Source organism: Heloderma suspectum, chromosome 1 (genome assembly GCF_057233095.1).
Source record: "Heloderma suspectum isolate Gila_16-S chromosome 1, 16-S_ref, whole genome shotgun sequence".
Lineage (NCBI taxonomy): Eukaryota > Metazoa > Chordata > Lepidosauria > Squamata > Helodermatidae > Heloderma > Heloderma suspectum.
Genome location: NC_139458.1, coordinates 339,255,204 through 339,831,919, shown reverse-complemented (window position 1 = coordinate 339,831,919; position 576,716 = coordinate 339,255,204). Strand labels below are relative to the sequence as shown.

The 576,716-nt window shown below is 43.6% G+C and overlaps 5 protein-coding genes and 1 pseudogene across 15 annotated transcripts; 4 read left to right on the top strand and 2 right to left on the bottom strand.

Annotated features, from left to right (window-relative positions):
• The first annotated feature begins 77,107 nt into the window (after positions 1–77,107).
• Positions 77,108–126,641, top strand: IFNGR1 (interferon gamma receptor 1). Of its 3 annotated transcripts, none has more exons than XM_084827658.1 (8): positions 77,108–77,207; positions 94,629–94,663; positions 109,791–109,905; positions 110,074–110,246; positions 113,097–113,266; positions 115,643–115,823; positions 120,385–120,497; positions 124,294–126,641. In XM_084827658.1, coding segments are annotated over exons 2-8 (1,173 nt in total). In that variant the 5' UTR covers positions 77,108–77,207; positions 94,629–94,662; the 3' UTR covers positions 124,714–126,641. The 3 variants fall into 3 exon arrangements, with proteins under 3 accessions (XP_084683784.1, XP_084683785.1, XP_084683783.1); XM_084827659.1 differs by lacking the exons at positions 77,108–77,207; positions 94,629–94,663 and adding exons at positions 95,408–95,608; positions 96,165–96,247; XM_084827657.1 differs by lacking the exons at positions 77,108–77,207; positions 94,629–94,663 and adding an exon at positions 95,408–95,608.
• Positions 126,642–169,515: 42,874 nt separating this feature from the next.
• On the top strand, positions 169,516–210,628 carry LOC146359577 (interleukin-20 receptor subunit alpha-like). The gene is made up of 7 exons (XM_084816967.1): positions 169,516–169,615; positions 185,799–185,928; positions 197,288–197,466; positions 199,150–199,325; positions 200,623–200,764; positions 203,550–203,689; positions 209,226–210,628. The coding sequence occupies exons 1-7, from the start codon at positions 169,516–169,518 to the stop codon at positions 210,246–210,248; spliced, it is 1,890 nt and encodes a 629-aa protein (XP_084673093.1). The 3' UTR covers positions 210,249–210,628.
• On the top strand, positions 192,826–194,309 carry LOC146359578 (uncharacterized; annotated as a pseudogene).
• A 72,449-nt stretch (positions 210,629–283,077) lies between the features above and the next one.
• SLC35D3 (solute carrier family 35 member D3) lies at positions 283,078–296,221 on the bottom strand. The gene is made up of 2 exons (XM_084827656.1): positions 295,671–296,221; positions 283,078–290,627 (listed from the first exon to the last, which is right to left on the bottom strand). The coding sequence occupies exons 1-2, from the start codon at positions 296,104–296,106 to the stop codon at positions 289,801–289,803; spliced, it is 1,263 nt and encodes a 420-aa protein (XP_084683782.1). The 5' UTR covers positions 296,107–296,221; the 3' UTR covers positions 283,078–289,800.
• A 150-nt stretch (positions 296,222–296,371) lies between these two features.
• Positions 296,372–395,004, bottom strand: PEX7 (peroxisomal biogenesis factor 7). Of its 5 annotated transcripts, XR_014786707.1 has the most exons (13): positions 394,728–395,004; positions 391,501–391,558; positions 388,931–389,081; positions 382,862–382,939; positions 380,561–380,669; positions 360,529–360,635; positions 358,511–358,624; positions 355,381–355,586; positions 354,253–354,309; positions 353,702–353,745; positions 352,825–352,880; positions 325,449–325,548; positions 305,827–308,400 (listed from the first exon to the last, which is right to left on the bottom strand). XR_014786707.1 is itself a non-coding variant. In XM_084827653.1 (10 exons), exons 1-10 carry the CDS (start codon positions 394,870–394,872, stop codon positions 296,499–296,501), a joined length of 1,017 nt encoding a protein of 338 aa, XP_084683779.1. In that variant the 5' UTR covers positions 394,873–395,004; the 3' UTR covers positions 296,372–296,498. The 5 variants fall into 5 exon arrangements, 3 of the variants coding, with proteins under 3 accessions (XP_084683779.1, XP_084683780.1, XP_084683781.1); XR_014786708.1 differs by lacking the exons at positions 305,827–308,400; positions 354,253–354,309 and having other exon boundaries at positions 325,514–325,548; XM_084827653.1 differs by lacking the exons at positions 305,827–308,400; positions 353,702–353,745; positions 354,253–354,309; positions 355,381–355,586 and adding an exon at positions 296,372–296,597.
• Positions 395,005–407,980: 12,976 nt separating this feature from the next.
• MAP3K5 (mitogen-activated protein kinase kinase kinase 5) lies at positions 407,981–562,055 on the top strand. 5 transcript variants are annotated; one of them, XR_014786700.1, is made up of 31 exons: positions 407,981–408,900; positions 448,671–448,810; positions 453,625–453,648; positions 469,990–470,183; positions 471,640–471,808; positions 482,728–482,834; positions 487,461–487,631; positions 496,516–496,628; positions 498,317–498,476; positions 505,510–505,663; positions 506,794–506,901; positions 511,845–511,894; positions 519,357–519,425; positions 523,898–523,993; positions 525,773–525,854; positions 526,917–527,050; positions 530,189–530,316; positions 531,956–532,092; positions 533,939–534,044; positions 536,125–536,282; positions 536,635–536,812; positions 538,943–538,963; positions 539,875–540,052; positions 540,161–540,329; positions 542,373–542,558; positions 544,100–544,205; positions 546,714–546,966; positions 554,032–554,144; positions 555,456–555,589; positions 559,385–559,461; positions 560,980–562,025. XR_014786700.1 is itself a non-coding variant. In XM_084827627.1 (31 exons), the coding sequence occupies exons 1-31, from the start codon at positions 408,459–408,461 to the stop codon at positions 561,038–561,040; spliced, it is 4,197 nt and encodes a 1,398-aa protein (XP_084683753.1). In that variant the 5' UTR covers positions 407,981–408,458; the 3' UTR covers positions 561,041–562,055. The 5 variants fall into 5 exon arrangements, 3 of the variants coding, with proteins under 3 accessions (XP_084683753.1, XP_084683754.1, XP_084683755.1); XM_084827627.1 differs by having other exon boundaries at positions 555,456–555,568; positions 560,980–562,055; XM_084827628.1 differs by lacking the exon at positions 538,943–538,963 and having other exon boundaries at positions 555,456–555,568; positions 560,980–562,055.
• The last annotated feature ends 14,661 nt before the right edge of the window (positions 562,056–576,716 follow it).

Here is a 576,716-nt window from a genome sequence, read left to right as displayed (position 1 = left end):
AGACCACGGCAACCCCCCCTCCCCAACCCTCAAGTCAGTGTTGGTGCTGCACCGAGTACCCAGGAGGGCACAGCTGGGAGAGAGTGACCCCTCCCAGTTCCCCCACCCAGGTCTCAGTAATACATGCCACGTCAGCCCCCTCATCCACAATCAAATCATGGATGAGGGAGATTTTATTTTGGGCCGACCTGGCATTCAGCAGCAGCAGCACCAGACCCAAGGGCAGACTGGCAAGGCTGCCAGGAACCATCAGGTTGGGGGAAGAACCAGAAGAGGGGACAGCTGTAAGGTGTCTAGCCCCTCTTCTCCTCAGCTGGCCTGTTAATCCCTCAACACCATACCTCCCCCTGCCCGTGACCACAGTTATGGTGGCACCTCCCCGACCCCCTGAGTTGCCCAATAATCCTCCCAGGCACATATTAAAATGTTAGGATATAAAATGCACAACAGTTTAAAAGAATATAAAAGATAAAAGAGATAAAAGGGAACAGCAGCTAAGAAGGAGCAGATAAAGACCACGTTTGCCCCTTTCCCCTTGTCTTTAAAGCTGCTGCCCTCTGCTGCTGCTATTTGCTGCTGTTTCCCAGCACAAACCAATTAGTGTCTGCTCCGAAGTAACTCCCATTGTGCTCAATGAGGTTTGTCCCCTGAATGTGCACACCAGAGATCCCTCCCAATTGAAATAACACATTTTAAAGCACTAATTCCCTAAAGGGTGTAAAGCGATTTCCCCAAGCTGCAGTTCTCCCTTGTTTGGTTTATTGCCTTTGGATGTAACTAATTCAGACCTTCGTTCCTGCGCAGTATCGGGTTAGAAAGGGGGCTGGTTTCCCCCTCCCTTTGTTTCCCCTTCCTGTCTTTCCCAGCAAAAGCATATGCATGTCTACTCAGAAGGAATTCCCATTGTGGTCAGTGAAGCTTGTTCCTGAAATGCGCACTGAGATTCCCATGAATCGAAATAATGCATTAGGGAGCCTTAATGTCAAAGCTTCGAAGCTTCGATTGGTAGGAGCACAGCAGGCAAGACACTGTGTTCCAGAAAGGATTGTTTATTTAAGAAAGTAAAGGGTGGGGGGAGAGACAGAGAGAAAGAAAGAGAAAGAGAGAGAGAGAGAGATTTTTCCTGTCCCACCTGTATATCCCAACACAAACCAATTAGTGTCTACTCAGAAGTAAACTCCCATTGTGGCCAATGAGGCTTGTCCCCTGAATGCAGAGGAGCCTCTCTTATTCTCAAAGGAGAAAGGGGGGGGAGAGCTTGGAGGGGGAGAGCCTCTCCTATTGGTTGAGCAGCCCCTGCCAGTCGCATGACGTTCACTCCAATCCCCCAACTACCACCTGGAAGTATCTTCTGTGAAGAGACTTATACTGGTGTGGTGCACTCGCTCGTGGAGGCCTGCACGGACACAAGCGCACCAAAGCCGACCCCTTGAAATAATCCAGGTAATCCTCCATTCGCTTCTCCTTCTGTTGTTGTGGAGAAACCCCCTGCAAATCTGTCACTTGTTGGCTTAGCCCTCCACTTCCTGATGAATTTGCACAACCTATGTACCCATTCTTGTCTTTCAGCAGAAGCTAGACCTGACTTCTTCACAATCTTGTGACGTTCACTCCGACGCCCCACCCAGAAGTATCTTTAGTGAAGTGACCTTTACTGGTGCAGCAGTACATTTGCTCATGGAGCCCTGCGTCAAGCAAAGCCAGCTCCTTGAAAAATCCAGGTAAGCCACGATTGGTTTCTCCTTCCATCATTGTGGAGATACCCCTTATTTCTCCACCCCGTGCGTGCCAGTGCTGCACCACACCATTACCATAATTACCCTCGCCAGTCATGGTTTGTCATGTCGTCTGAACCTGGCAAGGGTATCCAGCGGGTGGGTTTACAGATCACCCCACAACCCATGGCTTGTTCTAGGGTTGTGGGGTCATTTGTAACCCACCCCTGCTGTGCACTCTTCCCAGGTTTGGACCACAGGACATACTGTGCCCAGCAAGGGTAATTATGATAGAGATGCAACGTGTGACCATAAAAATAAGCTACGATGGTTTATTTTCCTTCCCCAATCATGAGAACCCAGCCAGTGTGCCCAGGGCACTACCTGGTCCAGTTTTGTGGGATAACTTTCAGTTGTTGAGGCCTAAATATTTGTCTATTGATTTTAATTGGGTTGTTGTATATTTTATTATTGTGGTTTTGTTTTAACTGCATTGCAAACTGCCCTGGGACAGTCATTATGAAGTGAGGTAGATAAATACCTTAAATAAATAGAACCAATAAAAGGTAGGCTTAATGCTGCCACTTTTATTTTGAAGGAAAGGCAGCTGCAGGGTATTGACTGGGGGCCATGCTCTCCATTCAGAGAAGGGCCCTGCAGCACCAGTTTCCTGCTAAAAATGGCCCCCTAGCTGCTATATGCCTCCAAATGTGGTATTTTCAATCAAAAGGACTTTCAGGGCCAAATAGCAGATGGGGGCCTAACAGGATCTGATCAGAAGTGTGGTAGTACATCAGGGCCCCATGGGCTGCTTGTCCTTCAAAATAGAAGGAGCAGCACTATGCACATTTTTAAAGAGACATGATTAGTGTAAAATGTCATTTGGCCCCAAGCGGCTTCTTCGTTTTTTAAGCATTTCCTTGAAAACAGCTGGACTTCATCCCTTCTCTATGGTAGGAAGTGGAAACCTTTCCAGCTTAGTGCACAGATTACACAAGTAAACTATCACAGTCAGTGGAGGGGATGGCAACCAAGTTCAGTACGAGACACACAAAATGGACTCTTGCAAAATGAATTAGTATGCATTTTTTACCATGTGGGTTCTTACGCAGAATAACACATTTGTATGAGTTTGTCAATGTAGCCATCACTCTGGAACCTCACTTGGGAAGGGCCGTAGCTGAGTGATGAAGCACCTGCTTTCCCTGCAGAAAGTCCCAGATTCGATCCCTGGCATCTCCAAGTAGGGCTGGGGAAAACTCCTGCTTGAAATCCAGTGTTCCTGTGTTCCAATTCTAAATTAGCCTCAACATTCACTGGGTTGAATGCATACTTAGTCATACGTAGCGTAGACCCCGTGAAATCAATGGGACTTATGTTACATATGTGTAACTTAAATTCCATCTGTTTCAATGGGTCTACTCTAAGTTTGGATCCAACTCAAGTCAGGATTGTAAGGCCATTGAGGAGGGACAATGTCACCAGTGGTGTAGTGGAGCCAGGGCTCACAGGGCGGCAGCGCTGGCACTTTTTTATTAGCAGGGATGCTGACATCATCTGCCACCCCCCGCAGACTTCCTTGTTCCTTCTGAGGTCAACTGCAGTCCTCACAGACAGTAGCTGCTGGGGGTGGCGGGGGTGGTAATGAATTTTCCCAGTGACAATATATAGTTGCCTGTTGTAATGCATAGCATTTTGGGGTGAGCAACTAAGATTCATTAATTCTACAAAAGACCTGCTCTCAGTGGAGATGAAAACTGCTAGAACTAGTTTGTTGATAGGGATCAACACAGCTTCCTGAATGTTTGGACTCTCCTTGGGGGCATGGCTACAGGGACTGTCATGATTAGTGCCTCCACTTCAGCTTTACCACTACAGCACTGGATATCACTGGTGATGATCGTCCTTAAGCCTTTAAGGACATCACCAAGGGCCTCACCACTGCCATTGTCACCTTTGGGCAGGTCATCCCCTTAGTAAGAAAGATACGGTAAGAGAGGACTGTAACCTCCAGCAGGGGAGGCCTTGGCTTCTACCAGGAGGGCTGGCCCTGGTCAAGTGGCTGAAGCATCAAACTGAGGTGTGGCTGTGACCATTTACCAGAAGAAGGCTACCAGATGCAACACAATGCTGAAGAGGAGCATGGCACTTAAAGCCAATACACTCATCCGTTGGGAGGATGAGCTAACGGAGAATGTCTGCACAGCACAGAAGACTAGGGGCACATGGGAGGCAGAGTTATGGGAGCAGTGCCTTGGCCACTCCCAGAAGCAGTAGTGCCACCGTTACCATCAGGCCCTACATTGTTTTCTGAAATATCCTTATTTACATGTACTTCTAAAAAGCTGCAGACCTATGCACACTTATCTGGGAGTAAGTCCCACTGAACTCACCAGGGCTTACTTCTGAGTAGGCATACACCAATTGGGCTGAAAATGCATTTCAGAAGCACTGCCATAAATATTGATCATGGTGAATGAGTTTCACTATTGGCTTAATAAAGGAAGGAAGCCATCAAAAAGTCCATGGTTTGGATTCTATGATAAAATGAAATTAAAGTTCACAGAAGAAAAGGTTTGAGTCCCTTTCTTGCCCCTGCCTCTATGACTCCCATAATCCTATCTGGAGGTTGCGAGGTCCTCCTGAACAATATGGGATGAGGTGTGGAGGCTGCAGGGGGAGGAAGGGACAAGAAACTTTCCTTCCATGGACATCCTTATGTTAAATTATCTTACGATCCAAACTCAATTCAGGGAAATCCCCCCCCCCCCGCCTGCAGAAGCCATCCATGTAGGGTGGCCAGGTGTCCTACTTTACCAAGCCCAATCTGTCCTCTATTTGAAAAGCTGTCAGAGGACATAAGAACATAAGAAGAGCCATGCTGGATTAGACCAAGGGTCTACCTAGTCCAGCATTCTGTTCACACAGTGGTCAACCAGCTGCCCTCAGGAAATCCACAAGCAAGATACGAGTGCAACAGCACCCTCCTGCCCATGTTTCCCAGCAACTGGTGTACATTGGCATACTGCCTCTGATACTGGAGGTAGCATATTACCATCAGGACTAGTAGCCATTGATGGGTAGTCTTCTGTTTGAAGGTGTCTTCTATTTGATAGCCTGTCCTGTCCAACGCTTGTTTAAAGTCAAAGAACCATATGGAGGGAGAGCAGGGAGAGAATGGCCCAGCCCACATTGTTCAGGAGGGCCCCACAATCCTCCAGGGAGGCTGTTCAGGGCACTGCAGGGGAAAGGAAGGCATAAGAGAACTTCCATCTGTGAACTTCCTTAAGTTAACTTATTTTAGGATCTAAGCTGCATCATGGAGAAAGCAAGAGAATTCCAGAAAAATGTCTATTTCTGCTTCATTGACTACGCTAAAGCCTTTGATTGTGTGGATCACAACAAACTGTGGCAATTCTTAAAGTGATGGGAGTACCAGACCACCTTACCTGTCTCCTGAGAAACCTGTACAAGGGTCAAGAAGCAACAGTAAGAACCAGACATGGAACAACCGAGTGGTTCAAAATTGGGAAAGGAGTACGACAAGGCTGCATATTGTCACCCTGCTTATTTAACTTATATGCAGAGTACATCATGAGAAATGCCGGGCTGGATGAATCACAGGTCGGAATTAAGATTGCTGGGAGAATTATCAACAACCTCCGATATGCAGACGATATCACCCTAATGGCAGAAAGCGAACAGGATCTCAAGAGCCTCTTGTTGAGGGTGAAAGAGGAGAGTGCAAAAGCTGGTTTGAAACTCAACATTAAAAAAACTAAGATCATGGCATCTGGCCCCATCACTTCTTGGCATATAGAAGGGGAGGAAATGGAAGCAGTGACAGATTTTACTTTCTTGGGCTCCAAGATCACCGCAGACGGTGACTGTAGCCATGAAATTAAAAGACGCTTGCTCCTTGGGAGGAAAGCTATGGCCAACCTAGACAGCATAGTAAGAAGCAGAGACATCACCTTGCTGACAAAGGTCCGTCTAATCAAAGCTATGGTTTTCCCAGTAGTAATGTATGGCTGTGAGAGCTGGACTATAAGGAAGGCTGAGCGCCCAAGAATTGATGCTTTCGAACTGTGGTGCTGGAGAAGACTCTTATGAGTCCCCTGGACTGCAAGGAGGTCAAATCAGTCCATCCTAAAGGAAATCAACCCTGAGTGCTCATTGGAAGGACAGATACTGAAGCTGAAGCTCAAATATTTTGGCCACCTAATGCGAAGAGAAAACTCTCTGGAAAAGACCCTGATTCTGGGAAAGACTGAAGGCAAAAGGAGAAGGGGACGGCAGAGGATGAGATGGCTAGATAGCATCACCGATGCAATGAATATGAACTTGAGCACGCTCCGGGAGAGAGCGGAGGACAGGAAGGCCTGGCGTGCTATGGTCCATGGGGTCACGAAGAGTCGGACATGACTGAACAACTGAACACCAACAACAACAACAAGCTATATCCTTGGCACATAACAAAGAGAAAGAAATGTGAAGAGGATGTGCTGATATGCTCATGCTGAGCCTGAGACTTCTTCCAGCATTCTGGCACTGAAGGGAAAAGACAAATAAAAAACCTGAGACTGCAGTTCAATGCAAACTTACTCTTAAGTCTCATTGAAATTAGTGGGATAATAATAAGTATTTTTAATACTTATTTAATAATAAGAAAAATAAGTATTTTTCCATGAAAACATGGCTAGGATTGGGCTGTAAGACTGTAATCCCTCTGCCCACTTACTTGGAACAAGTAAACCCTGCTGAACATTGGGCTGTAAGGATTTGATCCTGCCCCCTGTTGGAGTCATCAGCAGGAACAAATGGTCTAGGATTGCATTCTAAGCCTACCTGGACAATTCCTATATTTATTAAGCTTGCAGCATGTCTTCTGACATCTCCACATTAGGTTTGACTAATATTTTTCAGGACTGGATTTACAGAATGTTATGATCATCTGCAGTCAACAACACCATAATGTTGTGTCTATCACAGCAAATACAGTGTATTAATGGAGCCATTAATCACCATCAAAACTGTATTAAGGGTGAAGATAGCCAAAAAGAGCTTAACTGACAGCAAGTGGCCATAAAACTGTCCAAAAACTAATTTGATTACCATCATACCAGCATCTGTGCCTCTTATGAGGGTTCATTTTTTTGATGAAATTAAGTAGACAAGCCATTCATGCGTATAATAGACATCTAAATCATGGTAAACATGTTGCTGGCAACAGAAGTAGTTAAAGAAAGTGTGAGATTGTTTTGCAGGATGCATTTTGTACACATCAAACTGAAGGAATGTGTTGGTTTGTTTACACAACAGTTGGTTTAAAATAATAAAAAGCTTCCATCAGCTCCATCCTGTGTTATGCTGAATGCTCCAAGCGAGAATCATTTTGATCTACAGTCAATACTGAAAATCAGAAGGCTGCTCGAGAATTGCAAGACAAACCACTCTGTAAATCTGAATGCTCGCTCTTCATCCACCATAAACAATCCCTTCAAACTATCTGTTTTATTAGTAGGCAGTTGGATCCATTACATTTTTGTTTTTGAGTTGTTTGTTTTATTGTAAAGCAGGGATGGGCAACTTATGGCCCGCTGGATGGTTTGCTCTACAGCTCCCATCAGCCCTAGTCAGCATAGCCAATGGTGAGGAATGATGGGAGTTATAGGCCAAAACATCTGGAGGACCACCAGTTGCACACTGCTGGAAAGGATGCTTTGGAACAGGGAGAGGCAACATGGTACCCATGGGCACTAATGCTCCCCCGGACACCTTTTTGGCACCTGCCAAAGAGCTCTGCCCCTCAGACCTTTTGTTAAAATTAACACATTTTCTTACGGAATCTGGGATTGCTGTGAAATACATTGGTGCCATCATCTAGGGGTGATGGCAATTGTAGTCCAAAAATATCTGGAGACTCCAGGTTGGAAAAAGCTTCCCTAAACCATTCCTTCACCGGCTTAAGAACCAATCCAGCCCTGATGAGCAAGCCACAATACTTGAGACCTCATTTCTGTCCTTATTTAGCCACAATTGTTGGGGCTACCTTCCTTATGACCTGTGTGGTATTGGCTAGAATGTTGGACTGGGAGTTGGAAGATCCAGGTTCTAATTCCCACTTGGCCATGGAAGCTCACTGGGTGACTTTGGGCCAGTCACAGACTCTCAGCCCAACCTACCTCACAGGGTTGTTGTTGTGAGGATAAAATGGAGAGGAGGAGGAGAATTATGTACACCACCTTGGGTTCCTTAAGGAAGAAAAAAGGCAGGATATAAACGAAATAAATAAATGAACAAACAAGTGGCCCTGTTGCTGCGAGTTGCAGTCCAACACATCTAGAGAGCACCAGACTGAAGAAGGCTGATAAACAGTTTATATGAGGAACTTATTCCATTAGACCCTGTGACCATTGAAGAAGAGGCTCTAGCTTGGAGCTAGAGCATGTGCTCTACATGCAGAAGGTTCCAGGTTCAATAAGGTTCAGGTAGCAGGCAATGGCAAAGACCTCTACCTGAGCCCTAGAGGGCTGCTACCAGTCAGAGTAGGACAAGGCTAGATGGACAGGTAGTTTGACCCAGTATAAGGCAACTTCCTAAAGAAGTGTCTTGGCACATGTTACAAAGTGAGGGATACATCAAGGCAAATTCTGTATCTGTGAGCTTATGTGGACCTGTGAGTATGATCAACCAAGCACTGCTGCTGAATATCTCCTTTTAATTTCATTCAGGGTGCAATCCTATCCATGTTTAGAGAGAAAAAACCATGCATAGGATTGTACCCTAAGAGTTGTGTGGGAGTAGTAGTTGGTGAATGGCACCTTGCCACCTAAAGGGAGTTCATTATTTCTGAACAAGAGGTTTCACATTGAAATTCTAGTGATGTTTTCCTCTGTTCATCTAACCTTAGTTTGAACTCCTTGGTGGCCCAACGGGGAAAATGCTGACCTACCTCACTGGATTATTGTGAGGATGAAAGAGTTAAGCCCTACAGCTTTTGTGCTCCAAATCTGCTAGAAAAGTAATGTTTTTAAAAGAATACTATCCACTATTTTGTTCCAGAAATAGTTTTACATACTCCCTATTAATATACATGATTGAACAATGCTATGAGAAAAGCATAAGACCTGCATGGACAAACGTTCAAGACAGACTGAGTGGCATTTATCTCCAGTTAGTCGGTTACTTTTCATGAATCACAGCAATGCTAGCAGTGAACATCTTGCATTTGCTGTGAGCCATGCCTAAAGCCATGGGAAGCTGCCTGCCATTTGCAAGCTGACGTCTTGTAGTCAGCTCCGCTCTTACCTGAGTTTGCAGATGGGCCATTCCCCAGGTGGGTCTGGCCAAACACTTCTCATTAATCATTGCTTAAATCCCTCTCAGGGGGAAGACCTCAGGTTAGACATCATTTGGAAACAAATTGGGTGAAAAATAGCTCTGACAATAAGGAGCCTTCCCGAAAGTCCCCTGTGAAAATGTCAGCAGTGTGAAAACAGACTCTTCCAGGACACTAAATGATCTGTCAGTTAGCAAATGATATTATAATCCACTTTTATACCACGGAAGCTCTAAGCCTTTGCTAAACTTCCTCTTTCTCCCCATATTGATCCTAAGGCTTAGATAGCAATCACAGATCTGGGAATCCAGGAGCAAAAGTGCTCAGCAGTTAAAGTTAAAGCATGTGGTGAACAGTTCCATCGAATTCAAGTCATATGGGGTTAGATCCAGATGGTCATACTTAGAGTAGACCTGTTGTAATCAAGAACATAAGAGCCATGCTGGATAAGACCAAGGGTCCATCTAATCCAGCATTCTGTTCACACAGTGGCCAACCAGCTGTTGACGGTAAACCCACAAGCAGAACATGAGCACAACAGCACTCTCCCACCCATGTTCCCCAGCAACTGGTGTACTTAGGCATTCTGCCTGTGCTAGCAGAGGTAGCATATAGCCACCAGGACTAGTAGCTATTAATAGCACTGTTGGGTAATTGATGGATTTAAGTTAGTCATGGCTAAGTTAAGTCCCATTTATTTCAGTGGGTCTACTCTAAGTAAATCCAGATCCAACCCATGCAGTGTACTGAGTTTAGCTGCCTTTATTACATTTTAGAAAGGCAAGATAAACTGTATAAACAAATAACTTCACAGGACTTCCTTCCTTGCTGGTGCATTTAGTATTGCAAAGCACTTGACTTTGGCTGGATTTTGCCTATACTTAATTTTAAATATATATGTCTGGAATTATCTTTCTGCTTCAGTGGGACTTAGTCCCTGGTCAAGTTGCATAGGATTGCAGCTAGCATATGCAGGAAAGTTGAGTGCATCTTTAACTGGAGCCTGATCACTGGAATATTCCAACGTTCTGATCTCAGGAGCTGCCAGAGAAGCAGCAGACATTGCATATACTGATTCTATCATTTCATAGTCAGCAGAGTAGCCAAAATATCTTAATTGAGAGATGAGAGTTGGCTAGTGGACCAGGCTGCTCCTGAGAACACCTGAGACTGTTTTGCTGCCTTTCTCTACCAGCCAACGCTGATCCTATTTAAAAAGATGGCTCTGTGGTTCAGAAGGAGGGACTGTGTCTGTGAGCTACTGAATTATCCTGCTCTTGAAAATATCTGCAACTTGTTGTTTTTTTATTTAGATTTCTATGACATCCTATCCTGACTTCACATCAATAAAACACTTGGGGAAAATCCATGGTGATTTTTGGGTCAAAGGAAGAAAAATATGGAGAAGAAGGTTAACTTTTGCTTAGGCTGGGCCTGCATATTCATATTTTGTGTGCCCCAAAGATGAATTCTGTCCAATGCTAAACATTTTTCCTTGCAGAATTTAAGGGCCTTGCTGTCATCTCCACACAAATTTACTTGATAAACAGAATGAAGACCTTATAACTATGGAGTTTCTCTGTGGTTGCAAAAATCCAATTCATTGTCCAAGCTTGTTCAGAAAAGCATAGGCCCATCATTGCTTCTGCTCCAGTGGTCCTGGGCTGGAAGAGCTGGAGCTGGGTGGAGGATCCTGTTGGGAGGTCACTGAGTCCCTTGATATGGCACCTTCAGACAGGGCCTCGTCTAGGTGGGCATCTCCGTGCTGTCTCTCAAGTGACACTGAGTCCCCCTGGTCCCAGTTGGTGCTTGGGGCTGCAGCAGGATCCTGCTGCTCTTCAGAGGAGGTCTTTTTCAGTTTGTGGTCCAACCACAGCTGGGTCCTGACAATCCCATCCAGTGGATCACAGAGTTCAGTGTAATGACCAGGGCCCTTCTGTGGAAAAGCTGAAGCTGAACACTTCAGTCAAGAAGTACAGATGATTTGGGAAGGGCTTAGGAAGAGAAAACTTTCAGCCCAATCCTATCCAGGGTTAGGTGTTGCCTCATAGTCTGCTGGCCACCCAGCGGACTGCCCTCTGTAAAAGAGGGCACATGGCCACCCTGTTTTAAATTTTCCAGTGCAGCAGGTGAGGATGCAGCTGCTTCACCTCCAACCCTGTTCCTCCACTGGCCTTTTCGTCCACCTTCCTTCTCACCTGCTGTAGCCAATCAGGACTCTAATATGCATGAGAACTGGTGTATAAAGTGAGCAGCACTTGGGAAGGCCAATGTGGTCCAAATAAATTTGAGGCACAATCCTATGCATGTTTAGACAGACAAAAGTCCGACTCCCAGCATTCGCCAGCCAACATAGCTGGCTGGGGAATGCTGGGAGTCATAGGACTTTTCTCTCTCTAAATATGCATAGGATTGCACCCTTAGTGTTGGATTTGGACATGCTTGGCTGTGCATCAGTAACTGACCTTGAGCAAGGACACAGGGCTTCTCTACACCAGCAATTTATTGCAAGCTCATGATTGGCCACTTATGGAAGTTTGCGGGTCCATTACACGATGTCGTCTACATCCAGGGCCCCTCCCACTCTTTTTCAGAGTTTTCCCGCTGTAAAAAAAAACACTGGACTAAATCAGGTATTTAAAAAAATGTGCAGAAGTGGTAGTCTGTGATGCTGCCATATCACTATATTTCAGCTCTAGATGGTGCTGTCCAAAGGAAAACATAGGAAAAGTGCCAAAATGGAAGGTTTCAATTCAAACCACATGGTTGTTTGTGTTCTCCCATGTAATGGAGCCAATCGTAATCCTGCAGAGAATCTGGGAGCAGAAAGCCTCAGTAAGGCAGAGGAAGTTTCTATTATTGTAGAGAAGCCCACAGACTCAGTTCCTCATCAGAAAAACTGGATTGGGATTGCCATTTGTTGTAGAGTTGTTGTAAGGACAAGTATACAAGTGCTATATTTAGTCATAATAAACCTAAAATTTATCTAGAACTACCTTATATACTTCTATGTTGTTGGCACAAGCTACCATGTAAGTAATGCTACTTCAGTATATTCATGTATGTCTCCTTGGGGCTGTATCCAGTGTTAATCCTACTTAGAGTAGACCCATTGGAATGAATGGAACTTAAGTGAGACTAACACTGTATACAACCTTCGGTGTTTGCATATCTCTGGTTGCTCCTGGAGATGCCATGGATGCAGAAAGACTCGCTCGTCATGCAGAATTAGTGGGGATGTGAAGAAGCTGCACAGAAGTCATCAGGCAAGAAGATTTATTGCTTTATTTGACAATCTGTTATTAACTAAACTGGGCATGACACTTCTGGGACTAGGAACCATCAGTTTGACATCAGCTAGTAGAACACAAGCCCTTTTTGTGACAACATGCATCACCCATCTCACTTTAAAAATACCCCCCCCCAAAAAAAAGATGGAATAGTCAGTCCAGGACGCAAAAACAACCTTGATGACACAATACAAGGCCCTCACAGCAAAGGTAGTGGGATTAGGGATTTTGTTTTGCAGGTGAGGATATGGAACATGGAAAAATGACCTTGCTGGATTGCCCAGCAAGGGAAGGCGTTGTCTGTTCAGCTCCATCTCTCTTGTCATTAGGCACACTAATGATGAGAAACAGTTTACTTAATCTTAATAGACTAGCAGGGAGAGACAGCTCCATATTATCTAAATAAGGATGGCAAATGTGTTTCAAGTACTGGTCAATGCTAAATTAACCCCTTCACAGCATTGCTGAGAGTGCCCAAAATATGTCCATCGTTCCTGATTCTGAAACCATTTTTTGTTTTGCTTTGTGCCGTATACTGCGCCAGATTTATGAATCTACAAAACCAGTGTCAGAAGTTCAGGGTTCAAAGAAATGTAACAACAATTGCCCTTCCCAAATATGAGTTTAGAACAGGAGTTTTTAAATGTCTTTGACCTTCAAGTCACCCATTCCATGTGAACTTGTCTACTGAGGAACCAGTCAATGGGCCTCATTGGAACACATCCTACACTTCTCTGCATCCATGCATGGTAGACGAAGAACAGTAGTGGTGGCAAGCTGTCATCCAGGGACGGTTCTCTACCTTTACAGTATTTCTCAATGAAGAACTCCACTTAAATGTCTGGAGCTTCCCAGAACATACCTTGAAAACCACTCATTTGTTTCCTTGTTTGTTTCATGGCACTCAACGCAGTGTACATGGGATTGTCAGGTAGTGTCCAATCCAGGCAATGACCAGACTCAAACCTGTTTAGTTTCAGCAAGGCTGCTGCGCCTTCAAAACATGCCCTAGGACCAGATGAAATTGTGGGGTGTTGAACCTCAGGCCCATGGGCTAAATCCAGACCACAATCCAGATCCCAGTCTGGCTCTCTAGGGTTCCCTAGATGGCCACACTCCTTTCCTAAGCCCCACTCCTTGCCCCCAACTATCATTTGGTGATTTCCTGGCCTTTGTGCAGGTTTTTTCCCATTCTAAAAGGTTGAAATGCCTCTCCTAAGGCTTAGGGCTTCTCTACATGAGGTTAAAATCCTACACCCTTACCAAGGCTTCAGCTTCCAAATTCCTTGCAGGATTAAGATTGTCTCCTTTACATGTGTTTTTCCCCCAGGGTTTTCTTTCTGGGCAAGCTCTATATGTTTCATTATGCAGCCACTAGATGGCGCTGTGATATAGTTGCAATATAGTGAGATTCTTCTGGAAATTCATCAGCTGTTGGAGCGCTTCAAAGCATGACAAAATCTCTTATTGCATTTTTCTCCATTGAGAACAAAGCTGCTATAATGGCCAGAAAGCACGGGACGGGCCCTGGAAGTGGACAATGTCGTGTAAAGGACCCACAAAATATCATGAGTGACCAATCACAAACGCACAATAAAAGCCTCATGTAGAGAAGCCCTTAGTTACTGGCAGTATGAGCTTTAAGCTCAAATATGCTGGTATGTTTGCCCTGGCCCTTTTGCCTTTGTCCTACTCCCTTTTGCTCACTGGAATGGGCCCCTCCAAGAACTTCTCCAAAATTGAATTTGGCCCTCAAGCTGAAAGAGGTTCGACACCCCGGCTCTAGGGACTGTTCCTCATGACCCTTTGTTGCCATTAGCAACACTCCGGGGGTTTTCTTGCAGAGGGTGTATAGTCTCGAACTTCAGTGTCTTGATAACAGCTTTCAGCTTGTGCAGCCCAGAATCAAGTTCTTCCCAGACAGTTTTTAAAAAGTGAGTTTTCCTTATTGTAATACTTAGCCCAATAATAATAGCCATTGTATTGAGGGCAGGTGCTCTAATTCTATAAAGACACTTTTGAACAGACTGCACTGCCAAGTGGTGGTTGCTTTTAGGGAGCACCCCACAGAGAGAGTTTTCATGTTATCTGACATCACCTCAGACACAACACTTTTTCAGTGTAACAGTGTACATATTCTGGTGTGAATTATCGAATGCTGAAAGAACGTGAGGAGGAGGAGTTATCAAGGGTTGCACCCACTGGTGTGAACTGGGTCTAATGACTTAAGCCAGATCCAGAAATTTGATGGGTTAGATAGACTAAGTTAGTCAGGCTTGAGCCCCGTTGAAATGAATGGCATAAGAGTCATGACAAACCTAAGCCCCATTGATTTCAATGGGGCTCAAGCATGACTAACTTAGTCTAGATCCAATCCCAAGTGGAGTAAAGCAAAGATGTCTGCAGTCACATAAAGCCACCCTACCCTGACCAGTGCCCCATCTCCAATATTACTGAGTTACAGTGATGAGGGGCTGTGAACACACCACCTTAGACCTTCCATTGCCTCTTAAATGCCTTTCCATGACTGCCAACAGGAAAGTAATAGAATATATGTTATGAGCGGAGGAGGCTGGTGGCGCAGATGTCAGTGGGGCAGTAAATCCGCTGCAGGGTTCAGTCAGTTCTGACTAAAACCCGGAGTGGATTCAGCACCCCACTGACATCGGACCCGGAGCCACCACTCCACTGGCTAGAAGTCTGCTTCAGACAGATACAGTTCAGTGAGTCAAGGGCTGCTTCAAATGCATGTAGTATTTTCAGGAAAGGAAAATGTTTTATAACCATGAATGCTGCTAAATCCCATTGCTTGTTCCCTTTTTTAGGGCCCCCTTTTTAGTTAGCAGTCCTTTCCAAATTGTCATCAGGTCTTGCTTTACGTTTTTTCTGTATCCATGTACCCGAAAGTTAATTTGGGCTGTTTTAAATGTATGCCTTTTAAAGCTTTATAAGCTATTTTTGTATATGGTATTGTACCTTATAAGTAATTTATGTTGTTTATTTAACTGGAACATATTAATGTAACATTCTAATAATCATGTCAATTGTTTTTAAAAATACACTATTTTAAATTGCAAGCATTTGGTACTTTGGTGGCTATTGCAATTTTGAGACTGTTTTTTAGTAGAACAAGATTTGACATTAGGCTTACTCCTAATCACATTTACAGTGCAATCTTAAGCATATTTACTCAGAAGCAAATCCTACTGAGTTCAATGGGACTTAATCCCAGGTAACTGTGTATACAAGTTTGCCATTTGTCAGAGAGAAATACCACAGAGTTCAATGGGACTACTTTCAAGTAAATACGCTCAAAAGACAAGGCTGAGGTTTATAAGTGTTGGACTGTAATCCTGCTCACAGCAAAACTGCTTAACACTACAGTCCTATACATCCCCACTCAAAAGTAAACCCTGCTGTGTTCTACCACACTTACTCCTAGGCAAGATTGCTGACTTTAATGGGATTTACACAGCCCGACTATATACAGAACTGAAGCCACTTGGCTGGAGACAAGCTGTATTTAAGAGAGCTGATACTAAAATCCTATGCACTGTTACCTGAAAGTAAGGCCATTGAACACAGTGAAAATTACTTCCAAGTAAACATGCATAGGATAGGACTGCACCCATAGTTTGCTTCCTAAGGTGCACCTTAGCCTTAATATTTTTCAACACAGAATAAGCTATGACTTTATTTATAAGAAACCAAGCATTTATTTTGCAAGGACATAATGTAAGATAACTTTGGCTAATGCCTAAAACTGCTTTTGTAAGACCAGAAGACTCTCTTTAATAAGAGATAGATCTGTCAGAGAGATCTATTAATTTTGGTGTCAGCTGTACCGTGCCAGTAATATCCACTATCCATAGATCCAAAATAGTTCCTGGAAATAGAGATGCATTGTATAAAAGACCTGTTCTCCCACTCTTTACAGCAAGAGCAAACGAAATCAAGTTAGCTTGCAGTGTCAGGAGGCAGGCAAGAGGTGAAAGAACAAAACAGCATTTGGACCCTCTATATGTTCAGATACTTCCAAGGGGAAAGCACTGTTCACATTCATTACAGCTTAGCAAGGAAGAGGAGGAAAGAAACAAGGAAAGGCAGCAAAAAAGAAAAGAAAAAAGGGGGAGTCCTTTTGTATCTGTGTCCAATATGGTTTCTTTTGATTGTTCATTCTCCATAGTCAAGGGCTCCCCATGAGTTCTCATCTGTTACCCAGGCACAGCCATACCTGCCTGGCTGTGTGAAAGTGGCTCAGCTGTCGACTCTGGATGAGGCTAACAGATCACATCTATCTCCCAGGCATCTACTGAGCTCACAGGGCTCCAAGGATCAAGCCCCGGACAAGAATACAAAAGCAGGTCTGTATAGAAAAACAGCCAAACTTCTGTATTGTCCATCACACATTGTATGGACGCTAGAGGTCAAAACTATCCAGCATTCTTGCTTTCACCAGATATGTTAGTCGGGGGTGGGGGGGGGGAGTGAGCCAAGAAAGACAATATTGCTATAGTTTGTTATTTTAGGAAATTACTCAGATGAATAGCAGTTCAGAACTACTATGCAAGACAAATAATACATATGCATCCATGGTCCATGTAAGATTCAGCTGATATTAAATGGAAAACAGCTCTAAAAGACTATATATACACTTAAACTGATGTAAGAACAATTAAGTTTTGGACTGCATATGGGGAACACATGTTCTATAATAAAAGTTACTAGAGAAATAGAGTATTTGCTGAGCATGAATGCGAAGAACTACTAAAATTAAGCTTTATTAAAATTGTGAAAATTAAACTTTAACCACAAAGGAAACTGCACTTATCTTTTTAAAGCAGTTGAAGAAAAAAGATGTATGGAGTGACACCTAGTGTGGTTTAGGAAGAACATAGAAGAAACCATTCAACAGCACACACAAACGGCGGTATCTCATATGTGTCAGCTAAAACAAGAATTCAGGATTCTTTTTTAAAAGCGTATTTTCTGTTTTAGTTCTTCAGTTAACACAATGAGCTTCTAATAATCCAGTTCCCTGTTAACTAAACAGCCACTTTGCTGTTATTTCCAGGATCACACAGCATTTTATGAAACCAACTAATTAACTAATGATTAAGTGATCTGTCAATTTACTGATGAAACAGGCTTGTTCAAAGCAGGGGGGAAAAGTTTGAAAGCCTGATCCTACACACAATTACTAAGAGGCAAGTTTCAGTGAGTTTAATAGGATTTACTTGAAAGTGTGCATAGAATTCAAGCCTTATGTTTTTCAAGGTTCCTACTGAAAAGAAGATGTGAATAATTGTTTTCTTTTTTCAGTTTGGTGAATTCAATTTTTAAATAATTGTAGAGATTCTTGTATGTTTTGAGCCTCTTCTTGGTATTGAAGCACCTCTTATCAAGAAATGGAAGATATTCATTATCCAGTAATATTCTTAACACTCCCTTCTTGCTTGCTTGCTTCACATTTTTCCTTTATTTTAAAAATTCTTTTCCCTCAGGTTTTGTTTCCTCTTAGTCTCTATGTACCTCCTGCCTCTTTCCTTCTCTTCCCACTCTCTTCCATACAGCTTTTCACTTTCTGAAAATGGCCCACTGAAAAAAGATTTGCTGTCCCATTCGTTCCGCACTGCCCCCATAAAAAGCAAATATTTTCAGGTTGACTGAAAGTTTAACTTTGTTATTTTTTTTATTTTTAAAGAAAATCCAGCGTGACCTGGCACGTGTTGGTGCCCTTGCCACTTAACAAATTACTTGTTTTTTTGACCTAAGTTAAACACTGTGCAAATTTCCCTTGTCCATGTTTTCATTGTGTGCCAACTTCACTGATAAATAATAAAGAGCTAACTTGTTGGGCTTTTCAAAGCAGGCCTTCATTAATTTAGTCCAGATAATCCCCCACCCCATAATTCTACAGATAATATGCCAGAATCTGAAATAGACTAAATTGATCTGCCTCCATTAATATCAGGAGAAAAATAGTCGTTTACATCAGTTGATGATCTAGCTCTATAGGCTTAGTGAGGGACAGACAGGGAATCATAAGGCTGAGAGAGAATAACAGTACAATCTTATAACACCATATGAATGATACATTTTCTTTATATATATTAGATATTAAAAGTAAATCTGAAATTAGAGCATCAATCAAAATGTAGAAATTGTGCACACCTTCCCTTGAAAACTTCCCGTTTTTTTCCTGTATTGTTTTGCAGATTTACTTTATAAATCAAGACTCGGCTTTCAAGAGTTGTTTACTTTGCAAAGGACTAGAAGCTAATGAGGCCCTTCCTTTGACAGTTTGATGGACATATCATGGGTCTCTTTCCCTCCATCCTTTCATTATGTGGATGCAGCTTCTCTTAAAGGCCTGTTAAAATACCAACCACACTCCTTTGCAAGGGAGGCTTAAAGAGTTTCTTTTTATGGATACATGCTCTATTGAAGATCCATGGAAGACCAGAAGGCCCTTCATCTCTATAGCCATCACCATACAAAACAATAACTTCTTTTTAATTTATATACTGATGCCATTTCTCCAGCAAGGTCTTGAATATTGAACTGGTCATGCATGGGATTGCCCCTTTCTGTGAACCCCCTTTTTAGTGTCTCTATCATGCGGTTTAATTTCCAAAAGCGAGAAATATTGTAGAGTTGTAAATCTCTTGGCTTTCTTTAACCAGACCATAATCCATCCCAGTTTATATGAAGTTCTACCTCTCAAAAGTGATTTAAAAATGGGGTCAGCCAGCCCACCACACATTTACTGGCAGGTGGTCAAGCACAGAATGAGAAAGCTTAGCCAATTCAAGGTGAGTTAAAGTCTCTTGTCTATGATATAACTGCTGTGCTGCTTTGTTGTCATTTTTGAAGTTTCTATGACAAACTTCCCTGATGACAGAGTGGCAGCCTCACAAGGAACCCTTTGTTTTGCTACAGCAATCCTGGAATATCTGTACACTTAACTTACTTGTGGAGAAAGGAGGGGGGATATTATGCCTTGTGTATTGGATGATAATGATGATGGTTTGGATTTTTTAGTCACCTTTCTCTTAAAGAAAAGAAAAGACTCCAGGTGACTGACAACATGATTAAAACATACAAAATTTAAAACAGCAAAAAAAATAATAATAATCCACTGAAATACAACACACCCATAAAAAACTAAAACACCAATGGCAACCAAACAGTACAACTAATACATTAAAAAGCTCATCATATGCCATCAAATGCTTGAGAATAAGGTAAGTCTTAACCTGGCACAAGGAGATGATAATGCTGGCATCAGGCAGACCTCGCTGGGATAAACATTTGTTAAGCAGATTTTTTATTAAATTATTTTCATGAATATTTATGGATTTTTAGTTAGGCACACTGGTCCCAAACATGTATATTAACCATGTACATGAACAACCACCTTTAGGGTGAAGACAGGCAAGATATTTTAAGTGCAGTCAGAATGGGTTCTTTGTATGAGCCTTCCTTTGAATCTGGCACTATCTTATTTATTTATTTAAAATATTTGTATGCCGCCTTTCATTATCAAATCACAGGGCAGTATAGAAAATCTATTAAAGTAACAATTATAATAAAATTCAAAGTTTTTTTTTTAAAGCCAACTATTAAGCTAGGTATGAAAATCAGTAAATACCTGGGTAAGCAGATATGTTCTGAACAGGCGCCGAAACTCCATCAAGGATGCCTATCACAGTTTAGCGGAGGAGAATTCCAAAGATGAAGACAGAAAAGTTGCCATCCTTCTCGTTGCCATCAGATATACCTATGGAGCCAATGGGACAACCAGGAGGCCCTGATCTGTAGATCTCTTTGGGCCGCTTCACATGTAAGAACAGGACATCAGCTGAAAGCCACTTCTGCTTCTAATCAACAAGCTACGATCAGCCTGTTCATAGCTTGTTAAGCATGACATGTGAACCCTGAATGCTGAGTGGTTTAGGGGCTAAACAACCCATCAGTTAATCCATGGGAGGCAGTGCATTTGCTCTCGCCTGCTTATCCCCGACAGCCCATGGGTTGCTTAACCCATGGGCTGTCATTACATACGAACCAGGACAGTGAATAGGCAGGTTGATATGGAAGAAAGCACTCCCTCAGGTATAGATTACATATAGGTCAATATGGGAGAATATGCTCCCTTATATATGTACATTCCAGTCAGTCATGACCTCCTGCTCATGCATTGGCCAAGCTGTTGCCCTTTAAAATTTTGTACAGAAATACATGTATGTTCATTCTTTTATACATTCATCCTTCAACTTTTCCCTCTAAAAGCCTCAGTTTAGGTGGAACAACCACAATTTAAGCACATCTTTATCTTCTGATAGTCTCAATTTAGGAGTGGCAGCAGCAGTTTAAGTTCATCTTCACTCTTTCCTCCAATCATCCCATTTTAGCTGAAATGCCTACAATTTAAGTCCATACTTCACCTTTGTCCTCCTCTGGTAGTTGCGGGTGCATAGGGGGGAGAAATGATGAGACAACACAAATAGAGTTGGGATAAAACTGGGCCACATTTTATTGTCATATTACAATCTGCGAAGGAAGCACCGGCGGGCACATAGAAAACAAGTAATCATGACAAGTATAGAGTGAGGCATTCGTCGTCTGAGGCATGGCATCTACTGTAGCCACCCTGCAGATCGATCCACCCAATTCTGAGCTGGGAGACCTTCCCCTGTCACCGCCCCTCGAGCCACGGAACCCAAGTGGGTGAGGAGGGTCAGCCTCAGAGGTAAGCCTTATCTCCCAACTCGGGGCCACAAAACCCGGAGCCGAGAGCCTCGGGCCTTACCAGTCACCTGAAACGGTGCCCACGAATGCTCACCTGTCCTCTCCCCCAGTGGAGTGCCCACCCGGAACCACCAGTACAGTTATGTGACCGGATAAATAGCAATCGGATGATACCAATTAGCCTACATTACTCCCTATCCCACCAGCAGTATGAAGTAGGCAAAAAACCCATAGCCCGACCAATCTGGCTAAGAGCAAAAATTCCTACTCGGCCCCCAATAGGGCAACCAGTACAACCCACACTGCATGTTGGGTGGGAGGGAGGGAGCCCGAAAAGCCAGAATGAATGAGGAAAGAGGGCGGGGAGGCCTAAGTATCAGCCGGCTCAGCCCCCACCCCACCTGGACGTCGGGAGCGAAGGCCAATGGCCTTCGATCTTGTCCCGCCCTTCCCCCCCCACCCGCAACATCTCCCCCCACGGCCAGGCAAGCCGGACGCGGGGTGAGGGGACTTCCAATTTAGTTCCAAGCCACAGATTTAAGCCCATCCTAAAGAACATAAGAAAAGCCCTGCTGGATCAGAACAAAGGCCTAGTCCAGTTCTGCTTCCCTCAGTGGCCAACCAATTGCCTGTGGGAAGCCCACAAGCAGTACATGAGGGCAATAGCACCTTCCTGCTGTTGTTCCCCAGAAATTGCTTCTCAGAGGCATTTTGCTTCTGACCCTGAGGTAGTGTATAGCCATCAGGACTAGTAGACCCTGATAGCCTTATCCTCCATGAATCCTTCACCTTTTCTTCCAATTATAACCCCCATTTAGGTGGAATAGCCACATTTTCAGTTTATCCTCCACCCTTACCCCTCAGTATTGACGTGTAATACCTCGGCATTCTATAATCAGGATGAGGAGGGGCAGGTTGGCAATCCCTCAGGAGTCAAATAGATATATTTTAAAATATTTGTTTAGCTTTAATGTTTTGAACGAGTAACAACGTTAACTAAATAATGAATATAACTATGCAGACCACATACAAATAACTCTAACTCTAAACCACAGTTGACAACAAGTACAGTGTTACTGTTATTACGACTTTCACAGTTCCTCTGCTGCTGAGTTTTGCCATTCCTCACTGGCTAAGGGCTGCTCCTTCTGTTCCCTTGCCTGTCTCTCTGCTGCCTTCTGTTGTCTTTCTCCTCAGCTGCTCTCCCCTCCTTGACCAATTCCAGAGAGCAATGCTGGGGGAATATTGCTTGAATCTATAACAGTTATGTTTGGGATCCTGCAAGGTTCTTTTCCGGATGTCTCCGTCTCCAGCATCACACCCGGGGGCACCACTGCACTGCAAGGCCAGGCTGAAGGCCAAACTACTCATTCTACTAATCCCATAGATGTATTTGAACCTACTATTTTTCTTTACTCCCATGTAAGCGTGTGTAGTCCTGATATGGATCAGGCCCATGGTGCTCCAGGAGGGAAGAATTAAACCTTTCCTGCCCACACATTTTTTCCCCAATTTCCACCCCACCACGGTTGTTAAAAAGGGGGGTAAGTCTCAGTTGGAATCACTGGAGGCTTTTAAATATTTTTTCTTAATAAAAAACCTATGGGGAGTGAAATCTGGGGGGAAAATGGGGCCTGGGGACACACATGTGTACGCACATGCACAGCACACACACACACTATTTCCCACACATAGTCCCCCCGCCCCCCAGGTTTCCCTTTCCAGGCTGGCTTTTCCTTGCCAACACTACTGCTAACAGAGGAAACCCTGCCATTATCTAGGATCTCTGGGTGCAGTCCCCACAGCTCTCTGGGCCTCAAGGGGACCGGCCAAGGGCCTTATGTGGTCCGTGGGCCATGGGTTGTGCACCCCATGACTTGGTAGTGCCTATGCTCCCTTTTCAAGCCTTCACCAGAGCAAAGGCTAGTAAAGGGATTTGGGAGGGCTCTGCTTGCCCTCAGGCCCCCACCACAGAAGAAATGTCCAGGTGCCAAGGAGAATCTCATTAGCCATAGTATCCACTGGGAGATGAACTTCTTCTCTACTGCTCTAGGAGAGGTAATATCTGCATTCCTCTTTCTCCGCTCTACCTCCATTCTCTCTCCTCTGCCAACAGTATTGTCTATGTTCTGACTTTTCCCTCTAACTTTTCTTGCACCCTAGAGTCGGACACGACTGGCTGGGGACACCTTTACCTTTAGGGACCACGGTGGCTTAGTGGTTAAGACGCTGAACTGCAGACTGGAAGGTCGGCAGGTCAGCAGTTCGAGACCCGAGTGCCACGTGACGGAGTGAGCTCCCGTCTTCAGTCCCAGCTCCTGCCAACCTAGCAGTTCGAAAGCAAGAAATTGCAAGTAGATAAATAGGTACCGCTTCGGCGGGAAAGGTAACAGCGTTCCGTGCACCTCGGTGTTCAGGCATGCCGGCCACATGACCACGGAAGCGTCTTCGGACAGCACTGGCTCTTTGGCTTAGAAACGGGGATGAGCACCGCACCCTAGAGTCGGACACGACTGGTTGGGGACACCTTTACCTTTTTAACCCAAGTAGGATTTGCACATCTGTCTGGTGCCTCTTGCCCTCCACTCTCTATATTGGCCATTAGGCTCCTCCTTTCCCTATCTCCCCTTTGGGTTATCCAAAGAAATGCTGGTCCAAGCTGACAGCTCTGTGTATTCTTGATTCTAAGCTCTAGTCTGTTGTCTGATTGCTAATTCTACCTAATATATCCGTGCAACCTCCCCATGGCATGGCATGCCTCTTAAAGACTCGAAAAACACACGTTCCTCCTCTACATGCGAACGATATGTTATCAAGGGTATCTGTCACACTAAGAATCAGCGGCTTCTCATATACTCAGTGGACATAATCAATGTGACTCAATAAAATGTATTGAGTGGGAATCCTTGTTGACTCCATCAATTATCAGTGTTCTATCCCGATCCTTTCCATCAAAATCACTTCAAAGACTCCAAACAGATTGTTTCACACATGACCATTATCAAAACTGCTGTCTGAGGGAGGGGAAAAACGCAGAGGATTCTTCTCTTATGTTTCTTTGAACCCACTGTTGTCTATCGACGTGTATTTGCTTTGCATGGCCTATGACTGAACCATGGAAATTAAAAAACAAACTGCTATTCAGCAAGTCATGTCAAAGGTGACCGCTATGCCAGAGAGTTGACTGTGGGACAAACATTCACTCTGATTAGAAGGCCTCTTCTGCAGCGTTGCTGTCTCCACAGTTACATACCTGTCTGCAGAAGCCTTTAGTTTATCTTGTCTATGTGGGAAGTCCTAGACGATGCCATCAATCTGAGAGATGAGAGGGATGCTCCTTGACACTTAAACAAAGGCAAGAACTCTGTTAAAGCTCCATGCTGAACAGAGTTCTTTTGAACTGCACGATGTTCACACACCAAGTGTCAAAACGGTTGCCATGTTCACATACAGGTTTTGTGCTGTAAGAAATTAAAGATGTCTCATGAATGGACCAAGGAGGTTCATCAAATGCACACTGTACAGCATGTGTTTGTGTGTAGATTATATATCTATCTGTATCTATAATCACACATGTACCAAACTGATAAGGTTCATCTTGGCCAAAGAATCATAGAATAGTAGGGTTGGAAGGGGCCTATAAGACCATCGAGTCCAACCCCCTGCTCAGTGCAGGAATCTAAGTCAAAGCATCCCTGACAGATGGCTCTTCAGCTTCATCTTGAATGCCTCCAGTGTGGGAGAGCCCACTATCTCCCTAGGTAATTGGTTCCATTGTCGTATTGCTCTAACAGTCAGGAAGTTTTTCCTGATGTTCAGCCGGAATCTGGCTTCCTGTATCTTGAACCCATTATTCCGTGTCCTGCACTCTGGGCCATGTTTGTTTCAGCTATATTTGGGGGGTGAAGTGAAATTCTTTTGGGAGTAGAGAATTGGAACTGCTGCCATTTTATTTTTCTCAGAAACCCCTTTTAGAAATTCAAAATGGCTGCCACCATAAAAATAGTTGCCTCCTTTCCCTAGTGCTAGGGGCCACCATTATAGTGCACAGCAGTTGAATATCTACAGAAAAACACACACTTTTATGGAGTGGGCAGATTGTTCCTCCAGCATAAGTGCACACGCATGCACACACACACACACGTGCACATGCACACACACACACACGGAGAGAAAGAGCAGGCACCTTGACATGATTGTCCCCAGATACCCTGAATGACCAGCTTTTGGGAGCAAATAATATTGCTTCCTTTCTTCTTTACATGCTTTGACTTCTAGAGAAGTTTGTCCAAAGTCCAAACAATATATAGAAGAACTGCCTGCCAAAAAGCCTCCAAAATGTATGTAGTGTCTAAGCTCCTTTGGAAACATTTCACTTACCTTCCATCAATAAGAAATATGGTGCAGCAATAACAACTCTGGTATAGTGTGGTGACAAAGTCCTCCATCAACTAGGAAATAAAGGAATCTCCTTCACAGGATTTGGTGTACCACGTGCTGCTCACATGCACTGCTGGGACCACCTTGCACAGTCCCAGGAGGCAGCAACAGGGCTTATGTGAGAGATTTGCATAACCTCTTTGTATGCTTTGTGGAAACCTGCACAGGGGAACTTGTGAATCTTTCCCCTGTGAAGATATCTGAACTCACATGTATGCCCCTGTTTGGATGATACTCGGAAACACAGAAGGACAATGCACAATTCACTCATACATCCTCTATCTGTGATTCCTTGTAACATTTAAAGAAGTTCTCAGGGGGCTCTCATGTGTGTCTTTTAGCAACTGCTGTCATTAATTATGCTGAAGATTCTCAAAGTTTCCTGAATTTACTCTCTAGATATGCATACATCTCATTCCAAACAGGTAAAGATAGAACTCTGTATATAAGCACCCTCCTCCCACCAACACAACTGCCAATATGTGGTATCTCATGTGCTATGAGTGAGACTACCACCACCACCACCAGTCTTCTCCATTATAACCCATGGGATTGTACACCATCCTTTCCTTTCATTCTTCCCCTATATTCAGGTACTTCCCTCCATGGGCTTTTCTACATGGCACATTTATCATGCACTAGTCATCTGTATACTCATGGTTGTAAAGAGGTTCTTTAGATGATATCATGACCCTCGTTTTGCTTCTGTGTCTAACCAGCACTTTCTGCGAGTTTTTTTAGAGCAGGGAAAATGTGGCATTTAATTGTGAAAGTGAAAGAAAGTGCAATTTCCTCTTGTGTATTTGCACTACTCTGCTATACCACACTGCCACCTAGAGGTTATGTAGCAGAAAAGCAGGAAAGGAAACACTCCTTATGTAGTGCTTGGATCTCAATTCTGCAACAAAACCAAAAGTAGATACAGCGGATTAACAGCCTTGCGTAGAAAACCTCCACATCTTACCTCTTGCAGGTGGAGCCTAGTCTGTTCTTGGTATCTTCCTTGCTATGTGGATGATTGATGTACAGAGATGTGCCATTTTTACCAAATATTATTTTTTTAAGATGGTGGACACTTAACCTAAACCATATCCTCCCACCCTAGTTAAAGGTGCTCCCAAATAGAAGATTTTGTGAGGTCAGTCATACTGGACCCATACACCTGTAATCCATGTGCCACACAAGGACTGTGTCAAGCTCTGGGCTGATCACTGCTATTCCAAATGGACAAGCAGGATAAGGGTGGATTTTAAATCAGCAATTGTAGCACTTAAATCCCCATGCCAGCTCATCATATTCCTACATGTACCCTGTTCTCACATCCTATTTAGCACTATATTTGTTGGGGGAAATCTGCCATCTGGATATACAGCCTTAGTTGTGCCAGTACATGACACATGATGCCATTGGAGTGCACTGGATAGAGTGTTGAGATCAGATGGGAAAAGCCCAAATCCCCATGCAGCTGTGAAGCTCAGTGGGTGACCCTGGGTAAGTTACCATCTCCAAGCTGAACTTACAAGGTTGTTATGAAGTTCAACTGCTATTCTGAGTTTCTCAGAGGAAGTGCAGGATACAACTATAAGAAATAAATAATATGGAGGAAGCAGATGGCCACATAACAATCTGCTCAAAGGAATGAATAAACTGCATCAGACAGAACAAATAAGCTAGAGTGAAGACAGGCCCTGTGCTTTCTACTAGTCAAGCAGTAGATAATAAAAAAGTGAAAATGTCTTTAGTCATCTTGTGGATGTGGTCCTCTTAGCTAAAATTGTCTCTCCACCCCATGAGAAAAGTGCAAGCCCCATGCTGCAGTTTATCTATATGTTATAAAGCCCTATGTTTTCTCTCCTTCATATGTCCTCTGAAAAGACTGCAGAATGTTCTGGTAACTGTGGTTTTGGTTGCTAAGAGTTCTGTACTTCTCATAATGCAAAGTGTTTTAGCGTTTTAGGCATGCTGGATTTCATCACTTGCTTGTCTTAGCTTTGGGAACACAAATAAGTTCCAGGAGATCTATCACATGATTAGAGCTATCCAATCAGAATATGTAGAAAGGGAAGTAGTTGCCAAGAGAGCAGATGTGTCCGAAGTCTGTACCCGTTAATTTCGTGACCTACTAAAATCACTCGGAGATTTATACTGCTAATTACTGACTTTGTTTCTGATTTAATCACCCTTTGCTTCACCTTTCAAAAAAATGTGAGCAGAGAGAAGTTCCTACAAAAATATCACATTATGAAAATCCTTAATCTTAAAGAAAAAAGAAATATATGCTGCATTATTATCTTTTTTAAAAGCATGTTTAAATGAATATTTGGAAATCAACAGTGAACACTCACATGGATTATTTATAACGACTCATAGAATTCAAAATGTAGTTTTTAAAAAATTGTGTTTGATCATTAGAAATGTGAGCTTTTGAAGACCAAAATAGAATTTCATAAAATGAGTCATTTATAATAGGTGCTCACCATGCAGCATTTGTCTCCAAGCTCTCTTGAGTAACCCAGGGAACACATACAAGGCAGCGCTGGTGATTAAGCAATTAAACACTATTGTGTGAATATTTTCATAATTTAAAAATATAAATGTGACCATGTGATTGAGCACTTTTTTTTTTTAAAGGCTGCTGCAGTGGCACCCGAAGGTTACCAGGGGAGAAATGTTCAGTGTACTCAAGCACAGAAGTGAAGAAGCATCCTCTTGGAAACACCACTGTACATGTTAGAAAATATATGTCTTCACAAAGATTGAATAGTACTGTAGAGCCACACGGTCAGGATTACTCTACTCTTCTGGATTGCGTGTGTGCATGCGTGTGTGTGCGTGTGTGTGTGGAATAAATGAGCTCTCAAAAGGAATGGAAGAACAGTGGGGGAAATGCAGGAAAAGAAGTTGATTATTTCATGTGCACCATCAGAGAAAAGTGACTCTGCAAAGACTGACAATCCCAGAGTAAACAGCTAGTGTGGAAAAAGAAGTACCCTACAGGAGAAGACAGAAAGTGGAAGTTGTTCAGAGGTTGGACTCAAGTATCATCAAATATGTGGATGACACTTAGTTCTATCTCCCATTTCCATCTAATGATCCTAGGAAAGCTGTTGAATGCCTGAACTGATGCCTGGAGGCAGTTCTGGGACAGTTGAAAGCATACAAACTGAGACTTAATCCAGACAAGATGGCAGTGCTGTGGCTAGGAAAACTGGCTAATCTGGATAGAGGAATACACCTAGTCTTACGGCATCTCTACACCAGCCTAAAATCCTGCATTTAAAAGAGGGCTTTCTGCTTCCATTTTAAATGCAGGATCGCAACAACTCCCTTTTCACCCACTTCCTTTCCCCCCTCCCCTTTCCCCCTCCTTCTCCCCATATCTGAGTCTTCCATTTTCTTTCATTGATCTCTGTCCTCTTCTTGCTGCTTTTCCTCTTTTCACAGAGGGAACTCAAGCAGAACACAATGAGATAATTTGATAGCTCATTATCTGCCATCTATTTAAACATTGATTTTTTTAGTGCAGGAGACACCTTGGAGGTTCACGGCATTATGTAAAGAGCCTGCAAACTTCCATGAAGGAGCAACCTCAATCGCAGGATAAAAGCTCCATGTAAAGAAAGCCTTAGATGGGGTTGCACCCCCTGAAGGACCAAATGTGAAGTTTTGGAGTGCTCCTGGACTCAGCTAACTGGGGAAGCTCAGCTGGTGGTGTAGCCCAGGAATATTTTTTACCAGCTTAGGTTGGTACACCAACTGTGACCCTATCTAGTGAAGGAGGATCTTGCCTTAGTTATTCATGCTCTGGTGACATCCAGCCTTGGCTACTATAATGTGCTCTACATAAGGCTGCCATTAAAGACGGTTTGGAAACTTCAGAATGCAGCTACCCAGATATTGGCAGGCGCTGGGCAGTCTGCTCATATGACACCAATACTGCACCAGCTGCACTGGGTGCCAGTGAGTTTCCAAGCTCAATTTAAAGTGCTGGTTTTTAGGGGTGTACGAAACCCCACTTACCTGGGTCCACCGGGTTCTGCAGGTGGGGGGAGGTGATCTGTTCCTCCCCCTCGGAATCCTGCCTGGCTGGCTCTGCTCCGCGGCCAGGCCGCAGAGCCACCAGCCGGGCCAACCCACAGCGGGGCCTCCAGCCACTGCCGGGCTGGTGCGGATGCAAATGGTGTCCTGTGTAGGGGATGCCATTTGCGTCCCTACGCCGGCCCATGATAGGCTACGTAAATATTTACGTAGGCTATCACACACACACACAAAAACAACGACCGCAAATGGCGGCGGCTACGGCAGTCGCCATTTGTGTTCCCTTTTTTCCCCGCCGTGATAGGCTACGTAAATATTTACGTAGCCTCTCACGGCAAAACAGAGGGGTGCCAATGGCAGCCACTATGCCATTGGCGCCCCTCTGTTTTGCTGTGATAGGCTACGTAAATATTTACGTAGCCTATCACAGCAGAAAAAAAAGGGAACGCAAAGGTGGCTGCCGTAGCCACCGCCATTTGCGTTCCTTTAGTTTTGCCATGATGGGCTATGTAAATACTTACGTAGCCTATCACAGCTTCCTCAGGGACGCAAATGGCGTCCCTGCATTAGCCGTGATAGGCTACGTTAAGTATTTACATAGCCTATCATAGCTATATGGACAAAGCGAATGGCAGCCGCACACGTGGCCGCCATTCGCTATGCAGCACGGACGGCAGCAGGTAGGTGCTCCGTTCCAGGCCCATTTCGCGGGGTGGGGGGCAGGGGGGCTTTGTTCCGCCACGGATTTTGGGGGGCCGAATGCACTGGCATTCAGCCTCACCAAGATCCGTGGCGGAATTCTCCGCCATGCCTACTGGTTTTAACCTTTAAAGCCTTAATGGTTTGGGTTCAAGTTACTTGAAGGACCGCCTTCTCCTGTATCAACCTGCCCACACTCTGAGGTCGTCAGCAGAGATCCTTCTCATCTGCCCACCATCAAGGGCAGTTAGGCTGGTGAGTACAAGGGAAAGGGCCTTTTCAGTGGTGGGCCTGTATCTCTGGAATCAACTTCCATCAGGCATGTTTTGGGTGCTGGGGTGCACTTCTTGGCCAAATATTTTTGGCAACATCCATATAGTATTGTCTCTAATTAAACACCTCAAGGAAGTGTTTGCAATCAGTAAGTGCTTGAACACCATGGGCAGTATCCATTATGCTGCTATGCTCCTTATCATTCCATTGTATCACCAGGACCAACTGGTAGTGCAATAGGGAGTTAGTGCTTCCTTAAGTAACTCTGGAAACTAGCGGAAATGCTAGTTTCCGGATTGGGACAGGTCAGTGGAACTCCCTCCTGTGACCTCTGCTGACCTGCTCCATTCCAGAAATGCGCATTTCCACTCATTTCTGTTTGTTTTAAGAACCACTAGCTCCCCGCTGTTCTTGCAGTAGGTCCTGCTGCCGTGTAGGCACAGTAAGATACTGCTCCATGTCCATACATGAACTGACAAGTCAAAATTAAAAGTCCTATTTATTTGTTTGTTTGTGTATTTATTCATTGGTTTCATTTTATTTCTATACCGCCCAATAGCCGAAGCTCTCTGTCCTACTCTCTCAGTCCATCACCATTTAACACGTACAGACATTGTGCTGAAACTGAATGCATTTTATTCTCAGTTGTATGATTTACATCTACCTTACGGGCATATTTAAGAGAAAAGCTGGTTTAAGCTTACACGTAAGAACGCTCTAAGTATTTGTACCTAAATATTCCACATCTATCTGAAAAAAGTAGGCTGCTTATATGGATTATATGCGTTTTTGCACTGATTTGCTAGCAATGGTATGAAGGCAAGATACAATACATATTTCAACACTAACATATTTCAGAATCTGTTATTTACACACTTAAAGGTAGCCTAAAAATAACCTTATATAAATTAAATAGAAATAGTTCCCCAATGCTTTGTTGTCAAGGCCTTATTTCTGTATGAAAGGAATGTTGTTTCATTTTAGATCTAAGATTTCCGACAAGGCGGACACTGAGCTTTCTGAAAGGCAAGAGCTTTGGCTTGTTTCTTTTTTTCTTTTTTTATAAACTCACAAACATGGTCAGACATAGCTTTCCTTTCAGCCAATTAAGCTGTTTTAAAGCAAACAGTGTCACTGGTCAAACAGTGACATCATAGTGGGGGGCCAAGGAATCAATTGGATGATATAGAAGGCAGAACACTTAAATGGTGACTTCTGCCATTGTTTCCCCTGTCTGAAGCTTTTCTCCTTGGCCAATGCTGCCCGAGTGACCCTATACAATTGGGAGAATTCAAAGCCACTGACCTCAAGAGATGCCATTAAGAAGGCAACTGCAGAATAAAATTTCATGGTTGGGAGCCAAACGTACTGTCTCCTTCCACATCTTGATGTTGACAATATTTAATCTGTATGCTTTCTTCCCATCATTATCATAGCCTTAAAACAGACAAATGTAGTAGACAAACGTAGAGATCATATGTTTCTGTTAACAACCATACCTGTATGTGCTTTAGAATAACATTGACCTTAACAAATGCTGCAAATAGTACAATTTCACAACACAATGGTGTTGCCTTTTATAGAACGACAGTGAATAATTACAAGTGGTGATTTTTCAGTATACCGGTGCAGATTATGGACTCTTTCCCTGGCATATATTTCATATGACATCCATTGTCTTCTCCAGCTGCTGGATATAAAATTGGTGAGTTTCAACATCTGTCTAATGACCATACAGTTTCCCATGTGCAAAGAATAGGCAAATTCAAAACATTCTGTTAATAATTGGGGACACAGGGGAAAATGTTCTCTTTGCCATTTCTTAATGAGGACATCAAAACCTGTATTCAACCAGCAAGCAGGTACAAAATGGAACCTTGGGAAACCTAAGAATGGGCAATTGTTGTTCCATCATCACAGAAAAATATAGCATATGTAATATAATTTGGGAAGGGAAGGGAGTTCATGTTAGTCAAGAGACATTTTAGATTTTAAAAAATACTTTGGCTTAGCTCAGCCAAATTAACATAGCGGAGGTACCTGAATTTTATTCCGCTTTACCAAATAATGCCATAGTACTCCAGCCATAAGTGCAAGCAGCTTCAGAGCCCATGTTCTGGATTACTACATAGTTCCAATGTGGCTTAGGCAAATTAGAGCATGTTCTTTTTCAGAACCATCTGAGAGCCACAGGGAAGATCAGCACAAGGTGTTAGCTGGAATATTCTGTCCAAATAGCCTTATTGATATATTTCTCAATACATCAGGTATGACTGACATGTAGAGAGATATTCTTAGGGGACCATCTTTGAAAGACCTTCCCCCAAAGGGGAATTCAGAGAAGCATACAAGGGTTATCCAATTTTATCCTCACAACAGTCCTGAGAGGTGGCTTGGCTGAGAGACAGTGCCTCAGCTAAGGCCAACCCCTATGCTTCATTGCTAGGCAGGAATTTTAACTAAGACATCCACAGTTCATGTCCAATTTTGTAATTGCTACAACTGGGATAGGCAACCTGGTGACTTACAGATGTTTGGGACTATAACTTCCATCAACCCTAGCTGGCATGGCCAACGGTCAGGAATTATGGAGGTTGTCATCCAAAACAGCTAAAGGGCATCTGGTTGCCAACTCCTGCACTACATTTTGCTGGATTTTGCATTAGGGCATTGGAAATCTGGACTAGGATCCAAAGAACCATGCAGCTGGTTTCATGAGTCCAAAGTGGCTTCACACTGCAATCCTATAAACCAATGGTGGGCAACTTACGGCCTTCCAGATATTTTGGCCTACAACTCCTATCAGCCCTATCCAGCATAGCCAATTGTGAGGGATGATGAGAGTTGCAGGCTAAAACATCTGGAAGTTCACAAGTTTTCCACCCCTGTTATGGACACTTATTCTGGGAGTAAGTCCTATTGAACTCAATGGGGCTTGCATCTGAGTAGAAATGCATGGCGTAAAAACAAACAAACCCTTATCCTTATGCTACATAGCAAGTTCTTTTTGAAATGGAAGGAGTTTCAAAAGCAGTTTGTGATACAGCAGAGGGGAATCCACTGTTCAAAGTGTGGGTGGGGGAATAAATTATTCTACTAAGATAGCTGAAGTGCCATGCTTGTGCCTAGGCAGCTCTTTAGATCCCATCCCTGGTTGGCAGACTTTGATCTGACTCAGGTGTATCAATGACCTCTGGTCCAAGCCAGTGTACAATTAGCCAAGTAAAAGTAGTTCCAGATCTCAAATTACCATAGCTGGCGCATTCACAAACAATCTTTGTAATGCCGTCCCTCCTCCCGAAGGCAACAGTCTAGAATGGTGACACAACCTGGAGTTTCTGTTTCAACTGAAAATAGTCTATAAGGGAACTGAAAATGGTATGATGAAGGCATCATTGCCCTAGAAGAGTGCACATTTCTTTGGTTCGGCTGTTATCTCTGATCAAGCAGGTTTTTCAGCTTTTCAAAGCACTACAAAAACCTGTTTAGCAGCAGAGACAGTGGGAAAACTGTACACACCACAGACAGTGATGACTCTCTTATGCCGCCTTCAACACCCTGGGAAAAACAACCCCGATAATATGTATCCAGCCTGATATGAAGAGACTGGATGCAGCAGCTCTTCATCACTTTGTTAGGCTTTGTTTTCCTGTATCTGTTACTATTTTCTGGCTACTTGCTACCGTTCCTGTGTAGACGCATGTTAAACATGATGACTTGCTGTATAGAAGCCATGTGTTGTCATAATGTAACATCATTAAACAAAGTGTTTAGAGCAGTTTTTAGCTGAGCCAGAACATGAACAACAAAACCCGCCAATTACACTGTCATTTTCGGTAGTTGTTAAGGTTTCAAATGTCTCCAACTTTCTCTGGTAGCCCATATTGAGCATGTCAGAGTGAACATCTGAGATAACCATTTGCTAGGGCAATGTGCTATTCTGCCCCCTCCCCTTTTTTTAATATCAGAGAAGAAAGAGTTCTTTATAATAATTTGGCTCAAATGTCTACACACATTGCTCCAGCGTCTGTAGCAGCATGTGTTTCTAGGATTGTTCTGGAAGAGAAAATGCAGAAACAGCAGGGAGCAGAAGATAAACAGGCAATTCGTGACTCATTAAAACCGGCATTGGTAGCCAACATTGTGGAGTGTGTGAAGGCCCCAGATCCAGCTCGCCTATAAACTTTTCTTTACCAGCTGGACTTAGCATCTGTCAGAGTTTGGAAGGAGAGATAATCTGGTACAAATGATTTCAGTGTGTCGCATTTATTAACCTGCCACCTTACATAACAATGCTGCTGATTGGGAACTCAGGGAACAGTTTGAACAATGACACAGCTTATTGTTCAAATGTTACAACTTCGTTGCTGTTAAAGATGCCTTTTTAAAAAATAAGGGGAAAAATGCAACAAAGACAACTGGGGGGAAAAAATTATAATGCAACTGACTGGAATCACCAGCACTGCTGGGAAATGTACGTGCCAGAGGGTTATTCCAAGCTCATTTGTTAAAATCGCCTGTCTGTTTTCTACTTCACATCAACAAACAGACAAACTTTGAAAGCTAGTTATCACATTAACTGTTAGACATAACTGTGAACAGGACAAATACCACGCTGAGGGTGGTATCCAGCTATGTTCTCTCGCGGATGGAATGGCTCCATCAGCAGAATGGGGAGGGGGGCAATTCCCCCTCCCCCCTGCAGCCCACCATCAAAATCTGCTCCGGAGGTTGGGGGACCCTCAGAAACAGATTTTCAGGAGGTGTGCGGGTTGGAGGGGGGAGGGGATCATCTCGTTGCATGAGTGGAATGTTGGGTTTTACCCTGAGAACTCTGCTACCTAATTCCACCCCCACCTAAGCCTTATTCAGGCATTATTTACGCTTGCAGCGGGGAGGCCTTCGCGTGTACAGCTGTACGTGCAGACGCCTCCATGTGATTTGGAATCCTGATCACTCAGGGTTCCAAATGGTGTGGAAGCTTATGCACATACAGCTGTACACGCAAAGGCCTCACTGCAAGCATTCATGCTGCATGCACCGATGCCTTTGGCGCAGCTACGTGGTAGCATGACTTCAGTAGGGGTGCTGCTCAGCGCGGCCCCATTCCTGGTCATGTGGTGAGTAAGACTAGTTTCAATAACACCTGAACAGGGCTCTGTTCTTGCTTATATTTGATGCAATTCCACAGGCAAATGCTCTGATTCTAACAGCAGAGGTGACAATCCCATATACACTTACTTGGAAGTAAATCCTATTGAACTCAATAGGATGTACATCTGAGTAAACATGCATAGGACTGACCTATAAAGGTAATTATCAAAAATCTTCTGCAATGTATCACAGAGTTGGACGCTGGTTGTTTCTAAAAGTGCTCCTGAAGAAAGATCTACACTGGAAACCTGTTGGGCTAAATAAACAGACTTCCTTCCCACCCCCACCCACCTGCTCCCCACCCCCTTGCAGTCGGTGCCTTGCCTGCACAATTTCTTTCCTTTACCTTGTATTACACACAACATTTTCATGCTGGCTGGGAGTTATGAGAGTTGCAGCCCAACACACCTGGAGGGCGCCAGGTTGGGGAAGGCTATTTAAAGTGCATGAAATATGTTAATGCAGCATTATATCCTTTAAAGCAACTTCCATCTTTTAAACGGTCATATCCTGTGCTAAATTAAACCCAGCAGCTCAAATTGCCCTTAGTTTCAAAAGTGGAACTCTTGTGGCCTACAGCTATTAAGTTCTTGAACTGTTATGGTAAATGCAGTTCTGTGTCAGTCCTTAGTATCTGAATATGCTGAATAGGCTCTGGTAGTCTTCCCCAACCTAGTGCCTCCCAGATGTGTTGGACTACAGCTCCCATCATCCCATTCAGCATGGTGCTGACTGTGGATGGTGGGGGTGTAGTCCAACACATCTGGCAGGTGCCAGGTTGGGGAAGATGTAGTAAAGGGTAAAATCCAACATAAACCCTACTTAGAATAGACCCATTGAAATGAATGGGACTTAAGTTAGTCATGAATAAGCTAAGTCCCATTCATGTAAATGGGTCTCCACTAAGTAGGGCTTATGTTGGATTTTACCCAATGTAAGCAATCTAAAGGTTTAACTGACCCTTTAGGGTCAGGTTGATAACCTTGGCTACACCTTCTAAAAGAGGAAAGCCTGAAAAACAACAACAACAATAATATAAACTTAAATATAGACTTTGCCACCTAAATGCACACTTTCTAGAGGTTGTTTGACAGAGCAAATTTGCAAAGCAGTGTCTATTTGTTCTTGTTCCAGATCAGTTGCCAGAATTTCAAATTAATGGGGATGTTTATTCTTTATTACAAAATGTGCACATATTAACTTATAAAATATGGATAAGCTGCTTTCCTGCAGCACAATGCAGGCTTGCCATTTAAAAATAAAGAAAAACTGCAGAGACTTTGGGAAGCAGGGGGAGGGAAGAGCAGGGGTGGGAGGGAAAGCAGGCAAAGGAATACCTCACATTTCATAATGGTTAGCCTATTATTTGTAGTTTTGAAACTTTATTGGTCCCCAATCTAATCTTTTCTGAGTATAAAAACATTAACATATGGTTTAACGCAGCACAGGGCTGGAAAGTCCATATCCCAAATGCGCATTGTATGCAGGGTGACATTCACACTAAATATCATCCCACAGGGTCTGTACTCCATTTTACCTGGGATTGGAGAGCCATGAAATCTCTGGAAAAGTTGTTCATGAGTCTGAACCAAATGGTGCACAGTGTACAGAGATAGTAACAGTGTCTGCTTCTGCCAAAGGTTGTGGCTCAAATGTCTCTCTAAGTAACATTAAAAATCTGCTGCTTCATGCCTATGAATTTCAATATTTATAGCATTCAATAAAATGGACCACTGTCAGAGAGAGATGTGCCACTGTGCACTCTCTGAGCAGATGGGCTGCAATATGGCACATTTACATGGACCAGCTGTGGAGTGCAGAAATGAATGCTGGTCATAGGCAAGGTACAGGCACCACATCTGGAATGCTAACAGACTGGCCTCTGCATCCATTGTAAAGTCTCCTGCAGCAGGATGCGTTCTGATTTAAAGCTGCTCACCAGTGTACCTTAAACTGCATCAAGAGTCCTCATTAACACAAGAGACTACAGTGAGGTTTAGGGCCTGGAACTTCTCTGTTGGGCATCTGTTAAAACACAAGAATGGTACTCTGTGGTCTATTGTACAAGCACCCCAGGGAGAAATTATTTCATGGATAGTGCTGTATTCTAAATTTAACTTCTCTTTTGCTTTCTCCCATATAATGATGGAGGGTTTAACATAGTATAACAGGCAATGCTTCCCCTCCCCCCACCCCAGTTTGCAAACATTTTTAAAGGCTTGATTGAACTGTTTGTTTTTTAAACCAATGAAACATTTAATATGCCTGACACATAAAAATAATACATGTTTTTCACTAAATTTTTATGGTTAGTACCTTAAAAAAACCTAACATCCTTAAGGCTGTTCCATATATTATGTGGATGCACAATTCAAGTTTGTCACCGATTGTATGCAGTCAACAGAAAACTGTGGCCAACTGAAGCTGCCTTATGATGGTGCTTACATTATACATGTGTTTGTCGCATTCATACTTATATTTTTAGGTATGCACTTAAAGCATCCAACCCAGTATATTGAAACAAGCAAGGTATTCACAGTGCAGTCCTAAGACTCAGAATTAAGTCCCAGTGGTGCAGCTAGGTGATGTCCCTATCTGCCCAAAACTGCCCAAGCCCAGAGGGCCCCCAAATGGCCCCAGCAAATGAGGGAATCAGCGCAGCACAAGAGAACTATGCTATGATTTATGTGAGTCTAAAATGCAAAACTGCACACATTCAGGGTTGTTGTTTTTAAATCAGAGTTGGCAAAATGGGATATTGTGTGTGTTCTCTCCCCCCCTCCGCTTTTCCAGCACAAGCATATGTGTGTCTACTCAGAAGTAACTCCCATTGTGCTCAATGAGGCTTGTTCCTGAAATGCAGGTACATCTGGACTTTCAGGGGAAAGGAGAAAACAGGGAGAGGGGGGAAGCCGCTCTTATTGATTGAGCAGCCCCTGCCAGTCAGATGACATTCACTCCAACCCCCACCCCCACCAGGAAGTATGTTCTGTGAAGCAATTTTTACTGGTCCAGAGAATCTCCTCGCGGAGCCGTGCTTGCAGCAAAGCTGATTCCTTTTAAAAAATCCAGTACTCCTCCATTAGCTTCTCCTTGTGTGGAAACATGGCCCATGACCCTTGCCTGGGGCCTGAGAGAAGAAATTAAATACAGGAATCTTCAGATTTTGAAGCCTAGCAGTTTTGAAATAGAAAGAAGCAAAATGAAGAAGGCAGCCTATCTCAGATAGAAGCAGTCACACTACTGCTATTAAGAGATGAGGCCTGTGTGGGGAACAGGCCTAATCTACCTCAGACACATGAATTACATCATTTTCAAGATATTTCTCCTTCCCTTGGGGCAGGGTAGGCGGTGGAAGATTTCACCAGTCCTCGTAGCAGGCCTTCTCAGCTATTTTCAGGGCAAAAGATAAAAAGGGCTGGAGCTCTGACCAGCCATTGTTCATTCCCCCTCCCTTCTCTGTGCAGGTGCTCCGTTTTATTTAAAGAGAGAGAAGAATAAAATAAAAATATACATAAGAATATTGGAGGATGATAAACATTTTCTATATTATTTATGCTAACATAGAAATGCTCCTGCCACACAGACAACTTCTCACCAAACAACTCTTCTCATCTTGCATCATCTACCCATGCTTTCTGTTGCCTCTTTTCCATAGGAACACACACAAATATTTTGTCTAGAGTGCTTTTTGTTGTGCTCTTGCACAATGGCACCGTACACCATTTGTACCTTCTGTATTTTGCAAAATCACAGTTGTTTTTTTGGTAATATTATTACAGGAAACTTCCCTGCCTATGCACAACAACTAGGCCTCAAAGAAAGATAGGCATGTGAGACGTCATAGCACAGCCCCTCTGACTCCTGCCTGTTTTGGGGAGCATGGCCAAATTGGAACTTTCAGCCATGATTTCTGCTATCCAGAGCAGCTGGAGAGTGTTGAAGTGTTGAAAAGGTGGAGGACACTGAGAACTGTCAGTCCAACATTTAAAAACCAGGGAATCACATCGCCAAGGTGGAGATATTATGTGTCCCCACCTACCTCCCTGCTGTTTGTGCACTTACTTGCTTTGGCTTCCCCCTCCCCATTTTCAGTGGTTCTGAATTGCATTACTGGGTCCCTCCTTCCCCTTAGTATTATTTATCCCCTGGTCCTTTGCAACTGTGTGCAAATTAGCCAACAGGCAACCTCATCTTGTCAATTTCCTTGTATGTTACCTACTGGCCTTCTCTGTTCCCTTTTACAGCTGAAACTGACAAGGAAATTGCTCAGGCAAGACTCCACATACCAGACAGCTTTAAGAGTGTACTTGCACACTTGCGAAGACCAACAACAATGATAATGATAATTTACAACCCCAATGATGCATTTTTGAGGTACCTTAAAAAAAAAAAAATTCCACGAAATGAGTGATGGTCCTTCCAAAGTGCTATTTTGGAACTTTGGAAGGACAGTCACTAGCGAGATCATGAAATACGAGTGGCAGGGGCTTTTTTGCTGCTTTTGCTGAGCAGCTCTGTAGCCAATTACTGCAACTCACAACAGAATCACTCTCCCAGGTTTGGATGACATGACAACCCACTGTGGGTGAAAATAACCCTACCACAAGCCATGTGTTCTCACCATGGCTTGTTTCCCCAAAATAAGCCACCCCATGGAAAGCGCTCTGGGTTTGGGTGACACAACAACCAACCATGCCCGGCTGCCCATGATGGTAGTCACGTCATGCGAACCCAGTCAGAGACTTCACAAGTGACAGAAAAAGGTATTCACCTAAGAGAACTAGATAGTGTTGCTGACTCCCTAAAATGGGGCATATCCCTTTTTAAAATGTAAGCAAGTCATGTCAAGCTGGACAATATAAGCCCAGTTCATCACACTGGGATCTTATATGTGTATAGAGGTACTGAAACTGCAATGGTTGCTCACCTGATTCTAGAAGACTACACACAGTTGTCATAAGAACTTTGTTCTGCCCCATCTGGGCAGTGTGTTATATTTTCTATTCCTCCCTAGGTTTGTATCTAGAACTACTTTAATTTTCCCTGTATGGATCTGTCAGCAACTGCTCAGGCCTTACTATCTGCTGTCATGCATTGATTGGTTATTCCTAGGGAGAACTTTATTCCAGTTCGAACCAGTTTATTTTTTAGCAGGAATACACCTTTCTCTAGCTTGGTTCTCTGCTGCAGCTGTCCTGTGTTGCAGCCTGGAAGGCCTGGCCTTGCATTGACCTGGTTCGCACAACATGACAAACCACAGTGGGTTGTCACCCTTGTTTGTTTCAGGGTGGCTTGTTGTGATGTCCCAACCTAGCATGGTTTCCTAAGTGTGGTTTGTTAACCACTCACAAGCCACCCTGAGAACCTACGGCTTGTTGTTTGTTCAGGGTGGCTTGTTTTCAGAGTGCTTTGTCGTGACATGCGAACCCAGCAGAGTGGCTTAAGCGTGGCTTGTTGGAAATGGCTACAGAGCTGCCTGGAAGAGCAGTGAAAAACCCGGTCGCTCCTTACAATCTTGCCAGTGTCACCTCCATCGCCATCCACCCCTCCTCTGATGTATTGATAAGAAATAACACTTGTCAGTTTACTCTTCCACTTCATCACCACTCTAAGCAGTGACATCATTTTATTTTCACCTTCAGGGAGATCTGTGCAAATCTAATGGGGTTTGTGTGTTTTTTCATCTTCAGGGAGATTTGCACAAATTTAACATTTAAAAAAAAACCTAAGGGAATATTTGTGCAAACCTGCAGTAACTAGTGCACTTAGTTGCAGTATACTGCATTTTGGTGAATTTGCATAAATCTCTCTGAAAGTTAAAAATACAGAAAGAAAATTTCGATATGGGCAAATCTCCCCAAAGGTAGAAAATAATAACGCTAAATTTGTGCAAATTTCCCCAGTGAAAATTTTTTTTACAAAAAATCCTCTACTCCACTAATGGGCACCTTTGCACTCATTAGCAGGGTAGGCTGCTGAGGTTGTGCTGTAAAGACCCATGGTATACATGCTGGGGGTGGGCGGGAGGACTAAGGGGGAAACAAGCCACAGCAAGCCACAGAGTGCCTGATAATCTGTCGGGAGTAACGTGGGCTAGTGATAGAACAACCCACCCACAGTGACTTATTTTCAGCATGGCTTATCGTAATGTGCAAACCGGCCCAATGTCTTTTCACCTCATCCAGGGTTGTTCTACACAAGGCTGTTAATGCACTGTACTTACTTTTGGTTTTGTCATGAATTGAGATCCGGGCACTACACAAAGAGCATTTCCTTTCCTGCTTTTCTGCTACAAAACCTCTAGGTGGCTTTGTGGTATAGTGGAATAGTGCAAATTCACAAGAGGAAATTGTGCTTTCTTTTGCTTTCACAAATAATGCCGCATTTCCCCTGCTCTAAAAAACCTCTCCTAAAGTGCTCTTTAGACACAAAAACAAAACTGGAGGGTCACAATGTTGTCTAAAGAACCCATAAACAACTGTGAGTAGGGAGTGATGAGCACACAATAAATGCCTCGTAGAAAGCTCCCATTCACCTCATCCATACCATTTCTTTTATTTCAGCTGTTTCCGTTCATCCTCCTCCTCCAGCTAAGTACTTATCTTCTGCATTTATTAGAGCCTCGTGTGGCACAGAGTGGTAGGCGGCAGTATTGCAACCGAAACTCTCCCCACAACCTGAGTTCGATCCCAGCAGAAGCCGGGCCTTGGGTAGCCGGCTCAGGTCAACTCAGCTCTCCATCCTTCCAAGGTCTGTAAAATGAAAGGTAGTCACGAGTGGGGAAGGCAATGGCAAACCACCCCGCTACAGTCTGCCATGAAAACACCAGTGCAAGCAGCATCCCTCTAGGGGTCAGTAATGACCCGGTGCTTGCACAGGAGGAACCTTTCCTTTTTCTGCATTTATTAGTTGCTTGTGGTTCAAACTGTGTTTGTAGTAAAGCTGAAGATGGTATTTACATGCAAGTGTGGATGCGAGTTTAGTTGCTTGGATAGATACACAGCCCAACATGTGTTGAAGCCAGAACACCAGTGTTCTTCTCAAACTCTGACCATATCTACACTACATGTAAGGGTTGATTTACTGTGTAAACCAACCATGTAAACCAACACTTTTTGCTGTTATATCTCTTTAACTTTCATTGCTTTTCCCCAAAGAATCCTGTGAATAATAGTCCTACCATTAACCAGAGTGCCACTTAAAATGGACCATGATTGTTGAACAGTCTTTAACTGTGGTGTGGACCTTTTTAAATAGCAGTTCCCCATGTCTCATCAGAAACAGTTTCTGAAAAGCCTCCCAAGTGCCCTTTGCTTCTGCTGTGGTGTTTTGTACATCCTTAGGTGTGGCTCAGTAAAGTTGCTTTTCAAAAGGTTAAGAGCCCCCAATCTATATATGCATATATGAGAGCCATCATTTCCACAGTTAACCTTTTAACGTCTCAGAAATATTGAGGCCATTGCTGACAAACTTAACTCTAAGCTTCTATATCCCATAATGCTTTCAGAAGATATAGATCTAAATATATAATATTTAGTTCTGCCTCTAGCTCAGATAACACAAGTGAAAAGAGTGTATTTAAAGTTACTTTCAACAAGCATGGAATAGAATTATCACAGGAGTTTCTCAACCTTTCTCTCCTTATTGCTCCTCAGATATGACAAAGGCAGCCTTTAGCATCACAAATAACTCTAATGGCTTGTCTATCAGACAAGTAATGTTCCATTTCAGAGTTGCCTGGTCTGACATGTGCTTGACATGGACGGCTGAACGCCCATCTTAGAGGGCAAATTTGAGCACATTGCTTCTGATAAGAGACATGTCTATTTACAATCTGTTAAGAGAATGGATACATTTACATTGGGCATAGTGTCCAATTATTTATGCAAAATCTTTTGAGGAGAATTCATCACAGCTGCTCTGTAGATAAATCAATGCATCAACTTGAAATAAAAACTTCAAAGCCTTCCTATGACTAATCCTAATAATTTTTGAGTTGGTATTTGTGAACTTGTGTATTTGCTAACATTTGTGGATGTAAAACTGCAGAACACCCATCTAAGCGTTTAAACTTAATTTTGCATTCACACAGTTATGCTATTGGCCATTTGGTTACAGGCAAGTTCTGCAGCAAAATAAGGCTCTAGTTTACCTGTGTGGATAAACTGTCATTCAAGACTGGTACACACCATCAGCAATGATCGGGCAATAATGATAAATTTGCCTTCATTGTGGAATTATTGTGTTTACATGCATGGGTAACACTATCAAGTGTTACCCATGGTAGGTAATCTGTAAATATTCATTTCACATGTCCAGATTCTGATATTAAACTTGTCACTGTTGCATTTTTATTATTAGTTTAAGCACACTAGCCTCAAAGGAAATTAATGTCATACATTTTACACATCAAAACATTGAATTCAATGCTCCTGTGTTGGATTTGCACAGTATAAGGAGAGAGCATTGCCTGGAAATAGTATTACTGGGAATCTTTTCTGGCATAATATAATAGCATTCTTAAATCAAATAGTTTCTGTTCTCTACCATTCAAGCCTAAAAGAAGACAAGAACCAAAAGACAAAACCTAAGAAAGAAAAACTGAAAAGAGTATCCATAAATATATGATGAAATGTATTTCTATTTTGCCAGCTTTACTTAGTAAGCCCACTGTGATCTTTGCTGGAAAAACAATATAATATATTGTTAAGAATATCCACATTAGATTACAGTAATGTGCTTTACATCAAACTGCCTATAAAAAGTGTTTGAAAATGGTAACTGATTCAAAACATGTTATTTATTCATTTATTTGCTGTATTTATGAAGCAGACACATCACAGGTTCTTTTGTTCAAGCTAACTTACTATCTTGGCTTGTTTGGGTGCAATAAACCATAATCCCAGGTTTGGACATCATGCTAAACTATCCCTGTCTGGTTTGTTTTTCCACTCATCATGTGAAGGGCGGAGCAAAGCAGGAGCAAACTGACTGTGAACATGAGCACGCTGCTCATTCATATTGTGATTTAACATCCTGGTTTATTGTTATGTGCAAAACATGGCCAATGTGTGAAATAGTCTCTTAATCAGCTGAAGCCAAGGATGTCAGTTCACGGCCCCCCATCAACTCTGGCTGACACTCTAAAAAGGGTTGCTGTTGCACTAGTTGCCCTGATAGAAGTTAGTTGGCATCATCTTCCTAGCTGGCATGCTGTGATCTGTAATAATGGCCTGGAATTTGCTGTGTGGGCCATTTGTTCAGCTTACTTTGCACTCTTCTTTCCTTGTCCTCTTCCCTTTGTGTTCCATGGACTGACGCAGAGCCAGTGAGCTGAGATATATAGCAGCACTTGGTGTTGCCACTTCGTTTGTAGAAGTACAGGGTTCTTACACTTGTGCATCCACAGTCCTCTGTAGGGACTGTTGGCTCCCTACCAGTTGGGGTCTTTGGTAATGATGGCATGAATGGGATTACACTGGGGATCCTAGTCATCCCCGAGGTTCCTGATTCTATTGACATGGGCAGGATTGCATTTAGGGCCTCTTCTCACACATATCATAGAATAGTCATTGAGTCCATAGTTAAACCATGGTATTCGCTACCATAAGATGTAGTGATGGCCGCCAGATTGGACAGCTTTAAAATGGGATTCACAGATTCATGGATAAGGCCATCAATGGCTACTAATTATGATGGCTATATATTACCGCCAGTGTCAGAGACAGTATGCCTTTGAATACCTGTTGCTGGAGAACAAGAGCAGGACAGTGCTGTTGTGCACATGTCCTACTTGCAGTGTTCCCATAAGCATCTGGCTGGCCACTGTGGGGACAGAATGCTGAACTAGACAAGCCTTTGGGCTGATCCAGCATAGCTCTTCATACATTTCTTACATGTTTCTTGGATATGTTTCACCAGGTGATGTCTTAGATGTATGAATCACCCATCATACTTGAATCCCCACAGGCAGAACATTCATATCATCTGAGGTCAACTCAACCTCATATGTCATCACATATTGAGTAACCAAGGGAAGAGAGATAAATGCATAGGAATGTATTAACCAGCCCTCAGTTTCACCATTTCGTATCCCGCATAACTGAAATTAGATTTTTGTAACTGTTGAACATTGAGTCTCTTCAGGCCTCCCATATCAAAAGTTATTCCTATATTCAACTCATCCTGATTTGATTTGGACCTCCATGCTGAAGTCTCCCAAAGGCAAGCAGCACAGTTTCATATGCATATAAATTCACTCCAGTCTGTAGATTTATCTTGGAAATATAAATGAATAACAGATACACTATGATAAACACTCACTGGGGGAATCTAAATAGGCTATCAGTCGTGCTGCTAAATTCTCCCTAATATCTATCAAGCTACCTTCATACTGACCTGGGACATTTTGTAAAGCAGTAAAACTGTCACCAACCAGTAAAATGAGAAATGGGGGTGGGGGGAGCGTGGGAGATGGGGACATTTGCATCAGACTTTGTCCGATGAAGACCAAACATTAAAATGCGATTTGGTAACTTAGTAATAGAGAAGAATGGCAAGGCTGCATTCTTTTTTTAAAAGTCCAGCTCTTTTAAGTGTCTCCTTAAGAGCGCTCGGTAGGGTGTGTCAATATTGCTCCCCATGGTAATCATATGGTTTGCCTATGCAGACGCTGAATTGTTTGTGGATGTGAAATATTGTGTGTTACCCTGTGAGCAGTGGAGCCAGTGGATCTGGAGGCCGTTGTTGAGACTGACAGTTACATTGTGCCCATGAATAGTGCAAAGGCAGAATCAAAAACTCAAGTGGACCCAGACAGAATGTCCTGACCTTTAAGAAAAAAGCTGATTGGTTATGGTATATAAGCTCTCTTCATCTTTCAACATAATCCATTACACCTTTCTTAGCAAATGCTAGTAATTTATGAGGACGCATAGATATGTTTCCCATAGATTCCTTACACATTCATCAGAGAAACAACTCCATATATCATATAATATCTTATGTATAATTATTTTAAATATTTTATATTCACATTCTTTTATTTTTTTACAGTTATACATACTGATACATTCTTATGATAGCATTTTCAGTGATGTGAGATATGAATCAGTGAGTTCTAATGTAAATGCACTCAAGAAGAAATGGTCCAACAAAACATTTCCACAATGGGAAAGAAAGAAAGAAAGAAAGAAAGAAAGAAAGAAAGAAAGAAGATATATCCAAATAGATCTTATTATAACCACAATGGAAAAATAACCAAGCTGAGCCAGATAAAAGCCATGAGCATTCTTGTTGTTGTTGCTGTTGCTGTTGCTATTGCTGTTATCTTCATTTGACATTGTCTGATCCAGATTTATGAAATATTTGTTCCAGATGATATATATGATGCATATTTAATGTGCTTTCTAAAACTTGAAGAATAGCATTATGATTATTTGCTAAATCTGAAGGAAATGTATGTCATATAAATAAAACAGAAAAATATTGTTATTTTCAATAAAAGCATCATTATTATCCTTTGCTGAATGGATCAGGAGTCAGGTATTAATGGTATTAATGAATAAAAAGCAAATTAATTCAGCAATAATTTTTGCCATTATTATAATCATCCTTACATTATAAAAGACAAATGTATTTGAAATTAATTGCTTAATAAATATGTCATTTTTTGGAAGGAGAGATTATTTAACATGGAAGAAGAATTTTAGAAATAGTCTGTAAAAACTACATATTCACCATTTGGGGCCTGTGCTTAGGCACAGTGGGGCAGAAGGCGTTGCAAAGAGAGGGGAAGGAGACTGTACATCTCTTGTTTAGTCCTCCACTTCTCCTACTGATTTGCTGCCCCTGCATTCACCACTTCTATGAGGCTATTTATTCCCAGGAAAACTTTGTGGTAGTGGAAGCCATACACGTCATCAGCATGAACACCACTAATAAACATCATTTATTAAGTGCCTCTAGTTATGCCAGGTGCTATATAAATATTAAGAGACATGGCACTGCCCACAGGCTTACAATGAAGTAAAACACAAACAAGGACTGGAAATTAGGCAAAATAATGTACTACATGTCACTCCAGAAAAAAACAAGTGGGTTCACGAAAGAAAAGCTAGAGTAAAAGATTATTTTGCAATTCCTTCTTAAATCAAGGAAGATAAAAAGCATTGAATCGATGGTGGAAGACCATTCCAGGCTGCACACGGAATAGTGAGATAAAAAGAATGACACTGAGAAATTATAGAATCATAGAATAGTAGGGTTGGAAGGGGCCTATAAGACCATCGGGTCCAACCCCCTGTTCAATGCAGGAATCTAAGTCAAAGCATCCCTGACAGATGGCCGTCCAGCTTCATCTTGAATGCCTCCAGTGTGGGAGAGCCAACCACCTCCCTAGGTAATTGGTTCCATTGTCATATTGCTCTAACCATCAGGAAGTTTTTTCTGATGTTCAGCCAGAATCTGGCTTCCTGTAACTTGAGCCCATTATTCTGTGTCCTGCACTCTGGGATGATCGAGATTGATCTTGGCCTTCCTCTCTGTGACAACCTTTCAAGAATTTGAACAGTACTATCGTATCTCCCCTCAGTCTTCTCTTCTCAAGGCTAAACATGCCCAGTTCTTTCCGTCTCTCTTCATAGGGCTTTGTTTCCAGTCCCCTGATCATCTTTGTTGCCCTTCTCTGAACCCTCTCCTGCTTGTCTGCATCTTTCTTAAAGTGTGGTGCCCAGAACTGGACACAGTACTCCAGATGAGGCCTAACCAGTGCTGGGTAGAGGGGAACTCGTACTTCACAAATAGCACATGAGAGACAAGGTTTTGAAAGATTAGTATCTGAAGGGTGAAGAGACCATGGAGGAGTATATACAGAAAGCAGAGATGAGATATAGTAAAGAGTAAGACCATGAATTACATTTAAAAACAAATTTTAAAAATATTTATTTTATCTGGGAAGGAAAAGAAGGCAAATGCAAAGAAATACATAAAGGGGAAAGATTATCAAAAAGAGAGGAAGGGAAAAACTGAGTGAGCAGAAGATTTTGACAGCTATTACAAGCTTCTGTGTTGTATCCAATTGGTTGTATCAAGTGTTAGTCTAACTTAAGTTCCATTCATTTCAATGGGTCTGCTCTAAGTAAGACTAATGTTGGAGGCACCCCTAAGAATATAATATAAGAGCACCCAAAAGCCTATCTAGTCCAGCATTCTGTTCCCATGCCTATGGGAAGCCCACAAGCTGGACATGAGTGTAAGAGGAAGACCACATAAGAGCATTGCAATATCAGTTCTAGAAACAGTAAGAGGCAGAACGAGTGAAACTGACAGTTTCAAAAGGTCAGCTTTTGGAAATATTGTGAAGAAAAGCCTAGTACACTTTAGCCAGAGCTGAGGAAGCAAAAAGAAGAGAAAAAAACCCTGCCAACACTGGGTTGGATCCACACTTTTCAATGTATTGATTTTTAAAAGTGCTCGTTGCCTTGCTCCTTCCATGGAAAAGGCAAAAACAGTGACCAATGGAACATGATGGTGGGAACTGGCTGGCAGACTGGCTTTCTCTCTTCCGCCTAAGGAATGCTCATTGCAAGCACTAGCACTTATGTACCAGACTTGGGTCACGAGTTTCCATGGAGGGCTTGCAAGGACTGGGAGAATCATTTGCCCCAGGGCCGGCTCTACCATTAGGCAGAGTGAGGCAGACACCACAGGCAGCAGATGCTGGGGATGAGGAGTGGCGATGAGTTGTTGGAGGACAGAGCTGGGTATGCCACAAGGCGTCCCCCGTGCCCTGTAAATTAGCTTGCTGCCCTCAACTGTGGTGAAGGATGCTGTCCTATTGCTAATGCTGAAGAACAATTCAAGTCCCAGTCTGGTTGGCTTCTACATGGGATTGGGGAAGGCATCATCTTGCCTTCATCTTAGGCAGCAAAATGTCTTGGGTCAGCTCTGGTTTGCCCCCCGCCCAAGTAAAGCAAGTCCAGGGGGTCTCTACCATTGGTACCCTAGGCTTATTTGTGTAAACACCCCACATACAAATTCAGCACTGTCTGAGGAGGGAAAGATTGAAATAGGATTAAGAAGGTATGACATCCATTTACATGGCTCATAGATTTAGCCCATTAACAATCCAGATGGAGGATAAGGCTCTTGATGGCTATGAGTCATGATCACCGTATATTATCCCACATGTATGAGGCAGTATGCCTCTCAGTACCAGTAGCTGGGGAACACTAGTGGGAGGGTGGTATTGTATGTGTGCTCTACCTGGGGCTTTCTATGGGCCATTGTGAGAACTAGGGATGTACGAAAGTCACTTACCTTTTCACAGGGCTGATTCGCGGGGGGGGGAGGCGCTTCGCTTCTCCCCCCAAAGTTCAGGCGAGGGGGGGAGGCGCCCCACCTCGCCCGGCCGAAATTCAGGCCGGGGAGAAGCGCCCCGTCTCCCCAGCCGCGAAAGAAAAAGTGAAGGGGAAAAAAAAAACCGTGATAGGCTACGTAACGATTAACGTAGCCTATCACAGCTAGATTTCCAAAGTCAGCCGTGATAGGCTACGTTAATCATCACGTAGCCTATCACAGGTGACTTTGGGAGGAAGAAAAAAAGCGTGTACGCAAATGGTGGCGGCCCATGGGCGCCGCCATTTGCGTTCCTTATTTTGGCACGTCTAGTCTACGTAAAGATTTACGTAGACTAAGACGGCGAAAATAAGGGGAACGCAAATAGCGTAGATGCTATGTTATTTGCGTTGCCCTTATTTTCGCTGTAGTCTACGTAAATCTTTATGTAGACTAGACATGCCAAAATAAGGAACGCAAATGGCGGCGCCCATGGGCCGCCGGCATTTGCGTACGCGCTTTTTTTTTTTTTCCCCAAAGTCACCCGTGATAGGCTACGTGATGATTTACGTAGCCTATCACGGCTGACTTCGGAAATCTAGCCGTGATAGGCTACGTAAATCGTCACTTAGCCTATCACGGGTGTGTGTGTGTGCGTTTTTACTTTTTCATTTTGTAATGGCAGCGGTGGCAGCCGGTCAGGAGACCGGCCGCTGCCCCTGCCGAACCGCCGCTGGGACCCGCCACAGAGAGGGACATTCGGCCACGGTAAGTCCAATCCCGGGGGGGGCGGGGGGCGGCGGAGAATTTCCCCAACACTTTAGGGGGGCCAAATGCCTCGGCGCTCGGCCTCCCGAAGATTCATGGAGAAATTCTCCGCCATCCCTAGAGAGAACAGACTGCTGGACTAGATAAGCCTTTGGACTGATCCAGCACTGCGCTTCTTATGTCCTTATGAAAAAGACAATGCCATTTGAGAATTCAGTTACAGATTATTATATTAGTTGTTAGTTGTCACTAACAACTCTGCACGTAATCCTCTGGGAGTTTCTCCTGCACAAGCCCTGCTGAAATGCTTTGGAGCTGCACAAGGGCTTATGCAGAATAACGTCTGGGAGGATTGTGCCATCAGCCAATCTTTGTTTGTTTGTTTGTTTGTTTGTTTATTTCTATACCGCCCAATAGCCGAAGAAAGAATATAATTGTTCTTTCTTAAAAACTCCTGTTACAGAGTACTGGAATTTTTAAAGATGGAACAATTCCATTGGCTGATGAACACTACTCTGTGTTCATCAAATAGGCTGATGAATTCTACTGCTATGAATACAGGAATAACATCTTGTAGTTTTGTCCCATGGCGAGGGAGGATGCCTTTCAATTTTCATCTACAGACTACAGCAGAGCTTTCCAAACTTTTCATGTTGCTGACACACTTTTTAGACATGCATCATTTCGTGACACAGTAATTCAGTTTTACTAGCAAATCGGAGGTTAAACTAACCCGTTATAAGAGATACGGACACATACATAAATTGTCATAACGAAATGTATGGGGATAGAACATATCTCATGAAAACCTTTCATTTATATTTTTTTAAAATATATGATTTGTAAGATAATAACATACATTGTTGTCATTTATGAGTAACAGTATGTAAATATGTGCAAGAAAATGTGAAAAATAAACAAAATTAACTAAAGTATTTACAATACATATTAGGACACATAGGCCCAGGTAGGAGCCTAGCTGCAAAAACACATGAAGTAGAGAAGCAAAAGTCCAACAAAAATGGTGCAAATATATATGTCTCACTACAAGGCTATATTGCTGTAAATATTTGCAATGCCTATGTCCAGAGTCCAGTTCCAGCATCTCCGGTGGTACGCTGCCGGTGGGTGGTTAATCCACAATTACAGCAGAGTGAAAATAAAAATAAATGGCAGAAATCAAATTATAAGTGCCACGTTGTGGGTGGCTTGCTGTTTGCCACATTGGGTTTGGGAGGGTGGCCTTCCTTCAGCCAGGAGCAGGTGGGTTGACTGGGTGACAGCCTGCAGCTGCGCTCGCCCGGGTGCTTGGGAGCACGCTGATTCCGAGGCTTCTGGCCTCCACTGAGCTCCGTTCCAACTGGCCAAGATGGCGGACGGCCCACTTGGTGCAGTCCCAGGCGGCGTTTCCACCCACGCGCAGCAGCGCGGTGCAGAAGTCCGCGAAGGGCGCGCTCAAAATCTCGCAGGGCTGGTGGCCGCTGCCACTTCTCCGCACCGGTGTCGGCCAAGCTCTGCTCTCAAGGCAGCGCCTCCCCTCCCCTCTCTTCGCCCCACGCCTCTACCTCGCCGTACTGCTCCAACACCGCCAATCATGTGCGTCCTACGTCAAGACGCCACATGATCCTAAAGCAGCTAATGTTAAAGCAGCTAAGCCTTAGGTGCTTTAACATTAGCTGCTTTAGGAAGTTCCGGGGGAGGAGCCAAGGGAAGCAAACGTGAGTAAGGGAGCTCCGCGGTGCCCTTCCGCACAATTTTCAGCATTTCATGCGACACACCTACACACTGCAGCTAACACACTAATGTGTCGCAACACACAGTTTGGAAAGCTCTGGACTACAGAGTATATATGGTACCTTCAAAACCAGAAGCGCAAATAGTCTCTTTCAAAGCTAGAAACTTCCAACATAATACCAACAAATAAACAATGCTACTTGCTCTGGGGCATCTATGTGTAGGGAGAGTAAACAAAGAATTATTTTATCACCCCTACCATTTTATTTTTCACAGATGTCTATGTAAAATGTATACTGTTTTTTGTAACATATCTACTGTATTTCAAAAGCATTTTTCCTCTTAAGAAGACTTTGATGTCTGAGTAAATGGTGGCCTCAACGGTGCCTTTAGAAATATATATTTTAAAGTATTGTTTTTCTGCCCCTTGTGTACAACAGAATCCTCTGCCTAAGTTAATGACCTTGATTTCTGTAGTGTTTGAACATGAAAGCTTTAAGGCAAGCCATCTGGTGAATTTGTACAACAATATTTTCCCACCTAGTGCTAAGTTTACCTTATCCTGTACGCAGCATTCATCACCCACAATCACCACAAGTTTACACTTGATTATGGCAAGTGCAATTTTGCTTCCTTGTTCTCCAAAAGACATAAAAAAACCTTCTAACTCAATTAGCATTCTAAAGAACGGCTTCAGTTTTGTGCTCCATTAAAGTCAGCTAAATTGATGCCCTGCATGTCTTTATTTCAGAAATAAAGCTGAACAATTAAAGCCCATGTCTCTTTGCTCAGCTTTTGATTCCCCACAAAGCATTCCCACTTGCCGCCTTTGGACATAATGTTAACAAAGTCAGTTAACATCAAGAGCTGCGGTAACAGGCATGGCGGAATTCCTTGTTTTTGCTCAATCAGTCTGTGTTCAAACTATCCAATTGATTTATTTCTCCAGGCTGACCCTTATTCACTACTTAATTATCCTCGTATAATGTTTCAAGAGTCTTCTGACATAAGGAGAAAGACAATTGCTGATGTTCTGGGAAAGAACTGTTGACCTGATGGCCAAAACGATGGCTGCAGGTCGAAGGTTGGTCTCTTTTTGAAGAGCATACTCCATTCTTCCCAGGTGTGGCTGGTGGAGACACCTATCCTGGTTGCTACTTGCAACCTGGCCAGCCTGTGCCAGTCAAGTCCTAGAAATATTCCTCAGGCACAACAAATGAAGAGTGAGGGCATGAAGGGATGAGCCAGCTGGTCTGTTTAGACCATTACCTTTATTAATTTAGGCTGCCTTTACACTAAAGAAAACCCTGCAGTCTTCCAGTTCTGGAGCCTTTTTGCATTTACCACAAGCTCCCAGACAGCGACCATGTGATTGATAAGAGGGGAAGCTTTTAATTTTCAAGGTTGCATAAATCTCAATGAAACACAGCCATCTAGTGGCTATTTTAATTGCGTAACATTCCAAGTTAAAAAGATAGTTCATTAGTTCTAGATCTTTTTGAGATGAAATAACCAGGAAATACCTCTGGATGTGCCCTCGAGGTTACGAGGTTTCATGATGTTCTCGAGGTTTCATGATGTCCATCATGAAAAGGACCTCCAAACTTCCATTAGTGAGCAATCACAAAAGTAGGATAAAAGCTCTGTGAAGGAGCCCTTAGTGTTTGTCTTTGCCTATTTTTAAACACCGGGCCCGATTCTGATCTCATGCTTATTTTGCATCCAGAATGCTCCAGCAAATTAACATGAGATAGTCTGATCTAATCCCAGTTTGTTACAGCAGAATTGTTGTTGTTTTGTTCAGTCATTATGTCATGTCCGACTCTTCGTGACCCCATGGACCATAGCATGCCAGGCCTTCCTGTTCTCTGCTCTCTACCAGAGTGTGCTCAAGTTCATTACAGCAGAATACAGCCCAATAATAATAGCTACATGGCTGACACAATCTAGACCAGGAGTGCAAAATCTCTTTCAGCCTGAGGGCCGAATTCCATTTCTGAGAAGCTCTTGGGGGCTGCATTCCAGAAGTGGGTGGGGCTGAAGGCAAAAAGCGTGGGGCCAAAAATACCAGCATATTTTAGCCTAAAGCTCTTGCCATCAGTAACTGAGCCTTAGGAGAGGTATTTCAACCTTCCAGAATGGGGGAAAACTGCACAAAAACCAGGAAACCACCAAACAATGAGAAGTTGGGGGAAGGGGGTGCTAGGGGAAGGGATGTGACCCTCTGGGGAAAACCAGGGGGGCACATTAGAACCCCAAGAGTGTTTACGATGATGAAAACCCTATCTTTGCAATTTTTAGGACTAGTTCAAAGGCTGGACTTAATTCAAAATTCCATTACTGATAATGCGGAGAGCCGTGGATTTAATTAATGCATCACAGAAAAAAATGGAGTCCAAAATTAATGAGCTTGAAGACCAAGTGGTAAGAAATGAAACTATGACACAAGTTATTTGTAAAAATATATCTGACAGAATCTCTCAATTGGAGGCCTATATGAAGAGAGCCAACGTACGTATAGTGGGGATTAAAAACTTGTCTAATGATGTGAAATTGTCTACTTCTGTGGATAAACTTTTGCATGAGATACTTTCTATATCCTCTGATTTTTCTCTTAATATTGAGCAGGCACTTCGTGTGCCAAATCCTAAAGGGAATGATTATACAATTGTAGTTCAATTTGCAAAAGTCTCCACAAAGTGTTATATCCTGAATTTGGCAAAACAAGCTGGAGCCTTTCCTGGAAACAGGATAAAATTATGCTGTTCCCAGATTACATCAAAGAAGTGGCGAATAAAAGAAGGCAATTTACCAAAGCAAAGAATCTGGCAAAACAAATGAATTTACAATATTACTTAAAATATCATGCTACACTTTGTATTATGTTTGAAGACCAGATGAAGAAGTTTATGATTCATGAAATGGCGGAGGCTTGGTTGAATGTTAAAATGCATGAGAACGTTGTCACAATTCCATGAAATGGAATTTCTAAACAAGTACTGTTAACTGCTTGTCTGTAGTTTTCATGATCTAGGCTAACTCAGAAGAAATGACTTTATAGATATTTGTTTACCTTTATGTATTCTTTTTAATTATTTTTTTCTCTCTTTCTCTTTATGTATCTTCTTCTATTTTATATTTTAAAATAGACAAAATATCTAGTATAAAAATATTATTGACTGTTGAAGATTTATCTTAAGTTTTATTATTATACAATACTATACTCTCTCTTTTTGATTATTATTATTATTAATAATATTCAAGCTTTTAGGAATGAAGTGTAGAACTGTTGCGTTGATATAAAAGATTGTTTTACTAAATTGTAAGATTGTATAATAGATATAGTTTTTTAAAAAATAGAATACCATTGGAGGTTGGGAGATGTTGAAGCAGAGACATCACCTTGCTGGCAAAGGTCCATCTAATCAAAGCTATGGTTTTCCCAGTAGTAACGTATGGCTGTGAGAACTGGACTATAAGGAAGGCTGAGCGCCGAAAAATTGATGCTTTCAAACTGTGGTGCTGGAGAAGACTCTTACGAGTCCCCTGGACTGCAAGGACGTCAAATCAGTCAATCCTAAAGGAAATCAACCCTGGTTGCTCATTGGAAGGACAGATACTGAAGCTGAAGCTCAAATATTTTGGCCACCTAATGCGAAGAGAAAAGTTACTGGAAAAGACCCTGATGCTGGGAAGGACTGAAGGCAAAAGGAGAAGGGAACGGCAGAGAATGAGATGGCTAGATAGCATCACCGATGCAATGAATATGAACTTGAGCACACTCCGGGAGAGAGTGCAGGACAGGAAGGCCTGGTGTGCTATGGTCCATGGGGTCACGAAGAGTCGGACACGATTGAACAACAACAACAACTAAAATATTGTATGGATGAGAACTGAAGTACTGAGTAGGTTGTTGGTAATTCTGGTAGTGTTTATAATGATAAAATAAATAAAAATATATTGAAAAAGAAGAAGAAAACAACCCCAAGAGTGCTGGATTTGGCCTCTGGGCGTCAGGTTCTGCATTCCACATCTAGATAAAATTTTATATGCTTAAAAGTAATGTATGTGCACAGCTTATTATTTCAGTGGATTTTCAATGGGTTGCAGCCTAAGTAACTAGAATAAAATCCAAATTATCTTCCAAGGCCTTCTGCAAACCCCAGTAGTGTAGAGCTGGTGTAGCGCACTGGCTAAATCCTTGAGCCATGATTCAAGGGGTTGAATCCAACTGTGTCCTTCCACTAGTGGAATGGATTCCCCCTCCCCCTTGCAAACCCATGGGCAAACCCTCTGAAGCAGGTTTTGAGGGTGGAGGATAGGAAGAAGACCTTCCGCTCATGGGATTTTGAATGGAACCCAGGAAGTCCTTAACCCCCTAGGTGGCCTTGGGCAAGCCATCTCCTCTCAACTCACCCTCCTCTGCAATATGAGGGTAATGATGCTAACCTACCTTACAGGAACATTGTCAGGATTATAGCAAGGTATTGTGTGCTAAATTCTTTGAACACTGCAGGCAGTACTGAATCTTACTATTTCATTGCAAGGTTTTGGTGTTGTTCTTAATTTAACTTGCCAAAGACTAGAACTAGGGTAGAAGGACTGATGATCTAGAATCTGAAATTATTAAATCCGAAACTAATTTGGTTTGATGTTCCATTGACAAATTAGCATGTGTAGGACCATATTTTTGGATTCACATTTTAGAATAACCTTGAACATGGAAGATTATTTGGGGGCTGTCATTATACTAGCTCTCTGCCACAGTTTGTCATCAAATATTTGAAAGTTGTCAGTGACATGACTGGAATAAAGACTGTAGAGCAGTCTGCTTATAAAAAAAATGCTACGCAATGCACCCCATAAATTTGCCTTCCCTAACCTGGTGCCCTCCAGATGTTTTGGTCTACAACTTCCAGAACTCCTGACCAGACTATTTACAGTAGAGCCATTGAAATCAACAGGACTTTAGTTAGTCTTGACTAGCTTAAGGCCCGTCGATTAAAATGGCTCAACTCCAAGTATGAATATGTCTGGATTCAACCCAAATATGAAGGCTTCTCTGCAATTCATGTGTGCCACACTTCAGTGCAGAGGTGAATTTAATTTAGCATGAAGCTGATCTATCACATCTAAACTTATGGATGTCGGTGTTGTGTTAACATAGGGCGTTAAACCATCTTAGAGTTAAGCATAATTTCTGCTTTGTCCAGTACAAAAATGAGTGAGTCAGCACCATGCCTGCGTATGGTAACAAAGTGGAAGGCAACCCCCAGTGTAGGCTCTGGCTGATTAGCAGATACTGCTAACCAGTCAGTTAGCACCACCTTCCCCCACCACTGCCTCCCAGTGGTTACCAGTCAGGGTGTGATTCCCCTTGATCAGTCTGCATCAGCAGCAGGTAATTCCTACCAGAAAACCACATTACTGGTTAGGGCCTATGATGTTCTGGCATACATCTGTGACGTTTCGCTGCGCATCTTAAAATGTAAAGTGTGAATGCCACAAACACCTTTTCAGACATATGCATCATGCAGGCAACTAACCAGGAATTCTGATTGGCTGCAGCTCCTTTGTAAGTGCATATTGGGTGGCAGACCCAGGTTTGTAATGTGTGCCATGACAAGCCACATGCTCTACCGCTGAACTATGGCTCCTTCCAAACAGCCAACTGAAACCGTTTCACTCCTAATTTGTTGTTTTGTTTATTCCATACAAATTTGCAAGATGGCTTTTACACAACTGATAATTTCTTTGTGATATATTTTCTAAGGGTATTTTCAGGTGGAGGGCTCCAAGTGCTATGGATCAAAAAGCATTGTGCATAGCCATCATGTCCTCTTGAACAGACGTTTTTTCCTATGAGAAAAAAAACAGGAGAAGCCACGGGAACTCATGGGAGGGTTACAAATGGAAGATGATGAAGTCTGGACCCTCTGTAAAATTCTATGACTGAAGCAGGGCAATTGCATAATAAAAGCCTCATCTTGAAGCACCCCAAGTTAATTGTTAAAGAACCATCTAGGACAAAAGATAAGCATAACTCACACTAAGGACATGATAGGAGACAACAGTATGGGAAATGCCTGTTTAATACACATTACTTTGTCAACACAGGGTTGCCTTCTAATTCAGCGTATGTATAAACATATGTGACTATGGTTAAAGTCTTGTGACATCTCATCATGCAGGGTTGAGCAGAAAGCAGCTGCAATGTTGAGAGGAGCCAGAAATGTCCCAAGTTTCCTACCAAGAGATACTAAGCACTTTGTAATAAAACCATACTATTTGTTTATTGATACATTTATATCCTACTTTTCTTCCATCATGGAACTCAAGGCAAACTGAAATCTCTTTACCAGATGGATGCTCTTGTGAAGTGTATGACAGATTAAAATAAAACTTTACCAGCAGAAACCGCTCTTCAATAGATAAGACCATCCCCCTAATGTAGGTGATTCTCAAGAGACAGAGAGGCAGCATAGGTGTGTCTACACAGCAGCCCAAAGGGGCTACTTTTGTGCCAGTGGGTGGGTGCATCCAGTTAGCTCCTCCCACTGATAGAACGGCTTCCATCAGTGGAGTGGGAAGGGGAGCGATTGCTTCTCCTCCTGCAGCTCAGAAAATATACTCCAGCGGATCGGGAGACCGTCTGGCTTGGATTTGAGGGGTGTCAGGGGCTGTAGGGGGAAGGAGAGGAAGGGAACGTCCTGCTGCACAAGCAAATGTCCACTCACATTACATTGGATTTTGCCTATAGTGCTAAGAGACTGTGCTATGAATTCGGGACTCCTAAGTCCAAATTTCGTCTCAGCCATGAACGTGCTAGATAGCCTTAGGCAGGTCACTACTGCATCTGTGATACAGGGATACTAATAAAGACCTACCTTATGGGGTTGTTATAACATACATCTGGAAGCACGCATAAAGAATAAGACAATTTTTCACATTTACCACCAGGGCATTGCTTGCTTAGAGATTGATGGCAATGAAAAGGACCACTGAATGTTGCTAACTAATCCTAAGTTTCAGGTAGTCAAAATGTGTGAACTTGCTGGGGTCACATTGTGGTTGTTTCACGGGGCCTAAAGAAGAGCAAAGGGTTTCAGCATATGGCTTTTTTGGTGGTGGTGGTGGTGGTGGTGGTGGTGGTGTTTTTTTATTTTAGAAAGTGCATCACTTCTTTTAATGGCTAGATGAACAAAGTATCGAAAGAAAAAACAACAACCCTTGTCTGAGAGATGGAAAATTTATGACCACAAAGGGCAGTGTTCCATCAAAGTGTTTGGCTAAGGCCAATTCACCTACTGGGTGATGTGAGGACACAGCAAGATGAAAGTGAAGTTAGTGCATTTCTTCCCATCACAACAAAAAGGTCGATGAAGAATATACTTGATATCCTGCTGTCCCCAGTTACCTGGGAGTTCGGAGCCTGCCGTTTGAATAATGTCTCCTGTACAATAGGGGTGACAGCAGAAGTGTGGAGAGACTGATGGGGCTTCCTGCAGGCTCAGCTTTTATAGTCCAAACTCATTCTTTACCCTCAGAATAGAACAGATAATAAATGTGTAAATAAATAGTTAGCAATCTTTGGTCATAGGAGAGTAACTAGTCGCTTTGTCATTAAAAAAAATCACACTTAGAAACTTGCAATGGACCGTGGTGCCCCTAAAGCTTCATACTGCACTTTTTGAGCTTGCATATAATCATGCAATAATTTGCCCTTTGTGGCAGATGATGAATAATGCAACATTAAACCGCTCAATGAATTCTTAATCGGGACTTTCGCTGAAGTGACAAGGCTTATCCATGTATGATAAAATTGTCAGTGTAATGATGCATCCACCAATCGTATGGTCCTTTACCATATATGCATACAGCATGATCAAGAGGCTCCATATCCTTTTATAAATTCATATATGCACTGGACCTGCAGCATAATGGCTTCTCTCAGGGCTATTTCTTTGGGGCAGAGGGAAGAGGGCAACTGCCTTGGGTGCCAAATTCTGGGGGCAGCAAATTCTGGGGGCAGCTGGTGGAGGCACTCTAGGCCCTCCCAGCTGGTGCCAGAAGCTGCAGCCACCCATCCCTTTGCTGCCAGGAGCACTGTGCCCAGCACTGCTCTCCAGAGTGCCGCCCACCCAATGCCTGACTCTGAAAACCCCTCAGAGCTAGGCATGGGGTGGGGTAGGCTCTCTGGGAAGCCTTGCCTGCTGTTTCCCTGCTACAACAAATTCCATAGCAGAAAAGCAGCTGGCAAGGCTCTCCAGACAGCCTACCTGGCAGTGGCCCAAATACCTTACTATGAGGGGTTCTTCATAGTCCAAGAGCCCGTCATCCTAAGGTTTGCACATAAGAGTGGCAGTTTTGGAGATGCCACAACTTTTGTAAGCTGTCCAGATAGTCAAACCTTTTGTACCTTATGATGCAGGGTTTTTTTGACACAGGCTCTTGGGCCACCAGAGCGAGACATTCTGGGTGAGGGGGTTTTGGGGATCACCTATGCTGCTGTGGCACAGGCAATCTCCAGGACTGTATCACCCAGAATGCCTCACTAGGAAGGACCCTTCATGCTGAGTGATGCAGTCAGGCAGTGGTGGCCAGAGGCAGGGGGAGGACAGAAGTGGAGGACGGTGGTAACCAGTGGTAATGGGTGAAGAGGAAAAGAGGAGGAGGAAGAGGCAGCCAGGGAGGTGGGATGCATGAAGAGGAGGTGAGAAGGCAATGGTGGCATCACTGCCCAGGGGTTATGGCAAAGGGGAAGAGGAGGAGGAGAGGCAGCCAGGAGGGAGGGGTGGAGGGGTGGAGGTAGTGATGGCTGTGGGGGAGAGTGAGGAGAAGGAGGGTGGGTGGTGGCAGCAATGGATAGAGTCAGCTGCCACCAAGACAAACAAGAGAGAAGAATGGGCAGCAGCAAGTCTGCCTGTGGGGAGCCAAGTATCAGTTTGCCTAAGACACCAAAATATGTTGAGATGGTCCTGGCTTCCCTCTTGATTTCCACACTGGGAACAGCTCTGCTGATGTATTGCCATTATTTATCAGGAGCCGCCTGTAACATTAAAGCCAAAACCAGCTCATATATGTTTAATATGCACTTCGATCAAAATAACAATAATGTTGTACAATAAGAGTTGTATTTTAAAATGCTGAAGTCTAGCAAAGATGACCACAGCTTCTCTTGTTTCTTGTAAGGGTTTAAGCTAAGCAACCTTAAAGGGTTTAAGCGAGACAAAACATAAAAGCTCTACAGATCAAATAGCAGAGTGACCCTTATGTTTGGCAATTCGATCTAGCAACTTCACTTTTTGTGTTCCTGGTGAATTCAAACACTGGAAACCTATGACATACAGGCAGCCTCTCTTTTAAAAAGTATACGGACCAATTTGTCAACCCATCCCAGTATATTTACTTCCACAGAGGAAACTGCTTCTGTTGGGCTTTGTTTCAGTTGGGCGGATGCCTAGGTAGCAGATTTGCAAATCAAATGTTTCACCACTGGCATGGGGAAAAGGAAGCTGTAACTGCAGCACTCTGAAATGTCTGTTTTTCCAGTCACCTGGCAGTACATACAGCCATCAACTCAAAACTGCATCTGTTTTCAAGGAAGGTATGAACAGGGCAGTCGAGCTCTGTTTGTACTGGTTCTGTCATTTTCAGTCATGAATTTAGGAAATAGTGGGCCTAGTAAAGCACAGCTATGTGCCTTTCTAAAGCTTATAAATATTATTGATACTCCTGCATTAATTCATGTAGTTTGGGAGAAAATTTATCCTGTTCACTTCACAGGTCAAAACAGATATTTGCTTGATCTTATAAGCACAAAGTCCTATCAACAGGGAAAGGTTGGAACCTCTCCTATATAACCATTATTGTTGTTGTTGTTGTTGTTGTTATTATTAACTGCTTCCCATATTTAAAAATACCTCTAAGTCGTTTACAGGGAGATTAAAATACAGTAAATACATTAAAAGACATCATGATATACATTAAAATAAATAATAACTGGTAAAACATTTATAAAAAACATTAAAACCAATACTCATAAAACTCATTGTGGTTACATATAGACTAATTTGGTGGTGGTGGTGGTGAACTACGTTGTTCAGTGTCTGACTCTTCGTGACCCCATGGACCATAGCACTCCAGACCTTCCTGTCCTCCGCTCTCTCCCGGAGTGTGCTCAAGTTCATATTCATTGCATCGGTGATGCTATCTAGCCATCTCATTCTCTGCCGTTCCCTTCTCCTTTTGCCTTCAGTCCTTCCCAGCATCAGGGTCTTTTCCAGTAACTTTTCTCTTTGCATTAGGTGGCCAAAATATTTGAGCTTCAGCTTCAGTATCTGTCCTTCCAATGAGCAACCAGGGTTGATTTCCTTTAGGATTGACTGATTTGACCTCCTTGCAGTCCAGGGGACTCATAAGAGTCTTCTTCAGCACCACAGTTTGAAAGCATCAATTCTTGGGCACTCAGCCTTCCTTATAGTCCAGCTCCCACAGCCATGTGTTACTACTGGGAAAACCATAGCTTTGATTATACGGACCTTTGTCAGCAAGGTGATGTCTCTGCTTCTTACTATGCTGTCTAGGTTTGCCATAGCTTTCCTCCCAAGGAGCAAATGACTTTTAATTTCATGGCTGCAGTCACTGTCTGTGGTGATCTTGGAGCCCAAGAAAATAAAATGTGTCACTATGCAAATACAACATTTGATCAAGTTAGTGGTAAGATAAAGTTACTAAGGACTCAATCCTATGCATTGTTTAGACAGAAAAAGTCCTACAATTTCCAGCATTCCCCAGTCTAAACATGCATAGGATTGCACCCTAAAAGTAGCAGGTTCCCTATTGTACTTCAACCTTTGTTCATGGTGGTTAACCTTTTCATAGAATAGGTTTTGAGCAAGTGTGCCAGAATTTAAGTGCAAAGTGTTTGATCAGGAGCAGTGAAGCTCTAGACTACGGTCCTAACATGGACCTCAAAGCAATTTTGTCAGGACCTTGGCACACACCCCGCCCCAAGCCTCACCTCCTCTCCTCAGATCATGCCCCCTCCAGCCATCTCAGCAGTCACTTTGTTCTGCTCAGCTCTGGAACTGGGGCCGATTTTACATGGAGACAGTTTCTGAGGTGATTCCGTTTAAATATGGATTTTCATGAAATCAGGGCCGTATTTCCACAACAACAGAAGTGGAATCGAATGGAGGAGTACTGGATTTTTTTTTAAAAGGAATCAGCTATGGTGTGCTTTGGTCCATGCAGGGCTCCATGAGCTGGTTCTCCACACCAGTAAAAATCTCTACACAGAACATACTTCCTGGTGGGGGTGGGGGGTGGAGTGAATGTCATCTGACTGGCAGGGGCTGCTCAACCAATAAGAGAGGCTTCCCCCCTCTCCCCCCCCTTTCTCCTTTTCTCTGAAAGTCCAGATGCACCTATATTTCAGGAACAAGCCTCATTGACCACAATGGAACTAATTTCTGAGTAGACACACATATGCTTGTGCTGGGAAAGAGCAGGGGGAAGAACACAAAGATGGGAAACCAGCCTCCATTTTCAACCCACAGGATCTCTATAATGAAGGGTCAAAGTTGTAACTTCCTAAGGCAATAAACCAAACAATGGCGAATCGGAGCCTTGATATCACGCTTTATCACACGTAGGGAATTTGGGCTTTAAAATGTGGCATTTCAATTGAGGGGGATCTCTGTAAGTTCTGATCTAGGGCATTCAGGGGAGAAGCCTCATTGAGCACAATGGGAGTTACTTCTGAGTAGACACTAATTGGTCTGTACTGGGAAACACAGGGACAGGAAACACCCCTTGACCAGGGTCACAGTGAAAGGCACACCCCTGGTCAGAGCTCGCATACCTGAGTTCAATGCGGGCACACAGGAGGCACACAGCAACTCTAGGGATGTCAGAGAATTTCTCCACGAATCTCCGGGGGGCCGAATGCCAACGCATTCGGCCCCCCGAAATTGGAGGAGAAACGGTAAATATTTACGTAGACTAGACGTGCCAAAATAAGGAATGCAAATGGCAGCGCACATGTGCGCCGCCATTTGCATACGCGCTTTTTTTTTTTCAAAGTCAGCCGTGATAGGCTACATAAACTTTTACGTAGCCTATCACAGTGTTTTTTAAAAATCTAGCCATGATAGGCTACGTAAATCTTTACGTAGCCTATCACGTTTGTTGGGTTTTGTTTTGTTTTTCACTTCTTCTCAGCAGAATAACTTTCGCGGCTGGAGAGGCAGGGCTCTCCCCCCTGGCCAGAATTTCGGCGGGGAGGGACAGGGCACCTCCCCCCCTGGCCAGGATTTCGGGGGGAGGAACAGAGTGCCTCCCCCCCACCGCAAAGCAAGCATCGGGATCAGGTAAGTGACTTTCGTCCATCCCTAATGAGGAGAACCCGGCTTAAGGAAAAGAATCGGACTTTAAGCAGTCTCAGGAAATCTGGTTTTTCTCTGATAAGCTCCAGGGTGGCTGCTGGATGGCCACAACGTCATGTATCCCTAACAACCTCAACACGCAGCCAGCTCAGAGTAAATCGCTGGTGGAGACACGCCTGGGTTAGCTCCTCCTGAGGCAAGCAGTAGTCAACTGTGTGATGTATTCACTAGAAAAACAACAACACCTGCTTGCATGGGGCAAATGGCACCTGAAACCACATTAGTTCAGGGGTTGGGTGGGTGGAGTGAATGTGCGGAGGCTTGCTCCCCCCACACACGCACTCAGTGAAGCTTTTAGAATCAGCACGGTTCTGTGTACCTTTGCACTTCCTCTGCTCCACAACTGCAGTTTCAAAGCATCAGGCCTGGCTCCCCTCCATTCTCCTGACCCCTCTATTGCACAACTGTGCAGTTTCAAAGCATCAGGGATGACTCCCCTCCCCACTCTAGCACACAAAAAACAGGCAAAGGAATTCTCCTGACCCCTCCGCTCCTGTACTTGGCAAAGTGCAGTGGATGGCAATGAGTTACTTCCAGGTAGGCATGTTTAGCCCTCTGCTCTCCCCCCGCCTTGGACCCATGCAACTTCCCCTTCCACCAATCAGTGCCATTTCCATCAGCCCACACCGAAGCCAGCTAAGGTCACACGGACTCCCAAACTGCACTGAAGCCTCTGTGACGGGAAAATCCAGCACACAATAAGTCTGGGTAAAAAATGGATTTAGGGGAAGAAACCGCACTAGCTATGGAAAGGGGCATACGTCATCTGACATGATCACCTTGGGGCAGAGTAGAACTGGACTAAAAGCCCCATGTAGATTGGCCCTTGGAGGCCAGGAGGAGGCAACGTGGCAGCAAACACTCCACGCACCTCTGGGGGCAATCCGGAGCTGACAAGGCTCATTCCCAGGGGAAAGGCCTTTACTGTGAGAAAAACTGCAGAAGAGAGAATTTTGCAGAGTTACACTCGCCTTTTCCTCTGCTCTTACAACCATTTTCTTTCCCTGGATTGTTACTAAAAACAGCTTTAAATTCTTGTGGGGCTGTGGGGAGTGCAGTAACAGGGGAAAAATAGTAAAGTAGAACTGCGGAAAAAAACTCTTCCTTTGTGTGTCTATATGTGTGTATGTGTGTATATGTATACGTGTTTGTGTGTATGTATATATTTGTATATTTGCGATGGATGGATGAATCTGTCAGTTTATCACCCACCTGCACCAACCAAATTCAAGAGATGCAGCTATTCACAGCATGGAGAGAACCACCTATTAAAGATGAATGGCCTGTCAGAAAAAAAGAAGTGGCCACCCTAATTCCGCATCACAAACATGACTGAATTCACAGGGATTCAAAGCCAGACTTTTAACAGATAAGCACTCAAAGCTCTCTGGCTGACTGGATAAATCTGTCAGTTTGGGTTTCTCTCACATTTGAATTATTTAAATATTTCCTTCCCATTTATGGAGAATTTGTGAATTTTGGTATATTCTTATAAAAAAAGACACGAACTAAATTCTCACCCATCCCTACTCATGTCTTACGTCTACACATGCATACTTCTGACTCAGACTGCTTTATACATTTTCTGAAGCAAATTGTTATTGGTTTATTAGGGAATAAGCTTTTCTGAGGATCATCTCTTATACAATGGTATTTTCTGTGCCTTTACAATGGCAGAGGGTAGCAAATCCTCTCGGCTTTTTCCACAAGGAAACTTATTCAATTAGACCCTGATGCTGTGAAGGCAGAAAATCCTTTTCTTTCTGTGACTGGCATAGAGGTTTTGTTACATGATGCTTTAGTTCAATACATGGGCTTACACCAAGAAGCAATGCTATACCTCATCTACTGTGCATATCTGGTTCAAAAGACAAAATGTTCAGAGTTGCAGTAGGACCACAAGACTGGGGTATGATCCATCCTCCTGCAGGCTACATCCAGGACTTCATTATCTATAGCAGCTTTTCCCAACCTGGCACCCTCCAGATGTGTTGGACTACAATTCCCAGCATCCCTAGCCAGCCACGCTAGCTGGGGATGCTTGGAGTTGTAGTCCAACACATCTGGAGGGCACCAGGTTGGGGAAAGCTGCTCTATAGATTCTTGTAGATTAAAAACACTAAACCACTTCTCCGTTTATCTCCTCCTAGGTACATTTCAACTCATTTTTTCAGCACCTTATCAAATGTCATCCCTTTTATGTTCCACAGGTTTTCTCTTTAAATGGCAACGGCCTTCTTCGGTCTCCTTGGCTCCCCTCAGCAGTAAGTAAGTAAGGCCTGGAAATTGGCCTGTGGAATCAGTCACTCCCAGTGCCTAGAAAAAGAATAGATCAAGCCTTGAATGTTCATGTTGGATATTGTCTGAAAGGTTGCCCATCATGTTACTGCTTGGAAGCTCTGGCGGTCAGGGATGACATGCTCCGGCTTCCCTATTAGACCCCCGACATAGCCTGGACAAAGGAAACGGCAGGCTCCCGGCCACGCACATACATTTGCAAACTGCCGCCACTCCGTTCCCAAGGCCAGAGGCTGGATGCCACGAACAAAGGAGATATGAATTGTGGGCTCGGCCCGTTCCATTCTCCCTGCGGAGAGAGTGGCGCTTCTCATGAACATCTATAGGGGTCGGTCTCCCCCCTTGATCAGGAAAGAGCCGGCAAGGCGCTAGTGCTGCTGCCGCCGCTTCATATTTAATCAAAGGCTGTCCAGGCCACTCTTACACTCACTCAACACAGGAGCAGCTAACACAGGAGATCTGCATCCCAAGCTGTTGGCCAAATCACAGGCTTCCTTTTAAAAAGAACCTGCCACATTATTTCACCTTCCTTCCTTCAGTCTAGTATTTTAGAGGTGCTCTAAGGCGATGAGACCCCGAATCAGAGCTTAGCTGGTGTGCCTTGAGCGCACTGGAAGCGTGCGATCTATTCTTGTTTTGAAGTGAACACTAGAGGCACGTGAGGCTCAAATACTTGAGGTTTGTTTCATTATTTGCCTTTCTTTACCCATTCAGTTCAGCGGAGGACAGGAAGGCCTGGTGTGCTATGGTCCATGGGGTCACGAAGAGTCGGACATGACTTAACAACGGAACAACAACAAAACCCATTCAGTTCAGACATTCCTCCAAATCAGGGGTAGGCAATCTGGTTCCTTCCAGGCGTTTTGGGCTACAACTCCCACAATCCCTGGCCATTGTCCACGCTGGCTGAGGTTTATGGGAGTTGTAGTCCAAAACATCTGGAGGGCACTAGGTTGCCTACCCTTGCTCTAATCATGTTTCAAAGGATTGGACATGAGTGGTGGGCTCATACACTCCCTCCTTCCCATTCTTCCCTTCCCTTGTGCACCTCCCTTTTTTAATTTCCTGTTTAGCACAAACCATCGTTTGCTATGATGTCAGAGTCAACGAATGATGGTGAGCACTGTTCCACTAATCCAGAATAAGAAGACATGACCTGAGTTGGGCGTCTGCTCTTGATTTGGAAGGTAAGTACTAACCACATTTCACCAGTTTGGATGTCATCATAGCAAACTACAGTTAGTGATAAACAGGAAACTGAGAAGGAAGCTGTAAAAGCCAGGGAAGGAGGTCAGAGGACCCAACATGGGAGCCTGAAGATCATCTGTGATCTTCCAAACCATGGTTTGGGCCATTTATCCAAAGGGCTTCACATTTCTCCCACTTGTTATAGGCAGCTACTCTTTTTGTTCTTATTTTAATTAATAATATATTTCGAAAAATATTTATAACTTGCAAGTGCACCCCTTCCTCCAACTACAAAATATCTACTATACCAAAGAGGGATGCAAGTTCAACATACAGTTTTTGTTTCTCAAAAGCACCAATACACACCCTATGTCCACATGTCAAACCTTTGATTTTCATTTTGGTCTTGCCCAGCATCCTAACCTGCAGCCTGAATTCTAATCATCACGATAGATCTTCCCCTCTTTCTACCACTATCACATCTCCAGTTTCCTTATTTTCTTCTTGGGGGCCTAATATGTGGGTTCCTAAAGCACTTTTGGAAAGTAGAGTGGCACTATGCCACTCTATGCAAGAGGAGGTTGCAAGGGGAGGTTTTCTATGCTGCTTTCTGAATTGTTTCCTATATCACTCTGCCCCTATTACAGAAACATTCCTTTGCTAGAACTAGTGTTCCACCTGCCCTCCAGTCCAGGCGTGCAATATTGGCACTGGATGTTCCATAGGACTAGGGTGGAGCACCATGGAAAACAATGCATATAATGCTGGCAACAGCATGGAATGATTCCCACACTAAAAAAATATTTTCATCAGCAACCACATCACTGCAGTTTTGTGTGAAGTAGGCCTAAATCAGGGAGCAGACAAGAGCAGGGAAAGCTACACTGATCCTTAGATAGCTCACCCATGTTATGAAAATATAGTCACCAAAACTCACTAGGTTATAGGAAATGACCCCTTATTTTGAAGAGGCATGAAAAAACACCAATAGCAGAATAAGCTGCTTGTCCTGCCTGACCCTTGAAATTTCATTTCATGCTCTGATGCACAAAGTTCTGTTGTCCTAAGAATTCTCATACAAATGTCACTATTCAGCCAAATACTGTCTTCCTTCCAGGAAAAGAGCCTTCAGATAGAAAGAAAAATAGCAGATAACTCTACAGTTAAGCAATTAAAATTTATCCTTAGAAGGGAGAACTTGAGGTTGTGGAGAGGAGTGATCTTGAGTACTGCTAACAAACGGTTTTCAGAAAGTGACATACAGTACATCCCATGGACAGCCATTTTGCCATTGCTTTCCAAATTATCTCACAAATATCACTTCTTAGTTAGGTTGAGCAATTTTTGTAATATACATAAAAAAGCTTTTTGAAACCATTCATGTTATACGTATTTTGTATCCATAGATTCTTGGATGCTCAGTTTCGCTGGTTCCTGCTTGATTATACCCAGGGTGCTCCTGTAATTGGGACAATTGCAAATGATTCGAGTCTAGATTTCACTAAGAAATCTCACATCTAGAAAACTTTTTTGAACACTTTTCTCATATTTTGCATAATATTAAAGGTGTTCTAATTTGAAACAGATTTTAGGATAAAAAAAAACCTTTCGTTTAAGGAAAGAATGTAGGTGTTTACAAATTTACTCATGCACCAAAAAGCATGGACATTACAACTTAGAGCAGCTGAACTCTTCTCTCAACAGAAGGGTTTTTAATCCTAGAATTTCCTCATTCTTTTTTTTTTTTTTTTTACGGAAAGTCAGTGACTTACATGAAGCATCTGGGAGCGGGCAGCAAAATTTAACTTCTTTGCAAGTCTATAATCCTTTTTTTTAACAGGATTCTTTCTTACACCCCATTTTTATGAGGCTCTTTCTCTAACCTCCCTGGTTTTTACAAGGTCCTTTCTCTCCCCCTATTATTTACCAAGTCCTTTCTCTCCTGCCAGCCCTCACTCCATTTTACAGGGTGCTCTCTCCTCTCCTCTTCCCTTCCCCTTCCACAATCTACTTGTAGCTATAGCACCAGCTACAACCCTCCTTGCTCACTCTGGAAGGAGCCATCTTTGTTGTAAAAAGAGACTAATCAGGAACTGAGCAGGGGTTACAAGATTTGCCCTAATTATTTATAGCAATGGGGGCTTAAAAAGCTAATAGCTTCATGAAGACATAACAGATATTCACAAAAATAGAAGGTCAAGACCTCTGTAATTTCCTTGATTTTTTGGATGCATGAAATTAAGTGATCTAAATAATACACATATATTGGGAATAAGGATCCTCTTAAAACTCAATGAGGCCTGAAAGTCTCCCATTTCTCATGAGCTCCCATCTCACCAGTTGGGGAACACAAGGTGGTCTGAAGACCTCCCCAGTACCATTATCTGAACTCCCCCACCCCACCCCACCCCTTTCCCCCAAATCTGACTGAAAACTGAAGAAACAAGAAGAGCCATGGCAGCCTTTATTAAGCCCTTGAACTGCAGGAACAGCACTCAAGGCACCCAGGAATCATGTCAGGCAAGCATGGCCAGCCAGCGGCATCATGGGGGCTAGAGGTATAGATGAAGGCAGGAACTGGGGTCTGAATAGTGTAGCAAGACTATTTAAAGCAGGAGTAGGCAACCTGGTGCCCTCCAGATGCTTTGGACTACAATTCCCATCTGCTCCAGTTGACACGGCTGGTGGACAGGGATTATGGGAGCTGTAGTCCAAAACACCTGGCAGGCGCTGGGTTGCCTGACCCTGATTTAAAGTATTGGCCCTAGCAGGCACGGGGTGGTGGCGGCGGGTGGGGGAGATGATTCAAACATTGCAACAAAAGTCTCGTTTATTTATTTATTTTATTACATTTCTATCCTGCTCAATAGCTGAAGCTCCCTGGGCAGTTCACAACCATCTTGAGCCTGCGCTGCAGGGAAACTACACTTCCAAGAGGCCTTGGCCCCATAATGCTGCTGCTGTCCCGCAAAGGCTGCTGCACCAGTCATTTTCATCACTGCCACTGTCCCCAGATTAGTTTCCGTGGGGAAGGGAAGTGGGGCGCCTCTACTGGCAGGAAGAGGTGGTGCTGGTGCTGAAGTAATAGCCTGGCCTTCAAAAGGCCCAGAGTTCTGAACAGGGAGGGCCGGACAGGATTTCTACTGCCTGATCTCTGCTTCCCTTCAGTCCCATTGCCATGGATCACCCAAGGGAGGTACTGTAGCTCAGCAAGCATTACAGGGCAATAGGGCTCCATTAATCCTAAAAAGCTGCTTCTTCTGACAGAGCTTCTCAAACGGAGCAACTTGTTTCTCAGGTAAAGGCTGAGCTCTCTAGCTAGCTGGCCAGCCAGTAGCCAGCTGGCTGACCAGTGGACCATCCAGCCACTCACCATCAGCTGTGACAGCACCATTTTGGACTGCCTTGATAGGAACCGTAAGAACCTGCCTCATAGTGAGTTATATCATTGCTCCATTTATCTCAGTATTGTCTACACCAGCCTTTGGCCATGTTGGCTGGGGGTGCTGGGAGTTGTAGTCCAACACTTCTGCGGGGCACCAGCTTGGGGAAGGCTAACGACACTGATCAGCAGTAGCTTTCAGAGATTTCAGAGATACGGAAGGGCTGTGACTCAGCAGCAGAGTTCCTGCTTTCTATGCAGAAGGTCCGAAGTTCAGTCCCCAGCATGTCCAGGTAGGGCTGGAAAAATTCCTGCCTGAAACCCTGGAGAGCCGCTGCCAGTCAGCGTCGACACTACTGGGCTAGGCGCATCAACGGTCTGACTCAGTATAAGGCAGCTTCATGTGTTCTATGTTCTTTCCCAGCCTTTCCTGGATTCCATTTGGAACCTTCCGAATCCAAAACACGTGCTGTATCACTGAACTATGACTCCAGTGGTGTGTGTGTGTGTGTGGGGGGGGTGTATATCTATATCACAACGAAAGTGCATTGCTATGGAATGTGTGCACCACCCAAACAAGTGGAATATATGCATAAACAATAAATAAACAATAGGGATTTCATACATCGTCCAATTGATACGCAAAGTCTCCATGTAGTTAATGCGCGTAATTGCACATTGTTCCGCTGAATGCACACAATGGCTCATTATAATGCAGCCTGCACTTCAAATATTTAGTAAGGCATACATAAGTCACATAGGGATGCACAAGCAGCAGGCCGCTTGACTCGAACAGTTGGGCCCCTTTGAGCAGCCACCTTGAGCACTGAAACCCATCAAAGGTTTCTTGAAGGGGCCATTTCTGTTTATCCTTCCTAGCCAGGAAGGCTGTTCTTTGGAGTGGGGAAGCAGAGGGAGGGTTTCAAAGTCACCCCACTGCAGATGATCCAAGGGAGAGTCTTTTCGCCACCACCTTTCAATTCTGCCCCTGCAGGGGAATTTCCCCACCCCATAGCAACCAATGACTTTATTAATTCCTATGCAGGGAGGAAAAAATGCTTTGGCAGTAAAATTGGAGGATGGGGGATGAACCCCTCCCCCAAGGTTCATCTGTGGTGGGGTGGCTTCCAGTTTAGCCCCCAGTGTTTCCTTTTTCCCACCCCCATAGGGAATAATAGAGCCATTAATTCCTCTGGGGTGGGGAAAATAATTTCCACATTACAACGTAGGAAGGAACAACAAGGCTCGCTGGTCAGCATGAATAAAGTATATTGATGGAGAAGTGACTGTGCTACCAAACCCCTTCTCTGTCACAGCTGGAATGTTGTGAGCAGAACCGGGCAGCAGCCTGCTCAAGGTAGGCTGTTTCTCACCCTGATTCTTCTCGCAGAACTCCAACAGAGCTATTCGCTGCTCGATTTCTCATGACATCTCCAAACTCACACCAATATTCAAAATTCTTCCCTGCTAATTTAAGGCCTGTGTTGATCCCATGCCAAGGGACAACAATACATCAAGGAGAAGGCTGAAAACAAAAGATTGGTCATTCTACTATGTGGTATTACAATCCAGAACTTTTAAATGATATTATTGCATCCATTGAGCCAGGACAAACTACCAGTAGAGGCACAGATGCAAATGCATATTTTTATGAGCAGGAACATTTACTAAGGAGGAACATTTATAGTTTCCCATAATTTACAGCTTTTAAATAGAAAGATATAATGCGAATAAGTTTTCCCTCCTCTCTTCTCCCACTGATCAGCTCATGAATAAGGCTGAAAGGAGCCTGGACAGAGCAAGGAAGGAAGGAAGAGACAGAGAATGAATTAGCTTGCTTTTGCTTTTCCCCCACCCCCAGCCCTTACTTAAAATGTCACCAACTGACCATGGGATCACTTCACAGCTCAGCATGAAAACTGAGTGCTTAGTTCTGTCTCATGATCACACACCCCTCCCATCTTAGGCAAGGAAACAGGAAAGTTATTAGCCTATCTTGAAACAAAAATGTATGAAATTACATTCATGGTAAAACAAGATTTCTCAGGCTTGGACGCAGGAAGGCAGGATGTTTGCCCAGCAGAGGAAGTTTTATGTCTAACAATTGCTCCCCTGGCAATAACATCCTAAATATTCATGCCAGCCTGTCTGCCTTTGTTATCGGAGTAACGTCCCTAACATGTTGGCTTACACTACAGTACAATCCTATACATGTCTACTCAGAAGTTAATCCCACTGAGTTCAGTGGGGCTTTCTCACATGTAAATGGGGACAGGATTGCAACTTTGTCATGTTTTGTGACATGGTTGAGGCAGTGGAGGCTGGTGGCTCCGATATCAGTGGGGGCGGTGAATCCACTCTGGGTTTCAGTCAGAACCAATCAAAATGCTAAAGGAGCTATCCAAGGTGCTTCACTATAGGCCTCCAGTGGGTCGACAGTCATGGTCTCTGAGGTCCTGCAATATTCAATAAAAGGGCTACCCTCCTCTTATCTGCTTTCTCCTCTGCTCCACTGGCTTCCATGAACAAATCAAGCTGCTGTTCTCCATTGTTGTCATGTGCACCAATAGTTATCATTACAGTATGATAACGGAAAAACTGCTATGTGTAGATTCAGTCCCAGTTGTCTGCAGACTGGTTAGAGAGGTCTAACATGTCTGGGACCCTAAGAGGTTCCAACTTTCTTCTTACTCTTTCAGGCTTCACAATCACCCTGTAGATATGGACTCCAGTCTTGGAGTGCTGGGCAGAAAACAACAGAATGACATTTAATAGGGATAAATGCCAAGTTCTCCACCTAGGAAAAACAAACCAAAGGCACAGTTACAAGATGGGGGATATGTAGCTCAACAACACTACAAGCGAGAAGGATCTTAGAATTGTTGTCGATCACAAGCTGAATATGAGCCAACAATGTGATGCAAAAAAAGGCAAATGCTATTTTGGGCTGCATTAATAGAAGCATAACTTCCAAATCCCGGGAAGTACTAGTTCCCCTCTACTCAGCACTGGTTAAGCCTCATCTGGAGTACTGTGTCCAGTTCTGGACACAACACTTTAAGAAGGATGCAGACAAACTGGAGAGGGTTCAGAGGAGGGCAACGAAGATGATCAGGGGACTGGAAACAAAGCCCTATGAGGAGAGACTGAAAGAACTGGGCATGTTTAGCCTTGAGAAGAGAAGACTGAGGGGAGATATGATAGCGCTCTTCAAGTACTTGAAAGGTTGTCACACAGAGGAAGGCCAGGATCTCTTCTTGATCATCCCAGAGTGCAGGACATGGAATAATGGGCTCAAGTTACAGGAAGCCAGATTCCAGCTGAACATCAGGAAAAGCTTCCTGACTGTTAGAGCACTACGACAATGGAACCAATTACCGAGGGAGGTGGTGGGCTCTCCCACACTGGAGGCCTTCAAGACAAGGATGGACAGCCATCTGTCAGGGATGCTCTGGCCTGGATTCCTGCACTGAGCAGGGGTTGGACTCGATGGCCTTGTAGGCCCCTTCCAGCCCTACTTTTCTATGATTCTACCACATGTTGTTCTGTGGTGCTCCCAGATGGAGGGCTCCTAGTGCTGCCAAACATTGCCAGTGGTGTAATGGTACATTCTGAAGCGCAGGCACTCATCATGTCAGTCCCCGTAGCCACATCCCAAAGGAAAACCCCAAAATGCAGGCAGTGGTGTTGAGCCATATCACCAAGCCAATTCAAGCAGTTTTCATCCCCACCAAGAGCAGGTCTTTTGTAAATGGATCTTTATTGCCAATTCAAGACCAAGTCACCCCAAAATACTTTGCATTGCAACAGGGATAGCTCACAACAATATATTGCTACTGGGAAAAACCACACACACACCCAGCTACTTTGAGGAAGATAGCAGCTACACTCAGAGGAAACAGGGAAGCCTGATTGGGGTGGCAGATGATGTAATTGTCCCTGCCAATCAAAACATCCCTGAACTTCAATCCTGCAAGCCCTGGCCTGCTGTTAACTACAAGTGGAATTGCAATTGACCAGCCACACTTCAGAGGTCCAGCACTTGGGGGGGGGGGCTTCTCACTGTTCCATGCACACAATGGGCATGCCATAGCCATGTGGGCAGTGTCACCCCTCCTCTTTTCCCACCCTTCACTGTTTGCCACATGCACCTTTCTGCCTATAATTTCAAATGTGTGCTTCTCAGCGCCATTTCATCACTCTGTTGTTTGTGCGTACACGTGTGTGCATGTGTATGTGTGTGTGTTTTACAGTTTGATACAGTGAAATTGCAAAAAAAAAAAAAAAAAAAAAGGAGTTTTTGTAAAGAGTGCCTTCAGCACAGGGCAAGAGGGTTGCAGCTAAGCTTACTTCTGAGTAAACATTTTTAGAAATTGGTCTGCAATTCCCATCAATTTTACCCGAGAATGCCCAATCTCTAGTCTAGAGATTGGCTATTCACAACAAGATCTAACTGGACCACCTGATCTAGTCAGTTTCATAACCAAGCAAGAAAACTTACTGGCCCGATTTTCTCCACTTGTTAGTTGCACTATTCTAACATAGCACACTAGGGGAGGGGGAGTTAAAACAGTGCCTCCAGCATAGGACTTGAGAACTGCAGCTAAGCTTACTTCTGAGTAAACATGGCTACAAATTGGGCTGTATGTTCCATCGATTGAACCTGACAATGCCTTATCTCTAGTCTAGTCAATCTCACAACCAGATCTAGTCTGTTTTACAACCTAGCTTTTAAAAAAGTACCAGCTTGATTTCCCGTTCTTGTTAGTTGACTCTGAAGCCAGACACCCACAGTAAGCTCTAGAGAAAGGAGTGGAATCCCCAATATGTCACCCTCCTTCTCCAGAGACAACTCCTCCCACTGTGTCTCAGTCACACATTTTCCTGTTCCAAAAGATTCCCTGTTTTCTTCCTTAATGGATTTTTTACACTTAAAAAAAAAAGACTGAAGAATCAGTTGGAAAATACAAGAGGATTATAACCTAAGGACAGCAATGCCTTGATCCTCTGTAAAATTGCATAAACAAGGCATGGTGTTTGCACATTAAAAGCTTTGTCTGGAAGTTCCCCTGTTCCAGTCCCTCTCTACAGCTGGCTCCACTTCACTCTTAATCTATTTCTAGCTGTTCTTTCTCTCTTATGGGAGTCTTACCCTCACAGGGGGAGACCAACCAGGCCAAAGAAGAAGCATCTGCAGGAAGCTCACTTCCCTCTGCCCTGCCAGAAAGAATGCTCAGCTCTGTCAGTCGCCCTGGGACTGCAGAGATGAACGGAAGCACACCCTGGCTCCATCCGTCGGCCAGAGGACTAAGGGCTGCTGGACTGTGTGGGTTTGTGTGTGGGGTATGTACTATTACAATGTCTTGTAATCTGCCTTTAGGATAACTTGATGGAAAGGCACAATATAAATCTTCCGAATAAACAATAAATAAACAATCTCACAAAGTATAACAGCTATATAAAAGCGGTGTTATTTGTTTGTTTGTTTATTTATTTGGTGTATACCCTGCCTTTCGACCAAGAAATGGCACTCAGCAGCTTACAAAAACAATTTAAAATAATTTAAAACAATAAAATACATTAACATACAATAAAAACATAACAATGTTTATCATTGTGTTATATATGTGAACACCCCCTAGAAGTACAGTACAGTCCTAAATATATTTTACTCTGCGATCCAGTCAAACTAATGGGACTTATTCATAGGTAAGATTTAATAGGATTGTAGCCTTACATCCATTTCATCCATTATACAGCAACAAACAAGAATGATACTGAGTATACACTCAGTAGGGAATCACAGCCAATCATGCTCTCTATATGACAGACATGTTTTCAAACATCTATTTGTCCTGGGCACACTGTCCACTTTAAGTGTTCACTTAAAGTCTTAGGTGCACACCTAAAAATGTAGTGTGAAGAAGCCTTCAGTCCTTCTGACTGATGTTCCTTTCCTTTATAAATGGAATTAATAGTCAATTTGAAAGTCCTACAAAACCCCATAGACATCTGCATTATTATATCACCTCATAATACATTCTGCCATATTTAAAATTCCATAGAATTCAAGTATTAAAAGTAAAGCCAACAGTTAATAATAAATATCCAATGCGCTGTTTTATTATTTTTTTGTCAGTACAGTGTCACAGCTAGTACCTCGAGTTTCAAATTATGTCCATTTAATTTAAAACCTTTACCTTCTCTAAAGAAAAGTTTTAAATTTCCAGCAAGAAACATTGATCCTTTAATTCTCACACAAGTGTCAAATTTAGTATACATTGTTTTGGCATCAGAAACATGTCTAAAGTTAAAGCAGTGTAGCAATGTGTGTGTGATTGTGGCCTTGTAGGAATGTGGCCTTGTAGGCCCCTTCCAACCCTACTATTCTATGATTCTATGATTTATTTTTTAGGTATCCATGCACCAAAAACATACTATCTCGCTCTGGGACAAATTCACATTATCACCAAAAAAAAGTGCTAACAAGACCATATTCATGAATTTAGACTGTTATTATTCTAGGTCCAATGTTTATTTTTCAATAGCTATTAAATGCTCATTTGAATGATATTTCTGGAATAATTTTTCAGCTTAAATTTGAACACCTATCTAGTTAATATCAGCATCAGAACATTCAATCTTCTCAATAGTTTTTTCCCAACTAAATATTTTTTAAGAATTGTTCTTCTCACTATTCCACTAGTTTAAGAATAACTTCATAAGCATCACAGTAACTTAAAATTTGATTTAGGATACATATTAATAGTAATCCCACAGGATGCATATAAAAATAGATTTTAAGGGCATTTCACAACACAGAAAGAACATGTTTAACATTATATTAATTAGTTTAGAATTATTTAGTATTATTCCAGTAAGTGATAAAATACATGCACATCCCATCTCAAAAAATCCTCTGAACATAATTTATCTTCAGAATTTAAGGTTCTTTTTAAAACCAATGAAACATTCATGTACCTGGGACTCACATGTTTTATGCGACCAAGCTAAAGCTGCTTCTTCCATTTAATTGTGTCTCATATTTACATATTCTATTGAGACACAATGTACAACACATAAAATGTTATGAGAGGAAAAACTGGTTTTCATCATATACTGCAGATGAAGTATCTAAGTTTTTATTTTTAAAAGTGTTGAAAATAAGAATATTGGAAAATATTTTAAGTATCTGTTACCTTCTTGACTGCATCAACCAAATGATACACCCCTACAGCAAGGTCAGAAACAACATCTGATCAGAACACAATTAAGATGTTCATGCATCTGATGAAGAATGCCATCATTGGCTAGGAAAGATTGTGCCACAATAAGACTGCAATCCTACAGGGTTTGCTCCCTGGTATGTGGATATAGGGTTATAGCCTCATCTATATAGACCCACTTACCTCGAAGTAAGCCCCGTTGAACTCAGTGGGTCTTATTTCTGAACAGTTGTATATAGGATTGTGCTGTAAACCACTTGGAGCCTATGATGCCACCCCTTTATTTGTTTATTTAAATTTATCTTGCTTTTTAACACACACAAAAGCACAGGTTCTAAAACACAATCCACCAATAAAACCAAATCAAAAGATCACAGTATCAAAAATATACAATAATTCTATATTTCACTGTATACCAATGTATCAGTGTAGCAAGAAAATACAAGAAAAACTTGCCAGAATATTTTTTTTAAAATACCCTTACAGTTTTGCCTTTTTGGAGCTACATGGCTTGGTTTCATTACTACTAGTAAAACATGAGTGTTCCTCTTTTCAATGTAATTTCCAGTTGAACATTTCACAATCTGAAATGAGTGAGTACAGATGTGTGGATTTTGGAATTAACATTATCAGCACTGAGACCATACTTTGGGTTTCCCCCCCTTCCTTTCTGAAAGGTCTTCATGTCACAGGATATATTACAGCAGCTGAATTGTCAGGACGGGGCTAGTTGCTGTGTTACAGTGACCCCAAGTGGATTTACAAAGTAACAACGGTGTCTTAGAAAGTCAATTGACAATGATAAAGTAACCCTAACCTAACAGATAGTATTCTTAAGCTAATATTCAGACATCCCCCATAAAACTTTAAACAACCCTGCCTTGATCCAGCAGGGAAAATCTGTATGTGGAAACAGGGTCATGTGCTTGCCTTGTTCCCCATATCAGGCCTTTCATGTGCAAAAGAGTACTGTTTGGGGACAAATCCCCACCATAATCATAAATATCCCAGTCTCAATCTCAATTATCTGAGTGCTGTTGTTTCTGTTGCCAAAACTGCACCATCCACACACAAGAGAGAAGTATTAGCAGGCTTGGGGGAACCTCAAGATTTGCAGAATTATAAACAAACTTGTGAGGGGGGGGGGCCTAAAAGGGAAGAGGATCCAAAACACCCCAAGTGAGGACTGAGTATGCTCAGTGATCACAGAATGCGAAGTGTCTCTGGCGGTGGAAAGCAAATGGAAAACCAAGCAGAGAGGGGGGGAAATGGAGTATCCTGAAAAGGGGCATGGCTGGAACCCTGAATAGGAGCACACTTCATTGTATCATTGGTGATTTGCATCAGTGCAGACATGCGCTAAAATTGAGTGTGAATGTTCCTGACTGTGGAACTCAGTACACTGGGGGATTGTTAGGCTGATACGTATAACAGAGACTCTTTGTTCTCATATAACAATGCCATGTGATGAGTTTGGCCCAAGACAAGAACCAGAAAATTCTTTAATATTTTGGTTCAAGTACTTGTTTTGGTACAGTGCCTCCTGGATTGGTGAGGAATGGGCTCCCACATCCTGTCCTGAGTGGTTAGACACCTTGCCCACTAGGTTGGTGAGAAGAAGAGGGGTTCACTACCTCTCGGCTAGGACAGAATTGATGTAGCCTCCTCATATTATATATTATTATTTATTGCATTTATATCCTGCCTTTTTTCCTCCTGAAGGAACCCAAGGTGGCGTACATAATCCTCCTCTTCTCCATTTTATCCTCACAACAACCCTGTGAGGTAGGTTGGGCTGAAAGTCTGTGACTGACCCAGAGTCACCCAGTGAACTTCCATGGCTGAGTGGGGACTAGAACCCAGATCTCCCAACTCCCAGTCCAACAAGCTTACTTGTTTACCCTGGCTTTTCCCAACCATTAACATATCTAACATATCTTTATCGCTTCCAAATCCCGGGAAGTACTAGTTCCCCTCTACTCAGCACTGGTTAGGCCTCATCTGGAGTACTGTGTCCAGTTCTGGGCACCACACTTTAAGAAGGATGCAGACAAGCTGGAGAGGGTTCAAAGGAGGGCAACAAAGATGATCAGGGGACTGGAAACAAAGCCCTATGAAGAGAGACTGAAAGAACTGGGCATGTTTAGCCTTGAGAAGAGAAGACTGAGGGGAGATATGATAGCACTCTTCAAGTACTTGAAAGGTTGTCACAGAGAAGAAGGCCAGGATCTCTTCTTGATCATCCCAGAGTGCAGGACACGGAATAATGGGCTCAAGTTACAGGAAGCCAGATTCCGGCTGAACATCAGGAAAAACTTCCTGAGTGTCAGAGCAATACGGCAATGGAACCAATTACCTGGGGAGGTGGTGGGCTCTCCCACACTGGAGGCCTTTAAGACGAGGCTGGACAGCCATTTGTCAGGGATGCTCTGACTTGGATTCCTGCATTGAGCAGGGGGTTGGACTCGATGGCCTTGTAGGCCCCTTCCAACCCTACTATTCTATGATTCTATGATTAAATGCTGTTGTGCTTTTAGGGCGCAATCCTGTGGCCGCAAGACAGCATCTAGACAGCCTTGGGATTTTTCAGTTTCTGGGAACCGAGCTCAGAGCAAGGTCTCTGAGCTTGGTTCCCAGAAACCTGACTCCCTGCTCCTTCCCCTGCCATCTCATAGGCAGCGTGGTTCATCCCCAGCTCCGTGCTCATATGAGCAGCGCAGAGCAGGTGAAAAGGGGCACTCCTGGGGGTAAGGAGAGGAGGAGATCACAGAAGTGCCATTACAACCCTTCCTATGCACCATCCAGCCTCCCCCTGCCCTCGCTCTGACACACCATGGCGAGACAGTCGAAATTGGCCATCCAGCCACAAATGCAGGGCAGCTGGAGTGTGGAGGAGAGGATCCCCTTTGTCCTCCGCCCACTCCGCATTGGATAGTCATCCACCTCTGAGTTTGGAGGCAGCCGACTATCCCCATAGGATTGCGCCCTCCATCATGTATAATGTATTGTTTTGTAGTATGTTGTGAATTGCTTCAGGATTCTTAAAATGGGGAGCAGTATATACATATTCTAATAAATAATAAACAAACAAATGTGGCTCCAGAAAAGGCCAGTGCGATTTTAGGTTGGATCAATGAATGTATAATTTAAAAATCACAGGAAGTAATAGTTCCACTCTACTCTGTGCTGGTCAGGCATCATTTCCTATGCTGGTCAGGCATCAACTGTGTCCAGTTCTAGACACCACCCTTTACAAAGGATTCAGATGAATTGGAACAAGTTCAGAGAAGAGCAACAAAGATAATCAGGGGACTAGGAACTAAGCCCTACAAGGAAAGACTGAAGGAACCAGGTATGTTTAGCCTTGAGAAGAGAAGGCTGAGGGGGGATACCACTTTTGAAGTACCTAGAGGTACTTTTGAAGTAACACACAGAAGAGGGCCGCAACTTCTCTCCAGTTTGATCCCATGGATAAGCACTCTTTCAGTCCGACTCTGTAACCAACTGTAGATCCACCTGATAGATGTTTCATCTAACCCACTTTGAGCTAGTTTGCTCATCAAGATATCATGGGGCACTTTGTCGAAAGCTTTGCTGAAGTCAAGGTATATTATGTCCACAGCATTCCCACAGTCCACAAGGGAGGTTACCTGATCAAAATATGAGATCAGATTCGTCTGGCAGGATTTGTTCTTGTTGGCTTCAAGTAATAGCTGCATTATTTTCAAGGTGCTTCCAGATGGATTGCTTTATCATCTGCTCCAGAACTTTCCCAGGGATTGATGTCAGACTGACTGGTCTGTAGATCCCAGGTACTCCTTTCTGCCCTTTTTGAAGATAGGGACAACATTAGCCCTCCTCCAGTCATCTGGCACTTCCCCCGTCCTCCATGATTTCTCAAAGAGAATAGACAGTGGTTCTGAGAGTTCTTCTGCCAGTTCCTTTATTACTCTAGGATGCAGTTCATCTGGCCCTGGAGATTTGCACTCATTTAAAGTCAGTAGGTGTTCCTTGACCATATGCCTATCGATCTCAAGCTGCAATCCTGCCCCTTCAGCCTGTACTTCACCTTTGCCAGGGGGGTCATAGACCCTCTTTTGGGAGAAGACTGAGCCAAAGTAGGAATTGAGGACTTCTGCCTTTTCTTTGTCATCTGTTACCATTTTGCCATCCTTATTTAATAGTTGAACCACCATTTCTTTCCTCTTTTACTATGCACGTATCTGAAGAAAGCCTTTTTGTTGCTTTTAGCATTCCCCACTGACCTCAACTCGTTCTCAGCTTTAGCTTTCCTGATGCCATCCCTGCAATTCTGTGCTACCTGCCTGTACTCTTCCTTTGTAGCTTGGCCTTCCTTCCATTTCCTATATGTGTCCTTTTTTGTTTTCAGGTCATCTCGAAGCTTTTTGTGAAGCCACACTGGCTTCTTCTGTTGTCTTCCACCTTTTTTTCTTGTTGGAATTGTTTGTACTTGTGCCTTGAGAATTTCCTTTTTTAAAAACTCCCACCCATCTTGGACTCCTTTTCTCGTTGAGTCACTTGCCATGAGACATTACTTATCATTGTTCAGAGCTTATTAAAACTGGCTTTCCTAAAATCCAGGGTACGTGTTTGGCTACACTGGGCTTTTACTTCCTCTAGAACCAAGAACTCAAGTATGACATGGTCGCTTTCCCCCAGAGTTCCTGTAGCTGCTACTTTATCCACTAAGTCATCTCTGTTGGTTAGGATCAAGTCAAGGATAGTAGATCCTCTACTTCCTTCCTCTACGTTCTGTAGGAGGAAGTTATCCGCCAGCCACACAAGTCAGGAATTTCCTGGAGGGGCCATGTTTTGCAGAATTTGTCTCCCAACAAATACTGGGGAAATTGAAGTCCCCCATTACTACTACAACATGCTTCCTTGAAACATTGGCTATTTGCTTTTCAAAAGTTTCATCCTCGTCTTCTCCTTGATTGGGTGGCTGGTAGTAGACTCCGACCACCAGGTTCCTTTTATTCTTTGCTCCATTTATTTTTACCCAGATGCTCTGGATGGGGCTACCAAGCTCATCCTCCTGTATTTCTGTGCAGAGATATGTATTTTTCACATACAGTGCAACCCCACCTCCCTTTCCGTTCTTCCTGTTCTTTTTAAACAAGTCATATCCTTCAATTGCTGTATTCCATTCATGAGTGTCATCCCACCAAGTCTCAGTTACACCTATCAAGTCATAATTTCCCTCCCGTATTAAGAGTTCAAGTTCGTTCTGTTTGTTTCCCATACTCTGGGCATTAGTATACAGACATCGAAGACCATGTGCTTCATACTCTGGCTTTCTTCCTACATGTTTGTGAAGACTATTATTGGGCACTATTAGAGCTGTTCTCTCTGCTGCAGTGCATGAGCCTTCGTCCATTGTTACTCTGAACTTTACATCTCCCTTCCCCATAGGATTCAGTTTAAAGCCCTCCTGATAAAGTTCTTCATGCTGTGGCCAAACACATTCTTCCCAGCCTTTGTGAGGTGCAACCCATCCCTTGCCAGCAGTCCATCTTCCAGGAAGTATAGCCCATGGTCCCAGAATCCAAATCTCTCGTGCCAGCACCACCTTCGTAGCCAGTCATTCACCTGGCGTATTTTTCGTTCCCTTTCTGTCCCTCTTCTAACTACTGGAAGGATGGATGAGAAAACTATCTGGGCCCCAAAGTTCTTGAGTTTCCTTCCCAAAGCTTCAAAGTCTGATGTGATTTCTTCGCAGCTCTGCTTGGTGGTATCACTTTTTCCCATATGGATGAGAAGGAAGGGATACCTGTCAGTGGGCTTTATGAGTGCAGGCAACCCTTCAGTCGTGTCTCTAATCCATCCTCCCGGGAGACAGCATGCCTGGAGAGTCCATGGGTCTTCGCAACATATTTGGGTTTCAATCCCACGCAGCAAGGAGTCTCCCACTACTACTACTCTTCTCTTCTTGTTGTTGTAGGCCTGGGTTTCATCGCCTCTGCTTGACTGACCTTCAGCCTCTTGCTCGCTCTCAAGCAGGTTCCCCTGTAATTCTTCCTCTGCAGGCTGTCCTCCAGTCTCATCCTCAAGTACCTGAAAATGGTTCCATAGTTCCACTGCTTCCAGTGTTGCAGAGTGGCTTCTAGTTCTTCTGCTCCTGTCCCCCTTTTCCAAGAGTATCCTCTACTGCATTTTCCCTCACCTCAGCATTTCCCTCTTCTGCCTCAGCTTGCTGTTGCTCTTCAAGCTTCTGTTCTTCACTTTGCTGCTGTAGCTCCACCGTTCTGTCCAAGAACTCTTCGTGTTCTCTTATTCCCTGGTCGACAGTCGCCACTCCAGTCCTCTTACTTTTTCTTCCAACAGCATGATCAACTTGCACTTGTTGCACATGTAGGCCATGTTGTTCTCAGGCAAGAAAATAAAAAATTGCCCCCTCACAGCCACAGCCCCTTCTAAGATTATACAACCTTGTATGATATACAGCCTTCAACAACAGTGCAGCTGAGAGTAAGGCAGTGGTATTTCAATTGGATGTCTGAGAAAAAATGCAGGGGTGTTAAAATCTTTTCCACCCACTCACTCCTTTTAGGTTTTCAAAATACGATACTTTACGGAAGCTTCATCCTCTCAACTCAGCCCTCATGGACAGATCTTCTCATTTAAACAACCCCCTTTCACACTCCCTTTCACACTGTTAGTGCCCCAACATTACCCATTAGCTTTCCCTAAGCTCCTTCATTATATCTCCCCCCTCCCCCTCCAACAGAAATTTCCACACACCCAGCTGGATTGAACTACACACACACAGAGACACAGTGGTGTAGTGGTAAATTTGGAAATGCAGGAGCTCATTGTGACAGCCTCCAAGGGAAAATTTCAGGCAGCTGTGTCAATCCATATCAACAAACCAGTTCTAGGAGTTTTCACCTCTACTAGGAGCACGTCTTTGGTAAAGCGAATAGGTCTTAACTGCCCATTCCAGACCAAGTCATCCCAAACACTTTGCATTCCAACATGGAACAATATATTGTTGCTTAGAAAATTCATTCCACGCACAGCTACACTGAGGATCGCAGCTAAGCTCAAAGGAACAGGGAATTCTGAGGGAGGTGGAAAATGACATCAGAGTCCCTGCTAATGAAAAAGTGCCAGGGCTGCGTCCCTGCAAGCCCTACCTCCACTACACCATTGTTGGTGTAGCTAGGACTGGACGCTGGGGTCCAGGGCCCCACAGCCCAGGGGTCCCTCAAACAACCACCAGACAGTGGCAGGGGATGAGGGCATCAGAAGCAAACTCCACTTTATTCCTGTAGTCATGATGGTGCTATAACTTAAGTGTGTTTGAGATGCAAAACTGCACATGCTCAGGTTATTATTATTGTATCAGAGCTGGCAAATAGTTTTGTTATTCGAACATATCAGGAATGTAGATGCAGTTGTAAAGTATGGAGTGGCAGTTGGGTGGCAAAGAGAAATATAAGCTGTGTGTTTCCCAACTGAAGGAATGCACAGAAAGGGTGCATAAGACTATTAACTCCAGGATCTAAAATTACCTGGCTGCACCACTGTACAGAAGTGTTTCAGGTACCTGTTAGAAGTAGTACCTGGGACATCGCTTGGTGAGTGATCCAATTCCCTCTTTCCTTTTTGACATGTCCTTTTCTTTTCTGAAATTATTTTGGACTCCCAGCTGTCCATGGAGGCTCAGGTGTCAGCTGTGAGCCGGACAGCACTGTATCAACTCCATCTGATATGGCGGCTGTGCCCCTTCCTTCCCGACCATCTGCTCCCATCGGTAGTACATGCCCTGGTCTCCTCTCGTTTAGACTACTGTAATGCGCTCTACATGGGGTTACCCTTGAAGACGGTTCGGAAGCTGCAGCTGGTACAGAACGCGGCGGCTCGCCTGATTAAAGGCAGCCACCAGCGAGATCACATCACTCCAGTGCTGAAGGAGTTGCACTGGTTACCAGTTGTTTTCCGGGCCAAATTCAAGGTGTTGGTTTTGACCTTTAAAACCCTATATGGTTACGGCCCAGCCTAGCTTAAGGAGCGCCTCCAGCAGCACCAGACAGGCTGCTTAACAAGATCAGACTCGGACGGCCTTCTCTCTGTCCCATCAGCCAGGACAGCTAGACTGGTGGGGACGAGGGAGAGGGCCTTTTCTGTGGTGGCCCCCACTCTGTGGAACTCCCTCCCTAGGGAACTCCGTCATGCCCCCTCCTTAATGAGCTTCCGTCGTGCATTAAAAACGTGGTTGTTCAGGCAGGCATTTGGGGTGGGTTAGGGTATTTTAGAAAATGCTTTATTGTAGAATTTTATTGTTTTAAACTCTTTTATTGTATGCTGTACATCACCCAGAGTGGCTGGGTGACCAGCCAGATGGGCGATTAATAAATTTAATAATAAATAAAAATAGAGACTGAATGTTCCTGTTTAGTATACCACTCTGCTGGAACATCCTTGTAGCCCCTTTAAAAGAAACAATAAGTTACAAACTAAAGCAAGGCTACCCTCCCCATGCCATGCTTCAGTTGTGCTTTTTCTGTATTATTGCACTGAGGGTGACTTCTGACCCTATCACACACAGACCTGGGTTGCACGTCACAGCAGCAATTCCTGGGTTGTTTAACCTAAGAATTGTTGGGAATGAGCAGAGTGCACAAGCCGCACGCGAGCCATTTCCATTTTCTGGGTTGTTTTGTGACATTTGAACCCAGAAACTTTGGGTGGTTCATGGGTTAAAGAACCCAGAGTTAACCCAACCACAAACCATGGGCAACACAGGAGAATGTGTTAATTGTAACATGGCTTTGGTGGCACTCTATCAAAAGATTACCATGGCATTTTGGTGGCATGTTTTTGGAACTATTTCACTATTAATAACATTTGGACAGGTGACTCCATATGCAGTTCGGCCCAGAAGCTGCCCAAGAGTTTTTACTGAAGGGTGGTATAGAAATTATCTAAACAAGCAGGAAAATATATATCAGCTTCACATACTGCAGTTTCAATGAAACTGCAGCTGGAAACATGGTGAAGTGAATGTACAAATCGCCCTAAGTCCCATTGAGTTCAATGGGATTTACATTGTGGAAAAGAGGGAGGTGGTTGCCCTCCAGATGTTGTTGGGCAGCAAGTCCCATCATGCCTCACCGTTGGGTACGCCAGCTAAGGCTGATGGGAGTTGCAATCCAACAACATCTGGAGGGCGCACATTCCCCATCCTGGCATAAGACAGTTCATGGGTCCATACGGTGGCATGGATATTTTATTCCAGAGCTGAAATGTTTAAGTTCTTTCTAATATTTCCATAACCATATTTCCAGATGATCTAAAAGTTAACCACTCAAAGATGTCAATGAAAAAAATGAAACAAAAGCAAGAAAGCTGTTTTAAAGTTTAAATGTAATCCACAAAACGCATGTCATTGGTTGCATAAGTGCAAGACCTTGAAAACTGTATGTACCACTGAAGAATTTAATTTGACATTAGGTTAGGCAGCTATTTTAACTGTTAAAACCACTAAAAAAAAGTGAAAGAAATTAGGTTAACACTTTGTTGTTACACTTTCACTATGAGGTAAGTATTTCCTGTGCTGTGGTAAGTTTTTGTTTTTTTTAATGAAGGTATTTGTTTCAAATGAACGAAGAATCATAGACTCCTTCATATGTTCAGCTGTATATTAAATGTGTGCATTAGCATTATTATTCTGATAATTCCCTGATAAAAAAAAATTATATATAAAAGTTACTGTTGTTTCTGCATATTGCACCTGTGATACAGAATTAATTTCATACAGGAAAGCATCTTTTTTAGCATCTCCAAAAGAGACATGTGTCTCCTTTCCTTGAACCATCCACTTTCTGCAATGCAGCTGCTCTGTATCTGTGACACCCTGTGGCCTTAGTTGATCTATAGGGGGGGGGGGGCGCGTCTAGTAGGAATGAATGGATTTTGTTAAATCCGTTCCATCTGTTTTTCACAGATTGTCAGGAGTCTTTTGTTCCGTCATCCGCTCATTGACAGAATCAGTTTTTTTTAAAGCAGAATTTCCTTCTACTTTCACTAATTTGCATTAGTACTACTGGGAATTAGTGAGCATCTCCCTGAAAAGTGAAACAAGTCCACAAGTCCACAGAACCCATGTGACTCAGAAAAAGCCATTCCCCTGCGGAATCTGCAGCTCAGATTCATAGAAATCCAAACTCCTTTGAATCCATTGTGAATTGGTCCAACATCCCTAGAGTAGATTGCCTTGCCTTGAGGGAAAGCATAACATAAAGAATATACGGATTCAGGAGGGCCTGTTCCCCACATTTAGGTTTGGGGTGAATCAGTGATACTCATTTATAAAATTTAGCAGGCTAGATATAATATGAATTTAAGACTTAAGTCCTATGCACTCTTACTTGAGAGGAAGTCTGATTAAACTCAGTGAGTCTTACTTCCAAGTAAATATACATAGGGTCCAGGACATTTCTAAGACTTTGTGAGGCCCAGGCACTAAATGTTTAGTTGAGGCCCTCCTTCTTTCTCTTCTCAATGACCAGAGTACTGTTTGTGTCAACGCTGATGTGACCCCCATCATATGTGAGGCCCAGGGCACTTGCTCTACCCCTTTAAAAAGGATCCGATAGGATCAATTTGCACAAGGTAGACTTGGAGATCAATCAGCACAAGTTAGATTTAATTATGAGATCCATGAGTATCCAGGCTTAAGAAGCTGTCAGTAGAGATAGATGTGAGCTATCAGTTTGTGGGATTTTCATGTACAATTCTGGAGATCTGTGATGTCCAGGTCTGCCTGGACATGGGATTTTACACCATTGCAATACCATGTAGTACTGGATTGTTTCTCATGAGGCTACCAGCCATGTGAGCTATGATTAGAAGCCAGGCTTTGGGAATTTGCACGTAAAAATTCCAAGGATCCATGACCTAGATATGCACTTTTGTGGCATAGTAGTGCTATATGTTGGATCCCTATTCCATATTCCTATAGACATCTCTGACTGAAGATCCTTATTCCATTTACTGATGTACCTTGTCCCTGGTTGATCTTCCTTTACATTCAGTAAGGTATATCTGATAATAACTTCTTTGGTCTATCAATTAATTCTTGTTCTAAGTCAGTGATCTGATATTGTTTCCCCTTTGCCTGATCCAGTCTTGTAGAAAGCGCCTAATTTGAAAATATTCAAAAAGAGGCATTTGAGTAACCCATTTCTTCCTGTGCTTACGCGAATGCTTTAATATAGCCATTCTGGATCCAGTATCTATATGGACAAAATCCCTGTTTAGTCCAGCTTAAGAAAGAGCAAATTTTTCCAACTTTACTAAAGTGGGAGTCAAAAGCAAAGAAGGAAATTGGTGACTTTTCAGGAAATAACTCCCTGCTATACTTACAACTCTATTAGTATACCATATTCCCAGAATAAGTGATAACACTGTACTTACTCTCATTACATTTGACCTATTTTTAGGAGTAACCACAACAATGAGTCTACTGGTATTTTACTAAAACGTTCCCATCTAATTTTACCCTTCTCAGGTGCTTCAAACCATTACTTTAGCCAATTTAGAGACCAATCCAATGGCCCGCTAGACACTGTCTACTGGGCCATAGGAGGTGGTATATTCTGGGAACTGACCTCCCCCCTTGTACGCACTGCTTTGGAGGCAGTGCAGAGAAGCCCCATCCTCTGCACGCGGAAGACAAGCGCGGAGCAACTGAAAAGGGGAAGGGCGGGGGTGCATTCTGGGGTGGGGAGAGCGGAGCTGCGCGTACAATGCATCCTATGTGTCGTACGGCAGCTTCCTCTCCCGGCTGCCACCCCCCGCTAGACAGCTGAAAACGACTGTCTAGTGAAAAAGAGCAAGGCAGGAGAGGCGCAGAGGGAACAATCCCCCCATGCCTCTCCTGCGTGGCTTTGGATAGGCGGTCGCCCCCGAGGTCAGAGGTGGCCGCCTATCTACTTAGGATTGCGCCCTTAGACAATTAGTTTGGAAATACATTATTACATCTGGTACTGCCAATCTACCTTCTCTTTTAATACTTTGCATTATTGAAAATTAACTCTAGCCTTTTTCTTACCCCAAATAAACACAGTAATCATACACTGCCAATCTTTCATATTAAGCTCTGAAGTAGCATTAGGAATATTTTATAAGAAGAAATTTATTTCTGGAAATTTAATCATCTTAAAGGCTGCAATCCGTACAAACCAAGAACGGTTTAGTTTTAGTCTCCTATTCAATTCCACTTGTATTTTTTCTTTCAGTTTTCCATAATGTAAGTTTATTTAATTCCTTGAGGTCCTATGAGGATCTAACCACCATGTACTGGATAGATTATTTTTAGTTGCCAAGCCGGTGATATGTTAAACATGTCTAGTTTCTTCTTCAGTAACATAAAAGGTAACAGTTTTGTTTTAACTGAGTTGACCTTATACACAGATGCCTTGCTGAACTCCCCTGTGATTTTAATGAATTCTGTCAGTGACTTTGGGGGATCTAAAACCATCAAGAGCGATGTCACCCACAAACAAGCTTATTTTGGTCTTTAACGTTAACTGCTTTAATCCTACTTTTCCTGATTGCTATTGCCAATTGTTCTAGATAAATATTAAATAAGTAAGGAGACAAAGAACACCATTGTAAAGTTCCTCTAAGTTCGATAGCATATTATCTCCAATCTTTTAAAAATGGAATAAAGGTCATTTAGCGTGGGAGACACCCTGGAGGTTAATGATGTCATCTAAAGGACTCGAAAACTTCTTTGAGTAACCAATCTCAATAGCAGGATAAAAGCTCGAAAAGCAAGGGAAAAAGGGGAAGATATACCCAACTGAATGCAGATTTCCAGAGAATAGCAAGGAGAGACAAGAAGGCCTTCTTAAATGAACAATGAAAAAGAAATTGAGGAAAACAACGGAATGGGAAAAACTAGAGATCTTTTCAAGAAAATCGGAGATATCAAGGGAACGTTTTGTGCAACGACGGGCATGATAAAGGACAAAGAAGGCAGGGACCTAACAGAAGCCGATGAGATTAAGAAGAGGTGGAAAGAATACACAGAAGAACTATACAGGAAAGATCTGAATGTCCCTGATAGCCATGATAGTGCGGTCACTGAACTTGAGCTGGACATCCTAGACAGTGAAGTCAAGTGGGCCTTAGGAAGCATTACTAACAACAAAGCTAGTGGAGATGACAGTATTCCACCTGAGCTATTTAAGATCCTAAAAGATGATGCTGCTAAAGTGCTGCACTCAATATGCCAACAAATTTGGAACACTCAACAGGGGCCACAAGACTGGAAAAGGTCAGTTCACATTCCAATTCCAAAGAAGGGCAATTCCAAAGAGTGTTCAAACTACCGTACAATTGCGCTCATTTCACATGCCAGCAAGGTTATGCTCATAATCCTACAAGCTAGGCTTCAGCAGTATGTGAACCAAGAACTACCAGAAGTACAAGCTGGATTTCGAAGAGGCAGAAGAACTAGAGATCAAATCGCCAACATTCACTGGATCATGGAGAAAGCAAGAGAATTCCAGAAAAACGTCTATTTCTGCTTCATTGACTAGGCTAAAGCCTTTGAGTGTGGCTCACAACAAACTGTGGCAAATTCTTAAAGAGATGGGAGTACCAGACCACCTTACCTGTCTCCTGAGAAACCTGTACAAGGGTCAAGAAGCAACAGTAAGAACCGGACATGGAACAACTGATTGGTTCAAAATTGGGAAAGGAGTACAACAAGGCTGCATATTGTCACCCTGCTTATTTAACTTATATGCAGAGTACATCATGAGAAACACTGGGTTGGATGAATCACAGCTCAGAATTAAGATTGCCGGGAGAATTATCAACAACCTCAGATATGCAGACGATACTACCCTAATGGCAGAAAGCAAAGAGGATCTAAAGAGCCTCTTGTTGAGGGTGAAAGAGGAGAGTGCAAAAGCTGGTTTGAAACTCAACATTAAAAAAACTCAGATCATGGCATCTGGCCCCATCACTTCCTGGCATATAGAAGGGGAAGAAATGGAAGCAGTGACAGATTTCACTTTTTTGGGCTCCAAGATCACCACAGACGGTGACTGTAGCCATGAAATTAAAAGACGCTTGCTCCTTGGGAGGAAAGCTATGGCAAACCTAGACAGAGACATCACCTTGCCGACAAAGGTCCACATAATCAAAGCTATGGTTTTCCCAGTAGTAATGTATGGCTGTGAGAGCTGGACTATAAGGAAGGCTGAGCGCCGAAGAATTGATGCTTTTGAATTGTGGTGCTGGAGAAGACTCTTACAAGTCCCCTGGACTGCAAGGAGGTCAAATCAGTCCATCCTAAAGGATATCAACCCTGACTGCTCGTTGGAAGGACAGATACTGAAGCTGAAATACTTTGGCCACCTAATGTGAAGAGAAAACTCTCTGGAAAAGATCCTGATGCTGGGAAAGACTGAAGGCAAAAGGCGAAGGGGACGGCAGAGGATGAGATGGCTAGATAGCATCACCGATGCAATGAATATGAATTTGAGCACAGTCCAGGAGAGAGCGGAGGACAGGAAGGCCTGGCGTGCTATGGTCCATGGGGTCACGAAGAGTCGGACATGACTTAACGACTGAACAACAACATGAAGAAGCCCGAACTGTACACAGTATTCCAAATGTGGTTGCACCATACATTTGTGTCAGCATTATGATTTTGGCAGTTTTTTGTTCAATTCCTTTCCTAATGATCCCCTATATGTAATTTGCCTTTCCACAGCACCTGCACAAATAGATGAACATTTTCATTTCATATGGAGCAATGCACCATAACCCAAGATCCCTGTCTTGGTCAGTCACCAGCAGTTCAGACTCCATCAAAGTATATGTGAACTTGGGATACGCTTTACACTTGCTTACATTGAACCAGTTTTGCCATTTTAATGGCTTATCTCTGTCTCTCTGCCTATTTGGGTCATGGCCGTCCTACCAGGAATACCAAAAAAAGCAGCCACTTGAACAAAACATGGTATTTTGCACATGAGATGGGACAACCATGACAGTTTGTTCATGTCGGCGCTCTAATGCTTTAGGCCAGAGATGGGTAAGCTGTGGCTCTCCAGATGTTGTTGGACTGTAATTTCCATCATCCCCAACCACTCACCATGCTGGCTGGGGCTGATGGGAATCAGAGTCCAACAAAATCTGGAGGACAGCAAGTTTCCTACCCTTGCTTTAGGTACTTTTCTTGCAGCCTAGCTCATTTCTGGCATTGCAACTGAGCTGAGAGAAAACTGGCAGGGATAACAGAGAACTGTAAGGTGGGAAAGAGGGAGGGTCCCTTCACTCAAGCAGTCATTTTAATGTAAAAATTAGACCCCCACCTCCACTTTCTATGTGACTGTGGGAGGCATATTAACAAACATGTTGTTAGCTACACCTTCATGTCTAGCTTGGCCTTTAGATAGTCACATGGATGATATTAAATCAGTTCTAGGGTTGCCAGCTGATTAGAAAAACAAAGAACAAAACAGACTGAGTAATTTTTCTTTTGTTTTAGGGCCAGTTGCCGGAAAGACCAGGAAGACGCCCATAGTAAGTTTTTTTTCCCATTTAGCTGTAATTTAGGGCACAGTCCTATGCATGTTTATGCAGAAAAAGTCCTACAACTCCCAGCATTCCCAAGCCAGGACAGCATTCCCCAGCCAGGACACTTGCAAATTCCTGTACTGGGTTGGCATGCCTTTTTTGGAAGTGTTTCGTTTTCTGTAAAGCAATGTTATCAGGAGCAGCCTTTCTGGATGGCAACCACTTACCATCTCTAACATAAAAGTTTGAACTAAACGCTGGGAGTTGTTGGGCTTTTTTCCTGTCTAAACATGCATAGGATTGCGTCTTTAGAGACCACTTTTGCACTGGGCTCTACCTGCCCTCCCCAAAACGTGCTAGGCTCAGTGCCCCTGCCTCCGTCACGAGATTTGTTCTGGGTTCTGCCCCAAACATCAGAACGCTTGCTTTCCCTCAGTTCTTTATGGAGCGGTATTCTGCGGTGGAAACTGCAGGCCCGGATTGCGCGGGCCCAAAGCGGAGCAGGCGGTGGCCAAGGGGGGTCACGGAAACGGTTAACACCCCGCTACGCGACACCCCCACGCGCGTACTTTTGACGTAGCCTCCGACTTTCGAGTAGCGTCTGCAGCAACCCGCTCATTGCGCGCACCCCGCGCTCTTTTTGTCAAGCTGCAACGAGCAGGGACTCTCCGGCTGAAAGTCCGCAGCTCTCTCGCCAGCCCGCCCACCTCTGCCGGGGTGGGGCTCTGGCCGAGGGAGCTGTTCCCTATTGCGGCGGAAGGGAGGGAGGGAGGGAGGCCGGCGCTGGCTTCTCCCCGCCTCGCGCGGCCCCTCGCCCCTTGTTGTTGTTCTGGCTGCGCTCAGGGCTCCGGCTCGGCTCGGAGACGATGGGGCGCGCGGGGGCCTCGGCCGGAGTCGTCGTCCTGCTCGCTCTCCTCAGCGGCCCTGGCGCGTTGGGAGCGCCACCGGAAGGTAGGGGCATGGGGAAGGAGGCAGCGAAGCCAGACCGCGCGAGGGGCCGGCGGCGCTGGGCCGGCGCGTTGTAGTCAGGAGCTCGTTGGGCGGCGCCGGCGGGCGCGCAGCTGCCGGGAATTGCTTGCACGAGGAGGCCTCGATCGCTTGGATCTGGCCTCTGAGTGGGCGCGCATGCGGCCGCTTGAGCTGATCCTCCGTTTGTTCCCCGTTCCGCCCCCCTACCCCTTCCCCCCCTCCCCTTATTGCAGGAGAGGGTGAAGCAGACAACGTGAACACCGTTACTTGGGAGAAGCGGGTGGGCTTGTCTCCTGGAGCAGGTTAAATCTGATTTAGGGCGCAGTCCTGTGCTTGTTTAGACAGAAAAAAAGACTACAACTCGCAGCATTCCCCAGCCAGCTAGGCGGAGAGTTGTAGAGCACATCTACAACACATGTGGAGGGCGCCAGATTGGGGAAGGCTGGATTAAATGGTTATTAACAACAACAAGAACACGCGCTTCCCCTCACCCTGCTTCCTTTCTTTGTTTTTCATGGCATTGTTTCCTCGTGCTTAGAAGAGCTAATTTACCCAATGGCTTGATTGGTTCAGTGCTTATCGGCTTCTTTGCTCGCTTCTCTAGGCAGTGATGTACAGAAGGTGATTATTACCTCCATTCCTCTCTCCATGCTGCCCTTTCTTGAGTTTTCATCCAAGATGCACATGATGAACACATTCTGTGCATTAGTGAATTCGGATGAGTTGTCCCCCCCGCGTTCAGTGGTGACAATGAACTCCGCTCTGATTTTGATGGGATGGAGAAACAACTCTGGGGCATAATTTATCTGTGTCTGATTAATTTGGGTGTATGTGCCCCAGTGTCACCCATCCAGTGTCTTCTTGTCACCTCCCAACTCCATTCTGGGGTTTGACATGAGTCAGAGTTCAGCAGAATCTGATCTGGATGATTGTCAAAGGTCAACTCTGAACATATCAAAGAAACAATAGGGAGTACTTCTGAACACGGGCTGAGTTGATTTCCCTGTCCAATGAGGGGAGTAAGTTCCTATGTATCAGAAAGTATGTGCTTCTGGGTCAGTGGGCTTGGAGTCACTTTATTACAAGTTAATAAGTATCTAATTGGGTTTCAGTATTTGTAAAGCTACATGATTTAGGGAAAATTTGGTTTTTTCTTTCTTCCTTTATCATATCATAGGGAAATTTTCTTAGTGCTTATTCACACAAGGAAGTTGATAAGAATTAACACTGCCTGGCTACGTGCAGGATTACTGCAGTTGTTTATTATGTCATAATAAATATGCTTTATTGCACTGTTGTTTGCCCAACAGCACTTCTTGGATTCTTGTTGCTATAGATCAGATGTTCTTCAAACTGTGTCAATTTTTAGTAACTTCAATAACTTAAAGCGCAATCCTGTGCGTGTTTGGACAGAAAAAAACCTTACAACTCCTAGCATTACCCAGCCAGCATGGCTTTCTGGAGAATGCTGCGATTTGTAGGACTTTTTTTCTGTCTAAACATGCATAGAATTGCACCCTTAATTACAAGATCTGAATGGGAAATGTAGAGCTGCAGAGAAATATTCTGTGGTATACCCCCAGTTCCTGGAGATTAATGATGGTGAGGGCCAAAAGATCTGGCCTGTGAACTGTATGCATTCTAGAGCACTTCTCAGAATCATCTGCAATGAGCAGGGGTTCTGGGATTGATATTGCAGGGGTTCTTTGGAACCGTTGCATATCAGGAGAGGCCATGCACATTCTGAACCAGTGCCTGGATGCAATTACAGCTTCCATGAGGGCTAATAAACTGAAGCTGATGCCTGATAAGACAGAGACACTATGGTTGGGTGGTTCCCAGGTATGGGAATTGAGCTGTTTGCCTGTTCCAGATGGGGTTGAAATCCCGTTGAAGAAGCAGGTACATAGTTTGGGGGTGCTCCTGGATCCATCTTTGTCACTGGAGGCCCAGGTGAGTTCAGTGGCTTGGACCACCAATTATCAAATTCTGTTGGTGCACCAACTACGTTCGCTCCTGAATAAGGACAGCCTAGCCACCATGGTCCATGCACTGGTATCCTCATGATTAGACTACTGTAGGGCTACCCCTGTACCTGGTTCAGAAGCTACAGCTAGTGCAGAATGCAGCAGCTAGGGTGTTCAGTGGGACACCCAACTGTGTTCACATAACACTTGTGTTAAAAGAACTGCACTGGTTGCCTATTAGCTACGGATCCATGTTCAGGGTTATGTTGCTGACATATAAAAACGTAAACAACCTGGTACGAGGATACTTAGCAGACCGCTTTCCTCTGTATATATCCAGATCTTCTGAAGAGGCCTTGCTGGTCATTTCACAACCAACGGAATGTCACCATGTAATAGGTGGGCCTTGTTAGTGGTGGCACCCACCCTCTGGAAGACCCTCCCCCATGCAATTTGGGAGGCAGAAAATGTGGTATGTTTCAAACATCTCCTGAAAATGCACTTGTTCACTCAAGCCTTTTCTAGCTTTTAAGAAATTGCAATTAATGATAAGGACATAAGAAGAGTGATGCCGGATCAGACCAAGGGTCCACCTAGTCCAGCATTCTGTTCACACAGTGGCCAACCACCAACAAGCAGGACATGAGTGCAACAGCATCCTCCCACCTATGTTCCCCAGCAACTGGTGTATGTAGGCTCACTGCCTCTGGTTCTGGAGGTAGCACATAGCCATCAAGACTAGTAGCCATTGATAGCCTTTTCCTCCAGGAATTTGTCTAACCCCCTTTTAAAGTCATCCAAATTGGTGGCCATGACTATATCCTGTGGTAGCAAATTCCATCATTTAACTATGTGCTGCGTGAGAAGTACTTTTATCTGTCCTGAATCTCCCCCCAATCCGCTTCATGGGATAACCCTGGGTTCTACTATTATGAGAAAGGGAGAGAAATTTCTCCCTATCCATATTCTCCACACCATGCATAATTTTGTACACTTCTATCATGTCTCCCCTTACCTTCCTTTTTTCCAAGCTAAACAATCCCAGCTGTTGTAACTTTCTCTCATAGGTGAGATGCTCCAGCCCCTTGATCATTCTAGTTGCCCTTTTCTCCACTTTTTCCAGCCCTACAATATCTTTTTTTTTGGTGTGACCACAACTGTACACAGTATTCCAAGTGTGGTTGCACCCTTATAGATTTGTATAAAGGCAATATGATATTGGCAGTTTTATTCTCAATTCCTTTTCTAATTATACCTAACATGAAGTTTGCCTTTTTTACAGCAGCCGCACACTGGGTTGACATCTTGATTGAGCTGTCCACTGCAGCCCCAAGATCTCTCTCTTGATTGGTCACCGCTAGCTCAGATCCCATCAGGTTATATTTGAAGTTGGGATTTTTTGTCCCAACATGCATCACTTTATACTTGCTTACACTGATACGCATTTGCCATTTAGATGCCCATTCTCCCAATTTGGAGAAATCCTTTTGGACCTCTTCACAATCCCTTTTTTTTAACCATCCTAAATAATTTGGTGTCATGGGCAAACTTGCCCACTTCATGACTCACTCCTAATTCCAGATCATTTATGAACAGGTTGAAAAGCATTGATCCTAATACAGATCCCTGTGGGACCCGCTATTTACTTCCCTCCATTTATTCCTACTCTCTGCTTTCTGTTCTTTAACCAGTTACTGATCCATAAGAGGACCTGTCCTCTTATTTCATGACTGCTAAGTTTGCTCAGGAGTCTTTGGTGAGGGACTCTGTCAAAAGTCTTTTGGAAGTCCAAGTAAATAATGTCTACTGGATCAGGTATATATGGTATATAAAGTATCTTTTTTGGTGTCATGTGTTTTAGATGGTAAGTCTGCTGGCAGGAGCTGTCTTGTTTGTTACTGATGTTATGTAAGTTGCTCTGGGAGACTTTTCAGCTGAAGAGTGGGGTAAAAATGCTTTAAACAAATATGCCCTTTAGGGCATAACTACTCTTGTGAGGAAAACATTTGGCGGGAAGGCATGTTAGAAATATTTTAAATATAATTTCAGTAAAACTTCCATGTGCTAAAAAGAGTGTTGAAAGTGTTTCTTGAAATCAGAAATTTGGAGAGCAATCTGAAGCTCTTGGGGAGAGCAGCTAAAGGGGCCACTGGATACTGTGAGCCTCCCTCAGTCAAAGAGGCGGGTTTGTGGTTGGAGCCCTCCCTGGTGCAGTGGTGTAAAGATGGTGTTGTTGACCTGCCATCAGTTCACTGCACGTGGAGGGGCCAGGAACATGGTATTCTAGGGGCATGTCAGGAGAGGCCCTGGATCCAAACACAGGATCCAAAGTCACATTGTTTCCTGCAATATGCCCTCAAATGGACTGACAAAGTATGCCAGCCCTGGAGCTGGTGTACTTAATTCCCTCCAATTGTGGTCAATGGCAGGGAAAATGTTGAAAGGGGAAGAAGCTGTGGCAGCTGTCCCACAACGTCCAGCAGGGCTCGGGGGATATGGCGGTGGCTACATCACATATCGCCACCACCCAGGAATGTAGGATTGCTCTACCTAAGTATTAGTTAAGAATCTCTGATATTAATAACAGTAGTGCTACCTGTATATGGTGCCTTTTCTAATTGTTCAGAGCAGTTTGTGTGTGTGTGTGCACACTAACATGTGCACACATGTTCAGATAGCAGCATCCAACCCTTGCCCATGGAACAGGAAAGGCCAGCAGGGAGCAGGGTTAATGGTTTGGCCCTACATAGTCAAGGCTGTTCAGGTGCCTTTGCCCCACTGCTGCCAAACAATCCCCACCCCACCCCCATCTCAAAATAGGTGCTGGGGAGGTAGTGAGAATGACTGCACATCTGCTGGAATGTTCCCCACCCGCTAATGCAGCTTCAAAGTTGGGAGGAAGGCTGTCCACTTGCCATGGCAAGCCTGCCTGTAAAGTAAGCTGGTTTAATCATTATTTTATAGGAAGAGTGCTGGCATCTATCTATATAAAATGTCTTACTTTGATTTGACCAATAAGTTTCCAGCCTTGGAGAAGAGGCCTTAAGTCAGGGGTCCCCACCCTTTGTAGGCCTTTTGGAATTTTGAAAAAGTGCCCTGGCACCACCATAAATTGGCTGATGGGGGGAGGCAAAAAAAATGCCAGAACCCCCCTTTTCTCTGTGTGTGTGTGTGTGCGCGCGCGTGTGTGCATGCACGCACGCACATGAATATGCACCCTCTGTGAGTGCTTCTCATGGCCCCTCTTTGTCTTTCTCCCCATTCCCCCCCCCCATTCCCAGGCAAGTGAATGGAGCCATTTCTCCATTCATTTACATGGGGCGAGGGCAAGCCCCAAAGGTCCTTGGTGGGGGTTGAACTTCAGCCCCCTCCAGCCATTTTTTGATAGGACATCTCCCCCTCCCACCACCACCATCACATATAAGTGAATGGAGAAATAGTTTTGCTTGCAGGTGCAGTGGTGGTTTTTGGCTGCTGTATTGGAGATCCCAGCCTTAAGTGACGTGTGCAGTTAGCCAAGACAATGAAAATTAATACATATTGCTCAGTGTGAATTAAGCACACTATGAGATCAGCTGGCCCTGAAGTACTCTCAAGTACATGAAGTGAGCATACACTACTTTTTGCCACAGTACTTCCCAGTTCTAAAGATGTATTATCAGCATCAACACCAGTTGATTATTTCTAGTAAGATTTCCACACAGCCTCTTTATATGAAGACACAGGAAATATACCTGGAAGAGGCACTTGAGATTCAACTTGGAATTCTAATTACATATTTTCTATAACATAAGCATGTTAGAAAGCACCAGTTTATTTTTAGTAGTGATATGTTATCCTGGGAAGGTTGTGTTCAATTGACAGGGCATGTCTGCTGGAAACAGTATGGACAGTCATTCTCCCACTCACCCTTTAGAGGATAATGTCCTATGATTCAGATATTCTTATGTTGGAAATTTCATAGAGAAAATACAAAAACAATTGAATCCTAAAACGATTACTTGCATTTGACCAAGATCATTCTGTATACCCATAGAGAACTGCTTGTGGTGCTTTTGTATCTGTGAAAATTTGCATAGCTAAAGTTTGAACGGCCTCTAATACACTTCCAAGAAACTGGTTTACTAAATGCTAGGAACTTCTAGCTATGCAAAAGTTAATATTCCATTTGGGAAGGATATGGTCTGCATGGTAAACAGCATTGGTTTGATCCCTGTTTCATGATATATGTTGTAAAAGGTGTTTGTAATTGAGCATATATGTAAACAAAGATTTATATTGTTATATACAAAACTCAATTTAAAAAGCATTAAAAAAGAAGTGGTATTTTCTTATCTGACCATACTGGTAAGTGTAATATTTTTCTGTGCCTTGTGCCTGGCCTTGTTCGTTAGTTTGTTCTCATTTTCTTTTGTTAAGTTTTATTTTCTCATTTTTCTTTCTGTCTTGTTTGCCTACATATATATACAAAAATAAAATATATGGGTTGGATCCAGACATGGCCTTCCATGAACAGAAGGAACTCTGATCCAGTGGAGGCTCCCACTGCATAAAGGTTGGTGGAGCTGATTCTCACAGCCTCCCACTGTGCCCCCCAAAAAGCTGTTCTGGAAGGTCAGGACTCTCTGGAGCAGTGTGAGAGATTTCACTGTGGGCTGTAGGAGGAAACAGGAATTGGTGAAAATTTCCTGTCCTTCCTCCAGCGAAGTATCCCATGAATAGAACTCCACCCATGGGAAATCTGGATTGCGGCTTTTTAAAACTTTTAGCTTTGCTGTTTTAAATCTGTATTTTAAACTCCTGCACTGCCACTAGGTTTTATTGTGGTTGCATTATTGTGGTTTTAATGTTCTATATATTTTATAGTTTTATTGTGTGCTGTTTGGTTTTAATTTTTGTGAACCGCCCAGAGAGCTTCGGCTATTGGGCGGTATAGAAATGAAATAAATAAATAAATAAATAAATTAAAAATTAAAAAAAAGAACCATAAGGGCAGTGTCTTTGAAACATGCAAATAAATAGCTGTAAATAAATCTTGCTCAGATTAACCAATAACATTTTGCTTAGAAGTGATCCTGTGCAGCCTTTCTGCCTAAGGTAATGCTCTCTAATTGCAAGGCAAGGAGTGTTGTGCAAACAGAGATGGGCAGCAAGTTGTTCAAGTCATTTCAGTCGTTTAATGAAATCTGACATTCTGTACAGCTATGCAGAAAGTGACTAAAATAAAACAAAGAAAGATGCAAGGTATGCATTTGGAACTTAAATTGTCACAATGTTATTGCATAATATGAGTAAAAGCGTAACTTGTAGATGCCAGCCTAAGAGGAAGTCCTGAGTTTCTTTTACAATCATAGACAGTTACTCTGGGTCGCCTAGCCAGTTTGCACAGATAACAGCAACCTCCCCCACCTCACCCCATGCCAAATGTCCCATCCATTCTCTCTTGGGTATATCAAATCATCCTGCTACGATCTCCTATTCATGAGCAACCCCATACCTGAGATGGTGCTACTCCATTCAGGTTGCCTGGGTTGTAGTCCCAAAGGGATATTCTACTCTAGAGTCCTTTCCTAATAATTCAGCTTTCATTAAAACAATAAACATAGCTAAGTCTGTAGTCTGTTTACTTGTGGTGATATGAGGTGAGACATGGAGACGGTATTCTCCTTATTGCTCACTAAGAACAAATATTACTCCTGCCTTTCAGTGTTCTGGCCAATGAGTGGAAAGGCACTGATAAGCACTAGACCAGGGGTACACAACACACAGGTCGCATACACCTACCTCTACCCATCCTCTGTTGCACCACCCAAAATAATCTGTTTGTCTCCAAATTTCAGTAGGAAACCACTACAGAAGCTTAAAAATTTAGTTGAAAACAAGTTAAATTTGTCCTTTTTAAGCTTCTGTAGTGGGGGAGGGCGGAGTGTTGCCACCTCTGCGCCATCAAATTTTGGTGGCACAGCGGTGGCAGGAGTGCAGCCTACAGTGGGGTCCATGGGGTGAAAATTGCCCCCCAGACCTGCCGAAGTTGCCCACCCCTGCACCCTTATTCTTACATTATTCCTTCTGTTTCCAAAGTTCAGAAGTGAGTGTGCATCCTTATGCAGGCAAAACAGAACACACACAAGAGAAAGGTAACAGCAAAAGTAGAAATATACATACGTATATATATTTTAAAAATCCTAAAGAGTGGGGAATCGAAAACAGCCCAATGAGGGCTGAGCATGCTCAGTGGCCATGGAACGCTAGCTGACTGTCACAGGGAGGGAGGAATGTTAAACTGGGTGAGAGGGAGAATGGAATGGCAAATCCTAGAGAAGGGCATGGCTGGACATTTTGTTGAAGGTCCCGTGGGTTTTTATTAATATTTAATATGATTGAATAGCTTTAAACATATTAGGATGCCCATATTTACGTTATGTCTGTTTTGCAATGATTTCATGTCCCCACGCCACAAAGGCTTTGGCTGTGGCCTGCAGTACATGCTGTTCCCTGTTTCTTTATTAGTGGGATCCATCTGAGTATTGCCTTCTTTAAGTGTAATTTGAAAATTAAAAAATTATCAAACTCCGCCACTACAGTCAAATTCTAAATAACTAATCAGACCCTCAGTTTGCAGCTTGCCTGGGGTGAATAGCAATTGCCCCAGGTCAGGCATCCCAATGACAATTTGTACCTGCCCCTTGTTCTGCTGCCGCCTTAGGAGATTACGACCTTCATATTACTGCTATTACTGCTATTACAGTTAATGTGGCATATGCTTCATGGACTTGAGAAAGGGAGAGAGTGTGTGCCAGCTCCAGTAATACTGCTGCATCTCTCTAGCTGAGAGAACGTAGTTTGACAGTACAGTGGGCCCACTCAGGTTTTCTGCGTTCTATTGCCAGAAGGTGGAGAGAGTTAAAAGGAAAGCAATCGTAGTGCTACCTGTTGCTTTTCTAGCTGGTGGAATGTAGTGCTGTGACAGTGACCATGTATCCCTTAGTGATAAAACCATGAGACAAGGAGAATGGCTTGTAACCATTGAACCTGTACGTATGTGCAAATCTGAGTTATTTTATTTAACTATCTTTATACTGTCCATATCATGGCGAGCACCCATTGACTGTTGCTGTCAGTTAACTGGTTTGACAATCAGAGGGTTTACTGAAAGAAAAGCTAGAATGCTAAAATCCTAAGCAACCAATAAGGTGATTAAAAGAGGAAGTTCCTTCCTAGTTCCAGCCAAGGATAGCCTATAAATGCCTGTAGTAGTCCAGAACCTAGCTGCTTCTTGAGCACCTCTCCTGTACTTAAGCAACCTTTTCTGTCTTCCTCCCCCTTCTCCAAGCAGGAAATTCAATAAATCTACTACAACTGCACCACCTTACTGTGGCAAGAAATCATTTGTGAACCCCGTAGGACTGTCACATATTTCCAACCTAAAATTTTATTAGATCTTAACCTAACCCCATAATCCTAGATAAAGAACAATAGATAACCTGATTAAACAAATGACAATCGAACATGATGCTTTTTCAACATTTATTTATTCACAACTGATTCATCATTCAATATCCATGTGTGAAAAAGTATGTGAACCGTTAGATTCGGAACCTGGCGGCACCCCCTTGAGCAGCAATGACTTCAAGTAAGCATTTCCTGTAACTGTTGGTCAGTCTCTCACATTGGTTTTGTGGAATTTTGGCCCATCCCTCCTTACAGAGCTGCTTCAACTTCATGACGTTTGAGGACTTCCTTGCACGAACAGCTTGCTTCAAGTCCTGCCACAGCATTTTGATGGGGTTTAGGTCTGGACTTTGACTAGGTCATTCTAAAACATAGAATTTCTTCTTCCACAGCCATTTTTTGGAGATCTGCTTGTATGTTTACGATCATTGTCTTCTTGCATGACCCACTTTCGGTTCAGCTTCAGCTCATGGACTGTCAGGATTCCTTTTGCCCCCCCTTTACTACTAATGCCCACACACACACACACAGACAAGAGGCTTCAGCCTACAGCTTTTAATCCATTACTTCACAGGGTCATACAGATGCAAATTCTCAGTGACTCTCAGTCTGCAAGGAAATGCCTTCGGGGGTTCAAAAGGTAGCTACAAAAGTTGCCTGCCCGTTTGAAGAGGGAGGCGGTCTCACTAGCCTAACTTACTTTTCACGCAAGGCCAGTTGGGTAGACCGTCTTAAGTCCTGCCCCAGCCATCTCTCTGTTTGGCCTGCGCCTGGCATGTATTAATTCAGATTCCCCAAACCCCGCCTCCCCTTGTTCACTGTCTCTCACAGGTGGGGGTTAAGAGGGACCCTCCTCCCTCACCAGCTGAACCTTTGAAACCAGAGGAGCCTGCCTAGTCATGTCTAGAACAGTCTAGGAAATACCTCCCCCATGTCTAGCAGTTCTCCTTCAGAATCTGAATTCACATCCCACTCCCTGCGCTCATAAACACCCCTGACATGGACAGATGGCCTGACATTCTCCTGTAGAATCTTCTGATACACTGCAGAATTCATGGTTGTGTCAATGACAGCAAGCTGTCCAGGTCCTGAAGCAGCAAAGCAGGCCCACCACCTTGCTTGACATTTGGGATGACGTTCTTCTGTTTCACCAAACATAACATTTCTTTTTGATGTCCCAAAGTTCTACCTTTGACTCGTCTGTCCAGAGAACATTGTTCCAGAAGTCTTGGGGATCGTCTATGAGATCTTTAGTGAACTTCAGGTGGGCGGCAATGTTCTTTTTAGAGAGCAGTGGTTTCCTCCTGGCTATCTTCCTATGAACACCATTCTTGTTAGTCTTTTTCTGATCGTTGAGTCTTGAACATTCACATTAGCCAAGACAAGAGTGGCCTGCAGATCCTTGGATGTTACCCTAGACTTTTGACTTTCTAGATGATGCTCCAGTTCGTTCTTGGAGAGATTTTGGTAGGACAACTGCTGGGTAGAGTGACTGTGGTCTTGAGTCTTCTCCATTTGTAGAGTGTCTGTCTGTCAGTGGATTGGTGGAGCCCCATATCCTTATAAATGGTTTGTAGACTTTCTAGACTGATGAGCAGCAATAACTGATTTTCAGAGGTCCTCCGAGATGTCTTTTGATCATGGAATGGCATGCTTCCATACAACCGTATGATGAAGACCAAACTCACAAAGTTTCTGATCCTTTTATATCACAAACTCACCCCTGAAGATCTATCTAATTAAACAGCTGATTCTAATTATTCCCTTTAATTGAGCTTTTGTAACCAGGGGTTAACTTACTTTTGCACATACCCTGACTGTACTCATTCTCTGCCTAATTTATACATTGTTTTATTTCACAAGACACTGAGTTGGTTAATATAAACCCTATTGGATATTTAGAAAAGGACTGCTTTTGATTCACAAAGCTATCAGGTACAACTATGGAATTTCCATAATTATCATTAGGGTTCACAAATTATTTCTCACCACTGTAAGTCTAGCTATGCTAGAATAGAGGTCCTGAAATGAACTAGAAGTCCATTTCCGGGCCCGATTCAAAGTGCTGGTGTTAACATTTAAAGCCCTTAACAGCTTGGGGCCAGGTTACCTGAAGGATCGCCTCCTCCCATATGTGCCTGCCCGGACCTTAAGATCATCATCAGTGGCCCTTCTCCGTGAGCCCCTGCCAAAGGAAGTGAGGCGGGTGGCTACTAGGAGGAGGGCTTTTTCTGTTGTGGCACCCCGGCTCTGGAATGAGCTCCCTAGTGAGGTTCGCCTGGCGCCTACATTGTACTCTATTCGGCGCCAGGTGAAGACCTTTTTATTTTCCCAGGCATTTTAGCATTTTAGCTTTCTAAATTTTTATCTTTGCTGTTTTAAATCTGTATTTTAAACTCCTATACTGCTGCTAGGTTTTATTGTGGTTGTATTGTTATATAGTGGTTTTAATGTTCTATATATTTTAAATTGTTTTATTGTGTGTTGTTTGGTTTTAATTTTTGTGAACCGCCCAGAGAGCTTCGGCTATTGGGCGGTATAGAAATGAGATAGATAGATAGATAGATAGATAGATAGATAGATAGATAGATAGATAATTCCTCCAGTTAGTGTGTGGTGCCAAGACATGGGTGTATTCCAACATGTTGACTTGCAGAACACTTGTCTGAGACCTGTTATTTGTTCCCCAAGGTAAATGTGGTGCTCTTCTGAGGAAGAATACTAAATGTACCCTTTTTGAAACTCGTGTTCACACTGTACTAGCTTCTTATTGGTTGAAGCTTTATCATCTGATTGGCTCTCACCTACCTAAAATATTTTGAAGAAGAGTTGCAAATTCTGACAAGAGACTTCAGCAAATTCCACTAGAACTATTCTCTTAGCTTTTTAATGTTGAGAGCCTATTCTCCCTTCTTAATAGAGCAAAACAGCTGTTCAAAGAAAAATGCATCTTTGTTCCAAGTGTTGGGACTTGTATCTTGTCATAAATATGACTTATTTGCAGTGGATCCCAATATAAAAGCATCCATTTGGATTGGGGAAATATTACAGCCCTTACGGCCTCCTTTTTAAGGAAATCGTGTACAACTTTGTCTGCTGCCTGTTTGGATCTAGATGTGTACTCTGTCAGGTAACAACCTGCTTATTACACTGAGGGTGGCAAAATTTGCTTTTGCAGCAAAGAAAATTCAAGCCAGGAAAGATAATGGAGTATCACGTGCTTCTGATCACCTTGTTTGATATTCTTTTATCTCACTTTTTGGCTTGAAGGAACAACCAAAGCAGCTAAATTTTATCAAGTAGGTTTTCTCCACTTGCAAATCAACTTTTTTTTAAAAAAAATGTGAACATTAAACATGTTAGTGAATGGAAATCAATGCAAGTTGTGTTTCTAAGTCCTTTATATATTTACAAGGTCATAGTTTTGATGCCTGATTCTTGTAAACATTAGCAGGGGTAGTAACAATATTGTGGAAGTGAGTTGGATTAGAAAAACACAGTGGCCTGAATTAGCAAAATGAAGAAGACTGAGGAAATTATTATTTATTGCTTATAAAGTACCTAAAATTTTCTAAATGCTGTGCAGACATTAAAAGATAACAAAGCCCTGCATGCAATCCTTACCATAGCCCAGTGTGTAGTAGAAAAACTAGAAGATTGAAACTGCTTCTACGCTTCTTGTAACTTCTTGTTTTGGTATGTGCAATTCTCCTTTTTCAAAAACTACACAAACAAGATGGGCTACAGTTACTTATGGAGAAGTGGGAGTGTGTTGTCATAGCTGTCCTTTTGTAAAGTTTGCTTGGGTTAAGAGGGAAAGGTTTGCAGTGAGGTACAGAAAGTATTGTGGAGAGGAACTGGAAAGCAAATGTGGATATATAGAAGATTATATAGAGAATGTAAATGTAGGGAAATGGGAGAGAGGAGAAGAACAAGGAGAATATAATTGAAATTGTAAAAAGATTAATGAGACTGTATAGAAGAAAATGATAGGAAAATGAAAGACTTTACCTTAGAAAATCCTCACAATTTAATTTCAATAGGTAAGTCACTTGTTCAGGACAGTGAACTATTTTGAGGCAAGTAGCTTGCCAACCTGGTGCTGTCTATGCCACCTAGGTTCAGGTAGGGTGGTAAGATTTGGGGGGGCTGTTGTTATCTGCAAACTGCAGTAAATATATTTGTTATCATTCTCAGATAAAATATTGTCTTCTGCCTCATTAGACATGTATCCTAAAATGTTTAAAATTCTAGATGCAGGATAGTGCGTCAGGCCACCTTTGCTTCCATCTTTTTGATATAAGGTCTAAATAAACCTTACATCCTTATGTGCAACTCTCCTCCCTCTAATTTTGAAGTGTAAATATGGCACATTTTTGGGTGTACATGCACAGTATTATATTATATTGTGGTTTTAAGCTTTCATATTTTAAATTGTTTTATGCAGTACTCTGTGGTTTTAATTTTTGTGAACCACCCAGAGAGCTTTGGCTATTGGGTGGTATAGAAATGAAACAAACAAACAAACAAATACATTGCATTTAGATGTGACATATAACGTGGAGGCTTCAGGAGCAGGCAGAATACAATTCTACAGTGTAACATTCATACATATGCCTGTACCCCTCTACCCCACCCAACTTACTTGTGCGCACATGTATAGAAACAGACAGACATCTTGTTCGCTGTTTAAAACTTCATTTAATTCTGTTGCATCAAAAGCATTAATGATTTTGTCTTCGTAGTGCCTCAACCAATGAAAGTTACCATAGAATCATATAATTTCAACACCTCTGTATGCTGGGATTATCCAAACATACCCTCAAAGCCTCTGTTTATTGTGGAAGTCTTGTGCTATGGGTAAGGAAGTCTTGATTTTGAACTCTGTGTCTTGTTTTAAATTTTTGCTCACTGAGTGTTAATTGTTACCTTATAATGAATCAGCAGGATAACAAACAAAAACTTTCTTTCAATTTTGTCCTCATCTGTTTTCAGTATTAACTTTGAATATTTTCTTTATAATTTTAGCAAAACTAATTACACAGAAGTTGATAGCTGTGTGAACATATCACAACGCTATTGTGACCTCACCTATAAGATTGAGCAATGTAGCTTTTTTTGGGTGAGAGTTAAAGCTCGTTCTGGACTACATGAATCTAAATATGGAGAGTCTAGTGAAAGTTTTTCTCTAAACAGAAATGGTAAGTTGCTACTGAAATGTAAGCTTTTAAATGTTGAATATTTGCCACTTCTTAGGAGTATTATAATACTTCTACTTTAGAGTTTATGATGTGTGGTTTAATGTGGTGATAATTGGTTAATAACATCAAATATAGCAGTTATTTTTGTGTAATCAGAGATAAGTTATAACATGACCTTGTTAATGTTCCTTTAATAGCTTATGGGGATCACTTTAAAGTTTCCATAGTGAATGAATTTATTTACTTGTTTAAAAGATTTATAAGCTGCCTTTTACGATAAACCCTCCCAAGGCGATGTAAAACAAAATTCAAAACCACAAAACAATAATAAGAATAAAAGATCAGAATTAACAGTTAAAACAGATACCATCATATACACAACAGTACCAAATAAAGACCTAATGATGGGGCCTGGCAGATGTAATGAGGTCCACAAGCAGGAGTCACTGCTGAGAAGGCCCTATCCACCATGCCCACCAGCCTAATTGTTTTTATGGGCAAACACACCACTAGGGCCTTCAATTTTGATCTGCACTGTCAATGCTGAATGTCCTCATGTATTGTCTCGTTTCTATGTTACCATTTAATCAATTCTGTAGCATTTTACAACATAAAAGAACCTACCCTGTACAGTTATTATTCTTGCAATACAACAGTCCTGTAAGCTAGATTAGGTGGGTGAGAGACGGGGGTTGGTGGCATGTTCAAGGCAACCCAGTGAGCTTCATGGAAGAGCAGGTATTTTTAGCCTCGGTCCTTCCATGTCAAAACTTACAGCTCTGCCTGTTGCATCACAGGCTGATCTGTACATACAGAAGAATGAGGTAATAAAATCTTGAGATGTTAAGAGTCAATTATACCACTTCAGACTGCAGGTAAGGGATAATGTGTTTGGATGTCCTGTTTTTGAAAAATCTTCCTGTAGGTGGGGGAAAACAATAACAAACCCTAGCAAGTCCGGGAGAAAGGGAATGCCCTGGGTTGTGCATGTCTTCTACTTGTAAGGTGTGTTAAAGGTTGAGGGGCACTGATCAGTATGATTCCACGCCTGCTGCTTGAAGTGGCACAGTCTGTTATACTACTCATTCCACAGCATGTGTAGACAATGCCATCCTGGCAATAGTCTAATCTCCTTGTCTGAAAACAATTTGGCTAATGGTAGCCACTTCCTTAGGCAGCCTGACAAGACCTTTGCTCCTTTTAAAATACCTTCTATGTTCTGTCTGCTTCAGAGACTGCTCATATCCCATTGGAAGAGGTGCCTGCCAGGTAAGAAGCGGTGCCTTGTGGGTGACCTTTGGTCTGACCAGTGTTATTCCCTGAAATCACTTGGGAAATGGTGCTGGCCAGGCCAAAACCAGTATGTGAGAAAGTTGGCTGCTGCATCTTACCTGCCAGGCTCCCCTAGAGTTATCTGTAAACACTTCTTCTGTTCCAGTGTGAGAGGCATTTTGGAGGCAAGAGGCGGCACCTCACATGGTCCTTTAGGCCTGGCTAATTCTCTTTTCCTGTGAGGGAGAGTTGCATGTGGCTGCTTCCTTGCTGTGTGCCTGAAGCGCAGGTACAGGATGCTTGGGCAGCATACCAGGGACTTCCTAGTTAGGCTAGGCAGCCTTAGCAGGGCTGCAGTGTTGGTGGCAGCTCTCTTCATCCCCAGTCTTACACAGAAGATGTATTCAGTTGATATCTCCAGGGAAACTACCATTTAAGAAGGAGTGGTCAAAGCAGATTTTAACACTTTGAATAGGGACACTTAAGTTGAGATGTGAGAAGTCTGATATCGCTAAAGCCATGGGTAGGGCAGGTATATATCTGAAAATAAATTTGATGGAAATGTAATGTGGAAATACTACTACAGTCTTTTTTTTAATTTTTAAAATAAATGTATGGGTTGCCTTTTGGCTCAAATAGGGCCTCCAAGGTGACTTACAATTACAACTTAAAACAATTTACGAACAGTTTTAAAACTTTAACAACATCACCAAACAGCAGAATTAAGAGCCGGAGAGAATCTTAAAAAACAGAGTGTGGAGCTAATAAATTTACAGCACAATCCCATACCTATTTACCAGGGGGTAAGCCTTCTACAACTAGTGGGATTTACATGCATAGGAGTGCACTGTTAAAATACTAAAAAGGAGTTTGGAACAAGTTTTACCAGCCTGCCCTAAGACTGAACAAAGAAGAACCCAGCCTAACTTCCTTTAGCAGAGAGTTCCACAGGAGGGCTGCTGCCCCAGAGAAGGCTCGATCCTGTGTTCCCACCAACTTAACTTCTCTTGGTGGTGGGACATGCAGAAGAGCATCCAAAGAAGGTCTTAAACTATGGGCAGGTTCGAGAGGATTCTGTCTTTCAGATATCCTGGCCCCAAGCTGTTCAGAGCTTTATAGGTAAGCACCATCATCTTACATTGTGCCTGGAAACAGATTGGCTGCCAGTGCACTTGATATAAAACTGATGTAATATGGTCAACAAAGCACATGCCAGAAAACGATCTGGCCATTGCCTTTTGCATTTAACAGTCTTGGTAAGCTTTGTGTAGGGCTGCTGTGACTGGATTCCGTTAGAGTTGGGTATTCTATCGTTGTGCTGTCCAGGCTTCATAGCATGCCTTTTCTAGACTGGATTCTTGAGTTCTGGACCTATTAACTCATAGAAGCCTCCTGGCTACACTTTCTACCCACAAACTGGTCACAGAAAAGACCACAGTTGACCCATACTGTTTTAGTCATATTGATAATTTTTCAATGTTTTTCAGTTTGAAACTTCACTAGAGCTAGCTTTCTTATTATGTTGCAGTATTGTACTATGAACTTTTAATATTAATAGGAGGTATTTAACTGTTTCAGGCCGAATAGGACCACCAAAGCTTAACCTCTCCATTAGCGATGATGAAATCCATGTTGATATTGAACATCCTCTCACTCCATATCGCAAGAAGTCCCAACTGAGTGTAAAAGCAAACTTCACAGACTTCACCTACACAGTGTTCCTTTGGGAACGCGGAAGCCGAGAAAAGGTATATTTAAGACTAACTTCTATCCCCAGTGTAAAGGCTGTTTTTAATGCAATACTCAGAAAATGACTTCCACATAGTCTAGTGAACCTCATTTCTTCACTGGGCCTATGAAGTGTTCCCCACACATTCTGTAGGAAATTAGAAGTTGCCTGATGACTGGACTTTGGGGCATGCTGTGGAGGATTACTGATATTACCATTGTGAGCTTACCTACCATACACTTCAAATAAAATAACATTGATGTGCTTTGCAATTGACCATTGGATATTTTTACCCAAGGCAGCCATGTTTTTCCTATTGTGTTCTGAATCCCCATTTACTGTTGTATCGTGAGTACCAAATAGAGCTTTTAATTGGAAATCTAAAGTGCTCTCAGAAAAAACTAGAGCTGAAGATCACAGCAAGGCACATGCTAAAAACAACATGCATTAAAAAGAGAGGATTCTAAGCCTTTTGTGTATTCTAATACAGCTGAAGCTTCAGTTTCTTCTTTAAAAAAAAAAAAAGAACTTGCCATCCTTTTTAGTATTAAAAATGTTGTTTTGCTACAGCAGTAACAATAATAGTGGTGTATAGTGCTTCCTAAAAAAAAAAACAACCCACCAACATCTATGCTTTACATAGATTTTCTTTTTAAATGACAAGCCCTGCTTGCCAGATTACATTTTTTTTAAAATGTAAGAAATTAGGGAAGGGTAGTCCGATACAAGAATAAGGCAATAGATGAAAAGACATTCGGGGGGAAAAGTCTGAGAAAAGAAGAGGGTCCAGCCACAATTTTAACATGAGGACCCGATGGTAATCTCTATGTCAGGAGGCAGGGTTTGCCACAGGAGCATAATAGTGCATGCAGAAGAAAGGAGATGAGAGACAGAAGAAACCTTAGGCTTGGTGAGTACAAGAGTGCTAGCAAGAACATGGAAGGTCATGTCATGAGAGAAAAGACAGAATAAAGAGTAACAGTAAGTAAGCCAGGGGTGGGCAACATGTGCTCCATGTCCTGTATGTGGTCCCTGTCGCCCCCGGTGCAGCCCCCTGCCACGCCAAATTCAGTGGTAGAGAAGGGGGGATTTTTCCCGGAAAGAAATGGTGCTTTTAGCACTATAGAGCACTAAAAGGGTCAAATTTAACTTGTTTCCAAGCTAACTTTAAGCCTTTTTGTGTTAGCCATTTTTTTCTGGGGCACCCCGTAGACTGCATGGCACCCCATGGAGGGGGTTACAGTGGGAAAAACTGGCCCCCAGATCTCCCACAGTTACCCAGCCATGATGTAAGCACTTAAAAACAAGGAGCAAAACTTTAAAATGAATGTGAGATCAAAAGGGAAGCCAGTCAACGGCAGAGCAAAGGTGGGAATCGTTAAACCAGAAGGTAGAAAAGACAAGATGGGTAGCAGATTTGAGTACTCATGATAAGAGGTTAAAAATGCAATCCTATGCAAGTCTGTGCAGAAATAAGTCCCACTGAGTTCATTAAGTCTTACTTCCAAATAACTGTGTATGCAATTGCAGCCTTAGAAAAGAAAATTAGGTAAGCCTGGAAAAAGGTGCATTACAGTCATTGAGGTAGGACAAGATAAGCTGTAGTCAGTGTTTTAGTTGTAGTAGGAAAAAGAACTGAAGGAAGTTTGGCAATATTCACCAAACGCATATGGCAGGGTATTGTAATGGCATGAATAAAAGGAAGAAAAGATAAAGAGGAATCTTCTCTTCTTGAAGAGAATAGACAAGAACAGAGGAACTTAGGCTTGAATAAGAGGAGGAAGTGGGCTCTGGGCCAAGTTTTTGCCACAATAAATGTGTTAAATGTTTAAGATGCCAGAAGACTATGTTGTTTGTAGTACTGAGAGGGATTATCAGTATTTTTGGTAAGAGGCAAAGCTGATGGCAAACAAGATCAGGAACATGATTTTGTTAACCAAAGAACAGCACAAGCAGAAAAGGGCATATTGTATGAAATGGGAAAGTGGTTAGGATGAAAAGAAGAATGTGGACCAGGACTTTGATTTGGAGAAACATCACTGGCACAAAGCAGTAATGGGGAGCCGGGGGAGATGAAAAGAGTAAACATGAGAAAATAGATCAATTGCATCATATTAGAAGTAGGGAAGCAAAACATAGATAATTAAGTAATCAAACACAGTATAAACTGTGCAGTGATAAGAGCTGAGTACCTGAATAATTTAGAGAGAACAAAATGCAGAGAAAAACAAGTCTGGTCCTTTTCTTCAGTTGATAATCTTGTCAGGAATAAAGTTGTTATGGAGGGTATTAATCAGCTAGGAACCCTGCCTGTTTACATCTGTTTATTTTATGTAAATACAAATGGGTTTTTTTTTTAAGAAAGCCCTAAATATAAAACTGTCCTTTCTTATAGCGTCAAGAATTTGAACCAGACCTATGCAAACGCAGATGTACCATAAATCTTCGCATTCCTTCTTGGGATACCTCATATTGTGTTTCAGCTGCAGGCAATTCAAGAAGCTATGTAGTGACTGGTGAAGAATCAAAAGAATACTGTATTGATATTCCTGTTAAACATTCATTGGGTAAAGGAGGTAAAGTATATTTAATGCTTTAACAGAAGGCAGGGGATCATACTAGGGCGTCTCACCCTGTGATCCAGCCTGATTCTATTGGCGGACTGCCTCACTCTCTCAAATGCCCACAAGAAAGAGTTTTCTGGCAAATGATACTGCAAACTATTATTCATTCACAAAGATGATGGGGTGAAGGAGAGGGGAAAAGAGCAAATAAGCAGAGGCTGGATGTTCCTTGCCTTTTCTTTGATGGGGTTCCTACTTCAGTCTAGCAGTGCTAGAAGAAAATAGCAGTTATTTTACAATGTAAAACGTCTTTGCATTTAATTAGAAATGCAAAGTTTTAGCTTGCTTGCTTTACAAAGGCTCAGTTTGTTTTGATAGGTCGCTCCTATGTATGTTTACTTGGAAGGAAGCCCCACTACGTTCAGTGGAGCTTATTTCTAGATAAGTATACATACAATTATGCTCAAATTCCTACAAGCTAAGCTTCAGCAGTATATGAACCGAGAACTACCAGAAGTACAAGCTGGGTTTCGAAGAGGCAGAATCAAAGAGTTGGATCAAATCGCCAACATTTGCTGGATCATGGAGAAAGCAAGAGAATTCCAGAAAAACGTCTATTTCTGCTTCATTGACTACGCTAAGCCTTTGATTGTGTGGATCATAACAAACTGTGGCAAATTCTGAAAGAGATGGGAGTACCAGACCACCTTACCTGTCTCCTGAGAAACCTGTATGAGCGTCAAGAAGCAACAGTAAGAACCAGACATGGAACAACCGATTGGTTCAAAATTGGGAAAGGAGTACGACAAAGCTGCATATTGTCGCCCTGCTTATTTAACTTATATGCAGAGTACATCATGAGAAACGCCGGGTTGGATGAATCACAGGTCGGAATTAAGACTGCCGAGAGAATTATCAACAACCTCAGATACGCAGATGATACCACCCTAATGGCAGCAAGCAAAGAGGATCTAAAGAGCCTCTTGTTGAGGGTGAAAGTGGAGAGTGCAAAAGCTGGCTTGAAACTCAACATTAAAAAAACAAAGATCATGGCATCTGGCCCCATCACTTCCTGGCATCTAGAAGGGGAAGAAATGGAAGCAGTGACAGATTTTATTTTCTTGGGCTCCAAGATCACCGCAGATGGTGACTGTAGCCATGAAATTAAAAGACGCTTGCTCCTTGGGAGGAAAGCTATGGCAAACCTATATAGCATAGTAAGAAGCAGAGACATCACTTTGCCGACAAAGGTCCATCTAATCAAAGCTATGGTTTTCCCAGTAGTAATGCATGGCTGTGAGAGCTGGAGTATAAGGAAGGCGGAGCGCCGAAGAACTGATGCTTTCGAATGTGGTGCTGGAGAAAACTCTTAGGAGTCCCCTGGACTGTAAGGAGGTCAAATCAGTCAGTCCTAAAGGAAATGAACCCTGACTGCTCATTGGAAGGACAGATAGTGAAACTGAAGCTCAAATATTTTGGCCACCTAATGTGAAGAGAAAACTCTCTGGAAAAGACCCTGATGCTGGGAAAGATTGAAGGCAAAAGGTAAAGGGGACGGCAGAGGATGAGATGGCTAGATAGCATCACCGATGCAAGGAATATGAACTTGAGCACACTCCGGGAGAGAGCAGAGGACAGGAAGGCCTGGTGTGCTATGGTCCATGGGGTCACAAAGAGTCGGACACGACTTAACGACTGAACAACAACAAAATACATACAATTATAGTCTTAGAAGAATGTGCTGAAAGTTAGATTGTGTTTTATGATTGGAATACAGCAGATTTCCCTCCTCCTTGAACAGGGACCTTTACTCCATTAAAAAAAATAACAGCAGGTCTTATGCAAGTGCTAACAAACTCTGACAGGCAAGCCATGTAAATATGTTTTGTGTCTTGCTAAATTTTGTATTCTCTCACTTGGTATTAAGAGCAAAGTGGTGTTTGCTTATGATAGCAATATAGTATCATATTATTTGTCATGCAGACTGTTGAAGGGGAAAACAAATTGATCTTCAACATTCTAATGGCCCTAAATGAATGAACTTGCATGCCAAATATCTGGTTTCATCATGAATTCTGATTTAAAAAAATGAAACCCAGTGTAGAGTTTCAGTGATTTACATGGGAAAACTACATCTGAGAAGTTGATTCTAGCACCACTAGTGCTAGAAGTTCTTAGTGCCTCAGGACTCCTTGAAAGACTAGTGATTTCTTGGATGGAAAACAAGCATTTTACTTGCCAAAATCCACACTTTCCCCACGTTTTAGGTTTTGTACCAGAAAACAACAATGTAAAGAGCTTTACAATACATGTGGGTGTGTTTTTATATTTATTTGCAGAGGGGAATAATTTAAAAAAATCAAAGGGATTTCTCAAAGAGAAAGCTATGGAATGAAGTGCGATTGAAAGTAAATATCCCAGATAAAACCTGTGTTTCCATAATTTTATCAGTTTCATCTGCCAGTATATGTGTATTGCATACAATATTGTTGCATTATCGTGATGAGACTGAACTTCCCAGCTGACTAGTAGGAGCTAATGGTGGCTACTGAGCCCCAGCCATAATTTGTAGACACTTGGGACTGGTTTCCTACTGAGCTTCAGTTGGCAGGTTCTTTTCAGTGTGTTACAAGTAAGGATTTATTAAAATGTCAGTGGAACAGTAATGGTTTAGCAGTAGTCAATGCAGGGCTTATTGCTGAAATACAGCTGCTGTTGATGTCCCTGTTATTTATGAAGTTCCTAATGTTGCACTGAGCACTGTACAGATTAAATAACAACAAATTCCTGTCAGTGATTTACAATTTTTAAACACGATAAGGGCTATGGGAAATAGACAATTCCTACTGAGGCATAGCCTATATTTTCATAAAATCATAGAATAGCAGGGTTGGAAGGGACCTATAAGACCGTCGAGTCCAACCCCCTGCTCAATGCAGGAATCTAAATCAAAGCATCCCTGATAGACCCGGACAGCTTCATCTTGAATGCCTCCAGTGTGGGAGAGCCCACTACCAAAACCAAAACTTTTGGTTTTCTTCAACTCAGCTGCCTTATTTGCTTTGTGAGTCTTCTTTTTCTGGTACTTGTTCAAGCTGTTTCTCCCTGCTTACTTATACAGCCTCGTCAAGAACAAAGCCTCCAGGATTATGGGGCAAAAGGCCAGTTGGGATAAGGGCAGGTTAGGACCCGCTGAGGACTGTCTGAAAGAAAAGCTGTGGCATTTGAGGGCCAGTGGGAGTAGCAGACCGTTTCTATGTGGTCCCATTCTTTGTTCAACCCAGGTGATAACCTTCTGTGGGGTCAAAAGCACCTTCAGTTTAAATTAGGTCAGCCATCAGTAAATGAATAGTATGTGACTATTTCTTGGATGAGGCTGTCAAGTTTGGACTAGCAAAGTTACAAGATCTGTGGCCCTGTTATTTTCAGCCTGATAGATTGCAGTATCATACTGTAATGAAGCCTGTGGGAAGTGAAGGCAAATGGCATAACAGCAATTATCTGGAATTGATTGTGAATAAATATTTAGTGCCAACCATTTCAAAGATGGAATGTGTACCTTGGGTTGGAATCCAGAAACTAGCTGTGATACTACCACCATTCAGCAGACTGGTTGAGGTTATAGTAGCAGAATCTTTTCAGTGTTGATGCCAAGGCTGCCTCTGGGATTTTGGCTTATCTTCATGGCTACTGTGGTGGCTGTGAAATCCAATCCAAATAATGGTGGTGGGTAGATCTCATGACTTCGTGTGGAGCTTCCTGGTGGCATCTGTCACCGTGGTCACTCAGGTGGATAATCTAGGGTAGTTGCATAATCACCTTTGTGCCTAGGTTCTTAAGTGCTGGCAGTGGACACTTTAGCTTTTTCTGTCTACTATAGAGCTAGTTAGCAACTGACTTCTCCCCAGATTTTTCCACTTTCCTGAATTTGCGCAAATTCACATTTGCATAAATTTTGACTTGCAAAAATGTGCAAATCCTCGCAAATGCACATTTTCATGATTTAGCCTATGGGGTAAATGCACATTTTTGAGCAGTGTTTTTTTATTTTACATATTTTTCTATGACTAAATTTGCATAAAATTCTGGAAACTTAAAAAAAAAAAAGCAGTCCACAAATCCATAGAATCCATGTGAATTGGGAAAAGGTGGTCCGCTGCAGCATCCATGGGTTGGATTCATAGAAATGTGAGCTCATTTGATTCCTTTGCAAATTTCTCTGTTGCCCCTAACCCCAAACCTATGATGCCTGATTAGCTTCCTTAGTGCCCCACCCACCTCTGTACAATTATTGCCTGGTAGAAGCCTGCCCATTTCAAACTAGAGGTGTTCTATAGATCACATGTATCACATCATGCTTTCATTCATAACATAAGCATGCACCTTTGTATCCAGACTGAGCTCTAGGGTACTATACAAATTAACTATGTACTGCCAAAGTTAGGCCTGTTAACTTGTTGAAAAATATTCTTGCTACTTTGAAATGTGGAGCAAATCTAGACAGATCAAATAAGGGTAGCAGACATACAATGTCCTGTTGATGTATAAAACAGTGTCATTTTTAACTTTGTAGATTCAACAGTGGCTATAATTGGTGGTGTTTTTGGCTTGGTTGTTCTGGCAGTAATTCTGGCAATAGTCTACAAAATTTTACCGAAGACAGAAAATAAACTTCCCCACGTTCTGGTAAGTTCTTTGTAGGCACCTAAAAATATTTCATTCTGTAATGTCTTAATATCTAACAGGTTTCATCTTTTTATACTTTATCAAATGTAGTATCAGGAACTAGGCAGTATTCCATATAACACACTAAGTATAGAAAGCTACTCCCCAGACAGCTATTCAGGCTTAGTGCCAGCATATGACCTTCTCAAGCAAATACTAGAGTGCTGGGAAGGCCTCTCTCCCATTTATTTTTTTAAGAATAATTTGCCTAGCACTAACAGGAGTGCTGAGCCAGGGCAACTGGATTGCTGGCACCGCTGCCATTTTAATTTTCCCGCACTGCAGTGCCCGTGACATTGCTGCTGGGCTTCCTGCTGAGTCGGCAGTGGTGGGCACCATCTGGCATTTTATTTATTTATTTATTATTAAATTTATTAATCGCCCATCTGGCTGGTCACCCAGCCACTCTGGGCGATGTACAACATAAAATAAAACAGTTTAAAACAATAAAATTCTACAATAAAAATATTTTCTAAAATACCCTAACCCACCCCAAATGCCTGCCTGAATAACCACATTTTTAATGCACGACGGAAGCTCATTAAAGAGGGGGCATGACGGAGTTCCCTAGGGAGGGAGTTCCACAGAGTGGGGGCCACCACAGAAAAGGCCCTCTCCCTCGTCCCCACCAGTCTAGCTGTCCTGGCTGATGGGACAGAGAGAAGGCCATCCGAGGCTGATCTTGTTAAGCGGCCTGTCTGGTGCTGCTGGAAGCGCTCCTTAAGATAGGCTGGGCCGGAACCATATAGGGTTTTAAAGGTCAAAACCAACACCTTGAATTTGGCCCGGAAAACAACTGGTAACCAGTGCAACTCCTTCAGCACTGGAGTGATGTGATCTCGCCGGCGGCTGCCTTTAATCAGGCGAGCCGCCGCGTTCTGTACCAGCTGCAGTTTCCGAACCGTCTTCAAGGGTAACCCCATGTAGAGCGCATTACAGTAGTCTAAACGAGAGGAGACCAGGGCATGTACTACCGATGGCAGCAGATGGTCGGGAAGGAAGGGGCGCAGCCGCCGTATCAGATGGAGTTGATACAGCGCTGTCCGGCTCACAGCTGACACCTGAGCCTCCATGGACAGCTGGGAGTCCAAAATGACCCCCAGGCTGCGGACCTGGTCTTTCAAGGGTAGCCGTACCCCATTCAACACTAGGTCAACATCCCCTAGCCTCCTCTTGTCTCCCACCAAAAGTACCTCGGACTTGTCAGGGTTCAGCTTCAGCTTATTCCTCCCCATCCAGCCACTCACCATCTCCAGACATTTGGACAGGGATTCTACGGCCAACCTTGGTGAAGATTTGAATGAGAGGTAGAGCTGCACCCCAAACCTCCTGATGATAGCCCCCAGCAGCTTCACATAGATGTTAAATAGCATCGGGGAGAGGATGGAACCCTGTGGCACCCCACAAGTAAGTGGCCACGGGTCCAAAACCTCCTCTCCTAGTGCTACCCTCTGGTACCTGCCAGAGAGGAAGGACCGGAACCACCGCAATACGGTGTCTCCAATGCCCAACCCCTCCAGGCGGTCCAGGAGGATACCGTGGTCAACGGTATCAAAAGCCGCTGAGAGGTCGAGGAGAACAAGGAAGGAGCATTCACCCCTATCCAGACCCCTCCTCATATCATCTACCAAGGCGACCAAGGCCGTTTCTGTCCCATGCCCAAGCCTGAAGCCCAACTGAAATGGGTCTAGATAATCAGTTTCTTCCAGGTGTGCCTTCATCTGCACCGCCACCACCCAATCACCTTGCCCAAAAATGGCAGATTTGAGACTGGGTGAAAGTTGTTCAGAACTTGAGGATCCAAGGAGGGCTTCTTTAAGAGCGGTCTTATCACTGCCTCCTTGAGGGCTGATGGCATCACTCCCTCCTCAAGGGAGGCGTTCACCACTGCCCTGACCCCCTCACCCAGTCTCTCTCTGCAGCCCATAATGAGCCAAGATGGGCAAGGATCAAGTAAGCAGGTGGTCGGCCATACAGATGAAAGCACCTTGTCCACTTCATCAGGAGGAAGAAGCTGGAACCGATCCCACAAAACCAGTTTGCCACAGGCCGCCTCTTGCTCACTAACTGTATCCACAGCGTGCAGAGTAACACACCAAATCTGATCAATTTTATCTGCAAAGTGCCTTGCCAAGGCCTCACAGGAGGCCTTAGAATGCTCCAGTGGTTCTGGAGCCACAGGACCGACCAAGCATCAGTGCTTACAGGCCCATCAGGCTCATGTGGCTAGACCTGCTGGTGCGACTGCCGTTTTAATTTTCCCACAATGCTATGCCTGCAATATATGTGTTGTGGGCATTGTATTGTGAGAAATTAAAATGGCAACTGTGCTGGTAAGCCCAGGCATACGCTCCTGTCAGTGCAATTACCATTGCCATCTGGTGAGCTTCGCAGACCTGGTAGGAGGTACCTGCTCTTGTGCGGTGGGGTGTGGGGAGAGACACCAAGGACACTTTGCCCATGGCTGCCTGAAACCTGGCACCAGCCTTGGTGATACTGATGCAACCATCACATACAGCCATCAATAGATAACACTGCTATGACTGGACACAGCTGGTGTTCTGTGGCTATAAATATAAACTGATAGTAGTTATTAGAATAAGATGATCACTGACGTTACTGCTAAAAACACTATTGATTATATAATTTTTTTCCCCTTTTGGTACTGTTTTATCATTTAGAGAGGGATATATATATATATATATACACACACACACACACACACACACACATTTTATACCACCCAATAGCTGAAGCTCTCTAATAACACTTTCACATACTGTTGCCTCTGAATGTTCATGTGTACAGTTTACTCCATCAGTTAGTTCAGACTTGTGTTAACTGGTTGCTCTAATTCCACTACTGTAAACTGCATTAGAATTTTATGGGTGATGTCACTTGTGGTAATTTGGGTTTAACTTAGTTGTCAGGGAAGTCACCTTAAGCAGAATATTTTTAACCACTTCTATTGAGGTACTCTTTCTGCTGCTAGCTTCCTAGAGGCTGCTTAGGCATTCCTTATTATAGAATCTATTTCAAATATGTTGACACAGACAGAAATGCATTAGATCAAGACAGAAATGAACAATAGGCAAGGGAAATTTATCTTGCAATACTGGATCTAGTGTTTTGAGATATCTAGGTTTATCTTTTCACTCCAATCCAGCAAGAGGTATGATTAACATATGGAAGCAGATATTCTCTTGGATGTTCACTCACACTGCAACATTCATCTATAAGCAAAGCATCTAATGCTATCCCAAATACCGCTACAGAATGTGGATAGGATAGGGTTATGGGCCTGCACAGAGCATTGTTCAGAACTTTGTCGAGCTTCTTGGCAGGAGGCCATCCTCCCCACCGCTACTTTTGCTATGCACTGATGTTTTCCTTCAATTCCATACATAATTTCAGATGTTTTGAGATGAACACATAGCAGCTGAGTCTTAAAAGCAAGTCCTTCCCTTATCTAAACTTTGACTTACAGGGACCAAAACCAAACCTGATTTTTTATTTATTTAGTACTTAAGTGCTGTACAAAAAGTACAGTAGACAGGTCCTTTCCATAATGGATTAAGATCTAGTAGTGAGGATGCCAAAGAAAAAAGGGACAAGGAGGAAACAGGAAAATTGGGAAATCAATGTACTTCCACATGGTCATATTTTGAAACTGATGAGGAATAATTTGAAGGTTATCTATTTTCCAGAGGATGTAACCAGCAGCTAATTTGTTCCTTTTTTGCTTTACATTTTTAAGGGTTCTGTGGTAAGAAGCAAACTGAGTTTTGACAGAAAGCAAGAAGGCAAATGTGATCACATAGCAGAGGTTAAGGCCACTGACTTCAATGGCTGTGTCAAAGAAGTAGATGCTGATGATTCCCAAAGAACTTTAAGTAAAGCAGGAGAGTTGAGTAACCAGGAAGATATGATTGTGGAAATCCCTGAAGGTGAACAAAACCCTGAAGACAATGTCAATTATTTTAAATCTGTTAGTGGCCAAGAAGAAATGTGTAGCAGTCTTCTAAATCTAGATCTTCCAAGAGCTGATATGCAACAGCCCACAGTCCTAGGAAGCTGCATGAAGGTATCTGGGTATGACAAGCCCCACTGGAAAAGCTCAGACTCCAGCGAAGAATTACTGATTACACAGAGTCCCAGTGATCAGCCGGAAACCTAAGGGTTACATTTCTTTTATAAAAGAACATTATCAAAAATGGTAAGCACTTATTTGCTTATCACAAGCATCTAATGCTGGGGTTTGTTAGCACCTTAAGCCTAATAAGGTAACCAGTGAGACGTCAGACACGCTTATGAAAACTGAGACTAGCATATCCTGATGCCAAAGAAGCAACTGTGGCTGCAGTCCTATGCATGGCTAGCTAGGATTAAGTTTGATTGAAATCAGACTGTCTTCTTAGTAGAAATGTATGTAACCGGAGACATTGCATCATCCCATTAGCTTTCTGTGTTATTTCCTTCTGCTAAATGGATGGCAGCTGGGAAGTGTGGGGGATGTGCTGTACAGAACTTTCTCTCAGTATCTTGGGCAGTGGTGGGGACTCTATGAGTGCTGTGGCATTTGCACAATCTTCTGCTGTATTTATGGATTTCTAGGTTGGGGCTCTCACTGTATATTCTATTGCAGGGGTCCTCAATCCTTTTGGACCTGCAGGCACATTTGGGAATTTGAGAAATTCCTGTGCGCACCACCACAAAACGGCTCCCACAGAGGAAGTGGCTAGTCACATCATGGCTGCTATGAGGGGCTGGCTAGTCAGAAGACAAATAATTCACCCAAGAAACTGAGTATAAGCAGAGTAAGGGTCTGAACTCCAAAGCCAATCCACATATTGGACTCCACAGAAGCACAACAAAATTCCCATTTAAGGTTGCAATTCTACGCACGCTTACATGGAACTCAATGGGAAGTACTTCTGAGTAGGCCTACATAGGATTCCTCTGCTCATCCTATCCACACACACCTTTCTCCAGCCTCAAAGGAAAGGAAAATGCCCCCAACCTGCAAAGCAAAGATTTTCCCTGCCTCGAACCCAGGCTAAGCCATTCCATTCCCCACCTGGCACTCTTAGCTTCTCCTTTGCCATCAGAACCCCTGGGCAGGAAGGTGCTGTGTGTGTGTGTGTGTGTGTGTGAGAGAGAGAGAGAGAGAGAGAGAGGAAAGAGCTGGAAAGGGAAAGAAAAAGAGCAAGGCTAAGGGCTGGGAGGTGGAAGGAATAGTGAGATAAAGGGGTGAGAGGGAGAGAAAGCATGGCTAAGGAATTTTGGGGAGGCTAGTAGCTGGGGGTAGAAAAAGCAAAGGGGAAAGTTCTGTGTGGATGGAAGAAGATTAGGCAGGGCCAGGAAGCAACTCTTTCCTTCCCTTCCTGCCTGCCAAACGGTTGATCAGCGGCAGGTTCAGGAACAGGAAAGAGAACCTGGTGCCCCAACATTTTTCAAGGCTTTTAAGAATTAAAAATACAGTTTTGAAGGGGGCAGGGAGTGTTTTGTGGATACCATTGGAGGTGCCCACGTGTGCTGCTGCATTTGGGGGCCCTATTATGTATGTGTGGTGTGTAGTTCACCTTTCGTTGGATGGAGAATAATGTATTCATTAAAATGGCAACTCCTAAAAACAGACAGTGGTAACCCATATCCTTTTCATCCCTGGAATCTTCAGATAGGACTTGGAAGACTCCCGCCCAAAACCTTGGAGAGCTGCAGCCTGTCAGCATAGACAGTACTAAGCTGGATGGGACTTAGCATAAGCCAGTGTCCTACTTTCTCCTGTATTAGGCATATATGGTAAAATATGTGGCCCTTTCAGGGTTCACTGGGAAAAAAACCATCCTCAAGAAAAGGTCTGTTTTTCCAACAGAGAAAAGATTACATTTGTAGATAATTAAGTAGTATCAATACTTCTACCATTTGTAAAGTGTCTCAGTTTATACATTTTGCTATGTGGCAAATTAGCGGATTCTCTGCTTGAAAAGATTGTACACGTTGTGGGCAGTCATGACATTCGAAATGACCTGTCAGATTTGAGGATCCCATTTGACACTAAGACCTGAAATTCAAATGGACTAAAATAAATCCTTCAGATTTTTCACTCTCAGTAACCAAAAATAGACACCCTGTCTAAAATGTGCCTGTACAGCGAAGGAGACATTGGGGCCTGCTCCAGCAGGACTCCCCCCCCCTCCCCCTAGGCCATGTATCATCAACTGTCCTGTGGGAAGGATTCCAGGGCAGGTGAAGAAAACCTCAGGGCCTACTCTGGCTGGATTTACACACACACACACTCACAGAACAGGACCATCTACCAGCAACTGACCCATGAGGAGGATTCTAGGAGAGAAGGAGGTAGGTGAGGATGACGCTCGCTCCTGTTCCAGCTGGATCCTCAGAGCCATCTTCCACCAACTGCCGCCCTGTGGCATATATATAATATATATATATAGTTTATAAATATATAAACTATATTTATACAATAAATATAGTTTATTGTGATCTTATTATGTTTATGTTACTTGTACGCCACCTTGGTAAGATCTTGAAAGACCACATATAAATAATTGTAATCAATAAATAATGTATATACTTTTCTTGAATGTTAGAGGGTTGTATTCCTTCCACATATTCAGGCAGGAATTGTATCCAGGTGAATGAATAGGCTGATGGGGGAGGGAAGGAGTGCTCCATCCCCTCCTCCATCAGCTTCCCTTATGAGTAAAAAAGCAGGCTAGTAAAAAAATGCAGGCTAGTAACTGTTGTAGCCTTCTTTCAAGGGCTGGGTTCCTTGTTTTCGTTCAGTCATGTAATGTATCTTCTCTGCATCTCTTCTTACGTTACGGTAGGCTGATTTAATGTGTCTCTCTGGGTACCTCCCCCTACTATGTAATGAGGATATTTTCTGGTCCAATGTGGTTCAGCCTTCCTTGTCTTTGGATTGTTTGTTGGGACTGATGAAACTTGCCTTGACACATGGCTGGGTGCTGGAGATAACCAGCTTCCTTTGTAATTGCAAAGACTAGGAGCTACAACCATCATCTATAAAATGAGGAGTATTTAAATTAGGAAGCAAATTACACAAGGCCTTTGTGTTTCTTCTTAGATTGTGCATCCACTGCTGAAAAGTATGAGCAATAGGTTAGCAATAATGCATCTACCAAATTACATTTTTATTTCATTGACAGGAAGGGCAGCCTTTTAAAATCTGATAAAAGATACAGCTCACTTGGAAAAAAAAAAATTGATAGAATGACAGCAACACACCAGATGCTCCAGCCGCATAAATTAGGAAAAGATTATGCATAGCCAGCTGTACCATATAAATGCCCAGTTTTTTATACTCTGCCATGACTCTTGGTGTTTATCATATGCTCTAGCATCTGGTCAGCCCAGTCCATCTCCTATATATCTGCTCTAATCAGACATGATTTTCTTTATTATTTATGTTCAGGGCTTTTTCCCCGCTTGGGTTGTTTTTAATCTAGTCTAGCTATAGTATGACATGATGTGTCCTGATGCTGAGAAAAGGAAATAAGTGCAACACCCAAAAAGGCAAGAAAGCAAAAAGGGAAGCAACCCATAAACTGGTGCCAAATGGAGAAAGTATTTAACTGAATTGACAAGGGCAGTGAACCTATACCTTATTTCAACACACTCCTATTTCAACATGACATGCTCTCAAGAGTGTTGGTTCTCAAACTGAATAATTCCCATCTAGTTTGAGGCTTACCTTGCTGTTTACATTGATTACATGCGGCCATACAATGTATGCTTACCGCTGTAGTAAGAACAGCTGAACATCCCAAGCTTATGAGCTGTTTACCAAAACATTCCTATGTAGCTGAGACTAGCCACATTTTTGGCACCTAAATAGGAAGCTGTGTTATACTGTGTCAGACCATTGGTTCATTTAGCCCCGTATTGTCAACACTGACTGCCAGCAGCTCTCCAAGGTTCCAGGCAGGATTCTTTCCTAGCTATACCTGGAGATACCAGAGGTTGAATCTGGGGCTTGCGGCATACAAAGCGTGTGCACTACCTCGAAGTTACAGCCCTTCCCATAGCTGGGTGGAAAACATGTTTCTTTGTCTTAGTCCTGCCATGGTCTGACCCAGCATAGACTGAACCACAACCCTATTTTAAAAGCTACAAAAAGGAGACCAAACTTTTTTTTTATTTTTGGAGCAGGCTGCAAACAGGTGAAGTTTCCATCCTACCAGTAGCAGGGCATAGGAGATGGAGCCACAGATGGGGAGTGCCTGCATTTGGGGTGGGGCAGGCAGCTACACAGGCCACAACAGCTGGTGCACCCCTTTTCCTCTCCGGACACACATTCATCTCCATTCTTCACCCCCCACCCCATGCCAACCATCCAGTGTGTGTGTGTGAGGGAGAGAGAAAGGGAGGAGGGAATCAAGTGACTTACTCTGAACTGGATTCATTGGTCCTCAGGGACATCACAATTCCAAATCAGACTGATGATTTCATGTTGGGATGCCATCATGCACATTCACATGTTCTCTGATTGGGTTGGACACAATGTAAAGAAGAAAAAACACCCAGTTGCTAAAAGAAAATAAAGCATCAAAGCAACTGCCTCTAGGGAAGCAAATAGGGTAAACTGGTCCAAAAAAGGTAAGTTCTGAAAGAGCTTTCAGGGAACATTGGGTGGGGGGAACCCCTTTCAGCACCAAAAATATTCTTCCGCGAACATTTGACACAGCCCTCATTTTTTCACAGGTGGGTGTTCAACTTGGTGCTCCCACTGAATCCGCATGCTCAGAATTCCCCTTTTTCATTGGTGGTGTTGCTTTATTAATATCTGAGATTCATATATGGTTAACCAACTATGATTTTGCACTAATCCATAATGGGTTATAAAATCTTCCAGCTTCACCCCTCCCATGGATCTTTATATAGTTTTTCTGCCTGATATCTGGAACGCTTGTGTTAGCCACAAAGTTCTAAAAGCTGGGTTTGGATGAAGGTGTGGAACTCATTCTCTGTTTCTGAAACATTCTACTTTCACAACATTCTACTTTCACAGTCCTTAGTATAACATGGGTAAGCTTGTAAGACAATTAAGCAGCCTAAGTTCACTAACTTTGAAGGAGTTTGGATGTGCAAGTTATGGAGCCAAATCTTAGTCAAAATAAATATTGTCAGTAGATGGTGCTCTTGCTCTGTATTCAGCAGCATTTGTGAAAAGCAGCATCTGGACAGTGGTAGATTCCAGCTAAGGCTGAAAATCTGATTAATTTTTGTTCTTAACTTGTACCTACCTTATAAAAATACAACATTTATCTAATAACGTACATCCACTAAAATTTGTCTCCAGTAAATTGCAGAATTGAGAAATGCACTTGGTGTTTGTTTTACATAGTATGTGGAAGTAAATGCAGCCCTATGTGTTTCTCTATTTTTATCAATTTATTTTCCATGTAAGCTTTCTTAGCTGTCACAAAAATGAAATGGCAAAGGTTTCCTCATCAGCTCCCCGAGAGCATCTGTTAAATAAAAACACCCTTTTGCATACAGAGACGCCTAGAAAGAGACTGCATGCAGTGAGACTCCTAAACTTCTGTGTTCCATTTCTGCAGTATTTTCTAATCTAGGGGTCTTTGAATGTAGCTGTTCTGATCATCATTGCTGCTTATCAAAATACAGTGATAGGCAATTCATGGCTATTTGGCAAAAGGAAATATCAGAGGCTGTACCCCTTCCATATTTGAGAATAGTTAAGACAACTGTTTCACTTGTAGACACACAAATAGGCATACATTTCCCCCACCCCTTCCCAAGGCTCCATGCCCCATACATGCATGGGCACTGAGCCAAAACTGGCAGTCGTTACCACTGCAGTATAAAGATAAATGTGGAGGCAAATAATAATGCCACACAAGTCCCAATTAGGGCAGCAGCAAGAGAAATCAGGGTAAATATCAGCACTTACTTGCTGAAGAGGGGGCAGCTTCCCCACAGTGTTCAGGCTGGGTTGCAGGAAATTCTTTAATGTCTTATTCATGTTGATCATCATAGCTGTCAGGGCCTCTTCTGAGAGTATACCACCTATACCCCAACAATTAAATGTGAGAATACACTGCCATCTGTTGGGTATGTTCCCACTTACTTACTTACACACACATACACCCTGCCTCAGACTGTGAAGTTAGCCCCACAAACATTCAAGAACAAGTTTATGTGAACTAAGGATGCTGTAGGTTCACACAGTGAGGATCTTGGTGTACTTTCTCCTTGTAAAAATGGATTTCCTCTCTCTCCTGATAAAGAACTTCTGTACACCAGAGCATATATCAGATGTGCTGCCTCAGTGGTTGACAATATTTGACTGGCTGATGTTTACAGAGGCAAGCACAATCTCTGACTGCATGGAGAAAGAGCACATGAGGAAGATGAACCAATTCACCTGTTCACTAAGGAGAAGTGGAACTGCTCCAATCTGCCTAATATACTTTTTGTCCACTGAAAGGAAAACCCCCACCCCCCACCCCCCAACCTGGTGTGAATGGGCCATTGGAAACATAAAATGGCTCTAAAGCCACAGTAGGTAATACATTGCTTTAATTAGGACCAACTAAAATGTCACAGAACAGTAAGTTTTGAGCTGTCTAGAAGTCCTCTCAAGGCTGGATATTAAGCAAAACAAGAAAGGGGGAGGGGAAAAGAAAATGCTGGGTATGATGATGAAGCCAAACCTCTGTGGTTTGTAACCGTCTTCAAATGGGAGTATAATAGTTAAGTAGACTTTAGCTGCTACACTATTATCCTACACACGCTTATCTGGGAGTGAGTCTCATTGAACTCAATGGGGCTTACTTCAAAGTCGACATGGAGAGGATTGCACTGTTAGACTGAAAGGAGCGAACCATTTGAGGCTACAGAGGGCTGCTGGGGAAAGAAACAAAAATAGTTGTTCATTTTTTTAAATTATAAAATCTCAAATGATTTCCATCTCCAGTACTAAGCAAAGTACATGGGTGTGTTGCAAAGCAGACAGAAGAAGCACAGAGTAATGTGGTAGTTCTTTTTTTAAAAAACTGGAAACTAATTTTAGGTGGTACACTGGATTAAGAGTCAATAGAAGCCAAATTAGGTTGTATAACAAAAATTAACTCCTATCGTCACATGGCAAAAACTTACCTTCTTCCCTCTCCTGGACAGCTAAATTTGGTATTCTCCAAAACACAAAATTCATAGGTAGATAGCCATATTGATACATATAAAAAAAAACCACAGCCAAAGTCATGCACTGCTTTTTCTTATCCCCACCCCACCCCTCCCACCTTTGTATAGACCAACATGACTACTTTTTTGAAAAAAATGTAAAATAGTTTACAGTGAATGTGGTGACTATCTGTTTAGTGCACAATTCCAAGGCACTAAAGATGCATAGACATCTATGCATTCAACATGGTTTAGGTTCCAAGTGCTCATGAGGAGAGAGTAGCAAACACATTTACTGTCAGATGAGATGATCATTACATTCAAGTACTTATATCTGTGTGGTCACAGAACCTGTTTGAGGACAGAAGTGGGGAGAATTCCAGGCCACCAGCCTTTCCAGAGGGCTCCTTGAGGGGGAAAAAAAGGGGGGAAATGGAGTGAGTTTGGGCTTTTGGTGTGGTCAAGGTGCAAATGAGGTGGTTGAACACTGTTTTCTCGACAGCCAATTTTTTTTTTCAATGATCTGATAAAGCATATTTTTAGGACTGATCACTGCAAGTTATCTTCTGTTGTTAAATGTCAGTTTGTTCTGGAAAAAACAAAGGGTGGGCTGCTGTAAAGGCATATCCCTCTAGGGATTTGAGATGTGGAGCTTTAATGCACTTACTCATCTCTCTGATCCTCACAAGCACCCAAGCAGCCTGTTAACAGAGAAATCTGCATGTTTACACAGACAGAATACAACTGCATTTGTTTTTGTTTTGTTTGTTTTCTGTTAAGAACAGAAATGCATATTTATTTATTTATTTATTAACAGTTTATTTATATTAACAGTTTATTATTCCCAGTTGCTGTACACGTATGACTGTTCCTGTATACTGCAGCTCATTTATTAATAAATAAATGAGCTGCAGTACACAGGAACAGTCATACTTGTGCAGCAACTGTGAAGTTGTCTTTGGGTGTAATCCTGCACACACAGGCTGTCTTTATTTTGCTGTTTCAATAGGACTTAAGCAGCTTTGGGGCCATACCAAACACCAAAACCACATCACATGGTAGACCATAATCAACTCAGATAATCAGCTCAGGCTGATTTCACAAACTAGGATGGGCAAGAATCCAGAGAGAAGCTGGTAGGTCTCAGTCCTCCAAGCAGTTTGTGCAGATCCTTCGGTTGTACAAGCTGAAACATATCCATAATAACATCACATAGCTTAGGGTTGCAAAACTTTTTGGCCCCAAGAGCTGCATTGGATGTCTGCAGGGGTGCCAGGCCTGCACATGTGTGTACATGCACACATCTACTTACACATATATTTACACATTCATTCAAACAGGTATGTTATAACAAATGTGTTAGAAGAGACTCAGGTAAGCAACTTCGGGCTGCAAACCTTGGCAGTACTGTGTCTGAGAAGATGGGGAAAACTGACACTTGTGGTAGACCTCGGTGTGCTCATAATTAAAAGAAGTTCAGTCAATCCAAGTTTGTATACCATTGGTGTATGACTCTGGCTAAGCTAAATAAGGACTTTCAAATTAACATTCAGGTGTTGGAAATGTCAAGATGTCTTTCACTTGTGGTGAGATGTTTCTGTGAACAAATTTATCAGACTCAAGTATCTGAAGTTATCTATCAGATGTTCAGCATCAGACCGAGATTTGATCAACTGAACTATTTGGACAAAGATTGGCAAGAGAAAACTAAATTGCTGTTCCAAATCTTATGCTTGCTGTAAAATGTATTTGGGAAATCTGTTTTGACTCCAACCATTATGAATGCTTTATCAAGTTCCTACTAGGCACTGCAGAAATGGACAAGTTAACAGACAAAGTTTGCAGGAGAAATGGATGGGCAGTCTTCATTGATTTGGTTGAATACCAGATTTAATGTATTTCTTATTGGAATACTCACTGTAACTTTATTCCAGCCTTCTTCAACCTGGTGTCCTCCAGACGGCACCAGAGCCATTATGACGTCACGAAGAGTCGGACACGACTGAACAACAACAACAACTAAAATATTGTATGGATGAGAACTGAAGTACTGAGTAGGTTGTTGGTAATTCTGGTAGTGTTTATAACGATAAAATAAATAAAAATATATTCAAAAAGAAGAAGAAAACAACCCCAAGAGTGCTGAATTTGGCCTCTGGGCCTCAGGTTCTGCATTCCACATCTAGATAAAATTTTATATGCTTAAAAGTAATGTATGTGCACAGCTCATTATTTCAGTGGATTTTCAATGGGTTGCAGCCTCAGTAACTAGAATAAAATCCAAATTATCTTCCAAGACCTTCTACAAACCCTAGTAGTGTAGAGCTGGTGTGGCGCACTGGCTAAATCCTTGAGCCATGACTCAAGGGGTTGAATCCAACTATGTCCCTCCACTAGTGGAATGGATTCCCCCTCCCCCTTGCAAACCCATGGGCAAACCCTCTGAAGCAGGTTTTGAGGGTGGAGGATAGGAAGAAGACCTTCTGCTTGTGGGACTTTGAATGGAACCCAGGAAGTCCTTAACCTACTAGGTGGCCTTGGGCAAGCCATCTCCTCTCAACTCACCCTCCTCTGCAATCTTTTTCACCCACTCAAACACAAACATTTTAGGTTTTCAAAATATGATACTCTATGGAAGCTTCACCCTCTCAACTCAGCCCTCATGGACAGATCCCTTCTCATTTAAACAGCCCCATTGCACACTCCCTTAGTGCCCCACCATTACACATTAGCCTTTTCTAAGCTCCATTATATCTCTCCCATCCCGCAACAGAAACATCCATACACCCAACTGGATTCACACACACACACCTTCTTTCTCCCCTCCCAGTAACTGATTTTTTTCTGTTTCCCTTCCCTCCACGGGGGTTTGTTTGCCCAGGTACATCTGCCAAAAAGTGTAGATGACAGAGAAGGTTGCATTTGGCAATTCCACTTAGTGTAGAACTTAATGTTCAAGAATTAACAGTGCAATCCAATGTGTGTTTATTTTGAATTAAATTTACAGGGATCTTGGGAAGGCAGCGAAGGCTGCAATCCTATGCACACTTACCTAGGAGAAAGCCCAGTTGGCAACTGAACATAGTAGGACTGACTTCTGAGAAAACACGCATAGAACTGTGTGATAATTCCTAAAAACTGGCACAAACCAACTCTTACAATGAATTTTAGTAATTCAATAGCTGAACAAGACATCATCTTGCTTCTCATTTGCACCACCCATCTACCTCCCTCTTTTTCATGTTCATCAAGATGTGAAAGAAACTTTTCCATAACATTTCTCCACCCACCCACCCCTCCCCATTGTAAAGCACAAAAAGGCACCAATCCCAAACACACTTACTGAGCTGGTGTGGCCCTGTTCTTCTTTCCTGCCCTGAGATTGAGGGAGTGGGATAGTATGGTGCTCTAGCTGGCTCTGGCTGCTGGTACTGGGGTATAGTTTGGAGAACTGCCAAGAACAAGTTTAAACATCAGGAGTTTTAAGGGTGATGCAGTAATGAGGCCCCCCACCATAAACAAACCTCAGTTAAGGGTATCTAAATCAGCTTTATGTGTGTGTTTTTAATAAGAGATACAAAACAATGGCAGCATATGTTCAAGAGGAGGACGAGGGTCTAGGCCATTCACATCTCCACACCCTTACTTCCTAAAGGCACATTATAGCTAAATGGTGTGGGGGGAAAAGGAGAACATAATAATGATAATAATCGCTTGTATAATCAAAAATTAAGTTTCAAACAGCTATGTAACTTTAGATTACGAATTAATTTTAAATTTAGATTGTAAGCTTCTCAGGGCAGAGACCTGACTTTTTTGCTTATGATTCTCTGTAAAGTACCACATACAGTCAGGGCCAGAAATATTGGAACAAGGATAACTGTTTTGGCAGTTGGCCTCAATACACCACCACACTGAAGTTGAAACACACCCAGATGGGAGCGAAATCAGGACTTTCAGCTGCAATTCAAGAGGTTTGACAAAAGTGGGGAACTAACCATTCAGGAAGGACAGCCAGTGGCATACACACACACCCATCGCTGGGGGCTCATAAGTAATGGAACGAATGGCTGACAAGCAGCTGCATGGCCAGATGTGGCCTGTTTCCTGGTTACCCCATGACCAATCAAGCAGATAAAAGGCCTGGAGGTGGTTCTGAGTGTTACATTTGCATTTGGTAGCTGTTCACTGGGACTCCCAACATGAGGTCCAAAGAGTTGTCCATGCAAGTGAAGGAGGCCATCATTAGGCTGAGGAAACAAAATAAACCCATCAGAGAGATAGCAGAAACAGTGGGAGTGGCCAACACAACAGTTTAGAACATCCTGAAAAAGAAGGAATTAACTGGCAAGCTCAGCAACAGCAAAAGGCCTGGAGGACCAGGGAAGACAACTAGAGTGGATGACGGCAGAATTCTGCTCATGGTGAAGAGGAACCCTTTCACAACATCTAGCCAGGTCAAGAACGCTCTTGCGGAGGCATGTCAATGTCAACATCTACAGTCAAGAGACAGCTTTATGAATGTGAATACAGAGGCTTCACAACAAGGTGCAAATCACTGGTAACACTCAAGAACAGAAAGGCCAGATGCCTGCCCAGTTCTGGAATAAGATTCTTTGGATTGATGAAACCAAGATTAACTTGTACCAGAATGATGGGAAGAGAAAAGTATGGAGGAGGAAAGGAACAGCTCATGATCCAAAGCATACCACATCATCTGTTAAACATGGTGGAGGCAGTGTTATGGCATGGGCATGTATGGCTGCCAATGGAACAGGGTCACTGGTGTTTATTGATGACCTGACTGCTGATAAAAGCAGCAGGATGAATTCTGAAGTGTATAGGGCTGTACTTTCTGCTCAGATTCAGCCAAATGCTGCCAAACTGATAGGATGCCGCTTCATATTGCAGATGGATAATGACCCAAAACATACAGCAAAAGCTATCCAAGAGTTTCTGAAGGCAAAGAAGTGGGATGTTCTTCAATGGCCAAGTCAGTCACTTGATCTCCACCCAATAGAGCATGCTTCTCACTTACTGAAGACAAGACTGAAGGCAGAAAGACCCACAAACAAGCAGCAGCTGAAGGCAGCTGCAGTAAAGGCCTGGCAAAGCATCTTGAGGGAGGACACTCAGCATTTGGTCATGTCCATGGATTCCAGACCTCAGGCAGTCATTGACTGCAAAGGATTTTCATCTAGGTATTAAAGGCAATCCTTAAGTTTGAAATGATGTTGGTTTGTTCCATTACTTATGAGCCACCAACGACGGGTGTGTGTGTATGCCACTGGCTGTCCTTCCTGAATGGTTAGTGCCCCGCTTTTGTCAAACCCCTTGAATTACAGCTGAAAGTCCTGACTTCACTCCCATCTGGATGTGTACAACTTCAACTTCGATGTGGTGGTGTACAGAGGCCAACTGCCAAAACAGTTATCCTTGTTCCAATATTTCTGGCCCTGACTGTATATTGTAAACACCAATGTCTGTGCATCTTCTGGAAGCGGCTGAAGACATGTTTTATTCTTCTGTCTTTTGGTGACCAGCAACAGGGAAAGATAAAGTAAATTGATTAGCATATTGTTACCAGACCTGAGCCTTTGGGATGAAGTAGACTATACATCCAATCAATTAATTAAATAAATAATACATCATATATGAACAACAGGGGGGTTTTTTCTACCTCAGATAAAACAGTAACCCTATCATATGGATAGAATAAAGCCTCATGGCCTTGGGGCATACTCTCAGGTATGGGGACTTACTCTCAAGTAAGCGCAAAGCAAATATATGGAGGAAATGAGTGTGTGTGTGTGTGTGTGTGTGTGTGTAGAAGGAGAACAAGCTGCTTTTCTTAACAAATTTATTTAAAGACCATTAGGGTTGCTGATAATGTGCACTGCAACCAAGAAGAAATGCAGCAGGCTGCAGCCACCCTTCCCCAACCTGGCGCCCTCCAGATTTGCTGGACGACAACTCCCATTGGCTCCAGGCAGCATATTGGCTACGCTGGCTGGGAGGGGGGATTATGGGATTTGCAGTCCAACACAACAAAGGGCTGGATGCACATGATCTCGCCTGATCTCGGAAGCTAAGCAGGGTCAGCCCTGGTTAGTATTTGGATGGGAGCCCTCCTGGGAATCAGGCTTCCTGCATTGAGCAGGGGGTTGGACTCGATGGTCAGTAGGCCCCTTCCAACCCTACAATCCTTTGATTCATTCTATGATTCTATGACATCTGGAGGGCACAAGGTTGGGAAAGACTGGGTGAGAGAAGTTCTGCGGCCCTGCGGAGGCAGGCGAGGTGGCCACTGTGTGGGGGCTTCCAATATCCACGTACATGTCTTCTCAGAAGTAAGCATATAGATTTCAATGGGGTTTATTCCCAGGTATCTATCCTTTTAATTTAATTTTCTAAATTTCATTTATTTTTCACTCATATAGACTTCCTCCTTCTTCTCTGTGCCCCCCCCACGCACCACCCCCACCCCGCTGCCTTTTTTGGCTGCCGCCGCCACTGCCACCTGCCCCAGGCCCCAACAAACTGACTGAGCTGATCTATCTGAGTCTGATGGCCAGCGTGTTCTCGGCGCGTTGTGGTCTCTGCGTGCTGGGTTGCCACCGCTGCTCTGGCTGGGCTTGCTGGGGGCACAGGACTGATGATCACGACCAGCGTCTCCAGCAAGTTACTTAGCCTGGCCCACATGCTCCCGCTCTTCCATGAAACCGGATGGTGACAGCGCAGTCTCAGGTGCAGGCACGGCGGCAGCTACTCCATCTCTCCCTCTCCGAGCGAGAGAAGGTGGGCTGCAAGAGAGGGTAAATTAACCCTGCCCCACAACGGTAGGCTGGGAGTGGGAGGGACCCAGCTGAGACCTGGCTCTAAAAAAAGTCCCGGGTCTTCATCCCGGCACAACCTGCCACCACTGCACCCCTGATAGTAGGGTTAGAAGGGGCCTACAAGGCCATCAAGTCCAACCCCCTGCTCAGTGCAGGAATCGAAGTCAGAGCATCCCTGACAGATGGCTGTCCAGCCTCATCTTGAATGCCTCCAGTGTGGGAGAGCCCACCACCTCCCTAGGTAATTTGTTCCATTGGCATATTTCTCTAACAGTCAGGATGTTTTACCTGATGTTCAGCTGGAATCTGGCTTCCTGTAACTTGAGCCCATTATTCTGTGTCCTGCACTCTGGAATGATCAAGAAGAGATCCTGGCCTTCCTCTCTGTGACAACCTTTCAAGAACTTGAAGAGCACTATCATATCTCCCCTTGGTCTTCTCTTCTCAAGGCTAAACATGCCCAGTCCTTTCAGTCTCTCCTCATAGGGCTTTGTTTCCAGTCCCCTGATCATCTTTCTTGCCATCCTCTGAACCCTCTCCAGTTTGTCTGCTTCCTTCTTAAAGTGTGGTGCCCAGAACTGGACACAGTACTCCAGATGAGGCCTAACCAGTGCTGAGTAGAGGGAAACTAGTACGTCACATGATTTGGAAGCTATACTTCTATTAAAGCAGCCCAAAATAGCATTTGCCTTTTTTTGCAGCCACATCACATTGTTGGCTTATATTCAGCTTGTGATCTACAAAAATTCCAAGATCTTTCTTGCTTGTAGTGTTGTTGAGCCATGTATCCCACATCTTGTAACTGTGCATTTGGTTTCTTTTTCCTAGGTGCAGAACTTAGCATTTATCCCTAATAAATGTCATTCTGTTATTTTCTGCCCAGCGCTCCAGTCTATCAAGATCACTTTGAATTTTGTTTCTGTCTTCCAAAGTATTGGGTATCCCGCCCAATTTTGTGTCATCTGTACATTTGATCAGCATTCCCTGTACCTCCTCCTCCAAGTCATTAATAAAAATGTTGAAGAGCACTGGGCCCAGGACTGAGCCCTGCAGTACCCCGCTCGTTACCTCTCCCCAGTTTGAGAAGATCCCATTGAGAAGCACTCTTTGAGTCCGATTCTATAGCCAACTGTGGATCCACCTGATCGTTGTTTCATCTAGCCCACTTTGAGCTAGTTTGCTCATCAGGATACCATGGGGCACTTTGTCAAAAGCTTTGCTGAAGTCAAGGTATATTATGTCCTCAGTGTTCCCACAGTCCACAAGGGAGGTTACCTGATCAAAAAATGAGATCAGATTCGTCTGGCAGGATTTGTTCTTGACAAATCCATGTTGGCTTCGAGTAATCACTGCATTGTTTTCAAGATGCTTACAGATGGATTGTTTTCTAATCTGCTCCAGAATTTTCCCAGGGATTGATGTCAGACTGACTGGTCTGTAGATCCCAGGTACTCCTTTCTGCCCATTTTGAAGATAGGGACAACATTAGCCCTCCTCCAGTCATCTGGCACTTCACCCGTCCTCCATGATTTCTCAAAGAGAATAGACAGTGGTTCTGAGAGTTCTTTTGCCAGTTCCTTTATTACTCTAGGATGCAGTTCATCTGGCCCTGGTGACTTGAACTCATTCAAAGTAATTAGGTGTTCCTTGACCATATGCCTATTGATCTCAAGCCGCAATTCTGCCCCTTCAGCCTGTACTTCGCCTTTGCCAGAGGGATCATAGACCCTCTTTTGGGAGAAGACTTAGCCAAAGTAGGAATTGAGCACTTCTGCCTTTTCCTTGTCATCTGTTATTATTTTGCCATCTTTATTTAATAGTTGAACCACCATTTCTTTCCTCTGCCTTTTACTATGCATGTAGCTGAAGAAAGCCTTTTTGTTGTTTTTAGCATCCCTCGCTAACCTCAGCTTGTTCTCAGCTTTAGCCTTCCTGACACTATCCCTGCAATTCTATGCTACCTGCCTGTACTCTTCCTTTGTAGCTTGGCCTTCCTTCCACTTCCTATATGTGTCCTTTTTTGTTTTCAGGTCATCTCTAAGCTTTTTGTGAAGCCACATTGGCTTCTTCTGTTGTCTTCCACCTTTTTTTCTTGTTGGAATTGTTTGTACTTGTGCCTTTAGAATTTCCTTTTTGAAAAGCTCCCACCCATCTTGGACTCCTTTTCTCATTAGAGTTGCTTGCCATGGGACCTTACTTATCATTGTTCTGAGTTTATTTGGTGGTGTTATGATGAATTTGCTGCATATTGGTTTCCCATAGTGAATGTTCATTATAGATCGGAGATGGGAAACATGTGGGCCTCTAGAAGTTGTTGGGCTGCAACTCCCATCATCCCTCACCACTGGCTATGCTGACTAGGGCTGATGGGAGTTGCAGTCTAATGTCATCTGCAGGGCCATAATGTTCCCATCCTTGTTTTAGATGCATCTAGTCTTCAGAATCACTTCACCATGATGTAAAGCAGAACACAAATTCAAGAAGAAAAAACACAATGTTATGTTGGCAATCTTTTCTACACCATTAAGGAAAATACCCAAGAAAAGAATTGTGTCCCCATTCCTACCAGTACTTGCACTTTTCCACTTCCTGGCAAACTCCTTCAGATCTTATCTTGCTACACTTGGGGCATGGCAAAACCCAGTTGTCTCAAGAGATGCAATAGGCAAGAAACAATATCACCACCTGCCCATTGCCTTTAGCATCTCCATCTGAGATGGGGCAGAGAATTTTAAAAGCATCTTGAGCTGGCAGTGATAGCTTAGTCTTATACAAGTGGTCCATTGGGATTCATCCCTTCCCTGCCACCAGTGCAGAATTCAGGCTTCAAAGCATTGTAGCATGAGGGAGTTTAGGGTCTTTGCAAGGTTCTGCATGACTTCGTCCCATTTGCCTTACAGAAGCAGCTACTTAAGCTGCAGTGGTGCAAGTCTGCCCAAATTGGGTGGAGCAGCTGAGGTACTTCTTGGCTTTAAAACACAGAGCTGCATTTGTTTCTCAGTAAGCTCTGTGGTTTAAGTACTTTTTACCTTGGTGTCTTTTGTCAACCTGACACACCCCATTATCTCACATTGGTGTAAAGTTTAGGAACACCGTGGGAAAGATATGGAAGTCCCGTAATAGTGATTACGCTGTGATTACTGCACTGAAAACCAAGCTGTTGCTGAGCACCAAAGAGCTAAACTATGTCTGGGACTTTGCTTTTCTCAACACTGTATGAAACTGGCAGAGTGGGGTGTGGGTGTTGGTATACCAATGTGAGCCAAGAGGGAGGGCATCATACTGAAATAGGCACCAAATGAACACTAAAAATAGGGAGTGGCTACAGGTAAATTTCTTCCCAGAGGAGGGGAAAAAAAATAAAAATGTCATGTATGCACTACCTACTACAGTTCAACTACAAATTGAACATTAATTAGCATTGATATTGAGTAAAAAATGGTCAGGAGTCAACCAAACAACAAAGAAACTTAATCTTGTAATAAAACATGTCCTCTCAACCTAATTTATTGTTCTATTCCTGTAGAACCAGAGTAGCACAGTAATGAGTCATATTTTTAAAAAAAAACTATTCATCCTTCGACTTCATGATCACCATAGACTTTGGAGAAAGAGAAAGATTCCAGTATTTGGGGTTCAGCACACAAGATGAAAGCTTAGATAAATTTTCAGTACATCTCCTGCCTTTCTTTGGGTTCTGTCTCTCTTCCTTACCAGCAAGGTGACCAAAATGCACAGAGGTAGCCAATGTTTGCGTATTTTTCTTTGTCCCAGTATGAAATGAGAAGTGTGTGTGTGTGTGTGTGTGTGTGAGGGAGGGAGGGAGGGAGGGAGGGAGGGAAGCGTGTGTTGGGTCATTTCAGCCAATCAACTGACCTCAGTTCCCTACTTGTTCAAATTTTGCTCAGTAAAAAAAGGGAGAGAAGCAGTTTTTTCTCACTAAGTACAAATGTGTGCCTCCATTTGTCAGCTTTAAATTGCTACATGGTGCATGAAAGGCTCAATGCATGTGTATACAAATGGAAAAGCATTTCGACGGAGTAATTTAGCTTGTGAACACAGTTTCTGTGTCACAGAGCCAGAGATTAATTACAAGCCAGCATGCTTGTTGCATAGAGATGTGCAATGCAATCCTGTACACGACTACAGGGAAGCCAGCCCCACTGAGTTCATGTACCCATTAATGGGATCTGAGCTAGTGGTGAGTGACCAAGAAACAGATCTTGGGGTTGTGGTGGACAGCTCAATGAAAATGTCAACCCAGTGCTGTGAAAAAAGACAAATTCCATGTTAGGCATAGTTAGAAAAGAAAGTGAGAATAAAACTGCCAATATCATACTACCCTTATGGTGCAACCACACTTGGAATATTACATACAGTTCTGATCCCTGACCTAGGGCACAATCCTATGGCCACTAGTCAGCGGCTAGATGGCCATAGGATAGGACAGTTTCCGGGAACCGGCCTTGAAGCCTGTACTCCAATGTCAGTTCCCGGAGAACCGACCCCCACCCCCTCCTGTACCGCCTCATTGGCAGCACAGATCAGCCCCGCACTCAGTGCTCGTAAGAGCAGCACAGAGCGGCGAAAACAGGGCATTCCTGGGGGCGGGGCGGGAAGGTCAGAAATGCCGGTATGACACATCCTATGTGTCATCTGGCCACTGCTTCCTGAACTCCAAGGTCCCACGGCTAGACAACCAAAATTTGCTGTCTAGCCACAAAAGCCAGGCGGGGGGGAGGGCGAGGAGGAGATCTGCTCCACACCACTCCTCCCACCCTGCACTGGATAGGTCGTCGTCCTGGGCTCGGAGGCGACCGTCAATCCAGGTAGGATTGCTCCCCTAAAAAAGGATATTGTAGAACTGGAAAAGGTGCATAAGAGGGCAACCAAAATGAAGGAGCTGAACCAGTTCCCCTAAGAGGAGAGGTTATAACATCTGCGACTGTTTAGCTTAGAAAAATGGTGGGTAAGGGGAGAAATGATAGAGGTGCACAAAATTATGCATGGCATGGAGAAAGTGGATAGTAATACCAGAACTCAGGGTAGGGATGGACAAGCCCATCTCCATCCAGGATGGGGGGAGCTCGATGGACTGCCCCCCACAGCTCACACAGCCCGGGCCTGCTCAGCGAGCTTCCTTTCTTGCCCCACCTGCCCACAAGTTGAGCGAGATGCCCCTCTTCCTCGCGCCAGCTGTCAAGGGCTGGTGCGGGGAAGGAGGACCTCGGCAGCCACCCCTCAGCCTCTCAGGATGCCATTTCAGAAGGGTAGATTTTGGTTGAACATTGGAAAAAACTTTTTGACAGTAAGACTAGTTCAAGAATGGAAGCAATTGCCTGGGGGTGGGTGGGCTCTCCCTTTTTGGAAGTCAAGCAAAAGCAGGGCAGCGATCTGTTGGGGATGCTCTAGCTCTGGATTTCCTGCTTCAAGCAGAGGGTTTGGCTAGATGCCCTACCAGACCACCCCTCCAACTATAACCATACTCACTTCAGATGAATTCAATATTCCATTACATACATCACTGCAAGCCATTATTTGTCTTCCTCTTGACCATTTGGCTGGGGTCAGGGTGTGACACCATTTACAAACAATGCGTAATGACAATGTTGCTTTCAAAATAAGAATGGAAGGTTCCCAGTAAATGTTTTCGTTTCAGATTAGAAACTATACAGTATAATTTCCCTGGATTTTGTTCCTAGCCAGGTGTAATTTAACTGGTTACAAATTAATATAATTCAATATACAAGTGCTTGATAGACTAGTGTATCTCTGTTGCATTTTCTAATTAAGAGAGCAATCCTATGCCCCCTAGACAGTGTCTTGGGGAACTTAGTATACTATGCTACTATAGGTTGAAGACAGCACTCGGACCCGGGGGTCCGAATTCCCCTCTCCTTCCCCGTTGCAACTGACATGGAGAGAACCGTGCCAGCTGCCTCTTGGAGCCTGAAAAAGTGACTTGGGAGAGTACAGAAAGATGGTGGTTCTGTGGGCGGGGAGGGGACTGGGGAAGTGGAGCTATCCCCATCCTACTCCAGCCTCCTTCTCTCCCTCTTTGCAGAGCCTTAGCTAGACAGGCAAAAACGTCCATCTAACAATAATACAGAGCAAGAGAAGCATGGAGGTGACAATCGCATCCATACCCCCCCTGCTCTGCATGGGATGCCTGTCAGCCTCTGAGTTCAGAGGCTGATGGGCATCCAGATAGGATTGCACTCTAAGCTTCTGAGAATTAAGATCGTGTGTAGGGACAGGAGGACCAGTGATTTTCAAGCTGGCCCAATTTCTCCAAAAATAACCTTGAATCTCATTCAGGCAAGCTCCCATTTTCATTTTTGACCTGCTTTTCATCTCATTCGAACAGGAAAAGTGTGCATTTCAAAAGGGGAAAGTGCACATTTCTATACGTATTTTTCAAAAGTGCACACTTTTCCTCCATTGACTAAAATGTGAAAACGTGCATTTTTCAAACATGGTTGCAGATTCAGGAATTTGCAAACATGTCTCCAAAGAAAGCACTCCTCGCATTTGCATTCGGGATTCCGAACGGGACATGTTCGGAACAGGATTCCAAACGGGGCATTATTTGTGAACAGAAACAAAATTCTCGTATACCTCCACTCATGTTGGCTTGTATGCCATGCATGGCAGAAGAATGACCCTCAGTGGCAAGACAGAATTAATGTAGCCATTTCATAGCAGCAAGAAATTCTATGGATTTGTGGTCTGCTTTTCTCTAATGGTTGCCTTTTTACCTTCATGTGTTTAAACTGATAGAGATGAATTTCAATACTTCAGGCTTTTAAAACAGTGGATGCCTCTAAATAGAGCCTCTGAATCGTTTCCAAGGTGCCATTCAAGCCTCAAAATTCTCTGTTCTCATCCTCCATACTATTCAAAAGTTCAGGAAAAAAATACAGTTTAATAAAGTTTGAGAAGCACTGAGCTAGGTGAATTACAAAATGATGCTTCGGGGGGGGCTTCATTTTTTCTTTTTAGAATCAAATGTTTTAGGCTACAATTCTATATAGGATATACCCACTTAACCAGGAGTAAGCCCATTGAATGCAATGGGACTTAATTTAGAGTTGACCTGTATAGGATTACACTGTCATTCTTTCAACTAAATTCCAGTACTACATGGGCAATGAAACAATGATACACAGAAAAATGGAAGCAATAAATATTTGTTAAAGATTGGTAGAATAAATAAAAGTTACAAAAATGGTAAGATATATAAACCTATTGTTAAGAATGGGGTTAAATAACTTTTCATTTTTGTAGTTTCTATTACTTCCAGAGCACGCACATTTTGGTAGTTTTTAATGTTTCCATCCCTCGGACAAAGTCATGGAATTCAGAAACACCCTCCTTCACTATTTTACAGGCAGTACTACAGGCTATTCACTTAACATTATTCAGTAATTACTGCTATGAATATAGCTTTGCTGCACTGTTATGAAATCCACACTAACTCCAGTCAACAGTGCCATTGTACACTTCTATTTACACAACCAATGAAGGGTGTTGCTGAGCTAAAGGGCAGCACACTCTGGCCTCTGCCATTGGACAGGGGACCAAAGGCCACTGGGAGGCTCCACCCACTGCCCCTCAGTAAGATCGTTATGGCAATGGTGAAAGTGGCCTGGCCCCTTCTATTGGCAAGTGAAGGAGCAGCTGCAGGGAGCTTGATTTGCCCCTCCCTGCCCAAAGAACGCTCAGCATCACCTGCTCCTGCCTCTGCCAGGGGACCAAGGGCCAGTGGGTGGCTGAACAACCTGCATCTCTGGAAGAACATCATGACAAGAGAAGACCAGCCTGGCCCCATCCATTGGCCAGAGAAGGAGCAACTAGTGGGAGCTTGCTTCTTCCCCCCAAACTTGGCAACTAAGAACTAGTGCCTGAGTTGCTTTTTTCCTCCTTCCTCCCAGACCCTTTTCCTTTTGTGTCATGTCTTTTAGCTCATAAGCTTGAGGGCAAAGACTATCTTGAAAGAGGAGGCCCTTCTTTTGAGACCATAAACTTCAAAGGCACATTTAGCAGTGCCACGAAAGAGGGCCTTCTCAGTGGCTGCTCCCAGGCTCCGGAACTCTCTGCTGAGGGAGGCTCGATTTGCCTCCCTCTCTGTTGTCCTTCCACCAGCAGGCAATGACCTTTTTATTGACGCAGGCCTTTGGCACATAAGTGGGTCTATTTGGTTGGATGTTGTTTTTATTCTGCTATTGTTGTATTTTAAGTTTGTTTTAATACATTTGTTTTACTATTATTTTAATGAAGTTTTATCTGTAATTGTAAGCTGCCTTGAGTGCCATTTGTCTTGGCAGAAAGGCAGGATACAAACCAAATCAAATTAAACCAATCAGTCAATAAATATCTTCTTATTAAACTTTGTAAGCCGCTCTGGGAACCTTTTTCAGCTAATGAGTGGAATAAAAGTGCTTTAAACAAGCAAACAATGGCAGGGTTCTAGTACATCTACTTTAATTCTTTTACTTTTCAAACGTATTAACATAAGCCAAATTGTAATGATACAGCAAATAAGACCACTGGAATTAACAGGTAGCACAGGTCTATTATTTTCTATTATTTACTTCCTTGTTAAATTCCAGAGAGGGAGAGGGAGAGGGAGAGGTCACATCAGGCAGCCTTCCCCAACCTGGTGCCCTCCAGATGTTTTGGCCTTCAGTTCCCATCAGCCCCAGCTAGCATGGCCAATGGTCAGGAATGGTGGGAGTTGCAGTCTAAAACATCTGGGGGGCACCAGGTTGGGGAAGGCTGTAGCAGCAAAAACAATGAAGAGTCTTTTGGCACGTTAACGGCTAACAGCTTAATTATAGCTAATGTCTTTAAAGTACAAGATACTTCGCTGGTTTTAAAGTTCAAGATACTCCTTTAGCAGTGGGTGGAGTTGAATACTCCTGTTAAACCTTGTTTAGTTTTGGGATATGTTCAATTTCCTTAACTCATGGCTTCTCCACACGGGGCTTTTATCCTGTTACTGAGACTAGTTACTCATGGAAGTTTGCGGGTCCTTTACATGATGTCGTCAACCTCCAGGGCATCTCCCATGCTAAATTACCTTTATTCCATTTTTTAGATCGGCGATAATGAGCTATCAAATTACAGCACTTTAAGTTCCCTCATGTAAAGAGGAAATCCCACAATAAGAGGAGCTAGACTACAGCACCATCTAGTGGCTGTATAATGACACATATAGAACAACACAGATAAGGGGGAAAGCAGGGGGAAGGGAAGCATGTGTAAAGGGAGCCCATCATGATCCTGCATTCAAAATGGAAGCAGAAAGCCCAGGTAAAGTTGCGGGATTTTAGCCTGGTGTAGAAATTCTCAGTGCCTGATAATGAACGTGTAATTTGAAAATGTACTTCTGGTCATTTTAAATAATAGCAATCCAGTAAAAGGTATCTTCTTAGTCTATGTTAATGTGTTTGCCATTTAAGGGAACATATTAAAAAGAAAGATGCCAAATGACCACTGGGATGCATTAGTTCCTTATGAATGGTCATTGGGACAGAAGATAGTAATGGCCCTGTTCAGATTCACATTGGGGAAGGGTGGTTAGGCTAGCCATGGTGCCTAGTGGTTACTGCTAACCACTGCAAATGCTACTGCCAGACATGCAGGTAATCATGTTCCACAACATAGTTAGACTAACCATTCCCTAACCATTCTCTAACCACCCTTCCTCCCTCCCACAGGAACCCGCAGTCCTCCAGATGGGTGGCTATGCATCCCATCTGTCAGCCATTTTGGTGCTCAGTGGCTATTCTGTCTTTGGCCGCTCTTGCTGCGGAGATCTATGGCAACTGTCAGTTAACCACAGAGGCTGTTCAGACATCACACTACGCCATGGCAGAGCCCACTAACCATCTTGCAGCAAGTGGTTAATGAATGTGGTTAGTCCATGGTTAAGAAACCACCATGGCTGGGACAAAGGCCTGTTCAGACATCATGCTAAGCCAACATGATTAGCTCAAAACTCCTAACCATCATGGCTTAGCATGATGCCCGAACAGGGCCAATGTATTCCAAACTTCTTTTAGTATGTCTGAGTAAGTCATACTGACCATTTTTCTGTTGAGAGCCACATTCTGTTGAGGGTAATGTCAGGGGCTGCATGCAATGGGCAGGAGCCAAAGTGGGTGGAGTAAACATGGTTAGGATTGTTCCATTAGACTCCAAAATGCCTCTGATATTTTTGAAAATGAGTTTGTCAAGTCACTTTTACACCTGTGAAAATTTTGTTCCTAGTCAATAATTTATACAAACTGCTTTAAGAGGCAATGCTCACCGAAGATCTATAGATAACATGGATCCAAAAAGCCTGCTTTCCTACAGTGCAAGTGTATGTCAACAGCTAATCCAGTTTAAATAAGAAAACAATGTCAGTGAAGAATAGATTTCATTGACACGTTATCTTGTTGATTACCTTCAGATATCCTTTCCACATTCACAGCAGAGCTGCATAATAACCGGGGCTGTACACCGCTTTGGCCCAAAGCCTGAACTCCGAGCCACGGCAGGGTGCTTTGTGCCACTTTGTGCCTCTTCTGAGGCAAGGCAGAGGTGGCACAAAGTGGGTCAGGTCACTCCAAAGCGCTTCAGCGCAATCCAGAAGCCCCGCCCCGCTGCTGCCCAGCCCCCAGCTTTTGTGCTAAGGGTGCAGAACCTATTTCTCGAAATACAGGGAGTCACCATTTTAAAAATGGTGAGTCCCTGGAACAAGAAGATGGCTGCTGGCATGCATCCCAGGAGCTGGCGGCGGTGGCAAGCACATGTTCTGAGGGCCCAGGTAAGGAGCTGGGGACTTGCGTGTCGAAGTGGGATTCGGCCATCCAATTCCCGCTTCTGCTCTGGAGGCCAAAGCCTGTCAGGTGGGGCCTGAATCAGCCCAAGGGGAATTGGGCCCACCTCCGAAGCCCTGAAGCAGCTTCCAAGGTGGATCTGGGGGGGGGGGGTCTCTTCACAGACCAAATAATAACCTGATTAAAAGCACTGGCTCAGGCAGCAATGCTAACTTTCCAAAGCAGCCTTCCCCAACCTAGTACCCTCCAGATGTTTTCGACTTCAACTCCCATCTGCCCCAGATAGTGTGGCTAATTATCAGGAATACTGGGATTTTCAGTCTAAAGCATCTGGGAAGCACCAATGCGGAAAGTCTGGTTCAACACATCCCAAAATAATTTATTTCTCATCTCACTGATTTTAGTTAGTGTACTTAGTTGAGACAAATGTTAACATAATGTTGAGTGTCTGAATGTCCAGTATGATGTTGTTTAGGAGAAGCTTCATGCCAAAAACCATATGTTTTGTTCAAGTGGCTGCTTTATTTGGTATTCCTAGTAGGAAAGCCATGACCCAAATAGGCAGAGGGAGAGCAAGAGAGAGAGAGGATAAGTGGCAAAAGTGGTTCAATGTAAGCAAGTGTAAAGTGTATCCCAAGTTCACATATACACTGATGGAGTCTGAACCGCTGGTGACTGACCAAGACAGGGATCTTGGGGTTATGGTGGATAGCTCAATGAAAATGTTGATCTATTTGTGCAGGTGCTGTGGAAAGGCAAATTACCTGTAGGGGATCATTAGGAAGGAAACTGAAAACAAAACTACCAAAATCATAATGCCGATACAAATCTATGGTACAACCACACTTGGAACACTGTGTACAGTTCTAGGGCTTCTTCATACAGATCTTTTATCCTTCTATTGAGATTGGTTACTCATGGAAGTTTGTGGGTCCTTTAGATGATGTCATCAACCGCCAGGGCATTTCCCACACTAAATGACCTTTATTCCATTTTCAAAAGATTGGAGATAATGAGGTATCAAATTACAGTGCTTGAGTTCCAATTGAGTTCCCTCATGAAAAGAGGAAAAGCCGCAATAAGACAAGCTAGACCACAGCGCTATCTAGCCACTGTATAATGAAACATATGGAAGACCCAGATAAGGGGGGAAAGAAGCGCATGTAAAGGGAGTCCATCATGATCCTGCGTTTAAAACGGAAGCAGAAAGCCCCATTTTAAATGTGGGAAATTAGGCTGGTGTAGAGATGCTCCTAATTACCACACCTCAAAAAGGATATTGTAGATCTGGGAAAAGTCAGAAAAGGGCAACTAAAATTATCAAGGTGCTGGAGCAAGTCCCCTATGAGGGAAGGTTACAACATTTGGGGCTTTTTAGCTTAGGGAAAAGGTAAGTGGGAACATAACAGAGATGTATAAAATTATGCATGGTGTGGGAAAGGTGGATAGGGAGATGTTTTTCTTGCCTCTTTCATAATACTAGAACCCGGGGTCATCAAATGAAGCCGAACTATGGGAGATTCTGGACAGATAAAAGGAAGTACTTCTTCACACAGCACATAGTTCTGTTGTGGAATTCACTACCACAAATGATGGCCAACAACCTGGACAGCTTTAAAGGGAGATTAGACAAATTCATGGAGGATAAGGCTATCAGCGGCTACAGTAATGTATCAGAGGCAATATGAGCATTGCTCAGCCCGAAGCTTGCCAGCAACCCACAAGCTCCCAATATGTTTACTTGTATACAGTCAACAAACTCTAAAAGCCATACCTTGCAGTTAAATATATGTCTAATATAATTACTGTGTATATTTAGCTAGACCTGGCATCCATGGTCCTGTAATTAGCTGGGAGGCTGCATTTAGGAAATGCTTTGGCTTTCACTGATATTTGTGCCAAAGTTCTTGCTGCCGCCATGCTTTTTGCCATTGTTATTCTCTGATAGCATGCAAGGCAAGGAACTACAAATTAAGTCAGTTCACAGTGATGAATTGTTTCAGCTACCTCTTTTAAAAAAGAATCCCATCACCAACGAAGTAGAAAAGATTGCAGGTATTCTCATATTTCTTTGTATGATTTGGGATTCTGACAATCAAACTGAACAGGACTGCAGTTTCTATAGATAAGCAGATGGTAAGGCGATGCGCTAAGAATTATAATAATCAGGAAAGAATGTAGCTGAGATATGAATTTATGCCTTCAAGTCATAAAGTCTTAGGTTTTATGGAGATGAACCACTTTATGGGCCCACACTGCAAGTTTGTGCTCATCAAAACAACTAGAACTAGATTAGCTCAATTGCACCACTGGACTTTCTAGAACACATCTATCTTTCTGGTTTAAATTATTTTTAATGAATTATGGTTTTACTTTGTGGAGAAATTTCCCATCCCCACGGTGTATTATATCCACCTAAAATATCTTCATAAAATCCATGTAGGGTGACTGTATTATAAATGAATGGCATTTTTTATTAGAGTGTCTCAAGAATACATGGAAAGCTTGTCATTGCATACTATCTATTTCCAGCCATAATTAAAAGATTATGTGTTTTCCCCACACTCACACATTGCACAGAACTATCATAATACTCTTAAATCCAGTGATCAGTGTGAGTAAAATGTATTTCTGGTACATTTTTGTTCATGTTCACCGTTGATTCCCTTCTCTTTTACTTCAGTATACACTTTTATGCTGCAGAATGTAGTGGGCAGGAGGAAAAGTTACTTTCCACTAGAGTAATAGAAAATGGATAGGTATAGCTTAACCATTCTTCTTGTTCTCATTTTGAACTGAATGGCAACTAAGCTCATTCTCTGGCGTTTGTGGGCTTCTTCACATGGAGCTTTTATCCTGCTATTGAGATTGCTCTCTCACAGACATCTGTGGGTCCTTCAGATGACGTTGTGAACCTCCAGGGCACATCCAGAGGTATTTCCTAGTTATTCCATCTCAAAAAGATCTGGAAACAATGAACTAAGTTGGGATGGTGCGCTATTAAAACAGCCACTAGATGGCGCTGTCTGACTGAGTTCTGTGGAACCTTGAAATAGGGATGTCAGAGAATTCCGCCACGAATCTCAGCGAGGCCGAATGCCAGTGCATTCGCCCCCCCGAAATCGGTGGCGGAACGGTCTGCCCCCCCACCCCCCCGTGACGGGACTTACCTTGGGTGGATCTTCCTGGCAGCGGCGGCTCCGGCGGCGGCAGCCGGTCTCCCGACCAGCCGCCACCGCCGCCATTTCCAGTTTAAAAAAAAACTTGATAGGCTACATAAAGATTTACGTAGCCTATCACGGCTAGATTTTTAAAAAACACCGTGATAGGCTACGTAAATGTTTACATAGCCTATCACGGCTGATTTAAAAGAGAAAAAAAAATGCGTTTACGCAAATGGCGCCACCATTTGTGCTCCTTATTTTGGTACGTCTTAGTCTACATAAACATTTACGTAGACTAAGACAGCGAAAATAAGGGGAATGCAAATAGCGTAGACACTACGCTATTTGCGTTCCCCTTATTTTCGCCACCTTAGTCTACGTAAAAATTTACGTAGACTAAGATGGCGAAAATAAGGGGAATGCAAATAGCATAGTGTCTATGCTATTTGTGTTCCCCTTATTTTCGCCATCTAAGTCTACGTAAATGTTTACGTAGTCTAAGACGTGCCAAAATAAGGAACGCAAATGGCGGCGCCCATGGGCGCCGCCATTTGCGTACATGCATTTTTTTTTCTTTTAAATCAGCCGTGATAGGCTACGTAAACATTTACGTAGCCTATCATGGCTGACTGCAGGGACGCAAACGGCGGTGGCTATGGCCGCCGCCATTTGCGGAGCCGGCCAGCCAGGATTCGGGGAGGAGGGACAGAGCGCCTCCCCCCCTGGGCAGAATTTCAGGGGGGGAGGGACGGAGCGCCTCCCCCCCGGCCAGAATTTCGTGGGGAGGGACGGAGCGCCTCCCCCCCACCACGAATGTCACCCTTCGAAAAGGTAAGTGACTTTCGTACATCCCTACCTTGAAAACTAAACGCTTCCCCTGCCAGCAATCACATGGTCACCACTGGAAAGCTGAAAAGCTCCACAATGGCAGGACTGCAGGTTTTTTCTTTAATGCAAAGGCAGCCTGTGTCATGTCCTGATTAATGGAAAGTCCTCTACTTAATTTAATTTATCCTGTGCAAGCTTTTATGTTCCATTCAGCATTCAAAGTAAAGTTTAGGTACAGGTGCACCTGCAAACTAAAATGGCTCTATGCTGAAAACGACTGCAGTTTAATTTTAGACTAAGTTCCCATGGAGCTCATTGCATGGGGACATGGCTGTCGCATGGTTTAAATGCTCACATTAACAGGGTTTGCTGGTGGCTTGTAACTTCGGGTCTGTCCCAGCACAGCACTGAGGCATGTGCCTAGCACTTTAGTAGAGATAATAGAATAGATAGTAGAGAGCCAGTGTAGTGTAGTGGTGAGAGTGATGGACTGGGAGCCGGGAGATCCGGGTTCTAGTCCCCACTTGGCCATGGAAGCTCACTGGGTGACTTTGGGCCAGTCACAGACTCTCAGCCCAACCTACCTCACAGGGTTGTTGTTGTGAGGATACAACGGTGAGGAGGAGGATAATGTAAGCCGCCTTGAGTTCCTTGCGAGAGGGAGAAAGGCGGGGTATAAATGCAATAAATAAAATAAATAAATAGAACAGCCCATTTCCTGTGAACAAGAATTCTATTGTCAGCATGGCCATTTCTAGACAGAGGGCCCCTCCCTCTGCTAGAGCTGCACTTGCACTAGTTATAGAACATCTTTCCTTCCCAAAGCTCAAGGCAGGATATATGGGGTAGAATCCAACTAAAGGCCTACTTAGAGTAGACCCCTTGAAATCAGTGGGACTTGTTACTCCCATTCATTACAAGGGGTCTACTCTAAGTAGGCCTTTAGTTGGATTCTACCCATGGTTTTCCCCAAATGCACATTTTATGCTCACCACAACCTGATGAGGTTGGTTAGACTAAGAGATGGTGACTGGCCCATGGTCACCCAACAAGCTTCTTGGCTGAATGGGGATTGGAACCCAGGTTTTCCCAGTCCTACTCTGAGAGTCGAACCACTACACCACCCTGGTTCTCATGCCAGAATAAAAAACAGTAACTTCCTTTATCTGAACGAATCATATAAGAATAAAATACAATAAGAACAAAAGAATAAAGTAAAACTAATTTCAAAACAATTAAAAAATAGAGCAGTTAACAGACCAAAGGTGGAGCTTTCAGAATGCTGCTGGTAGCTGCGCATCTTCCCACACATATCTCCCGATATTGTTTATCAGTGAACCGGAGTATTCTGTATAGTCAGCATATGCGGGCAACTGAGTTTGCTGACAGTGCTCTTCAAAAGTTATTCTGATACTCCCTCGTACAATAGTTTCCAAACATTGTTCATGGTTGTATCCCACCTAATTTGAGAAGACATAGTAGCACACACCTGGATCTGTGAAACTGTATTTGGGGAGCTCTAATGTGTGTGTCCCCTTCATGGATCACTGCCTTGTTGTGGCGAAGGGGCTTGCGTAACTCAGTGAAGCCATAAGCTATGCCGTGCAGGGCCACCCAAGATGGACAGGTCATGGCAGAGAGTTCTGACAAAATGTGGTCCACTGGAGAAGGAAATGGCAACCCACTCCAGTATTCTTGCCAAGAAAACCCCATGGCACATATCACAAGGCTAAAAGATATGATGCCGGAAGATGAGCCCTCAGGTCGGAAGGTGTCCAATATACTAATGGGGAAGAGCAGAGGGTATTTCCAAGTAGCACCAGAAAGAGTGAAGCGGCTGGGCCAAAGCCAAAAGGACACTCAGCTGTGGATGTGTCTGGTGGTGAAAAGAAAATCTGATGCTGTAAAGAACAATATTGTTTAGGAACCTGGAATGTACGATCAATGAATCAAGGTAAGCTGGAGGTGGTCAAACATGAGATGGCAAGATTGAACATCGACATCTTGGGAATCAGTGAACTAAAATGGACAGGAATGGGCGAATTTAATTCAGGTGACCATCATATCTACTACTGTGGGCAAGAATCCCATTGAAGAAATGGAGTAGCACTCATAGTCAACAAAAGGGTGGGAAAAGCAGTACTGGGGTACAATCTTAAAAATGATAGAATGATCTCAGTACGAATCCAAGGCAAACCATTCAACATCACAGTAATTCAAGTCTATGCCCCAACCACTGAGGCCGAAGAAGCTGAGGTTGATCGGTTCTGTGAAGACCTACAACACCTTCTAGAACTAACACCAAAAAAAGATGTCCTCTTCGTCATAGGGGATTGGAATGCTAAAGTAGGAAGTCATGAAATCACCAGGATAACAGGCAAGCATGGCCTTGGTGTACAAAATGAAGCAGGACAAAAACTAATAGAGTTTTGCCAAGAGAACACGCTGATCATAGCAAACACTCTTTTCCAACAGCACAAGAGATGACTCTACACATGGACTTCACCAGATGGTCAATATCGAAATCAGATTGATTATGTCCTTTGCAGCCAAAGATGGAGAAGCTCTATACAGTCAGTAAAAACAAGACCTGGAGCTGACCGTGGCTCAGATCATGAGCTTCTTGTTGCAAAATTTCGGCTGAAATTGAAGAACGTAGGGAAAACCACTAAACCATTCAGGTATGACCTAAATCATATCCCTTATGAATATACAGTGGAGGTGAGGAATAGATTTCAGGGATTAGACCTGATAGATAGAGTGCCTGCGGAACTATGGACGGAGGTCCGTAACATTGTTCAGGAGGCAGCAACGAAATCCATCCCAAAGAAAAAGAAATGCAAGAAAGCCAAGTGGCTGTCTGATGAGGCTTTACAAGTAGCTGAGGAAAGAAGGGAAGCGAAAAGCAAGGGAGAAAGGGGAAGATATATCCAACTGAATGCAGAGTTCCAGAGAATAGCAAGGAGAGACAAGAAGGCCTTCTTAAATGAACAATGCTAAGAAATCAAGGAAAACAACAGAATGGGAAAGACTAGAGATCTCTTCAAGAAAATCGGAGATCTCAAGGGCACGTTTTGTGCCAAGACAGGCATGGTAAAGGACAAAGAAGGCAGGGACCTAACAGAAGCAGATGAGATGAAGAAGAAGTGGAAAGAATACACAGAAGAACTATACAGGAAAGATCTGAATGTCCCTGATAGCCATGATAGTGCGGTCACTGAACTTGAGCAGGACATCCTCGAGAGTGAAGTCAAGTGGGCCTTAGGAAGCATTAGTAACAACAAAGCTAGCGGAGATGACAGTATTCCAGCTGAGCTATTTAAAATCCTAAAAGATGATGCTGTTAAAGTGCTGCATTCAATATGCCAACAAATTTGGAACACTCAACAATGGCCACAAGACTGGAAAAGGTCAGTTTACATTCCAATTCCAAAGAAGGGCAACACCAAAGAGTGTTCAAACTACCGCACAATTGCGCTCATTTCACATGCCAGCAAGGTGATGCTCAAAATCTTACAAGCTAGGCTTCAGCAGTATGCAAGCCGAGAACTACCAGAAGTACAAGCTGGGTTTCGAAGAGGCAGAGGAACTAGACATCAAATCGCCAACATTCGCTGCATCATGGAGAAAGCAAGAGAATTCCAGAAAAATGTCTATTTCTGCTTCATTGACTACGCTAAAGCCTTTGAGTGTGTGGATCACAACAAACTGTGGCAAATTCTTAAAGTGATGGGAGTACCAGACCACCTTACTTGTCTCCTGAGAAACCTGTACGAGGGTCAAGAAGCAACAGTAAGAACCAGACATGGAACAACCGAGTGGTTCAAAATTGGGAAAGGAGTACGACAAGGCTGCATATTGTCACCCTGCTTATTTAACTTATATGCAGAGTACATCATGAGAAATGCCGGGTTGGATGAATCAGAGGTCGGAATTAAGATTGCTGGGAGAATTATCAACAACCTCCGATATGCAGACGATACCACCCTAATGGCAGAAAGCGAAGAGGATCTAAAGAGCCTCTTGTTGAGGGTGAAAGAGGAGAGTGCAAAAGCTGGTTTGAAACTCAACATTAAAAAAACGAAGATCATGGCATCTGGCCCCATCACTTCCTGGCATATAGAAGGGGAGGAAATGGAAGCAGTGACAGATTTTACTTTCTTGGGCTCCAAGATCACCGCAGACAGTGACTGTAGCCATGAAATTAAAAGACGCTTGCTCCTTGGGAGGAAAGCTATGGCAAACTTACACAGCATAGTAAGAAGCAGAGACATCACCTTGCCGACAAAGATCCGTCTAATCAAAGCTATGGTTTTCCCAGTAGTAATGTATGGCTGTGAGAGCTGGACTATAAGGAAGGCTGAGCGCCGAAGAATTGATGCTTTTGAACTGTGGTGCTGGAGAAGACTCTTACGAGTCCCCTGGACTGCAAGGAGGTCAAATCAGTCCATCCTAAAGGAAATCAACCCTGAGTGCTCATTGGAAGGACAGATACTGAAGCTGAAGCTCAAATATTTTGGCCACCTAATGCGAAGAGAAAACTCTCTGGAAAAAGACCCTGATGCTGGGAAAGACTGAAGGCAAAAGGAGAAGGGGACAGCAGAGGATGAGACGGCTAGATAGTATCACCGATGCATTGAATATGAACTTGAGCATGCTCCGGGACAGAGCGCAGGACAGGAAGGCCTGGCGTGCAATGGTCCATGGGGTCACGAAGAGTCGGACACGACTGAACGACTGAACAACAACAACAAATGTGTGTGTGTCTCTTTTCTGAGGAAAGTGCAAGCCATTTTAGTATAGGGCAAGCCCTCCAGAAGCAGATAGGGAAGTTCAGTATTTCCCCTCAGAACAGATGTGTCTCACTATCTGTATGTTTGTTGATTTTAAACCCTTAACCCAGAAGTGAAACCATTTTAGCACCCTGTGCCAGATTCTCCCCAATATCCACCACTAGACAGGATACTAAAATCAGACTCTGGCTTAGAGATGTGATGGCCCGGAAAAAAACTGGAAAAAAAATAGGGGAAAAAACGTTTTTTTCCTAGGAAAACGTTTGGAATTTTTTTCCTGAAAAAATGAAGACCTTTGAATTATGAAATATTTTCTTTTAGAATTTAAGACAAAGTACTTATATGTTGTTACCCAGCCTTTACTCCCCCCAAAATGATTTCTAAAAGCTACATAATAAGAACACTTTTACAGAAAGATTAGCGGTGTAAAATGTCTGGAAATAATGAAGCCATGCGGGAAAATGTTTTTTAATCCTCTCTGCAAGGTTCCCAGCATAGTTATTTCTTTCATTCCTCATTAAAATTATTGATCTAAAGTATACTTTACTGATAGACATTTATGCTCAGTTTCCCAACATGTGAGTAGAGTCACCATTGTGCATTCTTGACAGTAAATGTGCATTCTTGACAGCTTGGGTTTTGTTCTGTAGAGTCCTGTTTTTCTGATGCTGTAGCAGTGATTTAATGTAGTTCTAATCTATCAGACAATAATTACAAATTTACTAACTGAGTTTACTTTTCAAAGTTTTAAAATATAATGATAATTTTATGAGCAAACTGAATTTTACATAAAATAACTTTAGGAACAGAAAGGCTGCTTTATGTTCCCAAAGCAGCTCTGCCCAACCTGGTGCCCTCTGGATGTTTTGGACTACAGCGCCCAACATTCCTGACCTTTGGCCATGCATAGTCTTCACACAGCGCATAGTTAAACTATGGAATTTGCTACCACAAGATGTAGGGATAGCCACCAATGGCTTTAAAAGGGGTGAAACAAATTCCAGGAAGAGAAGCCTATCAGTGGCTACTAGTCCTGATACCTATGTGCTACCTCCAGTACCTGAGGCGGTATGCCTATGTACACCAGTTGCTGGGGAACATGGGCGGGAGGGTGCTGTTGCATTCATGTCCTGCTTGTGGGTTTCCTGGTGGCTGGCCACTGCATGAACAGAATGCTGGACTAGATGGGCCCTTGGTCTGATGCAGCAGGGCTCTTCTTATGCTGCCTGAGGCTGAGAGGAGCTGAAGTCCAAAATATCTGGAGGGCACCAGGTTGGGGAAGACTGTCTTAGAGCAACAAAGTGACTTTAGATCTGTAAAAAGTGCTACAAAAAAGTATTGCTTATGTTTCCATTTTCCCCAAAATTTTCTTTTTCGCCCCAGGAAAAAGCTGTTTTTTTCCCCATCACCTCAAAATTTCTGGAAATTTTACATCGTTACTCTGGCCTCATGACTTCTGGATCAAACACACTTCCACAGTACACAGGAGTACAGTATGTATAGACTAGTTCCAGCCTCTTGCATTTTAACAAACTTCATCAGCACGACAGCCCCATACAACACAGCCCCAACTGTTCATGGGGGTCCCTGACCTTCTAGAGAGGGCTTTTGGGTGGTATAGGGGGCTGGAGGGGGGAGGAGAGGAAGAAAAAGATCAGCTGTGTGAGTTGCCCTCCACTAATGCAACAATTGGATACAACCCACTGAGTTTCTCCCAACCCCCCACCCCCAAAATCAGTATTGTTCCTCTACCCAAGCTGGGAAGCTGTGTGTGTGTGTGTGTGTGTGTGTGTGTGTGTGTGTTTGGTTTCATCTTAGGCTGTGTCTGTCCTATTTCTTTTCCAAGCAGTATGGGCATCTCTACACCAGCCTAAAATCCTGCATTTAAAACAGGGCTTTCTGCTTCCATTTTAAATGCAGGATCACAACTGACTCTCTTTACACACGCTTCCTTTCCCCCCTCCCCTTCCCTCTCCTTCTTCCCATATCTGAGTCTTCCATTGTCTTTCATTGATCTCACTCCTCTTCTTGCCACTTTAACTCTTTTCACGGAAGAAACTGAAGCAGAACACAACGGGGTAATTTGATAGCTCATTATCTGATATCCGTTTACAAACGGAACAAATGGCATTTAGTGCAGGAGATGCCCTGGAGGGTCACAGCCCGGTCACCGTGTCATGTAAAGAGCCCACAAACTTACATGAAGGAGCAATCTCAGTCTCAGGATAAAAGCTCCATGTGAAGGAGCCCTACGTTTATAATAGATGACAAAACTGTTGTGTGAAACTGCTGAAATCACTATTGTTAAATAAGATCTAATAGTGTGTGATACTAAACCTATAAATTTATGTCTAACAGAATCTTAGTCATCATTCACATCTCTTGGCCAAGCTGCAGAACAATTTTGTTTTAGCCTATTCAGCTCTTTTCCCTCTTGAAATCTCTGGAAAATTCATGTTGGTTGGTAAAGTAAGAAGTTAAAGTAATTTAAGGTCCTGATGTCAGTGACCATATTTTTCCCCAAATGTGAAATCCATTACTAGGGCAAGACTCACCAGCAGACATAATATAAAAGGATGGGTATGTTGAGTGACATTTTTTAAACTTCTAATTAGCTTTTCCTTTCTTTTTTGCTTATTTGCTACCAAGTACTGCTCTTTTTGTTCTTTCTTTAAATTTATTATCAAACATACCACAGATTTACAATAAAAAATATCCCATTTACAATATACAATAATAAATAACAATTCCTTAATCTTAATCCCATACTATTAGATCAATGGGCAGAGCAATCTTAACCACTACCCCAGACCTTCCAAAAGACATTAGGATGGGACAAATGTCTCCTTCTACTGGCACAGAAGAGCTCTGCCAGCAGGGAGATGACCACCCTGGAGCCCCCAGTTATGCCCAAGGAAATCTCTGTGGGCACAGCTTCAGTGTGGCAGTATTCCCACCAGCAATGGGCATCAAAAATCACCACAACGGGGCATTCTAGGGTTGGGACAGCTAAATCTGCTGAAATTCCCTCTTCTGCACAACTATTAAAGGTGCAGGAGCCCTGTCCTCTTTTGTATCTGGCCACCCTAATATTATTCCTATGGTATAGGGCTGCCTCTGGGGTATCCCACTCACTATACTGGGCATATATATAGTTATGCCATAGAAGTCTCAGCAACTGTAGTAGAGCGGCCTTGCATACTCTTTTAACGAGGATAGTCCTCTATTTGAAGGGCTGCCAGAGGTCTGTCTTGTTATTATAAAGGCATCCTGTTTGAAGGGCTATTCAGCCCAAGTCCAAAAGAACCACCAGAAGGAAGAGCAGGATCTTGAAGTTACCCATCAACAGCAGCTGTACTGTATTTCTATTTAAATTATAACACACATTTTTAAATTTACATCTATCTATCTATACATTAGCAAATACAAATCAGTATACTCTTTTGTCCTCTTTTTGGTGATACATTTCTGCGGGGGAGGAATTGATAAGTGGCTGCCCTGAGTGTAATACTTCACAGCCCAAGTCAATAAACTGCTCATCCACCTTGTGGGCCTCCTCTTAATCAGTCCGACCTCTGCAACTGGCTTTTGTGGTCAGCTTTGACTTCTTGCAGAGGCTGAACAAGCAAAGCTCCCACCTCTGCATGAGAAGTCTTCTCCTGTCCATAGCGACTTTGCTGAACATAAAATATTTGTCCATAGTTCTGAACATAATGTTTAAAAGATTCTGGTTCATTTTTTTAAGCTAAAGTATTCAACAACTTTAAAAAAGATGAATGCTTTTCTGCTTGTTTTTCTGCCTGACAGTCTAATATTGTTGAGTGAGTGTTTAAATTACCCGCTGGACTCCTTCCATCCAACCTTAATTGCATTCTTTATTCTTTCCCTTTTAAAAAAAATTGTTCGCATATCTGGCTGTGATTTTTTCAATGACTCTCATTACCATTTCCTTCCAAACTCTTGCATGGTTCCAGTTTAGTCCATCTGGCAATGTGCAATGCTATTTGAACCAAATCTGAGAATGTTATTTACATTTCTAATTAGAGGTTTTCCAGCAGCATTTGTGTGGCTTCATCTTCTAAATGCATCTTTCCAATTAATGCTTTCTGGGTGGAGTAGACAGGAAAGTGTTACTAGATCAATGGCCAGAAGATCAGGATGAAGGGAATTGCTTTAATTAAATGAATTACAAATTCAAAGGACCCTTCAGTTAGACTAAAAATTTTATCACACTTAAACTACTAGCTGACTGATATTTTTATACAGTTAGCTGTAATAAAACATTTATTATATCTTTCCAGCTGTAGTTACCTCCCTTTACACAGTCAGGATATTTAAAAAGGTCCCCACTAGCTAGCAAATAAGGTTGCCATTTTTTAAAAAAAACTATCTCTGCTCCTGTGGTTTTAATAGCAGCCTGACAGAAATCCAGCAGGTCAAACACAGGAATTCAGCAGGTGAAGCCTTTGTCGTCACTTATCTCCCTAACAAGCTAAACAGAGGAGAAGGGCCAGTTTCTTTTCTTCTTCTTTTTGAGGTGGTAACTATAAGCACAGGTTCCACTTGTGGAAGAGGAGGTTCTGTTGTTTTCCTAGTGCAAGTAAGACGACATCCTCTCATGTTCTCCTGTATTACAAGTTGCATTACTGTTTCGCATTCTTCTAATAAGCTGAGAGTTGTGTTTTTCCTCATCACAACTCTGTGAGGTAAGTGAGGCTGAGGATAGTGAACTGCTAAGGTGGTCAGAGGCAAAAGACAATACGGCTCCTGCACCTTTAAGGGAATTTCAGTAGATATAACTTGCATGTCATAAATTCCCTGTTCTACACCATTGCGGAAATCCCCTCTTCTACTGTACACAACAAGAATCTTGTCCTTTTTTTTTTTTTGCCTCTGATCATGTTATCAGTTGACCAAGACTACCTAGGAAGCTTCACAGCTGAGCCAGGATTCGAACCTGATTTTTCCATATCTGAGTCCAATAGCGTAGATCTATACCACTATATAAGGAAAGTTAGGAGGCATTGTTGGTCATACACCAGGGATAGACAACTGGAGGTCTAGGGCTGAAATTTGGTCCCCTATTATTGTTAATTGTAGTTGTTTAAAATGAAGTATTCAAGTAGGCTTACAATAATATTACAATAATAATAAAAGCAATAAAATGATATCAGGATAACAATATAAATAAATCTCAGCCATATCTTAAAACATGCTAAAAACAGTCCATAATAGCAGACTAAATGCAATAGTAACAGTAAACCCTGATTAAAAGGCCCAGCAAAATCAAATTGTCTTTACTGCCCATCCAAAAGCAGGCAATGATGCAGCCAGCCAAGCACACCTTCTCATGGGAGGCCATTCTAGATCTTGGCCACCACAACTGAAAAGGCCCTCTCCTGGGTACCTGCCCACTGAGCATCCAAGGAGAAGTGGACCCAAGGAGGGCCTTCAAATTGGAATGGTGTTCTTAGGCAAGCTCATACGGGGGGCGGGGAAGGGCAATCCTTGAGATACTTTAGTCTCAGGCTGTTTGGGGATTTAAAAGGTCACAAACAGTTCCTTGAACTGTGCCCAGTAGTAAATTGGTAATCAATGAATCAAGTAAAAGATCAGTGAAATATGATCCAGTCAAGCTACATAAACCCTGGAAACAGGATTCTGAACTAATTGAAGCTTCTGGACTGTCATAATGGGCAGACCCACTTTTAGCACTTTACTAATCCACTTTTAGCACTTTCCAGACTAATCTAGCCTGGAAGTGAAAAGAGCATTAGTTTGAGGCCAAGACAGATTCTCAAGGAAAGGACATAGTTGGCATATAAGACAAATGTGTTAAAAAGAGCTTCTGGATCCCTTTGCCACCTGGGCATCCTGGAGCAGGGCCAGATCCAGGACCAGGACTATTCCCAAATGATTCAAGGGAGTGCAAAAAGGTAAAGGTGTCCCCGACCAGTCGTGTCCGACTCTAGGGTGTGGTGCTCATCTCCATTTCTAAGCCGAAGAGCCAGCGCTGTCCAAAGACGCTCCCGTGGTCATGTGGCTGGCATGACTGAACACCGAGGTGCACGGAACGCTGTTACCTTTCCCGCCAAAGCGGTACCTATTTATCTACTTGCAATTTCTTGCTTTCGAACTGCTAGGTTGGCAGGAGCTGGGACTGAAGACAGGAGCTCACTCCGTCACGCAGCACTCGGGTCTCAAACTGCTGTCCTGCAGACCTTCTGGTCTGCAGTTCAGCATCTTAACCACTAAGCCACCGCGGCCCCACAAGGGAGTGCATCCCATCCAAATAAACAACCTGAACACCCACTCCTGGATTACTGGAACCTTCAACCAATAGTACTTCTCTTCTCTCCGAATTAAGGCTGTTTAAACATGAGCCATTTATCATGCACTCGTGATTGGTCACTCGCGGAAGTTCACAGGTCCTATACACTACAGCACAGGGTACCTCCTGCTCTTGCAACCTTTATCACGGTTTTTTTAGGATGATAAAAGTCTGGCATTTTCCCTCCTCCTGCTATGAACCGTGGTAAATCTATGGTATATTAATGAAATGGTGCTTTATTGCAGCAATACTATAGTGCCATCTACTGGCTTTATAATGAAACATATGGAACCTATCCAGAAGAAAAGAAAAAGGAAGAAACTACGTGGCAAGGAGCCGATCATAATTCCGCAATGAACTGGGAAGCAGAAGCCCCAGTAAAGTCATCACATAGAGCAGCCCTAAGTTTGCTGTCAGACACTGGTTCAGAACTTCCACTGCCTTCCCAGGAGCAGGAGATGGAAATGAAATATAAAGTTGGATGTCATCCAGATACTGGTCACACCCAAGTCCAAATCTCCAGATTACCTCCCCCAGCACTTTCATGTAGGATAGAATCTTGCAGCACCCTATTTGCCAAAAGGCCACAGAATTGGTGTACTGGCACATAGGAATGAAGGGTTGAGAGGCGTAAGGGGAGAGCACTTATGGAACTCCTATTGTTGTCCATACTCAGGGAAGGAGGGTAATGAGTCCTTTGTGTGTGTCTCAGCTTGGAAGAGAGTGGCTGAGGTGAAAAATAGTGTGTATGTTTGAGTGGAGGGTGTCCTTGGGATCAGGGACTGTGCTTGTGGCTGGATGGGAAACAGAATCAGAAAGTGTTTAAGGTGTCCATTAGAAGGTCTCTGTCCCTAATCTCTGGTTCAGGTTGGGGGGCGTTGTTGTTGTTTTGAAGTGCAAAAAACCTCTTCCCCCCCCCCCCGCTACTTTTCTGCTCTTACAGGCCCACTGTTGGGAGCTGGCCTGCAATGAAATTTTGAAGAGAGAGAAGGAAGAGAAGAGCTCCATGTGAAATACCGGTATTTCACACAGCATCTGATTTTACTGCCCCAAACTGGAAACTTTGGATTCTGCAGAAGTTTAGTAGCTTCAGTACAGCAAAAGATCCAATCAACCTCCACAAACTTCTTTCTCCTCCTCCACTTTAATTTCTCCTAAATAGCTGTAGGACTCAAATAATTCCAAAGGAAGGGTTAGGACTATGTGATGTCATGATCGAGATGACATGTGATGTCATGATTAAAAGCTGGGGCTTTTAAATAGGTTCTACAGTTTTAAAAAAAGCTAGAAAAAGCCCTCAGGCTCATCACCTCATAAAGTTCATTTAAGTACGTGCAATCCTTACATGCCCTCCACAGCCTCCTAAATTCCTCTGAAGTACTACCTCTGTGAAAGGAGCCACTTGGCTTTGGTAATTCTCTCTATGCCCCCCTCCCCCTGCATTTCCAATCACCATTATTCTTTTCTTCTTCGCTCCTCTATCCTGTTCTTTCTTTCTCTTCTTTTTTCCACCCAGACAATATCTTGGGGAATTTTTAAAGAGAATTCTCTTTGGTGCGCAGGAGAAGTTCTGGACTGTATTTGACTTTATACAAACAGACAAGAGGGTTTGTTTTTCTCCTCCTCACTCAAGCCTTTGAGAAAAGTGGGTTCACATGGTTGCAGAGAAACAAATCTGGGGCTGTTTTGTTTGTCAGTTGCCATTATCCAGCAATAGGAAGGGCCGTAGCTCAGCGGCAGAGCACCTGTTTGGCATGCAGAAGGTCCCAGGTTCAATCCCCAGCATCTCCAGGTAGGGCGTGGAAAGAATCCTGCCTCAAACTTTGGAGGGCTGCTGCTGCCAGTCAGTGTCAAGAGTTCTGCGCTAGATGGACCCAGGGTCTGACTCAGTATAAGACAACTTCCTATGTTCCTATGAACAGAAAGCTTTAATAAAGAAATAGGAGGTTTGGGGGGGGGTTTAAGTGAAGGGGAGATAAATATTGCTACTTTATGCAACCTTATGTATGCCTACTGAGAAGTTTAATGTTTAATGAGGCTTACCCTCAGGAAAGTGTGTATAGGACTCCAGCACAAGTTACTTTTGCAGGGAGGTTTGCACCTTGATGTACTGCATGTTTACTCAGAAATAAGTTCTGAGTTGTGAGCATGGTTGTTGTTGTTCAGTTGTTCAGTCGTGTCCGACTCTTCGTGACCCCATGGACCATAGCACGCCAGGCCTTCCTGTCCTGCACTCTCTCCCGGAGCATGCTCAAGTTCATATTCCTTGCATCGGTGATGCTATCTAGCCATCTCATCCTCTGCTGTTCCCTTCTCCTTTTGCCTTCAGTCTTTCCCAGCATCAGGGTCTTTTCCAGGGAGTTTTCTCTTCACATTAGGTGGCCAAAATATTTGAGCTTCAGTTTCACTATCTGCCCTTCCAATGAGCACTCAGGGTTGATTTCCTTTAGGACTGACTGATTTGACCTCCTTGCAGTCTAGTGTGAGCATGGTACTGCAAGCTTAATACATACAGTGCCTACCCAATTCCGTCTAATGAATTGACTATCCTTTCAGCTCAGTCCTATGCATTTTTTGTCATTTGTGGGTTTGGGGTGTGTGTTTTTCTGCATGAACTCTAGCTTTAGTGGTGAGGGAAAGGCACTTAGTACATGCTCAGAGCTTCTCCATAACTTAACCCTAGTTTTGAAAACAGACTCATTGGCTGAATCTTGGTGAAGTCTTGGCACAAATGAAGTTATGGGGAGGAAGATACAATGAGAGCTTGTGCGTAACAAGGAGAAGGTGGAGGAGAGTTGCACAAAACAAGACATCACTTTTTATGAAGAGTTGCTGAAGCATGGTAGGATGAGGAGGGATGGTTGCATGGAGGGGAATAGAATTGGTAGGAGGAGAATGTAAGTGCCCAGTGGTGAAAGAAAAACATTCTGCATATGCTCAGAGGCACTCTATATTTAAGAACATAAGAAGAGCTGTGCTGCATCAGACCAAGGTCCATCTAGTCCAGCATTCTGTTCACATAGTGGCAGACCAGATGCCCACGGGAAACCCACAAGCAGGACATGAGTGCAATAGCACCTTCCCACTCATGTCCCCCTGCTGCTAACATTGGTGAAATGTAAATAAATGCTAATAATTCTAAATTTGCATGCATGTATAGACTTCAGAAATTTTGCAGTTTTCTTTCCTGGGGGACACCTCTAATGATCTGTGCATTTTCATACAAATTTACCCAAAAACTATTGGGGAAGGACTGAACGGAAAGGAAAGTAGCCGCTGCCATTTGCGTACGCGTTTTGTTTTTTTTACCCAGAGCCCTCCGCGGCCAGAAATCCAGCTGTGGACGGCCCTGGCCTGGGCCTGGCTGGCTGCTCCACGGAGCCGCTGCAGAGCACAGCCAGCTGTCGAGGATTCCGGGCGGGAGGACCGGATCGCCTCCCCCCCCCCACCATGAACAGAATCCACGAAAAGGTAAGTTACTTTCGTACATCCCTAGTCAGCTAGGACTGTGCTTAATAGCTGTGCCCTGGCTCAAGGTGGCTAGGTAGTTACTATGTTGCATCTGTGCAAGGGAATGGGATTGGCTTTGTCCACAATTTTTTGTTGAGTGGCTATCAGTTCTATGTAGATAAACTGCCCTACCCATGACAAGTGTGTCTGTTTAAGAGTATGAATCTCATGTATATAGATTGTAAGCTATTGTAGATTGAAGTACTAGTTCCCCTCCACTCAGCACTAGTTAGGCCTCATCTGGAGTACTGTGCCAAGTTCTGGGCACCACACTTTAAGAAGGACACAGACAAACTGGAGAGGGTTCAGAAGAGAGCAACGAAGATGATCAGGGACTGACAACAAAACCCTATGAAGAGAGACTGAAAGAACTGGGTATGTTTAGCCTTGAGAAGAGAAGACTGAAGGGAGATATGATAGCACTCTTCAAGTTCTTGAAAGGTTGTCACAGAGAGGAAGGCCAGGATCTCTTCTCGATCATCCCAGAGTGCAGGACACAGAATAATGGGTTCAAGTTACAGGAAGCCAGATTCTGGCTGAACATCAGGAAAAAATTCCTGTTAGAGCAATATGACAATGGAACCAATTACCCAGGGAGGTGGTGGGCTCTTCCACACTGGAGGCATTCAAGATGAGGCTGGACAGCCATCTGTCAGGGATGCTCTGACTTGGTCTCCTGCATTGAGCAGCGGGTTGGACTCAATGATCTTGTAAGCCCCTTCCAACCCTGCTATTCTATGATTCTAAGCTCTGATGAGGTTGTACACTTGTAAACCTGCAGCCCATCACATCTTCCGAGCATCTATACATAGGACCAATTAGACATGTGCAGTGTTTGTCACGTGTTGCAATGCCACTTGGAAATAAGTTCTGTGTAGGAATTTGTGAAGTTGCCCTTGACAAGGGGAAGAGGCGGGGGGAAAGAAAAGAGAAACAGCCTTGATTTTTGTCAAGGTTTCCTGGAACCTTAGCCCTGCGTTATCACCCAGACATGTGAAGCAGTAATTAAGAAAAGAGTACCTCTGAGAAACTGCAGACTGCATGCACTCTCCTCACTACTAATAACCCTAAGCAGTCCGATGAAGGAGTGGCGTTAGGCCAGAAGGTAACGTCTGGGCAGGTTCCATCTTGCCATTAGCCAACTCAAAATAGGCGTGGCTTCTGCAGGCTTGAATTTAGAAATTAAGCCCCATGAGAGCGTTTACATTTACGCATAAAGATACGGTGTTGGCTACCTCAGCAAGAGTTCGCTGGTGTGTCTGTCCCCTGGGGTGTTGTTTCGTCTGCTCCACCTGCCCAGGCGGAGGAGGGACCAAGCAGCGGAGAAGCAGGAAAAGCGCACAGCGCCGGCACTTGCTGCAAACTGAGGCGACGACCCAGCGCCTCAGCCTGAGTTGCTGCTGTCGCTGCCTCAGGAGACGGTCGCCAGCGCGGGTCCGCCAGGCCCTTCAGGAGGAAGCGGCCATGTGACCCACACACACTCCGCCCCTTCTCAATGTATGACCCCCGAGCCCTGAAACGAGTGTCGGCTGCGTGGCTCCTGCTGCTGCTGTGGCCGGTCGTTCCTGCTCCTCCTCCTCCTCCAGTGGCGTCAGGTAGGTCATGGAAGAAGGAAAGGGGCCCCTACCGGAGATCACTTTCTCCCACAGGCTTTGGCTTTCCCTGTGTCTTTTCTTTGTGCTCCTCGCAGGCCTTCTCAGGAACCTCGGGGAGGGTTGCCAAGTCAGGTTGCAGAAGAAGAAGGTGCTCTGAGTGGAAGTGTAGTTTGCAAAAATAAGAGATTTCCCTTAGGAACGATTGGGGCTGTGGCGTAGTGGAATAAGATGTGTGTGCCGGGGCTTAATTTCATGCTGGCCTCAGTCCTGGAACCTGTTTAAAATGGCATAATTCAGATCTGGAGCAGGTGATAAACAAGAGTGCCTCTGAACACATGCGGAGTTGCACCCGTTGCTATGGAGAAAAGAAAGTCCACCTTTTTAAAGTGGCACAGCTTAGAGATACTGTGCAAGACTTCAAAGCATTGTTGAGCCCTGATCAGAGAGAGGTGGAATTTAGGGATGGCCTGGAAGGCATCCCCCTTCCCAATCTTTCAGGCCATATGACTGACGATCATACCTCAAGATCACTTATGAGCCCCGTTTGGGCATTCTTAAGCCCACTTACCTTCACGCATGAGAGGGGCTGCACTGTGTGTCATGTATCACACATGGCACATTTCCCCACCAGGCATTTGCATGTAGGCCTCCCCGCTCCAAACGTGTGTGTTCTATGCGTGGCCCTGCCATGCACAACATCAAGGGATTTGGGTTATGCAGCATGATCCTGCTCTCACTCTGACCTCCATTTAAGATCACCAAATAGGGCTATATTGCTGGACAGCTCACTGATTATAAGCACTGCCTATTCTTTTAAATAACTTACAGGGCAATGCTATGCATTTCTACTCAGACGTAAGCTTCACTGAGTGTGTAGGATTGCAGCCTTAATAGACTGAAGTACACGGTATGTATGTTAAAGGCACAAATAATTTGTGCCTCTTATTTATCCAGATAATACACTTGCTCTGTACATGCCTAGAGGGCCTCTCTTAACTTCCAAGATTGGAACTAGACATTATAAAGGAAATACAGGGATCCTAATGCTGTGTTTCTCTTGTAACACTGATGTACAGGCTGGGAGAACTTGCATGGGAGAATTGGCATCCTGGAGGAGTACTTAATTCTTTCCCCAGTAGCTTATTCTCCTCTGCAAATGTCCCCACCCCAACAATTTTTTTTTCCTCAGCCAGGATCCAATACCAGAAGGGAGCTTGACTGGGGGAAACAGCTAGAGGTGGGGGGATTTGCAGGCAACAATCAGTGGGTGCAAGGCCTAAGCTAGGGGTGTTGAACCTTAGGCTTGCAGGCTAAATCTGGCCTTCTGGGGTTCCCCCAAAGGCCACACACCTCTTTTCCCAACCCCTAATCAGTTGATGGTTTTCTGGCTTTTCCATGTTTTTCCCCATTCTAAAAGGTTGAAATGCCTCTCCTAAGGCTTAGTTACTGGCAGGAAGAACTTTAAGTTAAAATATGCTGGTATTTTGGCCCCACTCATCACTGGAATCCCTGGGAGACTGTCCAAAATAGAATTTGACTTTCAGGCTGGAAGAAGTTCAACACCCCTGTGTTAAGCAAACTTCTTCAGAGCCACCTTGAGGCACCCTTGCATTCAAGAGGACAGTGTTAAATTAAATTAAGTGCCCATGCTGTTTTGCCTGGGTATTCATACATTTCACATAATTTTATAGCTTTTTTTGTCATATTTTGATCTAACTTTTAATAAATGACCTGGTTCAGATATGACAACACACCATGGTTTATTATAAGCATGAGCCTCCGGCTCGTGCACTCGCCCTGCCCCTCTCTTCCTCTTCCATGCATGAGAGGTGATCAAAAGCTCCTGCTTTCTCTTTTGAATAAGTTGCAGTGACCTATTATATACAAATTCCAGAAACTGTGGTTTATTCTAACTCTGGTTAGCTAACAAACCAGAATATCAAACTGCAGCTTGATCCTGATTTGTTTTAACCACAAATAAAAATAAAATCAACAAGTGTTGTCCCCAGTCCTACCATTTCAGGAGCTAACTCCTGAAGGCTCTACTACAGTGTCCAATTTATGGTGTATTCATTTCTTCCACAATGACCTGTCTTCTACCAGTTTAAAAGAGGATGTTTGTTCTTTTGGCTAAATGTATACTAGAAAAACATAACTGTCTTGCAGTAAGTTACCAACAGTTCAAAATATACCACAACAATTGCAGGGTGTGTCATGGCAGGCTGTGCATTGGATGGTGCCTTAGCATTCATGTGTATATTTACATCAGGGGTGGAGACCATGTGGCCCTACAGATGTTTTTGGACTGCAACTCCCTTGCCAGCATAGCCAGTTGGTGAGGCATGATGGGAGTGCAGTCCAACAACATCTGAAGGGGCGCACATTTCCACTCCTGATATGCATTCATCTGCACCAGAGACAAAATGCAGCCATTCCCTTCTTCAAGATTTAATTTCTAGAAACTCTGCCCTGGTTTGGATGTACATATCTCAGTTTATTAAGCTGAGATATGTACATGCCATGCATGCTCCATCTTTGTGCTGCTCCTTCCTTCTCGGATTGAAAACGTTTAATCTTAATTTGAATGTGTCTCTGTGTTTGAAGCCTACAGTACCATATTCAGTCACTAGGTGGAAGACTTCCCTATCGGCACATAGCTTTGTGTTGGATCAGATGACACAACTTGAAACGAGGGGGACAGAGTAATATGGCTGCCTCTCTCCCTGCTGTGAGGCAGCCCCCCCAGTGGAATGGAGTGGACAAACCCGTCCCTCAGGGGCCTCAGGGGTGCATTATGGGGTGCCAATAGGCATGGCTTCACTCACACAGGGCAGACACAATGCATCCAACTCTGACAGCTTCATAAGTTTGCTTGAGGGCTTCACCGTGTCAAATGAAGGGCTATTCCAACCTGTGCGAAGCCAAGTCCATTATAAATGAAAATAGGGACATTGATTTACCATGGATAGGTCTAGAAAACAGGTGCTTGTCCCTAATAAATTGAGACACTTGGAGGCATATGTATTTGTTGTTACTCTATAACCAGCAGCAGAAGAAGTGTTTTAAATTTTAGCTAGTGTAGTATTAAATGCATGAGCTATAAATAGAAATCCGTGATTAAAATCCCACTGGGTAGCCTTAGGCAAGCCATTATACCCCAGTCTTTCATCTGTAATATGGAGACAATGATATTGGCCTACCTTATAGGGTTGTTGCTTGAATTACAGAGATAATATGTGAGATGCTTTGAGAGCTCTAATGAGGAAAGTCTGGTATTTCCATGAAACCCTGTGTAGTAGTTTCACAATTCCACTATACCACAATGCCACCTAGTGCTTGTGTAATGGAACATATAGAAAGACAGAGAAAGAAAATTGCCAGAAAAAAACACATGTAAAGCAGCTGATCTTAATCCCACAAAGAATCTGGAAGCAGAAGACCTAGTAAAATGGCAGGTTAACAGCCACCATGTAGCTGTCTAGAGGCTTTTCTACATCTGCAGCCAGAAGTAGCCAGTGTTGTTTGCAACCAGCTAGTTTTTCCATCTGGACTATCAACTACAATAAAAAAACTTCAAAATAGCGCCAGCTGCATCCATACTTCTCGCCTGCCCATGCATCACCATCCTATTGCATCACCTGCAGCATTTGATGAAAGCAAGTGAGACAATCTCATGCTGCTTTCACTGTTTCTTTTCCTGGCAATCACAAGGGGTTGCATTCAGCAAGGAAGATTTTTAATGTACAGCAGAGTTCATGCTGTCCATGACGATCTGTGAGTTGGAACTTTTGAATGTGTCGCAATTGTGGTTGCAATTGTGTTAATAAAGTCAGGCTTCTAGATCAGAGTACAAAACTGTAAGATTGCCCTAGGTATCATACGATTGCAAAATACAAAACAATTGGGGTTATTTCTACTTCCTGAACCTATCTCTTTCCCCATATAGCACAAACTCTGTGTCTTTTAGATTATAAACTCCTTGAGGCTTATATATATGAAAATACAAATTATAATCTGGCACGATGCCATCATATTATCATGAATTTCTTCAAAGCAATGAGAAATAACTTTTTAGAAGAATCGAAGCTGAGATTTTTCAGTGTGCCGTTGCTTTCCTTTTGGAGCTACAAATTTACATTCAATCTGACCTTTATTATCTTGAAATATATCAGCTTCAGTTTCTTAAGTGAGACATTTTCATACAATTCATGTTTGATGCTAGGTGTAATTGCTTGATTTTCAAAACTGACACAAAAGCTGATTATAATATACTTGCTGAATTAGAAGTAATATTGTGAGGCATGGTAATTAATTGCACAGCAAAACTGAACACCCCGTTGCAGTATGGGATTTGGAATAATGCCCGATACTTGCTTGGGATCTGCAAAAGTCAAAATGCCAATATTCAATTTCACTTCCCTTTTAACTTATTCCTCCATCTGACATTGTTCTATAATATATTTGCTATTCTTAATTCCACAAGAAATTCAATTCAAGAGGATTTTGTGGCTTTAATTATATTTGTTTCAATGGGGTAGCATTGAATTAACTGTAGTTTGGCTGCTTATTTTTATCTTGGTAACACAGTATTGAATACTTGCCTGCCATTGTGTTATTTTTGTGGGCTATTTTCAGTAGGAGGAAGGAACACAGCACTGAAGGCCCATAGTTCTATAACCGAAGAAATTTCTTTAGCTCTGTTCCCAGTGCAAAGCAGCCCTCGTTTTAAGTGACAACATCATGATTCATCTGTGTTCCAACCTGTTGTTCGCATTCATCCCAGATTTCTAGGGTACTCTGAGGTTGAGAGCTTTCTACCTCGGGGAACTCTTTCTACGTTAACACCCACCCCTGTGGAACTTTTATGAGTAGCAGTTGATTCTGGGGCATGCTGTAGAGCAGGAGTGGGCAACTTGTGGCCCTCCAGATGTTTTGTCCTAGAATTCTAATCATTCCTTACTATTGGGTATGCTGGCTAGGGCTGATGGGAGCCAAAACATTTAGAGGGCCACAACTTTCCCACCCCTGCTCTCAGTCCGAACCGAAGCACATGTTACTTTAAAGACATAGCTAGCAACTACATCTTTTTTTTTACTCTAGAGTAAGTGCAGGGGTCCCTATTTAGATCAGGACCCTAGCATTCGGGTAGGGGGCTTTTAACCCTCTCCCCCATACACACTATGGTCCAGATTGTGGGGGGGTGATTTATATTGCCAGGTAGTATTCCATCAAAGCAAATAGATAACTATTTGACAATATATATTGCAGGCATGAGAGGCCAATCCAGATCAGGGCTGCAGCAGGGGAAGGGGAAAGAGTTAAAGCCCCCCCTACCCAACATGTTAGCAGCACTTACTCTAGAGTAGGCATTGAGAGCCAAATTCAAGGGTGCATTCTGAGTTTCAGAGAAACTCTCAAGGGGTGCATTCCAGTGGTTGGGGCCAAAAGCAAAAGGAGTGGGCCCCAAAATACTAGCACATTTTAGCTTAAAGCTCAGTACTAAAGCCTCAAGAGAAGCATTTCAGCCTTTTAGAATGAGAAAGGGCTGTGCAAAACTCAGGAAATCACCAAACAATTAGTGGTCAGGGGGAAAGGGGTGAGACCTGGGGAAGGAGGCATAACCTTCTAGGGAACCCCAGAGGGCTAGATTGGGACCCCAGTTTCACAGAGTATGAATGTAATGTGTATTGTTGATAAGAATTTCTTGTATTTTGTAGACATAGCTAGTTCTTTGTGTGTGTTGTGAGATAACTGTGAATAATAGAATGTATTCTTGGAAAGAAGGGAAAACATTCTTGGAAATGGAGCAAGGTTGCCACAAGTGGGTTAGTTAAGTACTAAAACCAGAAAGCTGCTTAGTGTAGCAGGTGTTACTGGTGTCAGTGGCAGGACTGGTTACATTGAGAACAATGGGAATGGTGGTATGAGCAGGTTTGAAACTAAGGATGAGGTCATCGACATCATGGGGGTTATAAAAGTCCAGGATAAGATTTGTTTGGGAGAGAGATCCCGGGAGAACAAGAAACCCACCATAAGTGTTTAGGCTGGCTTCGCCCACCATGCCTCCCATTTAGGTAAATATGAAACTTTGATATTGACTGTTAGATTGAGAGAAACTGAGGTTTTACTATGTTAACAATATGGTTGCTACTATTTTCTTTATACTTTTAGTGATTATAACTTGTGTGTATTTAGGGATGTTTGTAATCTGCCTCATCTTAGCTAAAGCTCGTTATTCTCTTAGACTGTTTTGAGCAACGAACACATATTCTTTGATACCATGTTTGTGTTGTCTGGCTTGAGAGAGTTTTCAGGGACCTCTTTTGTTGTTCAGTCGTTCAGTCGTGTCCGACTCTTCAGGGACCTCTACCCATACATTAATTCTTGAAGCCCTAAACACTTGGTAAAGATTTGCAAATCAATCACTGAGTGGTGTCTGTCCATGTAGCTGCAGTTTTGTCTCTTGGTCAAGTGAGTTAAAGACACACTTGTTCAAGTTTGGGAAACAAGCTAGTTAGATGGCGCGAGAAGAAGTTACTTGTCTCACCAGGAGGGCTGGATTTGGCCCACAGGCCTGAGTTCCTGCACCTTTGCTCTACCATAAAAAAACAAGACATAGCTGCTAAGTAATGTGTGCTTTGGCTCTTAATTCTTGCACAGTGTTGGCCAGGATTCTTTGGCCCCATTGTTTGTCGACGTAAAGTGCATTCAAGCTTTAACACTCTCCTTTCTCCACAATGCAGGGGGAGATTGATAGTGGGAAGCAAACTGTCTTTTAGGGAAGCTTGTCCATCATTATTATCACTGAAGACACCATGATATATTTCCAAGGAATTTTAATGCTCTTGGATAAGGATTCCAAGTTGACACTCTGCTAACATTGCCATGAAGAGAGGCACAACCTGAAGTTACAAGCAGGGAAACTACTCAGCAGGAGTTTGTCTCTCACTTGTGGCCCCTTGAGCCCTATGACTATATACGATTCCTCACATGGGCAGACCACTCTATAAAACCACCTATTCATATGAGGCCTATGATATTTTAAAGCTTAGAAGGCATAGAATATAGTTCATACACTCCAGGCATACTTCAGATAAATTACATATTTTATTTTTTAAAAAACAGATACATAGACACAGAATTGCAAATAGACAACAAAAGCTACCTTTCATTACTGACTTTCTAAGTGAAACTGACATGGTATCAATGGGGTTTTCCAAAGCCAAGACACAAAACTTGGTTTACCTCCTGTAGAAGAATGTTAGTCCCATAGTTAAACAACTTTTCCTTGATAAATGCAAAGCTGGGCTCTGCTGTAGTTCCAAAAGTGCGGTATGCAAGCTCGTGATCACTGTTATTCTAACCAAGTCAAAGACACAAGACTGACCCAAGCCAAATTCATCTAGTGCACAGACTTCAAATACATGCCCATCATAGGAGGTTTCTCAATATTTAAAGGGGTTCCTCAATATTATAAACTAATCCTTAGGAATATGTGGGTTATTTCAAGGAATCATTTGGTTTTTTAATTATATGTATATCCTCCTCTTCAAGGAGCTCAGAGCAATGCACAAAGCTGTAACTCCCCACACCCACACACACACACACACATACACATTTTATCCTCATGACAACCCTGATGGGTTAGGCTAAGAGATGGAGACCTGCCCTAGGTCACCCAGTGAGCTTCATGGCTAAGTATGGATTTGAATATGGCTCTTCTCCAGTCCTAGGCCAACACTGGTGATACCATTTCTAGCCAAACTCAAGCCTTCTTCCTTAGGCTGCCAAGTATAAACATTTATTATGTATTGTTATTTACAAAATTTATATACCACTCCACATCAAAGGTTTTGGAGCAGTGAACAACAAGATAAAAGAATAAAACACCATATTAAAACAATTAAAACATTTTAAAAGAAACAGATTTTGACCTTAATAAACTGCAGCTGGTCACTCAGGGAAGGCCCCTCAAAATAACAGTGTCTTCTGGAGGCGCTGAAAGCAACATGATGTTGGAGCTTGTCTGACCTTCAAAGTCAGGGAGTTCCACAGGAAGGGGGCCACTACACTGAAGGCTCTTTTTCTCATGGAGTCCGGACGGACCATGGGTCCATGTGGAACCACCAGGGACGTGGCCTTTGATGACCTCAGTGACCGGGCAGATTGGTAAAGAAGGTGCTTTCTCAGGTATCCTGGTCCCAAGTTGTTTAGGCTTTGTACACTAGTACTAATACCTTAAACCTGGCCCAGTAGTGAATAGACAGCCAGTGCAGTTCCCTCAGCAAAGGATTTACATGCTGGAAAGGGGCAGCTCCTGAGAACAGCCAAGCTGCTGCATTCTGCACTAGCTCCAGTTTCCGGACCAGCCTCAAGGGCAGCCCCATACAGAGCACATTGCAGCAATCCACTGTTGAGGTTACTAATGCCTGTACCACTGTGGCCAAGCTATCCCTGTCCAGGAGAGACCAAAGCTGGTAAAAGGCACTCTGAGCTGCCACAGCCACTTGGGCCTGCAGCAACAATGATGGATCTAGGAGTACCCCCAGACTACGAACCTGATCTTTCAGAGGGAGTGCAACCTCATCCAGAACAGGTAATGAGCCTATCTCCTGGACCCAGGAACCACTCACCCATAGGGCTTCCGTCTTGCCAGGATTTCGCTTCATTTTATTGGCCCTCATCCAGCCCATTACTGAGTCTAGGCACTGTTCCAGGATTTCCACAGCATCTCTGGATTCAGATGCCACAGGGAGATAGAGCTGCATGTCATCAGCATACTGATGGCGTTTAGCTCCAAATCCCCTAGTGACCGCTCCCAATGGCTTCATATAGATGTTAAATAACACTGGGGACAAGATGGTACCCTGCGGCACCCCATAGATCAATTGCCAAGGGGCTGAGGAATAGTCACCTAATGTTACTCTCTGAAATCGGCCCCGTAGGCAGGACTGGAACCACTGTAACACAGTGCCTCTGATACCCATCTCACCGAGTCGATCCAGGAGGATACCATGGTTGATGGTATCAAAAGCCAATGAGAGATTGAGCAGAATTAACAGGTTGCACTCTTCCTGTCCCTCTCTTGATAAAGATCATCCATCAAGATGACTAAGGCTGATTCAGTCCCTGCAATTTAAGTAGGTATTTAAATTGCAAAGTTACAAGATGCAAAGTAGTTCCTGGGAAAGCATGGAGAGATCATGAGATACCATATCTAAAAGAACAAGCAAGGCATTCTATGTGGCAGCTCTCCCAAGCGGATGATTGAGCAAACAGAATTTAATGCACATCACAGAAGATTCTAAATTTTAAGTGCTACTGATTTGGGAAAAGAATGACCAGCCAGGAGGAACTATTTAGAATTTTATACAAGCAGAATAACGTGGGCAGACCTTTCACAAAAGGAGACACATTATTGACTGTAAGAAAATATTTAGATTTTCAGCTACGTTCTTGCTATAAGATAGGGTTGGGGAAATATAATCAAGTGGGGGCCAAATGGCTCACCATCCAGCCCTCTGTGGGCTGAATGACATCAGGAGGAGGGGCCACACGTCATCATTTGGTCCCTCTTCCACCTGGCACATCAGCTAGGAACCAGCTTTATTGCACGCAGGTTTCCCCCATCGGGGGACTGACATGCTGGGTGGATCATTCACCCAGTGTGGCAGCTGAGGCAGCTTCGTCTGCCATACTCCTTCTCCGATAGGGTGAGGCCACGGAGCAGGTGAAGCCAAGCTGGCTGGTTGTCTCCTTTGCACGCCGCTTGCTGTCCTAATTGGGGATGCGAACAGAGCGTGAAGGGAAGGGACTCAACCTGAGCTTGTAGGAGCTCTTGCAATCACCGGTTGAGTGCTCAGGACAAGCAAAGCCCACTCAGCCTGCATTTGCAAGAGCTCCTGCAAGCACCATCCCAAGCGTGCATCCACTGCTGCCCCAGGGGAATCCTCTTGTTATGTCTGATCAGATCCGAAATGATAATGGGACTCCTCTTCCCGCCTTCTCTACAAGCCCCCTGCAAACTCTAGGCTGGGTGTGTGTCTTGTAATGGGGAAGGGCCCATGGAGGAAGCCCAGCCTCCACAGGCCAGACTGTGAACCACCATGCACCACATTAGGCCTGTGGGTTGAAGTATCCCTACCCCTGCTATAAGAAGAGACTGCTGTTTTTTTCTGTCATCTTGTCTCAGCTGAGTGGAGCAGAACATGGCAACCATGTTGCTCATAGAGCTTTTCTATATGAGACATTTATTGTGCACTTGTGATTCTTTACTCACTGTTGTTTATGGTTTAGACAGAGGGCATCTCTATACCAGCCTAAAATCCTGCATTTAAAATAGAGCTTTCTGCTTCTGTTTTAAATGCAGGATCACGACGACTCCCTTTTTCACATGCTTCCTTTTCCCTTTCCCCTTCCTTCTCCCCATATCTGAGACTTCCATTATCTTTCATTGATCTCGCTCCTCTTCTTGCCGCTTTTACTCTTTTCATGGAGGAAACTGAAGCGGAACACAACAGGGTAATGTGACAGCTCATTATCTGCGAGCTATTTAAAAATGGAACAAAGGGCATGTAGTGCAGGAGATGCCTTGAATGATCACAGCGTCGTGTAAAGAGCCTGCGAATTCCGTGAAGAAGCAATCTCAATCACAGGATAAAAGCTCAGTGTGAAGGAGTCTTATGATGTGATCCTCCAGTTTCACTTCTGTTTTTTAAGAGCACTTTCCCAGGTTTCTTTAGAGTGGGGAAAATAAGGTATTATTTCTGAAAGCAAAAGAAAAGGTATTTTTATATTTGTGAAATTGTGATATTCTGTAATAGCACAGCTAGTATATATCCTAGAGGTTATGTGGCAGAAAAGTAGGAAAGGAAACGATTTTTGAGAGCTCAGATCTCAATTCTGCGATGAAACTGAAAGTAGATCCAGCGATTAACAGCCTCATGTAGAAAAACTCATAGTATATCAGCCTGTCAAGATATTATAGGATTCTGTCACAATAACGGAAAGGAAGGAAGGAAGGAAGGAAGGAAGGAAGGAAGGAAGGAGAGGCAGGAAGAAGTTGTCCCAGGAGGTGATTTTACATACATAAAGAGTCACTTCACCCACTTGCTACAGAGTTATTGCTTCCATATAGTAAATTGCACATACTCTGCCTATACACTGTCACTTGTGACAGATGCACATATGTCTCTTGCCATGTGCTTATAGAGGAGGATGCCCCACTTGGCTTCCTATGGTGGATGTCAACATTATTTCCGTGTTGTATGTCTGTTTTGCTGTCAGGGATGCCTCAAATCCCCTTCATGGATCACTGCCTTGTTGTGGCGAAGGGGCTTGCGTAACTCAGTGAAGCCATAAGCTATGCCGTGCAGGGCCACCCAAGATGGACAGGTCATGGCAGAGAGTTCTGACAAAATGTGGTCCACTGGAGAAGGAAATGGCAACCCACTCCAGTATTCTTGCCAAGAAAACCCCATGGAACGTATCACAAGGCTAAAAGAGATGACGCCGGAAGATGAGCCCCTCAGGTCGGAAGGTGTCCAATATGCTACTGGGGAAGAGCAGAGGGTATTTCCAAGTAGCGCCAGAAAGAGTGAAGCGGCTGGGCCAAACCCGAAAGGACACTCAGCTGTGGATGTGTCTGGCGGTGAAAAGAAAATCCGATGCTGTAAAGAACAATATTGTTTAGGAACCTGGAATGTCAGATCAGTGAATCAAGGTAAGCTGGAGGTGGTCAAACATGAGATGGCAAGATTGAACATCGACATCTTGGGAATCAGCGAACTCAAATGGACAGGCATGGGCAAATTTAATTCAGGTGACCATCATATCTACTATTGTGGGCAAGAATCCCTTAGAAGAAATGGAGTAGCACTCATCGTCAACAAAAGGGTGGGAAAAGCAGTACTGGGGTACAATCTTAAAAATGATAGAATGATCTCAGTATGAATGCAAGGCAAACCATTCAACATCACAGTAATTCAAGTCTATGCCCCAACCACTGAGGCCGAAGAAGCTGAGGTAGGTCTTCATAGAACCGATCAACAACACCTTCTAGAACTAACACCAAAAAAAGATGTCCTCTTCATCATAGGGGATTGAAATGCTAAAGCAGGAAGTCAAGAAATCACCGGGATAACAGGCAGGCATGGCCTTGGTGTACAAAATGAAGCAGGACAAAAGCTAATAGAGTTTTGCCAAGAGAACACGCTGATCATAGCAAACACTCTTTTCCAACAGCACAAGAGGCGACTCTACACATGGACGTCACCAGATGGTCAATATCGAAATCAGATTGATTATGTCCTTTGCAGCCAAAGATGGAGAAGCTCCATACAGTCAGTAAAAACAAGACCTGGAGCTGACTGTGGCTCAGATCATGAGCTTCTTGTTGCAAAATTTCGGCTGAAATTGAAGAACGTAGGGAAAACCACTAAACCTTTCAGGTATGACCTAAATCATATCCCTTATGAATATACAGTGGAGGTGAGGAATAGATTTCAGGGATTAGACCTGATAGACAGAGTGCCTGAGGAACTATGGACGGAGGTCCGTAACATTATTCAGGAGGCAGCAACAAAATCCGTCCCAAAGAAAAAGAAATGCAAGAAAGCCAAGTGGCTGTCTGATGAGGCTTTACAAGTAGCTCACGAAAGAAGGGAAGTGAAAAGCAAAGGAGAAAGGGGAAAATATACCCAACTGAATGCAGAGTTCCAGAGAATAGCAAGGAGAGACAAGAAGGCCTTCTTAAATGAACAATGCAAAGAAATCGAGGAAAACAACAGAATGGGAAAGACTAGAGATCTCTTCAAGAAAATTGGAGATCTCAAGGGAACGTTTTGTGCAAAGACGGGCATGATAAAGGCAAGGAAGGCAGGGACCTAACAGAAGCAGATGAGATTAAGAAGAGGTGGCAAGAATACACAGAAGAACTATACAGGAAAGATCTGAATGTCCCTGATAGCCATGATAGTGCGGTCACTGAACTTGAGCCAGACATCCTAGAGAGTGAAGTCAAGTGGGCCTTAGGAAGCATTAGTAACAACAAAGCTAGCGGAGATGACAGTATTCCAGCGGAGCTATTTAAAATCCTAAAAGATGATGCTGTTAAAGTGCTGCATTCAATATGCCAACAAATCTGGAACACTCAACAGTGGCCACAAGACTGGAAAAGGTCAGTTTACATTCCAATTCCAAAGAAGGGCAACGCCAAAGAGTGTTCAAACTACCGCACCATTGCGCTCATTTCACATGCCAGCAAGGTGATGCTCAAAATCCTACAAGCTAGGCTTCAGCAGTATGCGAACCGAGAACTACCGGAAGTACAAGCTGGGTTTCGAAGAGGCAGAGGAACTAGAGATCAAATCGCCAACATTCGCTGCATCATGGAGAAAGCAAGAGAATTCCAGAAAAACATCTATTTCTGCTTCATTGACTACGCTAAAGCCTTTGATTGTGTGGATCACAACAAACTGTGGCAAATTCTTAAAGTGATGGGAGTACCAGACCACCTTACCTGTCTCCTGAGAAACCTGTACGAGGGTCAAGAAGCAACAGTAAGAACCAGAAATGGAACAACCGATTGGTTCAAAATTGGGAAAGGAGTACGACAAGGCTGCATATTGTCACCCTGCTTATTTAACTTATATGCAGAGTACATCATGAGAAATGCCGGGTTGGATGAATCAGAGGTCGGAATTAAGATTGCTGGGAGAATTATCAACAACCTCCGATATGCAGACGATAGCACCCTAATGGCAGAAAGCGAAGAGGATCTCAAGAGCCTCTTGTTGAGGGTGAAAGAGGAGAGTGCAAAAGCTGGTTTGAAACTCAACATTAAAAAAACTAAGATCATGTCATCTGGCCCTATCACTTCCTGGCATATAGAAGGGGAAGAAATGGAAGCAGTGACAGATTTTACTTTCTTGGGCTCCAAGATCACCGCAGACGGTGACTGTAGCCATGAAATTAAAAGACGCTTGCTCCTTGGGAGGAAAGCTATGGCAAACCTAGACAGCATAGTAAGAAGCAGAGACATCACCTTGCCGACAAAGGTCCGTCTAATCAAAGCTATGGTTTTCCCAGTAGTAATGTATGGCTGTGAGAGCTGGACTATAAGGAATGCTGAGTGCCGAAGAATTGATGCTTTCGAACTGTGGTGCTGGAGAAGACTCTTACGAGTCCCCTGGACTGCAAGGAGGTCAAATCAGTCCATCCTAAAGGAAATCAACCCTGACTGCTCATTGGAAGGACAGATAATGAAGCTGAAGCTCCAATATTTTGGCCACCTAATGCGAAGAGAAAACTCCCTGGAAAAGACCCTGATGCTGGGAAAGACTGAAGGCCAAAGGAGAAGGGGACGGCAGAGGATGAGATGGCTAGATAGCATCACGGATGCAATGAATATGAACTTGAGCACGCTCCGGGAGAGAGCGCAGGACAGGAAGGCCTGGCGTGCTATGGTCCATGGGGTCACGAAGAGTCGGACACGACTGAACGACTGAACAACAACAACAACAACAATGCCTCAAATGGATTTGTTCTGGACTGGCTTTTGGTAAACTGGAGCAGGCAGTGAAATGTGTGGTTGTTGTTTTGCAGGAGAGGTATAGGGGCTCTCCGGGTGTGTGTGTGTGTGTGGGTGTGTGATTTTAAAACCATAATAAGCAGCAGTAACAAAAAACAAGTTACCAGGATTCTTCCCACAGGGCAGCTGGTGGTAAGATGGCCCTGTGGGAAGAGGCGACAGTCTAGCTGAAACAGGAATAGACCCTTGATCTCATTTTCACCCGTCGTCCTTTCTCTCCTGGGACTTTTGGTGGTAGGCAGGCCCTCTTTGGGAGAGGACAGTCCAGCTGGAACGAACCCTAGTATATTCTTCACCTATCTCCCTCTCTCTCCTCGCTGTATTATTCCCCTGCAGTCCTATGAAGTCTGTGGGATTTGGTTCTGTGGGATGCTTTGGATCCAGGTGCTTTGGGTTGTTGTATTTGTTAATAACCCTTTTACTTTGTTTATCATGCCTTAAAATTTATTTGTAAAAAGGAAAACATCCAGCCAACAATCAAGGTTGTATAGCAGGGGTTGGGAACAAGATATTGGTAGACAGCAACTCCATCAGACCTAGCCAGCATAGCCAATGATGAGGGATGATGGGAGATTCAGTCCAACAACATTCCCCAGCCTGCTCTTTAGATATGAAATCTAACAAGAGACTGCAAGAGTTAAAGATAGATTGAACTCTATTTGGATACCTCACCACAGGCTCATCAAGAATAGTGCTTGAGGCTTCACTACTGTTTCAAAGAAAAATTAAAGTATTGGCATCATAATCACAAATTACTTGGAGGGACAGACAGCAAACCCTGCAACCTGGGTGCTTTTGGACATCTCCCAAGTCTTATTTTGCAAGGTGTTATTGGGGAGGAGTTATGCAACACTGATATTGCAGTCCTCTTCTCCTTGAGGTTTACAAGGTGTTCCAAGTCTTCCCACACAATTCCCTTTTACTGTTCTGCTGAGCAGGACTTGTTCAGACAAACTACTGAAGAGAATAGGTTTAGGACATGGAGCCTGGTTTTGCTAAATGTGATTGTGTTAAGACATGAAGGGCGCAATCCTATTGGGATAGGCAGCCGCCTCCCAATTGCTTTCAGGCAATTACTCAGTTATAATTGGACTTTTGTTACTTAATACATAATTGCAAGTTTTACTATCGCTGTCACTATTTACCATTTACAAAGCACTTAGAGTGCACGCTATTTTATGCAGAGACCATTTCATTTCTGCTTTGGTCAATATTCTACCAAACCTGGAGCCCAGCCTTTCCTTCAAGAAAGGCCAGGGGGCTTGGTGGTAGTGGGAGACCTACAGTGGAGCTCTCTAGAACACAATGCTTGGCTTAGCCAATAAGTCCAGCCAAAAATGGTGCACTCCTGTAAAGAAGCTAAAAACATGGTAAGGGATGAAGAATTATTGTAATGACTAGGAAGGAAAGCTTCATAGTGTTGCACATCTCCCAGACGGCTATTCATTTTGCTTTCAGTGCCTACCAGATTTTCTAAGTCCTGTGGATTGTTTTGTGGAACACAATGACCTGTTATTAATTCACATGTCTTAATTCTAATTAATTCTAATTATATACACAATGTTGTTACCTGTTTGCTTTCTTTCCCAACAGCATCACATTGTACTCTGCCCAGCCCAAGGAATGTCCATTTTGTCTCCAAAAATATGAGGAACATCTTGAACTGGTTGCCACCAGAAGGGATAGCAGAGGATGGACTAATTTATCAAGTGGCGTATTTAATGTATGTTTGACTGTTAATTTTTCCACACATGTCTTCCCAAACCTGGTGCCCCCAGACGTGTTGGACTGCAACTCCCAGCATCTCCCAGCCAGGGACACCAGGACCCTGGAGGACACCAGGTTGGGGAAGACTGTTCCGTTCTATCATAGCTGGTGGTTATTGCTACAGCACTTTCATTGTTCAAAATGCTTCATTGTGCTTGCTTTTGCAACAACTCTGAGAGGCAGTTCATTATAGAGACACATGAGAAGTTAAAGCTGGTACAACCATGCTCAGTGGATTTATTCTGTTTTTTAAAAATTCTGGGCCTCTGGGAAACTGGTGCTCATCAATCCCTGTCCTCCCTGTCTGTATTACTCACTCCCTGCCAGAACAGAAAATAGAAAACCAACAATGGTTCTTTTTATTAAATAAATTATTTAATGTATGCTTAGCTGCAAGAGGTATTGACTATATTGCACAATTTCAGGAGAAGGAAAGGTATGGTAGCACGATTAAAAAAACACACGCACAAAATCTTGGGAACATCATAGAGAAATGCACAAGTAATTTTGGTCTTATATTTATGGGCAGACTTCTGGCTGGAGATGGCATCATGATCAGATCTTCACTGCAATTCTCCCGAGTTTCAGCTTAAAAAAAAACTCTTTGAGACTGTTGGGTTATCTGGGTATTTGCTCTTAACCTTGTTTTAAGCTTTTGTTTTTGTTTTCTACATTCATACCTGCTTGTTGTGCTTTGGGTGGCGAGAGGAGCCATGGCACACTGAAAGGGAAGAAAAGCTTAGGAATGAAAGGGAAGAAAAGCTTAGAAGCCTACACCACCGTTTCCCCCATCACCCGCAAAGGTTTCTAAAGCTGCGACTGAGGGAGAAGAGCTGCTTGTTTTGATTAAAAAAATTTCCTAACAGTTATCTTTTCAGTCAAAGCAACTCGAACAGTTGAAATCGATTCAGGATTCCATTAATACTCTTCAAGGGTCTGTAGATTCGATAAATGTTCATCTTCAAAAGATGGAGTCAAAAGCCAATGCACTTGAAGACCAGATCACTGCTCATGAAACTACAGTGGATGCCTCTCACAGTGTATTATTAGAAGCCCTCACTTGGAGAGCTAAGCTGTGTATTCTTGGCCTTAAGAGAGTTGGTGACAGACCTCTGTCTTGCTAAATTTATGGATAAATTTCTATGTGAATTATTGGCACTGCTTTCTGATTTTCCACTTGAAATTGAGTGTGCTTATCATGTTCCTGGTTCTACATGAAGTTCTAGAGCAGGGCCAGTTATTGTTCATTTTCTACATGCCTCCACTAAAGAATATCTGCTGCATACAGCCAGGTGGAGAGGAGAGCTTTGGTGGGGGCCAGCCAATGATAAGATTATGTTCTTCCCTGATTATACCAAATAAATCAATGATAGAAGAAGACAGTCTACCAATGTGAGAAATCTTGCAAAGCAAATCAATTTGCAATACCATATTAACTATCCTGCCACATTTTGCATTATTTCAAAGGCCAGATGAAGAAGTTTTTAAGTTCTGACGCTGTATAATCATTTCTCACTAGCATTAAAATTAAAACTAAGGATCTGTCTTCCTCAGCTCCTAAAATTTTCAGCTAGGGTTTTGTTTTTGTTTTTTTGGTTGCTAGCCAGTATTTCCATGTCTTGTTTTGTTTTGCACTGGAGTTTTCTGATAATAAGTCTGGGCAATAGGCCAGACTTCATTGCATTGCATTCTATTGCTTCTTCCTTCCTTTCCTTTCTTTTTTCTCTTTTTCTATTTCTTTTCTCTTTCTTTCTTTCTTCCCCCCCCCTGCACACGTATAACTACGCATATATAATTTGTGTCTGTATGTGTGAATATTTCCATATTTTGATTAAACACATTAAGCACAATTTTATAAGTTTTATAAGGTTATATATTCCAGATAAAATATTACCTTAAATACCCATTTTTATTTTATTATTATTATTATTATTATTATTATTTCTTGCTGGTTACGTCTGTTTATTTGTAATCTTGCTCTGTGTATGCATTCAATATGTGGGAGGGGCCAAGCTGAGTACTGTGGTTGCACATCAGTCCAAACAGAAGGCAAAAGCTTTTATTTATGGGGGCGGGTTAAGGTTTTTTTGTTTTGGTTTGGTTGGGATTTTTTTGGCACTTTTTCTTTTTGGAATTAGATAAAAGGTTTGGACACAAATTGGGTTATTTGATTTTTATTTGGGGGTGGTTATTATCAATTATTGTTTATACCTTTGGGTAATTTAAACACATTTCTCACTTTCTATATAATAAAAATTACTCTGAGGATGTTTGAAATGGTTAGTCCTAAATGTAAACTAAGGATGTATTTGTTATACTCCTTACACAATAAAAATTTAGATATTTCTTGCAAATTTGGAAAGATGTGTTCGGGTGGACAAGCAAATAATTTGCTCTTGCTTTTTCAATGCTTAACGTGACTTCATGGAACGTCAAGGGGCTGTGAAATGTAAATAAGCAGAAAAGAGTTCTTTCTAAGTTAAAAGAGCTTAACATTGATATGGCTTTTTTACAAGAACCCCATTTGATGGCTGTAGATGGACACATGTTGCGAAAGGACTGGATCAGTGAGGTTTATGTCACAGATACTTCAACACGGTGTAAAGGGGTTGTGATTTTAATTCATAAGCAACTTTCTATTGCAACTCAATGGGTGATTCTTGACACTGAGGGGGGGGTTTGATCGTGGTTGGGAAGTATATGGATAAATTAATTGCTATGATCCATGTATATGGGCCTAATATTGATTTTCCGGTTATGCTTCATGATTGTTTTGCTAAACTGATTGATGTCGCTTATGTTACTTGACTGTGGGTGGGGACTTTAATGAGGTCTTAGTAGGGATGTCAGAGAAATCCGCAATTTTCTGACACTCCTAGGGCCACTGGCCTTTGGCATTTTAACGTTTCTCTTCTTAATGATGAGAAGTTTACAACTCAGATGTTAGCTGAACTGACAGAGTATTTTAATACTAATGAGGATACAGCAGGTTTGTGCGCCATTGAGTGGGAGGCCAGTAATGGTTTTATAAAGGGCTGAATTATTGCTTATGCTTCTTACCAATTTTTTTAAAGAAAACTCAACATGTTTTTAGTTAAGAAGTTGAAATCTCTTATTACTCAGTTTGCCATTACCCCTACTGCACAACTTTATTAAGAGCTGCAGAATGCTAAGCATGAGTTGAATAATATTCTTTCACAGCAGGCAGAATTTGCTCTGACTTGTTTACAATAGGTATATTGGGAAAATGGTGAACATCCTAGTAAGATTCTTACACATCGTCTTAAACAGCATCAACATCAAAATGTCATTTCAGCTACTAAAGATGAGAGTGGCAATGTACATACTTCTCCTATAGATATAAACTCACAGTGCTAAACATTTTATTCTGATCTTTGCAGCACTGGTAGCAAGATATCAGAGCAAGGAATGGAAGCTTTTTTTCGGATGTCAAGCTTCCATGCTTAGATTCTTCACAGCTCCTTTTGGCTCCTTTGCGTTTGGAAGAAATTATGAATGGAATTATGAATATGAACACTGGGAAATCACGTGGTCTGGATGGATTCCCAGTTGAGTGGCATAAAACATTCTCCAGCCTTTTAGCTCCAAAGCTGTACTGCCTCTATAACCATATTTTTGAGGCGGGCTCCCTTTCTTCATTGCTAAACAATGCTTATATTACCTTGTTCCCTAAGCCTGGCAAGGATCATACCTATTGTGCCAACGATCGACTATACCATTAATTAATGTAAATGTCAAAATATTAACAGCAATTTGGCCGATAGACCTCAACACGTTATTAAAAATAGACAGGGGACAGATAATCTTAGATAAGTTGTCGATCTAGTAGCTTTAAACTCTGAAAGAACCAACCAGGCAGCCATCATTTCCTTGGATGCAGAAAAGGCCTTTGACAAAATTCATTGGAAATTTATTTTTACCACTTTGACTACAGTTTTCCTATAGAATTTTTGAAATGGCTTAAATTTTTATACTCAGCTCCAAGAGTGAGAGTAATGACTAATGGTTCATTTTTGGCTTCTTTTTTTTTACTTGGGCAGGGCACCAGACGAGGTTGTCCACTTTCTCCATTGATATTCGACTGAAGCTTGGAACTCCTAGCGTGTATTATTAGATAAAATAGTAGGGCTGTTCACTTCGCTTCGGATGCCACTTTGGACCTTCTGAAGCAGCTTTGCTTTGGACCAATTCGGACCCAATCCACTTAGCTTTGGATTCAGATCCGAAGCGAGATTCGGATATCCGAATCATTCAGATTTGATGTTTTCCCATTGACTTGCATTGGAAAATAGAAATTGACATAATTTTTTCAGTTTCTATCACACATACATGAACTTTGGGGTCCTGACAGTCCCCATAGAGGTGATCCCACCTGACAAATTTCAGACAGTTTGGCCCAGTAGTGTTTGTGCTAGGTGCAGGTGAATTTTGATTTTTTCAACAAAAACTCTCAAAGCAAAGAGCTATAACTTTCCACTGTTCCCATAGAAGTGTGTGAAATTTGGGGATGTGTCAGCCCCCATGGAGATGGTTCCACCTGCCAATTTTCAGACAGTTTGGCCCAGTATGTTTTGTGCTAGGCACAGAAAAAATGTGCTGTTCTCAGGAACTCAAACCAAAGGTCATAAAGGGATAATGAGAGAAATTAGGTGTTTAAATGGTGATTAGGAGGAGGTCGCTATCCCTAATCTCTGCTGTAGGTGTCTTTGAAGTGCAAATAACCCTTCTCCCCTTTCCTATTCAGCTTCACGATGACTTCAGGCTCTCTTTGACTGAATGGAATAAAATACACATTCCTTGGAAAACAGGCTGGCAGGCAGGCTGTACTATGTTTTCCACACAAACTCTCAAAGGAAAGAGCTATAACTTTTCACTGATTGCATGAAATCTGGGCAATCAGCAGCCCCAGTGCCAAGACCCCAAAGATGCCTCATATTGGGCTTGCTTTGCCTCACAGTGTAGTATTAAATTTAAATAATATATGTTAATCTATGTAGTGCTTTGCCCACTGTATTTTGAAATGCTCCAGGTTGCTGCCTTCTCCAGCTGCCGAGATTCTGCACCATGTTCCATGGGGGGCGACAGCAGGCGCTCCTCGTCCATACCATGCTGCACTCCTCTCCTGGCAGTGGGAGGAGCGGGGAAGGCCCTCTGCCTCCACCCTGTTCCCAACGGGGCGATCCCCAGCGCAGCTACCTGGTTGATCCTGCCAGTAGCATATGCTTGTCTCAAAGATTAAGCCATGCATGTCTAAGCACCCACGGGCATTACAGTGAAACTGCGAATGGCTCATTAAATCAGTTTTGGTTTTTTGGTGGCTCCAACTGTTACTTGGATAACCGTGGTAATCCTAGAGCTAATACATGCCAATGAGCGCTGACCTCCAGGGCTGCATGCGCTTATCAGACCAAGCCCAGGCTCGCCTGGCTGTTTTGGTAACTCTAGATAATGCTTTGGTAAATCAAGAATGAGTACACTTTAAATCCTTTAACGAGGATACATTGGAGGGCAACTCTGGTGCCAGCAGCCACAGTAATTCCAGCTCCAATAGCATATGTTAAAGTTGCTTAAGGTAAAAAGCTCGTACTTGGACCTTGGGAATATTATATATATATATATAGAGAGAGAGAGAGAGAGAGAGAGAGGAAACTAATAAGGAATGGTTGAATTGGCTGGTGGCGAACCTGTGGGTGCAGCAGGGTATGTCATCGTTGCCCGGACTGAAGTGAGGCCGGAAACAAGGCTGCCTAGAGGGCATATTCCTTGCAATAATGAAGACAGGGAGTTCTGGGTAGGACTGGGCCAGCCTGGGGCACAGAGCAAGAGCAAATTAAAAGCAGATACAGAAAGAAAACTCCCTACATTTAAAAAGGGTACGGGGAAGGGAGTAACACTATGTCCTGCCTTATTATTGGAACTTGAAACGAGAATGTGCAACACTCTTGTGCTGAGGACATCAGACACCTCTGATGTGACATCCCTCTTCCTGGAAACAGAAATCCATCCATGCCAGGAGGGTGATTTGACAAGAAGAGTGACAGTTGTCATTGACGGACCGAGGCAGGAAGCAAACCCAGCAACCCTGCCAGGAGGGCACATTGCTTTGACAAGAACAACAGTTGTCTTGATGGACTGAGGCAACGGCCCTGGAACATGGCTGGCGGGGAGAGAGAGAGAGAGACCCGTGGATGCAACAGGGCACAAATATGCAATAGGCCCATGGTGTCAAAGCCACCAAGCCCAGCTATTTCACCCCAGCATGGGGCATGGGGCATGGGGCGGGCAGACGCTGGCAGAGAGAGAGACACTCGTGGGTGCAGCAGGCTGCAAATATGCAATAGACTGAAGTAAGGCCAGAAACAAACAAAGTCAGGCCTGCAAAGCGTTTCATTTCATTGATTGAAATACAGACAACAGTGAGTTCTCAGTTGGACTGGACCAGCTTGGGGCTAGAAACAAACAAGCCCACTAAGGGCGTATTCATTGAAAGACAGAGTTCTGAGTTGAACTAGGCCAGAGGAGACAGACAGACCAATGAAGCTTACTAAGGGCATATTGCAATACAGAAGACCCTGAGTTCAGGGTTGAACTGGGCCAGAGACAAACAGGCCAAAGAAGCCCATTAAGAGGCTTAAATAATCATTATAATCATAATCATAATTTTTAAAATTGTAATGTAATGCATCTCAAGCCAAGATGGTGGCAGGTAACTGGGAAACATTTTGGCTGAAAGAGAGGATTGAGTGTAGGACCTACCTCCCTTAGTCTGGAGAACAGAAGGTAGAGCAGGGAGACCTTAAAAAAAACCCACAGAAGCCAGGAAAGCAACATCATGGCAAGCAATTTCCACTTCTGCATTTTTGGGCTCCATTGTGATCTTAAAGTCACTTTCTTAAATGATTCAGTTTCCAGGAGCAAGAGGCACGTGGAAGAGTTTGAAGAGGGGAATTGGTCAGATGTGAAGAGACAGCGTTATATGAAAAGCTGCAACTCACCTCTCTGTTACCTCCATTTCCTTCCTCCCCAATCAATGGAATAGCAACTTCTCCTGTCCCTTCACTGGCCACTGTGATGATATTGACCTTGATGACACCTTACTAGAGCCCTCATATGGGGAAAAACTAGACTCACCAACTGGACTCTCCTGTGAAGCTGAGGAAAAACTCTTGTCTGATGATCTGGAGACCTCCCCAAATTCTATAGTACATGGACTAAATACACAGGAAGTGGAAAGTGTTTCTGTGTAAGCATCTCGTAAAGTAGCACAGCTTCCTAGGGCTTTAGATAAGACCATAAGCACAGAGTATTTCCCTCCAACTGGCCCTTCAGCCTCCTCAAATGGTTGGTGGTGCTTTCAAGAAATCTTCTGGGCATCTAGAGAGTGAGAGCTATTTGAACAAGAGCTCTCAAAATCAAGCTGGACTTGGTTTGGGTTCAAATAGTCCCATGGTTGCAGAAGCTGCTCCAGTTATTGCAGCAGCTTCTTTGAGTGTGGAAAAAGGGAGTGTTGTTTCTGTGGTAAAGGATAAGGAAGCCACTCAGGCAGTGAGAGAAAATTCACAAACAGTAAGGCAGTAAGTGGCTGAGCATGAATCAACCAATGCAGTGGCTGAAGGGCCCTCTGAAGGACAGGCTTTCACAAAACAAAATGAGCAAGGAGGAGAGAGTACAAATGACTTTCCACAGGAGATGGAAGGGGAATCAGACTCTGCCAGCTCACATGGGGAAGCTGCACCATCCACTTCTGGCAGTGATGGGAGAGGGATGGAAGGTCCCAGCTCCAAAGAACCAAAGAGGCCTAAGCAAATATGCATCCAAGAGACAGACCTCGAGTCAAGCAAGGAAAAATATATCTATGCTGTACCATGCTGCTCATGCCGCACATGAAATAGGTGAAGTCAGTGAGTTGCACAAGTTGGTGCGGAATGTTGCTTCTCAAAACCAGGGACCGATCTACATTACGCCCGCCATCGCACCGAAGTCAGGGTCCTTTCCCGCCACCCCATCTGGGAGTTCTCCCCACAAAGGCCGTCTTTCAGGCAGAGACCACACAGAGTGGCTAACATATACATCCTCTCCCAGCATAGGGGCTCTACCCACCATACTAGGCCATCCCTCAGCCTTGTCACCACCTCCCGCATGTATGGCAGGAAACGCCCACCCATGATGAGATCCCTGGTCAGTAAGAAGGGCAGTGCTGTTGCTCAGGGTCTTGGTGGCCTCAAGGAACAGCTTGAGGACCACCACAAGCTGGGACATGGCATCCCACTGCTGCCTGCCCAAGGGTGCCTGGATGCCGATGTCACCAGCCCTTGACACCTCATGGACAGCACACTGTAGCTCCACCATACGCTCCAGCATATGTGCTGCAGGACCCCACCTCCGCCTGCTTCTCCCACAGCAGCCTGCTGTTTTTCCGCTGTGGTGGAAGTGCCCAGCCACCTTCCCGCAGCTCTCCAAAAGATTATGGATGCCAGACCAGGGGGGGGGGGATACACTTTGGTGCTGCCCATTCCAAGGGCATCCCTCATAGTCAAGTTGAAGATATGCACGATGCAGCAGATGCCCTCAAATCCACCCTCGTACACAGCCTTCACCATGTTGGCTCCCCCATCTGTAACCATGAGTCACTGGTGCCCAGCCAGCCACCCCTCCACTATGCGGCTCATGGCCTCCATAATCTCTGCTGCCGTGTGGGACTGGCCCATGACTTGTGCATGAAGGAGGGCCCAGCAATATCCATCCTTCCTAGTCCCGGAAGTGCTGGCCACTACCATCCCTGTGGCTGCCCACTAGTGAGCCATCAGGGACAAGTAAGTGTGCGCTCTGCCCTCGCTGGACCAGATGTCCAAGGTGAAATGCACCATCTGCGACTCTGCCTGGCATAGATGGTCCGGCATTTTGTCCCTGCATGGTACAGGGAGGGCACCACCTGCCTGCTAAGGGTGGTGCGACATGGCAGCTTGTAGTAGGGCACCACAACCTCTTGAACCCCACATTTTCAAGGAGGCTGAATGGCTGGTTGTCCAACACCACCATCTCACTGATGCAATTGGTGATCTGGTCGGGCATTGGAAACCTCCACCTTGTGGACCCATACTTCCCCCACCCTACCTCCTCCATGGTGGTTGGCCTAAGCCTCTTGGGGGTGAGAGACAGAGAACTCGCAGGAGTTCCAGCACCACCAGCCTTCTGCTTGCCCCTGCTGCCTGCATGCTGGGATGTGGGGGCCTCTTCCCCGAGCAAGACTGATTGGTGCTGCTTCTTTAAGTGCAGGAGCATGGTGCTGGTGGTATACTTAAGATGAATACTATACCTAGAATTGTTTACGTTATTCATGGGATCCCCTTACTTATACCTGGCAAATATTTTCAAAAACTGTTTTGTAAATTCTTTGGGGGTTCCTTTCCACCAAGAATATCTTTGAAAAGGATCCAACTTCCAGTTAAAGAAAGTGGGTTTGGCTTTCCAGATCTCGCTATATATCATCAGGCTTATTTGCTGACCTGTACTAAATTTTGGTCTTTTCCACTCAGATTTGATTTTCCACCTTGGTCCGTTTTGGAATCTTCCTGTCTGGAGCCTCTTTGCAAATGGATGGCATTAGGTTCTCAGCATATTAAGGCGGATAGAGCTCCTCCCACAATCTTGGCCATTAGAGATGCGTAGCATATAACGTCATGCCGGTTATAGTTCGACCAATTTTTCCATGCCAAATTGACTTTATGGGGAAATCCAGATCTAAGAATAGGAAAGAAAATGTTTCTGTGGCAGACCTGGACAGATAAAATTATCATTACCCTGGATCAATTATTGAGTGTTGATGATGAGTTTTTGCCATTTTCAACTTTATGAGACAAATTTGATTTGCCAGCTACAGCTGAATGGCAGTATTTGCATTGCAATTGAAATATTTGTTAGTATCTAGATTCAGTTCTGCTGCTTTTACTGCCTTAAAGTCTCCTTTGCTATTTGAAGAGCTTATTGAAGCTGACCAGGAATATTGACCCATGATTCATGTTTATAAATACTTATCAGTGAATAAACATGATACACAGGGTCTACAGCAGGAATGGAACAGGGAATCGGAATGTCCTGTTTTGTCTAATCAGGGGACATCTGGATCTGTTTTGGCATCTGTATCTGATATCTCTATGGACTTTCGGTTACGTCTTATTCAGCAAAAACTTTTGTTTCGGGTCTATTGGATGCCACAAGGTCTCTTTAACAAAGGTTTGTCAAAGTCTGCTAATTGTTGGAGGTGTAATGCAATTAGTTAATGCTTCTTTTATTCGTATGTTTTGAAAATGCCCAATAGTTGCCTCCTTTTGGGAGGAAGTTATCATACAGATAAACTTTATACTGGAAAGCTCTTTAGTATTTACTGATGTACATGATCTCTTAAACTATTTTTCTGCTTTTTGGAACGTAACACGCGGTCAGTGTAAATGGATTTTTCGCACCCTCTTGACTGCCAAAAGACTGATACTACTATACTGGAAGGATAAAAGCTCACTGCCTATAATGCAATGGATTGAAGACTTAACTATACTAGCAACATTTGAAAGAGTGGTATATAGACGTCACTTGTGAATGGATTTATATTTGGATATCTGGTCTGCTTTTAGTGAAGTTTATGTGTAATCTATTCTTTTTTTCCTTTTTTCTCCCTAGAATGTTGTAATATGTGAAACTCAGGACTTTAGAGTATGTTGTTGTTATATTTTCAATTTTTGGGTTTTGTTATGTTTTTGTTTGTTTTGTTTTGTTTTGTTGAAACTCACAATAAATAATTGATTAAAAATATTTATGGGCAAGGACTTTCATTCTGAAATATCTAGATAGAATATGGTTGGTTGTGCCATGGGAGAAATTACCCAGCCTTTTTCAGGTGGCTAGAGGAGAAATAAAGGAAGATAACTTTTTAGCAAGTAGGTACCCATTCCTAATGTTTTTCCTAGAACTGAATGTTGAAGATGGACCTCCAACTAATCAACTGGATTTTTGGTGTAGTAGATTCTAATCTGGCATAGAAACAGACCAATTAACAATAGATAAATATTTTAATTGTATTGTTTATGGGTGTATTGACAATGTATGTGTGTGACTATATTTGACGTATTGTTATAATTTGTTTGGGGGATTGGGAGGGAGGGATTGATGTACTTGGTATTGTTGGAAAATGCATATAAATAATTAAAAATATTTTAAAAAATTATGGGCAAGGAAAATATGTGCAAGGATTAATTCTATGAAGGCTAATTTTTCCCTTTCCTTTATCATTTGAAATTCAGATATGGCACAGATAAATGGATTCAAATAGCAAAATGTAAAAATATCAGGCGAAACTGGTGTGACCTCTCGCATCGCACATATGACCACAAAGAGCTATATCATGCCAGAGTGAAAGTCTTTTTAAATGGAAACTGTTCCAGCTGGGCAGAATCTGAACGGTTTAATCCATTAACAGACAGTAAGGAGAAAGCTATGCAATGTCATGTGTTCATAATTGTGTTGTAAGACTCTGGAGGAGAGTCATTAGCATTGGATGTTTGTTTATTTCAAGGCATGTAAGTCAAAACTAATATTGTTCAATAGATTCAATTAAAATGTGTCCAATAAAATGTTTATAAGATGCATCCGCATGAAGTGTGTTTAAATATATAAGAAGTATAGCAACGACAATGCAGCTAGGCCGGGACAGAGATCTTGTGTAGGATTTAAATCACACCTTTGTCATGACTGCCATGTACATGGGCAGCTCTTTGCCCACCTTCTTCAAGGTCCAAACTAGATGTGACATTAATTGCATGAATGGAATTAACATGTACATTTTTCTTATGTAAATAGCAGCCAGGGGAAGCCTGAGCAATCTCAGAACTGTGAGAGGTGGGGGTGAGGAGAAGGAATTTCTCTCCTGTCATGGTCCACACACAAAAAATGTCTTATAAGCTGCTTCTCATTTCAAGAAACCAATTGGCACCAATGGTGCTTCCCTTGAAATGGAAATAGGAGCTTCCGAGAGGCGATTTTTAGGGGGCTGACCATGGCAGGGAGAAGAGCTCCTCCAACCTCCATGGCCGTGAGGCTGCTCAGGCTTTCCTGTGGCTGCTATTTGCATAACAAAAATGTGCACACATTAATTGCATTCGTTCAGTTAAAGGTCACATCTAGTTTGGCCCCAAGGCTGCATAGGATTGAGCAAATTCACATGACCACCCTGTTTTTACACCATGTTCATGGTTAACTGACAATGTGAACCATTAATCATAAGAACATCACAACTTATCAGGTTCCTAGTCTCTCTCTCTCTTTCTCCATGTACACACACGTGACTGTCCTTGCGTGCAGTAATTGTACAAATTAGTTTGGAATGCATCACAGAGTGGAGAACACACGGCCCACTAGAACATCTTTGCCGCTAATCTAACATTTCATTGCCAATGCCAGAGAGCCAGTGTGCAGTTTGTCCTTACTTACCTGCAATAGAGAAGCAATAGCGTCTGGGGTCATGTACCTTATGGCTCTTGGTTCTATAAAGATTTTTGCATGCAGCTTTTACTCTGATCTATATCGTAGTTTGTACTGTATATATTTTTCAATCTGTTCCCTCCAACAAAAGTTCTCATAGATCCCATTTCACTGCATTGGGTCCTCATTATATGCACACTGATAGCACAACATTCATATAGCTTTAAAAAAAAAGCTTTTAAAGAGGCTTATCATGGTGTGTGGCTTTCTAAAAGAGATGCTAATGCTCACACAGAAGGTCTGCACTTGCCGAATATAATTTTTGGCATCTTCTGTTTGATTAGCAGACCCTCATGTCATAGTACAAACTGGTTTTGAATCTTCTCTGAGTTCAAAACCAGTTGGCCATATGGCATGGTGGCAAGGGTTGCTGTTTATGAAAAACAAGTCTAAAGGTTCTTTGGGCTCCTTAAACTACTGTCTTAGTTCTTTGGACCTTAGTCAATATATTTCACCTTCTAAGTAAATGTTAGTTAATTACAAGGTTTAAATCATAAAGTTGATGTGCCTTAAAGGGTTCACATTAAAACAAACCAAAATAATGGACCCAGAAGGGAATACTATCACAATTGGCTCTGGTTGCTTTCTTGTTGGTATACACAGTTATGTATGCTTGCTTTTCCAGCTAAAATTGTTCCACCTGCATTTTCCCTGTCTTCTACTGAAAAATCTATTTCAGTCATTGTGGCTGCACCTGAGAAATGGAAGAGAAATCCCAGAGAGAAAACGGAGTATTTGTATCAAATATATCCTGGCCTGCAATATACTGTATCTGTGTTCAACAAAAAAATAAAGAAAAGGGTAAGATTGAAACTGTTGTAGAAAGGGCAGTTAAACAATTAAAACCAGTAGTTAATTAGTCAGATGTGGCCACTTACATGGGTGCTAAGAGGGGTGTTTGGCTGCTCTGTGAATATTTAAGTGCATGGGTAGATGGTAATGATGAAGGCAAAAAACTGGCTCTTGGGAGCATAAAGGTAGGCAAAGTGAGAGTTAAACTACAAGTGATGCTCAGTCATGTGAATGTTTTTCCCAGCTATTTTTAAAAACAACAACAATGGAAAACAGTTGTGAAAAATTGCGATCTGGAGCAGAAAACTACATGTGGGAGGGGATCCTTAAATCTTTCCCTCTTGGTTTTCAAAATCTTTCCCCTCTTCCAAGCTGCTTTTTGCCGCAATAAGTGGAGAAGCTAGGATCTAGCTGGGGCTGAGAACTCCTAGCAAAGAAAGACATTCCTGGAACTCCAAGGCTGAGACTCCAGGGTGCCATGCCAAACAGATGCCTGCCATCCATCCAGTTGCCTCAAATATGCAATGACTGCTGGGGATTGAAGCTGGGGGGTGGGGGGGAGTGCCATTAGTAGGAAGATGCAAAAGTAAGAAAGCAAGGAGATCCTGTGCTTCGACTTGCCAGGCATCTTTACCCTGATGGCAGCCATGAGGCAACTATGAGACAGGCCATAGCTATGGAGAAAGGAGTATCCAGATGTTGTAACCTGGAACCACTCTTAACATACTTCCTATAGCATTTCTCTCCATGTGCTTCACTGGGCAGAGCCTCAGGAAAGGGGGAACGGAATCTGAGCCTGTGGGCCATCACAGGCCCCAAAGCAGTGGCCTAAGGAATAAGGAAGTACTAGAGTCATAAACCAGGGAAAAAGAGGGGCTGGAGCAGAGTTTTTCATAGGACTAGCAAAGGAACCAACTGAGAGAGTTGTGTGCTATTGGCAGGAAGTGGTCAGGGAAGGGTCATCATAACTATAGTGCTTGTCTCAATTAATACATGGGGTATTAACGGTGAGCATCTTGCTGAGCTAGCCATAGTTTCTTTCGATTCACTGAAAAAGTAGAAGAAATTATATGACATGACATCTTTAAAACACCATGCTTTTAGCAAGGTCCCTTCATCCCCAAATGTTTTTTCCCGTTTTATATGAGGTTAAGAGCAGTAATGTTACAGTAGAGGTGAGCATTTCTCTTCACACTGTGGTTGTTCTCTAAAGAGACCATCGTTAGAATTTTGCTGGCTTTCTGTGATTCTTCAATGAGTTGTAATAGTTGAGTTCCAAATTGTGAAATTGTCTTCTTTCTCCTAGTGGGTGTTCTGCATTAAAAACAACAGACTAGATGTACTCCAGTTAGAGTCAAATGCCGTGTACTGTGTCACAGTGCAGGTATATATTACTCCACTCCTGCTTAGTGGATTTTCCAAAGTTCATTGCATTACTACTCTGAAAGGTAAGCAAAGGATTATAAAAAAACACCAAGAATACTGGGTGCAGAAATTTTACTTTTATATCAGAGTCAGTTCTATAAAAGCAGTTCAGGAAAAATACTAACTTCCCTTTCCTCTTGACCTCTTCATGAGATGAAACCCTTGGCTTTTAAAAGGCATATAACCTTGTTTCTTAGATAGACCTCTTTCTATATAACCAAGTCAACTGAAGACCCTCCCCCATGCAGGGGGAGGGTCTTCAGTTATTTTCTATTTCAGTTATTTTCTATTTTGATTTTTTGTATAGCCCCCTGGATTCTGTTTTTAGGTATTCATTATCTGATGCTTTCACTTTGGGCTTATATATAACTGTATTGTAACATATTTGTAAAGGCCTTTGTGCTATGGACAAATAATAATAAACATACAGAAGACCCTCCCCCATTCAATCATATCTTCATGCAACCCTTATTGCTGTTTGTCAAGGGTGGGCCAGATCTGTCTTGGGGGCCATTACTACTCCCTTAGAGTTCTAGCCATTTTCATTAAAGAACCCACGATCAGTGGAGACTCTACCTATATAAGTAACTGCTCAGATACTCCACTTATATAAGTAGCTTCTCAGATACTACAGCTATCATAGTCATAGTTCAGTGGTAGAGGACATGCTTTGCAAGCAGAAGGTCCCAGGTTTAACCCCCAGCATCTCCAGGTAAGGCTGTGAAAGATCCCTGTCTGAAATACTGCATCGCTGCTGCCATTCCATGTCGACAGTGCTGGTCTAGATGAACCAATGGTCTGATCTGATAGAAGGTAGCTTCATATGTTCATATATGCTCCAGGCTTACAAATTTACTCTTGTTTTATACAATTCCTCTTCTGCATGTTGGAAGACTTAGTGGGAGCATCCTGATATACTCTCTCCTCCTTGGATTTATGGGCCTGCACTGATTATGGCCCTGTTTTTCATGCATAGCTTGGGGAGGGAGGTTGCCAGTCCTCTTAGGAATATTCCAGGTCTCCCTTTCTTTTTTTGCTTATGGAGATATAAGGAAACGTGCAGGCAATATTCCCTCCAAACTGGTAAGACAGAAGCCTTCCAATGGTCTACCAGGAGGTTACAAAATGACATGATGAATTTCATAGCACTGAACAGATTAGCCTGCTTGTCTTTAGAGTTTGTTTTTTTACATTGACTTACAATGCCTCTCCATTATTTATTTATTTATTTATTTATTTATTGCATTTATACCCCGCGTTTTTTCCTCTTGCAAGGAACCCAAGGCGGCCTACATTATCCTCCTCCTCTCCATTTTATCCTCATAACAACAACCCTGTGAGGTGGGTTGGGCTGAGAGTGTGTGACTGGCCCAAAGTCACCCAGTGAGCTTCCATGGCTGAGTGGGGACTAGAACCCGGATCTCCCAAGTCCCAGTCCAACACTCTTGCCACTACACCACACTGGCTCTGCCACCACCAGCACCACAAACTTTCTGACTATTGGGCTGCTTAAGACAGGGGTGCAGAACCTCCCGCCCACAAACCTAATCTAGCCCATGGATGCTCTGCATCTGGCCCACAGAGGCTTGTGCCACCTCTGTGGGTCCTGTCCCTACCTGTCATCATATGGCCCGTGGGTGGTCATCTGTACCCCTAGCTTAGAAGAAGCACATTTGAGTGGTCTGCAGCTTTCCACTCATTCATTCTCAGTCGGTAAATTATTCCATAATAATCCAGTGTTCCTTCCTCCAAAGAGGGCTGACCTGGGATTCCCACTGTGCAGGAAAGGAAGAACAAGGTAGATAATAAAATATTCCTCCAATGTGTTCTCTGCGGCACCCATTTCAGGTTAGAGTTGCAGAAATAGGCCCACTTTCACAGCTTTTCACTTTCGGCTTTGCAGTACTAAGTGGATGCCTTTCTGGTCTCATTTGATTCTGAAGAGCATAATTTTGAATCTTTTATTAGAAACAAGCAAGTCAGCCCTTTTTAGTAGTCTATGTATCCTAATAAATGGGGTAAATTGAGCAAAGAAAGAAGCTGCTGGAAGGGACCTCAGTAACTTGCTATGGAAGAACAGCCTAAATATAGACTTTAAAAGACTCTAACCCAGCTGTTGTTACCAGGAAGAAGTTAAAAAGAGTAATTATTTCACAGCGTGCATACATATTCTGGAAGGGATAATATTTCACAAAACACTGGATTACGTGTAGACAAATGGTGGTGAAAGGATGGTGTCAAAATGCCATGATTGAAGCTATAGGCAACTCTTCTTCAGTTCTGGCTGTCTTTAATGATTTTCACTGTTATTAAAAAATGCAGGACACAGAATAATGGGCTCAAGTTACAGGAAACCAGATTCTGGCTGAACATCAGGAGAAATTTCCTGACTGTTAGAGCAATTCACTAATGGAACCAATTACCTAGGGAGGTGGTGGGCTCTCCCACACTGGAGGCATTCAAGACAAGGTTGGACAGCCATCTGTCAGGGATGCTTTGACTTGGATTCCTGCATTGAGCAGGGGGTTGGACTCGATGGTCTTGTAGGCCCCTTCCAACCCTACTATTCTATGATTCTATGAAATCGTATACTATGATTTAGAAAAAATAATGAATTTGTTGACATCTCAACCAGGTCTAAAATATAGTTGGGTTTTTGTTTTTAAGTCCCATCAATATCCTTTTTTATTTCCCCCCCTTTTAAATGGACCGTATTTAGACTGTCATATAAACTATCAATAGAATTTCATGAAAACTACTGGGTGTTTGGAGAAATGAACAGCATCTAACATATTTTTTTCTCAACAGACCCAGCTTTCAAGCAGACTACAGCAATCGTATTTGGATATATTTTGCCTGTTCTTTTAATAGTCCTTATTGTTATGGTGTCAAGCTGTTGTGTATACAGGTATATTCATATAACGAAGCAAAAGTACCCTACGAACCTGGTAAGGGCTCTTCATTATCCCTTAATGCTACACCACTGCAGTTTATAATGCATCATATGGTTAAGCCCAGTCCATACATCTAAAAAATTTCCCATACGAAGAAGCTATTTTTGTTTCAGCTACATAGAACAAGTAACCTTGTAACTGGGACATGAATGCAGATGCCCAGTCACAGGAAGTCCCACTATCATGATTTCTCGCACAGATTCCTTTTGAGAGAGAGCACAAGAATGGGAATGTGGTTATTATTTATCCCACATGGTTGTGCTGACAGGGCCACTTCATATGGGGTTTAGCTGAAGGATAGAATCTCATGAAGGGTAGAACAATCCTGTCAAGGTAGCAGATGTCCAGTGAATCTCCACACACAATGATGGTGGACAGCAACGAGCCCAAAGTGCACACAGCACATAGAACTACAAACTATACTGGAGCCAGGCTATGTGTCACAGGGAAAATAACCTGGTCTCTTCAGATAAGGAAACCTGGAAATACCCATTCCCCCTCCCCTGCCTGTACTCCCAGCAAAGACTGAGACCCAACCAAGTCGTATTCACAGAAAAGGAGGAGCTACTGTCTAGGCTTTTATTGTTCTTTGATTGCTATATCTTCTGCAGTAATCTTTGTTACTGCAAGCTGTTGGGAGGTAGAAAATCAGGCAAGATTAGCTGCATGACAGAAGGCTATGTATGGAAGGCAAGGGTGGAAAGGCCGGCCAGCAGTTCCTCCTTCTTTGTGAGTGTGAATCAAACTAGGCATGACAAGGATACTGATTCCTGGTTTGGAGTTCTTCTTTCTAAAGAACTAAAAAAGCAGATGTTGGCAGAGGGGAAACTTTGAATTGGCAAACAGCATCTAATACTTTGGCCTTCCACCTTGGGCCTGGTCTAAATCTCCCTCCCTTCACACCAAAAAACTGCTGTAAGCCAAGAAAGGGAAAACCTAGGGCTTAAAAGCTTAAGCTCATATGTTCTCTTTTTATTTATTTATTTTATTTATTTATTTCATTTCTATACCGCCCAATAGCCGAAGCTCTCTGTGGCTTTTCTGTGGTTAACAGCAGCTTCCGTGGGGCAAGGTGACTTGGACGGGGGGCCAGAATGCTGGGGCAAAGGGCTAGACCACCACCACCACTCGGCACCATGGCCCAGTCCATATCGAGAGGCCTGCGTTTTCAGAAAGCAGAAACTGAGAGCACCAAACATGGAGTGTTCATGTTGTGTCCACATCATCTCTCATTTGAATCATTGTGATGCTGTTTTTCCACAACTGCACACAAGGGAAATGTGAGGACTATCTGTCCTGACTAGTTGTGGAACCTTTCACCATTGTTACCAAATGTGCTCTTCTAGACACATTTACAAACTTTTTTCCTAACACCGTGTAATGTGCTGCGTTTTCTTATGTCATCTAATAGGCTGATCTTCAGCAGTCTTCCACAAACTACTTGCTTAAAGTGTTGTTGTTGTTGTTGTTGTTGTTCAGTTGTTAAGTCATGTCCGACTCTTTGTGACCCCATGGACCATAGCACGCCAGGCCTTCCTGTCCTCCGCTCTCTCCCGGAGCGTGCTCAAGTTCATATTCATTGCATCGGTGATGCTATCTAGCCATCTCATCCTCTGCCGTCCCCTTCTCCTTTTGCCTTCAATCTGCTTAAAGTTAACGAGCATCAAAATGAACATTCTTGCAAAGGGTCTTTGCCATAAGCAAGGACTAAAGTATTCTTAGGCAAAAAAAGCTCCAGGAAGCCAACAGCAAGGCTATATTTACACACAAAGATTCATAAAAAGAAGTCAATGGCTACAAATTACTAATGCTTGGATTAATCACTAAGAAAAGGAAATAATTAAGAAATGCAAACACTCTAAACTGCACTGGATTTAGATTGTCCCCAGCTACCCTAACCTCTCATCTGGTTCAGAGATGTTTCAGATATTTACAACACACATGTATCAAGCAAATTACTTAGCTTTGGGTTCTGCTGTTTTAAGTGTATACTATTTTATCCAACTAGCAGCCAAGTACAGGAACCGGCCTGTGCAGCTAGTTAGACAACCTAGTAAACACCCACATTTAAAAACACCTTGAAATCTGACCAAAAATGAATAAATGTTATGTTGGCCAGCAGGATAATTGTTTTCCTTTTAAGCTGCTCATAATTGGACTTCCTTATCTAGGCAAGGTTGAATAGCACTGATAAGCTATCACCAAAGAAAACTCACAGCAGTAGATGTAATAATGTTAATCACTAAAAAGTGAAGACTATGATGTGACTAGAGAATCAAATAAAGCCAGGGTGAGAGCCAGAATTAGATGGATAGGGAAAGTTAAAGGGAAACAATGTAGAAACTTAACCAACAGAGTAACTATCCCAGCAGAGGAAGAGAAAGATAACTTTCAGTAAAGCTGTTCTGTGTGGACTGAGGGGAAAAGATGGAAAGAAACATGTGATCAAGAAAGAGGTTGCAGTAGATCAATTCCATCCCTATTAAGGGGTGAAAGTGTGAAGATGGTACAGAGAGATGTCAACGCCCCACTAGACCATTGGGCTTCAACTACTAGGTCGGGACCTACTAAGTAGTCATGGTGATCAAAGGTGTGTCACAACAAAACACTACCATCATATAAACATATCGTTAAAAAAAGAATTGGGTCCCCAAATGTATGTTTGGGAACCCACTTCTTAAAGGAGTGTCCCAGGTCTGAAAAGGTTGAAGGCTGTTCATATAGTCATTCACAGCCAATCCCAAAATTTTCAGAGGACTTCACTTGAATTGTCTTTGCAAAACGTTTTGAAGGTATCTTGGCTTGGTAGTTCACTACTAGATCCATTAACCACTAATCTTCCTTAGAACTTAAGTCTGAACTTGGTCAACCAAATCATGTTCCAAAATCAAGGATACCTGAGATCGTTCCAGAGGTTTGGGGCTCACGCAACTTCCCTAGGTATCTTGAGTCAACAGTACTGATCTATGCAGCCAAAGAATGAAACAGGGCTTTTGGCTACATGAACCTGCTCATTATCTTGGACCCAATCTTCATGGCCGATTTAGTGCAGATCTAGAGCACATCAGGGTCATCCATGACAGATGATGCTGTCACCAATCCACAGCAACCCCACAGCATCCCGCTGGAAAAGGCACATTTTTGGAAAGTCCTTTTTGTGTGTCTTTTTTCCTTAAATGCAGCTCCCGTGCGGTTCTGCTGCAGTGTGCCCCGTCCCCCAGCATTAAATCTTGGACATACCTCTGTGACCTGGCAGTGATGTGGCCAAGGGGTGGGGCCGCCCCTTCCCCCCGTTTCCTCTTTTTCCCCATTTGCAGTAGGGTGCTTTTGAACATAGGCGTTCTTTCCCACTTAGCGCTATTTCACACTGTTTCATCCTTTCACTATATCGCAGTAGTGCTGTTTTCCCATTCACAATATGTAGCCTAGCACAGTAGCCGCTTTACCCATTCACAGTATGCAGCCTGTTTTTCCCATCCATAACAGCGCAATAGTGCCGTTTCAGTCATTCAGAATAGCGCAGTAGCTGCTTCACCCATTCAGATTATGTAGCCATTTTTCTCATTCACAATAGTGCAGTATCTCTTAACCTTCCACAATATCCCAATGGTGGATGAGAGGGGAGAGGTGTGGGGTAAACTAAAGGGGCTTAATTCAGCGCTTCCAGTAAACTTCCCTGAGCAGGGGAGCACGGACAGGGGCAGGGAACAAGCCTCTCACATTCACTGAGCAGCACCTATGGAGTTGATGACGTTCAGTTCTACGCCATCCACCCAACCCTGAAGTATGGGGGTTTCAAGTGCCACGTGACCCGTGAAAGCAGGTTTTTAGGTAGTGTATACTCTGCTTTTCTTCTTTGTGTGCCCCTGACGGACCAAAGCGATTTCATGAAAATCTGGATATAACCAAAAAGCACTTCTCATTCCATTTCCATGTAGATTGGGCCTTGGATTATCTACAGGTCACTTCTATAAATAATATAGGTATTGGTTTCACATTCTACTTACCTGTCTAGCACAGGTAGTAACTCAGCTGTTATTTGAATAATCACTTGTCTTGGAATGACAGATAAGTCCAGAGCCCTTGATATCACCAGGGCTGCTTCTTCTCTTTCACCTCTTGATGATGTAAATTATTAAGTATCTGAAGTGAGTTAAGTTGTTATTATCACAGGATATTGAACTATACAAAGAAGTCCTTAGTTCAGTTTATAGTATCTCTTTTCATTTCTTAGGTGGTAACATAGATATATTCTAACAGATTATGTTAGAATATAAAGTCCCATGGATGGCCTGGGAGTACCCAATGCTGTAGCTTTGTTGAAGCTCACTGGAGCTGCTCAGTTCAGTCTCGGAGTCCCACATAAATTACTCTATAGGAGGACCTATAGGCATGTAATATATCTGTGTTAGTAGAAAGCAGTTGAATAGGGCTGTAGTTCAGTGGTAGAATATTTGCTTTGCATGCAAGAGGTCCCAAGTTCAATCCCTGATACCTCAAGATAGGGCTGGAAATATTCCTGCCTGAAACCCTGGAGAGCTGCTGCTAGTCAATGTAGACAATACTGGGCTAGATGGCCTGACAGTTATGGTTAGTGCAGTGCTGGAAATAGTAGTATAGGTGATCTCAGCTTGCTCCAAAATGTGGTCAATAGTACAGGAAAGTAGTGCATACAATGCCTCTTAATGTCCATAATAGTTGCTGGATGGAAACACCTGAATTCTATATATAGGCCCAATCCAACTAAAATTACTCAGAGACTAAGCCCCATTAAAAGCAATTAGACTTAGGTTAGTTGCATCTAGGAGAGCTGAGCTGATACAGGTGGATACTCCTGCCCACTGCAAAAAGATGCCACCTTGCTTATTTTTTGTGGGCTCTTGCAAAGGGGAGTGGAAGTGTGTGGCCATGATTGCCACTGGAGGGTGGAGAGAACAAGCACACATTGCCAGAACAAGCAGGGCAGTGCTCTCTTTCTTCTGCACGATGTTGTACGGGTTTCATTGCTCTCCGGTGAAGCATAGAGAAGCAAGACAAGGAGCATCCGCCTGGTTGCCTCAGCAATGGGAGGTGCATTCCCTTCTCTCTTGCCCTCATTCACAATGAGGGACATGAGCTCCACATCTGTGCTCAGTGCTATGTAGTCAATGTAGATTGGCTACATTGTGTTGTGACATTATTTCATTCTCTACATGATCTCTGGTTGGTTGGGATCACTGGCAGGGCAGCTGGTGCTGAACTCCACAGCAAAGGAAGGAAACAGTGGCTGTGAACAGCCATGACAAAGGATAGGGTTAAGTGGGCTTCAGGGGATTCAGCCCATCTTCCTCCAAACACCACTTTTGCCCAGAAAATGTTTAAGGGTGAAAATTCCCCACATCCCTAATTGTGACTTAACTTGTTCCATTGAGTTCAGTGGAATGTAGTCATGATTCGCTTCCGTTGAACTGGGGCCCTAACCTAAAGTAGAAACTGCAATTAACAGATTTCTCTATTTTCATTTTCAAAGTGTAGCTCTTTTCTGTTTCAGGTTTTGAAGTACAGTAACACATGTGAAAGAGAAGATTTTGTTCCTTCTGAAAAAATAGTGTTTAACTTCATTGCTGTGAATATTATTGATGAGACCAAGATTCTTCAGGAGGACAGTTGCTTACTAGACAATGGCTGCAGCAGTGCTGGGATTTGTGATGGAAACCATGTTGAGGAAAAAACTTCAGAAAAAGGACTAGTAGACAAGAACTTTCTAGACAAGGAAGTTGTATTTGAAAATGAGCACGATGGGAACAGGCCGCCCATCACAAAGCCTGGATCTTGCTGTGCTCCAGGCCAGAGACACAATGATGAGGTTGTGGTATATGCGTTTGATATGAGGGCTGAACATGTGACTGCAATGCAAAAGGAACAAGAAAAGCTTAGCTTAAAAAATGCTACTTGTGTGCTGGAGGAACTGCTACACGACTCACAAAAAGCGCTATCAGACTTGGGAACTGGTGGAACAAAATGGACCTACTGTCCCCGGTTTGCCATGGAAGATCCACAAATCTCTTCGGTGCAGCAATTAACAGAACTCCTTTTGAATGAGAGAGATTTTTCCCGTACAGAGTTACATGAAGACCTCCAAGTTCCTTTGATAAACCTAGTGAATGATGAGCTAAACCAGGCTTTTTGTCCTGAATGTGATGTGATTGCAGACATTTGTTTGGTATCTGAACAAAAAGAGCCCTTTTGGGATAAGAAGGGAACTGCTCTCAAAGAACCACAAACTTTTGCAATTGCAAAAGAGGCAGCAAAGGAAGCAGAAGATGAACAGAGCATAATAGTAGACTGGAATCCCCAGACTGGAAGGCTTTATTTACCCTCTCTGTCCAATTTATCAAATGACATACATGAAGAAATAATTGAGAATAAAGAGTATGAAGAATCTTTGGAGGAAGGACTCCTGTCCAGACTTTATGAGAGCCAGTACTCTGATGAGCTAATAGGGAGATATGAGGAAATGTATCTTCTACAACTTAAACAACAGTGGGGGCTACATATACAAATGCCACCCTAGCCATCTTTCTTTCACTTCCTGATTTTAGTTTACTATTTAATTAGAAAATTAATAATTAATATCAGTGGTTCAAACTGGTGCCCATCAACAAAAGTTATTGCTTCCAATCTTCAGTCAGCTGCAACAAAGGAATCCCCTTTCATTCAATGTAGTCTTGCACCAGTGCAAGTGTTTGTGAATCATGTTGATTCAAACCAAAACAGCTTGTTAATAACATTTTGTGGTTAAATACATATCAGAAGGGACATTGTGTGCTTGCTGAATTTCAGTCCTGACTGAAGCTGGAAACCTCGGCTATTTACAAGAACATTAGACTACTGTGTACACATCTGTTCAGTCTTGAAAATAATTTAATTTTCAGGAAATAAAGTTACCAGCTTTAACATAACTTGTTTGCCCCAAGTATGACACTGTCCAGGCAGAGGAAAAATTAGCTAGACTTGGAACAGAGTGACATCTGTGCTCAGTGCTATGTAGTCAATGTAGATTGGCTACATTGTGTTGTGACATTATTTCATTCTCTACATGATCTCTGGTTGGTTGGGATCACTGGCAGGGCCAGTGTGAATTGGCTGTAAATCAACAAATTGAAGTATTTTATTGCTTGGTAGAGGCAGCTAACAACACCCAGTGGATAAAATATATCTTCATTGGTCATTGAGCTATCGGTATCATCATGGCTGTATGCTACTTCCCGGCTCAGAGGCACATGCCTCTGAATACCACCAGTTGCTGGAGGACAACCGTGGGAGAGGGCTTTTGCCCTCATGTCCTGTTGTGCGCTTCCCAGAGTCATCCGGTTGACCTTGTGGGAAACAGGATGCTAGACTTGACAGGGCTTTGGTGTGATCAAGCAGGGCTGCTCTTACGTTCTTATACCAACCCCCACTTCCCTCTGCTTTGTTTGCCACTGCATTCGCACATGCACAACCAACATGCACTACCACTGGTGTGTATGCTGAGGGATAGAGCATGTATAGGAAATAAATAACAAACCCCACAGACACTGGCATGTCTCAAGCATGTGAAAATAGACCCACAGTCTTTGCAAACTGAAGTCCCCATGGAAGAAGCATGGGATTTGCTGTGGGTAGCGAAATTAGTAGTTTATCTTTCTTCCCAAATGCCTTTCGCAAGCAATGTAACTCTGGGGCAAGCTAAAAAGGTAAAATATATTTCATTTTTCCATCAATGCAGCATGAGTAAATCATTGTTGACACTTGTAACATTCTGAAGGAAGTCACCTCTATTAGCCTAAAGCATTTCTGATCACCTTAAATTAATCAGGCCTGACACTTCCATCCAACCTGAGGTATTGGCAGCAGTAAGAACCTCTCCATAGGAAAGCATAGTTGCATTTAGTGTTTTGAACAATTTTGAATAATCAATTACACGGACAATTCAAACTAATAGAAGAATTCACTAGCTCAAGCCTGACTGCTTGATTACATGTAATTGGCTTTTAACACACTCAAAAACAAGGTCACAAAACTAGGAAGAAAAAGTGTATGCTATACACGCTACTGGCTTTGAAATTCCATTGTGGGAATTTGCAGATGAGCTCTCAGTTTAATGCTGTAGCTTTACTTTTTCCTACTTCCATTTTTTAAAATACAGATGGGAAGTGCCTAGAAAAATGGCTTAACAGGAGTATCTTTTATGAATAATCAGGTGTGTGTCTGATACGTGTGTCTAGAAAAGCTGCTTGAAACTTCTCTGAGCATTCAAACACTTCTCTACACTGCTTTCATAAACATGAATTTTAAGAATATGAGGAGAGAGAAATGGGTGGTGCTAGGTACCTAAGAGATCTGGGGTTCACGCCTATAGGGCAAAAAAAAATGCACAAATTTGCATATGCTAATTTACATGCGCAAATATAAGTGCATAATTAGAAATAATTACTATAATTTAAATTTTATAGAAGGCAAGCTAATGAACCTCTTGGTTGCTTCCAAGGACAGAACTGTGCAATGTCCCAAATTATGATTGCTTAAAACTTAACCTCCATGTACCCACACTTCTCCTTGGTCTTTCAGGCCCAAATCCAGATCGGTAGGATGGAGTGCCTAGGACCAGCAAAGAGCTGAATGGCACCTTAATTTACCTATTAACTGCCAACTGAACATGGCACACTGGCAAGGGAGCGTGTGGGAACGTATTGTAGACTATAATAACTCATACTCTTAGGCTGCAAACTTACAGAGTTACTAGGGAGTAACCCCTATTAAACAAAGTAAGATTTACTTCTGAATAAATCTTCAATCGCTCTCCCTCCACCTGCCCCCACCCCCCATCACCAACAAGCACAACAGCACCAAACAGAGACCTCAGGACTGGAGGACATTGCTTTGCTACTCCTGGTCCTTGGACCAGGTGAAGAGACAAAGAGAGCTGATGCCAAAGGTGGTTCCTCATTATATATTAAATGCTTTATTTCGGCAGTTTCAGGGTTTCTGGGACACATTTTTTTTTTTTTTTACAGTTCTTGGGTTCTGAGTTCTTGGCATCCTAAAATCTACACCAAATGTTGCAATATTAAGTTTCTAGCAACATCATCATACAGCTCTTAGAGAGCAATCCTATGGCTGCTAGACACTGTCTAGAGGGCCATAGGATATGGTCTATTCCAGGAACCGACCTTAGGGCCCATGCTCCAAGGTTGGTTCCTGGAGAACTGACCTCCCCCCTCGTCTGTGCTGCCTCTGAGGCAGCGCAGAAGCCCCATCCTCCGTGCTCAGAAGACGAGCGCGGAGCAACTGAAAAGGGGATGGGCTGGGGGGCGTTCCAGGGCAGGGAAAGCGGAGCTGCACATACATCGCATCCAATGTGTCATACAGCAGCTTTCTTTCCTGGCCACCCCCCCCCCCGCTAGACAGCCAAAAATGGCTGTCTAGCGAAAAAGAGCAAGGTAGGGAGGCATGATCCCCCCGTGCCACTCCTGCCTTGCTTTGGATAGGCGGTCGCCTCCGAGGTCGGAGGCAGCTGCCTATCTACTTAAGATTGCACCCTTAAAGTACCAAAATACATAGTTGGGTACCTTTATGAGGACCAACCAAAATTCCTAATAAAGGTATTGCCCAACTGTGGATTTTGGATTGTTATATCTCTTGGCCCAGCTTGGCTACCTTTGTTTTTGGCTGGTGGTTGTGTGTGTGTTTTAATTCCCAACATTATCAATCCCCAGGTTTCTTTCTAGATATTGGAACTATCTTCAGTGTGGATAGGGCAAGTTGCAGCTCTGAGTACATTTACTAAGGAGTAAGACTCCACTCCTACATACACTTACCTGGGAGTAAATCCCACAAACTCATTATGACTTACTTCGGAGTAGACATATTTAGGATTACACAGTAAGCTTGATGTAATCCTGAAGATATTTCCCCATCCACAGATTTCTCTGTACCCCCCGTTATTTCCTGTACCATCTCAGCTGTACCCTGTACGTAATTTCCTTTACCATCTCAGGTATCTTCCCTCTCCCCGCCCCCCAGGTATCTATAGCCATGTCCAGGGCTGGCCCCAAGACATGTTGCTACCTGAGGCAGAGCAGCAATTAGCACCTCCCCACTCCCACCCCCCACCGCTACCCCTGTCAAGGTGCATAGTAGTACTCAAATCCAGTCAAGTTGTTTTGTCCCCTGAGGCAGCAGATCCTACAAGCACCTCTCCCCTTACCTGGCAGTGAAAATACATTAATAATTAATGAATAATTTGCTGGTTTTTCAGGATGTCCCAAATCAGCTGTCTGAGACAGCTGCCTCAGGCTCTAAAATGTCTGTGTGCGTGCATGGGTGTGTGTCTTTAAAGGACCCTGTTTCCTAAGGACACCCTTTTTTGTAAAAGGGATATATGGAGAGGGGACAGAAGGGCATTTGATTTCAGAAAAAACTCAGATGGAAAAATTCAGGGTGGGCATCAGGAGGGGAGGCACATGTGGGCAATAAGCCAGCTAGTCCAGGGGGATCAGATGCAACAGAAATCATCAAGGTTCCTGTACCTTTATTTCATTTTCTCCAGTTACGCAAAAAGCAACATCTTCCAAAATAACTTTTTGTACTGTGGACTCCAGTCCATGAAAGCTTATTAGGCCATAGTAAATTTGCGGGTCTTTAATGTGGCACAAAGCATCGTGGCTTTTGAACACCAAAAAGAAAGATACCCCTATCCTCCTCCTACATCTATTCACCTTTCTCTAGCCTAGTGCAAATCCCTGATGCCAAGGAGGACCATGAACCCACCAGAATCTGGCCGCATGAATCATGCAAAAAGCAAGTGCATTCCAGAAAAATGATTGCAGAGGCAAAGAGCTCCGGACACACTCAAGCTGTATACTCATACATTAAAGGTAAAGGTGTCCCCAGCGAGCCATGTCCGACTCTAGGGGGGGGTGCTCATCTCCATTTCTAAGCCGAAGAGCCAGCGCTGTCTGCAGATGCTTCCGTGGTCATGTGGCCGGCATGACTGAACACCACGGTGCACGGAACGCTGTTACGTTTCCCGCCAAAGCAGTACCTGTTTATCTACTTGCAATTTCTTGCTTTCGAACTGCTAGGTTGGCAGGAGCTGGGACTGAAGACGGGAGCTCATTCCGTCACGCAGCACTCAGGTTTCAAGTCTCGAACTGCTGTCCTGCCAACCTTCCGGTCTGCAGTTCAGTGTCTTAACCACTAAGCCACTGCAGCCCCTATACTCATAAATTACCTTGCCCCAAATTCAGACATTGCTGCTTATTCAAACCCTTTTTCAAGCAAACCTACTTCTGTTTTCCCCCAAGGTAAAGGGCCTAAGCCAGCGTGAAGGACTCAACAGATGAAGTAGAACTCTGACACTCCATTTGATATGGGAGAAGCCAATGCAGCTGCTGTTGTCAGGGCACAAGTCCAATTGCCCAGTAGCAATTGGTTGGGCAGGTCTCTGCAGAGTCAGGAACACTCCAAAAAAACCAGGTGATAGTGGCGCTGTTAGGCAATTTTGCACTCTGGACTTAATGAAAATAATGAGCAGACTGCAGAAGGAAAGGTGGCAGTCTCCCCTCTAGTTTAAGAGGCCGGTGCTTTCACACTACACTCCCTATGAGTCTGCTAAGGGAGTGAGTCCTAACGTCTCCTAGTAACTGCAAGGCTACTGAGTTCAGAAGGAAGAGGCAGGTTTCTATTAAGGCAGATGATGGCAACTGGGGCAGCTCAGAAGATCTGGGGCCCATGCCCAGGTGGGCCATTCTTTAACACTGTCCATGGAGAGAAATTACATGGGACATACAAAAGCCAGTTCATACATGCATGTACATACTAGATTGCTCATGATTCGATGGCTCAGTTTATTCGATGAAAAAGCATTGCTTTGAGGTGATGCAAAAGTTATGTCTGTGGCTTATTCCCACAAGTCGCAAGTGGATTCTATAGTCATCGAGTGATGGATATGCCTGTGTTTGGCCAGTGCTAAGATTTAGGAAGTGCTATTTAACAGAATGAAGATGAAACTATCTGTTCGATGTGACTAACGCAGTAAGTTCTGTGATAATGGCACTAGAGATGGTGAAACCAAAACAAGCCATTTTTTGGACAGGAACCCACCAACTGATAATAGTGCACATCCACAATAAAACATGAACTACTGTGCAAGTCTAGGACCATAGACCTCACCCCCTCTTAATTTCAGGAGAAGTCAATGACCTTAGCAGGGCTCCCATCAGAGAAAATAGATCATGCCCTGACTGAGGAAAGAACTTCAGTCAGTGTCCAACTCCATCCATATATGCAGCATCATTTCATCGTGTGTCAACATGTTAATGTTTCTATTTATATTTATTATTTATTTATTTATTTCTATACCGCCCAATAGCCGAAGCTCTCTGGGCGGTTCACAAAAACTAAAACCAAACAACACACAATAAAACAATTTAAAATATATAGAACATTAAAACCACAATATAACAATACAACCACAATAAAACCTAGCAGCAGTACAGGAGTTTAAAATACAGATTTAAAACAGCAAAGATAAAAATTTAGAAAGCTAAAATGCCTGGGAAAATAAAAAGGTCTTCACCTGGCGCCGAAAGGAGTACAATGTAGGCGCCAGGCGAACCTCACTAGGGAAGTTTTAATTTCTCATAATTAAAACTTGCCAACAAGTCAAAAAGCATGTATGATGGCATATAACAGGGTGGAAAACCTCTGGCCCATAGGCCAATGTGGCTGACCGAGACTCTTCCTAACCCTGCCCACTCTCCTTGGCCCCACCCCATCTGCAGCCCTGTTTTGCATGGATCCGCTGAGTAGGGATGGGCAAACTCACCTCAGCCCACCTTGCTCACCGGACCCTTGCCACCACCCCTGACCCTGCTCACCATGCATGGCAAACCATCAGGTGGATAGCGCGTGCCCATAGCATCTTGCAGTTGTGAGGGGAAATGGCAAAAAACCTTCCTTTTCTGTAAAAGCTGATTTTATGTAAATGGCAGCCATAAAGAGGCCCATTAGACCATTTAAGGCTGTAATGCTGCGTAGTACATGGGCCTATTTACAGCCTCCATTTATGTCAAATCAGCCTTTACGGAAAAGAACAAGCTGCTATTTTCTGTAAAATGGCAATTCAGCAGAGCAGCAGGGACTGTGCTTTCTGACCTTTATCCTTTTTTTCTAAGATCGCAGATAATGAGCTATTTAAATATCTCAGGTTGATTTTCTCCATGAAAGGAGGAAGTGGCACTATAACACAGTGCCATCTAATTGCTGTATAGTTAAACATATAGAGCTTGCAGAGAAGGGAACTCCCTGGGGAAAAAACAGAAGTGTGTAAATCTTAATCCTGCAAAGAATACTAAAGGTGTAAGATCAAAGGCCTAGTGTAGAGAAGCCGCTAGCTAAGCCAACTCCCCCCCCCTTGGGGGGGGCATTGAAGCTGAGCTGATAACCTTTAATGCAAGGCCTGGCAAGGCCTGGCCAAGTCATGTTTCTTAGGGAGGAGCAGGAAGAGGCCTCCCATTCATATTTCCATTTAACAACAGAGGTGCCCGTGCCAGAGCTGTCCAGGTTTGACCAACTTTAATCTCAGGGCATGGTCTGAAGGCACACGAGACAGGCACTTTGCTGAAGCTAAGCAGGTCTGAGTCTGGTCAGTGTTTGGAGGGGAGACCACCTGGGAACCACATGTAGCCAGCTTGAGCTCCATGATGGAAGAAAGGTGGGACAGAAATGTAATCACACAAAATTAAATAAAAATAATCAGTTAACCGTTTCTTTGTTACACGCACATAATCACAGGATTGGAAGAGACCTTCAGGAGATCATTTAGACCAGCCTTCCCCAACCTGGTTCCCTCCAGAGGTTTTGGGCTACAACTCCCAGCATTCCTAACCACTGGCCCTGCTGGCTGGGGCTGATGGGAGTTGAAGTCCAAAATATCTGGAGGGCACCAGGTTGCAGGAAGGCTGATTTAGACCAACCCCAAATTTCATTACAATACAGATATAGTATACAATTAAACAGATTTCCTGCTGTTTTCACCAAAGACTTAACTGATCAAAACCCATAGAGTTATTCTGTAATATGTTTACATCTACAGCTAGTTTTGATGCCGGGCTTGTAGTAGGTATATGCTAATAACAATATTATTCAAAGATCACAGGAGAGATGAAGCAAGAGCATGTTGCATCTGTTTGGGAGGGTCGGAAAATGATATTTCTATTAAAGATTTCATCAGCCCAGGATCATGTGGCTAGAAGAGTACACTGCATTTCTGGACACAACTGTACTAGGTTGTGCACATAGGGTTTGCTGCATTCTTCCAGATGCTCTTGAGCAATGGCAAATAAGTCTGCAGTTTACCACAACCTTCTGAAGACTGTGGTTAAAGATAGCAAAAGCATGACTCAGATACCTTTCATCCTTTATAACACAGTCCTGAAATGCCCCAACCCAGCACCAATTGCATTATATCTAGTGGTGTAGTGGAGTCAGGGCTCACAGGGTCAAAGCACTGGGATTTTTTGATTAGCAGGGATGCTGTTGTCATCAGCTACCCCACTCAGGCTTCCCTGTTCCCTCTGAGCTTCGCTGAGTCCTCACAGTAGATGGGGGTGGGTGGCGGATTTTCTCAGCAACAACATATTGGGCCTGTTCACACATCACGCTAAGCCATGATGAGTTAATTAACCCAGGGGCTTAGTGGCACAGGCATGTGGCCGTTTTGCATTCAAGCTGCGACTGCAGCATGTCATGTCATGTGAACCCAGTGAAGGTGAGTTGTTGGCAAGGTCAGCAAACCACTCACAGCCAATGGGTGGTTTTAGCCACCAAATTGCTACCAACCCTCAAGCATCCCATGTCACTTGGGTTCAGCCGACATGACTAACCATAGTAATGCCCCACTGGGGTTTGAATATTCAGAATGGCCACCCACACGTACCACAACCCACCATGGGTACATTGAGCTGCTGTGATTGTGCAAACCAGCCCATTGTAAGAGATCCCTGTTGTGATGCAAAATATTTTGGGGTGGCTTGGTCTTGAATGGACATTTAAGACCTATTCGCTTTACTAAAGACTTGCTCCTGGTGGAGATAAAAACTGCTAGAACTGGGTTGCCGATATGCAACAACACTACTTCCTACATTTTTGGACTCTCCTTGAGGGCATGGCTATAGGGACTGTCATGACGAACACGTGGATTTCAAAATGTACCACTGCACCACTGGTTATATCTAGCCCCCCTCTAATGGAAGGGAGTATTTATCTATGCATACAGGGGAGGCAGCCACATTTGCTGCTTTCTAAGAAGAGGAGAAATGTGCCATGAAATGGTGGGGCATTGCTCAGGTGGGCTTCATGTTCCTCACCTATTAAGGGGGCCAGAGCTCATCCAGCAAATGCAGAATAAAATTAGTTTATGTATTAACATTTAGGTACCGCTGTAGCTGCTAAAAAGCCATCAAAGTAGCTTACAATTTAAAACAATAAAATCATGCAACAATAAAAGCAAGAACATTAAAAACAGTAAAAACATTAAAACTCTTTAAAAGTATGATAACCATTAGCAACAAGAACTACAACAAGAATAAGAACAAATTGTTGTTGTTGTTGATGATGATGATGATAATGATGAGGTCATCACCATTTTGTTTTGTAGGGAAAGACTTATTCACTTATTCATCATTAGTGTCACTGGCTCTTTACAATAGCCTGTGACTTACAGTCCCAGCATCTCCGAGTAGGGGTGGAAAAACTCCTGCCTGAAATTCTGGTGAGCTGCTGCCAGTCAGTGCCGACAATACTGGGCTAGATAGACCAGTGGTCTGACTCGGTATAAGGCAGATCCCTATGTTCCTTATAGGTGCCTGTGACCCTCAGGAATCCATACCACACATGGCAATCACACTAGAATGACAGTGTTGGTGGCCACAGGGAGAGGGGACCACAGATCCTCAACAGCCACTTCGTGGATAACGCACACCATCCAGATTCGCACAACATGACAAACCTCAGTGCATGCTCACCATGGCTTGCAGGTTCAAAATGGCAGCTGATGCACGCTGCAAACCCCCGCAGGTTAGTTAACCCACAGTGGTTTAGGGCTTCTTCACACAGAGCTTTTATACTGTTATTGAGATTGTCCGCTCATGGAAGTTTGCGGGTCCTTTTCATGACATCATTAACCTTCAGGGCACATCCAGAGGTATTTCCTGGTTATATCATCTCAAAAAGATCTGGAATGAATGAACTATCTTTTTAACTCGGAATGTTACGCAATTAAAACAGCCACTAGATGGTGCTGTTTCATTGAGGTCTATGGAACCTTGAAAATTAAAAGCTTCCCCTCTCAGCAATCATGTGGTCACTGTCTGGGAGCCCACGGTAAATGTGGAAAGGCTCCAGAATGGGAGGCCGGCGGGGGTTTTCTTTAGTGTAAAGGCAGCATTAGTGTGATGTGCGAACCAGGTCTGTGTGGTTCATTTGCTGGCAAAGTAGGATAGCTCTGTGCCACACAAAGGAATATGTCTGGAGGAGCCCTGGAGTAATTCAACAGTAACGACCTACCAAAGACTCAAGTATATCCAGATAAGCCCTGACAGTGGACTGAATTTTTCATTTAATTATTTTTTAAGTTCCTAGTCCTCTTCGTTTTGGCAAAAATCTTAGAGCACAATCTGGCCAAAACTAACACTTTAAACTCCATCAATTTCATGAGACAGAATTAAAATTATCTGGGTATCCACAGGAGGTCTTCCTTTCAAAGATGGGACCACAGCTCAGTGATGGAGCACATGCTTTGTATGCAGAAGGTCTTTGATTCAGTCCCAAGGATTGCAGGTAGCAGGGCTAGGAAAGACCCTGCCTGAACCCCTCCCTAGACTCTAAGGCTTAGAGATTTGCTGCTAATTAGAGAAGACAAACCTAGGAATGCCAGAACAAGCATTCAAGCAAGTCCCAGATCACCTCAATTATGTGTATTCCCCACCCCAAGGGTCCAGGAACTTACATTATTGGGAAGGGGAAGGTGGTGAAAGGTGCTCCCCAGACCCTGCCACAGCACTTTTTCCTGCCAAGAACATTATGAAAACACCCGTTGAAGTAAACTTAGCTGGCTTAAATTAGTGGGATAGCAACAATATTTGGGAAGCAGAGAGTTGACAGTTGTTGCCTCAGGATATTTTTCTAATTTCAAATACCCATATTTAATGGCATTTAGATTTGAATGTCTTGCATCATCATCATCTAGAAAAGCATATCATAGCAGCTCCCAATTGAAATATCACTGGACACTTGGGAGTTGTTCATTGCCCAGTGACAGGAATCCATGCACGGATCCAGGTTTCTACATGTATCAGAATGCCTCTGATGGTGGTATGCCATTTCAGCTGTTTTCATGCCAATAATACATTGCCTTCAAAGACTAAATTGGCACCCCTGTTTCAATAAACGTGCATTAGTGCCCTTACATAGTTCTGTTTTAATTAAAAGAAGTGCATTGCCAATTGATGCTACCCTATGGCAAACTCTGCCAGTCCAAGTACCAAGGGGAAAAGATGCTGTGGTATAAATAAAGTATTTATGGGCACAATCCTATGGGGATAGGCGGCCTCCGAACTCAGAGGCAACTGCCTACCCAATGCAGGGCAGGAGAAGCACAGAGGGGATTGTTCCCTCCATGCTTCTCCTGGCCTGCATTTGCGGCTAGACAGCCGAAGGCAGAGTGGGGGAGGAGGCTGCTGGACGACACATAGGATGTGTCATACTGGCATTTCCACCTTCCCCGCCCCAGAACACCCTGTTCTGGCTGCTCTATGTTACTCTTCTGAGCACGGAGCGCGGGGCTTTTCTGCGCTGCCTGCGAGGCAGCGCAGAAGGGGGGGAGTCGGTTCTCCGGGAACCGACCTCAGAACGCGGGCTCTGAGGTCAGTTCCCAGAAAACCAGATATCCTATGGCCGTCTAGCCACTGACTAGCGGCCATAGGATTACTCCCAAAACTGTTCTTATTAGAGCTCAGGTCTTTGCTCTAGTGATAGAATAGATTTTTTTCCCCCTCCAGCCTGGGGCAAAATGTGTACTTTGGATTTACCAATAGCAACTTCACCCTATTAAAAAAAGATGATGTGGATTGGCTATAAGTAGCAGCCCATAGGGATGTATGGATTGTGTAAAATCCATTCCATATGTGTTTCGCAGATTGTCAGGCACCTTTTGTTCCATCAGCAGCCCATCCACAGAATTGGATTTTTTACTGTTTCCCAACTTGCGCAAATGTGTATTTGCGCAAATTCACATATGCAAAAATGCACAATTTCCCCCCAAATGTGCATTTTCACACTTTAGCTTATGGGGGAAATGTGCATTTGGGAGTATTTTTTTCTTTTTGCCTATTTTTCTACAACAAAAATTGTGCAGAATTTGGGAAAGTTAGAAAAGCGGCCCACAAGTCCATGGAATGTGCCCGGTAGGGGGAAAGCTGGTCTGCTGTAGAATGCGCAGGTCAGCTTCCTGGAAATCTGAACTCATTTGGTTCTGCAGCGGATTTCTCCGACATTCTCAGCAGTCCATTGTTCAGCATACAAGAGTAGCAGGAGTGGACTCCACACCTTGGAGCCCAGGCACTCCCGTTTTCTTTCAAACATGTCTGTTTCCAAAACAGCCTGAAAGAAGAACCTATTAGATGCAGACCAACACATCTGAACAGCACCAGGTTGGGAAAGGCTGGAATAGCCTTATAGCATGATCAGTTAATGTAATTACTGGCCATTTCAAAGTGACGATAGCTTCTCATTCTGGCCCTCAAATGCTCTATCCAGGCAAGAACATCATATCAAACATATCAGTATCATATCAAATGTATCAGTCCAATGGAACCCTGGTGTGCTATCGTTTCGACTAGGAACAGTCTTCCTCAGGAGCTATAAAGATCACTCTTTTTACATATATAATACTATGAAAGCTGATATCATAAGGAAAAACTTCCACTTCCTAAATATTGTAATTTTTCAGTGGCATACTGGTCAACTGAATAAGGCACAATAGCCAAATGACATTTCTACTTGTTGCAAGTCAAATATCCCTGTAAACTGAAAGGCTTACCAATCAGAATTAATTGAGAGGATGGCATGGTAGTACTGAGTTGTTGTGTTTTTGTTTTGTTTTGTTCATGTTTCTTTCACTTGGTTCTCACTGCTGGGATTTTTGATATGGAAAAAGAAATCTGGTTTCTTAATGTGGTTAGCATGTATCTCCACATCAGCTTTTGTTGCATTGACATCAGAGTTCTCGACAGATTTATTTAGGGAATCAAACAAGCAGCCTCGTTAACGCTGCTTTTTGTAAATTTAGCTTCTTCTCGAACTCCTGATCGCTGTGATAATGCAGCAGATGGCTCTGTTGTGTTCAATTTGATTTGATTACTTGTTACTTCTCTGCATGCCCTCCAACAGCATACATGAGAAGCTGCACAGAGCTGGGAGAAGAGGGCTCAACCTGGTCTGTAGTCGACGCTGTTGTTTCCTCGGTTTTGAGTGTGAGAGCTTCAAGTTCAATCCAGGTACCACCAGCTCCCCAAAGAAAGTGTTGCTCCAAACTCCCTAATAATGTAGTTGCAACTGAACCGACAGGCTAGGGTATATGCAGCTTGATCCCAAGGCAACAAACACTGATGTGAAGATACATGCTAACCACATGAAGGAACCAGATTTATTTTGCCATATCAGTAATCTCAGCAGTGAGAATTAAGTGAAAGAAAAATCAAAAGCAGCTCATGACTTCTGTTTACAGCCTTTACAAGAAGAAATGTCCTCGTCCAGCAAAGTGCATTTGATGGCTGTTGTATAGGTAGAGGGAATGACTGTAAGAATCAGCAGGTCTCAGACACAACTGTTCTTTATTTATCACACACAGAAGTGAAGAACCCAGCAGAAGCTCCACCCACTGCTGCTACTCCCAACTCTACAGGAGCTGCCAAGGTTCAAAACAATAACTAACCCACAGTACCCCCTCCCCCAGGATACCTAACATTCCTCCCCCTTAGCTATCATAGTCTTCCAACCAGCAAGGAGGTATCCTTTCACGGCATGGTCTCTGTACTCGACTAGTAGGTGTAGATTGCTCAGATGACTTTCTTTCAGTAACTGCGATAGGCAAGGAAGGAGTATTGCTTCCATCACTTAGTGGTTCTGGTGCTTTAACTGGTGGTGAAAGACATCAGTTCTAGATAGATCTTCAGCAGCTACCTCTGTTGATGACAACCCCCTCTGGCCAGAACACCTTCTCAACTGGTCAATATGGCAATGCCACACTGACCCATCTGCACACTGGACCCTGTCTGACACAGGGCCAGTGACCTCAGTCATAAAGGAAGGAACCCATCTCAGTCGAGCAGCGTAGTTCCTAGCAAACACCTGATCTTGTGGGGCACATGAACGGAGGAGGAGCTGAGAAGGCAGCATCCAGAGCTTGCGCCCATTTGCTTTGCAAGTCTTCAGCTAAATCTGGGTGGAGATGATCAAGGCAAGTTTTTAGACACCACCCCAATAGTAACTCTGCAGGAATGACTCCTCTTGTTGCACAAGGAATAATATGTTGAGCAATGAGAAACCTGGCAAGGCGTGTTGGCCAATCTCCTCCCGCAATGCGCTTCAGGACATCTTTTGTTGTCTGCACCATCCGTTCAGCTTGGCCATTTGCTCAGGGATGATGAGGTGCAATGGTGACAGCCCGAATAAGGTTCTTGTCCGCAAATGATTTACATTCAGCAGATGTAAAAGCAGTCCCATTGTCTGAGACTATAGTATCAGGCAACCAGTGGCTTGCAAATCAGTGGCACAATGCTGTGATGGTTGCAGCGGCTGTTTGTGATGGTACTAGGACTACTTCAAGCCACTTCAAGTAAGAATCTACCACAACCAAGAATTTTTTTCCTTGAAATGGTCCTGAAAAATCAATATGGATTCTTGACCAAGGCTTCTTGGTCGCTTCCCATGGAAAGATAGGTGCTCTTCATGGCTTGTGCCTAGTAGCTTGACAAGTACTGCACACATTTACAGGCTTTTCAATATCTGAGTCAATCCTGGGCCACCAGACATAACTCCTGGCCAAGGTTTCATGCCAATGATCCCTGGATGAGCTGCATGCAGCGTGGTCAAGATGGTTTGACAACCCTTATCTGGAATGACAACACAGTTTCCCCATAGCAGACATCCCTTATGGGCAGACATCTCATGCTGACAGCATTTGAATGGCTTAAATTCCTCTAGCAGTTCCTCATCTGGCCATCCCCTACATACCCAGTTTAAAACATGAGCCAGTACAGGATCTCAAGCAGTCAGCCTAGCAATTTGATCAGCCTGAAGAGGTGGGTCAAGAATAGGGATGTCACAGAATTCCGCCACGGAACTCAGTGAGGCTGAATGCCAGTGCATTCGGCCCCCTGAAATCTGTGGCAGAATGGCCTGCCATCCCCCCACCCCCCCGCAGATCCCCCCCGGGACGAGACTTAGCTGGGGCGGATGTTCCGGGCGGCAGCTGCGGCAGCGGCTGCAGAGGCTGGTCTTCCGACCGGCTGCCGCCGCTGCCATTTGCAGTCTGGAGGGGGGGGTTACAGAGACGTGATAGCCTACGTAAAGATTTACGTAGCCTATCACGGCTAGGTTAAAAAAAAAAACGCATATGCAAATGGCGGCGGCTTCAGCCACCGCCATTTGCATTCCTTATTTTTGGCCGTCTTAGTCTACGTTCCCCTTTATTTTCGCTGTAATAGTCTACATAAATATTTACGTAGACTAAGACGGCCAAAAATAAGGAATGCAAATGGCGGCGGCCGTAGCCGCCGCCATTTGCATATACAGGTTTTTGGTTTTTTTACCCAGAGTCCTCCGCGGCCGGAAATCCATCGAGGATTCCGGCGGGGAGGAACGGATCGCCTCCCCCCCGTCGAGGATTCCGGGGGGAGGGACAGAGCACCTCCCCCCCCACCATAAACATAATCCGTGGAAAAGTAAGTACATTTCGTACATCCCTAGTCAAGAAGGGCTTCAAGCATCTAGGGATGTACAAAAGTCACTTACCTTTTCGCGGATGTGATTCGCGATGGGCAGGGAGGTGCTCCGTCCCTCCCCCCGGAATCGTCAACGGGGGGGAAGTGATCTGGTCCTCTCCCCCAGAATCCTGCCCAGCCAGCTCCGCTCCACAGCAGCTCCGCGGAGCAGCTGGCCAGGGCCATCCGCAGCCAGAGTTCCGGCCGCGGACGGGCTGCTGCGGATGCAAATGGCGGCCGCCATAGTGGCCGCCATTTGCATCCAGCCAGGCTGCTGTGATAGGCTACGTAAGTATTTACGTAGCCTATCACAGCAAGCAAAAAAAAAAAACGCGGCCACCATTTGCGTTCCCTATTTTTCGCCGTTTTATCTTACGTAAATATTTACGTAGGCTATTACGGCAGGAAAAAAAAGGGGAAAGAAAATAGCGCCCACTACGCTATTTGTGTTCCCCTCTTTTTTTCGCTGTAATAGCCTACGTAAATGTTTACATAGGATAAAACAGCGAAAAATAGGGAACGCATTTGCGTATGCTTTTTTTTTTTTTTTGCTTGCCGTGATAGGCTACATAAATACTTACATAGCCTATCACGGCCTCCGCAGGGACGCAAAAGGCGTCCGTGCATTAGCCATGATAGGCTACGTAAGTATTTATGTAGCCTATTACGGCTATGATGAGGAAGCGAATGGCAGCCACAGGGCAGCCGCCATTCACAAGTCAGCACGGACAGCAGCAGGTGAGTGGTCCATTTCGCGTGCCTTTCGTGGGTTGGGGGATGCGGGGGCTTTGTTCCACCACAGATTTCTGGGGGCCGAATGCACTGGCATTCGGCCTCACCGAGATCCGTGGCGGAATTCTCCGCCATCCCTACAAGCATCAAGACTTCCAGTGGAAGAGGTACAACAAAATCTGGAATTTGAAGTGGTATCTAACTCAATCCGTCAGCATTAGCTATTGAGAGCCAGTGTGGTATAGTGGCTAGAGTGTTGGACTGGGAGAGTTGGCCTAGAAGCCGGGAGATCTGGGTTCCAGTCCCCACTCAGTCATGGAAGCTCACTGGGTGACTTTGGGTTAGTCACAGACTCTCAGCCCAACCTACCTCACAGGGTTGTTGTTGTGAGGATAAAATGGAGAGGATGAGGATTATGTATCCCACCTTGGGTTCCCTAAGGAGGAAAAAAGGCAGGATATAAATGTAATAAATAAATAAATAAGCAAGCAAGCAAGCTATTGCCTACTGGTTTGTAGACAAGTGTACAATCATGAGCATTGAGCAGAATGCTCCAACGTGAATGTGCGGTGATAGTATGCAGGGAGTAGGCTTATCAGGCGAGAAGATTAATAGAAGAGGCTTGTGGTCCATCTGCATTTCGAACGCATGGCCATAGAGGTAGTTGTAGAACTTTTTCACTCCTGCAATAACAGCCAAGGCTTCTCTGTCAATCTGTGCAAAGTTCCTTTCAGTGGATGACATAGTCCTTGAATAATACGCAATTGGTGCCTATCTGGAAATTTATAGCTTAGCACAGCACCAACCCCATAAGAAGAAGCATCAGTAGTAAGGATTAGTGTGGGTTTTTCATCATAATGTACAAACACAGAATTTGAACGCAACAAGTGTTTGACATTCAAAACATTCTCATGCTGGCTGGTCCATTTCCATGGAACTCCTTTTCCCAGCAAGCAGTGCAGTGGCTCAGCAATAGTAGCCTTTTGTGGAAGAAACACATGGCAGAAATTGAGAAGTCCCCAAAAGGCTTGAAATTCTTGCTTTGGTTTTGGAGCAGGTGCATCGTGAATTGCATTCATTTTTTCATCCATGGGGTGAATGCCAGAAGCATCAATACGACAACACAAAAATGTTATGCTGGAGGTTCCAATTTCACATTTCTCCTTTTTTACATGAATGCCAGATACAGAATCATAGAATCATAGAATAGTGGGATTGGAAGGGGCCTACAAGACCATCCAGTCCAACCCCCTGCTCAAAGCAAGAATTCAAGTCAGAGCATCCTCGACAGATGGCTCTCCAGCCTCATCTTGAACACCTCCAGCGTGGTAGAGCCCACTACCTCCCTAGGTAATTGGTTCCATTGTCATATTGCTCTAACAGTCAGGACGTTTTTCCTGATGTTCAGCCAGAATCTGGCTTCCTGTAACTTGAGCCCATTATTCCGTGTCCTGCATTCTCTGTGACAACCTTTCAAGTACTTGAAGAGTGCTATCATATCTCCCCTCAGTCTTCTCTTGTCAAGGCTAAACATGCCCAGTTCTTTCAGTCTCTCCTTATAGGGCTTTGTTTCCAGTCCCCTGATCATCTTCGTTGCCCTCCTCTGAACCCTCTCCAGTTTGTCTGTGTCCTTCTTAAGGTGTGGTGCCCAGAACTGGAAACAGTACTCCAGAGAAGGCCTAACTAGTGCTGAGTAGAGGGGAACTAGTACTTCCCGGGATTTGGAAGCGATGCTTCTATTAATGCAGCCCAAAATAGCATTTGCCTTTTTTGCAGCCACATCACATTGTTGGCTCATATTCAGCTTGTGATCGACAACAATTCCAAGACCCTTCTCACTTCTAGTGTTGTTGAGCCACATATCCCCTATCTTGTAACTGTGCATTTGGTTTCTTTTTCCTAGGTGCAGAACTTGGCATTTACCCCTGTTAAATGTCATTCTGTTGTTTTCTGCCCAGCGCTCCAATCTATCCAGATCACTTTGAATTTTGTTTCTGTCTTCCAAAGTATTAGCCATCCTGCCCAATTTTGTGTCATCTGCAAATTTGATCAGCATTCCCTGCACCTCCTCCTCCAAGTCATTAATAAAAATGTTGAAGAGCACTGGGCCCAGGACTGAGCTCTGTGGTACCCCGCTCGTTACCTCTGTCAAAACAATGTAGGACTTCTTGAAGTTGTTCAGCAAGTTCTTCCTCCATTGATCCTATGAGCAGGAGATCATCAAAATAAAGTACAACACCTGGAATTCCAGAAAATAGGGTTGTCATGAATTATTGGAACAGTCCAGAGGCCACAGACATTCCGAATTGCAGACGCTTCACTTGGAATGCCCCTTGATGAGTGATTGTTGTTTGGGCAGATCAAGTTTTGCAAAGACCTTCCCTCCTCCAAGAACTGCAAGGAGTTGATTGACAGCAAGCACTGGGTATGGATGCTGCTTAAGTGCCTTATTCACAGTGCACTTGTAATCCCCACACAGGCTCATTTTCCCATTAAGCTTCAATACTGGCACAAGGGGCGTAGCCCACGGGGCCTGTGTAACTGGTTCTAGCACACCTTGCTTGATGAGATGCTCAAGCTCTTTGTCCATTTTTTCCCACAATGCAAAAGGCACATTCCTAGCTTTCATATGTTACGTGATGTGCTCTAGTTAGACCCAAATACAAACTTGCACACGTTCTAACAAGAGTCACACACCCGCTTATAAGGTATCTTTAGACACTGGCAATAGAGCATCTATAGCTAAGAAGGCGATTCCCACCCAAAGAGATTCACACTCAGACACTGTTAGAGGGGATAATACCACAATGGCACATTGACTGGGGTTTACAAAGATTCAAATGCAGAAGCTAGTTTTGGGGGGAATTAGCTGAGCAAATGTATTTAACACTTAAGACCAATTGGGAATGCTCCAGCCTTGACCAAGTGATGCTTTGGTGAAGAAATTAGCTGCATTCTTGGTGAAGCTGAGCTCTAGGCCTAAAAGTAGCCTTCAAGACTGTGGGAAGGAATCTTCCAGAGGCCTGAAGCATGCATGCACGCACACATGCACACGCACACACAGAGAGAGAATGAGAGAGAGAGAGAGAGAGAGAAGGGAAAAGGGGAGTGGAAGCAACAATTTCTACGAAGAACCTCTAAAAGCAGTATACCTTTCCTTGGACTGAAGCAGTTTCCTGCAGACAGGAATTAGTGTGCATTGCAATTCCTGGAGTCAGGTGAAGAAAAAAGAAAGCAGAGAGCCTTGACTAGGGGAGGCAAAGCGTTGACACCTTGCTCTGGCAAGGAAGGAGCTTAGTGATTTCAGCGATTTCAGCATAGAGCCTTTCCTCTGGGAAAATGGTGACCGGGGGGGGGGGGGACACCTCAGCACTACCCAAACTTGAGGCTTCTTATACAGTTCAGAGAAAGGCAGTGACATCACAACTCTGATGAGCCAGACACTGGTTACCTCTCCCCAGTTTGAGAAGGTCTCATGGATAAGCACTCTTTGAGTCCGATTCTGTAGCCAACTGTGGATCCACCGGATCGTTGTCTCATCTAGCCCACTTTGAGCTAGTTTGCTCATCAGGAGATCATGGGGCACTTTGTCAAAAGCTTTGCTGAAGTCGAGGTATATGATGTCTACAGCATTCCCACGGTCTACAAGGGAGGTTACCTGATCAAAACATGAGATCAGATTTGTCTGGCAGGACTTGTTTTTGACAAATCCATGTTGGCTTCGAGTAATCACGGCATTGTTTTCAAGGTGCTTACAGATGGATTGCTTTATGATCTGCTCCAGAATTTTCCCAGGGATTGATGTCAGACTGACTGGTCTGTAGTTCCCAGGTTCCTCCTTTTTACCCTTTTTGAAGATAGGGACAACATTAGCCCTCCTCCAGTCATCTGGCACTTCCCCCGTCCTCCATGATTTCTCAAAGAGAATAGACAGCGGTTCTGAGAGTTCTTCTGCCAGTTCCTTTATTACTCTAGGATGCAGTTCATCTGGCCCTGGAGATTTGAACTCATTCAAAATAATTAGGTGTTCCTTGACCGTATGCCTATCGATCTCAAGCTGCAATCCTGCCCCTTCAGCCTGCACTTCACCTTTGCCAGGGGGGTCATAGACCCTCTTTTGGGAGAAGACTGAGCCAAAGTAGGCATTGAGCACCTCTGCCTTTTCTTTGTCATCTGTTATCGTTTTGCCATCCTTATTTAATAGCTGAACCACCATTTCTTTCCTCTGCCTTTTACTATGCACGTAGCTGAAGAAAGCCTTTTTGTTGTTTTTAGCATCCCTCGCTAACCTCAGCTCGTTCTCAGCTTTACCTTTCCTGACGCCATCCCTGCAATTCTGTGCTACCTGCCTGTACTCTTCCTTTGTTACTTGGCCTTCTTTCTACTTCCTATATGTGTCCTTTTTTGTTTTCAAGTCATCCCTAAGCTTTTTGTGAAGCCACCTTTTCTTCTTGCTGGAATTGTTTGTGATTGTGCCTTGAGAATTTCCTTTTTGAAAAGCTCCCACCCATCTTGGACTCCTTTTCTCATTAGCATCGCTTGCCATGGGACCTTACTGATCATTGCTCTGAGTTTATTAAAATCAGCTTTCCTAAAATCCAGGGTATGCGTTTGACTACATTCGGCTTTTGCTTCCCTTAGAACCAAGAACTCAAGTACAACATGGTCGCTTTTCCCCAGAGTTCCTGCTGTATAGGGAGAAGGAATGGCTGCAAAAATCAGCAGGCCTCAAACCCAACTGATCTTTATTTATCACTCACAGAAGTGAAGAACCTAGCAGAAGCTCCACACACAGTTGCTACTGCCTACTCTACAGGAGCTGCCAAGGCTCAAAACAATATAAACCACAGTATCACCACCACCCCTAGGATACATAATGATGGTCAAATGAGAAGAGCAGGTGTTCACTTACTGTCTTCCATTAAGAGTGCAATCCTATGCATATTTAGCATGGCTGGCTAGGGAATGCTGGGAAATGTAGGACTTATTTCTGACTAAACATGCATAGGATTGTGCCTCAGGTGTGTTTGAAGGTGCAATGTGGGAGGTTTTCATACACTCAATTATCAATGGAATCATGTTACTGTTGGTGGCACTTTGCTTTTGTAGTTGTGTTGACATGACCTAAATGACGTTTGTTGCTGATCCAGAAAAGAGTTTAGCTTTTACAGCAGGTGGATTTGAACAAAAAGGTCTCCCTCGTTCCACCTCCACTCCCATCAGCATGCACTGACTTTTGCAGTTGTCATATGCAGTAAATCAAATTTATCTGTAGAGGCTGAGCACAAAGCCACCTCCATGGCCCAGGTCCATGAGAGCGACCAAGAACATAACTCACGACCCTTCATTTTAACTGTATTTTTGCTTCTGCTGTTTCTTCAGCTGTGATACTGGGTTTCTGATATCTGGGCAGGAAACCTTGCATTTTCCAGAATAGGGTATTGTGGGATTGTTTTTCAAAGTATCTGAGAGTGGCCACTGACACTTTGCCAAAAAAGGGAAAATTCACCAGCAAAAGGAACGAAGAGGGACACCAATGTGCATAAAAAGTGCATGTGCTAATTTTTAGATATAGATGCAGATGTAGAAATAGTGACTATATTTTAAATAGAAATACAGTGCATCTCACCATAGTGGGGAAGACTGTCATCAGGTGCTTTGTGGGGCTGCTCAGTCTGTTGACCAGGAGCCAACTGTTGATGGGCCACTTCAAGGCCCCTGGGCTCTCCCTTCTGATGGTTCTTTGTCTTTAAACTGGACATAGATTGGACAGCCCTTCAAATAGAGTACTGTCCTCTGTAAAGTAAGACACATGGCTATCCCAAAGCACCCTCTCCCAATCCAATGCCTTCTGGATATTTTGTAGTACAACTCCCATCAGCCCTGGCCCAAAGTATCCACAGGCCGCAAAGCAGCAGGGAAGAACAATTAGCCTCTCTGGCTGGTACCCTGGAAAGGTTTTGTAGCTGCTTCTTTTTTAAAGGCTGGTTGATATTCAATTTCAACAATGTGTTTTCTTCCTACAGAAGGTCTATCAGCCTCCCTCTATCCCACGTTTTTCAAAAAAGAATTCAAGGCAGCTTATAGTCAATAAAGAATTAAACAACAACATCATACCAATGGAGGGAAGGATTAAAAACAAGGCACAAACCCAAGAACTACAGGATAAAAATAGCAATGGGAAGTGGTAATTAAAATCAACTTGCAGCAGAAATTCTGCTCCTGGTTTTCAGCTCAGACATAACATCACATTCTAGAAAGTAATTCACCATGAGAAATGAGCTTGTATTTTTAGTTGATTATTAACATTAGAGTGGTCTTCATCTCCAATAACTCCATTGCCTCTTCTTCTTCTTTTAACTTACCATACTTTAAAGCACACGTTCTCAAACTGCGGACCACAGACCACAGGTTGTCCTTAAGCTCTATTCAACTGGGCTGCAGAAAGTTTGTGGGAACAATCACAAATATTGCAACTTGGCCCTGCACATGGTTTGTTTCCATGGAGAGAACCTGATCAACTGTAGGTTGAATCTTACTTCAACACTGCTGATGGCACAGTCTCGTTGAGCATTTCTCCATGACAATGGAAGGAGACGAAAGGAGAAGCCAATCGTGCCTTATCCGGATTTTTCAAGGAGCCAGCTTTGGTCCACACAGGGCTCCACAAGCAAGTGTATTGTACCAGTAAAAGTCATTTCACAGAACATACTTCCGAGTAAGGGTGTGTGTGTCTGGAGTGAACGTCATCTGATGGACTGGGGCTGCTCAACCAATAACAAAGGCTCCCCACAACCTCCAGGCTCTCCCCCCCCACTTTCATCTTTGATAAAATCCCAGGAGGTTTCCTCATGTGTCACTACATAAGTCATTCTCCTTCTCTATCTCTCTCTGTCTCCCCCGCCCCCCGCACAGCATTATTTACAACATTAAAGAACAATCACTAATGGAACACAGTGGTTTCCTTCTGCTGAAACTGACAATGCTGGGAACAATCTCCTTCTCTCCCCCGCCCCCAATGTTATTTACTCCCTTAAAAACAATCACTAAAGGAACACAGTTTTGTCTCTGCCCTGATTTGCTGATGCTGCGATAGGTTGAAGCTTCAAAGCTTCAACATTAAGGCTTCTAAACGCATTATTTAGATTCATGGGAATCTAGTAACTTCGGGGGTGCCCATTTTGGGGACAAGTCCCACTGACCACAATGGGAGTTACTTCTGAGTAAGCACACATATGTTTGTGCTGGGAAAGACAGAGGGGAAATGAAAGGATGGGAAACCAGCCCCCTTTCTAACCTGGTGCTGTGCAGGATCCGGTGATCAAAGGTGGAAGTAGTTACTTCCGAATGGCAATAAACCAAACAAGGGAGAATTGCAGCTTCGGGAAAACACTTTTCAGCCTTTAGGGAATTAGTGCTTTAAAATTTGCTATTTCAGTTGAGGAGGATCTGTGTAAATGCTGATGTGTGTATTCAGGGGACAAGCCTCATTGACCACAGTGGGAGTTACTTCTGAGTAGACACTAATTGGTTTGTGCTGGGAAACACAGGAATGGGAAACACCCCTTGACCGGGTCACAGTGAAAGGCACACCCCTGGGCAGGGCTCACATACCCAAGGCAAATGCAGGGCTTGGGGCACACAACAACTATATAATGGAGAACCCAACTTAGGGAAGAGAATTGGACTGTAAGCAGTCTCAGGAAATCCGGGTGGCTGCTGGATGGACATGACATCATATATCCCTAACGACCTCCAAACACAGCCAGCTCGAAGTACATCGCTCATGGAGACACCCCCCTTTACTGCTACTGAGGGCAACAGCAGGCTAGTTTAGGGGGTGTGCGGCAGGCCACATGGCACACACAACTCTGTCCTCTAACACCTTGCCACGGCTCTCCATCTCTCTGCATCTGCTGCCTGCAGGGCTGGCCGTACCATTAGGCAGATTGAGGCAGTCACTTCAGGCAGCAGATGCTGGGAGGTGGCAGCAAGGTGTTGGAGGAGAAAGCTGTGGACCCCACAGCCTGCCCTGCACCCCCTAAGCACATCTGCTGCCTTCAGGTACGATGGACAATACTATTCCATTGCCAGTGCTGAAGAATGAATCAATTACCGGTCCAGTCAGCTTTTGTACATAGAATGGGAGGGGACACCATCTTGTCCTTTGCCTCAGGTAGTAAAATGCCTTGAGCTGGCCCTGGCTGCCTGAGGTGAAAACCTCACTTGGCCTAATGGTAAGGCCAGCCCTGCCATGCCTCATCCACCTCAATTTTTCACTGACACACAGTTATTTCTTGATGTAGAAAAGCTTTGTAAGTTGCAGTGCTGGCACCAGAAACAAAAACTGGGCAGAGGGAGGACAACAAAAGGGACAAAGTACATTTCTGGGTGGGCATGCTGTGTCCCACATTTCTGAAAGAGAAATAGTAGCATATTTCACATTAACGCTCCCATCCTAGACATATTTTCCGATCCTAAACATATTGAAATAAGTCTGTTGCTTTTGACAAAGTTAATTTAGTTGACGTTTTCTAAAATTTCATATAGCAGGTATTAATCACATTGAAATTACAATGAGGAAAATAAATAAAGGGCTTTTAAAACAAACTAGAGTCCATACACAAAGATGTCCTTGATGAACAAATTAGGCAGGCTGATGCGATTCTTTAGAAAACACAGCTACTTTTGAACTACCGCAGGCAGAACCAGGAATGCAGGCTCTCCGTGAGAGGAAACTAAGAATGGTCCGACTCCAGCTTTATATTATAAATGAATGTCACTCATTCATTTTTGCAAGCTAACTATGCACCTAGGTTAAAGAAATAACTCACACACTTAGAGCAAGGTCCAATCGGCTTTAAGCACTTTTAACCCTAGTGATTTCAATAGGAAAGTAAGGCACGATTTCAAACCACTGAAATCAGTTTGACTTAAAAGTGTTTAAATTTTGGCTGGTTCATACTCCCTTCCACAATGTCCAGTTCAGCCAACTAATGGGGCAAGCATCAGCAGCATGACATGTATTTATATAATCCACCCTGGTGACAAAAGTGGAAGTTTCAATGTATATATTGTTCTGGGTCCTACTGTATCATGGGTTTTGTTGTCCTAATGCTCCACAAGCATTCAAACCTGCTAAGTTCCCATTGCATCTTCTGCACTGTTTTCACACTGTATTATGTATGACAGAGCTATGGAGAGAGGTGGCTACAAAGCCAGTTTGTAACCCAGAGCAACAAAAGAGTAACTTTGAATAGTTGCAAGAGTCAACGATCAAATTAAAAGGTGGTGCTTCTTTTGCCAAAACACAGACTGGCTTCTTCCAAGATGCAGCCGTGGGAAATGTGTTAATTAATACTTGGAGCTCAGCCACAGGAGTTGGCTGCAATACTGCCAACAGCAATGCCAAACCATTTTGTTTAATTTGCTTTTTTGCATAACAGGCCTGCAGAAACTCAGTTGGTAAGAGTGTCCCACAGTATTTCAAATACTTGTCAGTGTGGAAAGGGAATGCAATTAAGATAAGTTGAGGAATACCTCCCTTAGTAAGGCCAAGCTGTAGAAGCCTTTCACTCAAGCCGGTGGCTGAATTAAAAGATAATTCCGCATGTGTGAAAGAAATACAGTACATACTTCGTATCTACTTTATACTCATATCTAATGTTATGTCACAGTACATATGTCTTTGTGGCACCACAAGACACTTTCTTGTTTTTAAGGTTTGCAGCAAAGAGATGCCTTCAGGCTTTCTTCAGAACTCTGCAAAATTGTGAAGGTTTTTACCCAGAAAAGTGGACTATAAATCTATTTTAAGAAAGAAAGAAAGAAAGAAAGAAAGAAAGAAAGAAAGAAAGAAAGACCACTGATGCAATTCTGCAGTCCATCTATGTTAGCTACTCCTATGCCAGATTTTACATCAGCATGGCTAGCTGGTCCCACCCTACATTCTCCCAGAAATGTCAGAAACCAGATGATATCAGTTGGGGGCAGCGGGGAGAGAAGATTCAACTATGAAGACCACTCTGCAAAGTCCCTAGCAGCTCCGTCACTATTAACCAGCGTTGCTCCAAATCAGCATGCCGCAATGGAAGGATAGCTGTGAGGACATCATGGAATCCATTTCTGCCATACATTTTATGTGCTGACGGGAAAAGCCTTCGGCAGCACCTTCAGAGCAGCTCAACAGGAGGAGGACAAGAGGGGATGTCTGCAGTCACAAACACCAACCTCCCATCATATTCCCCGGCCGTCCAAACTTCAGAAGCTTGCAAGCATCAGCCTCTTTGCCAGGAAAAACACCAGAGCCACATGGAGATGGAAAGACTGCCATTCCTGTCAGAACAGACAACTCCATAGCCTGGTTGCTGGGAGGATGACAGGTGACAGTTTCCCTCTCCCCTGCCCCCCAGCACCACCACTTCCCAGCTCCAGATAATGGTTTGGGTCCTTGTGGAGGACCAAAGATTTCACCCGGGCAATGTTAATCACACAACATGGCAGTCAGCTTGTGGCAATGGGCAAGGACCACAGGAGGAAGTCTTGGACTTTCTAGATAAGGATCAATGGGCATTAGCAGTATAATGGGAAACAGCTGGGAAAAGTGAGTCTCAACCTCAGGGAGACAGAAAAATGCAACCTGTACAAGGCGAAATGTAAAAAAAAAATAGACTGCAAAGGAGAAGCCTCCCACTCAACACAGCAGCAACACCCTGACCACACAGCCACAGGAGCAGACAGGATGAAGCCTTTGTAGTCTCCTGGCCCTAGCATGCCTCCTTAAAGTGGAGGCTGGTGGCTCCAGTGTCAGTGGGGCAGTGCATCCGCTCTGAGTTCCAGTCAGAACCAGTCAGCACTATCCAAGAAGCGAAGCCCCACTGCCTTCTTCCACCCCCACCCCCACCCAACTTCAGGTATAGGACTTTTTCCCTCAAAATGGGCAGACACACACTAAACTGTGCCTGTGACTGTGTGAAGCTGCAGTTCAGTGGAACGGTACACGTTTAGCAGACAAGAGAGTCCAGATTCAGGGCTCAATCCTATGCATGTTTAGGCAGAAAAAGTCCTAGAACTCACAGCATCCCTCCAGCCAGCCATGCCAAATAGGAAACAGTCCTTCTGGGCTCCTTAGGAGCCCCTGCCAAAGGAAGTGAGGTGGGTGGCTACTAAGAAGAGGGCCTTTCAGCTGTGGCACCCCGCTGCGGAATGAGCTTCCCAGAGAGGTTCGCCTGGCGCCTATATCATGCTCATTTCGGTGCCAGGTGAAGACCTCTTCATTCTCCCAGGCATTTTAGTTTTTCACTTTGTTTTTATCTGGTATTGTATTTTAAAATTTTTGCACTGATGCTAGCTTCTATTTGGTTGTTTTTATTTTTATATTGTAGTTTTAAGCTTTTAAACTTTTATATTGTATTTTATCATCTGTATTTTATTATCTGGTATTTTATCGTTTTCATTGTTGTGAGCCACCCAGAGAACTTCGGCTATTGGGCAGTATAAAACGTAATACATACATACATACATACATACATAATTATAGTTTCAAAATTTGGGGTGTTTTGTTTCTCCCTCCCAGCAGTCCTAGGGGTAGTGCCAGGTTCAACGCGAAACCTCATATCACCTGGTACAGCCTAATTTGAATATCTGCATCCTCCTCCCACATTTCCTCTGACTATGCAGTCTTCATGATTTCAACATGAAGTCACCCTTCTTTTTTCCCACTCCTCTCCCCTGCACCCACAACCTGCTTTTTGTAACATCTTGCTAGATGAAGGGATCTGGAGATCTTGAACACTTGCACATTTTTAAAGCATTCAGTTGTCCTGATAGAGGTAGTACTCTAAGATAGATTTGGGTATTTTATTGAAATGCAGCAGTTGTGAAGTGAATTATGAAAGTAACATGGAGAAATGGGGTTGCCCACTCTTTTGTTGTTGTTCTAGCACACTATTCCCCAACCTGTCATCCTCCAGATGTGTTGGGCTACAACTCCCAGCATGCCCCAGCCAGCAGGGAGTTGTAGTTCAACGCCTCTGGAGAGCACCAGGTCAAGGATGAATGTTCTAGCAGGAAACCTGAGCCTTTGAAACCTGCACAACAGACAGCAGAGTAGCAGACGAGGCTTGTCCTGCTGTCACCGTGCCCCCATGTTCTGCGGATGGCTGATTTCTGCTCATACCATGCTTTGAAGTACATGTCGGCATCTACATCAAACTTCCTTATACAATTAAAAAACCACAGGAGTCTGAAACGTGAGCTGCAGCCCCTCGGATTGGAGAGCAGCCTTACACAAGACTGCCTTTGGCCATTCTGTCCAATTCTCTTTTGCTTCCTTCTTGAGATTACTCATACACCACAGAACTCCCCCCCCAGGGTTTATTCTTCCGCAACAAGACCAGTGTGAGCCACTCATCACTAACATGGATTCTCATCAGCAGTATTTCACTTGAACAAATGGAAACTAGCACTGGTTCCTCCTTCTCAGTTCCCTTTTCTTCGGCCACTTTGCAAAGTGTGCTACCACAGGCTTCCTGATATCATCCCCAAAGTGACACTTCCTTTGCCTTTGGTGTCGCAAAGGACAGAAAAGTGGAAAGCAGACACATACTGGGCTGATGACAAGGCCTTTTGCTGATCCTAGATGCCTCACCTGAGCAACGCCCTCGTTTTATTAGGGTGCAACCTTTGGCCCCTAGACATTGTCTGGGGGGCCAAAGGATACTGGGGAATTTCAGCTCTGAGGCTGTGGATGGAGCTATGGACTGAGAGGTGGAACTCCCCACTCAGATCCTCACCCCCACTCCCCTCCCAGCTGTCACAGAAAGATCCATGGTGGCTCCTCTTCCAAGGTCGGTGTCATGACCTCAGACAAGGAGAGGAAGAGGAAAAGGGGGGTGCCAGTGGGTGGGGGGTGGAGGGGAGGCCAGGATCCACTGTATGCTGTGGCTACTCCGGCCTTGGACCCAGCCCTGCCAGCACAACCCCACTAGACAGGCTCAGAGGCCTGTCTAGTGGGACAGTGAGCCTATGTCCACCAGTTAAGACTCGATGGCCTTGTAGGCCCCTTCCAACCCTACTATTCTATGTAATTCTATGAAAGATTGAAAGGGAGAACAGAGAGGCGAACATCACTTCCGTTGCTCCTCCCACAATGCAGGCAGCAGCCCAGCCAGGCATAGGAATCCTCTGAAATTCCATCTACGAGGTGGCAACCCAATAGGGCTGCACCATTAATTGATTTTATTATATAATTAATTGTATTTTATTCTGCTTTCCAGACAAATATTTTCTCCCAAGCAGCTCATATCTTTTTTCTTTTCTTTTTCTTTTTTTTAATGATGAGAGACAGACCTTGCCTTCAGGTCTACAAACTACCCTGGGGTTACCTTTGAATGGCATATAAAATGCTAAAATCAATAAATAAGGGAGGTAAAGGGAAAAGGTAGAGTTTGGATGTCAGTTTGACAATTCTAGAAGACAAAGTAGTGAAATGTAAACAAGCATTTCTATCTGGCTGGGGCCAGGCTGATCTTCCCTTGCTGGTGGTCTTGCTTGGATAAGAACATAAGATCATAAGAAGGGCCATGCTGGATCAGACCAAGGGTCCATCTAGTCCAGCATCCTGTTCACACAGCGGCCAACCAGCTGTCGACCAGGAACCCACAAGCAGGGCATGGGCGCAACAGCACCCTCCCACCCATGTTCCCCAGCAACTGGTGAACATAGGCTCACTGCCTCCGGTCCTGGAGGTAGCAAATAGCCATCAATACTAGTAGCTATTGATAGCCTTTTCCTACAGGAATTTGTCCAACCCCCTTTTGGCCATCACTACATCCTGTGGTAGCGAATTCCATAGTTTAACAATGGGCTGTGCGAACAAGGACTTCCTCTTATCTGTCCTGAATCTCCCACCAATCAGCTTCATAGGATGAGCCTGGGTTCTAGTATTTTGAGAGAGGGAGAAAAATGTCTCCCTATCCACATTCTCCACACCACAGAAGTACTGCAACCGGCCCAGCAGCCCTTGTTCCTCTGGTTGGTGGGGAGGCCAGAGTTTCCTTCGCCTCAGTTCTGCAATCTGAGGGCAACTGAGAGGTTGGAACTGAATGTTCTTTTCTGGCAGGGAGGGGGCAGAGGGAAGCTCCCTGCAGCTGCTCTCCTTCTAGCCAAGAGACGGGTCTTCCCCTTCCCATGACATTCTTCCTTGGAGGTGGGGGGGGGGGCAGCCTTCCAGTGGCCTTTGGTCCCCTGGCTGATGGCAAGGGCCAGACTGGGCTGCCCTTTGGTTCTGCAGCTCCGGGGCAATTACAGGGTTTGGGTGCATTTTATCTCTATTTATATTTGTATCCGTGTTTCTTATCAGGGTACTTTGGGTGGGAGAGGAAGTGAGAAATAGGATTCGAAAGGGAACTGGGCTCTTGTACATTGACTAGTTGCTTCGAGGTTACTTCCACAAGCGAAGCTTGCCACTGTAGGAAGAGAATAGCAGCTCATACTGAAATCTCCCCTTCTATTCAACAGTTTACAGAAAAACTCACAACTCCTCTCCTTTGCAGTTTGTCACCCCTGAGGAGAATGTAGGGAAGGCAGCAATGCACAGTGGTTCTGCTTCTGAGTCAACACACATAGTAAACGAGTCAGAAGGGTAGTATATATGCTAGAATCTAGACCATTTAGACCATTACACCTTGGGATCTAGAAAAGTGGCTGAGTTTAAATTGGTATCAGGCTACTAACCAGAGTCATTTTCCACCCCGGCACAAGCTCTCTCACCATTGCCACTTTGCATCTTCCCTTCCCTTTGCCACCACCCACCCTCTGTTTGCCTTGTCATGTGGAGACCCACATGGCTGGAAGGACCAGCTGTGGGGAGCTCGTGAGAGCTTGCCCAGATCTCAAGACCCGGATGTGCTCTCGCAAGATCCCTGAAGCCGCTTCTTCCAGCCACACAGCTCTCCACATGACAAGGCAAACAGAGGGTGAACGACCATTCTCTTGCTGTGGCAAATGCCACAGTGGGAGAGTGGCTGGCAGGGCTCTTCAGAGCACCCGCTGGAGACATCAGGGCAGCGGCGGCGGGCCCTCCTGGAGGGGAGAGTGATGCAATTCGCTGCTCTTCCTGCTCTGCCACCTGATGCAGGAACCTCGTCCTGCTTCATGGGAGGGCCGGTCCTGGTCATTTTCTTAGAGCCCAGTCAAGCTGCAAAGTGTAACACACTTGTACACCAAAACCTACCAGATTTCTTTTCAAAGTACAAATAAATGCAAACATAAAATAGATACAGCTAGGAAGCCTAATAATGCAAAGCATGTCTCTCTTATCTGTTTTTTCCTTTATTACATTCTGCACTAGCTAAAGTAAGAACTCCCTGTACAGTGTTGTAGTGGGGCCAGGCCTCGCAGGGTCAAAGCACTAGGATTTTTTGATTAGCAGGGACTATTGTTCTGAGCTATCCCTGTTCTAATGCAAAGTGTTTTCATGTGGCTTTGTGGTCCATTAGTTTTACAAAAGTCCTTGTCCTGGTGGAGTTGAAAACCGCTAGAATTGTTTTTATGTGTATCTGTATCCACAGAGCCATCTGCACTGACAGACTGCCCTTGGGGCATCGCTGTGGTGACTGTTATGACAAAGTCCTCCGGCACTTCAAAATTTACCACTACACCGCTGTCTCTGTGGCCAGCTTAGACACAGTAGCGAGCGGTAGTCGTTGTAGTTGAAGCATTATTTCATTCACTGGTAGTCTCTTTCTTAGGAAACTCCCTTCTCAGGAAGGTCTGCCTAAGCCAGCGATTCCCTCATTTTCTGAACTCGGGCCCTCCTCAAAACTCCCTCTGCCTTTTGAGCTCTACCAGTTGCAGGTGAGTGCAGAGAATCCAAGCTGCACGGAACTGCAGGTTTGCAGCCCATGGCTGTGTGCACAAGGACCTGTGGACTGGGGCACTCAGCAATACAAAAGGATTAGAACTGGGCGTCTCAGACTCCCTCCGAAAAGGAGAAGGAAGCAAGAGGGAGAGGAAGGAACTCTGTGGCCGGAAGCTCCCGTGCATCTCGAGTCTCTCTGCAGCATCTGCGGTTAACATAGCTCCTTTGATGATGCCAGTGCTGCAGCTCTCCTATGGCAAGGAAAGGCTCTTTGGGTCCTTTCACTCAGGCATTGCTCTGGAGTCCCCTCTCCAGGTGTTTTGCAACCCTACAGCAAAACATCCCCCTCCGGAAGTGTTGGACTACAACTCCCATCAGCCCCAGCCAATCTGTGTGGAGTTTTGAGTACTCTGACATAAAGGGGCATTGACAATGCTCAATGGGATTAGAAAGAAGTAACATCATGAAAACCTTCCCTGCACCAGGTTTTCCAGATTTCATTTCTGTTTCCAGGAAATTAACCTTGGCTTCTCCTGACAGCGATGCTGCAGACAGCTAGTGCTGTGCCAGAACTAGCCCCTAACCTCTTGCAACATCATTCCTGCACCAATGTAATGGACAGGTGGAGCTATCCTTACTGGGGCGGGGGGGGGGGACAGTGGTGTAGTGGTACATTTTGAAGTGCAGGCGCTCATCATGACAGCCCCCATAGCCACGCCCCAACGAGGGTTGGAGAAATGCAGGCAGCTGTGTTGATCCATATGAACAAACCACTTCTAGTGGTTTTCATCCCCACCCAGGAACAGGTCTTTTGTCAAGCTAAATGGGTCTGGATGGCCCATTCAAGACCAAGTCAACGCAGAATGCTTTGCACTGCAACAGGGAACAAGATACTGTTGCTGGGGAAATTCATTTCCCTCCAGCTACTGTGAGGACTGCAGCTAAGCTCAGAGGGAACAGGGAATTGGGGGGGGGGGGGGCGTGCATCAGATAGCATCACTGTCCCTGTTAATTTAAAAAAGTGCCAGGGCTGCATTAGACCACTGTGTGGGAAACTTGCTGTTGGAAAGTTACCAGATTATTTGTTATGGGCTGGAGAGAGAGATGGTGGAACACAAGAGGACACAAAGCAGGACAACACAGGACAACGCAGGAGGACACAAAGCACAGAGAGAGAGAATGAGAGAAAGAGAGAGAGAGCATTCCTAAGCTTTCAAAATGGCACAGCTATTTGGGAAGGGTGTAATGATGTAATGAAAGGCGCCTAAGATACTCACTTGAGGTTTCCGGCTGGCTTGGAGGGATGGGGGGGGCAGGGGAGAGAACCACCCTGGCCCGTTCCTGGGCCCTTACCAGAGCTTTGTGCTGCAGAAGTCAGCGGGCAAAGCTTTCCCTAACATGCCTTTCCGTATCCTTATTTCTTGCTAATTGCTTCTGATTAAACTTCTGCTAAAGAGACAGCTACAGGGTCCGGTTCAAAAGTTGGCAACCCGGAGCTCATGCAACCGCAATCACTGCAACAACAAAAATGGATCGTTGCACTTGCTGGCCTCCTAATCGCACTTTCCTGGTGCTTGCAGAAACAGCTAATGTGGGCGGAAGGAAAAGCAACGGCTTAGGCTTTCTTTCCCAACAACCCCCACGCCTGGAATGGCCCCGAGACACTGTCTTACCCTTGTATTTCTTCAGATGACATTCAAAGTGCCCCCACTCAATATAGTCGGACATTTCCAACTTATTAGGGATAATAAGGGACTCCCAACTTATTAGGGATAAAATAAACTATTCAGTTTTCAAGAAGGTAATGCTGCCACCTAGTGGATGTCATTGCAAGACTGGCAAAAGAGTCTGGGAGACCAGTGAGTGGGAATCAAAGGTGCTTTTGAATGCTTCTATGAATGGAGACATATCTATTAGGAAGATAATGTGCTTCCTGGGCCAGACTACAGTTTTATAGAAAATTAGAATAAAATCTCAGTTCGATGTCATATAAAAGTAAATCTTTAAAATCCTTGTTGTGATAACTTAAAAATGGAGGCACATAAAAAAAACAAAGATAACTGCACTGGTCCACGAGTAAATAAATCCAAAATCTCTTCCCCATCCCTTGCATCCTATATCACCTAGCCTGGTTAAGAGTTCTGAAGAACCCCAAAGCTTGCACAATCTTCTGTGGCATTTTGGTTGGTCCTAATAAGGGTATTGCCCAACTTGGATTTTGGAGTTTATCCCATGGATTTTGGATTTCATAGATCATAGAATGGTAGGGTTGGAAGGGGCCTATAAGATCATCGAGTCCAACCAATTTTGGATTTTTCTTCTTTTTTTTCTTTAAAAATAATGAGACATTTAGTATACTGTCAACACTTTTTGGATAACTTCATACGTATATATAAAAGCCCAGTCCTGAGCTTCATTATATCCGGGCATCATACTCTAGTGGAGAAACAGAAGCCTGGGCACAGCAATAGAGAGGAGCAACAGTGAATAAACAGGTGTTAATCAACAGCACGCGCACACACACACACACACAGGCAGTTGTGTGTACAATTCATTATGTACACATAATGTGTGTACAACAATTCAAAGCCTTAGTACTAGTGTACAAAGCACTATATGCCTGAGGACCCAGGAGCTTGAAGGGCCACCTTCTCCAATACTGACAACTTCAGGATTTAAGATTGGCCAGGGAGTCCTTGAGGTGTCCCATGAGGAATGTGGTCTGTGGGGCTACCACACGTGACGGGGCCTTTTTGGTGAAAAACAACACCCCAGCTGTTTTTCCAGTAGAGACCTGGCTGTCCCTCATGCTTTTGTCATTCAGGTGCCAGTTAAAGACCTATTTGTTTGTGCAGGCTATGGGGCATAGGCAAGTGCTCAATCTCTTTTTTGATTGATCAGTAGTGTTGATGGTTCTACTGTATTTTATTATATATTTATGATTTTAGAGTCATGATTGTTATGTTCTTTATGCGGTGTACAGCGTTTTATATAGGTACTTGTTAGCTGCTCTGGGCTCTTTGTGAGGAAGGGTGGGATATAAATCAATCAAACCAATAAATAAATAAATACAACAGAACGAGAAAGGCCCTGGTTGCTACTTAACATGTACTTCACTGGAGCCTCGGTATAAATTGTTTTGGTGCATGTACACATCTATCCTCTTCCAGCCTGTCATCCTGAGCAGATGAAAGGCACCATTTAAATTCCAAGCAATTCAAGAGTCTCCTATAAGAGCAGGAAAGCCAACTTCAATCATTCCCATCTAATGCAGTGTTGAGATTGTCATCCTGGTGGTGCAATTTCACATGGAAAAGATCAGAGTACAGCAGCAGAGTATCCTCGCTCTGTCATTTGGTGGATTCAAAGAGGAGAAAAGCTTTAGTGAAATAAATTCTAATTGCAGTCCAGAAATGCTGTATTCTTCTTGTGGCATCATATAGATATTTTTCATCTCCAGGCTATTGTTGGCTGTGTGATCTGCCTCAGTACACAGAGCTATCTTCTTTAATATCTCTCAGAAGGAAGGAAGAGTAGTAGGAAAATAATTTACCTATTGCACTTTCTCTTTCAAAGGCTACATTTAGTTCTAGTGGAGGCTGGTGTCTCTGATTTCGATGGGGCTGTGGATCTATTCTGTGTTTCAGTCAGAACCAGCCAGAACTCCAAAGGAGCTGTGCAAGGTGCTGAACCTGTTTTGAGGGGGGGTATAGTTCAGCACCTTGGATAGCTCCTTTAGAGTTCTGGCTGAAACGTAGAATGGATGTATAGCCTTACCAAAATTGGAGCCACCAGCCCCCACTGGAGAACAGAAAACATGAAGTTGGATCCAGACCGAGTCATACATTGAGTAGATTCATTGAAATCAATGGGACTTACTGAGAGTAGACTCGCTAACTTAAGTCGCAGTGATTTTAATGGGCCTACTCTACATGTGACTAACTCTGTATCCAACCCCATGTTGTGCAAGCACAACAGCCTTTTTCCCATTGCACAACGTTGTTCTACTAGTGCCAGGATCCTGATCCAGCGTTCTGGGCTCCGTAAGTGCTAGGTTCTTGCACAACATTGCACAACATATTGTGCACTCTTACTTGAAGGCCAGATCTCTATCTGTGCATGTTGCGCTACTGCTTTCACAAACCTGTGTCACCACTATCGCTCTTCCATGAACTGGATCCAACTCACTGCCCCCACATTGCAGATGGGAAGCTGTGGCTGGAAGCTTGTTTAAATACTTCTCAGCTTCCCCATCACTTCCCCACCTGCAATGCATCTTAAGGTGTGTAGATCACCCAAACATAGAATTTCTGCACACACACGTGCATGCACAGGGGACACTCAGAGGACACAGGCTAAATAAGCACTGTGCACACAGGGTTTCCTGAAATCCAGGCAAGGTCGCAGCATGCACTGGGAAATGCTACAGAGTGCACAGCCCTGGCTGTTGGTGAGTACTGAACACTCAGTTCAACTTAGAGCATCTCTACACCAGCCTAAAAGCCCGCATTTAAAAGGGGGCTTTCTGCTTCCATTTTAAATGCACGATCACAACGGATTCCCTTTACATGTGCTTCCCCCCCCTTTCCCCTTCTCCTCCCCCCCCCCTTATCTGAGTCTTCCATATGTTTCATTGATCTTGCTCTTCTTCTTGCAGCTTTTCCTCTTTTAATGGAGGGAACTCAAAGGGAACTCAAGCGGGGTAATTTGATAGCTCATTATTGCTGATCTATTTAAACATGGAATAAAGGTCATTTAGTGCGAGAGATGCCCTGGAGGTTCACGACGTCATCTAAAGGGCCCTGAAACTTCTGTGAGTAAACAATCTCAGTAGCAGGATAAAAGCTCCATGTGCAGAAGCCCTATGTCTTGTAAGATTGGAGGTTTGGAAAGAAGAGAGTGAATGGGAAACGTTGCTCTAATGGCCCGAGAAAGGTGTCAAATATCTCCTTTGTAAGCGGGCCACAATGGGTTAGATCTAGATTTAGTCATAGGCGAGCAGACCCATTGAAATCAATGGGGCTTCAGTTAGTCATGACTAACTTAAGTCTTAGTCTAGGTATGACTAAATCTTAAGAAATAGCTGGAAATACTTTTGGAACGTGAGAGCCATTTGGGCAAAGGTACACCTCCTTCCCCCACCCCGTGGGAATGATACCACAAGGGGTGTTGAGACTTCAAACCATCCAGAGGGCTTTGGCCAGTGGGCAGTATAGAAATGTTAAAAATCCATCAATCAGTAGTATATAAAAAAGAAAACCTTGGCCAAGGTTACCTTAAACTAAGGTAAGTGCCCCACCCACCCAAATGCTCAGGGGTGTTTTCAGTCTTCCCCCATGAAATGCTGGGGCCGAAATGCTCAGCCCAGCTTTAGAGAGAGCTTTTTCTCAGATACCCACTTGCCACCCCGAGAACTAATCTCAAGCCACAGGGCCTGTCTGTAGGCACTGATACCAGTTATTTGTATAGCCATGAAAGGGGGTAAATACATATGATAAATAAATAAAACACATATTTTCTTCTTTCTCCATGAGGCTGGTCCTACCATTATTTATTTACTTATTTATTTATTTTATTACATTTATATCCCACTTTTTTTCCTCCTTAAGGAACCCAAGGCGGCGTACATAATCCTCCTCCTCCTCCATTTTAACCTCACAATAACAACCCTGTGAGCTGAGAGTCTGTGACTGGTCCAAAGTCACCCAGTGAGCTTCCATAGCCGAGGGCAGACTAGAACCCGGAACTCCCGACTCCCAGTCCAACACTCTAGCCACTACACCACACTGGCACCACATTAGGCTGAGTGAGGCAGTTGCCTCAGTCAACAGTTGCTTGTGGGGGCAGTGGGGGACAAGTTGTTGGTGGACAGCAGCCTGCTCTGCACCCTTGAAACTCGCCTGTTGCCTTCAGGTGCAGTGGAGGAAGCTGTTCCATTGCCGGTGTTGAGGTAGGACTTAGAGCTCTTCTGCACAAGGCATTTATTCTGCACTCATCATTCCCTACTCATGGTTATTCACAGGTTCTTTAGATGATGTCATGATCCTCCAGTTCTGCTTCTGTTTGTAAACAACACTTTTGGTGAGTTTTTTTTAGGAGCAGGGGAAATGCGGTATTATTTCTGAAAGCGAAAGAAGCCATTTCCACTTGTGTATTTGCATTCTGCTGTAGGACAGTGCCACCTAGAGGTTGGGTAGAAGAAAACAGGAAAGGCAATGCTCCTTGTGTAGTGCTCAGATCTCAGTTCTGCACTGAAACTGACAGTAGATGCAGCGGATTAAAAGCCTCATGTAGAAAAGCCCTCAGCTCCCAGTCCAGTCAGCTTCTCTACATGGAGCGGGAAGGCAGCACCATCTTGTCCTTTGCCTTAGGTAGCAAAATATCTTGGGCCAGCCCTGTCTCTCCAGGCTACTAGGCAGCAGTCCAACAACCCACTCAGAAGTAAGGTGAGAGAGAGAAAGGGAGAGGCTGACCTTGGTTTGCTGCATTGTTTCCCCTGCCCCTGCATAAACCGGTTGCATGGCTGGGATTACCCTAATTACCCGCACCATGTTGTGGGTTCCATGTCATCTGCACCTGGTGCCCAGCGCCTGGTGCCCAGCATAGTCCATTTTCACCCACCCTACAACCCACGCCTTGCAGGATGGGTTGTAGGGTCGGTGAAAATGACCTACGCCTGTGCCATGCGCTGGGTTCAAATGACACAGCAACCCATGACATGGTGTGGGTACTTAGGGTAATCCCGGTCATGCTACTAGTGGGGGTGGGGAAAACAACACGTTGGGCTGTTTCTCCCGCTGATTGTCGGAGCTCAGCTCAGCCACTGAGAGAGCCATGCAAACCACAATCAAAGCTTCTTCCATGGGCTTCAGAAACCCAGCTATTCAGATGTGGGATTGCCACATTTTTCTTCCCAGGATGACTTTGCTTTCCCAGCATGCGTGATCTCTCATATCTAGACTGTTTTGCTCCAGAATGCGGTGTACCGGCTCATGCTCTAAGCAGAACATCCTGTACCCAACGCCCTATGAAAGAGTGAAGGTTCCCAGGGCGGGGCGGGGCGGGGCAGGCAGGGCAGGGTTGATGCACTTTGGTGCATGTCGATCACATTGAGGGCGGGGCAGGGGAGGAAGAAAAGTCTCCCTCAAACTCTCTGGGGATCTTCTGCCACATACACAGCTTTGCAGGAAGATAGACTGTGTCCGCAGTGTGCCATTGGGAAAACTCAAGAAATCATGCAGTTTAGTCCATATTTCACATATATATGGGAAGGTGACTTTCTCTACCAAAGGGTGTGTGGCCGGGATTGGTGGAATAGACTGGTTTCTTCATCTCCAATAATCCGTTTGGTTGTGGTGCGATGTCCAGAACCTATAATCCCATGTGAAAGTTACTGTTCACATCACAAAACAAATTTTGGAACATTCACTTTAAGATTTAAAGAGCTCCGCAGCAGTTCCATCCTCTCCCCGATGCTATTTGACATCTATGTGAAGCCGCTGGGGGCTATCATCAGGAGGTTTGGGGTGCAGTGTCATTAATATGCGGATGACACGCAGCTCTACCTCTCATTCAAATCTTCACCAAGGTTGGCCGTAGAATCCCTGTCCAAATGTCTGGAGACGGTGAGTGGCTGGATGGGGAGGAATAAGCTGAAGCTGAACCCTGACAAGACCGAGGTACTTTTGGTGGGAGACAAGAGGAGGCTGGGGGATGTTGACCTGGTGTTGAATGGGGTACGGTTACCCTTGAAAGACCAGGTCCGCAGCCTGGGGGTCATTTTGGACTCCCAGCTGTCCATGGAGGCTCAGGTGTCAGCTGTGAGCCGGACAGCGCTGTATCACCTCCATCTGATACAGCGGCTGCGCCCCTTCCTTCCTGACCATCTGCTCCCATCGGTAGTACATGCCCTGGTCTCCTCTCGTTTAGACTACTGTAATGCGCTCTACGTGGGGTTACCCTTGAAGATGGTTTGGAAGCTGCAGCTGGTACAGAACGCGGTGGCTCGCCTGATTAAAGGCAGCCGCCGGCGAGATCATATCACTCCAGTGCTGAAGGAGTTGCACTGGTTACCAGTTGTTTTCCGGGCCAAATTCAAGGTGTTGGTTTTGACCTTTAAAACCCTATATGGTTCCGGCCCAGCCTATCTTAAGGAGCGCCTCCAGCAACACCAGACAGGCCGCTTAACAAGATCAGCCTCGGATGGCCTTCTCTCTGTCCCATCAGCCAGGACAGCTAGACTGGTGGGAACGAGGGAGAGGGCCTTTTCTGTGGTGGCCCCCACTCTGTGGAACTCCCTCCCTAGGGAACTCTGTCATGCCCCCTCTTTAATGAGCTTCCATCGTGCATTAAAAACGTGGTTGTTCAGGCAGGCATTTGGGGTGGGTTAGGGTATTTTTAAAAAAAATTATGGTAGAATTTTATTGTTTTAAATTGTTTTATGGTGTGTTGTACATCGCCCAGAGTGGCTGGGTGACCAGCCAGATGGGCGATTAATAAATTTAATAAATAAATAATAATAAATAATAAATTTATTCTCCACAGAACACTCGATAGAGTTGGGGGGGGGAGTTATCTCACATTTGCAGCTGTTAGCTTTTCCATTAGTTTCATGTCTCTGTCTTTGGAAAGTACTGAAAGTACAAACTGGGTATCCTAAGGAATATTGTTACTGAACATATTGAAAAGATGACATATTACACATACTATAACACCATTCTGGGCAAAGCATATTTCACTTAGTAATATGTGGTAATCACTGTGTAAACTACACTCAGGGCACAATCCTAAGCATGTTTAGAGTACAGAGAAAAGCCTACAACTCACAGCATTCCCCAGCCAGCAAGGTTCTTTTCAAAGTTAATCAAAGCCATTCCTTTTCATTTCTGCATGTGTGTTCCATGCACAAGAATACACACAGAGAAAGAGAGACAGAGACAAAGACAACACACTAACCCACACTCAGTGGTTGAGTGTGGGTTGTTGTTGACCTATGGGTTGTCTGAACCCAGGAAATTTTCCACGAAGTGGCTTGTCAACCATGCAGTGTGCCTTATTTTTCTCAAGCAACCCACCTTAAGAACCCATGGTTTGTGGTTGGGTTGTTCAGGGTGGTTAACAAGCCACCCTGTGGAAAATTTCCTGGGTTCAGACAACACGCTAACCCACAGTTCAACAAACAACCCATGGTTCAACAACAACCCACACTCAACCACTGAGTGAGGGTTAGTATGTTGTATGAACAGCCCCACTGAGAAACTTCCCCAGAAAGCAGGAGCGCAACATTAGTTCCTGGGTAACAGTATCCCAGCATTCCCTGAGTTATGGATTGGGAACCACAGCTTTGATGCTAACTCTCAACCATTGCATTGGCATCAGCAACTCTCAAGCAATGACAATGAATACAAGGCCTTGATCCCACTTTCACACATTTGTGTGTGAACATTGACTGCCATGCTACCCTGTTCTTAAAGCAGGCCTAGCAAGCCTCTGTGAGTAGTGATCCACTCCCAACAAAAGGCACCATCATGGGCCTAATGCCAGGATGGGATCAGCTCTGGCCCTGAGAGCTAGCAGCTGTTTTACCAGATTGGGGGTGGGGGGAGCAAGGCTTCCTCAGCTTGCTTGCATAGCATCCCTAAGGGCCTTCTTGGCACCCAGAAACCACAGATGATATGCATGAAATCACTTAGTTCAACTTTTTTAAGCAGTTTTGGAAGAAAAGCTTTGGAATATCATTGTAGCTTACGCAGCTCAGATAATTTATCCACTGTCTTGTTAAGTTGTAATGACTTGAAATCATTACCCAGGCGGAGCAACTTAGTGGGGTGATTTTTTATTTTTATTTTAGAAAGTCTCTAGATGAATATATGGAATTGATTGCGTATGGATCCACTGGCAATCACCCACAGGCACACTGGTGTGCACCAAGCCGTTGCAAAAGCACTCTCCCAGATTAGATATCCCCCACAGCAGACTGCTCCAGTATGGCATAAACACCGGCTTTCTATCCACTGGGCTTCACTGGTTATTGCTTATCCAGGAAAAGATTCAATTGCTGGCATTTTATATTCGAAAGGCTGCGCATTGTAAAGAAGCCAAATTAAATTGTCGAGTCAGCTGAGAAGCAGTATAATCCTTAAGAGGCATTCCCAAATGGCACTTACAACGTTAAGTGTAGTCAAGCAGGGTCACTGAGCTCTCGTTTTATTGCAGCCGTTGCCTTTGGGATCTTCAGTTGCCTAACCAGCTCAAAGAGCTGCTCTCTCTCTTGCCTTCTTAAGTGAGAGTTTAAAATGTTACCAAAGCAGCTCCCTTGGGCCAGGTCTCCTGGGCCAGATCTACACCTCGTGTCATATCGATACAATCCCATCATGGTGACTCTCTATCCCTCTTGTGCATTTATACCTCATAGTGCACACAATGACATCTGTTGCAGTATTTTGGGTAATATGGAATAAAAAGCAGGAAATAATTCTTGAAAAATAGTATATGGAATGTTTAATGTGCCCCAACAGTTATCAGTGCACTTCAATACTGATAAAGAGCCCTAGTGTAGGTCTAGCCCAGGTAGCAACCACGCATCCATCACAGTATTTTTTTAAAAAAAAAACCCTCGCCTAATATTTTATTATCTCTGGGAACTAGGTTATAGGTTGCTTCCCCCACTCTGAAACTACCAATACAGCAGATACACCAGGACAGCTGCTTTAAACCTGGTGCCAGCCATTTGTGTATGAGTACACCCATTACCACAGTATCTGGTAGGGCAATGGCACATTATATATATATATATATATATATATATATATATATATATATATATTCATTACATTTATATCCCTACCTTTCCCCCAAGGAGCCCAAAGCAGCATACATGATCTTTCTCCTCTCCATTTTATCTTCAAAACAACCCTGTGAGGATGGTTAGGCTGAGAGTCAGTGACTGGCCCAAAGTGAGTTTCATGGCCAAATGGGAATTAGAACCCAGGTCTCCCTAGTCCCAGTTCAACACTCCAACCACTACACCACAGTGTACTATTGTACAGTACAACCTTCCCCAATCTGATGCCCTCCAGATGTGTAGAATTACAAATCTGGGCATGCTGTCTGGGGCAAGATGGGGGTTGTAGTCCAACACATCTGGAGGGTACCAAGTTGGGGAAGGCTGGCATAGTACATAGGGTGAGGATGATGGGGGGTCAGTGTCATGAATTCAGACTCTGATGAGGAAGACGAGGACAGGAGCTACCACAGGGTGAGCCCCAGAATTACCTGCCTTGACAAAGACTCCTACAAAAGAGGGTGGGCTGAAGGCAGATCTCCAGATTTTTTTTGGACTTCAGCTCCCAGAATCCCCTGCCAGCATAGCCAAAGGTCGAGAATGCTACTAGGAGCTGAGTCCAAAACATCTGGAGATCTACTTTCTGCCCTAGGAGCCAGCACTGCCAGTATCTTCATTTTCCAAGGAGGTCATCCTGCTCCCCCCCACTCCTCTGAAGATAACGGGGGCGGGGGCAGGGCAACCCACCCCTGCCACCCAACATACAACTTAAATCAGCAGGAAGCACCCCAGTTCCGTCAGAACTAATGCAAGAGCTTCCCTCAAAGGGGGAAAGCAAGAGTCCACAGCTGGTGTCAGACAATCCCCCGAGCAACATCCTTGCAAGGCCATTTGCCTTAAAAGTCATCCTATACATTTCTGAAACAAACAAACAAACAAGCAAACAAACAAACAAACAGCTTGGGTTGCCTTGCATCCAGTCTTGTGCCTTTGGATATACTTGCTCCATTGGGAGCTGACCAGGGTCCTGATCTTCCTGCCTTCTTGCAGAGTCTCATCAGATTACCATGGATTCCCCATGGATTCCCAGCAGGGAACAAGATAACCAGCGGAAGCTACAAGGCCATACATGCCCCGCCCACTTCTAAGCCACTCCCACCATACTTTCCCTCGACTCTGTCCACCAGGAGTTCCTCCTACCTGTTCTACTTCAGCTCTGCCCACCGAAGTCTCTTCTCTCTACCATAATCTCTAAAGGAAACTTCCATCTTCAGAGGCAGCAGCGGTATATATATGAATACCAGATGCTAGTATCAGACCATAGGACCCTGCTGCCCTCCTGCCTTGCTTGAAAGCTTCTCAGAGGCATTTGGCTGGCTGCTCTCAGAAACAGAACTCTGGGCTAGGTGGAAACAAATGACTTGCTGAAGACTGCAAGCAAAGTACAAGGATCTGAGCCCAGTCACCAAACCACTCCTTTGAGCCCACATTTCCTGGTGCAACTCAATATCAGTTTTACAGAAGACAAACGAATGGATCCGAGAGACAAATTAATGCCCGAGACCTGGCAGAGGTCAGGACTGAGCCCCGCCCCCACATCAATTCCCACTTAATACATTCCTCCCCATATTCATTTCCCAATCCCTCATTCTCACCAACATTCATAGCCCTTTCCAAAAAAAATTATTTCCTTCAGATCACCAATTCATTCTCCCCCCACTTCTTCCTCCCTAAAAGGAAAGAAGGGGGGAAAAAAAACTCAATCCCATCAATCTGAGTGTCAGATTAGGATGAGGGAGGCCTGGATTCAAATCCCCCTTCAGTCCTGAAGCTCATTGAGTGACCTGGGGCCAGTCACTCTCTCTCAACCCAACCTACTTCACAGGGTTGTTGTGAGGATAAAATAGGTCATGATGGTAGGGGGGGATAGGGAAGGGTGCTGTGTAGTATGCTGCCTTGGGCTCCTTGGCATGGCACTGTTAGAGCTGGGGACCTGTGCCAAGATAGGCTGAGAGCATTTCCACACCAGGCTAAAATCCCACAATTTTACCAGGGTTTTCTGCTTCTGCTTTAAATGCAGGATCACAATTGGGTCCCTTTACACATTCTTATCTGCATTGTTCTATATGTTTCATTATACAGCCATGAAATGGCACTGTGATCTAGCGCCCCTTATTATGGGATTTCCTCTTTTCATGAGGGAACTCAACGTGCTGTAACTTGATAGCCCATTATCTCCAATCTTTTTTTAAAAAATGGGATAAAGTTCACTCAGCAGGGGAAATGCCCTTGAGGTTGATGACATCATGTAAATGACCCGCAAACTTCCATGAGTGACCAGTCTCAATAGCAGGATAAATGCCCCATGTGGAGAAGCCTCAAAGGGGGGGGGGGCAGCACTGGCCTTGGCTACCTCATCTGAAAACAGAGTGGTCTTCCAGATATAATTAGACCCCAATTCCCATCAGCTCTAGCCAGCATGGCCAATGGTCAGGTATGATGGGAGTTGTAGTCCAACATCTGGAAGGCCACAGGTTTTCCACCCATTTTAAAGTGAAACAGCCCAGGCTAGGGAGCCAGATCTATTTCCCCATCAGTCCACCTTGCAGCCCGATTGAGTATGGATGCCACCTCTATCTGCCCCGCTCCTCACTGCTCACCTGAAGAGCTGAGAGAACAAAGGTGCTCTAGCTTGGGAATGGGCAGCTGGCCAGTCAACAGCCACCCTCCCTTGCCACCCATGATGAGCCAGCCTCCTCTGCTCTTCCCTCCTCCATGAACTACACTCAGGAAGTGCAGATGACAGATGGCGGTGCAGATGGCGGTGCATTGCTCAAATCTAATCTTCAGGGGAAGGCAGGAGGTGGATCCCATGACACCCATGGGAGGCTTAAGTTGGTGGATTGGTGTGCTACTCAACCTCCCTGCTGGTCACAGCTGCCCAAGAGAGTCAGTGTGGTGTAGTGGCAAGAGTGTTGGACTAGGAGCTGGGAGATCTGGGTTCTAGTTCCCACTTGGCCATGGAAGCTCACTGGGTGACTTTGGGCCAGTCACACACTCTCAGCCCAACCCACCTCACAGGGTTCATAGAATCATAGAATCATAGAATCATAGAAACATAGAATCATAGAATCATAGAATCATAGAATAGTAGGGTTGGAAGGGGCCTACAAGGCCATCGAGTCCAACCCCCTGCTCAATGCAGGAATCCAAGTCAGAGCATCCCTGACAGATGGCTGTCCAGCCTCATCTTGAAGGCCTCCAGTGTGGGAGAGCCCACCACCTCCCCAGGTAATTGGTTCCATTGTCGTATTGCGCTAACAGTCAGGAAGCTTTTCCTGATGTTCAGCCGGAATCTGGCTTCCTGTCACTTGAGCCCATTATTCCATGTCCTGCACTCTGGGATGATCAAGAAGAGATCCTGGCCTTCCTCTCTGTGACAACCTTTCAAGTACTTGAAGAGTGCTATCATATCTCCCCTCAGTCTTCTCTTGTCAAGGCTAAACATGCTCAGTTCTTTCAGTCTCTCTTCATAGGGCTTTGTTTCCAGTCCCCTGATCATCTTTGTTGCCCTCCTCTGAACCCTCTCCAGTTTGACTGCATCCTTCTTAAAGTGTGGTGCCCAGAACTGGACACAGTACTCCAGAGGAGGCCTAACCAGTGCTGAGTAGAGGGGAACTAGTACTTCCCGGGATTTGGAAGCTATGCTTCTATTAATGCAGCCCAAAATAGCATTTGCCTTTTTTGCAGCCACATCACATTGTTGGCTCCTATTCAGCTTGTGATCGACAACAATTCCAAGATCCTTCTCACTTGTAGTGTGGTTGAGCCACGTATCCCCCATCTTGTAACTGTGCATTTGGTTTCTTTTTCCTAGGTGCAGAACTTGGCATTTATCCCTATTCAATGTCATTCTGTTGTTTTCTGCCCATCGCTCCAGTCTATCCAGATCACTTTGAATTTTGTTTCTGTCTTCCAAAGTATTAGCTATCCCACCCAATTTTGTGTCATCTGCAAATTTGATCAGCATTCCCTGCACCTCCTCCTCCAAGTCATTAATAAAAATGTTGAAGAGCACTGGGCCCAGGACTGAGCCCTGCAGTACTCCACTCGTTACCTCTCCCCAGTTTGAGAAGGTCCCTGTCAGGGTGGACACTGAGCCCATAGAATCCCAGAGTAGTTCTGATTCGGAGGAAGAGCAGCCGCTCCTAGGAGAGGAGCGTGCCCCTTTTTCCCAGGGCCCGCAGCTGACAGAGATTCCTCCCACCAACATTCCTAGATTAGAAAGCAGTCCAAGGAGTGACCCAGCACCGATAGCAGACTGGTTGGATGCGCGGCGCAGTCGCAGAGAGCGGTGCCAAATGGAGAGCGCGGAAAGGAGGCGTAGCACCCAGTTGGCGCTCAAAGAACGGTTGCGCCCAGAGGATCCAAGGGAAAATGGGAGGGATTCTCCCTAGTCCTTATATTCAGGGGTCTGCCAGTAATTGCCTTTCAAACGGGGACCAACTGTTCCAACTTAGGGCATAGGGATGCTGCTGCTCAGATCTAGTTGCTACCTGTAGAGTTGTAAGTTGTAAAAGAAGAATAAAGCTTTGAAAAGAGTCCCTTTGTCTGCGTCTGGACTTGGCTACTGGATTAGACTGAGAGAGCCCTCCAAGGAGCCCTTGACAGCCCCATTGATAAGCACTCTTTGAGTCCGATTCTGTAGCCAACTGTGGATCCACCGGATCGTTGTTTCATCTAGTCCACTTTGAGCTAGTTTGCTCATCAGGATATCATGAGGCACTTTGTCGAAAGCTTTGCTGAACTTGAGGTATATGATGTCTACAGCATTCCCACGGTCTACAAGGGAGGTGACTTGATCAAAAAATGAGATCAGATTTGTCTGGCAGGACTTGTTTTTGACAAATCCATGTTGGCTTCGAGTAATCACGGCATTGTTTTCAAGGTGCTTACAGATGGATTGCTTTATCATCTGCTCCAGAACTTTCCCTGGGACTGATGTCAGACTGACTGGTGTGTAGTTCCCAGGTTCCTCCTTTTTACCCTTTTTGAAGATAGGGACAACGTTAGCCCTCCTCCAGTCATCTGGCACTTCCCCCGTCCTCCATGATTTCTCAAAGAGAATAGACAGCGGTTCTGAAAGTTCTTCTGCCAGTTCCTTTATTACTCTAGGATGCAGTTCATCTGGCCCTGGAGATTTGAACTCATTCAAAGTAATTAGGTGTTCCTTGACCATATGCCTATCGATCTCAAGGGTACGCGTTTGACTACACTCGGCTTTTGCTTCCCTTAGAAGCAAGAACTCAAGTACAACATGGTCGCTTTCCCCCAGAGTTCCTGTAACTGCTACTTTATCCACAAGTCATCTCTGTTGGTTAGGATCAAATCAAGGATAGCCGATCCTCTAGTTCCTTCCTCTACTTTCTGTAGGAGGAAGTTATCCGCCACACAAGTCAGGAATTTCCTAGAGGGGCCATGTTTTGCAGAATTTGTCTCCCAACAAATATTGGGGAAATTGAAGTCCCCCATTACTACTACATCATGCTTCCTTAAAACATTGGCTATTTGCTTTTCAAAAGTTTCATCCTCGTCTTCTCCTTGGTTGGGTGGCAGGTAGTAGACTCCGACCACCAGGTTCCTTTTATTCTTTGCTCCATTTATTTTGATCCAGATGCTCTCGATGGGGCTACCAAACTCATCCTCCTGTATTTCTGTGCAGAGATATGTATTTTTCACATACAGTGCAACCCCACCTCCCTTTCTGTTCCTCCTGTTCTTTTTGAACAAGTTATATCCTTCAATTGCTGTATTCCAGTCATGAGAGTCATCCCACCAAGTCTCAGTTATACCTATCAAGTCATAATTTCCCTCTTGTATTAAGAGTTCAAGTTCGTTCTGTTTGTTTCCCGTACTCTGGGCATTAGTATATAGACATCAAAGACCATGTGCTTCATAGTCTGGCTTTCTTCCTACATGTGTCTGAAGACTATTATTGGGCGCTATCTGAGCTGTTCTCTCCATTGCAGTGCATGCGCCTATGTCCACTGTTACCCCCAACATTACATCTCCCTTCCCCGTAGGATTCAGTTTAAAGCCCTCCTGATGAAGTTCTTCATGCTGTGGCCATACACATTCTTCCCATCCTTTGTGAGGTGCAACCCATCGCTAGTCAACAGCCCATCTTCCAGGAAGTATAGCCCGTGGTCCCAGAATCCAAATCTCTCTCGTCACACCACCTTCGTAGCCAGAGTAGCCACCTTCACCCAGAGTATTTTTCATTCCCTTTCTATCCCTCTTCTAACTACTGGAAGGATGGATAAAAAAACTATCTGGGCCCCAAAGTTCTTGAGTTTCCTTCCCAAAGCTTCAAAGTCTGACGTGATCTCTTCGTAGCTCTGCTTGGCGGTATCATTTGTTCCCACATGGATGAGAAGAAAGGGATACCTGTCAGTGGGCTTTATGAGTGCAGGCAACCTTTCAGTCACGTCTCTAATCTGTCCTCCTGGGAGACAACATACCTGGCGAGTCCACGGGTCTTCGCGACATACTTGGGTCTCAATCCCACGCAGCAAGGAGTCTCCCACTATGACCACTCTTCTCTTCTTCTTCTTGTAGGCCTGGGTTTCATCACCTCTGTTTGACTGACCTTCAGCCTCTTGCTCACTCTCATGCAGGTTCCCCCGTGATTCTTCCTCTGCAGGCTGTCCTCCAGTCTCATCCGCAAGTACCTGGAATCGGTTCCACAGCTCCATTGCTTCCACTGGTGCAGAGTGGCATCTAGTTCTTCTTCTCCTAACTGTCACCCTTTTCCAAGGAGTATCCTCTACTCCATTTTTCTTCACCTCAGCATTTCCCACTGCCTCATCTTGCTGTTGCTCTTCAAGCTTCTGTTCTTCCCTTTGCTGCTGTAGTTTCCCCATTCTGTCCAAGAACTCTTCATGTTCTGTTATTCCCCGGAGGGTCGACAGTTGCCGCTCCAGTCCACTTACTTTTTCTTCCAGCAGCATGATCAACTTGCACTTGTTGCAGGTGTAGGCCATGTTGTTCTCAGGCAAGAAAACAAACATTGCACACACCTTGCAGGTCACCACCACTGGAGAGTTTTGTCCTTCCATAGCCTCTTTTCCCTTTTTGTGTCAAGCTTTGTGATTGTTCTAGAGTGACCTGTGCCTGCTCCTCTACTCAGTAGAGGTTAAAAGCAGAGTCCCTCTGGTGTGAAAGGATACACTGGTGTGAAAGATTGTTGTGAGGATAAAATGGAGAGGAGGAGGATAATGCAAGCTGCCTTGGGTTCCTTGCAAGAGGAAAAAAGGCGGGGTATAAATGCAATAAATAAATAAATAAATAAATAAGATGTTTTGCTGCCTGATGTGAGAACAAGATGATCCCCCTAGTGGCAGCTGGTGGCTCCAATGTTGGTGGGGCTGTGAATCCGCTCTGGGTTTCCGTCAGAATTCTAAAGGAGCTATCCAAGTTGCTGAACCCAATCCCCCAAATAGGTTCAGCAGCTTGGACAGCTCCTTCAGAGTTCTGACTGGTTCTGACTGAAACCCAGAGCTGACTGGTTCTGACTGAAAGCCAGAAACCCAGAGTGGATTCACAGCCCCACTGACAGCAGAGCCACCAGCCTCCAACTGCCCCACCCCCCATTCCATGTACAAAGCTCGACTAGGCGGGCAGCTGAATCTTTCTTTGTCACTGACATATACAGTGGGACAGTGTTCTGCACCACACCTGAAGGCAGCAGGCTGCATGGCGCAGAGCTCCCCACACACATACACAGCGCACGCATCCACACAACGCTGTCTGCCACCTCCCAGCACCTGCTCCCTGAGAAGACTGCCTCACTTTGCCGAAGGGTGGGACAGGCTCTGCTCTTGGGATATGGCTCACAGACGCAGGCTCAGGAAACAGCGCAGAGGGAGCAACGTCAATGCAACACAGTGTACTCGCTTCCCTCTGTGAGCATGAAGTGAGCTCCTCCACTGGAATGTCTGGGGAAGCCCATACGTACATGAGCATAAGTTAGAGAGGCCTGTAGTGTTGGTCTGATGGCCGCCAGCTTAGATGGCTTTAAAAGGGATTGAACCAACTAATGGAAGATGGGTGGCTATTATTTGTGGCAGCTGTAAGGGAGCCTTCACGTTCAGAGGCAATATACCTCCGAGTGCCAGGTGCTGAAGAAGCAACAAGGGATGGCCATCAGATTGGTGCCTTGATTGCGAATGCCTAAGCCAGCCTTCCCCAAGCTGGTGCCCTCTGGATCTTTTTGATTGCAACTCCCATCATCCCTGACCATTGGCCATGCTGGCTGGGATGAGGGGAGTTGTAGTTCACAGTACAACTTCCATCAGCCCCAGCTGCAGGGAACCATCTTGGGGGAAACTGTTCTTAGCAGCTGGCTGACCACTATTAGAGACAGAATATTGGACCAGGTGCCGCTTTGGTCTCATCCATCAAGACAGTTTTTAAGCCCTTATGTAATGTTCATATGGCTGCAACCCAGAAGACTGGATCCAGCAGCACGAGACAATGTGCACACTTTCCCATAAAAATAGTTGCACAATGCTGTGTGTGCAAACTTATGAACAGATATTTCTCTTTGGCTTTGGTTGCTCTTGTGTCTATGCAAGTGGTACCATCATTACGTATTGCATCATTACGTATTGCATCATCATTATGTATTGCATCATTTCTTCTGCTTAATAAGAGGTTTGCATTCACGGCTGTGTGCGCGTCGTGCAATTGATCCTTGCTGAGAGCCTTCCTTTCTAACGGAGATTGCATTCCCTGGTTTGTGATGCTTGCCTTTCATGTGATAGATTGCACTGACACGCTAGTTGTTTTCTTATGGTGCCTTTATTTCCACAGTGGGCATGCGAGCAGTTGTAATGTTTTATGAGGGAGGAAAAGGAGATGGATAATGAACCACTACAGCACTTAGTGGAGAAGATTACAGTATAATGTATTTCAAATTCTGAGAAACGTATGCGTTGTTTGTATATTTATATAAATTGCATAAAAGGTGCATTGGATACATTTGGCCCAGTACCCTCCAGCTGTTGGCCATGTGGCTTGAGGATGATAGGAGTTGTAGTCCAACACATCCAGAGGGCATCAAGTTGGGGAAGGCTGCTTTAGAAACATGTGATGGTACAGTTTGGGTAGTTTCCACTGAAGCATTTGATTGATATCATTTCCATTCTGTGTTATGTGTCCAGTAGTTTTAATGGATATTATTTAATTTTACTCTCAAATCCAGCATGCACAACTCAGTAGCAGAATTATATTAAATCACATTGTAAATGCCACCAACATCCAGGAACCATCCCTGAAAGCAGTACCTCTTGGCTGCAAGCTACCAAATATATTTCCAATTACTGCCTTGGGTTGGGCTCTGATGACCAGGTTTGCTCTGAAGTTAATACATCCACAATGTTATAAACAATCGACAGAATTACATTAAAAAAAGGAAATATTGGGTTAGATCCAGATTTAGTCATACTTAGAGTGGACCCATTGAACTCAGTGTGATTTAAGTTAGTCATGACTAGTTTATCCTAAAAGGCAGCTTATAAACCTTTAAAATCAATAAATAAATACAGGGCAAGCTGTGTTCTGCAGGGCGCTGTAACATTCATGCACACCACCCACCCCGCTGCCCATCAGACTCCCTGCCTGAGCTGACAGAGGTGGTCTCGGACTTGGTGCTGAGGACACCTAGGATGATAGTCCTGGGGGATCTCAACTTCCATGCCGAGACCACTGTATCCAGGGCGGCTCAGGACTTCATAGCCGCCATGACAACCTTGGGGCTGTCCCAACATGTCATCGGCCCAACACATGTAAAAGGACACACACTTGATCTGGTTTTATCCACTGGGCAGGAGGATGGTGATCTGAAAGTGGGAGAATTAACATCTGTCCCTTTGTCACAGTCAGATCACTTCCTGCTGAGATTTAGACTTCTGGCAGCCTTTCCCCTCTGCAAGGGTGGAGGATCTATTAAAATGGTCCACACCTGGAGGCTAATGGATTCCGATGGATTCCAGAGGGCTCTGGGGGATTTTCCTGCTCTTATGGCTGGTGCTCCTGTTGAAGCCCAGGTCGCTCTGTGGAATGCAGAGATGACTCGGGTGGTTGACATGATCGTGGTGGTGGCAACAGCTGGGAGAAGGAGAATCTTGACAAATTGTAACTCATAACCCTTAAAACAGCCTTTTAGGGTAGCTAAAGTACCTTTATCCCCAGATTGCAGATGGGAGACCAAGGCATTTGTGGTTTGCCTAAGCTTTAGGCCCTAAGGCCTTGTTGAGACTTCCAAGCACACAGGCAAGATTAGAAGCACAGATTTCCTGATTGGTTCAGTCCTGGGGTCCTCAATATGGTGCCTGTGGACCCCTCCTTTGGTGCCCACTAGGATCCCTGCCCCTCCTTATTTTTATTTTATTTTGTTAGATTTTAATCATTCTATCTGCCATTTTAACTGGGAGGCTGTCATGCAGCAAAGTGGAAGCACTCCTCCAGCACCGTTATTTCCAAGGACATCTCCTAGACCCTGCATGGGCCCCAGAGAGATTCTTTGAAAATTTAAAAATGGTAGGTGTGTTGGTGGAGGGAAAGGTCTTGTTGGTTGGGCTAGAAACAGTGGAGGGGAATGAGGTTTCCTGTGCTTTGTGGGTAAGTTTTGCTTTTCTTAAAAATACATAAATAAAGTGTGTGTGTGTGTGTGAGAGAGAGAGAGAGAGAGAGAGAGCTGGTTTGCTCATTTGTTTCTTTTGGCATGGCGTGATCTGTGTTTTGCTAGGTTCATGTGTGTTTGTGTATTGCCTGTCTTTGGGGGGGAAGTTGGCATGGTGTGTGTTTTGCCTATGTGTGTGTGTTTCTCTGAACACCCCCTGTTCACCTTCTGTGAAACAGGTATTTTGTTGTGCTTTTAGGGACAAATGTGGGATTTGGCACTTGGGGCTCAAAACGCACCTCTTCCTTGGACTCAGTTTCTGGGCCAAGTGATTTGTCTCTGAGCATCGTCAGTTTGCTTTCTGTGAAATGGGTACAAGAGAAGAAAACAGCGGGTTCCAAAGGGTGGTTTTGTGTTTTGGAGCTCAGGCTCTGTTTTCTTTCTTTCTCCGGATTCTTCAGCTGATGCAAGTGAAGCCCAACAAGATGCAAGGCCAAAATGAGAAGCTGGATAACACTGAACAGTATCAAGTTACATAACTGAAGGAAATGTAAGAAGGAGAAGGAGTGCAAGGGCACATCTCCCTCCCTTCCTTCCCTTCCCTTCCCTTCCCTTCCCTTCCCTTCCCTTTCTTCCTTCCCTTCCTTCCTTCCTTCCTTCCTTCCTTTTTTTCTTTCTGCCTGCCTGCCTGCCTGCCTGCCTGCCTCCATCCTTCCCTTCCCTTCCCTTCCCTTCCCTCCTTCCCTCCCTTCAAAAGGCTGAAGAGAGCTTGGCCCTGACAGTGGCTAGCAGTGACCCAGAGCAGCTTAGACATTCCTGTTCTGGACTGGAGATGGTGGGAGCCTCAAGGACCATCTCAGAGAAAAGCAGGAGGCAGCTGTCCCTGAGAAAAGAAGCCAGCCTAACAGGAGAAATGGGGCCACAGAGCCAGCCAGAAGGACACTTCCTTGCATCCCTAAAGAGGTGAGGGAGGTTGCGTGCTCTTCCTGGAAAGACAGTGTTTCCTTTTGGGTACAGTACAGTAATGGACATTGGCTCAAAAAACATACCATCCCATATATAGCTAGTGGAGAATTTATGAATGGAAATTGTGGAGGAGGGTGGGTTTGACATGCCTCCTTCCTGGGGAGATGTGAACACTACCTGTCAAAGCAACTAGGCTGGTGGGCACAAAGTACAGGGCCTTCTTGGTAGAGAGCCCCCCCCCCCTCGTGGAACTCTTGAAATGGATGTTTGCCACGGCCCATCTGGGGCCCACTCACCTGTTTACCTTGTCCTATAACTGGGTTAGGATTGGGTGCTTTATGTATATGGTGCAGTCTGGTTCTAATGGTTTGCTTTGATTTTTATCATTCTTTTTATTATTGTTTTCCCTCATTGTTTCAATCTGGTTTGCAGATTTAAATTTTGTTGTATGCCGCCTTGGGAGGGTTTATCCTAAAAGGCAACTTACAAACCTTTAAAATCAATCAATAAATACAGGGCAAGCTGTGTTGTTCAGGGAGCTGTAAAGTTCATGCGCATTTGTTTACCTGCATATTATTTATTTATTACATTCAAATCCCAACTTTTGTCCTCTTGTAAGGAACCCAAGGTAGCTTCTATGGTCCCCCTCTTCTCCAATTTTATCCTCACAACAACCCTGTGAGGTAGGTTAAGCTGAGAGTCAGTGACTGGCCCAAAGTCACCCAGTGAGCTTCAGGGCTGAGTGAGGATTAGAACCTGGATCTCCCAAGTTTCAGTCCACCTCTCTAACCACTACACCACACTGGTGTATGAGCTAGAGAGAAGAGATGCTTCCAGATGGAGGGTTCCCAGTGCTACCAATCAAAACACATTATTCAACTGTTCCATCTTTCCCTCCATGTGTTGTTGTTGTTGTTGTTGTTTTGGTCCTGGTAAGAATATGTATGGAAGAAGCAGTGGGACAACCTAACAGGGTTACAGATGGAAAGTGTTGTCCAACTGTACAATAAAAGCCTCATCTGAAAGCCCTCAAGATGCATCAGTTCTCCTGTTCTGAGATTTACTTTTGAGAGACTTGGAGAAAGGGAGCAGGATCCTAAACCGGGATGTCTGTGGAATCTGATCTTTTAACCAGAATACCAATAACTTCCTTTGTTTTAACAATAATGTGGGTGGTTTCTTCTGTGTTCAGTTTTGAACTTTTTGCCTGCTTCTCACAAATGGGCAAAAAACGAAGAGAGGGTGGTTCCCTTAGAGTTCAGTATCTTGTAGCATCATTTGTATGAAACATTAAAATGGTTTAAAAGTAAATTCAATTAGTCACTGTGTGATTAGCGTCTGAATAAATGCAACATTTAAGTTTAATATACCAAACATGATTACTTTTATGAGCATGCCAAATTACACGTAATAGATTTTTGTGTTCCTAAAGTAACACAGCGGCTTTAGATCTTATATATGGTGCTAAAATATTGCACAGTTTCCAATTTCTCAAGATTTTCTTTCTGGAAAAAAAATGGGGAAAAACTTTTTTTCCTGGGCTTCAACATTTCTGGAAATGTTATGCAAATGATATAGATCAGCAGCTCATTTGGGTGTTTAGGGGCTGGGAGTCCCTCTTGGCATGCCTCCTGGTTGTCCCCCGGCCGCCTGACTCCTTTCCCCTTTCCACCATCCGCCTTCCAACACTGGAGAGGAGTCATCTGAGGTTCTATCCTCCCTCTAGGGATGAACACCTCTCTCTGCAGTCCAGGGTGAGATCTGGGAAATCCTAAGCATCCTCCCAGGGACCAGAGGATGAATCAAAACATGGATTTAAATGCATTTAGATGTGTATTAATATATTATTTTGGTGTAAGAACACACATCGCAGATTACTATGGAAACAAAAGTGGCGTGGGATTGTGGGTAAAACCACACGAAAGTGACCCAGCCCAAAAATAGAAAGATCTATCCATCTCTGCCCTGAAGAGTGGTAACTCCAGCTGCTCACAGCAGTGGCAGCTTTTAAGGCAGTTTTCCCCCGTTGTGCCCTCCAGATGTGTTACACTACAACTCCCATTGCCCCAGCTAGCATGGCCAGAGTTGTGTGTGTGTGTCTTCCTCTCCTTCTCAGCTGCCTGCCCTGCCTGGAGAGGCCAGGAACAGAGGACTGCACCAGCTGTCAGTTGGGGCCTTTTGCATTCTGCTGCCTCTGCCTGCAAGTCTGTTCGGCTGACTCCTCCACACACACACCCCTCCTGTTAATAACAATATTTTATAATCACCTTAAGAATTATGAGCTGCGGATGCAAAACAATGTTTAATTAAAAGAATCCTGCTCTAACAATGACAACTCACTGCTGCTTGCTGGAAGCATCGCAGCACAAGCTGTTGCCCTTGGCACAGCCGGGGGATAATTGCACAGCAGCCCAGGCGTGATTTGGGAGCAAAGCATGTGTCTGCACACACCGTGGAAGGGGCAAAATATGCAGCGCAGACGTGTAGACGGAGTCTCGGCCTGCCTATGCTCGGGTTATGTGTGGCACCATTGCAAGCCCATCTGCTGTGGAATCCAGGGGTGGGATTCATAGAAATCTGAATGCATTGTGGGTTTCTCTCACACCCCTACACTGGTAGGGGGTGTCTGCCCTGGCGGGCCCAGCACACCCATGCCAGCCCAGCCCAGACCTGTTTGCCACTGCTCCCATCACCTGCTGCTCTCTGGAGTCCCCTGGTTTCTTGACCCCCGCCCCAGTTCCAGCCCTAGCTGCATCACTGACTGGCTCCTCCAGATGTTTGGGACTACAACACCCATTATTTCAGAGTGCTGGCCATCCTGGCTGGGGTGATGGGAGTTGTAGTCCCAAACATCTGGAGGCTGCCAGTTTTAGGGAAGGCTGCCCAACAGCCTCCTTTGCTGAGAGTCTGTGGGACCATTGAAATATGGGTCTCCTCCAGTGGTGTAGTGCAGCCAGGGCTTGTAGGGACGCAGCCCCGGGATTCTTTCATTAGCAGGGATGCTGACATCATCTGCCACCCCACTCAGGCTTCCCCGTTTGCCTCTGGGTTTAGCTGGAATCCTCACAGTAGCTGGGGGAGAAATGCATTTTCCAAGCAACAATGTCTTGTTCCCTGTTGTAATGCAAAGGATTTGGGGCTGGCTTGGTCTTGAATGGACAATTATGAGCCATCCACTTTACCAAAGACCTGCTCTTGGTGGAGATGAAAATGGCTAGAAGTGGTCTGTTGATATGGATCGATGCAGCTACCCGCCATTTTTGGCCTCTCCTTGGTGGGAACGCCTCTAGGGACGGACGCGATGAGCGCCCGCACTTCCAAACGTACCACTCTACCACTAGTTCTCCTCTCACCACCTTTTGCTCTCTCTGCCCCTGGTGATTCATTCGCATGCTCCACTGGTTCCACTGGTGTGTTCGAAGGCACCGCACCGAGACTCCAGACTCTGTGGAGGACAGTAAAGGCCGAGGCATAGCTGGCTGGGCTGCTGGGGGAAAGAGGAGCATCTAGGAATGTACGAAAGTCACTTACCTTTTCGCAGGGGTGATTCGTGGGGGGGGAGGTGCTCCGCACCGCCCCCCAAAGTCCTAACCCAGCCGGCTCCGCTCCGCAGCAACTCTGCGGAGCCGCCAGCTGGGTGCATTCGCAGGCGTCTGGAGCCTGCAGACGCAAATGGCGGTGGCTACAGCAGACACCATTTGTGTTCCCTTTTTTTGCCGTGATAGGCTATGTAAATATTTACGTAGCCTATCACGGCAAAAAAACAGGAACGCAAATGGCGGCGGCTACGGTGGGCGCCATTTGCATTCCCTTTTTTTTGCCGTGATAGGCTACAAAAATACTTACGTAGCCTATCGCGGCCTCCGCAGGGACACAAATGGCCTAAATGGGGAAGTGAATGGCAGCCACGGCCGCCATTCGCAAAGCAGCGCGAATGGGGAATGGCTCCATTTCGTACACCTTTTGCGGGGTGGTGGGGCGGGGGGCTTCGTTCCGCCACGGATTTTGGGGGGCCGAATGCACTGGCATTCAGCTTCACTGAGATCCGTGGCGGAATTCTCTGACATCCCTAGAGCATCCGTGGGCAGTGGCTGGACTGGTGTATTCCCAAAGATGGCACATTTCTCATTAAACCACTGAGCCCCCAGAGGGGCCTTTTCCCAGCTAACTCCTGTAACTGCAAACCACTTTTTTAGCTTTGCTCGGGGAAGGCACTGGCTTGCGTAGGGGAACACCAAACAGCTCCTGGTGCTTGGGCCCCAGCCCCCAATCCGTGGGAGATGGCTGTGGGTCTGGCACTCAGTACAAGCCCTAAAGAACACTCTTCTTTCTTGGTAATTCATACCAGATGTGGTGGATGTAGGGGGCTGGCTCCAACCATGAGCCCAGCTACCTCAATCCTCTGATGAATGCTGTCTCTCTGTGGCAGCCTCCCCACAACCTGGTTCCCTCCAGGTGTTTTGGACTCCAACTCCCATCAACCCCAGCCAGCATGGCCAGTGGTCAGGCATTCTGGGTGTTGTAGTCCAAAACATCTGGAGGGCACCAGGTTGGCAAACGATGCTCTGTGGTCTCAGGTTCCAGCACCTGCTGTCTGATGCTTAACTGGAAATGCCAGGATCAGAACTTGGGACTTTCTAGATGTGGAGTTGGTGTGCTGATCCCTGTACGATTCCTCTCCCTATAACACAGGGCTGAATCTTCTGAGACAAAGCTGAAAGGCAGCCCCTTCTATCCATCTAATAGGATTTCACTCTTTTTTGTGATCTGCAGCCTAAGCCTGCAGAAGAAGTGTTCTGTGTAACCCCAAAGCTTACCTCCATTGGTTGAAAGATGAGTTGGTCTTCCTTGCTCTGTGTCCCGTGGAGAAATCTGGAGATAGGCTCCATTTTGCATCTCATTTTGTGTGAAGGAGTGGATCAGTGCCTGTGGAAGCCTCCTCTCATAACTGGATATTCTCTTGGATGGGAAAACCTGCCTGCCAGGAGCCTTAAGCAGCTCTTGCTGTAAGGATGTGTGTTTGGCCACAGCATGAAGAACTTCATCAGGAGGGCTTTAAACTGAATCCTACGGGGAAGGGAGATGTAATGTTGGGGGTAACAATGGACGTAGGCGCATGCACTGCAACGGAGAGAACAGCTCTGATAGCGCCCAATAATAGTCTTCAGACACATGTAGGAAGAAAGCCAGACTATGAAGCACATGGTCTTTGATGTCTATATACTAATGCCCAGAGTATGGGAAACAAACAGAACGAACTTGAACTCTTAATACAGGAGGGAAATTATGACTTGATAGGTATAACTGAGACTTGGTGGGATGACTCTCATGACTGGAATACAGCAATTGAAGGATATAACTTGTTCAAAAAGAACAGGAGGAACAGAAAGGGAGGTGGGGTTGCACTGTATGTGAAAAATACATATCTCTGCACAGAAATACAGGAGGATGAGCTTGGTAGCCCCATCGAGAGCATCTGGATCAAAATAAATGGAGCAAAGAATAAAAGGAACCTGGTGGTCGGAGTCTACTACCTGCCACCCAGCCAAGAAGACGAGGATGAAACTTTTGAAAAGCAAATAGCCAATGTTTTAAGGAAGCATGATGTAGTAGTAATGGGAGACTTCAATTTCCCCGATATTTGTTGGGAGACAAATTCTGCAAAATATGGCCCCTCCAGGAAATTCCTGACTTGTGTGGCGGATAACTTCCTCCTACAGAAAGTAGAGGAAGGAACTAGAGGATCGGCTATCCTTGACTTGATCCTAACCAACAGAGATGACTTAGTGGATAAAGTAGCAGTTACAGGAACTCTGGGGGAAAGCGACCATGTTGTACTTGAGTTCTTGCTTCTAAGGGAAGCAAAAGCCGAGTGTAGTCAAACGCGTACCCTGGATTTTAGGAAAGCTGATTTTAATAAACTCAGAACAATGATCAGTAAGATCCCATGGCAAGCGACGCTAACGAGAAAAGGAGTCGAAGATGGGTGGGAGCTTTTAAAAAAGGAAATTCTCAAGGCACAATCAACAAACAATTCCAACAAGAAGAAAAGGTGGAAGACAACAAAAGAAGCCAATGTGGCTTCACAAAAAGCTTAGAGATGACCTGAAAACAAAAAAGGACACATATAGGAAGTGGAAAGAAGGCCAAGTAACAAAGGAAGAGTACAGGCAGGTAGCACAGAATTGCAGGGATAGTGTCAGGAAGGCTGAAGCTGAGAACGAGCTGAGGTTAGCGAGGGATGTTAAAAACATCAAAAAGGCTTTCTTCAGCTACGTGCATAGTAAAAGGCAGAGGAAAGAAATGGTGGTTCAGCTATTAAATAAGGATAGCAAAACGATAACAGATGACAAAGAAAAGGCAGAGGTGCTCTATTCCTACTTTGGCTCAGTCTTCTCCCAAAAGAGGGTCTATGACCCCCCTGGCAAAGGCGAAGTGCAGGCTGAAGGGGCAGGATTGCAGCTTGAGATCGATAGGCATATGGTCAAGGAACACCTAATTACTTTGAATGAGTTCAAATCTCCAGGGCCAGATGAACTGCATCCTAGAGTAATAAAGGAACTGGCAGAAGAACTCTCAGAACTGCTGTCTATTCTCTTTGAGAAATCATGGAGGACGGGGGAAGTGCCAGATGACTGGAGGAGGGCTAACGTTGTCCCTATCTTCAAAAAGGGTAAAAAGGAGGAACCTGGGAACTACAGACCAGGCAGTCTGACATCAGTTCCAGGGAAAGTTCTGGAGCAGATGATAAAGCAATCCATTTGAAAACAATGCAGTGATTACTCGAAGCCAACATGGATTTGTCAAAAAAAAGTCCTGCCAGACAAATCTGATCTCATTTTTTGATCAAGTCACCTCCCTTGTGGACCGTGGGAATGCTGTAGACATCATATACCTCGACTTCAGCAAAGCTTTCGACAAAGTGCCCCATGATAACCTGATGAGCAAACTAGCTCAAAGTGGGCTAGATGAACAACGATCCGGTGGATCCACAGTTGGCTACAGAATCGGACTCAAAGAGTGCTTATCAATGGGACCTTCTCAAACTGGGGAGAGGTAACGAGTGGGGTACCGCAGGGCTCAGTCCTGGGCCCAGTGCTCGTCAACATTTTTATTAATGACTTGGAGGAGGAGGTGCAGGGAATGCTGATCAGATTTGCAGATGACACAAAATTGGGCGAGATAGTTAATACTTTGGAAGACAGAAACAAAATTCAAAGTGATATGGATAGACTGGCACACTGGGCAGAAAACAACAGAATGACATTGAATAGGGATAAATGCCAAGTTCTGCACCTAGGAAAAAGAAACCAAATGCACAGTTACAAGATGGGGGATATGTGGCTCAACAACACTACAAGCGAGAAAGATCTTGGAATTGTTGTCGATCACAAGCTGAATATGAGACAACAATGTGATGTGGCTGCAAAAAAGGCAAATGCTATTTTGGGCTGCATTCATAGAAGCATAGCTTCCAAATCCCAGGAAGTACTAGTCCCCTCTACTCAGCACCGGTTAGGCCTCATCTGGAGTATTGTGTCCAGTTCTGGGCACCACACTTTAAGAAGGATGCAGTCAAACTGGAGAGGGTTCAGAGGAGGGCAACAAAGATGATCAGAGGACTGGAAACAAAGCCCTATGAAGAGAGACTGAAAGAACTGAGCATGTTTAGCCTTGACAAGAGAAGACTGAGGGGAGATATGATAGCGCTCCTCAAGTACTTGAAAGGTTGTCACAGAGAGGAAGGCCAGGATCTCTTCTTGATCATCCCAGAGTGCAGGACACGGAATAATGGGCTCAAGTTGCAGGAAGCCAGATTCTGGCTGAACATCAGGAAAAACTTCCTGACTGTTAGAGCAATATGACAATGGAACCAATTACCTGGGGAGGTGGTGGGCTCTCCCACACTGGAGGCGTTCAAGGAGAGGCTGGACAGCCATCTGCCGGGGATGCTCTGACTTGGATTCCTGCATTGGGCAGGGGGTTGGACTCGATGGCCTTGTAGGCCCCTTCCAACCCTTCTATTCTATGATTCTATGATTCTATGGTTCTATGATTCTACTATCTCAAACTGGAGCTCAGCTTCCAGAACTTAGGTGTACCTGCTGGTGGCTGAATGACAACAGTAGAGGTGCTCACAAGCTTGATTTTTCATCAAGTCACTTTTTCCCACTCTGAAGTTGGTTCAGGCATTGTGCACCAGCGATGCCCATTTCTCCTACTGCCTGGGGCCAGCTGCAGGAAAAGATGCAAGATCAGTGGAGTCTGGTGGCTCCAATGTCAATGGGTGGCCCATCTGCTCCAGGTTTCAGTCAGAACCAGTCAGTCAGAACTCTAAAGGAGCTATCCAAGGCCTTGGACAGATCCTTCAGAGTTCTGGCTGGTTCTGACTGAAACCCAGGGTAGATTTACCACCCCACTGACATCAGAGCCACCAGCCTCCACTGTGCAAGATGTAGGGAAGACGATACCAGGTGCAGGGGCAGGTGGGGGGTGGGTAGGAAGCTATCTTCAGGCCCAGGCCCTAAATAGATAAAACTGGCAGGTTTATTAAGGCGGCAAAGTTATTTTATTTATTTATTTTTATTTATCTGTGGCATTCTTATACCTCTGAATATAGCAAAACCCCTCAGTGGTTCACAGTATTAAAATACATTTAGATACAATATTAAAAACACAACATTAAAAGCTCAGCATCAAAACAACTACAGTAAAAACAATTTAAAGAGCAGAAAAATGGAATGGCATGATTAGTACTTATAGCCCAGAGAAAGCCTGAGTAAAAAGGTGTGGGTTTAGGAGGTGCTTAAAAGATACCACATCTTCTGCCTCCTGAACTACACGAGGGAGGGTTTTCCAGGATGTGGGTGCCGTTATAGAGAAGTTAGCATCATATTCAACTGACTGAAAAGTCCAGAAAACCTACAATCTATTGATGATACCCAGTAATTGGATTGCAAATAGGAACTGCAACAAACTGTCACAGGGCGGAGTTCAGGAATTCAGCCACTCCATTCCCGCTCTGCCTCCATTTCTGCCCCCTACCACACACACACACACACACACACCCCAGCATGCATCCTTTTGTCTGTGGGTGGTGCGGTTTTGGCTATGTGAAAACACTGGAAATTTATTTATTTAGTGCATTTCTAATCTTCCCAATAACTAATTTCCCTGAGAGGAATTCCAACCAGTTGAAAAACTGAAATGTCATTTTAAAACAGAGTTTAAAAATCTAAAATACAATGCAAATATTTAAAAACAGCACAGGAATCAATAAAACAGCCATAATAACCGAGAACTATGTCTCTAAAATGCCTGGGAGAAAAGGAAGGTACTGATAAGATAACATTTTCGCCAGGAGAACCTCTTTGGGGAGTTTATTCCATAAGTGGGGTGCCCCACTGAGAAGGCCCTCTCTCTTATAGCCACCCACCCAGCTTCCTTGGGTGGGAGCACCCAGAGGAGAACCTCTGAAGACGAACTAAGGGTTCTTCGCAGGTTCATGCAGGAGGAGATGTGCCTTTAGATATTCTGGCCCCAAGTCGTTTAGGGCTTTAAAGGTCAACATCAACACTTTGAATTGGGCCCAGAAATGGACTGGAAGCCATTTGTGTCTGGATAGGATCACAGCTGGTATATCAAACTGATGAAAGGGGCTCCTGGCCACCGAGACCACCTGGGCCGCAGTGATGGTGATGGATCCAGGAGCACCCCCAAGCTGCGTGCCTGATCTTTCAGTGTGTGTGCGTGCACAACCTCTTCCAGGGCAGGTTGAACGCCACTCAACCAGGCTAACAGAACCACCTGCTAACAGTACTTCCATCTTGTCTGGACCGAGCTTCAGTTTGTTGGCCCTCATCCAGTCCATTACCCTGCTCAGGCACCGATTCAGGACATTCACTACCTCACCTAGGCTTGATGAAGAAGGGCAGAGCTGGGTGTCATCCACATATTGATGACACCTCAATCCACGCTGTTGGATAATGTCCCCAGCACTTCCATGGAGATGTGAAATAGCCGGGGGGATAAAACTGAGCCCTGTGGAACCCCATGACGTAATTGCCATGGAACAGCAATAATCCCCCAGCACCACCTTCTGGAGATGACCATCCAAGCAGTGAGGCTGGTGGTTCCAATGTCACTGGGGCGGTGAATCTGTTTTGGGTTTCAGTCTGAACCAGTCAGAACTCTAAGGGAGTTCCCTTTAGAGTTCTGATTGGTTTGGACTGCCACTGACATTGGACCCACCAGCCCCCACTGTATCCAAGTAGGATAGGGATGGAACCACTGTAAAATAGTTCCCCCAGCTCTCAACCCAGACAGCAGCATGGTTAATGGTGTCAAAAGCCACTGAGAGGAACCAACGGGGTTGCACTCCCTCTCTCTCTCTTGGAAAAGGTTATTCCACAGGGTGACCAAGGAAATGATATAAACTCAGAGCATTTCATTCCAGGAGGAGAGATCTCTGCATTTAATGGCCTCTGGCCTGATGTCAGTGAGGCACTGCAAACTGCAATAAAGAGATGCATTTTGAATAATGTGGGATGGCCCCTAAAATATCTTAATCTCTGTACTCCAAAGAGCCCTAGGTGGGTATACAGACAACGGTTCTACCATACAGCTGTGCATGTTGTGTTTTAAAATCCTCCTACAGTGACAGAATGATACAAAGGGAGTTTGCTCTGGGGTAGGTAATTGGATGTGTAGGCTCTTGGCATATGGTGTGAAAATCCTTAATTTTAAAAAGAAAAAAATCCTCCACAACCCCAAGGTCTCTCGAATGGAGAATCTTTTGGGCACCTCCAATGAAACATACTTTGATTTATTTCATTGTTATCCTCCTTTTTCTCTAAGGCAGTCACATCCTCCAGTCATGGTGGGTTACCTCTTCCATCACCCCCAGCCAGCAGGGTTGTGGTGCCCACGTGAATGTGGGAGCTATAGCCCAATAGCCATGTTGGCTGGGAATGATGGGAGCTGTGCTCCAATGGCCAATGGGGGTTGTAGTCCAATAAGTGTTGTAGTCCAATGGCCATGCTGGCTGGGGATGATGGGAGTTGTGCTCCAATTGGGGTTGTAGTCCAGTGAGAGTTGTAGCCCAATAGCCATGATGGCCAGGGATGATGAGAGTTGTTTTCCAGTGCTCCAAAGGCCAATGAGAGTTGTAGTCCACTGGCTGGGGGTTATGGGAGTTGTAGTCCCACACATCTGGAAGGGCCCCAGGTTGGGGAAGGATACTGTAAGGAACTTGGGTTGGGCTGTAAGGTCCCCCTTCCCTTCATTTCCTTTTCAGTCCTGCCAGGTCGGTTTGGCTGAGAGGGAGTGACCGGCTCACACGGTCCGGCAATTAGCATCATGCCTAAGCATGGACTTGACTGTGAGTCTCCCCAGCCTTAGTCTGCCACTCTAACCACCACACTGGAGGCCAAGAAACACCCACCATCTTCTCCATCTGATTTCTCCCAGCCTGCTGCACTCTGTTCTCCTCCTGCCTCATTCAGCAGGAGCAGAAAGAGAAACAAGTTCATGACAGAGGGGCCAGCCAGCATCCCTCGCCTAGGGGCTGCGTTTGCGTTGATGGCCGCCAGTTGCCGACCCCACTTTGCCTGCATCTGCCTCGCCTGTGGCTCCCTTGCCACTGGATTCCCCCCTGCTCCACCCCCACAAGGGAGCAGAGGAGAGCAGCTCCCGCCAGATCAAGACGCTTCAGACATCTCCTGCTGAAGAATGGGGGTGGACCCCCCACACACACACACACACAGGGTAGGAGATCCTGCTGGTTAAACATAAATAAAATAAAATTTCAAATAAAACTACTCCAGGTAAAATTGCAACAAGACATGACCCCCCTCTCCCCCGAAAGCTCATTCCGACAAATCCTTCACCGTGATTACTGGAGCAGAAAGAAATGCGCTCCATGGCTGGAGGGACCGAGAAGACACAAGTGCTGGTGGTGAGGAAAGGATAGCCCAGATATGGTGGCTGGCGGGAGAGACATCTGGGCCTCGTAGACAGCAGGCCCCTCGCTCACTCGGTCCATCATGCCACCACAGCACTTGTGATTTCGGATTTCCTCCCAGTAGAAGAAGCAATTTTATCCTTGAGGACCTTTTGCACAATCCTGCTCTTCCTTCAGAGCAGGAACAGGGGCTTGGTTTGGGCCCAAGTGCCCCCGACAGACACATACCAAAGGGGGGGCTTTCCAGAGCAGGATGAGGGGTGTTGGTCATGCAGACCCTTCTGTTTTGTCCCCTTGATTCCAGAAGTGGATCACTGTGGTCCAACTGACCCCCCATCCCAATTTTCTCCCTTCGGCCTCTATTTTGGCCTAGTTTTTAGGTTGTTACAATCAGTGGAAGCTGGTGGCTGTGATGCGAATCCACTCAGGATTATTCTTAAGTTCTGGCAAAAAATGAATGGCTTCCCGCACTGCCACTACAAAGAGGTCTCCAGAGCATGATTATCCCTTCTGTAATGTATGGAGACCACACCAGGAATGTGAACAAATAACTGTGTTTATTTGTTTGGTTTTCATCAAGGCCTTTGCCTGGCACCCACCTTAGGAACAGTTCCAGCCAGCAAACTGGAGCATGCGCAGTCTCCCTTTGCTACAGAGATACTTCTGCCCTTTGGCCACTAGGTGGCAACACACTTAAACTACTCAGAATATTGCACCTTCCCCCAGTTGCCTAGAGAGGCCTGTGCTGGGGCATTTGCATTTCTTCCCCACAGACTTCTGTCCAGTCATTTTGGGTGCATTTTTTTCATAAAAAGAGGCTCATGCCTTGGGGGCTCAAAAACCTTAGAAAGGGACACTTCCTCTTTACAAGTACTTCCGTTGAACTAAGAGAGGGCCTACTTCTTGGAGCTGAGAGAACTCAGGGAGGAGAGCTTTGCAGCAGCCATTTTTAATCTGTATGCTGGAGCCATTGCTTGATGTCTGGCTGCTGCCATCAAAGAAAACAGCTTCTGCCTCAGAAGAATTTCCTCAAGACAGAGATGGACCACCATATTCCCCACCAGATTTGTGCCAACAAAACCTATAAATTTTCCCCCAAAAGGGGGTAATAGGTCTTGTCAGCTGAAATGGTTTGAGTAGTTCACCTGGCTTCATTATGATGTGGATCATGGTGTGGTTCTTTGGCGTGATTGCAGTAGAGCATTTTGAGAGAAGAAGGATTCTTCAAATGTGGAAGTGAGTTTTATTCTAAAGAATTTCTCAAATGGGAAACGTGCTGTTGAAAAATTCCAGTCTCATGAAAAGAGCATTTACCACATTGATTCTGTGAGGTACCATCTAACAAAAGAGAAAGGTATGAATGCTGTTACGCTCCTTACGAAGCATTCAAGTAAGCAGCAGGAGGCTCGAGAAGCACTACGTGTCATAGTTGCTTCGGTGCACTACCTCTGCCGCACAGGCCAAGCATTGCAGGGTAACTTGCATGGTAGAAGATGGTAACTTGACTGACCTTTTGGAGGAACGCTCAGAAGATGTACCTGCCCTTAAAAGGTGGCTGACACGAAGAGACAAATGGCTGAGTGGTGACATCCAAAATGAGCGACTTGAAATTATGGCTCAAAGACTGCACTGTGACATCATTAAAAAGGTGAAATCAAGCCTTTTGAGGGGAATAATTGCTTGATGGGATGATGTGACTGGAGACGAGCAGTTTACATTGTGTCTGCACTGGGTAGAGAGTGAATAATTGAACATACTAGAAGAATACCTTGGTGTTTATAACCCTCCTGACTCTACAGCTTGCACTCTCTTCACTGCTGTGAAAAACATGATCATTCCACTGGGGCTTGATCCTCTTGCTTTGCGTGGACATTGCTTTGATGGTGCAGCTAACATGTCTGGGCGTTCCTTTGGTGTTCAAAAAAAGACCACCGATATTCAACCCAAGCCAGTTTACATACACTGCAGCAACCACTCACTAGATTTGGCTCTGCAAGAGGTTGCCGGCAGCTGCGACATGGCTGGTGATACACTAAGTACTGTGAAGGATGTATCAAACATGATCTTGGTCTCAGTAAAACAGAAGAGTATATATTCCAACATTGCTCTTCCAGAAGCCATAGAAAATGCAGAAGGGATATGTAAACCAAACAGCCGCCTTCCTTTGTGTCCAGCACAGTGAGCTGTACAAGTGAAGTCTATACAGAGGTTCCTTGAGAACTATGAAAGAATTCAAGCAACACTCTGTGAAATCCTGGAACATCCAGGGTCCTTCCAAGATGACAGAAGGGCAACAATGAAAGGCTACTTCAAAATCCTTGGTAAATTTGGAACAGCATTTGGGCTAAATACATCCATAGCAGTGTTTGGGCCATGCAAAGAGCTTGCAAGAATCCTACAGAACATCAAATACAATGCAGCAGGGGCAACGTGAGCAGCAGAAATGCTTATCTGTACACTGTCAGACCTAAGATCAGAGAGTGCATATGAAACAATTGGCAAGACACAAAAATTGCTGCTGAGGAACTGGGCTTGAAGATGCCCCGAATGCCAAGAGTTAGAAAACGACCAGCACGTTTTGAGCAAGCAAAGACACCAACAGCACCAGTGGACCTGGAGGCAAAGAAAACTCTCCAGAAAGATTGCTTTGATGTAATTGATCACATAACATCTGAAACCAAACGTTGGTTAAACCAGCCTGCAATGGACCAGCTAGTGAAAGTGGAAAACGCTTTAGTAACTGCTGCATGCGGAAGGCATTTCAGCAGCACAGAAGAGCTCACAGAGGCCCTTGGCGTTCACAGCTGTGACTTTGATTTGAACAGGCTTCTGGCACAGCTGTTACTCTTCCCAACAGTCATCCCAGCTGCTGAAGTAAAGACTGTTGAAGGCATCTCGTAATCCTTGAGAGGACAGCCCCACACAGTCCGAAATCTCTTAGACCAAGTCGTCATGCTGATGCAGCCCTTACACACCAAACCTGCATCAGCAGCATCACAAGAACGCCCTTTCAGTGCTGTGAGGAGAGTGAAGACATACCTGCATAATTGCATGACATAGAGCATCTCTTGTTGTTCAGTCGTGTCCGACTCTTCGTGTCCCCATGGACCATAGCACGCCAGGCCTTCCTGTGTTTGTCGTACTCCTTTCCCAATTTTGAACCAATCGGTTGTTCCATGTCTGGTTCTTGCTGTTGCTTCTTGACTCTTGTACAGGTTTCTCAGGTAAGGTGGTCTGGTATTCCCATCACTTTAAGAATTTGCCACAGTTTGTTGTGATCCACACAATCAACGGCTTTAGCGTAGTCAATGAAGCAGAAATAGACGTTTTTCTGGAATTCTCTTGCTTTCTCCATTATCCAGCGAAAGTTGGCGATTTGATCTCTAGTTCCTCTGCCTCTTCGAAACCCAGCTTGTACTTCCGGTAGTTCTCGGTTCGCATACTGCTGAAGCCTAGCTTGTAGGATTTTGAGCATAACCTTGCTGGCATGTGAAATGAGCGCAATTGTACAGTAGTTCGAACACTCTTTGGCATTGCCCTTCTTTGGAACTGAAATGTAAACTGACCTTTTCCAGTCTCGTGGCCGCTGTTGAGTGGCCACCTTTGGCTTAAGTGTGCCACAGGAATGTTTATGGCTTATTAAAACACCAACAAGGAGTTTGTGGCACCTTAAAGACTAACAATTTATTTAAGGTACCACAGACTCCTTGTTTGTGTTTTCACATCTCAGACTAACATGGCTGCCTCCCCGAACCTATCTTTAATGTTTGTTGTTATTAAGTATAATGCATACCTGTTATGATATCCATGTTATAACAGTAGAAGAAACACAACTATACTATTTATTTTAAAATCTTTATTTATTACATATTTTAAGATACGTTTATTTATTTTTATGTATTTATTGTACTTTAATTTTTCATTTATTCTAAGATCTTTTTATTTGCTTGTTTTAATTTATTGTACGTTAGCTTATTTTAATTTTAAATTAATTTGTTTTAAGTTCTTTAGCCATCTTTATTTTAAAGATGTCACATGAAGTTCCAAAAATGAAAAGCTTCTGACTTTCTACAAAATACCTTGTTTTCTTCTTTTCCCTCTCTGAGGCAAAAACAGGTTAGCTGGAACATGCAAAGAGTATCCCATTATCCATAAGCATTCTGTAATTTTTACTTTGAGCAATTACGACTTACACTTTTTTTCTTTTTTTATTCAAGTGCATTTATGATTGTGACACTGCTAGAATATGACAGATTTATTATTTATGTAATCCATTAAATAAGCAGATGTAAAATGCACCTGCAAACAGGTTATCATGACATGACCTGCCTGCCAGTGTTGATCCCCCTCACCTTAAAAACAGTTCTGGGGTCCCTGAATATTATACATTCTACAGTACCAAAACTTAAATTTGGGACGATGCCAATAGCCCTATCATATTTTTTTAACCAGGCTTCCCTCACAACCAGGCACCTCCCAGATGTGTTGGACTATAATCCCTAGCATCCCCAAATCTCAGCCATTGCACATACTGACTGGGGATGATGGGAGGTGTGATCCAAATCACCTGAAAGGTGGCAGGTTGGAGAAGGCTGTACTATAGCTAGCTGTAGGGGCTAGATGAAGAGACAGGCTCTTGTACCCAGGATTCATGCTCTCATAGAGCGGCGCACACCCATGTATTAGCCTCTGCCAGCTCCACGCCATGTGCTCTCCAGGTTGCCTGTTCTGGGCTCTCCAAAATAGGGAGACACAGTGAAGACAGCCCCAGCTGTGTTTGTTCCTTGCACTCAGAAAAGTCACACCAGAGGAGTCCAAAGGCGGAAGCCTCCCTCCTCCCTGATTTTAAGTAACTCTCGGCCACCATAAATTGGTAACATCAGACACTGGTGGCAAAGGATGGGAGGGAAGCAGGGGCAGGGCGGGTGGCAAGTGCTAGGAAGATGACCGTAAAGAATACACAATGAAATGATGCAGTGATATTAGGTATCTTAATACATTTTGTGTTCCTTCCTTTGATTTTATATATTTACGTTCCTTCTGGTAGAAAGTAGGGTTGGGGTGGGGAAGAAGGGAATCAGGCACTAGCCACAGTTCCACCCAAAGTTTGTTTCAACGGGCGTAAGCATGTTTAATTCTGTGTTGGATTGTGACCACTAAGCTTGCAATAGTGACCATTCTTTGAGCAGACAAAAGGGCTGTGCTGGTTCCATTTGTCTCTCTCTCCAAAATGATTCCCCTACAATGATTGCAAGATACTTCGCCAGAGACACATGGACATCTGTATGCGTTTTGTGAAATGCCCTTTGAAACACAAAGCAATAGCAAGGCTGGTTTCCTTGCCTGGGTTCTGTTAATGGCCAGCTTTGTGGAGCTACAGCAGGTGCTGCTCAATAGCATATTGACACAAAAATTAATGCTTATTTTGAAGAATGCCATTGTGCACCACCACTGCTCATGTATTATTGCAGCAAAAGGAGGCTTTCTCTTTCTCTCCACTATCCTATATGCCTTTTTTTCTACAGACACTGAGAATTAAGAGAGAATAACTCGATCTCCTATAATAACTACCAGACCGAATATGGTGCATGCATCTAGTATTCTCATGTTAAATTGCCTGTGTCTTTCAGTCTAAAGCAATAGCTGGCAATCTCTATTCATTTCACAGAGGAAATAATGTTAACTATTTGATACGTATTAAAGAGTGGGAAAGCTGTACTGAGCACTGTGATCTATAGTCGCAGTTATTAATAGAAATGAATGTCTCAATGGCAGCTGATTGACATTTCTTCTGCCAAACAACATGACTAGGCAAAATTGTTCCGAGAAACCACTGCCTAGAGGATGAACAAAGCAGTACATTTTCACATGGTTGAGATCAGCCGAGGTGGAGGCCAATTTCAGGCCAAAACCATTCAATATTCACATAGCAAATGCACAAGAAGCCGGTAACTAAGTAATGGGTGATAGATGCAGAAGTTGTTTCATTTGTTTTTTACAAAGTGATCATCTACTCCCAGTCATCACCTGATTGGTATCTTGCCTTATGTTTACCATGTGACTACTGAATACATGTGGCCTGAAATTGATCCCAGTAGGGCGTCAGTCCTGGCCGAAGCCAGTCTGGGCCTAATTTTTGTCCTGTGAAAATCCTCTTAAGATTCCAGCTTCTAGAACTGTATTTCTTTTTTAAAAAAGTTATCCTAATTGCCACATGATTGATCGTGTCATATAGTTATAGAGGTGGACTCCATCTGGCTCTAACTCATGTGCAGCTAGTTGCTCACACCAAGGCATATTCCCATTAAACATCAAAAGATGCATCCAGCGGGTTGAATAGGGCTTAGACAAGCATCATGAAGTCAATGGAAATAGATATCTGCATCAATGTTGGTTGGGCATGTCAGCCTGTTTTGACACACTGGTCTCCTTTGGTGGATCTAGGCAATAGTGTATAATGCCCTAAAATGTACGTATATACATAAACTTAGAAAAGGCGCATGATACACACACACATCAGACAAGTAAGACTAAACTTCCAGCCTTCTTTCCAACTCCTCTCACCCCAGGAACAATAAAAACTTCTTAAGGCTTCTGTAAAGCAATGCCTTTTATTACTGTGCCTCCTTCTCCGGATTAATTGAAGTCTTTTATTCATGCAATTAAAATGCCTCAGCACGAGGCAATAGTTCTATTATTTTCCTTTACAACAATCTCCTTCTGGGAGGAGGGGGGAAGAGAATGGACAGCATTTGCCAAATCCCCATTTTTAAAGCAGGGAATTCATAAACACCCAGATTAAGCTATGAACAGAAATAAAGAATAACTATACACGCGCACACACAAACACGCACACACATGGTGCAAAAGTTTCACCAGCAAATGTTTTATAAGTCCAATACTGTCAGTATTTCCATGTGTTTCTACTAGCACTTGTAGAAGCACAAACCAGGACTTTCCCACAAAGCATGTGGAAAAGGCACCATAACGTATAGGCAGATAGCTAGCAATTCATAGCACATCCTACTGTGCTATCCAGTTAACAGAGCTTTATGGCTGGAACTCAAGTTAGTACAAGATACTGCTCCACGGCACGTTGAACAAAGAGTGACCTGGAATTACTGTTGTGTGCACTGGCCTGCAGAGATTACAAAGTAACGGGAAGCCTTCTAATTTACTGAGCCACACCTGCCTACAGATAATGCTATGAGCCTCTTTTAATATTGCATAATAGGTGATCTGTTAAATAAATACATAAATAAATAAATACATACTTAAACTGATTTAACTAATGATAAAGCAATAGCTTTAACAGAATGCAAATCTATGAACATATCAAGCTACAGCATATCAAATCAGATCATTAATTCATATTGTCCAGTATAGGCTACACCAGTGGTTCAAACCTTCTAGCTTCAGGAAATCTTTTCCACATCAACTTGGTCATCCACAGGGCTGTTTGCATGTTGAAGAGAATTCTGGGAAATTGCCTAGGGCACATAATCAGCTCTTGTAGTGCACCGGCCAGGCCTCTTGGGTGTTATTGTCATTTCGTCAGCACGCTTGTCAGCACGCTCAGCGCTCTCCTGTGGTGGGCATGGCTTGGGAGGATTGGCAATGGAGAGCCAGCTATCTTTCAGGGAAGTCAGTCCACTGTTACTGATTATGTGGGTAGTGTCGTTATATAGTTCAGTCACTAGGTGGCACTGGACTTAGTTATATCTGGCCGGAGTCAGGACAGGAGTTCCTTCTGTTCTTGTTCCAGAAAGGACATTAAAGTTCTTGTTTAGCATCCTGCCTGGTGTGTCTTCTGAGTTCTCCTTCCATGACACTGACACGTTCCATGACACTCTTCCTTCTTATTGAGGAATACCTGATAGATAAGCTGAGGAACCACAAGGTTCCCTGGAACAGAATTTGAAAGCCATCAGTGTACTCTGACTGCCAGCAGCTCTCCAAAGCCTCATGCATCTCTTTCCCATCCTTGTTATCAGAAAGCCTGTAACTGGGGGTGCCAGGGATAGGAATGGGAACCTTCTGCATGCAAAAATGCCTTCTACCACTCAACTAGGGCTACCAAGCAATTAATATGATATAGTCCTCCTCAACTGGGCACCCTCTAGATGTGACAGACTACAACTCCTATCTTCGCCACCTAGTAAGACAATTTGCTGTGGGGTGAAGGGAATTGTAGTCCAACACATCTGGGGAAGGCTGATATAGCGGATCATTCATGTCATAGTCAAATACTCTCTTGATTTCGGTACAGTTTTACACTCAACCACAGTGTGTTTCGTAGCACAAAGTTTTCATGCTATCACTTCCACAACCATTTAACAAATCCACCAGGCACAGATGTCATGTAAACGCCATTGTTTCTACTTCAGTAAGGCTTCCGTGGAACACAGCATGCCCCGCTGTAATAAATGGGGAGAGCATGAGTGCAATGACTGGTGGATTGTGCCTATAGTCTCTATCTTGGCACTTTGGTTTGTTCTCAGTGGCATCTCAAGGAAAGGGGGTGTCTATCATTCAGGTAGGTGGGGTGGAGTCAGATAAACTCCCTAGCTCCAATACCTTGCTTTCTCATTCTTCCCCCCCCTCGCAATACCCAAACCATGAAAAAACATACAAACTAGACTTAGCATGTTTTCACACCTGAGGCTTAAGAAAGCTTAAAATTTTGGCAATGAAAATGTGTGTTGTTGTTGTTTTAAATATATATTGGCCACAAAGCACATTTGAATCATAAATGTTATCTTTTCAGCTTTTTGTTCCACATTAACAACAAGCACATGCCACCTAAGCAGCGTTCAAGAGCTCAAAGGGGAAATAGGCCTGACGTATAAAAGAAGCCCTTACTCTGACCCCATGTTTTCTTTTAAGTCTTTTTTCATCCTGTCTAGTAAAAATATTAGTAAACTAATAATTTACACCACCTGGAGTCAAGCTTAATAGTGATGTGAGGCACCTTTCACTCATCTGAACAAACTGAGTTCTCACTAAATTTTCCCAGATCCAGTTTTGACTGCTTACTCTGGTGCCTACAAGCACTGATGCTCAGTAAAGCTGCAGCAAATTTGAGAATGAGACCAGCTTGTGACCAGCTTGTGAGAATGAGACCAGCATTCCATTAATGTGGAAATGGGGAGTCTGGTATGTGCACTGGTTTAGTGGAGGAAAGACAAATGGGAAAACACCAACCACAGGGAAAGGAAGGGAGGAAGTGCCAGGTGCACAGGGGAAAAAGTTATTTATTTAAAGCCCAGCGCATTTTGAATTGTTGTTCTTCCTCACAGGCACTCTTGAACAATAAGCTTCACTTGGAACTTGAAATTGTAACAGTGTGTAGATGCCAGGTGAAAATGGTTTGCACAAGAGAAGAGTGTCCCTAAGGAAGAACAACTGTGCAAAATGCATTTGAGCATCAAATAAACCACGTATTTTCCTGTTTACCTAGAGTTGGGATGTATGGATTTTGTTAACTCCACTCCATCTGTGTTTTGCCGATTGTCAGGCACCTTTTGCTCGATCCTCTGTTCATTGACAGAATCAGATTTTATCAGAATTTTGTTCTACTTGTGCTAATTTGCATTAGTTCATCAGCACAAGTGTGCATTTGCACTAATTTGCACTTGAGCACATGTGTTAATGTGAATTTGTTAATGCGAATTAGCCCTAATGCAAATTATCACAAATCCCCCCTCCCCAGTGAAAAACTGATCTGCAAATCCACAGAATTTGCATGACTCGGAAAAAGGCGATCCACTGCGAAATCCACAGGTCAGATTCATAGAAATCTGAACACATTTGAATCCATTGTGGATTTCTCCAACAACCCTAACCTAAGGGTTTCCTCCCTTCCTTTCCCTGTTAGTTTGATGGGATTTAGGCAATGGAAGCCTGGCATGATTATTCTTGCAGGCCTCTGTCTCATTATCTCTGCTTTATCACTCAGTGTTTACAGCAGAAATATGGCTAGGACTGGTTTAAATCAGCCCTTCATGAGGTGCTAGTCTTGACCAATGAACACTAGTTACCTAAGGCGGTGGGGGGGGGGATGTGTGGCCGTCCATGACCTGATTGGACTGCAGCTCCCATCAGTCCTAGGCAGCTAGGGCAGACACTTATGCTTTGTCCAAAAAGAGGAGACGCATCACCGAAAAAGAAAAAAAAAGAGGACAAAAGAGGACACAGATTTGCATACAATTTATCCATAGATGCACATTTCAAAATAAGGAGTATCGTTTAAAGAGAAATACAATACATCTCCCATAGTGTGGACGACTGTGAGCCAATGAGCTGTGTGCCTGCTCCTCAGTCTACTGTCCAGATGCTGTCCAGATGCTGCCAACTATGGGTGGGCAAATTCAAGGCCTCTGGGCTCTCCCTCCTTATGGTTCTGTATCTTTAAACCAGACTTAGGCTGGGCAACCCTTCAAATAGAGGACTGTTCTCTGTGAAGTAAGACATAGGAACATAGGAAGCTGCCTTATACTGAGTCAGAGCATTGGCCCATCTAGCCTCGTACTGTCAACAGCAGCTCTCGAGGGTTTCAGGCAGGATTCTTTCCTTACCCTACCTGGAGAAGCCGGGGATCGAACCTGGGACCTTCTGCATGCAAAGCAGGGGCTCTATCACACTGAGCTATGGCCCCACCCCTTGCAGACATATGGCCACCCCGTCTAAGCCAGCATAGCCAATGGTGAGGAATGATGGGAGTTACAGTCTGACAATATTGGGAGGGCGACACGTTCCCCATCCTTTACCTAGTGTACCATGAGGGAGTAAGAGGGGAAGAGTTGTGTGTATGCACATGGCAGTGGATTTGGGAATGCAGCATGGAGAATTATGTGAGGGCGTTTATGTAGGAAAAAAAAGAGCATAGGTATGTTTGCCTTGTTTGAGATTCATACATGATTTTTGGCACATTCTTCACTTATACACACTTTGTATAAGCACTTTGGTTGGCATATGTGAGCTTTACGCTCACAGATACTGGCTGTGGCAAATCTGAGGATCTGGGAAGTCGGACATTGCGGAAGTGGCTATGGCTAAGATCCATGAGGTCTCAGACCACATGCCCTAAAAATTAATTGTCGTATATTTTGCAAGAACATATGTACCCCCCCCCCAAAAAAAGGCGTATTTCTAACGGTCATATACGTTACGATAACTCTGGCTGTATTCAACATTTTCTGCATCCAGAATGGCTCTTGAATAGCATCAGCAGGATCGAGAAGAGGAACTTAGTTTAGTTTGAGGCTATGGGACTTGAATGTCTGAGAAGAACGCTAACTTGGTTTATAACGTGGTTGGGTATCTGCCTGAACACCTCACCTCTGAATTCTCAGCAACTACTTTCCGCAGACTTTCCATCATATTAGAATATTGTCTTACCCCGTTCTTCTCATGTTTCTGGTATAAGACAAAGGAAAGTACTTCTTCACACAATGCAATAATGAATGCATAGAATGCCACAAGATTAGGAGCCCAGGACCATAGGACTAAAATCTGCATAAAATTTGCACATGCTAATTTATATCTATATCTATATATGAATTTAGAAATGATTACAATGATTTATTTCAATTTGACAGGAGGCACAACTAGCCAATTAATTTCTCATCCAAATCATCTCAAATAAAATAAACTCTTCAGTGAATTTGCATCCTGTCCCAGGTCATCCCAAACCAACATTAAAAGTTCTTTTTCTAACCTTAATTGCCATGCAGGAGGAGGTGTTTTTTAAGGGGTGTGGCAGCATGTGGGGAGGGGAGATTTAACCCTCACACAGCTGTAATCTGGCATGAAGCAGAGAGTGGGGGAAAATCTTCTATTGGCATCACTGGACATTCAGGGCTTTGTGAAATAGTTCTGGAGCCCTGTGAAATAGATTCGGGGCTGGGGCCCCATGGACCCAGGTCTAACAATCCTCCTGACTGCTAGTTTATATGGCTTTAAAGGGGGGCTTAGACAAATTAAAGGAGGATAGTTTTGTCAATGGCTAAATGGAGCTTCCATATTCAGAAGCAGTGTGCCCCTGAAGGTAAAGAGCTGGGCAGCTACCACAAGAGAGGGCTATTGCCTTCAAGATCTACTTGTGGGCTTCCTGGAGGCATCTGGTGGCCATTATGGGAAGGAGGATGCTGAACTAGACAGACCTTTGGTCTGATCCAGCAGGGCCCTTCTCGAGTTCTTATGATAATCCTGCATTTCACATATGTCTTCAAAAGTAATAATGCATGGCTTCTGACCCCTACAGAAAACACACTGATACATGTGTGCATGTTGGCATAAATATTACATAAAAATAAACTAATTGAGGAGGTGCTGAGGCAAGCTGGAATATATACAGCTCAATCCCACTCCCACAGTTCTCTCACCTTGTTGACAAAGACGGGTTCAGCAGATAGAAAGTAGGACAGTGCAGAATTATCAGCAGGATCTTATTATCTGACTTCTGTTCATTCACTGCAAGAGTTGTCCACATTTGGGTGGGATGTGAAGTGCTCAAACAGCAATGGGGAGATTGTAAGTGAGAGCCACAAGAGAGCTCACTTACAGTTTTTGCATTTCCTGTGTGTCTAACCTTCAGACCACCAGGGAATCCAGTGATACCTCCACTGGAATTACCTTAGGAACAAATATGTTTAGCTTTTGTTTATGGGTGTCATGCTTTTAACAGCAATGAGCAATTCCATTGGTACTTCCAGGACTATTCACTGAGGAGCACACTAATTAGTCTAATCCAATTGACTTCTGCGAATAAAAAATGAAATGTTTTATTTTGGGGGGTGCCTTTTTTTGCTAGTCCAAGCCTGATTCTGATTTGAAAATCAGAGGTAAGCCCATGGAAAAATTGAATTTCACTGACCTAAGCATGAACCATATGCCTTTGTTCCATCAGAATGAGGTAAGATCCCTCTAATAAACAATTAAGATTTGTCTATGAACATGTGAAAGCATCTGTCCATCTGTACTCCTGCCATAAGGAATACAATACATGGATCCTTGATTATTATTATTTGCTAAGAAACTACTCTTCAAGGACTTGGTAGCTCCTCATTCTCTACTAAATAATCTTTCTTCATATAATTAGCTCCCCTAAGCAATCTCCATACTCCAAGATAAGCATCCTTTAATGAGCTTTTGGTAAGTCCTTCAGTGCTGCCACCTTCAGGGATGACAGGTGCATTTGCTTCTCCCATAATGCTGCCCTTCTCCTCCATGCTCTGCTGGTTGCTTCCATTTGCTGGCTCCTCTATCGTTGTATTCCCCAGCTCTGTCTCCTTGGATATCTTCTCCATTACAAATGGCGGCTGGCTTCCATCACATTTTTTCTCCTCCTCCTCCCTACATTCCTTCTCCAGGTCTTCATAATTACTCTGTTTTCTGGTTTCAATGTATTTGGCCACGCAGTAAATGACGGAGCCCACAGTATTGACCACCACACCTGCTATAAACAGTTTTGTGGGCTCTACATCACTGAAAGCTACCATACCAACTGTGATGGTTGCAATGCTCTTCACTACCCCAACAAAACTGGTGGTTACAGCTGAGTTGATGTAGGTGCAGTGAAGGGTGGTAAAATTCATGGCGCAGCCAATCAAGACACACGCAATAAAGATGGATGTCATGGCGGGATCTTTCCATCCTGGGAAGGACCAGACATTGATGGCATCCATGCTGGCAAAGGAGCAGATAATGAGAAAGGGTGTTGCTGAAACAGCAATGATGTACTGGGCTGTCAGGGGCCCATAGTCACTATCTGCACTCGTCTTCTGAATGAGTACCAAATATGCCGCATGCACCAGCACGGCCAGCACACCAGTCACATACCCAATGGGATCACCACTCAGGTCACCCGCACCTGCCAATTTTGAAAAAGAAGGAGAAAGAAAGATGCATTTACTTTACTTCTTATTTTATGTTCTTGCATTAGCTATACTCACAGAGGACAGGTTTATCAGGGGGCTTCAGCCAATGATAAGTAAAGGGAACTTGGAGCAAACAAGAAGGAACAGCCATCACCACTTGGCACTCCTTGTGAGTTTCCAGAGGCAGAAGGCTGGCTACAGCTGGATAAAATGCTAGACTAGATCGATTCTGGATTGATACAGCAAGGCGATTTGGATCAAGGCAATTCTTATGTTCCACAAAACAGATGGGTCTGCCCTTCGACATGCTGGGAAAGATCCACAAGTGTCTGGCTGCTAGTGCTATTTGTGTTGCACACTAAAGGAAACCAATATTTGTGCAAAGTCAATAGCGCTTGCTGGCACAACAGGTTTCTTACTGACATTGCACAAGCATTGGTTTCTGCTAGCACAACGTAAATTATGCTAGCAGCCAGACAGTGTTGGATTCTTCTCAATTTGTCCCCTCTAAATATGGCTACTCTATTCCATCTCCTAGCCTGACACTCTATGTGAACTTCTTCAAAGCAAACAGTTAGCAGAAAGCATTCCCTCTATGTTGGATTTCAATATATATCCAAATTAAGTGGAATCTCAGTAAATTTAACAAACTGGATACTGATGATCAATGAACTTGACTGCAATTCTGTATCTTCCCAAACTCAAAATGGATTTGGTCAGTTAATTCAGCACAGCTGTTTTGAATTGTGCATTTGTATGCAGAGCTGACTCTGTATTTATACTTATTTCAAGTGTATGACGTTACAGCCTCTATTGTATCTTTCCATAGATAATTACTGTTGTCATCGTCCTTTTCAAGAATGTATACAATCATATTGTTGTTCTTGTTGTTCCTTAATCATTAGGTGAACTTTCCATGGTTTCTAATGTCACCCTGGCTGGTCATTTTGCTGATGTTAGAGGGTGATGCAAAGTTTCTCCAGTTTAAGGTCCCAATGCGAATTCAGTTGGCTTTCAGAATTTCAGAATTCAGTTTAGGATCTGAAACCAGATTTGCCTCAAGTGACTTTCATAAAAACATTCTTTACTTGCTGAACAGGTATCTTGGTTTGGGTCTCACTCAGTAGTTCGTAGAGAAATTTTCATCCCTCTCTCAAAACTACTGACAAACCCTAGAATGGTCAGAAATGGGGGAAACAAGGGAAGTGAAGGGTGCCATCATTTTCACAAGACAGGACACAGGAATTCTCCTTATGGCAAACATTTTGGAGAGATCAAGACTCCAGTCCTGCAGGCACACCCCTCTTCTCCTAGAACTGGCAAAATGGTTACTCACAGACCAGTTCCAGCAGTAGCAAGGAGCAACATTTTGAAGTGGGGCCCATTTGTCCCAAATGCCAATGCAAAATTTCACAGGGGTTCTCTAATTTCCATATTCTGTCCTCAGTTCTATCGCTTTTATAGCAAGCAAGTACCAGTGAGTATATGCAGAAACTTGCTTGTCTCCTTCATATTGGGTTGATGCCTATGATGTTTTGAACAGCAAAAGGTTGAATAAATTCAGCTGGATAGTTAATCTTGCACATCCAATATCAGCTGGCATTCACACTGGGGAAAACAAAACGGCTGACGGCATGTGGTGTGACAACAGCTGACTTGGAGACATGATAACGGAGTAGTCATGGCTTGTCTCACCTGTGTTCATTTTTTGTGGGTTTCACCATGGTCCAAACAGTTTTGCAGATTTTTGTAGAATTTTGTAGCCCTACAAAAGCCAAAACGAGTCTGTAGAAATGTAACTAATCCTGCTGCAATAGACAAATGCATGTTTTGCAAAATGAGCATGGACACTTATTGGTGACTGCCTGTGATAAAAACTTGCTTCACCCTCTCCAATTCCCAGAGCACTTTTGTAACTGTTTTTAAAGATTAGAAATAGAAGAGGATGAGGAAAGGCGTAGGGCATGTCCACAAATGCACTCATGTAGGCAGTTTGCCTTGGAAGTTAAATTGTCCGCACCAGAAGATGCTTGAGATTTCCTCTAGTGAATTTTACCCTCCCATTGACTTGCATGGGACTTGAGCAAATGAATGTATGGTGTGGAGAAAGTAGCCAGGGAAAAGTTTTCCTCCTCTTTCAAAATACTAGAACCTGGGGTCATCCATTGCTGCTGAATGGTGGGAGGCTCAGGACAGATAACGTCTTCACACAGTCCAGAGTTAAAGTTGGAAGTTGCTATCACAAGATGCAGTGATGGCTGCCAACTTGGACATCTTTAAAAGTGGTTGAGATAAATTCATGGAGGATAAGGCTACCCATGGCTAAGAGTCATGATGGTAATATGCCCCTTAATATCGGTTGCTAGGGAATGTGAGTGGGACTGTGCTATTGCACTTGTGGCCTGCCTGTGGGCTTCCCGTGGGCATCTGGTTGGCCACTCTGGGAACACTTTGCTGGTCTAGATCAACCATTGGTCTGATCCAGCAGGGCTCTTCTTAGGTTCTTATGAGAGCAATTCAGAATGAAGGCATGAAGAAGAGGCAGGTTTCTCTCCTGTGGCATGGTTCTCCTCCCCCAACTTTGTACAATTATCAAGGTAGTGATGCTGGATCAGGGCTAGTGCCAAAGTGGCAGGACAGGGAAAAGCTGTTCCTGATGCTCCACAGAAGTGATCATCTGAACACAGCCTGGGCCATCCAGATGGTACAAAGGGATCATCCAAAAAGTAACCCAAACATAGTCTCGGCAAGCTGTCAGTGATGGATCCTATTATAGAAATGTAGCACCTATTAGCGCTATCCGTCTCCGGATAACAGCCTCTCATAAACAAACAGCAAAGGTAAAACAATGCCACAGATATTTATATAGAGACGAATATAAAAGCTAACCTACCTGCTGTCATTGCCTCAAATTATATTCAAATCTCTTTGTAGATCAGACATTTAGTCCTTAGTATGCATAATCTTTCCACAACCTTCCAAACTAAGTAAGGATCCCATTTCCGAGGCAGAAAAAAATATGACAACCCTCCCCCCTTCTTTTTTGAATAGCCAAACAGGAAGACATTAGAGCCAGTTAATTGATCTGTCTACTCCATCCTTGAAACAGTGTATTCATGGTTGTTTTGCCCAGTCAGGTTCACCCAGCCTGACTATCTCTACATAGAAGTGAATGGGCAATGATCCAGAATTAGTTCTCACTCCTGAACATACACGTGTGCCTACATAAACTCTGCCAATCCAATTATTCCTTGTCCCTGCCTATTAAGGCACTGATAATAGACTTTAATTATAGATTATAGAGACAGCAACACTGGCTAGTGGATCCACAATGTGAATTTTCTGGAGTTTTTCTCATCCTTGACAACAGCTGATATGTAACAGACAAGCCAGGCAGCTGCAAATAACATGGGTCTAGAGGAAAGAAGAAGGATTGGGAATAAGCAGCTGGACCACTTCAGACATAGCATTTTTCTTACACAGAGATAACCTCCATAAAGGGAGGTATCCCTATATCCATCTATTTCTACTGCCATGTGTGGAAAACATGGGAGTGTATAGTTTGCTGTGATGACAAATGTTTCAAAGCTGCTGGTGTACACAAGTGTACAACACACACACCCCAACACACACACACATACAGGTTATGTAACTGAGTGCGTACAGGAAAAAAATGTGACTGTGTTTTCAGACATGAATTAACACTTATGATGGAGAAAAAGAACATGGGGGAACACAGAACCCCACAAGCCTTGGTTCAATCCAAACACAGAGGGAAAGCGTTGTAGTGAGTTGATGTGGGATTTTTTTCTAATGTAGTGTAGCCAACTTAAGATTAGAAGTAGAGCAGCTTCACACATTTTTTTCATTTATACCTAGACAGTACACATACTAATTTAACATATAAGGATGGCACACAGGTGTACATTGATATAAAACTAGACATGCATATTTGCCAGGGGGAACCAGCGGTTAGTTGGGGCTCCCTGCCATATTTATTTCTACAACTTTAAAAACACATATGTGAGCCTCGTAATGTGTGAAGCAGTAGCAATAATGAATGAGGCTGAGGAACTGAGCACCGGATAGGCAAGAAAGACCCTGTTGGTGAAGGGAGAAGGAGTGATGTAAAGGATGGAGTTAAGAACATTACTACTAGTGCTATAATGTGGGCTGAAGAATTTTTGAGGCTGAGGACAGACTGGTGAAGTCTTTTGGAGAATGGTGAGGCTGGGATGAGATGCTGGTGGAATTGGCAGATGGCTGAAGAAGTGATTGTTGTTGTTTTAAAAAAGAATAATTTTAATATGGTATTTTTATTATTTTTACCTTTTTACTATTTTATCTCTTATGCTCACTGTTCCGGAATCTGTTTTAGAGGTGGCACAGTATACAAATGTTGTAAATAAAGCATTTGCAGAAATGGGACAAAAAGTCTGGAGGGGCATGAAGAACAGACTATAGAGGTTGGAAGGTGACTTACGGAAGTACATTAGGAGGGAAAGACTATTACAATTGTGCAGGGGAATTGATGGGGTGGAAAACAGTAATGCGCTGAGGAGTGATGTGGAATCATGTAAGTTAATTCAGGCTCTAGAGATGGTCAAAGATGCAACAATAAACGAAGGGAGTGTGGAAGGAATAGGCTATGGAGGGTGATATAAGAAGAGTTACAGGGGTATATGGGAAACCAAATGAAGGGTCAGGCAGCGCTGAGACGGACAGGGGCATCATGGGGGGCGGGGGGGTTGGCGGCTTTGTTGAGCTGGGGGATGCTGCTGAGGACAGGAGAGGCGGGAGATGTGGACGAACGGAGGGTGTGCTGTGGGCATGCGAAGGAACGGAGGGGGGACTGAGAATGTGGATAGATGATAGACGGGGGGTAGAATTAAGGAGGGGGCAATGTGGGGTGAGTCGAGAGGGGAGTAAGAAAAGATGGGGCAGGGTAGAAGCGGGAGGGTCCTCGAGAAGTGCGCGGAGTGGGCTGCGAGGAGCCCCGGGCCAGCCCCCGCCGCCGCCGCCGCCGCCTCACTCACCTGCCAGCGCCGCCCCGCAGGTGGTGATGAGGACGGCCACCGACACCCCGACGGAGGGGATGCCGTTCTTGAGCACCAGGACGCCGATGAGGAGGGTGACGAGGGGCAGGCAGCGCTTGAAGACCACGTACATGGGCAGGCTGAGGCCGCGCAGCGACCACAGGGTGAGGCTGGACTGCAGCGTGGAGAGCAGCGTGACCCCGGCGAAGAGGCGCGCCAGGCTGAAGCCGAAGGGCGGCACGTCCAGGGCGCCCCGGCGCCGCAGCAGCTCCAGGCTGAGCGCCGCCGTGGAGCTGGTCAGGCACTGCAGCAGCGTCAGGAAGGCGAAGTGGTAGCGGCTGATGAGAAACTTCAGCAGGATGTTGAGCGAGCCCGAGAAGACCCCGTGCGCCACCGCCACCGAGATGCCCAGCGCGCGGCCCCGGCACAGCTGCATGGCGCCCGGCGGCCCGCGCTCCCGGGCGGCGGCGGCGGCTGCTGCTGCGAGGCGGCGGCGGCGGCGGCGGCGCCCTCCGCTCGCCTGGGGTCCGGCCGGGCGCCGGGGTGCAGGAGGGCTCCGCGCCGAGGCAGCCGCCGCGAGCCGGCAAGCAGCCGCCGCCGCCGCAACTTTGCGGGCAGCCTCCGCGCCGCTCTGCTCAGCGCGCCGACGAGCGGCTCGGCAGGAGGACGGGGCGCGGGACAGCGAGCGCGAGGGGCGGGCGAGGGGCGGGCGGGGAGCTGGGACCCGCCGGGAGATGCCTCTGCAGCCTCGGGAACCCGCTGCCGCCCGCGAGATCCCCCGGCTCCGCTCGCTGACGCAGAGGGGGGCTGGCTGCCCGTCCCATTACCTTAATGAAATGGGAACGATCGGGGGAGTGCGCGTGGGCCACGCGTCGCACTTGACCCGCCGAGACGGTTCTGAGCATGAATCATGGGTCGCCTTTGTTCCTGGAAGAGAAGGGGGGAGGGGGGAGGAGCGGGGGGTGAATCGAAAGGTCGGGGGTAGGCGCGAGCCCCTCGCCTTCCAACTATTTGGTGAAAAGAAAACATTTAAGTTTTGTATCTCCTCCCAAGCACAAAGAAACAAACAACTCGGTTGCACGTATGCAAACCATCATCACACGCACACCCCCCACTGCACACACACCCCGTTATTAACAACGCAAAAATAACCCCCCGGGCTGCGAATCCCAGCCTCTGTAGGAGATGCTGTTCCGCGCAGAATGCACTCGTGGAATAGCCATCCATCCCTATTAAATGAGCATGGGCAGGGTCCTTAGAAGGAAATGCAAATATTGATCCAACCTTGCCTGGCAGCGGGTCTTCTCCAGGCTACAGAAACAGGTGCTTCGAAAGCAGCAGCAGCAGCAGCAGCAGCAGCAGCAGCAGCGAGAGTTAACCCTTTCGGGGAAGTGAGCTTAACCGTGTGCGCGGCGAGGATTTTGATGTAATGCTTTGAGAAATCGCGATCAAGGCATGCGCTCCAGAGCAGACGGTAATGAAATATCACGTCGGTTCTTACACGGGATTCCGCGTGTGCGTGTGTGTTTTAAATCACGCCGTGAAATACCAAGCTAAAAGAAAGAAACCAGAGCAGATCTATGAACGGGGAGGGAAAAGACGTTCTTGCTCTGTGGTGGAGGTGTGTCGACGAGGGTGAGAGGAAGCAACGGACTAGAGATGCCCAGAGGTCAGCTATAACTAGAATTACATTCGTGAACTCATCCCAGCAGAAGCAGCCCAAACATCCACAAGTGTGCAGACATAACAACTCGACACGTCACCTAAAGCACTAGCTAGCTCTGGGGTGCTTCGTAAATTATAATTTACGGTGCTTCGTAAATTATTCTGCTGTCACCGTCAGTCAGTGAAGGGGGAGCTGAGAAATGGGAAAAGGCAACGTTTCGCCTTCTCTCCCATCTTCTTCCTGTGTGTGTTTTAACACACGTTGAAACGGAAATCGTGGATTGTGCACCGACTTTTGTAAAGCGCATGGCTGCGGTGCAGGAGAAGGCAGATGGGGAAGAGGCATTTTGAGCTATTTATTTATTACATTTTTAATCCACCCAATAAGAAATATTCTCTGGGGGGATTACAAAAGGTAACTTTATACACACACACACACACACACACACACACATATATACAGATTAGCTTCTTTTTGTAGATTTCTAAGGTGAAAATACTGTGAATACACGTCAATTAATTAAAGTCTAGGACTTTATTCCCGAGTCCCATTATCTTCAGTAGGATTTAACTCTGATAAGAAGATGAGACCAAAGCTCGATGTAGTCCCAGCAGCCTGTTTCCAACAGCCAGATGATGCTTCAATGCTTCGGAGAAGCCCCCAAGCAGGGCACTATTAAGGCAACAGAGCCCATCTCCATTGTTTATCCCCTAGCAACTGGTTTTCAGAGGCCCACAGACTGCACATGATTCACCATACCTTTGATAGACCCATTAGCCTCCGTGAATTTGTATAATCGCCCTCAAGCTAGTGAAGCGGAGTTCCCTGGTGACTCCCTCCTTTGTCAAGAAGAGTAGAATCACACGTTGCCAAGCCACACACAGACTTCTCCCTCCCTTTCTGTAAAAATTATAATTCAGCTGACTCCCTGTCCTGCTGCCTTTCTCATTCCAGACGCCAACAGTGTGGAGTAGGGATAGGTCTTATGGGTAACAAGAGTAAGGCCTGGCTTAATCTAACCTAGGGGTTACAGAGAAGGAGTATGGAACGCCCTAACCTCAATGGTGTAGTAGAAAATGTTGAAGTGCAGGCACTCATCATGACAGCCCCCATACCCCCCCCCCCTGAGAAGTCCAAAAATGCAGGGAGCTCTGTTGACCAGGACAAGAACCAGTTCTAGCAGTTTCCATCTCCAGGAGGAGCAGGCCTTTTGTAAAGCTAAATGGGCCTTAATTGCCCATTCAAGACCAAGCCACCCAAAAATATTTGCTTTACAACAGGCAGAGCTGACAATATATTGTTGCTGGTAAAATCTGTTTCCCTATTAGCTACTGCAGAGATAGCTACTACGCTCAGAGGAAACAGAGATGTTCCCTGAGGGGGGTGGCAGATGACATCATCGCCTCTACTAATCAGAGTCCCAAACTTTGACTCTATTAGCCCTGGCTCCACGACACCCACGCTGCAGGCGTCAGCAGTGTGACCTTATTACTTGTAAGATCTAGTTCTGTCCCGCAGTACAATAATTTTCAACCCAGCCGTCTATGACTGCAGTATTTTCTTGGTTAGCATGTTAGGCATGGATTTGCCTTGGTGATGTCACCCATGTAAGTGATGAGTCTCCCTGGAATCCAATCTACAAATGTGCTTCCCTTCCTGAGGGGGTGAAGGTCCCAAGGGAATTGGAGGTGGTCAAGGGAGTTGAGACAGTTGAAGGGGACAGTGGAAAAAGTAAAAAGACTGCTAAGCTGATTGGGCATGGACATCATATGTTTGTTCATTATTCATATTTTCCAATAATTATTTAGAAGTTGTTATAAGCTCCTGACTCTAAATCTTCTAGGCCTGGATAATACTTAGTATTTGCTAAGGGAAGAAAAGAACCCAGGCAGTTCATCTCCATCAATAAGGGACATCTGGATAGTTTTACCAGGGCCGGCCCAAGACATTTTGCTGTCTGAGGCAAAAGGACAAGATGGCACCTCCTCCCCAGCCTACATGAAGAGGCTGTCTGGCCTGCCAGTTGAATCTTACTTCAACTTTAGCAATGGGGTAGTGTTTTCGACCATACCACAGACAGCAGGCTAGTTTAGGGGCCCCAGGACATGTTGTGTGGTGTGCACAGCTCTGTCTTCTAATGGAAGGAAACAGCTGGAGAGTTCATGAGGAAAAGGCAGGAGGCTGCCCTCTGCATCTGCTGCATAAGGCAGTTGCCTCATTCTGCCAAATGATAGGGCCAGCTCCCAGTATTACCCTTACATTTTGGAGGCAACACTGGGATCCCAACTTGCATCACCTCCTTTTTTGGTCATCATGGAGGGGCAAATTATAGAACGCTGTGAAGTAGATCCAAGGCAAACTGTGATTGTGGGAGGCTCTGATAAAAGATCATCAAAACGGTTATTAATGTAGATATCTTAGGGCATACTACTTACCATGGCAGAACTTATAAAGAGCCTGACCAGAAGTGGTATGCTTTGTGCTCTGGGTCCTTAAAATGCATATTGAATAGCTAATTAGATCATTCTGGATGAATGTGGCTCCAAAAGGACATTGCAAACAGTTGCTATATGTCTCTTGAAACCTCCACTCCAAGGTCTGAAGGGACGAATTTACATCAGGAGGTGCATCAATTGCTGGAAGAACTGAAGAGCTGAAGACTTTGTTTGGCAGTTATGATCTTCCCTCACGTCCTCTGATGGAAGAGACTTTCCTAAGGGCTATTACACTGGGACATGGCAGTTACCAGAGAATTAAATGTTTTTCAGAGACAGATGTGGATACCGCATTGACAGGTAGACCTGCAGTCTGGCACATGAACCCACATATTCCCTAACAGTTTACTCCAGAATGGAGGCTGAGAATGAGGTAAAACACTGCATCCCATCAGAGGAAAAGGCACCTACTTTAGTACGGAGGGCTGGGAGGGAAGTGAAGCCTATGGTGAAACTGATATATCACCAGCCTGGTGTCTCTATAGATAGGCCTGGAAATGTGGTGCATAAAGCCATTAACCATTCCTTTGGTCAGTGGATATTAGGAAGACCAACAGTCACAAATTGTGAGATAGTAGAGCTCTAAAACTAAAACAAACAAACAAAGCTAGTGTCTATGTCACATTTATCAGTTACTGGTACTTGGTGAGTTTTCTGGGATATCAAATGTTACGGCGGGCTGGGGAGGCTGGGGAATGCAACCCATGTAAATGATAAGGCTCCCTGTAATCCAGCACACCAGAGCAGCCTTCCTCAATCTGGTGCACTCTAGATGTGTTGGACTGCAACTCCCAGCATTCCCATATTGGCTGGGAATGCTGGGACTTGCAGTCCAACCCATCTGGAGGGCACCAGGTTGGGGAAAACTGCAATAGAGCCTTCCTAAGGGAAGGGGGTTAGAGAGGGAGTTGGGGGAGGGATAGAGAGAGTTTCGAGACAGTCGAGGGGGAAGTGTGGAAAAAGGATAAAGGCCTGTTAAGCTGATTGAGGATTAACATTGTATATGCTTGTTAATTATTCATTTCTTTTGATAATTATTTATATGTTTTTATAAACACCTGACTCTGCCTTTTCTAGGCCTTGAGTATACTTAATACCTGCAGGGCTGTTGAAACTAAGGAAGAAAAAGAACCCAGGCAGTTGAACCCCCCATCAAAAAATTGGTAAGTGCCCCTGGACTGTATTAGCTTTCCCTTGAAAACAAAGTGGTAGACACTGGGTAGAAAATTACTTTAATTATCTAATATATTAAATAATGTTTGGCATATTAGACAATTTGTACAGCTGCTTTTGATTTGCATTGTTTTATTATGCTTCCCCATTTACCTGTGGTTGCAAACTACACATTTCATAGAATCATAGAATAGTAAGGTTAGAAGGGGCCTATAAGACCATTGAGTCCAAGCCCCTGCTCAATGCAGGAATCTAAGTCAAAGCATCCCTGATGGATGGCTGTGCAGCTTCATCTTGAATGCCTCCAGTGTGGGAGAGCCCACTACCTCCCTAGGTAGCTCACTACCTCCCATTTCTAGCTACAGACCTGACATCAGTAGTGACCAGCTATGAAATTCTATCCACCCATGCCCCAGCAAGTTTGTGTACTAAATATACAATAGTATATTTATTATATTATATTATATATATATATAAATCATGATCACAATGTTTTACATTTAGGAAGCTGAACTTTACCACTCAAGTGTGACAATGTTCACCTATCCCTTTTAAACAAACTAACAAAGGCTTACACTAGCAATGACCTCACCCCATTTCCCCCCCCCCCAACCTGTTTTTTAAAATCCATGTTCAGTTTGGAGATAACTCAACGCCCATCTTCCCAGAAATGCTACCAATCTATTATCTTGTCCTATGGATATTGTACTGAGAACTTGCAGGAGGAACTGCACAGATGTTGTAGTATGTTTTGGCAACCATGTGGCTAAGGCCTTAAGTGTTACTTCGACCATTATGATTCAATGCATATCCCACATTATACCTATTGGAAATGTATGAAGGTTGTTGTTTGCTTCCTGCCCTTCTTCACAACTACCCTCTGAGTGATAACACTGAGCAAGTCTGCACGGAATAACCACCTATGGGTTCAACAACCCATGGGTTGTCAGGGATGAGCAAGATAGAGTGGGCATGCCGTGCACCCGCCACTTCCACTTTTAATCAACAAACTACAATCAGCCCATTCGTAGGCTGTTGCGCATGACGTGCGAACCCAGTGCTCCATGTTCAAATGTCATGCTCAACGACCTACGAATGGCCTGATCACAGCTTGCTGAATAAAAGCGGAAGTGGCAGGCGCACAGGAGACAGCGTGCTCACTCTCTCCCACTTGTGCACGACAGCCCATGGGGTTGTTTAAACCATGGGCTGTCATTACATGCAAACTGGGTCAGTGACTTGGTCCAGAGTCACTCTGTGATGTTCATGGCTGAATGGAGATTTGAGCCCAGTTTTTCCTTCTCCAAGTTCAACATTCTATGCACTACGGTACATTGCTTGTCTCTTCCAACCTCATCCAACCTCTCCAACCTGATCTTTTCCAAACAATCTTTGCATCACCCTAACACCCTAATGTTCTGAAGTTCCCCACTGTGATTTCAGGCTTTGTGGCCATGTTGAGGATTATGCGCTGGGAGGGTGTGTTGAATGCAGAACAGAATGAAGAGCAGCAGCGCAACCACACTAGATAAGATCTTGAATGAAAACAGGCCACACTGCTGCCAGTTAAATCGATGCCATTAAATTGGATTAAGGAACCAAACGAAAGGCCTGATAATCTCTTTTCCTCTGAAATCTCAATTTCATGGTGATCTTGGAAAGAGGAGACCCAAACAGTTGTGCGTGCACACACACACACACAAGGCTGTCCCTGATGCTTTCCACCATGTTCACTTTGTAATATTCTTATTAGTGCGGGGTTTTTCATTTAATTTTATGAGATCGACTTATCAAGAAAGTGAAATCTTACAATATAAGTATGGAGTGGTGTTCCCCAGCAAGCCATGCCCTTTTCCAGGATACTCTATTCCAGTCTTCCCCAACATGAAGCCCTCCAGATGTGTCGGAGTACAACTCCCAGCATCCCCAAGCCAGCATGGAGGGCACCAGGTTGGGGAAGCCTACTCTATTCTACTCCCCCTCCACGCTGGTTTTCCATGCCCACCCCATCCTCCACACACACACAATTAGCATTCCGTAGCCACTGAACATGCTCTGATCTCATTGGGAGGTTTGCAGGCTCTTTCTACCACCTCACAAAAATTTTTCTAAAGTTTTTTGGGGGGTAAAATTAAATTAAATGGTCAGCAGTTGGGAGGTTCCTGGGCAAAAAGCCAGTTTCCTGAGGGGAACACACCCTCAGTTGCCCACCCAGATGCAAAAAAGGTGAGGATTGCAGGATTGGCCCACCATGCCTCACTTCCTTCTCAAAGTAGTTCTCCAGGAAAACTAGCTGCTGACCTGGGACATTACATTTCATAAATGGAAGAAATCAGTCCACATACGAACAGGAGTTCCAAACATGGTAAGGAGTTCCATCAATACAACCAGGATTCGAACAGCTTATATAGCCATGTACAATGCATTGAATGGGAATGCATTGCTTCCCAGTTGGGAAACCTGAGCATCACCATGGCCATGGAGGAATACACTTGATAAATCATGTTTTGGAATTGAATGGTTTTACAGGAAAAAGGTTTGAAGATATGAGATTGCTGCAGCCTCCTGCTCACAGGTATTTCCTGTCAAAATCGATTCAGATTTTGTACTCCAATAGCAACATTTTTTCAAGTGTTATTTCTTTTTAAAATATCATTCCAATGCACTCCATGGAGGGTGTGTGTGTGATTCTGCAATAACCAGCCAAGAAGGAGCAGCTGAAAAGGGAGTGTACACGCACCCCACATTTTGCACCACGAAAAGATGACTTCTGTATCATTTATTTACATCTCATAGGTGTAGACCCTTTGACTATTTGAAATCTTTGAGACACTAACTTCTGAGATCTCACTAAACCTAGGACTGAGGAGATCCAGGTTTAAATCCCCTCCATAGCCATGAAGTTCACTGGGTGCCTTAGGCTGGTCACTATGTCTCAGTTTAACCTACCTCATAGTGTTACTGTGTGGATAAAAGTGGGGTGGGTGGAGAATCATGTACACTTCTTTGAGCTCCTTGGCAGGATATATATAAATAAGGCAGGATATAAATACATTCTGAGCTCTTTTCAGTCTTGACAGCCCTAAAGACCTTGTCTGTAACCTCAGACAGTTCATCTCAATCCAAGTTGATATGGATGTTAGATCTTACCCATAGTGTTTTGAGCAAATATGTTCCAATGGGCCCCTGAGCAATCTCTATTTCCTAAAGGGAACCTAGAACAAATTAGATCATGCACTAGTCATTGGATGAGCAAATTAGAGACATTCTTTAATCTTTCCTAGGGATGATTCACTGACCATTTCCACAGGCAAATGCTTACTGGTTTCTAAGGATCCACACTAGTGGATTAAGTAGTGACTGAATTAGTCCTCTGATAACACTAATTTTAGTGCGGAACTGCAATAATTTAACAGCATGCTATGATAAAAACACAGAGTGGTTTCATAGAAATCTCACATTTTCATGGCATGTGCAAAGCCATGCAAAGGGGGTTAATGAAAAAATGTTAATGTGCCCTTAAAATAAGGATTAAACATTAATGACATTTCTACTTAAAAGGCCACTTCTGAATGTAGCTACTGAAGGACCCCAAGATACTGCTGTGAACCTTAAAAGCCACTTGTTTGTTTGTTTTTTAATCATTATGCTTCAAGAATTAAAAGTTGGCTTTCAATTACTGCTGATGAAACTTATTTTACCATGCTGCAAGATGCTTGTATCCTTCCTGCTTTAGAAATAAATTGTTAAGGTTAAAAGCCACACTACATTTATTTAACTTTCAACATATCTGGGGCAAGATCTACTTATTTTTCAAAAAGGACACCAAGATGTAGCAACTTGTGACACAGAAGTTAGTAAATGACAGTATTAGAAGATTTTGATGTATCTGTTGAATGCAAAGATCAGGCACTACTGATCATTGTGCAAGCAGCATGTTGGAGAATATGGAGGTAATGGAATATCTTTATTCCATTTCATCAAAGTGACAAAGTTCCTTATAATAGTGACATTTCTGTCTTCATAGTTGATGATTATTTAGTTTAAGCCTATAAGATTTTATCTTGCTGAATATTTTTCTCATTTTCCAGTCCGTTCTCTCCCCCCGCACACACACACACAATTTACAAGATATTCCATTACCTCCATTTTCTCTAACATGTTGCTTGCACAATGACCAGAAGGAGGAGATAAAAGGAAGAACTATTAATGCTTGAAATGATCAGTTTTATTACAGAGGACTAGCATTTATTACCTTGAATATTACCAAAAGCTATATGCAGTAGCATTATGGTTCTGTGTAATTTCTCGGCTCATAAATTTACAAGTGTTTGTGACACTTCAATCTCCTGCAAGGTCCTTTCAAGACAAACAGAAAATAGTACTTTTGTTTTTAATGTAGTAAACAGACTTCTTGCATAGTAAACAAATTCAGAAATTTGTTCTCATTCTGAAACTTGTGCAGAACACCGTCCCCCAGAACAGCTTCTCCATTTATTTCAGTGGAGAGAGCAGATTTGTGGATGGGCATGAGCATACACACACACCCTGATACATGTAGATCAGCACTTCAGTTGGAATCAGGGAGCCTCTTGCACATTCCAATGCATGCCAAATCTCTGGATCAGTGATAGAATTTGGCTTGCAGGCATAGCTATAAACTGCATCTATTTATTATGGAATTAATCTGCCCACAACTGGCCCCTGGCCAGATAATTAAAAAATAGTGATCTCAACTCTTCTTAAAAATAGTAGACCCCTTTATAATCATAACAATCAAGAAATGCTGGATATGTGCAAAAAATGAGCCAGGAGTCAAGCCTAGTCTATTTTTTTTTTTTAATCACAACCTTCTTCTTTCTCGCAAACTGGTTGGAATACAACTTGAATCACTGTTTTGAAACTGAAGTGGAACAGAGCCAGAAAAATAAAAGTCACTGTAGCTGTTAAATGGTTGAAATCTGTACCTAACCATCACAATGTTTAAAAATATACATAATTATTCAAAATAGCAAGCTCTCTTCATGATACACTTCATCTGTAGAATTGGCTTGCAAGAGCCAAAACAGTGCAAAACACCAGGTCCTTCCAGTGTTTGACCTACGACATAAGAGTTTCACAACTCAAGAGACCAGAGCAGGGATGGAGAACTTGCAGTCCTCCAGATGTTATTGGACTCAAACACTCATCAGCCTCAGCCAGTATGGCTAATGGTAAGGGATGATGAGAGCTGTAGTCCAACAACATCTAGAGAACCACAGGTCCTCCACCCCTGGACTACAGAGAGTCTGGCAGTGAGGGGACAGGTGCTGTGTGTCTGACCAAAGATGTGTCATTGCTGTTGTTGTTTTTAATTTAAAGTTTTTCCCCCCCCATCACATTAAATGTTTTAATAAACTAATAATCCAAGATCAAATAATATTTTCCTTGGATGATCACCCTATTCCTCTATCTTCTCCCAATAATCATCAGACCTTCTGTAATAATCCAATCCAATCTAATCTAATATTAGACCATTTCTATCTAACATGTTAACCTAGATCTAGGACCATGTGCTACACTCACACAGTGCTATTCATCAGTGATAACTGTATCACATAACGTAAATCAGCTATGTAACGTGATACATTACATCAGCCAGAACTACACCAGTTGGTTCAGGTATATCAAACCAGTTCCCAAACATTTTATTGCAAGAATCCTCAAACTGTATGGAAGCCATGGGTGTGTTGGGTGTCTGGATCAAGTGCAAAGTCCCAACAGCAAAAAACAGATGGGGTTGAAGGACCCTAGCAGAGGACCCATCCAACTTGGATTTATGGGATGGACTTCTAAAAGGGATTTGATAAAAAGCTATTGCCTTAACATTCCTATGACGTTTTCCTGCACATGCTTTTAGGAAGGGAACAGACAGATCCTCTATCATCCCTCCCCTCCACCTTTTAAAGCTAAACCCTACACATTGTAATTTTTTTCTCATAGGGAAATTGCTCCAGCCCCTTGATCATTTCAGTTGCCATATACTGCACCTTTATGAAGTAGGGAATGTGGGGGAGGGAAAATAAGCAACAAGTAAACATTGTTAACTTTCTAAATGTTAACTCCTTGACTTTTATAAAGCATACTGTGACAATCCGTTGTCCATATCTAAGTTGGCTCACTCAAGTAGTCTGCGTGGGTTTTGAGTTCTTTGCCATGGAGTCACTGATTTCCCTTTGGAGTAGAAAAACTCTTAGCCTCAGTGTTTTCCATCTGTAAAATATGTAAATTGTGGCTGGCATTGCTTATGGATATATTGCTTGGTGGCAAGGGATATATAAGCACATAGAATAACCGTACACCTTAGATAAACACAGCATTTTCTGTGGCTCCTGCCCTTCAGCCACTGTGGTCTACCCTGCTCTCAAGCTCCTCTGGATTTTGCCCCCAGGTCCCTGTCCAGGTACCACAATTTTGTCTTTTAGGAGTTGGCAACCCTGTTTCAGTCACAGCTGAACATGAACTGAATGCAAAAATGTAATAGGTTGTCTCTGGAAAATGAGTGTAGCATGACCTTCATTGAACATTTGTGTCATAGACAAAGTGAAACGATTTGGTGGATATTTTTCCCCCCGATTAAAGAAGAACATTTAAAAACAGAAGGATCAGACAAAAGCTGAGTTAGATAACAGTATGTCCCTCAGCCGTATGCACTGTATTATAATGCAGCATCAATTGCAAAATGCATCCATAACGAAATAACTGAATGCTATTTACATCAGATTGTTGTATAATAAATTGTTGTATAATAAACTCTGCTTTTGAACAATAATGAATGATCATATTACAATATAATTTGCATTTTTTCCATTTGTAGATATAGGACATAGTTCCAACCACCCAATATTTACACAGTTGCTTGCCAGTTACCCTATACCACAGGTGGGCAGAAGGTCGATCTCCAGATGTTTTCAACTTCAAATCCCCAAATCCCCTGCCAGCATGGCCAATGGTCAGGAATGATGGGAGTCCAAAACATCTGGAAATCGAATTTCTGCCCACCCTCGCCCTATACTGTATACATGTCTAGGAGTGTTTCTTCTCTCCCGTTTTTTTTTTTGTCCACCCACATAGTTTGTGATTATTCTGCTGGCCCATCACAGTTTTTGTGAAAGAAGTCATATGATCTTGTCTTTTAGCTGCATATCTTAAACAACAAGAAATCACATTTTAAAACGTAAGGTCGTTTTCAAGGCAAATAATACATCTTGTGACAGTTCTGTCCTGCACTAGGAACCTGGAAGTGATTTCTTACAGAACAGCTATCTTCCATACAGGATATCAGTTTCTATGCAGGAATAACCATTGAAGATGGACGATAGATCTTCACTGTTTCGTCCCAAGCACAGTCTACCACCTACGAAGAGCAAACACAGTCCACTTTAGAGCTACTAGCATGCGTGTGGAGGACAAAAACAAGAAATCATAGTACTATGAGCTGGAAGGAAAACTCGTATATAATCTTTTGATATTCTGGCACACAACTTTTAAATGCTAGAAGTGGCAATTCTGCCTACAGATTTAAAGCAATATCTCAATAATGTTAGCATGAAGCAACGTAGATCAAAATAGATAAAAATAAGTTTTAAGAATTTAAAAAATACACTCAAGATGACAATTTCATGCACAATCAAAATAAACATAAAATAGCATTCTAACTAATTTAATCTGCCTCTAATTCTCTATAGAGGTAAAACTGAAACTGCACTGTCAAGGGGTCAGAAAATGGCCTTAAACAAGAGGCCACTTTCCTTGAGAATATTCAGATGGGACCCATGAACAGTAGAGAATGTAGAGGGGTTGGCCGAGACATGTTTCAAATTTGCACCTCACTGTTCCCGCAGTTCCGCAATGCATGCCTAGGGCCATTTTCTGACTAGTTAGCTACATGTGATTTCACAAATTTAGAAGAAAGTGCAAAGCTAGAGGTCTGGCTTGAAGGGAATGTGACGAAGTTCCAGTTAATCCCATCATCATATTAACATATTATCATATTAAGAGAGCAATCGTACGGGGACAGGTGGTTGCCTCTGAACTCAGAGGTGACTGCCTATCCAATATACAGCAGGAGAAGTATGGAGGGGATTCTCTCCTCTGTGCTCCAGCTGCCCTGATTTTGACTGTCTAGCTGTGGGATTTCGGAGCACAGGGTGGGGAGGCCGGACGATGCACAGGAAGTGTCGTGCCGGTACTTCCATACTCCTCACCCCTGGGAATGCCCCCTTTTGCCCCACCCCACTGCTCTTATGGGCATGGAACCCGGGGATGATCCACGCCGCCTATGAGGCGGTGGGGGAGGGGGCAGAGAGGCGGTTCCCAGAAACCGACCAATCCTATGGCCATCTAGCTGCTATCTAGCAGCCATAGGATTGCGCCCTACCAAAATCATATTAAACTCTGGTTTGTACTGACCTAACCTAAAGCAACTTAGAATATGGTTCAGAAAACAGGAATATATTTTGGGGGGAATGGAGGAGGAAGGGTACAAAATGTATTTGATAATGTAGTTACGATTCTGTAGCCATGCCCTAGAATGAAAGACTGACAGTTATATGACAGTTATATATCATTGTATTATCTAACAATTAACACGGCTAGAAAGAGCCAAAGAAATGAACTCACAGCTGTAAAAGAACTTTCTAGATAACAAGTCAATCATAACTTTGACTACAAACAAATTTGTATACTTTAAAATAATGGCTTGCCATTTTAAAAACTCTCAAAAGGTTCTAACAATGAATTGTGTTACTCTAAATCCAAATTAAAATTCAACTCATATAGTACATTGTGAAGGCAGGAATCTTCATAATTCTTTAGTTAACTACATTTTTCTGAGGAAAATGATTCTCTGTATAGAAAACACAAGTCCCGTGTAATTAACAACCCACCCATTCATGATCCCCCCCACGCCTCACCCCATGTAAACCGATAGCTCTGCAATACATACATAGTGGATCTCTCTTCTACTTATATTCAGAATTGAGAAAGCAAGTAAGTCTCTTCCAGTACATTCAATTGCCAAGAGGAAACAATACGTAAAACACCATCTGCAAAATCCCTGGGGAATTCCCACCTGTGATCAACTTAATTAGCATCACACAGTAACTTCTGAACACAAATACAGCAATAATCATTTCATCAAATCATAGGGAGAGCAAATAGGGTTTCTATAAAATGTGGACTTCCGAGAACCATTTTGCGTAACTGAATCCAGCTTTGTTTCTGATAGTACATGGAAAAACCTAAGTGTAGCTAAGCAAAGACAGCAAAGAAAACATCCGTAGGAAATGATTCTGATAAGTAGCTGTGAGCTCTTGAAGTCTGATAGACACTAACCAATCCGCAGGAGAAAGCACTGTGTCACTAGAAACCTCTATGCTACAAAAGGAGCAATACATGCATCTGAAAAGAAAAAAGCCTGTAGCTTGGCACTATATCACTTAACAATTGCAGTTAATAGCTCATGAACAGTTGGTATTTGCATTTTTAGATTGATAAGCCACTGTATTGTTAAACTCAGGAGACTTTTGGGTGATATAGCTCATCACCATTATTCAGCAGATTCAGATAAGACAGTAATTTGCTCAAGGTAACCCAGTTAAGCCCCTTCATGGATCACTGCCTTGTTGTGGCGAAGGGGCTTGCGTAACTCAGTGAAGCCATAAGCTATGCCGTGCAGGGCCACCCAAGACGGACAGGTCATGGCAGAGAGTTCGGACAAAATGTGGTCCACTGGAGAAGGAAATGGCAACCCACTCCAGTATTCTTGCCAAGAAAACCCCATGGAACGTATCACAAGGCTAAAATATATGACGCCGGAAGATGAGCCCCTCAGGTCGGAAGGTGTCCAATATGCTACTGGGGAAGAGCAGAGGGTATTTCCAAGTAGCGCCAGAAAGAGTGAAGCGGCTGGGCCAAAGCCGAAAGGACACTCAGCTGTGGATGTGTCTGGTGGTGAAAAGAAAATCCGATGCTGTAAAGAACAATATTGTTTAGGAACCTGGAATGTCAGATCAATGAATCAAGGTAAGCTGGAGGTGGTCAAACATGAGATGGCAAGATTGAACATCGACATCTTGGGAATCAGCGAACTCAAATGGACAGGCATGGGCGAATTTAATTCAGGTGACCATCATATCTACTATTGTGGGCAAGAATCCCTTAGAAGAAATGGAGTAGCACTCATAGTCAACAAAAGGGTGGGAAAAGCAGTACTGGGGTACAATCTTAAAAATGATAGAATGATCTCAGTACGAATCCAAGGCAAACCATTCAACATCACAGTAATTCAAGTCTATGCCCCAACCACTGAGGCCGAAGAAGCTGAGGTTGATCGGTTCTATGAAGACCTACAACACCTTCTAGAACTAACACCAAAAAAAGATGTCCTCTTCATCATAGGGGATTGGAATGCTAAAGTAGGAAGTCACGAAATCACCGGGATAACAGGCAGGCATGGCCTTGGTGTACAAAATGAAGCAGGACAAAAGCTAATAGAGTTTTGCCAAGAGAACACGCTGATCATAGCAAACACTCTTTTCCAACAGCACAAGAGGCGACTCTACACATGGACGTCACCAGATGGTCAATATCGAAACCAGATTGATTATGTCCTTTGCAGCCAAAGATGGAGAAGCTCCATACAGTCAGTAAAAACAAGACCTGGAGCTGACTGTGGCTCAGATCATGAGCTGCTTCTTGCAAAATTTCGGCTTAAATTGAAGAACGTCGGGAAAACCACTAAACCATTCAGGTAGGACCTAAATCATATCCCTGATGAATATACAGTGGAGGTGAGGACTAGATTTCAGGGATTAGACCTGATAGACAGAGTGCCTGAGGAACTATGGACGGAGGTCCGTAACATTGTTCAGGAGGCAGCAACGAAATCCATCCCAAAGAAAAAGAAATGCAAGAAAGCAAAGTGGCTGTCTGATGAGGCTTTACAAGTAGCTCACGAAAGAAGGGAAGCGAAAAGCAAGGGAGAAAGGGGAAGATATACCCAACTGAACGCAGAGTTCCAGAGAATAGCAAGGAGAGACAAGAAGGCCTTCTTAAATGAACAATGCAAAGAAATCGAGGAAAACAACAGAATGGGAAAGACTAGAGATCTCTTCAAGAAAATTGGAGATCTCAAGGGAACGTTTTGTGCAAAGACGGGCATGATAAAGGACAAAGAAGGCAGGGACCTAACAGAAGCAGATGAGATTAAGAAGAGGTGGCAAGAATACACAGAAGAACTATACAGGAAAGATCTGAATGTCCCTGATAGCCATGATAGTGCGGTCACTGAACTTGAGCCGGACATCCTCGAGAGTGAAGTCAAGTGGGCCTTAGGAAGCATTAGTAACAACAAAGCTAGCGGAGATGACAGTATTCCAGCCGAACTATTTAAAATCCTAAAAGATGATGCTGTTAAAGTGCTGCATTCAATATGTCAACAAATCTGGAACACTCAACAGTGGCCACAAGACTGGAAAAGGTCAGTTTACATTCCAATTCCAAAGAAGGGCAACGCCAAAGAGTGTTCAAACTACCGCACAATTGCGCTCATTTCACATGCCAGCAAGGTGATGCTCAAAATCCTACAAGCTAGGCTTCAGCAGTATGCGAACCGAGAACTCCCGGAAGTACAAGCTGGGTTTAGAAGAGGCAGAGGAACTAGAGATCAAATCGCCAACATTCGCTGCATCATGGAGAAAGCAAGAGAATTACAGAAAAATGTCTATTTCTGCTTCATTGACTACGCTAAAGCCTTTGATTGTGTGGATCACAACAAACTGTGGCAAATTCTTAAAGTGATGGGAGTACCAGACCACCTTACCTGTCTCCTGAGAAACCTGTACGAGGGTCAAGAAGCAACAGTAAGAACCAGACATGGAACAACCAATTGGTTCAAAATTGGGAAAGGAGTACGACAAGGCTGCATATTGTCACCCTGCTTATTTAACTTATATGCAGAGTACATCATGAGAAATGCCGGGTTGGATGAATCAGAGGTCGGAATTAAGATTGCTGGGAGAATTATCAACAACCTCCGATATGCAGACGATACCACCCTAATGGCAGAAAGCGAAGAGGATCTAAAGAGCTTCTTGTTGAGGGTGAAAGAGGAGAGTGCAAAAGCTGGTTTGAAACTCAACATTAAAAAAACTAAGATCATGGCATCTGGCCCCATCACTTCCTGGCATATCGAAGGGGAAGAAATGGAAGCAGTGACAGATTTTACTTTCTTGGGCTCCAAGATCACCGCAGACGGTGACTGTAGCCATGAAATTAAAAGACGCTTGCTCCTGGGGAGGAAAGCTATGGCCAACCTAGACAGCATAGTAAGAAGCAGAGACATCACCTTGCCGACAAAGGTCCGTCTAATCAAAGCTATGGTTTTCCCAGTAGTAATGTATGGCTGTGAGAGCTGGACTATAAGGAAGGCTGAGCGCCGAAGAATTGATGCTTTCGAACTGTGGTGCTGGAGAAGACTCTTACGAGTCCCCTGGACTGCAAGGAGGTCAAATCAGTCCATCCTAAAGGAAATCAACCCTGAGTGCTCATTGGAAGGACAGATAATGAAGCTGAAGCTCCAATATTTTGGCCACCTAATGCGAAGAGAAAACTCCCTGGAAAAGACCCTGATGCTGGGAAAGACTGAAGGCAAAAGGAGAAGGGGACGGCAGAGGATGAGATGGCTAGATAGCATCACGGATGCAATGAATATGAACTTGAGCACGCTCCGGGAGAGAGCGCAGGACAGGAAGGCCTGGCGTGCTATGGTCCATGGGGTCACGAAGAGTCGGACACGACTGAACGACTGAACAACAACAACAACAACAACAAACCCAGTTAAGAGGATAGATGAGCTGAAATACAAACCTTGGGTGTTCCAGATAGTGACCAGATAGTGACAATCCCCACAGCCCACACCGTGGGTTGCAGTGCATGCCAGGCAGCTTCTGAATATTGAAGCTTGCCATGTCATCTGAACCTGGTGAGGGTGGGTTGTTGGCGTAATTAACAAACCACCCAGAACCCATGGGCTGTTTTAGGCTTGTGGGTAGTTTGGTAGCCACGCCAACAACCCACCCTTCCCAGGTTTGGACAGCACAATAAGCTGCAGCCATGGTGTGAATATTCAGACTGGCTGCCTGCCTGTGCTGCAGCCACTGGGGCTTAAATAAGTTATAGTGGGCGGCTTGATTGTATGAACAGGCTCAGTGTGTTTGCACTACCCAGCAGAGTAATTAGAGAACTAGTGCCACCCAAGCCAAAGCAGCATGAGAAGCTCTACTTCTGGTCCAGCAGATGACCCTCACAATGTGAAGAAAAAAGAGTCCCAACAGAAGCAGAAACCTCAGGAGTCCTTTTTATACTGGGAGCAGCATCTATCAACTTTTCCAGGCAGGAGTCCTGGTCCTTTTTTGCCAAGCTGGGGTGTGTGTGTGTGTGTGTGTGTGTGTGAGAGAGAGAGAGAGAGAGAGTGTTTGTGTGTGAGCCCTGTCCCCAGACAGCTTGGCTGGGTGATTCCACCTTATACCAGACTGGAAAAGCTGGCTGTAAGGGTGATAAGTTGCTGCAGTGCAATGATATACTCATATAGTGCATTACCACTCTGTGGTGGTTGTGGTGCTGCAAAACTGTACCAAAACTGTGGCCACTTAGGGCATCCTCATGAAAACTAGAGCCACCTTTCAATTACTGGCACAATCCTATGGATGTTTAGACAGAAGAAAGTCCTACAACTCCTAGCATGTTCCAGCCAGGGAATTGGCTGGGAATTTTAGGACTTTTTTCCACGTACTTTTTTACAGTATTTTCCAGATACTTCATTTATATATGCATTGATTTTATCAATCCTGATAACTGGTTTTTTATGAGGATTCTGGTGTTGTCCATGGCCCTGATCCAGCTAGTTAGTCACAACTAAGTCCCATTGAATGCAGTGGACCTTAGTAATGTTGATCTTGTTCCTTTAGTTTCAATGGATCTGGCTCATGATTGGCTTTAGCAAATACATTTAGGGCATGCAATCCTATGGGGATGGCCTCCACGCTCCTCCTCCTCTGCATTTCACCTAGATGGGCTTTTTCGCCTGAGTCATCGGGGCGGGAGAGGGAAGGAGGTTGGGGAGGCCGCAGGATTCCTCATAAGTTGGCCTCCCTAGTCCCCTCCTCTTCCCGCCCATGGGAACACCCCCTTTACCTTCCCCCCAAGGCCCACTTTGCAGAGAGACAGCCAGTGGGGTTCTCTCCATGCCAGCTATGAGGGGGAGGGGAAGAGGATGGGGAGTTTGAACTATTGGGTCTGAGAGGAATCTGAACTATCTTATGGCCCCCAGACACTGTGTAGGGAAGGGCCTCAGGATTGCTCTCTTAAACAATATTTACCTATAAGCCAGAAAAGTATTGCCAATATTCCTCAAGTCCTTCATAAAGGTATACAGAAACTGATCAAAGGGAGAAGAAATGGAATAAAGAGGGTGATTTAAAAACTGTTGGATGAATTAATTATGGTAAGTTTTGAATTGTAGCATTAACAGACTATCATTAAAATCAAGTATTAAAAGAACCGATTAAGGATAAGAGTTAATGACTAAGGCAATTAATTAGTTTATTATGGTTGTTTTGTTAACAAATTATCATAAATTAACTCACTTCTAGTCACAGACTCACTAGGGATTTTTAAAATTGATTATAATATTATAAACAAACTAATTGTAATGAATCTATTTTTCCTGTGATTATTTTTTTCTCTGAAATCTGGACTGTGGTTGCTTTTTTAAAATGAGAAATTACAGCAGGAATTTAACACTATTAGGGCACAATCCTATGCATGCTTAGACAGAAAAAAATCCTAAACCCCATAGCATTCCCCAGCCAAACATGCACAAATATTTGTTACCTTTTTAAGAGAGCCACCCACAGAAAGCCTCTTGTATGCTGTGAGCGCACACAGCCCTGTTCAATACTGTTCCTTTTGAGAAATACAAGAGGGAGAGCCACCATGTAATGCATTTGTCTTTTGTTCTCTCTCAGGGATGCTTCTTACTAATACTTTTTGCACGTGTACCCAAGTATAAAATATATGCTTCTCATGTCAGTTGCAAATGGTGCTGACATGTTTAGATTGCCAGTTTTTGCATTGAACAACACAAATTGGGGTTCAGTCTTTCTCCAGTTGCTGCTTTTATGCTCCTTGCCAAGAAAAGTGGCAATTTAAATATACAAGTGGAACCTGCAACAACATGTTGCCATATGGAGTGCTCCTTTTCAGGGTCCTACCCAGCTGTGCCCTTTTTCACGATATTCCATTCCATCGCCCCCTGCCAAAACTGTCAGCCAGCATTTTGTGCCTGTTGACCAATGCTTAGTCTTCACTGGGCTGCTTTGGGGGGATGTTGCCCCTTAGTTTTTTTAAAAAAATTTTTTTCTGTACTTCTGCAAATCTTAGGGTTTCTCCAAGCCTGCTGATACCTGTTCTTATGCATATGTGTCCTCATTTTGGCTACATAAGGATCGGCACTTAGGTTTAAGCATCGCTAATAGAAGGTATGATAAAAGGTTCAAACAGCTCTTTTCTTGGGTTTCCTTCCTAGTAAAATATATGAAAGCCTGCCCCATGCTGAGGGAACAAAACACATGGGAGGTAGATGTGTTATGTCTTTCATTTTTCATGTCACTAACAGAACTGGAGCAGCACGAAAGCGCTGCAGTAGAATAGACTGCTGTAAAAAGGACAAGTATATACTTTCAGGGTCACTGCTCTCTTTTCCCCACTCTTGCCCTTGAGTACAATAGGAAACAGAGATAGTAATATATCACTGGATAAGTAACATCCTTCCACTGAGACAAACTATTCAGGATTCCCCCCCGCCTTCCCGGCAATTAATACTATAAAACTCTAACCTGTAAGCTGTTCCTGATGTTCACATTCAAAGGGGAAGTTCTAGTACTCATTCATAATTACAGAAGCACTCGCCACCTTACAGGTTGCAGCATTACAACTGTGTCATGCCAACTGCGGGTATGGCATTTGGCAAGTCTATCTGCAGCACATAAATGTAAGCCTTCTCCCCAACCTCCAGAGCCAAAGAATATGAATTTCACAGATCCGTTGCAAGCCTAGCCTTCACCTGAAATTCAGTTTTCATTAAAGTCATCCCAAAATGTTTGTCTTTGCCCATATTTGTAATGCCGTTTCTCACCAACAGTATTAAAGCCAGTAGTCATTCATTAACACTAGTTTTCATTGATTTGCCAGATCATTTACTTCTCTGATAGTTCCCCAATTAGCTATTTATCATTAGTTTTATTTTACTGTTCAGACCTTTTCTATACTCTAAAGTAATATGTTCAGCGGTCTGAAATTATCTGGATGACATATTATCTTCCAATTGCTCAAGAAGAGAGCAAAAAGTCTCTTACAATAATGGTTGATACAAGCTGTATCACAAATGCCAAGAAAATTAGCATTTTAGAACTAGTAATTGTGATCCTAAACTTTAGGCTGAAATCCTAAACTTAGGGCGCAATCCTATCCAGATAGGCGGCCGCCTCCAAACTCGGAGGTGACCACCTATCCAATGCAGGACAGGAGAAGCACAGAGGGGATCGTTCCCTCCGCACTTCTCCTGCCCTGCATTTTTGGCTAGACAGCAGATTGCGGCTGTCTAGCCATGGGAGGACAGAGCAGGGGAGGCGGCTGCTGTACGACACATGTGGATGTGTTGTACAGGCATTTCCGCCCATCCTGTCCCGGAACACCCCAGACACGCCCCTTTTCAGCCACTCCACACTCCTCTTGTGAGCGCGGAGGACGGGGCTGTTCCAAGCTGCCTCCGAGGCAGCGTGGAAGTAGAGGGAGGTCGGGTCCTGGAAAACAAGATATCCTATGGCCACCTAGCCACTGTCTAGAAGCCATAGGGCTGCTCCCTCCCTCACCCAGAAGTAAGTATCTCTGAATGCTATTACTTCTGAGTAGACACATACAAGATTGCCCTGTACATCACAAAGCCTTGCTGGTTATAGTTGGACTTATTTGTGAACAGACAGACTTCGGACTGGTACCAAAAAAAGATGACAGCATATCTAATAAGAATTACTTGTTCCATTTCCCCCCAATATTAACATCTTTTTAGCAATTATTGATGCAATATGATCACTTTTTCAAAATTATTCTTTTGAAAAATACTTACTGTGGAAAAACAAAAATGAACTTTAAAAAAAAAGGAATTGAGAATTAAGCTTATTATCCTGAAGAGAAAAATATCCTAGAAAAGATCGTAAAAAAAAAAAAAAAACACATGATGGCTACTGTGTTACGCAAATAGTTAACATATGCTATGATTTATCAGTATCTGCTAAAATATAATATTAGAAGGTCTGGCAGGAATCAGCATTTCTGAAAGTTCTACATTAACTTTCACAAATTACATGATGTTTACCATTTTCACTGACAAAAGCTCATCTAAGTGTGTATATATTTCCTTGTGTATTTGTGTCTCCAGTTCTAAGAATAACAGTCTTCTTGGTTGCAACTATCAGTGGCTCAGTCCAGATTCATCCATGTGCAAACGTTTGGGACTACAACATGCAATAAACTAATGGTGACATAAATGAATAGAGCTGAAGATGACTGGTGGCATTTGGCATTGATGGTCTATACACTGGCGACCTCTAGGTTAGGTTACTGCAATGTGTTGTAGTTGGGCTGCCTTTGAAGATGGCTTGAAAATTCCAGCTAGTGCAGAATTGGGTGGCTACGCTGTTGACTGGGATTAGACAATGTGAACATATAAATCCAGTTCTGGCTCTCCTATACTGGTTGCCAATCTGTTTCTGAGCCAAATTCAAAGTGCTGGTTTTATCCTATAAAGCCCCACGTAGCTCCAGACCCCAAGATTTCAAGGACCGTTTCTCCCCATATGAGTCTACCCAGTCCCTGAGGTCAGCTTCAGAGCTCCTTCTCTGTCTGTCTGCTCCAAGAGAAGTTCAGAGGGTAACAGTTCAGGAAAGGGCCTTTTCTGCGATACCTCCATGTTTATGGAACACTCTTTCCAATAGCTTACCTGGCGCCAAAAGTGTCATCTTTTCAGTGCCAGGCAAAGATGTATTTGTTTTCCCAGGTATTTGGCCATTAGTTATGGCCCAGTTGTTGTGGGCTGCTTTTGTGGTGTTCATTCAAGGGAGGGGTGGAGAGAGATTTGTGTATTGCGAATGAACATTCTTAGTATTGTATTGCTTTTAGATTATGTTTTTATGTTGTTTATTCTTATTTGTATTACTGTTCTATGCTTTAGACTGATTTTGTTTTCTCTGTTATATTAATTACGTATTTCTGTATTTGTGTGTAAATTGCTTCGAGACTGCTTTCTGAGGTGGGAAGCAACAGATGAATTTTAACAACAACAAAAACAACAGCAATGATTTGGTAGAGAAGGAAAGAAAACTTCTGCACATCTAAATTATGTCACCTGTAATATCCACCCAGAAAGTGGTTGGTACTTTGCTTCAGGTTCTCAGTTGTATTCAACATTTATTGCCCTAACCGTAGCTCTCCAACAAGGCTGGCCTCCCTAGTGTGGTACAGGCAGTTGCCAGGGGGTAGATGAAGCAGCAGCTGGGATACTAATTCTTGTCAGCAGACTACTTTATGGGACAGGCATTGGAGCTTTGGCCACCAACATCTTTTCAAATGGATCCTCCAGGCTGGGCCCAAGCATGGGAGGCTCCAGAGAAATTCTTCTCTGCACAGGGCTGAAAATCTGTTCCATTAAATCAGTGGCCTTTGTAGGAACAGAGCCGTACTCTATAGAGGGTCTAACCTGAAACTTATGCGTTTCAACAGTGCACTTTGCAAACCATAACATTTGTATGTTTGGCAGGTGTCTCATTCTTCAGTGGTTTGAAATTTATGTTTCTTCTTACTATTACTCCCCCCTTTAAAAGAAATTTTAAAACTGCAATTTAGAAAACTGAGTCGTGGTTCATACTTCACAGAGTACTTCATACTTTTATAAGACAATGTTCTTTCTCCCCATTCGAAGCGCCTATACCTGCTTTCAGGAAGACAACAGCTATAGAAAAAACCTTGCTCATTTACATATGGTAGCCCATGTTCTCTGTAGCGTGAGAGAATGCCTGTTGATAACTAGGTACCAAATTAAAGAAAGGGTTCCCAGGACTTTCATTTCTTTTCCTTACATTTGTGTTGAACACTCTGCAACCTTATAACTAGAGCAGTCCTAAAATACCATCATTTCAAGCCCTTTACGATAAGCAAAGTAACACTTCCTCATTTCTTTGTATCTTCAAAGTAACATATTCAGCCAAGAAAAGATGAATTTGGCCATTGAAGCAACTGCTGGACTGTTCAACCATCTAATTTAAATGGGTACTATTTATGCTATACAAATCTTAAAATGATGTCTCCAATAGCAGCAAACCTCACAAAATCTCCAGGGAAACTGCAAGCCCTAAAAATACGGTTCCGTAAAATATGCTGCTTTTACTTGGTTTACTGATTTGTTACTGAAAGCCAAAAGTTGTAGAAAGACCTATCCCAAGGGAACCCAGCGTTGGTCCTCACAACAAATTGTGTGCATTTTCATAGCTTAATATAAAATAGTTTCAGTTCCTGAAGAAATCTAAATATTTCAGCTCAACACAGTAGACTACATGGGCTGATTCTTCTTATGCAAGCCATTGCACAAGATGTTCCACAACCAGTTACACAAGATTTTACACACCTCATTACAACTTAATTAGGCAAGCTATTGCTTGTGCTAGTTGTTCTGCTAGCAAAGTACTGGCTGGGGAATGCTGGGAGTTGTAGTACTTTTTACTGTTTAGACATGCATAGGATTAAGGGCTTATCTGGACCTTCAGTGATTATCTGAAGGTTTTATTTTTGTTAATCAAAAGCAAATAATGAAAACTTATCCTGATTTAAAGTGAGATTACTGAGCATTTTTTATGAAATTGTACTTCGCTTTTGGACTGGTATATTTTAAATATAGGAGGAACAGAATTTATTATCTAGCTGATTCCTTTAGGGGGTTTTTAGTCGAGTCACTAAAATGCTTGTATTAATGATATAGTAAATAGGATCTTATTTCATTTTTCTGCTATATTTAGAGATGGATAAAAAAACCTACAGGCAATATAACAAATACATAGTCTAATGAACTCTTGCATTTCTCAGGAGGTGCACTGATTCATGGAACTGATAGTACATCTCTTCCCTAAAACGAGTAAGAGAGATAATACTGTTATTTTCCAAGAATACAATTCCAATATTCAGAATGTGTCATTGAAGATCATATTGAAGATTTTTGAGAACTTACAAGTTAATATTATTGGGTTGGATCCAGACAAATGTGCACGTAACGAAGCTGTCAGAAGTCAATATCCCTACTCCTCCTCTCCCTAAGCAGCCCCCCGCTTCCCCAAGTCTCCTCTGATGGACGGATGATCCTGTTGAAAGGCATGCTTAAAATAGTGCAGGGGCAACCTCTGTGAGTGGAGGTCCTGCCCATAGAGGTTGCCTCTGCCTGATTTTCAGGGATTTCCCCTCAGACCCCTGTGCCACAGATCACTCAATTCAGCTGGGTCCTCCAAGCCTCAGAGAAACCTTTTCAGGGGGCTGCCAGGTGGAAGAGGGGCAGGAAAGTCAGCTTCCGTCAGCCCCATATGTGTGTTTTTACCTGATTCCAACGCATTGTTTAAATATTTCTCATACTCATTTTTCTAGCAATCACCTCTATGGAAATGAGATGACTTAAAATATAATCTATGGAGACACTATGGAACCACATTAGTAACGTAAGATAAGCCTGAAAGATGCATATTTTAGTTGCATAATTATTTGCGTGTACTTTTCATCAGTATGGTGGTGTAAAACTGCAGCTGGTGTACAGTATATATTTAGTTTATTTGGGTGATTAAAAGTTCTACCAGTTGATGAGGGTCTTCCACATATGTGACGATATTGTTTGTAGAGATATCACTCATGTGTTGGGGACTGAACTTGTGTACTCTTTCCTGCCCCTGCTCACTCAATAGTGCTACCTTACTGCTGAACTGTTGCAGTGCAAGATGAGATACTTGGATTCTTCTGAAGTCCCATCCAAGAGTAACAGATAAAAAAATCCCCATGGGCCAATGGGCTAAAGTTTCCTTAATGGTGGAAGCAGACAGGGATAAGTCTGACTTAAGTGTGGTTTTTGATCAGCTGTCAAAGAACGAACTTCTCCTTTCAACTAATTCCAGCTGTTAGCTAAAATGTTATCACAAAACAAACTGGCCCACCAAACCTGTTTTTATCTAGAGGAAAAGACTGAACACATACTACACACACACACACACACACACACACCTTTTCTCCTTTTTCCCTACATGGGGAGAAAACAACTGTCCCTCCATCCTGAATACAGTGACATATATATCTTGATCTCAAGGTAAGCAGTTTATATCTTCCAAAAAGTCACTTACACCGAATGTAATTTATTTAAACTTATATGCAGAGTACATCATGAGAAACGCTGGGTTGGATGAATCACAGGTCGGAATTAAGATTGCCGGGAGAATTATCAACAACCTCAGATACGCAGCTGATACCACCCTAAAGGCAGAAAGCGAAGAGGATCTAAAGAGCCTCTTGTTGAGGGTGAAAGTGGAGAGTGCAAAAGCTGGTTTGAAACTCAACATTAAAAAAACAAAGATCATGGCATCTGACCCCATCACTTCCTGGCATATAGAAGGGTAAGAAATAGAAGCAGCGACAAATTTTATTTTCTTGGGCTCCAAGATCACCGCAGACGGTGACTGTAGCCATGAAATTAAAAGACGCTTGCTCCTTGGGAGGAAAGCCATGGCAAACCTAGACAGTATAGTAAAAAGCAGAAACATCACCTTGCCGACAAAGGTTCGTATCATCAAAGCTATGGTTTTCCCAGTAGTAATGTATGGCTGTGAGACCTGGACTATAAGGAAGGCTGAGCGCCAAAAAATTGATGCTTTCGAACTGTGGTGCTGGAGAAGACTCTTATGAGTCCCCTGGACTGCAAGGAGGTCAAATCAGTCAATCCTAAAGGAAATCAACCCTGAGTGCTCATTGGAAGGACAGATACTGAAACTGAAGCTCAAATATTTTGGCCACCTAATGCGAAGAGAAAACTCCCTGGAAAAGACCCTGATGCTGGGAAAGATTGAAGCCAAAGGAGAATGGGATGGCAGAGGATGAGATGGCTAGATAACATCACCAATGCAATGAATATGAACTTGAGCACACTCTGGGAGAGAGCGGAGGACAGGAAGGCCTGGCGTGCTGTGGTCCATGGGGTCATGAAGAGTTGGACATGACTTAATGACTGAACAACAAATGCAAATTCAAAGTTAGATTATCAATCAACTAAAATCTAATCTTAGTCTTAATCCTACTGCATTCTTTCTTGAATATGGGGTGGTTTAGACAATCTTCTCCCCTAGAAAATGCTACACATGGTAATCTCACTCAACAGGTATGCCTGCCCTGCCTTCATGCCCCCTCTATTCCACATGTGGGTATAATGTATGCAAATTGCATGGTTTGGACCTAAGGTCCAAAGAGGTAATTTCTTGACCAATGGAATCTGAAGGAAAATAAGAGGTCAGGAAAGAACTGCAAATTTAATACCCAAGTTACAGTATTATAAAAATAAAATGTATAAAACATTATTCAAAATTTATAAAAAAAATAATGCATACAATAACTAAAATTGAACAACAGTAGGTGCAGGAAAAACCAATTATTAAACTAACTTCTCAATAACATCCAAGGGTTATAAGGGCAGATAAAATGCATCACAACCCTGTTCCAAACTTCACAGAGGCAGAAAGACGCAATTTTGCTCACACGCCACTCAAGATTTTGTTCAGGAAGAATACGAAAAAGCAGTGTGTTACCCTTATATATAAGGAATAAGTTGTTAAAAAACCTGAACAGCATGAATCTGGACTTTATTTGCTTCTGGTTTCCAGATAATTTAGCTTTTTTAAAAAATGTGATACCAAAAACTTATTGTCAAGAGGCTCCCAGCTAACCCAAGCCTAGAGGATACCTGTTTGGAGGAGGTGGATTGGGATTCCTCCACATACCCCACACCCACAGAACCTGAGCAGTCCTGTTGCACGGATGCCTCACCTTAGGAGCCCATCCTAAACCCTCTCATGGTTCCTGACTCTCCTCCCTCATCCCACTGCTCACCAGAGCACCAGCAGTGATGAACCAGATGAAATACACAGAGCTGTCATTGGGGTGGCTGCCAGAAGACCCTTTAGGTCAGGGTCTACTTGGGAGCCAGGGTCTAGTTGTGAGGAGGAAGACCAAAATCTAGCCACTGAGGAAGTGGAACCAGGTGCAACTGCTGAATCAGTAACTGCAGGTATATAAACCCTCAGTCTTCTCCTAGACCTTTGTGGGTTATTAGGTCTCACTGAGCTACTTTGCTCAGGACAGTGTACACAGGATATACAATTGTGAAATAAATAAATAAATCTCCATTTAATTTCATAAATACCTTCATCTTCAAGCACAGATAAACAAGTAAATTACAGGAGTTGAGATATGCCCTTTTCTTTTTATTTCTCAGCTCTTTCTCAACTTAAGAACTGCTGTGATGATAAATTACTTTCATCTTTGGTAGGAATATTCTACAGCACTTTTGAAACATGGTTGCTGATTACTGTCAGGAATTTCTTCACTTTAGACCACTGGTAACTTCTAAAGCAATGCTGCTTCATCTTTTTGAACCTAATGATCCTGGATTCCTGCATAAAGACCTTCTTAAGCAATTTTATACAGCTGCAAAGTCACAAATAGCATTTAATTGGAAGTCTCCAAAGCAACCAACTAAAGAGCAGTGACTGATAAAATTTGGGAGACTGAGTATGTATACACTTACTCACCAAGGAATCCTAACTTGAAGAACAGTATTATAGCAACATGGTTTCCATTTATTTCCCATGTTAAAGCTCTTCAAACTTTTGATAACATTCCAACCAACTACGGTTGCCTATATTTTTTCTGATTTACACACACACACACACACACACACACACTAACATACACTCTCACACACTACTATTATATGTTGTGTAACTTGTATTTTCATTAGGTATTGAGCTCCTACTCAGGCTGTTTCACTGTAGATCTTCCATAAGCATATCAGTTATAGTCTAAGATTTATAATTAGTGAATTCCTTTGTTTCTTTAGTTATTTTGATTTATGATTATGTACATTCTTCTTTTTATTGCCTTTATTTTGTTAACTTTATTTCAAAATAAAATAAAATTTCATGGTGAAAAAAAAGAATCTGCAGTTCAACTATGCTTTCACATAAGACAAAAAAAAGAAGTTTTCTTTTCCCTTACCTGACCCGGGTGATGCAAGCTTAAATCCAGGCCACAAGTAAACTCTGTATGATGTTCCACTGTCTCAAGCAGAGGGTCAGGTTTGGAGAAATCCCAGAATCTATAGATGGAAGCAAGAATGCAATTATGGTAATTGAAAGGCCATTTAAAAAAAAATGGAACACTGGATTGCTGATATGCTTGAAGCTGCCAGATGCTTTTAAAAACCAAACTCATCCACTTTAGAAATGCAATTAATCCTATTGCCACAAGTCTCTTGACTCATCTGCATAAATAAGTACTTCATTAAGAAAAGCATCTCCTTCAGCCCAGTATGGAAATTTCGATCAAAAGAGCTGGCATGATGATCTCCCATTGGGACAATCTGCAAAACAGTAATCTGAAGCTTCTTTATTAAATAAGTACAGCTTTACAACACATGAACCTATAAAAGCTGCCTTCTACTGTCAGAACGTTGGTCCATCTAGCCTAGTACAGTCTCCTCCAACTGACAGCAGTTCTCCAATAGCTCGGAAGCAAAGGCCTTTCACAGTCCAACTCCTAAATTCTTTTAACTGGAGATGCTAAAGATTCAATCTGGAAGCTCTACGTGACACACATTTGCTTTATCACTGAGCTATGTGCCCGTCCCCATGTTTTATCAACTGGATGCCTTCCCCAACCTGACAGATGTGTTGGACTACAACTACAACTCGCATCATTTCCATGCTGGACGTTGTAGCCCCGCACATTTGGAGCACACCAGGTTGAAGATGGCTGCTCTAAAGAAATTATTAAAGAACTCTGGGCAACAGTGGACTATTTGTATATATGGGTATCAGCACTTGAGTGAGTCCTAAAGCTAAAGCTGTCCCTGCCTAATATCTTAAAACTGGTGAGGCTGGCAAGAGACAAGAGAGAACAGAATACTCTTTGTGAACCTAAGTGATGCCACTGGCAGGGTCTACATATCACATAGCCCACCACGCCTTCTAACTATTTTTTCTTGTCACTGACACTTCAGGAAGTAAGCTTCCTTCCTGTTAATCAGAATCTTCTGCAAAACATCATCCCAAAGGTTCCTTCCCCTACAAGCCTCAACATTTCATACCATGGGTTTCAGATAGGGATGTACGAAAGTCACGTACCTTTCTGCGGATTATGTTGATGGGGGGGAGGAGGCGTTCCGTCCCTCCCGCCGGAATCCTCAACGGGGGGGGGCGATCCGTTCCTACCCTCCGGAATCCTCCACGGCTGGCTGTGCTCCGCAGCAGCTCCATGGAGCAGCTGGCCAGGCCCAGGCCAGAGCCATCCACAGCCGGATTTCTGGCCGTGGAGTGCTCTGGGTAAAAAACAACAACAACCGTGTACGCAAATGGCGGCGGCTACGGCCGCCGCCATTTGCGCTCCTTATTTTTGGCCATCTTAATCTACGTAAATATTTACGTAGACTATGACAGCGAAAATAAAGGGGAACGCAAATAGTGTAGCAGGCGCTATTTGCGTCCCTTTTTGATTCACTGTTTTAGCCTACGTAAATCTTTACGTAGGCTAAAACGGCGAATCAAAAAGGGACACAAATAGCGCCTGCTACACTATTTGTGTTCCCCTTTATTTTCGCTGTCATAGTCTAAGTAAATATTTACGTAGACTAAGATGGCCAAAAATAAGGAGCGCAAATGGCGGCGGCCATAGCCGCCGCCATTTGCGTACGTGGTTTTGTGTTTTTTTATCCAGCCATGATAGGCTATGTAAATCTTTATGTAGCCTATCACATCTTGTAAAAAAAACCAAAAAACGACAAGACTGCAAATGGCGGCGGCGGCAGCTGGTCGGAAGACCAGCCGCCGCAACATCCGCCCCAGGTAAGTCTCATCCCGGAGGGGATCCGCAGGGGGCAGGGGGTGGCAGGCCATTCCGCCATGGAGTTCAGGGGGCCGAATGCACTGGCATTCGGCCTCACCGAGATCTGTGGCGGAATTCTCTGACATCCCTAGTTTCCAGATAGCAAAAACCATGGAGCACCCTCAGAAAGATCTCTTGAGGTGACCCAGTTGATGTGTTATAGGTCGCCTCCAGTTGAGAAACCTTCCTGATTCCCAAGACCACTCATCAGCATTCCCCGTGATCATACTTCCAGATAAGATTTTGCATGAAGATAGGGTCAATTGTCTGTAGATTATTCTTAGTGTTCACTGCTTGACTAAACTTCTGATATCGCAACCTGAACTCAAACTCTGTCTGGGAGAACAGAAATAAGAGTTGCCTTCAGAAGGTTATGTAAACAAGTCCAATTCTAGATCATACCTTTCCTGTAGCCAATGGAATGTTGCTTGTTTTTAAATAAAAACTGAATTCTGATCTGGATGACATGGGAAGGAAGTATATGTTCAGTGACAAACGGGGGGTTCTAAACCTTGTGTTTGCTGCTGAGAAGCAGAGTGGGTGCATTTGTACAGCAGGTGCCAAATCTTTCCCTTGGTGGCCACTTTTCTTTTGCAACCTGTCTCCCGCCCCCGCCCCGGCTCCTTTCCCCATTTAACCAGCAAACACCTTAGAAACCCAGCTGGGGAAAAGCAGCTGGAGGTGGGGCTGTAGAAGAAAAGTGAAAAATGAGGTGGGGGAGGGACTAAACACCACCCACCCTCCCTTTGCACTGAAAATGCTCCAACCCTGCTTTGCACATCAACCGCAAACACAAGCTTGGCCCATCAATCATAGCTCTGGTCTCATTATATAACATTTGATAATGTTGCCGAGTCCTATTTTGGGGGTAGAGTACAGCTGAAAGGGACTGGAAAACTGAAAGACAGAACTCTGTTGTAAATTGCTCCACAGGTTTATTAACAACAGCGAAGTCATTTTTTCATAGCTTGTTGCTTTTAGGGGGATTTTTTTTTTTTGCACAAGTGGGACAGTTAACATTTAAAGTGCATTTACAACCAACTGTAAAACAGAAGTAATTAATTCCTCTTCTAATCCAGATTACTCGTCACACCTGTATGTCCTAGCATAAAAGGCAAAGTATGTACTTCGCAAAGGATCCCCAACGTGTGAGAACGGGTTGTTGGATTTACGTGCAAGATTTAAAGATGGGGGAATCTGTCAAGCTTGATTTCACTCAGGTTCCCACTTTTCTGATGCAAATCTTGCTCCATACCAATTCCACTTCAAATTACAATTTCTTAAAAAACGTGTATGTATTCTCATGTACATTTTTCCTAAATGTACATATTTCTATGTGCACTATTTCAAATGTGCACAGTTGAAGTGTTTTTCCCCATTTAATAAAGTGTTTCGGAGTGTGTATTTTTATGCACCTTTAAAAAAATCACATTTTTGTATGCATTTTTTCTACGTCGTTTCAAATGTATGCTTTTTTTCTTCCTAGAACTGCATTTCTAACTTTCAAAATATACAGATTTCGAGGGCAAACTGCATTCTGGTTTGTGTTTATATTTAGGAAGTGTGAATTTGTTTAATTTGCATTAAAATGCAAACCAAATGCATTTCTTACCCATCTCTAGTTTGATTATTTTCCCAAAGCTTATACTGAAAACTCAAGTTAAATGCAGCAAGTTAAATGTAGGCCATATCATTTAAGCGCTATAACAAAAGTTATGTGTATCCTGTATTTATAAATAAAAATAAAATCTAGACTGATGTAATCCTAATACTGTGAAATAAAATCAGACAAATCTGCATATTTTTGCACACTTTGTTCTTCATTTTAACGATTATGCATGATTTACTCTGTTTCTGATAGTCACAGAAGGGGGCAAGCACCCAGACAGGATGACTAAAGTGTGGGTGAGGGGCATATGATAACGGTTTATGAAATTATGCATGGTGTAGACTAGAGGGAAAAGAGATTTTTTCTTCTTCTTCTCCCATAACACTAGAATTCAGGCCAATTTATAAAATTTACTGTCACAAGATGTAGTTAAAGTCAGGGAGGATCAATTGTGAGATTGTAAACCTGCAGGCAAGAACTGTCTTCCTTTCACCGATCTTATACAAGCCATTCTGGGAGCCTTTTGGCTGAAGAATCTCACCGGGGGTGGGGGGGGATTCTACAAACAGATTGAAGCCCAAGGTCCTACCCAATCATCAGACCTTTAGTCCAGCAACCCATCTGGCTCAAGACATTTTGCTGCCTGAGGTGAAGGGAAAGATGACCCCACCCCACCTAAATCCACACACACAAGCCAACTGGTCAGGTAGACTTCTACTTCCAACCAATGTTGTCCTTTTATTTTTTATTCTTCCCGGGGCTCCTTCTCTCTCTTCACATTTAGGCACTATGCTTACAAAGATTAATGTTTAGTGTTCTTCATAATATACACAATGTAGAATCATTATCAAGAAGGGGTGAGGGAGAAAGGCATCAATCTATGCAAAATTCAATTCAGGAACAGTTCAGGCACACAGTAAACACTAGAGGCTAAAGAATGTGTTTGTTTGAGCCGTCTTCATTAATTTCTCTGCAGATTACCTGACCAGAATGGGGGCTACACAATGGATGTGCTATGGCAACAGCCCTCTTTAGATTCTCCTAGGACTAGAGGAAGAGGAAAGAGAGGTCATTTTCCAACAAGCTCATTTCAAAGAGCAGAAGCATACACAGATCACATTCATCCTTATATTAGTCCATAAATGCCTTGCAGGATGCTTTGGTACGTACGTTCTTGTGGGGAGGACAAGCTTTCTAGGAGTTATATGCAAGATAATCTATGGGATTGCCCTCCCATTAGAAGGAAACCTCTGATCTCGGAGGCTTCTGCCAATCCTATGCCCTGCTGCTGGCAAAGTCGGAGGAGCGACGGAGGCAATTTTCGCCTCTCCATCCTTTTTTATTATATTTTCTAGATGGGCCACTGGACAGATCCCAGCCTCTCCTCTCTCCTCCCACCAGAAAGCCCCCTTCTTCTCCTCCTGGAGTTTAATTTGCAACCTTGGGAAGCAGGTTCTTTCTGTAGTGGCTGTGAGGGGCCAGGATCAGAACCCAGAGTCTCCTTCCTGAGGTTGCAGTAGTGTAGCATGGGATTGCCTTCTTAGTTATTTGTTTTAAACTTACAAAAAAAAGGGGAGGGGGAGAATCATAGTCAAATGTTAATTCTATTACATTTCTTTGTCTAATATTTCGAAAGGCCTATTTTTGAAAAATAATACTAAGAGAAGAATCATATGGTTCTTAGACAGCATCCCAGGGTCCATAAGATTGTGCAGGAAAACCCCTCCAAAACCACAGACAGTGCTCTGATGGTTTTCTTGACACTGGAACCCCCAGTTTGGCTCCGCCCAGCTACCTTGGAGTTTCTGCAGTAACTCTCTCTACAAGGTTGCAACTGTGACCTCACAGAGTGGGGGAAATTGGCAAATGGGAGTGTGTCAGTGGGTAGGTGTAGAGTGGCTGATGGTCTGTGGCAGGGATAGGCAAGCTTTTAAGGGCCTGTGGGCACATCTAGCAAATAAATTAGACCTGGGCACCCCCCACAAAATGGGCATACTGCAGATGAAAGCACTGGCTTGCAGCCACCTGTCATCTCCATTTCCTCAGAATGTATCTGAGTCCCATGTGTGGCCCAGAGGCATTCATGGGAAAAGGAGATGGAAGCACCTAGAGGCCCTTACTTTGCTTTGAAGCAATTCCAAGGACAAATAAGAATTTTTGTTTTAAGTGGGAGGAGTAGGGGACCTTGGAAGGTGCACTGATCCCCATGGCGCCACATTGCCTACCCCTGATCCGAGGGATCCTAAGCTGTCTTAGTTCCCAACCATGCCCAGCAAATATCCCCAGCTCAAGAAACATCTAAATGTTTCAGTGAGAGGGAATTATTTTTCTTCCATGGATAGAAGAAAAATACTCTAAGCCCCGCCTCCCTCTTGACTTCTACCCTGTCAGCAAGATCCAACAGGGCATATGAAGGAGCACTCCAATCTCATAGGACTGCATTCTTAATAATACTACTATACTTGGTAAGCTACCATTAAGTAGCTTAAGGCGACCACCTCAGGCAACAGATGAGTTCATTAAAATGGTGACAAGTTATTTTGTTTCCACAGCTTGGGGCGACAGGGGAAGATTTCACTTTTCTGTCCTTGGGCCAGCCATGTCCTTAATAAGCTAACTTACTTTATGATTAACCTAACTAAAAAAATAGAACTCCACAAATGTATTTTACTTGGTAACTGAAAAGATATCTTTAAAATACAAGAACATTATAGACTAGAGATTATTAATAACATGAATTGTAAGTAATTCTTACAGTTCTTTCCCAGGGGAAGGAGCCTGGGAAAGGAGGACCAGCCAGCAGCTGCACCGGGTGATCCTGAGCCTGAGCCTGCTTCTGCCCCTGCCCACAGGTACTTAAGGCGGGGCTGCCAGAGGCAGCGCCTCGGCAAGTGCGACGCTAAGTGCGCACTTAGCGTCGCACTTGGGAGTCGCGTAGGACCTGAAGACCTACCCACCTGCTTCTCCAGAGACACCAGCAGCCACAATACCAGCAGCAAATAGCGGCAGCAGAAGGCAGCAGCTTTAAAGACAAGGGGAAAGGGGCAAACGTGGACTTTATCTGCTCCTTCTTAGCTGCTGTTCTCTTTTATCTCTTTTATCTTTTATATTCTTTTACACTGTTGTGCTATTTATATCTTAACATTTTAATATGTGCCTGGGAGGACTATTGGGCAACTCAGGGAGTCAGAGAGGTGCCACCATAATTATGGTCACGGGCAGGGGGAGGTATGGCATTGGGGGATTAACAGGCCAGCTGAGGAGAAGAGGGGCTAGGCACCTTACGGCTGTCCCCTCTTCTGGTTCTTCCCCCAACCTGATGGTTCCTGGCAGCCTTACCAGTCTGCCCTCGGGTCTGGTGGTGCTGCTGCTGAATGCCAGGTTGGCCCAAAATAAAATCTCCCTCATCCATGACTTGATTGTAGATGAGGGGGCTGACCTGGCATGTATTACTGAGACCCGGGTGGGGGAACTGGGAGGGGTCACTCTCTCCCAGCTGTGCCCTCTTGGGTACTCGGTGCAGCACCAACACCGACTTGAGGGTCGGGAAGGGGGGGTTGCCGTGGTCTATAGGAATTCAATCTCCCTCTCCAGGCTTCCTGCTCATTCAAGTGCAGATCTTGAGTGTTTGTACCTTGTGCTGGGTACCCGGGACAGATTAGGGATTCTGTTGGTGTACCACCCATCCCGCTGCCCATCAGACACCCTGCCTGAGCTGACGGAGGTGGTCTCGGACTTGGTGTTGAGGACCCCTAGGATGATGGTCCTGGGGGATCTCAACTTCCATGCCGAGGCCGCTGTATCCGGGGCGGCTCAGGACTTCATGGCCGCCATGACAACCATGGGGCTGTCCCAACATGTCATCGGCCCAACGCATACAAAAGGACACACACTTGATCTGGTTTTCTCGACTGGGCAGGAGGATGGTGATCTGAAAGTGGAGGAATTAACATCTGTCCCTTTGTCATGGTCAGATCACTTCCTGCTGAGGTTTAGACTCCTGGCGGCCTTTCCCCTCTGCAAGGGTGGGGGACCTATTAAAATGGTCCGCCCCTGGAGATTAATGGATTCCGATGGATTCCAGAGGGCTCTGGGGGATTTTCCTGCTGGTATGGCTGGTGCTCCTGTCGAAGCCCAGGTCGCTCTGTGGAATGCAGAGATGACTCGGGCGGTTGACACGATCGCGCCCAAGCACCCTCTCCCTCTGAGCAGAGCCCGGCCAGCTCCTTGGTATACACCTGAGCTGAGAGCAATGAAGCAAGAGGGGAGACGGCTAGAACGCAGGTGGAGGAAAACTCGTGCTGAGTCTGACCGAACACAGGTAAGAGTCCACTATCGAGCCTACTCTGTGGCGGTGAGGGTGGCAAAGAGACAGTTCTTTTCCACCAGCATTGCATCTTCTCAGTGTCGTCCAGCGGAGCTTTTCCGAGTGGTTCGTGGCCTGTTACATTCTGGGCCAGGGAGAGAGGCGGTGGAACCCTCGGTAGCACGCTGTGACGAGTTTGCGCGGCACTTTGAGGATAAAGTCGCTCAGATTCGTCATGAATTGGACACCACCATTAATGCAGTTCCATTGGTAGAGGCGTTCAGAGCACCGTCTGGTCCAGTTTTATTGGATGAGTTTCAGTTACTGAGGCCTGAGGATGCGGACAAGGTGCTTGGCCAAGTCCGATCGACCACTTGTGTGCTTGACCCTTGCCCTTCATGGCTTATTAAATCAAACAAGGAGGGGTTGTCCGGCTGGGTCCAGGAGGTTGTAAATTTCTCCTTGAGAGAGGGTGTGGTGCCTGCCGCTTTAAAAGAGGCAGTAATTAGACCACTCCTGAAAAAGCCTAACCTGGACCCAGAGGATGTTAACAATTATAGGCCAGTGGCCAACATCCCCTTCCTGGGCAAGGTGCTTGAGCTGGTGGTTGTAGGACAGCTCCAGGCACTGTTGAATGAAACGGATTATCTAGATCCATTTCAATCGGGCTTCAGGCCTGGTTTTGGAATGGAAACTGCCTTGGTCACCCTGTGGGATGACCTCTGCCGGGAGAGGGACAGGGGGAGTGCGACCCTGTTGATTCTCCTGGACCTCTCAGCGGCTTTCGATACCATCGACCATGGTATCCTTCTGGATAGGTTGTCTGGGTTGGGAGTAGGAGGCACTGCACTACAGTGGTTCCGCTCCTACTTGGATGGCCGATTCCAGAAGGTGGTGCTGGGGGATTACTGCTCTGTGCCATGGGGTTCCACAGGGCTCTATTTTATCCCCCATGCTGTTTAACATCTACATGAAACCGCTGGGGGAGGTTATCCGGAGGTGTGGGCTGAGGTGCCATCAATATGGAGATGACACCCAGCTCTACCTCTCTTTTACATCAAAACCAGGTGAGGCAGTGACTGTTCTGAATCAGTGCCTGGGCACGGTAATGGACTGGATGAGGGCTAATAAACTGAAACTCAATCCAGACAAGACGGAGGTACTGTTAGTGGGTGGTTCGTCTGCCCAGCTAGGTGATATTCAACCTGTTCTGGAGGGGGTTGCACTCCCCCTAAAGGATCAGGTTCATAGTTTGGGGGTGCTCTTGGATCCAGAACTGTCACTTGAGGCACAGGTGAACTCAGTGGCACGGAGCACTTTTTATCAGCTTAGGCTGGTATACCAACTACACCCTTATCTGGACAGAGATAGCCTTGCTACAGTTATCCATGCTCTGATAACTTCTCGTCTGGATTACTGCAATGTGTTATACGTGGGGCTGCCTTTGAAAACGGCCCGGAAACTTCAGCTGGTCCAAAATAGGGCAGCGAGATTGTTAACAGGGGCTGGCCTGCGAGCTCATATTACGCCAGTACTTTTCCAGCTGCACTGGCTGCCAGTCCATTTCCGGGCCCGACTCAAAGTGCTGGTGTTAACAGTCAAAGCCCTTAACGGTTTGGGGCCAGGTTACCTGAAGGATCGCCTCCTCCCATATGTGCCTGCCCGGACCTTAAGATCATCATCAGCGGCCCTTCTCCGTGAGCCCCTGCCAAAGGAAGTTAGGCGGGTGGCTACTAGGAGGAGGGCTTTTTCTGCTGTGGCACCCCGGCTCTGGAATGAGCTCCCTAGTGAGGTTCGCCTGGCGCCTACATAGTATTCCTTTCGGTGCCAGGTGAAGACCTTTTTATTTTCCCAGGCATTTTAGCATTTTAGCTTTCTAAATTTTTATCTTTGCTGTTTTAAATCTGTATTTTAAACTCTTGCACTGCTAGGTTTTATTGTGGTTGTATTGTTATATTGTGGTTTTAATGTTCTGTATATTTTAAATTGTTTTATTGTGTGTTGTTTGGATTTAATTTTTGTGAACCGCCCAGAGAGCTTCGGCTATTGGGCGGTATAGAAATAAATAAATAAATAAATAAATATAGCTGTACTTCAAATAGCATTACCATATGTCAAAAAGGCTACATTGCAACATTTAGGGATTGTTAGGTTAGAAAGGTAAGAAGGACATGATAGAGGTGTATAAAATTATGTTGTAGAGAAAGTGGGGAAAGGGAACTGCGCCTACCTCTCCCATAATATAACCCCCCAAAATTGAGTGGCATAAGGTTCAGGGCAGACACAAGGAACTATTTTTTCACACAGTTAAACTATGGAATTCACTACCATAAAATGTGGAGATGGCCACTAGTACAGATGGCTTAAAAGGGGATTAGACAAAACCATGGAGGTAAGACTTGTCAATGGATATTAGTCATGATGGTTGTATGCAACCTCCAGGTTTGGAGGCTCTAGGCCTCTGAGCAACGATGGGAGGAAGCTATTGCCATTACATCCAACTTGTGGGCTCCCTAGATGCATGTGGTTAGTCATTATGGGAAACAGGATGCAGAACTGGATGGACCTTTTGTCTACCAGGGCTCTTGTGTAGGAGAATTTGGTTTCTGACTCATTGTCCAGATATGTACTTCTCCTGATTTGGTTAGGAGATGGAATGACAAAGTATTGTCATTACTTTGCCAACCAATTACTTTGCCAACCAATAATGAATCTGAGGGGATTTCTTAGCTGCTCACAATCCATACAGCATAATTTGGGAAAGTGTTATGGGTCCATGAAGCAACCACTTATTTTTGTGATTTTTACTTTTTGAGGAACCTTCCGCCTTTTCCCATTTAGTGATCCTGGTTCTCAATTAGGCCTCCACTTTCTTGAGCCAGAAAGGCTCATTATGACATTTTACAATTCCTATGCAAAGATAATATCCATTATTGCTCATCATTCCAGCTATGAAGAAATCTGTGCATACTTTATTTGAAAACACCCTAATTCAAGAGCAAGAGACACCCTGCATGGTTAATTAGGCACCTGAATACTCACAGAAAATAATCTTATTCAATGTAATCATTTCTTATAGGCCCCTTCCAACCCTACTATTCTATGATTCTGCTATGGAATATTAGTGAATTAAGATTCATATTCCTACTGTACCTACAGGTTCCATATAAGACTGTGTTTGAACACACTACCTGTTGCTTATGTATACAGAACTTGTATAAAGAACCTTCATGCACTTTCCAGAAGAAAGGTTATTTCAGGTGCTACTGAAAGTTCAGAAATAACCCCATTTATATAACATTCTCCACCTGTCAAGCTTTAATTGAAAATAAAAAAACAGGATTTAAGGAATGGGCATTTTCCCTTTAGAAGTGCATATGGTATACCAAATGTTCTGGATTATAGTTTTCTATAGGATATTTATTACTGGCCACTTCCTGTAACTGATAGTTCATTTTCACAGATGACTAGATATTCTATATACACACGCTGAGTGCATTCCTCATAAAAACAGTCCAGTAACTCTCACAGCTACCGTTTTCCAAGTTTAAGAAAAAAATAAGCTGCAATTCACTGTTTTAATTAAAAGTCCAGAAATTAATGTAGTCAGGTAAATCCCTATGGGATTCCTATATTGCCCAAAAAAATGTTGTATGCTAATCTGTGTTGAAACTGCATATCAGTCCTACAATCCATAGGCAGGGTTATAAACATAAAAGCTGCCTGCTACAAATATATTTAGATATATTCTCTTCCTAAGCAATAGTTCGTGTTTTGGCTTGTTTGAAGCCATTTTTCCTCCCTATGGTGTGTTACCCGATTATATGAACCAGTAACTGCACTTGTCTCAGCCACAGTAATCGGTGATGGTTCCTAAAGATCACAGAGATGACTGCTGCAGAGCCCCACGGGCTTCCAGCACAGACCTGTCAGTCAGTTGCTCACACAACATCTTGATCATATGGAAAGTAGCCTAAGGTGAGATGACGTGTGAATTACCATGTGGTGTTTCAGCAACCCCACCTTAATTTAGTGAAAGTTTTATGTTTTTACTCTTATTGTGTTGGGGGTCAATTTTAACCCCAAATGTGGGTATGATTTAGTATGGAATAACAGAAAACCAATATGAATATAGGGGTCAAAGTGACACACACACACCCCCTGCATTGCTGCTTACTAGTTGCTCTTCATGTAGGAGCAGAGAGGGTGAAAGAGTAATATTTCATCTATTTTCATAATAGACAGATTACTCGGGGTTTTTTTAACATTACCACAAATGGTATCGGGGTCAACAGTAGCTCAGAGATACTATAAAACTCCTTTACAAACTTGAATATTTTAAACCTTCCCCATTGTTGTGATTCAGCAAAAGTTTTCCCCCCCAGGATTTGAATTTGATTAAGCAATTCTGAATAAGCAGGGTACCTGGTAAGTGTTAAACATTTTCATTGTTGGTACTGAAGTTTCTCTTAACCATAGTTAAGGTGGGAGCTGGAAAGTGCTGTAGTATGGCTCCTGATCTTGTAACAGTGGTTAAGAAAGTGCAAGCTCCCTATCTACACCATCCCAGAGCTCTCTTCTTGAGAAAGCAGGGGCACAATGACATGCCAAATGTTCAGTCTGGTATCAACCAATAATGTTCTCTGTGCTTTATTTCAGTGACTTCTTGTTTGAACAACTGCAGTACAGTATACCTTAACACGCTTTTAGTGAAAACATCACATATTTATGAAAAAGGATCTAGAAGATTTATTTATTTAATTTCTATACTACCCAATAGCCGAAGCTCTCTGGGCAGTTCACAAAAATTAAAACCAAAAAGCCCAGGATAAAACAATATAAAATACGAAAGCATTAAAAACCACAATATAACAATAAAACCAGAATAAAACCTAGCAGAAATGCAGAGATTTAAAATACAAATTTAAAACAACCAAACCTAAAGGACTAGGAAGCTAAAATGCTAAAATACTGGGAGAAAAGAAAGCTTTTCACTTGGCGCCAGAAGTAGTACAAAGTAGGTGCCAGGTGAACCTCTCTAGGGAGCTTGTTCCATAGCTGGGGTGCCACAGCAGAAAAGGCCCTCTTCCTGGTAGCCACTCACCTGACTTCCTTTGGCAGGGGCTCACAGAGAAGGATTGCTGACCTTAGAGTCTGGGCAGGCACATATGGGAGGAGCCAGTCCTTAGGTAACCTGGCCCCAAGCCGTTAAGGGCTCTGAATGTTAATACCAGCACTTTGAATCAGGCCCGGAAATGGACTGGCAGCCAGTGCAGCTGGAAAAGTACTGGCGTTATGTGATCTCGTTGGTCAGTCCCTATTAACAACCTTGCTGCCCTATTTTGGACTAGCTGGAGTTTCTGGACCAATATTAAGTCTTGAAATGGTTAGCAAATCATAGAAGGCAAACATTTTGTTAGAAACTTTCTAGTAATGATCAACATGAACCCATTCATAAGTTGTTCCATTCAAATTCCTTCTTTAAAATATTGAAACTGCAGCTTTAACTGGAAACAAAATGTTATGAGTTTTGGTTTCACCAATAAATTGGGCATAAGCAGCACACACAAAAAGTCTATGCTGTGCAAATAAATTAAAGAAAGCTATTATGCTAGTGTTGGGCAGCAATTAAGAATGTATTTATGAATGTATGCCTATGTCCCATCCATAAATTAATCCTTAATTATCAGACTTTTGTAGTATAAACTATTCCATTAGAATAAGCCAATATTTCTGACTGATTATGACCCTACAAGTTCAAGTTGCTTTCATCACTATATTCCAAAACTTTGCTTACTTAAAGTGTTCAAGACTTTATTATCTTGCTTAGTTTCTAAAAATACATAAATGCAATTTTAAAATCCTGACATGTTCACCATGATCCAGAGTTGTTAATAGCCAGAGAGCTTTGGCTATTGGGTGGTATAGAAATGAAATAAATAAAATCAATTAATACAATTCCCTCTAACAGCAAACTTGGATAGTTGAGTGCTGACAGGAGTGGAGCAAAACTGGGACAATTGAAAAACAAGAGCAGGGGCGAGCACCTTGTGGCCCTCCAGATGTCGCTGGACTGAAACTCCCATCATCCCTCACCATTGGCTATGCTGGCTAGGGCTGATGGGAGGGGCAGTCCAGCAACAACTGAAGGACCACAAGATGCCAACCCCTGAACAAGAGGAAGTGTCTGTATGCTTGGTTGAACCCTGAGCTCTGCAGAAGTTACACAACATTTGTAAAAACCAAAAGGGAGCAACCCACCAAAAAGTACCAGCTCAATAAGGACCAAACCAATTCAGTGGCCTCCAGGAGCCATGGGATCTTAGAAAAGTAAAACAGAATGTATCTACGTATGTCACTGTGTGCGTGCATGTGTGCGTGCATACACACACCCAAATTGGCCTCTTTCCTGCCCAGAGTTGGCAATTTGTTTGTTGTTGAGGGCTGCATTCCCTCATGGGTAATCTCTCAGGGGTCACATGTTGGCAGTGAACAGGGCCAAAGCCAGCAGTGACCAAGGCCAGAGCCACAAGTGGGTCACCCTATTTATCTTTCTGCCATCCCCTTTTCTCTCTCTCCATCTTCCTTCCCACACAGCAGGCTGCCAGGGAGAAGGGATAGATCACTCTTGCCAGACGTCTGAACTGATCGCACTCACAGGGCTTCTGAAATTAGGCTGAGGACTTCAGGTGGCCCTAAGGCTGCAGGTCGTCCACCCGTCTTACTGTTTATGGTATCTTGGGAGAGGGTATGGCTGGCTGAATTGTGAGCAGGAGCACCCCTTTTAGGGGGGGATGAGGTTACACACTTACTATACAGTGCCAACCATGGCTCATTACACAGAAGAACTTAAATCTAAATTTAGACAAGGAGTAGAAACCAAGAGTAAGAAGGGATGGGTGTGAGCAAATGCTTCACATATATTTAGGTACATTTCAATTAGAAAGGGCTATGGGGCTCAGTCAAAAGCTTCAAGAAGTGGTGGGTTTTGAAGGAACAGAGAAAGATAGCACTGTATGAGAGTTTTGAAAGGGAGTTCCCAGCTTAAGTGGCCACAGAGTTCCCCAGCTGTACAGTTGGAACTCATGTAGATTAAGAACCCTATACATTTCACCTGAAGAAGATCCAAATAAATGTAAGGTTCAGATCTCACCTATCCCTAAAATAAAAATTCCTGTGGGCAGAACTCCATGGATACCTTGAGTGCCCCATTTATAAGAGACCTCTGGATGTAGGTACTTGCCTATATGTAAGATCTATTCAGAAGCTTTAGAAATTAGCAAGCATTTCCTTCTCAAAAGCCTGTATGAAGAAACATGAATCATACAGAATGCTTTGATGCCACCATGATTTTTTTTATCTGAAATTTAGAAGGCATGTTTTTCTGATTTTTTAAAAAATGTTACTTTTAAGAGATTATGATAAAAGTAGGATTCACCTCTTCAGTCCTGATCAATTAGTCTCTGGTAAGACTTAAGAACATGTTTTGACATGAAGTGCCTATGGCAAAATATAGCATTCAATGCAAAAAGGTTTATGCTTCTCATCCTCAGGTAGTGGCAAATGAGCTAAATGCTACTCCCTTCATCTTCAATGGTAGGATAGGTTTAGTGACAAAATGTCAGCAGCAAATACTCAGAGTATCTGGGAAGCAAAATACATTAGCCTCAACTCAGGTTGAAATTCAAGTCTGTACTAAAACTCAAAGATCATCAAGAGACTGGTTTTTCACATCTAAACATATTACCATGATTTAATCTTTTTGGTCAAATTGCATCTGTTAATAACATTTGACCAAATCAGTAGGCTGTAGCATGCAGGAGTCCGGTCCTCTAAGGATATCCAGACTTCTTGTCTAAATTTTCAGTCTCTATTTAATAATTAAGGGTGCAATACTACGCATGTTTACACAGAAAAATCATACAACTGCCAGGATTCCCCAGCCAGCATGACTGGCTGGGGAATATTGGGAGTTGTAGGACTTTTTTCTGTCTAAACATGCATAGGATTGTACTTTAAGTCTATTGCTTTTACTTGTGGAAATTCAAGGGAAAATATACAGGATGTATTTTATTCAATCTCTCAGGTAGTAAACTAGTTCTCACCTTCCAATGTTCTGTCCAATCAATGCAAAGGTAATGAAAGAACTGAAAAGCACTAGGCCTTTATTTTTACATTTTTTAAAAAAGTAAAAATTAATGAAGCAACTAAATTGTATGAAATACAACTGATGTGTTAATCCTATACCCACTTACCTGGGGCAAAAGTCCCAGTGAACCCAATGGTTTCAACCTACTTTTGGGTAGACATGTATAGGGTTGCACTATAACCAACACACTAGGCTACACAACAGTTCTGGACACAGTCCTGCATTCCCTTTGATTCTGTAGAAAGTCAAGTTGAACAACCATGGTCTGACGATTGTTAACTGGCGCTGTACTCTTTAAAAAGTTCACATACAAATCGCTTATGGTCTGAGCAGGATTATGTAGAAGACATATTTTAGATATAAATAAAACCAAGTAACTCATATGAGGCAGAATGCTTGACTCAGCAGACTGGAAGAGTAGAGCTGTTGGTCTTCCTGTGCACTCAGACTCTTGGCACATGTAACAAAAAGAGAGAGACTACTGGCAGCACTTTACCCCTTTAAGTACATTACGCAAAGGCATTTTAGTTAAGGGGGAAAATGAGTAAACTTAAGCGTTTCAGGAGTTAATAGTGCTGCTTCATTAAATCAATGACAGGATAGGGAGTCTTCTATAGATACTTATAGATATATATGCAATTCTGTAGTTGATTTGATAAGGACTGAATAAGCTGAATTTATAAAGAAGAAGCAAGAGCTAGTGTAGATATTAAACACATAAATCAGCTTGAAGGATGTGCTAATAGCTACACAGATGCCATTCAAGATTCTTGCTTCTGAATTAGGTTTCTCTATTTTTTAAGCCCATATTCTGCTTACATTTGAGCATATGCATTACCAATAAGGGACCAGCCATAACAAAATTAAAGTTATATCAAAGCAGTTTGGAAGCTAAACAATACACTCATTCACCGTGAATCTAAGACTCCTTACTGCACAGTTAACAGTATGCTCTTTTTAGAAGTCATGACTTAAAGTGCAGTGTACAAGTCCACTATCAGGGATACAAATTTCCAATCATTGTAAATAGATGCATATCACACCCGATCAGTTTCTAATGGAGAAAGTGTAAGGTTTCTATTGCTAGATCAGAAATAACACTACCTCCTTTTGTCTCCTAATGAAATATCTGTAGACTATTTTAATTAACTGATTATAATCAATTATCCTTGCTTCTAGCTGTTGGATGAAATTCCCAATGCAAAAAAAGAAAAAGAATCACCTCAAAAGCTCTAATATTTTGTTCAGTTTATGTATGTATGTATGTACGTACGTATGTATACACATACACACACACACACTTCAGTATAACTTTCAGCTGAACAGTAGAAGTTCATAAGAACTAGCAGGAGCATTAGTATACTGCTTATGCATTTGAAAGATACAGGGAAGAGATAACATTTCTGGCCCAAAAGCTTTATTTCGAAGTGTGTGTGTGTGTTCTAATTTCTTCGCAAGACATATTCCAAATCTATAAATATTCATCCAAATCATAAGAATCTTAATTCCAATACAAAGTTTTGTTCAGGAGAATTATTTCCCTTGAAAAAAAATCCATATCAGAATGTAAAATCCATTTTGGTTTTCCCCATTTTAGGGCACTGGAATAAAGCTATTTCCTGCTCATTGCTGTTTCTTATGAAATCCACATTTATCTTGCATTCTGCAGTAGTGTTTTGCACACAGTCTTCAATGGATATGGAGTGAGTTGGTTAAATAAGCAAAAATGTGGACTTCACAGAGTTCTTGGATGCTGGTAGTAGACCTGTGTAATTTAGCTTAACCAGCAGTTTTATAGTTAAGCAAGCAGGCCTTAATTGGACCCAAGCAAGTACAGTTCCATATATCAACAACTGTACATTGCTAACCCTTACCCAATATAAGGGTGCGTTGCCTTGGTTCTCATAGAGGAGCTGGAATGTTGTGGCCTCTCTCTTTAAGCTCAGGAGCAATTAGTTTCCCAGGCTAAGATGCTTCCAGCAGGGAAGGCCCCCCTTCTCCTAAATGTGTGTGTGCTGGCCTGCCTGTCAGCTCATGAGCTAGAGGTGGGCATCTAGCAGAAAAGCTTGTAAGATCCAATCCACAGGCTTTGCGCTTTAGCCTCGTTTCAAGGTGCAATGTGCGCACAGACAGGTTGAAGGAACTTGTGGCCTTAGGAATGGCTTTTCCATCTATCTTGGGGGTCCAGATAGACATTCCAGCTGTGACAGCTTCATTGGCTGAGAGGCGTGAACTTTCTTTGCATGTATAGTCTGTATCTGTTTTCTATCAATAACTCATCTTTTGGCACAAATGACTTTGTTTCAACTTGTAATCAAAAGAATCTATTTTTGGCTGGGACCTGACATAATCAGGCCTCCAGATCAATATAGCATATAATATCTATGTAGGAAAGCACTGTGTTCCTCTCAGCCCTTTGGGTCACAGTTTTAGGACTGCATGGCGCTGTACAAGCACCCAGCTCCCCAGTTCACTGTCCTGAGGTCAGGAAACTGTACGGGTCTGTTCCTTCTCTGTGGCCAAGAAAAGCTGATCCAACAGCTCCCATCCAACAGCAAGAAGCCTGGGCACCCTATTCCCTGGCCAGGTGCTATTGGCCAGGTTGAAGGGCTCAAGTATGGTGTTCTGCAGTGATGTTGAGGCACTGTTGTTGACTGGACCTTTACCAAGCACAGATCTCAAGTCCAAAAGTAATGCTTGCCGGTTTCCACTCAAGTCACTTTCGTTAAGTCATTAATTTCAAGAGATTGCTGCAATAATTAAAATATATACAACTATGCAAGTGAAAATATAAATATAACTATTCTTCATGAAATTCTGGAACCTAAGTGTTCAAGGTATCTCAGGAAACTCTTCTTCCCCATATGTGTCCAAGGGAACAGATAACTTCTCATTATTCTGAGAATGCCTTCCCTGATGAAGTCTACTCAACTGTATATTTTAAGGTCTTTACTAAAAGTTTCTCTTTGCTGCAAAGCCTTTTAGGGCTATGGGGTTGACTGGCTTCAATTGCTTTGATGATGCCTATAATTTTATGAGTTTTAAAACTGTATTAGTTGATAAGCATTTTAATACTTGTATATATTGTTTTGACATTTTATGTTTTAATTTGTATGTTAATGTTTTATTGTAAGCTACTCTGAAGGCCTCTAGTACAAAAAGCCAGGGAAAAATCTAAATTTCAATCAATCAATATAAATCTTAGATCTGATAACTGCCTTGAGTGCCATTCTTTGGTAGAACGGCGGGATATAAAATCAATCAATCATTCAAATTAAATCATAGGCCAAACAGAATGCCTAGAGGAATATTTGTAACTTGTCTCATATAAGTAGTTCTTTTAGAGTAGATGAAGATATGCATACTACATATCTTTGCCTACTTTAGAACTACTTATATGAGAGAAGCTACAAATATTCCTTTACTGAAGGATTTATTTTTATTTTTATTATTTAATTTATTAATCGCCCATCTGGCTGGTCACCCAGCCACTCTGGGCGATGTACAACATACAATAAAACAATAAAATTCTACAATAAAAACATTTTCTAAAATACCCTAACCCACCCCAAATGCCTGCCTGAACAGTCACGTTTTTAATGCACGACGGAAGCTCATTAAAGAGGGGGCATGACGGAGTTCCCTAGGGAGGGAGTTCCACAGAGTGGGGGCCACCACAGAAAAGGCCCTCTCCCTCGTCCCCACCAGTCTAGCTGTCCTGGCTGATGAGACAGACAGAAGGCCATCCGAGGCCGATCTTGTTAAGCGGCCTGTCTGGTGCTGCTGGAGGCGCTCCTTAAGATAGGCTGGGCCGGAACCATATAGGGTTTTAAAGGTCAAAACCAACACCTTGAATTTGGCCCGGAAAACAACTGGTAACCAGTGCAATTCCTTCAGCACTGGAGTGATGTGATCTCGCCGGCGGCTGCCTTTAATCAGGCGAGCCGCCGCATTCTGTACCAGCTGCAGCTTCTGAACCATCTTCAAGGGTAACCCCACGTAGAGCGCATTACAGTAGTCTAAATGAGAGGAGACCAGGGCATGTACTACCGATGGGAGCAGATGGTCGGGAAGGAAGGGGCGCAGCCACCGTATCAGATGGAGTTGATATAGCGCTGTCTGGCTCACAGCTGACACCTGAGCCTCCATGGACAGCTGGGAGTCCAAAATGACCCCCAGGCTGCGGACCTGGTCTTTCAAGGGTAGCTGTACCCCATTCAACACCAGGTCAACATCCCCTAGCCTCCTCTTGTCTCCCACCAAAAGTACCTCGGTCTTGTCAGGGTTCAGCTTTAGCCTATTCCTCCCCATCCAGCCACTCACCGTCTCCAGACATTTGGACAGGGATTCTACAGCCAACCTTGGTGAAGATTTGAATGAGAGGTAGAGCTGCGTGTCATCCGCATATTGATGACACTGCACCTCAAACCTCCTGATGATAGCCCCCAGCGGCTTCACATAGATGTTAAATAGCATCGGGGAGAGGATGGAACCCTGTGGCACCCCACAAGTGAGTGGCCACGGGTCCGAAACCTCCTCTCCCAGTGCTACCCTCTGGTACCTGCCGGAGAGGAAGGACCGGAACCACCGCAATATGGTGTCTCCAATGCCCAACCCCTCCAGGCGGTCCAGGAGGATACCGTGGTCAACGGTATCAAAAGCCGCTGAGAGGTCGAGGAGAACAAGGAAGGAGCATTCACCCCTATCCAGAGCCCTCCTCATATCATCTACCAAGGCGACCAAGGCCGTTTCTGTCCCATGCCCAAGCCTGAAGCCCGACTGAAATGGGTCTAGATAATCAGTTTCTTCCAAGTGTGCCTTCAACTGCACCGCCACCACCCGCTCAATCACCTTGCCCCAAAATGGCAGATTTGAGACTGGGCGAAAGTTGTTCAGAACTTGAGGATCCAAGGAGGGCTTCTTTAAGAGCGGTCTTATCACTGCCTCCTTGAGGGCTGATGGCATCACTCTCTCCTCAAGGGAGGTGTTCACCACCACCCTGATCCCCTCACCCAGTCTATCTCTGCAGCCCATAATGAGCCACGATGGGCAAGGATCAAGTAAGCAGGTGGTCGGCCTTACAGATGAAAGCACCTTGTCCACTTCATCAGGAGGAAGAAGCTGGAACTGATCCCACAAAACCGGTTTGCCACAGACCGCCTCTTGCTCACTAACTGTATCCACAGCATGCAGAGTAACACACCTAATCTGATCAATTTTATCTGCAAAGTGCCTTGCCAAGGCCTCACAGGAGGCCTTAGAATGCTCCAGTGGTTCCGGAGCCACAGGACCGACCAGGCTCCGGACCACTTGGAACAGCCTCCTGGGACAGTACTCTGCAGACGCGATGGAGGCAGCATAATATTCCTTTTTTGCTGCCTTCACCGCCACGTGATAGGCTGAAGATACAGCTCTAGCCCGTGTCTGATCGTCTTTGGAGCGAGACTTCCGCCACCGGCGCTCTAGCCGTCTCACCTCCTGTTTCAGAGCTCGTAACCGCGGATTGAACCATGGTGCAGTCCGAGCCCTGTTCAGGGGGAGCCACCCGATCTAATGCCCCAGTGATTGCAGCATTCCAGTCACCCACCAGGGTCTCGACTGAGTGGCCATTGGCGTGCTCCAGAGAATCCCCAAGTGCATTCAGGAATCCATTCGGATCCATAAGATGCCTGGGGCGGACCATTTTAATGGGTCCTCCACCCCTGCGGAGGGGTTGTGGAACAGAGAAGTCTAACATCACCAGATACTGATCTGACCATGACAACGGGGTGGTGGATATACCCCCGACTTCCAGATCACTCCCCGCTTCTCCAGAAACAAACACAAGGTCTAGTGCATGACCGGCTACATGGGTGGGCCCAGTTAGAATATGGTGCAGCTCCCAGGAGGCCATGGTCTCCATGAAGTCCTGAGGTGCTCCTGTGAGGATGGCCTCCGAATGTACGTTGAAGTCCCCCAACACCAGTAAGTTAGGGGACTGTACACGCACATCAGAGACCACCTCAAGCACCTCGGCCAGGGAGTCAGTCGTGCAGCGGGGTGGACGGTACACAAGCAGAATCCCCAGACTGCCCTTCGGGCCCAACCTCCAGTACATGCACTCAGCAACCTTGGTCTCCCGGAGAGGGGGTCTGGTGAAGACCAAGGACTCTCGGTAGATAACAGCCACTCCCTCTCCCCGATCCCCAGCCCTCGGCTGCTGTGCATACGAAAATCCAGCTGGACACATGGCTGCAAGGGTTGGAGCAGCAGCCTCAGCCAGCCAGGTCTCCGTAATACATGCCAGGTCTGCACCCTCATCCAGGATCATGTCATGGATGAGGGAGGTTTTCTAGACCTGGCATTGCAGAGCAGCAAACGAAGTCCAGAAGATGGGGTCACGCCTCCCCCAGCCATCCTTTGGCTCTGGACAGGCCCGGAGCAGGGGACAGATACTATACATCTCTCCCTTGTTCCCCTTACCTGGCATGGCCTGCCCCTAGCGCTCCGCCAGCGCCTGCCGCCCAGCCTCGGTATCTTCTGGCCCCCAACACTCCCCCCACTGCCTCCATCAGGTGGACACATGCCCCCTCGCTCCCGCCTATCGGGCAGGCTACCCACCCCTAAAAACGCAACAAAATCCCCCAGAAAAACAAACAAACAAACAAACAAACAATTAAAAAACCCCTTAAATATAATGCCAGGCTGGAGTCCACAGGGAAGTCCTGGTGGTGGTGGCGGCGGCGGCGGTGGCAGCAGGCCCGGCAGTAGCAGGCACGCCTCTTCCCCAGTGGTGGTGGTGGCCTCTCCTGCAGGCCCTGGCTCTCCCAGGCCACCTCAGCCAGCCAGCTTATGTAGCCCCTCCAGGGAGGGGCAGGGGGAGCAGCACAGCTGGCTCGGTACCTGGGGGCCTGGTCCTGCAGGGACTGGCCGTCTGCCAGGCAGAAGTCTACAGGGAAGGTCTGGTGGTGGTGGTGGTAGTGGCGGCGGCGGCAGCAACAGGCACGCCTCTTCCCCGCTGGTGGTGGTGGCCTCTCCTGCAGGCCCTGGCTCTCCCAGGCCACCTCAGCCAGCCAGCTTATGTAGCCCCTCCAGGGAGGGGCAGGTGGAGCAGCACAGCTGGCTCTGTACCTGGGGGCCTGGTCCTGCAGGGACTGGCCGTCTGCCAGGCAGAAGTCTACAGGGAAGGCCTGGTGGTGGTGGTAGTGGCGGCGGCAGCAGCAGCAGCAGGCCCAGCAGCAGCAGGCCCGCCTCTTCCCCGGCGGTGGTGGTAGCCTCTCCTGCAGGCCCTGGATAAGACCTTTCATATTTTATAATAGGACAACTGAAAGTATAAATCCCCCAACAATATAAACAATCTTTTAGGCAAAGACACCATGTAATATCTGCCTTTGTGATTATACTTAATGTAGCCTTTTCATCAGTTTTCCCCAATGGCAGGCTGGATGGGGGTAATGGGAGTTGTAGTACAACACATCTGGAAGGCACCAAGTTGGGGAAGGCTCATTTAGATAGTGAACAGAAGCTAGACTATTATAAGAGTCCAGAAAAATTGTGTCATATTTCCCAAGGAAACATATTGGCAGAATGGCCCAGCCTATAGGAAGTTTGTACAATGCCTCTAAAAGAAAATCTTTTTTTAAAATCAAGTTGTGACTTTGCAGATGGTTCAGACTGTTTTATTATCATGGATTAAATGGCATTGTCTTGCATTAACTGCTAGATGCACCAAGTGTCTTCAAAATTCTCTGCATAGCAATTATATTATTGCAGATTCTTGCCATTAGCCAGATTCTACAAGAAGCTGCAATCTGGTATTTTCTTCCCATTGTGCAATATCCATACTATTCTAAACTGCATGCATTATAACACTCTATATTGGGCATTTGCAGGGTATTTTGTAATCATAAAACATCCAAGTAAAGCTGTAAACCATAACAGCCACTCTGACAGAAATCAGAACACAAGTAAGGCAAATCAACACCCTGAAACCCTGCTATTACAGGGTTTATATCCCTGTAATAGCAAAAAGATTCTATTTGGGATAAATGAGAAATGACTTAATAGGGAAAGAACCGTAAAGTGGAATTCAAGTCATAGTAGGGTTATGACACTGCACCAAACTTCCTGGTAGTATTTGTTTGTTGCTCATCACCTGTTTAGAGATCATTATTCTTTTTGGAAGAAACTGCCAATCATCATCATGCCATCTGGAACTGCATGTGTCTATTAAATTAGGCAAACACCACTAATTTGTTTCAGTCAGTGACATTAACAGCTTGATTTTATACTTACTCAGTAAGCACCGGTGTGCTCTACTAGGAGCTAGTTCATAATGAACATGCAGGGAAATGCTGCTTGGATGAGTTGGGAAATGTTAATCTGAGTTGGATACAAGCCAGTAATGTGGGGAGTAATGAATTCTCTGCTGCTCAGCATTCTCTTCCTGGTTTGGCAAGTCTTACTAGATGGGCAGCAGAGTGTCTTATGATGGTTTGGGACAAGTAAATGCTCCTGTGTGTGAGTTGCTTGTTTTCCTATCAGTACAAATGAACACCCACACAGACATGTACACACAGAGCGACAGTGTTTGCATGGCTATAAAATATGCGAAGTTCATTATAGCAGGATATCATCCTCACTTCCCCAGGTTTCATATTTTTCCCTCTTTTTGAATGATAGATATTTAGAAAATCCAGAGAGGGCTCTTCACTTCTGAAATACGTCTAAGACAATTATCAATTGTATTTATTGTTTGCCAACCACTGAATTTTCTTTAATAGACTGACAAATGGAAATACAAATGTTGGGGAAAGCAACACTTGTTTAATTTCAATACATCAGACTTCCAATAAAAGCACAATAGTAGGGCTAGTAAAAGAACTGGCAACTTAGTATTTAGAGGTATCACTATACTTTGATTATTGGGGGAGCTGCCTTTAACCAAAAAGTGTTGTGGATTGGTTTCTTAATATCACTACAGCTGACCTATTACTAACTAGAAACACAAAAGCGTTCAGGTCTGAAAAGCCTTTAGAACAATCTATAGAGAAAACTAATAATAATGTTATTAGTGCTCAAAAAAATAAGACACAAGGCTGAACTTCCCCCAAATTTTATTTTATACTGTAGTGTTTAACTTTTATATTGTATCTTATGTTGTACTTTATGGTTTTAATTGTTGTGAGCCGCCCGGAGAGCTTCGGCTATTGGGCGGTATAGAAGTGTAACAAAATAAATGAGAAGGAACAGATTAAGGTTCTCTCTCACAAACAGTTTAATGACAACAAATGGCATGATATTAAAAGGGTTCTAACTAAGTTATTTCTGGTATATTCTGCTTATGAAAAAAAGCTCTCTCGTTGACTCCAGGATACTGGTTAGCTGAACAGCTATTTTGTCAAGAGCATCTGCTATGGCAGATGGCCAATATCCGACCCCCTCCGAATTAGTCTTTCAACAGCAAACGCCACATATTTTTAGTTAGCACTTGAAAATGAAAATCTGGAAGTCTAAACCTAAAAACAAGCCCTTGTGTTCCCCAGTGAGAAAACCATAAAATACAATAATGCTCTCTACAAGTATAGCAGATGGATCTCTCCTCTTATGCATAGTTCTCATGCACAGATGAGGCGGTAGACCTGTGTCTACGCCGTACTGGTCGGACAACAGGTGGTGGCTCCTCTGCAAAAGACAGGAATTGCACCGCACAGGAAGCTAGCAAGTCAGGGAGGAGGCTAGGCTACAACTCTTTGTCCTAACATGTAGCTTTCTAAGTGGAACAATTGTGTTGTTATATGGAGGAGAGTTCAGTCATGTGAGCCACTGCCTCACTGCCTGCTAAATGAAGTGATAAGGAGAAAAACTACAAGTCACTGTTAATATGTGGCATGCAGCTACATAAGTACTTTTATGTTACATTTTACTACGTTATTGTATTTTATGGTTTTCCATTTCTGAGAAGCACCCAGAGAGCTTCAGCTTTGGGGCAGTATAAACATTTAACTAATAAATTCTTCATCAAAGGTAAACATGGGGGGCCAGACCATGGGTCTTTAACCCTTTGCTCCCTTCTGTGGTCCCCATCCAGATTAGCCCCCACACACACACACACCTGCAATCTGCATGGGATAAAAGACCCTATTCGCTTCAATGGGAGCTTTTTTCCACTACACAAATTGCAGGCACGGACAGCACAGTTCAGATTGGGACCACAGCAGGGAGCAAAGGATTAAAGCCAGTGTGGTGTAGTGGTCAGTGTGCTGGACTGGGACTCATCTGGGTTTTAGTCCCCACTTAGTCATGAAGCTTACTGGGTGACTTTGGGCCAGTCACTGACTCTCAGCCTAACCTACCTCACAGGGTTGTCATGAGAATAAAATGGAGGAGGATGAAGTCCAGGTAAGCTGCCTTGGGTTCTTTGCAAGAGGAAAAAAAGGCAGGATATAAATGTAATAATAAATAAAATAAAGACCCCTACCGCGATGCTCAATCTGGATCAGGTCCCCCAGACTTACTTTTGAGGAAGAAAAAAAAAGCACTGATGTAGTGACATGCTACTTATTAAGGGTAACATGTCATTTGGGCCACAGTGGAGACACCCGTTTACTGCCATGTTTGCTGTTTATGAAAACAAGGCCTGAGGTGCTTCTGTATGGAAGAATAGCACTAAACAGGGGGAAAGTATGCTACCAAAAAGAGAAAAGAAAAAGGCACCAACAAGTACAGTGCTTTAGAACTACTATGGCTGGTTTCGTACCAGTTTGTGTTAACCGTGTTATCTGGCAGCAGTATGCTCACTGGCACAGTTCCTGGGAGACTTACAAGTGCCAGGTGCACGGATGCAGCATGCCTGTCAGTCACAAAAGCTTTCACCTAGAAGCGCCTTTTATAAATAATATCCGCAGGAGCAGGTTCATCTCATACTCTGCAGACACTTCCAGTACACACGCCCATTGATTCCAAAGAATATTTGTATTTGCACATACCATTTGCAGTATCTTTATCTGCGTGTGACATATGCCGTTTAGAGATCCAAATAAAAGAGCATAAACATAACAAGATACAGAAAAGGCAAATTAGAAAACCATCTGTTAAACCCAAAAGGTACCAGGCTGATTAAAAAGGGCCTAAAGAAGAACCTGCGGTAGTAACACTTCCTCTGTCGTGCTGCAACTAGTGTAATCAGATGGCAAGGGAGCATCTCCAGTCTCTGCAACAGAAGCAGAAGGCCTTTTCCTGGACAAGTAGGGAAAAACCCAGCATTCTCTTATAGCTTAGAATGGTTAGAATAAAGTTCTCTCTTACAACACTTTTGCAAGGCCACAAATGCAGAATGTAGGACCTTCCCCAGGAAATTATGTTGCCACAGACAGATAGCAAAAATTACTGTATGCTTCATGAAGTGCAAGGCAGACTTATGAGTATGTAATAAAAAAAATTACTGTACCTCACAGTGAAATCGTAGGAACAGGAAGCTAACAGAGTGGCATGAAATGGTGAAAACTGCAAAAACATAAAAGGAAAACAAAAATATTACCAGCCCAATATATGGGCAATGGGGGTGGGGGGTGGAGAGAGAGAGAATTTACTAAGAACAGTTTTGTACAGGAACATTATAAATGATCCAAATGGAAATATTATTCAGTATGAATAACACCATAATGTTGCCAGTTTCTATAACATTATAGCATCTCCAAGCAGCCTTATCATAAATTAAGATTTCAACTCAATTTTAAATCCCTTACATGACAGTCACACAAGGTGGCTATTATATTTTTCTTTGGGCTACAGCCTGAACATGAATTCTCAACTTATAAAGAAACTTGCAGTAAACCCCTCCCCAGCTGCTGAAATGTTTAAAACTCTTCCCCAATTCAGCAGCAGCAATATGCCTCCAAATCTGTATCATTTCACAGAACACTTAGGAGATATATGCATTATGCTGGTTGCACCAAGGCCATACTTTCTCCCAAGATTCTCTTTTCATTTAATTACTATTATTAAGATAACTTGAGTCAAGCTTTCAAACTAGTGCCAGCAGAGACATCTCTCATAATTTCGCCCATAACAAAGAGTAGATATATTACGATGATCCTTGGCATACACTGTATAGATGAACAAAGCCTGCGGCAAAGATGGGGACCGTGAGCCAAACTCTGTCAACCTCATTTCTGGCTCCCACACAATTACACTTTGACTCATCATTTTCAAGCACATCTATGGTGAACAACAACTCTTCCTAGAAAGGTTTATAGACCTGAATATCCCTTCTTTATATTGTTTTTAAAGTGCTCAAGCAGCAAGAACTTCCAACAGATACTTACAGCAAGTCCCAGATTTCATGCCAGCAGCAACTTTAGCATACTATCTGGAAGTACCAAGACAAAAAGTCCACTTTATCCACAAGATGGATGTATGCAAGTGCGTTTTAGAAAAAAGGTACGTATTTAAAATATTTTAAGTTGTAGAAGGGCTTCTTTGCATAACTACCCAATATACCGGCTGTTAAGTTAGGCTTAGACACGCCTAACAAAAGTTGGGTCTAAGGCAGGGTGAGCAACTTTGGAGGGCAATTTCCACCACCACCACCACCCCAGGCCTGCCCGGGGGATGCCCCCATGCCCCCAGTACCACACTGCCAAAAAGCAATCAACAGTTTGCTGCCAAATTTCCATGACATGATGGAGGCTGAAAAGGGCTATATTTCGGCCATTTTCAGCCTCAGTTGAATTGCTGAAATTCACTGGCAAACCACTGACTTTTTTAGCGACACAGCAGCAGGGGGCAGCTACACTAAAGGCACAGGGGGCCCATGCTGCCCACCCCTGGTCTAGAGAGACGCTCTGGCTTCTATCATGGGCGTGGTTATTTCTACCTGCCTTGCTCCATCCCTCAGCTTCAGGAGCCAAGAAGCAGCTGCTTCTGGAACAATCTGCAGAGGGAGAGACACAATGACTGAGTTCGCATATCACAATACGTCACTGTGGGTTAATTAATCCTCGGGGGCTGCCACGGTGCATGCCAGCCGAATTTTGAATATGCAAACTCCAGCCTGGGGTTGCCATGGCTTGTCGTGTTGTGCGAACTCGAGCAGTGGTGATTGTATGAGGGTTAAACAACCCTCACGTAACCCAAGGTTCTACGGTTATGTAGGAGTTATTTAACCATCGCACCACCCAGATTTGCATGACACAACAACCCATGATAACCACTGCCTGGGGCTTGCGTATTCAAAATTGCGGCAAGCATGCATCCCAGCACTCTGAGGGTTAGTTAACCCACAGTGGTTTGTCGTAATATGCAAATTGGCCCATTCAGTCTGCCATAAAACAGATGGTAAAGGTGCCTCTCCTTTAATTTTGGGAAGGGGGGGTTAATTGGTTAACACCTTAAGAATGGCCAATGTAGCGATTTTGGTTTGATTTGCTTTATAGTGATTTTTATGAATTACTATTAAGACTACTGAAATGTTGATATTCTGTTAGAAATATTTGTTGCTGTTGTTCAGTCGTTCAGTCATGTCCAACTCTTCGTGAGCCCATGGACCATAGCACGCCAGGCCTTCCTGTCCTGCGCTCTCTCCCAGAGTGTGCTCAAGTCCATATTCATTGCATCGGTGATGCTATCTAATACTGTTGTTTAAATGCTTCTTATTTTATGTAGTGCTGTTATTGTTTGTTTACTTGTATATTGTGAGCTGCCTTGAACACAATTTTCCTTGGGAAAAGTTCTCTGGAACTCTGCATTCAGTTGGATATATCTTCCCCTTTCTCCCTTGCTTTTCACTTCCCTTCTTTCCTCAGCTACTTGTAAAGCCTCATCAGACAGCCACTTGGCTTTCTTGCATTTCTTTTTCTTTGGGATGGATTGAGTTGCTGCCTCCTGAACAATGTTACAGACCTCTGTCCATAGTTCCTCAGGCACTCTGTCTATCAGGTCTAATCCCTGAAATCTATTCCTCACCTCCACTGTATATTCATAAGGGATATGATTTAGGTCATACCTGAATGGTTTAGTGGTTTTCCCGACGTTCTTCAATTTCAGCCAAAATTTTGCAACAAGAAGCTCATGATCTGAGCCACAGTCAGCTCCAGGTCTTGTTTTTACTGACTGTATGGAGCTTTTCCATCTTTGGCTGCAAAGGACATAATCAATCTGATTTCGATATTGACCATCTGGTGATGTCCATGTGTAGAGTCGCCTCTTGTGCTGTTGGAAAAGAGTGTTTGCTATGATCAGCGTGTCCTCTTGGCAAAACTCTATTAGCCTTTGTCCTGCTTCATTTTGTACACTAAGGCCATGCCTGCCTGTTATCCCGGTGATTCTTGACTTCCTACTTTAGCATTCCAATCCCCTATGATGAAGAGGACATCTTTCTTTGGTGTTAGTTTTAGAAGGTGTTGTAGGTCTTCATAGAACTGATCAACCTCAGCTTCTTCGGCATCAGTGGTTGGGGCATAGACTTGAATTATTGTGATGTTGAATGGTTTGCCTTGGATTCGTACTGAGATCATTCTATCATTTTTAAGATTGTACCCCAGTACTGCTTTTCCCACCCTTTTGTTGACTATGAGTGCTACTCCATTTCTTCTAAGGGATTCTTGCCCACAATAGTAGATATGATGGTCACCTGAATTAAATTCGCCCATGCCTGTCCATTTTAGTTCGCTGATTCCCAAGATGTCCATGTTCAATCTTGCCATCTCATGTTTGACCACCTCCAGCTTACCTTGATTCACTGATCTTACATTCCAGGTTCCTAAACAATAATGTTCTTTACAGCATCGGACTTTCTTTTCACCACCAGACACATCCACAGCTGAGTGTCCTTTCGGCTTTGGCCCAGCCACTTCACTCTTTCTGGCGCTACTTGGAAATACCCTCTGCTCTTCCCCAGTAGTATAGTGGACACCTTCCGACCTGAGGGGCTCATCTTCCAGCGTCATCTCTTTTAGCCTTGTGATACGTTCCATGGGGTTTTCTTGGCAAGAATACTGGAGTGGGTTGCCATTTCCTTCTCCAGTGGACCACATTTTGTCCGAACTCTCTGCCATGACCTGTCCGTCTTGGGTGGCCCTGCACGGCATAGCTTATGGCTTCACTGAGTTACGCAAGCCCCTTCGCCACAACAGGCAGTGATCCATGAAGAGGATCCATGCCTTAGCAGAATGCAAAGCACCTGGGGAGGATATGATTTCACCGGAGGTTTTTAAGAATAATCATGAATGGTGGGCATCCCTGTTAGCAAAATTATTCTCTCATATTAATAGCACGGGAATCTTCCCTGAAGGTCTGAAGTTGAGCATAATATTTCTAATTCACGAGAAAGGAGATAAATCTAAACCTCATAACTATCGGCCAATCAGTTTACTGGATCTCAGCTCTAAGATCCATAGCCATTTCCTCCTCCAGAAATTGTCAGACTGGGAAGATGAAAATAATATTTTACATCAGGAACAAGCTGGGTTTAGGAAAGACCATAGCACTGTGGACCAGATCTTTGTTTTTGCATCATTTAATTTATAAATATACAACTGGCCCTTCCAAAAGGCTCTTTGCTGCTTTCATTGACTTCTCCTTAGCCTTTGATTCAATCAATAGGAGTCAATTGTGGGATAAGCTTTCAGTGACCAATACTGATAAGAGATTGCTATTCCTAATTTGGGAATTTTATACAAACACAACTATGAGGGTAAGGGTTAGCACAGATGGGATATTGTCAGAAGAAATCTGTACAACCAAAGGAGTCAAACAAAGTTGCTTGTTGGCACCACATTTGTTCAATCTTTATATTAATTAACATTGTAAATGTGTTAAAGTGCTCTCCATGAACAAAACTGGGCTGAAGAGAAGTCTGAACAAACTTTATGATTTCTGCCAAATGGAACAGCTCACAATTAACTATGCTAAATCCAAGGTGTTGGTCTTTGGTAAACATCCCCGCAAGTACAACTGGAGGCCAGATGGAAATAAGATAGAGCAGGTTTCCTCCTTCAAATACCTGGGTGTATATTTTGATGAAACAAGTTCTTGGAAGATTCAGCTCCAGAACATTAAAATAACAGCACAGAAGACAACTTGAGCTATCTTGAATATTTTCTACTCCAGGGGAGGCAGGTTGGTGGGTTGAGCACTGAAAGTATTTCTTGGAAAAGTTGTTGCTCAAATCCAATATGGGATTGAGATCGGGGGGGGGGGGGTCAGGCAAAACAATTTGCAGGAGTTGGAGGCTTGTCAGAATAAGTTTTTGAGATCCTTACTGGCAGTACCCCCAGGGACCCCAGCTCCCTTCCTCAGCGCAGAGACAGGCATGATATCAGTAGGAGCTTGGGCTCAGAAGGCAGCCCCTTCTATATTATAAGAGGGTTCTGGAAATGCCAGAAGATCACCTCCCCAAGCTTTGCTTAACAGAACAAATAAAGAAGGGTGGCTGGGCTAAGTGATGCCAAGAGTTGTTAACCTCCAAAAACCTTCTACCAGATATTTTTACTATACTGGGAGCCAAAAACAAACTGGGGGATTGGATTTATGGAATAAATAATAGGCAGGACCCAAATCTAATTAAATATTCAAACTTTTCTCAGTGGTATTATTTGTTTTAAATGGATCACGAAAGAGCTCAGTACCTGCATACTCTTCCTTTTGCTTCTTTGAGGACCTCATTTACAGAACTGTGCTTCCAAACCATGCCCACAGCATTCTTGGATGAAAGATACAGGCATGTTCCAAGAAAACTATGGTTCTGTATCTATGGTATGGGAGAGGTAGAGGATATCTCACCTTATTTACAAAACCACAGGGAGAGATTCCTGGGACAGATTTTGGCATTCTTAAAAGGTGAAAGTAGCTATGCGAAGAGTTGTTGGTTACTGTCAGACTGCGACCCTTATTTTACACACAAAAACAGCTTTGTTTGCTAAGGCTACAAAACATATTCATGCAGTCACTCTGAATGCTATTGTAGTGGACTGTGCAAGTGATTTGTTAACTTAATTCTGTTTACGTTTTGTTATTACATGATGTTTTAAGTTATGTTGCTTGTAATGGCTATTAGTCAAATACAATAAAATGTTCAGATTCATAAATATACAGCAATCTACAAATGTAATGACGAGAACAATTTTAAAACTTACTTTAACTCTTCTTACAGCATAAGTATGCCCAAAGAGGTTGAATACTGGCTGTCGGATGTTTCTCAAATCCCAGCCTTTCAAACTGCAGTCAACAGCACCCGTTACAAGCAAGTTCTGATAATTTAATAAAATGTACAAGGATAGTTTACAGTCAATATATGAATACCTTCCAAATGCTAAATTTAAAGAATAGTGGCAAAAATAAATCAATCTAGAGTTACAAATAATATATGTCAGGAGTAGGCAACTTCAGAGGCATTTTCATCCCCCAGATGCCCCCCCTCCCCGTGGACACAAAAAAATTCAAAATAAAAATAATTTTTAAAAACTGTGTGGCTACAGAGTGCCAAAAGTGTCAAAATTAGCTTGCTGAAACCTAATTTTGACCTTTTTGGTATTCCGCAGTGGCACTGAGTGCTAAAAGGATCAAAATCAGCTTACCAATCAAGCTAATTTTGACCCTTTGTGCACCCTGTAGCTGCTACACATGCCATTTATTCCCCCCCCCCCATTTTACTTTTTACCAAATTCAGGTAAATTCAGGGGATGGTGGGGGCTGCAGCAGAGGCCACATGTTGCTCATCACAATATATTTGATAGAGAGAATAAAATATATGAGAACATTTAAAATACTAGAGATCCAGAGCTAAAGATTAAGCTGATTAGTTCAAATCGATATGCTTATTCCATATCCAATCTACATCTAGGTCACCTCTACCTTTACATATGTAATTTTATGATCTGGTGCATACATAACCACAGTTCAGCATTACAAGAATGAGCTACAATGAGTCTTTATTAATACCAGCTTGTTGTGTCATTTGAACTGAACAAACTGTGGTTAAATCCGAAATATATTTTTCTGAAACAAGCCAACTTCAAACTATGGGATTGTTAAAATTAACCAGTTTAGGGTTTGGACTAAGCTGTGGACTTGTGCTCAATCAAAAATGGAAGCTTCCAATCTTTCTCACAGCAGCGGTGGGGGCAGTGCATCAGCCCAAAGCTTGCTGTGGCTCATCCTCATATCACTGAACCTCGGTTTAGCATTACATGGAAACCCGCCCTATATGCGTACTGCTTTCACACTCTATGGAACATGTGTGTTCTTTTTGTACCCAAGTTCAAAAAAAACGAGACTCATTTCTAGTTGCTAACACTGTTGAATAATTAGAGAATATTTATGAGATGTGCTCACAGACAGGCAGCAGATATGTGTTTAGCCTACTTTATAAGTAACATCTAAACTATTGTCTTCCATATAGAAAAATGCAAACTGGGATGCACATCTACTGTCATTCAGACAACGAACAACAGGAGTTCCAATGAAACAAAGATGCCAATTATGCAAACTTGAAATTCCTGATTCGAAATAAGCACACTCCTCTTTGGTAAAGAGGAAAGAAAGGGCAATGATGCAGAACAAAGGGGATTGGACAAATTCATGGAGGAGAAGGCTATCAATGGCTACTAGTCCTGATGGCTATATGCTACCTCCAGTATCACAAGCAGCATGCCTATGTACACCAGTTGCTGAGGAACATGGGGAGGAGGGTGCTGTTGCACTCCTATCCTGCTTGTGGGTTTCCCATGGGCAGCTGGTTGGCCACTGCGTGAACAGAATGCTAGACTAGATGGACTCTTGGTCTGATGCAGTCTGGCTCTTCTTGTGTTCTTATGCTCTCTTGGTTCTCCCTCAGAGACACAATTCACTTAAGCAAGTATAAATTGAAGAGAAATGGTAAATAAGTTAACAGTCAATTTTGTAGTAGAATATTGATAGTGGTATGCAATTTTAAAAGAAAAAAGGGGGAAACAGTCCAGGCAAAGTTAAACATGCTAAGTCCTTCTTATTTCAATAGAATAGCTAAGCACATGCTTTGGTCTCTCCCACTGAAGTCTGTCCAAAACACTTAACGCTGACACATTGTGACCTGAATTATTATCTGCCTGTAGACTACCTAATCATACAAGCAGTTTCTCCAGTGTTTAGAAATATATTTTTTCTCCTACTGTACCTGATCATACTTGCACCAATCGCAACTTAGAATCTCAGCCTGGTGAGCAGGAATGATCACTGGGAGTCTTGGTGCCTTTGCATCCCAAATTCTTAAAGTCTGATCACCTGAAACAGAGGCACTATTATGTCATGCTGTACACAAGCTTTTCCTATTTATAATCTATATTCTTCATGTAGTTATATATGGAAAGTGTGCCAGGCTCATGCCCAGGAAAGATTAGAATTTAAACACATGCAGCAATAATGAAATAATAATAGGAAAACCTGAAGACAGAATTATTAGCTGTAATTCTAACTGTGTCAACAACCCCAAGCAAAGATTCAACTTCCTTTCTCCTTGTTTGCCTTTCTTCTTTTTTCATTATGTGCTTTTTGTTTGTAAAGGCTATGTAATTTGGTGAATACTGACCACCTGTCCAACATGCTCAGACTCATCTGTATATTTTTTTTACTTCTAAAAACACATCTACTGCTATCTGGGCCCAACAAAGGCTCTCAAAATGGTTCATAGTAAAATACACAATTGCACTACCAAAACAATCAGCAATGTAAACATACAATACAAAAGCAAATTTCAATTAGAACTCAATCAACAACTCGCCAGTCAGCCTAAAAATAAAACTAGGCTACTCAAATTTCCTTACAAATGTGTAATATCTCCTTTCCCTCTTTACCATTTAACATTAATCATCCAGAGCGAGAACCCAGCTGACCTATAATTCGCACAGATGGAGTCGTACAGAGCTTTCTCCTTTCTACCAAAAGCAACAGGGAAAGGGGGCACATGTCTATTTTATTGCAACAGCTTTGAAAAAGGGATATTCCCTTACTATGTACAAGACAGCCTACAAGACAATGGGAAACCAATCCAGTTCAGATGTCCAACCATTGATATACCTGATTGTTGTTACGTCGTTATGATATGTTGTGATACAGCAATTCGAAGGTCTGGTTCTAAGTTCAGTTTATTGTGATACTTGGTTTTAATGGCTGACATAGCGGTCATAGCACATGCTTTCTTCTCGGCTTCATTCTGTCAAAGGAGGGTGGGAAGGGTTAGCCTCCTTCCCCCTCTCATTCGGAAGGATGGCAGCTGCTCCAGTGCCATGGCTTCCTCTGACATGCCTGGCAAAGAATAGCGTAGCTGCTCTCAGTGGCCGCAGCAGAGGCAGGATAGAACTGGAGCCGAGAGAGAAATGCCAGGGAACTTCCCTTTGGGCTCCTGTCCCATCCTGCTGCTGCCGCCACCCCCATCACTCCACACAATGGCAGCTCATCAGGGAAGCAGGAGGCTGCTCAATTATGAGGTGGCTTGTGCACCCCCTGGGATGCGTGCACCCCACTTTGGAGACCACCGGCTTAGAAAACAAGCTAAATTTTGCCATTCTAAGTTCCCACAGCAGCTATGGTGGCTTAGAATGGACAAATTTACCTTACTTTGGTGGCAAACCACAATTTTAAAAAACTGCCCTCTTTTCGGCAGTATAGAGGTGGTAGGGGGAATTGGCCCCCGGATTGCCCAAAGTTGCCCACCCCCAATATAAACCCTCTGGGCAACTTCTTAAGTTACACAGACCTGATTTTTTTTTAAAATCAAGGATTAAAGATTAAAAACAGGAAGAAAAAGATATAAGCATGTAATGCTTAATATGTGGCAGAACAAGTAGGAAAAGTCAGACTCATTAAAGGTTCTGTAGAGGAAGGTTGACAAAGGTTCAAAGAAGTGAGACTGCCAGATGGAAGTGGGAGGATGTTTCAGGCACAGGGAGCAGCTCAGCAAGAGACTCAAAGGCATGAGCTGGAAAAGGAAAGAGAGGGCTGTAATGACTGGCAAGCTTATCTGGAGCAGGAAAGTAAAAAAGCAAAATACGAGAATGGTGAGCTAGAGAACAATTTGGAGTAAGTGAGAGACATGTAAAAGAAAACTGAAGTATTTCCTATCGGCAGGATGGTCTACTGGCACCACCAACCTTAATGTGGTGCAAACATTATATTTTATTAACAGACATTTGTTACAGACAACAGATTTTGATGGCAATCCACATTTCGGTATTCCAATTATCTGACATTTTGCCATCACCCTTTAACCAGTTAATACACATGCACTTGGATGTTGTGCAAAAGGGGGGGAATGTGAGTATTTTTAGATATTCGTGGCTCAAGGACATCTGGAGAACAAGTATCCCTAAGCCAAGAATGGTTTCAGTAGAACTAAAACAAATCCTACTAATGACAACACAGAAGATGGGTACAAGGCTTAAACCAAAAGCAGTGTCTGCAGGGACAAACTATAAGGGGCTAGGGAAATTCTGGGTGAACAGTTCCTTATGCCTTACCAAAACATCGGTTTGTATATATGAGAACAGCCATGTGATCTAGCGTTGGGTGCATGTTCTTTGCAACACTTCCCTCTGCGCTGCTTAGGATCCAAGCACAGCATTGGTACTGGTCTGGAGGAAGCCACTGCTTCATCCTAGATTTCTATTCATGATGTTACTGCCAAAGAAATCGACTGCTGCCAAAGTAATCCGAGCACTGTCAGGAGGTGGCTGTAGGGCAGGGGTGCTGAACCTTTCTCAACATGAGAAATGTTCTATGAAATTCTATTTCATAGAAGCTCTCGGGAGCCACATTCCAGTAGTCCCCCACCCAAAGGCAAAAGGGGTGGGCCAAAAATGGCAGCATATTTTAGCTTAAAGCTCTTACTGCCAGTAACGAAGCCTAAGGAGAGACATTTCAACCTTTTAGAATGGGGGAAAAACTACACAAACGCAGAGGAAACCATAAGATAATTGGTGGTCAGAGGAAACGGGCATGGCCATCTGGGGAACCTTGGAGGGCCAGATTGGGACTGCAGGAGGCCAGATTTGGCCACTGGGCCTGAGGTACTGGACTCCTGCTATAGGGTCTGAGCTAAGTTATTAGCAATAGCTTAAACCTTCCTGGTATTAAGGAATACGCTGTATTTTAAAAGTCAGAGATATGAAGTCCAAGAAGATCACAGCAGACCCTGTTCACTGGCCAAGACCAAAGAACTACACAACTAGTTCAGTGCACCCAAGGGAGGTTCGCCTCCACTATCTCGCAAACTGAAGTGAGTTTCCTAAGCAGTTTGTGAAATGGCATGATAAAGTGGACATGCCCAAGCAATATTCCACTGGGCATGCCCAAACAATACTGTGCTTATTTCTTTTGTTCTTCTCAAAATTTATTCAGAGTCTGCTTTCAGTTGGCTCCAAGTTACAAAGCAGCCTTCTCCAACCTGGTGCCCTCTAGATGTTTTGGACTTCAATTGCCATCAGCCCCAGCCAGTATGGCCAATGGTCAGGAATATTGGGAGTTGCTGTCCAAAACATCTGGCGAGCACTAGGTTAGGGAAGGCTGCTCTCGAGTGTTTAAGACAAACTTAATTACCTCAGGTCTGGAGGGGAAAGTCTGGCTCATTAGCTATCTTGATGCCTAAACGGAGGCTCAGCAGGAAAGTAGTTAGCTTATCCCATCAACACCTCTTGTTCACTCTATTAAGTCCTAGGGCTAGCTCTGCTGTGCCACAGAGCGTAGCAAGAAAAATGCAACTTGCTGCCATTACTTGATAATCTTTTCTTTTATGGATGAGAACATACAAGCATAGAGGTGTTCACTGTACAGCATGAGAAACTGGAAGCAGGTTCAGATCTAGGACCATATTCTTCTTACTTCATTCTTAAAATGCATTACTCACCTTCCTCTTTCTATCAAAGTGTAATCCAAGCAAAACCTATCTTCAATATTCCCAGCTCTCTATTCAAACTCCTCAGTGTGAATCTTACACACAAGATTCACTTTTACATTGTATCATGAGAAAAAATTTGCTTTTCTGAGTTTCTTGTTAGTTAAAGTTGCTATATTTTCCTATGTTAAATTCTCTTCTGCAGCAAACAACAGACAGAAACTGGCAAACTAATTTCTTGTATAATATTCCAGGCAAGCCATAAAAGGAAGATTCATTTACTCAAGCCTGATTATAGCACCCTACAGACTGAATTTACTACTAAGGTGGCAAGATATGAGATGTTACATTCCAAAGTGGAATATCCTCCTCATTTTACAACGTAAGTAGATCTGATTAATAGGAAAGCCATGAAGCACATGGCAGTTTTAAATGGCTACTTTTGCCAAGGCTAACAATCTTCACTTGTATTACAGACAGAATATTTTGTATTTTATTCATGGGTCTCTCATCTCAAACACATTTCTGAGGTTTTGTTGTTTAGACATCTGAATGGATATTTATTTACAGGTTACTTCCAGATGACGCTTTTAAAGTGCTATCAGCTTGCCTTGTTCACAAGATTTTACAGGGTTTCCACATGACAGTCATCAGCCTCTAATCTTCCCAAGTTTTCCCCTTGCTTCTCCTGTCTTTACTCAGAAAATCTGTTAATTTTTCAAGGAAAGGAACAATAGCGTAAATGTCAACATGGGTGGAGGTTTGATATTCAAATTCCGGCATTTTGCTGGGGGTGTGATTATGTCTTGTGCTGTGATGTTACTAAGCGGTGTGTTCCAAGGACACAATGAGGGAGTGTTTCTCTGCATCTGGACCATTTTGTTTCTGATATCCATGCTATAAGAGCTCTAATGGATGATGGCACCTTCCCAATTGCAATGTGTTTTCATGGAGCCGTGAGAATTTGTAGGGCAAACAAAATGCAAGACAAATGCTTTGATATCTCCTGCTTCAGTTTTATTTGTAACCACTCTGTGTGAAAATGTCTTTTCTATTTTTTTTTTAAAGAAGTACGTGTGCAACTCTATTATATCTGCATGGTGAATTATAAGCATTCCAACACTTCACTGTTATTCACATTGTTTGCTCTGAAAATACACTGTCCCGCACAGTAAACACTACAGTCACATAAAATGGCCGTAAGATTTACAGTACTGCTTGTCTTTAAGATACTGGGTGGGCTTAAAGTAGTTAAAGCAAGTCTGAGAGGCTGAACAGTTTCAGGGCTCAAAGAATGAGGGAAGCATAGATTTTTCTACCCAGAACAATTACCTAGAGTGCAATCCCAGGTTTTATTTCAGTTGCTACATTTCTTTAAAACAGTAAGTGGACTTGTCACAGCAAACACAGTGGGATTCTGTGCAGATTTAGGCTGTTTCTGTTGTTCTACCCCCTGTACATTAACTTGCCTCCCCATAGGTCTGAATCTGAATGGAACAGAGAGAACACTCACAACTAGATCAGAACTAGCCCTGTGACAGCTAGTTACCAGCAAAGTTGTTAAGAGTTGCCATAATACAAATGTATGCTTGGAACATATAGCCTATTAAAATTACTTAGTTCACAGCTCTTTACTTTTTCTAACAGTAGCTTCCAGAACAATTTTTGATCATCTTTAATAATGTAACTAATAAACAAACAAGCACCTACCAAAACATACTGAAATTTCACACCATTGCCTCAGAATATGAAATCCAACTTTGCACATCTACACTGCATTAAGCTTGCACCTAATAGCTCATCCAGTCTAGCAATTGCAACTGGTACAATGTAAACTTAATTACATTCGTTTAGGCTATTATAAAGCCTACAAACTTTTTAGGCTAAAGTTTACAGAGCAGTTATCGTCTTATAGCTCCTTTTATTAAGAAACACGAAAATGCTATATGCTGGCTCACATGGAAATCTGAATAGCCAATCCTAAAAGAACATAATGGTGCATCTGCCTAAAACTCAGGACTAACATACCTGCAATGCTGGCATAATGCCACATTTTGTGATGTGCTGGCAGAACAGCCAGTATGCCCCAACCTACACTTTTTTTTGTTGGCGCTGCAAATCTTAGACGCAGGCCATTAGATATATTAGAGTGTCTATTCCTTCTTGGCCACAAGTGTCCACTTATAAAAACAGAAACCAATTTTCTACTCATCTAGTCATCTTTAATTGTTAATGCTTAAAACAGACACTCTTACCACTTCACATTTTCAAAGAATGGCATTTTTTGTCCTAACGTGAGTATTCAATGCAGCCCCAAATGATAAAGAGCAGCATATCAGAACGATTCTTAGAGAAGTTCAAGGAAAGCCCTGGACATTTTTCTAACAATTTAAGGTTCTCAGGTTGCTTGTGAGATTGCCAGTGTCTCATATTATCTGCAGCTCCAGATTCCTCAAGTGTAAATTATTTTCCCATAATGCATAGTAGTCATTAACACTGCTGTCAAACTCAATACATAAAATGTTAAGCACTGAATGTAGAAAAGGCATTTAATTTATTCAAGAACTAAATAGCTTGCAACTTTTCTCTGTGCTGATACTCTGTGTGCAAATTCAAAAGGGAAACGGTCCACTGTAGCTGTGGGGAAACTTTTTTAAGAAGACACCCTATTACAAGAAGCAAAACTTAATTATGATGAATGAAAAATACCGGTGTGACTAAATTCTGCAATGATGCAAGGCCACATTTTATTTTCCTGATGCTTGAAATTGCTGGAAGAAATCTAGTTTGTATTTACTTTAATAAATAAATGTAATAAGCACATTAAAGATCAAAATGAATGCAGCACTAAATCCAGTGTCCTATCAGTTAAGGTAACAGTTAGCTGTTATGCCAAGTTTCACACATTTTTGCCCAGCACAGAAGAAGCTTCTAAGTTCCATTTATATGTGCCACAGTGCTTCATACAAGCAAGCACCTGATTTGTAAGGAGCTTCTTATTGGTAAATTTAAGATACAATAAACATTTTGAGTCTATAAAGGATGCTTTTACAGTGAACTGGAAGAACCAACCACAACCTTTAGCTCTGCAGAGTGAATAGCTGAGGGTGATTTGGCAGTGTTGATTATGTTTGGCTGTCCATGAATGTTGGGTGCATCTGGACCTTCTTTACATGATACTCAGTTTTGTTCTTCAGGTAGAGAGAGATTGAGAGAAAAGAGAGAAAGAGAGATGGAGACTGACCTACCTACATTCTAGACAAATGGCACAATGACTCATTAAGCCCTTTTAGCCATCAGGCAGTTTTGTTATTTATGTCATTTCTTTAATCACATTTTCCACATGACTAGCCTTTTGTTGCCAGCCAGACATTTATCAGGCCCCTGAGCCAGAGCAGTCCCTTCCACCTGATCTCTCAGCCCATGTTATCAGTTCAGAAACTGGTATTGACATCATGACAGAACAGACTATACAGATTTAACAACTCCAGGTTGCTATCATGATGTCCGACTCCAAACAAGGGCTGAGGCAACTGGGTAAGCACCCACACGAGTATACACGAATGAATGCAATATTAACAGCTCTGCAAAGTGCTTTGCACCTTTCCAAATGGTAAATGTATTTAATGCTGAATACACATTAATTGAAATGCCATTCAGGCAGGCCCATTTTTTCTGCACTGTAATCTAATTTTCTTCACATCAGTGCTTATGGGTATAATTTGCACAATTGCAGATTCTTAAATATTCAATCAGTATTCATTTCTATTTTTATTTCTGCGATAATAAATACTGAGATCCTACACATACATTTATTGACATCTTGATTTAGTACCTGCTGCAGTAAACAGGAAGCAGTCCATTAGCTGCTTAAAGTTGTCAATGCACATTATTTATATAAAACAGCCATTTTAGAGCTTAAGATTTCATTCACATGTGTGTTTATATATTTTATTTATGTACATATATACACACACTTACATATTTGGCAGCCAGTGTAAAGTAGTGGTTAGAATGTTGGACTGGGAATCGGGAAATCCGGGTTCTACTCCCCATTGTCTCATGAAGCTCACTGGGTGACTTTGGGCCTGTCACAGACTCTCAGCCTAACCTACCTCACAGAATTGTTGTGAGAATAAAATGGAGAGGAGGAGAATCATGTACTCTGCCTTGGGCTCTGTGGAGCAACAGGAAGGATATAAATCTAACAAATAAATAAATATCAGTAGGTAGGGCTTTGAAAAGCAAAATACAAAAAGATCTAATTTAAGAGTAGTTAATTGACTAGCAGTTAGTAGTAGTTACTGGCTAGGAGCAGACTTCAAATGGATAGTTATTTCTTTGATTTTATTGATAAGAGCCAAATGGACAAAATGTTGTCAAGCACCACAACAGCCCAACAAATAAAATATTTAATTATTTTATATTTACAATGCCTTTCATAAGTATTCACCACCCCTAACACCCGCCTTTGACTTTTCCACATTTTGTTGTGCTACAACTTGGAATTAAAATGGATTTAATTAGGATTTCTTGACATCGATCTACACAAAATAGTCCATAATGTTGAAGTGGGGGATGGAATCTACATATTTTACAAAATGATTTACAGATAAAGAACTATAAAGTCTGGATTGCATAAGTATTCACTACCTTTGCTGTGACACCCCTAAATAAGCTCTGGTGCAACCAACTGCCTTCAGAAGTCACATTATTAGCTGAATGGAGTCCACCTGTGAGCACTTCAAGTGTCACATGATCTCAGATTAAATATACCTATTTCTGGAAAGCCCCAGAGTTTGTTGGAGAGCATATCTAAGCAAACATCATCATGAAGACCAAGATGCTATCAAAACAGGACCGGGATAAAGACCATGAAAAGCACCAAGCAGGGTTGGGTTTTAAAAAAATATCCCAAACTATGAACATCCCCCGGAGCACCATTAAATCGATTATTACAAAATGGAAAGTATGGCACAACTGCGACTCTGCCCAGAGAAGGCCGTCCACCAAAACTCAATGACCGGGTAAGGAGGGCATTAGTCAGAGAAGCAACCAAGAGGCCAATGGTAATTCTGAAGGAGCTGGATAGATCCACAGCTGAGATGGAAGAAACCATCCATGGGACAACTATCACCCAGATGCTCCACAAAGCTGGGTTTTATGGAAGAGTGGTGAGAAGAAATCCATTGCTGAAAAACCATATCAAATACCGTTTGGACTGTGCCAAAAGGCATGTGGGAGACACAGCAAACACGTGGGAAAAGGTTCTCTAATGAGACCAAAATTGAACTTCTTACCCTTACTGCAAAACCCTATGTGTGGCATGTTCATTGCCCTGACAACACCATCCCCATGGTGAAGCATGGTGGTGGTAGCATTAAGTTGTGGGGATGCTTTTCATTGGCAGGGACTGGGAAACTAGTCAGGACTGAGGGCAAGATGGATGGAGCCAAATGCTGGGCAATTCTAGAGGAAAACCTGTTTCAGTCTGCAAGGGACCTAAGACGGAGATTCACCTTCCAGCAGGACAATGACCTTAAACACGCAGCCAAAGTTACACTGGAGTAGTTTAAAAACAAGAACCTGAATGTCTTAGAATGGCTCAGTCGAAGCCCAGACCTCAATCTGATTGAGAATCTGTGGCAAGAAATGAAAATTGCTGTTCACCAATGGTCCCCATCCGACCTGACAGAGTTTGAGCAATTTTGCCAAGAAGAATGGACAAAAATGGCAGGATCCAGATGTGCAAAGCTGGTAGAGACTTACCCCCAAAGACTCACAGTTGTAACTGCTGCCAAACGTGCTTCTACCAAGTATTGACTCAGGGGGGTGAATACTTACGCAGCTAACAAATGCCAGTTTGTTTTTGTTTAATTAACCTTTGTGTCACAATAAAATCTTTTGCACCTTCAAAGTGTTAAGTATGTTGAGTAAATCAAATGGTTAAAATGCCAATTAAATCCATTTCAATTCCAGGTTGTTACACAACCAAATGTGGAAAAGTCAAAGGGGGGAGTGTGACTACATATGCAAGGCACTGTATATCTGTGGTGCAACAAGCTAAGAGTACCGTGTAATATGAACACAGCTCAGGAAAGGTCCTATGGAAAAAGACAGAAAATCAGTACTGATTCAGAGGATATTTGAAAAGGTCGCAAGGGAAGGACTTTACAGTGAGATTAGAAAGCACATCTTTCATTCCAGGAAAGACTACAAATATGGCATGTTCAATTCAACTCAATTGCTTAGAATAAGGAATTCCTAAAGAAACTGCAGAAATGAATAAAACTAGGATGAGGTTGTACAACATTAATAAGGGAATCCACCTCCCTTATAGCTTAACACTAAAACCTTTAGCACTTCTTTTAAAGACTTGGGTTAAATGGAAAGGAAACCTTTTCCTAACACATTACACAACTTATATTGTGGATATCAGATAAATATCATCCAGAGTTCACAGATCCATAAAAATATAGACAAGATCTGAGTAGAAAAAGGTACATTCAGAAGTAGGGATATAACAGAGAAAATAAAATCTATGACAGCAGAAAAAATAAATCATAGAATCATAGAATCATAGAATAGTAGGGTTGGAAGGGGCCTACAAGGCCATCGAGTCCAACCCCCTGCTCAATGCAGGAATCCAAGTCAGAGCATCCCTGACAAATGGCTGTCCAGCCTCGTCTTAAAGGCCTCCAGTGTTGGAGAGCCCACCACCTCCCCAGGTAATTGGTTCCATTGCCGTATTGCTCTGACACTCAGGAAGTTTTTCCTGATGTTCAGCCGGAATCTGGCTTCCTGTAACTTGAGCCCATGATTCCGTGTCCTGCACTCTGGGATGATCAAGAAGAGATCCTGGCCTTCTTCTCTGTGACAACCTTTCAAGTACTTGAAGAGTGCTATCATATCTCCCCTCAGTCTTCTCTTCTCAAGGCTAAACATGCCCAGTTCTTTCAGTCTCTCTTCATAGGGCTTTGTTTCCAGTCCCCTGATCATCTTTGTTGCCCTCCTTTGAACCCTCTCCAGCTTGTCTGCATCCTTCTTAAAGTGTGGTGCCCAGAACTGGACACAGTACTCCAGATGAGGCCTAACCAGTGCTGAGTAGAGGGGAACTAGTACTTCCCGGGATTTGGAAGCGATGCTTCTATTAATGCAGCCCAAAATAGCATTTGCCTTTTTTGCAGCCACATCACATTGTTGGCTCATATTCAGCTTGTGATCGACGACAATTCCAAGATCCTTCTCGCTCGTAGTGTGGTTGAGCCACGTATCCCCCATCTTGTAACTGTGCATTTGGTTTCTTTTTCCTAGGTGCAGAACTTGGCATTTGTCCCTATTAAATGCCATTCTGTTGTTTTCTGCCCAGCACTCCAGTCTATCCAGATCACTTTGAATTTTGTTTCTGTCTTCCAAAGTATTAGCTATCCCTCCCAATTTTGTGTCATCTGCAAATTTGATCAGCATTCCCTGCACCTCCTCCTCCAAGTCATTAATAAAAATGTTGAAGAGCACTGGGCCCAGGACTGAGCCCTGCGGTACCCCACTCGTTACCTCTCCCCAGCTTGAGAAGGTCCCATTGATAAGCACTCTTTGAGTCCGATTCTGTAGCCAACTGTGGATCCACATGATCGTTGTTTCATCTAGCCCACTTCGAGCAAGTTTGCTCATCAGGATATCATGGGGCACTTTGTCGAAAGCTTTGCTGAAGTCGAGGTATATGATGTCTACAGCATTCCCACGGTCTACAAGGGAGGTGACTTGATCAAAAAATGAGATCAGATTTGTCTGGCAGGACTTGTTTTTGACAAATCCATGTTGGCTTCGAGTAATCACGGCATTGTTGTCAAGGTGCTTCCAGATGGATTGCTTTATGATCTGCTCCAGAATTTTCCCAGGGATTGATGTCAGACTGACTGGTCTGTAGTTCCCAGGTTCCTCCTTTTAACCCTTTTTGAAGATAGGGACAACATTAGCCCTCCTCCAGTCATCTGGCACTTCCCCGGTCCTCCATGATTTCTCAAAGAGAATAGACAGCGGTTCTGAGAGTTCTTCTGCCAGTTCCTTTATTACTCTAGGATGCAGTTCATCTGGCCCTGGAGATTTGAACTCATTCAAAGTAATGAGGTGTTCCTTGACCATATGCCTGTCGATCTCAAGCTGCAATCCTGCCCCTTCAGCCTGTACTTCGCCTTTGCCAGGGGGGTCATAGACCCTCTTTTGGGAGAAGACTGAGCCAAAGTAGGAATTGAGCACCTCTGCCTTTTCTTTGTCATCTGTTATCATTTTGCCATCCTTATTTAATAGCTGAACAACCATTTCTTTCCTCTGCCTTTTACTATGCACGTAGCTGAAGAAAGCCTTTTTGTTGTTTTTAGCATCCCTCGCTAACCTCACCTCGTTCTCCGCTTTAGCCTTCCTGACGCCATCCCTGCAATTCAGTGCTACCTGCCTGTACTCTTCCTTTGTTACTTGGCCTTCTTTCCACTTCCTATATGTGTCCTTTTTTGTTTTCAGGTCATCCCTAAGCTTTTTGTGAAGCCACATTGGCTTCTTCTGTTGTCTTCCACCTTTTCTTCTTGTTGGAATTGTTGGTGATTGTGCCTTGAGAATTTCCTTTTTTAAAAGTTCCCACCCATCTTGGACTCCTTTTCTCGCTAGCATTGTTTGCCATGGGACCTTACTGATCATTGTTCTGAGTTTATTAAAATCAGCTTTCCTAAAATCCAGGGTACGCGTTTGAGTACACTCGGCTTTTGCTTCCATTAGAACCAAGAACTCAAGTACAACATGGTCGCTTTCCCCCAGAGTTCCTGTAACTGCTACTTTATCCACTAAGTCATCTCTGTTGGTTAGGATCAAGTCAAGGATAGCCGATCCTCTAGTTCCTTCCTCTACTTTCTGTAGGAGGAAGTGATCCGCCACACAAGTCAGGAATTTCCTGGAGGGGCCATGTTTTGCAGAATTTGTCTCCCAACAAATATCGGGGAAATTGAAGTCCCCCATTACTACTACATCATGCTTCCTTAAAACATTGGCTATTTGCTTTTCAAAAGTTTCATCCTTGTCTTCTCCTTGATTGGGTGGCCGGTAGTAGACTCCGACCACCAGGTTCCTTTTATTCTTTGCTCCATTTATTTCAACCCAGATGCTCTCGATGGGGCTACCAAGCTCCTCCTCCTGTATTTCTGTGCAGAGATATGTATTTTTCACATACAGTGCAACCCCGCCTCCCTTTCTGTTCCTCCTGTTCTTTTTGAACAAGTTATATCCTTCAACTGCTGTATTCCAGTCATGAGAGTCATCCCACCAAGTCTCAGTTATACCTATCAAGTCATAATTTCCCTCCTGTATTAAGAGTTCAAGTTCGTTCTGTTTGTTTCCCATACTCTGGGCATTAGTATATAGACATCGAAGACCATGTGCTTCATAGTCTGGCTTTCTTCCTACATGTGTATGAGGAACTACAAGATCATATAGTGAATTAGCTTCTTATACTTGAAGTACAAAGCTCTGCATCAAAATTAATACGCAGGACTGAGGCAATCAGATCGCTACTGCTCTTTGAAAATGAATGTCTTGACTTATAAAACAAACTTAAGGGTTCGTTGTGTTGGCTTATGGCACATCAAAAAGGGATTAAAAATGGTAAGGGAAGGGGATATTGGGGCTCAGATTGCAGAAACACAGTGGGACATAATTTGGAAAAAGAAGCCTTCCTGTCCTGCGCTCCCTCCCGGAGCATGCTCAAGTTCATCTTCATTGCATCGGTGATGCTATCTAGCCATCTCATCCTCTGCCATCCCCTTCTCCTTTTGCCTTCAGTCTTTCCCAGCATCAGGGTCTGGGTAGCATGTAACACCAGTGAAATTAAGTCACATCAACCACACTGTTGATGGGGATGTCAAGTACTGAATATATTATATATATGGGATATATATATATCCAGAATTCTTGAATAGATTCATGTCTACCACATGTGGAATAAGGTGGTCTTGTGAATATATTCAATACTTGAATATATTCACAAGACCACCTTATTCCACATGTGGTAGACATGAATCTATTCAAGAATTCTGGACATCTATTTTCAACTATAAATCACAGATAACCCAATAAACAATACACAGCACACCACTATTGGCACTTTCATCTATTTTTGAATACACACAGAAACAGTTGTTTCATAAAGATCTAATTTTGTTGCTATTAGCAGCAGCAAGGAAGGAAATAGCTCAATATCGGAAAACAAATTGAGGATATACAGTGGGTGAATGGTAAACCATGATCATTTGTTTCAGAACTGGCCATGATCTTAAACCATGAAGTTGGTTTAATATCCTGGCTTGTTTTAAAGCTGGTAACTGTAGTTTTGAGCACACTCCGGGAGAGAGCGGAGGATAGGAAGGCCTGGCGTGCTATGGTCCATGGGGGTCACGAAGAGTTGGACACGACTTAACAACTGAACAACAACAAACTGTAGTTTCCTGGAGAGGACCAAATAGGAAACTGATTAATCAGAAGCTTCCTGGGTTGATTGATCATGACACAAAGGGAGGACTGGAGGGGTATTCCCATCTTTTTCTATACACAATCCAGGACAATCCAGAGTAGAAACTGATTTACTGTGTAGCTCACATGCAATACCTACATCACATTCCATAAACAGCAATCATTATTTGTGGCTAACTGCTTTTCATCAACAGCCTCTAAAACTGTCTAGCTATTATTTATAAACATTTTACCTTGATTTCCATCTGATCTGGAGATCCAGGCCACATGGATAAACAAACAGCCATTAACACAACTAAGGCCAAGCAACAGCAGGATCAGATTCAGCTTATTAGAAGCCAGTACACAGAAATCATTCTAAAAACAATTTCATCTCTAGTAACAGGATTTTTAGCAATCAAGATGAACAAGTTGTTCACAAACTTAGAATTCGAGTTCTCAACGCACTCTCAAGTTCTCTTTAACACTCCTTAACTTAGCCCTAAGCTACATGCTGTGACATGTGGCACATTCTGACATGTTTGGAACGTCCACCATGACTTCATTCCACAGTTAATGCAGATCAGTCCGTGGAGAGCTGCCTGGTCTAGTGCGGTTGGATGAGGTTCCATTTGTTGGGCCCGAGGTCCCTGCTTGGTCAGGTTTGGCTGACCGTGTGCTCACTTGAGCCTTGCTCATTGTGACTGGTTACATCGAGTAGGGCTGGGTCTAGGAGATAATTAATTCCTCGTTAAAATTACTTCTTAAACTCCCTTCGGTTTCAAAATGGCTGTGCCGTATGGCATGGAGGAGAACGCCCAAAGTCTCTTGGAAGCATGGAGCAAGTTGTATGGCTCTTGGATTCCCAGCTTATAGTTAATAATGGTTCCAACACAGTATATTCTGGGCTTTAAAACATTGTAATATACATACATTATGCAATTTAAGCATATGAGCATATATTTCCTTTTGTGCATCATTATTTCACTTCTGCTAGTCACAGAAAAGGCCAAGAAGATATCTATCTATCTATAACAAAAGTGTTCTCAGAGTAACAAAAAGCAAATAAAAAATTAAAACATCAATTATATATTATTATTAATTACATTTCTGTACCGCCCCGTAGCCAAAGTTCTCTGGGCAGTTTACAGAAGGTAAAACATTAAAATACAATACACTAAGTTTAAAAGCCATTTGCATAAAAGCACACAGACATTACACACAAACAATATATAACTAAGAACAACTTTAAACAGTTAGTCATAACTAAAGACACATCCAGGACTGATTAAAACTCATCCTGTGCTGCCAAATGCCTGGGAAAAAAGATAGGTCTTAACCTGGCTCTGAAAACATAACCATGTTGGTGCCAGGCAGACCTCATCAGAGAGCTGGTTCCACAGACAGAGGGACACTACTGAGAAGGCCCTCTCCCTCATTGCTGCCTTCTGAGCTTCCCTTGAAGGAGGCACCCAGAGGAGGACCCTAGATGCTGAATGCAGGGTATGGATAGGTTCATCTCAGAGGAAGTGTGCTGCCAGGTATTGTGACCCTGAGCCGTGTAGTACTTTATAGGTTAAAACCAGCACCTTGACTTAAGTTCAGGAGCATATAGGCAGCCAGAACAAGCGGGCCAGAGTTAGTCTTATACAATCTACTAGTCAGGTCCATGAGCTAGTTAATCTATAGGGAATGGCCCCAGCCTCCCTGAAGGAGGTGGAAGTGCAAGTACTCCTGAAGATACTTTATTTGGAACCAGAAAATCTTAATGATGATAGTTCAGTGGCAAATGCCCCTTTCTAGGCAAGATACCTGAACAGGTGGTGGCCCATAACCTCAGGTGCTCTTGGATGAATCTAGTTTTCTGAACCCATTTCAATCAGGTCAGGACTGGTTTTGGCACAGAAATCACCTTCATCACCCTGTGGGATGACCTTTGTCGGAAGAGAGACAGTGGCGTGTGACCCAGTTCATTCTCCTTAATCTCTCGACAGCTTCGGAGATCATCATCTATGAGATACTTCTTGGGAGGCTGTCAGTTTGGGTATGGGTGGTACTACATTGCAGTGGTTCCACTCATAACCTGAATAGCCGTTACCGGAAGGCCATTGTTATATTGACCTTATAAAACCCTGCATGGCTAAAGACCTTGATATGTGAAAGATCACCTCCTCCCATAGGTACTTACTCATATCTTAAGATTGTTAACAGAGGGTCTTCTCCAAAGACCCCCCTCAATCAGAAGCGCAGGGGGTGGCTACACAAGAGGGCTTTCTCTGATGTGGCCCCCAGTTATGGAATTCTCTCCCCTCTGACACCTACATTGACATCTTTTGGGTGCCAGGCAGATACTTTTTTTTTTTATTATCATCCCAGGCTTTTAAAATGTCATTGTTTGTAATATTTTAATTCACTTGATATTACAGAAATATTGATTAATATTTTAAAGAGTGTTTCAGCCCTATGTGATTGCTCGCTTGCTTGTTTTGCTGTATTGATTGATACAATGTTTGTGCTGCTTTTTATTTGATTTTAACATTTGATTATATACTTTTGTTTTAATATTTTATTTACTGTTCGTTGCTCTGAGAATATTTTTGTTATAGAGCAAGACAGACAGACAGAGTCTTGGCCTTTTCTATGACTAGCAGAAGTGGAGTATGTTATGCACAAAATGAAATATATGCAAATATGCTGGAGGGAGCAATCCTATGGCCGCTAGTCAGTGGCTAGACGGCCATTGTATATGTGGGTTTCTGGGAACTGACCTTGGAGCCTGTGCTCTAAGGCTGGTTCCCAGAGAACCGACCTTCCCCGCCTTCCATGCTTCCTTGCAAGCAGCGCAGAATGGCCCTGCACGCTGTGCTCGGAAGAGGAGCATGGAGCAGCCAAAATGGGGCATTCTGTGGCGGGGAAGGAGGAAATGCCGGTATCACACATCCTATGTGTTGTACGGCAGCCTCCTCCCCCGCTGCGCCTTCCCAAAATCGGCTGTCTAGCCTCAAATGCAGGGCAGGAGAAGCACAGAAGGAATAATCCCCTCTGTGCTTCTCCTGCCCTGCAATTGGATAGGAGTCGCCTCTGAGTTCGGAGGCGGCCACCTATCCCCATAGGATCGTGCCCTGAGTTGCATAATATATTACAAAATGTTAAAAGGACAGAATATACTGTTTTAGAACCACTATTAGATGTGGGTTGGGATCCCAAGACCTATAAAACTAGCTCCACACTTTGGGTGTATATGTTGCTATCAGAAACCCTCCATGCCACATGGCATAGCTCTTTAGAAATTGGTGGGGGTTTAAAAAGCAGTTTGAAATATGGAACAAGGGCCTCCTACTTAAACGAAAACAAAATCACCCTAGGCATGCCTTAAGTAGCTCTTTGGATCCCAGCCATTGTCAACATTGGTGACCAAATACAGTTCTAGTTATATGTCCCAGTGTTCTGACCTAGCACACCTGTTCTTAAAAGGAAAGCCTAGAGAAGGAAAAATACATTTCGTCCCTTTCCATATTCGGTAATGACTAGTCAATAACACAGTGTACCAAAGTAGTCATTTCGCACTCCTTTCCTTTCTGGTCTGGTTTATCCTTCCCAGACATTAGGTAAGCTGATGGGCAACAGCAGCAGGTAAAAATGATAATTCATTGTTTGAAATGTTTCTTACCACTGCGCAATGATAAATCTCTCTAGGAATTTTCCTCCTGAACAGAACTGTGTGCTAAGACACAATATAGCATTTTCTAAAAGTAAGGCCTATAATGGGTACAGCTGGGTTGGTATACTAGCCCAACCCCTGAAGCTCTGTAACACATGGTCTAGCAAAAACTAAGAGCCTTTGTAGCTTAGCAAAGTTTAAAGCACTCCTTTCCAGCAAGCTACAGCAACTGCTGGCCTGGAATACCAATAAAAGCACTGGCCATGAGATATCAGTATTCTACCTCTGTGTGATGAATCTTGTTCTTTCTATAATGTGTTTCATTAATCAAAAAGATTGAAAAACTGTCTTGTTAAAGATTCCTTAAAGGGTCAGTCAAAAGGAATGAAAAGTTTAGTTTAATGCACCCATTTCATTAGTCAGTTTTGGATCTATCTAATGTTTTCAGTCCAGCGGCACTGTCTTGTGAAAGGGCATTCATTTCTCTGCCGTTTTACATCTGCAAGGACCTTGACTTCAAAGAGTCTTGCCTGCTCTTACTAGGGGTCAGCTCGTGGGGAGACTAATGGAAGGACAGAACCTAGTGAAATGCAACAACATACATACATCTTGCAGTTCAAGCTTCTTTCTAGGTATGCAACAAGTAAAATCGCTGTGTACGGCTGAGGCCCAAAGCATGCTGTCTTATCCTTTTTGATTAAGATCAATAAGACTGACTTCCAAATAAGTATGTTCAGGAGCAGAAAGGAAGATGCATTACTCCATACTGTTAAATGGCTTTACACTTGAAAGAAAAACCCGGCTGACCTATCCATCTGGTCCACAGAAGAGAAATGGTCATGCTGCTACTAATCAAGCAGATGGATCCATTATGCTGCTTTGGTAGACAAAGAAGCTCCACAACATGCTGAACTTGAAAAAACACACATACACACAATCCTTAAACATAATCCAGATTCATGTTTATTGTTTTAACATAAAAAATGTTTAATATGCCTATTAGCAAGTTGGGAAGGAATAAAGCCAATTCAGTGGCCCAGTTCATTCAGCCTCGGGTTTGTTTGCTGCTTCTCCCCTTTCTTCCTCCTCTGCATACGAGAAGAGGATACTGAAAGCATCCACTTTCAATTCAGAACAAAGTATAATTCTGCAGTATGTACTATCTCGGGGAACTGTAATTTGTTCTAACCAAAGGAAATTAAAACAAACCAGGATAAAAATGTGGTTCAGTATCCTGGTTTGTTAACTAACTTTGGTTAGAACAAACCACAGTTCCCCAAGTTTGGCTTCGGCCACCCATCCCACTCCACAACATGAAGATAATATCTTTCAGAGTTCTTGCACGTACTACAGCAAGATAACACATATAAAGCACGTGAACACTCAAAAGCACTACACAAACGTTAAGTATTAATAACCCTACTACTATAACAATACTACTGATTTAAGAGTCACCATCTTACAAAAGTATAAGAAAATGCCTTGGTGCAATAACATGGCCAACCCACTTTAAGCACCCTAATACAATGATGCAGCCAGTCTTAAAACAAAGCAAAACTCTGCTGCAGTGAACCTTTGCACTATAGCCCCCAAACCCTTCTAAAATCATCCTTCAATTTTTAGCTTACCCAAAGAGATTCAATCATTAAAACACACACACACAGCCCAGTGAGCAAGATATGCAAGAAATAAGCAGGAGCTGAAGTAACGTAATCGTTGATTTTCCATACCCAAGGACCACATGCTGCAATATATAATAATGTGCTACCCCAAAGAGTTGTTGAGCTGTTTTTCAGGGAGAGATCCGCACTTTGTGCACATGGATGTGGAAGTATCAGGTAAAAGACATAAAGACAGTATTTATAACTAAGCCCATATAGGCCAACGAGATGCACGAGAGAGAAAGAGAGAGACCCGTGATGAAATGCCAATGTGAAAAACGGCCACCAGCTTACTCAAGCGAAACAACTCCTGATCCATGTAGAGAGACCAAGTCAGTGGTGTTAAAAGACAGCAAGTGAACCTCCACTTCAATTATAGCTATACATTTATCATTTTTGACTTCCACTTGTATACATGTATACCACCACCTGCTGGACAAACCTTTAAAACAATCAAATATAATGGAACAGTTTCCCCTTTTGAGTACCACTACACTGCAATATTTACCTGAGGCAGATGCAAAGCAGCCTGGGATGTGCGGAGACCATATTGTACTATAAATGACACCTTCATGGCCTTTAAAAGTGCACACTGACTGGCCCACTGCAGGATCCCACTAGATAAAATGTAAACAAAGAAACAGCTGCTCATACACTGTAATAGCTGGAGGCAATAGATGAAGATTAATTCACTCACATTAAAAAAGGCTTGTTCTGAGAAATATATACACTTTAACAGTATACATTACTACTAATATGTATACGGGTGTTCATATGTAGGGCAGAATGTTCTATTTTTGAATAATACAGCAAACTGAGTAAAGGGAAGTTATTCCACTAAGTTTGATTAAAGCTCAACATTTGTTTTAAACTCAGTCCTTGTCAGCTATGGACCTTTTAAAACCTAGGCTACAATCCTAGGTGTACTTACTTTGAAATAGCTCCCATTCGAAACACTGGAGCTTACTTCTGAGTAAAAAGGGCTTAGGTCAAGCTTTATATTTGTTTTAATATCTTCCAATTCTTTTTAAATCAGAGCCAATTTAAAGACAGAAAAATGCTCAGTTCAGAATAGGGACCCAAATGGCATTGTAAAGAAAACAAAAACAAAAAAATAAAGTATAGGCAGTTGTTGTCATGTTATCCCCTGAAAATAAAATAAAAAGGTGTCATCTTCCATTGGAACAATTTCTCAGTGTAGGAGTGTGAATCTAAAATGTGCTAAAAATGTGCACCTATAAAAGAGATTCACTATATATCTGAGAATTAGCTATTTTTCCAACCTGCTGGGTGAAGAATTCTCTATAACCTGAGTATTTGAATATTCCTACATCATCGTATTGGAGGCCGATCTCGTTACCACCTTACCCAGTGTGTGCTGGAAAAAATATCACTCTGATATTTATCACAGCAGGCTTTAAACTTCTGGGTTTATTTCTCACTAGAACTTTTTAATTGGGATATATCACAGCATGGGACTTGAACCTATTCCCTCTGGAAGAAATAGAACAGGGCTGGACTTTTTAGAGATAGGCAACACAGTGAAGGGCCTCCTACACACTCAGCTGACTGTGGTTTGTGTGGGCACCATTCTACTTTACCACCCCTAATCAGAAAGCCATTAAAAAGTCAGATTATCTACCTGTGCTTAGTTTAGGCTCCCTATAGCAGAACGAACCAAGAAAGTAACACAGTTCACCACTCAAAACTTGTAGGGGAAATCAGGTGTAAGGAGATATACAACGGATAAGGAGCTGGGCAATGCTTCTTCCCAGGGGGCTGTGACCCCCACCTTCTCTACCTGTTGGCATGGAAGATTCCAGAATTCCCATGTGCCAGAGATGGGCTGTTCTCCCACTGCAGTCTATCCCACTGAATACCTCCCTTAAAACACAGTTAACCACTAGGATTTCTCAATCAGTGAAGCTGTGGAAGTGTGGTAGGCCTGATTTTTAACACAATGAACACTAAGAAAACATTTTCTCTCTCTTTTTTTTTTTTTAAAGTAAGCCATCTTGGTACACTGTCTTCTACAGCCTGGTTTACATATGCGGCAGAACGAGGTGGGAATGAGACATAAGCAGTAAAACAGACTAAACAGTGCAGGAAATAACATTTCTGAATGCTTCGTGGCACAAATAGCCCCCTACAAGTAGAAAACTAGCACAGCAAAGAGCGAGCTGGACTAGAACCTTTCTCCCTGGTGTGCTGGCTTTTTACATTCAAAAATGACATCCCCATCTAGGGGAACAATCTACTCGATCACATCAGGCTACTACCACGTTATTCTGTTGCATGTCCAGACCAGGCCTAATATCCTTTTTATAGCAGCAACAACACCATTTTGCTGTCTTATTATTCAACTCTCACTGTAGGAGCTATAGGTCCAGTTCTCCCTAGTGCAGCACCTGTAGGAATGTTACGTTTCATATCTTGCTGCACCTCTTGGTTCCCGGCAATTCTGCTTCACTCAGTAATATACTCAAATTTACTTTCAGCCATCAACCCATGGGTTTAACAGCAATTTAAACAAAAATCACATGGATAGGTTTGATCAATTTGTCTTCTGCTATACAAAGAACCACATCTGGGGAACTCTCCCAGATACTGAATGAGCTCACTGAATGATACACTTGCAAGAACTAATAGGATACTCCATTTTAATGTACCCAATTTCAACAAATGATTATCTCAACAAAAGAGAACAAGACAGCATCAGCTCAAACAAAGAGCAAACAGAAAAACACAGCTTGAGAAGATCCCCTTTCTGAATGTTACGCAATTTAAATAAGCAGAAGCGCAAACATACCAGTTTTGCCGTTTGATCCCATGATCCAGATACTATTAGCTGTTCTCCTCTAGTCTGGCTCCAGTCAACACTGTAAACCTGTAAATATTGGACGAATTTTAGTTTACTAGTCCACAAAACATCCATGTTTGATCAGTTGTATTTAGAAGGGTTTTTTCTGTCCTGAAACTAATGGGAATATTTGGTATTAGAGAAATGAAAATATAAACCCTCTAAAATGTTTACCAAACTCATAAAAGCAAGCCCCCCTCCCCCAACACAAATGTTCCCTCTTAGTTATCATCAGGGATTAAACAGTTTGAAATATACAGACTCTATGATGCAAAAAGTAACAGTAACGAGTTCATAAAGATTGAGGATACAGATGATCTGTTTAGGTACGTGGTATGACACATGAAATGGGAAATATTTGATAAGTTGGTACATTTTGTATTTATAAAAGTGTTCTACTGCGCTCTTTACCTTGGACATTAGGCATCTCCTCCTAACACAAAAAGCTGAGATGAGCTCTTGAGAGCTTATTTGTTTTCAAGTGCTTTCCAAGCACTTGTGCTCCAGATGATTGGATCAATTTCTGTTTACCTCTATGGCTATCTCCTGAACCTGTGCCTTTCTAAACACCTGGCCAGACATTGTTCACCCCTGTTCTCTATCCAGCTCTACTCAGGTTCACACATTTCGTCCTCATCTCTTCTGCACTCCCTTCATTGTATATAGAAGGAAATGTCCAAACCACGTGATCCCGCAGATATCTGAACACTGTATCTTCCTTTCACAATTTGGATTACCAATTCAAATAGCCGTTAGATCTCCCAGTTTAGATATTCAGCTTTCCATGTGCAGAAGGGAAGAAGTGCACAAGCCCAAGGACTACGTCTGATCTCACCGGTAGGGATGCAATGTCCAGGCAAGGCCCAAGAGATTCTAGTTCTGATGTGTCAGAATTGCCAACCTCTTTAATGCACGGTTCTAAGAGGACTGCTGAAAAACCATTCACAGCATTATTCATAAAGGATGGCAAGACTAGTTTCTGCCCATGTCTAACAATAGTTATTTTATCAGTTAACTAGGTTGCAAAAGACTAATTCTGCACAGACCTGCCAGTATATCCAAGCTTGAGCAACTGAACAGTCACCTCAAATGGCTGATACAGAGGAACCTGGGGCATTTGGTGGGCACTTAACATTTACTCACAAAGCACTGGCTGTTTGTGGCACACCCCTAATAATTGTTTGCCAAGTGCTCTTCCTGATGGGGTGTGCAAAAATACTCCAGCTGCGCATATGGCAGCCACTTCACACACTCATCGTGAGTGTGGAGCCAACACATGAACTTAAAATGGCTGCGGCACACCCTACGTTCGTTTGTATCAGCTGACTGTAGTTTAGTTCTCACTTGTGAAGAAACGCAAATAAATTACAGGCAAGTAGGCAAGTGACTACTTATAAGTCTGGCTTTAATGCTAATGTTTGTATGTATAGCCACGGGTTATCCAAGATCAAACACAAGGGCGAGATAAAAGAAACTCCAAAAACATAACATTCATGGCCTCATTCTCTGAAATAAGAGTCTATCACATTATATTAATGTGATTATATTGCATTAATCACATTATAGTAATGTGATTATATAATTTATTAATTATTATTAATAAATAATATTAATTATATTGCTTAGAGAACCATCAAGGCCAAGGTTGGCTATGGCAGGATTAAAACCAACATTCTTCTGATAATAAAGTGGTGTACAGCATTTATATTAAGATCATTTCTCTTTTATTAGTTGTTATTATTATTATTATTAATTTCATATATACCATCCCATAGCCAAAGCTCTCTGGGCGATTTACAACAATGGTATTGATGATGAAAAAGTTAGGACTGATGGTCAAAGCTGAAAGCTCTGAAAACTGTTTCAGAAATACTATAAACATTAATCAGAAGTGGATGAAGGATTAAATACATTTTTCAAAAGCATCACATGCCAACGTTTACGGGAATATTATATCATATTCCAATCCAGAATCTTTGTTATGTGATTAGATGAACTGGAAGACTCTTCTCCGTATCTCATAGTATACATTCTGCTACAAATAACTGCAGCAGATTGAAACCTTCAGGGCAGGGACTGTCTCACTACTGATATTTGTAAGCTGCTCTAGGAGCCTTTTGGGCTAAAGAGCGGGGTAAAAATGCTTTAAATAAATAAACAAATGTCTCTAACAGATGGCAGACACCTCCAGTTCTTTTGTTTTCTAAGCAACAAATGGTCTAGAAGTGATAAATATTATCCTAAATTATGATTAAAATTACAAATTACCACTATACCAAAATAAGTGGGGCCCTGCAACAAAATATTGCAGTGTGAAGTGCTTCTGTTCAAGGTTCCAGCCACTCCATTCCCCCTCTCCACCATTTTGCGCCCAACAGTCAATCAGCATGCCATACCCACTGAGTGTTCTTAAGTCTCCACTGGGCTGTTGTTGGGGTTCTTTTCATTTGAGTTTGATGCCATTTTGGATTTCTGTCTGTATGTGGGAATGGGTGGAGGACACATGATGTGTTCCAGCTACACTAAAATCTTGGGATTTCACCATTGATGTCTATGGGTCTCTCTTAATTCTACCCTGGGGAAACTGAAAAATAGCTTCTTCATGTAAACCAGAAAGTACACTATCCAGATAATATTCTGGATGTTACACTTCTGGATATCTTTACACTTTTTAATACCTATGTATCTCTTTCTCTGCCTTCCTTTTCCAACCACTCCATTTCATTTTCCCTCTCATCCAGTTTTCTCTCCCCTCCCCTGCTACAGTTAGTAGTAGCTCAGTGCTCAGGGGGTTCTTAAAGATTTTTTGCACCTCTGCAGACCTCAGCATCCCCCCACCTCCCTCTTGTACATGTTCTGGCTACATACATACAGGAGCTCTCCCCTGAAGGTCAGAAACAGAATATAAGATGATACATTATCTTTAGGGCAAGGATTGTGTCTTACATGTTTGTAGATAGGCCTCTACAAATTCTGACATGAGAAACCTCAACCCACAAACTAAGGAGAGGGAAGAAGGCAGACTTCATATTCCGTTGGATTCTGGATATGCACGACTGGTCCTTTTGTACGTAAAGTCTGTTATTTCAGTATCGGGGAGGGGGGAGGGGGTTCTCATTATGCTGAGCTTTGAAGCAGCTATTTACTTCTAGTGTTTTTCATCACACTGAGCTTTGGAGTGGGTAGAAGTAGTTCATACACTTCTGCCTGGTCAAGAGCTCAGCACCACGTAAGACACACTTCACTCCCGATGCAGGAGATAAAGGGGCAGGGGGGAGAGAAATCAAGGGTGACCACAAATTATGGCAGGCTAGTGAACGAGCCATGTTTGTGTCCTCCTTTTTCCAGACTTCAACAAGGTCCAGCTGATTCTGAGGTCATTTTACACTTAAGACTGAAAACTGACGTAATTACCAATAATTTATTTTCTACAAAACCGTAGTCCTGATATGGAGGCTAGGAATCTCAGCACCTACACTAAACAACAAATCCCAGGAGCCTTTGGAGCAAGGCATAGATTGTATCCAACCCTGACTGTCTGCCAGCATAATGGAAACTGCTGGCAGAACACTTTTCCCCTCCCTCCTGCAGCCCCTCACCCCCTAAAACTGCTCCAGAGGGTTGAGGGACCCTCTAGAACAGATCTGTAAGGTGGACCAGAGGCCGCAGGGGTGAGGAGAGCAAGGGGAAGTCCCATCTCAGAAGCCTGCTTGCACGACATTGGAGTTCAGCCTACAACAGTTTAAACTGGAATAAAAATGCATCTAATTGTATGTTTCCCCATAGTGTACTTTTTGTCTGCTCTCATACACACAATCTTAACAGGCAACACGTCCTTCTTTTGTTCCCGCTATTCTACCTTTGCCCAGTCCTATGCTGCATTGCCTCTGACCAGCACAACATAAGGATCATACAGAAAGACAGCTGCCACTTGAACAAGGTGACACAAGGAGCCCTGGCCTCCTCATGTGGTAAGGCTGCAAAGGCCATCAGAGGTGCTGCACTGCTGCTGGGGAAAGTCTCTTCACAGCACACAATGGCTGAGGGGCAGGGCGGAAAGGAGAGAGATAATGCTGCGTCCCAAAGGCCTCAGGTACCATCCCCTCAGTGCAAATTCAAGGGTTTTTTTCATAAGGACGAGATGGGTGGACATCAACCCTCTTCCTGGGCTCTATTTTAAAGAGCTAATTTTATCATTATGAAATACTTACTCAGCAACTTGAGCGTGTACTAGTGCTTTAGCAACTGTGCCACCACAACTAAAAAGGGCATCCAATCTCTGGCAAGGGCTCTTGATTTCTTAATTTTTTTAGTGACAGTACCTCAGTGGTATCACTAAAACTTTCTGCTTATGCTCTGAAGCCCAAGCGGATGCCAGCAGGCCTACCTTCCCATGCCCCCCCCACAAAAAAAACCCCTCGGTGTGACTTATCTGCCATAGTTTCCCCAAAGAACTTGTGCAGTAGTTCCAGTGGCTGTTAGTGGCCTAGCAAAGGAGGTGGAGCTGCATACAGAACTACTGCAAAAGGGAACGATGTGCCCTCTTGCTCTGGAGGAGGAGGCTATCAATGGCTACTCATCCTGATGGTTATATGCTGCCTCCAGTATCAGAGGCAGTGAGGTGAGTTCACCAGTTGCTGGGAAACCTAGGCAGGAGGGTGCTGTTGCACTCAGGTCCTGCTTGTGGGTTTCCTGTGGGCAGCCGGTTGGCCGCTGTGTGAACAGAACGCTGGACTAGATGGACCCTTGGTCCGATCCAGCATGGCTCTTAATACCACATGCTGCTGTCCCTGCACCGAAAAATTGCATCAGACTCTAAGAGGCGTGTCCAAGTATTTTCTTGACTGTCTTTTCTTTTTAAAAAAAGGATACACCATCAATAAGCCTTATGTACAAGGGCTACCAAAGACATTGGATTTGGCTCCAACTAGTAATCCGTATTCTATTCAACTGCCTCCAGAAGTCACCAAATTCAGATACTTCTAAAGGAAGGAGAGAAATCCATGACACAGCAACATTTTTAAAAACAAGTCTTCCCAAAGCAGCACATTTCTTCCTAACCTCTGACAGTTAGCACTTAGTGATTCTTTTTCACTGGGTAAATAAATTAGATGATCAATACTATCTGCAGCAGATAGTAGCTACAGCAAAATTAGTTATAATTCTTGAGAGATTTTTCAGACATTAGGGGGCTAGCAGAACGTCATTGTACTTCAGTGAAAGCTGTACAGCTGCAAAGTCTGCAGAAAAGAGAAGTTACCCATCTTTATAAGAGCCATGAAGTAAGAACTCATTTTACAAGGCAGAAGTTCATATGATATAGGAGCACCACAATCTAATGATTGTTGCATCCCAGTGAAGAAAAATACCTTTTTAGTACAGTTAATGGATTTTACAGGGTACGAAAACTTTTTAAGGTTACTATAATACTTTGAATGATGGGGAAAGTGAGCTTGCTTATTTTTTCTCCCAGTGGACCAACCAAACTATTGTGCTACATACTGTACTACTTAAATATACCATCATTCCCATGTAAAAGCTTAACAGAGGTGTCTAGTTCACTGGGTTCAATGGGACTTAATCCCAGGTAAAGGGTTTATAGGAATGGAGTTTAAATAGGCAAGGCAACTCTGGGACAAATACATAAACTGGATAAATCGCTACAATTTCCAGAGGATGTAATTTAATTCTACAATTATTCCCTTCTTTTTCAGTAAGGAGTTAAGAGATAGCATTTCTCTTTAAATGTCGGAGTGTCTTTTGTTTCCTTAAAAATGTTAATAGAAGAAACTGGAGCAAAACCAATGGCAAGAAACCAATGCAGACAGGAATTAGGAGAATTCACATCACATAGCCAATTCCAATTCATAAAACTGATGGATACAGAAGTCTATCAATAAAGTCAATAACCACCCTTATCATTGGTTTATCAACTTTAAGACAGTAGGCCTAAGGTTTGGGTTCCTTTTTGAAACTATCTCCTGATGAGGAAAAAAAAGGTGACAACATTTATTATACCTCCTGACTGTGCTCCTTATAAACCTGCAGTGGACCTGTGGGTTTTTCTGTGTCCCAGATTTGTAATGATCCATCCCCACTGGATGTAACCAACACATATTCATTGTTCTCACTCCACGTCACATCGAACAAGCCGTCGTTCCAGTCAAAACTAAACCAAAAGCAACCAACATATTAATCCACGAGAAATGGAAGCATGTTAATTAACTGAGCATAATTTAAAGGTACCAGATTTCAATTTGATTTTTTTTGGATACTGTGAACTAGTATAGTGCTATGGAAAGAATGACAGTTTTGGATAGGGGAAAGACCTAGATTGAAACCCCAGGTCAGCCATGAAGCTTCACTGAACTCCATGGCCAATAACATACACACATCTCTCAGCTTCACCTACCTCACATGGATAATGTGAGGAAAAGATGGGAAACCCCATGTCTGCCATTCTGAACTTCTTGGAGATAGGGCAGGATTTTTAAAAAGTGATAAATAACTTGGCTTTCTGAAGGGGTAGTGTTTTTAAAATGTTTGGTATCTTTAAAATTCTTCCTTATCTAGAACAGCTGCCGCAAGAACTTTCCATATAGAAAATGTCATTTACAACATCTCTTGAGGAAACAATGGATGGAAGCTCATTTTTGAGCCCTTAATAAGGAACCAAATAGATTTCTTAAGAGTTGAAGCAACAGCCACTATGGTTGATACTGTATATACCTAATGTCTGACTCACTAAGTTGTTAGTGAATTACCAACTCGTAAAACATATGAAACCTTTGCTGTAATAATGTACAGTATGCAAAGGAGACTCAATGAGGCCAAGACCCAAACAACACCCTTTCTGGGGGAAAAAGGTCTCAGAATGGGAGAGGTTCCTAATTCCTGTAGTTCTGCCTCAGCCTCAGAACAAAGAGCAGAGGATGGGAAATATGCCTTGGGTCCTTCTCCAGCCAGCAGTATCTCCTCTGAGTACCTGGAAGCCAAGAGGGCTCCTGCTCGGTTGCCTCGTCTTCAATCTCCCCCTCGCTTTATGCTCTCCATCACCTGTATTGGTTCCAGAACCATGTTTTTATGGCCCTTAGGCTTTCTGTAAATGACCTGGTCCCATTTTTGCTCGCTCTAGGTTTTTACTTTGATTCAAGATCAAAATGAAAGTGAAACATGAATTTTAAAAGAAGACTGAAGTCACAACTTCCATTATTGTTGCTCTGATTTTGACAGCTAAAGAAAATTATAGACTTGGGTCAATACATTTTAATTAAACAGTTGGAAAGCTGTGCTTGACGGCCATATTTGCATACAAGCAATGTATTTTGATGCTGGCTCAAGAATGTTGGGAGTTGTAGGACTTTTTTTGTCTAAACATGCACAGGATTGCATCCTTAGTATATTAATGAAACATTAGACATAAAGAAACATAACAGCATCAACTGAGCAGACAGATATAGGTGTGGAAACTTTAAGACTTAAGTTACATAATGCACTTACTTGTAATCAGCCTAGGATAGGGCATTTCACTGATCAAAATGGGCTCGGTCAATTGACTGGTGAAATATTGTTACATAAAGGTCAAGTATTTCTAAAGCATTAATGTAACAAGAACAAAGATGAAAATCATCGACAGGTTTAATGTGAATGCTATTTTTTAAAAAAACTAGGTAACTGTTAGTTGTGAAACAATTACATTAAAAGAACTGACACAATCTAAACTTTTAAATATGTCTGACATATTTTTCAAAAACCTCTCTAGAGATATGAAAGCTAGACACTAATTTATTTTAAATGAAATCTTAGATTGCAAATATAAGCCAAAGCACAGGCCATATGCCGCCCACCTATTTTAGCATATTATAACATACTGAAAGTACTCTTACCATGAGTAGGTACTACTTGCTCAGTAAAGGCCAGTATACAACAGTGACTGGCTAAGCATGGCCAGTCCCATGGATTCTGTTGTGGAGGTCACATAAGGGAGCTCTGCCGACCTGTCCCCTTACAGAAACAAGAATTTCTGCTCGTTTGGGGGCTTGCATGCAGAAGTGCTAATTTGCCACCGCGCAAGAGGTGGGGGCTGCTTGTGCAACAGAATTGGCAGGGTTGGCTGCATGCGTAAATGCAGCAGCAGTGGTCCCCGTACATGGACAGGCAGGATTGAATGCTGCCCAAAGTGTTCTCCCCCTCTCTTTTTTTGGGGTAAAAAAGCCATTTTTTATTTCGGGGGGGGGGTGGCAGAGGCTGCGTGAGGTCCCCATTTTAAAGTAATGAAACTAACAGTGCAATCCTATACATGTCTACTCATAAACAAGTCCCATGAGTTCAGTGGTGCTTATGTCCAGGTAAATAGGTATTGGATTGCCACCTAAGATGTATGTATTACCCCACAAGTCCTGTCTAGGCAATGTGGTTCCCTGCAGTCTCTTCCTTATCTGATACCCTTCCTTTAAACTCCTTTCTAAGGATTCAGCCAATGCAACTTCGTTTGATACTCTTTTTCAGAACAAAGCCATACCAGAACATTCAATTCCAAAATACCAAATTTATATGACTATTTTTATTAAGAAATTATAGAACATTACCTCCTGAAGAGATGAACTCCAGCTTCATTTTGTTCCAACACTACCAGAGTTCCACTACCTAAAATAGAAGAGAAAAAAACTAAGCCATCTCTTTGATGCCAAGAGTTTATTATAATACTGTTTAGACTAGATTGAAGCACTCGAATCATCCGGAAGATAGCTGTACTTTGGACCCTTTTTTAGGACAGGGGAGGGAAACTTGTGGCCCTCCAGATGTTTTGGCCTACAGCTTCCATGATCACTCACCACTGGCTATGCTGTCTAGGGCTGATGGGAGTTGTCACCCTCCAAATGCTTTGGCCTACAAGTTGCCCACCCCTGATCTAGGGACATGAGAAGCTGCCTTATAACAGATCAGACTATTGTCTATCTAATACAGTATTGTGTACTCTGACTGGCAGTGGTTCTCCAAAGCCTCAGAAGGGTCTTTCTGCTACCCAATATGTTTAACGGGAGGGGTCAGAGATTGGTCCTGTTGCATGCAACTCAAGTGCTCTACCACTGAGCTACAGCCCCTTCCCAAAAGATGTGTAGAACATGGAGCTGTTCAGAGCTAAACTGTGGTGAATCTCCTGATTAATAGGACTGCAGAGATGAGGAGCAGATACCAAAAACACTTCTATGTATACCCCCACAGCATGGATTTTAAACAGAACAAGCATTACATAGAACAGGGGTGGGCAACTTGGGGCCCTCCAGATGTTTTGGGCTACAACTCCCCATCAGTCCTAGCCAGCATAGCCAATGGCCAAGGATGATGGGAATTGTAGGCCAAAACATCTGGAAGTCCACAAGTTCTCCACCCCTGACATAGAAGCAACCTTTTACTGACTGCAAAGATCAAAATAAGAGTCAATCAGAAAGACAGAGATTTCAAATGCCATGGTGAGTTAGCATGTGATGGTAAAAACGCAAAGTCAGACTCTGAAGCAGAAGTGGGGGCAGGGGAATCAACAGTCTGGAAACTACTACAGTTGAGCCTTAGAAGACACAGAATGGCCACAATTCAGCAGAAAGATACAGAGGTTAACCTCTATTGATTACATTAAGTTATATAACTATAAACTTAGTTGTAGGCGAGTGTACTTACCTGGGAAATATCACCACTTAGTACAGCGGAACTTAATTCTGAGTAACCATGTAAAGCATTATGCCTCATGATAAGAAGATACTACGCAAAGCCAATGCACCAGGAAATGAATGGCATTGGTGCAAGATCACAAGCTCTTCATTTGTATGGGACATGAGCAGAACTTCCTAGCTTTTGATCTTTATGGTCTCTATGGAACTCCCTACATTTTGATCTTTATGTGGACTCCCCCCCCACCCAGCATGCACTGATGTGCTCAGAATTCATGTTACAATTTGTATTCCTTCCAGACTTAGTGCAAGATGAAGTGAGAGCGTGTTCTACAGCAGACTCATAGATAAGATTTAAGTCTAAGAGCAGACTCACTTTAAAAGCACACCTGAACATTCCTACGTATTATAGGGCAACAAGTGCCAAGTCCTAGCTATCTAGAAGCTGGGTATGAGGAAGGTTGTTGTTGTTCAGTCGTTAAGTCGTGTCCGACTCTTCGTGATCCCATGGACCACAGCACACCAGGCCTTCCTGTCCTCTGCTCTCTCCCGGAGTGTGCTCACGTTCATATTCATTGCATCGGTGATGCTATCTAGCCATCTCATCCTCTGCCATCCCCTTCTCCTTTTGCCTTCGATCTTTCCCAGCATCAGGGTCTTTTCCAGGGAGTTTTCTCTTCGCATTAGGTGGCCAAGATATTTGAGCTTAAGCTTCAGTATCTGTCCTTCCAATGAGCACTCAGGGTTGATTTCCTTTAGGATTGAATTATTTGACCTCCTTGCAGTCCAGGGGACTCGTAAGAGTCTTCTCCCGCACCACAGTTCGAAAGCATCAATTCTTTGGTGAATTCCCTATAGTCCAGCTCTCACAGCCATACATTACTACTGGGAAAACCATAGCTTTGATTATACGAACCTTTGTCGGCAAGGTGATGTTTCTACTTCTTACTATGTAATACTGGGACAAAATGATAACACCAGCAGAACATCCTATGCATAATTTCTCAGAAGTAAATCCTACTATTCAGTGGGACTTCCTTCCAGTGAAGTATGCATAGGATTATGCTATAATTCTACAAATACTTGGTGTCCAGGTTGTCCCCCCACCCCATAAACTGTTAAACCTACCTAAAGTGAAGCAGCCAGTTAAATGTTACAGTTTGGAAACAACCACTGATTTTGTTAAAAAGAATATGATCTTGGGAGTTCATAAGACTATGCCAGCATGTATATCAATTATTTCCCACAAGCACATAAGCACGTAAGATGAACATGAAAACCAGCACAAGTATCTCAAAATATCAAGAGAACTGTATGTTAGATTTCCAGCAAAGACAGCCATGAAAGTGTTTAGGACTGAATGTGTGGTTTAGTAGAAAGCAACTACACTGAAAAAGCAGTGAGAGCTAAACTATCTTTTTTCCTATCAGTGTCTTTAAAAAAAACACACACATCAAGAGATCACACTGCACAGCTGGTATTCAAGGTACACAGATATATTAAAAATAAGAATCTTGTAGCACCTGATGCAGCTGCTGACAAGAACAGCATCCACAAAAGTTTATGCCAGAATAAATCTGTTAGCCTTTAAGGTACCACAAGGCTGTTGTTTTTTTGCTGCAACAGAGTAACACAACCACCCCTCTGGAAATACAGTTTATAATACTTTCTATTATGCATCAGGACAAGTTTTTAGTAGTACAATCGAAGCCTGATCTTAAACATGTGTACTTGGAAGCAAGTGAGATCCTATACATATCTACTCAGAGGGTAGCACCACTGAGCTCAATAGGACTTACTCCAAGGTAGTGGAACATAGGGTTGCAATCCTATGCATCTCTGGAAATGCAGATGCACATGTAAATCCTACTGAAAGCGGTGGAAGAGACTCCTAAGTAAATACGGCGGTTAAAGCCTTGGTATGCACCCTTACTTAGAAGCGGGTCCTAGTGAACCGGGTGTTTTAAAATAAAGCAAGCCGCTGTAGAGACTTCCTCTACATGCAAGCAGGTCGCCGTTTTATTTTATGTTTTAAAAGTTTGGTCAATAAATCATATTCTGCAACCAACGTTGATGAGTCAAGGAAAAGGGGGGGGGGCTGAACACTGCTGCAGACGTTACGCATGCGCCGCCTGCCGCCGCTTCACCTGCAATCCCGTAGTACTGCGAGGCAGCGCAGGCCAAGCGCCCCGGCAGGTAGGGCGAGAATTCGACTGCGTAGCCGTGGCGGCCGGGCAAGCGGAAGGCCTGCGCCCCCGGGAGCTTCAGCAGCGCACCTCCGCCGCGGCTCATGGCTTCCCTGCCCGGTTCCGAGCTGTCCCGACGGGCTACGGGGAGGCGTCCTCGCCGCACGCCCTCCTCAGCGGATCCCCACCAGCGGCTTTAAAAGCGCCCGCTCCCGTCCTCGTATCCCGCCGCCGTCGCAAGGGCGGAACTGAGGGAAGCGTCGCCCCCGCCGCCATCGTAGGTCTGGGCAACGGAGCCATTTCCAACGCTCCCGGCCGCTGACGGATGGGGAAGGGCTGTGTGGGGTTGCAGTCTCGATGGTTCTTTATAGCAGCTTTCCGGGGCCTGGTCGCAGTTGCTGGGATTCGCCATGTGCGGGGAAGAAGCCCGTGGGGGCTAATACGAAAAAAAGAAGCAAGCCGCAGTAGAGACTCCCTCTCCTTGTCGTGGTTGCACATAATCATGCCCAATAACCCGAGGCACAGAAAGCAAATGACACAATTTTAAAACTTCGCAGACGGTAGCAGCGTTAGTCTATTGCAGCATAAGCAACCGAGAATTTTGTGGCATTTCTTCTATCGGGAATTAATGGCGGATCAAGGCCAAGAAGGCCCCAGGACCGCCACCTATGGGGGGGGGGGTACGGCGGGGGGGGGGGCACAACTAATTTTTACAGACGGCCATATATGCCTGTAAGTAGCAGATCTCCACAGCCCTTTGAGGACCACACTTCTAAGATCCTTAATTTGGAGAACTCCAAAGAAAAGCCTCTTATGGCACCTTAAACATTTAACGCATTTATTCCGGCATAAGCTTTCATGGACCACGTAGCCCACTTCGTCAGATGCGAAAAATATATTTGAAAACTTGCTGGAGGTGGGTGGGACTTCTGTGCCATTAAAGGTAGTGTGAGTGGAAAACTCAGCAGTGTACAGCCCCTTCACAACGATATAGCGGTGGAGAAGGGTGTGCCTGTTGAATTCGTATTTATTTTATAAACAACATTTTATACAGGGTTTTTTTTCATCAAAGTAGGATGTTTACAAGGTTAATGGCAACTACCTAAACCCACAAATAACTTGCTTGTTATGCGGCCCTTTAAAAGCACAGAAGCTTCTTTAGTTGATTCCAAAGCAATTGACTTGTAGTGTCAAAGCACATTCCAATAAAAACTTTAGATGGGTCCTTGCAGGCTCCTATAAAACCTTAGTTTCAGGATATGGGTTTAAAGATCTGTTCAACTGTACCCCTTTAAAATCCTGGAAAAAATACTTCCTTTTATTTGCGGGGTGGGAGGCGATATCTGTGGGTCCTTTCAAGAGCAAATAATTTGTGGCTGGCAACTTTGCAGCCTTATCCCATGCATGTTTACTCAGAAGAAAGTTCAACTGATTGTAATCAGACTCCATCCCAAGTTAGCCCATGTAGAATTGCTGCTCTTTTCTATGCAATCCTATCATGTGAATAAGTTTTTGCATGATAGAAGTCAAATGGCTTGCTTGGTATAGCTTATCTGTCATTGCTTTGCAAGACTCAGTAATTACTGAAATGTTTTAAGGCATATGCTTTTGCAACACTGAACGTGGAACGAAAAATGATGCCATGTAGGGGCCAGGGCCATGTACATATATTAGCCTATAGCACTTTCCACATGGATGAGTTATTACTGGCATTATCAAAAAGCCTGAAAGGTTCAATCAGTTTCAAGATGCAGTGCGTAGGTAGCTGAAAGATAAGTGGTATGAATAAAGAAGGTTTTGCAAAAGGGTTACATAACCATTAAGTAGTTTGTATAAAAAGCAGTTTTGTTCATCTAGACATGTTCTCTTTGTGCATCAGGGTTTATCAAAAATATCTTATGCACACACACAAAAGATCATGCAAGTAGATCTTTTTTTTACCAATTGAAAAATAGACCCAGGCCATTCTGGTCACATGAAGATCTTTAACAGGAGACTTATAATATACTCTTGATCTGTATTGGGAATCCAGGTTGTGGCCTGGCTAACGAGAAAAGGGAGTGTGTGTGTGTCACAGACTAGCCCCATCCCCTTCCACTAATGCATGCGTATCCGCAGGAGAAACACCTCTCTGTCATCTGCACATTCAGTTGGTGTGAGAAAGGTCTCTACACATCTACTAACAGATGTGTGTCTCCACACAAGGGAGGGTTCCTGTGTGGGAGCTCTATGCTCTTTCATAGGTATGATGGGAGGGGAGGGGCTGTGGCTCCGTGGCAGAGCACCTCCTTTGCATGCAGAAGGTTCCTGGTTCAATCTCCAACATCTCCAGGTAGAGCTGGAAAAATTCCTGCCTGTGCCCTTGGAGAGCTCCTGCCAGTCAGTGTTGACAATACTGGGCTAGACGGACCAATGGCCTGACTTGATATAAGGCTACTTCCTATGTTTCTATGTTCCTATACCTGTAGAGTCCTTTTCCCCAGGTACCGAAGACATCAGTGAAGGGCCAACATTTCCGCTGCAGCTGTCAGTAGCAATCTTTGTGACTGCAGCAGGAGTGGGAGTAGCCCATGCAGCCCCTCTCACACATTATTTCCATGTGAACTTTCCTATTATGTTGAGGTAAAGTAGTGAGAGAAAGTGCTGCTGTGAGAGAAAGGGGAGCAAATGAAGGAGCAAAACATTAACTTTCTTCCTCTTCCTTCACCTATGTAGGAGTTGTGTTCAAAATGAAGAATTTTGAGCTCTGGTGCAAGGATTCTGAATGTATAGTCTGGTAAAACAGCCTATTCAGCATTGGCTATTCAGCCTTTGTTCACACACAAAAAGTAGTTCTAACAGGAAGCAGTCAAAGAGGAGCACCTAACGCCCCTAGTAATTTCCCTGCCTCAAAATTAGGGCCTATTTTATACAGAAAATATCAGATTCATACCCTGGCCTTTCATGGATTTTGCAACATGGAATGCTATGTCACAGGCATCTATTGGCTAGTGTCCATGGTAATGAGCAATACATTATTCCCATGCCATTTTGTAAACTTTGTTCAATGTTTACTTAATTTTCTCAGTAATGTTGCATAGACTTCATTAGAGGCCAAGTGGGGTACCATGCCAACATAGTGTGCTGTAGCTTTATAAAATCATAGAGTGTTAGGGCCCTATAGGCTGTCTAGTCCAACCCCTTGCTTGATGCAAGAAATCTGGAGCAAGAGCATCCCCAAGAGATGTCAGTCCGGCCTCTGCTTGGAGAAGGAAAGCATCTTCAATTAAGAAAAGCAACCCCCTTGCCACCCCAAGTTATTGGTTTGATTGTCAAACTGTTCTTAATGTTAAAAAAACAACAATTAAAAATGGGTTAACCAGATTACCCTGCTCCCAGTAATATTTCACCATGCTGTATATCCATCTTCCTTTTTAAATTAAGCTCTACACTGTATGCTCCCAATCGTCTTTGCTGCACTGCTGTAACATAAAGCACAATCCTATGCATGTTTAGACAGAAAAAAAAACTCCTACAGTTCCCAGCATTCCTCAACCAGCATGACTGGCTAAGGAATGCTGGAAGTTGTAGGACTTTTTTCTGTATAAACATGCATAGGATTGTACACTTAGAGTTTAAACTTTAAACCTATGAACAGGCTATCATCTAGACTACATACAGCATGGATGTTCTGTGGTTGTAAGATCGCTCCCCACATCTGCTGCATAGGGACAAGATAGTATGGTGTACTGGAGCTAGTGGTGATATAGCAATAAACAAAACAAACATTTATTTTGATTATTTGGAGAGGGCCAAAGGCAGACATAGACAACCTTCGACCTACGAAGCCAAGCACAGCCCATCTGCCATGTATAGTGGCCAGCCAACAGTCAGACAATCTTCTGGTTTCCTGCCTGTTTCATGCTACAATTTCATTCAGTGGGATTTAATGTCTGAGCATATATAAATGGGATTGGGCTGCCTGACTACAAAAAAAGGAGATGGTCAAGCACCTGACATGCTGCAATACATGGCTGGTGGGCTACATTATACATGGTGGGTTCAGAGTTGTGTAGATCTGCCCGAAGTTCTGTGTCTGCTCCTAAAAGACTCAATGCTGACAATTATTTTTAAGGCCACATTGTAAAGTAATTTTAAACTGAATCTGAAGGAAGATTATGTTCCCTTATTTAAATTTAATGTATATTAAAAGGAAGTAAACAAATGCATTTTAAAGGCTGAGTAAATATATTACTTGAAGAAAGACTGCTGACCAGGACCAGTTACAGGGAGAACAGCTTCACTGGCTACCAGTCTCTTTCCAGGCAGAATTCAAAGTGCTGTTTATGACCTATAAAGCCCTCTAGGCTTGTGACCAGGCTAACTAAAAAAACGGTCTTCTCCTATACGAGCCTGCTTGGGTCTTAAGATCTTCGGAAGATGCCCTTCTTTCGAGACCGCCATCTTCAGAAACACATTTGGTGGTGCCACGATAGAGAGCCTTGTCAGTGGCCACTCCCAGGTTATAGAACTTCCTGCCGAGGGAGACTAGGTTCGCTCCCTCTCTGTTGTCCTTCTGCAGGCAGCCAAAGTCCTTTTATTCAAGCAAGCTTTTGCTGTGTGAGCAGGTCTTTTTGGCTGGATGTTTTTATTCTGTTGTATGTTTTAATTGTGTTTTAATGGATTTTTTTCTTTTTGTTTTAATCAACTTTTATTATGATTGTAAGCTGCCTTTGGTGCCATTTTTCTTGAAGTTGGGGTACAACTCTAATAAATAATAACTCAACCTAATCCTAAAGGCCCAACTAGCAAACACAAGTATTTCTGTCTATTCTAGAGAGAGTGGTTGTAAATCACTAGTACACTCATCACTAAAAAGTTAATGAGGGTTCTTACCTTTTTTTTATTTTAAAAAACAAACAAAAAGTATTTGCATCTTTTTCAGATGCAACAGCATCCTAAAAGGAAAAAAAAACACCAAATCTACTCAAGAGAACAGCAGATGGCAGCCAAGATCTACATGTGAAAAGTTCAGGACTTGTAGCTGTGTTAGTCTGTTGCAGCAAGAACAAGAGTCCCCTGGCACCGTAAAAACTAATGAATCTGTTATGGAAAGAACGTCATGGCAAGGGGGAGACCAGCCTGGTCCACCCATTGGCCAATGGAGCAGCAGCTGCAGGGAGCTTTCTTCCCCTCCTCCTTTGCCAAGAAGAACACTGAGCTCCAACTGCCAGTTGCCCTGACACAAGGGAGCAGAAGAGAAGCACATTCTGGCCCCGTCCGTCCGTTGGCCAGAGGGCTAATGGCTGCTGGGTTGTACGCAGCGGAGGCTGGTGGCTTGGATTTTGGTGGGGCTCTAAATCCATTCTGGATTTTAGTCAGAACCAGCCAGAACTCCAAAGGAGCCATCCAAAGTGCTGAACTCTATCCCCAAAATGGGTCCAGCACCTTGCATAGCACCTTTAGAGTTCTGGCTGTTTCTGACTAAAACTCAGTATAGATTCACTGTCGCTGTCCCATCAAAATTGGAGCCACCAGCCCCCACTGGTATGTATTTAGAATGTGTGTGAATGTGTGTGTAATGCTGCATGCTGCTACTTTACTTAATTAATTAGAAGATTTATATTCTGCCTTTCAGTTGAATGATCCTTAAGGCAGCTTACAATAGATTATAATCATGCTTACACACACACACACGTGTGTGTGTATGCGTGTATGTGTGTGTGTATATGTGTATGTATGTATGTGTGTGTGTATATATATATATATATATATATATGGGTGTGTGTATATTATTATAATGTAAGCTGCCTTAAGGATCATTCAATCAAAAAGTGGGCTATAAATCTTGTAAATAAATAAAATTATACTTGAAAATGTACATTACACTTGAAAATATAGTGTTATTCAAAAGAAGTGGAAACTCTGAGGAAATCGTTAGATTCCACGCACTGTATTCACCTTTAGGGTTCCAAAAGCTTTTTAATTCTCTAAGCGAACAATCCTATGGCCCCTAGACAGAGTCTGAGGGGCCATAGGATTGTTTGGAGTCCCCCCCTGAGGTTGGAGACTGTCCTCCGACCCCCCTCCCCCACCCCTCTGAGCTGGTGCAGCAAGAACCACACCGGCTGCTCTCCGAAGTCGGAAAAGCAACCTCAGAGAGAGAGAAAAGGAGTCATTTTGGTGGGAAGGGAGGGGATGAGACAGAAGAGGCCAGGATACAAGCTCCCTCCCTCTCCGAAGCGCCCCAGCTACACTGGCAAAAAAGCTCATCTAGCAAAAAATGCAGGGCGGGAGGATGGGGAGGCAAAGATCACCTCCACTGCTCCACATAGGATTACTGTAAGCTTCCAGGTTTGGGGGCATATGATCATCAAGGGTGCAATCTATAGGATTGCACCTTAACTTACTTACTGCTGTTCCCGTTTTATTATTGGGTGGCTGAGCTGGAATATGACCCAGTTCAGAAACTGTACTCATTGTCTGACACTGCAGCTCATATATGATACATTGCCAATTATCACCTACATATCCTAAACAGAGTGTGACAGTGCGTACATGCAAGCTCTTAGTGGAAGTTATAAAGATGGAATGACTGGAGATGTTCACACGCTCACTCATCAAACAGCCTTGCCATCACAAGCTTCTGTTTCTAAATTTATAAAAGCAAAATAAGTTTATTCTCAGTCTTTTATCCAGTACCACCTCCTGTCTGTTTATCTCCGGTCTTACATTTACATCATCAGTTAAGGGCATGTCTGGGGAGCATATCCCATGAGGTATCAGCAACAGTGCTTGTTTTATTGCAGGGAAAGCCTCTCAGAGACTGCATTGTGCAAAGAAAATGTTGAAAACAAGCTCTTCCTCCAAGGAAAATGTTCATTCTAGTTTTTCAGTCCCTTTAAGTTTACACAATAATTCAAATGTTATTTAGAAATTTCCACTGAAAACACACACTTTAAAAGGAAAGTAGAACACATATGTCATAGCACATTTGACATGATAGTGAGTGTGGGCATCATATACCTTGAATATTTTAGTCAGTCAGTCATGGGCTTAAACCTCAAAAAAGAGCCATTACATTAAACCAATATGAGGCAGACGCAGACCTTGCAATGGAAGCAAGACAGCTCTATTCAGGCATTTTACTTGCATGTCCCAAGTAGCAAGGCCCCCAACATCATATGCACCCCTAACCCCCTGGCATCCATGCGTATGACATGAATATCACCCATGACAGAGACTTCATGCATACAGCGGTATGTGCGAAGGTTGCCATGTGGCTTGGAACCCAGTCCTATTAGGGTCCCAGGTCATGTGGAAGCCTTCACATAAAGGCTCTGCCCCTGCAGACATTCAACATCAGGGGGCGAGGCTGCTCTGAACATACAACGCTGGGGACATGCTACTGTTCCCATGTCTTGCTGTCACTACCTATGCACCTGTCCCGTAACGACAGGAGCAAAAAGAAGGACCAGTATCCTTTGCTCATCTTGACCTCTCCCTTTGGGTGGTTGTGTGGATTGGGCCCAATGGAGAGGGCAAGTGAATGTGCAGCAGTGACAATAGTGAGGAAAAGTTGGCTCCACTAAGGGAAAAGGTCCACTGGGACCATCTGGCCAAAGGGCCCTCCAAAACCTGGAGTGGGCATTGCCGTCCGCTCCTGGTCGTTGCAATAAGAACGGACACACAAACTACCCCCTTAGGCTTAGGAAGGCTCTCAAACAATTGATTTTAGCCTAGGCAGGGAAAATCACTATGACAACATTTGAAAAGCACAAAGTTACACATTAGGAAAAACGTTTAAAACGTTTTTTGAGAACAACTAAGCAATGGAACAGATTGCCTAGCTAGGAGTCCCTTTCTTTTGGAGTTTAAAAAAAGTCTGAACAACTATCTCGTCAGGATGACTTGCAACGATTCTTCTGAGATGTCCAGCAGACCTCTGAATTAAACTTCATTCTAAAAGCTGCCTTTCAGTTAAAAGACAGACTCCTCGATCCTCACCATGCTCCTGTTCTAGGTGAAAGTCTAGCATTAGTTGCTCCAGTGGCTTGGAGCAACTGTTATCAGCTGTGTCTGATAAACCAACTATGACCATACCTGGATAGCGATAGCATTAAGACAGTTACTCCTGCCCTGATAACCTCATGTTTCGATTATTGCAATGAATTATCCATTAGGCCACCTTTGGAAATGGTCCAGAAACTCCAGTTCATCCAGAACTGGGTGGCTAGACTGTTAACTGGGTCTGGCCAATACAATCATATTATGCCAGTACTTTGCCATCTCCACTGGCTGCCAGTCCATTTCTGTGCCGAGTTTAAAGTACTGGTTTTAATGTCAAAGTCCTAAATACTTAGGGACAGGTACCTGGAGGAGTATTTCTTCCCATATCTACTTACCCAGATCATAAGGTCATCATCCAAAGCCCTTCTCCAGGTGCTTCCATGAAATGCGGTGAGGTGGGTTGCTGCGGGCATTTCTACACAGTCTGTTTCCCACCTCTCAGCTGAGCACAGCAGAGTGGAGGAAGCTGCTCCAGCTGGTCCAGGGACTACAGAAGCAAGCAAGCAAGCTCCCAGACAGCGAGCAACCAGATCGAGCAAACAGGGGGAGCAAACAGGAGTTGGCCAGGGGAGCTGCAGTGGTAGAAGAGACAAAGGAGACAGAGGCAAAGAGACAAAGAGGTAAGTGGGATGCAAGAAGCCCAGGGGGCTGTCCTTTTTCCTTCTGAGTGGCTGTGAGCTCACCAGGTGGTAGAAGTGACAAAGGAGGCAAAGGAGACAGAGGCAAAGAGGTAACTGAGGGCTGTCCTTTATCCTTCTGAGTGGCTGTGAGCTCACCAGGTGCTCCTGAGAGCTCCAACTGAATTAGGGGTGTGTGGCCTGAGTACTCCCAGCAGCTGTGGGCAGGAAGCTTCAGTCTGTTTCCCACCTCCCAGCTAAGCAGAGCAGAGCAGAGCAGAGGAAGCTGCTCCAGCTGGTCCAGGGACTAGAGAAGCAAGCAAGCTCCCAGACAGCGAGCGACCAGAGCGAGCGCACAGGGGGAGCAAACAGGAGATGGCCAGGGGAGTTCAGCAGGGGAGGCCAAGGGGGAGGCCCCTAACATTTTTTAAAATTATTTTTCTTGTAACACACACTTCCACACCAGTGGGACTCTGCTTTTAACCTCTACTGAGTAGAGGAGCAGGCACAGGCTAATCTAGAACAATCAGAAAGCTAGACACAAAAAGGGAAAAGAGGCTATGGAAGGAAAAGACTCTCCAGTGGTGGTGACCTGCAAGGTGTGTGCAATGTTTGTTTTCTTGCCTGAGAACAACATGGCCTACACCTGCAACAAGTACAAGTTGATCACGCTGCTGGAAGAAAAATTATTAGGACTGGAGCGGCAACTGTTGACCCTCCGGGGAATAAGAGAACACGAAGAGTTCTTGGACAGAAGGGTGGAACTACAGCAGCAAAGTGAAGACCAGAAGCTTGAAGAGCAACAGCAAGCTGAGGCAGAAGAGGGAAATGCTGAGGTGAGGAAAAATGCAGTAGAGGATACTCTTTGGGGAAAAAAGGGTGACAGTTAGGAAAAGAAGAACTAGACGCCACTCTGCACCAGTGGAAACAGTGCAGCTGTGGAACCGATTCCAGGTACTTGATGATGAGACTGGAGGACAGCCTGCAGAGGAAGAATTACAGGGAAACCTGAATGAGAGCGAGCAAGAGGCTGAAGGTCAGTCAAGCAGAGGCGATGAAACCCAGGCCTACAACAACAAGAAGAGAAGAGTAGTAGTCATGGGAGACTCCTTGCTGCATGGGATCGAAACCCAAGTATGTTGCGAAAACCCATGGACTCGCCAGGTATGTTGACTCCCGGGAGGATGGATTAGAGACGTGACTGAAAGGTTCCCTGCACTCATAAAGCCCACTGACAGGTATCTCTTTCTTCTAATCCATGTGGAAACAAATGATACCACCAAGCGGAGCTACGAAGAAATCACGTCAAACTTTGAAGCTTTGGGAAGGAAACTCAAGAACTTTGGGGCCCAGATAGTTTTCTCATCCATCCTTCCAGTAGTTAGAAGAGGGATAGAAAGGGAAAGAAAAATAGTTTGGGTGAATGACTAGCTACAAAGGTGGTGCTGACGTGAGAGATTTGGATTCTGGGACCACGGGCTATACTTCCTGGAAGATAAGACAGTTGGCAAGGGACAAGTTGCACCTCACAAAGGCTGGGAAGAAAGTGTTTGGCCACGGCATGAAGACCTTCATCAGGAGGGCTTTAAACTGAATCCTACGGGGAAAGGAGATGTAAAGTTGGGGGTAACAATGGACAAAGGCTCATGCACCGAAACGGAGATAACAGCTCTAATAGCGCCCAATAATAGTCTTCAAAAACATGTAGGAAGAAAGCCAGACTATGAAGCACATGGTCTTCGATGTCCATATATTAATGCCCAGAGTATGGGAAACAAACAGAACGAACTTGAACTCTTAATACAAGAGGGAAATTATGACTTGATAGGTGTAACTGAGACTTGGTGGGATGACTCTCATGACTGGAATACAGCACCTGAAGGATATGACTTGTTCAAAAAGAACAGGAGGAACAGAAAGGGAGGTGGGGTTGCACTATATGTGAAAAATACATATCTCTGCACAGAAATACAAGAGGATGAGCTTGGTAGCCCCGTCGAGAGCATCTGGATCAAAATAAATGGAGCAAAGAATAAAAGGAATCTGGTGGTTGGTGTCTACTATTCCCCTGTCTATAGGGGGTTCTATGACCCCCCTGGCAAAGGTGAAGTACAGGCTGAAGGGGCAGGATTGCAGCTTGAGATAGATAGGCATATGGTCAAGGAACACCTAATTACTTTGAATGAGTTCAGATCTCCAGGGCCAGATGAACTGCATCCTAGAGTAATAAAGGAACTGGCAGAAGAACTCTCAGAACCGCTGTCTATTCTCTTTGAGAAACCATGGAGGATGGGTGAAGTGCCAGATGACTGGAGGAGGGCTAATGTTGTCCCTATCTTCAAAAAGGGTAAAAAGGAGGAACCTGGGAACTACAGACCAGTCAATCTGACATCAATCCCTGGGAAAATTCTGGAGCAGATGATAAAGCAATCCATCTGTAAGCAGCTTGAAAATAATGCAGTGATTACTCGAAGCCAACATGGATTTGACAAGAACAAATCCTGCCAGAAAAATCTGATCTCATTTTTTGATCAAGTGACCTCCCTTGTGGACTGTGGGAATGCTGTGGACATAATATACCTCGAAAGCTTTCAACAAAGTGCCCCATGATATTCTGATGAGCAAACTAGCTCAAAGTGGCCTAGATGAAACAACGATCTGGTGGATCCACAGTTGGCTACAGAATCAGACTCAATGGGATCATCTCAAATTGGGGAGAGGTAACGAGCGGGGTACCGCAGGGCTCAGTCCTGGGCCCAGTGCTCGTCAACATTTTTATTAATGACTTGGAGGAGGAGGTGCAGGGAATGCTGATCACATTTGCAGATGACACAAAATTGGGTGGGAGAGCTAATACTTTGGAAGACAGAAACAAAATTCAAAGTGATCTTGATAGACTGGAACGCTGAGCAGAAAACAACAGAATGACATTTAATAGGGATAAATGCCAAGTTCTGTACCTAGGAAAAAGAAACCAAAGGCACAGTTACAAGATGGGGGATACGTGGCTCAACAACACTACAAGCAAGAAGGATCTTGGAATTGTTGTCGATCACAAGCTGAATATGAGCCAACAATGTGATGTGACTGCACAAAAGGCAAATGCTCTTTTGGGCTGCATTAATAGAAGCATAGCTTCCAAATCCCAGGAAGTACTAGTTCCCCTCTACTCAGCACTGGTTAGGCCTCATCTGGAGTACTGTGTCCAGTTCTGGGCACCACATTTTAAGAAGGATGCAGACAAACTGGAGACAGTTCCGAGGAGGGCAACAAAGATAATCAGGGGACTGGAAACAAAGCCCTATGAAGAGAGACTGAAAGAACTGGGCATGTTTAGCCTTGAGAAGAGAAGACTGAGGGGAGATATGATAGCGCTCTCCAAGTACTTGAAAGGTTGTCACAGAGAGGAAGGTCAGGATCTCTTCTTGATCATCCCAGAGTGCAGGACACAGAATCATGGGCTCAAGTTACAGGAAGCCAGATTCCGGCTGAACATCAGGAAAAGCTTCCTGACTGTTAGAGCAATACACCAATGGAACCAATTACCTAGGGAGGTGGTGGGCTCTCCCACACTGGAGGCATTCAAGACGAGGCTGGACAGCCATCTGTCAGGGATGCCTCTGACTTGGATTCCTGCATTGAGCAGGGGGTTGGGAAGCATGTTGGGGCGGCATGGCAAAATCTGGCAGCGGACTGGGCTTGAGCCAGAAGCTGGTGATCATCCTTTTTCTCTTACTGCCACCCCCCTCTCCACCCCCCCTTCCTTTCCTCCCAGCAGGCCGCCATGGAAAGGACAGTTCGCTGTTGCCAGAAGTCTGAACTAATCCCATGAAGAGGGCTTTCAAAATTAGGCTGAGGGCCACATGAAATTGGGCTGCTGTGGCCCACCCGAGTAAGGAGAATGCGCCCCAAAAGAAATACATTTTAAAAGGTGTACAATGGAATAAGAATGCATAGAATCATAGAAGAGTAGAAGAGTAGGGTTGGAAGGGGCCTACAAGGCCATCGAGTCCAACCCCCTGCTCAATGCAGGAATTGTTGCTCAATGCAGGAATCAAATTCCTAGAAGTGCTCAAACTTTGTCCAATTATTTCAGCAGTAAAATTCATCTTCTTTGCTTCCAGCAAGAATATAATGAAATTATATCTGGAAAGAGCTATTAAGAATATAAAATCACTCAGGAAATTGCAGAGAGTGCAGCACTTCTTGCCCCTCTTAGGGCGCAATCCTATGCATGTTTAGACAAAAGAACAACCACAACCGTACAACTCCCAGCATTCCCTGGCTGAGGAATGCTGGGAGTTGTAGGTTGTTGTTTTGTCTAAACATGCATAGGATTGCGCCCTAAGAGCAAAGCGGCAAAAATCGCTCTAGGATTAGCCCCTTAAGTAGGCTAGGAGCGGAACAGCAGAGGGCGCTTGAGGATCCAGGAACGCCTTTTCACGTCGGGCACTGCCCGACTCCTCCTGACCCAACCTGGCGCTCGCCTTAATGTTTATTACCAGCGCCGGAATGCGCAATTCTTTCTACTACAAGGCAGGGGGCGTGGCTGAGAAAGGCGGGGCTTCGCCTTGGCAGGCAGCTGGCCGCTCGCAGGTCGTTACACAGTGGCGAAGGCAACAAGTGCTCGGGCTGTTGTCTTTTTCTTTCCCCGTCGGCACAAAGGTCTCCGGCCGGGTTGCTAACGAAGGGGCGATTCAGGAGGAACGACGAGAGCGAGCGAGGCTGCTGCCTCGGCTTCCTGGGAGCTGGGGAGCCGGCGGAGCTCAGGAAAGGAGTGCGCCATGGTGGCTTTGGCAGGCTCCGGAGGAAGTCGCGTTTCCCTCGCCGCCCGCCTCGGCTCTGCGGCGTGAGATCGAACTGAAGCAGGGCTCCTTTCCCCCTCCCGATCTCTCCAGTCGGCAGCAGCTTGCAGGGACAGCCGCCGACAGCAGAGGAAAGCAGGTCGGGCGGCGGCGGCATGGCATCTGCGTAAAGTCCCGTCCCCGGAGGACGCGGCGGCGGCGGGCGGCGGCGAGCAGCCGGCATGAGCGACAGCAGCGAGGGGGGGATCATCAGCTTCTCGGTGCCCAGCCCGCCGCGCATTCTTGGAGGCGGCTGCCCGCTGCTCTGCGAGGATGGGCTCGGGAGGAGGGCGCCCGCGGCCGGCGAGGCGATGGCCCGCGGTTTCCTGGGCGGCCCAGGCGCGCCGCCGCCCGGCACCTTTTGGAACGAGGACAGCAGCTCAGCCTGCCCCGCCGCCGACACTGCAGCTCGGGCCAAAAGCGGCGGCGGCGGCGCCAGCAGGAGGACTACGGTGTCTTACGTGATCAACGAGGCGAGCCCGGGGCTGCTGCAGGCGGCGGAGAGCGGGGCCCTGCAGAGCCTGAAGGACGCGTGTGAGACCGTCGGCGCCGACTTGCAGACGCTGCACTTCGGCAAGCTGGACTTCGGCGAGACGGCCGTGCTCGACCGCTTCTACAACGCGGGTGAGTGGACCGCCCGGCTTCCTCCCGGCGGGGCGTGTGATGCGGTCACCCTCCGTGGCTGCGGCGGCCGTCGACACACCTGGCAGGACGCCCCACTGGGCGCAATGGGGCTGATCTCTGAGGAAGCATCCATAGGGTGGCAAGTTGTTAGCCTGGGCAGCCGTTCCCCAACCTGGGGCCCTCCAGGTGCTTTGGACTGCAACTCCCATCAGCCCCGGCCCACACAGTAAGTGGCATGGGATTATGGGAGTCGTAGTCCAAAACATCTGGAGGGCCCCAGGTTGGGGAAGATTGTGATAGAGTAATGCAAGAATGAAGTCTGCACCCTCCATTCTTCAGGCCACTCTTCTAAATCCTTGTGTACAGGTGATGTGGAGAGTGTAATCTACATGAATCAGTGATCCAGACTGCGTTATTAGGTGTTGGTAGTTATTCTGGATCTTTAACATCCTATGTGGAGGAAGATTTTTAGGCTATCGACACAAGTGATTTAAGTGATCCTTAAATAGTGCTTGGCAATTTTTGTGTCTGAAATTCTAGCATCGTATGTCAAACGTGGCTTTTCCTGGCTTTGTACTTCAAATGTCAACTGGTGGACCATTTGACACATTACATAGAAACAAAGCAAGGTTGGCCAGGCCACTGCCTGTTCACTGAGTAAGATGCTGCAATCAGTCCCAGCATCTTGACAAGTATATTTGTATGATACCTGTGTTTGTCTCATGCTCACTTTACATTTTTAGGTGTATGCGTACAAGATCTTAGACTAGCCTTCCCCATCCTGGTGCACTCCAGAAGTGTTAGACTGCAACTCCCAACATTCCCTAGCCAGCATATTGTGGTCCAACAGATCTGGAAAGCATCAGGTTGCAGAGGCTAGAACTTATACCCCTAAAGCGTCATGTGTAAAGAAGCTCTTGGCTTTTGTGTTGATTACATTAAAAATAGCTCCCTTCAAATTTCTGTGCTCCTCTTGACTGCAAATAGTTCCATGTGTGCCAAGTCCCTGCTGTTGGAATGGATAGAACGTACAGTTGAAATTTGCACTCTTCTTTCTCTCTCTCAGTAACTGCATTTCCTAGCTTCAGACTAAAAGGCATCTTTGGTGTCATTTCTTAAAATGCTTTGACGGTTTCTGTGAAGTGTTTTGTTTCTTGTTTCTTTTTCATAGTTTGCTTATCTCACACTCTGCCTCTTAAACCAATGTTGCTGAAGGAGTTGGGCCTATCTGCTGTTCAGTACATGCATCCCAAATTACCAAACAATTTTTGACCATGGTATCCTTCTGGATAGGTTGTCTGGGTTGGGAGTTGGAGGCACTGTACTACAGTGGTTCCGCTCCTACTTGGATGGCCGATTCCAGAAGGTGGTGCTGGGGGATTATTGCTCTGTGCCATGGCAATTGTGCCATGGGGTTCCACAGGGCTCTATTCTATCCCCCATGCTGTTTAACATCTACATGAAACCGCTGGGGGAGGTTATCCGGAGGTGTGGGCTGAGGTGCCATCAATATGCAGATGACACCCAGCTCTACCTCTCTTTCTCATCAAAACCAGGTGAGGCAGTGGCTGTTCTGAACCAGTGCCTGGGCACGGTAATGGACTGGATGAGTGCTAATAAACAAACTCAATCCAGACAAGACGGAGGTACTGTTAGTGGGTGGTTCGTCTGCCCGGCTAGGTGATATTCAACCTGTTCTGGAGGGGGTTGCACTCCCCCTAAAGGATCAGGTTCGTAGTTTGGGGGTGCTCTTGGATCCAGAACTGTCACTTGAGGCACAGGTGAACTCAGTGGCACGGAGCACTTTTTATCAGCTTAGGCTGGTATACCAACTACGCCCTTATCTGGACAGAGATAGCCTAGCTACAGTTATCCATGCTCTGATAACTTCTCGTCTGGATTACTGCAATGCGTTATACGTGGGGCTGCCTTTGAAAACGGTCCGGAAACTTCAGCTGGTCCAAAATAGGGCAGCGAGATTGTTAACAGGGACTGGCCTGCGAGCTCATATTACGCCAGTACTTTTCCAGCTGCACTGGCTGCCAGTCCATTTCCGGGCCCGATTCAAAGTGCTGGTGTTAACATTCAAAGCCCTTAACGGCTTGGGGCCAGGTTACCTGAAGGATCACCTCCTCCCATATGTGCCTGCCCGGACCTTAAGATCATCATCAGCGGCCCTTCTCCGTGAGCCCCTGCCAAAGGAAGTGAGGTGGGTGGCTACTAGGAGGAGGGCTTTTTCTGTTGTGGCACCCCGGCTCTGGAATGAGCTCCCTAGTGAGGTTCGCCTGGCGCCTACATTGTACTCCTTTCGGCGCCAGGTGAAGACCTTTTTATTTTCCCAGGCATTTTAGCTTTCTAAATTTTTAGCTTTGCTGTTATAAATCTGTATTTTAAACTCCTGCACTGCTGCTAGGTTTTATTGTGGTTGTATTGTTATATAGTGGTTTTAATGTTCTATATATTTTAAATTGTTTTATTGTGTGTTGTTTGGTTTTAGTTTTTGTGAACCGCCCAGAGAGCTTCGGCTATTGGGCGGTATAGAAATGAAATAAATAAATAAATAAAATAAATAAATAATATATTTGGAGTCAGTGTATATAGGCAATAAAATAGGAAGGGCAGGGACTCGCCTGGAAATTACACTCTTGAAGCTAGAAGCTCTTAAATCTGCTCCAAGCATTGTGTAGTCTGGTTGTATGTATGCACCCATGTAGGACATGCACTCTCTAACGGCCCTCTGCACATGTTCAAAGGTGCTGCCATCTTCATCACATGTTAGATTGTGTCCTAGCACTAGAACCTGGCTTTTGGGGCCAAAGCTTTTCCATTGCCTGGCCTCCTGGAAATCCTCCCATGTGTCTGGCCTCAGGGCTGGACTTTGGGGCCCAGAATGCGACATACTTCCTGCTTTTTTTTTTGTAGCTTGAAAGTAAACCTGCGCTAGTCTTCAGGAAAGCTGATAGTGTGTATTTGTCATTAGGCACTTGTTCTGGAAGAGGGAGTAATGAGGGTGTTTAGTCACATATTGTGTTGTTTCTTGTTTCCCTGGTTGTGAAGATGGTAACCAGCCAATACATTCTGCAGCTGTCTCAGCCAGTAGTACCTAAGGTGAATAGGTGGTTCAGCGATAGGCCTTCTCGCAAGAAGACTCTGGAAATAAGTATCTCACCCTTGTGTTGTTCACACCCAGGGCTTTCCCAGGAGCATAAAGCTTTATTCAGAATTAATTCACCCATCATTCTATTTCTGTTCTCAGAGTCATTTATTTATTTCAGCCTATACATATGACACTGTCTAATTGGTGAGGTGAAATGCATGGGTTGAGCAGCTCTAGACGTAGTCTTTGTGTGTGGTGGGACCATTTGTGTGACTCTTTTACCACACGTGCACACACACACACACACACACACACACAGCTCACCATGTAACCTTTGTCTACTGACCTGCTGCTGAAAATGTCTTGACCACTGACACGGTAAATATAGGTTGAGTCCTAAGTTGGGCACACAAAAGTGCTTTAGTACATCCCAGATGCAGCTCAAACCCACTCAAGCCACAGGCTCACTATGCCAGATTAATCATATGAATGGATCCTTAGAGTCAACATATTCTCTCTCTCACACACACAGAGGGTGGTATCCAGCCTTAGTCCTATTTAGAGTAGTCCCATTGAAGTGAACGGGTCTTAAGTTAGACTAACATTGAATACAACCCACACTGAAAGTGAAATAATTTCATCGGTTTCTGTTCTTCAACAGCCCTTTTGTATGAACAAAGAGAATGATTGGAGACAGTTAAAGAATAACTGTGCTCTGTTAAAGATCATGGGTTGTATTTGATAGTGTCTGTCAGCCAGCAAAATGGACACTGCTGGTGGGATGGATTCTCCCTTCTCTGGCAAACCCTGCGTGCCCACAAAATCTATTTCCAAAGCAGGGGAAACTGAAGAAGGAAAAGGCTTGTTGCATGAACGAGCACAAGCCCACTCACATGACATTGGATGGACCCCCTGTTAATATCCCCAAATAAGAGCACATACACCTATGGCCTCTTGTCTATCAGAGTTACCTCTAATACTAATTATTTAAAGTTTAAATGATCATCTAACATACTATTGCTGGCCAGAAGGGTCAACAGAAGGTGTGGGAGTATGGGAATTTTCCCTTCCCCTTTATATTTAGCTCCCATGATGTCAGATCTTATATGAAGGAACATTTTTGCCGCAGTAGTTTTTAACAACAGCTGGCATTCCAGTAGTGTTAGCTCAGTGTTTACATTACCAAGCTCTACAGAATTTGAATGATAATATTTAGTGTGACCACCACTAGTGATGGGGAAATGGTACCATGGGTTTACAAAATAAATGTGGTGCTATTGTGGTGTTATCACATGGGTGGCATCAACTACTGTAGCTCCCAAAAAGTTGGAACAGAAAATATTAAAGAATTTCCACTAATGGAATATAGCATCATTCCCCAACCTGGTTCCTTCCAGATGTCTTAGACTATATCTCAGCATGATGGGAGTGGTAATCCAACACGTCTGGAGGGTACCAGGTTGGTAAAGGCTGGAATATAGGATTAAGACCACAGTTACATTATCATAGCTGCCAGTTTAACACTCCTATGTGGTCACAGACTTGTATGGGACTAGAGCTGTCTCTCTCCGCCTGATTGGGGGTGAGGTACAGCAAAAATAAACTGGCCGGTGGGATTGTCAATTTTTTAAAAAATGTTTTTCATTCTGATTCTGAAATCTTGCCAGTCTCATACAAAAGTTTGTTTCCACTGTAGTGCAAAAGAATTTCCAGGCACATTACAAACAAGCCAGCTCCAGATTTGATGTGTTCTGATCAAATAAGAGTAACTTAGAAATAGGGCTGCAGAGACTCCTGTGAATAGGTAAACGGAAAAAGAAGGGGGGACGTGAGAGATGGGACTGCAAATCTGTGGTGGGGTGGAAACAGCAAGAGGAGTGTGTATACTATCAGATGCAGACAGACAGCATGCTATGGACTGGAGAAAGACAAGTAGAGGCAAGTAACGAGAGAGAGAGAGAGAGGTTCAGGGTGCAGGGTGCAGAGAGAAGAGAATGATTGGTGAGGACCACAAAGAGAAAAGGGAAGATTACTGCCAGCTTATTTTGCCCCAGTGAGTTCAGGGGGTGGCACTGAAGATTGAGTCCAAATTTTAATCTGCCAAGGTAGTGGATCCATTAGGGCTGGACTTTGGGGCCCAAGCCCCCACAGTCTGGGAGCCCCCCAAATGTCCCCCAGAAAAGCCAGCAGTGCAGATGATGGGAGGCAGTGGCAGCAGGAAGCAAGTACAGCCTCAGCCCCTAGTGACGGTGGTGCGTGGGCAGACGCAGATCCCCACGTAACATCCTTTTTCTTTTTGTTTTGTAACATTTAGTCAGGCAGGTACACTTCCCAACTAAATGCTAAAAAAGAAAAGGACAAAGGGACCACTTTCTGGTGGCACCTGCTAAGCAAGGTGAGGGATGGGGTGAGGTAGAGGAGAACAGGAAAACCAGAGCACTGTGGGAGGGTGAGGAATTTTTTTTTGGGGGGGTGGCATCAGAACAGTCAGGCCTGTGCATGGGGAGAGGGGGAGTGGGCAAGGCAACTGTGCATAGGTGCTACCCTAGGTTTCATTTCTTGGTCATTTTGGAGTGTGACAAGGAGATGGTACCCTGGAATTTCAATAAGAGGTTGTTAGACTGTGGGAGTTCCATTGCCTCTTCAATCTTAGATTGAATGGGGCACTTCCAGTAATAGCCAGAAACATTGGTGTGTGTGTGTTTATAGTACTATACAATAGTATGCATATTGTAGTAAGCTTTTCTAAATCTTGCTTTAGCATCCACTGAAAGGCGTACTTTTCTGAGTCAGAATCACCAGACTACGCTATCTTGTTGATGTGCATTTCACACCATTAAACAATATTTCCTGACAACATCATTATTGTTTAGCTCTTTAAAAAAATGTTTTCCTTACTTTGGCTGTTAATTTCTGACTCTCAGGGATTAACTCCTGTTACATAAAACATTATTCTAACCAGTGCATCTAAAGATGCTGTCGTTTCCTTTGCAATTCTAGTTAGTTGCCAGCTCTTGGCCTGTAGGATGCTTCTGTGTCTTTAATTAATTTACTTATGTACAGTGATTGCATACCACTTCTCAGCCATAATAGTTCTCAATATGGTTTAATAGCTATGTGACAAGCAGAAGTTTGGCAGATTGCATGCTGTGTGACAGTTAGTCCTCAAGGGAAAGGTTATTTCCCCCTTGTAGTAAGAATTGGGAATATAAAAGTACTAGTTAGCAGCTTAGAAAAATGGAACTAGCATCATTATGGTCTAGCATCCATATAGTCTCGCATCATTAATCTTACAGTGCATAGGCTTTGGCTGAAGGAATTCAGTAGTTTAAAAGTAATAATGGAAACCTAGGGAAAACTTGGCACAAAAGAGAAGAGTATTGGGGATACTCAGCAAGGTCACAGAGGCCAGATGGCTACTTCGTTTAGACATTAGGTCCATTAAAAAAAAAAAATCTCTGAGATGGAGTGAAAAATGAAAATATGCATTCACATACCTAAAACAGGCTGAGCATTACTGTTGCATGGAAGTCCTACCCTGGGCTAGAGGATGACTTCTTGTGGTGTTATGGAATGTTATGGAACATTCATGAGCATTGCAATTACTTGCTGTGCCAGTCGTGGACATTTTAGAACTGGTGTAACTGCCAGGGAGGAAAGTGGATGAGTTTTCTGATTTAAACATCATGTAGAATGAGCATAAAGGCAGTGGTGCAGGGGCATGAAAAGGCAGGGTGGTTGAAGGAAGAAGCGCAGAGTAGGCAGAGGGTTGAAAAACAGGGATCTGAGATAAAGAGACATTTGATGAAAATCTTTACACAGGGTGTAGGGCAGCCTCTCCCAACTTGGTGTCCTCCAGTTATTTTGGACTACAATTCCCAGCATTCCTGACAGTGGCCACGCTGGTTCTGATGGGAGTTGAGGTTACGATAGTGCTCTTCGAGTACTTCAAAGGTTGTCACAGAGAGGAAGGCCAGGATCTCTTCTTGATCATCCCAGAGTGCAGGACACAGAATAATGGGCTCAAGTTACAGGAAGCCACATTCCGGCTGAACATCAGGAGAAACGTCCTGACTGTTAGGGCAATACAACAATGGAACCAATTCCCTAGGGAGGTAGTGGGCTCTCCCACACTGGAGGCATTCAAGACGAGGCTGGACAGCCATCTGTCAGGGATATTCTGATTTAGATTCCTGCATTGAGCAGGGGATTGGACTCGATGGTCTTATAGGCCCCCTTCCAACCCTACTATTCTATGATTCTATGAGGTCCAAAACATCTGAAGGTCACCAGGATAGGGAAAACTGATGCAGGGCCTGAGGTGGTTGTATGAACTCTTGGTGCTAAGGTGGGATTGATGGAACAAGGAATTTGTGAAAGAGGAGGTGGTAATGACTGCACCATTTCACATATTGGTTCAAAATTACCTACTAATCTTTGGTTATAGACCTCTAGTACCAACTGTATTGTATCAGTCGTTTTATTCAGGGGATATGTGGCTGTCCTCACTCCTGACTGGCAGAAGGGATACAGCTGCATATGCAGCTGCTGTAGTGGAGTCAGTTCAGGTGTGTGGTTGCTGCCGGCATAGCTCTGCCTCTCTCCTCTAGCCTTAAAGACCCAGTAGCTCTTTCAAGGTAGAGCAGAACAAACAAGAGGTATATGCCATTTAGGTTTTACTTGTGGTCTGCTTCCTGCCTCCTAACTTTAAAGAAATCTTTTCATTCTTACGGAAATGGAAGAGATAAGGAACACTTATGTGCACAGCCAGCCTCCCTATATATATCCCATGGCAGCTGCATGCATGGCTGTCTCTCATTCATCTAAGTGTTTGCTCAGGAGTAGTTGCTCTTTGCTTCATCCTTGCAACAAATTGCACTGCATATTTGTACTTTTATAAGTATTATATAAGTTATAGGTACTTTTAAGTGTATAAAGTGCATTATAGTATTTCATACATATTAATTGCGTGCAACAAAACCATGCAAATTGGCTTCAGCCATTTGATTCATTATAAAGGTCTGATGTTGTCCACAATGTAGAGTGAGCTGCTTACTGTTGTCAGTACCACGCATGCTTTGGAAGGGTCTGCGTACAAGAACATAGGGAGTAGAACGGTTTCTTTCCAGAGTCCAGAAATTCTTTTCTGATAGTGTCTTGCTTACCTTAGGAAATGGTACATTCCAAGAGTTTTTCATGTGACACAGTATGAACACACTTAAGGATGAGCCAGAACATTGGTTACAAAACTATTTTAGTATTTCCTAGAACTCGTGATGAATTGTTAAAGCTATATAGTCTTGAAACAGGCAGTTGCTCCTAAAATACATCTGTTCCTTGTTAATAGCTGATTGAGTGGTTTCCACAGCCAGCCCTAGTACAACCCACAACATCTACCCTTTATAGTAGCTGAAAATCACTTCCAGCATTTCAGTCATTACCAGTTATTGAAGTGAGCATGGGGAATACAAATGAATGAGTTACAGTTTTCAGTTATAATTCTGCATATTTCCCTCAAGGGGAGTTTCTGCCCACTTCCCCCACCCCCATCCTTCAGGGGACATCTGCAGTGCATCAATCATGCATTGGATTAGCTAGGGTTTGTTCAAATGTTGCTTTGTTTTTCTCTCTAAGAACTGTTTGGATGGGATTTGTTCCTAAACAGATGAAAAGGACCTTCTTCTAGTGCTTGGAGTCATGCCTAGTGAGGTTACACTATAATAATAATAAGCTTTGATTATTGAGTCATTGGCAAAAAGAACATTTTTGTTGCCTTTGTTTAGGTTCAGAAATCAGAGAATACACCATGCCCATCCCCACCCCCTGTCTTTAAAACATTACATTGCACTGGTTTTCAATTCTCCCCTACAATATCCAATTTATTTTTTTCTTTCCCCCCTGCATATTCCTGCATGACTATTTTTTTGTGAAGGAAAAAAATTGTTGAATTTGGCCTTTGGGTAAGATTGCTGAGAAAATGACGGACACAATAAGAGCCAGAGATCTATGATGACTGATGAAATTATAAGTGCTAGTATAGATTCACAAATTCACGTTATTAAGTGATAACTCCATTCATGTGAATAATGTAACTTGTGAACCTGGCCACATATTGAGCTTATTGTATGCTTATGGAATTTTTAAATTGGTTGTTATCTGATTTTTCATCCCCATCGGTCTCTTATAGGACAAATTCATCTTGGATTTCTTTTTGTTGTAATGATCCTGACAGAAAGAACACCCAGTGCCTAATGGTTTAATTGTAGCAGTTGAATACATTGTAACGTACTCACTACTGAGGGCTTGCTGTAGTGCAATAGGGTGGGTTGATTTTTCCAGTCTGTCTGTGAACTGCATGGTTACTCTGTAAATATGACACAGCCTTGAGCATATCCTATATGTAACCTAGTATACTGTTTATGATGATGACTTGGTGCTGTAGCAGCAGAGTTGCTCTTTTCCAGTTTAGTTATCAAAGATTTAAATGGGAACCTAATCACAAATTAGAATCTTTGTGCTCTCCAGGACTCTCATGGCATTCAAGTCCTCACAATATGGGAAGGTACCATCAATCATTCGATCATTGCTTGTTCCATATCATAGCACATTTCCTTTGTTCTTCCACCAGTAACAGTGATGGGAAAAGTCCTACATTTGTAGCATAGGGGTAGGCTATAGCTTTCCAAATGTGCCCTAGGCAGGGAGGTGGCTTCACAGCAGCACGTTCTGCCCTGACCTACACATACATGCTTCAATATCTGAAGCAAGCCTACGTGTATAGTGTGTAGAGTGGCTTCACAAATTAAAGCAAATGTGCTTATATTGGCGGGTGATCCTGCCCCTGCAATTCTGTCTCCACCCATGCATATTTGAAAAGGGTGCTTATGTCAACGCTCTTCCTCAATTCTTTTAGGCACATCTTGCTACTATATGACAGTTAAACAGGTTTTGGGATTGGGGCAGGTGGGCCGGGGGAAGCCTTTCCAGGAAAAAAAAAAAGCCTTGATATGATCAATACAAACAGTGGAGCTTATTGTTTTGACTCCTGTTTAACACATTGAGCACACTTCTTAATGATGACATAGATTGGATTGTGCCGTGTATATTAATATATAGAGCATCATCCAGCCAAAGTTAAGTACTTCTGGGCTACAATTCTGTTCCCACTTCCCTGGGAGTAAGTTGCATTGAACTTAGTAAAATATAGACATTGCATTGCACAAGTCCCCTTATTTTCATTTGGAGAGTTATGCATATGCTTGAATATCTTCTTCTGAAATCCTTGGGACTTAGCAGTGCTTAAGTTTGGGTGAGTTGTGCCCATTGTATTCATGTTGTTTGTTGTTGTTCAGTTGTTAAGTTGTGTCCGACTCTTCATGACCCCATGGACCAATTCATGTTGTTACTAAAGGCTAAAATAATAGATGAACAAATGTCATCTGTGAGTCTCTTGGTATTTCAGTAGTTGCCCTTGTGTCCAGCTTTGTACATTCTGTCTCCTCCAGGATTCATAAAGGAAGTATAAATTAAATCTTCCTGAAGGCATTAGAGCTGGAGCTCTGTTGACAAAGTGGTATTGTGTACTAGTAATACTAATGAAGAATCTTGTGACATCTCTAAGTATAATGCTTCATGACCTTGTGTGGACTAGAGCTTACTTCATCAGACCCCCTCATATTGATGTTACTTAGCAAGATTCCTGTGAATATTGATGTTACATAGCAAGATTCCAATGTAGTGAGATAACTGTGTAGAGGGTTCATTATGGAACCATGATGTGGGAAGGAAATGAGTTTATTGTGAAAGATACAAATGATGTTTTAAAAGGCTAATTTGGGTGCCTGCGTTGGTCAGTCAAATGCTCAACTGAAAAAGGGCACCTGGATGAAAACAGGAAACGCATCCATCATGACTTGAAAAGCTTACAGTTTCAAGCATGAGTTTATGCATATTTTCTTTCTGTTGTGTGTCAGTGTTCATAAATGTTAACAATTACAAGGAATGCTACAGCACTTAAATGAAGCCAGTAAAACATTTGAACATTCTTGTGGTGGATGTTAATTGTATTATTTTTATGGTAAAAGACAGGAGAGTACTAAATTGAGAGCCTGTTCATGGATTATATTTTGGGGGAGAATACACAATCTGGAATGGGCATTGGGTGGAAACCCATCTCCCCTGCTGTGGGGAGAAATTAATAAATGAACAAAGCTGTACTACCATCATTTGAATGTGGTATTTGCTTAGCCATCTCATTTTAAACCCTTCTTTCTGGGCACAAAAAGGGAGCTATTCAAATGAATGGCTCTGTTAATCCATCACTTCATCCTGGTGGTGGTGGTGGGTGGCAGGGAGAGACATACAAGAGCCCAAGAAGAAGATCTCCTTTTGTTATACTACTCTCCTGGTAGCATGTAGCTGCACCAGCACAAATCCTGACATGCTCCCAGAGCAATACAAGCAGCCCTGAGCCTCATGGGAGAAGCCAATGCTGCATCTTCTTCCCAGGCCTGCAGTGCCCAGTTTCCAAAATAAGCAACATTGGCATGGGAAAAGTCTTCACTGTAGTGTCTTCCCATGTGGCTTCCTGTCTTCTATCAGGACAGGACTTTGGGGCAGAAGTCCAAGGCCACTCTCACCAGAATGAGCAGGTGGGCCCACAAACATAGCAGGGCAGTGACTTACAACATTTTGAAGTAAGAAAATACGCATTAGTATTTAAGCAGCGCTCCACCCAGCTGTAAGGCCATTATGTCCAGAGTCTAAAATAGGGATGTGCGAACACATCCTCGTCCAGGTTCTCTGGATGCCTGCCCAGCCCCTGCCCCTGCTTGCTGGTCCCCAGACCACACTTGAGCTCCTCCCATGCTTGGCGAGCAGCCCGCACTCACCCCAGTGGCCTCATCGAGCTCCGCGGTCACCTTTTTAAAAATAAAAATAAAATGGTGATTGCAAAAACATGCATATCGTTGTATGCATGCAAATGAGCATTTTGCAAATGTGCATATTCTCATGTGTGAAATGCACATTTTTGTGAAGGTGCATATTTGTGCACAAAAGTGCGTATTTTTGAAAAAAGTGCATTTTCATGCATACGCGAATATGCGAATTTGTAAAATGCACATTTTCACATACACAGATATGCGCATTCGCGAAAATGCACATTTTCACATGTGCACAAATATGCACATTTTTGTGATTGCCATTTTATTTCTCAAAAAATGGAACCGCGATGCTCAGTGAGGCCACTGGAGTGAGTGGCGAGGGGCAAGCAGGGGCATGGGCTTGGCGAGCAGGGCTTGGGGGTGCAGGCAGGGCTGGTTCTGCAGGATTCCCCGACTGAATAGGGCGCCTGCACCATCCCTAGTCTAAAATGATCTAACTAAATGACTGCTTGTGTTTAGATTCTGTTGCATCTGTGTTTTGCAGATTGTCAGGCATCTTTCTTTTAGTTGTCCACTCATTGATAAAATTGGATTTTTCAGAATTTCCCAATTTGTGTTCAGGTTGGAAAGGGTGCATTTGCGCAAATGTGCACTTCTGAAAATGTGCAAATGCACAATTCTCCCCCAAATCCACACTTATATGATTTAGCCTATAGGGGGAAAAGAGCATTTTTGGTTGGTGTTCTCTTCCTCTCCCATATTTTTGTACGACTAAATTTGCATACCGTTCTGGAAAGTAAAAAAAAAAAAGCAGCTCCCAAGCCCACGTGACTCGGAAAAAGCTGGTCTGCTGTGGAATCCACCGGGGGAGTAATAGAAATCCAAACTCATTTGAATCCATTGCTCATCTGACATCCCTGCTTGTGTTACCCTGATGGTGCAGAAAAGAGACACCTTGAGAGCATAATATAAAGCATAATAAAGTTCCACCTGGGATGTAATGCCTGAACTGACCCTAACAAATATGTTCTTGATAGAGTAATTTGTGCGTGAAATTTGTGCATAAAACTCGACATATAAGGTGATTATTTTGCACTTTGAAATTGTGCCAGATAGTTTAGTTTGATGCATTTGAGGACATGTTGCAAGTGGTAATTATTCAAGAGCAATTAAGAGATGTATCTGTGTGTCCTTGTTCATTTTAGGAACAACTATACTACTTTAAATGTTAAAGAGCCAATATAGAAATCATTTGACACATCAAAAATATGCAAAATGTCTTATTCCATTCCACTGCTTTGTCTTTCCTTTTCACAAACTCAGATGCATTAGGGATTGACTTCTTCTGCCAGAACTTTCTGGCATTTAAAGGGCCACCTATGAGTTTCTGTACATGCACTCAGATTTCTTAGGCCCCCTTCCTGCTGCAACCCTTTTTCCAAAAAATGTCACTCCAAAGGGATTGGGGACTTTCCAGACTGATGCATCAGAAGGTATTTGTGTACAGAAGCACTTTAGGCATACACATATGATTTCTTGGCATTTAGCCCTTACATAGAAATCATTTTAATGTACCAGACTAAGATCATGTAGGAATGGATTCAGTAAAATTGTTACTTTAAAAATGAAAAGATTAGAGATGAAATAATGATAATAATCTTGCAATTTAAATTGCAAAATTGTGCATGTGTATTCTAAACTAGCATAGCCATATTCAGTATTTTTAAAAAAAGTTTTACTGGGCATGTTCGTACACAAATGAACGGAGCAATTCTATACTTGCATTACACCAGGACCACAGATGCTGTGATGCCAGCAGAATGGCTTCCATATCCTGTGCATATTCAGCCTGGGAGAAGAGAGGGAAAACACATAAGTAGAAAATACAAAAATGGCATAAAAGTGACTTGTACGCTCCCTGGAAACACCACCAGCACCCACCAATCAAGAAGGGTTTAGATTTGGAAAAAGGAGAGACATGATAGAAGTGTACAAGACTATACATGGTGTGGAGAATGTGGACAGGGAGACATTTTTCTCCCTCTTTCATAATACTAGAACCTGGGGTCATCCCATGAAGATGATTGGTGGGAGATTCAGGACACATAAAAGGAATCATTTATTCACACAGCACATAGCTAAACCACAAGATGTAGTGATGACCACCAATTTGGATGGCATTAAAAGGGGGTTAGATAAATCGATGGAGGATAAGAATGGCTACTAGTCCTGTTAGCGATATGCTACCTCCAGTATCAGAGGCAGTTGCTGGGGAACACAACTGGGAGGGTGCTATTGCACTCATGTCCTACATGTGGGTGTCTGTCTGACAGGCAGCTGGTTGGCCACTGTGTGAAGAGAATGAGATGGACCTTTGGTCTGATCCAGCATGGCTCTTCTTACATTCTTACGATTGTGCTGGTGATGACGCCACTTGAGTGTGCTTAAGTGTTGTCAAGCCTAGCTGTTTTGTGACCTGAAGCCAGAGAGACATAGCCCCCTGCTGTTATTCTGTCATTGATTATTAATATTCTAAATCAATCAAACTGCTTCTCAACAAAATGTTGTCAGAATGGTTTACATAGTATAAGGGGGAATAAAAACACATTTCAGTAATGTTGTTTACAGTCTGATCAGGCGAGCTTTCACAAAAGAACAGAGGAACAGACTTACATCTGATGATCTACACAGATTCTGGCTGTCTTGGAGAGGAACACCTATCTGGAGGCATACCTGTCCGGTCCCAGATAAATTCGGGAACAGTTCAGATCATGTCCAGACCAGGAGGGCATGACTGCTTCTGCCCCACAGTTCTTCTCTCAGGCCGCTGATTTGATGGCAGTTGGATTCCTCACAGGAGGGGTACCTGATAGAGTTGCCCTCCCTTGCCAATGTGGTTCTGACTGTGGCGATGTGAGCGGGGTGGTCATCAAGATATAGGTTTTTTTTATTATTTATTTTCACCCTACCATTCAATTCAGTGGGGAGGACATGTTCTGCACCAGGTCTGGGGCTGGAGTAAAGTTGTGCTGTTGACAGGGGTGTGGCTGTAGTTTGAAGGGGTATCATATTCAACATATATGTGTTCTTCACCTGTGTTGTCCTCAACTCTGCCCTGTTTCAGCTGTTCTACCAGTGTATCTTTGCTGGAATGGCTCCACCAATGGAGTATTCTATTGGCATATCTGTCATGGTATAGCTGGCATAGCGGAATTTCCACCAAATCCTATAACCTCTCAGCTTTCAGTATAGGATTGTTAATTAGTTAAGCATTTAACCATATTATTAAGAGCCTCGTGTGGCGCAGGGTGGTAGGCGGCAGTACTGCAACTGAAACTCTCCCCTGAGTTCAATCCCAGCGGAAGCTGGGTCCCAGGTAGCCGGCTCAGGTCGACTCAGCCTTCCATCCTTCTGAGGTCGGTAAAATGAGTACCCAGCTTGCTGGGGCAAAGGTAGTCACGACTGGGGAAGGCAATGGCAAACCACCCCGCTATAGTCTGCCATGAAAACGCCAGCGAAAGCGGCGTCCCTCTAGGAGTCAGCAATGACTCGGTGCTTGCACAGGAGGAACCTTTCCTTTCCTTAACCATATTAACCTCCCGTTAGCCTCTCTAGATGTGTTTTTATTTATCACAATCATCCTATGGAGATTTACTGCATAGATTTACTACATAGTCTTTGTAAAAAATATTGAGGTAATGTATAATAAAACACCCCAGAAACTGGAGATATGTTATCTAAATGTTAAGTATTATCATTATTTTGCAGTTACTTTAGAGATACATTTACTTTTTCCCTAGCCAAGCCATTTGGATAAATGGAATTGCATAAGAGTACTGAAATTATAGTGGGTTAATCAAGATATTGGTTGATTTAAATCAATGTGTTTTTCAAAATAAAATATGGTATTAAAGTATAAAATGAAGAGGTTTCCTGGGATTTCCCCGCCCCACCAAACACAATCTTTTGGGTATAAAGCCAAATTAAAAGCACTAAGTCACTGTCTGTCACAAGCAGCACCTACCAGGCACTACCAGTGAAAAATGAAAGCAAACCTGTTTATCATGTTTGTTTAATCTAATTTTACAAAGTAGGGCAGCCTTCATGCAGAGTGTTCAGAATCTAATTCAGATGAGTCATATCCGCTTTCTGTTGTGGATGTGTAAAGTGCAATTTAACCTAAGTTAATTACTAGTTAGATAATTTTAGTCTAGCAGCATATAACTGCATGTTTATTTTAACTGCATGCTGATTTTCTACCCACAAAAGTTTACTTTGGATGCCTGCAGAATACAAGGTCGCTACTGGAACCTTGGGCCAAATCTATCCCTTTGAGTGGTGCCATCTGCCCCACACCCCCAGTTGCCAATCCCAGAAGAAATGTGTGTATGAGTAGCATTTGTGGCAATGAGACTTAGCAGCATGCAATTATATTTTTTATCTGTATGGCGCGCAGTGGGGAAGATTTACCGATTGTCTGCCGTTCCCTTGTCAAAGTTACCCTCCAGCAAAACTAAGTCAGAACTGTAGAAAAGATGAGGCTGCATCATATGTATCGTGCAGGGTACATATACTGCTTTATGTACATGGTTTTGCATAAGGTGATTTGAAAAAAAAAATCCTTATCCTGTCAGAGCCAAACTAAATATGACAGTGGCAGTTCTGTATATATACATATATATGCATGCCACTTCCCTAATCACAAAGAAATGGGTGAGGGGCCCGTTGAAAAGCAAAGCCAGTGCATGGGTGAGGAATACAGAACCTCTCCCACCACTTATCTCCCTAGATGCCCCCCTGCCAAGCTCTTTTCTTCCAGATGAGCATACTTCTCAGTTGAGGAGAAAAGCACCATGGGATTGTGGCAGGTGGGGTGAGAAAGAGTTACAGAGAGATAAGTTGCACTTGGGGTGGAGGGGTTCTGTACTTCTTCCCCCTTCTTCATGATAGCAGAAGGTCCATGATTAAACTCACAGAGAAGTGCTGATTTCATGTCTAGTTTAACACTTAGTGATATCCCATGCTCTCATATTTGCACAGGATAAAAGAGCTTAATTAATGACCTACCCACCCACCCTGTGTCTACTTTTTAAGCGAGATTTTGAGATGCTGGGTACTGTAGCTTATAAATATTTGGGATAAGAACTGAGAAACTGCTCTGAAATCCAACAAATGTGGGTCATATTGACCTCTGGTGGTAAACTACAGTAGCATCTACATGAGAAAGCCTGGCCCATGGCTCTGAAAGTTCCTGTTAGATTTTGATCAAATTCTGTTTAGCAAAGCCAACTGTGGGTGGGCTGCAAAAGGTTTATTATATGGCGCAAATGTTGGTGTTTCAGCTGTTGTGACTCGAGGGGGTCTGAATTTGGCCCCCGGGCCTGCAGTTATCCACCCCTGACATAGCTAGTGGTTCGCTCTTGGAGCACAAGGAAATGTACATTTTCAGAAAGAACTGCAGAGAAACCACCCATATTAATGGAAGCAGAACAACTGAATATTGTAAAATTACTGGCAAAGGAGTAGTTTTCATTATACAATGAGCAGTGGTTGTCCTGCTGGGAGGATGTAAAAAGGGCAATAAAATGAAAGTAATGAAGGTGTAACATTACTATTCTACAAAAAACATGCCCCAAGAAGATCAGCAAAAGGAAGAAACAGAGGAAACAGCGTAACAGATGTAGGAGAGTTAAATAGAGGAAGGCAGGTAGAAGGGAAACAAAGGAAGATGGAAGTAAAAGGAGAGCCAAGCAAATGTAGATATACATAAAACAGCAAAAATGCTGAAAGTGAACTTTTATTTTAAATTTAAAAATAAACTTCTGAAGGAGAACCCTGTATAAGTAAAATATAGAATACATCTTGGAACTGTATACATTCCAAGATGAGAGTAGCCTGTTGTTAAACTGCAAGTTTATCATTCAACAACTTGGGGACTTGCTAGGAGTCATGGGGGAGGGCAGTGATGCAACTTGGGTTGGACCTTGGGGCCCATGTCCAGGGTACTGCAGCCCCCACTCGATAGCTACCCAGAGGGCAGCAGGTGTAAAGGCATCAGGGCAATAGAAGCAAACTCCATTTTATTCCTCTGGTTATGGTAATGCTATAATTTAAGTGAGTTGCAAATGGAAAACTGCTTATGCTCAGAGTATTTTTTAATCAGGGTTGGTAAACATTCTTACCGCTTCATGGATCACTGCCTTGTTATAGCGAAGGGGCTTGCGTAACTCAGTGAAGCCATAAGCTATGCCGTGCAGGGCCACCCAAGACGGACAGGTCATGGCAGAGAGTTCTGACAAAATGTGGTCCACTGGAGAAGGAAATGGCAACCCACTCCAGTATTCTTGCCAAGAAAACCCCATGGAACGTATCACAAGGTGAAAAGATATGGCGCTGGAAGATGAGCCCCTCAGGTCAGAAGGTGTCCAATATACTACTGGGGAAGAGCAGAGGGAATTTCCAAGTAGCACCAGAAAGAGTGAAGCGGCTGGGCCAAAGCCAAAAGGACACTGAGCTGTGGATGTGTCTGGTGGTGAAAAGGAAGTCCGATGCTGTAAAGAACAATATTGTTTAGGAACCTGGAATGTCAGATCAATGAATCAAGGTAAGCTGGAGGTGGTCAAACATGAGATGGCAAGACTGAACATCGACATCTTGGGAATCAGCGAACTAAAGTGGACAGGCATGGGTGAATTTAATTCAGGTGACCATTCTATCTACTACTGTGGGCAAGAATCCCTTAGAAGAAATGGAGTAGCACTCATAGTCAACAAAAGGGTGGGAAAAGCAGTACTGGGGTACAATCTTAAAAATGATAGAATGATCTCAGTATGAATCCAAGGCAAACCATTCAACATCACAGTAATTCAAGTCTATGCTCCAACCACTGATGCCGAAGGAGCTGAGGTTGATTGGTTCCATGAAGACCTACAACACCTTCTAGAACTAACACCAAAAAAAGATGTCCTCTTCATCATAGGGGATTGGAATGCTAAAGTAGGAAGTCAAGAAATCACCAGGATAACAGGCAAGCATGGCCTTAGTGTACAAAATGAAGCAGGACAAAGGCTAATAGAGTTTTGCCAAGAGGACACGCTGATCATAGCAAACACTCTTTTCCAACAGCACAAGAGACGACTCTACACATGGACATCACCAGATGGTCAATATCGAAATCAGATTGATTATGTACTTTGCAGCCAAAGATGGAGAAGCTCTATACAGTCAGTAAAAACAAGACCTGGAGCTGACTGTGGCTCAGATCATGAGCTTCTTGTTGCAAAATTTTGGCTGAAATTGAAGAACGTAGGGAAAACCACTAAACCATTCAGGTATGACCTAAATCATATCCCTTATGAATATACAGTGGAGGTGAGGAATAGATTTCAGGGATTAGACCTGAGAGACAGAGTGCCTGAGGAACTATGGACGGAGTTCCGTAACATTGTTCAGGAGGCAGCAACTCAATCCATCCCAAAGAAAAAGAAATGCAAGAAAGCCAAGTGGCTGTCTGATGAGGCTTTACAAGTAGCTGAGGAAAGAAGGGAAGCGAAAAGCAAGGGAGAAAGGGGAGGATATATCCAACTGAATGCAGAGTTCCAGAGAACAGCAAGGAGAGACAAGAAGACCTTCTTAAATGAACAATGCAAAGATATCGAGGAAAACAATAGAATGGGAAAGACTAGAGATCTTTTCAAGAAAATCGGAGATATCAAGGGAATGTTTTGTGCCAAGACGGGCATAATAAAGGACAAAGAAGGCAGGGACCTAACAGAAGCAGATGAGATTAAGAAGAGGTGGAAAGAATACACAGAACTATACAGGAAAGCTCTGAATGTCCCTGATAGCCATGATAGTGTGGTCACTGAACTTGAGCCGAACATCCTCGAGAGTGAAGTCAAGTGGGCCTTAGCAAGCATTACTAACAACAAAGCTAGCGGAGATGACAGTATTCCAGCTGAGCTATTGAAAATCCTAAAAGATGATGCTGTTAAAGTGCTGCACTCAATATGCCAACAAATTTGGAACACTCAACAGTGGCCACAAGACTGGAAAAGGTCAGTTTACATTGCAATTCCAAAGAAGGGCAATGCCAAAGAGTGTTCAAACCACCGCACAATTGCGCTTATTTCACATGCCAGCAAGGTTATGCTCAAAATCCTACAAGCTAGGCTTCAACAGTATGTGAACCGAGAACTACTGGAAGTACAAGCTGGGTTTCGAAGAGGCAGAGGAACTAGAGATCAAATCGCCAACATTCGCTGGATCATGGAGAAAGCAAGAGAATTCCAGAAAAACATCTCTTTCTGCTTCATTGACTACGCTAAAGCCTTTGATTGTGTGGATCACAACAAACTGTGGCAAATTCTGAAAGAGATGGGAGTACCAGACCACCTTACCTGTCTCCTGAGAAACCTGTACGAGGGTCAAGAAGCAACAGTAAGAACTGGACATGGAACAACCGATTGGTTCAAAATTGGGAAAGGAGTATGACAAGGCTGTATATTGTTGTCCTGCTTATTTAATTTATATGCAGAGTACATCATGAGAAATGGTTGGATGAATCACAGGTCGGAATTAAGATTGCCGGGAGAATTATCAACAACCTCAGATATGCAGATGATACCACCCTAATGGCAGAAAGCGAAGAGGATCTCAAGAGCCTCTTGTTGAGGGTGAAAGTGGAGAATGCAAAAGTTGGTTTGAAACTCAACATTAAAAAAACTCAGATCATGGCATCTGGCTCCATCACTTCCTGGCATATAGAAGGGGAAGAAATGGAAGCAGTGACAGATTTTACTTTCTTGGGCTCCAAGATCACCGCAGACGGTGACTGTAGCCATGAAATTTAAAGACGCTTGCTCCTTGGGAGGAAAGCTATGGCACACCTAGACAGCATAGTAAGAAGCAGAGATATCACCTTGCCGACAAAGGTTCGTATAATCAAAGCTATGGTTTTCCCAGTAGCAACGTATGGCTGTGACAGCTGGACTATAAGGAAGGCTGAGTGTCGAAGAATTGATGCTTTCGGACTATGGTGCTGGAGAAGACTCTTACAAGTCCCCTGGACTGCAAGGAGGTCAAATCAGTCCATCCTAAAGGAAATCAACCCTGAGTGCTCATTGGAAGGACAGATACTGAAGCTGAAGCTCAAATATTTTGGCCACCTAATGCGAAGAGAAAAGTCACTGGAAAAGACCCTGATGCTGGGAAATATTGAAGGCAAAAGGAGAAGGGGGCAGCAGAGGATGAGATGGCTAGATAGCATCACCGATGCAATAAATATGAACTCGAGCATGCGTCGGAGAGAGTGGAGGACAGGAAGGCCTGACGTGCTATGGTCCATGGGGTCACGAAGAGTCTAACATGACTTAATGACTGAACAACAACAGAACATTCTTAACATACCAGGAATGTAGAAGCAGTTGTCAAGCATGGAATGGAGGTTTGGCGGGTGTGTGTGTGTGTGTGAGATAGATGTTATGTGCTTCACAACTGAAGTAATACACAAGTCCATCTAAAGGGGACCCCATTAGGCCATTAAGGGTGCAATCCTATGCATGTTTAGACAGAAAAAAGTCCTACATGCATAAGATTGCACCCTAAATCCACTGTCAAAAATTACGTAGCTTCACCAGTGGGGAGCGGGGGGCGGGGGCTCAGGAGTGTACGTGTATGGAAATGAGCAACTGGAAATTCTCCCTTAGTACACTATTCCTGAGCTCTGGTGCTAGATAAGAAGCCTCCGCCCACCCCTTGTGACGGGGCAATAGCACAATTGCTCTATTATTCTGCTATCTGCAAAATTTCAGGATCAGATGAGCAGAATGTTGTTCGTCTAACTCACCCCAAATGTGAATTGTGCAGTGCAGGGAATGGCATATTTATTTTTTTACCTCCCTTTTCCCATGCTTTTTGAGAATTTGGCAGGGGAAAATTGGGATGAAAAAGGCACAGAATACTTTAAGCTGTTATGAGCTTTATCATAGCTGAGAGAAGTATTGGAGGAAATGTTTTTCCCTGCTTCCTGGGAAACGCAGATTTTCAGGATTCTAAAAAGGCCTCAAGGCAGGGGTACATAAGCTGTGGCATTCCAGGTGCTGTTGGACTATATCTCCCATCAGGCTTCACCATTGGCTATGTTGGCTGGGGTGATGGGGATTGGGATCCAACCACAGCTGAGGGTGCCACCAGTTACCTGCCCCTGCTTGAAAGGAGACCTGAGTTGGAAACTGTTGGATAGGAAGAATTAACTAGCACATGCATTTGTATAGCATTAATTCCACCCAGTAAGCACAAATACTCTGCATTGTTGTTGTGAGGTGGTTAGGCAGTTCATTTAAAAGGTACCTATGAGTCTGGCTAAAAGTCCACATTTGGAGTTCTTCAGTTTCTGGTTTTGTGAGACATGCAGAAATCTGGGTAAAACTATCCATTCTGCTTTAAAGCAAATTCTAGTATGAGAAAGTTGTGGTGACACTCTTTTCTTCCTATTTATGCATTATTTGGGATTAATAATGACCATGCAAAGGTTTGAGAGAGAGCAATGGTTAGTGATTTTTCAGATTGATGGAGCTGCAGTTTTGGCTTGAACAGCATTTAAAGAAAAGAGAGTAAACGTGCCAAATACTATAGTCTCCTCACTGAAAAATATCAGCTATTTTCTATATACACATGTAAAAGGTCATGAGCATGACCCAGCATTTTTCATTTAGAAATTAAGCCATGTCATGTGGCATACGTTCTTGACTTCATGTATTTTTATATAGACAGAAAAAAACATAATTCCAAAAATGAAAACAGCAAATGCATCATAGCTTTTAAGATATCAGGGAACACTTGCTGTTGTTCTGCATGCATGCATTTTTGTAATTAAAAAAGACAATTCAAGCTCTCAAAACAGAAACTAAACTACTCTTTGGCTAAAATTGAAAGAACTAATTATTGTTTTTGTAATCGTATCCTTAGTATTTTAAAATATTTTTACCCTACTTTCTGTCAAAAGTTCAAGGCGGCTAACAAAGTCAAACAGTAAAAACAACTTAAATATTAATTACAAAACATACACACACACACACACACAGCAGGTATTGCTGAAAGTGGAATTAAAATGGTGGTTCTGTAAAGCACTTATAGCACTGTATTCCCTGCAACAATTCTGCAGAGCCTATTTCCACAGGCAAGAGCATAAGTATGAGGCAGGCAATGAACAGACAAATACTTAGAAAAATGATTTCCGTGGCTCAGCTACTTAAAAAAAAATTGCCAACAATATCCAAACTTCAACAATATAGTAACACGTTTATATATGAAATGATATATCTACGTGACATTCTAACAGGGACAAGTACATATTTCACTATATTATTTAGAATATATTGCAGCACACCTATTTTATTATTATTGGATCTTAGCAATGTAAGTGTGATGTTATAGGTAAGTATTCTTCCCTGAAGCAAAGCCTATAATGTTGTTAACTTGATTTTTATATTAAAATTGTTTTGGGTTAAAATATGAACACACATAAATTATTAAAAAATGAAGTATATGTTTAGTCAGGACATAATCCTGTTCAGCAAAGGTCCCATTTCTCTTGGCTCCTAGCCCTTCAATGGTTTTCTCCTTGACCCCCCCTCCTTTTAAAGTAATAATCTAAAATAAATTAACAAGCAATTGTGCTGGCTGTAAGAATGGGACAAGTAATTAAAGGGCATGTCTTCCGGGAACAAGAACTGATTCTAACAAGGATTAGGGTGGCTGGACACAAGTGAAAGGAAACAGCTAATTAAAAGGCCAGTAGCTGAGAATCAGAAGCCACTTTAAAAGAAAGGGGCAAAGAAGAAATGACTAATTAAGGGAGCAATCCTATGGCAGCTAGTCAGCGACTACACAACCATTAGATATCTTGTTTTCCGGGAACCGACCTCAGAGCCTGCGCTCCGAGGTCGGTTCCTGGAGAAGTGACTTTCCCCCTCTTCTACGCTGCCTCGCAGGCAGCGCGGAGAAGCCCCATGCTCTGCGCTTGCAAGAGGAGCTCAGAATGGCCAAAATGAGGTGTTCCGGGGGGTGTTCTGGGGCGGGGAGGGTGGAAATGCCTGTACGACGCGTCCTATGTGCCGAATGGCAGCCTCCTCCCCTGGCTAGACAGCCAGAAGCGGCTGTCTAGCCGAAAATGCAGGGCAGGGGGAGCACGAAGAGAACAATCTCCTTCGTGCTTCTCCTGCCCTGCATTGGATAGGCGACTGTTTCTGAATTTGGAGGCAACCGCCTATCGGCATAGAATCGTGCCCTAAAGGGCTGATAGTTGAGAAACACTTCAGTAATGCTTTGCCAGTTCACACTGGACAGTCAAAATATAAGAACATAAGAAGAGCCATACTGAATCAGACTAAGGGTCCATTTAGTTCAGCATTCTGTCCATGCTTGTAGGAAACCCACAAGTAGGACATGAATGCAATAACACCATCACATTTGTATTCCCCACAAACTGGAGTACATTGACATACTTCCTCTGATACTGGAGGTAGCATATTGCCATGACGACTAGTAGCCATTCATAGCCTTCTCCTCCAGGAGCCCAGCAACATCTAGAAGGCCACAGGTCCCTACCCTTGCTCTATGTATCTAAGATTGGGGAGAACATTTTCCAGGTTTGGGAGAGGGTATCAGTACGATATCCAAATAGGTGTGAGACCCCACACTTTTCAAATTAGAAATCCATTGACTAACTGCTCTATAAAGAAACCCACAAGAAACCAGATGATACAAAGCAAGCTATAAACTCAGTGCCTTGTTTTCTATGACTGAGGGCAGTATCAAACGCTGCCTGCCTGCCAGCCAGCTGGATCCACAACTTGTGCAACATAAGCTAGCAGTTCCTGAAGTGATCTTGGAAACCAGCTGACATGCTTCACGGCCCTGCCCTGTTCTGGAAAGGAGCATTTTGGCATGTTTCTGGAAGCACTACTGGTCAGTCCCACTGGCACAACAGAACAAGTGGAGGCACAGCAACAGTATTGGATGCTGCCCTGAGAAACCATAATCAGGATTGTTGTCTCCATAGTGGGGACAGGGGAGTTGTACCACCCCTACCCCACACTCAGATTCTCATATTAATTTTGTGAAGTAACTTCATGAAACACGGTGCCTTCCCTTGCTGAAATTCAGTGCAATTTGAATCTCATCAGCCCACTTAAATAACAAAGACTAATGAACTGAAACATAGGAGCACTCATGGTTAGGAAAAGCGTCTTAAAGCATATGAGCCAACAATGTGATTTGGCTGCAAAAAAAGCAAATGCTGTTTTGGGCTGCATTAATAGAAGCATAGCTTCCAAATCCCAGGAAGTACTAGTTCCCCTCTGCTCAGCATTGGTTAGGCCTTCTCTGGAGTACTGTGTCCAGTTCTGGGCACCACATTTTAAGAAGGATGCAGACAAACTGGAGAGGGTTCAGAGGAGGGCAACGAAGATGATCAGGGGACTGAAACAAAGCCCTATAAGGAGAGACTGAAAGAACTGGGCATATTTAGCCTTGAGAAGAGAAGACTGAGGGGAGATATGATAGCGCTCTTCAAGTACTTGAAAGGTTGTCACAGAGAGGAAGGCCAGGATCTCTTCTCGATCATCCCAGAATGCAGGACACGGAATAATGGGCTCAAATTACAGGAAGCCAGATTCCGGCTGAACATCAGGAAAAGCTTCCTGACAGTTAGAGCAATACACCAATGGAACCAATTACCTAGGGAGGTGGTGGGCTCTCCCACACTGGAGGCATTCAAGACGAGGCTGGACAGCCATCTGTCAGGGATGCTTTGACTTAGATTCCTGCATTGAGCAGGGGGTTGGACTCGATGGTCTTATAGGCCCCTTCCAACTCTACTATTCTGTGATTCTAAATCCTGTAGGACTGCAGCCTTAGTACCTTTCATCTAGCTGGGAATGAACGATATGGCTGCTTAGATGTGTAATATAGGACAGGGGAGCAGGGTCCAAAAACTCAGCCAGGTTGAGACAAGACCTATGCTGGTCAAATTCAGGATGGAGGAGAAATGAATAAACCCCATGTTGGCTCGGGGTGTTGCCTTTCTGCCAGGCAACAAGTCCCGCCCAAGCAGTGGGCTCCCTGTTTTCTCTCCACATGACAACTACTGTCAATATGAGGGGGAAGGGGAACTAACAGTAGTAGGTAGTAGGCAACCAGGATTCTAGCTGCAAAGCTTGGGCTGGGAGGAAACAGACCCACAACCTCGTTGGGATACGCCTGGCTACATTCCAAAGAGAGACAATGCGGAGTCACCTAGTGATACTCTACTAGGCTGTCTCCTGTGTCCTGTTCTCTGACTACTTGAAGATTAGTTTGGAGAACCAAAGCAAATAAACAAGGTGATTCAGTCATTTTTAATTGTATTTCTCTCTCTACTCCTTGACTCCTGGAAGGGGTTCTGCCTGTAATGGTAGACCTGCCCCTGATGTCAGATCAGTTTATTACCAGCTTTCCTCCCAGTGATGAGTATTTCACTTGCATGCCAAGTTTGTTTTTAAGTAGCTGATCTGGTACAGCCATTCCCAAGCTAGTAGGTGGCAGCTGAAATTGTCATGTAAAAACGATGACTGGATTCAGCCACAGATTTTTAAAAGTATAACCTGAAGCTCCTTATAACCGATAGACTGAGAGTGGTTTTCTTGATTTCTGGAGTGAAGCAAAGGGGAGAAGGTACCTGCTGAAAGGTTTCCTGAGAGCATAACTTAATTCTAGATCTCACCAGACAATAAACAAGAACAGACCTCTTTGATGTTGGAAATTACTTAATCTAAACATGTGCAGCATCCTCTGTAGTGTCTCCTTTAATTCCTTCTTAATTCTGATGGATTTATTTCACTGGCTTTCTTGCTGTTGCTGTCGTTTTCATTGCTGAACTGAGTATTCTTTAGTTATAAAACAAGAGAACATAGTCTGGTTAGATAATTATGATGGTGCTTTAAAAAAACAAAGATGGTTGGTCCATAAGAGAAAAAAAATCCAAAATCCAGAGTTTGGCAATGTCTTTATTAGGACCAACCAAAATGCCACAAAAGATTGTGCAAGCTTTTGAGTTCTCTAGAACTCTTCATCAGGCTAGGTGTTGTAGTTGTATTTTTATTGCATTTTTAATTCCTGTGTTTTTATACTATGTTTTAATTAAGATTATGTTTTTAATCTGGATTTTGTTGGTAGCCATCCTGAGAGCCTTTGTTTTTTTGGTGGAAATGCAGGGTAGAAATTAAATAAATGATACATCCAGAAAACAAGATGGAGGAAGAACAGAAAAATCCAGAAATTAGGCCAGAAAAGTCCAAAAAGTAAGCCATATCTTGGAGCTGTGATGCCTGTACTTTAGATCCAGTCTGATAAATGGAGACAGCAGACAGAATGAATCAATTACTGGTAGGTGTTGCTGGTATCAGATTACACCTAGCATTGTGGAACAAAGATGCAGTAGCTGACCCCCATTTCTAAAAACATAAAGGCTGGCTGTAACTCAGATCTGTCTCTTGCCTTGAATACACAGGTTCCTGAGTAGGCAGAGAGCAAGAGCAAAGAGAAACATGACAGTCTTTATATTAGCAAAGCTGCAGATTAATTTGGGGGTGGTGCACTAGGTAAAAGCATCAGTTGAAGCCAAATTGTGTAGTATTACCTAGTGACTGGAGGGAATGGAACCCTCAGAACACAAAGTCCCTCTTCATCTTGAAAATCGTCCTGATTTTTTATAAATCATACAGTGATGCTGTAGTCAATCCCTATGGGTTTCACTCTTCTTTCTTCTCCTCCAGAACTGTGTAATTATGTATGTATGTAATGAGCTTGTTTAAAAATATATCTATTTTAGCACTTCTGTAGATAAGCTTCCAAGAATGGAATTTGCACCATTTCTCTCCCCCGCCCCCAAGATGTGTCTTGTTGCCTAGTCAGAATAAAGGATGTGAACATCTAAGTTTGTTAAACTAAGTATTTAAGTTTGTTAAGAATTGGTTGCTTTTGACCTTGTGCAGCGATCCCAGAATGAAGTGTGTGGTGTATGGTGTTTAATCTCTCAGGTGTGGTTGTTTAAACTCCTGCCAATACTAGGATTGATAAAACTGCTGCCTGTGGTGTGTGTGTCTGTGTTCATGCACACACAATAAAAAGAAACAGAACTGAAACTTAGTAGACAGACAGCTGTTACTTTTGTCTTTCTATCTCCTTCTGTTCTGCTGTTTAGTCATATTGTTTGATGTCCTTACTCTATCACAAATGGGTAATGGACAGTGCACTCCTGTACATGTCTACTCAGAACTAAATCCCACTGAATTCAATGGGGTTTACTCCCTGGTAAGCGGGTGTATGTTGCAGACTTATTTATCTATTTGCTACAGGATTATAGTAGAAAGAAATGCATCATGAACCTCCTTTCTGTGTCAAGGGGTAAATGTCCTATTCTCACCCTTTCACTATGCTGAGCCCAAATAGAGGAAAAATAGAGAAATATTTGATTACATTAGCATGTGGTGCTTCCTGCTAATAGCACCAGAAAATGCTTGTGCAGCTCAAGGAGAAATACGACTAGAATGATCATTTGTAGATCCAGTTCATTTCTCCTGCATTAAGTTGATGGGATCTGTCATGTCTCCCAATCCTTCCAGCATACACACTCTAGCAAACTTACACAGGACACCCAAATCAGTGAGACTTCTTTATTGCAGGAAATCCCACGGCAAAAGCTTAATGGCTACACTCTTCAGAAATCATATAGCTGGCGGTCAGTAGCTTTAGGCTCTATGTCATTCTGGAACACTCAAAAGCTAAAAACTACAACTGTGACAGAGATCCACACAATAGATTTCCCCACTGAAAACTCTGAGGTTCAAAAGAAAGGGGAAGGGTCTTAGGATTCCTGGAGTCATTCTTCCCAGGCAATCAAAGGCATGAGTTCCAGAAAAGGCCCAGACAAATCCACACACCGAGAAACTTTGTTCAACCTCCAATCTTCGTTGGGATCTCTGCGTACAAGGTCAAGGCCTATTAAGTCGAAGAATAAGCTCACACAAGTAGAGCGTTCCATGCCATAGCTCTGGCTTTGGTAACTCCATGCTGCATGAGTCCAGGCAGAGAAAACTCCAAGAGTCAGGATCAAACCCAGGCTGCTGGCATTCTGGGCTGATGACAAGGAAGACACACAATCCACAGCAACATGAGAGTTCAAAGTCTGTGAAAAGCCTCACAGTACTTTTCATGGCAAGCCCTTAGCAATCCGAAGTTCCAGTTAGAAAGAAAATCCATGTGCAGTCTCCACAGGCTGAGATGATGGTAGATCCAGACAGAGAAGGTTTCGGGCAGTGAAGACTAGAGTGTTCCTAGCAAAGGCTCCTTGCCTTTGCGTCAACTTCAAAGGGGAAAATGTGACTGTAAGACCCCCAGACCACTTGACAGACTTGGCCTTTTGGTGAGGCCCCTGTCCAGTCAGGGCATCTCTGTTCAGCCCTCCAGGGTTGACGCTTCAACTTGGGTGACCCTTCTGCAAACCCCACCTCACTTCTGTCAGGTTCTCACGGAGAGATTCCAGCCACCCTCCTTGCCAAGGCCGAGCCTGCAAGCGGACGGGGAGTAGGGTGATTCCCCCTGGCTCTGCTGTGACAATGCTGACAGAGAGAAGTTCACACAGATTCTGACATTCCAGAGGCTGAATAGGCCCAGACCCTTCCAGACTACTTCTGATTAAATCTTAGCTGTAAACTACAAGGCCCACTGCAGTGCTAATAGTGGGCCCTGACAGGATCCATAGGAGACAAAAAGGGTGTATGTAGTTAAAGAGCGGGTAGTTGCTTGGTTCTTGGACTGTTTAAATTGTAAAGAACAATAAGAGCACTCGAACTTGGGTCACTCAGCACTTTAGTGATTAGGAACATTGATTATAGCTAGGTGCAAAGGACTCATCATCCTACTGGAAGTTCATTTTTCTCAGTGTACCATTTTATCATATACCATTTTATAATATAACAAGATAGATATTTGAAAAGAATGGACTTAGGTGTGCCTCTCTGCAAAGGATTCGGCTGTAAACCTCAGTTTTTTAAAATCCATTCAAGACAGTTTTGTTTTGTTTTAATTGTGTGTGAATTTGCAAATTGTGGTTTGGGCTGACAAGGGCTGGATCCAGGATTGAGAAGGCGCTGGGCAAGGTATCCTTAGTTGGGCTTACCTGGAACCAATGGGAGGCAGTAGCACACCACGCAATGCTCCAAGCATCATCACCTGGCAGCTGGCTCTGTGCCCCAACAGAGATAGTGTCGCCCCAGGACATTGTGGAGAATTTAAATGGAAGCTAGACCCAACCACCTGGCTCTGCTCAAAGTGCTGGGTCAGGGAAAAAGTCATCTGCGGGCCCTGTGACAGAAGCTTCCCAAGGATGCCAGTTGCTGTTATTTATTTATTTATTATTATTTATTTGAAGTATTTTTATGCCGCTCCTCAGCCATTAAGGCTCCCAGAGCAGTGTACATATAATCAGTTGAAGACAGTTCCTGCCCGCAGGCTTGCAATCTGAAAAGACACGATACACAAGAAAAGAGGAAGGGGGTGCATGTTAATCCTGTTAGCGGGGCTGGTGGAATGGCCCTGCTCTCCCTCTCGTCTCCCTCAGTATAGCCTGCTGGAGTGGTTGTTGATGCCAGCTCTTGGGCTACAGCAAAACCGAATGGGGAAGAGGAATGCCCAAGTGTAAGGACAAAGGGAGAGAAGAAGCCTTCCTCAAGCTGGCAGTCTCCAGAGGTGTTAGATTATAACTCCCATCATCCCCACCTGGCTGGGGATGGTGAGACTTGTAGCCCAACACATCTGGAAGGTGCCAGGTTGGGGAAGGCTGCCACTGATTGTCAGATTATGGGTTTGCAGCCATGCAGTGTTATTTCTGCACCAGGTCCCTGTCTTCCGGCTTTCAGGCCAGAAGGCAGAGAGGGCCTTGCAAGAGCAGCCATCTTAGTATTTTCTGTCTTGGTTTCTTTCTGTTCTTCTGGGAGAATGTGGGAATTTTCATATGAATTCCCTTTGAAATTTGTATTTATGTGGCTGATAAAACAGTGAAACATGGAACTATTCATGTTCCTGGTTCCATTCCCTAAGGCACTTGGGTGGCAAACTGGTGAACATTGGTAGAAAAGCTCATTGGGTGCTGTGGGACTTACTTTCAAATAAACATAGCAATGGAAACTTTCTGTCCTACATGAGAGAAAAGGGAGAATGCCTCTTAATGTATGCCATCTGTAGTTTTTATAAGCACTTACCTTAAAAAATAATAGGTTAAATCCAGTTGCTCCAGTGGTGTATTGGTAAATTCTGGATCCAACCCGTTATTTGTGTGTGTGTGTATGCTGGGTTAATTGGGAGTACCTTTTTAGGTAGTGAAATCTAACCACACCTACCTTTTACAGTTTTCTCTACTTTCTACCTGTCAGTTGTCATTCTCATTGGGCAGATCTATACATCTGTAGAAAAAACTAGTGCTGAAGAGAACACGTTTCCATTTTTAACACACACACACACTTCTGCCTGTACCTCAGATTCGGAAAAAATGGCTCTCCTGAACACTTTTTGTATAGTTGCTTGATGCTTCCTTTTTTATTTGAAAAATCAGCACATTTTACTGAATGAGTAGGAGAAGGAAATGCTGTGGCTGAGAAAGACAGATGGTGTGTTCATGAGGAAAGACATATCTTCTGTGATACTTTTTAAAAATTATTTTGCAGGAGCAGATGGTTGCTTGCTTTAAGAAGAGCTGTGTCACTAAAGATAACTTTGGAATGGAAGAATATGCAGCAGAAGTTAAGGGGAAGTATAGCTTTGTGGCAGATATCCAGCCCTGCCCTGCCCTGCCCTGCCCTGCCCAGAGAAAACACTTTTCACTGGGAATATAATGTGGGTGTGGGCATAAATGCAAACCCAAGACACCTCTGACATCACTCTTTGTGGAATAACTTTTGAGGAAATTGCTAGACTGACAAGAGTCTACCAATCTCCACTTCTGTTAATATTTACAAAAGCTTGTTTTTGTTGCAGTTCGCCACCTAGGTATTTGGTACAGGATTTTGAAAAGTATATGCAGACATGTGCAAGGCTGGTGCACAACAGTCTGCTTCTGGTTCTCTCACCCTTCAAAAAACTGATGTCTGCAAAATTCTGATATTTTTCTAACACTGGTTATATATATACTAGGGTGTGTGCTCAGATCTTTGTGTTTTAACTGTATTTTAATGTATTTATTTTTATATTATGTTTTAATTAAGATTCTGTTTTAAATCTGGATTTTATTGTTGCCTGCTTTGTGTACCAATTTTGGGGGGCCAGAAAGGTGGGATATAAAATAGATAAATAATACATTTTTCTAAACAAATGGAGGGAAGTAAATCCTGCAACAAAATGTTGCAGTGTGGAGTGCTTCTGTTCACTGTTCCAGTGAGTCAGCCACACCCTCCTCCACAAAACTCCATTCCGTTTCCCTCCCACCTGATATTCTGTTGCTCCCACCCCACACACACACACATACACCAGTCAAGCAGTAGTCCATTGGCACTAAGCATGTTCAGTCCTCATTGGGCTGTTTTTGGAATCACCCTCCCTTAAAGTGTTTTCTAAAGATATTTTTTGTACTTCTGTAAAACTTGGGGTTTTGAGCCTGTTGATAGCTCCCTTTTGTGTGTGGATGGTGCTGTTTTGAAAATGTTCAGACAGGCGTGTATATGGAGAACTAAGATCATTGTTAGTATATATGACACACTTTCTCATATACATTTACAATCTGGCCATGGTTCATTTGAACACATTCCTTCAACACTATTGTTATTTCTGAGTTAATCTGAGGTTGCCTTTGCAAAATTGATACTGATAAAGTAATAAAATACCTCATCAATATTTGCATAAAATAATATGCAAACAAAGACTCAAGAAAATAACATATAAATGTTATGGCAGAACTAGCCTAGACCAGTGCTGATTAAGGGGAAAGAAATGTAATGAAAACATATTTTTTAAAAATATCACATAAAATGCTGTGATTCGGCGGGGGGTGTCACACCTTTCCGGAATTTACTTTTTGCTGATCATTAATGGATTGAAGTATGTAGAGGCTTTGTAATGTTCTGTACCCCAAGTGTTTTGCCACTTTATTTGTTTCATTGGTTATATTATCCCACTCCCCCCTTTACCCACGAAGAAGCACCCTTCTTCGTCACTGATCTCAGTCCTGAATTCTGCTACAAGAGAGATTGAGTACTGTGGCTTTCATTTTCATGGTATCTGATTTCTCTGTCATTTACTGCCATGTTCAAGGCTGAGGACAGCTTTGTCATGTTCCTGTCCTTTTAACTTCAATCTCAGAAAATTTTACAACAGTTTTGGAGTCCCAGTTCAGTTGGACCTGTCCATGTAGCATAATGGCTAGCCTATTGCTATAAAGAACTTGAGATTAAGTAATTATTACAGGAGGAAGGAGATCTGATGGGCAATGATCTCACTGTAAAATAAAATGGTTGATAGTCCGTTTCTCTCAATAAGGTACTGACACCATTAATGGCAGAAGTATGTGGACTAGCATCTATAGCAACTTTCCTAACCTGGTGCCTTCCAGATGGAATAGGCTGCAGTTCCCATTATTAATGGCTGTGCTGGATGAAAATGATAAGTGTTGCAGTCCAGCACAACTGGATGACACCAGGGGTGTGTTTCCATGCTATTGGCTTCACTTCCTTTGCAACTTTGTTGCGATGTTTCCCCAGTCACATCTTCTTTCCACAGTGCATAAAGTCCCGGCTTTTCATCGCTGTAGCCTGGGGCTCTGTGCTATTTCCACTGAGCTCTAATCAAATTATTTTCTTGATTCCTGGGTGGAGTCTGGGTTGGGTCTGATGACCTCATCCGTGTTCCTGCCTCCTCCTCTTGCTGAGTACCCCCTCCCGCTCCCCTTTCTGCTCCACTCCAGTTTCCTGCTCTGGACAGTCTCCTCCCTGCCTTCCAAGCCCCCTTTTTCTCCTTTAAAGTGAGTTTTAAAGCAATTGCACTTTAACAAAGAGAAGTGAAAAAGCAACGGTGCATTTGCATGTTAACAGGCACTGCAGCCCTTCCCATTGTCCCCATAGTGTGCCGCTCCAGTTAGCGACTTATATGCACCATTACAAGTCACTGACAGAAACATAGTTCTGGGTGGGGTAGGGGGATTGGAAGTGAATGTCATCAGACTGGCAGGGGCTGCTGAACCAGTCAGAGAGGCTCCCCCCTCCAGGCTCTACTCCCCTTAATGGCAATCTCGGGAGCAAGCCTCATTGACCACAACGGGAGTTACTTCTGAGTAGACTTCCAGGACGTATGCCCAATTCCACTCATTTTTTTCCCTTTCCCTCTAATACACATACCCTCCACATCAGTATCTTGCTATCACTGTATCACTCAATCGCAAAATAGCACTAACTATTTAGTGAACTAGTTATCGTGCATCTGCGCTATCGCACGATAGTGCGTTAATCCAGGGGTGCCCTGCTGACCCCTGTTGAGATCAAGGAGGCTTGTTCCAGAAAATGTGTTATAGTGTAATTGTGCTATTGCGCGATAGTGCAAATATGTGTTAGTGCTATTTTGCGATTGAGTGATAGAGTGATTGAGTCATAGGAAGATACTGACATAGAGGGTATACGTATTGATGGAAGATGACCTGAGATAAACCTGATTTTCAGGCTGTAGTGGGAGTACTTCCTTGCCTGCGATAGCAGGCTTATACGCACTAGTGTTCTAGTGCTTATTTTCAATGATGTTTCAAAAGTTGGTCCCTCGGCATCCTGCTCCAAAACGGAAAGATGAAACGTCCGTAAAACAGGCAGAGGGAAAGGGTTTTGTCACCGAGGTTGTGGGCAGGTGAACAACACACCCAGAAGGGCTGGGCTACATGCCCCATGGGCAGGACTGATACCGAACCCAGTGCGGTTGTGGAAACAGGTCAGTAATGGAGCTGAAGTAAGCTGGAAATGTCGGACTGTAACCAGTCTCGGAAGAAGCAGTTCTGTGATAAAATGTGGGGCTAGTGCTGAATGGCCGTGACGTCATGGAAACACAGAGCCCTTACCACACAGCCAGGTTCAATCTCTGATGAAAACACAGCCCATTTTGGGGAAGGCTGATCTATAGCTTCCAATTCTGATACAGATAACTATGGATTAGCATATTGCTACTGGATCTGCTATCTCTTGGGACAAAGAATATTCTGTTTCAGAAGAATTTGTAATTTACTTTCTGAAATTTGAACACTGATTCAATAAATGTGTTGTCAACATCAAGGCTAGGATATTGATCTTGGTTGTAAAGTGATTATAATATGTGTCTTTAGTACTTGACATTAGTCCTACATAGTGCTTGCAGTTGTCACTGTTTAGATGGTGTAAGTGGCCAGATCACCAGAACAGATTATAAAGGACGAGGATGGCTAAAGGTTTCCTCAAGATAGGTGTTAAGTGATCCAGATTTCCAGACCTCATCTGGGGGGAGGGAGTGGAGAAAACCTTTCACATTTCCAAGATGATAACTTATATGAAGGCAATCACAAATTCCTTTGGGAAAGGAGAATGGCTGTATCAGTGGATATCCAACTGTGTTCTGGCAAACCCTGGAATACCTTGAAAGTTTATCAGGAGTTCCTAAATGGCAGACAGTTCTTTCTGAAAGACAACTTGCCCCTACTGGACTTGCCCTGCAGTGTGAAACTACAGGGAGTATTGGGTGTGCTCTCAGGTTTATTCTTATTTCATGTGGGGGAAGGATGAGGCCTGGGGCCCATCTACATGAGGGATTTACTCTGGTGCTGCTACATCTCAGAGACATTCGGGTTACATGATGTAGCTGTCACCTTGCAGCAAGAGTGTGGTTTCCTGCTTGAAAATACACATTTTCATAAAGGCGTTTTGTGCCAGATTTTCTCCTTGCTGCAACTTCAACATGGTTTGTGCAGTGTGCCCCAATTCCCTGAAATAAATTTGGTTCAGTATGGTAGGCATGCCTAGGGGTGTGTTCGGATCTTACATCACTGCTTAGGATGCCCCTTTGCTTTTGTTTCCCACACACACACCTCACTCATTCACAGCTGTGCAGATCTTAATGCTTTGTTTTTCCACAAGTGAGCCTGTGCTTTGGGATGATTGTTCCTTTGAAATCTCCACTTCTGCCCTGAAAACAGCTGGCTAAACATGTTTACTCAGAAGTAATTCTCTTTGACTTGCACTGCACTTACTCAGTATGGAGCCGAGAGGGGTGATTATTCTGAATCTGCACCTATCTGGAAGTACGAAGCTTTACTAAAGGATTAATGAGTGTAAAAAGTGCTTTGTTTTTCCCCAAATGAGCCTGTGCTTTGGGATGACTTCTGTTTTTTTTTTTTTTAAATCTCCACTTCTGCTCTGAGAACAGCCTGGTAATCATGTCAACTTGGTAATAATTTGCATTGACTTCCACTGAAGTTCTCCCGCTTCTCAGCTAAAGAAGTGCGGAGATGAGGGGGACAGGAAATAAAAAGAAAAGGGCTGGGCTGGTGCCCTGCTAAAACCACCTCCTTCTTCCCGGAAAGGGCCTCTGTGGAGCATGGGGTGCTGGCGCAGGAGAGAGGGTGCCACAGACCCTCCATTGCACCACCTCCTCTGGGCCCCATGGCCTGGCTGCACCTGCTGAGCATGCTGCTTGGGACCACTAGATAGAGAAAGGTGCATGCAGGTATGCACACACACACACACACACACTTGATCTGGGCATTGACTTCCACTGCACTTAAGAGTGGGGCTGAGAGAAGGCAGGGGGAGCTTGTTGATGCTGTGAGGTTCCACCTGTCTGCCACGCAAAAGCTATTCTTTTTGCAGGGAGCTCTCCATTGTAATTGGCTACATCTGGCATGGAAGGAGCAAATCTCATTTCCTGAAATGCAGTGTAAAACAGAATTGTGTTGGAAAGTGTCTCCATTTAGATGGCCCCCCCAATAAGCCTGGCCAGCACTATGAGTGAACTAACTGTCTGTGTAGCTTAGAACATGTCCCAGAATTTTCTGTCATGCACAGGGTCCTGTGGTAAATAAGTTGGTGTGCAAAAGCTTTGATGTGCGTTAAACCACCATGGTTTAATTTACCCACGAGGGCTGTTGTGTCATGTTGGGAGCCTGTGAGGGCCATTTTTGCGTGGCATCCACGGGCACCCAGCTTACCATGGCTTGTCGTGTTGTGCAAACCCAGGTGGCAAGGGTTGTTTGAGGCTTCTGAGGAAAATCTTGCCCTGAGGAAATGGAATAAGAAGCAGACACAACTAGATGAGCTGGTACCATCCAGCTCCCAGTGGTGGCCTCTCCCTGGCCTAACTGTCATTAGGATTAGAAAACCCTCAAATAACCTATGGTTTGTTTTAGGGTTATTTGTGGGCTGTTTAACTGTCAAACAAGCTCTGCCACCTGGGTTCACATGACACAACAAGCCAGGCAAGCTGGGTTCCTATGGGCGCCACGCAAAAATGCCGCCTGGCGTGACACTATAGCTCCATAGGTGAATTAAGCCACAGTGGGCTGTTGTGACATGCAAACAGCTCCTTTATATCACAAAAGCTCCTCCCTCCCCCAACTGCCATCACAAAGGCTTCTGAGGAACATCTTTCCCTGAGGAGATAGAAGAAGAAGCAGACACAACTAGGTGAGCTATTACCATCAAGCTCCTAGTGGTGGCCCCAACCTCTCCTACCTGCCATCAGAAAGGCTTCTAAGGAAGCATCTCACCCTGTGGGGGTAGGAGAAGTAACAGATTCAGCTTGAATTGAAAAGAAGATAAACTGCAGAAAAAAAGAAAGAAAAGAGGAACAGGTCAGCAGAGAACTGGCCAGCCTACAAGGACAATAGATGCAGTGCAAACCTGTGTTCAGTGGGTTTATTCCCATCCATCTGGACAAGCATCTCCACCATGCTTGCTTTTTTCCCCTCCTCCATCCCAGTCTCATTCCTCATGTCTTGAGTCATTTTAGACTGTAAGCCGGAGGGCAGGGAGTGCCTAATTATTAATTATTGTAAGCCACTCTGGGAGCCTTTTGACTAAAGAGTGGGACAAACATGCTTTGAGTGAATGAGTGAGTGAATGAATGAATGAATGAATGAATAAATACCATGTGGAACCTTTGTGGAAACATTGTGTGGCATCTGGTTAACCATGCATCTTTTCTGAAGCCAAATAATGTGAACAGCTAGGAATCCTATGGATCCATCAAGGGAAAGTTGGAAATGCCACATAGGGTTTTTCCAGATGAAGATTTATTGAGGAATCACCGTGGCTCATTCACTCATAGTTCATGGGTGATCCAGACAATGCCGTTGTCCTTTTGTAATCCACCTGTGTTTTCCAGCAGTTATCCTGACTTTTTGCTTAACGTGGAGAATCAGTTAAGGAGGAAAAGATCAGAACAACTGCACATTTTCTTTGATGGTGTGCACAGGAAAATGTAGAATGGAAGCAGGGTGAGAGGAGTGGTCCCTGGGGGTAGGTGGACGATGTGTCGGGGATGCATCACCTTTCCTGATTCTTTGCCATGTATTTCCTGCTGTAGAGCCATGTCCTGCAGCTCCTTCAAGCTGTTCAAAACGACATTAGCAGCCACTTCTTCGGCTGCTTTACACCTGCAACACGGTGCTGAAATCACCTGCTTGACTTTGTAGTTGGGGTGTATGTAGGTTTGTATGTATGTTAGCGGTATTCCTGAAGAACAGACTTGTGCAAGGACTGTAAATTAATAATAATAATTGGGGGAGGGGGTGCTGAGGCTTTTTAAAAAACAAAACAGGGAGAGGGGAATCTGCTCAGTTTGCTTTCAGCTGCACGGCAGTAGGACGCCTTTCTAGCAGTCATGTTTGTTGGGAAACCAAGCAGGAACTTAGCAGATGTAGAAGAGAGATATGTTCCATATTTCTAAAGGAAGGAATTCTGAAATACCACACTTCCATTAAAAAAACCCGGGTTTTTTAGAAAAGCGGCGTGTGCAGGTGAGTTACACTCACCAATACACATGCCCAGAATGGAGAAAAACTACTGTGGGAGGGGTACACAGAAATGGGAGGGATAGAGAAATGACACCTGGGCACATTCTGGCATGGACCGCTCCCCTCATGTGGATGTGAAAACCCGCTATGCCCATTGATAAAAAGGGTCTTGGTGTGGGCTGCGGGTTTCAAAATTGCAGGCCACAAAACCTGGTACGGTTACTAGCTAACTGCAAAAAAAAAAAAAAAAGGGCTCCGTGTGGAAAACTCCATAATGTTGTTGCGCGAGACCGTTTCCTCAACTGAATCCACAAGTGCAAAGTGACCGATCGGAGTTGGACTTAGCTCATTTATATGCTGCAAAGCGAAACCACTGCCAGAGGACTCTGTACTCAAGATTCGTTTTTTTATTTACTTTTTTTTTTTTTAAGGGGAAATCCCTGCTCTTCTGTACTTCCCCCTTAAAGTACATTTTTGTTGAATAAAAGCTGGTGTAAAGCAGCCGCCTAGATGCTATCTTCCTGCAGGGGAAATGTTGCAAGATCTTTTTTTCCCCGCTCCCCCAAGTGCTATGATAGTTGGCGGTTCTTGGAATCAACTTCTAGAATGATTTCTGTCCTCCATGGTAACAGCTGTCTTTGATGACTGCTAAAAGAAGTCAGCAGATTAACTGCAAATTATCTCTTGAGCACTGGAGTTTTACTCTAGAACTGACTAGTGTATGTTTTGCTCTTCCTTGCAGATATTGCAGTGGTGGAGATGAGCGATGCTTTCCGTCAGCCTTCCCTCTTCTATCATCTGGGAGTCCGAGAGAGCTTCAGCATGGCCAACAACATTATCCTCTATTGCGATACAAATGCAGATTCCCTGCAATCACTGAAGGTAAGAGATGTCCTTGTACACTGAAAAAATTGAGGTTCTGGGTAGGTGTGGGTGGGAGAATCATTCAGAAAAAAGTATCATTGCATTGCTGTAAAACCTTCCCAGGTCCACACAGTTCTCAGTATTGTTTATAATTTACTAGCAGCTGGTAAAGGAGCCAAAGGTGGTAAAGGATCCAGGAGGTGGTACTAATAAAACAAACTCAAATGTCACCCCCCTCCCCCAGTACACACAGATCTGCTAAGCATACAGCGTTCTCTTTAGGCAGGAAGAAAAATCTCTTTCAACCTTAAACTAGACTCTGACCATAAACACATTTCAGCAATAAAAGCTTAGCTATGTGATAGAAGAGAGTGAGTTGAAAGTGAAAATTGAATGTTAGCTAAGTGTGTGCTAAGGGGTGGGCACCTTCGGAGGGTCCCGGGGCCATTTCTGCCCTTCTGCAGGCTGCACTCCTGTTGCTGCTGTCAGCATCTCTCAACAGTGGCCAAAATAATAATAGTGATAGTAATAGTAATAATGGCAGTTTTCTGTCAAAATTTGGCAGCAAACTGCTATGGAGCAGTAAGTAGGTCAAGTTTAGCTTGTTCTCGGGTTGCTTGAGAACAAGCTAAATGTGACCTATTTGGTGCTCCATAGTGATGAACCGCCGATTTTTTGGCCGCCATGAATTTCAGCAATGGGATTTGACGGGGGCACTATGCGGTCTGTGTACATTGCCCACCTCTGTGCTAAGTGAACCTTAACAAATCCTGTCTTTCCATACTCTCTTGCTTTTTAGGAAGCTGCCTTGCATGGTCAGTATGGATAGTAGAAAGATGAAATGGCCATTTAAAAAAAAATTAAAAAAAATATTCAGGGAGGTGTTCCACTCCAATATATTCATTTTCTTAGTTGTCCTTGTCCCATGTAAGGATGCTGCTTGAAGTGGCAAGCTGATGTGCTTACTACCACAGGTTTTAAAAATTCTTTTCCCTCACCATTGCTTGCCCTCATCCATTCCATGTTGGTCTTTTGAATCTTAAGGGTGCAAAGAGCAGTATAGAAACAATTCAAGAACAAGAGATACAATGAAGAGCAAATCAAAATGAATGAAATGAACTACTCCAAAGAGGCTCTGGTGTGGACAATATAGAGTTGGAAGGAACTCAGTGCATCATTCCTGTGCCAGGATAGCCTGTGCCAGGATAGCCTGTGCCAATATATTGTTCCCTGTTGTAATGCAAAGCATTTTGGCATGGCGTGGCCTCAAATGGGCAATTCAGACCACTTCAAGTTATATAATAACTCTATGTTATTAGAGTTATTATAACTCTAATAACTCTGATCCCCCTTCATGGATCACTGCCTTGTTGTGGCGAAGGGGCTTGCATAACTCAGTGAAGCCATAAGCTATGCCGTGCAGGGCCACCCAAGACGGACAGATCATGGCAGAGAGTTCTGACAAAATGTGGTCCACTGGAGAAGGAAATGGCAACCCACTCCAGTATTCTTGCCAAGAAAACCCCATGGAACGTATCACAAGGCTAAAAGATATGATGCCGGAAGATGAGCCCCTCAGGTCGGAAGGTGTCCAATATACTACTGGGGAAGAGCAGAGGGTATTTCCAAGTAGTGCCAGAAAGAGTGAAGCGGCTGGGCCAAAGCCGAAAGGACACTCAGCTGTGGATGTTTCTGGTGGTGAAAAGAAAATCCGATGCTGTAAAGAACAATATAGTTTAGGAACCTGGAATGTCAGATCAATGAATCAAGGTAAGCTGGAGGTGGTCAAACATGAGATGGCAAGATTGAACATGGACATCTTGGGAATCAGCGAACTAAAATGGACAGGCATGGGCGAATTTAATTCAGGTGACCATCATATCTACTATTGTGGGCAAGAATCCCTTAGAAGAAATGGAGTAGCACTCATAGTCAACAAAAGGGTGGGAAAAGCAGTACTGGGGTACAATCTTAAAAATGATAGAATGATCTCAGTACGAATCCAAGGCAAACCATTCAACATCACAGTAATTCAAGTCTGTGCCCCAACCACTGAGGCCGAAGAAGCTGAGGAGAAAGCAAGAAAGCTGAGGAGAAAGCTGAGGAGAAAGCAAGAGAATTCCAGAAAAATGTCTATTTCTGCTTCATTGACTATGCTAAAGCTTTTGATTGTGTGGATCACAACAAACTGTGGCAAATTCTTAAAGTGATGGGAGTACCAGACCACCTTACCTGTCTCCTGAGAAACCTGTACGAGGGTCAAGAAGCAACAGTAAGAACCAGACATGGAACAACCGATTCGTTCAAAATTGGGAAAGGAGTACGACAAGGCTGCATATTGTCACCCTGCTTATTTAACTTATATGCAGAGTACATCATGAGAAATGCCGGGTTGGATGAATCAGAGATCGGAATTAAGATTGCTAGGAGAATTATCAACAACCTCCGATATGCAGACAATACCACCCTAATGGCATAAAGCGAAGAGGATCTGAAGAGCCTCTTGTTGAGGGTGAAAGAGGAGAGTGCAAAAGCTGGTTTGAAACTCAACATTAAAAAAAACTAAGATCATGGCAACTGGCCCCATCACTTCCTGGCATATAGAAGGGGAAGAAATGGAAGCAGTGACAGATTTTACTTTCTTGGGCTCCAAGATCACCACAGACGGTGACTGTAGCCATGAAATTAAAAGACGCTTGGTCCTTGGGAGGAAAGCTATGGCAAACCTAGACAGCATAGTAAGAAGCAGAGACATCACCTTGCCAACAAAGATCCGTCTAATCAAAGCTATGGTTTTCCCAGTAGTAATGTATGGCTGTGAGAGCTGGACTATAAGGAAGGCTGAGCGCCGAAGAATTGATGCTTTCGAACTGTGGTGCTGGAGAAGACTCTTACAAGTGCCCTGGACTGCAAGGAGGTCAAATCAGTCAATCCTAAAGGAAATCAACCCTGAGTGCTCATTGGAAGGACAGATACTGAAGCTGAAGCTCCAATATTTTGGCCACCTAATGCGAAGAGAAAACTCTCTGGAAAAGACCCTGATGCTGGGAAAGACTGAAGGCAAAAGGAGAAGGGGACGGCAGAGGATGAGATGGCTAGATAGCATCACCGATGCAATGAATATGAACTTGAGCACGCTCCGGGAGAGAGCGCAGGACAGGAAGGCCTGGCATGCTATGGTCCATGGGGTCACGAAGAGTTGGACACGACTGAACGACTGAACAACAACAAGAGTTATATAAGACCTGGTCTTGATGGTGATGAATACTGCTAGAACTGGTTTCTTGATTTTTAGATAAAGAATTTCTCCTTGGTGCTAGGAAAAGAAACTCTGGTGGTCTTATGATGTTTGGGGACATGTTGCATCCCTCTCTTTCCTTTTCTTGTGCAGTCTCAGGTCTCTCCAGCCAAAATCCAACATCCTAAGCACTACACTGCCCTCTGCCAGCTCACTATTCTAGACTGTCAGCTGATCCTAATAAATTGGGTATTATGCTACTTACTGCTGTTCTTTAGTGTGTGTGTGTGTGTGTGTGTGTGTGTGTGTAGAGAGAGAGAGAGAGAGAATGCTGAAAAATTTCATTGGATAAGAACAGCTGGTCCCTTAGGGATAAGAATCTGCATCCCCCATTTTTATTAGGTCATTTCCCCCATCCCCATGCCGATATTATGCCATTTCATAAATGCATGGGATGGGCAGAAGAAGCAATGCTGGAACAGTGTCATTGCTGTTGGTATGCCAGCGCTGGCATAATATTACTCCAGCTCTGCAAACAGCTGCACCAGCATAAATATTCAGGATGGACATGTAAAATGATTCATAAACAAATGACTGTGCTCTGCATATTATTGTGGTTTAACTACTATCTTGCTACAGAAATTGGTCGCATTTTCCCAATTTAGAGTTGCAATTTTTGCGCGGGGGGTGGGGAGGCTTTCTCCTGCCCCCTTAATGACAGCCTGACATATATAAACTAGACACGTGAAGCTTTTCCCATTAGTTTATTTCCATGCCAGGAAAAACTTCAGTAGGGATGCTTCCAGAATGAGAGCTCCTGTTGCTAACCATCAAAAGGCATTGTGCAATTATTCAGTTTTTTTCTTTCTTAACAGATATTTTTCTGATAAGAAAAAATATGGAGGGAACAGTGGGAAAAGATGGGAGGGACATAAATGGAAGACAACAGATTCTTGACTCCCTGTAAAATTCTGTGAATGAGGCAGGGCAATTGCACAATTAAGCCCTCAACTGCTTCATTTCTGTAGCCCAGCCTCCTGTTAAAGGCACAGTGACTGTACTTGTTAGTAGCTGAATGCAAGACATACATCACACCAGCTTTCTTTTTATCCCTAGGCCAGGGGTGCAGAATCTCAGGTCCAAGGGCCAAATCCAGTCCTCCACAGTTGTCCAAATGAACATGCCCCTTTCCCCTGGTCTCACCCCCTTTCCCCCAACCACCAATCATTTTGTTGTTTCCCAGCTTTTGTACATATTTCCCAGTTTAAAGGTTGAAATGCCTCTGCTAAGGCTTAGTTACTGGCAGTAAGAGCTTTAACCTAAAATATGTTGGTATTTTTGATCCAGCCCCCTTTGCTTTTGGCCCCACCCACCACTGGGATGCAGCTCCTGAGAGCTTCTGCAAAATGGAATTCGGTCCTCAGGCTGGAAGAGGTTCAACACCCCTGCCCTAGGGAAAATAAATATAACATTCCAAGGGCAAACATAATATTCAAACAAATTCAAAGTTCTGTATTAATTAAGTATAATTGAAATGCATACATAAATCATTTATAGTTTGTTCTAACTCTCAGGTGTATCCTTTTCTTTATAGGAAATTATTTGCCAGAAGAATAATGTAAGTATGTTTTTAAAAACAAAACAAAAATAACTCTTGCTGCATGAATTTCTGTTATATACAAATTTGTTTATTGTCCAATGACTTGTCTGAAGATTTAAACATTATTTTGCCACATTTTCTGTGGTACAGCTATTCCGTACATCTCAGTTGTTGTTCGGTTTAAAATGCCTGAATTCCATTTATTTATTTAGCGCCATCAATGCACATGTCACTCTACATAATAAGAATAAAACAGCAAGTCCCTGCCACAAAGGTGTACATTCTAATAAATCACAAAATGAAACCAAAAGGAAGGGAAGGGAATGCACAAAATGGACACAGGAAAACACTACAATACTAATAATCAGCATTACCCACAATAAAATCTAAACTAACATTTCAGAAGCTTAGGAAAAGAAAAAGGTTTTTTTAACTGAGATTTAAAAACAGTAATTGAAAACAATTTGCAAATACTCTGGAAGAGAATTCCAAGGATAGGGAGCAGCAAGGGAAAATGGACAGATCTAGGCAAGAGAAGTAGAAACCCTTGGACGGGTAAGAAAGCATAGCATTCAAAAAGCAAAAAATGCAAGCAGGGCTATGATGCAAAATAATGGCTGAAAGATAAGGAGGAGCTAAACCATGACAGGCTTTGAAAGTCAAAAGAAGAAGCTTAAACTGAATCCTGGGGCCTGTCTACGTGGGAGGTTTTCTCTGATGCTGCTTTGGCTTAAACTCATTAGGGGCACATGAAGTCGTGGCCACTCTGCAGCTACCCTGGAGTTTACCTGTGGGGAAGCAGGGTACTTCTACTCCATTGTTTTTCTTTAATTCAGCTCCCCTGCAGTTCAGCTGCTATGTGCCCATCCCTCCGCTTTAAATTCGGTGTGATTGGGGCATTCCTAGGGGTGTGTCTTTCATCTGGCCATGCCTTCCATAACATAGGTAACTAGAATAACTAGCCTGCCTTTCCAACACATCAAAGTGGTAGGGCAGTCTTTCAAGCCTTCAGAATCCTGCTGCACTTCCTTTCCTCCAGTGGGAGTAATTAGCCTCTGTGATTATGAATTTCTCTGATGTTTGTGTTACTTAGTTTCTGTGATGTTATGTAAAGTAGCTCCTTTGATGTCATGTGAAGTCATGTCTCTGATGTTGTGTGAAGTCGCTTCCCTGATGTCTCGTAACTTTGCTTCTCTGTGATGCTTGCAGTAAGGGCTTAAGGGCATAGGCCCTTATGCACATAAAGGCTTAATCACAGTAGTAATCTACCATGGTCTTGGGATCACGGGAACACAGAAGTCTGTCATTTCAAGCAGGGAGAAGTGTCTAAGAAGGAGAAAGGGGGGTTGGAAGCTATAACTCCACAACAGTTTGCTGGAATGGGGACAAATTGAGAGGGGGGATTGTTCTCATAGGGAGCCTTCAGATGCTGCACTTGAGAATTGGGGATTTTTGCTTCTTTACGCAGAAGTGCACACATTGGGGAAAAGTGGGGGCAGCTCTAACTCTATGACAGTTAGCTGGAATGGACTTGTGAATTAGTTACTCTCCATTCATAATAATGTAGTAGCGGGGGGGGGGGAGCCTGCACAGGGAAACATGCCTCCCTCATTAGTTGAGCAGCCCCTGCAAGGTTGATGACATTCAGTTCTATTCCCTTCACCTAACCCAGAAGTATGTTCCTTTCAAGTGCTGTGTGACCTGTGAAAACTGGATTTTAAACATATGATAGACTTGGCTTATCTTGCTTCGTGTGTCCCTGATGGACCAAAGCCGATTCCATGAAAATCCAGATAATACGCCAACAGGCTTTTCATTCCGTTGTCAAGAAGATTCCGCCCTGCCCCGGCCCATAAAGAATAGGAAGCCAGTGAAAAGATTTCAGGACAGGAGTGACATGATCAAAGTGATGTGCCAGGAAAATAATCCTAGCAGCAGTGTGCTGAATAGAAACCAAAGAACTAATATGAGTTAAAGGAAGACCAGTCAAGGGAAGATTGCAGTAGTCAAGATGAGAAACAACCAGAGCATGAACAAGAGTTTTGGCAACAGAAACAGATAAGAACAGTTGGATCCTGGTGATATTATATGGGAAGAAACTACAAGACTTGGCTATAGCCTCAATATGTGGAACAAAGGAAAGAGAGGAATCGAAAATGAAGCCAAGACTACATGCTTCCTCAACCTGATAGATAGTAAGATTATTAACAGTAATGGAAAATGTATGTTGAAGAGAGGACTTGGGGGAGGGGGGGACAAGCAATTCTGTCTTTGCCATATTAAGTTTCAGATGTCAATGAAGCATCCAAGCTGAGATATCCAAAATACATGCTTTTATTTATTTGTTTGTTTCATTTCTATACTGCCCAATAGCCGAAGCTCTCTGAAATGTGATCTTGAACATCAGAAGAAAAATCTGGGGAAGAAAGATACAATTGTGTATCAACGGCATACAAATGATATTAGAGATGATAAGATTGAATAAGATTACCCAAGGAGAGCATATAGAGAGAAAACAACAGTGGGCCCTGTTGAAAACCAATTGAAAACCAATTTGAGTTGCAAAACCCAGGGTCATGAAGGGAGTCCAGCTAAAGATCATGATCAACCATGTTGAAGGCCACAGAAAGATCAAGAAGAATAAGAACAGAATAGAGACCTTTGGACTTAGCGGTGAGAAGATCATCAGTAATCTTCGTAAGAGCTATCCCAGTGGAATGCAAGGGATGGAATCCAGATTAAAAAGGATCCAAGATGGAATTACTCGAAAGAAAATTGAGGCAACGTGAATAAACCACCCATTTCAAAACAAAAGGCAGCAATGAAATAGGATGGTATTTAAAAAGAGAAAGCACATTAAGAGAAGGCTTTTTAAGAATAGGAGAATCTGTAGCATGCTTAAAAACAGGGAAACTGGTCTGGAAGACAAGGACAGATTAAGAAGAAGCAGCAAAGAAGGGAGGATAACAGGAATAACATTGACTAAAAGATGAGAAGGAATAGGATCAAGAGAACAAGTGGAAGGTTTGAGGATACTCTAGACAATTCATCAGATGAGACAAGAGAAAACATTGAAAAAGTAGCAGAAGGAACTGGCAATTGATCTTTCTGTTGCTGAGAAAGGTAATGGAAGAGGGCCAGAAGCAGCAAGATCAGAACAAATATTTTGTCATTAACAGAAAGGGAAAGTGGAAGAGGTGGTGGGACAGGCTTGAAAAGAGAATTAAAAGTAGCAAAAAGTCACTGAGGGTGCCTGGCATTCACCTGAATTGATGGGTAGTGCTTCTGTTTAGCCAAAGAAATAGCAGAAGAAAAAGAAAAAAGAATAAATTTGTAATGAATATAACCCACCCACTCCCTAGTCCTCCTCCAAAGATGTTCAGCTGCCCAGGCACAAGAACGAAGGTAACAAGTAAAGGGAGTGAGCCAAGGCTGTGGTTAAGTAGGGTGAACCATCCGTGTTAGAGATGGGGCAAAATTATCAAGGGCTGAAGATAAAGAAGAAGTAAAAACATAAACAGCTGAGTCCAAAGAGCTAGCAGAAATAACAGAAGGAAGAGAAGATGACAATGCTTGAGAAAAAGCTTCATGATTAATAGAATACTGGTCATGAACAGAATGAGAAACAGAATGTAAGGAAGGAGGATTATACGTAGCCATAAAAGCAACTGGATGATTGTCCAACAGAGGAAACTCAGCAACAGAAAGATCAGAGATTGAGCAAGTCTACAAGATCAAGACAGTGCCCAAGGGAATGTGTGGATGAATCAGTCCAGAGCTTACGGCCAAAAGAAGAAGATAGCAAGAGGAAGTGTAGAGCTGCAGAATCTTGGGGGCTCATCTACATCAATATTAAAATCCCCCAAGATAAGAAGGGTAAGAGTATTGTCTGAGAGAAAGAAGGTCGACCATGGATCAAAATCAGAAATAAACGTCAAAAGTGGGCCAGGAAGGAAGATGATAAATAACTGTTACCTGCAACCTTAGTGGAAAGAAGAGCCTCACCATCTGTACCTCAAATGAAGAAAAATGATGCGATGGCAGAATGGAAAGGGGCTGGAACTGGTACAAGCTAGATAGTAAGAGGCCCACCCCTCCACTACAAGCCTCCAAGTGGCTAGTAGGAGAGAGTCCTCCAAAGGGGAGGGCAGATGAAATGGCAGTATCATGGGCAGGAAGCCAAGTTTCAGTGAGAGTGAGAAGAAGAGATCTAGGAATAAATAAATCATGAATAATAACAGCTTTAGGAGCAATAGAGTGGCAATTCCATAAAGAACAAGCAAAAGGGAGCTGAGAATGGGGAAGACACTCAATGGGAACTAAATTAGGGGAAGCATAATGATAGCAAGCCATATGACTGAAAACAGAAGACCTAAGATTAGAAAATAGAAAATGAACAAAAAGAAAGTGTCTAAAGCCAAAAAGATAAAACAGGTTAAAAAAGGATTACAAAATTCTGTTCCAACCACCAACAACCTTGGCCAACCAAGAAACACAAACATGAGACAAACAAAAGACTCAGATAACTACAATACAGTATGAAAACAAACTAAAAAATGACTCGTCCAATCCAGTCAGGGGGTCATATGCAATATGAAGAAAGCAACAACTGCTAAGAACCAGGGCTGGGAGTTCTCAACAGTCACCCAACAACTCACTCAAACCTGTGGCCCAGGGTCTGAACAGAAATAGCTGAGGAAATGGTTGGTCAAAAAGTCAGCAAGCCGATAAATGAGAACAGGTGGAACCAAGTAGTAGGCATAGTCTGACACCCAGATCAGGTTGACTCGATGTGCAGATCTTTGGGCCAGCTGTGAATAAAATATCAATCAGTATCTTGAAACCACCATCTCTTTGATGAACTTCACTCACTCTAAATAAATCCCACACTGAATTCATTGGCGGTCCAGGATATCAAAAGTAAAGAGTGAATAAATAACTGTATCTTCAGCCCAGCCTCTGGAAAGTAGGGCTAAGCGGAAAGGCCAGCTGAAAGAGCAAAACGTCTGCAAGCAGGAACAATGCTATCCTCCGCAATTGCAGCTGTGTTGAAATGCAAGCAATATAAGAGTAAGAATAATTAACAATGTCTTCAGCCCAGAACGTCTTCAGTCCCAAAGAAAAAGCAGCTGATAAACAGGCAACACAGAAGCCAAAGACCAATGACCAAACAGTCTCCTTCAGATTTCTCTATCCCATACACAGTCTGCATTATCAGCCCATTAAATCTCTCAGCCCAGCTAGTCAAGTCGTGAGATGTAAATAAACTATAGTCAGGGCCAGAAATATTGGAACAAGGGTAACTGTTTTGGCAATTGGCCTCTGTACACCACCACATTGAAGTTGAAAGGAAACACACCCAGATGGGAGCCAAGTCAGGACTTTTAGCTGTAATTCAAGGGGTTGACAAAAGTGGGGCACTAACCATTCAGGAAGGACAGCCAGTGGCAGACACACACCCCCATCATTGGTGGCTCATAAGTAATGGAACGAATGGCTGACAAGCAGCTGCGTGGCCAGGTGTGGCCTGTTTCTGGGTACCCCATGACCAAACAAGCAGATAAAAGGCCTGGAGGTGGTTCTGAGTGTTACATTTGCATTTGGTAGCTGTTCACTGGAACTCCCAACTTGAGGTTGAAAGAGGTGTCCATGTGAGTGAAGGAGGCCATCATTAGGCTGAAGAAACAACATAAACCCATCAGAGGGATAGCAAAAACATTGGGAGTGGCCAGCACAACAGTTTGGACCATCCTGAAAAAGAAGAAATTAACTGGCAAACTCAGCAACAGCAAAAGGCCTGGCAGACCACAGAAGACAACTAAATAGGATGACCGCAGAATGCTGCTTCTGCGGAACCCTTTCACAACATCTAGCCAGGTCAAGGACGCTCTTGAGGATGTAGGCATGTCATTGTCAACATCTACAGTCAAGAGACGACTTTATGAATGTAAATACAGAGGCTTTACAACAAGGTGCAAACCACTGGTAACACTCAAGAACAGAAAGGCCAGATTAGCCTTTGCCAGCAAACACCTAAAAAAGCCTGCCCAGTTCTGGAATAAGGTTCTTTGGACTGATGAAACCAAGATTAACTTGTACCAGAATGATGGGAAGAGAAAAGTATGGAGAAGGAAAGGAACAGCTCATGATCCAAAGCATACCACGTCATCTGTCAAACATGGTGGAGGCAGTATTATGGCATGGGCATGTATGGCTCCCAATGGAACCAGGTCACTGGTGTTTATTGATGACCTGACTGCTGATAAAAGCAGCAGGATGAATTCTGAAGTGTATAGGGCTATACCTTCTGCTCAGATTCAGCCGAATGCTGCCAAACTGATAGGAGGGTGCTGCCTCATATTGCAGATGGATAATGACCCAAAACATACAGCAAAAGCTATTTAAGAGTTTCTGAAGGCAAAGAAGTGGGATGTTCTTCAATGGCCAAGTCAGTCACTTGATCTCCACCCAATAGAGCATGCTTTTCACTTACTGAAGACAAGACTGAAGGCAGAAAGACCCACAAACAAGCAGCAGCTGAAGGCAGCTGCAGTAAAGGCCTGGCAAAGCATCTCAAGGGAGGAAACTCAGCATTTGGTGATGTCCATGATTCCAGACTTCAGGCAGTCATTGACTGCAGAGGATTTTCATCCAGGTATTAAAGGCGATCCTTCAGTTTGAAATGATGTTGGTTTGTTCCATTACTTATGAGCCACCAACGATATGTGTGTGTGTATGCCACTGGCTGTACTTCCTGAATGGTTAGTGCCCCACTTTTGTCAAACCCCTTGAATTACAGCTGAAAGTCCTGACTTGGCTCCCATCTGGGTGTGTCTCCTTTCAACTTCAATGTGGTGGTGTACAGAGGCCAACTGCCAAAACAGTTATCCTTATTCCAATATTTCTGGCCCTGACTGTATATCTTCAGCTCAGGCTCCAGATAAATAGGGTTATGTGGAGGAGTCCAACAGGAGAGCAACAAACAGAATCAGCACACAAGTATAATTCCATCCTCCTCTGTTCAATTCTCTATTATTGCAACTGCTGTACTCCAGGCAGAACAGAGATAAGAAAATATGAAGGCGGAGAGAAGTGAAAAAATCCAGTAAAAGTCACGTAAATACACTTTCAAACACTAGTAGATAAGGAAGTGATAAAAAAAAGTAAAACCAAGACAACTGGTGAAAAATACTTTTTCATTCATTAGCAAACAAGTAGCAAACGCCGAGTAATTACGAAGCTCCAACAAACGCTGCCATCTTATATCCCATCAGCAAATCTTTGAAATCCTTTAATCAACTTGTTGCTAGGTACCATGTTTACCCAATCACATTGACTTTACTAGTTTCTACTATTTGTCTCTTTGCTGTTTCCTTCGCACAAACAACCTTTCTTGAGTCTCTCCTCTCGCGCATCCCTTTCCCATGGGCTGGATCTACATAGAGCTTTTATGCCAGTCCTGCTGTGCCCCGAAGTTGATAAAGTCAGATGATGTATGCCCTGCTGTGTAGCCAGCAAGCTGTTTCTAGCTCTAAAATCTGGTGTTTCTGAAACTGCTATTCTGGCAGATTATCCCATCGCAGCATTTGCATGGTGCCTTCAGGGTCTGTGTGAGCTGGAATGCCTTGCTGCCAGCTGCTAGAGCAGCACTGATTGGTGGAAGGGAAAGTGGTGTGTGGAGAGCAGAGTCACATTTACCAGGAAGTAACTTCAAATTTGCCAGGTATAGGATGGAGGGGTTGAGAGAATTCCTCTGCCTGTTGTTATAAACATTCATTGAGAGTGGGAGTGGTGGAGAGCAAGCCTCAAGCCTGTCATTCTAAAACTAGGCATCCTGACTTGGAAGTAACTCGTCCTCTTTTGCAGTTTACTGCCTGCAAAGGGGGGTGGGGAAGGGTGGTGGAGAGCAAACCTCAAACAGCGGTACAGGAGTTAACCTTCGACTTCTCCCTATTGGGGTGGTGGTGGTTGGAAATAGCTATCTATCTGCACACCTTCGAATATGAATGGGGCCGGTTCTCTCCTTTCTTCCTTTTAATTTCTTTGCCTCAATACTGGCATGGATAACCATGTCTACTCAGAAGTAAATCACTTTTTTCAATGAGGCTTACTCCCGAGAAAGTCAGCAGGTTGCTTTTGGGTTCCCTGTCTAAAAAAAATAAAAATAAAAGCACCCCTGCATGCAGATCGTTGATTTATACTTATTCCTGCAATGCCCTTCCCCTTCCTGATTCTGAGGTATACAAAGCTTTATTGATTTTAAGAGCTGATGGCCCCCAAATGACCCCTTCCACCAGAACCATTATTATTATTATTATTATTATTAGCACTGCTGCTGCTCAATCATTCACAGTTTCATTTTTCTAGAGGTGCATTCTTGCGCGCCTTTGCATTACTTCATCAGGGCTTAGGGCTGCTGCTGCTGCCACTAGAGGGTGAGGGAGGGGTTGGAGGGAGGATGTTTGCATGTCTGCTTGGAAGTAACTCCTCCATTGCATGCAAGCGAGGGGAGGAAAGCCTGTTGAGTCATATATGTCTGTGCGAAACTGCAGTTCTAGGCGCTCAAATAGCGATAGTGTCTAGTGTCCGCTCATTCTCATCCATTTCACTTGACTGAACACGGAAAGGAGAACGGCTGGAAGTAACTCGGTGTCTCCTATTGACTTAAAGCACAGGAGTGCAGAGAGCTAGGGCAAGCTTGTCTGTCTGCACGTCCACAGCAATTTAACTCAAGTACTTTAATTCACCCCAACTTTCTCTGAGAGAGGGAGCACACTAAATGTGCCTACTCAGAAGTAAATTATGCACGTTCATTCCACTTGAGCAGGGAAAGGAGAACAGGGCCAGAGAGTAAGCCTCCACTCAGTCGCTGCCCAGCACCTATGCAATTCATGACATTGTTCTACTTGCCAACCCAGCCCCAAACTAAAGCAACTTCAGGTGCTGTTTGCCCAGTGCAAGTGAGTTTTTTTTTAAAGGTATACATCACTTTACAGGCTACCATGCACTTCCAGAGATGGAAACCCGAACTGATGAAACTCCGGATTAAACTGGAAACAGATCATGAAGCATCTCCATGTGGATGGGGACATGGTTATTTTTACATGTTCCCTAAAGGACTCATTTTAAGCTAGTTTTGCTTTCCTGCTCTTGCTTTTACAAGCTGGGTACAGGCTGATAAGGTTTCTGCTTTTATGGGTGCTGGCAACTGATAGAATGCACTCCAAAAGCAATGCTAGAATGCATGTAGCACACAGCTCCCATAAGGCACCTTTGCCCTTGTACATAAAAACAACCCTGGTGACCAGACATCCATATAGTCCAGCCTTTGGCTTCTAATGGAGGTCATCCAGATGCCTCCAGGAATCCCACAAGCAGGGAGTATGTTGTATCTCAAAATCCGGTATTCAGAGGTATATTAGAGATTCTGTGAAGGTTTGTTGGTTTCACACCAACAACCCTGCAAGGTAGGACAGGCCTAACTCGGCCACAAGTTTCCCCAAAGTAACCCAGTAGCTCCTGCCCAGGCCAACAGGCACTGTATTTAGCACTGAACTTATTCAGATAGACCACACCAACTGAAGATTGGATAACAGTTTATTAAAAAGGGAAAGGGCAAAGAAGAAGGAATAGGGGAGAGGTGGTAGGTTGTACAGGAAATTACAAGCAAAGTCGAACAAGTACATAACTCTAAGCAAAACCAGAAATGCCAAAGCTCAAGGTGCACACTCTCAAGAGTAAAACAATAAAGCTAGCTAGTCTATCCTATACATACCAAAGTATGGGCCTCTCAGGATAGCCATCGACCAGCAACACACCCTCGTACCGTCAGGGCCAGAAGAGACGCCCACCCCTTCCTTCACTCTCTTTTTATCGTCTAGCCCTAGCAACTCCAGGCAGATTTGGAGCACCCAGTCCAAACTCAGTCTCAGGTCACCCCATCCCACCCTCCCAAGGAGGTTGTATCTTCTCACCAGGCACAGCTATTATCACTTTCCCAATTCGGCAGAGCAACTCCTGGCCTTGAGCTGCCAGGCTGAAAAATGGCCAAAACCCATCAGCCTCCAGGTGCTGCTGTATACGTGACTATCCCTATCCCGTGACTATCCCGATGGCCTTCAAAATCCTTACTCTATTAACCCATTCTTGACAGATTCCATTTAGCTAGCATGGCTAAGAACCATTGGCAGATGTATCCTCTGTTTAGGTGTTCTGCCACTGTATCCATGGAGGGGCTATGCACACTGGTCCCATTTCCTACAGCTTGATTGTGCAGTGGTCTTGATTGTGGGGAAGACTGTACCTGTGTTCAGCTAAATGTGTCTACAATTCCTCCTCAGATCTTCCTGCTTAATGTTGAAAGGTGTTGGTAGAGAGGGCAGGAGAAGCACATACAGCCCCACAGCCCCTCCAGAGATACAGTTTCATTACCCCTGAATTGGACTTGTGAATTAGTCTTATCCCCTTACAAAGGCATCTAATCCCCTTGCAAAGCCAAAGTATGGTTTTCTGTCTCTCTTGTTGGACTTCTGTGTAAACAAGGAGGTTCGTTCTGCCCCAGAATCTTTCACCAACCAAAATAATTGGATGTTGAGTTTTAGGGTGCTTCCAGACAAGGCTTTTCTTGTGCCATCCATCACTCTGCCTCATTCATGGAAATTTACGGGATCTCAACGATGACAATGTCTTCCATGTATAACCCTCCCATGTTTGCCCACCATTTCTGTCTTTTTTCTTTCCACAGAAAAAGCATCAAGGGGGAAAAGGCAAAATAACTGTACAATGTCTTCGTAGCTTTAGGACCCTTCTGTCTGGCAGCACTAAGCTGCTTCCAGGCAAGCATTTACTATGTATTTGCCATGGCTCATTCAATTACATTTTATGGGAGATTCACATGGCATTGGCATCCATTTATAATCCTCCTGTCTTTTCCCAGCTTCCATCTTTTTTCTTACTGAAGAAAGTCCCCCCCTTTTTTAGGAGGACTGAAGAGTCAAGAAATCTCCACAGGCATAGATGTCCTTATCACTTCTCCTTTCTTTTTTAAGAAGTATGGTTTTGATGTGGGCAGTGACCCAGGCAGGTGAACCTATCATAGCTCAACACACATTCAGTATAACTTCTACAGTGGGTACCTTTACTTAAAACATTTTCTTTAAATAATATTTTAATTAGCACTAAAGCATTTTTCTGGCTTTCTGAAAAATATCAAAATAATAGTGAAATACTACTGAAGTGAAAGAGGGTTATAATGCTACTTTATAAAGAAAAAATATCATAGCAATTTAAAAACTAATTTAAAACTTTCCAGTCACTACAATTAACCCCCTTGCTAAAATGGTAGTGACTAGAAAGAGGGTGATGATTATTACATTTATATCGCACCTTTCTTTCTCTTGCAAGGAACCCAAGATGACTTCTATTATCCCCCTCCTCTCCATTTTATCCTCACAACAACCCAGTGAGGTAGGTTAGGCTGAGAGTGAGTGACTGGCCCAGAGTCACCCAGTGGGCTTCATGGATCTCTTGAGTCCAAGTCTAACACTCTAACCACTATACCACGCTGGTTCTCTTTTTCATTTTAAAAAAGATTTTCCCCATAATTTTTAATATATAATACTGCATTATAGCATTATATGGGAATAGCTTTATCATTTCAGTGGCCTTTCATGATTAAAAGAAGATCTAGCCAGATAATTTCACTGTAGCAATCTGATAAGGGAGAGTAACAGCTACCTTATCTGCCAAAATAAGAAAATCATGAAGAGCTCTTTTCAAGGCAAGAGTGACGTTGTGCCTGTTGGTCCGGCCTTCCACAATACTTCTGTACCTGACTGTTGGCAGTGGGGACCCTGAATGGGCCAGTAACCTCTAACCACAAAAATGTTGTCTGCTGATCCAACCTAAAGCTTTTCTTAAGTCTCTTTAGGACTCAGGAGTGAGTGTGTGTGTGTGTGTGTGTGAGAGAGAGAGAGAGAGCGCAGAATGGGGAAAGAGATGTTAACTTTTGGGCGTGGCAGAAGGGTTGTCTGCAGGCTGCTTTAAACTAGTCCACAAACCTGCATGGGGATTGAAGACCAGTGCTGGTTATAAGGAGTGTAGTGGTAAAAAGGGGTATATGGTTGGAAGAACATTGAGTTTTTCTTCAGGCTGTCAGGAGTACTGTTTCATATTGGCCTCAAACGCTGGAGTTGTTAGCTAGGAGGATGCTTTGTTTTGTGGCTTTTTGCCTTTGGTGGGCATCACAGTTATCTCCGTGTTACATTCCCATACACATTGACAGTTGCACTTGTGGAGAGGAAGTTTAGTAGCAGAGTTGGGCAGGATATTTTTGTTTCTCTTTTGAAGTATTTGATGGCTACATCAGAAAACTGTATCTGGAACAGGAAATGTGTTAGAAAGTGATTATATGTTACAAATGGGACAAAGAAGGCTTCAGGATGTTTCATTATATAGAGCAATCTAGAGATATTGAAATTCCTCTGTACTGTTGAAATCAGTGAAAGCCTTTAATGTGCTCAGCCTCACAGGAAGAAGAATAATCAGCTAAACTGATTGTCTCTAGGTAACAGTCATAAAGTCTTGGTGTCTATTCCATCTCCAGTATTGCTTTTAAAGCCTTCCTGTCTCAAACGGCACCAGCTTCAGGAAGGCAGCCAACTTCTCATTAATTCAGTTCTGCATTTTTCAAGAATTGCATAAAATTGTGTTTATGCCCGATGGATCTCTAAATGTGCCTTTATTTTAAATTATGATTTATTTCACACCTTTCCATAATTTGCTTTCCCCAATCTGGTGCTCTCTAGATGTGTTGGACTACAACTCCCAGCATTGGAATGCAGGTTAGAGAAGGCTGCTGGCAGCCAACAGTAGTAAAACCACGAACTGCAATATAATGTAATATGACATGGCTGTCATGTTTGCTCTGGCTGTACCAGGTTTCTACCAGGGTCCCCTGCAGCAGGCATGTGAAGTTTGATCAGCAGGCATGCTGGGAACCTGTGGCTGAGTGTTTAGGAATATTTGTCTGTCTGTATACATATTTACATGCAGCTGCAGGATCACTGGAGAAGTGCGTAGCTTTTCGTTTCTAGTAGCAGAAAGAAAAATAGGGCTGCAGAGACTCAGAGTCACTTCACCAATTAAAGTTTCGCTACACAGGATATCTCCCTCTAAGAAAATATATTTATTGTAAATTTGGAAATGACCCCAATTAGTGTGTCATAGCATGAACATCCATAAACAACAGCTTGTTACATTAATGGGCTGAGAACATAGTGGAAGTTATATGTACACATGAGTTGAAAGCCAGTGTGTGTTTTTAGGCACAATGTATAACAACCCGGGAGAATGGCAATACGCCAGGCCTTGGCACAAAAACATGAGGCCCCTTCTCCCCTTGGGGTATCTGAGGGCTTGAGTCCCATTTCTGCAGGCTACTCCTGCCAGGAAATTAAGAAAGCTCTATGTGTGGGGAACATGATGCTTTGTGAGGAGGAGTAAAGGTCAAGGTGAGCACAGTGGAGGCCATAGGAAGGGAACAGGTTTGGCTGTTACTGGCTCGTCTGTGTCCTTCTTTTCTTTGGCAACTCAGCAGTAGTGGTTTTTGCGTGTGTCTCTGTCCTCATAGTTAAGCTGTCATTGCGGAATGGCATGTAAGGTGAGGGGGCAGAAAAAAAGGGGAGGGGATCAATCCATGCCACCTTCTTATGTCAGCATAGATTTTCTAAAGTGTTGCCTCATGCATCAAAAGGATACTTAAGCCAAGTATTTTTTGGCTAAAAAGGACTGTGTATACTTATCCCAGAAATATTTTCTGAGAAATGGAAGCTAAGTTCTATTTCTCTGTAGCCCAATTCCACCATTAATCCATTAAGCTACCATGTGATGACGTCTCCGTAGAAGTTCCTTGTAACTACTCCCTGTGCAATGAAATCTGGTATTTCCCACAATAGAGTAAGGATATCACAATACCATGATGGGAACATGATGATTACATGATTACAACATGATTACATCCAAAATGATTGTGAGAATTGGGCTGGTGATGACAAATGAAAAGGCATGAAAGATGAGAAAGCTTATCTAATTTTTAATGTCCTGCATGATGTTACTCATTTTGCTGGTCTTATTACCAGTCAGTTAAATAGCAAAATATCCACTTTTTCACTTGTAAAAGTCACCAATATGTATTTGTATTCATTACAATATTAGCAACATGTTGAGCTGATTGCTGAAAATTATGTGATAAATGAGCTTAATAATATGTTCTAAATTTTGCCATCTGTTATGACAGTTTGAAAAAGAAAACCCCGCAGAGAAGTCCTTTCAGCAATAAGTCTGATGCAATATGGTTATTATGGATGTTCTCTGAGAAGGACAAAACAAGGGCAACTTGGGCAATTTTCCAATGAAGCTAATCAAGAAGGACATAATGAATGCTGTGAGATTACAGCATTGCCATGATGTAGTAGTGACAGGCTCAATAATGAACATATATCAGCTCTTCCAGAGCTGGCAGGATCTTTATAACCAAGGGCAGTTGTGGTTATTGTACGCAGAGGGAGTTTGCAGCCAATGCTATGCTTGCTTATTTGGAAATAAATCCCATTGCCAAATTTCTTTCCTAATTTCAGCCTTTAACTCTAGGTAGGCCATACTGCCAGCTTAACAAACTGCTCTCTTGGATGTTTATGACTAGCGAGTGGGCCTGGCTTTGCACGTGTTAGAATAGCCCTACGTTTGCTACAGCAAAGCCTTCAAACAAACTGACACAGCTGTCAGAGTTAGGCATATTTTGCCTGCCCTGCCTGAGTGAAGCCATGTCCTCTGGTGCCTCTAGGCATGGCTTCCACCATGATGCACCCCCTACAGACCCTTGCCCAGTCCATTCCCTTGATGGATAAAGGCATAAAATGGTGTCCCACGGCCTCCTTCATCTTCCCTGGCTTCAAATTCTATGGACTGCAAAGCTATATGCTGGTGAGGAAAGTCTGCCCCAGGGGCTGAAGATGTTACCCCAGGCTTCAACCACAGGGATGCATTTATATTAATTAAAATTAATCAATGCATTTAAAAAACAAAATATTTCCAAGGGTCACACTCATGGAATCCCCTTAGGATGTATGCCAAGTTTCAGTTGTCTAGGTTTCACCATCCTGGAGCTATGTCACAGATGGATGGACTGACAAACATGCATCTTTTATTATTATAGATGGGTATGAAAAAATAGTTTTCAAGCCACCGGATAGTATTTCAGTAGGAGAAACTAAGATACCTTTTAAAATTTCCCAGTACTGACTACTCCTGCAGTATAATATGAAGACGGGCACCAATGTAGCATAAAGCCAAGAAACTAATTTCACAGTGCCTGAGCTGTCATACACCAAAATAAAGTGTCAGCCTTAATTTCTAATATTGTAGCCATGTCACTGCAATGATGTCAAAAAAGAATAACATTTGTTTTCAGAACACTAGCTTAATGTCCAGTGCAGATGAACCCACCACATGAACCTCTACCCACTCAGTCAGGTCACTGTCAGAGATGCTGCTCTGTTGTCACCCCTCTGCTGTCAGAAGTAGTCAGTGGCTGGCTACACAAGATAGAATCATAGAATAGTAGGGTTGGAAGGGGCCTATAAGACCATTGAGTCCAACCCCCTGCTCAGTGCAGGTATGTAAGTGAAGCATCCCTGACTGTCCAGCTTCATCTTGAATGCCTCCAGTGTGGGAGAGCCCACTACCATGAGAGTCCATTATCAAGTTTCTTTAATCGTGCCACCTTGTACCATGGTACCCGAGGGAGTTGCGTTCAGCCATCCTTGCCCAACCTGGCTCTCCCCCATCATTGGCCATGCTGGCATGTGTAGTCCAGCATATCTGGAAAGCACCAGCTGGAGAAGGGTGGTACATCATAGATTAGTATAGTAGAGTTGGAAGGGGCCTACAAGTACATCATTACTTGGGTGGAGGGGACAAGTGGAAACATTGATGTTCCAATTAACTGATAATTAATTTCTATTTTGTATAAATTGCTGGGTTTAGTTGCTGCCTGTATTTCTTATCTTTAGGCGTTTGTTTTGCTTGCTTTGTTGTTAAACTGTGTTTTATTGTTCTTTGGTTGTTAGCTGCCTTGTAGATCTGTGTGGATAGAAAGGTGGGATATTAATGAGTTAAATAATAAATGTTCAATGTCATATCTAGTTTGTCAAGGGACTCCATTTAATTAAAAATGTTGTTTTAAAGCTTTATGAGAATGACATTGAATATAGATTACATTTATAATCTATTTAATTTAATATGGTATAACCACATGTTATAATTTGTTATGCTAAGCACATCTTTTTTCCCCTTCCACAGATGTGCACTGGCAACTACATATTTGTTCCTTATATGATAACTCCCCATAACAAAGTCTATTGCTGTGACAGCAGTTTTATGAAGGGATTAACTGAACTGATGCAGCCCAACTTTGAACTGTTGCTTGGGCCAATATGTTTACCTTTGGTTGATCGTTTTATTCAGCTTTTGAAGATGGCACAGGGCAGCTCAAGGTAAGAGTTCTCACCATAAGTCTTCTGCTGCAAAATGCACACAGCCAAAACCTGTCAAAAAGGGGAGAAACCTACAGTACATGGGTACAGCAAATATAACAAATGTAGTATTTGATAATAGCACCCGAGTGATAATAATCTGGGTGCTCATGTCTGTACAAGGATCAGGCTTGGCCAGTTTTGTGAGCCTGGGTGGCCAGATTCTCTCTGGTCAAGCTGTTTGAGGACCAGACCAGGACCTCCCAGCAATGACATTACTGCCGCTTTGCCAGGAAGAGTCCACGATCTCATCCCTTCAAAGGCTTAAGAAGTTGGCGGGGGTACCTAAAAGGAAAAAAGCAGTCTGAGAGCACTTCATCTTGTACCACTCCCATTGGGAAATGAGGTGCATCTCTGGCAGCTTCCCAGAGTTGCAACAGCTTCTGGGGAGACCTCTCATTTCCCAACGGGAGAAGCACCAACAAGAAAAAGAAGTATACAAATCCCTTCCAGCCTTCCCATATGAACTGTGAATGTGAAGTGCAAGTTTTGTTTTCTAGCAGGCATCCACCCATTCCAGAAATGGGGAGGGCAGCCTGCCATATGAGAGCAGGAATAAAACTTTCATGATCTATCAAAGTGGGGGGTGGGGGTCAGTGTGAGCTGTGTATGGCTTACTGACTGCCCCTGGTTTGTATAGCTGTAGCCGGAGGTGAAAAAAAGACTGGCCTTACCTCATCTTTCTGCCTACTTACTGAATACATGCAGTGTGAAATTGCCCTATGGTAGCCCTGGATTGAATCTTCCTAGAGCTGATCATAGCCCAAATGGGGAACAATTGCTTTTTCCAGAGAAGACTACCCACAATCCTTATTCAGTCCATGGAATGTGGTGTAAAATATACTAATGAATTCCAGTTATTGTGTTGCCCTCTCTTTAGTAATAATATTGCTCAGCATTTATATAGCACAGCCTTTCCCAACCAGGTGCCCTCCAGATGTTTTGGACTACAACTCCCAGCATTCCTGGCCATTAGTCAAGCTGGTTGGAAGCTGATGGGATTTAAAGAACAAAGTATCAGGAGGGCACCAGGTGGGGGAAGACTGATATAGCACTTTGAAATCTTCAAAGCACTTCAGATACATTATCCTGTTGTAATCTATTTAACAACCTTGCAATGTAGGCCAGTATTATTATCCTGTATGGGATACCTGAATGGGTAGCTGAAATTTGGCAATGTGGCAGCAGCAAAAAAGGTTTAAAACAAGGCACTCCTGATCTATATTATCACATTCTCTATACCATTTCATCTGTTTGATCCATATTCCTAATTCTGCTTGGCAATTAATATTTGCGGTAGTCGTAGTATGATAGCACCACATCTATACCCCATTGTACCAGCTGCTGTAGAAACTGATAGCCAGGAGACTCCCTGCTTCAACTGTTCAGACTTAAACTGACATCTTTTCCATTCTAGCCAATACTTCAAGGAGTCGATTCTTAATGATATCAGAAAAGCTCGCAACTTGTATACCGGGAAAGAACTAGCTGCAGAACTAGCAAGGATACGACAGCGGGTGGATAATATTGAGCTTTTGTCTGCTGACATCGTGATAAACTTGCTGTTATCTTACAGAGATATTCAGGTAGGATCCTACTGCTTAATTTAAATCTATTACTTCTGTTATCTCTATTTCACCAACACACTGCTTTTCACTAACAAGACGATTAGTCTGTTGTTGCAGTGTGGAGTGCTCCTGTTCACTGTTTCCGTCAGTCTGCTGTGTCCACCTCCACAATATTCCTTACCATTCCCCCTGCCAGCCAGTTTTCTATTCCCCCCCCATGACCCCCACTAACAGTCCTCATTCTATGGCCACTGAGCACACTCAGTCCTGGGGGGGCTGTTTTTGGATTTCTCCCCCCGACTTCCACATTAGGTTGTTTCCCCCTAAAGGTTTTTGAGCTTCTGCAAACCTTGGGGTTTCCCTGAGCCTCCTGATGCCGCACCATTGTGTGTGGGTGGTGCCATTTTGGCTACATACGCAACAGTTCTCATTTATTTATTATTACATTTATATCTCACCTTTTTCCTCTTGCAAGGAACCCTAGGCAGCTGACATAGTCCTCCCCCTCCACTCCATTTATCCTCACAACAACAACCCTGTGAGGTAGGTTAGGCTGAGAGTCAGTGACTGGCCCAAAATCACCCAGTGAGGTTCATGACCAAGTGGGGTCTAGAACCCAGATCGTCCGAGTCCCAGTCCAACACTCTAACCACTACACCACACTGGCTCTCTCATGCCTGAGAGAGAAATAGAGGAAGTTAGTGGGGCCCATCAAAAAAATGTTGCAGTGCATCCCTGGCATAGGTGTGTTATGTGAGCCTGTGGCTGAGTGGGTTGAGGGGGGAAGGATAGCATCAAGACAGAAGTCCCTGCTTACTTAATGTGAAAAGCTACAATGCTGAGGCTGCCATAAGCTATTCTCTCTCAGCACAGCCCTCCAGCCTGCAATAAGGGTATAACAGTGAACTATAGAGCAGAATTGTTGTACACTACTCTTTCTGCCCAATCTGCACTGTGGGGAGAAATGCAAAGAATAACAACACAGGGTTGTTGTAAGCTAAGGTCTCAGTTTCAGCCCAACTTGCAATAGGAGTCTGATATGTCTGGACAACACTACAGGGTTGTTGTAAACCACTCAGAGACTGACTTGTAGTATGCAGTGTGCACTATACTGCAGGACAGTCATAAGTCACTCTCTCTCAGCCACAGTCCTGTTTAATCTGCAATATGGGGGACAATAAACTGCATTTGCTTTGGAATTTGCATTAGTAGGTTTCTTTTTTGAAACATTTCAAACTAAATAAGAATTGAGTTAGAAAGAGCAGGAACTCTTATATTTTCTGCTAGTTTAGGGTGGGAGTTTGGAGTGTATGTGTGTTGTGGACAGACTGGTGCCCAGTCCCGGCTTCATTAAGATCTTGAATTCCTTCATTGATTTTTATGGGAACCTCTCACTTCCATCCCTGGGGATATTTAATAATACCTTCTTAATCTGAACCAGGAAAAGACCCATCCTGACAAATAAGTTGGTACTCTCTACACTTTTTAAAAATCTATGACTGGGTTCGTACAATCGTGTAGGGAGAAGAAGCCATCGTGGATGCTTTCCCGCCCATGTCGTGTGTGTGGCCACCATTTGCATAATTCCCCGTGATGCAGTGTGGGTTGGCACATCATCCAAACCCAGCGCATGGCACAACAGGGGTTGCTTCGTACCCACCCTACAAGCCACGGTGACCAGTAGGTGGATACAGAGCCACCCCCGCCATGCTGAGTGCCGGGTTCGGACAACACACCAACCCATGCTGTATTGCGGGGAATTATGCAAATAGTGGTTGTGCACACAACACCCATGGAGGCAGGGGGAGAAGCCACAATGGCTTCTTCTCCCTACGTGATCATCCAAACACCTCTGTGTGTCCCTTCCTCTGTTCTCCTTTTCCAACCACTTCATTCTCCCTCCCACTTGGTTTTCAGTCCTCCCGCCCACACCCCCAACAGTCAGCATTCCTAGCCCACTGATCTTTCTCAATTCCCACTGGGCTGTTTTGGGGGGTTTCCACTCCTTAGGTTTCCCCCCCAATGTTTCTTCCTACTTCTGCAAGCCTCAGAGATCTTCCAGTTGGCCAATAGTTACCTCCTGTGCATGGTTGTTGGCATTTTGACTACATAGGTACGGGCATTCTCTCCTGGAGATAAGCAATATAAGACAAATGGGATCTGTAAAGAAATAGCGCCATGTATCTTCTTAAACTGAGTGCTCTTATTTAGTGGGCAGGAAGCTTCCGTCTGTTTCCTGCCTCCCAGCTGGGCAGAGCAGAGCAGAGCAGAGGAAGCTGCTTCAGCTGATCTAGGGACTATAGAAGCAAGCAAGCTCCCAGAGAGCAAGCGATCAGAGCAAGCGAACAGGGAGAGCAAACAGGAGATGGCCAGGGGAGTTGCAGTGAAAGAAGAGACAAAGGAGGCAGAGGCAAAGAGTGGGACTCTGTTTTTAAGTGGAGGACCAGGCACAGGCTACTCTAGAACAATCAGAAAGCTAGACACAAAAAGGGAAAAGAGGCTATGGAAGGAAAAGACTCTCCAGTGGTGGTGACCTGCAAGGTGTGTGCAAAGTTTGTTTTCTTGCCTGAGAACAACATGGCCTACACCTGCAACAGGTGCAGGCTGATCAGGCTGCTGGAAGAAAAAGTAAGAGGACTGGAGCAGCGACTGTTGACCCTCCATGGAATAAGAGAACACGAAGAGTTCTTGGACAGAAGGGTGGAACTGCGGCAGCAAAGTGAAGAACAGAAGCTTGAAGAGCAACAGCAAGCTGAGGCAGAAGAGGGAAATGCTGAGGGTGAGGGAAAATGCAGTAGAGGATACTCCTTGGGGGAAAAAAAGGGTGACAGTTAGGAGCAGAAGAACTAGAAGCCACTCTGCACCAGTGGAAGCAGTAGGGCTATGGAACCATTTCCAGGTACTTGCGGATGAGACTGCAGGACAGCCTGCAGAGGAAGAATTACAGGGGAACCTGCATGAGAGCAAGCAAGAGGCTGAAAGTCAGTGAAGCAGAGGTGATGAAACCAAGGCCTACAATAATAAGAAGAGAAGAGTAGTAGTCATGGGAGACTCCTTGCTGCGTGAGATCGAAACCCAAGTATGTCGCGAAGACCCGTGGACTCGCCAGGTATGCTGTCTCCCGGGAGGACGGATTAGAGATGTGACTGAAAGGTTGCCTGCACTCATAAAGCCCACTGACAGGTATCCCTTTCTTCTCATCCATGTGGGAACAAAGGATACCGCCAAGTGGAGTTATGAAGAAATCACGTCAAACTTTGAAACTTTGGGAAGGAAACTCAAGAACTTTGGGGCCCAGATAGTTTTCTCATCCATCCTTCCAGTAGTTAGAAGAGGGATAGAAAGGGAAAGAAAAATACTCTGGGTGAATGACTGGTTACGAAGGTGGTGCTGGTGAGAGAGATTTGGATTCTGGGACCACGGGCTATACTTCCTGGAAGATGGACAGTTGGCAAGGGACGGGTTGCACCTCACAAAGGCTTGGAAGAATGTGTTTGGCCACAGCATGAAGAACTTTATCAGGAGGGCTTTAAAGTGAATCCTATGGGGAAGGGAGATGTAAAGTTGGGGGTAACAATGGACAAAGGCTCGTGCACCACAACAGAGAGAGCAGCATTAATAGTGCCCAATAATAGTCTTCACAAACATGTAGGAAGAAAGCCGGACCATGAAGCACATGGTCTTTGATGTCTATATACTAATGCCCAGAGTATGGGAAACAAACAGAACGAACTTGAACTCTTAATACAAGAGGGAAATTATGACTTGATAAGTGTAACTGAGACTTGGTGGGATGACACTCATGAATGGAATACAGCAATTGAAGGATATGACTTGTTCAAAAAGAACAGGAGGAACAGAAAGGGAGGTGGGGTTGCACTATATGTGAAAAATACATATATCTGCACAGGAATACAGGAGGATGAGCTTGGTAGCCCCATCAAGAGCATCTGAGTAAAAATAAATGGAGCAAAGAATAAAAGGAACCTGGTGGTCAGAGTCTACTACCGGCCACCCAATCAAGAAGACAAGGGTGAAACTTTTGAAAAGCAAATAGCTAATGTTTCAAGGAAGCATGATGTAGTAGTAATGGGGGACTTCAATTTCCCCAATGTTTGTTGGGAGACAAATTCTGCAAAACATGGCCCCTCCAGGAAATTCCTGACTTGTGTGGCGGATAACTTCCTCCTACAGAAAGTAGAGGAAGGAACTAGAGGATCGGCTATCCCTGACTTGATCCTAACCAACAGAGATGACTTAGTGGATAAAGTAGCAGTTACAAGAACTCTGGGGGAAAGCGACCATGTTATACTTGAGTTCTTGGTTCTAAAGGAAGCAAAAGCTGAGTGTAGCCAAATACGTATCCTGGATTTTAGGAACGCCGATTTTAATAAACTCAGAACAATGATAAGTAAGGTCCCATGGCAAGCGACTCTAACGAGAAAAGGAGTCCAGGATGGGTGGGAGTTTTAAAAAAAGGAAATTCTCAAGGCACAATTACAAACAATTCCAACAAGAAGAAAAGGTGGAAGACAACAGAAGAAGCCAATGTGGCTTCTAGGGATGGACGAAAGGGACTTAACTGGTCCCGCAGCTTGCTTCGCGGTGGGGGGGAGGCGCTTCGGTTCTCCCCCCGAAGTTCAGGCGAGGGGGGGGAGGCGCCCCGCCTCGCCCGGCCGAAATTCAGGCTGGGGGGGAGGCGCCCCATCCCTTGCCGCCGAAATTCAGGCCGGGGAGGAGTGCCCCGTCTACCCGGCCGCGAAAAAAAAAGTAAGTTAAAAAAAAACAACACACGCCCGTGATAGGCTACGTAACGATTTACATAGCCTATCACGGCTAGATTTCCAAAGTCAGCCGTGATAGGCTATGTAAATCGTCACGTAGCCTATCACAGGTGACTTTGGAGAAAAAAAAAAGTGCGTATGCAAATGGCAGCGCCCATGGGGTGCCGCCATTTGCGTTCCTTAGTTTGGCACATCTAGTCTACGTAAAGATTTACGTAGACTATGGCGAAAATACGGGAACGCTATTTGCGTTGCCCTTATTTTCGCCGTAGTCTACATAAATCTTTACGTAGACTAGACGTGTCAAACTAAGGAACGCAAATGGCAGCGCCCCATGGGCGCCGCCATTTGCATACGCGCTTTTTTTTTTCAAAGTCACCCGTGATAGGCTACGTGATGATTTACGTAGCCTATCACGGCTGACTTTGGAAATCTAGCCGTGATAGGCTACGTAACTCGTTACGTAGCCTATCACGGGTGTGTTTTTGTTTTTTTTACTTTCCTTTTTTATTTTGCAATGGCAGCGGCAGCAGCCGGTCAGAAGACCGGCCGCCGCCCCCGCCCCCGCTGAACCGCCGCCGAACCGCTGCTGGGACCCGCCACCGAGAGGGACATTCGCACGAGGTAAGTCCCATCCCGGGGGGGGCGGGGGGCCGGCGGAGAATTTCACCACCAATTTCGGGGGGCCGAATGCGTTGGCATTCAGCCTCCCGGAGATTCGTGGAGAAATTCTCCGCCATCCTTAGTGGCTTCACAAAATGCTTAGAGATGACCTGAAAACAAAAAAACACACATATAGGAAGTGGAAGGAAGGACAAGCAACAAAGGAAGTGTACAGGCAGGTCGCACAGAATTGCAGGGATGGCGTCAGGAAGGCTAAAGCTGAGAATGAGCTGAGGTTAGCGAGGGTTGCTAAAAGCAACAAAAAAGCTTTCTTCAGCTACGTGCATAGTAAAACACAGAGGAACTAAATGGTGGTTCAGCTATTAAATAAGGATGGCAAAATGATAACAGATGACAAAGAAAAGGCAACAGCGCTCAATTCCTACTTTGGCACAGTCTTCTCCAAAAAGAAGGTCTATGACCCCCCTGGCAAAGGTGAAGTACAGGCTGAAGGGGCAGGATTGCAGCTTGAGATCAATAGGCATATGGTCAAGGAACACGTAATTACTTTGAATGAGTTCAAATCTCCAGGGCCAGATGAACTGCATCCTAGAGTAATAAAGGAACTGGCAGAAGAACTCTCAGAACCGCTGTCTATTCTCTTTGAGAAATCATGGAGGACGGGGGAAGTGCCAGATGACTGGAGGAGGGCTAATGTTGTCCCTATCTTCAAAAAGGGTAAAAAGGAGGAACCTGAGAACTACAGACCAGTCAGTCTGACATCAATCCCTGGGAAAATTCTGGAGCAGATGATAAAGCAATCCATCTGTAAGCACCTTGAAAACAATGTAGCGATTACTCAAAGCCAATATAGATTTGTCAAGAACAAATCCTACCAGACGAATCTGATCTCATTTTTTGATCAGGTAACCTCCCTTGTGGACTGTGGGAATGCTGTGGACATAATATACCTCAACTTCAGCAAAGCTTTCGACAAAGTGCCCCATGATATCCTGAAGAGCAAACTGTCAGGGTGGAAACTGAGCCAATAGAGCCCCAGAGCAGTTCTGATTCTGAGGAGGAACAGCAATCCGTGGGAGAGGAGCTCGCTCATTTCTCACAAGCATGGCAGCTGGCAGAGGTTCCTCCTGCCAGCATTCTTGGGATAGATAGTGACCCTGGCAGTGAGAGAGCGCTGGAGGGGGGCTTGCTGGATGCTCGGCGCCGACGCAGGGAGCGACGAGAGATGGAGGGCGCGGAAAGGAGGTGTAGCGCTCGTTTGGTGCACAAACAACAGTCGCGTCCCGAGGACCCAGGGGAAAGAGGGAGGATCTCTCCCTAGCCCATAAGTTCAGGGTCTTCCCGTGATTCTCCTTCAAATGGGGACCAACTGCCTTACCTGGAGCTTAGGCTACTCAGCTATCTTTCCCCAGTGCTGTTCCTTGCTTTGGTGCTAGCAACTAGTATTCTGAAAGAGTCATAAAGTAGTAACGGAATAAAGTCTTGGAAAGAATTCCTCGTCGTCTGTGTCCTGAGTTGGCTGTTGGTGGGGACTGCAAGAGGCAGCTAGGGCACTCCTGACACAAACTAGCTCAGAGTAGGCTAAATGAAACAATGATCAGGCGGATCCACAGTTGGCTACAGAATCGGACTCAAAGAGTGCTTATCAATGGGACCTTCTCAAACTGGGGACAGGTAACGAGTGGGGTACTGTAGGGCTCAGTCCTGGGCCCAGTGCTCTTCAACATTTTTATTAATGACTTGGAGGAGGAGGTGCAGGGAATGCTGATCACATTTGCAGATGACACAAAATTGGGCGGGACAGCTAATACCTTGGAAGACAGAAACAAAATTCAAAGTGATCTTGATAGACTGGAGTGCTGGTCAGAAAACAGCAGAATGAAATTTAATAGGGATAAATGCCAAGTTCTGCACCTAGGAAAAAGAAACCAAAGGCACAGTTACAAGATGGGGGATACTTGGCTCAACAACACTACAAGCAAGAAGGATGTTTGAATTATTGTCAATCTCAAGCTGAATATGAGCCAACAATGTGATGTGGCTGCAAAAAAGGCAAATGCTGTTTTGGGCTGCATTCATAGAAGCATAGCTTCCAAATCCTGGGAAGTACTAGTTGCCCTGTACTCAGCACTGGTTAGGCCCCATCTGGAGTACTATGTCCAGTTCTGGACACTGCATCTTAAGAAGGATGCAGACAAGCTGGACAGGGTTCAGAGGAGGGCAACAAGGATGATCAGGGGACTGGCAACAAAGCCCTATGAAGAGAGACTGAAAGAACTGGGCATGTTTGGCCTTGAGAAGAGAAAACTGAGGGGAGAAATGATAGTGCTCTTCAAGTACTTAAAAGGTTGTCACAGAGAGGAAGGCCAGGATCTCTTCTCAATCATCCCAGAATGCAGGACACAGAATAATGGGCTCAAGTTGCAGGAAGCCAGATTCTGGCTGAACATCAAGAGAAACTTCCTGACTGTTAGAGCAATATGACAATGGAATATGACAGACAATTAGCCTGTTTTGTTTTGTTTTGGCCTCTTAGTCTTTTAAACATTTTTTAAAAACTTCTGTAAACCTTGGGGTTCCGCTGGGTGTGCTGATACCTACCTCTTGTTTCTCAGGGGCCCTATTTTGGCTCTAATCTTGTCAGTGCTAACTCCTGAGTTTGCTGTTAGAAGGAGATGACACCATCTCAAAAAATTCTCAAAGTAAATGCTTTTCCAGTGAAAAAGAGCATATGGGGAACTCTAGGTAAATAGCTTTTATGTCAGCATTTAGGTCTTGTTGCAGAATTAAAGCACTCTTATAGTTGCTATTATAGATTTAATAACAGCACTTTGTTACCATGGCAACTTTGTGCATATATGCCTAGGTCTGTAGAAAGGCACAGTGGCATTTTGAATCTTTTTTTATGCCATAATAAAAAATAATAATAATATTTTAATTAATAATAATTAATAATTTTAATAATAATAAAATAATTTAATTATTATTTATAATAATATTTATAATATTATTATAAATATTATAATAATAATATTATTATAATTATTAATATTTATAATATTATTATTATAAATTAAATATAAATTAAATATAAATTAATATTTATAATATTATTATTATAATAATATTATTATTATTATAATAATATTATAATAATAATAATTTTTATGCGTATTGGGGAATACTGTGTAAGTGCAATAGCCAGGACTCAAAGGAATTCTGTGGGAAGATTCTATGCATATGCTGGCACTTTTGAGATTCCCCTACCTTTTTTTTCCTTTTTTTTTGCTGTAGCACCCTACAAAATGGGCCAACGTTCGCTGCATCTAATACTGCATAAGGAGCTATAATCAGAAGAGGTGTTCCAGGGCATTTTCACTTATGCCTCTGCTGGTGCTTAGGACCCCAACCAGTACAGACATGGCACACTTTCATCTCCTTGTATTATTCTAAAGCAGGGCGGGAGGGGGGGGACCTTTTCCAGATGAGGGCCAGATTGCAAAATGGGCAAGGGCTTGCCGGGGGGGGGCACATTTGGGCAGGGCCAGATGTGATTATTGTCATTTTAAGCCTATGCAGTCAGAAGCAAGCAGAGGAAGGCTTCTGTATCATGTCTACCCAGAAGTAAGCAGGAGTGCACCTTCAAATAGCATCCCAAATACCAAGCCTCTGCATTTCTACTCACAAGTAAGCAAGTCTCCTGCCTGCAAATTGCACAGCTTAAGTCTTTGTGGTGAATTTAAAGGTTAATTGGCTTTAAACATCCTCTGATCAGAGATAACAGCCAAGAAAAAGAAAAGGAAAAAAAAACCCTTGTGGACTGGGCTTGGGATATTCCGGATCTCTTTTCTAAAGGAAAACTATTTTAAAAACCGCCTGTGGATTCCCAACAGCCTTGGGCTGACCTTCTGCTCATGTACTACTGCTGAGCCCCTGTTCCCCCTTCAGCCTCTTGCGCCCCACAAAATGTTATTCAAAAGCTTCAGCTGCCTGGGACACACCTGTCCTGATCTAGCAAGGGAGACCCATGTACAGAAATAGCCTTCTACTTCCATAGCTGTTGTAGATGCAGATTCCCACCCACAACATGACGCTTAACAATGTCCCATCGTACCAGCCGGAAGTGGCTTGGGTGTGAATTAGGATGCACATCTTCATCCAGTCAGAAAAAAAGAGGGGCGCACAACCCAGCTGATAGGTTATGCTAACGTCTATCATTTTACATTTGAATGGTGGCAAAAAGAGAGGGAAAGAATATGTTGCACTACCAAAGGTGCTAAGGAGTAGTCACTCCTGAAGCATCCAAAAGGAAATAGGTAGGCAGGGCTGGCATCAAGAGTAGGAATGGCTGAGCACCTGCTAAGGGCCCATACCCAAGCAGGGACCCAGTAACAAAAGACTTGCTCCTCCTCTTAACCATTTCAACCCAGTTATTCACCTGCCTGTCACTCTAGCCCAGACGATGGTGAGAAGGAGGAGGATTACATGCCACTGCCCACTTGCTCACTACCCCCCTGCCTATCAAGCAAGCAAGTGGTGGCAGTGATGACAAAGAGGATGAGGAGCAATAGCAGCTGGTGACAATGGTGGTGAGAAGGTAGACTCACTAAGGGCAGGGGGCCATTGAGGGTGTCTTGCCCAAGGACTCTCAAAACCCTAGGGCTGCCATAGTCAGGGTTGGGGTATAAGGGGTAGTAGTTGGGTGGAAGCAAATAGTGATAAACAACAATGGTAATGAAGTGGCAGTGGAGCTGTATTGTGAATGCAGTTTGTTAGCAGAGATGTATAGGAAAGTAAGTAGACATGAATGTGGGAGTCAAGGTTAGCTCCCACCAGCCTTCTCCACTTATGAGCTTTCTAGCTAGCCACTGTTGGAAACAAGGATACCCATTTCATCTTTCATTGTGGAGGAGTTTCATAGCCTGATGAAGAGTTCTAGAGAACTTGAATGCTTGCACATTTTTGTAGAATTTTGGTTGGTCCTAATAAAGGTATTGCCCAACTGCGATTCCCCACCCGCCATAGACTAATACCAAAATCTTGAAAGCCTTTCTTAAAAAAATAATAATCAAGATTAAATTGTTAAAATGTGTATGTTAATAACATTTTTCATGGTTCCTTTTTTATGTACCTCATAATAACCAGAAATATAATTGCCCCTGAGGAATAATCACATGCAGCCTGAAATGCAAGATGGAATCACTTTCCTCATCTTCTCTACATGGTGTCCTAGTTTGGAAACAGAATGCAGGACTTCAGTGTGGTTTAGCAAAGCTGTTCTTAAGGTGGTTAGATTCATCACGTGGCAGTAACAGTTGGATAGACAGAAGAGGACCGAGCAAGAGCACCTTCACTGGATGATGAAGAACATTATTATTGTAGAGCCCATTCGTAAAGTCTTATATCCCTTCAGAATGCAACTATCACATGTTATTCTGTCATGTCAGAATAAAACCTGGAAAGTTTATTCTTCTTTCTCTTCCTTACTATAAGGGTTTAAATAAATTCCTTTATTCTGTCTCTTGGAAGGATTATGATTCTATTGTGCAGCTGGTAGAGACATTAGAAAAACTTCCAACCTTTGACTTGGCTTTGCATCACCATGTGAAGTTTCATTACGCATTTGCACTGAACAGGTAAGAACTTCCCCTCCTAATGAAATCCTAATTCTTTATGTTGATTTCATATAAATCATTTCTTGATATGTTTCTTCTCCACAGGTCTGAAGCATTTTCAGTTTCCTGTCAGAACTTATTGTCCAACTCAGTCATACCTGCTTTACCCCTTCCTCCCCATTGTGTGAGTTAGATTTGGCTTTCCATCTGTGTGCCAGAGAGTATTTAACTTTCCTTTCTGACATGATTAGGAAAGCAGTTTGAGCAAACAGAAAAAATGAAGAGACAAATGTTGATTGAATGGTCCATGAAACATACTCAAAAGCATAAAGCGCAAATCAGCATGGTTCTGCCGGGAAAGGATGGGTGCACAGTTTGGCAGCATGCAGACTGATGTAAATGTGTACATGTCTAATATTAGCTCTTCTAGTTTAGCTCTTCTGTATAACAGGTCCTCAAGCTATGCTAGAGGAGCACAAAAAGCACACTTTTCCCTAAAAGCAAGGCATAGGGCAAGAATATAATTCTTAAAAGCTACTTTGTTATATTCCTTTCATATGAAGATGCCTCTTATAGATTATTAAAATAGTATACGTGATTTAGAGTTGTTTGCATGTATCCTCAGAAGTCTTTTGACAGGTGGCTGCTTATTTTGGATTTAAAAACAACAGCGCACTACTGTATGCCCCGGCCGTGGGCTGCTAAGGTTTGGAGGTGGCAAGATAATGATAAGCCAGATCCAGGTTTGCTTACACGGAGCCTTTATTGAGTACTTACAGAACACAGGTGTACCCAATGGTTGGATCAGACAGCTTCTCTGAAGCCAAAGCCATGGGGTAAAATGGGTTTTTTACCATACATGTCAGCAGTGAGGCAGCATGACAGAAGCAAGTGTTAATTAGCATTCATCTGCAACTTTCCCAGCATAGGCTAACAGTACTTGTTCAGAGGGAAAACAATCAGAACTTTCCCAGCACAGCTACCTGTAGCTCGGCATAAACATAGCCTCACTTCTCAGGCACATCCTAGGCCCTGATAAGATTCTAGCCTTTGTTAGCATGGAATGTGCTGAGGCTGTGCTATCGACCTCATCTCACATGCTTAGAGGCCCACTAGCAAGGAAATTGTGCTTATAATGAACCTAAACATAGCATTATGGATCTCTAGGCCCCTCTAAAACTACAGGTGACTTGGTTACACTCCTGGGGCCATTACAACTACAAATAATTTTACTGCTAATGGCGGTGACGGCACTATATCAAAATGTAGCTTGCATCAATTGAAAATCACAACTGTGCATGTCCTGACATGAAGACAGACACTTTGAACTCCCTATCTCCTGTTGTAATTCCACCACTGTTTACTGGGAAGTGCTATTTTATTTCCCATAGTGTTGTCTGTGGTAGCATGCATGGGATTAGGCAGAACAAAATGGCTTCTGTCAGGAAGCAGCAGCGAAGTGATTATGAATGCAAGAGACAGAGGGCAACTGAAGGGCCTCCGAACTTTGGCTTTCTTTCTTATCAGATTTGAGAACTTTAATTCAAGAATTTGAAGTGGCCTGGTTCTGGACAGTTTTAGTCTTCCTTAGGAACTTCCCTAACCTTGTGTTTATTGTTGTTTTTCTTGTGGTTGTTGCATCCTGCTGGATTATAGTTTCCCAGGGCTTAATGTTGCAGGCAGGAACTTCTTCCTTCCCCTCCCTCACTGGTTGGCCTTTCTGTTTTCCTTAGAATGCTTAAGAGGCAAACTACATGTTCTACGCAAATGTACGTAACAAAGCCCCAACATATTTTTTTCAACTGTAGAGCAGCAAAGCAGTGAGAGGGACAGGATATGCTTAACACTTTCCCCACTGGCTTTTTTCTCACTTAGAATCATCCCTCAGTCTTCTTCTTTTCCTCCCATGGGATTCTAGGTGCTTATTTCTCCTTGTAAATATGTATCTGGATATCACAAGGGGTATGATTTTTATTGGGGAAAATTGCCAGCATGGAAATGGCTAAATCATCTTCCTTCTTTCCCACTGCTCTCTGATCATAATTGGAGCTTACCAAGGCTGCGCTTAAATCCAAAACGTCAGGGCTTTGTTACAAACATTTGTGTTTAAGTTGTCATTTGCCAGTAAGATTGCTTTACGACAGTGGCTTATGCCAAAGCAGGAGGTCTGGCTCTAATTCTTAGCTGAAGAGTACCCTCAGCTGCCTATGGACTAGTCATTTTTAATATTTACCCACTCAAGTGGAGACGAAATGCTGAAAGCTGAAGTTAGGTAGGTAGAACCTTTTCTAAGGAGGTTTAGGAAAAGGCATGAAGTAATAAAAAGAGAACCATGGAGGAGAGATAAGGCAGCAAGGAGAGGCACGTAGCAAGGGGGCTAAAATGGGGCATAATTTGTGGGCAACAGAGATGCGTGACTTTATGGCAGCTAGTTCTCCAAACTGAACACCATATGTGTGGCAAGCACATTGCCATATAAAGTAAGAATCACCATAGTATTGCTGTTCAACATTTATGAGGCAACAACAGTGTGCTTAGCACTATATTAAAATATATAAGGCACGCTAATCCTGTGTAGGGGGATGCAGAGCAGCTGTTTATTTAAAAACTATTTTTTAAAAAGAAGGGAAATTGCCAGACTTCATATGGGCTAAAGACAGACTGCTTTGTACTAGCAAGTGCTTAACAAGAGAAGGGAAGAGTTTGCAGAAGAAGTTGATTTTGAAGATGGGTTTAAACGAGAAGGCAGATCTGATCTGATCTGAATAGGACGAGAGGAGTCATGAATGTCTCTGAGCAAGCAAAAGTGACAAATAAATGGAAGTGGATCAGCCAGTTCCTGAGATCAATTGAGGTGGTACTTAGTAAACTTGTTTCACTTGACAAGTAATGTGTTCATATGATAAGGAAGTTCTGTCTGTGAGCCATGATAGCTTTCACAGACCTAATCCACAACTTGATATCATTGGAGTTATGGCATGATGTGCATACCCTTGCAGAAAGGAAATGTTGAATGTGAGAGCCTGTGCATCTGAGAGGCCATAACAGAGATTGAAGGGCAATTGCTAAGTATCAGTACAGGAAGTTTATCTTTTAAAATTTTTTATCCTGCAGTCCATATCCCCCCACTATATAATATCTCAAATACTTTGGACAATTCCATGCAAGAGTGAGACCTGTTCTGCTAATCTTCCATCCTGAGACAATGTATTATTGCCTTGGCAAAGATGAGAGTGGGTGGTCATGTAAGTTTACTGCTCGAAAGCAAATCCGCTGTGAACAAAGTGGCAGATTTAACTTTTAGGCTTGTGCCGTGTGTGTGTGATAAGCACAGAACAAAGTGGCATCTGGGTAGGAGACAGGTGGGAAAACCTGTCTGCAAAACCTGCAAAAATCTGGAGGGAGTGTTACCACCACTTAATCAGTATCTTACAGCATGGGTACAGAACATATGCGGCATGATATGGAGCCCATATTAAGTGGATCCTTGGACAATTGTAGCCATGTTACAGTACTCATACCAGACAGTTTGCCAGGTGTAAGATTGCAGACAGAGCAGAGAATAATATAGTTAGGATAATAGTAAAAAGCAAATTAATTTGATTATTTTCCCTTTGTTTGGGCATTCTCAATATTGCTCATTATTTCACAGAACTGAAACACATAGGAAAGAACTATAAAATGTTTGTTTGCTGCCTTGCCTGGAGGAAAATGGAGAGGGGCTGTTCACCCAAAGCTGCTTAAAATGTGACTTATTTATTGCACATATAGCTTCTGGGCAGTATCCAACACTGCCAGTGCACCAGTAGGACCCACCACTAGTGCAATGAGAAGCTAGCAGTTCCTAAAGCAATAAAAAAAATGGCCAAATGCTTGTTCTCAGAATGAGGCAGGTCAGCGGAGCTTGTAGAAGGGAGCTCTGCTGACTCGTCCTGTTCCAGAAATGAGCATTTGGGCTTGTTTCCAGGGTCGCTTTAGGAAACAGAAGGAGCAGAACAGGTGGAGGTGCACAGGCAGTATTGGATACTGCCCAGTGTGTTGAACAGCTCCTGTATGTAAACCAAGGGCCAGTTTGCATGTCATGATAAGCCATGCTGAAAACAAGCCATGGTGATTGATTAATAGCTCCCTAAGCCAAGCTGCTGCTGACAGATGATCAGGTGCTCTTTGGCCTGCCATGGTTTGTTTCCCCCTTCATCCTCTCATCCGCTTCCAGCACATATCCCAGGGACCTTTGCGGCACAACTCTTACTCCTGCTGTGATGAGACAACCCCCCCTCACTTTCTTGCCTTGCAAAGCACCTGCTCTGAGAAAGAGACAGACAGACAGACATGTCATATCTTCAGAGTGGAGGAGGGGGACTTACCTTTTTAGAATGAGGTGACTGAGGGTTTTCTTTCTTTTCTTTGTTTAACACTTAAAAGAAAGCCACGTTGGCTGCTCCTCCCAGCCCGTTTCTCTTCCTAGCACAGCTATGCCTGTATGCGTGATTGACTTACCTCTGAGTAAAGTATATATCTGGATGCAGTTTTCTTCGCTCTCCACTCTTCCAGCTCTAGCCACACCAGCCGCGTCAATTGCCTTTTGACAAATTCAAATGTTTGTTGGAAAAAAAAATGTTTTTTTACTTGTTATTACAAAACCAGACGAAACCAACCTGGAGACAGGCAGAAAGCTCTAGATATTATGATACCTCTAGTGGAGCACGAGAGCCAAGTAGCTTCAGATATGTACTGCCTCGTGGGACGGATCTACAAAGATATCTTTCTGGATTCTGGATTTACAGACACAGAAAGTAGAGACCAAGGGACCTTGTGGTAAGTAGCACTCGGCTACACGTCTGCATGATTGTTATTTTTTTAACAAAAACACTCCAGCCAGGGCTGAGGTTAGAGAATTGTCTGCTGTATTTTTCCCATGGAAAATTTTCATTTTCTAAAAATGCATTGTTATGTACAATTAATTAGTAATATAACGAATGGATATAATTTCAGTCAAGTTGGGCAGGTTCAAAGTGTAGATTAACTTTTTCTGGATGACTGTACCTAGGGAATCTGTATATCTAATACACAACTCTGTGGACATTATAAAATTATTGAATTTTCCCCCCTTAATCAAATATTTCATTTGAAATGCTTTTTGGCTATTGGGAAAAAAAACTTTGAAGATACTTATACATTATGTAAAAAGTATGTAGTGTACTTTTAATATTTTGTTTATTAATTATAAATCAACTGAACATGGTCACTCAGATCCCATCCAATTTAAAAGAATCCAGAAAAGCCACATTAGCTGTAGTCAGTAAAGTTAGACATGACTAACAGTGTAATCTTGTGCACATTTACTCAAAAGTGAGTGCCACTGAGTTCATTGTGGCTTACGCACAAGTAAGTGTGCATAAGATTGCAACTTTAGTTACAACTACTTTAGCTAGATCAGGGCCTTGGTGCTTAACTTCTTCCAAAACCAGTAAAAAGCTGTAGGTAAACACACGTAAACTGTAGTTTATGCCACTCATGTACAAAGTTCATAGATTGAAGGCGCAATCCTATGCATCTTTAGACAGAAAAAAGTCGTACTTCATGGCTGGCTGGAACACGCTGGAAGTTGTAGGACTTTTTCCTGTCTAAACATGCATAAGATTGCACCGTCAGTGGATGCAGAGAGAAGTTCTATGTCAGGGATCCCCAACCTTTTTGGACCTGTGGGCACATTTGGGAATTTGAGATACTGCTGTGGGCACCACCACAAAATGCCTAATCAGTGGATCACTGCTTTGGCATCTGTCTTTGTCTTGTTCAGCAAAAACAGTTGCTTTGTGTCTGTTAGACACTGCAATGTCTCTTTAATAAGGGATTATCTAATTCAGCTAGGGCGCAGTCCTGTGCATGTTTAGACAGAAAAAAAGTCCTACAACTCCCAGCAAGCCCCACCCAGCATGGCTGACTGGGACAGGCTGGGAATTGTAGGACTTTTTTTCTGTCTAAACATGCATAGGATTGCACCCCTAATTAATTGCTGGTGGTGCAATAGGACTAATGCTTCTTTTAAACATATGTTTTGGCAAAGTCTAGTAGTTGCTTCTTTGGGGGAGGAGGTTATTACACAGATAAATTTTGTACTGGAACAATATTTAATATTCACTGATGTACACTATTATGATCAATACTCATATGATCAATATGTACACTATGATCAATATGTACCCTACCCATATGATCAATATGTACCCTACCCATATGATCAATATGTACAGTATTACGATCAATATTATTATCAATATTCACTGATGTACTCTATTAAATTATTTACCTGCTTCATGGAAATAAAGAAATGATCAGAGTAAATGGATTCTCTGCACTCTTTTGACAGCAAAAAGACGGATATTAAATATTGTAAGGATAAACACTCACCTCCTATAATGCAGTGAATTGAGGACCTCACCATGTTTTAAGGATCTGAAAGGGTGGCACATAGACACCACCTTCAAATGGATACTTATTTGGATATTTGGTCCACTTTTGCTAAAGCTCGTGTTAGAAAGCTGTATGCATTTCATACTAATCCATGTGTGTGTGTGTGTGTGTGTGTGTATATATATATATATATAATTTAAATTAAAAACATTTTGGGTGCTCGTGGGCACTATGTAGGGGACCCATTTGCAGGTGACATTGGAGGTCGCATTGGAGACAGCTCCACACCATTGCCATGTATATTTCAAAGGCTTGTTTCATAATCGGTTTTAAACTACAATCCTGTTAGCACCATAGACTGCATCTGGGGGGAATCGATAGATCACCACAACCAACCCACAGAAGCTTTTTAAAATGCCAGTTGGACCTTTTTGGACCTGAGTCCATGCAGTTTATCTTCCTCTCTTTTCTTATGATCAGCTTGTTTCCAAGTTGAGGACAAGAGTGAATGCTGCTAGGTGATGGGACTTCTATTAACATCAACACAGAGATGACAGGTTAATTATTAGCTGTCAGACTTTTCTCAGACATATTGCTGCTGCTATGCTGACAGAGTAAATCAGGCAAGAGGATTTTCCTCATCATCATCAGGAGCTGGGCCAAGAAGTCTGTAGCTAGTATGGCTGTGGGCCCAAAGCTGGGAGTTGGTGGGGTTCAGCTGGTGCCTGTTTCCATGATGAAGAGTCAACATGAGCACTCTAAGTGAGTGGTTAGGCAAGTAGTTGGCAGGGGTGGCAGTAGCCACTCATTCACCCTTTTCTGAGCAGTGGCTGCGCTTTCCAACTGCTGCCAATTGCCCACCCAATCCACGGGGCAACTGAGCAGTAATGCTGGCTAGGAGCTGCTGCTGCCGCCACCCGGGGGCGGGGGTAAGGGAGTGAGCGGCCACCACCGCCCTAGCAGTTCTCCCCGCTTCCCTGGGTAGGTGAGCACTCGATTGGTGGAAGGAGCAGGACTGGCTGCTGCTGTCTGCTCTGTGTGGGTGAATGCCAGAAATGCTCTGCTGGAGCAGACTGAAGGTCCATCTGCTTCAGCATCCTGCTTCCCACAGTGGTCATTCATTGTGGCAGCATGGCATTGGGGGAACGCTCTGTCTTCCTAGGGGAAAACAGAGAGAGAGGGAAGGTGGCGTCGTTGTCTGCTGCTGCTGCTGTTCCTCAGGGGTTGGTAGTGGATGCTCAGCAATGCTGATCCCTGATGCCAGCCCTGAACTGGATGCAGCTCTGCCTGGGACTTTTTTCCCTTTGTGATTCTTTCAGGAGTGGGAAGCCACAAAACTCCTTGCGAACCCCATGCAGACTTACAAACAGGTTTACAAACAGCGGAAAGAAAAGGGACATCACTAGGCAGTTCTTTAAAGTAGGGCCTAAGGCTGCTGTTGGAAGTATCAAATAAACTCCACACTTCTTTTTTGGGTGATTTGCTTGTCCTTTCTTAAGTATTGGTTTGGGAAAGTGTAATTTTTTACACAGCACTGTTAGGGAAGGGATCAAAAAAGGGTTTTAAAAATGCTTCTGTCCTTCTTCCCATTGCCTGTGATTTCTCTCCTCCCCCACAACCACCTCCAATGTTTTGTAGTCTTGTAGGGCTTTTTTTTTTTTACTCAGTCTTGCACCAAACAACGCGATCAGATTCATTCAGAGGTGTCAGGGTATCAAGAGGCTTTAGCCACAGTATTCAAGTTGATCTCAGTTGTGCTTTCAAGTTGTCCCTTAGTGGCAGGTATATGAGTTCTCAAAGTAAAGCCACCATACAGAAGCTTCTGGAAGCACTTTTACACAGAGCCAAACTACACATTACATTAATCGCGCAGCATGTAGCTGAGGCTTGTCTTATCTTTTACTCTCATGTAAACATGCACGCCCCAAGTCGGATTGGGACCATGGCACTCTGGGAGGGGAGGGTTATACCTCCCACCATCAAGAGGAGGTTGAAAAAGAAGAAAAACCTCCATGAACTCCAATGGATACCTTTTTCCTTTCTTTTTTAAGCTCCTCCCCTCCTGGAGCACCATAGTCCTGATCCAAATTGGTGCCGTGCCCATTTGCAGAAGAGTAAAAAAAGAAGTCAAGCCTCTGCTGCACGCTACGCGATTAGCATAGCTTGTCGTTTGGCTCGTATGGGAGCCCTCTGTGGCAAGCGTAATAGGTGAGAACCACTTGATTGGGTGGAGAGTTTCTGTGCCAGCACCTCACTTCTCATTTGGAGATTGCTGGCACTAGCATGGAGAGTCCTCCAGACAGGGAGATACATTATGAACTGTCTAAACCTAGCAGGACTGGCAAGTCTCTTTAGCAGAGCCACCTGTTCCTTTCCCAGCATATCAGGCTTGTAGTTGGGGTGAAGGTTTCTGCTTCTGCAGCTTGCTCAGTTGTAGAAGGTGTGGCATGCTCACAATCCTCACACATAATAGAGGTGGGCAACTTAATGTTGTCCTTTTGCAGTTTATATCGTTGTGGGTGGTGGCAGCAGAAATAGTGCCAGTATCACTTGGGATGCTTGAATATCACTTCTCCATGGGTTCTGGAGGTAGGACTGTGGTGATCCTTGTTCCTCTTGATTCCCGATGTCTTGCCTAATACAGGTTATTTAGTTGTACTTTCCCCGTCCTGCCCCTCATCTAAAAGCAGCTGTCAGACTTAAGAGGGCAAAGGGTGGATGAGCACAGGGAATGCAATAAACAGTAACCTTGATTTGTTGTCTCTAAACAGGGTTCAGGCAGAGAGTTATGGGCATGTTTTCACTGTGGTATTTTATTTTCCATGCAAACAAAACTTCTCCTTTCCACAGTCTTACTCCACCACTGTCCACTTATACTAAATTCCTTTCAAAAGACAGGCAGAACAGGGAGTAGTATCTGGCAAATATATACTTCTGGGTTTTTCCCCCCATTTCTTTTTGCTTTGCTTTGCTGGATGAACATAGATGTTTACGTGGTCTAGATTCTCTTTCCTGGGCTGTGTTTCCACCAGCAATTTACACCAAGATGGCTGCGTGTTGAGGTCATTAGGGATATATAACGTGGTGGCCTTCCAGCAGCCACCCTGGAGCTTATCACGGAAAAACCGGATTTCCTGAGACTGCTTAAAGTCTGATTCTTTTCCTTAAGTTGGGTTCTCCCCAATATAGTTGCTGAGTGCCCCAGCCCCCGCATTTACCTCAGGTATGCTAGCCCTGCCCAGGGATGTGCGTTTCACCATGACCCCGGTCAAGGGGTGTTTCCTGTCCCCTGTGTCTCCCAGCACAAACCAATTAGTGTCTACTCCGAAGTAACTCCCATTGTGCTCAGTTAGGCTTATGCACATCAGAATTTACAGAGACTCCCCTGAACTGAAATACAGATATTAAAGCACGGATTCCCTGAAGCCTGTAAAGCACTTTACCGAACCTGCAATTCTCTGTAGCTTGGTTTATTGCCTTTGGAAGTCGTTCACACCTCCATTACAGTGATCCTGTGCAGCATTGGGTTCCAATGGGGGCTGGTTTCCTCATCCCTGTGTTTATTGCTTTCTTTCTCAGAATGAACCATTAGTGTCTCGTCAGAAGTAACTCCCATTGTGCTGAATGAGGCTTGCTCTCTGAATGCCCACATCAGAATTTACAGAGATCCCCCTGAATTGAATATAGAGTTTAAAGCACTTTCCCTGAAGCCTGTAAGGGAGCAATCCTATGGCCACTAGTCAATGGCTAGATGGCAATAGGATATGTGGCTTTCCGGGAACTGACCTTTCCCCCTTGCAGGCCGCACGGAACAGCCCTGCGCTTGGAAGAGGAATGTGGAGCAGCCAAAACAGGGCGTTGTGGGGGGCATTCCAGGGCGGGGAAGGCGGAAATGCTGGTACAACACATCCTATGTGTTGCCCAGCATCCTCCTCTCCCGCTCTGCCTTCCTGCAGCTAGACAGCCGAAATCAGCTGTCTAGCTGAAAATGCAGGGCAGGAGAAGTGCAGAGGGAACAATCCCCCCTGTGCTTCTCCTGCCCTGCATTGGATAGGCAGTTGCCTCCGAGTTCGGAGGCTTCCACCTATCCCCATAGGATTGCGCCCTAAAGCACTTTATGGAACCTGTGATTCTCTGTGGCTTGCTTTATTGCCTTAGGAAGTAACTACTTCACACCTTCATTATAGAGATCCTGCGGTCAGAAAGGGGGGTGGTTTCCATCCCTATGTTGCCCCCTCCATGTCTTTCCCAGCACAAGCATATGTCTACACAACTCCCATTGTGGTCAATGAAGCTTGCTCCTGAAATGCAGGTGCATCTGGAGTTTCAGGGGAAAGGAGAAAGCGGGGGGTAGACCGGGTGGGTAGAAGCCTCTGTTATTGGTTGAGTAGCCCCTGCCAGTCAGATGATGTTCACTCCAACCTCCACCCCCACCCAGAAGTATGTTCCACGAAGCGATTTTTACTGGTGCGTAGCACTTGCTCATGGAGCCCTGCATGGACCAAAGCTGATTCCTTTTAAAACATCTCATACTCCTCTATTCGCTTCTCCTTCTGTTGTCGTGGAGACACATTCCTAGTCTGCCCTGTTCAGCAGAGGTATTAGAATTAGAAATGGTCATGTACCAATAAGATATGTTTTCTGAAGATCTGAAATTGTATCTATCCAAAGGATTATTTAAGCAATTAAAGATGCAATCCTGTGTGCATTTAGACAGAAAAAAAGTCCTATGCTGGGAGTTGTAGGCTTTTTTTCCTTTCTAAACCTGTGTAGGATTGCATCTTAAATGTTCAAAAAAACAGGGTTGAATCCAATGGTTGTCCCTCCAATGGCACTTCAGGGGGAAGGAGTTATTGATGAAAATTCCCTTCCTCCCCATTCTGCGGATGGAATTCTCTGCTGGATCAAAACGCCTTCCATCAGCAGAGGGGCTTCAGTTGGATACAACAGCCAGTGCCAAATTTAGTACACTTGCAGCAAAAGAGATCCTCCCCGCCACCCCGGTTTATTTGATGAACTTTTCCATTTACCATAATGAAGATGCCTAAAGGTGTACGGCAGGAATGAAAACTTCTTTCCCTGCCAATCTTTACGGAAGGAGGGAAAGGCTTTTCATTGGAAATGAACATTTTGTTAGTTTGAACATCCTTCCTCATTTTGTCATGTCTCACTCTGCAACACAATGAAGACAGGCAATAAAATGGGGAGCACATGTACAACAGCATTAAAGAAAACAGCAATAAGAGCTGGTGCCATGTAATTGCCGAACATGTGTGACTGTAGCCCAGTAACATTTTTATTCTCATATATATATATATATATATATATATATATATATATATAAAATTTTAGTGACAGAGCACATGCTTTGCATGCAAAAGGTCCCAGGTTCAATGTCTGGCATCTTCAGGTAGTGCTGGGAAAGACCCCTGTCTGAAACCCCAGAGAGCTGCTGCCAGTCAGAACAGACAATACCGAGCTAGATGAATCAATGATTTGCATTCCTATGTTTTTTGATTGAAAAGCCACTTTGTGAGATGGCAGCTGAAAGCAGAGAAGCAGTTGGGAGAGCATATTTAACCCTTTCCCTACACTCCCCCACCCCCAGCAGCTTTGTCCCTTAGGGGTTCGAATCCATGTTCAAGTGGGAGGAAAGCCATTGTATGTGTCTGGTTGGGGGTGATTTGAAGATAGGAAATGGTGGATGGGAAAGGGTTGACTGTCCCTCCCACTGCTTTTCTATCCTCACTTGGCAGCTTTTAAAACAAAAAAGGCTCATCGGGCTACGTTTACTTATTTTTACATTTAGTGTGTAGTTCGGCCCTTAGGGTGTAAAAGAAGGGTAGGCAACAAGGTGCCCATGGGCACTAGTGTGCCCCAGACACCTTTTTTGGTGCCCACCAAGGTGGCCTACGTCTTCCACTTATTAAAATAATTACACATTTTCATACCAGCATCTGGGATCACTGTGAAATAGGCTTCTGGTGGTACTGAAAACTGTGGGTTAAAAGGAATTGATTAGTGTAAGAGGACTTAGACCGTACCTCTGCCTTGTGCTCAGTCTTTTGTCCTTTGTAACGCAGGTCATTTGTCCATTGTTATACCTCCCATGGCAACCATTTTGTGATGATGCCCAGGACATTTTCTCAAATGTACCCATGGGCCAGATTGCTTTTCCCTGATGTAAACAGTGAGCTGAGATGCCCACCCAGTTAAAAACTCCTCAGCCATGAATTTACTAGGTGACCTTAAGCAAGCCACGGTTCCCTCAGCCTTTGCCCCGCTGAAGTGTAGGGATAATAATACTGGCCTTTCTTACAGGATTGTTTTAATAATTACTGGGATTATTATTGTGAAACACTTTGAATGCTTGAATTATATAATGGACAAATTATTGGAGGATAAGGCTGTCAGTGGCTACTAGTCATAATGGCTATATGCTACCTCCATGATCAGAGGCAGCATGCCTTTGAATTCCTGTTGCTGGAGAACACCAGTGAGAGAGGCCTGCTGCCATTGTGTCCTGCTTGTTGGCTTCCCATAGGCATCTGGTTAGCCACTGTAGAAAACAGGATGCTTTGATTTGATCCAGCAGCAGCAGGTCTCTTCTTATGTTGTGAATTTGAAAGATCTTGCATACTTTTTATATATCTTTACTTCTAGTTTGGAATGCTATATACCTCTGCATACATTTCCCTCGTCCCAGAGGATCACTGAGTATGAATAATCCATTTTAAAATAGAAATATGAAGGCTACTGTCTGACATCAATATTAATCTTGAATGAGTGGGCTGAAGTCATAATTTTAGCATAAATGTCAAAAGAACTTTTAATGCTAATGTTCAGAACTTATATTTAAAGTTCATACTGCAAAACAGCAAAGCTATTAACAAGTGATATGTTTTTCACAATGGCGTAAACACATGAGAATATGAAGGAAATGGTGGGAGGATGATATAAACAGCCTTCCCCAAAACATCTGGTACCCTCCAGATGTTTTGGACTACATCTCCCAGGATTCCTGACCAATGATCATACTGGCTGGAGCTGATCGTAATTGACGTTCACAACATCTGGAGCACCAGGTTGGGGAAGGCTCTGTAGCTATTGGCTTCCTAAAATAACCCTGCTGCTTGGATGGAAAACAGCAGAGTATTTTGTGCCTGAATGGGCTAATTGAATTGAGCACACTGATGATCACCACTTAAGAATATCCCCAAAATATATGCAATTTTCCCTTTGCAAGACTGCCTTATTTAAAAAATAAACTTGTTTGTTCTTCTAGGTTCAAGAAGGCATTTGAGTCAGAACCAACATTACAGTCAGGAATTAATTATGCAGTACTCCTCTTGGCCGCTGGACACCAGTTTGATACCTCTTTTGAGCTACGGAAAGTTGGTAATTATAGCCTGTTGATTCACCGGCAAACCAAATTCAGTGACAGCATTTTCACCACCCTCTGTTTTACAGGAAACAATCTGACAAAGTTTGTTGTTAGTTAGTAATTCTGCACTTCAGCTACTTTTTCCATTAAAAAGGTATAACTTTAGGTTACCACATTGATCCTGCCAATTGTGATCATCTTGACAGAGTTCAGTTTCTGGGTTAAATTTATCTTACAGAGACAGTAAAGAAAGCGGGATTCATGGTGACTCAGGAATACTATTAGATAAATTATGAATAGGGGTGGGTGAACTCTGTTGGTTCTAATTATCTAAATAATCTGCTGTTGAACTTCACTGTCTTTCCAGGGCTCAGCTTTCTCCATGGCTGTTCTTTTTGAACAACAGAATATATTACACTTGCTTGAATTAGTAATAATATTTACTATAAAAATTCAATTTTACCTGAAATCTAAGGGTCCCAGGGTTAATGCAAGAAATTATAGAGAAGTTATTATGGCTGACTAATTTTCTAAATAGCTAGATTGCGTTACAGTGCAGCTGTGAAACCTCCATTCATTTTCACAGGGCTGCTGACGCAGTCTCACTGAAATCAATGAAGGCTGCTCAGTAGCAGTGATTTGTAGACTGTTCTGTGGATGACATGTTGCCATTTTTACCAGGCCTGATGAGTTTCCTTAATCTTCATGATATTTGTTTTGAAATATCTCTGAGCCCGATAGAAAATTATAGAATTAAAGAGGAGGGAAATTAATGCAAACAGTGAAAGAAGAAATGCTGAAATTCATCAGTGGATCAAGGTTAATACTTCACAGTATCCTGGCTAGCAATTTCTGTTGGGATTCTGTTTGTTTAGGGTCTGGTAGGTTTGAAGGGCCTACAACAGCCTCCCCCATCCTGGCCTCCCAGGGGATGTATCCAATGGCGTCATTCCACCAGAGGGAGGAACTACGGGATGTCCCCCTTCCTGTGCAGCCTCCTGCATGTCAATAAGATCTGCTTCAGAGGGTTGGGGGACCTTCTACAGCAGACCTGCAGCACGAGCTGTAGCGGGGAGGAGAGAGCAGGGAAATCCTGTTGCGCGAGTGGAAATCCGCCGGCATGAGGGTTGGATCCAACCCCAGGTGTTTTTGATTTCCAACTCCCATCAGCCCCAGCTAGTGTGGCCAATGGCTAGGAATGCTGGAAGTTGTAATCCAGAACATCTGGAGAGCATCAGGTTAGGGAATGCTATCAGGTTCTTACAACATGCACTCAGAAGACAGGGTGAAAGGAGTATATTCCATCCCAGTCATCACATTTTTATTTTATTTTATTTCAGAAAGTCCTTACCTGCTTTTTGTTATAAAATAATCCCAGTGAGGTACAAACAATAAAATACAGCAAAGTAATACAGCATATGCCAGTAGTTCTGGTCCAGAATCAAATGAGGTTACCAGTCAGATTTTCACTTTCTACCACCTCAGCAAATTAAGAAATTGGGTTACAATTAAGCAAAGGAGAAGGGAGGGAAAGCAGTTTGTAAACCAGAACACAAACATCAGCTTTGCAGGCGGTTATACAAGTTTAAGACTTACCTTAAGCCTTACCTTAAGCCTTCAATCAAGCTTAAGTGTGCATTAACTGGAGTTTTGGATTACAGCTGTAGTCTCATGCAGTGTTTTTCCTTTCTCATTTCTTCAGGAGTAAAAATAAGCAGCCTCCTTGGGAAAAAGGGAAACTTGGAGAAATTGCAGAGTTACTGGGAAGTAGGCTTTTTCCTGGGAGCCAGTGTCCTGGCAAATGATCACACAAGAGTGATCCAGGCTTCAGAAAAACTTTTCAAACTGAAGACACCAGCATGGTAAAGCACTGCTGTCTTGTACCATCAGTGCATATTACATCAAACTGCTGTAAATTTGCAGATAATTGCAATTATATTATACAACATCTGTTCTGATCTCACTATTTTGAAAAAGATTGTGGAAATATAATTGGGAATATTTTCTCTTTCTTAGATTTATGAATGTGGGCTCGAGCAACTATGTTCTTTTTATTTATTATTATTTTATGTATTAGATTAATATCCCACCTTTCCTCCCAGTCAGTATACATCAGGGGTGCAGAATCTCTTTCAGCCCGAGGGCCAAATTCCATTTGGGAGAAGTTCTTGGGGGTCCCATTCCATTGGTAGGTGGGACTGAAGGTACAGGGCCAAAAATACCAGCAATTTTTTAGCTTACAGCTCTTCCTGCCAATAATTAAGCCTTAGGAGAGGCATTTCAGCGTTTTAGAACGGGGAAGAAACCGCACAGAATCTGGGAAGCCAAAAGCTGGGGCGGTCAAGGAAAAGGGGATTCCTGTTGGGCCAGATTGGGACTCCAGGGGAGGCCAGATTTGGCCCCTGGGCCTGAGGTTCTGCGCCCCTGTTGTATGTGGTTCTCCCCCTCCTTATTTTATCCTCACAACATGCCTGTGAGGGAGGTTAGGCTGAGAGATAGTGGGCCTGTTCGGACATTCACAGGGGCCAGTGGCAGTGCTGAGTCATGCTGTGTGGAGGGGTAGGGGAACCACAGGCTGCCCTCCCCCCCCAATTGCTGAACCATGCCAGGCAGCAAGGTCTACCTACCCCCCAGTAGCCACACCCCCTCCAATGTTCTCCCGCCTCAGCAGCCACACATCCCAGTGGCCACTGTGCCGGCCAGGCTTCTGCTGCACGGCAGATCTCAGCCGTAGAGATCTGCCATGTGGGGTGGAACATCAGTGGTGTTTCCGCCTGCTCTAGGTGGCCATCTCTCTGGCCACTTGTGTCAGTCCATAGAAGCTCTCCACACGACACTGTAATCCACTGCAAGGCCCTTTGCCCCTGCTGCACAGCGTGGGTTCTGAGGGTTGGTAACTAACCCCTCGTGGGTAAGGAGAAAGCCCCCCACATGACCTGTTAACCCTTTGTTGGTCACTCCTGGAACTTACCCACCATGGCTTAGCTTGTTGTGTGAACCCAGCCAGTGACTGGCTCAACGTCACCCATTGAGCTTCATGACTGAGAAGGACTTTGAATCTGGATCTGATCAATTTTAGTCTTGACACTTTAACCACTACACCAAGCTGGCCCTTAATGTTGGGTTCTGAGTATCTCTGTGGGGAATCCAGGTCATCAAGCAATTGCATTTTGTAGATTTCAACCACCACCCCTCATTCCCTTATACAAAACCATTCCAGAGTAGGCTGACTGCTCCACATTTCAAATAGCACAGAATCTCTCTTGCAGCAGTCAGTGATGGCTGTTTGGAAACTCTCAGTCCTGTTATCTTAGACTTCCATATATACATTCAGTCAGCCCAAGTAAACATTTTTGAGACATTTACAATACTCAACAGTGCCCTCAGTCCAGAATGCCGATTCTGTGGCCAGTTGAACCCCCTTCATTCCTAAACTCTTATTGACTCAAAATGATTCTGTTTTAGTCAATAAAATGGCAATTAAAAGTTGAAATTAAGTTGCTTCTTTCGCTATATGCTCTGATTGAAGTTGTGTTGAGGGCTGGCCTTTGGATTGATGAGACATTTCTGCACCATATTTACTTTTCAAAAGGTACCAGGCAGCAAGTTTACTGATCATGCCTGAAGATATTGTTCTCTATATCACCTTCAGCATCAAAAATGTCAGCCATTTTGCTAGGGTCAGGGATGAAGAAAGGGGATTGCAGTTGCTAAGCAACCATAACTCCATCAATCAATTTCAGGTCAAACTTAGGGGCAGTGGGAGGGAGTTATAACTGGGCCCAGAGGAAGTAACAGGTTATAGTTATTTTGGACTCCCAGCTATCCACGGAGGCTCAGGCGTCAGCTGTGAGCTGGACAGTGCTGTATCAACTCCACCTGATACGGCGGCTGTGCCCCTACCTTCCTGACCATCTGCTCCCATCATGCCCTGGTCTCCTCTCGTTTAGACTACTGTAATGCGCTCTACGTGGGGTTACCCTTGAAGACAGTTCCGAAGCTACAACTGGTACAGAACACGGCGGCTCACCTGATTAAAGGCAGCTGCCAGCGTGATCACATCACTCTGGTGCTGAAGGAGTTGCACTGGTTACCAGTTGTTTTCAGGGCCAAATTCAAGGTGTTGGTTTTGACCTTTAAAACCCCATATGGTTCCAGCTCAGCCTATCTCAAGGAGCACCTCCAGCAACACCAGACAGGCCGCTCAACAAGATCAGCCTTGGATGGCCTTCTCTCTTTCCCATCAGCCAGAACAGCTAAGCTGGTGGGGACAAGGGAGAGGGCCTTCTCTGTGGTGGCCCCCACTCTGTGGAACTCCCTCCCTAGGGACTCTGCCATGCCCCCTCTTTAATGAGCTTCTGCCATGCATTAAAAACATGGTTGTTCAGGCAGGCATTTGGGGTGGGTTAGGGTATTTTTAGAAATACGTTTTTATTGTATAATTTTATTGTTTTAAACTATTTTTATTGTTTTTATTATTGTACATCGCCCAGAGTGGCTGGGTGACCAGCCAGATGGGCGATTAATAAATGTAATTAATAATAATAATAATAACAACAGCAACAACAACAACAACAACAGCAGCAGCAACAACAACGACCTGAAATAAAGAAAAATGGAAAGTGTGGAGATGCAAGTAAAGTTAGCTCCCTGTCTAGGGCACCCACACACTATATACAGAGAAATGTATATTTCTTAGAGCCAGTGTGGTGTAGTGATTAGATAGTTGGACTGGGACTATAGAGATCAGATTCTAGCCTCTACGGGGCCATGAAGCTCACTGGGTGACTTTGGGCCAGTCACTGACTCTCAGCCTAATCTACCTCACAGAGTTGTGAGGATAAAATGGAGAGGAGGAGGCTCCTGTAATCCACCCTGGAGGGGAAAAGGTGAGGTATAATTGTAATAATAAATACATAAATATATTCATTCATTTATTTTTATATATCTATGCATACACTTCTTAATCTGTGCAGCCTGTATGCATGTTTATTCAACAGTAAGTCTCACTAAGTTCAGTGGGTTGTCCTTTCTAAGTATGGATAGGACTGGGCCTTATTGAGTGATACCTGGCTTTTTCAACAGCCTTTTACAGCCTGGTTGTCTGAATAATACCGGACTGGCAACGTAACTAAGTTAGTGCTGTAGCTTTCCTCCTCTAGCTAAAGGAACTGGTATACTTTTTCATTTCTGTAGTATTTTAGAATGTGAACAATCACTTACAACAACTGCAGCCTAGGAGGTGGGCTGAGACTTGGCAGAAGTCACCCACTGAATGGCTAAAATGGAATTTGAACCAAGGCGTTTCAGGTTCACTAAACTATACAGCTTTGTATTAATTTGGGTAAAGGGTGCTCTGCCTTCTTTTGTGGCTTAGTCTCAAAGTATATCTTCTGGGAGGAATCTCTCAGTCATAAACCACCTATTAGTGACATAATACCGTAATTTGTTTTTGTTTGTTTGTTTTTCCTCCTTTGCTTCCTGCAAACTGTGGGCACAGTCCAGTCAGTCTTAAAATACTTTAAGTCTCATTGGTAAAGTTTAAGCATGAACTGATATTATGGAAGTTAATGTGAGAATGGGAGAAGTTGCCAAAGTTCTCAGCATCTCTAGTAAGAGGGGCTTTCATTTCCAGTTAGTACAACTCTTTTACTAAAGCCAAGCAAGTTCAATGCAAATGTGTATTTTTAAATGCTATGACTACTTTGTTTATGAAAAGCATCTTTGGGAGTGGAGGTGATTTAGAGCAGAGAATTGGTATGGGAGGGAGTATTTTATCCTTTCTCCGCACATCATTTTTCTACTTCAAATCTTCCACCCTCCTACCACAGCAGACATGTAAAAGTGAGGGTGAAACACAATTTGTTTTCCCTGGCTATTTGGGATCTGCAATTGATTATTTTTATCTATTGCTCCTGTTTTGTTTTTGTGATTAAAACAAAACAGTTTTGATGTAAGTTGCCTTGAGTGTTTCTATTAGAAGGCAGAATATGCAAGTTTTAATAAAAATGTTTTTTGTGTGTAGTGAGGTCCCAATTGTCTCTTTTATTAGCTTGTCTATACTGTCCCACTTGGAGACTTTTGGCAAAGAGCACCTTCTAGCCTTCAGCTCTGTGTATTGTCATAGTAAATGTGAGATAATTTTGGGTGTGTCAATATTAAGGACATATACTAGTTAATGGAAGAGAACCTTGATTACCTAATCCAAAGGAAAAATATGATTCAGTACATTTGTACTGATAGAAAGAGGGAGGGAGAAAGAGATTGCTTATGTGTACTAGAACAGCTGTTGCCTATTTAGGAGAGGCCTATTTCTTGACAGTACAACAAAACCTAGCAGTCAGCAATATATGCAACGTCTTAAAGTATCTATACTAAACAATCAGTGCAGAATGCACACAAGGTTAAGGCTGTTTCTCCTCCACATTGGTGAGATTAAATCCCAGTTTGTGATAGAGCCCAGCCTAAAATAAGGTAATTTTTTTGGCATAACAGTGTTACAGGATTTTGTACTTAATGCATGCTGTATTAGAATTACATGCTTGTTTGACTCCTATTTCTAGCTTAAAGGCAGCTATGTTCATGACATCAGAGTGGTTTAAATAGAACAATGTAAAAGTTTTATTATTGCTGACACAAACAGCCCATGGCATGTGTGGTGCTGTTGCTGATACCTTTTATCAGCATGACTCTACCAGTGGACCTATAATTCAGTCTGACACTAGACCATCTTAGTGGTGAGAAATGAAAAGCAAGAAAGTACCTTAGATACCACAGGAAGCAATCCTATGGCCTCTAGACAGTGGCTAGATGGCCGTAGGATATCTTGTTTTCCGGGAACCAACCTCGGAGCCCGCACTGAACCGACCTCCCCCCAGTGGTTCCCGGTGAACCGACCTCCCCCCACTTCCACACTTCCAACAGCCCCATCCCCTGCACTCGCAAGAGGAGTGTGGAGCAGCTAAAAGGGGGCGTTCTGGGGGCGTTCTGAGGCAGGGAGGGCAGAAATGCCTGTATGACACATCCAATGTATCATGCAGCAGCCTCCTCCCCTGCTTCACCCTCCCATGGCTAAACAGCCGCAATCGGCTGTCTAGCCAAAAATGCAGGGCAGGAGAAGCGCGGAGGGGACGATCCCCTCCGTGCTTCTCCTGCCCTGCTTTGGATAGGCTTCTGAGTTTGGAGGTGGCCGCCTATCTGGATAGGATTGCGCCCTAAGCCTTACAGAGACAAATATTTGAAAATCCAGAATTTTAAAGACCAGTTTGTCACTAAAAGGCATTATCCCAAGTTCCACAATAGGGCTTTTTGGAGGGGGTATAAGGAGCTGTCAAGACTCTTGTTCCATTTAGCCCAGTGCTGTATAAGGTCTGGTTGATAGTGGTTCTTCAAGGTCTCAGGCAGATGTTTCCCCACAAGCAGTTAAAGATCCTTTAACTGAAGATGCCAGGAACTGAACATTTAAAGCTTGCACTGTACCACTGAACCGTAGCGCAGATGTACTCATTGGCCCAGGTCACACGTAGTGACTTAACTATGAGTTAAACAACCCATAGTTAGTTGGGGCCATGAGAGGCAGCGAGTGCACACACTGCCACTTCCGCTCAGCATCAGCTTTCATAAACAACCCAAGAATGTGCTGTTCCTAGGTTGTTTGACTTATTTATTTAAAATATTGCTGGGCTGCCTTTCAGGGCAGGAGTTCTCCCAGATTAGCATACAACAATAACATTAACGTAATAAAATTAACATAATAAAAACCGATGCGATGGTAAAAATAGTAAATGTACAATGTGTGAACCCGGATCTCTGGGTTTTTAAGGGACAAACAACCCAGAGTTTTAACCCATGGTTTGCTGTGATAGAGCACAGCCTAAAATACTACTTATTTTAGTACCTGGTTCACACACTGCATCAAAGAACCCAAGAACTTTGGTTGTTGCTGAAAATGACTCCAAGTGGAAGTGGTAAGCTGGCAGGAGGCAGTGTGCTTGCTCGTTCTACCATGGACCCACCAATTCATGGCTTAAACAACCCCTGAATTGGCATTACCTGCAAACTAAGTCATTGACTGGGTAAGCACAACAACACACTAACCCATACTCAGTGGTTGAGCGTGGGTTGACGTTGAACTGTGGGCTAGCGTGTTGTCTGAACCCAGGATATTTTCCACTTGCAGTCTGGCTTATTTTTCTCAAACAAAGCACCTTGAGAACCCATAGTTTGTTGTTGGGTTGTTCAGGGTGGTTAACAACCCACACTGCATGGTTAACAAGCCACCCTGTGGAAAATGGCCTGGGTTCAGACAACACGCTAACCCACAGTTCAACAAACAACGCACAGCATAACAACAGCTCACACTCAACCACTGAGTGTGGGCTAGCATGTTGGGTGAATAGCTCCATTCGGTTAAATGATTCCTGCAAGCCACCTATGTGCCACATTAACTGCTGCTTCACATATTATGGAAATAGACACCAGTGTATTTGTAGTGGTTCCTGTAATATGTATGTCATATCTGTTTTTCCCCCCTGATTGTGTCCATATCCTGAAGGAATTGTGATGGTCTTTGGGTTTCTGCAGCACTGTGTACGTGCAATAAATATGGGGAACACTATGGATACCGTCTGCAGTGCAAAGTGTATATTTGTGCATTTCCAGAATAGAAAAAACATGGTATTTTTCTGTCCATCTGCAGAGCAGAGGGGGGCCCTACAGGCTCCATGCCATTTATCCCATGTTCCTCATCTTGTATGACAAATACAGCAGCTACCAGCCTCTCAACGTTGTGATGTGACACTACAGAAAAGAATGATAACGCATGTAGATATGATAATTAATTAATTAATTACAAATACTTGCAAGCTTGTTTTCTTTTTTATTGCTTGTCCTTAGGTACCTCAAGTCCACTGTGGAGACTATTTTGATATATCAGCACTTTAAGAAACTGAATCCAGAACAGCAAATAGCCAAACATGAACTTGTAGACTTTTGGATGGACTTTCTAGTTGAGGCCACAAAGACAGATGTTTCTGTAGTTAGATTTCCTGTAAGTATATTTGAAACTGTTTTAATTAATTTTTAACAGTGTTCATTTCTTGTTTGCCCTGCAACATGATTATTTGGAAGGCAATAGACTTTGAACAACACAAAGAATTGAACTGCATATGTATTTATTTATTCTATTTATAACCTGCCTTTCCCCTGAGGAGCAGGACATAGTTCTCCACCTGCCATTTTTTTTAATCCTCATAACAACCATCTGTGATAGGTTAGGCTGAGAGATGGTGTCTGGCCCAAGGTCACCCAGTGAGCTTCATGGCTTAGTGAAGATTTAAACCTGGGTTTTCTCTGTCCTCATCTGACACTGTAGCCACTACACCACCCTGAACACTGTGACAGTTTTATTTGTTTTATTGGCAATATGTTGATTCTTTTCCTTCTCTATTAAAGAAAATGTAATGTCAGAATTCTATAATTTGAGACTTGTCCCTCTTAAAATGTTATAGTAGGGGTTCCCCTCTTCCCAATCCATGCAGAACTATTACAGGTTTATCATACAAAGGATGTTGTTGTCATTCCCTTGAATAAATTCAGAAAAAGGAAGGCCCAAATGTTAGCCCTATCCACCTGCACATTAACAGGTCTCTCCGATACCACCAAATTAATAAGGCCCACTACGAATGAAAGCTATTGCCATATTGCTTGTCGTTATCTTCAGCTGTGTTGCAGTTAAATATGCAACAATGCAAAACATATCCAGGCTAATTTTTAAAAATGTAGTTTTTTAATGAGCTTGAAGCTGTTGTGTGCACACACAAAGAAATGCAAGTGTTAAATCCTGACAGGTCAAACAGTGCAGTGTTGACTGCGTGACTTCCTTATCCAAATATTTTCTGACATTTTTACATGCACGAACCAAAGAACTAAAATATAAAATAAAGCCGAAGATGCTACGAAGGTGAAAGCCAGAAGGCATTCAGTAAATTGTTTAGCTAACAAAATACAAAAATTTCTAGTAAAGTTATAAAGATGCCTTGTCTACAATGTGTCCTTAATCTTCAGATTTCCCAAGAGCTATATCTAGAAATGTCAGCTTCTAAATGCCTAGGCATTTTGAAGAAACTGCTAACATAATGGCAGCTTAGTACTATTTTTTGTGTTTTTTTGTGTTCAAAGGTTTTAATATTAGAGCCCACAAAAATCTACCAGCCTTCGTATCTGTCCATTAATAGTGAAGCTGAAGAGAAGACAGTGTCTATCTGGCATGTTATGCCTGACAATAAGGTAAGATGCCACCACAGCATTTTAAGAGCAAAAGACAGATGCAATCTCCTCTATGCAAGTTGTATCCTGTAATAGCTGACTGCTTGAATGCAAGAGGCTAAAGGAAATTGGAGAGGTTTTGGGAACAAGAGAAGATTTAGAGCCTTTGATGTTTGAGAGAGCAAGGGGAATGGAACACAGAAGAGCCAATAAAGCCCAAGGGTGAGGAAGTAATGACTACTGGGGAAAAAGGGGAGTAGTAAGGATAGCATGCCTATACACGCTACTTTAGTGCTGGGAGCAAGAACACTGAAGACTCAATAACCATAGGAAGCGACTGAGTCATTGGTCCATCTAACTCAATTTGTCTACACTGACTGCTAGCAGCTCCCCAGGGGTTTTGATGGGGTCTTTCCAGCCCTACCAGCAGATGCCAGTGATTGAACTTGGGACCTCTTGCATGCAAAGCACGTGCTCTGCCACTAAGCTGTGGCATTTTCCCAAGGGAATCAATCATTCTCATGGTAGAGTTCCATCAGCACCATTGCTAATCTCTTTGTGTTTTGACAACTGTGATGTTGCATTACTAAAGAACTTGGCCTTAGAGCACTGCACAGATGTACGTGGGTGTAAACTATGCGCTAATAGTTCCTCAACCTTCACAAAAAGTTAGGTTTGTAGCTTCAGCGCTCCATGTATAGGCTGCCACTAGTTAGCAGGTAGAGTGAATGCCTTATTTGGAAAATGTAATAATTGGAGTCAGGTCTCTAAAGAAAGGAAAAGTAGAAATCCCTCTGGATACAAAGACCAGATTTCTCCCTTCACACTTTCACACTATGACCTGGTTTGCATGATCACTGCAGCCTACGGGCAACAGGTTGCCAACTCACGCCCCTGCGGCTTCTCATGTTATCCAAACCCAGTGAAGGCAGCTTGTTGGGGTGGTTAACAAACAGGCAACATGGGTCCTGGGTGGTTTGTTAACCTCCCTAACAAGCCACCCTCACTGGGTTCGGACGTCACAACAACTCATGCCCAGCGAGGGTAATTAGAGAAATGGTGCAACTTGGAACTGGCAGGCACAGGGGGTGGTTAACAAGTCACCCTGGCTTATTAACCACCCTTGTGTTATGTGAACTGGGCCTTTGTGTTGTGCCCTTGGCAGACAGAGCTCTAGACAATGGAATTCTGGAACACCTGTTTGGCATTTGGCTGTTGCTCACTGTTGATTTCATTGATGGCCAAGCCAGGTTTGTTTCTGTGTAATGGTAAAAAAAAAATATATGGGGCCGCGGTGGCTTAGTGGTTAAGACGCTGAACTGCAGACCGGAAGGTCGGCAGGACAGCAGTTCGAGACCCGAGTGCTGCGTGATGGAGTGAGCTCCCGTCTTCAATCCCAGCTTCTGCCAACCTAGCAGTTCGAAAGCAAGAAATTGCAAGTAGATAAATAGGTACCGCTTCGGCGGGAAAGGTAACAGCGTTCCGTGCACCTCGGTGTTCAGTCATGCTGGCCACATGACCACGGGAGCGTCTTTGGACAGCGCTGGCTCTTTGGCTTAGAAATGGAGATAAGCACCACACCCTACAGTCGGACACGACTGGTTGGGGACACCTTTACCTTTAATGTATAAATGGTCCAAGGTAAAGCTGATAAAAAGTTATGGTTAAAAGTAAAAACTAGAAGCAGAGAGCAAAAGCAATGAGGAGAAAACTGGAGATGTGAATTGAATGGGTTGAGGGAAAGTTGGAAGCAGAATAAGTTTTTTTCCCCCTCCCAGATGACATCTCAGATACTCCAAACCCATAAGGTATTATTTCTTCTGTGCTTTGTTTTTCTTGCACTACAGAAGAGTGTAGTGGATCCTCAGCTGCTTTTTGTGGCAATGTATATGAAGCCTTTTTATTTTGTTCATTTTCTTTTCTTTGTGTAACAGTATATAGAAAACTTGAGGCAATAGCTGTTTGATGTTTTCATGTTTAGTCCTGGAATAAAGGTAACAACCAAATTGAAATGAAGAACAGTGAATTCTTGTGTAGGTATATTCAGCTTTGATCATCGATCAGCCTGGCAAATAGCCTATTTGTTGGATTTAAACTATTGCAAACATGACCATATGCCTGCTCTGGTAGAGTAAATCTTTATACCATGAATCTTTGGCCTCAAGAATATACTTCAGGCAATTATCACGTTACATAAGCACATTAATCATTCCCATTAAGCTAGAGGGTGGCCTCCATTAACTTTATTTCATGTCCTGCACTCTGGGATGATCAAGAAGAGATCCTGGCCTTCCTCTCTGTGACAACCTTTCAAGAACTTGAAGAGCACTATCATATCTCCCCTCGGTCTTCTCTTCTCAAGGCTAAACATGCCCAGTTCTTTCAGTCTCTCTTCATAGGGCTTTGTTTCCAGTCCCCTGATCATCTTTGTTGCCCTCCTCTGAACCCTCTCCAGTTTGTCTGCATCCTTCTTAAAGTGTGGTGCCCAGAACTGGACACAATACTCCAGAGGAGGCCTAACCAGTGCTGAGTAGAGAGGAACTAGTACTTCCCAGGATTTGGAAACTATGCTTCTATTAAAAGGTAAAAGGTGTCCCCAACCAGTCGTGTCCGACTCTAGGGTGCGGTGCTCATCCCCGTTTCTAAGCCGAAGAGCCAGCGCTGTCCGAAGACACTTCCGTGGTCATGTGGCCGGCATGACTGAACACCGAGGTGCACGGAACGCTGTTACCTTTCCCGCCGAGGCGGTACCTATTTATCTACTTGCAATTTCTTGCTTTCGAACTGCTAGGTTGGCAGGAGCTGGGACTGAAGACGGGAGCTCACTCCGTCACGCAGCACTCGGGTCTCGAATTGCTGACCTGCCGACCTTCCAGTCTGCAGTTCAGCGTCTTAACCACTAAGCCACCGCGGCCCTCTATGCTTCTATTAATGCAGCCCAAAAGAGCATTTGCCTTTTTTGCAGCCACATCACATTGTTGTCTCATATTCAGCTTGTGATCGACAACAATTCCAAGATCTTTCTCGCTTGTAGTGTTGTTGAGCCACGTATCCCCCATCTTGTAACTGTGCATTTGGTTTCTTTTTCCTAGGTGCAGAACTTGGCATTTATCCCTATTAAATGTCATTCTGTTGTTTTCTGTCCAGCGCTCAAAGTCTATCCAGATCACTTTGAATTTTGTTTCTGTCTTCCAAAGCATTAGCTATCCCGCCCAATTTTGTGTCATCTGCAAATGTGATCAGCATTCCCTGCACCTCCTCCTCCAAGTCATTAATAAAAATGTTGAAGAGCAGTGGGCCCAGGACTGAGCCCTGCGGTACCCCACTCGTTACCTCTCCCCAGTTTGATATCAATCTGAGTTAACTTTTATAGAAGCAAGGCTGCTGTTTCCTTGTAGTAGTTAGACTTCTGACTCCATTTGGCTATGCTAGCTTCCTTAAGCAAGATTCCATGTTATAGGTCAGTGAAGCATATACAACCTAAATGCCACTCTGGTTTAGCATCACTAGGGCTGCTATTGCTGCATTTCACTGTGTGACCCACCTTAAGGTTGTCTGTTGTGTATTACACATGTCAAAAAGTTATTCTTAACATACTCCCCAGGTTACTTCAGGGAGAACAATGTTGAATATCTGGCTGATTCCACAAACATCACATATTTTTTGTCATTTCCATGGAGCTTATAATGTGGAAAATCTGTTTCATTCCTTATCTTATTCATGCTTTCGATAACCGTATGAGTTAAGTTACTATTATTCCCATTTTATGGATGTAGAACTGACCCTTTGAGGCAGTGACTTGTCCAAAGGTGCCCTTAGCTAGAGAGGAAACTGAATTTAGGTCTCAGGTCCTGGGCTATTCTGTCCTCTGGATCACTCTGATGTCTTAACTGTCCGTGACTCATTGTTTGGAATCCATCATGGCTGGGCAGTCTTATTCTGAATGTTTACGTAGATAGGATTTGCTGAATTTTCCTGGCTGTTGAACAACTTCTGGATCGCTCTAGATTGTTTTCATAGCATTAGACATTCTGGTGCAAACTGTTAGCTGCAGTACCAGGTAGCAGCCAGGACTGATACTGCTACTGCTTTCAGTGCTGCTTTAGCCCTGACATGTGGTCTCACATTGGCTACTGAAGCTATTTTGCTATTGACTTTTTTTTTTATTAAGCAAGGAACAGATGTCAGAGTTGGACAGTCATCTTAAAATGTTTACTCCAGTGGACTGAAATTTTGGCAGAATCACCAGGAGATTGGTTTTATTTAAATTCACCAGCTTGAGAACATAAGAACATAAATGAAAGGGGTCATATAAATCTATGAGAAACTAGGATTTTTTTAAAGAGTGGGAATGTATTGGGTTGGGATTGTGGTGGTGTTATTTTTTGTTTGTTTTTTGAAACTCAGAGATGAAAAATGTAACTGGAAACGTTTTACAGCTTAACCCCTTCATTTACATCTCCCACCCCCCCTCTGAAATGGGCATGAATTGAAGTGAGAATCCAACATAGCCTTCCCCAGCCTGGTTTCCTCTAGATGTGTTGGACTACACTGGATGGAGGATTCTAGAAGTTGTAATCCAACACATCCGGAGAGAACCAAGTTGGGGAAGGCTGATCTAATATAAAAGGCAGATGAAACGGGAAGTGATTGGGTTGTTTTGAAAGAGGACTGGGCAAAATAGAGATTTGCGGAGGGTGGAAAGAAGTTTCCAAGATTCAGTGAAGGAGACGCACTAGGATAGTTTGTCTTTTTACTTATTTTATTCACACACACACACACACACACACACAGTACTTCATTTTTACTTCATTTTCTGAAGGTGACTTGTGCAGTTATGAAAGGATAAATAAATAAGGTGGAGGACAATAACGTGCAAATACTTCTCTTTTTTTAAGTTACAGGCTAAAAATTTTTGTATCCTTAAGAATTAAGCATCATTTTGATTGATTTGTTCGTTACAGAAAGGCATTCATGAATGGAACTTCAGTGCTGACTCCATAAGAGGAGTAAGGTAAGGCTATTTATATTTATTTGCCTGTGACATTTTTATCTCACCATTCCTCTATAGTGCTCAGAGTGGCATACATGGGGGCTATCACATTTTTATCTTTGCAATAACTCTATGCTTAGGTTGGGTGAGAGTGTCTGACTCAGAAGTAGTTACTGAACTTCAGACATGAGCAAGATTCCAAACCTGGGTTTCCTAGTCTAATCACAACACCTTATCTTCCACACCACACCGGTTCCCTGTTGTAATGTGCCAGAGAAAAATTGTGGTAGTGAAGCATGTATGGATTGCATATTTGAATGCTTCCTCTACCAAAAATGATGTTTCAGCAGCAAGAAACAGGGAGAAGGTTGTCATCAACTCTTTTCCTGACATTCCTGCTTTCTGTGTTTGAGAAAGGTTTTCCTTCCATGAGGGAGCATTCAAAAACATGACCTCTACATGCAGCCTGATGTGGTACAAGTCATGGAAAAAATACCACTTGGTTCCATAAACGATATAAAATGGCTCTCAGACTTTATAAATCAGCATTCCCCAACCTGGTGCCCTCCAGCTGTGATAGAGTGCAACTCCCATAATTGCTAGCTAGCATTTGCCATTCTTGCTGGGAATTATGGGAGTTGCGCCCCACATTGGGAAAGGCTGCTATAGATGATACCAGAGAGAATACTTCATTGCAAAATAGTAATTTGAATGTTTTTTATGCACATCATAAAAGATTTCAGCATGTAATATTTTTACCATTTCTTAAAGATCATACCAAAATATGTAGACATGTAGATGTAACTAAAATGGAAATAATTATATTTTACTGCCATTTAGGGAATATTTTTACAGGAAATTAGAAATGTTAGTGCTTTAATCTGAAAAGGACTACTTTTGCCTGGACTAGAAAACTGCCTCTGGTACTAGACACAAAACTTTCAAGATATAGTGTTTTCTAGAACACACTTGGAAGCATGATGGATTTGAGAAATTAAGAGCATGTGGAAAGATTACCAAGATGTTACCAAGATGATTACCAAGATGGGTGACCAGCCAGATGGGCGATTAATAAATTTAATAATAAATTTAATAATAATAAAAGATGTTACCTCCCTTTAAAAAAATATTTTGTAAGCCTGTATGTACCTCCATAAAAACAGGTTGACAAAAGTATCGCTTTGTGAGACAAACTCATGTTAAGGAATGACTAATGTATGTTATGACTAATGCAGAGATGTGGCCGAGAAGACATTTTTCTTTAAAAGGATTGTTGAAAGCAGCATTAGTTAGAATGTGTTCCTTTAGAACTGAGGGTGTCCTTTAAAAAATAAACACTAACAGGATATCTAGGGATCGTTTAAATGTGACTTTGAATCCTGAGCCAGGGCTTCTTGAATAGCAGTAATTCTCTTGTGCAAAAGGTTGTTGTTGTTTTGTCATTAGTAGCTTGGGTTCTAAGATTGGTGGGCACTTGGGACTAGGCCTTCCCAGTGGTGGCCCTCTAGCTTAAGGAACTTCCTCCTAAGGGTTGTGTGGTTGGCCTCTTTGGTATTTTAAAAGACCTTCAGAACTGTTGTATTGTAAGAATTCCAAAACACCATAGACAGATACTTCAAGCTTCTTTATTCCAGGCAGTCACTAAAATGAAAACTAAAACCAACATAGACACACACTCTTTTCCCCACTTCCTCTTCCTCCCTGCTCCTTTTAATCTAAAACTCCCAGAATACAATTCACCTAAAACAGTATCATATATCCCTTTATCTAAAACAAATACCTTCTCTCCACCTAACAAATATACCAAAAGCTAAACATACCTCTGCAAACATAACAGAGCCATTCTAGAATCAACAACATTGCTAACCCCAGCTGAAATTAGAAAGTTACAGTCAGGGCCAGAAATACTGGAACAAGGATAACTGTTTTGGCAGTTGGTCTCTGTACACCACCACATTGAAATTGAAAGGAAACACACCCAGATGGGAGCGAAGCCAGGACTTTCAGCTGTAATTCAAGGGGTTTGACAAAAGTGGGGCACTAACCATTCAGGAAGGACAGCCAGTGGCATACACACACCCCCATCGTTGGTGGCTCATAAGTAATGGACTGAATGGCTGACAAGCAGCTGCATGGCCAGGTGTGGCCTGTTTCCTGGTACCCCATGACCAATCAAGCAGTTAAAAGGCCTGGAGGTGGTTCTGAGTGTTACATTTGCATTTGGTAGCTGTTCAGTGGAACTCCCAACATGAGAGCCAAAGAGGTGTCCATGCTAGTGAAGGCTCAAGAAACAAAATAAACCCATCAGAGAGATAGCAAAAACAGTGGGAGAGGCCAATACAACAGTTTGGACCATCCTGAAAAAGAAGGAATTAACTGGCAAGCTCAGCAACAGCAAAAGGTCTGGAAGACCACGGAAGACAACTAAATAGGATGACCGCAGAATTCTGCTCATGGTGAAGAGGAACCCTTTCACAACATCTAGCCAGGTCAAGAACACTCTTGAGGAGGTAGGCATGTCATTGTCAACATCTACAGTCAAGGGACGGCTTTATGAATGTAAATACAGAGGCTTCACAACAAGGTGCAAACCACTGGTAATGCTTGGGTCAAGAACAGACAGGCCAGATTAGCCTTTGCCAGCAAACACCTAAAAAAGCCTGCCCAGTTCTGGAATAAGGTTCTTTGGACTGATGAAACCAAGATTAACTTGAACCAGAATGATGGGAAGAGAAAAGTATGGAGAAGGAAAGGAATAGCTCATGATCCAAAGCTATTTTGATCATCATCTGTCAAACATGGTGGAGGCAGTGTTATGGCATGGGCATGTATGGCTCCCAATGGAACCGGGTCACTGGTGTTTATTGATGACCTCACTGCTGATAAAAGCAGCAGGATGAATTCTGAAGTGTATAGGGCTATACTTTCTGCTCAGATTCAGCCGAATGCTGCCAAACTGATAGGATGCTGCTTCATATTGCAGATGGATAATGACCCAAAACATAGAGCAAAAGCTACCCAAGAGTTTCTGAAAGCAAAGAAGTGGGATGTTCTTCAATGGCCAAGTCAGTCACCTGTTCTCAGCCCAATAGAGCATGCTTTTCACTTACAGAAGACAAGACTGAAGGCAGAAAGACCCACAAACAAGTAGCAGCTGAAGGCAGCTGCAGTAAAAGCCTAGCAAAGCATCTCGAGGGAGGACACTCAGCATGTGGTCATGTCCATGGGTTCCAGACTTCAGGCAGTCATTGACTGCAGAGGATTTTCATCCAGGTATTAAAGGCGATCTTTCAGTTTGAAATGATGTTGGTTTGTTCCATTACTTATGAGCCCCCAACGATGTGTGTGTGTGTGTGTGTGTGTGTGTATGCCGATGTCAGGGTGGCCACTGAGCCCATAGAATCCCAGAGTAGTACTGATTCTGAGGAAGAGCAGTCGCTCCTGGGAGGGGAGCATGCTCCTCTTTCCCAGGGCCAACAGCTGACGGAGATTCCTCCCACCAACATTCCTAGCCTAGATAGCAGTCCAGGGAGTGACAGAGCGCCGATAGCAGACTTGGTGGACGCATGACGCCGACGCAGAGAGTGGCACCAGATGGAGGGCGCGGAAAGGAGGCATAGTGCCCGGTTGGCACGCAAACAACGGCTGCGCCCAGAGGATCCAAGGGAAAAGGGGAGGGACTCTCCCTAGTCCTTAAGTTCAGGGGTCTGCCAGTAATTCCCTTTCAAACGGGGACCACCTGTTCCAATTTAGGGCATAGGTACTGTGCTGTTCAGATCTAGTTGCAAACGGTATAGTTGTTAAGTTGTAAAAGAAGAATAAAGCTTTGAAAGGAATCCCTTTGTCTGTGTCTGGACTTGGCTACTGGATTAGACTGAGAGAGGCCTCCAAGGAGCCCTTGACAGCCACTGGCTGTACTTCCTGAATGGTTAGTGCCCCACTTTTGTCAAACCCCTTGAATTACAGTTGAAAGTCCTGACTTTGCTCGCATCTGGGTGGGTCTCCTTTCAACTTCAATGTGGTGGTGTACAGAGGCCAACTGCCAAAACAGTTATCCTTGTTCCAATATTTCTGGCCCTGACTGTACATACATAGGCTGGGTTCAAATGACACACTAGCCCGCCGTGGGTCTCTCCTGAATGTGAACCACAGTGGGTTAACGTGTCGTGTGGGGATCATTTCCCAGCCCATGATTGGTAAGTTACCCACCCTCTTTACTCACCCTCTGCAGTGGGGGTATGGGGCTCTGGGGTGGCTGACCATGTTGTGTGTGAGGCTCCCTTTGGATAAACGTGCGTGACCATAGAGATGGCTGCCTAGAGCAGCAGGAAGTGTCAGCAACACTCTAGCCCACACAGCTGATCTCTATGCTTGCAGTCATGTAGCAGCAGGTGGAGCAGCTGGCACGACCCCATTCCCGCTGCGGTGGCTGCTCGGATACTCAGACGCAGCAGCGGGAAGACGATGACGAAACTATGGAGCAGGGATGGGTGCTGCCCTGCATGGTTCTGCAATCATGTGGGGGGGACACTTGTCATGGTTTCCCTCCCGCTCCTTGCAGTTTGGTTCCTCTACTCCTCTCCCTGTGATCGTGTGAGTGTGCCCACAGACTTTAGCTCATGCAGGTGGTTGTTTACTCTGTTGAGAATGTTGATCAGTCAGGTGTTCTACTTAGGTATTTTACGCAAGAGGGGAGTCATCAGTGCCAACTGGATGATCGATAGTGTCAGTAAGTGGATCATAATGTGCAGGAACCAGGTGCCTGGCATTCCAAATCCAGCCGTGTACTGTGCTACCCTGTCAAGTACTTAGAGAGTTAAAGTTAATCTTGATTCTCCTTTCCAAAAGATGCCCAGTTTCCTCACCTGTACAAATGAACCACATTGTATTCCTGGTTCTTTGACTCCATAACAGTGATCTGTATACCTCTTATACTTTCATGGTTTCTGTTGCACTGTTTATCTCACAACTGACTGTAGAGAAGCATCTGGTGCAATTCACCTATTACAATACCACAAGCCTATTCACCTGTTTTGAATAGCTTTTAATTGCGGTGTTTTATTGGTCCTGCTGCTGTTTTATTGATCTTCTATTATTATGGCTCTGGAAATAGTTTTTTCATACTGGCTGAATTATATTTTAATGTATAGTTGTTTTGTTTTGTTTTTTTATCTTTTAACATTTTATTATAATATCCTATTTTTTATTTTATACCTGTATTTTGTTCACCACCTTGGATGGACTTGGTTCAGAAAGGTGGCTTATAAATATTTCAGTAAAGTAAGTAATTATGTAGGGCAGGGGTGCATAATTTCTGGTCGGGGCCCAAATCCAGGCTTCCTGGGGTCCCAGTCCATCTCTCTGGGGGTTCACCAGGTGGCCATGCTCCTTTCCCCTGACCATATATTATTTGGTGGTTTCCCAGCTTTTGGGCAGTTTCCCCCATTCTGAAAGGCTGAAATTCCTCTGCTAGGGCTTACTTACTGGCAGGAAAGTCCTTAAGCTAAAATATGCTGGTATTTGGGATGCTTTGGCACCACACCTTTTGCCTTCAGCCCCTCCCACCCCTGGAATGTGGTCTCCAAAACTTCTCTGAAACGGAATTCAGTCCTCTGGCTGAAAGAGGTTCAACATCCCGGTGTAGGGCATGTCTGCATGGGGACTTTCTATAGTCCCAGTTTGAAGACCTGGTGCTAAACTGAAAATACGTCGGAAATACAGCAAGCATCACATTATTGACCTCGGTACTTTGATGGCTCTGCATTGTAGCAGGTGGTGAGAAGAGCTCACTTTGTAATGATGGAAGCCCTTCCAAAGCACTAGAGGAGAATTCAAACATCTCTCAAGTCTCCTGACACTGACTAACCACACAGGGAACTGCAATTCAGTGAGGAGGGAGTGGGGACATGTGATCCTGTATTCTGTTTGGAGCTCTGGGATCTGCAGGGGGAGGGGGAGGCACATCACATCTTTGTACTGCAGCCTATGTCCTTCTTTAAAAAAAAGAAAAAAGCATGAGATCATTCCTAACCAGCAGTATAACTCATCCTGTTCTTGTACAAAGGTTAAAAATCCCAGCATTGGTGGAAATACAGGCTTAATATTTTTTACATTTGTATGTAAAGTTATCTGGATGATCTTCAGTAAACTATATGCCAGTTTTTTTTAATTGTCAGCAACTGGAATTAGTCATAGAGCTTAATTCTCTCATACTTAGAAAAAGACTTTATTAATCTGGTGTTTGTGCCAGATAAGTCACAAACTGAGATGTATTTGATAACTGCTTCTTGATTTTAAGTTTGATTTTTTAATTATGCAGTTTTATTAAGGATTAATTAATTATTGTACAGGTGTATAGCTATACTGAGAGATGGTCTGTAATGACCCCACTGTTTAAAAGTATTGCCCCAGATACCTATCTTCTGTATTTTTTCCCATTCAGAATTTCCTGTGAACACAATGTATATTTAACCATTAACACCTTCTTACTGTAACTACTGCATGAATGTAAAACACCTGTTACACTGATGTTTTTTCACCATGTTTGGGGTTCCTTAGGCTCCAGGATCTTAGACAGGCAGTGTTTCATATTTTCCCCATTCACTTTATTGGGGATCTAACTGATCAATATGATCAAATGAGCACCATTTTAATAAATAAATAGACAGGGGCGGGGGGAGAGAGAGTTAGATAGATAGCTATCCTCCTTTTTTATTAGTAGTCTTTATTCAGTTTCCCAACTTTTCTTTTTAGATATAAGCAACAAAGAAAAAAAGAAAAGGGGGAATAGAGTACCATGTCTCTGTGACATTTGGGGTTACAAAAATGTATAAGACATCTGCTTAGCTCACAATAATTGGTAGGTCAGAAGTTTTATTTGTATTTATTTAGTTGTTATACTTTTAAATCACTCAATAACCCAAGTTCTCTGGGTGGTGTATAATACATTACAAACCTAAAATATAAATGATAAAGCAATGAATAAAAACAGTATATAATAAAAGCAAAATAAAATCAGCAGCAATAAATCAGTGCTACAGCACATAAACTAAAGCAAAACCATGAGCAATAAAAGTGTAGTGATTTAAAAGCTCTAAAACAGTTCTTAAAAACACCAGGAGAATAAAAAGAACTTCACCTGGCACCGAACCGATGATAACGTAGGCACCAGGTGAACCTCTCTTGGGAGAATATTCCACAGACAGGGTGCCACCACTGAAAAGACCTTTCCTCTTGAAGCCATCCATCTCACATCATTTGGGGGGCACTCGGAGGAGGACCTCAGATGATGACTTTAGTGTAAATAAATAGGTAAATACATAAGTTACAAATTATTTAAACATACAAATTAGTATATGCCATCCAGAAGTCAAAATACATAACTGGGTGGAGCTGATGGTGATAACACACATGCTTTAATATAGAGAGAGTGATAAGATTGTCAGTCCACTGAATAATAAATGCTGAAGATTTATCATTCCAGGTCTCTGGTTTTCATAAAGGCACACATGACTCCATTTCCTTTGACCTTACAACAGCTTCCACGCCACTGGTATGTAATTTAAAAGTGCATGAACCATTGCAACTTTCAACGAGGTTTCTAACCCAAAGTTGGTACATAATGATGACATCAGATTAGAAAGGAGCCACCACAGAGCACACCCACGTCATATGAACTAAATAAGTGCCATAGGTGCTATAGTGCCAATATCTAGCCAGCATTGATAGTTTCTTCCAAAAGAGCCACTGAGACATCCAGTACATACAGAACATTATTTTTTATTGTATCAGAAGTAGTTTTAAGTCTAGAGAGACAGATTGTACTAAGGGCATCTCTACACCAGCCTAAAATCCTGCATTTAAAATGGGGCTTTCTGCTTCCGTTTTAAATGCAGGATCACAACAACTCCCTTTTTCACTCGGTTCCTTTTCCCCCTCCCCTTCCTCTCTCCTTCTCCCCATAGCCGAGTTTTCCATTATCTTTCATTGATCTCGCTCCTCTTCTTGCCACTTTAACTCTTTTCACGGAGGAAACTCAAGCAGAACACAAGGGGGTAAAACTTGATAGCTCATTATCTGCGATCTATTTAAAAATGGAACAAAGGGCATTTAGTTCAGGAGACACCCTGGAGGGTCACCGTGTCATGTAAAGAGCCAGCAAACTTCTGTGAAGGAGCAATCTCAATCGCAGGATAAAAGCTCTGTGTGAAGAAAGCCTAAGGCAACTTTCCAGTGATACAGCTAAATGGGATACTCCAGTTCCTTGTTTCACTCGCCCATAAAATCTTGAACATCTAGGGGTTGTTGTTTTTTTAACTTATGTAATTGATTTATATACTGCTTACCATATTAAAAATATATCTGTGGTTTACATTAACATATATTAACACACAATATTTCTAAAACACAGTAAAACCAAGTACTCATGATACCATAGCTTAGTGACTTTTAGTAAAATTTTCAAAAACAAAGAAACACGCACAAAACAACACAACAGGAAAGTGTGGGGCAGAGTGAAACACAAAACAGATCCACTTAAAGTAGTGAAACAGGAGGATACCAATCCAGAAAAGTTAGTTTAAATCAGCTGGACAAGTGTTGCTGGTTCCATTGGAAGAGGCACATCAAATCCCCCTTGTACCATTGCTTCCATAGAACAAATGACCACAAACTCTTGCTGAAACTTAAATTAATTACTCAAAAGGTGTGAAGTTACATCACTGATAGTCCACACAAAACAAAATATAAGCTGCCAAGCCAGGGAACTGCTACAATGAAGTTACTCCCCACAAAGTCTCTCTAAAGTTGTGCCTCTTGGCTCTGTTCTCACTGTCTTCCAAGTCTGCTGGGGAAATTAGCTCTGAAGACAGGAGTTCTTTTGCCTTGCCGTCCCCTTGGAGTTGTTCCTTGAGACAGGCTTCTCCAACTGCACTCCCACAGGATGCAGACAAGCAGTTCCCCCAGGCTAAGGGCTGGGGCTGCCCCTGACTTTCACCCAGTAATTCACCCACTGTAGAGCTGAGTTGGCTCTTTGGCCAAGTCTCCTGTCACCTGCAGCCTTGGGCCCCATTTCTTCCTGCCGGGCTAGTGCATGTTTCTCCACCCATCTCTCTTTTCCATCTTTACAGTCCCTGCTGGTGCTTATTCCTCTTCCCCATGCGCTAACAGCTGCAGGAATTAGGCTAGGGGTTGAAATGCTTCTTTCATCTAGTCTTTGTCCCCTCCCTCAGCTTGCCTACAGTCCTTGTGCTCCAGGTGGTTTTGCTTTCTCTCCCTCCAAATCCTTGGTGTCCTGTTGGCCTTTAGTCAATGTTTGTCTCTGACTTGCTTCTTCCATCTTCTCTCAGTCCTCCCCCTTCTCCCCAAATGCTGCTTCATTAAGTACGCTCTCCTGGTGCAGCCCCAGCCCCCAGGACTCTGGCCAGCTGAGCAGCATCTCCCTGCTACTTCTGGGATGCGCTGCATAGTAGCAACAACTCCTTGCCTGGCCTCCCCTACTTGCGGCTACTCCCAAACAGCCTGCCAGTTGTTCCCCTCGCTGCTTTGGCTGAGAGGTGAGTGGCCTTGAGAGTGAAACAGCTGCAATGGGGTCTCCTCGGGCAGGGCATGCTTTGGCAATCCTTGGTAAGTCATCACAAGCAAATTGTGGCATTTAATTAAGTACCATTAATTTTGATGGGACTTAAGTATGAATAACAGTGCGAGACTAATTTAAGTTCAATTGGACTTACTTCCAAGGGCTTCTCTACACAGGGCTTTTATCTTGTGATCGGGATTGGTTACTCACAGAAGTTTGTGAGTCCTTTACATGATGTTGTCACCCTCCAGGGCCTCTCCTGTGCTTTCCTACGATTTCCATGGCTTTATTTGAAATGGAAATAATGATCTAATTAAAAAAATGGGATTTGAATTTGCCCATGTAAAGAGGGAGTTGCACTATAACAGCAGTGCCACCTAGTGGCTGTACAATGAAACATATAGAACTTGCAGCTAAAAGCAATCCGCGGGGGGGGGGGAGGAGGAAGCGTGTGTGAACAAGCCGATCTTAATCCCACAAAAAATCCAGAAAAGTTGCGGGATAAAACCCTGGTGTGGAGAAGCCCCAAGTAATTGTATAGGATTGCAGCTGAACCTGTTCTGGAGAGGGCATTGAGTATGAAGTGGCACAGAGTTGGGAGAAAGGTTTTTTATTTTTTGTATTTTGCTGGTCACCTATTACCTAAGGACGTATAAGAAAATCTGTTCAATTCATCAAGCGTCAGAACTTGCCCTCTTCATACCATCACCACCACCACCACCACCAGAATGTGAATGTGAGTGCATTTTACAGGCAAAGGTCACATATTGCTGAGCTTGTGATCACAAAATGCGCTTGCTAGAAAAAGGTGCACTTTTAAAATGAGCATTTTGAAAATAGTAATGTTCATGCTTTAGTTGGGGGGGGGAGTGCGCATTCGGGTGTGCACTTCTCCAGCTCGAACAACAACAAAAAGCTCACATTCAGGAATGAGAATAATTTGGACCAAGGTGGAACTCGGAGAACATTGACAAACCCGAGCCTCACTGACTCTCCATTCCTACTATTACCACAAATGTGTAGGAGACTTAATAAGCAGAACACATTTTCTTGCTATTTGCCACACTCCTTTCCAAATATATGTTTCATAACATTAATCGTGTGGCAGCAGTTATTCAGTGGTGGTGCTTTTGCTATCCAAAAAAGTGGGGGGGGGGGCGGGGATGTGATTTTTAAGTTTGTGCTAGGGTGCCCCCCAATGGCTTTTTATATTTCAGTATGAAGTAAGATTCATGCACTGAGAAATAGGTATATGGTGGCTGGACTTTCTGGGTAGAGGTTCCCAACCCAAGCTTATAGGGTTCAGTCTTCATGGAAAAGACCAAAAAAACAGGCAAGCAAACAGACAAGGTACCTGCAAGCCTAGGGACATGGACTAGAAGGACACGATTTTATTGGTAGACTTTTTTAACAGGAGCCACTGAAAAATGCAAAGTGCGCTTGCCAATGGACCATAGTTACATCCTGCTGGTGGGCTTTCACTCTTATTAGGGTTCTACCATTAGCCTATGCAACACATGTCAGAAAGAGCTATTTTCCTCATGGGTGTTATTTCTGACTAATTAATTGGCCTCCTTCTAGGAGAACAGTGTTTATTACAGGGAACAGCGGATCCAGGTGGTCCATGTTAAAAAAATAGAGCTTTTCTACGCAAGGCATTTACTGTGCACTCATTGTTCCCTACTCACGGTTGTTTGCAGGTTCTTTAGATGATGTCACAGCCCTCCAGTTTCACCTGTTTTTAAAGAGCACTTTCGGCAACGTTTTATGGAGTGGGGAAAACGTGGTATTATTTAAAGAAAGGGAAAGAACATGCTTTTTCCACTTGTGTATTTGCACTATTCTCCTATACCACAGTGCCACCTAGAGGTTATGTAGTGGAAAAGCAGAAATGGAAACATTTTTTGTGTAGTGCTCAGATCTCATTTCTGCAGTGAAACTGAATGTAGATACAGCAGACTAAGGGCCTCATGTAGAAAAGCTCATAATGGTTAACAGAAGTTTGTGTGCTCATCATATCATAGTGTTAACTGAAAAGCTTCATCTATACACAACACTCATGGCTGGTTTTCTGGAACAGGCAATTTTGCTGAATGATTGAGATCCAGAGCCTGTTCAGTTATATCAAGCTTTTTCCATTATGCTATCCTTTGCATTTAATATAGCGAACAGATCTTCATACCACACTTGTAAGGCCATATACCACATTCATTTTAATTATGCAACTCTTATTATCCTCCTTCTTCCATGAAATCTGCACCTATCTTCCGTTGTAAAAATAATTACAAATTCCCCTGGAGCACCTTTTCACATGAAGGTAAGTAACTGGAAAAAGCATAGTAGTATCCTTTATACCACAAGTATAAAAGGTTCGGTTTCTTGTTGAAATACAAAGACTACTTGAAGCATAGAATCAGTAACCCATGCTAACTTTGCTTCTCTTTCAGCATTTCAAAGTTTGAAGAAAGGTGCTGTTTCCTGTATGTATTGCACAATTCAGATGACTTTCAAATCTATTTCTGTACAGAACACCACTGCAAAAAGTATGTGCTGGTCAATATTCAGCATTTAAAACATTTTTAATGTGCCATATACACAGCTTGCATGAGGCAGTGCTATGAACTGCTGCCGTTTAGTAACTTAGCCTCAGTTTGTGAGATTATCTTTGACCAATTGTGTTCAACCTGTGCATGAGATGTGTATACATGAAATGTTTATACCAGAGGTGGCACATTCTATAACATCAGGGTAAATTGAGACCCACAGATAAAGCAGACATAACTTACGTTATTAAGCAATTTATTTGGAAATATATTAGCGCATTCTTTTTCAATCTAAGCGTGCTGTTCTATGCATTACATAGAATAAGATGCTAGAGGTGGTAAGAGTCTGGACTCTACCATTTCAGATAGAGGGTTGTTTTTAAAAAAATCTCCCCCCACCTTTATAAAAAAACAAGAACCCTGCATGTGTAATACAGCTCCCCACAAGAGAGGGCTACACAAAACCATACTGTGTGATGGCAGGAGGCTTATTTCTACATGGGACAGCATTAAAAAAAATTATACCCTCGCCCCACTGCCCAATATACTTGTAGTTTTTAGTACAATCTAGAATTCCATCAGGTCAGATTATTGCTTCAATTTAAATAGTGTATAGAATACCTCCTTGGTGGGAAATGGACTGCTCAAAGAAAAATAATCAACATTCCAAAAAACAACAGTAGCAGAGGTTAAGCTGTGCTTGCTGGTGAACTGATTAGCATTTATAAGCCACAAGCAAACACAGGATGATGAGTATGAAGTGATGTTTATTAGGGATACTTACAAAATTCTACCCATCAAATTTTAATCTGGCTTTTGAGGTTCTGAATTTCCTAGTCTTGATTACAGAGTGGCATTAATGTGTTAGGCAAAATGCCATTCTTACAGTGTTAATTTAAAGACTTTGTTCAAATGCTACCTTTTTCAGTTTGTATCTCCCCGTACCTTCTGTTTACCAGTGTGCAGCATTACACATACACATTTATTAAAAGACTGTGCAAAAAATAACCATTTTGCAATCACACATTCACATTACAATTCCTTTCTGTGCTGTGCTGTAATCACTGCACATTTGTACCATCACACTGCAAAAGACAATGCTAATGTGATAGTACAATTACATTATTTTAGTGTCAAGTATTTTAAAACCACTTTTTAGGACTGCAACTTCCCAAAGTGACATAACAAACTGAAGTGGGAAATAAGGCACAATTTAAAGGTGATCCCACAAGAACAGACATACAGAATGACTTTCTGAAGCCACTCTGCTGACATATGGTAAAAAAGCAGTAGTCTAGTTTAGAGATAACACAGCATGAGTAGCCATGGCCAGGTCAGATTACTCCCCAGGTTGCATCAAAATTCCTTTTGGCATGATGTATAATCAGTCTGCCTGCATGCTCCAATGCATTAGTCACCTGTAAGGAAAAAGAAATACAAACTAAAACTGGAAGGCAGGCAGAACAGAATATGGAGCAAAATCAACCCACGGAATTATAATGAAACAGATTGGTGAAACATTAGGGATAATTATCTGTGATGTAATTAGGAAAGATGATTTGTACTAGGAAATAAATCTTATTAGCTTATGTACATAGAATTCCCTTGAACTGTATACATATATCAATACAAGAGACCATTTATTGATTGGGGAGAGAAAGTGAAGGTTAAAAACATGATGCATACAATAATATAGTCATAAGCAACTAAAAAGAAGTGTTAACCATTGGGTTTAATTCTGTTGTAACATTATGCTTTTCTTTTATATGTTTTTGGCAGATTTTTTGAAATGGTTAATAGTATCACGGAAGAAATAGGAAAAAACACAGAGGAAGGCGAATGTGATGGAGACTCTCTGGAGGTAACGGAAGTATTGCATTCTTGCTAATTTTCACACTTTTGGAAACTGCACTCTTTAAGATAGATTTTTAAATTAAAGGTAGTCTAACAATTTAACTCTCAAATGTTGTGATGACCAGAAACAGCTTGTTTCTATTTAGAAAGTCTTATTCTTCAAAATGAAATATTTACATTTCTTAACTCATTAAGTAGCTTTGTTTAAAAATGAGCCTTTGTTGCTTTGTTTAAAAAGGCAAGCAAAATTCACCATCACTTTCACATGGAAAGAACTGCCTAAAGATTTGAAACCCCACTTCCCTCTTCCAGCAATCCTGGAAGTTAGTGTCATAAACTCATTGCAAAAAAAAGTGAGCTATGATGGTTTCTAGCAGATGGAGGTTCCCCATTTGGCCTCCTTGGATTCTTCCAGCGCTCATGGCTTGGCCTCCAAGCCCCCTCTTCCCCCCAAGGAATCCCTGCTATTGTCTCTGATCTGTGATCAGAGATAAGTGGGGATTCTCCCGCACACTCAGAGGAACTATCTAGATGGTGTCGTGGCTACCAACATGCATCTCTCCTTTGCATCTCCCCAATGATGACTAGTAGAAGAAATCAACTGAGCTTTTCCTTCATTGCTGGCTGCCACTTGCATGGAACTATAAACTGAACACAATGCAAGATGCACTATTTTACTAGACATAACCAGGGAGATGCATGGGAGCCATATGGGTCAGTGGCAGCCACACAGTTCCCATAGCATATAGTTAACATTCTCAGATTGATATAATCTTTTAAAACTACTGTAGTTCACCTGGGAATGCTAATTAGCCTTTGGAGGGTGGGATATAAATGTCAGAAATAAATAGACGTTATACTGTGTTTGGAAAGCATGGTTCTTCTAAGATGTCTGCAATGACAAAAAAATAAAAGAAATTATTCCGTGGTGACAATGATTTCATTCAGATGGGCTGTCACTTCCCCTGGTTTGAAGTGCTATTAGATCACTTCCTACTACAGGACAATGTTTACTTGGGATATGTACCAGAATCACAAATCCCTTCCTTTTGCTGTATTTCTTTTGTAGTATGACTATGAATATGATGAGAATGGTGAGCGAGTCATTCTGGGGAAAGGCACTTATGGCGTAGTTTATGCAGGACGAGATCTGAGCAATCAAGTCAGAATTGCCATTAAAGAAATCCCAGAAAGAGATAGCAGGTATAGTAATGGTTAATGCTAACAAATACTACTCTGTTTACAATTGTGCAATTGAAGCCGCTGATTTAATTACGGCATTACTACAAAAATCACTGGCAGCTCTCCATAGGTCTTCATACGCTTTACATTCTCCTAGACTGTGGACTTGTCCTCCCTGTAGGTCAGCCTTCCCCAACCTGGTGCCATCCAGATGTGTTGGACTACAACTCCTAATGGCCATGCTGGCTGGGGATGATGGAAGTTTTAATCCAACATATCTCAGTGGCACCAGGTTGGGGAAGGCTGCTGTAATAATCACAGAAGGGCATCAGATACGTCCTGTTCAACTCTTATCAAGAGAAGAAATGGAGTAATACCTAAATCCACAGATCCTTCTTCACATCACAGGCAGCCAGTGGAGGCTGGTGGCTCTGATGTCAGTGGGTGGTGAATCTGCTCTGGGTTTCAGTCAGAACTCTAATTACGTAGGGAGGCGGTGGGCTTTCCCACACTGGAGGCATTCAAGTGAGGCTGGACAGCCATCTCACAGGGATGATCTGACTTGGATTCCTGCATTGAGCAGGGGGTTGGACTCGATGGCCTTGTAGGCCCCTTCCAACCCTACTATTCTATGATTCTCTAACTGAAACCTGGAGTGGATTCACTGCCCAGCTGACATCAGAACCACCAGTCTCCACAGCAAGTGACTGCCCTGCTCATAATAATCTCTGTGTGGTTATCCACAGAACATATGGATGACATTGGGTGGGTAGGGGACACAGAAGGGGTGTGTGTATGTATGTGTAAAAAAGGCCTGAGGGCAGAAGTAAATATTATACACACAAAGATGTAACAAATGTAGTTTGATATTTTCATTAGAGAAAAGATGCGTTAGGGGATGATTTGAAGCACAGAAATGGCAGACATGTTCTTAACCCTTTCCCCATCTGTTGTTTTCAGCTGACATCCACTCATTGCCTTCTCTCCTGCATGTTTCCAGATGTGTGTTTATTCTCTCCAACATGCATCAGGAATTCTGCGGGGGGGAGGGAGAAGGTTGGGAAGAGCAATGGCCAGGGAAAGGGTTAAGCACCTCCTGTCCCTCCTCTACTTCCCTTCTCCAAATTGTCCCTCCTGCAGCAGCTTTTGTCTAACAATGTTGCATCTAATGTTAGTCCAAAATGTTTGAGAAATACTGTCATACATAATTTTGGGACATGAAGTAAAGCTTCCTGAAGCAAAGAAATTATGAGGTGAATAAATGAAAGCAAAGAGAACTTGGTCTGGACATCTCCAGGACAGGAAATGAGAATGGGAAATTTGTATGAGAAATACCTTCAGAGCTTGTAAGAGTAAAGCGTAAACCACCAAATGTGGAGCCTTTAAATATTAATATTATTAGAAGACCATTTTGTAACAGGGAAGCCCTATCGTCAAGATTCGTGTAACTTTTGGCAGACGGGTATCTATCTATGTAAGTTCCCTGTTTTCAGTACAAGAAGGAGACAGGTTTGATTTTAGTTCTCCCAAATTTAAACTGTTGCATGATATTAGCACATTAGATATCGAAAGCTTAATCTCATACTGAGGGCAGTATCCAGTGGGGCCTGTGCACAGTCAGCCCTGCTGTTTCTGGTCTGCAAGCAGCGAGCACCACTAGTTCCAGTCCACAAGCGGCCCCTACCACTTGCGGAACACGAGGTAGCGCTTCCTGGAGTAAGCCCTGGAACAAGTGGAAAGGCTTGTTTCTGGAAAGAGGTAGGTCGGCGGAGCCCTTGCAGACTGGAACCAGCAGGGCTGGCCACACGCACACCAGCCCCATCGAATGCTGCCCTGAGAATTAAAGTAATACCCAGCCTTCTTCAGGTGCACAGTGTATAGTACTTTTTGTATAACATCCATGATCAGGTTCTTAAAAATACCCCATGTAAGGGCTGGTGCGGATGACAGCTTCCCATGCTACTAGTTGTTGCTGTAGCTTTCGCCCAGGGGTATGGGAAGAGCCGTGGGAGAAGGGCAGGCCACTTTCCCCAAAGAAAACCCTGTATTTACTGGGGGAGATCCATCTGCATGGACTGCATAATCTACACATGTCCCATGCCGGTCCTGTCAACAGCATTGTCTGGAAGAGCGCTGATGCGCCCTGCATATCAGGATTGCTGCAACAGTCCACTTGATCCCTGAAATTGCAGTTGTCTTGTGTCTGGTGATTTTCAGAAAATAAGTACTTACGATGGTCAGAACATGATACTACCAAAAGATGTGAATGTATAGAGTTGTGACCATGTAATGAATCAGAGAGCCGGTTCTGATAATATGCTGGTGGCTGACTTTTGCAAGAACAAAGGATAGTATCCAGTAGTGTAAACTAGTGTAATGGCAATACCACTTGCTGATGCGATGGGCTTCCCAGAAATCTTCTTTTGCCAGCAAGCACTTTTGGCGCTGCACTAGAGATTGTTTACACTAGCACAACATCATTTATGTTAGTGGTAGTGCAGCGTTGGATACTGCCTTACATCCAAACCCCAGCAAATTGAGTGGTCTACGCACACAAGCAATGCAACGCTGGAGCGACTAATGCACTGTTCACATGAGCGGACAACTGGTCGTATGAGCAGGTGTGAGGGTTGCAAAAGTTGGCTGCTAGTGTATCATTGAAACAGGTTCTGTGTCTCAACTTTGCCAGAAAAGCACAGAAAATATGCAGCCATATAGGATATGTGAGTTGACAATGACTGGAAATCGAACATCTCTCAGTGAAGAGGAAGAAATGTTATTTCACTTAAGGCAAACATCTGTGGTTGACCTATCCTATAAACCTCCTACTTTAAAAGCTTTTCATTTATGTTGGAATATCCAGCCAAAGAAGTAAGCTTGAATTTTATTTTTGTATTTCGTTTTTCTGCGCTGGTAGGATAGTTGATTTATTTAGCCTTCATGCTTTCTGCCTGCCTGTTTGTTCTGCATTATCACTGAGTTAGGAACCTATTTCCTTTTCACAAACATTGCTTGGGCAATTTCCTGTTTCATTTTACTTTAAAGTATGTGTTATCAGAATTGCTGTCAAAGGTTATATTGCAGCATTACAACATTCTGAAACACATACAGTGAAAAATGTTGATTATTCAAACATTCTAAAGTGTCCCTTTCTTTTAGGTATTCCCAGCCTTTACATGAAGAAATAGCTTTACATAAGCACCTCAAACACAAGAATATTGTCCAGTATCTTGGCTCATTTAGTGAAGATGGATTCATTAAGATATTCATGGAACAGGTGCCAGGAGGTAAGAGGTTTTAGATTTTGTTCTCCTTTGGGACATTCTTCATCCCTGTGCAAAAACAAAACAAAACACCATATAAAGACCATGGAATCTACATGTTATCTTTTCTGATACAGAGAATGTAGCAGTTTTCACACACTGTCACATGCTCAATGAATGTGTGAGGAGAGAGTGGGATCCTGCATGCTAGCTAATGTGCTCAGTGGCCACACTCCTGTAGTAGCTGTGTGTTTAGCATTAATAAGGAAGGGTCCTATGTGTGTACAGTTCTTCTGCAAAACTGGAACCAAGGATTCACAATCACAAGGAAGAGCCCTTTGTACATAGAACACTTTCTCATTACTGCCAGAAGTATGGCCACCAAGGTCATTGGGGGAGCGGGGGGGGGGAGAAGTGATGGTCTTGCTTCCCCAACACCTGTTCAGTGTACACATGTGGGGAGATAATGTCTACACACACCTACTGTTGGGAAAATATATATTCCCCCCTCCCGTTTTCTTGGTCCGAAGTGGTACGTACAGGGAGTCTACTTTCTGACCAAATTTTTTATCAGAATCCAAGAGGCTAGAGGATGGTGCACCCTCCACTCCTAGATAATTGTTATCTCAGGAGTAATCTCTAGTTGGATCACTTCCTGAATGGATTTTCAGATAAAACATGTTGCAAATAAGTATGAAATCAGTTAATATGTCTGAATGACCACTAAGCAGAGTTCTTGCTTTAACCCATACTGCACCCATCTATTTGGTTTAACTGACTCATTGTCACAAATACATAAATTAAGGGAGAAGAAGTAGTCCTGTAGAAGGAACTTTTTCTGTTCTCCCTAATCTGGATTAATTGTTAATGAGCCACAGTAATTTAGCAAACTCCATTACTGTGAGATTTGTTTTTCTTCTAAGGACACAGTCCTATGGGGATAGGTGGCTGCCTCCGAACTCGGAGGCGACCGCCTATCCAATGCAGGGCAGGAGAAGCATGGAGGGGATCATTCCCACCGTGCTTCTCCTGCCCTGCATTTGCAGCTGGACAGCTGATTTTGGCTGTCTAGCTGCGGGGAGGCGGAGCGGGGGAGGAGGCTGCCGGATGACACATAGGATGTATCGTACCAGCATTTCCGCCTTTCCTGCCCCGAAACGCCCCCTGGAATTCCCCGTTTTGGCCACTCCACACTCCTCTTCCGAGTGCAGAGTGCGGGGCCGTTCCGCACTGCCTTCAAGGCAGTGTGGAACGGGAGGAAGGTCAGTTCGCCAGGAACCAACCTTGGAGTGCGGGCTCTGAGGCTGGTTCCCAGAAAACCACATATCCTATGGCCGTCTAGCCGCTGACTAGCAGCCATAGGATTGCTCCCTCCGAAGACTATTTTCTTCTAATAGTCTGATATAACCTAAACTAACACAAACTTAAGATCTTTGGAGCAGAATAAGCAATGTGTTCTCTTTTTATTTTAGTATTAACAAGAAATGATGTATTTATATCTTATTTTACATAACTTGAATATTTTCAGTATTTGAGATGCTGGTATTACTATAAATATTGCTATTTTTATTCAGTAGGTATAGACACCATTGATGATGATGATGATGTTGATTACCTTCTTTAGTTGAAAGGCATTTTCACTGTCATTTACCCCATATTACAGGCAGTCTTTCTGCTCTTCTGAGATCAAAATGGGGACCATTAAAAGATAATGAACAGACCATTGGTTTTTATACCAAACAGATTCTTGAAGGATTAAAATACCTCCATGATAATCAAATAGTGCATCGAGACATAAAGGTGGGAAGTTTGCTTTGAATTGTAAATGTAAATTTCTTTGTGAAAAGAATTAGAATCATGTTAATGGGTATGAAGTGATCTCAACTGCTCTCTGAAGCAAATGAAAATGATAATCTCCACTTCATGCTGTTAACCATCATAAACAGCAGAGAACATTAGTGCACTGAGGTTCAGTAGCTGGAATGGAGGAGAACTGAGATTCAGTTATCTGGTTCATGAAGACATCTAATCCAGTGTGGTAGACTGGTTGGAAGTAGACTGGTAGACTGGTACCAGTCTGACTGGTAGACAGTGTGGTAGACTGGTTGAACTCTCTTGAAGAGAGTTCAAATCCCTTCTCAGCTGTAGGCTTACTTGCTGACTTTATATAAGGCATAAGGCACTGTCTCTTTGACTCATGTTCTCTGAAAATGGGAGGTTTGGGCTTGCCTAAAATGGACTGTGTTGCCTGAATTATTTCTTTAGATGGATATATCTAAAGAAATAAGTATTCACAGGGCTGGGGAAGAGAAGTTTTAAAAGACATCCCTTCCCCAGCCCTTGGAGAATTCTTGGAGATTTTTAATAACAAGCCCACCTGCCCAATGTTCATTTAGCTACAGACTGGCTTGCCTCAGAGATGGTGAATAGACTAATTCATTTGGACCCCTCAGTTTTGATTAAAGTCACTCTTGTATGGAATACATGAAACTCTGTTGCCATGGGTTGTTGTATTAGCAAGGCTGCAGTCAGGACAGCACACTAGAACTACTTTGCTAGAACAATGTGTGTACCCAGAGTTAGAAGATAGACCAATGCAACAGTGATGGCCACCAATTGCTAGACAGCTCTGGCAAAAACAATTATATGATGCAGAATGGCCCATATTGGGAATGAATGGAAGATGCAACCGCGCATGCATCTGTTTATGTTGGAATGCTTGTGCCCATAGCAGATTGCTCAATCTGCTCAGATGTATATGGATTCATTAATCTGGTCTCATTTCTGTTCTGTATAAAGTTCCCTTTAAAAAGTACATTTGATATTTTAAAATGTGATACGGATATACAGTTTATATTAGATAAATGTTAAGAACATGTGATTTTATATAAGCTAATTAACATTTCTCTGGAAAGCACAAAACATGAAATTCAACCTTGTGTGAGTGGAAGGGTCCCTCTTGCAGCCCCATGCACTCCCAAAAAATCCTCTCCAGAGCTTCAGAGATCTTGCAGAACACTGTGGCCTGCATCTTATAGGAATGCAGTGGGAGGGGGGAATTGACCCAAATCAGGAACCTTGCGGAAATGGTGCAAGATTCGTCTGCTGATTTCAAGCAATTCCACCTCCACTGCAGCCCCATAAGACACAGCGTACAATGTTCAGAAGGTCCATCTAACCTTCTGGGAAGCCTTTCTGGGGGTACAGGGGGCTGCAAGCCAGGAGAGGGAAAGGTCTGTTGCATAAGCTGCCTTCCACTCGCACAACACTGAATTTCATCCAAAGTGTTTCAGGTATTACCTTCATTAATAATAAACACAGGAGAGAATGCTAGAACTAAAACTTACAATATCATCTGAAAGTCTCTTGATAAATAGCAAAGACACACATTCTTTAAAATTTTGAAGTGTTTGAATTACCTCAGTTTTATTGTATTTTTTTTACATAATGTAGCTAGATGGTAAACCCATAGGTACTATTTCAGTTCAGGAATGAAGCTTCGTTGAACTAGAAATGTAGTGTAGCAACATCCACTTAATTCTTTTATAGCCTACCGTGAGGCATTTCAATATGTGTTTTAGCTGCAACCTGTTTCGCAACATCAGCCATAAGATAAAATAACAATCCAAAATGTTCTCTCCTCCAGGGTGACAATGTACTTATCAACACATACAGCGGAGTGCTAAAGATTTCAGATTTTGGAACATCCAAGAGGCTTGCTGGAATAAATCCGTGCACGGAAACATTTACAGGTATGTTTCTGTAAATTCTGTAAACTGTATAGAGCCTCCTAATTTTAAAGTGAGGGAAGAATATTCAGGTTAGATATCTAAGTTAGATACCAGCCTACAGGATTCCCGGGAGCTTTTAGTTTCCTTTATCTGTCTTTGTTAGAGAAAACTATACCTTTTGTGACTCAGTTGTGTACATATTTTGAAAAGGATACCACTGTACAAAGTAAGTTAGGAACCCTGATATGGGCTGAGACCCTAATCACATACTGACTTGAGATGTTCTGTTGAAATAATTACAAAACGTGTTCAGGAGCGTGCGTTTATTCATTAACCAAGTTGTTGGCCTCCCATAAGTAGTAATAGTCTGCCTGAGTGATATACAGAGCAATTTCCTCCATTGTTATCAGCAACATTCCTTGTTTCTGAATCAAGGGAAAGCCAGACTGCTACAGCTAGCTGACCTTCCTTATTATACAAAGACATTCTGATCCAGCTAAAGGCCAAACGTATGCATATCCTTAGCTGGGTGTGGAATTGTGTGCATTCTGTTCCCTTGCACAGTCAAGCGTCCAGGAGCAGCATACACACATACATACTTGGATATTAGTGGCTTTCAATACTTTCATTAAAAAGTATATATTCAGTTCAGAATTCATGCTTTTTATAAACTAGAACTAGTGTAAAAGTAAACTTAAGTTAATTGAGTTCCAAAGTAGATTTAACTGCAGTTTAAGTAAGATGGGTGTGGTATACTCATAAAAGCAGTCTTTCCCAGCCTTGGGTCTCCAGCTGTTGGACTACATCTCCCATCATCCCCAGCCAGCATGGTTGGTGGACATGTTGGCTGGGGATTATGAGAAGTGTAGTCCAACAACATATGTGGACCCAAGTTTTGGAAAGGCTGAATTAGAGTGTTGGACTAGAACTAGGTTCAAATCCTCAGCCAGCCATGAAGTGAACTGGGTGACCTTGGGCCAGTACTGTCTCTCAGCCTAACTTACTTCACAGCATTGTTGTGGGGATAAAATGGATGGAGGAGAACCATCCATGCTGCCTTGAGCTCCTTGGAAAACAGGATCCTTGGCTCAGGATATAAATGTAATAAGTACATAAATAAAATATGTAATAACAGCAACAAGATAACCAAGAGCTGCTGTAGTGCAGTGGCTAAAAAACTGCACTATGAAATAGAAAGTCCTGGAAACTGATCTCACTTCTGGCATGAACTCACTTGGTGGCTTTAGGTCAGGGGCAAGGAACCTCAGGCGCAAGGGCCAAATCCAGCCCTCTGGGGTTCCTCAAATGGTCACATCCTTTTCCTCTGGCCCAGCCACTTTCCCCCCCGAAACCACCAATTGTTTGGTGGTTCCCCGACTTTCTTTCGCCATTCCTCTCCTAAGACTTAGTTACTGGCAGTAATTGAATTTGTCCCTTGGGCTGAAATAGGTTCTTCACCTCTTACAACTGTTATTTTAAGCTGTCTTGTGCCTGCATTGCGAAGAAAGGCAGTGTATTAATTTTATTATAAATAAATAACTCTTAGCCTCTCACTGAGCTCCCATCTATAAATGGAGGCAATACTGTTGTCCTATCTTTACAAGGGTTTTGTAGGAACTTCTGAAATAGTGACCTGCTTCAGACTTCACAATCTCGATCTAATAAACCATGGTTCATTGGACCAAGAACAAGCATTGTACCCATGTTCTTCCTCCTTCTTTCTCTTGTGCACTGCATCTAACACTTCAGAGGTTTATTAGTTTCCTGGCTTGGGTGTAATGGAAAACCATCGTTTAATAAACCATGATAGAAACACTAAGCCTGGCACATGAGGGGTGGGGCAAGGATGGAACACAGGAATAAAACTCATTCTCAGTCTAATAAACCATGGTTTATTAGATGAAAATAATTAGGTCTGATCCAGGCCAATGTAGATGAAATGCTTTGAAAACTCTGACATACTACAGAAATGCTAAGTTCAATTTCAAGAATACTCTGATAAAGTCAGAGAATTTAACCCTTAACTGTATGCCTTCTTTCAATTTTAGCTGTTGATCAAGGAAATTCCTGCCGAAGTGAAATAAATCTCTGTTCTTAACAGGTACCCTTCAGTATATGGCACCAGAAATAATTGATAAAGGACCAAGAGGTTATGGAAAGGCTGCAGATATCTGGTCCTTAGGCTGCACAATTATTGAAATGGCCACAGGGAAACCTCCGTTTTATGAACTAGGCGAGCCACAGGCAGCAATGTTTAAGGTCAGATTATATTTATAGGTGCCAGGTTTTTGTAAAAGAAAGCTATGTTATCTAATTAAAAGGCTGAGCTGGAGAAGAATCATGTCACGATATCCTGGTTTGCAGGGGGTGGGGTGTGTGTGTTATTTTGTAGTGATGATACAGTTGACCAGGAAGATACTTCAAAGAAATAGAATGCTAAAATGTTAGATTGCCTTTTTTTAAAATGAATGCTCTCAGAGAATGAAAAACCATTTCAGATAAAACTGGGAAATGGCAATTCATGCTGATTCTTTTTAATGTTGCATTTGAAGGAGGAGACTTCCCTCTGTGATGGAAGATCTGCTGATTGTTTTCCTTCTGCATTTATCAGGTTGGAATGTTCAAAATACATCCTGAGATTCCTGAATCCATGTCAGGAGAGGCAAAAGCTTTCCTGCTACGCTGCTTTGAACCAGATCCAGACAGGAGAACCTGTGCTAATGAGCTTCTTGTAGATGACTTCTTAAAAGTCACAAGCAAAAAAAGAAAGTCCCAATCAAAGCTAACAGGTAAAGACATACTTAGGTCTAAGTGGGAGAGATTACGTTCATTAGGATCAACTAAGCTACTGATGACAGCTCTATAGAGAATACAAATGCAGAGTTCATTAACAGACTTCGAATATGGCTTTCAGCTATCGGTTTGCATGTATGTTGTCCAACAAATGCTTTTAGAATGTTGACCTGGGCTATTGTTTTTAAAATTTTGCTTCTTTTTGAAAGCAATGAGACTTAGTCACAACTGATCCTGTTGGGGCAGTATCCAACAGTGTCATTCTGCAAACTCAAATAGCACTAGCAAAGCTCCGCTGAATCTTTCTGTTACACAAGCAGTTGCCCATTAAACTTGTGCAAGCACTTGCACAACCAAGTGTAATGCACAACTGCTTGCACAACTCCACTTGTGCGGATGTAACTTTAATAGGATTTTCCTCTTGAGTATATTCAAAACCTAGTTTCCACTAGTGCAATGTCATTTGTGCATAGGGATGTACGAAAGTCACTTACCGTTTCGCGGATTCATTCCTCCGTCCCTCCCCCCAGAATCCTCAACGGGGGGAGGCGCTCCGGTCGCCCCCCCCCGGAATCCTGCCCGGCTGGCTCCACTCCACGGCGATTCCGCCCGTAGCCACCGCCGCTTGTGTCCCTGTAGTGAGCCATGATAGGCTATGTAAGTATTTACGTAGCCTATCACGGCAGGCTAAAAAACAAACAAACACGCGTACGCAAATGGCAGTGGCTACAGCGGCTGCCATTTGCGTTCTGTATTTTTTGCCGTTTTAGCCTACATAAATATTTAGGTAGGCTATTACAGCGAAATAAAGGGGAACGCAAATGACGTAGTGGGTGTCAAGGGCTCCTTGGAGGCCTCTCTCAGTCTAATCCAGTAGCCAAGTCCAGACACAGACAAAGGGATTCCTTTCAAAGCTTTATTCTTCTTTTACAACTTAACTCTACAGGTAGCAACTAGATCTGAGCAGCAGAGTACCTATGCCCTAAGTTGGAACAGTTGGTCCCCGTTTGAAAGGGAATTACTGGCAGACCCCTGAACTTAAGGACTAGGGAGAGTCCCTCCCCTTGTCCCTTGGATCCTCTGGGCGCAGCCATTGTTTGCGCGCCAACCGGGCACTATGCCTCCTTTCTGCGCCCTCCATTTGGCGCCGCTCTCTGCATCAGCGTCGCGCGTCCACCAAGTCTACTTCCTGCGCTCGGTCACTCCCTGGACTGCTATCTAATCTAGGAATGCTGGTGGGAGGAATCTCCGTCAGCTATGGGCCCTGGGAAAGAGGAGCGCGCTCCTCTCCCAGGAGCGACTGCTCTTCCTCAGAATCAGAACTACTCTGGGACTCTATGGGCTCAGTGTCCACCCTGACATCGGGCACCATTTGCGTTCCCCCTTTTTTTGGCCGTAATAGCCTACGTAAATATTTATGTAGGCTAAAATGGCGAAAAATACAGAACGCAAATGGCGGCCGCCGTAGCCACCGCCATTTGCGTACGGGTTGGTTTTTTTTTTAAGCCTGCCGTGATAGGCTACGTAAATACTTAAGAAGCCTATCACGGCCTCCTCAGGGACGCAAAAGGCGTCCCTGCGTTAGCCGTGATAGGCTATGTATGTATTTACATAGCCTATCACGGCCATGAAGAAGAAGCGAATGGCGGCCGCAGGGTGGCTGCCATTCGCAAGTCGGTGCCGACAGGAGCAGGTAAGTGCTCCGTTTCACGCGACTTTCATGGGTTGGGGAGGCGGGGGCTTCGTCCCACCCGACTTTCGTGGGTTGGGGGAGGCGGGGGCTTCGTTCCACGATGGATTTCGGGGGCCAAATGCACTTGCATTCGGCCTCACCGAGATCTGTCGCGGAATTCTCTGACATCCCTATTTGTGCAAACAAAATGACATGGTTTGATACTGCCTTTGATTTTTCAATGGAAACTAGGCATGACTTACTTTAACTGGATTGGGACCTAAATGTTGTGTCAAATGTTTTAAAATGTTCTTTAACCCACAGATAAGGAAATTGTGTACTGTAGTCTGTTAACCGTTTATTTATTTTATGTAATGGATCAAATTACCTGTTTCCAGTTCTGCTTCATAAATGAATCCTGGATGTTTTTAATGCATTTCCTTTCTTTTCACAGCACTGTCAGTTGGATCAAATGGTGAGATTTACATTTAGATCTTTCTCTTTGTACTCTTACAAAATCTACAAATGTTCTAAAACACAAGGACTAGGATGTTTATACAGTCATAAGCTACCACAATTACAATTTCAAATCAGGCAGCAGGAGCCAAAGATCTTCACTGTTGTATTATGAATACTCCTTAAAGGCAAAGTCCAGCAATAACTGAGCCGACTTCCTTGCATAGCGAGAGTTTCCCTTCTCCTCCTCCCTGCTGCTTGCTTCCCCAGATCTGGTCTCGATGGTCCCCCAATCCTCTAGAGCAAATTTGGGGGACTGCAGGAGGGAGGGGGAATTCGCTCCACCAGTGGTGTCTGCTCCACTGGTGGAAGGACACTGTTGGATACAACCCTACGTAGGCTTAAAGCCTTATCATCCTAAAGCTGGAACCCTATGCATATGAATCAAGAATTCAGTTTTACTGAATTCAAGGAAAGTTACTTTCAGGCTAGCATGTTTAGTGTTGTCTTCATCCATTTGTTAAAATAATACTTTGAACATTAATTTTATGTAATTTTTACATATCACATAACATTCTAATCATAGAAAGATTAGAAATACTGCTATTCTGTCTCATTCAGTGATATGTTATTTCTAGAAACACGACTGGTATGATCCCTCCTGTTATGCTAATGCAGCTCCCAGAGTTGTGCACGTGGAAGGGGATTTCCACAGGGCATAATGATTCATTTCTCCCCACCCACCCATCTTTCCTTGGACATGATTCCTTGTATCCAACCACTCTCTCCCTTCCCATAGGCCCCAACACACAGGCTGTGTGTGCTATGCATGCTGGAGGGGATGGATCATGGCCAACGATGATTATAAATTACTTTCTGTACAAGGCTTGATTACACTAATTGTCTGGTTTCCGTCGCTTCCTTGAGCAGAATATCTTCGAAGCGTATCTTTGCCTGTGCCTGTTCTCGTGGAAGATGCAAGCAGTAGCAGCGAATATGGTTCAGTTTCACCTGACACTGAATTAAAGCTTGACCCATTCTCTTTTAAAATGAGAGCCAAATCCTGTGGAGACAAGGATGCAAAAGGGCTTAGGTCTCTTTTTCTAAGGTAAAGGTCTACATAATGTCCATGTTAGTTTTTGAAAAAAGAAATAACCTATTTTCAGATACATTTTAATTATTTTTAATAGCAGTTTCTAATGTTAAATATCCGCAGCATCCCGGATGAGAATTTTGAGGACCACAGTGCTCCTCCGTCACCTGATGAGAAAGATTCTGGGTTCTTCATGCTCAAAAAGGATAGTGAGCGAAGAGCCACCCTCCATAGAATCCTCACAGAGGACCAGGATAAGGTGGTGAGAAATTTGATGGAAGCCTTAGCTCAGGTAAAGAAATACGTGTGGTATGTTTAGCACAGATTATTTAAAAATAAATACTTGGGCCTGGACGTTGTGATCGCAGCACTAGCCTATAACAAATGGCAAGATTTTGCAGCGCTGCAGTAATATTCTGGTGCATTTGTTTAGGGTCAGTAATTCAGAAGCTATCAGATGATGGTTTGGTGGCTGTTATAGTGGGGGAATATAATTAAATGAGGATACCTTTGCAAGACTGATGCTGTAATCCTACACACACTTACCTGGAAGTAAGTCTCATTGAACTTGGCAGGACTTCTGAGTAGATGTTCATAGGATTGCACTGTAACATGTTATGTGAATTCTGCATAACAAACACTCAAATGCTGAAAATTAAGTATGATCTAATTATCTAAGGCAGAAACATTTTTTTTCCTAAATAATATTTGTCAGAAATAACTGGTTTAAAGAAGATGTAAAAAGTAGAAGCTTAGAAGAGTAAAATACTGTATGGCATACACAAGCCCAACATGAATTCTCCTCAGGTTCCTAGATCTCTAGTAAATGGTGTCTATATGTTTTGGAGCTTTTTTTTTTCAGTCACCAGAACTAGTATTTTAAAATGAAAGCAGAAAGTGAATACTAGAAAGCTAAATTATATAGATTTTATAGAAAGCAAAATCAACATGCCTATCAAAACATGTATTCTTAACATAGTGACAAATGATCCCTTACAAGTTCAGAGACTACAGTTTGATTTAAGAACAGAAATACAAAAACATTTGTGCTCTTTTTGCATATTTTATTTAAATACATACACACACAGGTGCGATATTATATTGTAATAAATTAAACATGAAGACAAAGAATGTGCTTCCAGACAGAGGGCTCTTAGCACTACCAATCAGAAGGCATTGTGGAGCAATTACATCTTTTTCTTTTTCTTTTCCTAATGGATTTTCTGTCGTAAGGAAAAGGATGGAAGAAGTGGTGGGGGAAAACGGGAGGGCTACAAGTGGGAGATGACAACATCTAGACCCCCCCATAAAATTCCATGAATGAGGCACCATAAAAAGCCTTATCTGGAAGCACCTTCAGGCTCTTTTTATTAACCCTGTGTACCCCTAAGTAAAGCAGAGGTCAAAATGAATTGAGGAGTTATATCCAGATAGCCAGACACACAGCTCACTGTAAACTATTCAAAAGACCCATGATGCTTTTTAATGTGCCTTCTTCACACATTCACAGAAAATATATTCACAGAAAATATATTCAAGCTTCTCAGTCTTAGCTGAGAAGTTCAGAGTATAAATTCCAAAGTGTAAATGAGATATGTCATGGATGCAAAAGGCAATGAACTAGAAGCCGTAACAAGTTGAGAGTTTGGTTTTGTAGCTTGTCATGTTCTTTGAGCTGCTCTGCACCTATAGATGCCACCTTTGGCATAGGGAATAGAACTTAAAACTATCCATTTCTAATGCAATCTTATGGAAACAGTCTTATGCTAAATGTTTGCTGCTTCAGTGGATAGTAATGAATTACTTCGTAGTTCGGAAAACTGATAAATTAAAATTAATACTAGTAACTTGGCCCTTTTCTATCACCCCTGTTTCTGCGACTTGTATAATACTTCTCTTTATGCCTAGAATTTTCATAAGAACATAAGAAGAGCCATCCTGTATCAGACCAAAGGTCTATCTAGTCTGGCATCCTCAGGGCAATAGCCTTCTGCTACTTTTGTTTTCCAGCAATCCTTTCTCATCCCATCCTTAATACACCATTATGGAACCCCATCTTTACCCTTGGTCTGCCCTGTGATCAAGGACCATGTCATTTCTCTTCTATATATCATGTAACTGAAAGAACACTGTTGGTGTGTAACGTAATTTAGTATCTAGCAACAGAGGTATTCATAATAGGTAGTTTTCTTGTGGAAGCCCCACTGAAATGTACAAAGGGAAGTTGCACAACATTAGTGCCCTGGGGTGGGGATGGCTGGGGTGTACACTTCATATTTTCACTGTTACCTCATGATTATGCAGATGCAATTAGCTACTCTTTTTGTTCTAACAGGGATCTGAAGAGCCTAAGCTGAAATGGGAACACATCACAACTTTAGTTGCTAGCCTCAGAGAATTTGTAAGGTCAACGGATCGCAAAATCATTGCAAATACACTTTCAAAGCTGAAACTGGAGCTAGACTTTGACAGTCATGGCATCAGCCAGGTTCAGTTGGTACTCTTTGGTTTCCAAGATGCGGTGAGTATACTTTTTCCCCTGCTACTTTGCTTGTTGTTCTAATGTATACACCCATGGACATCCTTTCCTAAATGCATGCCAATAGTATTAAGCAGTAGTTAATCATGAGCCAGTATGGTGTAGCAGTCAGAGTGCTGGACTAGGACTGGGTAGACCCATATTGAAATCCCCACTCAACCATGGAGCTCACTGGGTGACCATGGATCAGTTAGTGGCCTGGTTTGCACGTAATTCTAACCCATGGTATGGGTTGTTGATTTCTGGGTTGTCGTGATGTGTGAACATGGTCACGCTAACAAACCATGGTTTGTTAAACATGAACAACCCAGAAAGAGATCCCATTGTTTGTTTTTGGGTTGTGAGTTTTGGGTTGTTTAAACCATGGATTGTTGCTACGTGTGAAGCCAGAACCATAGGATGTTCATGGGTTATTTTGCCAGGCTACAGAGGCAAGAGTGGTAAACAAACTAACCAGCTACTCTGCATCCCAGTACTGCAGTGCTGCAAAGGAATTTGGGATACAGGGAGAAGGAGGAGGGAAACAAACTAGAGAAAAGAAACCAGTTTGTTTGATTGTATGCAGTCAATCCAAATCAATCAACCCAAATCCTGGATAGGACAACAAACCATGGGTTAAATACCGTCTCTCAGTCTAAGCTACCCCACAGCGTTGTTGTCAGAATAAAAAGGAAAAATAATATATACTTCCTTGAACTCCTTGGAGAAAAGATGGGATATAAATAATGTTGTTGTTTCTTGTTCTTGACTTCGTGTTCACTGTCCTAGATTTCAAACTGGGAAGCATTTATTGACAGATTGTGAATAGTGTGAGAAACAATCTCTTTATAAACTTATATCAACCTTTCTCCACAAAAGAATGTTGACTTCAGATGAGACATGTTCTGAGTTGTTTTGTTTTTTTAGTATGGATGGATGAAGGTAGCAGTCCACATTTCTGCTCAACCACGGCATTTGTTCCGTTGCCTTCTGGTGAGCATGACGACCTCCGCCTTCTTCCCAGTCTTTGAGCTGGAGAGGTAGGAGGGTGTCATTCCCCTCTCTAGCCCCAAGTTTGGGAGGAAGGCTAGGGCTTGTTTTGCTGGTGTGCTGCCAAGGCTGATAGTTAAGGACACATTTGTTTTCTGATGCTATTTTTATTTAGATGTTACTCTAATAGAAAATGAAAATATCAAAACTGAGTCTAACAGTGTTTCCTTGTTAAGCAGTTGAGCATTCTACTCTGTTCACAATTTAGGCTGCTATTATATCAGAAGGTTTTGTTGTTCCAGTTAGTAGAAAGGGTAAACTAAGTGAATCCAAATGTATGTTACATCTAACTTTCAGAAATAAGTTGTCCCGTTTTCACATCCAAATAATGCAGATCTTTTGGTCTCTGATAATGAACAGATTGTTAGGGGGTGGAGGGAGAAGAGCACTACATATCCAGATTCAATTCTCTATCTGATTCTAGGGAGTTTTCCACCAAAGCTGCATGTAATTTTTTTTAAAAATACTGTTCTAATTCCAGTGTCTCTTTCCAGGTGAATAAAGTTCTAAGAACCCACAATATCAAGCCACATTGGATGTTTGCACTAGACAGCATAATTCGCAAAGCTGTGCAGACAGCTATTACTATTCTGGTTCCAGGTGAGATGTTCATCACTCATTGAAATGGCTCTGTTAGACTATGATTCTAAGCACACTTAACATGGAAATCACAATAAATATGTTGGTGGGTTTCATTACATACCTGCAGTATGTCCCTACTACAATTGTAATGTCTGAAGCAGCTGTCCAATTTTTTTCCAGCTGCAGCCAGTTGCTTCTCACCCTATATATATACTATTGAATGTACACTCCAATTTTTCTTAAGTATGGACTGTTGCTCAAAGTTTTAGTAAATGCATATTGAGGGTTAATTCACATATAACAAATCAATTAACTCCCTTTTTGGCACATAATATTAACTCCTTAAGCTCTTTCTAAATGCACAATGATGAATCGCTTATAAATTACCTACAATTGTCTAAGCACCATACAGAGATTAAAAGGTAAATCAGTCCCTGCCTGCAGGCCTGTGATATAATAGACAAAATACAAAAATAAAAAGAGGGAAAAGAAACACAAGCAAATTCAGCCATAAGTTACAGAATTCAATGAAAAGTGGTAGGAATTGTGCAGCTTGGTCTGGATGGATTTGTTAAGTGCTTGAAAAATGCAACTCAGGTCAGATGCATGAAAAATGAAAAGCCTGAAGCACGGAGTAAAGACGAAAAGCATTTGCTGAATGAAAAGTGCTCCAGCTCAGTGATTAGGAAAGAGCTTTAGAGATTATTTTTGAAAAATCCTGAAAGCCTTCCATTCCACGTTCAGCTGCAATGACAGTTTACGAGACACAAGACTGTATTGCTTGATGGATATAATGCAAATCCTAGCACTCAAACCAACTTCAGTGGCTGTATGTAATATGGAGGTTGCGTTAAATCTCTTGCAACTATCAGCCTCTTTTCAAATTGCAAAAAGCACAAAACTGCCAATCCTGCTGCATATAAAGGAACTGTTTCCAGCTAGTCATCAAAACAATCTTGTAAAGCATGACACAGAGCTGGCTTGGCAGGCTTATCTGGGGAGACAATTACATAAGGAAGTATGTATATATAAATGATGATGATGATGATGCCACTACCAAGAAGACCCTATTCCTTTTAGCCACCTGCCTCACCTCTGAAGGCAGGGACACCCTAAGAAGGCCTCTTTAGATAATCTTGGAGAGAAAGCAAGAGCATAATATCTGTTGCATGGAAAGAGTCTGGTAGGAGGAATTTCTAGAGGGGTCGGTGTGTTAGTCTGTTGCAGCAAGAACAACAAAGAGTCTTGTGGCACCTTAGAATCTAAGAAATTTATTATGGCATAAGCTAAAAATAAGATCATCTTATGGGGTGAAAGCTGCTGCTCAGTGGTAGACATGTTTTTCATGGGGAAGTACTGTAGCTAAGTGGTAGAGCACCTGCTTTGTGTGCTGAAGGTCTCAGCTTCATTCCCTGGTTTGAGTAGGTATAAGGCAGATTCCTAGATTCAGTCATCAGCATTTTCAGTTAAAAAGGATCACAGGTAAGAGGGCTGGAGAGAATTGCTGCCAGTTGCGATAGGTCAGGGGTGGGGGATGTGTGGCCCTACATATTTGTTGAACTCCAACTCCCATCAGCTCCAGCCAGTATGGCCAGATGGTTGGGGATAATGGGAGTTGTAGTCCAATAGCATCTGTAGGGAGAGCACAGGCTCCTTATTCCTGCAATACCCCTGGAGCTAGTTATTGCTGCTAGTCAGTGTTGACAGTACTGGACTAGGTGGACCATTAATCTCATTAAGTATAAGGAAGTACACTGCCCTGGCTACTTCTGGATGCTAAAGTACTCTGACATGGCTGTTGATTAGTCCAGTTGGCATTGTTTCTGCTGGAAGCTGCTACCTGACCAGCTGAGTGCAGCTATTAGCTTTGCATAGGTCTGGCCTTGTCCCTTCTTGATGCACCACTAGCAAGGTTTCTGAGTTAAAAGTTCTATCATAGATTCCTCCTGGGATGGGCACCTAATTTAGCAGCTTGATTTCTTCTTTGTTCCCAGTGTGTCAGATCTGCAAGGTTATCTCTTAGAGCTCATCACATTTGTCTCCAATTTCATTGTTCTGATCATTCACAACATAAGAACATAAAAAGCCATACTGGATCAGAGCAAGGGTCCATCTAGTCCAGCATTCTGTTCACACAGTGGTCAACCAGCTTCCCCCAGGAAACCAACAAGCAGGACAGGAGTGCAACAGCACCCATCCATGTTCTCCAGCAACTGGTGTACATAGGCATATTGCCTCTGATATTGGAGGTAGCATATAGCCATCATGCCTTTATCCTCCATGAATTTCCCTAACCCCTTTTAAAGCCATCCAAATTGATGGCCATCACTATATCTTGTGGAAGTGAATTCCATAGTTTAACTATGCGCTGTGTGAAGAAGTACTTCCTCTTATCTGTCCTGAATCTCCCACCAATCAGCTTCATAGGATGATGCCAGGTTCTAGTATTACGAGAGAGAGAGAGAGAGAGAGAGAGAGAAATGTCTCCTTATCCACTTTCTCCACAACCAATCTTGTCTGCAATAGAACTGAGGACGCACTTCAGTTTAGCATCTGAGAGTGATACAGCAGATCAGGATGACATTGAAGGTGAAGAGGAACATGAACAGCAGCCTGCAAACCCAACAATTCAACAAGACAAGCATCCTTGCCTTGTACTGGATGATGCTATCGCTACCTCAGGAGTGAGCACCCTCAGTTCTACTGTATCCCATGAATCCCAGGCTGGGCAGAGATCCCTCAATGTTCAACTTGGAAGGCTAAAATTGGAAACAAATAGGTAAGTCTAGGTATCTGAAGACCTGGCATTGATTCCCTATTACATTTACAAAGCTGTACTAACATTTTCAAATATACACATTCCTAAAATACACACATTTTAAAATACACACAAGCTGTACCAATATTTTAAAATATATACACATGTGGGCATTTTCAGTGATTTGACCACAAGTAGCCATTTGCAATGCCAGATAAATTTCAGTCCAGCGAAGCATGCAAAGCCCTTTTTAAAAAGTCACAATTCCACCGATCAGCTGTACAGTGTAAAAAGGGGAGCAGGGAGACTGAACCCGCCCCCCTACACCTTGAGAGACAATTGCCAGGACTTTGATTTAAAAGAAAATAAGACCTGTTCAATTCAAGAGGGGAACCATGCACACAGTATCCAGTTGTGGATGCAGTTCTCTGTCTGGCTACGATATATGTGTAGCACCCTGCTTCCACGCGACTGGACGTCTAGCTGAATGGATGTCATAGAGGAGGGGCCGTAGCTCAGTGGCAGAGCAGCTGTTTTGCACGCAGAAGGTCCCGAGTTCGATCCCCAGCGTCTCCAGGTAGTGCAGGAAAAAGCCCTGCCTGAAATCCTGGAGAGGCATTGCTGCTCGTCAGTGCTGACAGTGCCGGGCTAGATGAACCAATGGTCTCACTCAGTGTAAGGCCGCTTCCTGTGTCCTAATTGAGGCAAGAGCTTAAAGCAAGGATCTTGAACCTCTTTCAGCCTCAGGGCCGAATTCAATTTTGGAGATGCTCTGGGGGGCTGCACTCCAGTGTCGGGTGGGGCTGAAGGCAAAAGGGAGTAGGGCCAAAGAGGTGGAGGGCAGGGGAAGGGAGCGTGGCCCTCTGCGGAACCCCAGAGTGCCAGATTAGTAGCCTAGGTGGGCCGGATGTGTCCTGCAGGCCTGACATTCAACACCCCTGCATCAAAGCCTATTTTCAAATGTTATTGGAGTTTGTAACTGCCTCGGGCTGACAAGAGCCTCTTTTAATTACTGCCAACAATTAATTTTCCTAATAGTATGAACAACCGCCGAGTCTTCTCAATGATTCAATCAGCAGGAGCAAATCCAAGATGCTAAACACCTGGATGGCGTGGTTACCAGAACACGTTATTTTAATGGTTTCTGAAATATACTGTAGAAGGCTCTGTCCCTGGAGCTAAGTAATTATAAAATAAACAAGCCGGTACAGCAAATAATGAGAGACAGAGAATGTGAAGTCTTTGATGCTAGATTCCTGATCCAAAACTTTTTTAAGTACTTGTTTTTAAAGTTGGTTTAGTCCCATAAACATTCAGAGAACCAGGTTAGCATAAGTTCTAGAATTTCTGCTTATCTTGATTGGGCTGTAGGAGTTAATGGGTTGTATTCAATGTTAGTCCTACTTAGAGTAGATGCATTGAAATGAATCAGACTTAATTTGACTATCATTGGATACATTATTTACTTCTTTACTGAATTCACTGATAACCTAAATCTGCCATCAGCATTACCTATACAGTATATAAATCTGAAAGGTAGATGTGTGTGTATAGTATATATATATATTCTTTCTGTATACATAGATATATACCTCCACTGTTCAGTGATGCAGAACATAATGCTAAAGCTGAATTTGTGACCCATCTCTTGGTTATGTTGAATGTTGCATGCTGAAATATTCAACGTGGCTGGGAGATGGGAGCGCAATAGTGCCTCCCAATAGTGCTGGGAGCTCAAGAGGGAAGGCAGATTGTAGGAGTTTTTCCTGCAGACAGAGCCACCTCTTCCTTCTGTAGGCAAGTGAGGCAGGCAGGCTAATGGCCTTCTGCTCACCTCCGCAATGCCAGTAGAGGCAGTCTTGACCCTCCTTTTCATAGCAGTAGGGGCTTTGATGAAGGACCTGTATGAAGAGCAATGGGGGGGGATATGTGGGTAGGGAGGATTTTCTGCTTTCTTTTTTGCCCTGTACTGTTTCATCCAAGCCTCAATACCAGAGGCAAGGCTGGTCATTCAGGGTACATCTGATGCTTGCATTGTGTAGTGGCAAACCAGCAGGGAAATCTTCCTCTCTGTGCAGCCTATCAGTGCAGGGAGAGGAGAAAAGAACGGGAAAGCAAGATGGAGAAGGAAGAAGGAAGAGCCAGTTGGTGAAGATCCAATCACCAATCACTTTTCTCATTCCCCTCCACCTAATTTGCTCCAGATACACACTCCCATCATTTAGCATAATTTGCAACTGTATAAAAACTCCGTGTTGTCATTTTTTACCATTCTTTCCTAGCATTTGCTTCACCTAGTATTATACTTTTATTCTAAAGGGCTTGCTGAGGGATCCTTCAATCTAGATGAACAGTTGTAAAGTCTTTGAGTGTAGGGGCACAATCCTATGGCCACTAGTCAGTGGCTAGACAGCCCTCCTATGCTGCCTTGTAGGCAGCACGGCTCTGCCCCACATTCTGTGCTCATAAGAGGAGCACAGAGCAGCAAAAACGGAGCATTCCCGGGGCAGGGCGGATGTGCTGTTCCGACTAGTGGTGTAGTAGTGGCGGGTTGCGGCGAGGCTTCGCTCCGACACTTTTTTGAAGCCAGCCCCCAGCCGGGAAACAGAAAAAAAATCAGTTGGGAGGAGAGGAGAAAGAAGGTGTGTGTGTGTGTGTGCGCGCGCATGCGCGCGCGCGTGCATGGTTCAATCCAGCTGTGTGTGTGGACGTTTCTGTTGCGGGATGGGAGAGATGTAAAGAAGGAGCTTAGGGAAGGCTAATGGGTAATGTTGGGGCGCTAAGGGAGTGTGCAAGGGGGCTGTTTAAATGAGAAGGGATCTGTCCAGGAAGACTGAGTTGAGCAGGTGAAGCTTCCATAGAGTATCGTATTTTGAAAACCTAAAATGTTCATGCCCCTTCATGGATCACTGCCTTGTTGTGGCGAAGGGGCTTGCATAACAAAGTGAAGCCATAAGCTATGCCGTGCAGGGCCACCCACGATGGACAGGTCATGGCAGAGAGTTCTGACAAAATGTGGTCCACTGGAGAAGGAAATGGCAACCCACTCCAGTATTCTTGCCAAGAAAACCCCATGGAACGTATCACAAGATTAAAAGATATGACGCCGGAAGATGAGCCCCTCAGGTCGGAAGGTGTCCAATATACTACTGGGGAAGAGCAGAGGGTATTTCCAAGTAGCGCCAGAAAGAGTGAAGCGGCTGGGCCAAAGCCAAAAGGACACTCAGCTGTGGATGTGTCTGGTGGTGAAAAGAAAGTCCGATGCTGTAAAGAACAATATTGTTTAGGAACCTGGAATGTAAGATCAATGAATCAAGGTAAGCTGGAGGTAGTCAAACATGAGATGGCAAGACTGAACATCGACATCTTGGGAATCAGCGAACTAAAATGGACAGGCATGGGCGAATTTAATTCAGGTGACCATCATATCTACTACTGTGGGCAAGAATCCCTTAGAAGAAATGGAGTAGCACTCATAGTCAACAAAAGGGTGGGAAAAGCAGTACTGGGGTACATTCTCAAAAACGATAGAATGATCTCAGTACGAATCCAAGGCAAACCATTCAACATCACAGTAATTCAAGACTATGCCCCAACCACTGAGGCCGAAGAAGCTGAGGTTGATCGGTTCTATGAAGACCTACAACACCTTCTAGAACTAACACCAAAAAAAGATGTCCTCTTCATCATAGGGGATTGGAATGCTAAAGTAGGAAGTCAAGAATCACCGGGATAACAGGCAGGCATGGCCTTGGTGTACAAAATGAAGCAGGACAAAGGCTAATAGAGTTTTGCCAAGAGAACACTCTGATCATAGCAAACACTCTTTTCCAACAGCACAAGAGGCGACTCTACACATGGACGTCACCAGATGGTCAATATCGAAATCAGATTGATTATGTCCTTTGCAGCCAAAGATGGAGAAGCTCCATACAGTCAGTAAAAACAAGACCTGGAGCTGACTGTGGCTCAGATCATGAGCTGCTTCTTGCAAAATTTTGGCTGAAATTGAAGAACGTAGGGAAAACCACTAAACCATTCAGGTAGGACCTAAATCATATCCCTTATGAATATACAGTGGAGGTGAGGAAGAGATTTCAGGGATTAGACCTGATAGACAGAGTGCCTGAGGAACTATGGACGGAGGTCCGTAACATTGTTCAGGAAGCAGCAACTCAATCCAGTCCAAAGAAAAAGAAATGCAAGAAAGCCAAGTGGCTGTCTGAGGAGGCTTTACAAGTAGCTGACGAAAGAAGGGAAGCGAAAAGCAAGGGAGAAAGGGGAAGATATATTCAACTGAATGCAGAGTTCCAGAGAATAGCAAGGAGAGACAAGAAGACCTTCTTAAATGAACAATGCAAAGAAATCGAGGAAAACAACAGAATGGGAAAGACTAGAGATCTCTTTAAGAAAATCGGAGATCTCAAGGGAACGTTTTATGCAAAGACAGGCATGATAAAGGACAAAGAAGGCAGGGACCTAACAGAAGCAGATGAGATTAAGAAGAGGTGGAAAGAATACACAGAAGAACTATACAGGAAAGATCTGAATGTCCCTGATAGCCATGATAGTGCAGTCACTGAACTTGAGCAGGTCATCCTCAAGAGTGAAGTCAAGTGGGCCTTAGGAAGCATTAGTAACATCAAAGCTAGCGGAGATGACAGTATTCCAGCTGAGCTATTTAAAATCCTAAAAGATGATGCTGTTAAAGTGGTGAATTCAGTATGCCAACAAATTTGGAACACTCAACAGTGGCCACAAGTCTGGAAAAGGTCAGTTTACATTCCAATTCCAAAGAAGGGCAACGCCAAAGAGTGTTCAAACTACCACACAATTGCGCTCATTTCACATGCCAGCAAGGTGATGCTCAAAATCCTACAAGCTAGGCTTCAGCACTATGCGAACCGAGAACTACCGGAAGTACAAGCTGGGTTTCAAAGAGGCAGAGGAACTAGAGATCAAATTGCCAACATTCGCTGGATCATGGAGAAAGCAAGAGAATTCCAGAAAAATGTCTATTTCTGCTTCATTGACTACGCTAAAGCCTTTGATTGTGTGGATCACAACAAATTGTGGCAAATTCTTAAAGTGATGGGAGTACCAGACCACCTTACCTGTCTCCTGAGAAACCTGTATGAGGGTCAAGAAGCAACAGTAAGAACCAGACATGGAACAACCGATTGGTTCAAAATTGGGAAAGGAGTACGACAAGGCTGCATATTTTCGCCCTGCTTATTTAACTTATATGCAGAGTACATAATGAGAAACGCTGGGTTGGATAAATCACAGGTCGGAATTAAGATTGCCGGGAGAATTATCAACAACCTCCGATATGCAGATGACACCACCCTAATGGCAGAAAGTGAAGAGGATCTCAAGAGCCTCTTGTTGAGGGTGAAAGAGGAGAGTGCAAAAGCTGGTTTGAAATTCCACATTAAAAAAACTAAGATCATGGCATCTGGTGCCATCACTTCCTGGCATATAGAAGGGGAAGAAATGGAAGCCGTGACAGATTTTCTTTCTTGGGCTCCAAGATCACCGCAGACAGTGACTGTAGCCATGAAATTAAAAGAAGCTTGCTCCTTGGGAGGAAAGCTATGGCAAACCTAGACAGCATAGTAAGAAGCAGAGACATCACCTTGCCGACAAAGGTCTGTATAATTAAAGCTATGGTTTTCCCAGTAGTAACATATGGCTGTGAGAGCTGGACTGTAAGGAAGGCTGAGCACTGAAGAATTGATGCTTTCGAACTGTGGTGTTGGAGAAGACTCTTACGAGTCTCCTGGACTGCAAGGAGGTCAAATCAGTCAATCCTAAAGGAAATCAACCCTGAGTGCTCATTGGAAGGACAGATACTGAAACTGAAGCTCCAATATTTTGGCCACCTAATGCGAAGAGAAAACTCTCTGGAAAAGACCCTGATGCTGGGAAAGACTGAAGGCAAAAGGAGAAGGGGACAGCAGAGGATGAGATGGCTAGATAGCATCACTGATGCAATGAATATGGACTTGAGCATGCTCTGGGAGAGAGCGCAGGACAGGAAGGCCTGGCATGCTATGGTCCATGGGCTCACGAAGAGTCGGACACGACTGAACGACTGAACAACAACAACAAAATGTTCGTGTGTTTGAGTGTGTGAGTGAAAAAGATTTTAACACCCCTGCATTTTTTCTGAGACATCCAATTGAAATACCACTGCCTTACTCTCAGATGCACTGTTTTTGGATCCCAGTTGAAGGCGGTATATCTTACAAGGTTGTACAATCTTAGAAGGGGCGTGGCTGTGAGGGGATGTGGCTGTGACCATCACGAAGGGACCCTGCACTTCTGAATTTGCCACTATGCCACTGGTTCTGACTCTTCCTATGTGTCGTCCGGCATCTGCCCCCTGCTCCGTCTTCCCGTGGCTAGACAGCCAAAATTGGTTGCCAAGCCATGAATGCAGGGCGGCTGATGTGCGGAGGGGAAGATCCCCTCCATGCTGCTCCTGCCCTGCGTCGGATAGGCGGTTGCCTCCAAGTTCGGAGGCAGCCACCTATCCCAATAGGATTGCACCCTAAGACATTTTCTGTTGTGATCCTTATCCTTTGGAATTGGATCTCTTTGAGATCTGTCTTAGGCTGTCATTACACATAATTAGACCACGCTGTTAAAGATTCTTGTTTAGGCAGGCTGTACAGCTTGCCCTTTAGTAATGATTGCAAGTAAATCTAGGAGAGTTCTTAGCATATTTTTTCTGTCTCTAAATTTTTAATCAATGTGATTTGATAAGGATTTTATTGTGTCCCACTCAGAATTTTATATGCAGGATAGAAATTATTTACTTAAATACATGTAATTCCCATAGGCTTTGATGGAACTTCAGAAATAAGCACAGTAAGTGCCTCTTGTGTCTGCAGTACACATAATCTCTCCTTGACAAGCTGTAGAAGCTTGTATTAGTCTTGTTTGTTGTTGAAGGAATGAAAAGATATTGACATATTTGGGGGGAACTGCTAATCAGTTATGCTTTCTGCTTCTCAGTAATGTTAGTAGGCTCTTAGCACGTAGTGAAATTTTACTTTCTCTTTTTATTTTCTCTAACAGACTACTAGAAGAGCTAGTGCAGAAGGAGAGAGAATTCCAAGCCCTGTTGCATCATGCTATAGAAGAAAAAGAACAGGAGATCAAAAACCTGAAGCTTAGGACTCAACCAATAGGTGCTCCGCTAGAGTCTTCAAAAGCTCAAAGCAGGCAAAGCCTTCCCATGCACCTGAACCCCCTCCCCACTTTTTCTTTTTGGTTACTTCGCCTTCATTATTATAGCCCCTTTTCACATTTTCTAGACAGTTCTTTGAAACAAGAATATGATATACCCATAGCTGTCTCTATTATTTCAGGTACTGTAAAGCTTCAGTAAAGCAAGTATTGTACAAATCGAAACCTTATCTAGAACAAGGAATTATACATTACTGCATTAGTATACATTACTAACTTTTCTTGTTATGGTGTTTTTTTTTGGGGGGGGGAACAAGTTTGATTTTATTTTTCTTATTCACAGAGACCGTTTAACTATATTACCTATTAGGAAAGGACTGATATTTCAAATCACAGTTTTTTCTAAGGAACATCCACACTTGCACGCACATACATGTTCCTATAAAAGCTTGACTTAGCTAAGAGAACTTAAGAAGAGCCCTGCTAGATCAGACCAAGGTTCAGCTGCTCCTGCCCCTTTTTCCAACAGTAGCCAGATAAACATCTTCAGAGAACCGGAGCAAGGCATAACAGCAACACCCTTTCCCCGTTGCTTGCCCCTGGCATCATACCCAGCTTTTAAGTGCCCAGAGAATTCTTGCTGGCCACTGATGGAAACAAAATGCTGGACTTTGGTGCGATTCAGTGTGGCAGTTCTTAGGTTGTTATGAGATAATTCCAACAACAAACCTGAGCAAGTCTAATTGAATGCTTTTTGCACATTAGCAATCACTTCCCTACAATTCACAAAGCTATGGCCTTTGTCCTTTACATATGCAAACTAAGATGCATTTGAAGTGTTCTAGCATGCACAGTTTTCAGAAGAGACTCCCTCTGCCAAAACTTTTCCATAGCTAATTGCGGAGTCCTTATTTTCACTTGTTTTCACCTGCAGGTTTTTTTTTTATAATAATTTGTATCAATTTGTACAATAGTGTTTTCTAGCTAGCTGTGTTTTATGCACAGAAGGGCCATGGTTCTTCTAACTGGACTCCTCTGAATCAGTCAGCTGAAGTGATAAAAGCTGCACCTCCATGCAGAGGGTACAGCTCTTCCCCACCTATTTCTTCATCTCGGCTGCAAACCATAATTAGAATAGACCCAGTTCTGAACTTCATAATCCTTATCTGGCACCTCACCCTTGTGTTGCCAGTTACAGGGAACATGGTCTTAAATTCCACATGTAAGAGTCTGAGTGAAGGCTGGACAAATGTATGGTTCTGTGTCAAACATAAACATACACTAACTGACTTGTCTCAAAAAAATTGTTCTAGATATTCCTGGCATGTCTGCCTCTCGCCTTAGCGTCGCTGATGGAGTGGTTGAAGATCCAGATCTTACTAACTGGCTGAGAGTTCATGGTGCTGATGAAGAAACCATAAACAGGGTAGGAAAGCTATTTTGTTAGGTATGTTCTGTTTGTGATTTTGCTAGAGCCCTACGATTCGGTGCCCAAACAGCTAGGACTTATAACTTTTACTTTACCCATAGGTTTGAAGGAATAATGATGAAGTAGCCTGAAGAAAATGTGATAAATACAAAAAGTATAGAAAAGGGTTACTATTTCTGTTCATCCTTCCAGATTTAGAATCAATATAATGTGTTGAAATAAATTATGAGCATGAACATAGGAACATAATAGCCATGTTGGAACAGACCAAGAGTCCATCTAGTCCAGCATTCTGTTCACACATTCTGTTCACAAAGTGGGAAACCCACATGTAGCACTCTCCTCTCATGTTTTCACAAACTGGCACACAGGAATATACTGCCTCTGATACTGAAGCTCACTTACTGGCCAAGTGATCTGACTGGTCCTTTATATAAGGGATGCTGGGGATTGAATCCAGGACCTTCTGCATATGATGTGCTCTTCCATTGAGTTATGGGCCTTCTTTCATGGTTAAGCGTGAAGACCTTCTGCAAAGTAAATTGAGGCCAAAGAATTTTCTCAATATTTTTTCAAAATTATTTATTAATTACATTTATATCCTGACTTTTCCTCCAAGTAGCCCAAGGTGGTGTACAGGATCCTCCTCCTCTCCATTTTATCCTCACATCAACCCTGTGAGGTAGGTTAGGCTGAGAGTCAGTGACTGGCCCAAAGTCAACCAGTGAGTTTTATGGCTGAGTGGGGATTTGAACCCAGGTCTCCCCAGTCCAACATTCCCCACTCTAACTACTACACCATACTGGCACTCTTATGACTCACTCAAGTGATAAGATTACTTATGACTCACTCAGTAATAAAGTTTTTCATAAACTTATTGCAATCCATGAAGCACCTAAACATAAAGAACATAAGAAGAGCAATGCTGGATCAGACCAGATGTCTATCTAGTCCCGCATTATGTTCACACAGTGGCCAACCAGATGTCCACGGCAAGCCCACAATGCAATAGCTACTCCCTCTCATGTTTCCAGCAATTTGCATACAAAGACATTCTGCCCTTGCTACTGGAGGTAAAATATAGCCATCATGACTAGTAGTCATTCATAGCCTTAACAGCCATGAATTTGCCTAATTCCCTTATAAGAACATAAGAAAGCAAACTTATACTTAAAATGTACAAACAATCTAAATGGGTTAGAGCCTGGATTTTTTAAATTGGCTATGGCCCACATTTTTATTATCTAGACCAGCCTTCCACAACCTGATGCCCTCCAGATCTGTTGGACTACAACCCTCATCATTCCCATGGCATTCTGGCTGTGGTGATGGGGGTTGCATTCCAACACATCAGAAGGGCACCTGGTTGGGGAAAGCTAATCTGGAGTGCTAAAGTATTAATAACATACTAATGACAAGCTTACTTCTTGATTTTAAGTATTTCATCTGTATGCTTTGCCCTAGCTCAGCTCTGTCTTATGAAGTGAGATCCAAAGTTCTGTAAAATATCTTGGAAAGCATCCAGAGCATTCTGGTTCTTTTACTTGGCTTGTACGGATATACAGAGTAAAACAAAACTGGAGAACATCCAAAATGATCCAGTGGAATAAAGAGACGGAGTCTCAGGATGTTGAAAAAATATATGTGGTTTTATTCCAAGAGGTAGCCACCTATTTTTTCAACATCCTGAGATGTCATCTCTTTATTCCATTGGACCTTACGGATATATATAAGAATCTGACTGACAACAGAAGACTTAAATGAATTTTAATGATAGTTTGAAAAGCCAAATATATAATTAAATGTTGTGAAGTAGTTTCTCAGATAGATAATGAAATTAAATGAAGCAACTAAAAAAAGAAAAAGAATGACAGCAGTGTAAAAAGGATATAATGAAAATGCATTAAAGAATAAAGGTGATAGCAGAAGGTAAAAATGAGAGAGATTAATAGGGGTGGGGCCGTAGCTCAGTAGGCAGAGCACATGCTTTGCGTGCAGCAGGTCCCAGGTTCAATTCCCAGCAACTTCAGGCAGGGCAGCCTTGGAGAGCTGATGCCAGTCGCTGGGCCGGTTCGCACATTCGCCAGCACACTTAACAAGCCACAGTGGCTTGTTAACCATGCATGTGCTGGTCACATGCCATTCCAATTTGCCTAATTACCATTGCCAGTGCAGCTTACCATGTTATCCAAACCCAGCAAGGGTGGGTTGCTGCTGTGGTTAAGAAATCACCACAGAACCCTAAAACAGCCCACGGCAAAGCAAATTAAGCCAGCAAACACAGCATGGTTAACATGCCACTGTGGCTTGTTAACCATGCTAGTGATGGTGCAAACTCAGTCAGTGTCGACACTAATGGGCTAGATAGACTTGGCCTGACTCGATATAAGGCAATATTGAGTCAGGCCTAGTAATCATATTACTATTCTGTTAAGAAGTGTACAAAATATAGGGAGTACAAACCTGGGGATAGGATAAGTAATGTGACTGTAGCAGTCTCAAAGATGTTCTAGATACCTTTATGATCGTTTTATTTGTGGGGGCATATTGTACAGAATTTTGACTCTGGATCATTTAGGAAGGAACGCTGGAGACTTATCTAATGGGGCATATACATCCATGTGTCTGCTACCACCAAATGAGGTGTGGTGGGTGACTGACCACCAGAGGGCCTTTTCAGTGGTGGCAACCGGGGTGTGGAATGCCCTCAGAGATGCTCACCTGGCACCTACAGTACTTGTGGTCTTTCCAGCACTTGATGAAGACCTTTTTAATTTTTCAAGGTTTTTCAGTCTTAAAATCTTTACACAATCTATAGAAGATCTATGAAATGTAAGCTTTATTATTCATAAGTCGTCTGCTGTTGCTGGCTTCATGTTGTAGTAGATTTATGGTTTTACTTTTATATATAATTATTTTTAACTTCTATTATAAGCTGCCCAGAGAGGTTTTGTCATTGGGCAGCATATAAAGTCATAAATATATAAATAATACATCATTCTGCACAATTAAGAAGGCAATACTGATTCAGACATAAAACGAAAGATGAATTTATAGAATTGTTTTTTTACGGGAAAAAGTCTCCAGAAGGTGAAAGTTGCTGATATTTTTTCTTCCTTCGAAACAAATAGGACCATATGAACAGGGGTAGGTCTCTTCAGGTGGCAGTATCTCTAAACAAACATCCAGAGAGCATATGTTGTTGTTTTTTCATGGGGGAGACAGGCTTCATGACAGCCACATCCTGATTTTCTCTTTGATAAGCACTCTCTCAAGGAGAAAATGTATCAGTCAGTCAAACAAAATATTCCAGAGTGCTTCTCTAATAAACGGTTTTATTTAGCACTTTTTGAGGCATGTCCCACAACGTTTTGGATTTTGATATCTAGAGTTGCCATGTTTTTTTAAAGGAAAAATTATTACTTTTAACCTCAGGATAATTCAGCAAAAAAGAGTTAAGCACACTTAAGACTATTGATTTCAATTATCTGAAGCGTGCTTAACCCTGTCTTGGATTATGGCTGATGACATTTCCCTGTAACAGTTGACCATGTGAATACACGCTGTTAGCTTGTGAACTCCAGAAAAATACCACAACAGTGATAAAATGTAATGTGCCAGAAAAAAATGAAACATTAAACACAAGCATTACATTCCTCTGTAAAAGTTCTGTGTACATTTTAGTACCATTGTTCATGTTTCAAACAAATACATTTTTATTTCATCAAGGATATTATAAAACTTTGGGGGGAATGCCAGAATGATAACTAGTGTCATAACAGCATAACTTTCATCCTAGACTTCTTGTTTTAGTTTTTGGCAGAAGACTACACACTAATGGATGTTCTCCGCTATGTTACTAGAGATGATCTAAAATGCCTTAGACTCAGGTAAGTACTTTTTCAAGATAGCTTCTGGTATTCCTTTTCCCAAAGCACTTATTGTTATTTACATGAAGTAATTACTGACTTTTATTTTAGAGCTTCTCAGACTGACATTATCATTCAGATATTATTAAACACTTTGACTGAGTCCTTATTTATTACCCATTGATACAAATTGTGTTGTTTTTTAAATGTATTTCTTCTTGAAATTATGATAGGTAAAACAAAATTATCATGTATATGTAACCAGTGCATTGTAATTAAGTAGAAGATACACATACAAGCCCATTTGGCACCCAGCTCTCTCCTTACATGAGATGGTTTTATCCTCTGATATTTTGTTAAGTCATACGTAGAATAGAATTAGAAAAGTCCATTAGACAGGCTTGATCAGCAGCGGCATTATCCCATCTTTGGAATCCTTTTACATAAATGTTTGTTTGTTGGTTTCAGTAGGCTAAACCCAATATCGCATGACGTCCGCTGTCTCCTTGTGCCCCCACTCCCACCACACGCCCCCTGCAGCAGGGGGGCTGCAGGAAGGAGGAGGAATCTGCTCTGCTGGCAGATGTCATTCTGTCAGTGGGCAGACACAGTTGGATTCCAACCAGTATAAGGAGAATAATTTACATCACTGTTAACTGGAACCAATTCCAGGGATGCAAGTGAAGAACTGTTAGGGGAAGTTAGTGGAAAATGCATTGCATATCTGAAGTACAAAAATGAGGAGCATTAAACCCTTTGGTATTCTTGATAATTATTTTTGTTGTTGTGGCGGTATACCTACTTACTATAGCTTTAGTAAATCAAGGATATCCATGTATTTCAGCATCAGTGCAGCCTGCATAATGCTCAGTTTTGCTAAGATGTTGCATAATGGTTGCAGTGAGCATTAATAGTATTTATTTATTTCTTGTCTGCCTTCTGCAGTCCTCATGTGTTGTTCTTTTAAAATAAAAATATAGTATCTTACTTACATTCCCTTCCCTTTCTCCTCTCTCCCTAGTCCTGACCGAATGCAGAGTGTATTTTTGCAAATAATGCTTACAAGAGTTTTTATATTTTCCACATCTTTAATTTGTATGTAAAAAGTATGTTGGTATGGAGTACATTCACAATTGAGCCCAGTGAATGTTCCAAGAGTATCTGAGGCTGCTGTGGACCCAATCTGTTCCATATATAGAAGGTTACTGGGAGCCCAACATTAGCACAGGATACAACGTTTAGCATCCCTTATGAAGATCCCCATTGGAATGTTGTAGTTATACAGTGATTGGTAGGAACTAAAATAAATATTCAACAGGTTCTCACAGCCATCCCCAACCTGGTGACCCCCAGATGTTTTGGACTACAACTCCCATCAGCCTCACCCAGCATGGCCAATTATCAGGCATAATGGATATTGTAGACCCAAACATCTGGAGGGCACCTGGGTGGGGAAAGCTGGGTTATCTGAATGAAGGCATTTTGACAGTGGAAAATACATTTGTTGTGAGTAAAATTTGCTGTGATTTTCTTTTACAGAGGTGGGATTTTATGTACACTGTGGAAGGCCATCACTGACTTTCGAGAGAAGCACACCTGACCCTGGAGTAAAGGAATTCCTCCATCTCCACAGAGAACTGGAACTTCCCTGCAGCACGGTGCAGGAGTTCTGTCAAAGAGATGCTGTTGCACTTTAATCCAGTATTTGTTTACTATTGTTAAGAACACTGCAGCTTTCTGGCTGCATCTACTTCTAATGTCCTTGAGAAATCTGTCTACAACATTAAATATTATTGTAGTTTAGATATTTTTATATACAGAATCTGCTTTTCTAAAATGCTGGAACACCTATTACATTTAACAAAACCCAATGTTGATATTATACAGACACATTGTAAGAGTTTATGTGATTGTACATCCCTGAAACAAAGCCAAAATGTGAAATTTTAACTTTTCAGGTGAATATGTGTCACACACAGAGCCTGTGATGGGGCAGGGTGATTTCTGGGACCTGGCCTCTTTTTCTGAGTGTGGACATTAACAGTTCATCTCAGGGTAGCTTTAGATGGAACTCAGAGCTTTCTTGTGGGTGGCTGTGTGAAAGGCTGAGCGGAAGGGCGAGGTTCCTGGTGGTGCAGACAAGGACTTGTGGATGTTGCCATCCCAGTGACTAAAAGTTTTTCTCAAGATCCTTGTGTGTTTCCATACTGTGGGGAGGAATTCATAACAAACTTATTATGTAGAGCATATTTGGTAGCTTTTCCTTCTAGTACGCTGAACATCGCCGTTGGTAGTTACAGTCCTCACTTAATGTTCATACTGTTTTTTGTTTTTAGTAACTTAAATCCTGGTCTACTGTGCATTTGTTTTTTTTAGTGTTGTTTATGTACTACTGAACTGTACCAGTTACATATGCCTGAACTAAATATAGTACCGTTAGCTTGTTCTAAAGCTATCCATTGTGATATACATTTAAGAAATAAAGAATGCACAATGTATCGACCTAATGGCTTGAAATTGTATTGAAAGGTTTGATCTATGATAAACAGGAGGAAATGGAAAAGAATTAAAGGGCCTTGCTATTGAAAATAAGAAACAAAAACATCTGTATCGTCAGAGGTGGGCAATTTCTTTTCTGCCAATGGCCACGTTCCCTTGTGGATGATCTAGCAGGAACCACATGTCAGTAGTGGGTGGAGCCAAAGACTGCAGTGGGTAGGGCCAGAGCCAAAAGCAGAGGGGTCACCCTCTCTTTCTGCCACTCCTTTTTTCTCCCTCCCTCTTCCTTCCCACACAGTGAGCTGCCAGGGAAGGAATAGATCGCCGTAGCCAGAGGGCTTCTGTAATTATGCTGAGGGCCGCAGGTTGCCCACCCCTGATATACGTACTGAACAGAGGAAATGTGCCTTAGTGGATTGCCTAAAATACTACAGGATCTTCATGATCTATAAACAAAAAGCACAATGTAGATGCATTTTTATTTTGAGGAAATGGGGAAAAAGAACTGGTGAGGTTTTAACACTTTGATTATCCATCAATGCACTGAAAACAGTGGAGGTGGATAATTGTTAGTGACACACCCAGGTATGGTGGATTTGGAAACATTTAAAATACCAATAACATACCTAGCCTAAGAAGTGGAATAACTCTGTTCCACATGTTACAGCAAAGCAGAATGGAGTGCCTACCATTGGCTGCAGTCATATGCAAATTTTACTTGGGAGTAAGTCCCATTGAACTCATTAGGACTTGGAGCCAAGGTAGCCTTTTGATTTAGAACAGGATGTTGAGCCTCAGGCCCATGTGCCAAACCCAGCCCTCCAGGGTTCCCCAGGTGGCCACGTCCCCCGGCCCTGGCCCCACCCCCTTTCCCCCAACTATCAGTGGTTTGGTAGTTTCTCAGCTTTGGTGCAGTCTGTTTTTGTCCTAAGGCCTAGTTCCTGGCAGTAAGAGCTTCAAGCTACAATATTGTAACAACATCAGTTTATGCTTCCTTCCGTAAGGCTTCAGGCACCAAAGAAAAGTGTTCCCCAATTTTGGCCCCACCTCTTGTGCATTTGGTGCTGCCCCTTTTGCCCATGGCCCTGCCACCAGGAGCACCTGGAACACAGCCCTGGAGAGCCTGTCCGAAACTGAACTCAGCCTTTGGGCTGAAAGGGGTTCGACACTGGTGTAGAGCTACCCTTCTGTTCCTCCCTATTTGCTGGAGGGGGGGATATGCTAGGAAGCAGCCAGCACCATCTTACTCCTCCACTTTAGAAAGAGAGAAAAAAAACTGTGCAAAAGCTGGGAAACCTCCATATGATGAATGGGGCCAGGGGAAGGGGGCATCAGAGGCGGCCTCAAGGCATCTAGGGGCATAAGAGACAGCTGAAGCAAGCAGAGTCTGTGCCTGTGAAGCACACTTTCATATATATCAAAGAGAGCAATCTAAGCTTGCACTTAGGGTTATACCTGGGCCTGGGGACTTAAAGGGAGACCTGTAATAGGGAAATGGTAGTGGCCCTTCTTCCAATTCAGGATATTTTGACCTGCATAGCAGTAGATTTTGTTATGGGACCCTGGCGATACCACTGAGAGGGCTCATCCTCCACCCTGCCCCCTTTGAACATTCCTCCAGTTTGGTGCCACCCTGTAAACATTTAATGGATTCAGGTAGACTGGTGTCTGAAAGATCACTTTTATCACTGTGAGGAAAAGTCTGTGGCTCAGTTGGAGGACTTGCTTCTGAACAAGATGAGAACAGGCCTGGTTGTGTACTATGAAGATGGTGGTTGGATTCAAGAGCTGCTGCACCAGGTCAGTATTGGTGTGGAGTTTCTCTAGTGCTCTGATGAAAGTTCCACTTGTGTTCAGGACATTATGACCAGGATCCAAAGAACCACGTAACTGTGTGGAACCTACATTAACACACGTGCGCACGCGCGCGCGCACACACACTCACTGATTATATAAGTGAATAATAGAATCATAGAATAGTAGGGCTGGAATGGGCCTACAAGGCCATTGAGTCCAACCCCCTGCTCAATGCAGGAATCCAAGTCAGAGCATCCCTGACAGATGACTGTCCAGCCTCATCTTGAATGCCTCCAGTGTGGGAGAGCCCACCACCTCCCTAGGTAATTGGTTCCATTGTCGTATTGCTCTAACCATCAGGAAGTGTTTCCTGCTGCTCAGCCAGAATCTGGCTTCCTGTCACTTGAGCCCATTATTCCGTGTCCTGCACTCTGGGATGATCGAGAAGAGATCCTGGCCTTCCTCTCTGTGACAACCTTTCAAGTACTTGAAGAGCGCTATCATCTCTCCCCTCAGTCTTCTCTTCTCAAGGCTAAACATGCCCAGTTCTTTCAGTCTCTCTTCATAGGGCTTTGTTTCCAGTCCCCTGATCATCTTTGTTGCCCTCCTCTGAACCCTCTCCAGTTTTTATTTATTTTATTATTTATTTATTTATTTCATTTCTATACTGCCCAATAGCCGAAGCTCTCTGGGCAGTTCACAAAAATTAAAACCAAACAACACACAATAAAACAATTTAAAATATACAGAACATTAAAACCACAATATAACAATACAACCACAATAAAACCTAGCAGCAGTGCAGGAGTTTAAAATACAGATTTAAAACAGCAAAGATAAAAATTTAGAAAGCTAAAATGCTAAAATGCCTGGGAAAATAAAAAGGTCTTCACCTGGCGCCGAAAGGAATACAGTGTAGGTACCAGGCGAACCTCACTAGGGAGCTCATTCCAGAGCCGGGGTGCCACAGCAGAAAAAGCCCTCCTCCTAGTAGCCACCCGGCTCACTTCCTTTGGCAGGGGCTCATGGAGAAGGGCCACGGATGATGTTCTTAAGGTCTGGGCAGGCACATATGGGAGGAGGCGATCCTTCAGGTAACCTGGCCCCAAGCCGTTAAGGGCTTTGAATGTTAACACCAGCACTTTGAATCGGGCCCGGAAATGGACTGGCAGCCAGTGCAGCTGGAAAAGTACAGGCGTAATATAAGCTTGCAGGCCAGTCCCTGTTAACAATCTTGCTGCCCTATTTTGGACCAGCTGAAGGTTCCAGACCATTTTCAAAGGCAGCCCCACGAATAACGCATTGCAGTAATCCAGACGAGATAACTGTAGCTAGGCTATCTCTGTCCAGATAAGGGCGTAGTTGGTATACCAGCCTAAGCTGATAAAAAGTGCTCCGTGCCACTGAGTTCACCTGTGCCTCAAGTGACAGTTCTGGATCCAAGAGCATCCCCAAACTACAAACCTGATCCTTTAGGGGGAGTGCAAACCCCTCCAGAACAGGTTGAATATCACCTAGCCGGGCAAACGAACCACCCGCTAACAGTACCTCCATCTTGTCTGGATTGAGTTTCAGTTTATTGGCCCTCATCCAGTCCATTACCATGCCCAGGCACTGATTCAGAACAGCCACTGCCTCTTTTAAAGTGGCAGACACCACTCCCTCTCTCAAGGAGGAATTTACAACCTCCTGGACCCAGCCAGACATCCCCTCCTTGTTTGATTTAATAAGCCATGAAGGGCAAGGGTCAAGCACACAAGTGGTCAATCGGACTTGGCTAAGCACCTTGTCCGCATCCTCAGGCCTCAGTAACTGAAACTCATCCAATAAAACTGGACCAGACGGTGCTCTGAATGCCTCTACCAATGGAAGTGCATTAATGGTGGTGTCCAATTCATGACGAATCTGAGCGACTTTATCCTCAAAGTGCCGTGCAAACTTGTCACAGCATGCTACCGAAGGTTCCACCATCTCTCTCCCCGGCCCAGAATGTAACAGGCAGCGAACCACTCGGAAAATCTCCGCTGGACGACACTGAGAAGATGCAATGCTGGTGGAAAAGAACTGTCTCTTTTCCATCCTCACCACCACAGAGTAGGCTTGATAGTGGGCTCTTACCTGTGTTCGGTCAGACTCAGCACGAGTTTTCCTCCACCTGCGTTCTAGCCGTCTCCCCTCTTGCTTCATTGCCCTCAGCTCAGGTGTATACCAAGGAGCTGGCTGCTCTGCTCAGAGGGAGAGGGCGCTTGGGCGCGATCGTGTCAACCGCCCGAGTCATCTCTGCATTCCACAGAGCGACCTGGGCTTCGACAGGAGCACCAGTCATACCAGCAGGAAAATCCCCCAGAGCCCTCTGGAATCCATCAGAATCCATTAATCTCTGGGGGCAGACCATTTTAATAGGTCCCCCACCCTTGCAGAGGGGGAAGGCTGCCAGTAGTCTAAACCTCAGCAGGAAGTGATCTGTCCATGACAAAGGGACAGATGTTAATTCCTCCACTTTCAGATCACCATCCTCCTGCCCAGTCGAGAAAACCAGATCAAGCATGTGTCCTTTTATATGCGTTGGGCCGATGACATGTTGGGACAGCCCCATGGTTGTCATGGTGGCCATGAAGTCCTGAGCCACCCCGGCATGGAAGTTGAGATCCCCCAGGACCATCATCCTAGGGGTCCTCAACACCAAGTCCGAGACCACCTCCGTCAGCTCAGGCAGGGTGTCTGATGGGCAGCGGGGTGGGTGGTACACCAACAGAATCCCTAATCTGTCCCGGGTACCCAGCACAAGGTACAAACACTCAAGATCTGCACTTGAATGAGCAGGAAACCTGGAGAGGGAGATTGAATTCCTATAGACCACGGCAACCCCCCCTCCCCGACCCTCAAGTCGGTGTTGGTGCTGCACCGAGTACCCAAGAGGGCACAGCTGGGAGAGAGTGACCCCTCCCAGTTCCCCCACCCAGGTCTCAGTAATACATACCAGGTCAGCCCCCTCATCCACAATCAAATCATGGAGGAGGGAGATTTTATTTTGGGCCAACCTGGCATTCAGCAGCAGCAGCACCAGACCCGAGGGCAGACTGGTAAGGCTGCCAGGAACCATTAGGTTGGGGGAAGAACCAGAAGAGGGGACAGCCGTAAGGTGCCTAGCCCCTCTTCTCCTCAGCTGGCCTGTTAATCCCCCAACGCCATACCTCCCCCTGCCTGTGACCACAGTTATAGTGGCACCTCCCCGACCCCCTGAGTTGCCCAATAGTCCTCCCAGGCACATATTAAAATGTTAGGGTATAAAATGATTCAACAGTATAAAAGAATATAAAAGATAAAAGAGATAAAAGAGAACAGCAGCTAAAAAGGAGCAGATAAAGTCCACGTTTGCCCCTTTCCCCCTCGTCTTTAAAGCTGCTGCCCTCTGCTGCTGCTATTTGCTGCTGGTATCTGTGGCTGCTGGTGTCTCTGGAGAGGCAGGTGGGTAGGTCTTCAGATCCTACGTGACTCCAAGTGCGACGCTAAGTGCGCACTTAGCGTCGCACTCGGCGCGAGGCCGAGGCACTGCCTCTGGCAGCCCCGCCTTAAGTACCTGTTGGCGGGGGCAGAAGCAGGCTCAGGATCCACCTGGTGCAGCTGCTGGCTGGTCCTCCTTCCCCCAGGCTCCTTCCCGAGCAGCCTCTGGCAGCCCCGCCTTATCCTTCTTAAAGCCCCGACTTATCCTTCTTGTCTGCATCCTTCTTAAAATGTGGTCCCCAGAACTGGACACAGTACTCCAGATGAGGCCTAGCCAGTGCTGAGTAGAGAAGATTTGACCCAGCTGAATCTATAAAAAGTTTCATCTAAACCAGGAGTGGACAATTTATGGCCCTCCACATATTTTAGCTTCCAGCTCCCCTGATCCCTCACCATTAGCTATGCTGATTAGTTGTAGGCCAACTTGTAGGAGGGCCACTCCTGAAACCATTTGTCATTGAATGCTAATGTGTTTTAAAGCATAGTAACAATGCTTGAAGTCCAATTGTTACACAGTTTGTTTGTTGTTTATTCGGTCAGTCGCTTCCGACTCTTCGTGACTTCATGGACCAGCCCACGCCAGAGCTTCCTGTTGGCTGTCGTCACCCCCAGCTCCCCCAAGGTCGGGTCCGTCACCTCCAGAATATCATCCATCCATCTTGCCCTTGGTCGGCCCCTCTACCTTTTGCCTTTCACTTTCCCTAGCATCAGCATCTTCTCCAGGGTATCCTGTCTTCTCATTATGTGTCCAAAGTACTTCAGTTTTGCTTTAATATCCTTCCCTCAAGTGAACAGTCTGGCTTTATTTCCTGGAGTATGGACTGGTTTGATCTTCTTGCAGTCCAAGGCACTCTCAGAATTTTCCTCCAGCACCACAGTTCAAAAGCATCTATCTTCCTTTGCTCAGCCTTCCTTATGGTCCAGCTCTCGCAGCCATAGGTTACTACGGGTAAGACCATTGCTTTAACTATGTGGACCTTTGTTGTCAGTGTGATATCTCTGCTCTTAACTATTCTATCAAGATTTGTCATTGCTGTCCTCCCAAGAAGTAAATGTCTTCTGATTTCCTGGCTGCAGTCAGCGTCTGCAGTAATCTTTGCGCCTAGAAAGACAAAGTCTGTCACTGCCTGCACGTTTTCTCCCTCTATTTGCCAGTTATCAATCAAGCTGGTTGCCATAATCTTGGTTTTTTTGAGGTTGAACTGCACTTTCTTCTTTCACTTTCATCATAAGGTTCCTCAGCTCCTCCTCGCTTTCAGCCATCAAAGTGGTATCATCTGCTGGAAGAGATTGTTAATGTCTCTTCCAGCGATTTTAACTCCAGCCTTGGCTTCATCAAGCCCAGCACGTCATGATGTGTTCTGCATACAGGCTGAATAGGTAGGGTGAGAGTATACAACCCTGCCGTACTCCTTTCCCAATCTTAAACCAGTCCGTTGTTCCATGGTCTGTTCTTACCGTTGCTACTTGGTCGTTATACAGATTCCTCAGGAAGCAGGCAAGATGACTTGGTATCCCCAAGAACTTGCCACAATTTGTTATGATCCACACAGTCAAAGGCTTTAGAATAGTCAATAAAACAGAAATAGATGTTTTTCTGAAACTCCCTGGCTGTCAGGGTGGACACTGAGCCCATAGAATCCCAGAGTAGTTCTGATTCGGAGGAAGAGCAGTCGCTCCTGGGAGAGGAGCGCGCCCCTTTTTCCCAGGGCCTGCAGCTGACAGATTTTCCTCCCAGCCACATTCCTAGATTAGAAAGCAGTCCAGGGAGTGACCCAGCACTGATAGCAGACTGGTTGGATGCGCGGCGCAGACGCAGAGAGCGGTGCCAAATGGAGAGCGTGGAAAGGAGGCGTAGCGCCTGGTTGGCGCTCAAAGAACGGTTGCACCCAGAGGATCCAAGGGAAAAGGGGAGGGATTCTCCCTAGTCATTATATTCAGGGGTCTGCCAGTAATTGCCTTTCAAACGGGGCCCAACTGTTCCAACTTAGGGCATAGGGATGCTGCTGCTCAGATCTAGTTGCTACCTGTAGAGTTATTAAGTTATAAAAGAAGAATAAAGCTTTGAAAAGAATCCCTTTGTCTGCGTCTGGACTTGGCTACTGGATTAGACTGAGAGAGCCCTCCAAGGAGCCCTTGACAGCTTGGTCCCTGTTTCCTCTTTTTTTTTCTCTCCTCTCTCCCTCTTTTCTCCTACTGCCTTATGGAGGGTGCCGGGAACCCAACGGTGCAAGCTCTGGCACAAGAGAACCAGATGCTCCATGATCAGATGGCTCAACTGACGGCTGCCGTGCAGAATCTACAGGCAACGTTTCAACCCCCCCCACACACCTCCGATTCCCCCATGCCGCAAGTGCCCGGTGGCGTTGCCAGAGAGGTTTTCTGGTGAGAGAGGACTTTTTCAGATTTTCAGGGCCCAGTCAGAGCTGTACATGCGTCTTAGACCTGAGGATTTCCAGACGGAACAGGTTCGTGTGGGTTTTGTTATGAACTGCTGTTGGGCATGGCCGCTAGATGGGCTTCGGGACTTCTTCTCGCTAATGACGCCCTGCTCGGGGACTATCAAGGTTTCATGACAGCCATGGCACGTTTTTTCGGTGACCCCGGCCCCTGCGCACGCAGACGGCTTCCCGGGAGATTTGCCGCCTCCGGCAGGGCAAGGACTCAGTTTCCAGCTACGCGACAACCTTTCGCTTGCTGATGCAGGATTTACAATGGAATGATGCCGCGCTAGTGGCTCAGTTTTTGGATGGTTTGAACGACGAGATCTTAGATGATTTGGCGCGCACGCCCTACCTGCCTACTTTGGAGGAGCTCATCCAGACCTGCCTTCAGATAGATAGTCGGCTGGAGGGGCGCCGCCAGACCCGGCGGGGCGCCGGAAACCGGGATTTCCCTCCTCCCATTCCCCCACGTTTCCTGCCTCCTTCCCCACCCCCTGCTCCGGTGCTGGGGGTGGAGGAGATCCCGATGCAGCTGGGGGCTACCCGAGCCTTACTGCTGCCAGAGGAGCTTCAGCGCCGGTGAGTTGAGCGCCGATGTTTTCGATGTGGAAGTCTGGGACATTTCGCCAAGACCTGCCCAGTTCAATCCACGGCTCTGCTGCCTCCTCCTCCTCTTCCTCCTCGTCCCCAGGCTTGACTAGACTGCCCCCCAAGCTTGTTGGGGGCCTCCAGTGTGGGGGTCAGCTCCCCACCGGCTGGGTGCCTTCCCCAAACCCCCCTCCCATCTTCGGTTGCATGTTCACCTCCTCTCCCCACAGCGGGGTGGGGTGGAGGCACTAGCTTTAGTGAACTCGGGGGCTACGACCAGTTTCACGGATGAGACCTTCGCCCTCTTACACGGGATTCCTACCCTGCCCCTTCCTGCCCCCTTCGCAGTGCAGACCATTGGTGGGCGTCCTCTCTCTTCGGGCGAGGGGACCCGTATTACAGTTCCAATCACTCTTCGCGCCCAGTCACACATTGAGCAGATTCAATTTCACTTAGCCAAGGTTCCCTTATACCCAATTGTGCTGGATTTTTCCTGGCTCTCTAAGCACAACCCTCAGATTTCTTGGGGGTTTCGGCAAATGGAGTTTGCATCTCCCTACTGCCGGGAGCATTGCCTCAAGGAGGAGGCGCCAGTCCCTGCCCAGGCTTTCACCCTTCCCCCCCCTCCTTCTCTGCTTCTGGCAGTCCTTCAGCTACCGTCATCCTCCCAGGAAAGTATGCAGCTTTTTGGCATGTGTTTGACAAGAAGGAGACCGACCGGCTTCCCCCCCAAGGCCTGGCGGCAGCTGCAGTGCCTCACTCTTGGGAAAAGCTCCTTCACTCTGCACAGGCTCAGGATGATTTTGTTCGCACAAAGGTGCAGGAATTGGGGCTAGCCTCTGCGCCCCCCACTCTAACCCCTTTTCTTTGCGAGATGGCCTGCTTTACCATTCTGGCTGGGTCTATGTGCCTTCTAGACCCCTCCGCGAGAGGGTCCTCCATCGGTGCCACGACTCCCCCACAGCGGGGCATTTTGGCATCACCAAGACCCTGCATGGAGTGACGAGGGATTTTTGGTGGCCTCGTGTGTGTCAGGATGTCAAGTCCTATGTCGCCTCCTGCCCAACCTGCCAGCGAGCGAAGGCCCCCTCAGGCAAGCCCACAGGCTTGCTTCACCCCCTGCCTACCCCCTCAGGACCTTGGAAGCTGCTCTCCCTTGACTTCATCACTGACTTGCCTCGCTCACACGGTAAGACCACTATTCTGGTGGTGGTGGATTTGTTTTCTAAGATGGCCCATTTCATCCCCTGCTCGGGGCTGCCCACAGCCAGGGAGACGGCGGCGCTGTTCGTGATGCATGTTTTCCGCCTCCACGGATGGCCCGAGGGCCTCATTTCCGATAGGGGGGCCCAATTCACTGCCCATTTCTGGAGGGAGCTACTGGCGTTGCTGCATGTGACGCTCCGTCTTTCCTCCGCCCACCATCCACAGACGGATGGTCAGACCGAGCGCACCAATGCTACTCTGGAACAATATCTGCGCTGTTATGTCAATTACCAGCAAGATGACTGGTTTTCCTTGCTGCCTCTCACAGAATTTGCTTATAACAATGCCTGCCATGCTTCCACCTGCCAAACTCCATTTTTTGCCAATTTTGGTTACCACCCCAAGGCCTTCCCGTCCACCCTAGCTCCCTCTTCAGTGCCAGCGGCCCAGGACTTTTTAGAGGAGTTGCGAGTGGTACACCACCTCTTACGGGACTCCCTCGAGCAAGCCAAGACAGCCTACAAGGCCTCGGCAGACCGGCAGCGCCAGCCAGGTCCGTCTCTGCGACTGGGGGATTGGGTTTGGTTGTCCACCCAATACCTCCCGTCTCACTCGCCCGCATGGAAGATCGCGCCTCGCCGCACGGGGCCTTCCCAGGTTACAGCCCAGATTAACCCTGTTGCTTTTCGCCTGGCTCTCCCCCACTCCATGAAGATCCATCCTGTTTTTCACCGGTCCTTGCTGTCCCCCCTGGTTTCTGGCGACCCTCATTGCTCAGTCGGCTCCCCCCCACCGCCAGTGCTGGTGGAGGGGGAGGAGGAGTTTGAGATCGCGGAGATTCTGGACTCCCGCCTTTCTCGTGGCTGCTTGCAATATCTGTTTGACTGGAAGGGGTACGGGCCTGATGAGTGATCCTGGGAACCCGCAGAAAATGTGCATGCTCCGTTGCTGCTGCGGCGCTTCCACCAACTGTACCCCCACAAGCCCGGAGCCCCAGGGGAGGAGCAGGAGGGGGGGCCTCATGGGAGCAGGGATGATGTCAGGGTGGACACTGAGCCCATAGAATCCCAGAGTAGTTCTGATTCGGAGGAAGAGCAGTCACTCCTGGGAGAGGAGTGCGCCCCTTTTTCCTAGGGCCCGCGCTGACAGATTTTCCTCCCAGCCACATTCCTAGATTAGAAAGCAGTCCAGGGAGTGACCCAGCACTGATAGCAGACTGGTTGGATGCGCGGCGCAGACGCAGAGAGCGGTGCCAAATGGAGAGCGTGGAAAGGAGGCGTAGCGCCTGGTTGGCGCTCAAAGAACGGTTGCACCCAGAGGATCCAAGGGAAAAGGGGAGGGATTCTCCCTAGTCATTATATTCAGGGGTCTGCCAGTAATTGCCTTTCAAACGGGGCCCAACTGTTCCAACTTAGGGCATAGGGATGCTGCTGCTCAGATCTAGTTGCTATCTGTAGAGTTGTAAGTTATAAAAGAAGAATAAAGCTTTGAAAAGAATCCCTTTGTCTGCGTCTGGACTTGGCTACTGGATTAGACTGAGAGAGCCCTCCAAGGAGCCTTTGACACTGGCTTTCTCCATTATCCAGCCGATATTGGCAATTTGGTCTCTAGTTCCTCTGCCTTTTCTAAACCCAGCTTGTACATCTGGCAATTCTCGTTCCGTGAATTGCTGGAGTCTACCTTGCAAGATCTTGAGCATTACCTTACTGGCATGTGAAATAAGTGCCACTGTTCGATAGATTGAACATTCTTTGGTGCTTCCCTTTTTTGGTATGGGGATATAAGTTGATCTTTTCCAATCTGTTGGCCATTCTTGTGTTTTCCAAATTTGCTGGCATATGGCATGCATCAGCTTGACAGCATCATCTTGCAAGATTTTAAACAGTTCAGCTGGGATACTGTCAGCTCCTGCTGCCTTGTTATTAGCAATGCTTCTTAAGGCCCATTCAACCTCACTCTTCAGGATGTCTGGCTCTAGCTCACTGACCACACTGTCAAATCTATCCCTGATATTATCCTTCCTATACAGATCTTCCGTATATTCTTGCCACCTTTTCTTGATCTCTTCTGCTTCTGTTAGGTCCTTGCCATCTTTGTTTTTGATCATACCCTTTTTTGCCTGGAATTTACCTCTGATGTTTCTAATTTTCTGGAAGAGGTCTCTTGTCCTTCCTATTCTATTATCTTCTTCCGCTTCTGTGCATTGCTTGTTTAAAAATAATTCCTTATCTCTTCTGGCTAACCTCTGGAATTTTGCATTTAATTGGGCATATCTTCCCCTATCACTGTTGCCTTTTGCTTTCCTTCTTTCTTGGGCTGCTTCCAGTGTCTCAGCAGACAGCCATCTTGCCTTCTTGGTTTTCTTTTTCTTTGGGACGTTTTTTGTTGCCGCCTCCTGAACAATGTTGCAAACTTCTGTCCATAGTTCTTCCGGGACCCTATCTACTAAATCTAGTCCCTTAAATCTATTCTTCACCTCCACTGCATATTCATTAGGAATATTGGTGAGCTCATATCTAACTGATGTGTGGGTTTTCCCTATTCTCTTTAGTCTGATTCTAAATTGTTACACAGTATTAGCATGCTATTTACATTAGCCCCAGGGGAAGCGGATAGTGGTGTGCTAATGCAGCATACAATGGGGATTATTCCTAACTCTCAGGTCTCAGTTATCAGTCACATAATTGCACAATTGCATTCAATTGCCTACTAAATAGGCAGAGGAACAAGAATCATTGTGTCAGTTATTAGAGTTTCTAAGAAAATATACTTTACAGTCAGCCTAGCAACAACAAAGATTGAAAATGCTCCCCCACCCACCCACCCCCACCACCAACCAGATTCACTGCCATGATTATGACATCAGGGCTCAGCTTCCCAAGCAACTCTGGAAAGGTATCGCTTATTCTATGAAGTGGGCTGTCATTATCTTTTCTGCCTTTTTTATCATTGTGCTGTCACCTGTCATTGTCAGACTCCTCCCCCAAAACACAATTTATGATTATTCAGTCTTATTTGTTACATTGATATCCTATCTTTTCCTCCAAAGAGCACAAGACAGCGTACATGTTCCTCTTCCTCCTCCTCTCCATTTTATCCTCACAACAACCCTGTGAGGTAGATTAGGCTGAGAGTCAGTGACTGGTCCAAAGTCACCCATTGAGCTTCATGGCTGAGTGAGGACTAAAACCCCGGTCTCCCAAATCCTAGTCCAACACTAACCTCTACACCACACTGGCTCTTTTTTTAGGGAAGGCTGCGCAGAAGGTAGATCAGCCTTCCTCAACCTGGCATCCTCCAGATGTGTTGGACTACAACTCCTGTCTGCTCCAGGAGACCCAATGGGCCCACTAGCTGGGGATGATGGGAGTTGTAGTCCAACACATCTGGAGGATGCCAGGTTGCGGCACATGGATGTACTGGGAGATCTCTGGATGATTTGCAGTAGATCAGCAAAGTTCCCTTGACTCCCCATTCTTTACTGATAATAGCAGGAACAAAATTCCCTCTCCCAAAAATTATCCTCAAGTGAACAAAGCTTGCAGTAACCAGCCATAGGGCTTGCATGGAAGGGTTGTGAGCTCCGTTCAGTTATGGTACCCAGAACAAATTACTGGGCTCAGCATTCTTTAATTCTAAGTGAATATCTTTTGCACTAGACTGGTTTGTGGATCTTGAGGTTCTAGTAAAAAAACCCAAAGTAGATCCTGCAAGCCTGAAGTCTGCCCACTCTTGTTTCAGAGGGGAGGGAGATGTTCCTCCAGTCACTGTTACTGAGCTGGACTTTCACTCTCTCTCCTGCCTTTCCTGATCAATCCACTGTCGCTTTTTGAGGCTCACAAAAGTCTTGCTTTGACACAGCAGGCCTTTGGAGAAGGTTCCAGCCTTCATTTTTGGTGGGACATTGGAGGGAGAGGTGCACTAAGGAACTCTCTCTCTCTCCGACCTCTATCTCTAGGGTCCCCAAGAGGGAGGGAAGAATAGTGAGGAGCAGAAATGAGGGAACAGAGACTACAGATCTGAGTGAAAGGAAGGCCTTGGAAGGCATGTAGTCTGATGTCTTGATTGTCTCCCACATAGCAAAGGGGAAACTCCTGGGTTGGGCAACAAAGAAGATAGGATCCCGGCCATAGTCTGAGGGTACATGACACAGCCACATTGCTGAAGCTAAGCAGGTCTTGATCTGTGCAATTTTAATTTATGAAATATAAATACACATGAACTGCAGGGAGATGGTGGGTGGACTGAATTACCTTTCACTTGCAAGAAGGTTCCCCCCCCTCCCCTGCATTTTAGGGCAAGCCTACTGCTTGGATTGAAGTACTGATTCCCATCCACCACCCACCCCCAAAAGCAGGAATATGTTATTTGCCCTGTAATCCCTGCTTTTTCATCCTAATTGTGTGAGGATCGGCTGCAGTTATTGGTGGTGAAGGAAAGGCACTCTGCAGATGTGTTGATGCTGTTCTTAAATTATTACTGTACATATTCCAGGGCTCAACCTGCCAACAAATTTCAGGGCTGAGCCCTTCCACTATCTTATCTTCAACCAATTCACTGAAGTCTACTCTCCAACCAATCCATCCTCTCCCACGTCATTGACTGGGGCAGGAAAGAGATTTTCTAGAGAGATGTATGGATATCCTTCTCCCATTTTAGTTGTTGTTTAGGGAGTTAGACAACTTCATGGTAGATAAGGCTATTAGGGGTTACTAGTTATGATGACCATATGTTACTCCCAGTATCAGAGGAAGCATACCTCTTAATACCAGTTGCTGGGGAACATGAGCAGAAGGATGCTATTGCTCTCATGTCCTGCTTGTGGGCTTCCCATAGGCCATTATGGGAACAGAGTGCTAGACTAGATCCAGCACTGCTCTTATATTCTTAGCCGGGGGCGGGTGGGTGGCTGTTGAAGCACACAACTAGTTTTTAGAGGGACAGTACAGATTACACCCCCCCCCAACACACATACACACCCATCATTGTGAGTGGAAAGTTAGATTCTAATTGTCATTGGATTGGGGCTTGAGAGAATAAACTGTGGCTGGTGAAAACTTTTTCTGATCATGTGGAAAAGCCCCTGGTCATGCTATGCTAGTCCTACATAACAAAAATACAGAGCAAATGTATCAGTGCATTTATTGGATGAACAGGTTGTCAAAATGCTGGAAGTGAGCCTTTAAATTACAAGGAGCCCTCCAAGCATCAAAACAATAAAATGAAAAAATGAAAATA

What these genes read in the sequence shown, in the direction of transcription:
- IFNGR1 (XM_084827657.1), top strand. Translation starts at nt 95,524, where the DNA reads ATGGGGCGCGCGGGGGCCTCGGCCGGAGTCGTCGTCCTGCTCGCTCTC. An exon ending in ACATTCATTGGGTAAAGGAG is followed by an intron (nt 115,824 to 120,384) that starts GTAAAGTATATT and finishes TTAACTTTGTAG; the next exon opens with ATTCAACAGTGGCTATAATT. An exon ending in ATAAACTTCCCCACGTTCTG is followed by an intron (nt 120,498 to 124,293) that starts GTAAGTTCTTTG and finishes TACATTTTTAAG; the next exon opens with GGTTCTGTGGTAAGAAGCAA.
- LOC146359577 (XM_084816967.1), top strand. Translation starts at nt 169,516, where the DNA reads ATGTATGACCCCCGAGCCCTGAAACGAGTGTCGGCTGCGTGGCTCCTG. An exon ending in TTGCATTACTACTCTGAAAG is followed by an intron (nt 200,765 to 203,549) that starts GTAAGCAAAGGA and finishes TTTTCTCAACAG; the next exon opens with ACCCAGCTTTCAAGCAGACT. An exon ending in AAAAGTACCCTACGAACCTG is followed by an intron (nt 203,690 to 209,225) that starts GTAAGGGCTCTT and finishes TTTCTGTTTCAG; the next exon opens with GTTTTGAAGTACAGTAACAC.
- SLC35D3 (XM_084827656.1), bottom strand. Translation starts at nt 296,106, where the DNA reads ATGCAGCTGTGCCGGGGCCGCGCGCTGGGCATCTCGGTGGCGGTGGCG. An exon ending in CTGCGGGGCGGCGCTGGCAG is followed by an intron (nt 290,628 to 295,670) that starts GTGAGTGAGGCG and finishes CAAAATTGGCAG; the next exon opens with GTGCGGGTGACCTGAGTGGT.
- PEX7 (XM_084827653.1), bottom strand. Translation starts at nt 394,872, where the DNA reads ATGAGCCGCGGCGGAGGTGCGCTGCTGAAGCTCCCGGGGGCGCAGGCC. An exon ending in GCAGTACTACGGGATTGCAG is followed by an intron (nt 391,559 to 394,727) that starts GTGAAGCGGCGG and finishes CTTCTATTTTAG; the next exon opens with GTAGTGGAACTCTGGTAGTG. An exon ending in GCTTGCATCACCCGGGTCAG is followed by an intron (nt 296,598 to 325,448) that starts GTAAGGGAAAAG and finishes CTTCTCTTCCAG; the next exon opens with GAACAAAGGCGACCCATGAT.
- MAP3K5 (XM_084827627.1), top strand. Translation starts at nt 408,459, where the DNA reads ATGAGCGACAGCAGCGAGGGGGGGATCATCAGCTTCTCGGTGCCCAGC. An exon ending in ATGTTATGCCTGACAATAAG is followed by an intron (nt 506,902 to 511,844) that starts GTAAGATGCCAC and finishes TGTTCGTTACAG; the next exon opens with AAAGGCATTCATGAATGGAA. An exon ending in TATTACTATTCTGGTTCCAG is followed by an intron (nt 544,206 to 546,713) that starts GTGAGATGTTCA and finishes TGTCTGCAATAG; the next exon opens with AACTGAGGACGCACTTCAGT.